General features: G+C 41.0%; 1 protein-coding gene across 1 annotated transcript; it reads right to left on the reverse strand.

Annotated features, from left to right (window-relative positions):
• Window positions 1-1,499: 1,499 nt before the first annotated feature.
• On the reverse strand, window positions 1,500-329,852 carry LOC126470661 (uncharacterized). Its single transcript, XM_050098652.1, has 22 exons — window positions 329,648-329,852; window positions 250,930-251,005; window positions 232,140-232,844; window positions 231,647-231,794; window positions 167,998-168,163; window positions 158,822-159,008; window positions 156,603-156,650; window positions 128,334-128,623; window positions 123,855-124,150; window positions 122,485-122,712; window positions 104,870-105,118; window positions 104,541-104,734; window positions 104,208-104,430; window positions 94,460-94,710; window positions 86,501-86,825; window positions 72,463-72,654; window positions 66,459-66,672; window positions 55,350-55,528; window positions 45,076-46,191; window positions 44,718-44,961; window positions 26,316-26,462; window positions 1,500-3,218 (listed from the first exon to the last, which is right to left on the reverse strand). Exons 3-22 carry the CDS (start codon window positions 232,661-232,663, stop codon window positions 2,632-2,634), a joined length of 5,808 nt encoding a protein of 1,935 aa, XP_049954609.1. The 5' UTR covers window positions 232,664-232,844; window positions 250,930-251,005; window positions 329,648-329,852; the 3' UTR covers window positions 1,500-2,631.
• Between the last annotated feature and the right edge of the window lie 200,694 nt (window positions 329,853-530,546).

Here is a 530,546-nt window from a genome sequence, read left to right on the forward strand (position 1 = left end):
TGTTGGAGGAGGAGGAGGAGGAGGAGGAGGAGGAGGTGATTAGCATTTAATGTCCCATCGACAATGAGGTCATTAGAGATGGAGCACAAGCTCGGATTAGGGAAGGATGGGGAAGGAAACCAGCCGTGCACTTCCAAAAGGAACCATCCCAGCATTTGCCTGAAACAATTTAGGGATGGCTGGAGACGTGATTGAACCATTGTCCTCGCGAATGCAAGTCCAGTGAGCTAACCACTGCACCACCTCGCTCGATCTTATATTGTTAAGAATAAGATTTGACGGCGGTATGTCACAAATTGGCTTTTGTACTATACTGAAAGAGGAAAACCAGAAAAAAATGTTTCACAATTTACATTGTAAAGCACTCCCACACACATAATAAAAACTAGCTATGACCTATATGATATGCAGAGTAGTCTTTCAACAAGATAAAACTACAACAAAAAGAATTATACTTCTTTCCCCCCCAAGTACTAAATAATGCTAATAATGATAAGTGTGTGCCCTTTCACCCATTTCTGATCTCCATGAATTTCTTACCACATGGGCAGGCCCTCCACTCACTTTGTACTCTTAATTCATTCACCATCCACTCTCATTATTCCTTCAATCCCAGTCTCACTCATGCGGTGTTTCTTTAGCTGTTTGTAATTCCTGAATTCATTCTCTTATCTCTAACATCCAGTGCCCCATGCTCCTGCACCTGATCAGATACCACACATATTTCTCAAATGCTTGCCTACTAACTGTGTGTGTGTGTGTGTGTGTGTGTGTGTGTGTGTGTGTGTGTGTGTGTGTACAGTACAGGTACTTCACTCTAGAATTAAGTGAACACTTTAAAACTTCCTGGCAAATTAGAACAGTGTGCACATCTGAACCTTGAACCTGTTCATTGTTTTCAATGCTCTTACAGACTGAGCTACCTATTCTTTGTGGTCTGGTTCTAAAACTTTACTGTAACACTAAGACCAGTGTCTTAGTTCAATTCGCAGTTTGGCACAGAGTTTTGATTTCTTAAGAAGTGTCATCGTGTGGTTTGTCTATGCCATTTCTAACACTTGCTTTCTTATGAAACACCATTAACAGAAATAAACTTGTAAGATATATTTGCTCCTGTGTACAATATAATGCAGTGACTCTCAAGCATAAACATTTAACTACGCAGCTCCAATATGGAGTTGAAAAAAAACTGTAAATTGAACTTCACATAAATATATATACCTAACAGTGATTAACCTTAATGTTAATTTTGTGTGCCCAGTTGTGTTCTCAGCAGACATTTTTTTGTGCAACAGCAAGTGAAGTCCTCCTCATTAAAAGAAAACAACAGACATAACATTTATATATGTACATGTATATCACCAAGTAATTCAACAGCAACACAGTGACTAGTTTACACTTACAGCATATGATATGAAATGTACCGTTGCTCTACTTAATGTTTAAAAAATCATGAAGTAACATAAAACTAAGTATATCTTATATACAATGTACTAGGAAACACTGAGAACATATATTTCTCAGACAGGTTATAAAATAAAACATTTGGAAGAGAGAGTTTCATTAACTTCATCTTGGACCAGGCAACAATAAAATAAATACTCAAGCTCTAGCCATAATCACAAGTAACAACTAGAAATATTTTGCAGCAACAGATTTGAATATGAATGCCGTTAAGCAACTCATCTTCCTTTCTCTTCCTAACATCTATTTGTTAAACAAAGTTCACATTTCCTCAAGGAAAGAGAGAAATATATAACTAATACATCCTTTCCTTGTACAGTTACAAGTTTCTTTCTCAGCAGTGCTAATCTGACATCCACACCATTGACAACATAACATTTAAAACACTTCAGTAACATACAAAGTAAATGAGAAACAAACATCTACTGTAAAGTTGATAACTGGGATAATGAAATGTCTAATGGAAAAGCTACTACTAGCTGTTACATGCATAATATCCACAAGCAAATCACAGAAATCACTTTGGTCAGTTTACAATAACATGCCTGCATCCTTATTATAGTAATAATAATGATGGTGATAATAATAATTATAATTGTAAACCATTTGGTAACAGTGGATAGCTTGAGAAAGGTACTCTATAAGAGTGAAAATAAAATTCTCAGAGGCGCAGCTATTAAATTATTTCACAACAAATGCTTAAAAAAAAGTGTTAACTAACAGTGGTTCAGTCAAGTGCTACATGCAGACATCTAATGGGAGTCAACAAATAATGCTCAGCTGATTCTCATGTTAACCATTTTCTTCATTACAGTTGTGCTAAATCTGAAATAATAAGCTATGCAACACTGAAATCAGAAACTGTAATGCTTAGCGTGCACAATTGTTAAATTTCACTTTCTTATTAAAAACAGTTACATTATAAGCAAACATGAGAAAGTTCACACGTCTTGAAAGGTGAGAATAATTCTTCTTTTGCTAAGATCTTAAAAAGTAGAAAGTTCATATTCCACAAATCCATATATATTTATATATAAAATATAATCATCACATTACAATATAATGTTCATTTCTCATTAACAGCTCTCACTTTATGTTTTGCATTATCAGAATAACATATTAAAAACTTTATAGAGATCAACTATATTCAATTTGTACAGCAACAGTTCAATGATGAGATGATGGTTTCAAATATGATTCGGATGCAGTCGAATAGAATGGCTGTGGATTCGCTGTGCTTGTGGTATGAGTGACTGCTACGTGCCCAACATAGTGTGATGTGGTTTCTTTTGGAGAGCTTTGTGGTATCACTGGTTCAGAATATGTCCCTCGAACCAGGTACTGGCTTTCAGAGATGCTGTGTGCTACCGATGCTGACTCTGAACTCTCAAGGAATGTAGCAGCTGGTAAGACACCAATTTTACCTTTCACTGGACTTGTGGCGACACTGCTCTTGGGATGAAGGCCTGCAGTAAAGGGCTGATAAACTTGTCCTTTCATTGAATACAATGGACTATATGCTGGCCCACTAACAACTGGTGCATGTAAAGTCGGTGTGTATAAGCCAGAAGAATAGTTTCCACTGTCAGAGCTGTAAGGACATATCTTATGGGCAGCTGAATAGACGCTTACCATAGGTGGTGATAACAATGTATTTGGTGGCATAACTGAATCTGAATGAGAGATAATCTGAGGTGGAGGATGAGGTAACAGCAGTTTCCGTTTTAGATCACTGTTACTCTCTTGTATTAAACCTGAAAAGAGAATACAATTATTAAAATGCATACAAAAACCACAAAATTTTATTGTTTCAATAATGGCTTAAATTATAAATTAAAAAGCACAAACAGCTGTCTTTTGCGTAATAAATGAACATTCACCATGAAATAAAATTTCTGAACAATGAAGAGAGTTCTTTTACAGTGTCAGGGTCAATCTACTGTGTATAGCAGTAGTTTGTCACTGGATGAGGAAAATGTTATCTTTTTTCCTATAGTACTACTGGAATGAACAGTATTGTTTTGTGAATACATCATTACAACTAATTTTATTACTATGCCCTCAGAGTCTTTTGCTTTGGCATACCTGAATAAAGTTTTCGAGCTCTGTCATTTCAAATAAAATCCTTTAGTTTGTGACAGCTCTCTCTGCCATCTTCCGAAGCAGAAACTACTGACTGTCATGGTTGGCACAATGTTCCACTTATACAGGCATGGCATCAGTGTCTGGAACTTTCCAGAAGGCTGAAATTACAAATACCAGTGGGAAGACATTTTATACAGATTCTGGTAACTCTAGCCCACCAAAGGGTTGAGTGATGTCTGCTGATGAGAAGGACTAGCATCATGTTCAAAATGCTCCTGCCTTTCTGTAAACACAAGCAACTGTCTTTGTTTCTGCTCAGTGTCCAAAGCCTACCCCCATGCCTCACTAAGTGTATACACCTGATCTGGGTTAAAATTATTGCAGTTTATTCTACTCTCACCAGCTCCTTTATAACGGAATTCCAATATGATCATGCAGCACGAACTAGGATCTCATTTTTTGAAATTGTGTTTTGCATTCCTTTCCTAGACAGAGTGCAGAAAGAGTCAACTTCTCAAGCTCACTTTGCTTGCTGCGTCATATGTGCTCGGCACAATGCTGACTGTGTGAACTGTTTGGCCTATGTAGATACTGTTTCATTTGCAAAGGACACCATAAGCACTGGGCACTGAAAGACTTATACTGTCTTTATGGGGTGTGATATGTCTCAGACCTTAAGAGGTGGTCTGGACTAGAGCCCTGCAAGCACATGGCCTATCTGTGTGGCCCGCATGCATCTGCAGGGTGCATGAGAGAGAGTGTGAATATACTTAGCAAATGTTGGCGGAAGGTGCTGAATATGACCAATGTTATCTCGCCTGATAACACAGCCATGGAAGTGCTTGATGGCAGCCACAAAAAAGTCACGCACTTATCTACCAGCCACGCAGATGCCACGCACTTGCATTCGCTTGCACATGCCTGATGCACAATGCTTACCACTACATCTTATGTTTCCTTCCTCTTTCCGCTCAGTGCTGTTAACATTGTCACTGTTACAGGTCATATTAGTTCATTTGTTCAATTTAGTCACAAGATGAGTGAACAGCAGTACAACATTGATGCAGGAACTCAACTGTGTACCTAAATATTAAAAAGAGTAGGCAATAAAGTACATGCTTGTCTGATGCCTTCATTTATTAAAATATTTTTCCCCTTTGTAATCCGCTACACAAATCATATTTTACAAACTGCCACTTTGCAGACACAGCCGAAATCTAATCCACCATTACGTTCTTCACATTGCTCATTGAAATTTCTTGACAGTTTCTGTCCAACTGCTTGTACTTGTTCGAGTCCAGTTGTTGCTACTGTATCTTCAGTTTCACAACCATCTCTCTGAAGCATAAAGTTATGCAAATAACACGGACCTTTTAAATTATCTACAGAAAAATCCAACGTACTCTTTCTTTTCAAACAACATTTAATTCAAACTCATGCAATCATTGGTTCACATTTCATTTCACTGGAACAGTGCTGAGAGACTGTGGAGGAATGAAATAAATGGAGCTACCCCATTGTGCTGCTCACAACAGCAGCTGCAGAAATGTGAAACAACTGTGGCAGCATGCCCGGTACATGATGCTGTTTAGACAGCTGCTAAAGAAGTGTGACACATGGCTTTCACCCAGCTTAAAACTTCAGGTGGACCCCACACAGTCTAATAGGGCAGCACCAACTGTGCTGATGTGATGTAACTACTTCATCTGGCATTCCAAGCCACTGCCAGATAAATATGGTGCATTATACTTTGCCACACTACACGTCTGTGGAAAATAATGACAATTTATGAAACTTCCTCCTTTTGTTGTGCTATTATCTCTGTACTCAGGAGAGTAAGAAATGATACTGAGTTCAATATTCATACTGTTGGTCTTGTGGAGGATTATCCAAGTATTTATAATTGCAGCAGTGCTGTACTTAACAGAGCATCGGGATGCAGAACATAAAGATTGAAAAATGACTGCAAATGAAATATCAGAGGTAGGTGCAGCAACTGAAATTAATTTAAGGAATTTACGGAAGACAAAGAATATGTAGTCATGTGGTTTCATATGAGCCAACACCTGGAACTTTGGCAATAAAATACCAAAAGAACATTCTACATTCCTTCCCCTAGTTAATCCATAATTAAATATACACCATTCGTCACTTAAATGTCTAGAAGGATTTGCCCTCATCACGGTATGTGTATTGAGAGAGGAAAACTGCTGTGTTCTTACAGCAGCGGCATAGGATCCGGAAGTGAGACCTCATCTCTTAACAATGTTTTACCAAAAGAACTTTATCAGTACTTACAACATGACATGCTAGTTGTCCAAATGTATGCTGCATTTAATTTAAGAAACACAACATGTTTCAGAAAGTATACAGCACAGTGTCCCACTGCAGACTGTTGATGAAGGTAGGAGCATATGGAATAGGTGCCCATATTTGCAAGTGGCTCGAAGACTTTTTAAGTAATAGAACCCAGTATATTGTCATGAACAGCAATTATTTATTAGAGACAAGGGTACCGTCAGGAGTGCCCCAGAGAAGTGTGATAAGACTGCTATTATTTTCCCCCTCGTTAAAAACTTATACGGGTTGTTAGAGGGAAGTGAGAATATAATATTTTGAATAAGAATCCATGTCATGAGACATGCTGTTTCTGTTCTATGAAGGTTTCAATTCAGATGTTTAACTCATACACTTCTGCTTCAGAAATTGAATTAGGCTTGACACAGTACAATTATTAGGTACCAATTTGAAAGGAAACATAAAGAAACATAGTTTATCATTTACACACTTTTTTTTTTTTAACTTACACATTACACCTTTACACTAATCTGAAACAAAAGAACGCAGCATACTGTATGTACAGAACAGTATTGCTGCATTACAACAGCAGCTCAATGTGGCACGACCAATTTTGTTACAAACAATGTACCTATGAAGCATGTGCTGGTACACTCTCACCATTCCACATAGTGACTCTTCAATTTCTAGTGCACTGGCCAGAACTCATGCCAGCAGATCTTCCTCTGTCTCTATAGGAGTCTTGTAAGTTAAAATTTGCATATGACCCGACAATTAGTAGTCTATATGAGTTAAATCCGGTGATCGCAGTTGCCATGCAGTAGCACCTCCTTGGCCTATCCATCTTTCACCGTATCGACTGTTGCGATGTGTCTGAACTAGATGCGAGAAGTGAGGTAGGGCACCATCATACTGAAACCACATTTCCCAACAAACATTTGGTTGCACAGCTTCCAAGAACGAATTCTATATGTTTTATAGGAAGATCAGGTATGCCGGACCAATTAGCTTGAGTGGAAGAAGTTATAGCCCAATCACACAACTGTCCAGAATACCTGGACACACATTAATACCAAACCAGTGGTTGAAATGCCTGAACACATGCGGCACAAGGGTGTTTGTAAACTCAGACATGGCTGTTTCACAAATTCGGAACACAGTCCCTAGTGAACTCCATCTGCAAACAGAACTCAATGTGGAAACAGGGATGTGTCAATGTAACAGTGCATGAACCACATGCAACAGGCAATATGTTATGGAGAATTGGCTGGACCCATAACGCGTACCCTTTGTAAGTGGTACGAATGTAACTGTTGCCCACACACTCGTAGTCCCAGACTGTGCCTAACCCACTGTACACACAATGGTTCAAGTACTAATTGAGGGGTTCTCTTCAATGCAATGCAGTACATCTTCTTCAAATTCGAGCATATGGCATTGCCGTGGAGCATCACAATCCTCCCTCCTCATGATGAAGGTACCTGTTTCTTGGCGCCAATGTGTAACTTGGGCAAAAAGTTTGTGCAATGGCTTGCTACACTGTGGAAAACATTTATGATACAGAAAACTAGCAGCTCTTCCATTAACTTGAGCTTCGTCATACACAAGAAGCTGTCTGTGTATTTGGAAAACATGCACCAAACAATGTTTACTGTATCAGAGATGCACAGGCATTGAATAGGTCTCGCAGAAAGGCAGACACTTAAGTGACACTGGGTGAACGCCTGACGTAGTACATGTCATCTTGTCTGTCCTTTTCCATACCAGGACATGCAACTTTTGAGATTTTTCTCTTTCCCTAAGCAGTTGGGTATGCATAACACATCTGAACTGAAACTGTTACAGAACAGAACCAGTATGTTTCTGTACATGAGTTCCTGTTCAAAATACAATGTGCCCACTTTCCTCCACAAGTCCTGGAAGTTTGTAATGGGAATTCCCAACACCCTGTATACATAAACGATCTGGTGGACAGGGTGGGCAGCAATGTGTGGTTGTTTGCTGATGATGTTGTGGTGTATGGAAAGGTTTCAAAGTTAAGTGACCATACAGTATGACTTTGATAAATTTTCTACGTGGTGTGATGAATGGGAGCTAGCTCTAAATGTAGAAAAATGTAATTTGATTTGGATTAGTAGAAAAAACAAACCTGTAATGTTCGGATACAGCTTTAATAGTCTCTTGCTCAATACAGTCACATTGTTTAAATATCTGTGTGTAACATTTATCTGCACAGGACACCACACCTGTGCATCCCTATTCTTGAGTACTGCACAAATGTTTGGGATCTGTACCAAGTCAGATTAGAGGAAGATGTTGAAGCAATTCAGAGGCAGGCTGCTAGATTCATTACCGGCAGGTTCAGACAACACACGTGTTATGGAAATGCTTTGGGAACTCAAATGGGAATCTCTGACAGGAAGGCGAAGTTTTTTTGAGGAACAATATTTAGAAAATTTAGAGAACTGGCATTTGAAGCTGGCGGCAGAATGATTCTACTACCACTAACACACACATTTCGCATCAGGACCACGGAGATAAAATATGAGAAATCAGGGCTCATACAGAGTCATATAGACAGTTGTTTCTGCCTCACTTTATTTGTGAGTGGAAGAGGAAAGGAAATGACTAGCAGTGGTACAGGCCATGCACCTTAGGTGGCTTGCAGATTGTAGATGTAGGTGTTGACATGATCTCATTATCAAGTTCTTAAAATTATTATGCCATGCCACGCCATAGTGGGATCATGTCTTCCTGAAACATGTTGTGTTTTTAAATTAAATACAGCACACATCTGGAAAACTTGTGTGTTATATTTTATGTACTGATAATGAAAAATGGACATACTGTGACTTCAAAATGGACTTAATACTCTCGCATCACCGTTTCAGCCATACTCCCAATGCCAATGGATAAAAATGACCCATTTGCATCTCTAACAGCTAACAAAACAATAGAAGGAAAACTTTTGTAATTATAAAATGGAAATACAGATGTAGTAGGGGCTTTCAGTCTAAGGTAATTTCCATATAATCTACCAATACAGTTTGGTAGATTCCATAGTTCCCAATAGTGATCAGCAGGATTTTTTTTTTTTTTTTACATTTCTAGCATTGGTGTTTGTTATAATGTCAAGTTTAACAATTATATTTCAGAACGACACAACACATATAAGTCACAAAGTAAGTTGACAAGCAAGACGTGTACACGTTAGCATTCGAATGAGCACTGAGTCCCAGTCTAGCGGCCGCTGCTCGGCTGGCCGCTTAGGTGGCGCAGCTGCTGCATGGCTGGCAGACAGCGCCGCACATAGAGGATGCACGTAATTGCGCGGCGGCACTTTGAATGATCGGCGAGTCACAACATTTTTCCCCCCTTTGAAATTGTTGCACTGGTCTTGATGGAGGTGTCCTGGAGATGGCTAACGTCCATAGGCATTGTTTGACTCGCTGTAAAGTCTCGAGGAGGAGGCTTCCCGTACGGACAGAAGTGTCCCCGATGATAACGGGTCGAGATGACAGGAGACGTAGGGGTCGAATCTGCTGGGGCCCCATGCATCAATCTGCCCGTTGCGGCAAGTCCAGTTGATATGACAGGAGACATGGGCGATGTGTCAGCGTCCGTTGGAGGAGGAGGCGAGTAGATTTGCTCTGACAGAGGATGGTCATCCATTTCCTGCATGGGCACGTCTCCTGCTGACGTCCGTTCTTGTGCTGGCATCGCAATGACGGTGAGAGGGCTGCGTTGTGAGTATTGAGAGATGCCAAGATCCCGAGCGTCAGGTAGAGCCAAAGGTGGTGTAGCGGCATTCGGAACAGGTGTTGCTGGCACACGACGCCGAAGCTGGTCCGAATGACGCACTGCAACACCCGTGTCTGTCTGGATTTCATACAGGCGTCTGCCACGGTGTCTTAAGATGCTGCCCGGGCTCCATTTTGGCCGCCTGCCATATCACCGTACCCAGACGAGGTCGTCGGCGGTGAACCGGCCAAGTGAAGGCACCTGCGGCCGTGAGCTGGAAGGCCGCAGAAGATGTGCGCTCCCAGGGCTTCTCAGGCGAAGGCCACGGTGACAAAGATGACTTCGGGGCAGCGGCCTGTGACGCACAAGGGCCGCAGGCAGCGACCATGTGTGCTATTTCAGAGTCGATGCCAGGCCAGTACACATGACGGCGTGCCAGAGATTTTGTGCGAGACACATCCCAGTGCAGGCACAAGACCGAAGCACGCAAAGATGCAGGTACCACAACACGCGGCGAAGCATTGTCAGTGGAGAGGAGGATAACACCATCCCTAGCCGTGAGGCGGTAGCACAAAGTGTAGTAGTTCCGCAACGGATCAGAAGTCTTAGCGGACGGGCGATCTGGCCAACCCTTCTGAATACAGCGTAAAACCCGGGAGAGGGTAGGCTCAGAACCCGTAGCAGCCGCCAGCCTGTCCCCAGTGATGGGGAACCCGTCCACAACCCGCTGCTTGGCAACATCCAGGTGGAAACACAAAAGTTCGTCCCTATCGAATGCCTGATCAGGACCCATGGGAAGGCGAGACAGAGCATCAGCATTTGCATGTTGAGCCGTTGGCTGGAAATGAATCTCATAATTGAAACGAGACAAGTAAAGAGCCCAACGCTGGAGGCGGTGTGCAGCCTTGTCGGGAAGTGACGTTGATGGATGAAACAAGTGGTTTGTGATCCGTAACAAGATGAAATTTTGAGCCATACAGAAAAACACCAAACTTATGAAGAGCATAAATAATGGCCAAAGCTTCTTTCTCAATTTGAGAATACTTTTGTTGGGCATCCGTGAGCGTTTTGGAGGCATAAGCAATGGGTTGTTCCGAACCATCAGAAAAACGGTGCGCAAGGACTGCACCAACCCCGTATTGAGAGGCGTCTGTGGCAAGAACAAGATGTTGGCCAGGTCGGTAAGTATCCAGGCACGGGGCCTGTTTCAGCATAGTCTTCAATTTCTGGAAAGCCGCTTCGCATGACGCGGACCAGTGAAAAGGCATGTTTTTATGCAACAGGCGATGTAATGGCTGAGCCACCGAAGCCACAGACGGTAAAAACTTGTGATAGTATGCTATTTTCCCCAAGAAGGCCTGCAGTTCCGTAACAGATGTACAGATGTAGGGCGAGGAAGGGCATCGATCGCAGCGACAGTTTGCTGAAGCGGACGAATACCATCCCGAGAGAGTTGAAACCCCAAGTATGTGATAGATGCCTGAAAAAATTGTGATTTCTGAAGATTACACTTAAGACCGGCAGTCTGTAAGACATGAAAAAGTGTGCAGAGATTTTGAAGATGTTCTTCAGTGGTGGAGCCAGTGACTACAATGTCGTCCATGTAATTGATACACCCAAGGACAGGGAGCAATAATTGTTCCAAGAATCGCTGAAAGAGAGCAGGGGTACTAGCAACCCCGAATGGCAAGCGTTGGTACTGATGGAGGCCGAATGGCGTGTTAAAGACCAGAAACTGCCGGGAAGCAGCGTCGAGAGGAAGTTGATGATAAGCTTCTGACAGGTCAATTTTAGAAAAATACTGGCCTCCAGCAAGTTTAGTGAACAGTTCTTCAGGGCGGGGCATAGGGTAAGTGTTGATGAGGCACTGAGCATTTACAGTGGCTTTGAAATCGCCACAGAGACGAATATCACCATTTGGCTTAGCAACGACAACGACAGGAGAGGACCACTCACTGGAAGTGACAGGAAGCAAGACCCCTGAAGTAGTGTGACGATCCAACTCCCATTTTACCCGATCACGAAGGGCCACAGGAATGGGCTGAGCCCGAAAAAACTTAGGCCGAGCAGTGAGTTTGAGTGTGATACGAGCTTCAAAGTCGTTTGCACGGCCTAACCCAGGAGAAAAAAGGGACGAAAATGTCGTCGACAAGGAATCCAGTTGAGCATAAGGAATAGCATCAGAGACAATATTGACAGAGTCATCTATGGAGAACCCAAAAACGCGAAAGGCATCGAAACCAAAAAGATTTTCTGCGTTGCTCTGGTCGACCACAAATATGGGAACAGTGCGAATGACGGATTTGTAAGATACCTCAGCATTAAACTGTCCCAAGAGAGAAATATTCTGTTTATTGTACGTCCGTAATTGCCGAGTGACAGGTGACAGGAGTGGAGAACTCAACTGAAGATACGTCTGAGAATTAATTATAGTGGCAGCAGAACCGGTATCCACTTGCATACGAACATCTCGACCAAGGATTTGGACAGTGAGGAATAACTTCCCTGAAAGGGAAGAAATGCAACTGACAGACAACACAGAATCAGACTCAGTGTCATGTTCATGAACATCATGTATGTGGTTGGATTTGCAAACTGAAGACGCATGACCTTTCTTTATGCAATTGTGACTCACAGCCCAACATTGGGGACAATCCTCATGTGAATGTTTCGTAAAACACCGCGGACATGAAGGAAGTTGCCGGGGGTTTTGCTGCAGTTTGTTAGCGGGTTGTTTACGGCTAGGCCGAGGCTGCGTGTGGGAGCGCACTGCAGCCACGTCGGCCAGCGGGGACGCACCACATGCGTCGTCAACAGCGCACAGAGGTTGTATTTCCCCATGCCTTTATTTGCGCCCCAGCGGCACGAGAAATTTCACGTGACTGCGCAATGGAGAGAACTTCACCTAGAGTCGGATTCGCCAACTGAAGGGCACGTTGCCGAACTTCTTTGTCGGGCGCCGACCGGATAATAGCATCCCGTACCATGGAATCGGCATAGGATTCTTTGTGAGCGTCAGTAACAAATTGACACTTTCGACTGAGGCCGTGAAGTTCAGCAGCCCAAGTGCAATAGGATTGATGTGGCTGTTTTTGACAATGATAAAAGGCAACACAAGAGGCTACCACATGTGTTTGCTTTTGAAAATAGACAGACAGAAGTGAGCACATTTCAGCAAAGGACAAAGACGCAGGATCCTTCAAAGGAGCCAATTGCGACAACAACCGATACATTTGAGGTGAAATCCAGGAAAGGAACAGAGACTTACATGGTTGTTCGTCCGTGACATGAAATGCCAAGAAGTGCTGTCGAAGACGTTTTTCATAATCAGACCAGTCTTCCGCCATCTCGTCGTAAGGAGGAAAAGGAGGTATAGCCAACGACGAGAAACGCCCTGCATTTGACGCCGCGACGAAATCGCGAATCGCCGCTGTTAGAAGCGTTTGCTGTTCAAGGAGATTTTGCAATAGTTGCTCGACAGTAGCCATGGAACCCTGTGGGTCAACGGTGAAAAGGAAAAATCCACTACCTCGTCGCCAATTGTTATAACATCAAGTTTAACACATATATTTCAGAACGACACAACACGTATAAGTCACAGAGTAAGTTGACAAGCAAGACATGTGTACACGTTAGCATTCGAATGAGCACTGAGTCCCAGTCTAGCGGCCGCTGTTCGGATGGCTGCTTAGGTGGCGCAGCTGCTGCATGGCTGGCAGACAGTGCCGCACGTAGAGGACGTGCGTAATTGCGCGGCGGAGCTTTGAATGATCGGCGAGTCACAACAGTGTTGGTTGCCAACATTCCCTTGCTGCTTTTGACAGTTCACCAACAATTCTTTAAATGGTGGTGTGTTCTCAGAAAAAAATAACAGTCAAGCAAGGTACATTTTCAACTCTTTACACACGTTCATCAAAGTGCAATGTTTGTTCACATTAACATGCCAATAACGATGTGCCCAACAACATATTTTAGACATATGTTGATTAAAGACAGAAAAGTTTCTTCATCCGAAGAAGATGTGGTGCCGCGTTACTAACTATTCTCACTTCTACTAGTGTTGAACACAAGTGTAAGATGCCACATTTCATACTGCTTGCCACACCATATCTGTTAGCTGCATGGCAGGACCACGCACTGCACATGGTGAGCGAGTGCTGGGTGTTGGCGCCAGAGGCTACTGTTGGCCACGTGCTTCTGTGTGTGTGTGTGTGTGTGTGTGTGTGTGTGTGTGTACACAGCAAGTGATGGGCAATGAGTGCTGCACACGTGGTTTCGCCAAGCAGATGCAGTGCTATAGTCTAATCTGAACCACTAGTCTCACCCCATATCTCTGCAGCATGTGTCCAATTCTGCACCTCTTCTGTCAATTTAGGACAAATGTTTTGTCTGTGGAACTTGAAAGTGTTCTTTATTTCTCTCTTGCTGTAACCATATTCCCCAAACATGAATCTTAATTGCTGCAGTTCAGATGGTCATTGTCATAAAGAAGTTTGCTGTTTTCTGCTCAACAAAAATATCCAATTTACATAGCTTGTCATTCCTATCCAGCTTAACAGTAAATTTAATGTTGAGATGGACACTGTTCATGTGATCAATGAACTGATGATGTGTACCTTCACTGAGAGGCCACACGAAGAAAATATTGTCAACTATCATATGAAGCAAGACACGCACAACATTGTAGAGCTGTATAACTTGTTCCTGAAAATTATCCATGAAGGATTTGTGACAGCAGGAATCTGATCACTACACTATAGTCAATTCATAATATTCATTGCAGTACACGAAATATATTGTCATCAGGGTATAGCAGATCAGCTTGATGATCCCAGGTGGAAACGGTTTGTCTTCTACAGCCACATTTGTAAATAACCATACATTCTGACCAACAACTGTGTGTTTTGGCCTATTTTCATTTTTTTGAGTGCCTCAATAAATGCCTGTGATTAAAATAAATTGTTGTAACTTCCTCATTAGTTACATTAAGAAGTAAGTATCTTTTTTATTTCTTGACAGTGATTAGTTTTGGACTCACTGTCCATTTTCAAGCCATCCATACCATAAGTGTGATAGTACAAGCAAAAGAGCTTGCATTGATGATAAAAGCAGCACTATGGCCAACTCGACAACAGTTAACAGATCGCATAGGACAGACACTGGAGAACATTATCACCGTAGGGACCATTTTTGTACATAGGATTTCACTGTATCGTCACACTTACGATACAGATGGTTTGAAAATACACATAGCTTTTCAAAACTAGTCACCATCAAGAAATAAAAAAGATACTTCTTAATGAAGTTCATAAATTTCTGTGAGTTAACAACATGGTGTTCAAAATGTGCCATTTTGGCTGCTAATGATCCTCGCACATGTTTTGCTAGTCTGTAAGGTGGTGAACTAATGAAACTAAGAATGGTAATAAGAGGGACCTTGTGTGGACTGCTGGAGCTCAAGAATTTTATTGAAAATAAGGTGGCTTGAAAACCAAAAGGATTTTACCTTTTTTACTGTTAGACTCAGGCCTCTTTTATTCTAACTAAGAATATGTGCAATTTTTAGGATGTGAAGCACCTGGAGTCCTGTACTGCAAAAAATGACATATATAATACCACTATCATACTTTTCTTGTTGCCTTTTTTTCTGTGCATGTATAAGAGAATTATCGTTCATTAGTACATGCTGAGTATCTGTGAAGCTTGGCATTCTGACATCAGTTTATCCCCAACTGCCTTCCTGTTATTCTCTTCCCTCACACTGCACACACTAAATTAGGATATTTTGTCTGTAAATAACAAGTCACAAGTTACCACTCAAGGATCCATAATGACTATGTTGCTACAGCAGGTAAGAAGACTGGCAATATCTACAACTTTGTCATGCACAATTTTGATTTCCTGTAGACATCAAAAAGATCAGGTGAGATCAAAGATTAGCATGTGGCAACTCTACAACATAAATATTTTTTGGAATAAAAATCTTTGACACATTTTTAGGCTTCCAATTTTTAAGGCTTTTCAATTTCTTTCATGCCCCTCGACTCATAACTGCCATCTGGTTTCTGTACAAATTGTAAATAGCCTTTCAAATCAAATGGTTCAAATGGCTCTGAGGACTATGGGACTTAACTTCTGAGGTCATCACTCCCCTAGAACTTAGAACTAATAAAACCTAACTAATCTAAGGACATCACACACCACCATGCCAGAGGCAGGATTCGAACCGGCAACTGTAGCGGTCGCACGGTTCCAGACTGTAGCGCCTAGAACCGCTCGGCCACACTGGCCGGCTTTCTCACAATCAAGGCTAGTTTTAGAACACTGAATTGTGCCAGAAGGTAAGATTTATTTTCTGGAATGCATATAAAAGAAATTAAGAACAGAAGCACTGGCTACATGATATTAAGAGCACAATAGAATATCTGTTGCACATGAAAACACAGAAAACATCCCCACACTATTCACCATATGGTACGCCACCAAATTTTAAAACAAAAATATTCTATGTCAAAAAGTTGTATGACACTGAAGGTTAAAAAAACCATATGTTGGATAAGTTACATTGAAAAACACTGAGTAATGCAGTATTCTCATACTGTAAAATAAAACATCCATGTTTAGCCTTAACAATGCCACTGAACCTGGTTGTAATTACTATATATTCAATTTTGAGGCCTATAACACTGGAGTTTACGTCACAGGAATATTATTTCGTTTTGGACATAATTAAATTTAACACACAACACTTGTATGGTTAACATCCACCATGGGACAGCTCCTACATAGTTAGACATATGACACAAAACAAATTTGTGCAGTAGTTTCAGCTGTGTTGTACTCCGATGAATATCATATCATGGGAACCATGTAAATAGCATTTATCAAACTACACAAAATAATCACAAAATCTCTCACTTGCCTCTATACACAAATATCTTTGTTTGTCATTGCAGCAAACAGTTCGCCATGTTGGGATTGCACATACATTGTCTGCAGCTACCCATGTTGCTTGTTATTCCCACTACATCTGCCCGAGTCTGTTTCACCTACTGCCATGACTTGTGTGATTTTTTCGTTGGGCATATGGAGTGCACAAAATATAGTCCGTTCATACATGAATTGTGATTTTCCTCTTGCATTTTATTGGGCGTTTAAAGAAATGGACACCAGTGGCCTACCAGAGATATCAGTTTAAAGGAATCATTCACCTTATCACGCCTAGTGATAAACACTAGCCTTCCGAAAGATCAAATTAATTCAAAGTGGCAGAGGTTGAACATTTTCTTTACCACTGGTTACTTTGACAACTGTTCCACAGCAAACATATTTATTAATGTTCTTGGTTGTTACCAATAGTTCTCTTTTTCTATCTTCTCAGAAAAAAATTAAAAGAAATAGTGGAGAGCATACACATAATACTAAGACCCAAAACAACTCTACAACACAATATCAGTACAGGTAGCAGTCAGATACAGTGGTAGACATGCAGCCTAAGCATATTAACTGTCTTATGGATAATATGGTGGAGTTTAAGACTAGATTAAAGAATTTTCTATTTCGCTGAAGAGTACTGTCACAGAAATTAATGTATTAGGTTACACTATGATTAATATTACCAAAATAGCACTGTAACAGTTCACATGTCAAGTCATTTCAGTGTACTGCACTTAAATAAAATTGAAGTCTTTGACTACTTTTCATCTCTCAGAGATCCCTCTTTCCGGTATCCATGGAATATGATTCACACAGAGTAATGTAAATCCCTCAACATACAAATTAATGAAGAAAAATAAGGATAATATCAACAGTGGGTGCAAAAGTGTTTTGGACATAACCATGTGGCAATGGCAGAGGTAGATCTGGGCTAGTAACATGAGACGTATGGAAACAGACAACCCACATGTTTCCACAATCCTATTAGAAGCTTGTTAGTAAGGAGAGGAAACTGTATCATGTGGGTGTGTCTGATACCCCAACATTTCCCATTATCAGCTTTGGGTCAGCTCCCATCTAAAGGTCACAGCTGTGGGAACCTCATCAAATATATCTTTTCCCAGATTCACAAGCATGCTACATCTTTAGAGGGAACTGTCTACCTGTACACAACACGTAATTGAATTGTTAATGTCTGTTAATAATTCCAGCAACAATTCAGCAGCAAATGTTATGACAACTAAGAGTTAATTTTTGCAGTGCCATTTCGTGAAAAAGTTTTCTTAAATTTTATTTGTGAAGAAGTTTAATTAAATAATCACATTTTTTAAAAAACATCTCAAAGTATATGGTATGATTTTGCATGCAACTGTAACAAAAACTTCGAAACTTTGTAACATATATTTTGTGGGTTCAGCTTTGCCTCCATTAATGATTTGTATTAATTTGTTTCCTGGTATGTACAGACTGTACTGTACATTATTGTGAATGATAATTCTTACACACTGGATTATTCAATAAGCTATTCTTCAATATCTATCTGTATAATCCAATGGGGGTGATGAAACAGCACAAGAGACTATCCTGCTTGTTCTCATACCACTCCAGATTTTCACATTACTTTTTTTTTTTTTTTTTTTGCTTAATCTCATTTTATTATTAATAATACATACACAATAGTTACTTCAAATGCCCAGTTTCTCATTTAAGCAGTGATTCTCAAAACTTTATTACTTACTGCTTCGTTTCTCAATTACTGATAATGATAGTATAGTTAGTACACCTAGGAATATTTTATTTACAGAGATATTAGTGATTTAGTAGAAATGCAAACCATGTAAAGATGAATTTTTTGGTGAGCAAAGAGCGGTTTGTTTCTAGATTGGTAATGCTCATTTGAAAGCTCTCATTACCCTCTTTTTAGTGTGTATTTTACTTTTTCCAAAAACTTTATATTTCAGAAGTTATTCCAATACAAAATTTTTGTATTCTACATTGTTTCAATCTTAAAACATAATTATTTCCAAAATTCAGTGCCACTGTTATATAGAGCTGATTTTTCTGTTTCCAAAAATGCAAATTTTCACTAAAGTAACTGGTTTGTTTGTTAATTATTCCAAGTACAAAATTTTACTTTCTTAAAACATTTTCGTTGGGCTTCTGGAATCCTCATATACATCAAAATCATTGTCATAAAATAGTATCTATTATCTTTGCCATTTCTAGTTACATTGCTATTAGTTATTTAAATTTATGTCACTGCCTATTGTGTCTTTGTTTCTTTCAACTTTGTTGATTATTATAAAATTGCAGTTTTCCATATTAAACGTGTTTATAAATAGGATTGATGCACAAAGCCTTATCAGTCAGGTCAAAGTGAAATCACGAACAGCCTGTGTGTCATACAATTTTCAGTACAGTTTATATTATGTAATCAATTCACACAGGAAAATGTAGCGTCTATTTTTGGCAAAATTCGCGCCTATATTTTTTTTGTAAATGATTAGATACACAAATTTAAAAGGTTGTCATGAGATATGAGTGAAGGCAAACAAAGCCATAGTATGTTGAAATTAACTGAAAAAAAAAGTGTTGTTTGGGAACATTTTGACTAAAAAGTTTGCTTTTGTGAAAACTTTAACACCTTTTTCTCCTGAAATTGTCTTTGTTTTCTTCGTTTGGGTGTATTTAAGCTTTCAAAAATGACTGTTCTGTTGAAAAATAGCAGCATTTTCCTGCTGTTTGCTGATGCGACTCCAATTTAAGGTGTTTCTGGACATTATTTGTCTTTTCCAACTTAAGCCATTGATTTCCAACTCTATTAACCTATTAATTTCGACCTATGGTGGGCATTCAGTGTAAGAGTAGAAATAAAGATACGGTAACCCTAATTTAACAGTAGAGGCAGAATTTCAGGAGTCAAAAAACATTTCAGATTTTGCTTTGCAATCTCCATAGTGCACAGTACGGGCACTATAGCCTGTAGTGGCAGATATCACTGAGCATAAACAAACTATAATTTTGACTGCCAGAGGGGAGAGGAGCAGTGCGTGGAAACGAGCCCTACCTTCCTCTTGCAGGGCACCAGCCTACAGCAGAAATGACACATGGTCACAGGAATTGCCAGTCTCTTATGTGGTTGTAAGAGTCCTTATTGAAATCCGTGATAGACCAGGATTAGTCGCTTCGCTAATTTCCAAATGAGAAAAGAGAGCAATGAGCAACGCACAACACAAAGCAATGGGAAACGCCTACTCCACAGATTAGCAGAGTTTAGTTAACAATGTAGTTCCGGCTGAACCTCTAATAGTATTTCATGCAACCACAGTTCAAAAAATTCCACACCTAATTTGCCACATTAAAAGTGTCTGCATTATACCATATTTTGAGCTTTAGTTAACAAAGAAATGCACTTGTTTCTTTGTTATAAAATGCTAGGTCTTACAGCTGAGTATCACATTGCATATATGGCATGTACCTAAGAGAGACCATTCTACTGCTCACAACTGACATGGCATCTGACCATTGAGCTCACTGATATGTTGTTGCATTTGTACACTTTTTATCTCGCAAACAGATTCTTACACACATTATACTTATATGCAGAAAATAAAGATATTTCAGAACTATCTCTGATAAAATAGTTCATATGGATACAGTTCACTATAAAATAATATCTATTAATTTTGCTTTTTCACATTGTGAGGCAGAATTTACATCTACTTCACATTTATCGCAAAATGTTATTTTTCCAGTCCCTAGTAATCAATATCTAATAGTAAAATTGTACCATGTAGTTGTGTCAGCTAGTACTGAACTGTTAAAATGACAAGCCACTATGTTTTTCATTTGTGTAAATTAATGTGTTAATCTGACACTGGTGAATTTTGTGAGCATTTGTTAATGAGTAACTTACCGATCTGTGTCTAATATTGTGGCTCCTTCAAGTTTCAAAGCTAATCATAATAGGGAACATTACATGTCAACAAATATGAAGAGATAGAAAATCATTTGTTGCAGTATTGTGTATTTTCTTTAACCAATATCCCTGAAGCCCAGTAAAAGCAGGATGATTTTAGGAAACTGGTTATGAGACATCTGAGGCGGAGTTCCAAGCCAGTAAGCTTACAACTTGCACACTACTGTTTCAGCAGTAGTCCCTTCAGAAGACACAGACATACCACAATATTCACTGCACTGGAAAACATTCACTAAACTGGAAAACACCAATAAAATGTCTCCACAGTAATTATGCAGTGTTTCTTGTGGTCATCTGGCATACTGATGGGTTGCAATTTTCAAAAAGTAGTTCTCCAATGCCTATGTTGGTTTATAAAAAATACAGGCATCAGATACGCTTTTTTGCGTGCCCAAGGTACAGTACATCCCTCATTACTGTGTTTTCTCACATAGTATGTCCAGTTTTAAAACAACTCATTTATATGGTCACTCTCCCAACCTAGCATGTCCAAATTGGGTTGTATCAATACCATTTGACTGCTGCAACTTTAGCCACTGAGAATTCTGGGAGTGGGATGTTTGCAGATACGGGATGAAGAAATGTGTGGGGGGAGAGTGCTTTTCAGTGCCAGCAACTTTGCACATCATATGGATCATTTGTTATGGAACAAATGATGTGTGGAAGTAGTTTGTATACATTGGCAGTAACTATGACAACTTCCAACTTCTGTAGCATCCAAACATAAATGGAATATTTACTAGTGTATAAATCAGTTGCTACTGTTCTCTGATCTTGTTCAGATCACAGAAATGGCAAACAAAAACAAGTGTAAGAAGGTCAGTTTCCAGAAATGGAAAACATGCTACTGAAGTGGACAACACAAGCTTGTGTTTTGAATATTACAACTGATAGTATTGTGGTTTGTGCTAAGGCAAGCTATTTGGTATAAAAGTTTTGACTCACAAACTTCAAAGCATTTAACAGCTGAATTGAAAGGTTTAAGAACCGACAAAATTTAGTGCATAAATGTGTTCGAGGTGAGGCTGGAGGCATAAACACTGATACTGTTCAGTCACGGAAAAATACTCTTCTGTTAATCATAGAAAGGTACAGACCCAATGATTTTTTTTTAATAAAGATGAAACGGGCTTATTTTGTCACCTTCTGCCTGACAAAAATCTTGAGCTCACAGGAGAGAAATGCCATGGCATAAAGAGAAGCTAACTGTCTCATTATGTTGTAATGAAAGTGGAACACTAAAGTAGGGATCACTAATAACTATAAAGGCAAACAGTCCATGATGCTCTAAAAATGTGCAGACATTTCCATGTAAATATATGTCTAATGCAAAAGCAAGGGTAAGAACGATTATGTATATCTGAACAATTCTTGCATGCCTGGGATGCAAGGTTGGATGTCACAAATAGGAAAATCATCCTGTTTATTGACCAGTGTGCAGAGCATCCCAACTCTACAAGCTACCTCCAGCCACTGAACCAAGGCTTTACACAACATATAAAACAAAAATACAGTATGATTCTAGTACAGGAAATGCAGGCCTGTCTTCATACTACAATAAAAAAGGTAATGATCTTGGCTCTACACTTTTTGTAAGAGGTGCTTGGGATTCCATATGAGCAAGAACAATCTCAAACTGCTTAAAGAAGGCTGCCTTTCATCAGGCTAAGAATTATAGAGTGAATGTGGGGCTTCTGAGCTTTGTTGTTTAGTATAAGAAGCACATTGTAAATAACTAATATCGTAAATTTCTATGTGGATGTCATGGCAGAAAACAAACGAATTGCAGCTGAACAATGACAGCAAATAAAGATGTACAATACACCAACAGTTTGTTGAAATGACAACCCCTATTCTATTAACAGCAGTGATGCACTAATGGATAGATGCTAAATGAAAGATGTTCATTTATACCGAGAAATGGTACAGAAACTAAATTTTAGCATATTTTTGCTTTTCTACACAACATGCCACAATCATATTTTGGATGCTGGAGGCTACATGTTCTTGCATAACATAACTTTCTGCATTCCAATTGGCTGTTGGCAGAAGTGTACACATCTGACACATTGGACTTAGCCAATGTCACCATATTTGACACATTTATGCCTCTTGTATACTAACACACAATTTTGAGTTTCTCAATGTGGTTCTGAACGTGTTCTTGAAAAGGCACATTTTGAAGTATAATATAATGAGACAGCGTGTAAGGAAGAGTAGTGTTGAAGAGATCACATACTACCCCAAATATGGCAGCCTTAATTTCGCATTTCCAATGACAAAAAAATCAAATAATTACCATATTAGGTATTTTTAGACAGTTTGTTTTCCTGCTAATGATGTCCAAAATATGTGGTCCCTTCAAAAATGTGCTAACAAGATTCCATTGTACTTCCTTTCAGGTACCAATAAAATTCGATGTTTGAATGCTCTTACTTGAGCTCATATATTTGAAGAAATGAGCTCCTTATCTTATATGAGCTCCAGTGCATTTTTGGTTTTGAAAAGCAAACCTAATATGGTACTGGAAATTAAAAACTGAACTAAAATAATTAAAACACACAATATTATCTCCTTCAGAAAAAAATGGAGAGAGACTATTTGCTGATAAAAGGTCTGCTTCTGAATGTTACTTTGTGTGTTCTTGGAGTCTGAGATATTGAGACAGAAATAAGAACAGAAAACAATGACAAAGGCCTTAGTAGTACTGTATCAGAAGTTTTTTATGCACAGCTAAATTTATAGTCAGCAATCTGGAATATCCAACGGATGAATTAAATATCAGCTTGCCATCCTATTGGTTTCTTTTAGCTGATTTATGGACATAAGGGGGAAATTTACACCCTACACATCTCTCATTAAAGCTGCAGAAGAGGCAGGGTAATCACACTATGCACACCAAGTTTTCTATTAAAGAGCTGGCCACCTTTAATAAATACTTCTATTGGTCCCAGTGAAAGTTCCTTGCAAACAATCTTACTGATACCTACTTTTATGAGTCACACTTCAAGAAAAAGTTTGCATCTAAGGAATCATTATGAAATAAACTAAAAAACATTTCTGAGGAAATTCATAATGTATTCAAGTTTCTACTAATAAAGTGTGGTCTCAGTCGCACCAAATCACCACATGTGCAGCTGGATAATTTTCTGGTGAGGTCATTACACATCTAGCTCACTGAAACGATAAGAGTTCGGGCTTAAAATGTCTTCCTTAAATTACATGTCAGTAAATCTTGAAAATTGCCAAAATATTTCTTCAGGGAAAAAATGATAAATACATAAAGACATGTAGACTCAAATTTGCAAAATCAGTGCAACGAAGGGATATGGTGTCCTGAATTTTCACGCTCTCCCTGCTGTGTACATCATACAATCTGACAATGCAGATACTTTGTTGCCATCAAATTCAAGCACACAAAAATCATTACATTCTATTGTACATTGAATTGTCAAATTGAATACCCATGATATTTTTGTTAATTATGGTCATTAAATGAACAAAAATTAATGTTCATCGGAGCTTATCAAAAATCACAGTGCTAAAGACTATTATGATATTAAACTTGCTGATGTATGATGATCCTGTTTGTGTGTGGCTTTTGATTCTGGATTTACAATCATGGGTTTATGTCCAACTGATAAATGTTTTAATTAAAGGCTGAGTGTTATGTATTTTTAATCAAAGGCAGTAGTGGAAGGAAATGAAGACAATATTGCTAGAGAGATCAGACTGACAATAACGATTTATGAAAAGCACAGAAATCTAAATCAAGATAACCAAACAAAAATGTGATTTCATCTCCAGAATATAGCTGAAGCATACAGATGAAACTGAAGAAAGGAACAAATTGAAGAAGGAAATTGTTACAGGTATAACACATTTACAGTAAGGAGCAAGAAAAGACAGTGGAGAATATACGAGGGCTATCCACAAAGTACATTACATTTTGGAATTAAAAATAAATAAAGTATTGGAAATTTTTCTTATTATATACAGATGAAAGCCACACTTAAATACTACTTTTGTACATAGTTGCCATTTAAATTAAGGTACTTATCGTAGTGATGGACGAGCTTGGAAATTCCTTCGTCGTAAAATTCGGCCACCTGCGCCTTCAACCACGTCGTTACCTCTTCTTGAAGCTGTGCGTCGTCATCAAAACACTGCATAGCCAACCACTTCTCCATTGCTGGGAATAAGTGGAAGTCGCTCGGTGCCAGGTTGGGACTGTATGGCGGATGAGGAAAGAACTCCCACTTAAAAGAGTCGAGAACTTAACGAGTGGAATTTGCCGTGTGGGCCCGGGCATTGTCGTGTATCAGCCAGATCTTTGAGCCCAACTTTCCCCTGCGCTTGTTTTCTATTGCTCTTCTGAGGTTGTGCAGAGTTTGGCAATACCTTTGAGTGTTTATTGTTTTGCCTCTTTCCAGGAAATCCACAAAAATCACACCTTTTCTGTCCCAAAAGAAGAGGTAACCACGTGGTTGAAGGCGCAGGCGGCCGAATTTTACGACGAAGGAATTTCCAAGCTCGTCCATCGCTACGATAAGTGCCTTAATTTAAATGGCAACTATGTAGAAAAGTAGTATTTAAGTGTGGCTTTCATCTGTATATAATAAAAAAATTTTCCAAAACTTTACTTATTTTTAATTTCGAAACGTAATGTACTTTGTGGATATCCCTCGTACAAGGAGATGGAGAGGCAGTATGTGTCATTTTCAAATGAAGGCTGACATGCAATACACAAGGAACATCCCGAACATCCCAGGCTCTCAACTCAAAGAAATAAGTGTTTGTAAAACCGGCACAGGACTACCCATTTCTACCAAAACTGTTAGTAATAACTCATCATTACAGAAAATTTGCAACACAATAATATCTCATTGGTTTTCTTGCTGCGTCAATCCTCAGTCTGATATAAACAGCAGCAGGTAGCCTCCGGATGACTGATATGCAAATGAAGGTTTTCACATGAAGTCAATGCAATAAAATCTCCTTGGGCTTCTTGCCAAGTCAACCTGCAATGGACACACCTGATACAGAAAGGAACCCATGAAGAGTCGTGCTTGGGTAGCTGTTGGTAGAGCACTTGTCCGCAAAAGGCAAAGGTCCCAAGTTCCGAGTCTCAGTCCAGCACACATTTTTTATTTGCCAGGAAGTTTCAAATCAGTGCCTGCTCTGCTGCAGAGTGAAAATTTCATTCTGAACCCAAGAATATCTTACTGCAATGACACACGATGAGACCCTTCATTTGCAGACACAGAAATTTTGTCAATTAAAACATACAAGCAAATGCTGCAATTGCATTGCCTTGTTTAAATAGCAGGATTACAGGGAACATACAGCACTTTACACAAGTCTGAAGCTGAGAGAATATTAAAGAACCTGATTAGAAATTCAAGTAGTGGCATGTTTCACAGCACTACTACTTCTGACCAAAATCTTGACAGCCCTCCACTGCAGTCCATTTTCTTTTAGAAAGTGGTTCAGCACACCTCTCGAATTTGAGCTTTATTTTTCCTTTAGTACTTATCTACATCTGAAACTGCCATATTCATACATTTCCCACTCAATAACCGCAAGTTCTTATGCAATGATGAGGTTAAAGAAGTACCACTAAATTACTCAAGCAATTAGATTACTGTAAGAATCACAAGGCTATGCAAAAGAACAAAATCTTCTCCCCTCTCCTTTCCTTACATCCTCCACCATACCTACCTTACATGAATGGCACACATTGTTACAATCATCTTTAGGAAGAAATAAATCACAAATACAGTGCCCTTCAAAACAATAAACAGAAATGTACCTTGTCTTCTAGCTCTTTCCCGCTCCTCTTCTTCACTACGAAAAAGGCCAAATTCACGGCGCAAACGCGCTGTTAAATTTTCTCGCTCTCTCTCCACTAAAGTGGGAGCACAATTCCATCTCATGTAGTTTACATCATCAGATATTCCTGCAAGAATGACACAGTGAAAATTACCTGTTGTATACCTACAACTCACCGAAAAATGTTGTTGCATTCACAGCTTAAAGAAATCTTCTCTAATTACATAATATGGTATTATTTTTTGAAGAGAGAGAGAGAGAGAGAGAGAGAGAGAGAGAGAGAGAGATTCCATAGGAAATTAATAATGATAAATTACAGACATGCTAATCTATCTTTCCTGTGGACTCATAAAGCTTCAACAAAGACACATAAATGTGGAAACATAAAAAATGTACAAGAGTTTGAAATTCAATTCTAATTCTCAAATCACTGAGACACTGGGAAGAAGTAAAAAGGAAGTTTGGGTTTAACACATGGCCAATGATATAACTAAAACATTACCCCTCTCAGTGAGAGAAATTAGTCTATTAATGCGGAGGATCTACCAATTTTAAGTCAATAAACAATGAGCTGCCAAAGTTACTGCTACAATAAAATGGCACAGAGTAATTTTTTTCTGTATTCCAACTAAAACAAAACTGTCACACACAAATAATACAGCTACTCACCACATATTTAGTCATACATAAGATAAAGAAATTGTATAGATTAGTCACCACTTGTGCATGGAGACCTCAGTCAGCAAGAACTTTGCTCATCAAAGGCCGCGTTCTAAGTTTAAGTTGTTGACCGGTACATAGTTTTAATCTGATAGAATGTATGAAAATTACACATAGTACAGCACAGAGTAAAAGTTTCATTGTGCAAAGATAAATAAGCTGGCAATAGCAAAAATATTAAACTATAATCTGAGAAAATAAATTAAAGAATGTATTATGATAACTTGGCTCAATGGCTCTGATGAGTTTGGAAAGCAGTAGAGAGGTACTAACAGACTGAAATTTGTGCCAGGTCACAAAGAGTGTCTGGTAGCACAGCAGGTATGAGCATGGCCTGTAAAATCCCCGGATCCAAGTTTAATTTCTTGTCAAGCATCCAAGAGGACCCACAGGAAGGACAGAGAGCTAGAGTGTGACGACTCATCAACAATTAGAATTAGGTCATTAGAGACAGAGCGCAAGCCTGGATTGGTAAAAGTAAGGGAGCACACGCGCCATGCCTTTTAAAAGGAACAGTCCCAGTATTTGCCTTAAGTTATGGAATTGAAGAAAGCCTAGCCTAAATTTGGATTGCTGGGTGGGGATTTGCACTGCCATCCTTGCTCCTTAGGACCCAGAAGAAATCTATTGAAAAACTAGGATAGCCTTCTTAATAAAGGTTCAGCATTTTTCTATCAGGCACTCTCACTCAGCACCACAATTTAGTTAACCTTTTACTTCTGTCACCACAGCAGTGCTCTTTTAGGACAAGTATAAAATTTCCCTGCTTGGCACTGATATGGCATTGAGGTCAGTTAAAATGTTTTTATTGTGTCGGTTCAAAAATGTTCAAATGTGTGTGAATTCCTAAGGAACCAAACTGCTGAGGTCATTGGTCCCTAGACTTACACACTACTAAAACTAACTTATGTTAAGAACACACACACACACGCGCACACACACACACACATGCCCGAGGGAGGACTTGAACCTCCGGCGGGAGGGGCCACACAATCTGTGAAATGGCGCCTCAAACTGCGTGGCCACTCCACGTGACTATTTTATTGGTATATGATCTAAAACTACGTAAGTCAAGAATAAGCTAGGCAATCGTAATATTTTTGTTTAGAAAGCTTCTTAATGTATCAAGGGAATTCAAAAAGAAATAAGCCAGAGTCTCTAAAATGAAAACTGATAAGGGACTGCAAAGTCGTTTGTGTACGGAAGCAGGTGTGATCCCTACAAGAGTGTTAAGTTTCCAAACTTGACACTAGAGGAATACGGGCGCACACAGTGAGCACTTGCACAAACCTACCGTCCTTTTCTGACATATCAAATTGGAACTATTCCATCTGTAATAATGCATTTAGTTTTACTGGGAATCAATTTAATTAAAACTTATTATGTAACAAGAAAAACATTGTGACCTAATTTCTGGGCATGGTGACACGATAAGGTATTAAGACTGGCAGTTCAGCTTATACATAACATACACCAAATTCTCTGAAATTAGTTTGTTTATGCAATAATTAACAATAAAGTTCATAATTAGCCAAATTATAAATCACCCTTTTACACCTGTGCTTATTAAATTCTTATCTTTGTCATTGTACTTTTATTAATCTGATTTTTATGCTGCAGGTGACATACTATTTGATTTAGTCAACAAGTAAGAATTTTGCATAATTTACAGTGTATTTCAATATGGTGTATGTACTCTTAAGTAAGGTATTCCCAATGTGGATGCACAAAGTACTTTGATCAACTTTTCTGAATTTCTAGATTACTGCAGTTCTTACGAAATAAAATTTAATCAATACTTATAATACATCCTGAATAGCAAAATTTAACCAAGCTGCTTTTCAATGACTGTGCAGTTTCTGAAATAAAAACTTGTTCATCCACCAGTCTTTAGATGGATGTCACTCAATGTCAACAGTCTATGTCCAGTTTGTTGATGACAATACATGCACCTGCACTGCGAAAACTAAGCAATGTTGATATTTAAAAAGTTTCTAGTGATTTTTGTAACTCATACTCTGATTAAAACTAACTTTGTAATTGACAGTTGCAATGGCCAGGAGGGGGGTTGGCAATGTTGCCGGAGTGCAGCCAGTCACACTTCACAAGGCGCTGCACATATCTACAAATCAAGCAACACAGTACGCACTTGGCACTCGAGAAACAACTATGACTGGATGGCAGCTGGCCCCTACCACTCTACTTGCTGAAATGTTAATCACAATACTAATTTTAATCAGAGTATAATTAATATTTTGACTGAACTCTCTCTTGGTTGGTTGGAGACTTTAAGTGAAGATGAGCTTTCATTAAGAGTAGTGATTTTTAATTAATGAGTGAATTAAGTGAACTGTTGCAGTGTACTTTTCTCTGGCAGATTTCTGTGAGCCAGTACTGTACATGAACTATGACATTTATGTAAACATGGACAGTGTTTGCCCGATTTGATTACTTGGTTTAGGAACTTGATTATTGACAGTGCTTCATTAATGTGTGTTGTGATGATTTTGTAATTTATATGAGCGGTTCTGCCACTGAACTCTATAGTTATTTGTGGCTGCCAACCTGATTTTATGCACTAGTATTTTCCCAAAGTACGAAAATTGGTCATCGTCCATACAGGGTAACTCTGAGGCTAACAAAATACACTCCTGGAAATTGAAATAAGAACACCGTGAATTCATTGTCCCAGGAAGGGGAAACTTTATTGACACATTCCTGGGGTCAGATACATCACATGATCACACTGACAGAACCACAGGCACATAGACACAGGCAACAGAGCATGCACAATGTCGGCACTAGTACAGTGTATATCCACCTTTCGCAGCAATGCAGGCTACTATTCTCCCATGGAGACGATCGTAGAGATGCTGGATGTAGTCCTGTGGAACGGCTTGCCATGCCATTTCCACCTGGCGCCTCAGTTGGACCAGAGTTCGTGCTGGACATGCAGAACGCGTGAGACGACGCTTCATCCAGTCCCAAACATGCTCAATGGGGGACAGATCCAGAGATCTTGCTGGCCAGGGTAGTTGACTTACACCTTCTAGAGCACGTTGGGTGGCACGGGATACATGCGGACGTGCATTGTCCTGTTGGAACAGCAAGTTCCCTTGCCGGTCTAGGAATGGTAGAACGATGGGTTCGATGACGGTTTGGATGTACCGTGCACTATTCAGTGTCCCCTCGACGATCACCAGTGGTGTACGGCCAGTGTAGGAGATCGCTCCCCACACCATGATGCCGGGTGTTGGCCCTGTGTGCCTCGGTCGTATGCAGTCCTGATTGTGGCGCTCACCTGCACGGCGCCAAACACGCATACGACCATCATTGGCACCAAGGCAGAAGCGACTCTCATCGCTGAAGACAACACGTCTCCATTCGTCCCTCCATTCACGCCTGTCGCGACACCACTAGAGGCAGGCTGCACGATGTTGGGGCGTGAGCGGAAGACGGCCTAACGGTGTGCGGGACCGTAGCCCAGCTTCATGGAGACGGTTGCGAATGGTCCTCGCCGATATCCCAGGAGCAACAGTGTCCCTAATTTGCTGGGAAGTGGCGGTGCGGTCCCCTACGGCACTGCGTAGGATCCTACGGTCTTGGCGTGCATCCGTGCGTCGCTGCGGTCCGGTCCCAGGTCGACGGGCACGTGCACCTTCCGCCGACCACTGGCGACAACATCGATGTACTGTGGAGACCTCACGCCCCACGTGTTGAGCAATTCGGCGGTACGTCCACCCGGCCTCCCGCATGCCCACTATACGCCCTCGCTCAAAGTCCGTCAACTGCACATACGGTTCACATCCACGCTGTCGCGGCATGCTACCAGTGTTAAAGACTGCGATGGAGCTCCGTATGCCACGGCAAACTGGCTGACACTGACGGCGGCGGTGCACAAATGCTGCGCAGCTAGCGCCATTAGACGGCCAACACCGCGGTTCCTGGTGTGTCCGTTGTGCCGTGCGTGTGATCATTGCTTGTACAGCCCTCTCGCAGTGTCCGGAGCAAGTATGGTGGGTCTGACACACCGGTGTCAATGTGTTCTTTTTTCCATTTCCAGGAGTGTATGTGTAAAAGTGCAGCCTACATTGTGGTGAAACTATGAAAAGCAGGTTGTTGCTTTACACCATGCACTAAGTAGTGGAGAAAACAGAGAAATGGATGCTTCGAAAGAAGAGCATAGGGATTTAAATGCATTTCCTTACAGCAAAAGGAGTGCTGAGAATGGGAATTCAATGAAAAATGGCACACTCCTAACAATCAATTCAACCTCTGGGGCAATGGCTGCCACCATAACTTGCTGGACAATAGTATCAGTAATGGTGTGGCATTTCAGATGATGTGTGATTGGGCAACGACATCTGTCCTTTCTTGAATTGCTTGTGTCATACCTTCACCCTTGTAATGGATGTGTAGTGCTCTTCATAGAATTGTGCCATTTTTAATGAATTTCAGTTCCCTTCAGTTATTCCGCTGTCAGGAAATGCACTACACTTCTTTTGAAGCCTTCATGCCGCTGTCTTCAGCACAACTGAGTGCAGTCAATGGCAGATGTGTGCACATGCTCACTTTGTCATCACATGGGCATAGGCCCATGTCCCTCTAGTGGAGAGTTTGGGGCCTCAGTGCTTTCTTCCATGGCATTCACATTATGAACCTTCAGCGGCTTTCATTTTACAGCCTCCAGCTCATTTTTTTTGTGAATGACCTTATAGTCGTGTTGTATCTGATCTTTTTAAATGGATGTGGCAAAATATCACAGTGCTATAATTTTGAAATTATAATGAAAAGGAAAGATTACAACTCGCCATACAGCGGAGATGCTGAGCTGCAGACAGGCACCACAAAAAAGACTGCTAGAGAAGTAAGCTTTCAGCCAAATGACCCTCTTCTGAATTACAAAAAAGCAGGCACATGCATGCGTGCTCCCCCCCCCCCCCCCCCCCCCCACACACAAACGCAGCTAACATACGACCACTGCCTGTGGCTGCCCAGACCAGATTCTGGCCTCAGCAGCCAGAGACAGTGATCACCTGTGTGTGAGCTGCATTTGCGTAAATGTATGTGTGTGTGTGTGTTTTGTCTAGTTCAGAAGAGGGCCTTTTGGTCAGAAGCTTACTTGTCTAGCAGTCTTTTTGTTGTGCCTGTCTGTGACTAAACATCTCAATTATATGAGTAGTAGCAATCTATCCTTTTCATTCCAATGTTGTTATTCCATCCTGGATTTACCACCGTTTGGTACAATTCTGTTTGCTTTGGACAGTTTATGGCTCACAAATTCATCGAAAGTTGGTGAAGGTTTATGATTCTGCTATTTCATTTTCAGCAGTTAAGAAATGGGCAGCTGATTTCACAATTATTTGTAACTTTCTTGAAAATAATCCACTTGGTGGACACCCGGCAACTGCAACTGCAGCTGGAAATATCAAGAAAGTATACAATACTGTACTAAATGATCAGTGAATAAAGGTATATGAAACTCCTCATCTCATAGGCACATCAAAAGCAAAGAGTGTGATCTATATAAAGAATTAAATGTGAGAAAACTATACGCAAGACGGCTGCTGAATTTGTTGAATACTGAACAGAGCAAATTTTAAATGACGATTTTAGTTCTTTAGAAATAAATCCAACTCTTTTTGGGTACCAAATAAAAACTATGTGGGCTCAAACCACCCCACACCAGAAACAAAACAGCACTCAAAGGCAATGAGTGAAGCCAGTGTTAGCTAAGATGAAAATGCGATTTTGCTAACTGATTACCTTCTGAACGGTAAAATAACAGCTGATCAATACTGGACTATCAAAAGAAGGAAAGAATCACTATTCATCAAAACAAAAGAAGCTAGTGACAGGAAATTATTTGGAATTCCTCAATTGGGTAGGTAGATTAGAGAAGTTAAAAAGAGAAATGAATACATTGAAGTTACATATAGTGGGAGTTAGTGCAGTGTGATGGCAGGAATAACAGGACTTCTGATCAGATTAGTACAGTATTATCAAAACAAAATGAAATAGGGATAATGCGGGAATACGTCTAATAATGAATGAGAAAATACAAATAAGCTACTATGAACAACACAGTGAACATATTACCATGGCCAGTATGGATACGCCAGTCAACACCCACCATAACAGTATAAGTTTATATCCATACTTGCTTTGGAGATGACGGACAGATTCACACACACACACACACACACACACACACACACACACACACACACCTATGCCCTTACATGGTGCCTGCTGGGTGAAAAAGAGGCCTTACCTTCAGTCCCACACCCAAGTTTAACCATACTGGACTTATCAAAGACCCACTCTCCTTTCCACCGTCCATATAGATGAAACACTTCTTTTCCACCAATCCCTCCAACCAGAGCTAACCTAATTTCAACACTGAACCTTACCTCTCCCAGTTAATACCTCCACCCAACCGAGGTGGCGCAGTGGTTAGCACACTGGACTCGCATTCGGGAGGACGACGGTTCAATCCCTTCTCCAGCCATCCTGATTTAGGTTTTCCGTGATTTCCCTAAATCGTTTCAGGCAAATGCCGGGATGGTTCCTTTGAAAGGGCACGGCCGATTTCCTTCCCAATCCTTCCCTAACCCGAGCTTGCGCTCCGTCTCTAATGACCTCGTTGTCGACGGGACGTTAAACACTAACCACCACCACCACCTCCACCCAACTGTAACCATCCCACTCTGCCACCTAACCACCCCCTGGTCATCTTCCAGGAATTCCTTATCCCCAACTTTGTCTCACCATCACCATCATTCCCCATATCCCTTCCTAAGAACACTAACCCTTTGACAGAAGAAAAGGCAGCCATGCACATGTAACCTCGAATCCCTACTGAAATCCATAAGCAGTTTCCAGAACCTCTGCTCCGAGTCCATCTCCCGCAACACCCACCCTCTACTTGCTCCCTAAAATCTGTGAACCCCACAATCTTGGATGCCCCGTTGTAGCTGACTATTGTGTTCCCACTGAATGAATTTCTGCTCTTGTTGAACAGCACATCCAACCAACTGCCCAAAATCTAGCCGCCTACATCAAAGATATTAACCACCCCTTTATCTCCTGGACCCCTACTTGTCACTATTAAAAAATGCCATGTCCCCATACACTGGCATCCCTCATGCCTCTGGTCTTGTCCCTATCAACCAGTTTATGGGCAATCTACAGGTAATTTCCTAGCCTAGCCTAGCCTAACCTAGCCTAGCCTAACCTAACCTAACCTCCCATCCTCCTACTCTGGTTCTAGTTCACTGATGGTGTCTCCATGATCTGTACTCATGACCAAGACATCTGATCCTCTTTCCTACACAACTTCAACACCTAGTCTCCTACCTGCTTCATCTAAGTCCTCCTCAACCCAACAATCCATTTTCCTGAACATTGACCTCCACCACTCTGATGGTTCCATCCACATCTGTCCACATTAAACCCACTAACCATCAACAACACCAGCATTTTGAAAGCTGCTATCCCTTCCACACCAAAAAATCCCTTCCATATAGCCTAATCACCCATGGATGATGTACCTGCTGTTACAAGAGCTCCCTTGCCCAGTATGCCGAAGGTCTCAAGAAGACCTTTGTAGACAAGGACTGCCCCCCCCAAACCTAATCCACAAACAGATTTCCTATGCCATATCCTCACACACCCGCAATCCTCCTACCACCCCCAAGTACCAACTACCAAGTAGTGCCCCTCGTTACCCTGTATCACCCTGGACTGCAACAGCTGAAGCATATCCTTTGTCAGGGCTTTGACTACCTCTTGTCATGGCCCAAAATCAGGGACATCCTATCCAAGATTTTCCACACACCTCCCGAATGGTGTTCCACTGCCCAACCAACCTACACAACACCCTAGTTCATACCTATGTCACTCCCATTCCCAACCCTTGCCACAGGAATCCTATACCTGTGGTGGACTAAGATGCAAGACTTGCCCAATCCACCCACCCAGCGCCTCCTGCTCCCCTCCCGTCACAGGCTTATACTATCCCATCAGAGGCCGGGAGACCTGTGAAAGCAGGCATGTCATATACCAATTCTATCGCAAATACTGCCCAGTTTTTTATTTCGGTATGACGACCAATCAACTGCCCACCATCATGAATGGTCACAGCCAAACTGTCACCAAGAACAAAGTTCACCAATCAGTGGCCAGCATGCTCAATTTCAATGGCTGCTTCACAACCTGGGTCATCTGGATCCTTCCCTCCACCACCAGCTTATCTGAGCTATGCAAATGGGAGTTGTCCTCTCAACACATCCTTCACTCCCATAATTGTCCCAGATTCAATCTTGAATAATTCACTTTCCCCACATCCTCCAACCAACTGTTTCCCCTTCCTCTGTCCTGTCACCCACACCAAGTTCATATCTCATCAACTTAAGCGTGTGCTGTTCTTCACTGGTTCTGACAACGGTGTACCCCATCTCCAGCCCGTGTACCTGCCACCCCTGCATCCCTACCCGGAAAACGAACTGCCTCCCTCTCAAGCCATAGCCACCAACTTCCCCCCCCCCCCCCCCCCAAAAATGCCTCTCCCTGTCTCCTACCTCTCCCCAACCCACATTACAAGCTTGTCCACCTGCCGAATGCAGCACTGTCACTGTTCGTCCAAATGCTGCTGTGTAAGGGCATGTATGTATGTATGTATGTATGTATGTACAGAGTGGTCCATTGATCGTGACCTGGCCAAATATCTCACAAAATAAGCGTCAAACGAAAAAACTACAAAGAACGAAACTTGTCTAGCTTGAAAGGGGAAACCAGATGGCGCTATGGTTGGCTCGCTAGATAGCGCTGCCATAGGTCAAACGGATATCAACTGCGTTTTTTAAAATAGGAACCCCCATTTTTTATTACATATTCGTGTAGTACGTAAAGAAATATGAATGTTTTAGTTGGAGCACTTTTTTCGCTTTGTGATAGATGGCGCTGTAACAGTCACAAACATATGGCTCATAATTTTAGATGAACAGTTAGTAACAGGTAGGCTTTTTAAATTACAATACAGAACGTAAGTACATTTGAACATTTTATTTTGGTTGTTCCAATGTGATACATGTACCTTTGTGAACTTATCATTTCTGAGAAAGCATACTGTTACAGCGTGATTACCTGTAAATACCACATTAATGCAATAAATGCTCAAAATGATGTCTGTCAACCTCAATGCATTTGGCAATATGTGTAACGACATTCCACTGAACAGCGAGTAGTTTGCCTTCCATAATGTTCGCACATGTATTGACAATGCACTGACGCATGTTGTCAGGCGTTGTCAGTGTATCAAGATAGCAAATATCCTTCAACTTTCCCCACAGAAAGAAATATGGGGACATCAGATCTGGTGAATGTGAGGGCCATGGTATGGTGTTTCGACGACCAATCCACCTGTCATGAAATATGCTATTCAATACCGCTTCAACCACACGCAAGGTATGTACCGGACATCCATCATGTTGGAAGTACATCGCCATTGTCATGCAGTGAAACATCTCATAGTAACATCGGTAGAACATTACGTAGGAAATCAGCATACACTGCACCATTTAGATTGCCATCGATAAAGTGGGGGCCTATTATCCTTCCACCCATAATGTCGCACCACACATTAACCCGCCAAGGTCGCTGATGTTCCACTTGTCGCAGCCATAGTGGATTTTCTGTTGCCCAATAGTGCATATTATGCCAGTTTATGTTACCGCTGTTGGTGAATGACGTTTCGTCGCTAAATAGAACCCTTGCAAAAAAATCTGACATCGTCCCGTAATTTCTCTCGTGTCCAGTGGCAGAACTGTACACAAACATCGAAGTCGTCACCATGCAATTTCTGGTGCATAGAAATATGGTACGAGTGCAATTGATGTTGATGTAGCATTCTCAAGACCAATGATTTTGAGATTCCCGATTCTCGCTCAATTTGTCTGCTACTGATGTGCGGATTAGCCGAGACAGCAGCTAAAACACCTACTTGGGCATCATCATTTGTTTCAGGTTGTGGTTGACATTTCACATTCGGCTGAACACCTCCTGTTTCCTTAAATAACGTAACTATACGGCGAATGGTCCGGACACTTGGATGATGTCGCCCAGGATACCGAGCAGCATACATAGCACACGCCCGTTAGGCATTTCGATCACAATAGCCATACATCAACACGATATCGACCTTTTCCGCAATTGGTAAACGATCCATTTTAACAGGGGTAATTTATCACGAAGCAAATACCGTCCGCACTGGCGGAATGTTACGTCATACCACGTACTTATACGTTTGTGACTATTACAGCGCCATCTATCACAAATCCAAGAAAGTAGTCCAAATAAAACATTCATATTTCTTTACGTACTACACGAATATGTAACAAAAAAAATGGGGGTTTCTACTTAAAAAAACGCATTTGATATCTGTTTGACCTATGGCAGCGCCATCTAGTGGGCCAAACATAGCGCCGTCTGGTTTCCCCCTTCCAGCTAGACGAGTTTCGTTCTTTGTAGTTTTGTCGTTTGATGCTTATTTCATGAGATATTTGGCCCGGTCACTATCAATGGACTACCCTGTATGTCAGTGTGTGTGTGTGTGTGTGTGTGTGTGTGTGTGTGTGTGTGTGTGTGTGTGGTTTTTTTTACTCTAGCTCAAGAAAGGATTACCTCCGAAAGCTGGAAAGTTTTCTTTCTTTTTGTGTGTGCCTGTCGAAGACTCAATGATCCTGCTTTTCAGTGATTGGTCTCCTTTACCACAAAAACAGTAGATGAAAATGGACTGGGGTAAAGGAATGAAGGGGAAGCAACCGGGCAGAATTTTGCACAGAGCACAATTTAATAACTGCTAATAGTTTGTGTAAGAATTACGAAAGAAAGCTGTATCTCTTGGAAGAGACTAGAGACACCAGAAGGTTTCAGGTAGAAGAAACTGCAGATAGGTTGGAAATTAAGTACATGGGATATGGATAAAGCAAAAAAACTAGATGTTGTTAACGAGTTTGAAAGGGAGCGTTAAGCAACAATTGATCGAAACAAGGGAAAGGAATACAATATCAGCCAAAGGGCGTAGCATCGTGTGATGAAAAAGTGAAGGTAGCAGAGGTTTAAAAAGACCAAACCCAACAAAACCATTGGCCCTGCCGCAGTGGTAACACCGGTTACCATCACATTACTGAAATTGATCACTGTTGCGGTGGACTAACATTTGGGTGGGTGACCATGCAGTCTGCCAAGCACTGTTGGCAAATGGGGTGCACACAGCCCTTGTGAGGAAAACTGAGGAGCTATTTGATTGGAAGTAACAGCTACAGTATTATAGATTGACAAAATGGCTCGGAGAGTGGTGTGCTGCACATGTGCCCCTCCATATCCGCACACAGTGACGTCTGTGGGCATGGTGGCCGGTTGGTACTGTTGGGCCTTCATGGCGTATTCGGGTGGAGTAGAGTAGCAGACCCAGTAAAATCCTTGGATAATATATGAAATATTGAACTAAACTGATGAAAGGAGAAAATATAAAGTAGCAGCAAATAAATAAGGCGAAAGTAAATACATATTTTTAAAAATGAGACTGACAGAAAGTGCAAGATGGCAAATGAGTAATGACTAAAGCAAAAATGCGAAGCTTTAGAAGCATGTATTACTATGAGAAAGAGAGATGCCAACTGTAAGAAAAGCAAAGCAAGCTTTTCAGGAAAGAGAATCACCTGTATACCTATTACTGGTATGCTATTAGAGCTCTTAATATTCAAAGGAAAGGCTGAAAGGTGGAAGGAATATATAGACATTCTATTTCAGAAAAATAAACTTGAAGAGAATATTATAGAAATAGAAAAAGTAGTACACGAATATGAGATGAGAGTATGACACTGTGATAATAATTTGACAGAGTACTCAAAGACCAAGTCGAACAAGGCCCCTCAAGAGGACGACATTCCTTCAAGTTGTTGGGCTCGGTAGAGCCAACCATGAGAAATCTATTCCACCTGCTACGCAAAATACATGAGAAAGTCAAAATACTGCTGGACTTGAAGAAGAATATAATAATTACAATTCCAAAGAAGGCAGGTACTACAGGTGTGAATATTACTGAACCATCAGTTTAATAAGTCATGGCTGCAAAATACTGACACAAATTATTTACAGAAGAATGGAAAAACTGGCAGAAACTGATCTCAGAGAAGATCACTTTGGGTTCTGAAGAAATGGTGCAAGCCTAGTTTTATCACAGCAGCTAGTTTTATTCTATCAACTTCTTAATACCAAATCTTATTTGTCAACACTGGGCAACTATTTATTAGCTACTTTGCAGTAATAAGGTTAATTAATGGCACAGGGATCCAAGTTTCATCCATTTGAGCAACTCTATAAAGAGTTTTTGGACTACTGGCGGGCAGCTCAGATTGGTTGGTTGGTTTGTGGGGTTAAAGGGACCAGACTGCTACGGTCATCGGTCCCTTTTTCCAAAAAACTAAAACCACCCGAGGAGAATAAAAAACGAACAACAGGAAACACGGCAGACGACATAGGACAAGAAATACTCCGACAGAGAACAGACAAAACAAATTAAAATCACACCGAGTGTGACGGTGGTTGGCCGACCACAGAGAAAAAAAGGAAAAGCCAACCACTGAGAACACATTAAAAACTCAGTTTAAAATCGGAGGCCAAAAGCCAGAATCAACATAAAAACAAACACTCAGATTAAATGATAAAAACCCGCTGCTCGAATAAAACATAAAACTAAGCTAGACATTGCATTGTCGTCAGTTAAAAGGGCAGGGAGCGCATCAGGCAGCACAAATGTCTGCCTGACCACAGCTAAAAGGGGGCAGGCCAACAAAATGTGGGCCACTGTCAAAGCCGCCCTGCAGCAACATAGAGGAAGGTCCTCCCGGCGCAGTAAATAACTGTGTGTCAGCCGGGAGTGGCCAATGCGGAGCCGGCATAGGACTACAGAGTCCCTGCGAGTGGCTCGCAGGGATGACTGCCACACAGCTGTCGTCTCCTTCACAGCACGGAGTTTATTACGTGTGGTCAGTTCGCGCCATTCATCGTCCCAAAGTGCAAAAACTTTGCAGCGTAAGACTGCCCTCAAATCAGTCTCCGGGAGGCCAACTTCCAGAGATGGTTTACTGGTGGCCTCTTTCGCCAGCAGTCAACATGTTCATTGCCGGGTATCCCAACATGACCGGGGGTCCACACAAAGACCACAGAGCGGCCGCAAAGTGCAAGAGTATGCAGGGACTCCTGGATAGCCATCACCAGACGGGAACGAGGGAAACACTGGTCGGGAGCTCGTAAACCGCTCAGGGAATCGCTACAGATAACGAAGGACTCACCTGAGCAGGAGCGGATATACTCTAGGGCTCGAAAGATAGCAACCAGCTCAGCAGTGTAAACGCTGCAGCCAGCCGGCAAGGAATGTTGTTCGGAATGGATCCCTAGAGTTAGCGCATAACCGACACGACCAGCAACCAACGAGCCGTCAGTGTAAACAATGCCAGAGCCGTGATAAGTGGCCAGGATGGAATAAAAGCGGCGGCGGAAGGCCTCTGGAGGGACTGAGTCCATCGGGCCCTGTGCCAAGTCGAGCCGAAGGCAAGGGCGAGGAACACACCATCGGGGTGTACGCAAAGTGGTCCGAAAAGGAGGTGGAACAGTGAAAACCCTAAGCCCGGAGAGAAGCTCTTTGACGCGGACCGCGATCGTACAACCTGACCAGGGCCGACGTTCTGGCAGATGGACGATCGATTGCGGGAACAGGAGATGGTAGTGCGGATGCCCGGGCGAGCTAAAAACATGGGCAGCATAAGCGGCCAGTAGATTTTGGCGCCTCAACCGCAATGGAGGGACACCTGCTCCGCAAGTATGCTGTCCACTGGGCTGGTCCAGAAAGCACCAGTGGCAAGGCGTATTCCGCTGTGTAGGATTGGGTCCAGTACCCGCAGTGCAGATGGGGATGCTGAGCCATAAGCCAGGCTCCCATAATCCAGACAAGACTGGATTAACGCCTGGTAGAGCCGTAACAGGGTAGATCGGTCGGTGCCCCAGCGAGTGTGGCTCAAGCATGTCAGAGCATTTAGATGCCACCAACACGCCTATTTAAGCTGCCGGATATGAGGCAGCCAAGTCAACTGGGCATCGAAAACCACCCCCAAAAACCTGTGTGATTCCACCACTGAAAGAAATTCGCCGTCAAGATAAAGCCGCGGCTCCGGGTGGACAGTACATCACCGGCAGAAATGCATAACGCAGGTCTTGGCTGCCGAAAACTGGAACTCATGAGCTACAGCCCAAGACTGCGCCTTGCGGATAGCGCCCTGTAGCTGACGTTCAACAGCTGCAATGCCAGTAGAGCTGTAGTAAAGGCAGAAGTCGTCAGCATACAGGGAAGCGGAGACAGAATTTCCCACCGCTGCAGTGAGCCCGTTTATTTCGATTAAAAACAGGCAGACACTGAGGACAGATCCCTGTGGTACCCCGTTCTCCTGGACTCGGGAGGAACTATGAGAGGCCGCGACTTGCACGCGGAAGGTACGATATGACAGAACATTTCGGATAAAGATCGGCAGAGGGCCCCGAAGACCCCATCCATGAAGCGTAGAAAGTATGTGATGACGCCATGTCGTATCGTACGCCTTCCGCATGTCGAAAAAGACAGCGACCAGGTGCTGACGGCGGGCAAAGGCAGTACGGATGGCCGACTCCAGACTCACCAGAGTGTCGGTGGCAGAGCAGTCTTTACGGAACCCACCCTGAGACGGAGCCAGAAGGCCCCGAGACTCCAGTACCCAATTCAAGCGCCGGCTCACCATCCGTTCGAGAAGCTTGCAAAGAACATTGGTGAGGCTAATGGGGCGGTAGCTGTCCACCTCCAAAGGGCTCCTGCCCGGATTCAAAACGGGGATGACAATGCTTTCCCGCCATTGCGACGGAAACTCACCCTCGACCCAGAGACGGTTGTAAAGGTCGAGGAGGCGTCGCTTGCAGTCCACTGAAAGGTGTTTCAGCATCTGACAGTGAATGCGATCTGGCCCAGGAGCGGTATCAGGGCAAGCGGCAAGGGCACTGTGAAATTCCCACTCACTGAATGGAGCATTGTAGGATTCAGAATGGTGGGTGCGAAAAGAAAGGCTTCGACGTTCCATCCGCTCTTTAATGGAGCGGAAGGCCAGTGGGTAATTGGAAGAAGCGGAACTAAGAGCAAAATGCTCTGCCAAGCTGTTGGCAATTTCGTCGGAGTCTGTACAAACTGCTCCATTCAGTGAGAGCGCAGGGACGCTGACAGGGGTCCGATAGCCATAGAGGTGTCGGATCTTGGCCCAGACCTGCGATGGAGAGACATGGGGGCCAATGGTGGACACATACCGCTCCCAGCACTCCTGCTTGCTTTTGTGGATAAGGCGGCGGGCCCGCGCACGCAGCCGTTTGAAGGTGATGAGGTGTTCAATGCAGGGATGTCGCTTGTGACGCTGTAGCGCCCGCCGGCAATCTTTAATCGCCTCAGCGATCTCAGGTGACCACCAAGGCACAGTCCGCCGCCGAGGGGACCCAGAAGAACTGGAAATGGCAGATTCTGCGGCAGTAACGATGCTGGTGGTGACTGAGTGAACCACCGCATCAATGTCGTCATTAGAGAGAGGCTCAATAGCGGCAATGGAGGAGAACAAGTCCCAGTCAGCCTTATTCATAGCCCATCTGCTGGGGCGCCCAGAAGAGTGACGTTGTGGCAGTGACAGAAAGATTGGAAAGTGGTCACTGCCACACAAGTTGTCATGCACACTCCATTGGAGAGACGGTAAGAGGCGAGGGCTACAGATCGAAAGGTCGATGGTGGAGTACGTGCCATGCACCACGCTGAAGTGTGTGAAGGGACCATAATTTAAAAGTGAAAGATCGAGCAGCTCAGACTGTTCCACAACTCTTCAATAACTTGTATAATGAACTGAGAAAAAACCTACAGGAATCTACCACACTTTTTCAGAAAGACTTTACAGAAAGAAGGAGGCTGTGGCAGTGACGCAGACTGGACTTCAATCACAATGAAAACATAACAAAAGAGCTCCTTGCCAGGCCGTGAAGGCCCAAGAGATGTCTACCAGCCACCGTGTCACCCTCGTCCCTGTGGCATCGTGCAGATGCTGTATGGAGGGAGATGTGGTCAGCACACTGCTCTCCTGGACGTTTTACACACTTTCCAGACCATGGACCTGCTACTACTTGGTCATGCAGCTCCTCAATTGGCATCACGACACTGAGTGCACCCCATACCAGTCATCCCACCAAGAAAAATTCACTGTCAGTACTGGGAATCAAACCAGGTCCTCTGCATGGTACCCTTCTACACTGATCGCTCAGCTACTGAGGTGGACATGAGACTACTCTGCATAAGTGATTTATAATAAGTTAATAGGTGACTGGTCATCTACAGCAAAAAAAAAAAAAAAAAAAAGTTGGTTAAAACTCTATTGTAGTGCTATTCCCATATACCCTGAGGGAGACCTAAGGTAGCAGTGTTCAGGAATCACAGGAGGAAACATCAGTGAGCTGCCATTACCAAGGTCTACGTATAATCTATTGGCAGATGTGGTCTGTTGAATACTCCACAGCAATTCTTGGTGACAATGTTGAAATGTGTTATTCATGCTCAATATTCATTAAAAAAAAGTAAATGTTAGATATATGTTTTCCACCGAATACCAAACAGGCCATCATCACAAATGGATTCAGTTTGCAATGACAACAGGAAAGGAAACATTTACCCAACTGAAGGCAATATCGAATAACGAGTCCACTCACAAACTGCATCATAAACAACTGCCAGTAAAGGCATCCACGGTCATTGTCTGTCAATAAAATTCTTCTGGATATGTGACCGCATTATCAAAATGTAAACGTCTCCAACATTTTGGCTATTGATGCAAATGCTCTTCCTCAGGTGCTGAGCTGACAGTCAGGAGGGCCATTTGTAACAGTAGTCGTACCTCAATGTTTCAGCTCAGAAACTACCACCAATAACAATTTTCGTACTGAACATATTAATTCTAGCCAACAAAACTGTCATTGGTATACATCATCCTGCAATAAACATCTACAAAGAAATTCATCAACACCCATCTTCAACCTCATGGCTGAAGTCTACAATCAATATATACTAGAACTATAGCATATCAGGATAAGATACTTTAAACACGAACTGATAGCCACACAGTGGCTGCAACTATTGTTTGAAATAGTCTTTTCAACTATACATTCAGGTGATACATTCATAATGTCTAACACACTAGCTCAAAGGACAGCATAACAATGATTTTTTTAAAAAATGATGTCATGTTTGCTCTTAACTGTAACTGTTACAGCCTAAAGTAATCATGATATCACTTAAAAAAAAATAATGAAAGCCATGATCTGTTTTACATGAAGTTAATAATAATGAATCACTGACTTTTAGTTCAGTTAACGAACAGAAGTTAATTCAGAAGGTATTGTACGTTATGATAATTTCTCATCTCTGAAGAAGTAACGAATTTCAATTCCCCCCCCCCCCCCCCCCCCCCCCCACCCGAGACTCGGCCATATTAGTTAAATACTATAGTTTCAGAAACTGGTTTCATTGACATTTATATTTTTAATAATATCTCACCTCTTTTATCATCAACACTTTCAGTATTTACAATCAGCGGTAGAGCTGCTGATTCTGGAGAACTGTCAATAGTATTTCTTTGTGGGTGATCCTCATCCTGTGACACGGATGAAGTGCTGCTTGTACTGCTTGAACGACTCCTTATAATTGTTGGTGAACAACATGTACTTTCTTTTTTAATGACCCCCTGTTCTGACCCACAACCACTGTGTTGTTTTCTCTGACGGTATTCAGATATGGAAAGCTGTAAAAAAATAAAATAAAAACGGAAGTTTCATACCACATTTAAACAACCAATATGTGAAAAAAACATTTAAACCACATGAAGAACTTAAACAGAAGGCATGCACACTCCTACCGTTCTGACCTTGCGCTTGGCAGGTTGAACCAAGACTGTGTTCACTCTCTCTTCTTGTTTTGTTTTCTGTTCAAGACTTTTCTGAACTGACTGACATGGGTTTATGATTCTAGTGTGTTCCTCATCTCCTTCTGCACTTTTACATGAACTTATCACAGAACATTCTGCAGATGTAAATCTATAGTTATGAGATGTTTGCAGTATGCCTCTTTCCCTCCGAGTTTCATTACAAAACAGTGAAGTGCTGCTTGTTTGTTTGGCTGCTGGTGCACACTCATCGATATCTGTGTCATCCCTTACAGACACTTCATCATCTTCTTCCTTCTTTTTGTTTCCTATTCCATTGCCTTCATGCTCCCCTTCCTCATCCATTACGTCTGTCCCAGAGGTTCCTCCTCTTCCTCCAGCTTGTCCTTCACCTGATACAGCTTCATAACCACCAACATCACCATCTTCTTCATCCCCATTATCATTAGCATCCTCTCCACCAGCAGCATCATGATCATCATTGTGGCCATCACCACCACCACCATCATCATCATCATCATCAATGTCATCACCTACTTCTTCTGTCTCTTCATCTTCTTCAATGTCAACATCCTCATCTTCTTCTTCATTGTCACCTTCACCACTACCACCAGCGCCACTACCACAACCACCAGTGCCATCATAATCTTCATTTCTCGACTCCTTATAAGGAAATTTGCTGGCCTCTCCACTTATTATTTCATTAGGGGCTGAATCACAATTTATTTCACAGTCCTGTTGTGAGACATAATTCGCTTTTTGTTCTGCATTCCTGAAATTTTTGTCTAATCCAGCAAATTCAGATTCAGCATACTGAGGATAAGACCCAAAATTATGTTGCTGGCGTATAACAGTGGGATGTGCAGCCTTGATGACATGACTTTGGTTTTGTTCAATGTTTACATTGTATGTCAGTTCTACAGCAGAATCTTGAACTGGCCGTAATGCTGGTTCTTGTGCTTCACAACCTGATGCACCATACTGATCCTCCTCTTCCTCCTCCTCCTCCTCCTCTTCTTCCTCTTCCTCTTCATGAATAGACTGGCTGTCTTCCAAGGAGGCATTAGTATCGTCTTCATCACAGCTCACCTAAAATAAAAATGATTCATTACACAAAACAAAGAACATTATATATTTAATCTTTCCTCTCTCTCAAATTCTAGTAATGGAAGACATTAAAGCAAATGAGTACTCTTCCAGTTATTTTAAGCCATTAAAGTAAATGAGTACTCTTACAGTTATTTTTTTATCATGCAAGATCCACAGGCAGGATGTACAGGAAGGAACTAGAGGGATGCACAAGTTGGAAAGTAAGTACATGATGTATTCAGCACAAAGAGGGATGGAAAATGTCCCACACCACACGCTTAAGCTGTTTTCACCCCTGGCAAACAGCAACAATGCATTCTGTTCCACAAGGGGACACTGTTTCAGCTTCCAAATCTGTTCTGAAAAATTAATCTACTCTGTAAACAATTGCCGTCATTTGTTAATCTCAAAAACATTGTGCTTGTTTTACTTGCCCATAATTAACACTGTGATTGCTAAATAGTCTAACATTACCTACATTACAAATATAGTGGGGAAAGTTCTGACTGGATGCAAATAGTTTAGAAGGGTCAAATCGCTTACTTTCAGAACATTTTTCTGCTTGACCATAATGGATTTTGATGAAATTTCATTTGACCATTTTCACATGTCTCTAATGAACATTGGTACAGTTTACCATTCATCAAAGAAATACCAGCTGCAATATTGTCGCTTGTTTGACTCCACGTGCAGAGTGAGGGTGAAATTCTGGTGACTTTGATATGTTATATCTCGGGCAATATTTTGTTGAAAAACAAAAAATTTGGCCATCTTGTATAACTTTTATGCATAATAAGGAAAGAATCTTACAAGCCATATTCACCCAGAAAATTTTAGGGAAAAATCACCTGAAAAAAAATTCTAAGTTTGGTTCTTATATCCCATGGACTAAAGGTATGACGAACGTGCAACTTGGCATGTAGTAACCTTACAACACAAAGTTTTCAGATATAAAGTGTCTTCTATGTACCACATTCTAGAATGACAAAGTTAAGTGCATAATTGAAAATTCTGTGGAAAGAAGAAACAAATCTGTATTTTTGACCTTATTTTTCAAATAAGTTGTACGAAGAAAATGTAAACTTCAGATTCTTTATTTCTTAGAGTAAACGCATGCTAAACATGAAACTTAATATAGACTTGGTTGATTGCACAATGATGTGGAATAGAAGATTTCATTCACCTACTATTCTCCAATGATCTACAACTTTGTCAAAAAGATGATGATTCTTCTGAAAAGATGAAAATAGTGTATAATTCTTTTACAAATACCATTTTGTATTTAAGCTTCAAAATCAGTCTTCTTTGAAACAACTTGTTTTAAGCCCCTGCCTCCCCTTCCTCACAGAACAGTGCATTCAATTTCCAGCATGGGCTAACAATGCAACATAAACTGGAGTGAAAAAATTGCACTACAAATACAGTTTTAACTTTGGACACATCCACATAAGGTTTTCCATTATAAAATATCATTCATGTACTGCTTTCCAAATGTCCACAAAAATCAGCTGAAGTTTGATTTTCATAAAAGTTACAAAAAGTAGATCACAATGAATTTGATTTTAGAAAATTTTTATATAACTGTTTTCAAGCTAATCACAGTCAGAAGAACATGTTTTCAAGCATTCAGAAAATCACCTTAGATTTTCCAATGTGCGCTAATAATACCTGAAAATGACAGCAAATTTGAGTGAATGCACTGCAGCAACAGGCTACATTGCAGCAACCTGCTGTCCGTGTTTCATTGCATGTGGTTTTTACCTTTAAATTGACAAGTAACATCTCACTGCATTGCATTCATCCATGGTGACATTGTTTAAAGTTTACGGCTCACGTAAATAATCAATAGTCTTCCAACAATGACCAGAGAAGGTAAAGTACTTAGCAAATGGCTTTGTAAGCCGACAGGTACCACCACAAGGCTTTGAAACCTAAATTAAAAAACCAAATTAAAGACTTGGGAATCTGGATGAAGAAACCCATCAGTGGCTTGTATTGCACAGCTATTGAGCATGATCCCTACAGTGATCGGTTTGCCAGTTTATGTTCTTGAACCGGTAGTGAAATACTACTTCTCAGTTTAAAGAGAAAAATCACATGCAACGAAATACGGGCAACAGGTTGCTGCAGTGTAGGCTGAAGACATTGTGCATTCCATTAACTCTGTCATAATTTTCAGGTATTATCAGCGCACAGAGGGGAAATCTAACGTAATTCTCTAATCGCTTGAAAACATGCTCTTTTTTACTGTGATTATTTTGAACTCAATTATGGAAAACAGGTTTTCTAAAAGCAAATTGAATGTGATCTATTTGTGAATTTAAAAAAAAAATCAAGTTTGAACTGATTTTGGAGAAATTTGGAAAGCAGTAAGTGAATTTTATACCGGAAAAAGCTTATGTTGCTAAGTCATCATATTCAAAATCACAAGTTTCACGATTTTTATCAGGCCGACATAAAAAGTCAAAGTTAAAACTTGATTCACAGTGCAATATTTTTTGCCTCAATTTATGTAGCACTGTTAGCCTATATTGGAAATTAAACCCACTGTTCAAGGGAGGGAGAGAGGGGGAGGGGGGAGAGAGGGGAGGGGGAGAGGGGGAGGGGAGGGGGGAGAGAGGGGAGGGGGAGAGGGGGAGGGGAGGGGGAGAGAGGGGAGGGGGAGAGGGGGAGGGGAGGGGGGGGAGAGGGGAGGGGGAGAGGAGGGCGGGAGAGAGGAGAGGGGAGGGAGAGAGAGGGAGGGGGAGAGGGATGGGAGGGGGAGGGGGAGGTGGAGGGGGAGAGAGGGGTGAGGGGGGAGAGGGAGAGAGGGGGAGGGGGGAGAATGGAGATCATTGGTAAGTAGTAGGTGAATGAAATTTTTGTATTCCACAGCCTTGTGCTACCAACTTATTGCATATTAAGGGATGTCAAATTAAACACCATTCATCTGTCAAATTTCCAAGCTTAGTTTACTTGGTAACCAATTTCAGCATTATACTTCACCATCTTCAGGCCCCTAAGCAACGTGTAGGAAGAATCTATGTCAGTAGATACATGCTACAGAGATCACTTCAACTATCACTGATCAGCAGGTGCTAGTTGAAGTGATCATTGTAGCAAGTATCTGCTAATACCAGTATTGCTGGCCCTTGTTTAGATCCAACCAAGGTAGATTCTTCCCACACATCAGTCAGGAGCCTGAAGATGGCATAGTGTAACACTGTAACTGGTAGCCAAATAAAATAAGGCCAGAAATTTGACAGCTGAAAGTTGTTTAATTTGCCATTCTCAATCAAACAACTGAGTCCCGCAACCATCTTTAAAAAGATGGTCATACTGAGTATTGCATATTAAGTTTCATGTTTAGTATGAATGTACTCTAAGAGATAAGATATTTTAGAACCTTTTTTTGTGCTGCTATTTTTGTGCCCGACTTTGATTCAAATTATCTACACTACTGGCCATTAAAATTGCTACACCATGAAGACGACGTGCTACAGACACGAAATTTAACCGACAGGAAGAAGATACTGTGATATGCAAATGATTGGCTTTTCGAAGCATTCACACAAGGTTGGCGCTGGTGGTGACACCTACAACATGCTAACATGAGAAAAGTTTCCAACCGATTTCTCATACACAAACAGCAGTTGAGCGGCGTTGCCTGGTGAAACGTTGTTGTCATGCCTCGTATAAGGAGGAGAAATGCGTACCATCAAGTTTCCGACTTTGATAAAGGTCGGATTGTAGCCTATCGTGATTGCGGTTTATCGTATCGCAACATTGCTGCTCGCGTTGGTCAACATCCGATAAGTGTTAGCAGAATATGGAATCGGTGGGTTCAGGAATGTAATACGGAACGTTGTTTTTTTCGGATGAATCCACGTTCTGTTTACAGCATCATGATGGCCGCATCCGTGTTTGGCGACATCGCAGTGAACGCACATTGGAAGTGTGTATTCGTAATCGCCATACTGGCGTATCACCCGGTGTGATGGTATGGGGTGCCATTGGTTACGCGTCTCGGTCACCTCTTGTTCGCATTGATGGCAGTGGACATTACATTTCATATGTGTTACGACCCGTGGCTCTACCCATCATTCGATCCCTGCGAAACCCTACATTTCAGCAGGATAATGCACGACCGCATGTTGCAGGTCCTGTATGGGCCTTTCTGGATACAGAAAATATTCGACTGCTGCCCTGGCCAGCACATTCTCCAGATCTCTCACCAATTGAAAACATCTGGTCAATGATGGCCGAGCAACTGGCTCATCACAATACGCCAGTCACTACTCTTGATGAACTGTGGTATCGTGTTGAAGCTGCATGGGCAGCTGTACCTGTACACGCCATCAAAGCTCTGTTTGACTCAATGCCAAGGTATATCAAGGCCTTTATTATGGCCAGAGGTGGTTGTTCTGGGTACTGAGCTCTCAGGATCTATGCACCCAAATTGGGTGAAAATGTAATCACATGTCAGTTCTAGTATAAAATATTTGTCCAATGAATACCTGTTTATCATCTGCATTTCTTCTTGCTGTAGCAATTTTAATGGCCAGTAGTGTAGCATTATTAACATGCATTGGATAATGAAATAAACTTTTCTTTGTGGTTAAAACTATGGTCTTTCTAATGAGCACAGTTTGGAAAGTTTTCTAGAACACAGTTTTTTGCAAAATCAGGCCAAAACTATTGAATTTTTGATCTTTTTACAAAACGTCCAACTATGCACTTCATTTATTAATTTTGAAAGTGGTACACATCCTGTAGTGCATATTGCTGATGGGTGTACCAGAATGATGTTACTGCTTCGTGCAGCCCAAGGTAGACTGCTCCTTGCTACTATGCACTGTCCCACGAACCACCCTCTTACAGTTACATCACTTTAGATATAGTTGTCATGATGATGTTTGTCATTTCTTAACACACAGTATTTTAGATTTTCTCAGTGTACTATCATTTTGAACTATTGTTGTTTATTCAGCTGAGTGGTATCTTGCAGATGGTGTGACAATCTGGCAAGCTGACTCTTTACCACCTTCAGATTGTCCTTATGACAGATTGCCTTCCACTGGCCACCACAGATAAATCAGCTACTGATGGTCATGGGCCTGTAAATGTCTGGGAGTGCCTGCACTGGGAGAGCGGTTGAAGTAGTGCCTAATTGGGACACAAGCAGCAATCCTTACTGACCCTGTGCTGCTGACACCAGGCTCGTGACATTGCTGATGCGAAAGGGGTGGGTTTCGTAGTGTGGTCTTAGCTCTTCAGATGGTGTGGCATGAGTGACCTTTCCACTAGTTGCCATTGTGCTTTGAGCATGCTGAAGGCTAGTACTAAGCCTTAATTGGTTTTGAATCGATCTTTATTGCTGCATTTGTCATATAGCAATATCTCTACAGATTCTTTTAAGGCACCATCCCAGAATACGTCAATCTGTTGTAACAATTTAGTGCTGTCATAATTAACAAAGTCTTTATAGCACACTGGATCTGGTGACTGTCCTAACTGTTCTTAAAGGAAAATGTTTGTAGGTGCAGCAATTCTGGTGCTAAACTCTACTGGTTGGAGATTCAGCATGCTATAAACCGAAGAAACCTACTATGCCACAGCTTGCAGAGGAGGGAGGAAAACCTTTTGCAACATTGTCTACCCCTTAAATCTGGAACATCTTGGTGAAAATTGGAAGAATAATTTAGAAATATAATGTTGCGTATGTATTTTGCTCATCACATATGACAAAGATGTTGGGACACCTGGGACTCCAGATACCAGGAGTTGACAACAACCCATGGCAGTGCAGAAAAGCTGTGTAGAGCAAAGTGTTACAAGGATAACGACTAACTAACAAAATCAGCTGTCACAGAATACTGCATCTCTGAAGGACGTATCATGAATTATGATGACACCAAGTTGTTGCAACAGACAAATACATTCTGGGACTGTATCTTATGATAATTTGTATAGAACGGTACATAAAGAGAGCATTTTCCATCTACATAAGGACTGGGATCCAAGTGTTTAGTTTGCTCATAGCTGAGATCATTTCATACAGATGCCCCTAAGTCACATTAGTTGTGTCCTGAACTCAGCAGTGGCCGCAAAGAAACTGAGGACTACGACTTGTGCTCCAATGGCACACTTCTCCCTCGATCTTTCCAGTGGAGCTGTGCCACGGCATGCAGGTCCATGACCAACAGCAGCAGGAAGGTGATATATATGGACTGTGCCCAGCAAAAAACGATTAGTCCTCAGGACAGCCTGAGGGAGGTAACAAGTCAGCTTGCTGAAATATTGCACCATCTGGACAACGGTACTAAGCTCATTACCTAACAACACTTAAAAACAATTTATGACTATGTTTTTTTTAAACAGTTTCATCAAGTATTTGTGGCAGAACTAAATTTAAAAATATTACCATTTTACAGATATGATAATACAAACCTATCAAGAATCAGTGAGCAGTCTGGGTATTTAGACTTCCCAGACAAATTTCTTTAGGAATGGAACAACAGTTCTAGATGAGATGTGAAATGAATTCTGACTAATATCATGTGTAATGGCATGACGATAAGCAACACTGAATGTTTTCGGAGGATCTCACTTTCATCATCATCATCATCATCATCATAATCTCAGCCTTTTCCCACGTCATGTGAGGTCGGCATTGCTTTGCTGGATCCTTCTCTTCCATAAATGCCTATCCAGTGCTTCTTCTCTTAGCCATCCTTTCTCCTGAAGGTCCCCTGCCACCTTGTCTTCCCATCTCAGTTTCAGTCTTCCTCTTCTCCTTCATCCTTTAATTTCTAGGTCTTCAACTCTTCTCCCCACGTAGTGCTCCCCTCTTCTTTGAACATATCCATACCATCTTAGCCTACTTTCTTGGATCTTCTTCCCTATGGGCCCCACTATCACTGTTCCCCTGATGTACTCATTCCGCAGTCTATCCTTTCGTGTCACCCCACTCATCCACCTTAACAATCTCATTTCTACAACTTCCATCTTTTTCTCTCAGTATTTTGTAATTGGCCAAGTTTCTGTGCTATACAGCATCACAGGCCTTAGCACAGGCTTGTAAGGCTTTCCTTTCATTCTACAGCTAACCTTCTTATCACACAGTACTCCACTCAGGAATACTTCGCAGCATCTCACTTTAATAAGGATTAAAATAGTAGTTGGAAAGTCTACCTGAGTAACATGGTTTTTCAGTATTTTTTTCCAAAGTTTTATACAGAATTTATAATTTATATAATGATATGAAGTAACTTCATCATTTGTTATCAATAAATTCAGCTGCGATACTTTCCAGAACACTTTTCAACTTGAGTAGAGCAAGGGTGTATTACCGCAACTTCACTTCAGCAAATCTTGCAGAACAAAGCAGCAAGGGTACATCCAAACACACATTGATCAGAGTGCTTAAATCTTCTACACAACAAAGCACAACAGATCAGAGTACACTAGAATAGGACAGAAACTGCTGCTAATATAATCTGCCTATTTAGAAGACATGGTGCTAATTAAACTTATATTTTGCAAGAATTTCCGTGTATTAAATGTTTTAAATGTGAACATGTCAATACGTAACATTTCAAGAGTACAACCCACTGAAAGAAAGTGTGGAGTAAAATTAAATATGTGAGAACAGAAGCTAATGAAACTTAGATTCTTCGACAACCCTCCTTTCCACAAAAATTATACATAACTTTGACAAGAACTTAAGTGAAATGGTTAGGATATTTTCTGAAGAATTTGGTTTATACATGGTGTTTCAATGATGACAAAGGTGACAATAATACATGCCTTGAGTAATGGTGGTGAAATGTAACTGCATCAATTTGAGATGGAAACTCTGGTCCAGAAGCGACTGAGTGTAACATTAAAAACAAAAATTCAAATTTACTCTTGCTCTCTCAAGAATGGTAAAGTCCAAGTAGATGCATTAATTTTATTTCTCTGTGGAACTTACAGAAGGTGAGACATCTAGAACAGCTATTCAAAGTGACATCCTCCAACTTCTATGCAAGCATGACATTGCTATGCCAACACATTCAAACAACGACACACACAGCAAGAATTCTTGCCTGATCCTTTTCAATCTTGACAGGTACTTAATCCACAAGACTTTTCACATGACCCTAGAAGAACTAGGGTAATATCACGTGAATATTTGAAGCATAAAACATAATCTCACTCTTTCTATCCAAGGAACACCTGACACAACTCTTCCAGAGCACGATGTTCACAATGAGTTGGGATCCATCATGTACTAACATATGTGCACAGTCAACAAGTGGTTTTTCTTTAATGTGGGGAATATTTCACACAGAAACACTGGATATTGTTGCAGTGAAGAGGGAAACAAGTAGATATGGGCCTATTATCCAATCACTGAAGATATATATTCATTATAGAGTGGGGATTCTCAATGGCTGAGTTGTCCCACTACACGTGTGACATTGTAATTTTAGACTCAGCACAGAATTATGGAAAAGTATTCTGAAATTATACAGTAGAAGAACTACACTACATCAACGTCATAAACAGATAATTGAAAGCAAAAACGGGAGATTCAAAGTATTTGAAATTCATAGTACAAAGTTGCTGCAAATTTAATGACACACAAAACTGATAATGAAGAAATGCAAAGTAAAATAAGTGAAGAAAGACACCTAAGATAAAGCTTTACCAAAATAAGTGACACAGATAGAAAATAACCTAAATTTCTCTGATCCAGGTGTAAAATAACTTACACATTTTATACAGTAGTATTACAGTTTTCTTTAAGAAAAGTAAGCAAAGAAATGAGATAAATCAGACTAAATGTAAGAAAAGATTCATGGCTAGAATTCTGAAGATAATTTGAGGCATTACATCCACTCACTGACTGGAACCTCTAACTGTTGATGTACTAATTTATAACCAATCTCCATTTGAGTATTCTAAACCACAACACAATATACTGATGGGAGAAAAATAAATAAAGGTTAAATAGTAACAAATGATTACTAAGGATTATTATATTAATCACACAAAGTTGACACTCGGTGCGGTGGCTGATGGGAGGGACTGTAAATGGGAAATGCCTTTATGGTCGCTCCCATCAGCCACAGCGCCGAGTGTCAACTTTGCTTGTGCGTTCAGTACATCAAAATATTCATTGAAATACTTACCCTGAAATTGTCACAGTTTGCATCATACTGTGAAACACCTTTCGTTGCATCAGCTGTATGGTGCTCTGCTAACATCGTTGGAGTAGTGGGTGGTGTAAAAGAACGTTCTGATGATACAGATGTTCTAGCCAAACGGCGTTTCTTCAGCGGTGTTACATAATCTTGAGAAGGTGGTGAGTCTGTAAAAGCATGTTCTCACTTTAGACCAACATTTGTTATCTTTTGTACTATACACCCATTTATTTTCAACATATAATCTGCTGTTTCCAGTGAATATCTGATGCAGTTAACAAGTGGGGTAGGTTTAAGACCAAAGCTGAGAACAGGCACCAGGTATGTCCATGTGTTGTATACAGGCTACATCTTAATTGGTAGTGAAAACTTATATGGGTAAATATAGTACAACATTACAAGGAAAAATGTTCCAATAAACATGGGTCCTCAAATGAACCATTTGCGAAATACTTTTGAATGTGTGATAACGAACCATCAAAGACTTCATACTGAAACACTGTCCAGATTAGTATAAATGTATTTGAAATTAAAAAACTTTTCAGTCGAATCCTCATATAATTGGGTTCAAACTTCACCCGAGGCCTACCTTAAAGTAAAATAAAATACTGGTGCAGCACTTTAAATGGTAAAATTTATTGTACACATGTACCTGTCAAAAGAGATGTTCCCTGTGTCATTCTCACATTTGGTTGCAGTATGCACTAGTCTCTGCAGTGAGGTACCAATTCTGTCCAACATCCAGCAGATCACCTCACAATTTGACAATACCAAACAATTTGTTGCTCCAGTTCTTTAACTTTATCAATGGGAGTGCTGCATTCCTTACTTCTGAGATAAGCCCAGACAGAAAAATATGGAAGACAGGTCAGGAGAAATTGGAGATCAAGGTACAGGCCCTGTTTGAACTATCCACCTTGCACCATTCTAGTGTGTTCGATGTCATCTTACATCATCAGCAAAACATGCCTGTGTTCGATTATGCATACATCGCATCCCCCAATGCTGCACAAGATATGGTAGGATGTGGGTGAAAGCTGAACCCAATTAAATGGGGACTTAACTAAAACATTAACATTCCATCAGCTATAACGTAAATTATTAGAGCTGCAATTCTTTGTGGCAGTAGAATGGCTTCCAGAGGGCATTAGTGTTGTTCATGTGTTTAGTGTTGTTACCAGGTCTGGAAACGTACATAAGGAGTTTGAATAGTGTCAGATGTGGAGTGATCACTGTAAAGGACATGGAGATGCTGCACACTCATGTGAGACAGCATTATCAGTATCTGACAGTGTCTGTAAGCAGCCTCATTGTGGGTCTCCATTTGAATGGCTGGTTGAATCGTACAATATCCATATTTCTCGGGCATTCGGATGCAAAAGTGGCCCGATGTTGTACTGCATGGGAATGTAAGGGCAGCATACTTGTTGTCAAGATCATCTGAACAATTCGCATTTGATCACCGCAAGGGAACCACTGTTGTATTGTGCACAATACACACAGCAAACCATGGACGTCTGTGCCTGCCATCCACAAACAAGTAATGGCCTCCCTGCAACATTCTGTCTCATTCTGCATGATTGGTCAGAGCTTACATACTGTTCATTTACTTCCTCCTCCCTTTCTACAATATTGTCTTTTGAGTTCATTTCCCTTGTATTGCGATTCTATATATTCCTTTCAGCTTTCCCACCATTGCTTAGTACTGGCTTGCAAGCCGACAAAGTAGCCGCACCTACTCTTCATCAGTGATTTCACCTGAATTTGTGGTGTATGCATGGCTTCACAAGAAATGAAAGTGACAGAAGTCGGAGCTCCAGATGAGCACGCGTTTGGAAAAAAATAGCATTTTTGGCATGGGCATAAGGTATTTGTGGCCGTACTGGTTATAGGCAGCAGTTGGCACAGCAGACAGAATGCAGAACAATAATGCAAGGGCCATGGGCAATCGAAATACTGTTTTTAATGGCAGTTATAGTAAGATATTTATATTCATACATTTTCCTTCCCAGATGCCAGTACCAATCAATTTATAACCAAACAATGGACCACAGATGGGCAAAAGTAGTTCTTGTGAAACGACAGGATACGAATAAAGTAACCCACTTGTATACACTGGCCTATCCTATAACCCATTCTGGAAAATCGTTGTTGCCAACAATCTAGATACACATACAAAAGAGTACCAGCTCTTTCGGACTCAAGATTCAAAACATGATTGATGAGTACACCACAAAATACATAACTATTATCTTTACTTCATCAAAATCTGAAGAACTTGTAACAGCCTTAGATAAAAAAAAATGTTGACTGAAATGATGAAGCCCTTTGTGCTTGTTAACTGACTTGTGGGGAGCACAAACAAAGCCACAATTACAGTATGAGATTTTTCAAGATGAAGGATTGCCTTTGTGCAGTATTAAAGTGATTCACCTCAAATGCACTCCACTAGTGGAACCCTGTGGCGTCTATTTTTATCACCAGGTAAAGAACTGGATCAAACAGCTTCAAAACTGCTCTCATCCCACAGAAAGCAAAAGCGAGATTGCACCCTGACTAAGAAAACTGCATCAAAATACATTCCACACTGTACTTCACCAGTTATCCTCACCAATATTTGGCAAAATGACGTGCTACACATGCTTTGCTGCCAAGCTGTGGAATGAGAGAACCTTTCATGAATGTAAACCAAGTTTGTTTTTCCATTCAAATTTTAAAACAACCAGGTAATTGTAAAAATGTGGTGTTTATAAAGTGCGAAGACAATGAGAAAATTACCGATTCCCTTGTTTTTACGATGAATAACACCCCAACACTTGTACATCATGAACTCATACACTAAGCTCTTGTGTATGATTTACAATACATTCCTGGAATTTATTTGCAATCCTGCATTTTCCTTTGTCTTTCTTTTTCCTGCCTTTTATGAAAATATTAATCAGTACTGTATAATGAGCACAATTTCAGTTTATTTGCAGCTGTACTCACTCTCTTTCCACTGCACCAGCCGCTGTCTGGAAACTATGCTAAAATAAATGGCTCATGCCTCACCTTGCCCATACCAAAAATTCTACTTTTTCTAAATGTTTGGCCACCTGGAGCTCCCACTTCTGTCACTTTCATTTCTGTCCAAGCCCTGCATATATAACATATTTGGACAAAATCCACAATGACGTGATATTGAGACAGCTGATTCCCATTCCTACAAAGCTTTCTTTAATTTTCCCTTAGTCACATGTGCTTCTGCTGTCTTGTATTTGTCCTCCAACCACATCTTTATTTTTAGGGTTGTATCAGGGGCACCCGCAGGGGAGGGGGGGGGGGGGCAGTTGACCCTAGTGAGAATTCATTTAGTTTACGAATATAAAAAATACCTGTAACTTTAGGGCTCAGTTATGTATGATTTAAAATACCTGTAAAATTACCACTAAAATAACTGGAAAATATCGATAAAATGACGTAAATATGATATAAAACATATGTAAACAGAATTACAGGATGAACTAGAGCAATGAAAAACTTTAAAGGAGAATCGAACTAAAATTAAAAATTGATGATAAATTTAAAAATTGTGTGGTTTTCTTTAAGAAATCTCGTTTGTTGAAGATGTGCAAAATTGTATATATCCGCCTTACAGCTATTGCCTACGAAGTATCTTTATTTTTATTTCTACACCCACATGTGGTAGAAATTAACAACAGCAAGTGAGGCAACAATGGGAATAATCAGATGAACCAGCAGTTTATTGTTAACTTTTACAAATGCATTCTTGAGTAACATTTAAGCATTTTTCCTGAAGGCAGGCCCATTTTTCATTCTTTACATATTAAAAGAATCAGTTGTGTCATAAAGGGATGTTAAACACAAATGTAAAAAAAATTCTTCCTTGAAAAATAATCTACGATACAGTATCTATATGACGAAAAATACAAAATTAAAGATAGATATCAATAGCTGGAATATTCGAGATTTTAGTAACTGTAAACAATGCATATCTGATAAGGAAAGACCGTTTACATGTTAACAAACTCTGGGCATTACTAATAAGCTATAATAAAATAAAGCGAATCTGCCAATCGACAAACTACTACATGTGTACGTGGTCCCATTAAGAATGGTACCCATGGTGAGAGTTCCATCTCGAAAATGTTGACTTATAGGGTACTAAAATGTCACCTCTGTTCCCACCTCAGTAGGTACAAACCTCTTCATAAACTTCAACTGGCAACACAATACAGTTGCACAACAAAACACACTCGGCAAAATTTTATTCTTTCAAATTTCAAATAATGGTTAACAATTGTCAGACGCTAATTTAAATTAGCGTATTGTATTATGTTCCATTTCGTTTGCTGAAGAAGTGTTCGAGGGTACAGTGTGGCCACTAATATCGCTTCTTGTCTGTAGAAGCAGGCAATATTCGTCATAGGAACTACTGTCAATGAACGTGATCTAGCAGGGTGTGGTGTGAGCTACCTTCATTTCTGGAACGTTCTAGATGAGTCTTGCTATGTTCTAATAGGAACATATCGCATAAATATTTCCACATCCATCGCAAGAAACCGCTCCAAATGATCACTCGAAACTCAAAGTCGCTGGCTTGCGGTCTAATGGACATCGTACTGTTTCATTGTTGAACCGAAACCCTGCCCTCCCTCCCACCACTGTGATACGATTTCAGCTTCTGTTCTTTAGACATCGCTCAGCTCGGCTCGGCATCACATCGCGTTAAGGGTTGTGTAAATTCATTGTGAGTTTTAAGTGGACAGTGGTGCATGATAGTGGTTTGCATAGACGTTTGTGCGTTGTGGATGTAAAAGCGCAGTGTATACAGTGGCAAAATGACCTATATACGTAAGTTTTTTGTACCTCATAAGCGAATCAAAACTACAAATGAAAGTGGAGGTGTCGAAGAAGATACTGTTTATGATAAGTTATCACAGGAAAAGGGTGAGTCAAACACAACCATCACTATTAAAAATTCCAGTAGTTGTGCTGATGGAGAAAGTAGACGAAGCCAGTACCTCTGCTGGTTTCAAGTGCGTTGATGAAAAGGGTAGTAGTATCCTGGTCAGTATTCCCGATGTCAGAAATTACATTGAAAAAAAAGGATATTGACAACTGCCTAAAGTATAAGATTTTATTGAATCCATGGCAACCTGAAAAAAGTTATAATTTTAAGAATGACATAGACAGCACAGAAAGAACATTTTGACCAGACTGGCTGTCATTATATCCGTGGCTGGTCTATTCTAAAGCAGTTAAAGGTGCCCTCTGCAAGTTTTGTGTGCCTTTCCGCCCATGCATAACGCATGGTAGTCATCATGGCGCATTCAGAAGCCGCCCATTCACAAATTTCAAAAAGTTCCATGAATGTGCAAAAATGGATATGAATTCCGAGTGGCATAAAGATGCAATAGAAAAACCAAATAATTTCATTAGTGTTGTGACAAACAAAACTAAAAGTGCGGAAGAACTCGTCAATGAGAATCTTGGGAAATTAGTACAAACTAATAGTGCAAAGTTAAAATAAATTGTTTCTTGTGTATTGTTTTGTGCATTACATGAGGAGGAGGAGGAGGAGGAGGAGGAGGAGGAGATTAGTGTTTAACATCCCGGCGACAATGATATCATTAGAGGGCGAGGGAAGGAAATCGGCCGTGCCCCTTCAAAGGAACCATCCCGGCATTTGCCTGAAGCGAGTTAGGGAAATCACGGAAAACCTAAATCAGGATGGCCGGAGACGGGATTGAACCGTCGTCCTCCCGAATGCATTACATGACTTACCTTTAAGAGGAAAAACAAATTCAAATGCTGTATTTGATGATTTGTTACAATTTAGAGTACAGTCAGGTGATGAAACATCGCGGAAACATTTTGAGAGTGCACCTAAAAATGCTACCTATGCTTCCCATAGAACCCAAAATGATTTAATTGATGTATGCGCCGAAGTACTAAGAAATGATTTGATTTAATACCATCAATAACAGCAAATCATTTTCAGTTTTTGCAGACGAAACAATGGATATTGCAGGCACAGAACAACTTTCTCTTTCTGCACGTTATTTTGACCTTGCAACTAATGTTGTCAGAGAAGACTTCCTTGGATTTACACCATTAGCAAGGTTAGATGCAAAACATATCTCCAACACAATAATATCTACTTTATCTGCTTGGGTTTTAAATCTAGATCAAATGGTAGGACAAGGCTATGACAGGTGCAGTACAATGGCCGGTAAACTTGGCGGAGTACAGAAGATAATTGCTGAGAAATATCCCAAGGCTCGCTTCTATCATTGTGCTAGCCATAGACTTAATTTAGTTGTGAATGATTTGAACGCCTTACCAGAGGTTAGAAATGCCATTGGTACTATCAAAGAAGGAATTTCTTTTTTCCAGGGGAGCATGCAAAGGAAAGTCCAAGTTGGGAACCTTCAAAAACTGTGTGAGACACGCTGGTCTGAGAAGCTTAAGTCTATAAGGAAATTTAATGATAAGTTTTTAGAAATTGTTGAAGCATTAGCAATTTTACATAAATAAAGAGCTCATGAAATTAGGCAGAAAGCCTGGCAACTTTACTGCACACTTACTTTTCCAACATTTATTGTTACATTAAAAGTCATAGCAAAATATTCAGCCAAACTAGAACCTGTCACCAATATCCTACAATCAGTAAACATTAACTTGTTAGAAGTTTCAGAACACATTCGAGGAATTGTAAAAATGTTATTGGATGACAGAGAAAATGCAAAGACGAATTTGAAATGATAATGAAAAGTGCTGAAACCAACCTAAGTGCACTTGGAATAGATGTCACTGGCATTCGACAACTGCAAGTTGTTGCACGACAAATACATCGTTCAAATCATCCATCAGTTTCTGTAGCTGAGTACTACAGAAAATCTCTCTTTATCCCATATTTGGATTCCCTAATCCAGTCCTTGCAAGAACAGTTTTCAGAAGAAAACAAGGCATCTTTTGAGATTTTCTGCTTGCACCCAAAGGTAATGAAATCCCAAAGCGACCTAGATATGAAAAGGATAATTGAAAATATCAAAAGATTTTATGGCGATATTTTAGATAACTTCACTGACGAAGCACGGACATGGATCAGTACGTGGAAACACGATAAAGTAACTGAAGGAGATATTGATGAATTAAGTCTGACTGATCTACTGGACAAAGCCAAATTCTTGCCCGCCATAGCTTCAGCCTTGAAGATAGCCCTCAGCTTACCGGCAACCGCCTGCTCTGCGGAAAGATCGTTCAGGTACTTAATTACCACGGCAACATTTTTCTGATTGTAGTTACTTAATTAGAAAGACATTGAAACAATTTCTTAAGTCAGATGAAACATTTCTTCTAATTATTTTTCAATCTTGTTTGAAATATTATCACAATAGAGTAATTGAAGAAGGTTACGCTGTATGAATTAGCATAGGCCTACGTTATGTTTGTTTGCAGCACTCTCAGGCGCGTGAAAACGTGGCTAAGAACTACCATGGCAGATAATCGACTCGGTTGTTTGTGTATGGTGTCAGTTCATCAGGATAAGATAAAATCAGAGGAGGAGTCCTTTATCGAAAAAGTGGTAGATAGTTATGGGAAGGACCCGAGACGAATTCAATTTCTGTTTAAGTAATGCAGGTATGTGAGTAGTCAAGTTTTGCACATTATTAATAACAGAACCGATTTCTACAATCGTATGCCTTCTTTTGTTCTTAATATTAAATTTACAACAGTATTTCAAACTACATTAATATGTTTGTAACAATAAAAGTCACATCATCCTTACAACCAAAGTTCACAAAATTTGTTAAGACATGAATCTGTTATGGGTTGGGAAATTATTGTGTACATTTAGTTTTTACTTTACAAAATAGAAAGTAACTTTTTTTTTCACTTTTCAGGGGACTAACAGAGAAAAGTGTAAATAGCAAGAAAATGTATTAAGGCAGGCGAAAATGAACGATTTATTCTTACTTAAAAAGAGAAAATAATTTATTTTTACCTATTTAACAATCTGAAATTATTATTTATTTTAAGCACCTATTAACATCACTCAGCAGTGGTGCACTTACTGACACGGCACTGTGCCTAAAAATGTGCATTTACGAGAGCAATTCAGAATATTCCCACAACATTAACTCTTAAAATGAGACACCTTAACAGCAAATGTGTGAGAAACAGCGAATTCATCTAAAACCGATGTGGCTGACACTAGGGCGTCTGCCTGTAAGAATACAGCATAGGACACGAATCTAAACTTTGCAGAGCTGCCAAATTTTATTCGGAAATGCGTTTCCAGTTTTATTTGTCTCCCCTCTATGACCATGAGGAGTCGCCAAAATGGGACAAGTTTGAAACATTTGCCAGTTGCCATTTACTTCAGTATTGCAAGCGAGGGTACGCCATTAATCACCCAGGCATTTGATCGATATGCCATATTGCAGAGAGATGGTAACTAATAAGTGACTGATGATTAATGAGACAATGATGGCTTGTTTGTGATAGTTTGATAATGACTTAGAAATGAGTGGTCTCAATCCCTTAGGAGTCACAAGGGCCACCTGTGTTTTTAGGCTTTGTTCCTATAATATATCCCGGATGTGCCAGTTTCCAAACATACAGGAAAGATAAAAACTGATTTTCAGTGTCTTGAAGGCCTCGTCACACACAACGCCGCAGTCTGCCTGTGCGGGTCAGGCATGGCGGATGACTGGGGCAAGGAACGCCGCACAGGCAAAAGCGGTTGCTGCTGCGTCAGCTGTCACACCATGGAAACGGACGAAACCTTATCACATAGCAGCCTGCACATGTAGTGTGGTATCAAAGATCTGCCTCGCGCCGTTGCTGTCAAATGCGCCAGCAAATGCAAACAGCCGCTCCAGGCTGCTGCGAATCTGTCTGTGTTGAAACTCGACGTCAGCCGGTGCGGCGAGCCGGCCAGAGTCACGCTCTGTGTGACCGACACCTATATACAACAATGATGTGACCTGGCCGTTGCCGTTGCTGTTCGAGGCCACAGGTCAGACCGCCAGGCCGTGCTCTTTCTGACTAGGTCTTTAAGGCCGGTTGCACTCACAGCGGATATTTTCCGCCAGGTCAATTGACCATCGCCACCGCATGAGTCAGCAGATTAAAGGCAATGTAATTTCATCATCAAACACATTGATTTCATTTTAATGTATTACGTAAATTATTCATTGTTTTTAAATGTACAGTTTTGTTTGAAATGAACAGACAGTAAAATCTAAGTATTGTTACAGTATTGAATAATGAAAAGGAGAAGGAAAAAACGAATAATTTGGAATCATCGTCCAATTAATTTAAGAACAGGAGAGGATGGAGCTTTCTAAACGTTGTTTGAAGGGACGGATGACAAGATATTCTTCAATTACTTCCAAATATCGATTTTTAATAGCAGGAAAACAAGTAGTTCAGAGAGAAAAAGCTTAGGACAGGACGAAACGAAAATGGTGGCAAAATGTACAGTCTGATAATGTAAAAACAAGTTTTACTATAGTTATAATGTTAAGTTTTTTATGTTCATAACTCTGGCATGGTACTAAAAGTGCATCAGTATTTCTAAATTGCATATAAGGGGAAAACATCTGGCTTACCATGAAACGACAAATGCTCTTCGGGGAACAATAGTAATTCAGTAAGCACATTAGAATGCGTAGGCCTATTCCAAAATAGAGCTACATCACATGAAAGAATCGTTCTTAGTTAGTACGCTATGCAGCTGCAGAACACTATTGTTAAGTGCATAAAAGAAGCTTTCACAGTATTGTAAGTGAATTTGGCCAGGTTTACAAAGTTGAGTGTAGTGAACCGTTTTTTTTCCGGACTGTTAATTTAAATCCAACTGCGTTCACTGCATGAGCAGTGTTTTTAAGTGCTTAAACAATTATTAATGGTAAGAAAAAAGGGAAACATTCCACGTGGGAAAATATATCTAAAAACAAAGATGATGTAACTTACCAAATGAAAGCGTTGGTATGTTGATAGACACACAAACACACACACAAAATTCAAGCTTTCGCACCCCACGGTTGCTTCATCAGGAAAGAGGGAAGGAGAGGGAAAGACGAAAGGATATGGGTTTTAAGGGAGAGGGTAAGGAGTCATTCCAATCCTGGGAGTGGAAAGGCTTACCTTAGAGGGAAACAAGGACAGGTATACACTCTCACACACACACATATCCATCTGCCTACGGTGAAAATTTTTTGCCCCTACTGAGACAAAAACCTGCGGGCGCCCCAGGGTTGTATATGGATATAAAATCTTGACACGCTACACAATTTCATCGAGGAATTGGTACACTACCAAAAGATGCTTTGCTGCTTTATGAACATAAAATGGGAGATTTGTGTAACCAGTGTTACAGCTCTTACGAGGGCATGAATCACAAATCCTGTATGGGGCTGTTAACGCCTCTCTGGGTTTTAAGACAGTCATCTAATGCATGGATTATAGCGAAAGGATCCACCAGTGTAGGGAGCTTGAGATAAAGGATGATTACAGATCAACTGCCCATTGATGACAAGGTCATTAAAGGAGGAGCACAGGATCTTGTAGGGGAAGGAAATCAGCTATGCCCTTTCAAAGCAACCATCCTGCAACTGCTTAAGAATTTTTGGGAATTCATGGAAAATCTAAATCTGGAATGTTGGATGGAGATTCGAACTACTGTCCTCCCAAATATGCCTAGTGTCTCTTGGTGGTGGTTTTGGTGTATGATCATCTGTTTGTCAAATTCTGAAATAGTGCACACAGTTTGCTCAGGAGGGTACAGTTTCTAGTAATTTCCATCATGTTTCACTCTTTCCAGTAAAGTTACTGAAAATAACTGAGCACATTTATTTGGTAGTTTTCATACAAACACGCACTATTTTTGTCACTGAGTTGCAATCATTTTCAGGTTTAACTAATTTTGATGTTGAAAGACCATAAAACATGAAAACAAAGAGTCACAAGGTGTTAAAAACAAATATAAATGTAGCATTGTATTATTACAAATTATAACATCAAGTATTTATAGGTAATTGGAAGTAAAATGGAAGTGACTACAATATCTACCAACATGTTTACCTGGTCGACTGTTGGGACTTGGAGAATCGCATTCTTCACTTATAGCTTGACGAAGCCACCTCTTTTTTGCTGAAGCTGGCCCTTGTACCAGCCGATTTATTCCAGGTTCTAAACCAGCTGAGGACCTTGGGCAGTCACTTGGTACTGGTGGTGAAGGTAAAGGTGGTACTGCAGGAGGATCTGGAGACTTGCTTAGCCATTCATTCATCAGAACCTAAAGTGAAAACGTGTGCCATTCAGTTCTCATAAACAGTTTTTAAAACTTTTTCTCGCACTACAGAATAAATGGTTCAGACTCTTCAATAGAAAGAATGGTAATGAAGCTGACACAATCACAATTCAAAATGGGTACTATGTCTTCTGAAACTGAAAACACATGTTCAATTACAAGAACTACTGCATTTCATTAGAATGTACAATAAATTTAAAATTTTATAGTATATTACACCTGTGTGCTGGACAAATAACAGGACAGAACTCTCGCACTGAAATTCATTACATCAAATTAGTGTAACTATTACATAATTTCAACCTAGTTTGTTGAAAAATACAAAATGGAACTCCAAGGACAAAAATCAATAAGATGAACCTTGTATTTTAGTTCATTCAGTACACCTGCAAAGGACGTTCACTAAAGCGGAAGAGTACTGAGATAAAATATACAGATCAAACAATGGAAAATCTAGGATGGGAGGTACCAGTGTTATGAAAAGGAAAGTTGCTGCTCGCCATATAGCAGAGATGTCGAGTCACAGATAGGCACAACAAAAAAGACTGTCACAAAAAAAACTTTCAATCAGTAAGGACTTCGTCAAAAATAGACAACGACACACACACACACACACACACACACACACACACACACACACACACACACACACACGACTGCAGCAGTCTCAGTCTCAGGCAACTCTCTCTCTCTCTCTCTCTCTCTCTCTCTCTCTCTCTCTCTCTGTGTGTGTGTGTGTGTGTGTGTGTGTGTGTGTGTGTGTGTGTGTGTGTGTGCGCGCGCGCGTGTGCGTGTGTGCGTGTGTGTGTGTGTGGGGGGGGGGGGGGGGTCTATTTTTGATGAAGGCCTTACTGGCCGAAAGCATTATTTGTGACAGTCTTTTTGTTGTGCCTATTTACGACTCAGTATCTCTGCTATATGGTGGGTAGCAACTTCCCTTTTCATAATACTGATATGTAACATACTATTTATTACAGAATTTTGATCAACAAAATAGATAATTTTTTGCAGAGAAGTAATAATGGAAGTTGTAGTCACTTAATTTTGATGTAGAACAACTGGAAAATATGGGATGGACTACAATGTGTGTATGAGAAGAGATCACCAGTCACCAACCACAAGAGGCATTGAGCAGCAGTGTGTGCATTCATTGGAAACTTCCTGGCAGACTGAAAGATTAAAACTGAGTTCCGGATTGGGATTCAAACCTGGGACCTTTGCCTTTCATGGGCAAGTGCTCTACTGACTGATGACCCATGACCCTAACTCACACCTTTACTTCCACCAGTACCTCATCTCTATCTTCCAAAATTAACTGTAGTTCTCCTGCATACCTCTCCTGGAAGAAAGGATATTGCAGAGACATGGCTTAGCCACATCTTGGGGGACTGTTTCCACTCTGCAGAGGAGTGTGTGCCGATTGGAGTCCTGGTCCAGCATACAGTTTTAATCTGCCAGGAAGTTTCAAATCAGCACACACTTCACTGTAGAGTGAAAATTCATCTGAAAAAGAATCCCTTCTGTGGCTAAGATATGCCTCAGCAATATCCTTTCTTCCAGGAGTGCTAGTCCCACAAGGTATGCAGGATAACTTCTGTTAAGTTTGGGAATAGGAGCTGAGGTACTGGCAGAAATAAATTCATGAGGGCAGTTATGAGTCGTGCTTGGATAGCTCAGTTGGCAGAGCACTTGCCTGTGAAAGGCAAAGGTCCTAGTCCTGAGTCCCGGTCTGGCCCACAGTTTTAGTCAGAGCGAGCGAGCGAGTGAGAGAGAGAGAGAGAGAGAGAGAGAGAGAGAGAATTTGGTGAATAGCACCTGTCATCAGGTACAGACTGAATGTACGGGTAGCATATTTTTATATTGGGACAAAACCGACGATGGATATCAATTACATTTTACTTTATGTTTATCCATCTTCAATTTCTTGGGACAAGAACTAAATAACTATTTCAATATGTGGGACTTGGGAGAAACAAGAGATAAGGTATCATTTTTTCCAAGGAAGAATAACCATACACAATAATTTACGGAAATATCTTTTGAATTTAAGTCATCAACAAGGAATGAAATATTCAAAGCAATTGTTGAACTTACCCATTTCCACAAACAATAGTGATGTATTCTGAATAAAATAATTTTGGGTATTAGGTTGCATATTATAACTCACTAAAGAAGCTACATTGCCAACATTTCGACCAACTTACTGCAGTGTTCTTCAGAGCGGTTAACAGCTGGATACTAGTAGAGACAGACACAGATAAATGAAATTGACAAGTAACAAAATCTTCTTGGACTTAAAGCAATGTCAGGTGCATAAATTCCCACAACCTTTTGGTCAGGTATTCCCTGTCCATTGTCAGACAGCAACATCATCCTTATTTAGCTTTTCTGCCACTTGTGGCATCACTGGTGTTCAGTCTATTGGAAAATTAGATAATATTTACATTCCATACTCACTTGAACCCTACAACTGCTGGATCCCACACACTACAGTGGTGCCCACCACAATCTTTGTTGTTGATGTTTTCTATTATTACGTTATCCCAGACATTACTTAACCTTCAAATTATAAAAGTATTGATGAAAGAAATTTGGTATCTATATTCTTGAGCATGTTCTGCCATGCATGATTTCTCAGGGTAATATAGGTGTAAACACATCTCTTGTTCTGTTTAACATTGCTTCACATGCGCCCTTCTTCTTTGACCAGACATGATAGTGGCCAAACTCACAAAGTATGTTATTTACGGTGGCGATCTGAATCCTGTATCAACCTTCACATGCGTCTTCAGTTCATTTACTGTAATGTTGTTCCGCTTTGACAGCCAGCTAATTTTCCTGCTCACTAAACACAAAATGAAGAAAATCACAAGCTTATAAAATTGTTCTTTAGGAGTGTTTTATCTGCACATTTCCTCTGGAATGGCTTGCCTGCAAAATCTGCCAATGATTGTAGCCATTTTCATGGAAGAATTTTTGCATGTGGCTCATTTCTTGTGGCAGTTTTTGGCATCGGAAGTGGATAAGGAACTAGCATCTTGGGAACACTACACTGCTTTGTCAGATGATGATGGCCGAGAGCATGCAGACACCAGTTCATACGGATAGACCCCCACATACACTACAGCTCAGATAAACATTAGTTTTATCCATTGATCAATATTGCTGTATTTGTTGATGGAGCTAATACAAGTGACTTCATTGCCAGCAGAACAATTAAACATGGATTGGACCATAGATGACATGGCAGTCAGTTTCCACTTGACTGTGACCAAAGAGTACTTGGCTAAAAAAGAAGTCAGAACTTAACCACTCCATGTGGCTGGAGGTGTGAGCTTTAATTAATTAATATCACAACAGGTCTGTGCATTTCTAAGTTAGGAACTGTTTGAAATTTGTCTTAAACATCTTAAAAGCACAGCTGATTACATCATGGCATAGGTCATCACACCTGCCAACAGACAGTTTTATACAGCATGTTTCAAAATGGACTTTACAAGTTTGTAGGGGAATACATCAAGTTGTGTCTCACGTAAATTGCCAGTGCCGAATTGCAGCATAAGGAGCGCTAGCAGCGGTTGCGTTAAAGATGGCTGTAGGGGTAGTCTGCTGCAACACTTGTGCCTGCATCCTCAATGTACTCTGTTGTGAGTTCCGGCATACATCACCGCCTATCCTGTTTCACATGGAGGGAGGGGGAATGAGGCAAGCCTCCAATCTAAACATTCTTTGATGAAGTGTAGACATCCAACACCTTGTGGCTTACTCACGCTTTCACTATTTCCACCACTTTCCATAGACGCTCACATCAGCAGCCTATAAAAATTCAACACGTTTGTCATTTCTAAGATGCTCATTTCCAGGTGATAGGCCATAACAATCTGCCTTTTGTGAAAGTCACTAATGTCAGAGGATTTTCTTATTTGGGGTCCATGTTGTCACTAGAGTGATTTCCCATCCACCTCTCATGTGCCTCACTGAATCACTTGTCTGCAACACTAACAGATGCCATTCAATCTCACAATATAGGCAGTGGTCATAATGTTTTGACTCGTCAGTGAGGGTGTGTGCATGGTTCAGATTCATTGATGACATCTTTATGCTCAAAACACAAGACCAAGACACCTATCCTCATTCTTTCATAGCCTCAATACCTCTCATATTTGCTTCATTTGGTCCTCCTCAGCCAAATGTGCCACCTTCCTAGAGACTGACCTCCACTGCTCTGAGGGATCCATGAATACTTATGGCTTTATCAAGCCCGTTATATCTGCAATTTGATTGCTGTCATCCATTCCACACCAAAATATCCCACCCATACTGTCTGACCACTTGTGAATAGCCAACCAGAAATTTCCTTACTCCGATGCTGAAGGTCACCAGACTATGGTATTCACGGACAAACGCTGTCGCCCCCCCCCCCCCCCCCAAACCAAGTCTACATATAGATTTCCCACGCCATATCCTCATACACCTATAATCCTTCAATCGCCCTCAGAAACCAGCTGCAGAGAAGCACAAGTCTCATCACTCAGTATTACCTCGGACTGGAACAACTGAATTATATCCTTCACCAGAGCTTTGATTATCTATAATTGTGCCCAGAAATGAGCAACATCCTTCCCACAATCTTTTGTGCCTCTCCCAGAGAGGTTTCCTGCCGTTCAATCAATCTACGCAATACCCTTATCCATTCATTTGTCACATCTGCTAACAAACCCCCTGCCACATGAGTCATATCCCTGTTTAATATCCATGTGCAAGAAGTGTCAAGTACACCAAACCATGATATCCTACTCCAGTGCTATCACATGATTTTCCTATTACTTCAGAGGCAGGGCTCCCTGTGAAAACAGTGATGTCATATATCAGATCTACTGCACTTTCTTCACAGCATTTTATGAGACTATGACCACCACCCAGTTGCCCAATCAACTGAATGGGCACCACTAAACTGTGGCCCAGAGCCAAACTGAGCACTGAGGGCCAAACACACTGTTTAGCACAACAAGCTGGATTTCAATAGCCACTTCATAACTCATGCCATCTGTACCCTTCCCCCAACAACAGCTTCTCTTAACCACATAAATAGACATTATCTTTGCAACACCTACACTTTTTCTCTGCCATCCTCCTGGCCTCAATCTCAGCTAGTCCTGGCTTCACATACAATGTATCCTGTCCCAGGACCCAAACTTAATTCATCCTGCACCTACAACCTCTTCCCCGCAGTCTCCCCTTCGTCAATGTCATGCCCTCCTACTCCATTCCTCCAAGTCACCATCACCTCCGCATGCTGCAGGAAAAAGAAAAAAAACTAGTGCCAGTGCCCATGTTACATCTCTATAATGTCTGCCTACTGCCTCTCCCTACTGCATTCTTATCTGGTGAACCTGTGTGTGTGTGTGTGTGTGTGTGTGTGTGTGTGTGTGTGTGTGTGTGTGTACTCTCTTACTAGAAAAAAGATTTGTCCAACAGCTATTGAAGTTTTCAGTCTTGTTTATGGAACTGTCTATGACAATGCCTCTAGTATTTGGAGAGTTAGTACTTTTCCACCAGAACTTTCCATTACCACATTTGTAATTATATTTCTTCAACATGTTACCAGAAACACACAAAAATTATTACATAAACAGTTGGGATAAGTCAGTTCAAGATGTTGGAGGCTCTGTAATGATGTGGGACGTGTGCAGTTGGAGTGATACCTCTAGATCAGTCTAATCCAAACAAACAATGGAATTCTGTGGAACTAGTAAACAAAATAATTTGACTTACCTTCTTAGTTTTTGGGAATTTGAAACCTGGTGCAAGAGGACCAACAGCAGCTGCTACAAGCAGACAAGCTGAAGAAAGATTGGTTGGTGGAGTTGAGCCCTGTGAACTAATGCTTCCTCCACTATCACAAACAGTGCCAAACATAGCTGGATTTGATGAAATTTGGGTCTGTGGTGTAACTGGTGTTGACTGCTGCAATTTAATTAAGAAAGGTCACGTTTTAGAATTGAATACGTCACAATATTAATTTAAACACACATCTAAACAATAGCATAAATAACTTAGACAAAACCATGATTATATTCTCTTTTCAGATTCACACCTAAAGACAGAATGAATGCTACTGAAGGTCTTTGGCAAATTTTCCTTTTAATTAAGAAGATAAATTCGTAAATATCTGTCATTAAAGGCAATTCGGATATTTAATAACTCTCTCAACTAATCCAACTATATTAAACAACAGTACCCTTGAAAATAAGATGGTAATATATTAATATTTCTGTGCCATTGTGCTTAACTTTACTCTTCCACATAGCAAAGATTAGGCCATTTCATATAACGTAACATATAGTGCCTTTTTTTCCCGAGGGCATGCAGCTTTACTGTATGATTACATGATGATGGCGTCCTCTTGGGTAAAATATTCCGGAGGTAAAATAGTCCCCCATTCGGATCTCCGGGCGGGGACTACTCAAGAGGATGTCGTTATCAGGAGAAAGAAAACTGGCGTTCTACGGATCGGAGCGTGGAATGTCAGATCCCTTAATCGGGCAGGTAGGTTAGAAAATTTAAAAAGGGAAATGGATAGGTTGAAGTTAGATATAGTGGGAATTAGTGAAGTTCGGTGGCAGGAGGAACAAGACTTGTGGTCAGGTGACTACAGGGTTATAAACACAAAATCAAATAGGGGTAATGCAGGAGTAGGTTTAATAATGAATAGGAAAATAGGAATGCGGGTAAGCTACTACAAACAGCATAGTGAACGCATTATTGTGGCCAAGATAGATACGAAGCCCACACCTACTACAGTAGTACAAGTTTATATGCCAACTAGCTCTGCAGATGACGAAGAAATTGAAGAAATGTATGATGAAATAAAAGAAATTATTCAGATTGTGAAGGGAGACGAAAATTTAATAGTCATGGGTGACTGGAATTCGAGTGTAGGAAAAGGGAGAGAAGGAAACATAGTAGGTGAATATGGATTGGGGGACAGAAATGAAAGAGGAAGCCGCCTGGTAGAATTTTGCACAGAGCACAACATAATCATAGCTAACACTTGGTTTAAGAATCATGAAAGAAGGTTGTATACATGGAAGAACCCTGGAGATACTAAAAGGTATCAGATAGATTATATAATGGTAAGACAGAGATTTAGGAACCAGGTTTTAAATTGTAAGACATTTCCAGGGGCAGATGTGGACTCTGACCACAATCTATTGGTTATGACCTGTAGATTAAAATTGAAGAAACTGCAAAAAGGTGGGAATTTAAGGAGATGGGACCTGGATAAACTAAAAGAACCAGAGGTTGTACAGAGATTCAGGGAGAGCATAAGGGAGCAATTGACAGGAATGGGGGAAAGAAATACAGTAGAGGAAGAATGGGTAGCTTTGAGGGATGAAGTAGTGAAGGCAGCAGAGGATCAAGTAGGTAAAAAGACGAGGGCTAGTAGAAATCCTTGGGTAACAGAAGAAATATTGAATTTAATTGATGAAAGGAGAAAATATAAAAATGCAGTAAGTGAAACAGGCAAAACGGAATACAAACGTCTCAAAAATGAGATCGACAGGAAGTGCAAAATGGCTAAGCAGGGATGGCTAGAGGACAAATGTAAGGATGTAGAGGCCTATCTCACTAGGGGTAAGATAGATACCGCCTACAGGAAAATTAAAGAGACCTTTGGAGATAAGAGAACGACTTGTATGAATATCAAGAGCTCAGATGGAAACCCAGTTCTAAGCAAAGAAGGGAAAGCAGAAAGGTGGAAGGAGTATATAGAGGGTCTATACAAGGGCGATGTACTTGAGGACAATATTATGGAAATGGAAGAGGATGTAGATGAAGATGAAATGGGAGATATGATACTGCGTGAAGAGTTTGACAGAGCACTGAAAGACCTGAGTCGAAACAAGGCCCCCGGAGTAGACAATATTCCATTGGAACTACTAACGGCCGTGGGAGAGCCAGTCCTGACAAAACTCTACCATCTGGTGAGCAAGATGTATGAAACAGGCGAAATACCCTCAGACTTCAAGAAGAATATAATAATTCCAATCCCAAAGAAAGCAGGTGTTGACAGATGTGAAAATTACCGAACTATCAGCTTAATAAGTCACAGCTGCAAAATACTAACACGAATTCTTTACAGACGAATGGAAAAACTAGTAGAAGCCAACCTCGGGGAAGATCAGTTTGGATTCCGTAGAAACACTGGAACACGTGAGGCAATACTGACCTTACGACTTATCTTAGAAGAAAGATTAAGGAAAGGCAAACCTACGTTTCTAGCATTTGTAGACTTAGAGAAAGCTTTTGACAATGTTGACTGGAATACTCTCTTTCAAATTCTAAAGGTGGCAGGGGTAAAATACAGGGAGCGAAAGGCTATTTACAATTTGTACAGAAACCAGATGGCAGTTATAAGAGTCGGGGGGCATGAAAGGGAAGCAGTAGTTGGAAAGGGAGTAAGACAGGGTTGTAGCCTCTCCCCGATGTTGTTCAATCTGTATATTGAGCAAGCAGTAAAGGAAACAAAAGAAAATTTCGGAGTAGGTATTAAAATTCATGGAGAAGAAATAAAAACTTTGAGGTTCGCTGATGACATTGTAATTCTGTCAGAGACAGCAAAGGACTTGGAAGAGCAGTTGAATGGAATGGACAGTGTCTTGAAAGGAGGATATAAGATGAACATCAACAAAAGCAAAACAAGGATAATGGAATGTAGTCTAATTAAGTCGGGTGATGCTGAGGGAATTAGATTAGGAAATGAGGCACTTAAAGTAGTAAAGGAGTTTTGCTATTTGGGGAGCAAAATAACTGATGATGGTCGAAGTAGAGAGGATATAAAATGTAGGCTGGCAATGGCAAGGAAAGCGTTTCTGAAGAAGAGAAATTTGATAACATCGAGTATAGATTTAACTGTCAGGAAGTCATTTCTGAAAGTATTCGTATGGAGTGTAGCCATGTATGGAAGTGAAACATGGACGATAAATAGTTTGGACAAGAAGAGAATAGAAGCTTTCGAAATGTGGTGCTACAGAAGAATGCTAAAGATTAGATGGGTAGATCACATAACTAATGAGGAAGTATTGAATAGGATTGGGGAGAAGAGAAGTTTGTGGCACAACTTGACCAGAAGAAGGGATCGGTTGGTAGGACATGTTCTGAGGCATCAAGGGATCACCAATTTAGTATTGGAGGGCAGTGTGGAGGGTAAAAATCGTAGAGGGAGACCAAGAGATGAATACACTAAGCAGATTCAGAAGGATGTAGGTTGCAGTAGGTAATGGGAGATGAAAAAGCTTGCACAGGATAGAGTAGCATGGAGAGCTGCATCAAACCAGTCTCAGGACTGAAGACCACAACAACAAACAATAGTGCCTTGAACTATCCAGTTACATCAGTTCAATCCTGACTCGATAACAATGCACTGAATCAGAACAAGAGTGCCCCATCATGAACTGGCACTACACCACAGCTTTTCTGTAAGTTATATTTAGGGACTTGAAAAGTCTGTATTTTGTGATCAATCTGAATATAGATGCAACTTTTCCCCAAAATTTGACAACACAAAACTATCTAATAAATGTGGATTTTGCCCATAAGGGATACTTTATAGAGACAGTTTGAAACAGTTTTTATTTTCTGCTAATAAACAGCGAAAATTTAACAAATTTTCAGTTACTGGTATTGCACATAACCTGATGAAACTCAATTTGGAAACATGATATGGATAAGGACCTGTTTGCCAAATACAAAGAGCACGAAAGCAACAATGTATCATGTGTGTGATCACATTGTTTCTACGCAACACAGGCCTGCTAGCTAAAGTTAAAAAGTTGGTATAATCACAGCATTTACATGTGAAAACTTCCAGAAGATGAAAACCGAATTTTGGAAGCCATTTTTACACGTTATGAAGTGAAGCAGTTTTGCTAGACCAGTCAAATAGCACACATGGAATCCAGCTGTTTCAGTTTCTTATTTAGTCAGACAATGGCGCTTTATCCTCAGTTTAATGTTTCTACTTCCCACCATCTAGTAACCGGAATCAGATTGGGTACTGCAGGCTGACTGGCTGAGGGTATTGTCGGTGAGTCGCCAAAACCCACAGAAAAACAGCTATGGACGTATGAGGACAACAACAATAAGGAAGTAGACAAGTCCATACAGAACACCAGATTGAGGGCCAAGATGTAGTGAGATTCAAGAAGCAACAATGATGCATATGGTATAGAACACTAGAGCGCAGTCGGAATACGACTGACTTCCGAGCTTTATAGGGCTCCCGTGAGTGCTCACACACTCGCTTGGCAGGTGTGGTTGGTTGGTTAGTTGGTTGTTTGGGGTTTAAGGGACCAGACAGCAAGGTCATCAGTCCCTTATTTCAAATGTGGTCCATTTCGATAGTGTGACATCTCAGAAAAGTCAGAATGATGAAAGGGAAAGAGCTAAAAAATGTAAAAGGGCAGTCATGTTGTCAATGGTAAAAACAAAATGAGGTAAGTCAGCAAGAGAGAGAACCCAACGCTATGATAGAGGCAGGGAATATCCCATCTCTGAAGCAGCAGAGGCAAGACCACCTGCGACTTAAAAGGTGCAACCGCTAGAATGTAGAAGTGCGTATGGGAAAACGAGACTAACCAATCCTAAAAAATGATAAAAACAGAGTAAAAGGGCAGAAAAGAGAATCTCGGTCAGGGAGGGGAGTCAGGAATCTCCAAACACGGCTTACAATGGGAGATACCCCAACACTCACCGCCCTGCCCCAACACCAGAGAGATGAAAAACCTTAAAACTGAGAATAAAAACCACTTTCCCAGAGGAAACCGAGGACCAGGTCGACCATCCGGGAATCGTCAGCCAACATCAAAGGTAAAGTGCGGGGGAGCCTGTACTTAGCACGCAGAGCCAAAAGAAGGGGGCATTCAACCAAAATGTGGGCTACTGACTGGAAGGCTCCACAACCACAAAGTAGGGGTGGTTCATCACACAAAAGAAAACCATGGGTCAGCCTGGTGTGGCCAATGCAGAGACGACACAGTGTGGTCGAGTCCTTTTGGGAGAGGTGAAAGGAAGAACGCCATGGGCCTGGTGTCACCTTAATTGCACGAAGTTTATTAGACAGGGAAGTAGCCTCCCAAGAGTTGGCCCATGATTGTGCGAAGTGGGACTTGATGTGAAGCCATAAATCTGCTGTAGAAGGGGTGACAAAACGGGGGGTAAGTGACTGCTCCCCAGCCAAACAATCAGCGAGCTCATTACCCGGGATACCCATATGGCCAGGGACCCAAAGGAAGTCCACAGAACAAGCAGCACGGTGAATATCAGCGAGATGGTCACGGATGGCAGAGACCAAGGGATGGCGTGAAAAACACCGGTCAATAGCCAGAAGGCCACTCATTAAGTCCGTACATAACAAAACGCGGTTGTGATGGGACTGTTTAATAAAGGTAAGGGCCTGGGAAATTGCCATCAATTCTGCAGTAAACACCCCACATGTAGGTGGCAGCAAATGATTTTCCGTTCCAACAGGGCGTGAAGGGGGGGGGGGGGGGGGCAGGAAGACAGGACAAAGAAGGAAGCTGAAAATCACGCTAAAGAGACGCAAGGCGGAGCCCAACCGGTAAACCCGCCCGAGGGCGGGAATCAGGTGGGCGACGTCCATAGTCTTGGAACAGAAACGGGGGAGGGGGGGGGGATCCCAGCTTCAACCAGGAGACTATCAACAGGGCTAGTAGGGAAGGCACCAGTGGCCAAACGGATACCACGATCGTGGACTGAATCCAGCATGTGCAGTGTGGAAGGAGCAACCAAACCATAGTCCAAGCGAGACAGAACTAGAGCACAATAAAGACGGAGAAGGAGGGAGCGGTCCGCACCCCAAGAGGAGTGAGCAAGGAAGCGAACGACATTGAGTTTACGGAAACATCCTACCTTCAGAAGTCTGATATGGGGCAGCCAAGTGAGCTTGTTGTTGAAAAGAAGACCTAGGAAACGAAACTGTGGGACCACAGGCAATCGTTGTGCACCGAGATAGAGTTCTGGATCAGGGTGGATTGTAGTACGGCGACAGAAGTGGACCACCGGCGATTTTAAACGAGAGAATTGAAACCCGTGTGAGAGGGTCCATGCAGAGGCACGCCGTATAGCTCCCTGGAGCTGCCGCTCTGCAGAGGCCATCGAAGAGGAACTAACCCAAATGCAGAAATCATCCACATACAGGGCAGGGGCGATCAAAGGACCGACAAAGGCCACAAGTCCATCGATAGCAATGAGGAAAAGAAGGACACTCAAGACAGAACCCTGTGGCATGCCCGTCTCCTGGGTCCATGGAGAACTAAAAACAGTACCAACCCGAACCCTGAATGACCGGTGGAACAGGAACTGGCGGATTAAAATCGGGATTGGGCCCCGAAGACCCCACTGATGAAGTGTAAGTAAGATGTGATGGCGCCAGGCCGTGTCACAGGCCTTGTGTAGGTCAAAAACTACTGCAACCAAATGGCGGCACTGGGAAAAAGCCTGCCAAACAGCGGATTCCAAGCGAAAAAAAAAAATGATCGATCGGAGACTGTCCCTCTCGGAAGCCACACTGGTAAGGGGACAATAGATCCCGAGATTCGAGGACCCAATTGAGCCGATGGGCTACCATCCGTTCAAGTAACTTGCACACAACATTTGTCAGACTAATTGGCCGATAGCTGTCAACAAATAGGGGGTTCTTACCAGGCTTAATTAATGACAGGAACCACAATGCTATCCCTCCGCTGAGAAGGGAAGTCATTCTGGAGCCAGATACGGTTAAACACCCAGAGAAGATGTTGCCGTTGTGGAGCAACAAGATGTTGAAGCAGTTGGTTATGAATGGAGTCTGGGCCAGGGGCCTTATCATGAGAAGAAGAAAGTGCGGAAAGAAATTCCCATTCAGTAAAAGGTTCGTTGTAAGATTCTGACTCACAATGGGTAAAACATAAGTTGGAAGCTTCGGCCCGCTGTTTCTGGTGAAGGAAAGCAGCCGGATAGGAGGCTGATGCTGATGCCATTGCAAAATGGGTCGCAAGATGTTCCGCAAGAATCAACGGGTCCGTACAAAGTCCATCTGGGAGGTGAAGGCCTGGGAGGCTGGACTGCCGATGGCAACCTTGGAGAGAGCAAAGAGTAGCCCATACCCGTGACAGAGGGACAGTAGAACCGAGGGAAGAAACAAATCATTCCCAACATATCCGTTTGCTCTGTTTGATTAAATAACGGGCTTTAGTGCGAAGGCGTTTAAAGGTAATAAGGCTGGCTACGGATGGGTCTCTCTTAAGATGTTGCAAAGCTTGACGGTGATCAAGGATGGCAATGGCAATGGCCGTACTCGACCACGGGACTTGCCGGCGACGAAAGGGTTCAGATGAGCGCGATACAGCAAGGTTAGCAACGCGAACAATCACGTCAGACACGTCATGTAGGATGTCATCAATACAACCCAACACAGAGGGAGAAAACGCAACCTGTGCAGTGTAGAGAGGCCAATCGGCGCGTTGGAAAGACCAACGAGGTAACCTGTCCATCGGGGAGTGGGAAGGGAGAGAGAGAATTAACGGGTAATGGTCACTATCACAAAGGTCATCGTGTGGAGACCAGTGTAATGAAGGGAGGAGAGAGGGAGAAGAAAGAGAGAAAGATCAATGGCAGAAAAGGTACCATGGCCGGCACTGAAATGAGTAGGGGAGCCATCATTAAGAAGGCACAAGTCGTGGTCTGTAATAAACTGATCTAAGAGAAGACCTCGTCTAGATGGAAATGCACTGCCCCACAAGGGATGATGACCATTAAAATCCCCAAGAAGGAGGCAGGGAGAAGGAAGTTGCTGAAAAAGGGCAGTTGAGGCAGCAGGTGTAAGAGTCCTGTCAGGAGGGAGAGAAAGATTGCAAACCATGACCTCAGAGTCCAGGTGGACCCTAACAGCAACCGCTTCCAATGTAGTTTGAAGAGGAATCCACGCGCTAGCGATGTCTCTACGGACCAACGTACAAACGCCGCCAGAAGCCCGCAGGGGTCCAACCCGATTTTGACAAAAAACACGGAACCCACAGAGGTTCGGTGAGTGAGCATCAGTAAAATGAGATTCCTGTAGAACCACACAAGCTGCAGAGTAAGACAAAATAAGGTATTTCAATTCCAGGAGGTGACAGTAGTATCCATTAAAATTCCGTTAGATAACCACAGAACAATGATTTAAAAGGGGGCTGAACAGGCTAAAGCCAGTCATACCACGGGGTCACCACCCGTCACCGACAAGGAGGGGGTGACATCCAAGAACGACAGGTCAGAATCTGGTTGTGAAGCTGGGGATGGGACCTCCGGCGACACCAGAGGCTCTTTGTGCCAGGACTTATGTTTCTTCTTCTTTTCAGGTTGAGATCGAGGAGGGCTGTGTGGCATAAAGGAGCCAGCTGCAGTAAGATCGGGAACAGAAAGAGATCGGGCGACCTGGGGGCCAACAGACCGCGGTTCTCGCGGTCATCGCGTAGCAGCAGACCTATGGCGTGGAAGGTGCCGGGAAGGGGCTTCACGGGAGGGGCGCCCTTGAGCGGCAGACGCCGAAGGAGTAGGACACTTCTCTGGCTGGGGAGGGGGAGCAGCACCCAGAGGAGAAGGTATGGGAGCCGCAGGGGAGGGGGGGGAGGAGAGGGGGTACGGGAATGGGGTAGGAAGGGGGAGGAAGGGGTGAAGATGTAACTAAAGCATAACTAGATGTCATGAACACAGGGTGAAGACGTGTATACTTCTTACGAGCCTCTGTGTAGGTTAAACGATCAAGGGACTTATACTCCTGTATCTTCTTTTCCTTCTTATATACTGGGCAATCTGGTGAATGCGGAGAATGATTGCCATGACAATTAACATACACAGGAGGGGGAACACAGGAACTCCCCTCATGGAGTGGACGTCCACAGTCACCACAGAGAGGGGCCTGCGAACAGCGGGAAGACGTGTCCAAAACGCAAGCACTTAAAACACCTCATAGGAGGTGGGATGTACGGCTTCACATCACATCGATCAACCATAATCTTTACTTTCTCAGGGAGGGTATCCCCCCCCAAAGACTAGGATAAAGGCACCAGTATCAATGCGATTGTCCTTAGGACACTTCTGAACACGCCGAACAAAGTGAACACCCTGCCGTCCGAGATTGTCCCTAAGTTCCTCATCAGTTTGAAGGATGAGGTCCCTGTGAAAAATCACACCTTGAACCACATTTAGAGACTGGTGGGGGGTAATGGACACAGGAATTGTGCCAAGATGGGCACAGGCACGAAGGGCCGCAGACTGGGCAGCTGAAGCAGTTGTGATTAGCAACGAACCCGATCGCATCTTGCTCAGGGAGTCCACTTCGCCAAACTTGTCTTCAACGTGTTCCACAAAGAATAAAGGTTTGGTATTGGTGAAAGTATCCCCATCAGTCGTGGTGCAAACCAGATAGCGGGGGAAAGGCTTTGCCCCTAGCCGACGGGCCTGACCCTCTTCCCAGGGGGTAGCCATGGAAGGGAAGGCTGAAGGGGCAGGAGAAGCAGCACTAGAAGAATCAGTTCCCTGCAGAGAGACGGCCGCAGAAGAACAGCCAGAGGTCTGGACCCGTACGCGTTTCATTTTCATAGCGTCCGCCCTGATACCACCCACTCCGATCAGGAGCCCTCCTCACGGGCACCACCCAGCCACAGCACGGGCCGTCTGGCACGGCGGCCACTGCCGGGAGTTCCGGTGCTCCAGGATGACGAGCAACCCCTCCAAGGCTTGCATGAGGTGGTCACAGCTCAGGTATTAGAAGTGTGATCCTGTGTGTTCAGGGGGCTCAACCAAAAGGGTACGTAGTGACCCCACCACACTGGCTAGCTACCGTGCTGGCTATGCACCCTAGCATCAGACAACTACGTGAAAGAGAAGGTGAAAGGAACTAGGAGGGCACACGTCGGAGACACTAGGTAAGGTTCTCTTCCCCAAATGGCTCACACTACGGAAGAGAAATTTAGTAATGGAGGTCAAACCCCAGAGGGGGACCAGGGAGTGACAATAGGAGGTGATTACGCAACAAAGCCAAATTGCAAAACCAACATAACCAGAAGGATAGTGGGGTCCAACATAAGCAAGGACACCAAGAGAGGGAGAGGAGAGGGCGAGGGTGAAGGAGCAAGGAGAGGAAAGGAGGGAAAGGGGAAGGAAATGCAGCCCTGGAAAGAAGGAAGGCTGCAATAGCTCGGGGCCCCGTGCTCGCCACGCACGTATCCACAAGAGAGTTGAGGACCCGCTGGGAGGTTGGCAGGTGTGGCCCACGCACAGCGCTGTGGCAGCATCAGTAGCACTCCCTGGTTACAGGGGTGCAGCCTAGTGGCTGTCATCTATGTCTGTCCGTACCTTCTGGCGGGCCGTCCAAACTGTCAGACCGGGATACCAGACACCACTACACATAAAATCACTCTGTCTACATTAGCCAAAACTTTTCAACAACGAGACCTAACTGGACAACCTGTGTGTGTTTCAGACACAGTTGTGTATTTACATGGAAATGAAAATTGATTGTGGAATTTGAAACCCAGCAACTAGAAACAGCACTTCCAGAACTGGCACTAGAGTGTTTACATGACCAACCACAAGAGGAAATTGGGAATTGGCTTACAGAATCCAGTTTTGGAAGCCACATGTCAAACAAGTGAATGTAGTTTTCGGCAGTGGTTGTCTTGAATTGTGGTTGTGTCAAACACTGACAGAGGCTGTACTACATCGTTTATGACACTGCCAATCTTTGCAAGCAACTGCGCGATTATTGTTACCACATGCTTTTTACTATGCTAAGGAGCTTGTCGGTTTTGTCTGTAGTGTTGTCAAGTATGAGATGGGTGGCTATGGATGCCCACAAAGGGTCAAAATGAATATTTCGCCAATTCTGTAACTATCAAACTAGGTTGGAAATGAAAAGAATGTCGAGAAAAATCATTAATCAGAGAAGCACTCTGTTAACTGATGGGAAAATGCTGCTGATTCTCAACATATGGATGCGCATTTCACCAAAATTCAAAGTTAATTTTGCCAATAATAGATGTTACTCTTCAGGTTCCTAGTTATGTACTCAAATTAGATCAACACTACCTTGCATCTACCATCTGCAATATACACTGAAGTTCCAAAGAAACTGATATAGGCATGTGTATTCAAATACATACCAAGACACAAAGTGTCTGGTGCAGTTGTTAGATCGGTTACTGCTACTACAATGGCAGGTTATCAAGATTTAAGTGAGTTTGAACATAGTGTTATAGTTGGTGCATAAGCAATGGGACACAGCATCTCCGAGGTAGTGATGAAGTAGGGATTTTTCCGTATGACCATTTCACGAGTGTACCGCGAATATCAGGAACCCAGTAAAACATCAAATCTCTGACATCACTGCGGCTGGAAAAAGATCCTGTAAGAACAGGATGAATGACAACTGAAGAGAATTGTTCAACATGACAGAAGTGCAGCCTTTCCGCAAATTGCTGCAGATTTCGATGATGGGCCATCAACAAGTGTTAGTGTGCAAAAAATTCAATGAAACATCGTCGATATGGGCTTATGGAGCCGAAGGCCCACTAGTGTACTCTTGATGACTGCACGACACAAAGCTTTACACTGCCCGGGCCTGTCAACACTGACACGGACTGCTGATGACTGGAAACGCGTTGCGTGGTTGGACTAGTCCTCATTTCAAATTGTATCGATCCGATGGACATGTATGGGTTTGGAGACACGCTCATGAATCCATGGACCCTTCATTTAACCAGGGAACTGTTAAAGCTGGTGGAGGCTCTTTAATGGTGTCGGGCATGTGCAGTTGGAATGATATGGGACCCCGATATGTCTAGATATGACTCTGACAGGTAACAGGTACATAAGTGTCCTGTCTGATCACCTGCATCCATTCATGTCCATTGTGCATTCTGACAGACTTTGGCAATTCCAGCAGGACAATGCGACACCCCACATGTCCAGAATTGCTACAGAGTCGCTCCAGGAACACTCTTCTGGGTTTAAACACTTCTGCTGGCCACCAAACTCCCCAGACATGAACATTATTGAGCGTACCTGGGATGCCATGCAACGTGCTGTTGAGAAGAGATCTCCACTCCCTTGTAATCTTATGGATTTATTGACAGCCCTGTAGGATTCATGGTGTCAATTCCCTCCACCACTACTTCATACATTAGCGGAGTCCATGCCATGTTGTGTTGCGGAGATTGTGCATTCTCGCGGGGGCCCTAGACGATATTAGGCAGGTGTACTAATTTCTTTGGTTCTTCAGTGTACTTCTCAGGCTCATTAATATCTTCAAGCAGATTTCCTCAATTCATAGCTCTTATTCACAAGAGATACCTTTTGTAAAATTTGCCAAATGCCTAACCGTAATACCACTTACGTTACCACTAGTTACTCCCAAATTTTACATAATGTACATGAGGTCCTACTCATACATCAAAAAAGTTCAAAGGAGAGCAGCTTATTTTCATTATCGTGAAATAGAGGAGCAATTGTCATGGATATGATAAGGCAGTGTGGGAAATCACTAAGGCAAAGGTATTTTACGCTGTGACGAGATCTTTTCATGAAATTTCAGTTATTAACTTTCTCCCCCGAACAGCAATATATTTTCTTACTTTCACCAACACAGAGAGAAATGACCATCACAATAAACTATGAGGAATCAAGAGCTCACATGGAAAGATTTAGGCATTAATTACAGCTACAGGAGACACTAATAAATGGTGAAAACTGTCAGCTTTCAAGTCTTAAAAAATGCAAATCACTTTCTGTGGCAGGTTAATGAACCTTTGTGAGTAGGGTGAGCTGTTTTACACCCACCTGCCTATATTCCAATACAATTAACATGTGACTATTATTCACGTTCATAAGAGCTTCATTTTAATATATTCATTTGCTCTGCCCAAACTTGCATTTTTAAACAACAAACAGTTTACCAACCTCTACTGACATCCTTTTGCTACCTACTAGTATCAGTTAGTACAGTCACTTACGAGCATTAACATCACTGCTCACTGCGTAGATCACAGCAATATTTGAAAAGAAATGATAAATGGTGCAGTACTGTTTACACCTGTGCCTATATATATTGTATTTACAATAAATTATTAAATGGACTGTCCTTGCTCTATATATGTTAACCGTCAAAGTGTTACATTTTGATGTAACTAGACAGATATTTCTGGAAGCTGCTAGGACAGCTGCTCTCAACAGTTTTAAAGCTTCTTTGCATTTCATCGGTGGCTTGACAGAAGTATATAACATTTCATCCAGGCATATCACTGCGGTCATGGAGCGCAAAGAGACTGGGAAAGACCATATTATAACAAAGAGAGCAGAAACATTTGTGGTACATATAAACATGTTCATTAAAGACAAAATTTTTTTTGTTATAAAGTGTTACATTTGTCAACTAACTGCAAAAGTGGTGAAGAAATTGCGAAAAATGTTTCCTAAACATGAGACAAATGACTAAGATGATTTTAATACAATCAAGACAGATATTTAATGCTTAAATCATAATTATGAGCTGGCAATTGGATTTCTTGGTACAGTCATAAATCACACCAGCACTCTATGACAAATAGCTGGAATTATAGAAACAAAAGAGAAGACACAAACAGTCAGTCAAAATTTTAAAAACAATGTAAGAATTATAAGAAAAAGGGGAAATTCAAACATGTAGGACAATAATAGGTACAATTTTTTCAGTAAAATATGCTAAAATTTATATTTAAAAAATATGACTCACAGTTCCTTCTTGCTGTGTTAAGTTTTCCTGCTCACAGGTTTCATCTGTATGCTGAGGTGAACTTGCACTTGCAAATGCAAGTAATAAATCAGCTGCTGATGATAGGCCACCTGCCTGTGTAGAATCAGGTACATTGCTTTCAGGAGCTCCAGCACATTGTTCTACTTCATTAGATTCTGGGTTTTCAGCCGTTTCATCAACTGACGATGCATTTGAACTAATGGAGTTCAATCTTGTATGGTGCTTTTGTCGTAAAGATGCTTGCTGCTGGGAGCTGCTACTTCTACGCCGACGACCCTTTCGCCTACGAACAAGTGCAGAATGCCTGAAAATAATGGTGGCACGCAATGTCACACATCAGTTAACACTATTTTACAATAAAGGAGCTCATTTTACAAATCATGAAATTTAAGTCTAAAATAGTCTGGAATAGATTATAATTTCTTTGTAATCTCTTAAATATGAAAATGATCTGGGCCTGAGTCATAAACACGGTCAAGTCATACTCCATAACTGTGTCAACACTTCTTAAAACTGCAACAACGTGAATCGTGAATCATGAATCTACCTGTTACGTCCCCCTCCCCCACAGCCATGTTCTCCATTGAACCACTTAAAGATGTCAAGTATTTTGAGAGCTTATTTTAAGATCATAACATTTCAAAATTGTATCCAATATAACTCAAAAGAAAAAAAGAAAATTAACATGCTGTGCTCTCAGACAAAAAATGAATACTTATTTTTAGTGTCTGCAACACCAGTCATAGCTGATGAAATGAAGGCACGAGACTACAAGAAAGACAAAACATGCAGATAAATAAGGAGTACTGCACAGGACAATTCACTGTAGACAATGTAGCAACTACAAATAACGTAACACTTAAAATAAGACCTAACCCATGAGGGATACCATCCTGCTAAGGAAAACAGTCAGAAAGTGTTCTGGAATGGAACCAAAAGTCGTATTTGCATATAAGCATCACAAGAAAATGGTGAGGTGCCCATAGAAACCCCCACTCATATAAATGAATAGTTACATATCTCCAAGCAGTATCATGTATCTTAAATAATTTCTATTTAGTCGAACCACATTGTCCTTTAAACTCACAATAAAAGCAATTTTTAAGCCTTTGGAAATTATTGCAGACAACATGTGTTGTAACAATGTGAAGAAGAATGCAATGTTGAAAGCTGAGGTAAAATGTTTGTTTTTCACTCACGATTCTCCATTAGTTTAGTAATTTTTATACAGGTACTTCTAGCAATGCTATGTTAACTACATGGGCTGGTGCAATCCTCTCCTGGTTTCAGTATGGGGTTATAATGTCCCCTTTATGACTCATTGTATAGGTTCCTACTCCAAATTTGACTAAAAACATCAATGATTGTTTCTTTGGATAGGAGACAGATGCAGAATACTGAATTCAATAGCAACAAATCAAAAAGCAGTATAATGAGTCAATAGTGCTGTATGCATCTTCTAGATGAGAGCCAATATAGCTCTCCATTCGTGAAATTTCAATTAATCGCCTTCTATCCAAAACTCCATTATTGGTATGAAAACAAACAACTGGGTGTGCTAATCACATAATGCGTTGAAAGCAGTGTGCCACTGCCCATCATTTTGGTTAGTAGCTAAGTTTACTTTTCCTTGAAATCCTATTCATCAAATTCTCTCTCACTAGGAAACATGTAATTACTAACAGAGTCTGGAAACCAATGCTGTCAACTTTTCTTGCTGTTTTGAAAATCTATCTGATTTCAATTGTTTTGAGGTCCTTAGCAGAAGTATTTTTTCTCTGCAGTGCCACACACTTACCATTTGTTGACAGACACTGCTCACTCTACTGATGGCCATGCTTTATTCTACCCTCCCTCAGTACTCTTGCAAAGGTGTAACAATGACATCATGCCAGTAACAACTTATCCAACTATGAATACTCGCAAGGACAGAATGGCAGTTCGAATGACTAAAACAAACTGGAAACACATTTAAAATATAATGTTGTATCTATTTGAATAGCTATCCATTTCATTCATCTGTAAAACTACATCTATGGCCACTAGCAAAATCTGAAGGTCCACGCACTAGCTCCAAAGTGCTACAACTACACAGACAGTACGATCGTGACCGTTGCAGTGTGCGATTGAAAAGAGCATGTACTGACGTAAAACATGAATAAGCTGAAGCCAATTAATCCTGTGAACAGTGAACTTGCTGTGTGAAAATGAGGATGTAATTGGAGTGGAAGATGAGCCATTTGCAACATGTTATATGGCAACAGAACACAAAAATACTATGGAGATTTAACAGAAATGTATTTGACACACAGGGTAGGAATAGTGATTGTGGGTCTGATAGCGGAGAAGGAACTGTGCATGTTTATGACAGTGACAACAGTTCTGGAATGTCATCACCAGCAAATGAAGGAACTGCAAGTCAAAGTGAATATACACCTTCACTCCCAAATATATCACAACCCTGTGTGCTACAGTGTATTGATGACCGAACACTGGACAGTATTTATGAGGATTATTTTAATTGTTACCATTCTTCCAGAAAACCTATGAACCATTATAGCTGCATGTGTTTGAAATCCAACTGCAATATAATTTTAGATCATGTGATGTGCAAAAGGCAAGACCCAGGCCACTCAAGGGAAACAAAACATCATCAAAATTAAAGGCTGTATGAGAATCTGCCACAGCACAATATGACGAAGCCAGAGACTATGGGTCAGAAGTCCACGTTTCATTCAGGCATATCATTATGGTTAGAGTGCACAAAGAGACAGAAGAAGCCCATATTATTACAAAGTGAGAACAAAAATTTGTGGCAGATGTAAATGTGTTCATTACAGACAAAAACATTTTTAACGTACATGTATGGAATAGTAACCATAGCCAATTTTTTCTTTAGTTTTTTTTTTCAATACTATCACACAGAGGTGAAAAATCAACAGATGGCAGAATACGATCTGTTCACAGTGGCACACACAGTTACACAATATATGTGGCTGTGTTGATGGATAGTAGATTGGCGAACAAGCTTCACATTCATATGCAGGAAATGAGGGATGTTTTGCTACAGGTTGCAAAGAAACTAGCAGCATTGTGTCCAAAAAACATCCATACTGAAGCAAGTGTAAGTAGAAAAATGACCAAAGAGCAGAAGAAAAGCTTTTTTCAATTTGGTCCTTTGTGAATGCATTGGTGAAAATGGTCTATTACTTTGTGATTCATGATCAGCACACAAAGATTACATTCTGATAGAAGAACATGTTCTCAATAAAATATTACATTACAGATACTGCCACCAAAGACAACCAAATACTGCCAACCCATGGATGTATGTTTTTTAGACAGTACGTACTGCAGACATCTTGTTGATTTCATACTCTTGCAAATTGACAAACCACAGGTCACATTACATGAATGATATTTTATAATCTGCCTTCATTCTGTTATCTACATCTAACTTCCGACCAACATAACCACACTTTTATGTTCCTGCAATTAATGTTTTCCCGCCGTTTACAACATTTTTTTATCACTCCTGTCAAATTTCGTATGTCCACAATGTTAATTCATACCCGATTTTATGTCAACATATTTATAATTTTCTCGCGATTTACGCTTTATGAAAAAATGTTCACGGAAAAAACTGACGTAAAACGATGCTGGCATGATGTTGGCCATCACGTAGTGTTTACAAACATTATGTGGTTAAGTTTCTTGACACCACGGTGCTCTACTTAGCAGATTTAAACCGTTAAATGTGTAAAGTTGGAACAATTTGTGTTGTATCTCCTACCACTGCCAAACTCTACTCTGCAAGGTGGCTGATAGGAGTAACTAGGTTCATACAAATAAAGGTATCTTGACCAGTCACAACCATATCCAAATTGTCTCTACAGTGCATGTGCAGTTTAGTGACTGTCGTAACCATTGTCACACCTCTGTTGAACTATATTTAGTGTGTTTCGTCTTTTGGCCACTTGTAGCGCTATTTGACACCTTGATTCAGTTTGCATTGCTCAAATGTTTTTGGTTTGAACACAATGTGAATTACATATATTCTCATGCTGAGCAAAACGTGTTTCAAGGATTTATTCTCGTTGTTAAGTGGAATATTTACATATGTGTTTTTGTGATGTTACAAAAAAATACAATGTGAGTGAGTGAGTGTGTGTGTGTGTGTGTGTGTGTGTGTGTGTGTGTGTGTGTGTGATTTTCTACGTAACTGAGGAAGCACAGTACCGGATAACCTCAGAGAGTCCAAGAGACTCGGAACAATACATATGCAAACACCACACGAAATACTTGACATCAAGAAAAAATTCTTGAAACATGCTGTGCAAAGCATGAAAAAATATGTAACTGATGCAGTGTTTCATTATTAAATAATGAATGACAGCTGCAGGCATTCCAAAAACATCGATAATGATGTATGAAACTGAGTCCAACATTTCTGCTTCCCAATTATCAGTTCCCATTATATCAGTGGTTTTCATTAGATAATAAACCATTATCAGATAATAAACAAGTCCCTGATATGAGTATTTTGATGCCTATTATGTGCATATACATAAAGCGCAAAAATGCAAGGGGGTATCCTATACATAACTTTTACAGCTTAAAACATTACTTCCTGCATTTTACACCATTTTTTTGAAGTCCCTTGAAATGTGTAAAAGCGGGGTTTCACTGTATGTTGACATATGCCTTGCAAAGGTCTGGATATGATGATGTTGATGCTCCTGTTGCATCATTTGATAATGTAGGCACTGTGGCTTTTGATATTGGACTACAGCAGAGTGGATACACTGAAGACAATGTAGCATGTCCACACGGCACCCTTGTCAACTGTGCACACTGTCCCATTTCATTGTGTTTTAGTCACTACACTGAAACTCCACTTTTGCACACTGATAACAAATAACGGAAGAACATTCCACAACACAGCATCTACTAGTTTGGAAAATAGAGACAGGTACGTACTGCATCTGTTAACATATTATATTGTTTACAGCAAATTTCATGTAGCTTTCAGCCACATAATACCTAATTTATGTCTTTTGTGTATCTGCTGGTCTTAACTGTCTGTTACATGGTATTCTTTCATCAGCGACTTGTGCTTCTCTAGACATTAGACTTGTTATCCATCAAACATTGATTATACACAAATGTGGAGTTCTACATATAAATAACCCTGATGGGTGGTGGAACAAGCACAGCTTCATGTTGTAAACACATTTGTACTTGATTTTAGATGTTCAAGAAGGGGTACTTCCCCTGTCAGTATGAAACATAGGCAGAAGACAGGAAAGTCTGTCTTGCTGAGAAACCACCCTGCAATTCTATTCTGCTATTTATGTATGGTGGGATAAAACAGAGAAGCAGTTTTAACTAAAAACAACTGTGCAGCATGAGTAATGACTGAAGATACTATAAAAAAAGGTGATTTCAAAGACAATTACACAAGAACTTGCATGAACCATTCCTAAGGTATTTAATGAAGTCTCTGTTCTTTGTGAACAGAGGCGGATAGAAACTTTAGTAACAGTTATCATCCATTTAGTTGTTGTGCATGAACCATTCCTAAGGTATTTAATGAAGTCTCTGTTCTTCATGAAAAGAGGCAGATAGAAACTTTAGTAACAGTTATCATCCATTTAGTTGTTATATTATTCATTTAAAAGTTACTTCAGTCTTGTGACAAATATTTTGTTTGTAGTTCAACCAGTTGTAATATTTTTCCTAGTAAAGAGTAGAGGACTAGAGTGATTTGGAGAGTTTTATTAATAATAAATCATTTGTGCGAAAATTTGCCCAAAAGTAACACTAGCTGGTAAATATTAGTCAGACCACTAAGCATATTGTTGGAGAGCAACAAGTATATCACAACAGATACTATTTACACTGCAATGATTTAAGTGATATTTGAGGAAGTAAATATGTTATTGAAAAAACTGCCATGTTTGTTGGAAGTCATCCTTGCACTTGGGCCTGACCTCTTGAGAACTAAGAGCACAATTAGGCAAACCGTGTAGGGGTAATAAAGGTTTAGAATTTTTCTGTTGGATGTATGCGCACATGTAAGCGTAGACTGAGCAAGAGTTTCAAAACTTCAATGCGAGTTCTTGAATAAGTTATGCTTCATTGTAGAACAGGAACCATGTACTAGAAAGTTTTTTTCCTCTCTCTGTATTGGAGGCAGCTGAGGAAGGCAGTAGAGACATGGGCATTTTCAAACACTGCCAACGATTTCACCAACAGCCATAATGTCTGATACAATTCACATTTTTTTCCCTGTAGCTGGCTGTTCTGTACCTTTATTTTTCTTTAAAGACAAAGAAAGCAAACAGGCAAGTCTCTGCCAAATAGTTGTTTGTAGGAGAGCAGATTGATTATATCTGAGATGGGAAGCAAATTAACTAATGTTAATTCCAATTTGATACTCCCATAAAATGACATATTTATGGTTGGTGTTTGGTGCATGCATTTATTTTTACTATGAGCATTTTGAAGATCCACACAAGAAAGATAGCCATGTTACGGAGCTCCAAACCTTAATGAACAATTCACCCTCATGTATAGTATTTGTTTAACAATCCTTACTTTTGGATCTTATCAAGTTTGTGTTACCTAAGCACACTTATCACACACAGCATTGTCATTTAAATGAAGTATTACACTTTCCTTTCTTTGTGTAATTTAGTAGGATGCACTGTTTAGTGCATCTTCTATCAGTCTACTATATATTGTTTTATCTATATGCAAATTGAAGTCACCTGCCATGGTTCTGTCTGTATATTTGGGCTAATCTCTGGAACTACTGCAAGGATTTTAATATGGTTTTCACTAATAGATAGGCTGGTTTACGAAGAATATTTATGTATACTTATTTTTATAAATATTTTGTGCAAATTGGATGAACTATGGTCAATTAGTCTCCTGTCACCATGAGATTGATGCCATTGTCATGTAGCAGTAAATGGCACAACTCCTCGGAACCACAGCTCTGTGAAGACTGCCAAACTGAGTGCACATGAATGTTTTGCTTCCCTTGATGTACTGGCAACAGGTGGAATCTGTTTGGTGTAGTGCAGTCAATATCAACATGACTTAATGTAATCAGACTCTTTTGTGAACATTTTTAAGTTATACAAGGGATTGGTAAATGAATCTCCACTGGCAAGAAAGGGATAGAGATCTTTTATGATCATAAAAATCATTTTGATATGTTAGATAAATTTTGTGCACAGCAATTTATAACCTAAAGTGAACCGACCTGAAAGAAGCAGCATTGCTTATAAACAGTGGTGAATTTGTGAGCTTCTTATAGAAGGAAACAGAGATGAGCATATTCTTCTTCACACCTTAAAAACGGAGGACGGAATTGGATTCAGAAATTCCTTGCTGATGACTATAGAGTTTGAAAGACATCTACAGATGCTTGGGGGATGTATTTTTAAAAAAGGTGACAATTTCAGGCTACCTATTTCTTCCTCAGTCAGATTACCAACCACATTTCACATTCATCATCCACTGAACAATCTTCAAACAACGCTCACTGAGTTACTTCACTTCAGAGTATAGTAAGCAATAATTTGAGAACAACTGCACAGTGAAAAAACACGTGAACACAAAATTTGTGATTTTTAATTTTTCATGCAGAAAGTAAAACTTTTCTGAAGAACTACTTGTCAAGGAATGTAGCTTTGATTTGTTTATATAAAGAAAGTGTTTTCAGCAGTGTAGCAGATGATTCAGCTTTCAGTTTTTCTTGAATCAACCCTTGATGCAGACATGATTCCTTGTTTGGCAGACACACACACACACACACACACACACACACACGTGTGTGCACACAATAAAATTAAGTGGTTATTTACAGAAAGAAACTGTCTAAAGAACACTGTATAACTATGAAATAAAACATTTTTAATTTCTCACCTTCTCCTTCTTGGTTTCTCAGGTCCTTGCTTATTCATATTTTGTGGCAATTCACTCTTCTCTTTTGGACTATCCTTCTCTTTTGATTTAGTCCTTTCCCTTCTTTCCTTTCTAGTACGTGACTCTTTCTTTACAGTTTCATGATCCTTCTTCTGTGCTTGTTTGGCTTGATTTTCCTGCCGTCTCTGCTCAGCTTTTTCAAGTCTCTCAAAAGCTTTCATTATTGCCTCCATTTTTCGTTCTTCCCTGGTCTGGAAGTATCAAGAAAATGTCCTATGATGAGAGTAAAAGTGGAGCTTGTTCTCACAAGTTTCTTCGTGTCGTACTGTAGCCCAAATTGTGTGTGTGTGTGTGTGTGTGTGTGTGTGTGTGTGTGTGTGTGTGTGTGTGTGTGTGTGTGTGGATGAACAGATCACATATCAGCACCATTAGATCATCCACATATTAACATTATGGATCATAGCAAATTAAGGCTTCATGAAATGCCACTGCATGATAATGGTAGAAAATGAAATTGGACACAAATTTGCAATGGCGAATATTGTAAACCTGTTGTTCAAGATACACAACATAATTAAGATGAAGAAAATGGACAATGAGTGCTTTATACTCCAAAGTGCAAAATAATCATTAAGAACAAAATGATACAATAGAACATGGCGGCATTATAGCTTTATATCTCCCACCCATACTGTTAACTACTCACATGGAATATTTATGATTTGAATTAGGACAGACAGGTGCTCACTACATGGAGAAAGCATTGGGTAGCATACAGGCACATTTAAAAGTAGGCTGTTGGATATTATTCAGCAATCAGAAAAGATCCATCAAATGTAGAAAACACACCCATGCATGCACACGTCCTCGCCTCCGGGCAGTATGGCCTGAATGTGACTGATTGCCACTAACACCTTCTCTATACGATGAGTAGCAATCTATTCTAGTTCATATTACTGTTATTTCATCCTGGATTTTCCAGTGTTTGGTTTTAAATGGAATATTTGCCTACATAAACCATAGTTTTATTCTTCAACAGTCAGATATCAGTGACACATATAAAAATATTTATCACATACAGTTAGGTAGTAATGAAATGAGACCTGTTTCATGACTGAAATCAACTAATTATTCTTGTTTATAAAAATTCATACAGTTTGGCCCCCATGGTAAACTGCACAGTTCAGCTTTAATGCCTCAGGGAATGACAGAACCATGTAAAATGACAAACCATTTTAGCCACAAAATCATACTTTTTCTACCAAACCATTTTAGCCACAAAATCATACTTTTTCTACCATGATGATAAGTATGTATTTCACTCTGTAAATATTGCCATGGTGTATTAAATGTTTGATCTACACTATTATACCCGACAGCTACGATATGTAAACTAAGTCAAAAGGGACTTGATGGGCGATGGTATATAATTCAGACAATGAAAATCCAGGATGGAATGCAACAATGTCATGAAAAGGATAGTCGCTACTCACCGTATAGCGCAGATGCTGAGTCGCAGATAGGCACAACAAAAAGCCTGTTGGAAAGTAAGCTTTCAACCAACAAGGCCTTCATCGAAAATACACACACACACACACACACACACACACACACACACACACAGCGACAGTCTGTGGCAGCTGAAGCTCAGTTAATGTAAATCATGGATGGGCTGTAGACCGTAGACTGACTTCAGCTGCCAGAGACTGTGGCCGCACGCGTGTGTGTGTGTGTGTGTGTGTGTGTGTGTGTGTCTATTTTCGATGAAGGCCTTGTTGCCTGAAAGCTCACTTCTCACTTTCCGACAGTCTTCTTGGTTGTGCCTACCTACGACTCAGCATCTTCGTTATACGGTGAGTAGCAACTATCCTTTTCATAATATTATAATACAATTCTGTCGTAAAAGAACCAATTTCAATAACCATTTTTTCGAAACACAAAATGACACACAATCCAACATCATTCTAGAACAGATAATGTCACAACACATAAACCAGGAAATCATATAAAAACTAAGGAGATTTCAACAGTGGCTACACATATAAAGATACAGACGACAGACGGATAACTACAACTTTTTATAATGAATGAAAAAAGTCAACAATGCAAATATCTAATGGCAGTTTACAATATTCAACTCCAAGTGGAAGTCAGGTGTGAATAAGAAGAAACACCACAGCAAAATGATAATGAAACTTGTGGTCTGTAGAATTGTACTACCAGCAAATTGATACTAACTGTAAGCATTCAGGTACAACTGATACTCATTGCAATATCCACAACTGAGAGGTGAGGTGGCCATAATTAACTCAAGGCATCTTATAATTCCACACATACTAAGATCAAAAGACATATTTGTGGTATACTATTATATATACCTAACTGAGGGACTGAATGCATTAATCCGTTAACATATTTTTTTCCAAATTATGTTCCAAAAAATAATATTTTTTATTCATGAAAAACAATCTATAATGAATGATATTACATACAGACAAATAAAGATACCTTTCGAAGCTCAAAATAATGAGTTACAAAATTCTTAAGATACCTATTAATAAAATCCTGGGTATACTCATGCACTGGACTTTGGCTAAAACAGCCTGACACTTTAAGTCATTTTTTAGTTTCTGTACAGCTATGAAGTCTAACCATGTATTTCACAATGGTTTGGTGTGAACATAAATCTTCAAGGAGCAGGCTGGAGCACAGTGGATGTCTTTATCTTGTACCACTGTCACTCTGCTGATGAACTGTTGTCACTCTCAATCTCTAATGAAGTAACATCACATTCTTTTTCACTCTCTGAGACACTAAATTCAATGTCAAACTCAGGATTACAATAGCCACCCTTTTGTGAAAACACTGCCAAACTACAATACAGAAGAGACTCAAAGCGTGCATTTTGTTGTAGTGTGTCCAAAACTGCACACAGTAAAGATGACACCTAGTGGCAGCTATTGCAACCAAAACACGACAGCCAGGCTAAAAATGTAGGACCCGCTACCATCAACATGGATACTGCAAATGACACTAAAGTGCCTGGCATAGGCTGCATCAAACCACCTTTACAATAATTCTCTATTATTCCACTCTTGAACAGCGTGTGGAAAAAACAAACACCTATACATTTTTGTGTGAGCTCCGATTCCCCTTATTTTATTATGATGATTGTTTCTTCCTATGAAGGCCGGCGTTAATAAAATATTTTTGCATTTGGATGAGAAAGCTGGTGATTGAAATTTCATGAGAAGAGTCCGTCATGTCCATTCCAAATCCTGTATCATGTCCCTGACACTCTTTCCCCCATTTCACGATAATACAAAACTTGCTGCTCTCCTTCAAACTTTCTCTATGCACTCTGTTAATCCTATCTGGTAAGGATCCCACACTGGACACCAGTACTCTAAAATAGGGTGGACAAGCATAGTGTAGTCGATCTGTTACATTTTCTAAGTGTCTGCCAATAAAATACAGTCTTTGGTTTGTCTTCCCCACTACACTTTTCCAAGTGTTCTTTCAAATTTAAATTGTTCATTATAGTAATTCTTAGGTATTTAGTTGAATTTACAGCTTTTAAATTATACCGATTTATCATGTAACCAAGTTTAACGGATTGCTTTTAACACTCATATGGATGACCTCATTGTTTTGGGTCAATTGCCAATTTTCACACCATGCTTTTCTAAAGCATTTTACAATTTGTTTCGATCTCCTGATGAGTTTACTAGACGATTATGGCAGCATCATCTGCAAACAACCTAAGATGGCTGCTCAGATTGTCTCCCAACTAATTTATATAGATAAGGAACAGCAGAGGGCCTATAACACTACCTTGGGGAATGCCAGAAATCACTTCTGTTTCACTCAATGACTTTCCATCAACTACTATGAACTGTGACCTCTCTGACAGTAAATCACGAATCCACTCACATAATTGAGACGATATTCCATAAGCACGCGGTTTCACTACAAGCTGCTTGTGTGGTACAGTGTCAAAGGCCTTTTGGAAATCTATAAATACAGAGTCACTTTGAAATCCCTTGTCAATGGCACACAACACGTCTTGTGAGTAAAGAAGTAGTTGTGTTTTACAAGAATTATGTTTCCTAAATCTGTGTCTATAGACTGTTCTCTTCGAGATAATTCATAATGTTTGAACACATTATATGTACCAGAATCCTGCTGCACATCGATGTTAATGATATGGGCCTGTAATTTAGTCAGTTACTCCTACTACCTTTCTTGAATATTGGTGTGACCTGTGCAACTTTCCAGTCTTTGAGTACAGAGCTTTCGTTGAGTGAGTGGTCGTATGTGATTGGAGGAGGAGATTAGTGTTTAACGTCCCGTCGACAACGAGGCCATTAGAGACGGAGCGCAAGCTCGGGTGAGGGAAGGATGGGGAAGGAAATCGGCCGTGCCCATTCAAAGGAACCATCCCGGCATTTGCCTGAAGCGATTTAGGGAAATCACGGAAAACCTAAATCAGGATGGCCGGAGACGGGATTGAACAGTCGTCCTCCCGAATGCGAGTCCAGTGTGCTAACCACTGCGCCACCTCGCTCGGTGTCGTATGTGATTGTTCAGTATGGAGCTATTGTATCAGCATACTGTGAAAGGAATGTAATTGGTATACAGTCTCGACCATAAGAATGCTTTTATTAAGTTATTTAAATCGCTTTACTACTCCATGGATATCTACTTCTAAGTTCCTTATGTTGACAGCTATTCTTGGTTCGAGTTCTAGAACATTTTCTTCGGCTTCTTTGGTGAAGGAATTTTGAAAGGCTGTATTTAGTAATTCTGCTTTCGCAGCACTGTCACTGATAGTATTTCCACTGCTACCGCACAGAGAAGGCATTGCCTGTGTCTTGTCACTACCATACTTTACATACAACCAGAATCTCTTCGGATTTTCTCCAGGTTTCAATATATGTTTGCTGAGGAAACTATTACAGGGTGTATATGGGGACAAGGGAAAAAAAATTCCCGGATTTTTTCCAGATATCCCGTTTAAAAAAATATGCTTTTTCCCATGCGAAAATACACTTTTTCTATGCTAAGTGACAGTAAGTTTTCCGTAGATTTTCCCTCAGGACTGTAAAACTTATCAATACTTTGAATGGTTAACATTACACACACTCGCATAGAACTTCCCGTAAAAAAAGGAAAAGACAGGGGAGATAAGTTTTAGAAAGACTTTTAATGGAAAAAAAGGGGAAAGTTTTGGAAAGACCTTTGATATGCAGCAACATATACACTGCATATTTTCGTATTACGAAAGTATAAATTCGAATTGCACCAAACACAGCGCGTTAGTTTCCGGAGCGTTGAAACCGAGGCTGTGATGTCCTTTGTAAGCCAATCATATCTCATGCCATGTGATCTTCCCAGCTGATGACAGCAGATATTCAGAGCATAGGACACGTGTTATTGTCAGCCAATAGCAAGATAACTGGTTACGTAGTGTGAACACACAAAGAGGAAAAGTTAAAGGTTTATATTTATATACATAGCTATAGCTACAAGAAAAGTTAAGCTCTCACATATAATATTAGTCTCTACGATTAACAAGCTACAACAGAAGCTAAGCTTTCACATGTAATATTGATCTTTTTTTGCGTGTGTTGTGCTTTAAGATACATCACACAAATGTGCCAGTAAATTTAAAATTATGACATAAATGTCTGGGCTCGAAATTCTTTTACATGGCTGGTCCTCAAAGTGTTCAGTTTTAAACGCTCTGTGATTTAGAAAATCATCGCACTTTCTCACACGTAACATAATTCATCTTGAGTAAAAAAAATTTACTTTGAAAGTAACGCTTTTCGAACCACCGTTCGCAATACTATCCGAAGACGTTAGAAATAGGTTCAATTGAGCAGTAGTCAGAGAGCACCAGAAAAGAGGCATTACTGCGCATGTGCAGCTGCAGTGGTGTAGGAAGCCCACATGTTCGTATGTATAAAGCACTAAGAGAGCTTACATTGCACCATAAAAGAAAATGGGCATCAGAGGATACTCCCATGGGGCATCATAATTTCGTAAACCATACTAAAATGCATAATTCGGCTTGAAGTGCACATTCGTTTTTTCCAGATTCAGAATGAAGTAGGTCCCATCTGATACTACACAATCTCATTTTTGGTTCCTTATTATGGCATAATCCCATACATGGCAGAAAATGATAATGTGCACTTGAAATTCAGCGAACAGTTGGAACTAGCCAATACTGTGGAATGAAACACTTCATTTCAAATAAAATGGTTGTCTCAGTGGAAAGATTAATAAAGCCTAATTTCTTTAGCAAACTTGCAAAAATAACTTATACTGTTCTGCAAGGCGATTAATGCTTGACTGCTAATAACTTGCAAATAAAAGTAAATCAGAAAACTGAAACTAATAATATATTTTTGCCCTCCGTAATTTTGTGAATGTATTTTAATTCACTTGATAGCTCCCAGCCACAGAAATCTGTTTTGTTTTCATTTGACGTGGGAGCTGTAAACCAAGAGAAGCGAAATCACTAAACGTCACTTAACGCAAATACGTGTCACATGGAGACTAACCACCTCCCCACTTCCACTCAGACAACTCTGCTCATGTGCGAATCTGGCAGCTAGGGCGTGCGGGAAAAATTTTTCTCGTTTGCATCTGGCTGTTTGCTGCTACTGCCCTTACAGCTAACAGCCACACTTCAAGTAGCAGGAAGTGGGAGAAGGTACTGCTCATACGCGAGTCAACTACGCATGTGCATCAGCCCGCTGGCAAGTGGTCAAAAGAACCTAATGCGAACAGTTGTGACGTCATGCTCACAGCAAGCAGTTTATTGTTACGAAGAATTACGTAGTCTCCCCCCTACGGCCTTTGACATATTTTTGCTTTTTGCAGACACTTGTGCGTGTACGGTGTTTTGTTGTTGTAAATTTCGCATTTCCTTTGCTACTAAAGTTTTATTTTTTTCCTCTCTTTTATATTTTATTGCTGCAGTATCATTCTCCAGTAGCAGGATACAGTAACATTCTTTGCTAGAGAATCCATTCTTACCAGTAAAAATTACAAAAATTTAACTGAAAGCTAAAACAATTAAAAATTCCCAGAATTACAAAAAAATTCCCGGGTTTTTCCCGGTTTTCTCCAGGATGAAAAAATTCCCGGGTTTTTCCCGGATATCCCGGGTCGTATACACCCTGTATTAAAAACACCTCACATTGATGTCCACGCTAAATTTCACGCTTTTATAGAAGATCACCAATCTCGGAGATTTTGCATTCGTTTGAATTTGGCATGCCTTTTTAGTTGTTTCTGCAACAGTGTTCTGACCTGTTTTGTGTACGAAGGGGGTAATCTCTGTCATTTGTTAATTTGTATGCTATAAATCTCTCAATTGCTATCAATACAATTTCTTTGAATTCAAGCTACATCTGGTCTCTACATTTATATTGTTAATTTGGAAGGAGTGGAGATTGTCTCTCAGGAAGGCATCACATGAATTTTTTTACAGCTTTTTTGAATAGGTATATTTTTTGTTTTAATTTTTGGATGATTTGGGGGTTACAATATTCAATCTTGCTTCGACAACCCTGTGTTCACTAATCTCTGTATCTGTTTTGATGCTTGTTATTAGCTCAGGATTATTTGTTGCTAAGAGGTCAAGTGTGTTTTCACAACTACTTACTACTCACGTGAGCTCATGAATTAACTGCTCAAAATAATTTTCAGAGAATGCATTTAGCACAATTTCGGATGCTGTTTTATGCATACCACTGTGTTTAAACATGTATTTTCGCCAACATATCCAGGATAAATTAAAGTCACCACCAACTAAAACTGTATGAGTTGGGTATGGGTTTCAAATTAAACTCAAGTTTTCTCTGAACCTTTCAGCAATTGTACCATCTAAGTTGGGAGGTCAGTAAAAGGATCAAATTATTATTTTATCTGAGTTAACAAGAATGACCTCACCCCATCGGTGCTTTCTATTGGTGTTTGGAGCTCTGGTACTTTCCCAACACAGCTACAACAATTTACACTGTTATATTGATGGTTACTGTATCTATGTTCTTCCTGTATCCAGTCTGGGAGTCTGAAGCCCTCTTTGTATTTCCCCCCGAGAGCCTCTAACCTAAAAAAACCACCCAGTCCATGCACACAGCCCCAGCTACCCAGCTACCTGTGTAGCTGCCTCCTGCATGTAGTGAACTCCTGGCCTATTCAGCAGAACCTGAAACCGACCAATCTGTGGCACAAGTCGAGGAATCTGCAGCCTAAAAGGTCATAGAACCATCTGAGCGTCTGATTCACACCCTCCACTTGGCTCTGTACCAAAGGTCCGCAATAAATCCTGTTGACTATGTTGCACATGGTGAGCTCTGCTTTCATCTCGCAAGCAAGATTGGCAGCCTTTACCACTTCTGTTAGCCACTTGAAACCAGAGAGAATCTCTTCTGATCTGAAGTGACGCACATCATTGGTACTGATGTGAGCCACCACCTGCAGTTGGCTGCACCCTGTGCTTGCAGTTGGCTGCACCCTGTGCTCTTCATGGCATCTGGAAGGACCCTTTCCATGTCTGGAGTAACTCTACCCAGTATGCACACGGAGTGTACATTGGCTTTCTTTCCCTCCTTCGCAGCCATGACTATAAGGAGCTGCATAATGGGCCTAGCATTGGAGCTCCCAACTACCAATAACCCACCACCTGCGATTGCCAATATCTCGCAGGCTGAGAAGGTTCCCCTGAAACAGGACAAGCAACTGCACCTGGGTGAGGGACAGTGTCAGCCACAGACAGCATTTGGAACCTGTTTGTCAGACTAACTGGGGAAACATTATGTACGGCCCCCTGGGAAGTCTTCTGCTGCCTGCTGCACCCCGAAGCGACCTCCCACTCGGTCACGGGTGAGTGGTCAATCTCAGTCAGAGCAGTAACGGGGCTGGTCATCGGTGCAGGCCGATCGGCGGATTCAGACATGCTGGACGTCTGTTGGATCTGCATGGCCAGCCCACAACAGTGATGCCCATCCACTGCAGCTTCAAACTGTGTAATCAAAGCCATCACAGCCTGGAGCTGAGAGTGAAGTGCCACCAACTTGGCTTGCATCTGCACACAGCCATCACAGTCTCTATTCATACTAAAGACCGTGGAAAACTACACTACACAGACAAAAAAGGACAATCGACACGCGCTATAGAACTCTACTGTAGACATGGAGGAAAATTCAAGAACTGTGTCTTATAAATTATGTTAACACACATCGATTCAAAGACTGAACTACCAAAGCACTCGGGTAACACTAAATAATTCTCTCCCGATTAGGAACTTGTAATACATCACAAAATTTGTTTACTTCCCAATACATACAAAAACGCGAGAACTGTCTCTATTAAATATTAAATTAACACACACAAACCCAAAAAAAACCTAAACTACCAAAGCACACTGATGAAACTATACAATTCACTCTTGGTTAGGAAGTCGTAAAATGTAACAAAATTGGTTACTTCCCTGTGGCTGTTTGTGTCTTAGCCAGTCGCTGCTGACTGACTCAGATGCTCTCTAGTGGCTGAAAACTTAATTATCAGTACTGAAACGATATAAGTGGGTCTTTATTTTTTTCAAACGTCTGTTCTGAATTTGCCCGAGTATACTTGGGATTTTAACTTTCTGTCAGCATAATAAAAATGAGAAAACTCGGAGTTTAATAACAGTTAAGTTGCTATGGGTAGAACATAATATACTTACGAGTTTTCTCTTTTTTTCTGGCTCCTGAGTAACGTCAGACGATGAAGCAGGTGATAGTTTCTCTGGCTGAGGTTCTTCTGTCTTCTGAGTGGGTAGTTTTATGCTGATCACATTTCGACGGGGAGCTGCAGTAGAAGTGTTCTGTTGTATCTGCTGAGTTGCTGGGGATGATTCCCCATCTTCTGAGGATGTAGTGCGACGACTCCTGCGGCGCTGCTCACGACTGCAAAATCAAATATTCAATTTCTAACAAACAACATTCTGTTACAATACCATGGTGTGCTCTGCTTACAGTTCTTGAGAGGTTGAGTGAATCTTATGGCTGTGACTTACTCTGACACCTCCTGCGTAGGTTTTTTAGGATTGAGTGCCAAACATTCAGCAGAATTTCCACAAGCACATGATGTAGGGTTCCCTTCTGAATCCTGTAGTGTATCATGACTGATGGTTATCTCACTATTTTTTTCAATATTAGTAGTTGTGACAATGTACAAATGTAGAGTACCTTTTTCAATGCAGTGCCTAATCTGTAAAGCATAATCACATTATTTAACACACAGTATGTTGTTGGTGCACTATAAAATTTCACATTAAAGTATTTCCTATGGAAAAAGAACATATTGTTATAAGTTTAAGTCACTAACTAATTTTTGTATTACAACCTCTGCATTTGGTCTGCAGGATCTTCGTACAAATCTTGCATCATTCCCATAAGTTCTTGTATCTACACATACTTCAGATCCCTCTTTTGGTAACCGATAAAAAAATATAAATGGTCCTGGGGGCGGTCTTGCACGCTTCATATGCCCTGCAATTGACTGGGGTGATTTGTGCTGAGATGAAAGCATATATTTTCCTCGCAACTCAATTACTGGCTGGTTTGTTGACAACTGCACAGTTGAAACAAGGATCTGCAAGAAAAAAAGTATTTCAATCTCACACAGATAAAATAAGCAATTACAGCATGGCACATGGAACAACCACACATAATAAAGAACTTAAATATAAAATAGAATCACGGTCATCTAAACGTATCATCCTATGTATGTTACTAAGCAATCAAGTTATGCCAGTAACTATATATCGAAGTACACATTGTTGAGAAAAATATCTATTACCAATGAATTATTAATGTCTACTGTTTACATAAATATTTTTCATCCTAAAGCTGAGTACAGTCTTTCATGAAGATGACACAAAGTTCCTTAAATACTTTTAGTATCACATGCAGCACACATCTGTTCTATGTACAAGAAAATGTATGGTAGTAGATAGCTAGAAAAGATTTCAATTGTTGTACAATTTAGTGGGGAGATATTTCTAACAGCATGAGGAGTTTCTTTAGATGTATACCACCCAATTTTGATAAACTGAAACTGACATTTGTTTCTGATTAAGCCACTATAGCAAAATGACACACACCAGACTGCTGAAAACAACATACTGACATTGTGTTAGTTAACTGGAGTACTTTAGGGGCTAGTCATAGTTTCTTAATATTAGTGTTACAAGATTTCTGAATATGGGACTCCAAAATGTTAAACTAAAACAACAAATATAATAGCATAATAAGCACAAGGAAAAAAGGGCCAACTTCTGTGTGTGTGTGTGTGTGTGTGTGTGTGTGTGTGTGTGTGTGTGGGTGGGGGGGGGGGGGTATTTCCAGTTGTCTTCCTCCTGAAATGTATCTGCCTTGCCATACAAACACTTACTGGGTCAAGTTTCTAGTTTGGTTTGGTTTGATGAGTTTAAAAGGAAGCCGAATTAAAGATCTGGGTGCAGTGCAGTATTCTTTATTATTTTAAGTTTTGGAGGGTAAAAATGTGTATTTCATCATAGATGTCAGAGTACTGTTTACTTAACAAATATAACTTGTATGTACTATATGACAAGTAATACACAACACTGTACTGAATAATTAAAATCTGCTGCTATTCCTAATACAAGTCATCTGGAGCATTCTCTCTTGTATTTCACTATGTATTAGGAATTTTGTTTCTGCATTATGTAGATCGAGTCAGTGCAAACAAATACTGGTATTCATGAGTTTTAATAAACTCTGAACATTAACGAAAAATGTCCATTTGTTTCTCTTTACAAAATATTTTTCCAGCATGAATTTTATGTACCCACTCGATGGAGTGGCCCCAAATTACTGCAGTGTGATGTTCAGTTTAATGATATGTGTTAATAATGACAGAAAAACATGAAGAATAAAAGGTGCTTCAGTGGCTACTCAATAGTGTTGATATATACAATGTTTCACTCGCCAAACATCTAACACAGCTGGTACAGTTTGCATCTGCAACAACTTTATAATGAACCCTGTTAAGAGCGCCTTTTTATATAATAAGTATTAATTACTTATTTGAAAAGGTGCTCTCCCTTAACTTTGAAAGAACACAAAATATTCAATTATTCACTGGAAATAGAACAATATCAATGAAAAATGTAGCACATAAATAGGAGTCAGAGAGCATACCCTAATGTTACAAATTTTTTATATGAAAACACTGATGAAAATTGGAAGAAACACAGTATAAGGCTTCCCAAGCAGCGAAGTTAAGTAACTTTTGCTTTTCACAAAAGTGTTAGTTTTGGAAACAAACAAATAAACATCTTAATATAATTTCACTCACATTTTATTGCATAGCATTTTGGCACATAAAATCACTTAGGACAAAAGCAAGAAGTGTGAATGAAAAGCACTCTTCATCTAATTTCATCTTTTAGGTACCTTTCAATGACTCGGAACGTCTAACTGCTACTTCACAAACATACAGCATGTTCCTGCAATGCAAACTTTCTGAGATGACAGAAACGAGCAGATTCAGCAGTTTATGATCAGGAACACTGATCCAGAAATGATTAAGTCAAGCACTACACAGCCATACCTCATATGATGAACCTACAAATTATTGTTTGTATGATGTTGTAAATTCATTATTGCATAAATAGTTGCTAACACTGTACAGTAAGCAAACATGATGAACATAGGGGTTGGGACAGGTACCTCCACCAACAACCTGCAGATAAAATGATGTGTTCCCTGACATGATAAGTCCTGAAACAGAAATGCGTAGTACTCCAATGTATATTTACAAACTGAAGTGTACAATCAATCAGCCTTAGCATTTTAACCAGTTAATGGCTTAGCAGACATGACTTTTATGTGCAGGCAGGCAAATGGAAATAATACAGAAGCTGATAGGTTAAATTGGACCAAGTATCCATGTAGAAGAAATTTGGAACATAACATATTTCCAAGACTGTTCTGACAGTTAAGGGGAAAATGGCAAGTGATACCACAATATGATAACTAGGGAAGACAACACACTGTATGTACTACAACCTGTAAAAAGCATTGCTTGCTCATTGGAATGAGGAGTCTTCAATTAATACTTGATCAGTAACACTGCAACAGTTTTAGATGTTTCCATGATGTCTTCTTTAACGTTTGTGAAAATACGAGGGTTGTATCAAAAATAAGGTTCCCCCACTTTTTTTAGACACAAGGAACTTTTTACTCGAAAAAATGATTACATCATTAGAAATATTGATCTTTAAGCTATTTTTCCACATAGTCCCCATTTTGTCCTACGCATTTTTTCTGTCGAGTAATCCACTTTTGGATTCCAACTTCAAAGAAGTCCGCCGCCAACCCATTGAGAAACTTGGAAACTACTTCTTGCAGCTCCTCGTCCGTCTGGAATCGTAGACTGTCTAGGTGCTCCTTCAATTTCAGAATCAGATGGTAATTGCTGGGTGCCACACTGGGGCTGTAAGGGGGTGGTCAATGACATACCAGCCAAATTTGTCGATTAACTCCTTCGTTTGTTGGGACACATGTGGACAGGCATTGTCGTGGTGTGGCCTTACACCTTTGTTGAGTTTTCCCCTACGTAATTTTGGACTGTGCGCCTGAGCTTTTTCAAGGTCTCACAACAACCTGTCAAGTTTATGTTGGTCCCTCTAGGCATAAAATCAATGGGGAGTACACCATGCCAGTCCCAAAACACCGATGCCATGATTTTTCCTGCTGACAGCTGCTGCTTAAACTTCTTTGGTGGTGGCGATCTGGTGTGTTTGCATTTGCGCGATTGTCGTTTTGTTTCCGGAGTAACATAATGGCATCACAATTCATCCCCCATAACAATTTAATCAAGGAAGTCTTCCTTATTCTAGACGCATTCACTCCAGAACTTCCCAGCACAGTTGACACGTTGCTGTTTGTGGACTTCTGAAAGCATGTGCAGCCCCCAGCGCGTGCACACCTTGTGGTAGCCTAGCTTTTCATTCAATATCCTGTCAATTGAAGCTTCAGAAGCCTCAGGAATTTGAGCAGCCAGTTGCCGGATGGTGATTCACCGATCTTTGAGCAGGATTTGCTCAACTTTCGCCACAACTTCATTGGAGATTGACAGCCTCTCATTTTGTTGTTCGTCGTGGACGTCCGTACGGCCATTGGCAAACTTGCTACACCATTTGCGAATGTTTTGAATGCTTATACACATTTCCCCATACACTTCACTCAATTGCCGATGAATTTCTACAGGTGGTAACTTTCTTGTGTGCAAAAATTGGATGTCCGCACAAATTTCACACCTGGCGGTGACGGCGACGACAGGCTCCATCGCTTATGGCTGTCCAGCTGGTACTAACGATTGCAGATCCATGCTGGTTGTTGGAATCGGTGGTGGGGGATCCGGTGAACACAGTGGTGTTGCCAGATTTTGCATTGCACCAAGCACGGTAAGGGCACAGAGTTGGGAACCTTACTTTTGAAACAACCCTCATAGATATTTAAATCCCTTAATATAAACTGATGACCCAAAACATTAAGGCCACTATCCACCACAAGACTGAATGCCACCTGGTGATATTGCGGTCACATGCCGCAAGAAGGAAAGTATACAAGCAGTACAGACACAAATGAGTAATCATTATCGATAACACAGGGCAACAACAGGGAAATACACTGACTAGTGATTTTGACGAAGGGTAGTGTGTTATGGCCTGGCACCTGGGAAGAAGCATCTTGGAAACAGCAAAGCTGGTCAGCTCTTTACATGTTACTGTAGTGAGCACCTAGGGTACATGGTGGAAGGAAGTGAAACCACGAGTATCCAATAAGGTGTTGGACATCCATGCATCATTATGGAACATGAAAATCACAGGCTTGCCTGCTCTGTAAGACAGGATAGATGGCAATCTGTGGCAGATCTGATGAAAAGAGTGTAATGATGGCGCACACAAAAGTGTTTCGATGCACATTGTTCAACACACACTGTAGAGCGTAGAGTTCTGCACCGCGTATCCTGTATGTGTTCCTTTGTTGACCCAACAAAATCATCAGTTATGATTGTAGCAGGCACAGGATAATCAAGAGTGCACCACATATCATTGGAAAAACATCACCTGGTCATGTGAATCATGTTTCTCGTTACATCACGTCAATGGTCATGTCCTGACACACCATCATCGAGGTGAATTGCTGCTCGAAACATACATCTCACCACAGATGTGGGCTTCTGGGGACAATATTATCCTATGGGGGCTAGGCCTCTATGGGGTCTATAGCAGTTATCGAAGGCATGATGATAGTTGTAGACTATGTGACCATTATTGTGGACCACCAGAATTCCTTCATGTTTGATGTCTTCAACAACAGTGATGGAAACTTCCAGCAGAATAACTGTCCCTGTCATAAGGCCAGAATCCTGCAACAATGGTTTGAGGAGCATGACAGTGAACTCACATTGATGTCTTGGCCACCAAATACATCTATCTGAACTCTATGGAACACATCAGTCCATAATTTATGGGAACTGGATAACCAGTGCACAGTCCTCAGGTGCCACATACCTCCGGAAACATATTAAGGATGTGCTGAATCCATGTTATACAGAAAGGTGGACCAACAAGTAATCAAGCCAATGGTCATTATGTTTTGGTTCAGCAGTGTATTTGTTTGTTTATAATGACGTTTCGGTTATCACCAGATCAAAACTTCCAGAAGTTAACAGTTGACACACTATATGGCTTTTACTGCAACTGACAATGAAATTTGTTTTACGAGTTTAAAGTTTTAATCTGATGATTGGAGTAGCAAAAAACATTGTTATAAATAAAGAAATACAATGAGTGATCTACATGGCTTTATTCACAAAAACCTCAAAGATCCCACGCTCATTTTGGAATTCTTTTATTGATAAATTTCTTTCATTAAACTTTGCTTTTTATCATGACGTCAGTTTTCATTTTGCTGTAGAAAGCTCTTAAAGCTTGTCAGGATCACTAAGATAATTTGCCCACCTAATTTAGATGGTGCTTCGTTGTAAGGGCTTAAAGTTATATGAAGATTGTAACAAGTGTACAATATATTGGAAATGTGGACACATTGAACTGAGGATATATTTTTATCACGATATTTTGTTCTGTAGTAGTCTGCCTGAGAAACAATGGAGCCGTGAGGGGTAGCTGTGTGGTCTGAGGCATCTTGTCACGGTCCGCCAATGTGCCGCATGTATTAAACCACATAATTATATAACACACAAGTATGAATAAAAAAACACCAAAAATGGCATTTCAGCTTCACAAACATATGGTGCCAGCTTGGTTCGCATCTATAAGCCAGTCTGTAGGCCAGTCACACTACACAACAAATGATGACAAGCAAATGCGTTTCTGCCAGTAAAATGGCACACACAGAATATCTATGTCAAAATTTAAATATTAGTTATACCATTTCGCAAAATAAAGTTTGTGACGAGCCCAAGGTCTATGTTAGGCTAAAAGATGATACTTGGGTTGCCTGCTAGCAAAACCAATGAATATGACTCCATAAGGAGTTATAAATACTACTACTCGATTTAAATTTTTCCATCTGTCATATGCAACAGCAGTGATGTCCACATGACATCACCTACCCCGTGCTATGGTTGGCTGATAGAAACCATGCCTTGGTTCCATGCTTCAATTGGTAAAACTGGAACCCTTCTTGTCTGCCTGCCTGCCCCTTTTTCTTACGAACGGGTGAAATTTATGTCACATACTATGGTCTACGGTTCCTCAGTGTGAAAAATTTAAGCTTCTAAAGCCATAGGCACATGGACTGTGCATTCGAATGTCAACACTGAGCATGTCGAGTTTCTCATGTCATAGTGTGGAAAAAGCATGTTTGGGAGTATTTCTGAACATGTAGAGTAGTATCTAGCATGTACAATATTTTGGATGTGTGTCTGAACATAGACCAATGAGATGGACGAATGCGACCTATGTCACATGATGCCATCTCTCTTCATACACTCTAGAAATGCCATATTGGCTTGCAGTTAAGTCCATAATTATGGGTATACACTGTTTCAATCTCTCAAAAACCTGTTGTCAATTGTACAGTTTGCTTGAGGACCCATCAAAAATGCATTGCTCTTGGTACAATTTGTTATAATTAAATGTCAGTTAGTTGTTGTTGTTGTTGTGGTCTTCAGTCCTGAGACTGGTTTGATGCAGCTCTCCATGCTACTCTATCCTGTGCAAGCTTTTTCATCTCCCAGTACCTACTGCAACCTACATCCTTCTGAATCTGCTTAGTGTATTCATCTCTTGGTCTCCCTCTACGATTTTTACCCTCCACGCTGCCCTCCAATACTAAATTGGTGATCCCTTGATGCCTCAGAACATGTCCTACCAACCGATCCCTTCTTCTGGTCAAGTTGTGCCACAAACTTCTCTTCTCCCCAATCCTATTCAATACTTCCTCATTAGTTATGTGATCTACCCATCTAATCTTCAGCATTCTTCTGTAGCACCACATTTCGAAAGCTTCTATTCTCTTCTTGTCCAAACTATTTATCGTCCATGTTTCACTTCCATACATGGCTACACTCCATACGAATACTTTCAGAAATGACTTCCTGACACTTAAATCAATACTGGATGTTAACAAATTTCTCTTCTTCAGAAACGCTTTCCTTGCCATTGCCAGCCTACATTTTATATCCTCTCTACTTCGACCATCATCAGTTATTTTGCTCCCCAAATAGCAAAACTCCTTTACTACTTTAAGTGCCTCATTTCCTAATCTAATTCCCTCAGCATCACCCGACTTAATTAGACTACATTCCATTATCCTTGTTTTGCTTTTGTTGACGTTCATCTTATATCCTCCTTTCAAGACACTGTCCATTCCATTCAACTGCTCTTCCAAGTCCTTTGCTGTCTCTGACAGAATTACAATGTCATCGGCGAACCTCAAAGTTTTTGTTTCTTCTCCATGAATTTTAATACCTACTCCAAATTTTTCTTTTGTTTCCTTTACTGCTTGCTCAATATACACATTGAACAACATCGGGGAGAGGCTACAACCCTGTCTTACTCCCTTCCCAAACACTGCTTCCCTTTCATGTCCCTCGACTCTTATAACTGCCATCTGGTTCCTGTACAAATTGTAAATAGCCTTTCGCTCCCTGTATTTTACCCCTGCCACCTTTAGATTTTGAAAGAGAGTATTCCAGTCAACATTGTCAAAAGCTTTCTCTAAGTCTACAAATGCTAGAAACGTAGGTTTGCCTTTCCTTAATCTTTCTTCTAAGATAAGTCGTAAGGTCAGTATTGCCTCACGTGTTCCAGTGTTTCTACGGAATCCAAACTGATCTTCCCCGAGGTTGGCTTCTACTAGTTTTTCCATTCGTCTGTAAAGAATTCGTGTTAGTATTTTGCAGCTGTGACTTATTAAGCTGATAGTTCGGTAATTTTCACATCTGTCAACACCTGCTTTCTTTGGGATTGGAATTATTATATTCTTCTTGAAGTCTGAGGGTATTTCGCCTGTTTCATACATCTTGCTCACCAGATGGTAGAGTTTTGTCAGGACTGGCTCTCCCACGGCCGTCAGTAGTTCCAACGGAATATTGTCTACTCCGGGGGCCTTGTTTCGACTCAGGTCTTTCAGTGCTCTGTCAAACTCTTCCCGCAGTATCATATCTCCCATTTCATCTTCATCTACATCCTCTTCCATTTCCATAATATTGTCCTCAAGTACATTGCCCTTGTATAGACCCTCTATATACTCCTTCCACCTTTCTGCTTTTCCTTCTTTGCTTAGAACTGGGTTTCCATCTGAGCTCTTGATATTCATACAAGTCGTTCTCTTATCTCCAAAGGTATCTTTAATTTTCCTGTAGGCGGTATCTATCTTACCCCTAGTGAGATAGGCCTCTACATCCTTACATTTGTCCTCTAGCCATCCCTGCTTAGCCATTTTGCACTTCCTGTCGATCTCATTTTTGAGACATTTGTATTCCTTTTTGCCTGTTTCACTTACTGCATTTTTATATTTTCTCCTTTCATCAATTAAATTCAATATTTCTTCTGTTACCCAAGGATTTCTACTAGCCCTCGTCTTTTTACCTACTTGATCCTCTGCTGCCTTCACTACTTCATCCCTCAAAGTTACCCATTCTTCTTCTACTGTATTTATTTCCCCCATTCCTGTCAATTGCTCCCTTATACTCTCCCTGAATCTCTGTACAACCTCTGGTTCTTTTAGTTTATCCAGGTCCCATCTCCTTAAATTCCCACCTTTTTGCAGTTTCTTCAGTTTTAATCTACAGGTCATAACCAATAGATTGTGGTCAGAATCCACATCTGCCCCTGGAAATGTCTTACAATTTAAAACCTGGTTCCTAAATCTCTGTCTTACCATTATATAATCTATCTGATACCTTTTAGTATCTCCAGGGTTCTTCCATGTATACAACCTTCTTTCATGATTCTTAAACCAAGTGTTAGTTATGATTATGTTGTGCTCTGTGCAAAATTCTACCAGGCGGCTTCCTCTTTCATTTCTGTCCCCCAATCCATATTCACCTACTATGTTTCCTTCTCTCCCTTTTCCTACACTCGAATTCCAGTCACCCATGACTATTAAATTTTCGTCTCCCTTCACAATCTGAATAATTTCTTTTATTTCATCATACATTTCTTCAATTTCTTCGTCATCTGCAGAGCTAGTTGGCATATAAACTTGTACTACTGTAGTAGGTGTGGGCTTCGTATCTATCTTGGCCACAATAATGCGTTCACTATGCTGTTTGTAGTAGCTAACCCGCATTCCTATTTTCCTATTCATTATTAAACCTACTCCTGCATTACCCCTATTTGATTTTGTGTTTATAACCCTGTATTCACCTGACCAGAAGTCTTGTTCCTCCTGCCACCGAACTTCACTAATTCCCACTATATCTAACTTTAACCTATCCATTTCCCTTTTTAAATTTTCTAACCTACCTGCCCGATTAAGGGATCTGACATTCCACGCTCCGATCCGTAGAACGCCAGTTTTCTTTCTCCTGATAACGACATCCTCTTGAGTAGTCCCCGCCCGGAGATCCGAATGGGGGACTATTTTATCTCCGGAATATTTTACCCAAGAGGACGCCATCATCATGTAATCATACAGTAAAGCTGCATGCCCTCGGGAAAAATTACGGCTGTAGTTTCCCCTTGCTTTCAGCCGTTCGCAGTACCAGCACAGCAAGGCCGTTTTGGTTATTGTTACAAGGCCAGATCAGTCAATCATCCAGACTGTTGCCCTTGCACCTACTGAAAAGGCTGCTGCCCCTCTTCAGGAACCACACGTTTGTCTGGCCTCTCAACAGATACCCCTCCGTTGTGGTTGCACCTACGGTACGGCTATCTGTATCGCTGAGGCACGCAAGCCTCCCCACCAACGGCAAGGTCCATGGTTCATGGGGGGGGGGGGGGATGTCAGTTAGTAACATACCTATAATTAAAGCTTTCAGGAGATTGTAAGATGCAAAGTACAGTTCTATCTCATCCATTGTTTGTGCAGCATAACTCCCAGAAATGCAGGGTTGTAAGGTAATGGGTGATGTGTTGCTGTTTATGTCTCACTAGAACCAAACAATTATTTACTCACCTTTACATTGTCTAATAGGTTCTGATACTTTCTTATTAGTTTAATGTAAATATAGTCTATAATATTTGAAGCTATGTAAATGTAAGTGTGCCCTCTCTGAGTAATGAGTTTGTTAAATTGGCTTTATCTAAAAGACAGCTTGTACTTCTAGCAGGAACATATTGTGCACTTCCTTGTTTCAAGTCTTCTACTTCACATGTTGTAAATATTCTGCTACTGAATAAGAACAGTGATCAAGTACAAATGACTTAAGGGTTTTACTAAAAAGTGAGAACAATGGAATAATTTTTATTGCAAATTTATATCACACTATTTTAATGGAACTTTTATAAGTCAATGTCATTACTGATTGGACATGGTACTTTCCTTTTTTTCCTTCAACATGTTCATGACATCGATGCTTTTATTTATGTACGCTACAGACAAAGACGTGACTAGCATATAGACAAGGGAGGAAATGTTCATTTTAACAGAGCTAATGTAGGAAGTTTACACCCTTCCATTTTGTAGTGTGATTCGAGAGCCAGATATGGCAGACAACTGCCACTGGAGTGTGCTGTGACTGCATACACTACACTGAAGTACACACAGGGCATGCACAAGTTGCATTGTTTCTGATATTGAACTCAGTATACTAAATTTTGACGTTTGTCTGATGATCTTACTGATGTTTTGCCAGCACTAGTGGCTGGCATTGTCAAAGTTTCACCCTCCATTGCCGGTGGTGAACTGGAGCCGAGCTCGTGGCTGCAGACTATATGTACCTGGCGTGCCAACATCCGAGGACTTCTCCGCAGTCATTTCCGGTGCAGTTCTCCTCTTTCTACCTGCATGTCTCGCCACGAGCTATTTCACGTGGAATGGCAATTTCTATGAACAGCTGAAAGGCATTGCTATGGGCAGTCCTCTTAGTCCAGTGGTGGTCAGCTTCTTCATGGAACATTTCGAAGCACAGACATTGGACTTGGCGACTTGTAAACCTAAAGTGTGGTGCAGATATTTTGATGATACTTTGGTAGTGTGGAGCCACGGTGGAGAACAGCTCGGTGACTTCTGAAGACACTTGAACAGCCTCCATGCCAACATAAAATTTACCATGGAAGTAGAAAAGGACAAAAAACTACCATTTCTACATGTACTGGTCACAAGGGATGGTGAAATCCTGGGACATAGCATGTACCGAAAACAGATACACACAGACCAATACCTGCACAAACTATCATACCAACACCCGAGCCAGAAAAGAGGCATGATTCATGCCAGTGTAATGCGAGCAGGACAAATATGTGAGCCGCAGCACCTCAAATGTAAAATGCAACACCTTGAAAGTGTTCCGAGGAGCAATGGCTCTGTTACAATTCTGATATAATTTGTGGAGTACCCAAACACTCGGCAAAGTAAGGAATTAGAAAAAGAAATGTCAGGTATGGCCTATCTGCCATACATTCCCAGAGTGGTGGACAGAATCAACCGTATATTGCACAAACATGGTGTAAAGACAATTTTCAAACTGACAAGGAAGATCAAAGAATGTCTTAGATCAGCAAAGGATAAAAGGGACCCACTTGAAATGTTGGGAATATACTGCTTACCTTGCACATGCGGAAAAGTTTATGTCGGAATGACTGGACGTTCAATCAACACCAGAATCAAAGAACACAGGCGATATTCCAGGTTGGGGCAGGGACAGCAATCGGCCATGGCAGAGCATGCGCAGAGTGAGACCGACCATGTAATAAAATTCATCGACACGGAAGTTCTGGCTGTAGGGAAGCACTATCACACCCGTTTGTTGAGAGAAGCTGTAGAAATACACAAACACGGTAATAGCTTGATTGATTGATTGAGAGAGTATGGAACCAAACAGCGTGGTCATCAGTCCCGCGATTCCAAAGGGGGTTACATAAGAAAGAGTCTGCTAAAAGTGAATGGATTCAGTCAGAGGAGTCAAATTATAAAAGAATGAACATTAAACACACACAGCATAAGTATAAAAGGTGAGATCAAATCTAAAAACTGGAAAAAGAGGGGCGGTCATGGGGTCACAGACCATGAAAACTGCAAAAGGAGTCCCAATCACAACCAACCCACCCCTGCTCCAAGACGAAAGGAGAATCTTATATCTGGAAATAAAAACCACTTTCACGAAGGAAACCAAGGACCAGGTCTACCATCCGTGGATCGTCCGCTAATATTAAATTTAAGGAAGCAGGAAGACTATACTTAGCACGAAGGGCCGAAAGAAAGGGACATGCAACCAATATGTGAGATATCGTCATTCTGGCACCACAACCACATTATGGGGGCAGGTCGTTACGTAGGAGGAAACAATGGGTATGGCCAATGCATAAATGCCATAAAACAGTGCACTCCTTCATAGAGGGGTGGAAAGAAGTGCCCCAAACTGCAGGACTCCTTGACTGTGCGGAGTTTATTACTATGAGCAGTAGTGCTCCAGATGGCATTCCACTGTTGGGCAAAGAGAGATTTGACATAGATCCACACATCTGCAGCTGGACTCGTGAAAGGAAAAGGGGGTAAGTATCTGCTTCTCTAGCCAAACGGTCAGCCAATTCATTCCCTGGGATTCCCACATGACTTGAGACCAAGAGAAAGACGACTGAACAGGCGGCACTCTCAAGGACAGAGAGAAGGTCATCAATGGCAGAGACCAAGGGGGTGACGAGAGTAGCATTGATCGACAGCCTCAAGGCTGATCATGGAGTCTGAACAAATTAAAACACTATGGAGAGAGGCCTGAGAAACAAAAAGGAGGGCCCTGTTCTGCTGTAAATACACTACATGATCCTGGCAACAAATGGTGCTCGAAGCTGGTAGGAGATGTAAAAGCGTATCCCACCTTATCAGTAGTCTTTGAACCATCAGTGTAAAGGATGGTCGCACCCTGGAACTCTGCAAGGATGGCACATACAAGACACCGGTAAACCATAGGAGCAACAGAGACCTTAGGACCCTGGAAGAAAGCGGTTCTAATCTGTGGTCTAGGCACAGCAGACACGTATAAAGGCCAATTGGCCCTGTGGAATGGCCAACGTGGGGGTATGTCTGCCTAGAGGCAGCAGGGGAATGATAGTGTCACTGGGACGTGGTCACTGTCACAAAGGTCATCATGTGATGACCAATGTCGGGACGCCACGAGGGCAGGGGAGGAGATTGTGAGATCGATAGCAGAGAAGGTGCCATGAGCAGCACTAGGACTGGTTAGGGGAACCATCGCTGGGGAGAGACAAAGCAAAGTCCATGATAAGTTGGTCGATTAGGATACCCCGACCCACTGATTGACACTCCCCCACAGTGGATGGTGGGCATTGAAATCCCCGAGGAGGAGAAATGGGGGCAGGAGTTGCTGAAGTAAGGTAGATAGTGCAACATAAGCTAGTGGCCTACCTGGAGGGAGGTAGACATTGCAAATGGTGATTGGCAGAGTTGTTTGCACTCTAACTGCTATCACTTCCAAGGTGGTACGTTTGGTGGTCCAGTCACTAAGGACATCAGAGCGAACCAAAGTGCAGACCCTAGCAGATGCTATCCCAAGGGCAGCACGGTTCCGACACAATGCCCAATAACCACATAAAGTGGGAGAGTGGTCGTCATGGAAATGCGTTTCTTGGAGAACAAGGCAGAACGCAGAATAAGAGGAGACAAGACGTTGCCTTTGCGGTAGGTGACGATATTAGCCATTGCAGTTCCACTGGATGATCGTGTGGCATGAGTCCAAGGTAGGCACGAAGAAGCCGATGAGGAGGTCAGGTCACTTGGTCAGCAGTTGTCACCGACAAGGTTGGGGTGACATCCATAAATAAGATGTCAGAATCAGGTTGCGAGAGGAAAGTTGGCACCTCTGGCGGCACTGGAGATGCCTTCACTTGAGATTTATGTTTATTCTTCTCTTTCTGAGGTGGAGGAGGACAGGACACAGGGGGAGTACAGATGGGGTAACAGTCTTCTGGCCTGAGAGACACTGGGGAGAGGGTTCCCGGGAGGGAGCCCGATCACCGGCAGATGCTGAAGAAGGGGGCAATTCTTCGGCTGGGATGGGCGAGCGACTCCCTGATGGGAGGTCGTGGGAATGGCAGGGGAGGTGGAAGGGAGAATGGGGCGGGGCTGGGGTAAGGATGAGGGAGAGGAGGGAGGAGGAGAAAAGGAAGCAACAGAGGCAAAAGGTGAAGATAGTGACACCAGATGGAGTCTCTCATACTTTTGGTGAGCCACAGTGTAAGACAGGTGATCCAGGGACTTATTATATTCTTGTATCTTCTTTTCTCTCTTGTAATCAGGGTTTTCTGGTGAGTGAGGGGAGTGGTGGGTCAGCACAATTAACACACACAGGCAGCAGAACACAAGGGGTTCCCTCATGGATGGGGTGGCCACAGTCACCACACAAAGGGTCTGCCGTACAGTGGGAAGACACGTGCCCAAACCGCAGGCACCGAAAGCACCGCATAGGTGGAGGGATGTATGGCTTCACGTCACATCTGTAGCACATAACCTTGACCTTCTCTGGGAGGATATCCCGCTCAAAAGCCAGGATGAAGGCGCCAGTATCAGTGTGGTTGTCTTTGCGACCCTTCTGCACGTGTCAAACAAAATGAACGCCACGCCGCTCCAGATTAGCCCGGAGTTCCTCATGAATTTGCAGGATGAGGTCCCTCTGAAAAATGACTCCCTGGACCACATTCAGAGATCAGTGAGGAGTGACAGACAGACACTGGGACATTGTCAATATGATCACAGGCACGAAGAGCTGCGGATTGGGTGGGAGAAGCAGCTTTCATCAACAGGGAGCCCGACCGCATCTTACTAATAGACTCCACTTCGCCAAACTTGTCCTCGATATTTTCCATGAAAAACAATGGCTTTGTGGCAGTGAATGTGTCTCCATCCATCCTAGTACAGACGAGGTAACGGGGAAAACGTTTCAGCCCAAGATGGCGAACCTGGTCCTCCTCCCATGGGGTAGCCAGGAAAGCAAAGGCTGCTGGGTCATACGAGACAGCATTTAAGGATCCTTCACCATTCGAAGAGACGGTCGTGTGAGAACAGCAAGATTTTTGCAGCCTGATACACGCCAAGCATCCGCCCTGATACTACCCACTCCTACCAGGGGCTCTCCCTATGGGTGCCACCCAACCACAGAAAGGGCCGTCTGGCATGGCGGGAGTTCCGATGTTCTATGAAGACAAGCAACCACTCCTTGGCATACATGGGGAGAGAACAGCTCAAGTATCAGTAGTGTGATCCCTGTGTTGTCAGGGGGCTCAGCCATATGGGTATGTAATAGCCCCACCACAGGGACTGGCTACATGTGCTGGTGACCTAGCAGGGTTGAAGGGGTCTACGGTGAGGAAGGGAGAGGGTAGAGGAATCCACACCATAGATGCTAGAGAGGGAGTGCTTCCCCATATGGCTCACTCTAAAAACAGGAAATTTTGAAGTGGAGGTCAAACCTCAAGTGGGGACCGAAATGCCAAAAGGGTGAAAGAAATGCCAAAAGGGTGAAAGAACCAGCAAAAGGAACAAAACTGCAACCAATACAGGAAACCAGGGGAATAGCCAGGTCGACATAAAGCAGAACACAAGAGAGGGGAAGAAGGTGCCAATGGGGAAGGAGCGGGGATAAGGAGGGAGGGGGCAGGGAGAAGGAAAACCAGCTAGGGAATGAAGAATGAGCTGCAATAGCTTGGGGTCCCATGTGCACAACGTACGAACTCACAAAAGAACTGTGAGCTCCCTGGGGGGCAGTAATAGCTTCAACAAGAAAGAAGAAAGCCTTAAGGTAAACAGATCCTGGCTTCCCATACTGCAGCGAACGACCGTCGTAGGTAACAAGAGGAGAACCGCACCGGAAATGACCGTGGAGAAGCCCTCGGACGTTGGCGCACCAGGTACATATAGTCCATGGCCACAAGCTAGGCTCCAGTTCACTACTGGCAATGTAAGGTGAAGCTGTGACAATGCTAGCCACACATGCTGGCCAAACATCAGAAAAATCATCAGACGAACATTGGCCGAAGAACCCGAGACAGAAGCAAATAGGCAGTCTTATCATTCATCAAAACCTATAGTGTACATCCTGTTGACCTAGAATCATGAAATTTGAGAAGAAGCAAGGTTTCAGAGTAAAAGTGAAGGAAAAATCCAGCAATTGTTAATTTTTAATTATATCTTATAAATTAGGTATTTTAAAACCTCCAAACTCACTCATCAAAACCTATAGATGAACTATCTGCATACATGTTGGGCCTGGTGGTCTAGCAGTAAAGCATGTTTCTTGAAATTGAGAGGTCACTGCATTGAATCTTGGTTGGCTCACAGGTTTTTCAGCCTTTGTTTTAACCTAGCCTTCATCTCTCAATGACATGAGGATTCTACATTAAACTGTAGGTCCCTGTTCCAACTGTAGGTCCCTGTTCCTCAGTTGGATAAATGGATTAGGATTGGAACATGCAAGTCGCTGAAATGGTGACCAATAGAAAGGCTTGCAGCAGGCCTTTGTGCCACATGAAAAAATAATAATAATAATAATAATAATTATTATTATTATTATTAGTATATATACATAATTAAGCTTGTACGGAACGCACAGAGTGAGAGTCCTACTCAGACTTGTCCAGTTTTTGTATTTATACTTGTGTATTACACAAGTAAACAGTATACACATTAAACATATCTTCAGAAGACAGGTTTTGGTATAATTTGTTGTACAAGTGTCAGAAAATCTGATACCTATGAATAAAATTGTGACCAGAATGGATTTCACTTGAAGTACTGTATTTTCGTTTCACATCATATCTTGGACTTAAGTTCTTCATGTGGAAAATGAATAGTCATTTTAATGTTATGTGAAAACATAAGGCCTTTAGAAAAGAAAAAAAAAAACGAAAACCAATTTCAATATTAAACACTGATGTCTACAATGTTAGTAAACTTTTGCCTTCAGATTTATGTAATTTTTACTCAAAATAACTGATTTCACATTATGTCATTAAAGACTGCCAACTTCTCACCATTATTTGTATTATCATTAATTGAAATTTTCGACCCCCTATGTTTCACCAATATTTGAAATTTGGATGTGTTGATATAGATGCTGTATGGATTCAAATTTATCTTTTGAAAACTACTATCCCTTTGTGTCTTTTACACTCCTACCAGATCATCTGTACCTTTGTTATTCTTCTTTTCTTCATTAGTAATGCAAGGTTTTCCTCTGAGCTGTACACTCTCTCTGCTAACCCATGTGCAACAACAGTATTATGTAGAACAGAAATTAATTAAAAAAATACATGATGAACTGGGACAAAAATTACTTACTCTCACACTTGGTGACAACTGCTGCACACGGCATCTGACTGCACCAGTGTTTAAACTGCCAGGTCTCAAATCGGAATGCACACCATTTACTCTAATGCTAGCAATCCTTGCACGAAGCTCTGGTGAATAATGATTTGTTACAGCTTCTTCATAGTGGGTAATCCACTGACGTAACTGTTGCATTGTTTCAATTTCTGGAGTATCACTGTCACTATCAAGATTTTTACTCTGAAAAGAATTCAAGTCATAATTCACTATAGAAACAGTATGTGCCAAAAGATCATGGGAGCTTTATTATGTGACTTCTTTTTACGGTTAGTTTTATTTGAACACAATGCATTTCATATATAATGATGAACATATTAATAAGAATGACAATTTAAACCTCTCTGAGATGTACTAACAATTCATTGTTGAGGTTTTTCTCAATTTCCATCAAAACTGTTAGTATTTTGATAAGGAATGGGTGGTAGTATTTATATTAAGTCTTTTCAAGCCATCTGGACATGCAATGTACTTTAGTTTCCAGTAGGTATTAAGTCCAATGTGCTGCATGCCAGATATCATAGCTAGATTCATGGGGGTCACTTAAGAACTGATATACTTATGAACATAAAATGTGCCGTAAGTGAGACTGCCAGCTGGAATATTAAGATAAATCAGGGCACTGGGAACAATTTACCCGACCACTTCCCTTACAACAAATGTATTAAAAATGGGTGAAAGTTCTTGATGGTTGGGAGCAGTGCCATTCCACAAACCAAATGAATCTCACAGTAATGAAGATCCATTCCAAACAAAAACAGGTAGGCCACTGCAATTAAAAACAGCTAAAATGCTGAGACGAGAATTGTGTGTAATGGGCATGGAGAACAGTGAAGAGCTATATAAAATAATAGTGTTTCTACAAAAAGCATTTCTATTAGAGCAAAACAGTTGTAACTGATGCCTCCCAATGATTAAGGACATGTAAAATGGAGTGATCAGTTTTGTTTATGCCTGTAGTATAATTACATATGACAATAATTTGGCTGCAATCCAATGGAGGCTTTTAATTACACTGTGTTCACCAAAGGAGATCTGGAAAACAGAGAGTAACCAAAGTGTCATCACATAGCATCATCATCTTGTTACATGATGCAAAGGTTCTGAACAAAGACTGTCAACACTCAACAATGAACAAAACTATTTGTAATGTAAATAGCAAAACACTTCAAAAGGTAAAAAACAAATTAATACAATATAAGATATATTGCACTGATTTTACCATTAGTCTACATTACACCAATATTTACATCGGCTGTGTTTCATACAAATAGCAAAAATACTTGAGTACAGCTTTTGCAACAGAGTACGATACTGAAACAAACCTTTATAATTTTTAGTCGCATTGAGACTCGTTTGTTCTCTGGTGAAACAGCAGGTTTAGCAGGTACTTCTTTTCGTCTATTCTGAGCAGTACTGGAACGCCTTTGCATTCCAGAACTGACTTGTTGTGGTTGCTCCTTTGTGGAGTCACGACGGAGTCTTTGCCTTGTAACTACTACAGTTACTGGGGACTCATTACTACTGACTTGTCCTTTGTTCCGATTGCTAGAAATGCTTCTTGTTTTCCTGCGAGAAGTCAATGGCCGTTTTCTGCGGGCAGTTACATTTGGCACTGCATCTACAAGGAAGAATATGAAGATGAGCTTGGAAACACAACATGGTTGCAAGCACACATGTATACACAATACACACTGACCTCCCTTCCTCCCGCCCCCTCTCTCTCTCTGGAATAAAGAGGTGGATAAGTGTGTGGAGACAAAAAGCAATGTAGGGAGGGGAGGACATAAATAAAAGTTATAAGCATATTGTAAAAGCATCAAGATAAACATATAAGGCATTTTTACTTGAAATTAGACAAATAGCAACAACATTACACTAAAGACATTCAAGTTCATGTACCACACTGTCTTACATGTTGCAGAACCTAAACATAATTCTGTAACTCTAAATCAGCTGCATGTCCAACCATAACATACACCTGTAAATTTCTTTCTGTTTTGATGATGGATGTTTGATGTTCCATGAAATCTCTTTTTTTCCAACAAGGAGAAAAAGAAAAATACCACACTTGGAGTTACAAGAACTTACAATTATATTTTGAAAGGCATTTCAGTTTTTTTCTGTTATCATGTAATGATAGATTACTCGAACTTTATTGAAACTAATTTTCTGCTGCACATGAAATGAATGTAAAATTCTCTATCTTAATATTCTGTTTATGAGTGTAAAATCACATAAAATATGACAAGATACTCAGTGTTCCAGTTCTAGTTCAGCAATAAAATGTGCAAGTTAATGCAACAGCTACACTCCTAAACAGACATTACTACTACTACCTTCACAGCCAAAATAGTCATATTGCAGCTAATTTACTTACTGCTGACTGAATAAAACAAATGACATATCAGTATTAATTGCTTAGTAATCGGCAAATAACCTTCATGAATAAATTCTTCACATATTTCGTGCAATGATATATTTGTCAATATTAAGCTTCTGATGAATTCCTCCATCAACATCGTCACGAGATTAGTTTCAGTAGACTGAATTGTAACAGAGACATCACAAGGTCATGGAACTTACATACACTAACAGAGATTATGTCGCTGTCTATGACTGAAGGACAGTGGTAGTAATGCTAATTTTGTTAGATGGTGGAAGACGAAACTTATTCTTTTGTTGCAGTTCAGCATCAAGCACTTGTTTACATGCATCACTAAGGGTGTAGCCACTATTCCTTTTAAAGTTGTCACACATTCCGATTTCAATGGTGTCTTTGATGGTTGAATCCCAGTAGGTGAATAATATTCTCGTTATATCAAGTATAATCACATGTTTGTTCAGAAGGCTGTGTTCGTTCGGCAACAGTAGATTTGTTGAACACATGATATTTAACATGGCACTGATTGTCTGTGGCACATGCTAAAATTGTTCTTATTATCTGACCAATGTAACTGCCACCTCATTCACAAGATATAATATAAATTACGGGAAATCTGAGACCAAGGCTGTCTTTTACTAGGCGCAACTTCTCTCATTTTCTTGGACTGTTAGAAAATGGATTGAATACTGTGTCTCCCCAGGACTTGATCTCATAATCCAGCTGTTCCTTGTCATAGAGCAGATATCTCAGAAACATATTCCAAAAGAACCACCATACTGATCGAGACATTAAGTTAGCCACCTATAAGAAACAAAAACACAGAAATAATCATGAGAAGATGTTCAGCTCATAGCACTCCTTCCTTTCTTTGGAGTTATAACAAATAAAATAGACAGAGTACCAGGCATATATGGTATTCAGTCCATTTTACAACCCACCAAGAAAACTGAAGAAATGCTGCATCCAGCAAAAGACGTCACTTGTCTTTGTGTTCTTGGAGTTTTTAATGTATCTTGTGAAAGTGGCAGCAGTTACACTGGTCAGACAATAAGAACAATTTCGGAATGCTACACGGAGAACCAATGCCATATTAAGTATTGCGATTTCAACAAATCTGGTATTGTCTAACACAGTCTCATGAACAGACATATGATTATCTTTGATAAAATGAAAATACTATCCCACTCATCTACCTACTGGCATTCTGTCATAAAATAATATGTTGAAATCAAAATGTGTGACAACTTTAAAAGAGACAGTGGCTACACTATTTGTGATGCACGGAAACAGGTGGTTGATGCTGAACGCCAACAGAGAAATCAATTAGTCTTTCATCATCTAACAAAATCAGCATCGCTACCAATGTTCTTCAGTTTTAGACATCATCATTATCTCTGGCAGTATGTGAGAGGTCCTTAACTTTGTGATGTCTTCATGCCATAATTCAACCAACTAAAATACCTAACAAACTACTGAAATGTAATCTCATGATGATGATGGAGGAAGTAATCGAAAGCTCAGGACTAACAAATATAATGCAGCATGAGCTCCATGAAGAATTTATTCAAGAATGTCATCACAAAAACACCAATATGTCAAATAACCTTCAAGTTACTTTTAAACAACTGCCACTGAATGTTTCTCGTCAGGTATAAAGGATTCCTCTGAAAGAATTACAAGAAATAAGAGCAAGAGGGAGCAGGAGGGGCAGGGAGAGGGAGAGGGGGGGAGGAGGAGGAGGAGGAGGAGGGGCAAGGGGGGGGGAGGAGGAGGAGGGGCAAGGGGGGGGAGGGAGAGTGGAGAGGGGACAAGGGGGGAAGGGGAGGGGGAGAGGGGGGGATGGAGGGGGGAGGGAGGGGGGGGGGGAGAGAGAGAGAGAGAGAGAGAGAGAGAGAGAGAGAGAGAGAGAGAGAGAGATTCCAAATGCATATGTCTGCCTCCACATGCATATGTCTGCCTATTCCACCAAACATGATACAATATAAAGAATATTATGAAAACTCATTAACTCTTCGTGAACTATTCTAAGTTGTGAGGAACTGCAATGTCATTGTAGTAGTATTTTTCTGTATTTGCATTGCGTCAGATCTGAACAAATTTTTTCAAACATTATTCAAATGTGTTGAATTAACACAAAAGATATGTTTCCTGGATTGTACCTTTTGCTTCTCACCAACAAACATTATATAAATAATAAGTTTCTATACGTGGATCATGATAACAAAGTGATTGACAGCTAGCTGTTTACAGGAGAGCTAGCATAGCAACAGCTAATCAGAGAAAGATGTTGTCATATCATAGTGTTCTCTCAGGTTCCATTTGCCTGCAGTCAAGGATTAATGCTGGTAGTGTAACAACTGTGATACATTTTATGAAACATTGCAGTACCTGTGTTATTCAGAAGTATGATGTTAAGTTCCTTTGGACGTGTATGGACGCCTGATGGAACTTCGCATCATACTTCTGAATAGCGCAGGCACTGCAACATCATATTTATCTGCTGACACCAGGAAATAGACTTTCAGTTAAAAATGTATCGCCTGTACAGGAATATACACAATGAAATGTATGAGTGCAGGTGTAGACACATGGTTGATGACATGGAAGTTTGGGTCTGGCCATGAATCTTGTACGGATATCCTAATGGTAAGGCGACTGCTTGAGATGTGCGGGAAATCTAGGTTCCAGTCCCAATCCAACACAAATTTTCATTGTCGTCATCTCATTATACAGCTGATGGCTGTCCATATTTGCAAATGTGAATAAATTACATGTTATACATTTTTTGTTGTACGCATTGTTTCTCTATGCAGCGTGTTTATTTCATGCCACAGGATGTCCTAAACCAGTTGAGACAATGCACGGATAAGCGGTAACACTATTAGTACTATGCTAAATAACCCAACACTGCATGTTAACAGGCAGCGTATGAATGCATACAAAGAAGAAATGCACAGCTGTTCCTGTGGCAGTCATATTGCACATGCAGACAACATAGAATCGACATCGCCCCATCCCAGGCTTGACTGTCAATCACTTTATTGTTTGATCATGACATATGTCTATTTTTTATTGCTGTACAGCTTCAATATTCTGAAATTTTAATGGCTTGGTACCACACAGCAAAAAATACACTATTTCTAAATACTTAGGTTCAAATTATCAATCAAGTAAGATCTTTAGCAAAACAGTATATGAAGCATGTAAGTAACTTCATCCATCATTTTAAGATAATTATGTGCGCCAGTAACACTGTTGCAACTGTGAAGTACATATTCAGGCTATGACATATTATCAACAACAACAACAACAACAATTACTACTACTACTACTACTACTACTACTACTAGTAGTAGTAGTAGTAGTAGTAGTAGTAATAATAATAATAATAATAATAATAAATAATGCTGAAACTCACCATCATTATTGATGGCATTATCATTACTGCTGCCACCGCCAACACCACTACGTCCATCGTCGTCATCATCATCATTGTCATTATCATCTTCACCAGCACGATCACCATCAGACGTAGTTTCAGTTGACGAATCACCAGAAGTGCTACTGTTCAGTAACTCTTCCCTTTTACGTAGCTGCAAAGCCCGAGCTCTATGGCGATCAACCCTTCGTGGTTGACACTTTTCACACAGATATTCTTCTGGTATATTTGTTCTGTCAATTCCCATGCAATCAACATGCTGCCACACACTGCAGAAAGCACATTCAAGCATGTAGGAAGAGTAATTCAGACAGAAAAGACTAATTTTCTTTTTATATACAACCTCTTCAGATAGCTCTTTCATATTCTAAGCCCAATGGCGGCCAGTACATTAATTAGTACAATACATGGCTAGAACATATCTCATCTACTCAAGCAAGAATCAGAACTTTTTAGGGTCCACTATGCTCTTACTGACAAACATTTGCAACTTTCAATTTAAGGTAACACAAGAGGTAGAACACGTACTTTCTGCATTTCGTAGAATTTTTGTTTTGCATGTTGGTATTCTGGTTGCTATGGGTTTATTTATTGACTGTCATTTTGAAATAGTGATTAGCACTGTGGACACTAGAAAATGGAGTGCCAAGTGGAGAAATCAGAACATTTCCAAGATATTCTGCTGTTTGAATTCAATAAAGGGGTGAAAGCAGCAAAGGCAGCAAGAAACATCTGTGCAGTGTATGGGGATCATGCCATTGGACACAGTATGGCAAGGAAATGGTTTTCTCATCTTAAGGAGGATCTTTTGACAATAGTTACTCTGCACATTCAGGAAGAGATTCAGTGCTTGATGAAGAGTGTGTAAACACATTAATCCACAATGATCCATGTCAGTGCACTCGAGAACTGGCAAATGTGATGACCTGTGATCATTCCACCATCGTGTGACATTTGCTTGCAATGGGGAAGGTTCAAAAATAAAGTGTCTGGCTACCACATGCTCTACGCCAAAATCGCAAAAATCAGTGGCTGGTCAGGTGTGCATCTCTCCTTGCTTGACATCATTTGCTTCATGAACAACACTGACCATTCCTATCCTGTATCTTTATTGGTGATGAGAAATGGTGTCTTTATGCTAATATAAGGAAAAGAATGGAATAACCGAGCCCGAACAAGGGAGTAACTCCCGCTACAAGGACCAGTGCGCATCCACAAAAGGTAATGTTATGCATCTGGTGGAACAGTGATGGTGTGATATACTACGAATTGCTTCCTCGAGGCGTAACCATCACTGCTGACCTCTACTGTCAACGACTGAGATGCCTCGCGGACGCAATTCAAGGACGACAACCAGGAAGACTGTGTGTGAATTGATGCTACTCCATGGTAACGCCCTCCCATATGGAGCTACACGAGGGGGGGGGGGGGGGGGGGGGGGGGGGGGGGGAACAACTATACAAGAGTTGAGTTTTGAACAACCTTCAAGAAACTTCCATTCCAGATGAAAATGCTTAATGAGTTCTTCACTTGAAAACCATGTGATTTTTAGTTGCGAAATCAAAAACATACCCCAGCATTGGCAGGCTGTTGTAAATAGTGAAAGAGAATGTACTACTGAACATTCAAGTCTGTGTTACATATATCATTTAATTTATTAAACTAAAAGAAAAATGCTATGAACTTATGCAGCAACTTAATATTATTGTTAATCCCAACCCACATGTATCAACAGAGAACTGTAGAGTATGTTTTGTGGATATTAGTTACTAGATTTCAACAAATAGCCTTGTGACCTTCAAAAAGACTGGGAGAATGTCATCACTGAGACAGTGTCTCATCGAGAGCAAATGCAGTACACTGAACTACCATTAATTCCCGAATCTAAGCCTTTTTTTTTTTTTTTTTTTTAAAAAATCCTAAAAACCGACTGGAGCTTAGAATCGAGTGGCAGCAAATGGAAATTCTGAACAATCAATGGCACTAGCAGCCGTAAAAGATTGGAAGGGAAAAAAAAGTGTGTGTATGTGTGTGGGTGGGTGGCGGGAGCGGTAGAATGCTAGAAGATGAGGCTACGCCCCCCCCCCCCCCCTCCAACCACTGAATTTTAATTTATCATCCAACGAAGCAAAAAGAAAGTCAGTATTGTTCATCTTTGAATGTAGCAGCCTTTTGAATATTTATGGCAAAAATAACAAATTTCTTCACACAAATACCAACAATAAATAAGGCTTATAATTGTTGCACGTAAGCTGTGGCTCATTCTGAATTCCCATATTGTTTCATTGAAGATTGTGAAGTGCTTGTGTTAGTGAACCATAATGAAGCGCATTCATTATAGCGCCAACTTGAAGAAGGAAGTTATTTCTTTTGCCAAAAGAAGTTCTAATCATGCTGGAATATGGGATTGATGAGTGTAACATCAGAACATGGCAACTGCAAAGAGACAAATTATTTTAATGTTCCACTATCAGGAAGGCCTTTAGTGGGCGAAAATGTGGCCAGCATCATCTCTTGAAGCAATTTCAAATGAGTTTGTTATGGAACAGTGGCAGAAATTAACACTGAAATTTTAAAAATTAAGGCACATGAAATCGCTCAAGTGCAAAAAATCAAAAATTTTAAGGCTAGCCACAACTGAATTGGTCTTTTTATGGAGCGCTGGGATTTTTCACTTTGGAGGTAAACTTTAGTTGTAGAGAAGCTGCCAAAAATTATGAAGAAAAACTTGTGGAATTTCAGTGCGTCATAATCAGGTGGGGCACACTGAAAACCAGTACCTTCTTGGGCTGATAAGAAATGCTGACCAAACTCCCAACTATTTTGACACGCCATCGAATTATACGGTCGATTCCAGAAGAAAGAAAGCAATAAGTATTTTTATATCAGGGGGTGAGAAACAGAAGATGTCCATCATGCTTACTTGCACAGTAGATGGGCATAAATTACCCCCATTTGTAGTTTTCAAACGAAGACTTTACTGAAATTGGAAGTGTTGACAAATATTGCAATTGTATAAACAAACTAAAGTGGGTGGTTTTTGGAGGATATTATGCTGGCATGGAACAAGCTTGTATGGAATCGTCGTCCTGGTGCAATGCTTAGTTTACACCATCTGCTGGTGTTAGATGCATATGCAGGCCATACAATACCTGCAGTACAACGAAAATTATTAGACAGCAAACCAGAACTGACAGTAATTTCAGGCAGGTTGATGTCAATTCTGCAACCACTTAACGTCTGTTTGAATAAACCATTTTAGGAGAAGCTTAAACATATGTACATGGACTGGCTCTCGAAAAATGACAGACAACTGACACCAACAGCATATGTAAAATGCGCAACTTTGTCAATGGACTGATAAAGCATGTCAAATCAGACATGTTTGATATCCAATGCATTAGATGGTATGGAGGATGATTTTCTGTATGAAGAACTGAGCAACAAGGAATTGAGTGATAGTGATTCAGAATTATCCAGTTGATATTTCAAACATTTTTGTAAAATTTGTACAATGACTTTAATAAAATTTTCTTTTATGTTTCTACTTTTAATTTCTAAGTTATTTTCATTCATTAAGTGTTGCTAGTCATACATTTGAAGTCTACTACAAAAAATCCTGTGTGTACATCCATATGGTTGAAGCTGCATCTTGGATGTTTTCCTACCCTATAAGAGATGGTTCCTACAAATCTTCACCACAAGGTTAAGAAGAATATAAATGTTACATCATGTATTCTTCCATGTTAGCTGTTACCTCATTTAAATTCTGTCTGCCTAACAAACTTGACTGAGACAACAGCAAATGCGAAAGAATACACATAACATGTAATGTTTACATTCGTATTATTCTAATGCAGGATAGTGATACAGTCGGAAAGAAGCATCACAACTGACTTCTAGTATTGATTTTTAAATCTTCTGTGATTATAAATTCTGTGCAAAAAGTTATGTGGTTTTAAATGTTTGAAAGAGTAAATTAATCTACAAAATAATCTTGCTTAAGCTTGACTAAGCTTATGACTTGAACCCTACTACTGTAGCGATATCTATCTAATTCGTGTCTCATGTTCAAATGAAGTAACTTGTCCGTCTTGAATTTCGAGTCTCATTTTTCGGGTGTGGCTTAGATTTGGGTAAATAGGTACATTGTGGAGTTTCTACAACAATATCTACAATGTTTATACCAAGTAAAATTGCCATCTTCAGTGACAAAATTAAGCAGCTAACATATATTTTATACTTCAATTCTTTAACACACTATGGCCCACAAAGGGAATGGTACAAAACTGCTCAGAATAAAATTGTCATCATTTGGCAATATATTTTTATTTAAAACTGAAGACTGAATTTTCTTAATAAATACTTAAGTTGCTGAAAATTACAGCCATGAATAAAATAATACAGTGGTATTTATTGCTGCATGACAAGAGTCTTCATTACAGATCTGGAAAAAGTACACCTGCAGTCACTGTTGCTTTTAGCTACACGTGAATAAATTTGTCAATGTCGCAAACCTTATGGGATGCCTCAGACTTTCCTCAACTACACTTTTTCTCAGAAACAGTGAATGGAACTGTTCTGGTGTAGCCACAAGCACCGGAACGAATATGAAGAATGCAGGAGAAGAGATGGTGATGAAAGGATATTGGCAAACTGTGCACTGATTAGGACCACACCACGACAGGAGCGGCCTCTACAAGAGGAGAATATAAGCGCCGTTCCTGCCTGCCTTGGCTGCTCAGTATTCGGACAGTATACGGATAGGCCTAGCAGAGAACACTCGTATACAGGGTGTTACAAAAAGGTATGGTCAAACTTTCAGGAAACATTCCTCACACACAAAGAAAGAAAATATGTTATGTGGACATGTGTCTGGAAACGCTTACTTTCCATGTTAGAGCTCATTTTATTACTTCTCTTCAAATCACATTAATCATGGAATGGAAACACACAGCAACAGAACGTACCAGCGTGACTTCAAACACTTTGTTACAGGAAATGTTCAAAATGTCCTCCGTTAGCGAGAATACATGCATCCACCCTCCTTCGCATGGAATCCCTGATGCGCTGGTGCAGCCCTGGAGAATGGCGTATTGTATCACAGCCGCCCACAATACGAGCACGAAGAGTCTCTAGATTTGGTACCGGGGTTGCGTAGACAAGAGCTTTCAAATGCCCCCATAAATGAAAGTCAAGAGGGTTGAGGTCAGGAGAGCATGGAGGCCATGGAATTGGTCCTCCTCTACCAATCCATCGGTCACCGAATCTGTTGTTGAGAAGCGTACGAACACTTCGACTGAAATGTGCAGGAGCTCCATCATGCATGAACCACATGTTGTGTCGTACTTGTAAAGGCACATGTTCTAGCAGCACAGGTAGAGTATCCCGTATGAAATCATGATAACGTGCTCCATTGAGTGCAGGTGGAAGAACATGGGACCCAATCAAGACATCACCAACAATGCCTGCCCAAACATTCACAGAAAAACTGTGTTGATGACGTGATTGCACAATCGCGTGTGGATTCTCGTCAGTCCACTCATGTTGATTGTGAAAATTTACAATTTGATCACGTTGGAATGAAGCCTCATCCGTAAAGAGAACATTTGCACTGAAATGAGGATTGACACATTGTTGGATGAACCATTCGCAGAAGTGTAGCCGTGGAGGTCAATCAGCTGCTGACAGTGCCTGCACATGCTGTACATGGTACTGAAACAACTGGTTCTCCCGTAGCACTCTCCATACAGTGACGTGGTCAACGTTACCTTGTACAGCAGCAACTGGGCATCTGCCAACTCCGCATTTGTAAACAGTGCACTGACTGCAAAACCACGTTCGTGATGAACACTACCTGTTGATGCTACGTACTGATGTGCTTGATGCTAGTACTATAGAGCAGTGAGTCGCATGTCAACACAAGCACCGAAGTCAACATTACCTTCCTTCAATTGGGCCAACTGGCGGAAAATCGAGGAAGTACAGCACATACTGACGAAACTAAAATAAGCTCTAACATGGAAATTAAGCATTTCCGGACACATGTCCACATAACATCTTTTCTTTATTTGTGTGTGAGGAATGTTTCCTGAAAGTTTGGCTGTACCTTTTTGTAACACCCTGTATAACAAAGGACTCTGATTTATGTTGTATGTCACGCATCACTTGGGACACCACTGTAAATTCCCAGTTAAGTATTGTTGGTCTTCTTATTTGTAATAAATTACTAATGTTATTTGCTTGAATTGTTGTATAGCATTCTGAGAACACAGCATCCCTTAGGTACCCCATAAGCAACGAGTGGGCAGGACCACACAGGAACTTTCGTTGGGTAACATGCATTTTAGGCAAACTAATAAAGGTGAAGAGTAAGCCAGAAGCAGATGGAAAGTGGTAGACGCAAGCTCAACTTCAGAATTTCAAACACGAATAATACTGTCGGAATAAACTCACAAAACTGAATAATTTTTGTGCATATAAGGAAACAAAGAAAGTTTACACATAATGAATGTTCTAGTTAATGTTGCAGTGAGGATTAAGAGAACCAAGAAGAGTAGACTCCTATGTCAGATCAAGATGTCTACACTGTGAAGCTGCTAATATAAATATGGTAACCATCATGACAGATGTCAGGAACAAATATATATGGACTGCTTATCCACTCAAGCTGTCATCAGCATGGTGAGTTTGTAACTCCCCAGAGTAGATTTGAATGTGTAACAAGCCATACAAGGACTGCCTATCTGCTAAATGATGACACTAACTGGAGACTTCAGGGCTTTGGCAGCAGGTTACCAGCCTGTGAACTAGTTGTATTCATCCCTGGCACTGAGCTTCAAAGGATCTCAGTTCTGGCCTAAGACTGCTGTGTCAAAACAGATGGCACTGTTCAATGTCTTGCCAAATACCTTCAGGTTACGCCATCTTAGTCTAGCATGGACAGGGTTGCCACAGGTCCCACTATCACAGACAAGATTCTTGGATGTTAACATTCCAATCCACGCAAAAGAACATTGGAAGCAGTGAACCAAGAGCACAAATACCCTGGCTTTGGTCATTGGCCATATCCTACTATTTATGCACTTAACACTTTGTTACACTACATTTTGTTAAAATGAAAACAATATGGACCTTAGGTACCCACTTGTTTCTACAACTTTTATTTAGGGACAATAAACTTTTCGTGGTTTATGCCAAAATTGGATTTGCTAGACAATGGCAAAGTTTAGTGAAACATCTACTTATGTTAAAGTTTACAGGTGCTTCCTAAATAAAGTAGCGATAAGGCTTTACAAAATAAGGTAGTGGAGTTCAAAGAGGAATTAGATGAAGAAAAACTGATTATCAAAAGTATGGCAAAAAACAAAGATCAATTAGACTTAAAATCGTGTCACATATGAGAGGTGTTCAATAAGTAATGCAACCCTTTTATTTTTAGTCAATATCAATTGAAGAAATGCAGAATTTGCTGTGGACCATCATGGAAGATTCCTGCTTTTGGCCCCTATAGTTTCATGAAGTGCCGATAGGTGGCAGTGCCTTCAAAATGGCATCTATAATGGAGGTGCATTCCAACGGAGAGCTACCATTGAGTTTTTTTTGGCGGCAAACCATAGGACCTGGTAGTGAACAAAAGCACGGTGATTCACTGGGCAAGGTGTCTGTTTTCATAGCAACAAGGTGCACAAACCTGTCCACCTCCCTGAGTCCAGCCAGCTGCACACAGCTGTAACTCTAGCAATGCCGGAATATGTGGACACACTCATTTGAGGTGATCAATGGATCACAATCGCACACCTCACTACTCAACTTGATATCTATATTGGTATTGCTGTCACACTCATCCACCAGGTGTGGTGTTCAGAGGTGTGTGCCCGCTGCATTCCTTGCCGTGTAACAGAAGACCATACATAAAGAGCAACCACAGACCATCTGTGTGGAACTGTTTGCACATTATGGGGCTGATCATGAAAATGTTTTGTCACACACTGTCATAGGCGATGAAACATGGGTTCTCATTACTTCGAACTGGAAACAAAACAGCAAACCATGGATGGTGTGTTGCTACACCACCTCTCCTCTGGCGTAAAAGTTCAGAGCCACACCCACAGCTGGTTAAGTCATGGTAACAGTCTTCTGGGACTCGTGACGAGATTATTCTGATTGATGTCCTGCCTCGTGCTGCAATGGTCAATTCTGAAGGCTATTAAGCTAATCTCAGGAAACTGAAGTAACGACTGCAATGTGTTCGTTGCCACATAAACCCTAACAAACCACTATTTATCCATGACAATGCAAGGGCTAATGAAGGATGCACTGCATGGGAAGCAATATGTGGATGATGGGGCAGTTATTTATACAGCAAGATGTTGGCTCTGACGTCAACTAGCAGAGTGGTACCATACAGGCATACAGACCCTTCCCGTAAGATGGCATAAGGCCATCACATTAAATGGAGATTTCGTTGAAAAATAGGGTTTTGTAGCCAAAAGGGTGGGGAAGGATATGTTGTACTGGAATCCTGAATAAAACCAAGCTGCTTATGAAAGAAAGATGTGTTGAATTACTTATTGAATGAACCTCTTATTTTACTATCAAGGAATAGAGCAGTGAGGAAATTTTAAGTGTAGTCTTTATTTCAAACAATAAAATTAAAAACTGTATTGCTGTTCCTGAATTAATCTCAGACAGGAAAAAAAGACATGTTTTATGAAAAAACAAAAGAAACTAAAGAATGATTTTTCAGTGGTGAAGCTGGATATATTACTATGAACACTTACATGTGTGAAATTTGCCAAGAGGAACCACATATATACCTTGAACACAATCAAAAAACAACAAATAGAAAATAGAATATCAACAATGTACGAAAAAACAGATTTCTATTTACTGTAAAGGACACACAAAACACACCATAAGCTTTCGGCAGCTCAGGCCAGAATGCATCGCATGGGATGGGAGCAGTAATATGGAGGCGGGCAAGGAAGGGCAAGGGATAGGAATGTACGGGTAGGGGGTGAGGGATTGGGGGAGAGAGGAGTGCTGTCTGGAAAAGTGTGCTGAGACTAGAAAGGTAACAGGAGCAGCATCAGGATGTTGTGGGGCAGGAAGGTGGGGAAAATTGAGCAAAAAAGGAGAGGAGTGCAGATACATGCGTGGGTGTGTTGGCAGAGAGTAGCAAACAAAGAGTGTGGGAGATGAGAATGGGGAGGAGGTGATACGACAGAAGGTGTGGGGACACAGTATGTTACTGTAGGTTGAGGCCGGGATAATTACAGGAGCAGAAGATGTGTTCTACGGATAACTCCCATCTGTGTAGTTCAGAAAAGCTAGTGGTGGAGGGGAGGATCCAGATGCCTTGGGCTGTGAAGCTGCCATTGAAATTACTGTTTGGATGCATGTTTTGCCACAGGTTGGTCTACTCTGCTCTTGGCCACAGCTTGGTGGTGGCCTTTCATCCTTGCGGACAACTGGATGGAAGTCATAACAATATTAAAAAATTGTGCAATGACTGCACCAGTTCTGCCAAATGACATTGTTGTTTACACAGGCAGCCCAGCCCCTGATGGGGCAGGATAAACTTGCGACAGGACTGGAATAGGAAGCACTGGGTGGGTGAACTGAGTAGGTCTTGCATTTGGGACATCCACAGGGATATGATCCTTGTGGCTTAGGGGTTGGGGCTGGGAATGGCATAGGGATGTATTAGGATGTTGGAAGGTTGGGAAGGCAACAGAACACCACTTTAGGAGAGATGGGAAGATCTTGGGTATGATGTCCCTCATTTCAGGGCATGATAATACGTAATCAGAGCTCTGTTTCAGTCCAGGGTGGTATTGGATGATGAACAGGGCACTCCTTTGTGGCCGGTTCTTGGAGGGGGGGGGGGGGGCAGGGGGTAGGAGGGGAAATGGCATGGGAGATCTGTTTGTGAACTATGTTTGGAGGATAGTGCCTGTCTGTGAAGGCCTTGATGAGACACTGGGTGAGGGAGTTCTTGTCACTGCAGGTGGGGTTTACTGTGGGCAGAGGTGTGGGTGGAGCCATCAGAGAGGAGATGGTCAATATCTAGGAAGCTGACATGCTGGATTGAGGTGAACCAGGTGTAGCAGAAGGGAGACGTTTTGAGGTTTGAAGGAATGAGATAGTGTGTCTTGGACCTCACTCAAGATCATGAAGATAATAATGATGAAGATATCATCAAGAACCTGAACCAGACTAGTTTCCTCTAGAAGGTCCATAAACAGGTTGGCATAGGGTGGTGCCATGTGGGTGTCCATGGCTGTGCCACAGGTTTGTTTGTATGCCTTCTCTTCAAGGGAGAGGTAGTTATGGAGACAGGATAAAGTTAGTAAGGTGTAGGAGGAACGAGGTTGTGAGTTTGGAGTCTGAAGGATGTTGAAAAACGTAGTGTTCAATAACAGTAAGATCATGGGCATGAGGGGTGTTTGTATATAGGGACATAACATCAGCAGTGATGGTAAGGGATCTACAAGGTAAACAAAGGGGGATGGTGGAGAGTTGGTGAAGGAAGTGGTCATTATCTTTGATATAGGAGACCAGATTATGGACAACTGATTGGAGGTGTTGGTCAATGAGGGCCAAAATTATTTCTGTTGGGGCACAATAATCAAATGCAAAGAGGAATTCAGGACTGTAGAACTTGTGGATATTGGGGAGCACGTAGAAGGTGGTTTTGGGGTGTCAGAGGGGTGAGGAGGAAAATAGATTCAGGGGAGAGGTTCTGGGAACGGCCTAAGGCTTTAAGCAGGGACTGGAGGTTGTGTTGGATTTCTGGGATGGTATCGATCTGGCAGAGTTTATGGCGGCGGAATCAGAGAATTGGCAGTGGCCTTACACCAGGTAGTCACTGTGATTCATAACAACTCCCATACAGGTGGCCACCTGGGGAACTGATGAAGGCTGTGGCCAAAAGCTTATGTGTAAGTTTCTTAATTGTGCCTGCCTGCAACTTGAGATGTCATCTTTACAGTAAGTAGCACATTGTTAGAAAATCAAATAGTTATTAATGAGAATAATAACATTCCTGAAGTAGTTACATGTGAGGCCTATAAAGCTATTTGTGTTGTGAAGGCAAGAAACACACTGGGAGGTAACTGTGTTTCACAAGAAATGTTTAAAGTTGGAGGAAATATAGAAGAAAAGAAAGTTGTAAAATTATTTAAAGAATAGAATGAAATTTTCACTCTACAGCGGAGAGTGTGCTGATATGAAACTTCCTGGCAGATTAAAACTGTGTGCCGGACCAAGACTCGAACTCGGGACCTTTGCCTTTGGTGGGCTAGTGCTCTACCACTGACCTACCCAAGCATGACACACACCCCGTCCCCACAGCCTTAATTTCGCCAGTGGCTCGTCTCCTACCTTCCAAACTTCACAGAAGCTCTCCTGCGAACCTTGCAGAACTAGCACTCCTGGAAGAAAGGATATTGTGGAGACATGGCTTAGCCACAGTCTGGTGGATGTTTCTAGAATGAGAGCTTCTGTGAAGTTTGGAAGGAAGGAGACGAGGTACTGGCGGAATTAAGGCTGTGAGGACGGGGTGTGAGTCGTGCTTGGGTAGCTCGGTTGGTAGAGCACTTGCCCGCAAAAAGCAAAGGTCCCTGAGTTCAAGTCTCGGTCCGGCACACAGTTTTAATCTGCCAGGAAGTTTCTTATTTAAATAATGTTTGCGAAAGAAGACAATTTCCCAAATGTGGAACAATGCCGTTAATATACAACATCCTAGAAAAGGAGAGACAGACAAGACAGTAACTATTGAGAAATCATTGTTCTCTCTGTAACGTGCTAGATATTCACTAGAATCAGTACCAACTCCATAAAAGTACTTTGGATTTAAATCAAGTAATAGGGAAAAATCAGCTGAAGAACTGGATAAAGCAGAACTGACCACTTGTGTGGTACTGTCCAGAGATAGCAGTGTCACAGCAAAGTCGGCAACGCGAATTGATACCACAGCCATTAGCAATAACATATGGGGCGTGCTCCAGATGAGCACGCCTCCCTCTCAGCAACAGCAGCACCTCATGCTGAGGTGAGTACGAGATGGAATCCAAAATTTTTGGGACTGGTGCTGCAATCTGGAAAGTAGGAGTAGTAGATCTTTGCACCGCTAGGTGGCAAAAGCTGCATATCTGATGAGTCAGTGTGTGGAGTGGCATTCAGCTGGGGGGTCGTGTTGCATGTCCACAGTGATTTCTGTAATAATCTGTGTTTGGTGTGTGGCGATTTTACGATGGATCTGCGAACAGAACAGGGCATGTGTATCAAATTCCGTGCAAATCTCAGGAAAAGTGCTATGGAGATCCTTGCAATGATTCAAATGGATTTATGATTATGACCCCAGAGACAAAGCAACAATTGTCCCAGTGGAAGAGCCTGGGCTCTCGAAGACCCAAAAAAGCGAGACAGGTGAAGAGCAAAGTGAAGAGCATGATCATCATTTTCTTTGATACCTAGGGAATTGTGCACAAAGAATTCGTCCCATCCAACCAAACAGTGAATTCCACATACTAATGTGATGTTTTGAGATGGCTCCATGAAAACGTGCGGCAACGACGGCCCAAACTTTGGCATCAAGGGAACTGGCTGCTGCATCATGACAATGAGCTCTGACACACGCCTTTGCTCACCAGGACCTTTTTGGCAAAAAACAACATGGCGGTTGTACCCCACCCACTGTACTCGCCAGATTTGGCACCTTGTGACGTTGTGCTATTCCCAAAACTGAAACTCAAGTTGAAGGGCCGTTGGTTCGATACTTTAGAGAGGATTCAAGAAGCATCGTTGGCAGTGATAAACACCCTCAAAGAACAGGACATCCAGAAAACGTGGCAGAAGCACTGGGACCGGTGTGTACATGTGGGTGGGAACTACTTTGAGGGTGATTGTGACTATTAGTCCAAAGGAAAAGTTTTCAACAAATGGTAGCACCAGTCCCGAAAATTTTGGATAGCACCTCGTATAGTGCTGAGCACGCAAGAGGTATTCCCAGTTCGAGAACTCAGCTACACTGGTCAACATTGTTAAGTAGGACAATGACAGTTGAAGTTCCAAATGTTGAACATTGTACCTCAAGAGAACAGTTTGTTAATTAGTGCATCAAGTAATGCTCTGCTAGTCTATGGCAGTTGTAAATTACCCAATACTCCTTTGGTAAAGAACTAAATCACACGTAAGTAAATCTTTCATTCATTTATGAAATAAAGTGAACTAACATTTCACATGTTCTATTCTGATGAGCCTTCTCCCAGAGCAATCAAAGAACCCACAGTAGCCTGGTCAAAACAAATGGCAATGATGATCAGGATTTAATTTCTTCGTTATTCACACCAGATATCTGCCTGTGCAGAAATTGTGCACAGTTTTCTTGCTGTTTCTTGTTTTATTCTGTTGATATAATTTGTCTCCTATTTTTCACCATGACTGGGCTGCCACAGAAAATATCTCTAACCAAAATTGCACTGTTTCAAGCACAGCAAACAAAACACCTGCTGCTCACTGTTAGCCAATTGATGTCACTACTCAACAAACAGTACTGCCGCCGGTAGCTGCTCTAAAATTTTTCCTGTACCACAGCAAGGCAAAGAACGATCACACTACGGGGTTCAATTAGAGGCACACTTTGCTCCCTACAAAGTAACAGGTATAGAGCACAATGCTTATTGTCCACTGTTGGTCCCAAAGTGTATTGCCTCTGTATTAAACTCTATGGAGGAACTGTTTCCTAGAAAGTCACATGTGACAACAATGTGAATCTGTTAGATAAATATTTTGATAGTCAAATCCACATAGCTGCTGCTTTTTCCTGCAAATCAGCAACCTGCCCAGACAGTCATTACGAGGATAACAGAACTTGGGAGGTCTCACAAGATATTGTAAGTTTAAATGTTCATGCGGAATTAACTATAGTGACATAATGCCATTACACAGAATGTATCTGACGCACACATTCATGCTGCAATTCTAAAACTGCCTGACCCTGATTTAAAATACTGCACTATTTATAGTGGAATCTCAACAGAGATTGATTTTGAAGTTCCATTTATTTCTTTTGTTCATAGTGCGGTAGACACTCAGGCTCATGTATGTTATAGTGTTTAAGTAGTTCAGAATACAGCTCAAACAATAGAAACAGTAATACTGTTAGAAGTAAAAACTTAGAGCCTTGTAGCACATGGAGTGTGTTACAAAACTCTTGAGAGATAACCATGTTCTCAGTGTTTATCAGGGCATGACCGAAAAAATTGTCATTGTCGTATTACTAGTTGCTTTCAATGTGGACATGAAGGTCACATTCAAGTCGTGTTCCTACATGGTAGGCAAGGCAAAGATAACAGCCACTGTCATGTTAGTGTGCGGTGACCATAGCCTTGTGTAAAGTGTACACTGTACAGGCCGTGGCACTCACTCAGGCACGAGATGAACTTAGTACTTCAGCATCGCGGAAAGCTTTCCCCGCAATACGCTGGCAGGCAAACACACTTTTCGTCCATTTACAAGTGGTGAAAAAAAGACAAGTTGCAGTTGGACTCTGGTGCCACTGTTTCCCTAATAAAGACACTTACGACAAAATTGGTAGACCATCTCTACAGCAGCCTACTTCTATTATGTCTCCTACACTGTGCAAGGAATTCCAGTCCTTGGTGGGTGTATGTAGTTTGCCAGCAACTTTCCAGGGAGTGACAAAAGTGTGCTTCTTTTCATGTACTCAATTCTAGAAACATTGTCAAGATATTTGGATTGGCATAATAGTGTCCTACTTTTTACTAGTGTTGTGTCACTTGTAACAACAACAACGCTGTACTATTGTACATATAAGTAATTTTTTTTTCCATTTGATTTTTCGATAAATTAGTGTAATCGATGTTCTGATTTCATTTCTTTTTTGTTTCATGCCATTGTGTTAAGAAAACTGTAAACAAATTTTCAATGTGAATATTAATGTTTATGTCAAATGTCAAGCAATATTGTAATAGAATTGAAATGTAACAAATGTTGAGACTGTTGTAAGATATATAAAATTGTAACTGTGCGTCTGGTCCATACGTAGGCAATGTGTTAGGATATGTAGAATGCAAAACCTCGGGTTAATACCCTGTCTGTAAGGGAGCGGTAAAAGGTGGATGGCAGGTGAGCGCAGGAAAATGCGCACGGGCGCTGCACGGCACAACGGGCTCACGAGTAGTAGTTGGAGTTTGGCATTGGTCTGAGCAACACGTTCTGGATCGAGGAAGCTCTCCTGGAAGACGTAGTTTCATTGAGCCTCGGGTATGCCGTTCCAACGCCCATACAACATGGCAAAATTCCATACGCACTAAACGGAAAAGTATTGCGACGCTATGAAGAAATAAAGTGCCGGTACGTCAAGAGCCATAGCTGTGGTTGTATGTGTGCTCTGTGCCGCCGCATCGATACAAACAGGTTGAAACTTTTAGTACTGTATTCGTATGGACCAGTGTTACTTTTGTTCCATACTGTTCAACAACAACTTAAATTTTACCAGAACTTTCCTATCATTTAATTATCCTCACAACTAACCTAGACAGGGTCCTTTCCAAATGTTGTGCAATCCGAGTGTCCCGAGATGAAAAATTAAAATTTTGTGTTAATAATAATTACTTGCAGACCTAACTATGTAAGAATGGTGTTTAAAGAACTGTTTTGTTAATGAACCAGTAAATGAATAACGAAGGTCTGACAAAGTTGGAAGACAACTTTAATATTGATTTCGTAATGAAGTTTAATTATTTCGAGACAGATATAATGGTATTTAAATAAGCAGGAAATAAGATAAAGAGAGTAGTAACTCATATATTGGAAACCTTGAGCGCATAATGATGTCAGTAATTAATTTTTTTAATACAGTGATCATAACAGTTTCAGGGTCCCCCCCCCCTTTTTTTTTATTCATTTGAATTCTGAAGTGTTCTAAATTGATTTGACCAGCAAAAGTTAAAGTCAATATAAAAGCCAAAATTTATCAGTGTTTTATCTTTATCAAAATTGACATTGTGTGTGTGACTCGAAAGTGCTGTTTCTAGGGTAACCTATGCCCGATTTTAATCAGATCAATAGACAGTACGAAGTTTTGTAGTATACATTATAGTGTAGTGTTTTGTATTTATGGTTTTTCCATATCAGTACAGAACGTGAAACTATCAGTTCAATAGATTTTCTGGTTCTAAAATTCTACTATATTATGCAGTGTTACTACTTGTTGCTTTGCACGAATATCTGCCAACTTGTACAGGGAAGAAACTCAGTAAATGCCTAATTAGGCTGGCGACCGTATTATTAACAAATTGGTAGCATCTTCTGTGTTGTTTTTTTGTCCGTCCTGACGTGTAGTTGCATTTCGGACTTACTTGACGTATCATTGTTATTACAGAGTGGGTGTAAGTCTGATTAGCCACCATTCAGGTACACGCGGTCAATATCTATACAAAAATCCTGTCTTGTTAAGTCAACCCCCATTCACTTATCATAGTACAGGTTTTAATGAGTATTGTGTGCTCCACATGCGCACGTTACACACTGAATTTTTCAGTAGGCACCATCTTGATTAAGTGGTGAAATTGTCCTCGTAACCCCCTATTCAGAAGAAAAGAAACCCATATGACCATTGCAAGAACCAGAACCACAATTTAGCACAGTCACTGCTACATTCTGCATATGGCAATACATGTTAGTGTTCAAAAAATCTTCAGTGAAATATCGTACTGTAGTGGGGCATCCTCCTCTAGCATTACTTTTCCTCAACAGTAGTTGTTGATACTAGAATTATTTTTCAAATTTTGGACAGGTCAATATTATCTCAGCTGCTTTTCTGAAAACTTTCATATAATTTAATACACAGTATGTTATATTTCAAGCTAAAATTTATGAAAACTAATTACTTTGTTTTTGATGTTACATTCGGTAAGTACTAGCTCTGAATGTACAGTAAAAAAAAATTAGAAACATTTGAAATTATGAATTATTTGGCACACTTAAATTTTATATTATTAATTACACAATCTATTACTGTTTACTATGTTTATTTGTGGATTCACTTATGAAATAATAATGGAAACTAATAGAAATTCATTTGTCAAGAAAACTTTTAAACCGTCTGGAATATTGTTATTACCACAGAGTGCGGGAGTAGTAAGCATGCCTCTGCTGTGATCGGATGTATTTTTGTATTTTGGGCGAACAATGTAATTTCGGCTTTGTTAATGTGAAAATTCAAAAGACTGTGCGATATACTAAAATACAACAAAATATAGTAAAATAACAACAAAAAATCTGCAGCAACAACCTTCAAATTTATTTAGATCAATTCAACCGTGAAGACCTAAAATGTGAGAATTTCAGCTTCAGGAATCAGACCCCCTAGACAAGAAGAACTAGGGCTAACTCTACACGAGAAGCTAAGTAAACTAAAAAGTTTATTGCAACCTTCGCTCCTCTCAAATTTTTCATAAAAGACTTTGCTTATTGTAGACAATAAGTGGAATTAGGAAGGAGAGAGGAGATTACAGTATGACATACAGATATTTTTAAAGCCACAAAACCACATACTATTATCCTAGACCAATAACATCGGTTTATACACAACTGAGGTAGTGTCCTAAATTCGTTTAAGCAATATGCACAGAGTCACAGTGTGAGAAATAATATACTGCATAACTCTTTGGCGAGGTCAACAATGGACCTCTCCTGATGTTCCAGAGTGTTAAACTCTGTCTCAAGGCCAAAATGAGACTGTTAGCAGATTGCTTTGAGTTGGTGGACATTATGTATGTTTTCTCCTTCAAGTAGAGCATCTTAAATAGTTCTAAAGGCATTTTTATCAGGACTAACATGATCTGTACCCAATCACCCAACCAAGTTTGAAAGCAATGAGATTTGCATAATAGCGTATTCTGCTGTGTCGAAGTTTCATATTAACTACAAGCTCTACCTTCTATGAGACAAGTGATACAACTACACATGGTGGTCAGATATTTCTGGTATGACTACATAAATATACGAAAATCATCTGAAAATGTAAATGTCCAATACAGTGAGCATGTCATAAAATAGTAACTGTGAGCCTTTGATGATTTCTGCAATTAATTGCAAACTTTCAACCTCCAGCTTATAACAGATAAAGTTAGAAAAATAATAAGATAGACTAGGTTGGTTGGTGGTTGTTTGGGAGAGGGGACCAAACAGCAAGGTCATTGGTCCCATCAGACTAGAAAAGGATAGGGAAGTAAGTCCACTGTGCTGTTTCAAAGGAGACATCCTGGCATTTGCCTGAAGTGCTTTAGGGAAATCACAGAAAACCTAAATTAGGACGGCTGGACGCATGTTTCAACCGTCGTCCTCCTGAATGAGAGTCCAGTGTGCTAACCACAGCGCCACCTTGTTCAGTGAACATATACTACAATTTATTTCACCCATCTAAGGAGGACAGTACATGTAACATTCCTGTGTATATAGTTTAAAGTGAAACAGCCCGAAGTTACAGCATCTCCTTTTCTTTCATTTCATTTCTCATCCATAACCAGACATACACTTTATATGGAACGTCTGATAGCAGATTACTCTCACTGCACCACAAATTTACATGCAAGATCCAAACATATACAATGGAAGTTAGCAACTTCATTGTTTTTTATCTGACCATATCCTCACTACTTAGTAGCTACTGTAAGTAATCCTTACCTGGAAGAGAAAAGGGAACTAAGTCATACTGCACTGCTGCTGCTGCAGTAGTATACAATGAAAGTTATCTCCTAACAACCAGCAAGTACAGTATGCAGCAGACTGAGAAAAATAATTCATTTTATGGCTATTTTCATATATGTCAATGTGTTTCCTGTATGGTGGGTGAAGCAGACACCAATACTGTGCACAGAAGTTTGCATGTCTTCTACCCATATTGCCACAGAAAAAATTAATTTTTAATGTCTATACTAAAACAGGATTTCCTGGACAATGGTCAGAGTTTAGTGAAACATCTACTTATGTTAGAATTTACAGGTGCTCCCTAAATATTATGTCTGGAATACCAGAGGAAAAGAAGTCTTGTGGGTTTAAACTTGAATTCTTGGTATGTCCTGTGGACATTGTATTTTCTACTGAGATGATTATAAGTTGATTGTGTGAAATTTAATGTTGTCTCATACTGTAACAATACTTGTTAGAAAACATTCTGTAGCACCAACTACTGCTAAATGTGTATGAAGGAATTAAGTAATCACAAGGGAAATATGCCAGAGACACATATCATCAAATAAAATGTCTGTGGATAAGACCTGTCCAAATGTGTACTTGGAATATTCCTTGCTATACTAAAATTCTGAAAAAGAAGCTCAACATACATAACTGACTGTCACATTATCTAGTAGACATTATAGAAACCTAATACACTGCCATTATCACTGCACTGGAACATACAGAGTTCAGTAAAAACTACTTCCTATTTCATACAGTAGCATTCTGTTTAATCACCTCTATCAGAACTACCATTAACCATTCAGAACAAGGACAAGGGTTTGTTATAAAACATTATACTTTGTATCATTTTCACAACCGTATGAGAGTTGCGGGCAACTATATTTCACCACTGTAGTAGTGTCCTATCTGAGCTCTCAACAATCATCTCTTCAACCTCTGTTTCTTCTGCAAAAATCTTTATACTCTGGTACTCATTATAACCATGAAAATAACTCTGCTGTATTTCTGAAAGTCATTAAGCTATACAGCCTGTTCCCTTGTTGCTTACAACAGCTTTAACAAATACATATTTCTGAGGGCTGCTTGACGGTACAGATACTTGCATACCTTTGTGCCTAAATACAGGAGTTCGCTTCAGGATATCTGGTTGGCACTGCTAATTATAGTTGCCCAGAAATCATGATTTCTCAGAAAAAATTGAATGTCCACATCTACAGCATCATTGAGTAGAAAAGTATTCATTGCTCAAAAACATGTAATCAGAATAATTGCTGGTGCCCACCCATGGTCATCCTGCAGACATCTATTTAATGATCTAGGGATCCTCACAGTAACCTCACAGTATATATATTCAATTATGAAATTTGTTGTTAATAATCCAACCCAGTCCAAAAGTAATAGCAGTGTGCATAGCTGTAACACCAGGAGAAAGGATGATCTTCACTATGCAGGGCTAAATCTGACTTTGGCACAGAAAGGGGTAAATTATGCTGCCACAAAAGTCTTTGGTCACCTATCAAACAGCATCAAAAGCGTGACAGATAGCCAACCAACATTTAAAAATAAATTAAAAGAATTTCTAGACGACAACTCCTTCTACTCATTGGCTGAATTTTTAGATATAAATTAAGGGAGGGGAAAAAAACCAACTTAAACATTAGTGTCATGCAATATTTTGTGTAATGTAATATCTTGTACAGACATTTTTTATTAACCTGACACGTTCCACATCATTACGAAGTGTCGTATTCATGATCTATGGAACAAGTATTAATCTAATCTAATCTAATATTTAGAGAATACTGTAATACACGATGTCCTGGTGTACTGGCTTCTTACATCCACATATATGTGACTGTCTATTGCTTATTTTATACAATTACAGACGATGGGATCCATGCCTCATTTTGAAATGGATTATGTGGGTTAACTTATTGCAATCTAAGTCTTTCACAAATTTTCAGTACAGTTAGTAAAAACGATGGTCAATCTTTATATCTTCCCCGTCCCTGTATCATTGTACCAAGTACCAGTTCTAGAATGTGACTTTATTTATAACATGGTTTCCAGTGATCTGTCTCACATTGTCGATGTCCCCTTTCTGTGACTTAGTACCATGTAGCTTCCAACATGAGAGTTATATCGTCAGGACACATTTTCGTAATTATTAACAATGCTTCCATCAGTTTGGTTCTAAAAAGCTCTTGTTAATCTTAGACATATACCTCTCTGCATACATCCAATGTGCACTTTTCAACAATGGTAGTGCAACTGTAGGTCCAACTACCTTCTGCAATGCCTCAATGTTCACAAAGATGGCACTATTGCATAGTTATATTACTGTTTTATTAGTTTTGTTTTGTTTTAGGGCACAAAACAGCTCGGCTCATATGCGCTCATGTCAGAACTGTAGAACATGAAGACAAAAAAAGGAGTTAAAAATGGATACAAGTTAAACCCAATCAATGGACGGAAAGGCAGCTAAAAACAGGGACTTGGAGAAAAGTTCATAAAATACGCCATAGAGACAACGAGTGTCCTGAACAAAAGATTAAATGTTCTTCACCATAATGCTACAATAGATAAAAAATAAAACAAGGTCGACAGCCCACGAGTTGTTCACTAAAATGGCTGATAATTCAGGCAGCATAACGTAACTGAGAATGTAAGTGGTTAACGAAAGGGCATTCTGTCAGGAAATGGTGAACTGTCAAAAGTTGAGGGGAATGAGCACAAAGTGATGGGGATCACCACTTAACAAATGGTGATGGCTAAAAAGACAGTGCCCAGTATGTACCCTAACTAAATTGATCTTGTGGCGAGAGAGGCGAGAAGAGGCTGACCAAACCGTTGGGAGTGGTTTAATTCCCCAGAGCTTGTTCCCACGAAGGGATGGGAGGGTACCGATGAAGTGAGAGCATTATCTAGCTCCCTCATAGTAAAGGTGTCATTGTAGCACTCACAATTCTGAGAAGAGAAGGATATCGCCCAAGTGTCCTCCACACATTTCCGATGGACGAAGGCAGGGTGATACTGAGTGGAGCTCGAAATCTCTGTGAAATAGTGACCCAAGGTGTTGGAGACAGTAACAGGTCCACTATCACATCCTCTGCTTTAGTCAGGCTAGGAATTGGGAAATGGACGTTGGTCCCAGAGAGCTGTCGGAGATGGGCCCACACGATGGAAGAGGGAGTGGAACTGTTCAAAGAACTAGTAAATGAAATCCAGCTAGCTTTTTTGCTATCCTGAAGAATGCGACGACACTGCGCATGCATCTGTTTATAACAAATGCAGTTTGCCATCGCATATCTGTGTGCGCGAATTGCATTTCAGTTCACCTCACTCCACAAAGGGACTGGGACACAGCACAGTAAAAATGAAGTGCGTGGAATGGAAAATCGAAGGTTGCCAGGGAGGAGTAAAGCCTCCAGTTGGGCTTAGAAAGCTGTCATTCGGGTGTGCACATCGGTGGGGTAAGAGTTGGCAAACGGATAGCACACAGGAAATGGTTGCTCGAGTATGTGTCAGAGAGAATGGACCACTGATGACGATGGGCAAGCTGGGCACTGCACAGAAGGAGAGGTCCAAATGGGAATAGGTATGCGTGGAGTCTGAATGGAATGCGAGTGCTCCCGTGTTAAGACAAATGAGGTTAAGTTGATTGAGGTGGTCAGCCAAGGTGGCACCTCTTGAACAGGTTCTGGAAGAACCCCAAAGGGGATGGTGCTCACTAGTCACCGAGCAGCAGAAAGGGGTGAGAGAGATGTCCAATACATGGGAGGAATATGCCCTGGTGATACCGTTTGACAGAAGGATGTAAACGGTACAAAGGGAAAAAGTGAAGTGAGGAAGGAAAATGCGAACTGCCACAGCTCAAAGCCGGGTAGTCAGGGATATGGTTTCAACTACGATCATCATCCCAGATGAGCAGCATGACTCCCCATGAGATGGAATGCCATCCTCAGGCGGAAGGTCAAAGTGGACCAGAAAGAAATACAAGAGGTCAAAGCGATCATTAAGATGCAATTTTGTTTCCTGGAGGCAGAGAACACATGGACACTGCGATTCAAAGAGCAACCGCAATTCCTCATTGTTGGATCTAAGGCCACGAATGTTCCATTGGAGGAGACTCATGACAAGGAAACAGAAGGAGGGATAAAATGAAGGGGTATTACCTCGGCGGCTGCCAAGTGCCAGCCTTCGAAGACACACTGTGACAAGGCATAGAGGCTGAAGGATCCTGCTCCCTGAGATCGACAGAGGCATCGGCATTCTCCTTCTGTTGGTCTGTGGAGTACAGGGCAGAAAAACGATTGGCAGTGCGCACCGGTGACACAGAGGTAGGCTAAATGAGGGTATCACATGGTGACACCATTCAAAAGGATCTCTGAGTTGGAGAAGGAGAAGACTGTTTGCCTCTGTTTGACTTCTTGGAGCCTTTGTGGGTGGCATATGATGAGTCAAATGTTTGTTGGATGGAGAGTCTTAACAGTGTAAGGCGCCTTTTCCTTCACCAGGATCTGGTGAAAGGCCCGCTCATCAAGATACATGGGGCAATCTTGGGATGTGGCTGCATGGTTGCCATTGCAACTGATGCAGCAGGGAGGTGGTGGACAATCACCCTTGTGAGCATCCTTACAACAGGTTCCACATTTGGCCAGGTGTTGATGGAACATGAGTGTGTGGTTGTCAACAATGACACTGGTAGCAGTGCATCAGGATGGAAATATACAATCGGTCTGTGATAACTTCATAGCCTGCTTTGATCTTGGAGGGAAGTACTACTCTATCAAACATCAGAGAGTGCGTGTGGGCACTAAGGACGCATCTACCTTTTCCATCATCCAACAGACTGCAGTGACGCCCTGATCAGAGAAGTACATTTGGATTTCTGCCTTGGTCAGACCACCGAGCAGCCAAGTGTAAATAACACCACACGAAAAACTCAGTGTGTGATGAGCTTCAACACAAATAGTTTAACTCTAGAGGAGCAAAGCTGCAAGCAGTTGTTGGGCTTGAGAATCAGACGTCGTCTCCAAAAGCAAAGTGTCATTGTATAAATGAGCAGTATTTCACAGGACTGGCAACTGCACCAATGCCTTTCTGAATAATAAATGGATTTACTGTTGCACAGACTGACTGCTGAAGTACTTGAAACCATGAGAAACCATGGTGCAGCTGGCATTTAGTAGACATAGTGTGAAGAAGATGAGTTGCAAGAGAATCCCCCATGATTGCCAGCGTCTATGATGGCACACTCCTTTCAACTGGGGTCCCCCCCCTCAGAATGGGGTGCACCTGCCTTAGGTGATAGTTCACACCTCAGCTCACACCACCTTAACACCTGACAAGAGGGACCAATTGGCAATTTGGCAAGGTAGCAGCTCAGGCAATCACCCCTCCCTGGGCATGGCCTGTACCCGGGGGTATGTGCGAACCCTACCTATTGACCCGGGGCTGGGAATTACGCTTTAGCCAGTCACCTGTTACATGTCAGACAGGTGGGCTGGCCTTCAGGAATGCACAGGCAGGAAGAAGAAAAAGAGGAACCTCAAGCACCGAAGCGGAGGAAGAATAGGAGAAGGGGTAAGAAGAAAGAAAAAAGGAACGAAAAACAGTGGTGAGAATGTTCTGATATCTGCTGCTGAAAATGCAGAACACATTTCTAAAAACATCCAAGACATGTTCCCCAAGGGAGGGAAAAAAGAATAGCATGAGGGCAGATGCGCAGCATGGAAGGGAAAAGATGCTGCGAAGGCTGGGGCCTTGTTGTAGCCAAGCATGAACCTGCCAAAGAGTGGTGAGCCCCCTGAGGTGATAGTTATATTATTGACAACAGCAGTTTGCAAGACAGAGTTCCAACTTGAGCAATGTTCTGCAAACTTCCTGAGAGATTTCACCAAAACCTACATATCTTTTCATCTATATACAAACCTGGCTCCTCCAAGTTCTCCTAAATAAACCTTTCAGTAGTAAGAAGGTTGTCATGTGGGCAGCACTATGAGTTCACACCAGTACTGAGTCAGTAACAGAGCACTTTTCACTTTTGGATCCAGCTATGAAGCAAGATCAGAGTTCAATGTCCTGTAGACAGTGTAGTCATTAGAAATGGAGCACAAGCTCAGGTTATGAATGAATGGGAAAGTAAATCAGCCGTGCCCCTTTCAAAGGAACTGTCTGGGCATTTGCCTGGAGCGATTTAGGAAAGTAACGGAAAACCTGAATCTCGATGGCCAGGTGGGGATTTGAACCACTGTCCTCCCGAATGCGAGTTCAGGGTGCTAACCACTGTGCCATCAGTCCTCTAGCTAAAATTTCGAATCTTCTGAGAGGTATACCAGTATGAAAACTGCACAAGCTCCATGATTTTATTTATATCATCCAGCCCACCCAGTAAGAGATTGGTTAAAGCTTTAAAAACATGGATCCGCTTGTGTGTTCATTGAAGCATCTTTACCCTCTCCTTTTTTAAAATTTCTGTGGCTCTTAGTGTTTTTCAGATATCCAGAATGCAACCCAGTGAGCGTGTGTGACATAGCATGATGGATTCTTCCTATCGGTTTTTCTACTCCCATACATAACCAAATTTTTTTGTTAATTTTTATCTAATTTTCAATACATTTATCTGTTGACATGCGACATCTACATGCGAAACTCAAATTCTTATTTAGACTTAATTTTAATGGAATTTATTATTCAGATTTCTATTTTGATTGTTTTGATTTCATTGGTGTAATTGCTTTTCATTGGGGCACTTATAGTTAGAAAATACAATTACTTGATGTGAGCACTACAGTTCGTCACACACACAAAATCCGTAACCTAATCAATATATTTCAGAAAAGTGACCTACGCCATTCAAAAGTTAAGCATTCTGTCTTTCCAGTAGAGTATTTTAAATGAACTAAAACTAAATATTTTCTGAAATAATTAAACTTGAATTTCAGAGCCACTGTCAATTTCTATTGCAGATTTCCTCACTACCACTGTTAGATTCTGATCTTTGATCTTTGACTACCTATCTGGGTTAACAGTTTCATAATGTGTAGTTCTTCAGACTGAGTATCTTAATCAAATTCACTGCTGATCAGATGCTTTATTCTCTCTTTTAGATAAAGCCATCACTGAATACAGCCAGCTTTCACCTTCCTCTTCCTTCCCAAAAGTCACAATATGCACCTGTAGCTGGTTGATACATAATCTGGGGATTGTTAATAAACTCCTGGAAATGGAAAAAAGAACACATTGACACCGGTGTGTCAGACCCACCATACTTGCTCCGGACACTGCGAGAGGGCTGTACAAGCAATGATCACACGCACGGCACAGCGGACACACCAGGAACCGCGGTGTTGGCCGTCGAATGGCGCTAGCTGCGCAGCATTTGTGCATTGCCGCCGTCAGTGTCAGCCAGTTTGCCGTGGCATACGGAGCTCCATTGCAGTCTTTAACACTGGTAGCATGCCACGACAGCGTGGACGTGAACTGTATGTGCAGTTGACGGACTTTGAGCGAGGGCGTATAGTGGGCATGCGGGAGGCCGGGTGGACGTACCGCCGAATTGCTCAACACGTGGGGCGTGAGGTCTCCACAGTACATCGATGTTGTCGCCAGTGGTCGGCGGAAGGTGCACGTGCCCGTTGACCTGGGACCGGACCGCAGCGACGCACGGATGCACGCCAAGACCGTAGGATACTACGCAGTGCCGTAGGGGACCGCACCACCCCTTCCCAGCAAATTAGGGACACTGTTGCTCCGGGGGTATCGGCGAGGACCATTCGCAACCGTCTCCATGAAGCTGGGCTACGGTCCCGCACACCGTTAGGCCGTCTTCCGCTCACGCCCCAACATCGTGCAGCCCGCCTCCAGTGGTGTCGCGACAGGCGTGAATGGAGGGACGAATGGAGACGTGTCATCTTCAGCGATGAGAGTCGCTTCTGCCTTGGTGCCAATGATGGTCGTATGCGTGTTTGGCGCCGTGCAGGTGAGCGCCACAATCAGGACTGCATACGACCGAGGCACACAGGGCCAACACCCGGCATCATGGTGTGAGGAGCGATCTCCTACACTGGCCATACACCATTGGTGATCGTCGAGGGGACACTGAATAGTGCACGGTACATCCAAACCGTCATCGAACTCATCGTTCTACCATTCCTAGACCGGCAAGGGAACTTGCTGTTCCAACAGGACAATGCACGTCCGCATGTATCCCGTGCCACCCAACGTGCTCTAGAAGGTGTAAGTCAACTGCCCTGGCCAGCAAGATCTCCAGATCTGTCCCCCATTGAGCATGTTTGGGACTGGATGAAGCGGCGTCTCACGCGGTCTGCAAGTCCAGCACGAACGCTGGTCCAACTGAGGCGCCAGGTGGAAATGGTATGGCAAGCCGTTCCACAGGACTACATCCAGCATCTCTACGATCGTCTCCATGGGAGAATAGCAGCCTGCATTGCTGCGAAAGGTGGATATACACTGTACTAGTGCCGACATTGTGCATGCTCTGTTGCCTGTGTCTACGTGCCTGTTGTTCTGTCAGTGTGATCATGTGATGTATCTGACCCCAGGAATGTGTCAATAAAGTTTCCCCTTCCTGGGACAATGAATTCACGGTGTTCTTATTTCAATTTCCAGGAGTGTATGTGACACACAGATATCCATACTAGTACAGACATCTGTCTTTTGAGCTTCAACTTTTTTTCTAGTGTAATGAAAACACATATGCAAACACCCCCCCCCCCCCCCACACACACACACAGAGAGAGCAACCCAAATGCAAACATCCATCACTACAGCATCTCTCATAGACATGATGTTGCACAGATCACGTGCAGAGATAAGAACTGTTTGACAAAGGGTTTTACACGAGGTTTTGGCAGGTTATGGTCACTAGCATGTGTGGCAAAGAAATGAGTGTTACCACAGCCATGGGTGGGTGTGTATCACAAAAGAGCAGTATATCAAAAGCTATGAACATCTCTGTGGTGTTACATTTGTGTATGTGCCCCATATCAATCAACTACATGCGAGTAGTGACCTTTCCTTGTGTTTTATTATTTCCATTTTAGAATTTATGTTATGTAGTTATTTGTGCTGTTTACAGTTTGTTGTCATAAACGTGAACTAGCAACAAATTTCAGCTGTTTTTCCCCCCTTCCAAATGCAAAAATTGAACTAGGAATTTGGCAAGATTCTGAGACAAAATTACTGACCCGAGCTTACTTCTTAAGCTTGACAGGGCTACAAATTATGGCTGGTCAATTTTAGCACATCACACAAATACCAAGGATGCAGCAATGTCTCTAACTGCAAAATATACACATCGTTCATTTTTACTGGTCTTTTAACTTCACTTTTTTATGGCCCTTCTGTGCATTGAAAATGTCTCCATCCTGTATCAACAGTGTTTAAAAAGGAATTAATTTCAATCTTACAGGTTTCATAATGAACAAGAGAACAGACCCATGCATGTTATAGCTATATAATAATTTATTTACACGGTGCTATACTTACAAACATCTGTCACAGCATATCATGTAACCATCATCATGTTGGAAATTGCTGCAAAATCAATACATTATGTCAGAGGTCAGGTTTGGACACTGCACTGTTAAGTAATGTTTAAATATTTGGTTTAATTAATCTCAGTAACAATAAAAATGCTACATAATTTGATCTCCAAATAGAAAAGTAAAAACTAACACAGAATGTTTTTCACATTTTAAAAGGAAAAATACAAAATGCCATTTCTTCCCGAGAGCAGTATTTGTTACACTAAATAAATGAAAATAGCAACTGTTCTGCTCAGGTATATCAAGAGAGATTACTTTTGAATCTGTTTTCATTGACTATGGAGACAGCATGAAGTCAATTTTACTGTTCTTTGAGCAGAAGGTGCATCTGAGTTTTGAGGGCAATTTCAGAAGCATGGTTTTTGCTGACAGCAGTTAAGAAATTCAGAAGTAGGTAGAATGAAATGATTTTTATATGATGGGCTGTTAGTGTATCTATCATCCAGTCTATCATTGCTACTTTTATGCATAGCGGTCACCACCAATTTTCCAGCAGCATTAACCAAAATTTTTTATTTTATTTTTATTTATTTATTTATTTATTTTTGCGGAAGTAACAATGAGAAAGAAAATATCTGTCCTCACACGTGAAGTGACATGAAATGACAGCCCACTGTATCGAGTAAATCTTCATAATAATACCATTCATCTTATTACAATATTGACATTAACTGACAAAATAATATTCATCAATTATTTCCCCCAATTTTACTGTTTCTACCTCTTGCCCATGCGCCGATAGTGTGGCCAGGCAGTAATTTGTTCCAAAATTAAGATTGTGCTTGTGAATCTGGTTTTGGGAAGCACTATAAATTTTCACATAGAGGTTCCTCAACTTCACAGCAATTTGTCTTCATTCTAAAAATTTTGCATACTGTAAAACTGTTAAGACATCTCCTACAGAAGACAACAGCAAAAGCATAAATCACTGTGAATCCTCAAACATACAAATTTACAAGGCAGTAGTAAGTACAGCAGCCAACAGCATTGAGGCCATGGTAAAACCGGTTCCCGTCAGATCGCTGAGGTTAAGTGCTGTTGGGTGGCCATCTGAGTCTGCTGAGTGCTGCTGGCAAGCGGGCTGCACTCAGCCATTGCGAGGCCAATTGAGTAGCTACTTGAGGCTCCGGTCAATGAAACTGACAATGGCAGGGAGAGCAGTGTGCTGACCACAAGCCCCTCCATATCCGCATCCAATGTCGCCTATCAGATGAGGATGACACGGTGGTTGGTCGGTACCATTGGACTTTCTGAGGTCTGTTCAGATGGAGTTTAAGAGTTTAGTTTTGGTAAGTATAGCAGCTAATCACAACAAAGAAAGAATTTCATTGAACTCCACAGAGGACTGAAGAAACAGTTTTCTGTAAACGTTAGTAAGAAGGCAGAAGCAGCTACCTCTGGCAGTTAGTAGTAACTAAGGCTAGTATTCAATTTCAGTTAATCGGTACAAAGAAATTGAAAAAAAAAAAAAAATTTTAAAAAAAGAGAAAGAAAGAAAGAAAAACTGTGGAGCAATCTGAATACCATTATGAATACACACTTCAAACAACTTCCTAAGACAGCTTTCCAACAACTAGGTAAAAGATAAGGTAATGTGTGTGATGTATAAACTCACTATGTTTAAACCTCTCTGAACTGTTTATTGGACCTGCTCTGTAAAATACAATACAATGAGCTGAACAAAATAGTGTGCCTTCCCCAATTTATTAAGTACGACTGCTCACTTTTTTTAACCTTGTGGTGCACAATTTTCACTGCAGTGAACAGTTTTTAAGGGTCACTTCTCTGGTGTTTTCGGTCAGACATGAGGTTGCAAATGTATGTATGGCACAACACCAGAAGAGAGTGACAGCTGCAGTGGATTGAGTGCATTTGCAGCCTCAGGACTGACTACCAACTCAGAGAAGTGACCATTAACAGCCATCCACTGTAGTGGACACTACATGATTTATTGCAACAGGAAAGCTTTAGTTTTTGACAGAAATAAAATTGCTGTTGCTATACTGTTGGTACTGTATCGACAATTTTGTCTCTTGATGAAGAGATGGCGAAAAAAATAAAAATGTGTAACAAAAATTAAATAATGTGTTTATTTGCAATGCAGCACAATAAATTCAATGAAAGATTGTCTACAATTGAATATGTATGAAAAAGACTTACCACACACAACGTGTAATACTGTCCTCTTCATTCCCTTCGTCCTCAGGAGCCGTTTCGGTTTCTTCGCCCAGAGGATCTATTTCACGCTCACTGCCACTGCTGATTGCACTATTTGTCTCATCATCATCATCATAATCATCATCATGAACAACAACATCTTTCAACTTACGTACATTCAGCAGGAAACCTACAAGCAAATACTTAATGTTTGTCTGCATCATTCAGATTTTGTATTAACAAACAATATAAGAAAAATTACACATTATAACATTTTTCTTCGTAAATTTTATCCTTTGAGGTCTTGTTTTCATATTTGTCGCACTCTGGTTTAATTTAATTATTGCAAAACAAAAAATATATACTTTAATCGAACCATCATTTAGTGGTCCAAATCATTTAGTCTTATTTGTAGACCATCATGAATGAAAAACAGAAGGAGACTTCATAGGAAAGATGCACGTAACTACTTATAGCTGACAAAATGTTGAACTGAGCAGTAGCAGTAGTGACAGATAATACTACTACATAAATTCAAATTGTTTCTCTAATGTTTCATATCATTCTTGCATTTAAAAAATCAAATTAAGTAATCTGGTAGAATCAACTACTTACTGGTTCTTTTGTCTCATCACAATTTAGTGATGCCAATCTTCAGAAATTATGTTAGAGAGGTTAACGGTTCATCATATGTCATTCAAATACAGAAATATTCAACATTTTCAATTATCAGTGCAACACAGCACAAATACTCTTTCGTTATGATCCAGATCTCTAACAGGATAAATATGTTTTGTGCCTTCTTTTAATAGCAGATATTAAGCACAATACCAAATATAAAATAAGATGATAAAGATCTGTGCATCTTAAAATAGCATTGGTTACTTTTGAAACATAACTTTCCAGGATTGTTCTCTGCGCCCCCCCCCCCCCCCCCAAGAAATATTTAAATATTTAGTGGCGAGACCCCTCCATCACAAAAGCGCCATTGTTTTTTATAAAAAACTGTGCAGTATGATACGTTTTATTTCTGCAATCAAAACACACGGCAAGTTTTCCAATTCAGCCCAGCTGGCTTCATAGCTGACAATTTAGTTAGCGCTTCCTCCATGAAATGACAGAAGTTAATACAGGGGCTGGCAAAGAGACCTCCCATATTTGGAGAGGCTGCTGTATGAGTGGTGGTGAGGTTACTGATGTGGAGGAGGTATCAATCGATTGCGGTGTTCGTGCCATTTCCATCAGGCATAATGTCTTTTCTTTTCTTTCTAAGTTGAAGACAGTACGTATTTTCTTTGGCCTGGCAAAAGCATTTGATTGTGCAGACCACGCAATACTGTTGCATAGTTGGAAAATTATTGTATTAAAGAAAAAGCACAACAATGGTTCACTTCATACTGCAAAATACGAAGCATAAGGTTGTCAACAGGGAAGAGGTCTGAATCTGACAGGGTAATGTAAAGAGGTGGATGCCAAAGATATCTGTTCTGGATCCAACGTTTTTCTTTACGTGTGTATCAATGATCTGCCACTAAATACAACAAGTGGTTCAAAAACTTTTCTCTCTGCAGATGACAAGTGTTACTACGGGCCTGCCTCAATAGCCATGCATGTTAAAGCAACACTTCTGGGATGGTAAGTATGTGCCAACTCAGACAGAATCTTCTGCCTGGTAGATTAACAACGAGGGTCAGGGTCCTGGCCAACCTGGATGTGGTTTTTAGGCAGTTTCCCACATGCCACTAGATGAATAAAAGGCTGATATGTGAATACCAGGTTGGTACGCAAGTTCTGCTTCAGTTATATGATTTGCAGACATTTAAAAACCTTCTGATCACTCTCACATGAATGATACAAGACAGTTGGGGTACACATATTCCATCCTGGGGGTTATGGGGTGCATCTGGCCATCCCTTAAAATTAACCATGCCAAATCCATTAATCACCCTGCTGACCCTGCTTTGATGTGGGTCATAAGTGCAAGAAGAAGAAGAAGAAGAAGAAGAAGAAGAATAAAGTGTTATTGTGAAAGATATGGAGCATAACATACATGATATAGCTAATAGGGTAATCAGTAACATCAACACATGGTTTTCAGGGAACAAATTAACACTTAAACCGTAACAAAAAACAATGCCCACAGTTTCTGATATTGAACTCTTGGAAATGCGAACATTTATTGTTCAATGTAGGTCAAATAGTAAAGTCTACCATTTTCATTTCTTAGGACTGAGAGCAGGTGGAAGACTTTCTTGGAAGTATCACATTCAAGATCTTGTGCAAAAACTGAATGCTGTTATCTTCACTTATAGAATGATCGCCACTGTCTCTAACATTGAAACACAAAGCTTGTTTCTTTCACACTACTATCACTATGGAGTTATTTTTGGTGCAACCCTGTCATCCTTTAAGAATGTTCTTAGGGGTAAAAAACTACTTAGGAAAGGGCAGTCAGACTGCTCTACCGCATAAGTTAGTGAACTTCATGTAGGCTGTCATTTAGGTGTCTCGAAATTCTAAATATGTCATTCCTGTGCATACATTCCATTATGGGATTGGTTGTTCACAATAATGCCTGATTCAGAAGAAACTGCAAATATCATTAAGCAGCTACTAGACGTAAAAATGATACACACTTGGCTAACACTTCCTTAAGCACTGCACAGTAAGCTGTGCATTATCCAACAAGTTTTGTTTTCAATAAGCTTCAGCAGAGCTGAAAAAAATTGAGTGATAAGCCCCACATATCAACATTCAAGCTGAAAGGATTCTTTTTGGCACACACCTTCTATTCTGCACAAGAGTTTCTTGCAGTAGTTGACAACTTTTTTCTGTAACGTATTATTTATCTGTATATTCTTTTAAATTTTGTCTTTTTTGTTAATTATTTCATTTATTAATTTTCTAATCAGCATTCTGTTCTATGTACAGACTCATTTCATGACCAAATTGCTGTGGCTTTCTTGGTCTCATGGAACCTGATAGATAGACAAACAAATAGCTATACAAAATACTTGACTTTATCCATTACTAAGAGATGTATGCTACTGATCAATTCAGATAGCTGCCTTGAAGCAACTGTGTAGTGCATCTGTTTGAAAGTTTCAAATGAACTGCTAATGGAACCAAACAACAGAGAGTGCATCAGTAACATCTCACAGTGTAGTCGTGCACTGAGAAACTGACATCCATGATTGGAATTGTTATTAACTAAGTGCAAAGCCAATGTTTTCCGCTCCCGGGATTGGAATGACTCCTTTCCCTCTCCTTCCCTCTTTCCTGACGAAGCAACTGTTGGTTGCGAAAGCTTGAATTTTGTGTGGATGTTTGTGTGTCTATCAACCTGCCAGCACTTTCGTTTGGTAAGTCACACCATCTTTCTATATATATATATATATATATATATATATATATATATATATATATACAAAGATGGTGTGACTTACCAAACGAAAGTGCTGGCAGGTTGATAGACACACAAACATCCACACAATATATATATATATATATATATATATATATATATATATATATATATATATATATATAATAGAGGGAAACATTCCACGTGGGAAAAATTATATATAAAAACAAAGATGATATATATATCTGCGTGTGTGTGTGTGTGTGTGTGTGTGTGTGTGTGTGTGTGTGTGTGTTGAGGGGAAGACATTGATCGAACACCTGGGGATTCTATTTTCTATATCTGCTGTGTCTAATGCCCAAACACCTCAAATTCATAGTGGGTGGCTAACATTACTAATTTTCATTGTTTGTATTTTATCCTGGATTTTTCAGTCTCATATTAATGTCACCAAGTATCACGTTTACCAACAGTCATGCTACTTAATAAAATTTCTGACAATTGTTTAGAAATTGCACAGACTTCCGAATACAATTTTGATAAGTGACCACATGAGCAATTAGCACAAACACATTTTAGTTCCATAACTAGCTTTGCCACGTTTACTACAGTTCAGCTGGTCTTTACACCATCAGCATTTACAGATAGTAAAGACAATTAAGCACAGAAAATGTAACTGGATGTACTCTACCAATCAAAGGGATTTGAAAGCCAGTAAAGGTAGTTGGCTTCCTGAATCTCTATGCAACTGCTTTGTACTCTCTTTACTTTTGTTATACCATCACTCTGTTACTCACCTTACTATCATTACTATTGTATGCTTCACAGCTCAATCTTATCTTTTTTTCTCCAGCTGTCTCTTTCTTTCCTAGACCACTTTATTTTCATATAAATCTTTGTAATAGTTACATAATAAGCTGTTAGTTTTAACACCACCACCAAAATTGAGTGTTTTATGTATGACTGACTCTTAGTGAAGTTGGCTAGTATATTTATTTTCAATCACAAAATAGCCTGAAAGAAAAGGTGGTATTCTATCAGTGAGAAGTGTATTGTTCTGTAGGCCTACAATAGATTTCAAGTTTCCCCCTATTTGTTATATAGATTTCTTGCTATAAAGTGGCGATTTCTTTTCAAATACAGCTCTTCTGGTACTATGAGAAAAAATATGTTGTGCAAGAATGTCTATTTGTGTTGTTAAATTTCAGATGAGGTCTTCAAGAAAAGTTAGGTGCGTGCCTTCTAAATTTTCAGATGCTACCATTCCCTGATGAACCACCCCCTGAAAACTAGAATAAGATAGTTCTACATGGAACTCACATGATAGTAAGAAGATAGCCATCCACGCAAACTGCCTCATATTCCTAGGTCAGCCCAATAAACTGAGGTGTATTAAGGTTGACCAATTGTCCAAGGTGTGCATATTAATGAGCATTTTACTTCAACACTCTTTTACATGACAGGTGTGTAAATGTGAATTTGAAATTCATAAATGCATCTAGTTCTCATTCGTGACCCTGTTTGTGAGGAATGTGAAGGTCTTTCTGAATGCGATAAATTCTAAAGACAAAATTATCACGTAATTAGTGACGTCAAAACTCTCAGAAAAGAAACAATAATCTTGAAGTGAGACAACACAAAACTTTTAAATAAGAAAAAGGTTGTGGACTCGTGGAAACAGTGACAGATTATAGCCACAAAAACTGTTGAATTCAATGTGTTAAAAGTGATGTGCAAACTGAGAAGACTGATAATCATCACAAAGCAGGGGTACAAAGTAATTCAAAATATGTTGAACTTACAAGTGAATGTAAGTGGACTGCAGTAAAGTAAAAAAAGGAAAAAAAGTATTAAAAAAAGTGACAAATGAAGTACCAGAAATGACTTCTTAGTAATGAACAAAGTGTGTGTAAATCGCAGTGAAAACTATAAACATGTTTTCACTTCAAAACAACAGTTAACAAGAGATCATAAATAAAGCATGAAATCTGATCATGATCATGACAAACGTGTATCCAGCATCAAATTTAACTTTTAGAAGGTATCCTGCACAGAAAATCGGTGAGTGATAAATAGATAGGCAGAATAAACAACCACATCAGACAGCAGTGCAACAGACATAGTGCAGTTTTCATTGACTCTAATTTATTAGTAATAAATGTTTAGGATGAGATGGGCTACATCTAAATAGATAGGCTCAGCAGCATTCAGTAGTCTGTACAGTGATATCTGTAAAGTTATGGTTAACAAGGGGAACTAGCCCACAGAGGTGGGGGTGTAAAAATGAATAACAAGGGTTGAAATGAAAGTACATAAACAACCTTTTGAAGTAGATTCTCATAAGGATATTCAAAACAATAAAAATGCATTCCTAATGCATTTAAATATAAATGATCAACTGCAAACTATCCAAATGGCAGAGACAGAAAACTTGACAAATTGCAAATCATTCTATCAGAAAGGGCAAATATCGAAGTTGTTTGCTTGAATAAACACTTGCTTACAAATGAGAATATCAAAATCTTAAATAACCTTGGAAATTTACATGTTGCCAGTGGCTTTTGTAGGAGTAATTAACATGAGGAGGACCCTGCATACTTGTAAAAAGGTCAATGAAAGATAAAGAAAGATACAATTTCGATTCTCTTAATAAAGAATGTATGTTTGAAATCTGCTGTTTACAGCTGGGCCACAGTATTGTAATTCTGTCAGTGTATAGAATTTCAGGTACAAAAATATCAAATTATTTTTCTCGAAATTCCAGAGTCTATTGCAGAAACTAACAAAGAAACCAAGAACAGAGTCATAATAGCTGCTGATTTCAACGTAGATTTAGCTAGTGAAGTCAAGAACTCAACAAAATAATTGACACGATTCAAAAACTGGGTTTCCTTACTAATTTTACTGATTTAACTCTTGTGAACGAATGGTCAGCAACACATATGGATAATATTTTAAATAATTATAGTAACAAGGAGACAAATAAGTTTTGTTTTTGGATTTAGGACTTTCTGATCATTGTAACCAAACAACAGTGCAGCACAGAACATTTGAACTTATTTCTCCACCAATTAAATGAGATGCAGTGGACTATAGAAAATAGCAATTACAAAATCCGAATTTTTTTCAAAATTCTTGGAAAACTTCCTGCACACTTTTAATGAAACTCCCCCTTACTGTTAAAAAAAAATGAAGTGAAGTAAAGTGGATTACTGAAGGAATACCAGCATCTAGTACAAGAAATAGACAGCTACAGAGGAAACAGAAACATAACAAAAGTCCTAATTTGTTACCTACATAAAAAAATTACAAAAATATTTTTAAGAAAGTTGTAAAGGCAGTAAAAGAACTGGTAAATAATAGATTTATTCTGGATAGTGAAAACAAATCAAAGGCACTGTGGCCAGTGATCAAAGCTAGAAACAGGCACTACAGTTAGAGGCCATGAAATTTCCAAAATCAAGAGGGAGGACAAAAGTATTGTAAATCCTGCTCAAATTTCAGAGCTCTTCAATGAAGTCTTTATAAATGTAAATGTATGAGACATTAATGTAGAAAATCACACAGATAAGGTAAATTTCTTTGGCACTGAGGAATCTGAAGGTGAACAGCGGAGTACATTCAGAAAAACTACAGCAAAAGATATATAGAAAATGCCATACTCACAGTAAAAAGTTAAACATCAGCAAGATGGGATGGAATGCCAACAGAAGTGTTAAAGGGAGTCTCTAAAACACTTATCTGGCCACTATCCACAACAGTTAATCAGTCCTTTGAAGAAGCCTGCTTTCCAAATACTCTGAAGTATGCAATAATTAAACCTCTATTCAAAAAAGGGACAAAAGAATATATGGGGAAACTACTGCCCAATCTCTTTTCTTCCATTACTATCAACAACATTTGAAAAGATTGTCACAGTACAAATTCAAATTTCATACAAAAGTTTAATACAATTTCACATAAATCAGTATGGGTTTCACAAAGGCACATTTTCTGCTAGCAATCAGTTTGTACACAAAAGTGGTTCCTCTCTAAACAACTGCCTGTATGCCACTGGCATTTTTTGTGACCTATCAAAGGCGTTTGATATCTACATCTATACTCTACAAATGACCGTGAGCTGCAAGGCAGAGGGTACGTCCCATTGTACCAGTTATTAGGGTTTCTTCCCATTCTATTCAAGTGTGGAGTGTGGGTAGAATGACAGACTGAATGCCTCTGTGCATGCAATAATTATTCTGATCTTATCTCGTGATCCCTATGTGAGCTATTAGGGGAGTGTAGTATATTCCTAGAGTCATCATTAAAACTGTGAACCACTGCTTGCTATTCTCTAGAAAAATATTGAATTAGGGGCACTATATTACAGTGTTTTAAGTCCCACCTAACCAATCAAAGATAAAGAGTGATAATAACATCAGAGAGGGGAAATTTTGCTCCACAATGAAAAACCATTTCCCAAGGAGTATCCCAAGGTTGGGTCTTAGGACTCATTCTGTTTGTGTTTTGCATAAATGACATGCTGCTTAATATTGAGTGCCACTCAGATTTATTTGCAGATACAACATCTGTAATCATTAAAACTAACAGTACTAACTAAATTCCTCAAACTGTCATTAGTACCTTAGAAAAATTAGATGGGAATTAGATTAAACATGGAAAAACTCAGTTAATGCAGTTTCAAAAAAGTATTTGCAGCAAGTTAGCTGTGTGAAATTCCTCTGAATGCAATTAGATAAAAATTTATCATTGGGTTCAAATATACAACACCTTGCAAACAAATTAAACAACCAACCATTTGCAATGGTGATACTGTACAATGCTATCAGCTTGAAAATAAGGAAAGTAGTATATCACAATTACTTAGAATTAGTAATAAGGTATGGAACTATAATTCGGGGTAGCTTGAGTCATATGCCTTATATATTAAAACTTCAAAAAACTATAATAAGAAATACGAACACTGTAAAAACTGTAAACAAATTTTTGCATTCTGACAAGTCTCCTGAACACAAATTCAATGTTATGGGACAACAAACTTCGACTCTATTCTATTCTATTCTATTCTCTGTACCGCAAGATGATGTAACAATCAATTCAATGGTAGTTACTGAAAGATGTACAAAGTTTATGTAACACTGGGGTGACTGCTGTCCAGCTCCCAATGCAAGAATCTGGGTACAATAAAACCATACCCAACCAGCATTAGGTGAGCTGCCTAAGTTGCTTGTGAATTAACATCACTAGGAACTATATGGAGCTTTAAGATCACTATGGACATGGGAAGGATTATCATGATAATATTAACTAGGTACATCAGCATCTTGTACAAAGGAAACCACTTCACATTGTAACATCATCAACCTCATGAAATCTTTGAAAGGCTAATTAAAATAGTTTGATTTTTCTTACACTCTGAGATCTTTCTGACCAATAAATAGACCTATTTCTTAAGAAACTTGCAGGACCAAGATCTGAGCTCAACAGTTAAAATTTATTAAAACATTTCTCACAGATATTACATAGCATTATCAAATAACTTAGCTATTTTAAGTATTATAATGATGGTGATCCCCCCCCTCAAAATGCCAACCAAGACAAACATTTTTATGTAAGTAATCACAATTATTACATTTGATCAGAAGAGCAAATGATTGTGTGCCTGCTTTTCAACTCTTTTCTTCTGGAGTATACAGATTTGTTACCTAGCATTATCCACTGTGTATATACCTTTTCATGTTGAACACAACTGAAATCAGGAAATAAGCTTGTTACAACAGTTTCCAAGAGTACCATAATCCATTAATTTCCTTACCTTGACTATATGAGTGACCAATAGATGAGCTACTACCAGCAACTAAGGATGATCCTGCTCCAGAATGAAGAGCATATGCAGTACTATGTCTTGAATGTTGAATCAGAGCAGCTTGAAGCTGTGGACTCGGTGGAGGTGCACCATAATTATGATCCTGAAGTATATACTGAAAGGGAAAAAAATACTGTGATTTGCCGCAAGATACAATATAAAAAGTAATTTACCAATATACAATGCTGTCTGCTGTTATACGTAGTTTATTTCTTCATGTGGATCACAGTTTCCAATGTGGTATTTTTGTTGCAGGAAGCAAGTTGTTAGTGATCAAATTTAATTCAACTGCACTAAATATAAAATTCGGGGTTTGGTCAACAAAGCTTCATAGTAAATATAGTACAACACCACACAACACTGAAAGGACCACAGTATTTAAACAAGAATGCTACCTGACTGAATACTTAACGTAAAAATTTTGCACTCTTTCTACCATTTCATAGTAAGGTATTGTGGTGCATCTTTCCAAGTATTAATACAGTAGAACTTCAATAATACAACTTCGAATGGTCTGACTCCCTGCTTAGTCAGACCATACCATTTCCGGTGCCTGCTTACATACTCAGGCCACTACGACAGTCAGGTCTGAATTTGTCAACGACTCATCATCTGTGATATGGATCAGTAGGTAGTTGACTATTGCTTAGTGCGATAGTGTGATCAATTTTAGTATGAAATAACTTGTTTCTAACTCAATCAATGGGCATTATTATGCACACATTTGTTTCATAAATTAGTGACAGTGTTTTTCTTACATATTAAAGTATGTAAGACTAAATTATTGCACCAACTAAACACAAACATGTGACGCTGTCTTTATAAATGGATATTGAGCCCAGTGATTTGAGTAAGTGGATCAGGACAGCTGACATTAACTGCACAATGGAAGTAGAATTGACAACTGAATCATTGTCACTAACTCGAACAATCAATGAGAATGAGAAAGACGATGCTGACAATGAAAACAATGAATCTACAGTTTAAGTATCACATGCTAAAAACAAATTTGATATAGCCCTTCAATACACTTAACAAAGTTCTACGTCCATGACAATAGAAATTTTATGGATTAGTAAATGTCAGAAAAACACACACACAAAAAAAAAAAAATCAAGATCATCATCTGCTAAGCAAAGAAATATTACAGACTTTCTTGTTCTGCTTAAGAACAGAACATTTTTATAGTGTGATTTCTCATATTTTAAACAGTTAAGTACAAATCAGCAGTGTCAATGCAGCACTGTAATAAGGTATGTAAAGATGTTTAACTTTGACTCAAGTCCGTCCCCGATAGCTGAGAAGTCAGTGAGACAGAATGTCAATCCTAAGGGCCTGGGTTCGATTACCGGATAGGTCGGAGATTTTCTCCACTCAGTGACTGCTGTTGTGCTGTCCTAATCATCATCATTCCACCCCTATTTACACGCAAGTCGCCGAAGTGGCATCAAATCGGAAGACTTGCACCCGGCGAATGGTCTACCCGACGGGAGGCCCTAGTCACACGACATTTACATTTACTTTGACTCACAGTAACAATATCTTACCACACAATACAGACATATATTACAGTACAGGCAATACCGTACATTAAACATTCATAGAAGATTTTTTTGTGCGTCAACGTTTTCTTTTCATTTTGTTACTGTTTTAACATGTAACAATATTTTAGACAGAATTTCTAGTTGAAAATTAAAGTTATACTGTAATGTTTTGTGATGTTACAGGTCAATAAAAGTGTACCTCTGATAATCCAACCTTTTTTGCGTTGACCATGCTCCCGGCCTCATAGGTGTTGAATTAATGAGGTTCTACTGTGCCTTAGAAATATTCTATTTCAAGGAAACAATCTGTGAATTTATCCTAGCCTGCTATCACACACACACACACACACACACACACACACACACACACACACACACACAGAGAGAGAGAGAGAGAGAGAGAGAGAGAGAGAGAGAGAGAGAGAGAGAGAGACTATGTACTGAACCTTGGTCCAAAACTGCATAAATTTCACACAATACAACTAATACACAACTGTGAACGCTTCTCTGGTTTCATATTAAGTTTCATGTAATATACACAAAAAGAAATGATTTCTCATTCAATAGGACTCGACATTAGGTTAAGAAACGAGACTAGCCACATTTCATCCATAAGCAGCATACAGTTAAGTTAATCTGATACAGTCCTAAGCATCTTACTATTGGTGTTAAGAATGTTGAGATTTCATATGTGGTGAACAATACAAAAGCAAAGAGAGAAATGAAAACAACACTGAACTTAAAAGACTGCCACTGTCTGTATGTTGCACATTAATGGTGTCATTATTAAAAGCTACACAACCTTACAAAGCACTACATTTTCAAGTGTAATTGTTGACTCAAAAGAATTCCTAGTCTCAACAGGAGCTGCCAAACTTAACATTCTTTCCCAATGGCATTTTTACTGCAACCATGAATAAGTGTGAGGATGTCTTCATAGTTGTACTGAGTATTTGATTCCATCGGTGTTGCTGTTGCACAGTACCAGTACCTTTCGTGTTATTTGACTACAGTTAGGATCCAGTTATGATGCATGACATATTACCTGCCCCCAAAGTGCAGTTGTTCTTTCCAGACATATATCAGTCTAACAGCCGACCTATGCCACGAGTGCAGTCACATGGTATGAGAAGGAATGCCTATGCCGCTCCCATCATAGGAGCTAACTTTGTGGAGCAAGAGTCATTAAGCTATTCCCACAAAGATACTTTAAATCATCATCATCGTAAGTGTGGACACTGGTGACAGGTGTAATCTTCTGACATTACAAAGATCAAGACTATGATGCTTCCCACATAATCTCCCCCCCCCCCCCCCCCCCCCAAAGATCCTTCTTGCCTGTCATCTCACTAGTGATATAGTCTCAACCAGCCTGACCACAAAACAGCAGTTCCTGCACTACCTGCTGACTCCTGTCTCCCCAAAACCTACCTAAAGAGTGGCTTATTTGGCTCTTTGGTTCAGGCAAACACCTTTGGCCTTCCATTAATTTGAATACAATACTGGATAACAGTTTCCCTCTCAGCATCCAGATCACTGGTGTGGACTGACGCAATGCCGCCCAGTCAACTGATGGCATCTCCAGATGTGTTGAAAGTTTATAACTAGTTGGAAATCCTATACACAGTAATCAACCAATCCAGTTCACTGTATGCAGAAATGTTACCAGACAAGGGAACACAACAGGGACTGCATCAGCTTGGAAGCTGGCAGGTGATATGAAGATGCCACACAATATTAGTAAGACTTCCTCTCTTCAGTCCTGTTTAATATGGTAGGATACATGAAGTTACTACTGGCCGCTTTTCATTTATGTGCACAAAAAACAGCCAGAAGGATCAATGTAACTGTTCAATACTCAGTTACTATTATTTCACTTATTCATTACATCAATATTGCCTCCAACAATTACAAGAACACTACATTTCAGTTACAAAACATTTATTTACATAGTCTCTGCTACAAAATGACTGGCACAACTGTGTGATGAAGCTCAACAGCAATGTTAAGAACATAATATTTTTATTCAAGCTCAATTGCAATGGGTAGAACATAATACTTTTATTGTCACTGGTGTAACAGAAAAACATGTCATGCCTCTTGCTATCTTGTCACTCTACAAATATGTACAGAGAAGCCAAAATCTTGTATGTAACTGTGTGCCAATATCTATGTAAAATCCATTTTGGTTCTCATGTACAGAATGAAACTGTGTGACAGTGTTTCAGTGGAAAAATGATAAATGACAGACCACTGTATAGTGTGCAAATTTTCTTCAACTCATACAATACCCTTTTGGAATACATTATAGCTGTATGACCACATACAATAATCTCATTACACAGGAACATAACCAGCATTGTTGTTAACTTTTGCACTATTGAACCACATTATCATCATCTCCAAATTTGTGGATGACAGCATATAGCTCTTGAAACACACTGACATGTACCGACATGGCACAACTGGTCTCTGAAGGATGTAACAGGACCATCTAAAAGGAACAGATGTCATAGGGGAAAGAAGTAAGGGTTGTAAAAACATGTAACAACTGGCTTTCAGCTCAAGGACATCAATATTTATGAAACAGGACACTTTGTAAACAAACTGTATGCAAGAATTATGAGTGAACAAATAAAAACTAGCAGAAATATTCCACATATCAAGCACCACAAGCCATTTATATGTGATGGACAACTGAGATGTCACAGTGGACCAACTAGTCATCAAAATTCTACAGGGGCTATCAGGTGCATACATAAATACACTTGTGAACAATATTGTTCACGGGAGTGGTCACTGAATGCTAATGAAGATGTACAGCTGACCACGTCTGCTGGGAATAAAAGGTTTGCCTTCTCTAGTGAATCACTTTCCTCTGTTTTGTGCTGGTATGAATGTATGCATAGTGCTGTTCAAACAGCAGAAGAAGAACACTGCCTTGACTTCTGGAAGATGCAGCTGATGGCAATAACATCAAGGTTTGAGAAATTTATGCAGGTCATTTTATGAGATAACTAGCTTACACCAAGTTGGGATCTGCCACTTTCTTTTATGGATGCTACAGGTTCTCTCAACAAACTCAGTCATAAATTCACAGTTGCATATAATGCAAACTAACGCAAGCTAAATTTCTCCTCTGAAGTTGACTGTATCTATCAGAATAGCCATACAGCCAGTAATACTGACAGATTGGCAAAGCACATGCATAATACGCAAGTGTTCTCCTACCCATTGAAATCCTTAGACGTGAATCCATCTGAGTATGTTGGACAACTTCAAGTGCCATACTCATTCACTGCATCCTCTATCAAAAATCTTACAGTTATTATGCATAGCTGGCAGTCAGCAAGCTCTCAAACATCTTTAATTATCTTCCATTATCTTAAAAGTGTTTGTATAACATCCATTATGTTAACTGTAAATACTGTTTATTGATCAAAAACATTTATTATGTACATATTAAATGATTGGGAAATATGGAACGTGGAAGAATTGATAACTAAAAAAAAAAAAACCCTCATTAAAGTGAATCCTACAGAACACAATATTCCAGATGGCATGGGATTGGTAAGGCCCATAGGAACCTCTGAATAAACATCAGCTCATGGACAGGCATTCACAACTGCGCATAAACAATGCTGGCTAATGAAAATGAAAAAAATATAATCATTTTATTTTAGTAAAGATAAAGTAGTCATCGATCTGAAGACTAGTTTGAATGCCACAGTGCTTTACTAGGTTTGATCCTATTGGAGGTGGTACACCCTTGCCTTCTGCAAGTATTTGAAGTGAATTACCAGGCAGTTTAACATTGATTTCAAAACCTTGTTTAACTTGGCTCTTTCACAGAAACAAATAACTGCAAGATGTCAAGGATCCTAGGAGTGACATCTGGATTTGTGATCTGACACTAATCCAGTGAGCCACCAAGCCATTTTATTATGTTTGTGAAACATGATATTTATTTTTATTTTAGAGGGACAAAGTACCTGGTTCAGAGGTTCAGCTAGCACAATATCAAAACTTTTTCCAGTGTTGGTTTATAACACTGGGCCCTTTCTACACTTTCTATTCTCCCCATGATGGACAATTGTTGTACAAAAAAATAGATTGAGCCACCAAATATATGAAGGTCGTCCACAAAGTAAGTTCCATTTCTATTTCTATCCACGGCAGCACTACGATTGTAGTTCCTAGCATGGGCGGCAGTTACTGCAACTGAAGGAAAAGAAATGTACACCATTTCCAGATTGCTGCTGCCGAAGTGTGCTTCGTAGTCCTTCTTTATAAATGTCAGCCATAATTGAAAATGCTGCCGCGTGTGAAATCAGATCTGTGATTCATTTTCTAAATGCAAAGAAAGTTAAGGCAAAGGAAATTCATCGGCAAATCTGCGAGGTTTACGGACAAAATGCTATGAGTGATTCAATGGTCACAAGATGGGTCAGACTATTCAATGAAGGACGTGATCAAGTGCACGATGAAGAACAAAGTGGACACTTGTCTGCGTTTACTGATGAACTGGTTCACACAACTGAAGAGAAGATTAAGCACAACCATAAGTTTACATGTCATGCCCTTGCTATGGAAGTTCTGCAAATCTCATGATCACTAATTCATGAAATTGTTACTGAAAAACTGAAATTTCGAAAACTTTGCTCACATTGGGTACCCAGAATTCTTACTGAACAACACAAGCAACAATGGATGGGCAGTGCACTTCAGTTTTTGGCATGCTACAATGAAGAAGGCAATGATTTTCTTTCTCTGATAGTCACAGGGGATGGAACTTGGGTATCGTACGACATCCCTGAAACAAAACAGCAATCGATGGAAAGGAACCACACTTCATCCCCAACGATGGTTAAGCCTAAGCAAATCTTGACACCTCGAAAAGTCATGTGCATCCTTTTTTTGGACAGAAAAGGCATTTTGCTGATTGATTTTTTACCATGAGGCCAACCAATCAATGCACATGGTTACTGCGAGACCATTAAGAAAGTGCGCCGCGCAATACAGAACAAGTGCCGAGGATTACTGTCAAAAGGTGGTGTTTTTTTCCACGATAATGCCTGACCTCATACGGTGAATGTGACCAAACAACTCTTACAGGAATTTCACTGGGACGCATTTGATCATCCACCGTACGGCCCGGACCTCGCTCCTTGCGACTTTCATCTCTTCTAATAGCTAAAATCTGACCTTGGTGGTTAACACTACAACGATGAAGGGCTGAAAGAACATGTTAGCAAATTGTTGAATACACAGGCGGCAACCTTCTATGAAGAAGGCATACAAAAACTTGTGCCAGCGCCTACAAAATTTCGGAAGCTATGTAGAAAAGTAGTTTAACAGTTGTAGATTTTTGTACAATACATATTTTTTCTGTATTAGTACACATTTGTTTTATATAACCAAACGGAACTTACTTTGTGGACATACCTCATAAATGTTACGTCAGTTGCTTTTCTTTGTCACTTGGTATTATCGTGACATGTAAGTCACAAACAAGTTCATGGTGCTAAAACATCAGTTCTTTAGTACAATGAGAATTATCAGTAATTGAACTGGCAGAGATGCACTATGCGGTGAAAATGAAAAAAAGAGTACAAAATATTTACTTTTAGTTTCTGACACAATACAGACCTTGAAGCATTCTTTCAAGACTCTAGTGAACTTTACTGTGTGTTAACTTTTACTATACCCTTAACATTTCTTTACACACCATTTCACTGAGGGTAATGCAAATGTTCAGTTTTTTTGCATGTGGCTCTGACATGATGTATGCTACAGCTTCTGAGCTGATTATTGTGTCTCACTATACAAAAAGCACTTTTTGTATGTTCTGATATAAATACTGACAGCTATTGATGAGAAAACCAGGGGTCACATTTTCTTTAGCTTATGTTTCAGGAGAGAGATTTACATACATTATGAATTTTGTATGCTTTTATATCAAGGAGTCAAGGCCAATAAGACACAAAACCCACAACTTTGCTTTTGTGTCAAAAGTCTGGAATAATTTTGTTGAAAATTGTTTTCTGCTTTAATGTCCAAGACAAAATATCGCAACTGATGAGCAGCCATTTCCCACGAAGGGAAGGTTAAGAATTACATGCCTAATAAATAGTGGCATCAAATTTTGGTTCACCTGATGTAAACACCAGATATTTGTTCAACACACCAGTACATACCTGGGAAAAGGATGAACATCGACCAGAGAATCAAACCTTTTCTTAATATGTTGTCACGAAGCTTATGGAATCCATTCCTAAGAAGGGAAAGGAATGTGACAACAGATAATTTTTTCACATCTTTGCACCTTGCTGAAATATTGAAGAGTAAAGGTATAAGTGTAGTGCACACACCCAACAGTTCAAGAAAAGAAATACCAACACTAGTAAGAATATCAAAAGCACCACCAAATGAAATTACTGTAATGAAGCACGGAGCAAGAATCTTGCCCATTTATAATGGAAAGAAAAATAAAAATGTTCATGTTCCTAGCATGCTTCATTATTCAAATCATCACCCAGAAACTGTAGAATTTTTGTATAAAACCAGATCTGAAGTGTGTATACTGGACCAGATGGTTGAAAATACTTAATGAAAGCAGCTTCATGGAGATGGGCAATTCAAGTGTTTTAAACTGGACTCTGCAGGAATAATGCATACATTCTTTAAGGAGCAGTTGTAGCAACAGCTATCAGCTGTATGCAGTTTCTGCAGCATTTCAGTCAATAACTAAAACATAAACACTTGAAAAATAATTGCCAAAAAGTGTTTCCTGCAATCAGCAGGTAAAATAATGGGGATGAATCAGTGAGTAAGTAATGTTGACAGCAATGCAGTGTGTCAAAATGCAAGAACAACACAACTGATACACGTGACACCAGGAACAAACCCGTGAGTGAAAAAAATGTGACAGTAATCTCATAGCACTGCATTGCTTGCAATCAGTACTCACAATAATAAGGAAAACAATTTTATTTTCTAATGTAGCCTTATTTCAAAATGAATACAATCACAAATAAAAATTAACTACTAATGAAAACAATGTGCAGATTCAAAGTCTTTTCATAAACAAAGTTCCTTTTTACAACTACACTTATCAGCCACAACATTATGACCACCAACCTACTACCATCAATATAAACCCATCCAGGCAATAGCAGTGCCACACAAGCATTTTGAAAACTGTGTGACTAGTCAGGTGTTTGGAGAGTGCTGTGGCGAGTGTCTTGATCATGCGGTGAAACCAAGGTGAAACAAAGCCTGGATATTGTGGGGCTGGGTGGCCACCCCTCATTACAGACGATGGATGTCGTAGGCTGGACAGACTGGTAAAACAGGACAGGCAGCAAACTGTGGTGGGAGTAACATCAGCCTTTAATGCTTGGCAGAGTACAAGAGTGTCTGAACACACAGTACACTGAACACTCCTGACAATGGGCCTCCACAGGTGACGATCCATGCATGTGCCAATATTAACACCATGATAGTGGCATATATGACTGAAATGGCTATGTGACCATCAACACTGATGAATAACAATATCTTCTTAATCATGCCAATGGGAGGGTGCAAATCTGTCGTCTTCCCCAGAAGAACAGCTCCTTGACACCTGTACTGCGGGACGAAGACAAGCTGGCAGTGGCTAGATTCAGCACTGGGGAACATTCACTTGGGGATCCATGGGTCCAGTGGAGCCATGCAAGGCAGCATGTTGGGCAAGGAGTATCATACACTAGTTGCAGACCACATATACCAACTCATAATGATCATTTTTCTTGACGGCAATGGCATTTTTCAATAAGATAATGTGCTATGTCACAAGGCCAGGAGTGAGGTGGAGTGGTTCTAGGAACACAGTGGTCATTTCCAATTGACCCCCTCCCCCCCCCCCCCCAACTCACCAGATCTGTACCCGACTGAACACATCTGGGATGTGACTGAATGTGGTGTCAGAGCTCATCACGATCTCCCCCCCCCCCCCCCACCCCACCCACCCAAATTTATGGGAACCCCCCCACCCCACCCACCCAAATTTATGGGAACCCCCCCACCCCACCCACCCAAATTTATGGGACCCCCCCCCTCCCCCCAGAATTTATGGGAATCAGGTGACTTCTGTGTGCAGATGTGGTGCCAACTCCTTCCAGTGACCTACCGAGGCCTCATTGCTCCCATGCCAAAATATGTTGCCGATATTATCCATGCAAAAGATGGACATACTGGCTATTAATTAGGTGGTCATAATATTCTGGCTGATCACTGTAAATTGAAAAATGGGTAACTTTGCCACTGTGGTTAATTTGATCTCTGTCCCAATTTGAGGTAAATAAAAAGTGACGCGATTCTAGTGTTAACGATCAGCAGATTCTTTCCTTGAGCTAACAAACATAAGTTATTTAAATGCCTTATTATATCAACAAGAAAAGCCAAGCCCACTATCCATTTATCATCTCTCAATGTTAACTCAGCCTCTACTTTAATTTCCATTAGGAAGGGGATTTTTTTCTGAATCACAAAGAGCACATTAAGAACGTTCTCTATAAATACACCTTATCAGGCACCTGTAACATTAAATCACAATAAGCTGTTTCCACAACATTCGAAAAGCCTTGAATTATTGTTGAATGTCTGACATCATAAAAACTTGAGAAAAATGTACTATGATTTCATGATGTGTGGAAAGGACGAGCCAGGCAGCTTGTCACATGCATCAACAAGTGCATGAGTAGTCAGCACTTGCAGGCAATCTTATCATCATGGGCAGATTTGAAACAGCCTCCAATAGATATTACCTACTCAAATATTACAATTATAATACAAAATGGATTCCAAGCATAAACTGTGTCAGAAAGATATACGAAAAAATAGTGTGACTCAATGGCTGTGTGGGCACGGTAAATCCAAAGGTTCAAGATCCAATCCCTTACACATCCTAACTTTGCCATGCTTAGTTAAGAATTACTGTGATCAAACTAATCTTCATCTAGATGATAACTTTATACTTTGACTGAAGTATAAAGTGTTCTGTAATAAAGTGAAAACACCAGATACACAAATAATACGCCGATACACAAATAATATGTCGAGACACAAATAAAGAAGTGACTTACGTGTCACTGTGGTGAAAAACATAGCAATCTAAGAAGTGAAAGAAATCCTCATTTTATTTACATTCAATGAAAGCAAATAAATATCCTCAGATCATCAGCTCCAATCAGCACTGACCCTCTTCAGATCTACATAAAAGTATAATGTAAGGGGAATGAAAAACCCAGTACAATTTACATCTGAATAATTTTACTGTTGACTGCTATCAATAATTTATGGCTATTTATTCGTGATCACTGAAGTAAAAAACATTTCCAAAGGAATGTCAGTTGCTTTATGTCATCAGAACTCATGATGCTCTGACACACACACACACACACACACACACACACACACACACACACAAACTCATATCTATCAATTTCATCTGTTTTAAATACTTTTTATCATACTTTTTATTTGAGTCACACTTTATATTACAAAAATTACTAAGAACAGTACAAGCATATTTCCATACAATAATTTATAATTTTTAACTGCTTCAACAAAGGCATCAGACTGTTCTTGTATCACCCTGCATTTGCTGCTCCACATTATTTGATGCATTACCCACTCTGTAGTGCATTCTCTGTCGTGAGAATGTGCAGTCATTTCATCCACAGAGTTTGTGAGTTGCAATCACACACTGCACACATCCTGGACACTAGCACACCAAGACAGTGGTCTCCTCTGGCTCAAGCACAGGCTGTCACTGAGTAAAACATGCACATGCAGAAAACATGCAGGAAAGTCCATTGTGGTACAAGGGCTTGTTGTATGTTCAGAGTGTAAATTGTCAAGCAACATATACAAAAATTCCAATATGCTGATACATGCCTTTATTATGCCCGACACTCAAGTACATTCCTTCTACTTGATAATTGTGAAAAGTCTTGCCAAGAAAGGATATGATCATCAAATGTTTTGTTTACCTCTCCCAAACACCATTAGAAGAGAAAGACAATAACAATACAGTATTTACAAATAAATGGAGATTTTGCAACCTATGTTCTGGGGAATGCCCTGCACAGTTGCCAACTGCCCTGAATATGAGGTTGGAAAGTTTCAGGCACAACTTTACAGTGTTCACATACGAGTCACTGAGAAACAAAGGTGATGTTTTTTAGAAGACAAAATCTGTTCTTGCAAAAAATGGAAAACAGTCTTCCTTGGAAACTGAAACTCATCCAATTCTAAAGGGAATTTTATTGCCTTCAAATATTATTCTCATTAGATTTTTGCTCCAACATAAACAGAATGTTTGAAAATGATTCACACAATTTCACTCCTACATGAAGGGAACTTTTGCATCGAAATTAAAATTTTACCTTTGCACTATTTATAAGTTGCCAATCTGTGTGACTGCTTGTAGAGAATCTTTCTGGCGTGGCTATCTAGCTAGCTACTAGCTACCTCGTTGGTTCATTTGTTACCCATAGAATACAGTATTGCACCTCCTACAGCTCGAAGCACTTGACAGTGGCACCAGCAGTTTCGAGAAACAGGTTATTTATGTAAGGGGAAATTCACAGGTCACCTCTATATGCTCACTGAAGACATAGAGAACAATCAATAAAGTTTTGTGTGTAGTCCACAGAAGTCTATTCCTTGTGCCACCCAATAGTTACGCATTTATGTATTATATCTGTATCTGGCATTTTTTATCCCTTTTTTCCAGCCAGGTTTGTCTTTTAAACCAAACCAGATTCCACTGTTGTAAGTCCTTTCTGATGGCAACAAACAACATGTAGAATTCTGCGTCTTCATTCTCTACATGGAGATGGAAGATAACAATGTTCATTCACATTTAGTGTTCAGCAATGAGTGGAAAAGTGAACCAACAGAATGTAATAATGTAGGGAACACGGCAGCCACGTGACATAGCACAAGACTTTCGATCACTTCAAGTGTTTTGCGTCATTTCATGAGAAAATATATATAGGCATTTTTGTTGTGGAACAGATTGTTACAGAAATTATGTACCTGGGAATGTTGAAAATTAGGATTTTCCTCAACTGCAAGAAAATGCCAAAAAATTAGTTTTTCTTTAAGACATAGCACCACTGCACTAGCTCCTGCATATATCGGTATTTATTGGCAATGACCTGTCTTGATGATGGATTGGCTACAAAAGGTGCTGCTATACCCCATGTTTTATCATGGGCCTCCAAGGCTGCCTGATCCCAAAGTGTTGATTTTTTTTAAACAAAAAATGTAGTAACTACAGATATGTTCACAGAAATAAGGGACAAGTGAATGACAACTCTGCTCTTAAATGTAATTTTAAAACATACCACAACGTTGTATGGGCAGGCATGTAATAGATATAGCCCCTGTAAAATCAGAAGGCTCTGCTAAAGACAAAAACTTTGTCCTCCTGTGCACAAGTTAATACACTAATGGGCATTAAAATTTCTACACCATGAAGATCACATGCTACAGATGCGAAATTTAATCGACAGGAAGAAGATGCTGTGATACGCAAATGATTAGCTTTTCAGAGCATTCACACAAGGTTGGCGCCAGGTGGCGACACATACAACATGCTGACATGAGGAAAGTTTCCAACCGATTTCTCATACACAAACAGCAGTTGACCGGCGTTGCCTGGTGAAATGATGTTGTCATGCCTCGTGTAAGAAGGAGAAATGTGTACCATCACGTTTCCGACTTTGATAAAGGTCGGATTGTAACCTATCGTGATTGCGGTTTATCGTATCGCGACATTGTTGTTCGCGTTGGTCGAGATGCAATGACTGTTAGCAGAATATGGAATTGGTGGGTTCAGGAGGGTAATACGGAACACACTGCTGGATCCCAACGGCCTCGTATCACTAGCAGTAGAGATGACAGGCATCTTATCCTCATGGATGTAACAGATCGTGCAGCCACGTTCGATCCCTGAGTCAACAGTTCGACGATGATTGCAGCAGCATAGACTATCAGCTCGGAGACCATGGCTGCGGTTACCCTTGACACTGCATTACAGACAGGAGTGCCTGCGATGGCGTACTCAACAACGATCCTGGGTGCACGAATGGCAAAATGTCATTTTTTCGGATGAATCCAGGTTCACATCTGTGTTTGGCGACATAGCGGTGAACGCACATTGGAAGCGTGTATTCATCATCGCCATACTGGCGTATCAGCCCGCGTGGGTTACACGTCTCGGTCACCTCTTGTTCGCATTGACAGCACTTTGAACAGTGGACATTACATTTCAGATGTGTTATGACCCGTGGCTCTTCCCTTCATTCGATCCCTGCGAAACCCTACATTTCAGCAGGATAATGCACGACCGCGTGTCGCAGGTCCTGGACGGGCCTTTCTGGGTACAGAAAATGTTCAACTGCTGCCCTGGCCAGCACATTCTCCAGCTCTCTCACCAACTGAAAATGTCTGGTCAATGGTGGCCGAGCAACTGGCTCGTCACAATACGCCAGTCACTACTCTTGATGAACTGTGGTATCATGTTGAAGCTACATGGGCAGCTGTACCTGTACATGCCATCCAAGCTCTGTTTGACTCAATGCCCAGGCGTATCAAGGCCGTTATTACAGCCAGAGGTGGTTGCTCTGGGTACTGATTTCTCAGGATCTATGCACCCAAATTGCGTGAAAATGTAATCACATATCAGTTCTAGCATAGTATATTTGTCCAATGAATACCCATTTATTATCTGCATTTATTCTTGGTGTAGCAATTTGAAACACCTTTTATATTTAATTTTGTTTACTATTTTTCCATCTCAGGTTCTAGAGCATATCCGCAAACTCAGAGGAAAACTAATTTCATTACTTTTGGATTTTTTTCTATTTTGTGTTATTTGCAATAAAATGAAAACTCATAAAGTATATATTACACTTTGTATCTGCATTTCATTACAAGTATTCAAACAGTGAAGTTTGTTTAGTGCATTCTTTTCCTGTGATGTTTAAAGGACAATGGATCTAGCTTTGACTTCCAAAGTATCAAAAAGAACGAGTTAATGTCATGACTGTTTTAACTGTCACATCAAATCTATGGCAGTACATTACCTTCTACTTGTAAAATCTTATGCAGCTTATTTTATAGTACGTGTCAAGTGAAACTGAATAACAAAATAATTACTGCTGCAACTTTAGGCACTGCCCAGTGTCAGAAGTATTGTCTTTCGTGTATACTCTAGATGACCTATTTGACATTGTTCATCAAGATGCAGTTACAGACAGGACAGAAAGTGTCACTCCAGAAAGAAACGATGTCTTGGCAGCATGGGAGGTCTGATGTGAAATTTGTAAAATCAGAGCAATGAAGAGAAATGAGGTGGGCAGCTGAGATGTTGGAGAAATCAGTAAAAAAGGTGGCGAGTTTGAGGTTTTTTTTTCCAAGTTATTTAGCACTACGTAGGCAGATAGTTTGACATTTAACTAAAATTTACATTTTATTTTTACAAGGTGAAAAAGTTGTAGGAGTGGAATTTGTACCAAACACTAACAGCACATTATAGAAAGAAGAGCCACTGTAAGAGGGTATGGAGGATAATTTTTTCCAACTAGAGGAAGCAGAATCAAAAACAAATAGGAGGAAATGGGGCCAAAAACAAACAGGGGCTGGTACCAACCACAGTACAGAAGAGATGATTACTGAGAAACTGTCTATGTCTACATCCACACAGATACTCTGCAAACCACCATACTGTGCATAGCACAGGGTACCCTGTGCCACTACTAGTCATTTCCTTTCCTGTTCAACTCACAAATAGAGCAAGGGAAAAACAAATGTCTATATGCCTTCACATGAGCCCTAATTTCTCATATCTTATCTTCGTGGCCCCTGCATGCAATGTATGTTGGCGGCAGTAGAAACGTCTGGCAGTCAGCTTCAAATGCTGGTTCTTTGGTTCTTTAAATTTTCTCAATATTGTTTCTAATAAAGAATGTTGTCTTCCCTCCAGAGATTCCCATTTGAGTTCCCAAAGCATCTCTGTAAGATGTGTTATTCGAAACTGCTGGTACTGAATCTAGCTGCCCGCCTCTGAATTGCTTTGATGTCTTCTTGCAGTCTGAGCTGGTATGGATCCCAAGCACTCTAACAGTACTCCCGAGCATTCTATATATGGTCTCCGTTACAGGTGAACCACTCTTCCCTAAAATTCTCCCAATAAACTGAAGTTGACCATTCGTCTTCCCTAACACAGTTCCCACATACTCGTTCCATTTCATATTACTTTGCAAAGTTATGTCCCAATATTTAAACAATTTGACTGGGTCAAGCAGGACACTAGTAATACTGTACCCAAACATTACAGGTTTGTTCTTCTTACTCATCTGCATAACTTACATTTTCCTACATTTAGAGCTGTCATTCATCACACCAACTGGAAATTTTGTCTAAGTCATCTTGTATCTTCCTAGTCACTCAACTTCAACACCTTACTGCACACCACAGGATCATCAGCAAACAACCAGTGACTGCCACCCAACCTTTCCACCAATGACAGCAGAGGTTCATAACCCAAAGAATTTAAGCAGAAATTAAAGCAGAAGTGTCATGGTACTTACCACACTGGACCTGATCAAATACAGATTGAGCACTTCACATTTAATGGCCTCTGTTGTGCACTGGGATCATAAATTACTTTCCAAAATGCCAAGAGGGAGGGCGGGGGGGAGGGGGGGGGGGGGGGGGGGGGGGGGGAAGGCTGCAGTAATTTTGATTATTCGTGAGAATATAGATTAGCTGATTGGTATTTCTCAGCTTGAAGACTGTGCGAAGTATACTCAAGCAAAAACTTTTCATCAGCATTTGCATGTGTTCTGATAAATGGCACTAAATGATAATCTCCCTTGAAAATAACTAAGTTTGGCTAAACCAATTCTTAGAAAACTTTCTGCATATAGGATGTTAGTGCCATATTTCTGAAAATGTCACAAATTGACCATTTATTGGACCTACAAGGTGATGTTTTTGCTTATTCTTGCACTCCCATTTTTTAAGAGGTTTGAAATCAGTAATGACTGACATTTTCAAACAAAGAGAACTTCATCTCAAGTAATTTGTTAAAATGTAAAAAATCTTATATATGTATGTGATCTAGACAATTGACACATTTTTGAAAAAGTATTCTTTATATTTTAATAGATTCAAAATTGATACACAATTATTAAACACTTATTCCTAAGTTTGGTGTAATAAGCAAGATAATTTAAAAGCTAAGATAACAGAGCCAGTTTACGGGTTTTTGATGATAAAGCCTCACCGGATACAAATAAATTCGAGACTTCAACTGCTGTTCAACAGAAGCTGACAAATCATGGCATTTCCTGTTACAAGTTTTATTTCAATATACATAATTTTTTCCCGATTTGTCAGAAGTCACGTTATCAAGCTAATCCCAGAATTTTATATAATTATGATTATGGGTTTAAATGGATTAAACTTCTTGATAATTAGCCCCTTGATTCACAGGAAAGCAATGTATAAAGATTTGAGATAAAAAGAGGAGAATTGTCAGCTTCAGGGTCTGTGACCATGTCATCACAGTTGTAAATGGACAGGGTGGTTATAATTTAACTCTTGTTACTTGAGAGGACTCCCACAAAAACAAGTAATCATAGGGTAATGGAACTTTGTGGAAACATTGTAATGACATGCTGAAGAGAAATAATGAATAAGCCACTGAAAGAAATATTTTAATTTCCACATGAGAGGTTACATTTGTTAATTGTGTACCACTTTTCCGTTCAGGTTACAAACATTGCTCAATGTGACGAAGATCTGGAACTGCACTAGAAGTTGCTCCATTGCTGCCCATAACGTCTCAGGTGGGATGTTGGCTACCTCCCTTGTTATGCTCATCTTCAACCTCCAATGTGTGTTAGTGTCCCACTGATAAACCCTGGACTTCAGGTAACCCTACAGCCAGAAATCACATGGGTTCAAATCTGCTAATCTTGATGGCCAAGCAGTTTCGAACGATAGGCCAATGATTTGGTTTTCTTCAAATGTATTACAGAGTCAATGATTAACCTCATGATCAGTCTGATGTGAAGCTCCATCATGCATGAAAACAGTTGATTCCAAAGCACCTCTTCTCCCACAGAGCAGGGATCAGATGTTGGCAAAGTAGATCACCGTAATGTGTTCCGATCATGCTACATGCCTTTTGTCCTTGCGATCCGAATTCCTCAAAGAAAAATGGGTGAGTCACGAATTGTGCTGTGAAGTCACACCACACAGTGGTGCGTTCACTATGCCAGTGAACTTCATGAACGTGCATTGGTGGTGATGAACCCCAAATGCGACAATTGTGACTGTCCACTGCTCCAGCGAGCATAAAGTGGGCTTCATCACTCTAAAAAATATTCCAAGGCTGCAGTAAACTTCAATCCTTGCAAGAAACAGAAGAGCAATGTCCACTCGAATGTCTGCATCATGTGGCAAAAGTTAAATGTGTGTTGCACATTGTGTCCAGCATTCTCAGCCAAGGCAAAAGTAATTCCAATGATTTATGGCACAACTGGCCACTGTTCTCTCCCAGAAGCAATCCCCATGTCACCAATTAATTCAAACTTCCGATTCATGTTCTTCAACATCAGCCTGGAAAGAGGACCTCTTCGTTTTCCTTTAATGCATCGATACTGGCGAAGAGCAGCAGCACTACTGCTGCTGTTTTGCTAAAAACAGCTTTACGAGCAAAGACCTCCTCCCACCTTGTCCAGACCCGTGTTGACTGTCTGCAACTGTAACACATGCTGATGCTTGTATTTCAACCCTATGTTGCTGTACCAGCGCCAGCACTTAACAGCAAGTGATAACACTAACACTACTAAAAATGCACATCCTGTGACTCATAGTGTCATTTCTATAAAGTTAGAAACCTGTACAGTATATGGCTTTCTGTCTACACTGGCTCAAGTAGTTAAAGTTTAATTATAACCATCCTGTACATGATAGTAATGTTAGCTAGACAGTTAAAAGTGAGATAAAATCCAGGCAGCTAAAACCGTAGCTGATCACTGAAAGATATACCATGAAGGATTGTCATAGTCAGTACAACTAAAATAGGGTGAGAAACTAACATGTTATACAAAAATAGAGACTGTACAAACTGTAGAGAACTACGCAAGAGGTAATCCTGCCACAACCAACAGACACAGAGGTGCATTAAATTTTGTAATAAAATCTGCTTTCCCTCAGGAAATGTATGACTGTTTGGTAGCTGCTAACCTACCGCCCGCAAGTCTCTGAAGTAAAGAGAAAGACAGGTTAACTGCTCATCTCAGATCGGCCGGCAGGACACACGCTGTGAAAATATGAACGACTGTGAAATGACTACCACAGCTACACAGAATTCCTCTTGATGTAAAACGAGCTCATGGGTTAAGTCTGTTGTGGCCAATATGCAGTTGGTACAGTACAATGGCATCTTTCTTTAGGCTTGGAGAGAAGTATGTCACTCCCTTGGAGGTCCATGTCTTGCTCTCAACTTGTTATGGGTCGTGGTAGCCTGCCATTCCATATCCCAGGCAGTTTTTCAAAAGTTTATGTTGCAGTTGCAATTGTACTTCTGTGCTGGGTACTCCCTCAAGTTCAAGGCTGCTTGGTTGACTAGGGGTTTAAGGGACAAAATGAGCCAACTGTTCCTCGATCTGGGGGTAGGGGAATTAGAGATGTCCATGACGTACGTATTCTCATGATGGAGAGACAGTAAGACTGAGGCATTGAACGCGTCACTGATGCCAGAACTGAGAAAGAATTTACAAATAAGTGTATGGATCAGGGTGGTATGTAGGCAGATGAGGGATCTCCCCCAGGGCTCATCCAGCGGTGAGTAAAGCACTACCTCACATGCAACTGCTGCCAGCCTGGTGAAGAGTGAAGACAAGTTACAGAGGAAGAACATTTTCTAGTTGGCAGATTCAGAAAAGCAAATGTGAGAAGGCCAAAAATGTAATGGATGTCAGCTGGACTGTCAATAATAAAACCAAGAGGAGAGAAATAGGTTAGTCAGCAATTGGGCATGTGATGGGAGTCATCCCATCCACAACTGTCTCAAACCTACTCCAGTGCAGTTATTGGTCAAAGCGTTAAAGAGTACCCCTACTCAACAGAATGCTACAAAATACAAAATAGGGTGTAGCAGAAAAGGGAAAAACCACATCTAAAAGCAATTAAAACAGAATAAGAGATGGATGAAAGGGTGATCTTGTGGTCAAGGAGGTAATCCGAAAACAAAGGAAGTAGGTTACAGTACGCTTGTTCGCCCACTGCTTGAATACTGCTCAGCAGTGTGGGATCCGTACCAGATAGGGTTGATAGAAGATATAGAGAAGATCCAACGGAGAGCAGCGCGCTTCATTACAGGATCATTTAGTAATCGCGAAAGCGTTACGGAGATGATAGATAAACTCCAGTGGAAGACTCTGCAGGAGAGACGCTCAGTAGCTCAGTACGGGCTTTTGTCAAAGTTTCGAGAACATACCTTCACCGAAGAGTCAAGCAGTATATTGCTCCCTCCTACGTATATTTCGCGAAGAGACCATGAGGATAAAATCAGAGAGATTAGAGCCCACACAGAGGCATACCGACAATCCTTCTTTCCACGAACAATACGAGAATGGAATAGAAGGGAGAACCGATAGAGGTACTCAAGGTACCCTCCGCCACACACCGTCAGGTGGCTTGCGGAGTATGGATGTAGATGTAGATGTAGAATATTGGGGGAACCCCAGACCCAGCATGCAGTTGGAGACATACCAACCCCAACAACACTGCCCCTGCCCCAAAGGTAGCTTGGAACCTTACACCTGAAAATGAAAACCATTTTCAAGGAGAAAATGGAGAAATAGTTCAACTGTCGATGAACTGTCTGTCAATATTTGAGGCAAAGAATCTGGAAGTCCATGCTTAGCATGGAGGGCCAAAAGAAAGGGACATTCCACCAGGCTATGAGCTACTGTCTGTAAGGCTCCTCAACTACAATATGGGATGGCTCTTTACGTAAAATAGAACTGTGGGTTAGCCTGCTATGACTCACAGGGAGGTGACACAGGATGGTGAGCTCCTTCTGGGAGGAATAGAAGGAAGGATGCATGCAGCAGTAGTACAAGTTTATTAGAGGGGGCAGTAGCCAACCAGATGTTCCATCTCCAAGCGTTCAAAAGTTTTATTTGCACCAGCAAATATGCACTTGGGATCGGCAGAGTGAATGGAGGAGAGGGGGAGGGGGGGAAGCAATTGCTCCTCTAGCCAAACGGTCAGGCAGTTCGTTCACTGGGATACTCACTCTAGCCAAACCGTCGGGCAGTTCATTCACTGGGATACTCACATAACTTGGGAGCCAGAGAAGGGCAACTGAGCAGTCAGTATGACTAAGTTCAGAGTGAAGGTCATGAACAGCAGAGACCACAGGGTGACACTGGTCAATGACCTTAAGACTGTTTATTGAGTTACTACATATTAAAACACATTCAAGAGAGGCCCATTTAATGACGTGTGGGACTCCATTTACGGTTATCAGTTCAGCTGTAAAAACACTACATGTTCCTGGTAACACATGATGTTCCAGACTGGCAAGGAATGTAAGAATGTATGCCATCTTATCCACACTTCCAGAGCTATCAGTGTAAAAGGTGGTAGTGTCTTGAAACTCCTGAAGAACTAAACATACACTGAAGCACCAAAGAAACTGGTATAGGCATGCAGATTCAAATACAGAGATATGTAAACAGGTAGAATACGGCGTTGTGGTTGGCAACGGCTATATAAGACAACAAGTGTCTGGCACAGTTATCAGATCTGTTACTGCTTCTAAAATGGCAGGTTATCAAGTGAGTGTGAACGTGGTGTTATAGTTGGTGCACGAGCGATGGGGCACAACATCTCCAGGTAGTGCTGAAGTGGGGATTTTCCTGTATGACAATTTCAAGAGTGTACAGTGAATATCAGTAATCCGATAAAACATCAAATCTCCGACTCTGCTGTGGCCGGGAAAAGATCCTGCAAGAACGGGACCAATGACGATTGAAGTGAATCGTTCAATGTGACACAAGTGCAAACCTTCTGCAAATTACTGCTGATTTAAATGCTGGGTCATCAACAAGTGTCGGGGTGTGAAGCATTCAACAAAATGTCATCGATATGGCCTTTCGGAGCCGAAGGCCCACTCGTGTACTCTTGATGACTGCATGACACAAAGCTTTACGCCTCGCCTGGACCTGTCAACACCAACATTGGACTGTTGATGACTGGAAATGTGTTGCCTGGTCAGATGAATCTCATTTCAAATTGTATCGATCGGATGGACATGCACAGGTGTGGAGACAACCTCATGAATCCATGGACATTGCATGTCAGCAGGGGACTGCTCAAGCTGATGGAGCCTCTGTAATGGTGTGGGGTGCGTGCAGTTGAGTGATATGGGATCCCTAATGCATTTAGATACGACTCTGACAGGTGACACATACACAAGTATCCTGTATGATCACCTGCATCCATTCACTTCCATTGAGCATTCCAACAGATTTCGACAATTCCAGCAGGACAATGCAACACCCTACATGTCCAGAATTTCAACAGTCACTCCAGGAACACTCTTATGGGTTTAAATACTTCCACTGACCACCAAACTACCCAGACATGAACATTATTGAGCATAACTGGGATGCCGTGCAACAAGCTGTTTAGAAGAGATCTTCAACCCCTTGTACTCTTATGGATTTATGGACAGTCCTGTAGGATTCATTGTGTCAGTTCCCTCCAGCACTACTTCAGATAGTAGTAGAGTCTGTGCTGCGTCACGTTGTGGCACTTCTATGTGCTCGTGGGGGCCCTACATGATATTAGGTAGGTGTACCAGTTTCTTTGGCTTTTCAGTGTAACATATACCAAAAGGTCATGGTGGTGACAGACTTTAAGACCTTGAAATAAATTTGTCCAAATTTCTGGCTCGGGCACCAACCAAGGAAACATTATGTGCCAAAACATGGGGATCACATTTCAAGGAGATGTAGAGATCCTGGCAGAGGGATGTGAGACGCATTCCAAATGGTAACCTGACCTAAAGGTGTCAGCAAGTCAACACCCCTCGTATCTAAAAATCATGCGATATGTTTGATCATGAGGGAATTGATAATTGCGTAAGAGACCAAGAGTTGGGTACCCTCAAAGCTGAAGAAATAAGATTCCTACTCCATCAAAGAGACTGTCTACAGGACTTGCCCGGAAGGTGCCAGTGGTGAAATGAACTCTATGATGATGGACTGAGACTAACACTTTCAGAGATGCAAATATCTCCAAGCCATAAACCTGACAACCATAGTCCAGTCAATATAATATCAGGACCCAGTAAATACAGAGAAGAGTAGCATGGTGTGGTCATGGAAACGGAGAATGTTAAACTTCTGCATGCAACTCGTCTTTAGCTGATGAATATGGGGCAACCAAGTCAGCTTTTTATCAAAAAGGAGGCCCAAGAAATGGTACTGTGCCACAACTTCCAAGCACTGGATACCCGGGTAGAGTTCTTGGTCAGGATGGACCACAGTACAATGATAAAAATGCATGATCTGCACTTCTGCAAGAGAGAACTCGAAATCATGGGAAACGGTCCATGCAGAGACCAGTCCCGTTGGAGGTGGCATTCAGCCGAAACTACTAAGTGGGAGTTTTACCAAATGCAAAAGCCATCAACATACAGCGCAGGGGTGATCAGTGGCCCGACAGAGGTCACTAGCGCAGTGGTGGTGGTGGTGGTGGTGGTGGTGATGAGTAAGAATGTGACACTCAGGACAGATCCCTATGCAATACTGTTTTCTTGGACCTGTGGAGAGCTGGGTGAAGTACCAACTACAACCCTGAACAACCATTGGGATAAAAACTGACAAAAATTGATGGGGAGCCTTGAAAGCCCCAATCATGTAGGGTCAGTAAAATGCAACAGTGCCGAGCGGTGTCGTATGCCTTATGTAGATTAAAACAGACTGCAATGAGGTGTTGGTGTTTGAAGAGAGCTTGCCCATTTGCCGTTTCCTACTTGACCAGATGGTCGGTTTAGATCGTCATCCTGGAAACGACACTGATGGGTAGGGCTTTGGGCAGGGGAGGGAGGGGCGGGGGAGGGGGCAAACAGCCTACTGGCAACCATCCTTTCAAGCAGTTTGCAGAATATGTTGGAGAGGTTAATCAATCAGGAGCTGTCAAAAGATGTTGGGTTTCTGCCTGATTTAAGGATTGGGACAATGATAGGATCTCATCATGGCAGAGGGAACACACTTCCGAGCAAAATGTAGTTGAAGACACTGAGCAGATGCAACCCTCGAGTATGAATTGAATCAGGGTGCTGGGCCATATTGTGAGATGAGCCTGATGTGGTTCCCAGTCAGTGAAAGGTTCATCATATGATTTGGCTTGGCAAGCATAAAACATGGGGAACCTCTACAACTAGTTGAATCTGTAGTAGAAAGGTAGCTAGATAAGAAGAGGATGCCAACAGTTTTGCAAAGTGGGTCACAAGGTGTCCAGCAAAAGCCGATGCAGAAGTATAAAAACCATACTGGAGGACAAGACCTGAAACAGCTGTCAATCGTTGGCAGCCTAGAAGACTACAGATTTGGCTTACACCTGGCATGAAGAGGCATATTTGTGACCAGGGAGGAGACATAGTGCTCCCAGCATTCCTTCTTACTGTATTTAATTACATAGTTATCCTTAGCACACAGTCGCTTAAAAGCGATAACATTTGTATACAAAAGACGTGACTTGAAATGTTCCAGGGCTGTTCAGCAATCCTGGACAGCTATTGCAACGATTTTGATCCACCATCGCAAGCACCGGTGGTGGACGGGACCTGTAAAAGGGGAATAGCCATTCCACCAGCTTGGCTTGATTAGATTGGAGACCTCTTTTAAAACTTCACTGATGCAATCTGACAGAGAGGAGGCGAAGATAACAGCTGAGGCATACAACTGCCAGTCGGCTCTTCGAAGCACCTAGCACTTGCAAGGAAGCAACAGGATCACCATAAAGTGTCCACTGTCACAAAGATAGTCATGTAGTGACTAATACAGTGAAGCCATGAGACTCGGGAAGAGATCATTAGATTGATAACAGAAAAGATACAGTGACACCACTAAAGTGGATATGAGGTCAATAACTGAGGGGGACAGATGGTGGTCAGCAAAAAACTGGTCAAGCAGAATGCCTCAACCAGACGAAGTTGTGCATTGAAATCCTCATGCAGGAGGAAAAGGTGATTGGAGGAGGAGAGGTGCGGGTGGTGGATTAAGGTGTCAACTAAATGTAAGGAAGTGGCCTGCCTTGGGATATGAAAACATTGGAAAAGGTGATTGATGAGGTCACTTGCACTTGCACAGCTATGGCTTCAAATGTGGTACGAAGGGGACCAGATGCCTTTGCAGGGTCAATGCAGTTCTGACAGAAGCAGAGCAATGGTCGTTAGTGATGTGGATTTCTTGTAGAACAATGCAAAATTGCAGAAGAAGAAGAAATAACGTTGTGTGCTTCTGGCAGGTGACAACAATATCCATTATAGTTCCACTGAATGATTATGTTACAAGTATCCACATTAGGCATGAAGTGGCCAGGAGGATAGATCACTCCGTAAGATCACTGATTGTCACTGATAGTGATGGAACATTATGAATGAGCAATGATTCCGAAGCTGACAGCGTGAGGGGGATGTGGCGCCTCTGGGGTCACCGGGGTAACCTTGCTCGATTCTCCTCCTACTCTTCCTCATTTGCAGCCTTTGGCGGCTGGGATTCTTGCTTGAGCCTAGCCACGACGAGAGTGTGGACAGATGAAAGGGCAGCCTTGGAAGCCATGGCTTCTTGGGCCTTTTGGCTGGTGTTGGGCCTCCGATCTGTGGGTTTCAGCAGCGAGGGTTCTGGAGAAGGAGCCCTATCACCGGTAGACACCAGAAGAGGAAGCTGCTCTTCCAGCTGGGTGCAGGAATTGGTTCCCAAAGGTGATGCCACAGGAACTATAAGAAAGGAGGGCAGTGGGAGGACTGGTTTTGAAAAAATTAAGGTAGTTGGAATGATGGCTGTGACTTTTGAATAATTGGTTGTAGTACCAACAGGATTTAGGCACTCATATTCTTTTTGTGACACAGTATATGACATGCAGTCAAAAGATTTATACACCTATATTTTCTTTTTTTTGTTGAAGTCAGGCAAACTGGTGAATGTGGAAGATGGTGTTTGATACAATTGACACACATAGCAGTCGTTCATAAGAGCTACCTATGTGGAGTGATCATTTGCAGTTGCCGCATTTTAGGACCACATACATCTACATCTACATGATTACTCTGCAATTCACATTTAAGTGCTTGGCAGAGGGTTCATCGAACCACAATCATACTATCTATCTACCATTTCACTCCCGAACAGCGCGTGGGAAAAACGAACACCCAAACCTTTCTGTTCGAGCTCCGATTTCTCTTATTTTATTTAGATGATAATTCCTACCTATGTAGGTTGGGCTCAACAAAATATTTTTGCATTCGGAAGACAAAGTTGGTGACTGAAATTTCGTAAATAGATCTCGCCGTGACGAAAAACGTCTTTGCTTTAATGACTTCCATCCCAACTCGCATATCATACCTGCGACACTCTCTCCCCTATTACGTGATAATACAAAACATGCTCCCCTTTTTTTCACCCTTTCGATGACCTCCGTCAATCCCACCTGGTAAGGATCCCACACTGTGCAGCAATATTCCAACAGAGGACGAACGAGTGTAGTGTAAGCTGTCTCTTTAGTGGACTTGTTGCATCTTCTAAGTGTCCTTCCAATGAAACGCAACCTTTGGCTCGCCTTCCCCACAATATTATCTATGTGGTCTTTCCAACTGAAGTTGTTCATAATTTTAACACCCAGATACTTAGTTGAATTGACAGCCTTGAGAATTGTACTATTTATCGAGTAATCGAATTCCAACGGATTTCTTTTGGAACTCATGTGGATCACCTCACACTTTTCGTTATTTAGCATCAACTGCCACCTGCCACACCATACAGCAATCTTTTCTAAATCGCTTTGAAACTGATACTGGTCTTCGGATGACCTTACTAGACGGTAAATTACAGCATCATCTGCAAACAACCTAAGAGAACTGCTCAGATTGTCACCCACGTTATTTATATAGATCAGGAACAGCAGAGGTCCCAGGACGCTTCCCTGGGGAACACCTGATATCACTTCAGTTTTACTCGATGATTTGCCGTCTATTACTACGAACTGCGACCTTCATGACAGGAAATCACGAATCCAGTCACACAACTGAGACGATACCCCATAGGCCCGCAGCTTGATTAGAAGTCGCTTGTGAGGAATGGTGTCAATAGCTTTCCGGAAATCTAGAAATACGGAATCAACTTGAGATCCCCTCTCGATAGCGGCCATTACTTCATGCGAATAAGGAGCTAGCTGCGTTGCACAAGAACGATGTTTTCTGAAACCATGCTGATAGCGTATCAATAGATCATTCCCTTCGAGGCAATTCATAATGTTTGAATATAGTATATGCTCCAAAACCCTGCTGCAAACCAACGTCGATGATATAGGTCTGTAGTTCGATGGATTACTCCTACTACCCTTCTTAAACACTGGTGCAACCTGCGCAATTTTCCAATCTGTAGGTACAGATCTATCGGTGAGCGAGCGGTTGTATATGATTACGAAGTAGGGAGCTATTGTATCAGCATAATCTGAAAGGAACCTAATCGGTATACAATCTGGACCTGAAGACTTGCCCGTATCAAGCGATTTGAGTTGCTTCGCAACCCCTAAGGTTTCTACCTCTAAGAAACTCATGCTAGCAGCTGTTCGTGTTTCAAATTCTGGAATATTCCGTTCGTCTTCCCTGGTGAAGAAATTTCGGAAAACTGCGTTCAATAACTCCGTTTTAGCGGCACAGTCGTCGGTAACAGTATCGTCGGCACTGTGCAACAAAGGTATTGACTGCGTCTTGCTGCTTGTGTACTTTACATATGACCAGAATTTCTTCAGATTTTCTACCAAATTTTGAGACAATGTTTCGTTGTGGAACCTATTAAAGGCATCTCGCATTGAAGTCCGTGCCAAATTTCGCGCATCTGTAAATTTTAGGCAATCTTCAGAATTTTGCATTCTTCTAAACTTCGCATGCTTTTTCCGTTGCCTCTGCAACAGCATTATGACCTGTTTTGTGTACCACCTCTTACCAATTTATGAGGTATGAATCTCTCAATTGCTGTTGCTACTATATCTTTGAATTTGAGCCACATCTCGCCAACATTTGCACAGTCAGTTCGGAAGGAATGGAGATTGTCTCTTAGGAAGGCTTCTAGTGACACTTTATCCGCTTTTTTAAATAAAATTATTTTGCATTTGTTTCTGGTGGATTTGGAAGAAATGGTACTGAGCCTAGCTACAACGACTTTGTGATCACTAATCCCTGTATCAGTCATGATGCTCTCTATTAGCTCTGGATTGTTCGTGGCTAAGAGGTCAAGTGTGTTTTCGCAACCATTTACAATTCGCGTGGGTTAGTGGACTAACTGCTCGAAATACTTTTCGGAGAAAGCATTTAGGACAATCTTGGAAGATGTTTTCTGCCTACCACCGCTTTTGAACAAGTATTTTTGCCAACATATCAAGAGAAGGTTGAAGTCCCCACCAACCATAACCGTATGAGTGGGGTATTTATTTGTTACGAGACCACATAGCAGAAAGATGCCGTATGACCAATGCGGACACATCATAAGCCCCTCATGGGTGGTGAGACATAAGCTTTCACATCATACCTGTGCACCATAACTATTTCTGGAAGGACATTCCCTTCAAAAGCTCAGATACCCTAGGGACATTTTTTGTTGTGTCAGAGAAAATGTACGGCTCGCTGTTCAAGATTGGCCTGAAGCTCCTCATCTGTTTGCAGCAATAGGTCTCAGTGGAAAATGATTCCTTGGACCCCATTCAAAGTCTTGTGTGCGACAATGGTCACTGGTATGTCACCCAGACATTAACGTGCCTGAAGAGCTGTCGATTGTGCAGCAGAGGCAGCTTTAATTAACAGCAATTCTTTGCAAATTTTTCTCAATGTCTCAACTTCTTCAAATTTATCTTCAATGTGTCCCAAAAAAGATAATAGGTTTTTGGCAGTAAAAGTATTACCATCAGTTCGAGTATATCCCCAATATTGGATAAATCATTTCACTCCTTGAAGTCTGACTTGTCCCTCATCCCATGGAGAAGCCAGGGCAAGGGAAAGCAAAAAGGTTATAACAATCCATTCCGAAATTTGTATGCCTCTCTGATGAGATGGCCAGATCAGAACAGCCATTGTTTTGATGTAATTTGTTTCATGTGGGAAACGTTTGCCCTCATATCATCTACTGTGATCAAGGTCTCTCCATATGGACATCACCCACAAGCAGCAAAAGTGCCATCTGGCACGATGGCCATTGCCAGGTGTGCTGATGCCCCAGAAAGACAGCCATCTACTCCTTGGCATGTGTGGGGAGCTAGCAGCTCAGGCACTGGCTTTGAAGCACAAATAAAGAGCCTGCACAGTTTGGTTGGTTGATTTGTGGGGAGGGACCAAAGAGTGAGGTCACCGGTACCATCAGATTAGGGAAGAGTGGGGAAGGAAGTCGGCCGTGCCCTTTCAGAGGAATCATCCCGGCATTTGCCTGAAGCAATATAGGGAAACATGGAAAACCTAAATCACAATGGCTGGACGTGGGTTTGAAGGGTCATAATCCTGGATGTGAGTCCAGTGTGCTAATCACTGCACCACCTTACTAGGTGCCTATGCAGGTACTGTGTGCAGATGATCTTTAACATTGCATGCAGTTGTCACTATTTAAGGTGTTCGTCCCACATCAGTCCACACTACAAAAAAATTTGGAAAATGAAGGTCAAATCCAGAAGGGGACTTCAAATTACTTCATCCAAAAGGTGGTAAATGGAAAAAAAAAAATCACTAGAAAGGAAGGCAGAACTTACGGAATAGCCTAGTTGACACAAAGGCCGCCATCATGAGAAAGAGAGCAAGAGGAGGAAGGATAGTCAGATATGAGAGATTGCAGTACAGGAAAGGAAGCAGTCTCTACAACAGCTCATCACACACATACTCATGAGAATATGTGCGTGGCTGCAGCCAGCCCATCATGTGTGTGTGAGCAGCAGCACAGCTGCCCTCAAGTGCAAGTGAACTAGCAGTGCACCAGTGGAAGAAACAGGCAAAATGATGTATTGCTGGCAGCACACTAATTAAAAGAACCGAACTCTAATTAAAAGAATCTGCTGGTCAAAATGAAGACTGCTGTTGTTTAATGTCACATAAAATCGGATTCAGAACACAGTACCAGTAGCAGGAAGCAGGAGCGATAATTTGCGTCTCATTATACATCTTATGTCTATCGTTAAAACAGTGTTCTGCGACTGCAGATTTCTCTGGCTGGAGCATATGTGTGACAATGGTGATCTACATATCAGACCTCAATAGTAGAGATTATCTGGCCAATATAAGCAATTCCACACTGAAAGCAATCTTGTATACTTCAGGTTTCCTCAGTCCCAAGTCATCCTTTACTGATCCAAGAAGGGTTCTAATCTTACCCGGTGCTTAGCTACACAGTCATATAAAACAGTTCTGGCATCTGCCCTTAATGGTGGAACACCAGGATCCAGCAGGAGGTTGTCTACAGAGCTCGTACAGAACTCTCCACTTGCCAACCACACACACTGTGATACACTGGGTCTAACAAGTTCAGTGCTGATGGTGTCACCAACCCATAGGCTTCCATCCACTCACTCATTGACTGACCAGACTGGTCTGGCAGTTGAAGACAGCAAAATGAAAGCCAAAGTTTTGAATTTTGTGTTTAACAAGTCATTCACACAAGAAAATCATACAAGCATAATGTCTTGACCATCAAACAGACTCCTGTATAATTGACATAGTAACAGGCATCCCTAACATACAGAAACAACTGAAATAGTTGAACACGAAAAAAAGACATCTGGTCTGGATGTAATCTTTATTCAGATTTACGACAAGTAAGCTACAGTAATGACCCCTTACTTAGCTTGCATTTATTGCAAATCTCTGACCCAGCACAAAGTCCCGAACAATTGGAAAAGAACCACAGATGACACCAGTAAATAAGAAGGGTAAAAGAACAGACCCACAAAATTAGAGACCAATATCCTTAACATCGGTCTTGAACATATTCCCAGTTCAAATATAACAGATTTCCTTAAGGCTGAGAAGCTTATGTCCATGAATCAGTTTGGTTTTAGAAAGCATTGCTCACGTAAAATTTAGCTTGCCCTTTTCACACTATATATACTGTGAACTATGGATGAAGGGCAACCGGCAAATTTATAGATTGCCTGCAAAGCATTTGACACAGTGTCTACTGCAGACTGTTAACAAAGGTACAACCTTATGGAACAGGTTCCCCAATACATAAGTGACTCAGGGACTTCTTAGGTAATAGAACCCAGTATGTTGCCCAAGATGGCAAGTATTCAACAAAGACAAAGGTGTCGTCAGGAGTGCCCTACGGGAGTGTGACAGGACCACTCTTATTCTCTATATACGTAAATGATTTGGTGGACAGGGTGGGCAGCAATCTGTAGTTGTTTGCTGATGATGCTGTGGTGTATGGAAAAGTGTCAATGCTGAGTGCTTGTAGAATACAAGATGACTTAGACAAAATTTCTAGTTGGTGTGATGCATGGCAGCTAGCTCTAAATGTGGAAAAATACAATTTAATACAGATGAATAGGAAAAATGACTCTGTAATGTTTGGATACAGTATTAGTAGAGTCCTGCGTGACACAGTCACATCATTTAAATATCTGGGCATATTGTTGCAAAGGGATATGAAATGGAGCGAGCATGTGAGAACTGTGATAGGGCAGGCAAATGACTGACTTAAGTTTATTGTGAGAATTTTGTGTGTGGATCATCTGTAAAGAAGACCGCATATAGGATACTGGTGCAACCAATTCTTGAGTATTGCTCAAATATTTGGGATCCATACCATGACCGATTATAGGAAGACATCAAAGCAATTCAGAGATGGGCTGCTAGGTTTGTTACTGGTAGGTTTGATCAACACGCAGGTATCACAAAGGTGGTTCCGGAACTCAAATGGGAATCCCTGAAGGGAAGGCGACAGACTTTTTGAGGAATATTACTGAGAAAATTTAGAGAACTGGCATTTGAAATTGACTGCAGAACGATTCTACTGCTCCTAACTTCCATTCTGCCCAAGGACTATGAGGATAAGATACAAGAAATTAGGACTCATATAGAGGCATACAGACTGTGTACCCTCCACCATGCACTATGTGGTGCGTAATGATGGAGTGCTGTATTACACACAGAAGTCACGCACATATAGTGACAGTGAGACTGTGGGTCCCACTAAAGTCACAATACCATTGATCGTGATAGCACCAAAGGTTATGGTCATAACCAATTCCTGAGGGAAAATGGCTCTGAGCACTATGGGACTTAACATCTGAGGTCATCGTCCCCTTGAACTTAGAACTGCTTAAACCTAACCTACCTAAGGACAGCACACACATCCATGCCTGGGGCAGGATTCAAACTGAAGTGCCTAGAACTGCTCGGCCATAGTGGTCGGCAATCCCTGAGGGAATTCAGTTTCCTGTACATATTGGTATCTGAGGGTCTACCAAGAATCATCAGAAGGATATAAAATTCTGGGTAAAAATGGGATAAACAGCCCCAGAAGCCACATTTGTGTAATATATACTGGGTGTTATGGTGCCAGGTGATATTGGGCCCCTTCTTTAGGTCAAAGAACACAGTGATCAGGAGTTGCCAATGCATGAAAGCACTGTGCACTGCACATTACAGATGAATCAATTGGTCGGTGGTGGACCAGACCACTGAAATCATGATGTATGTTCTCTGCCAACCAAGCACAAACACAGTCGTTTCAACTGTTCGTTAGAGAGATTGGTCAATAATGAATAAAAATCTGAGCGTCTTTTCTTGGCTTCTGGACAGGAATAATAATACCCTCCACCACTGTGAGGCAGGGGGAACTCCCCTTCCCAACAAATACAATTGAAGACCCTGAAGATACGTATTATGCTGTCGTCAGAGTGTTTAAGCTTTTCATTATGGATTTTACCTGGTCCAGGGTCTGTGTCTCAAGACTCTCCTAAAGTGCTACGGAACTCCTGCAGTGCCACACCAGCTGCAGTAGCCTCACAGTGCAGTGCGAGGACCTGTGTTCAAAGCTCTGGCACCATAAACATCTTATAAGAGAAGAAAAACAAGGTTTGACATCACACCTATAAACTATGACCATAACTTTCACACACTAAACATTTTCTATTGAAGGCTAGGATGAAAGCACCAGTGTACACCCTACTATCCATACGTCCTACCTAGATGTGATGAACAAAATGGACTTCATGTCACTCTACGTCAGCACATATTTCCTGATCTGTATGTAGTGTTAGGTACGGATGGAACATGAGTTTGTTATCCCTAAGTTTGTCATAAGCCTGAAATGCCTGTGATTGGTTAGCATACAATGTTTTGATCAAAAAATATCCATTTCTCATCTTCTCTATTGTAGCAATTTCTCCAATCAGATCATTAACATTTTACAGTGAAAAAAAAGAGGATTTATTGGTGCAAAAGATTCCCTATCAGTTCTGGAGTACACCAAGAACTGGGCGGACTGTCAATTTCCATTTCTCTTTGCCTGACTCTGATCCTATGGCATGGCCAATGACAAAAATGCCATGGAGTTGTAAGCCTCTGTATTAAAATCTTACTTTCTATCTGCTGTGACGGCCATGTTGGCTTGGTCACTGGTACGGATGAATTTAATCCGTATCATTATGAATTATCCACCATTATACGACTTACTATGATCGGAGGCTCTCTCCACAAGCACCAGCCCGCCATGGCAAAGGATACCAGGCATAGTAGCTGATACCCAGAGTTCAAGTGTCAGAGACTGGACAGGAACCTACTCCTCGACATACAAGGTGAGGATGCAGGCATCAGCAATGTGACCCCTGCATTGTCAGAGGGTACAACAGTGAATGTATATGACACGGCTACCACAATGAATTTTGAGTGCAAACATAAATCCACTCTAATAGTATGTGCAGAAGATTACTATGGACAGATTATGCACCGCATAAGGCGCCATTCGCCACAGAACCCACACTTCTGTGACAGTTACAAAAGTAGGGGTCAAAGTCTAAAAGGGGATCATAAGTAATTAAGCCAAAAACATTGAGGAAAAGATTGTGAAATGAGCTAAAACTGATGGACATCCTTATAATGTCCAAGTCATCAACATAAAAGATAGACACAACAAAAAGATTGTCACAAATACAGCTTTCAGCCAGTAAGGCCTTCATCAAAAATAGACAACACACACACACACACACACACACACACACACACACACAAAATGCAACTCACACACACAACTGCAGTAACACGTAACTGAAACAGTGTGTGGTGTGTGTTTGTGTCGTCTATTTTTGACGAAGCTTTATTTGTGACAATCTTTTTGTTGTGCCTATCTGCGACTCAGCAACTCCGCAATACGGTGAGTGGCAACTTTCCTTTTCATGATATTGTTACATTCCATCCTGGATTTTCCATTGTTTGCTTCATCAACCTAAATGCTTCACTAGGTACAAGACTCTTAGTCACCTCTTATGATAGGCAAGGAATAGCCATTGGTCTATTCTAACCCCCCAACACTGTGGGGGGAAAATTTTGACATTAATTTAATGATATGTGTAGTGTATAATTGTACAATGTAATGACATGCATTGAATCACTATCATTTTTACCAATTCCTATCCCTCCTTTTCTCCAAATTCATTTCCAATGTGGATTTTGTTTTATTTCTTTTCAAAACACCTCCAATTAAACCCTTTTTAAACAACAGAACTAAAAAATTCAAAATATAAAATCTGGAAAGCAGATTTAACTAAATGTTTTGATGGTTTTAGGACTTTGCGTCAATTCTGAGGTTATGCAAAACATCACCACACCAAAAACACCAAGTGCCACTAAATCTACAAGTTTTAATCAAAATCTGATGACAATGACACTTCAAGAAAACAAAATTTCCTATCAAATGGGTCATGAATCAGGTTTCTTGGATGAATGGTTTCCATTACCATTATCAAACTAAGCTGCAACTCCGCCAATATTATTTTAAGGACAGTTGGCAACTTTAGGGGATGAGATTGAGGCAGTGAGTGTAGTGGCAAAAAAATCAATTTTTTTTTTTTGTTCCACCCCACTGCAGGAACTTACTGCAGACCAAAGAAGTCAAGTACAATGACAATTCAAGAGATGAGGATATTAAGTATCTGCTGTTGTCCTGTACTATTATACAAAAGAAAAAAGGTGTCATATGTCTATATAATACACCACTCGTCACTTAATTAGAAACTCAGTAGCACAGTCTTCTGTATGCATCTGACAGGGATGGCGTCAGATGAGTTACAGGTTGACATAATTAATAATTATTGATTTTGGTACACAGATGGCAGTTTAGTGTGGCCTCACTGAACATAAAAAATGCATTGATTGTACAGCAAAAACAGTAAAAGCTTCATTTTAACATATCAAATAATATAAAAAGAGCTTTCCACTGTGCAACCACACATGCATGTCACAAAAATAATACATATGAATGCATGGTTTCATGGTGATATATAGTGATTAAATATCCTTACAGCTTCCAACTGTGTCAAGTGATCAAATATTGAAATGCTTTCAGCAGAGTGCTCCTCAGACATCAGAAAGTGGTGATCACTTGACAATAGCTGAAGCTCACTTGACCTAAAGCTCATCGATATTCAGCCACTGGAAGGAGCTGGAAGCTCCAGAACATTTCATCAAAAAATATATGTTGCACACTAGAAAAGTTTTTAAAAGAACAATTTACTGGAACACATCACACATTAATAACACCACAAAGTGAGTCTGCACAGTTTAAAGGAAAAATAGGTCAGACAATCACAGCTAGTATCATGCTACAACCAACACAAATGCCTCATGAAATTTCAAGTACACCATAATTGTAAACTTTAGAGATACAAACCAAAATAATTTATATCATATATGTAAATAACCACTCATTCATTGGCCACTTGAGCTATGTGTCTTTATTCTTCATCCATACATTTTTTAAATTCATATCTTTCCCCCTTCTTAGACATACAGTGCACTCATTTCATGAGGAAACATGGCAGCTACAAGCACTGACACTTCAATTTATTACTGGACCCTCTTCTGAGCAATTTCAGAAAAGTTGCGTAGCATGGTGAAGCACTCTGTTGGTTGTGAAACATTTCCAGTTTATTATTCTGTTGTCATTAGTACGAGAAGTCATTGGCATAAAAAAAGAAACAGTTTGTTAAAGAGTGAATTTATTTGGTGGAGTTTTATGTGAAAAAAATATTGCATATCCACACACAGTATAAAAGTGTGTGTATGAATTCATGTTTCTTTCACATCTCCTCCTAAACCACTACATTGATTTCAACCAAACTTGGCACACATCACTTACAGTCTGGAAAGAACCACTGTGGAGGCTACGACCCACCGACTTTTGAAAGGGCTGGTGTTAAAAAATGAGGGTAGCTCACAATGCGGCTACGCTCATCCGGTATTTGAGAATGAGAGCACTTAGTGACTTGCAACCAACTAGACACATTTCAAACCTTTATGAGACTTTTTCTCGCTCACACCCTCCCCCATAAAATGATGAAAGAAAAAAAAAATTTATCACTTACTACATTTAAACTGTTCATGCAGTAACTGTTCATGCCGGATTAGGCATCACATTTTAATTCATTACTTCTTCACAACTAACTCCATCTGCAACACATTCCACAAACTGTGTCCCCATATATCACTGTATGTATCTGCAAAATTATATCATTATACCACACAGATCAGGAGACACATCATCTTAAACATCGAGCTGTGTGAAAACAAAACAGCAGGACAAAATTCACTGGAGATGTAGGGGAAATGTGTGTGATACATGTTAAATATATGTGAAATGCAGGTGATGGGCATAAGTGAGAAAGGTAGTCGTAAAAAGCTCCTGCTTAAAATCTCAGTTGACTTCAACTGAACCTTGTATACATATTACTTACTGTGCGGTGAGAACTACCAACCCCCTATTGGGGTGCAAGTGATGATATACAGAGAGAGAGAGAGAGAGAGAGAGAGAGAGAGAGAGAGGGAGAGAGAGTGGGGAGGGGGTGAGAAAGAGTGGGGAGGTGCGGAGCAATGGGGAGGTGTACAGGGAGCGGGAGCGCATAGGAAGTGGGGAGCAGATGGGGGCAGCAAGAGGGGGAGGAGGGACGGGGGCAAAGGGAGGGGAGACAAGGGCAGAGGGCGGAGCAGATGGAGGCACAGGGAAGGTGAGGTGCAGAGGGGTGAGCAGATGGGGGCACAGGGGGGGCGAGGGGCAGAGGGGGCACAGGGAGGGCGAGGGGGGAAGGCAGGGGGCAGAGAGAAGGGAGGGGAAGACTGGGGAGGGGGAAGATCGGGGCGCGGACAGAGGGGGGGGCAGAGGGGGGAGCAGGCGGGCAGGGGGGGAGCAGGGGGGCAAGGGGGGCAGGCGGGCAGGGGGGGAGCAGGGGGGCAAGGGGGGCAGACGGGCAGGGGGGGCCGCCGGGAAGGGGGGGCCGACGGGCAGGGGGGGCCGACGGGCAGGGGGGGGCCGACGGGCAGGGGGGGCCGACGGGCAGGGGGGGCCGACGGGCAGGGGGGGCCGACGGGCAGGGGGGGCCGACGGGCAGGGGGGGCCGACGGGCAGGGGGGGGCCGACGGGCAGGGAGGGCCGACGGGCGGGGGAGGGCCGACGGGCGGGGGGGGGCCGACGGGCAGGGGGGGGCCGACGGGCAGGGGGGGCCATACGGGCAGGGGGGGGCATACGGGCAGGGGGGGGCAGACGGGCAGGGGGGGCAGACGGGCAGGGGGGGCAGACGGGCAGGGGGGGCAGACGGGCAGGGGGGGCAGACGGGCAGGGGGGGCAGACGGGCAGGGGGGGCAGACGGGCAGGGGGGGCAGACGGGCAGGGGGGGCAGACGGGCAGGGGGGGCAGACGGGCAGGGGGGGCAGACGGGCAGGGGGAGGGTGGGGGGGAGCAGACGGGCAGAGGGAGGGTGGGGGGAGCAGACGGGCAGAGGGAGGGTGGGGGGGGCAGAGGGAGGGTGGGGGGAGCAGACGCGAAGAGCGGTGGTGGGGGGAGCAGACGCGAAGAGCGGTGGTGGGGGGAGCAGACGCGAAGAGCGGTGGTGGGGGGAGCAGACGCGAAGAGCGGTGGTGGGGGGAGCAGACGCGAAGAGCGGTGGTGGGGGGAGCAGACGCGAAGAGCGGTGGTGGGGGGAGCAGACGCGAAGAGGGGTGGAGGGGGGAGCAGACGCGAAGAGGGAGGGTGGGGGGAGCAGACGCGAAGAGGGAGGGTGGGGGGAGCAGACGCGAAGAGGGAGGGTGGGGGGAGCAGACGCGAAGAGGGAGGGTGGGGGGAGCAGACGCGAAGAGGGAGGGTGGGGGGAGCAGACGCGAAGAGGGAGGGTGGGGGGAGCAGACGCGAAGAGGGAGGGTGGGGGGAGCAGACGCGAAGAGGGAGGGTGGGGGGAGCAGACGCGAAGAGGGGTGGTGGGGGGAGCAGACGCGAAGAGGGGTGGTGGGGGGAGCAGACGCGAAGAGCGGTGGTGGGGGGAGCAGACGCGAAGAGCGGTGGTGGGGGGAGCAGACGCGAAGAGCGGTGGTGGGGGGAGCAGACGCGAAGAGGGGTGGTGGGGGGAGCAGACGCGAAGAGGGGTGGTGGGGGGAGCAGACGCGAAGAGGGGTGGTGGGGGGAGCAGACGCGAAGAGGGGTGGAGGGGGGGAGCAGACGCGAAGAGGGGTGGAGGGGGGGAGCAGACGCGAAGAGGGTGGAGGGGGGGAGCAGACGCGAAGAGGGGTGGAGGGGGGGAGCAGACGCGAAGAGGGGTGGAGGGGGGGAGCAGACGCGAAGAGGGAGGGTGGGGGGAGCAGACGCGAAGAGGGAGGGTGGGGGAGCAGACGCGGAGAGGGAGGGTGGGGGGAGCAGACGCGAAGAGGGAGGGTGGGGGGAGCAGACGCGAAGAGGGAGGGTGGGGGGAGCAGACGCGAAGAGGGAGGGTGGGGGGAGCAGACGCGAAGAGGGAGGGTGGGGGGAGCAGACGCGAAGAGGGAGGGTGGGGGGAGCAGACGCGAAGAGGGAGGGTGGGGGGAGCAGACGCGAAGAGGGAGGGTGGGGGGAGCAGACGCGAAGAGGGAGGGTGGGGGGAGCAGACGCGAAGAGGGAGGGTGGGGGGAGCAGACGCGAAGAGGGAGGGTGGGGGGAGCAGACGCGAAGAGGGAGGGTGGGGGGAGCAGACGCGAAGAGGGAGGGTGGGAGCAGACAGGCAGAGTGTGAGAGATGATGGAGTAGATGTGTAAATCTTGGGGGGGGGGGGGGGAGTTGATTGGTAGAGCATGAGGGTGGAGGTTAAGGAGGTGAACTGAGTGACAGGTGAGGAAAGGATAGAGAGAGAGAGAGAGAGAGAGAGAGAGAGAGAGAGAGAGGGATGAGGGTATGGCAAGAGGGGATGGAAAGAGTGGGGTAGGAGGGGATGGATAGAGGGGGAAGGAGGGGATGGATAGAGGGGGAAGGAAGGTATGGGAAGGGGAGGAGGGGACAGAGGAGATGGAAAAGAGAGAGGGAGGAAGTAGGAGATAGACGACTAGAATAAATAGATTCACAGGCGACACTGAGTATGTACTAATTTTTTACTTAAATTTTCCAACTAATCATTTACTTTAAAGTTTTGCTTTTCAAAAGTAAGGGAAAGTATCAAACAATGTGCTTGGTTTGATACAACTAATAGTGAATGGAAAAGTTATAATAAAAATTAAGGAAAGTTAAGGATTGTTTTTATCACAAAAAACACCTCGATACTATCACAAACTCGTTGGTAGTGTGTGCTACTGCATAGTCCTGCTTGAAATTACTGTAAGGCATTTTATTACTTTTTGGTATTTTTTCACATATATATCAGAAGTTATTGTTTGGTTTGGTGGAAAACAATCGTGCAGTGGCTCTTTGTGTAACTGCTGATGATTTGCTGAACTAAATGTTGACTCATGTACCCTGATAAATGCAGCCATACTTCATCAGTAAAAATGAGTGTGTCAAAATCAACTTTTTCATCATGCGCAGATTCCAACAACCAGTTGCTGTACAGATGTTGAGCGACATTATCTGAATTGGTCAGATGGTGTACTACAGGTTGCGTTTGTGCATGGCTCTGTGAGCAGATGCTACTGACACGGCAGTGTGAAGTGCTTTTTCAGCGTAGATTATTCTTGTTTAAAAGCAACATGCCATCTGCCACATGGGTGGGAGCATTATCATTAATTGCAGCCTGCCTAAGGAAGTAATGGTTTCTATGAAATGCCAGATATAACACTTTTCTCATATTTGAAAGACCCTGTACCACAGGAACTTGGAGCAGCAAGTTTCCTCAAAAATTCATCACACCAATACATTGGACATTTTAAGTAAGGAAAAATCATTAATAACATGATAACATGATAGCCGATGGATTGTTTTATTTATTTAATAAATGACTGTATTCCGCTCGGCTATCTTCACACAATTTGAGCAAAGCAATTCCACCCCCCCCCCCTTTTTTTTTTTCACAAGTTAAGCATACAATCTTCATATGTGTAATATACCATGATAGGTGGTATTGAGTTAACAATTAATACAAAACAAATCTAACTTCCAGTATACAGGATTTTAGGGATCATACAAGTGATAAGCGATTGAATTTACTGATAACTTATAACAGTAATGTATCCAGCGATCACAAGGTCTGACATCAATGGCTAACACTACAAAATCCTCTAACTAGTGTCAAGAACATTATTTCTTGAATTCTCACAAATGGCATGTTACAGAGCTTCTTGTCCATTGGTAAATTGGTACAAATACATACCACTCTATTTCCTATTTTTTCAGCCTGTCTTTCAACTAGCGTACTATAAATGTATTTGAACAGATAACAATCTTATTTAAGTATAAACTAGAACGAAATAAAAAGAACACCCCCACCAAACAATTCAGTACTTTTTATGTACTAATGTGTCTACCTTGAGCCAAAAAATAACAATGCTCAGACACATCAGTTTCATCATCAATGCAAAAACGTCCCACCCAACATGTGAATAAGATGTTATTCAAACTGATTAGCAAGAATGTCATATGTACATAATTCCTAATAGCAATCTTGCATGAAAAATTATGACACATAATAGTTATGTTAACACACATTTACTCCTAAATTTGTAAAACTACTGGTTTTGTAAGATGATGGCACTATAGTAAAATTGGAGAATGTGTTAAATATCTCACTTCCCATCTTTAGAACAGCTACTGTACTAATTTTACACCTACAGTGGATCCAGAATTGCCAATATCTGATTCTGACCATGAACTTTACTAAATACAAAAGTTTTGGTTTCCTAACAAATACCTATCAATCAAGTCTGGCAGATACATCTGACTGTTATTTAAATTTCTGCATATGACCAACTATTCTATATGCACGGCATCTGCAGCTGCTGAAGGTAATGATGAATGAAAACACAGCTGACAGCTGTCAGCGGTATTTTCAATCTTAATTCTGCTTATGAGTTTAAAGCCCTATTAACAACAGTCTCATCAGATCTGTCCTAATTAGAGGTCCATTTGTAATGCTATGCAACTCTTGCTCTTGCAAAAGTTCATCACAATTTTAACAGTGTTCACCCATGGAACTGTGTAACACTTCATCAATACCAAAATATCTTAAAAAGAGAGTGCAAATTTGATTTATTGGCCATAACATTTCAATACAAAGTTTCTGCTTTCAACAATGTATGACCATTGAGCACAGTGAAAGGGGCTCCTCTGTTATATTACATATGGTATTTAGTCACTGTCTGTCATGGAGATGCAACTTCTTAGCGTTACTTACTGGAGCTGAGTGTGGAACAAACTCTTGAACAATTGTACTGAATATTAAGGGATTCTTATTCTTCCATTGCCATTGCCCCAACTGTTCAATTAATTCACATTTGACTGAAATTCTCTGAACGATAAAAACGTGTTTGGGAGATCAGCAACAGTTGCTATTGAATGAAATATTCAGTGTTAGAAAAATTATGTAAGAAGAATCTGGCAGTATACCCTTGCTTAACTGTCTCTAGAATCTCCCACAGGAACTCATGTCACTTAGATTGCATACCACATTATGTAACTCAGGAACAGAAATTTGTATGTAGTAATGGTAACACTATCAGCAGTATTTACTGGAGGATAGATGCATGGAGACATTCACAGAACTGTTACCAACTGGACGGAAAGTTGATAGTTTAAAAGCCCAATGAAATGAAGGTGAGTTGCACACAGATAGTAGAAGGAACTACGCATGGCCTCATTTTGGGATACTGTTCAGCATTCACCTAAGTGGTTACTGGAAAATAACAAAAACTTACATCATGACAACTGGGTGGAATCAATCCAATTCCTTCCAAAGTAAGTTCAGTACCGTTAACACCCTTATCCTACATCATATCAGCATTTCTTGATGAGATTAGAATCCAAACACCTTTATATTTACATTATGCCTATATGTTGACCCAACTGATTTCTTTCTTATCAGAAATGAGGAATAATCATCTGTAAGCATCCTGCCCTCTCCCGTGGTCCCAGAAAGTGGCTATCACACAGCCTTCAAAGTAGCTTAAGAGGATGGACCAGAGGAGATAACATGAAATCTGCATTTTTTTGACAACTTGTGTGCTACCCCAAAAATTAATGATGTCATAAATAATCAACAACATTGTTTAAGTCAAAAGAGGCAAAGAACAAAATGCTCAGCACTGGGATAACCAGTAACCACAACCCAATATATTTATTCTGAATTTATATTTAATCTCCTTACATAAAATTAATAAATTAACCTCAAATGTTAGACTTTAACCCTCATAAGGAACTTGTTAGAATCCTCTCCCTATATGAAGTTATTCTGCAGGGACAGTGCTATTTTAAGGGGCATCCATTAATGTGATATGGCTTGACAGATAATCTTATGGGTTTCTGTTATCTAATATTTATTCTCCACATATTTACATAATACGACATGTCACATGCAATGTTTCAGAGAGAAAATTCCTATTTGATTTCAAATTAGTTGTAGGCATTCCATTGTGCATAACAGACAACACTGATGCATATGACATCTGCCCAAAAATTAGAGAATCCTAATGAAACAGATAAGATCTGAGAAATCATAACTATTACTGGTTGAAAGTGCACTCACTCCATTTTTGTATTCCACCCAAAAAGTCCCCTTTATCATAACAGGTATTAATAGAGGTAGTTTTAATTCACTTACACAGATTAACAAGACGACGAATGAGGTTACCTCAATGAACTGACTTTAAGGTCAGCAAAAACGTCATCGGAAACAATATCATCAGATAGTATAGAAATATAGAATAGAACTTTTTATTTTAGTTTTACAATGGAAACATCAGGGTATCAGGAAAACCAAGCTGTTCAGACCACCCTAGCAAACTTGTAATATACCTACATGAAAATATTTGTCATTATCACAGTGGCAATTCATCTTTCATTTCATAATACTACCCACACAATATAACAACTGAGGTCAAAAGTGCAGTATTTGCCTCACAAATGTCTCTGTGAACAGGCACACAACTTATGAACTGATTCTCATGTAACTCAAGTTTGTTATCACTCTCTCAAAACATAATTACTAGGGGGCATTCAATAAGAAATACAACACTTTATTCCATGCCAGTTTCAGTTGAAAAAAGGCGGAATTTGTTGAGGACCAAGGAGGAGTATTGCCACTTCAGCCCGTATAGTTTCATGAAGTTCCGATACGTGGCAGTGCTATATGTAGCCTTCAAGTATGTAATGAGAGGGTGTTCCAGTGCAGAGCTGTCACAGAGTTTCTTTTGATGGAAAACCAAAGCATCACAGCAATTCATAGGAACTTGCAGAATGCCTATGGAGTCTTGACAGTGAATGAAAGCACAGCGAGTTATTGGGCGAGGCCTCTGTCACATTGCAAAACAGTCGAGCAAACCTGTCCCATCTCCCATGTGCTGGCCAGCCGTACACAGCTGTGACTCCTGCAATGTTGGAATGTGTGGTCACTCTCATTCAAGATGATTGATGGATCACAATCAAACACCTCACTGCACAACTAGATGTCTCTGTCGGTAGTGCTGACACACACATCCACCAGTTGGGGTACTCAAATTGTGTGCCCACTGGGTTCTTTGCCGCCCAAAAGAAGACCATAAAGAGCAACAAAAGACCGCCTTTGTGGAACTACTTGCATTTTACAAGGCTGACCATGACAATTTTTTGTTGAATATCATTACAGGTGATGAAACATGGGTTCATCACTTTGAACCCAAAACAAAATGGCAACCCATGGAGAGGCTCCTCATCGCCTCTTCCCAAAAGAAAACATTTAAAGCCCCACCCTCAGCCGGTCAAATCATGATGATGGTCTTCTGATAGTCTGAAGACATTATTATGTTTGATATCTTGCCTTATGGTGCAACAATCACCTCTGAATTGTATTGTGCTACCCTCAAGAAATTGAAGAAATGACTTTAGCGTGTTCACTGGCATGAAAATTCAAATGAACTTATCCTTCTACATGAGAAAGCAAGGCCTCAAAACAAGTCCTGTGCACACAAGAGCAACTCGCAAAACTACATTGGCCCGTTCTTCCTCATCCACCCTACAACTCGGATCTTGTACCTTCTAACTTCCATCTGTTTGGCCTAATGAAGGATGCTCTCCAAAGAAAGCAGTACATGGACAATGGGAAGCATATTGATGTAGCAAGACACTGGCTTCGACACTGACCTGTAAGTTGGAGCCATGCGTGCATACAGACCCTCCCAGTAAGGTGGAATACAGCCTCGCATAGAACAGATATTATGTTGAAAAATAGGGTTGTGTAGCCAAAGAAGTGGGGAATTATATGGTGTATTGGAATCCTGAATAAAATCAACCTGCTTTTAGAAAATGAATGTATGCACTATTTACTGAATGCCCCTCATAAATAAATCTGTCTATAGGTTTGAGTTAGTTCAAACAAAATAGTGATTTACTAAACATGGTCTCGTTCTAGGCAACACACAATTCCAACTGTTGGGTAGCTTATTATTGTGAACTGCCAGAAGAGATCTTACGATGAATCATGGAATAAAGTTTGGAGTTTTAAATTTGTAGTCATTAATAGCACAGGCCAACGATGGAAAAACGTTTTTGCTGAAATTACCTTATTCTTATGTTTTTAGGGTGGGAAATCCTAATATGATTATTAAAAAACTGTATCACCTTCCATTTATTCACATTTTGCAGTTAAATTTATTAAATTAAGCGATTTTTTAAAGAATGTAACAACTTTTATATAGTTAAAATAATTTAAAAAGGAGGTGTAATGAATGTAGATACCATTGGTAGCACTGCTGAAAAACATTTGCTGGCAAAAAAAGGTCAATTCTATTTTTGTGTTAACAGATGGTGTTTTGTTTACTGTCAACCTAACCTCAGTTTCCTGTTTCCGGTACATGTGCTCAGTACAATGTCTAATCGTGGTTGTTAAAACTCTGCTAACAGTTTTTGTTATATTTATGATTAAAAAACACCAAAGAAACATTACCGACTTTGTGAAAAAGGTTTATCTATCATACTTTTGATCTAAACTTGGTGATCAAAATAAATCTCGGGCACCACATAGGGTATGTTACGTGTGTGTTGAAGATCTGAGAAAATGGTCCAAAAAAAGAGAAAAAAGCCTTTAGATTTGCTGTTCCTATGATATGGAGGGAGCCAAGAAATCATTCCAATGATTGCTACTTTTGCAGTGTTGATATTACTAGTCATAATTCGAAAAACAAGAAGTTAATAAGCTATCCTAACCTTCCATCCGCCATCCGACCAGTAGGGCATGGTGTAGATTTGCCAGTCCCTGAACCACCAGATGATTTAAATTCTATTCCAACAGAAGTATTTTCTGATGTACAATCTGATAAAGATGAACCAGATGATACTGAGTTCCATTGTAATACAGAAAGACTACAGCCCAAATTGTTTACTCAGACCGAGCTTATTGAATTGGTTAGGGATCTGGGCTTAACAAAAGAAAAAGCTGAATTGCTTGGCTCTAGATTAAAAGAAAAGAACTTGTTGGCAGTTGTAACCAGCATATAAATGTATAGAAAGAGAGAGCAGCAATTTTCCAAGTTTTTTCAACAAGAAGGTGATTTAGTTACCGCTCCGACATTCCCGGCCTGATGAATGAGTTTGGTACTGAATACAAAAAGGAAGACTGGAGGGTGTTTATTGACTCATCCAAAACTAGTTTAAAGGCTGCTTTATTACACAATGGTAACATGTATGCATCATACCTGTTGGACATTCAGTACACATGAAAAAACGCTATGAAAAACTAGGAATAGTGCTAAATAAAATAGGCTATTCTGCTCATTGTTGGATGATATGTGGCGATCTAAAAGTAAAATGCATGCTTCTTGGTCAGCAAGGTGGCTTTACCAAATTTCCATGTTCCTTGTGTGAATGGGACAGTAGGTCTAGGGATCAACACTGGTGCAGAAAGAACTGGCCTGTGAGGGAGTCTTTAAAACCTGGTAAGAAGAACACTCTACGCAAAAACCTTGTACATCCAAAAAATGTACTCCTACCACCTCTACATATAAAGTTAGGCCTAATGAAACAGTTTGTAAAGGCTTTGCCTAAAGATGGACCATGTTTTAAGCATCACTGCCAAAAGTTTCCACACGTTTCAGAAGCTAAACTAAAAGAAGGCGTCTTTGTCGGACCTGACATTAGAAAATTGACGTTTGGTGTTAACTTCGAATCCACAATGACCTTAAATGATAAATAAGCATGGGTATCATTCAAGCAAGTCATTACAGAGTTCTTAGGACATGAAAAAGACCCACAATATGTTTCTATTATAGCTAAATGTTAAAGAATATTAAAACTTTAGGATGTTTACCAAGACTCGAAGTTCACATTTTGAACAGTCACCTTGATTACTTCCCAGACACTATGGGAGATGTTAGTGAGGAGCAATGAGAGCATTTTCACCAGGACAATAAAGTGATGGAGTGATGGAAAAACGCTACCAAGGCCGCTGGAACACCAACATGATGGGGGACTACTGTTGGTCACTTCACCGAGAAGTTCAGCAAGCGACTCATCGTAGAAAAAGCTACACAAGGAGCTTCAATGAAAAAGAGAAAGAAAATACAAACCAATTCCAGCTGACAAGTGAAACCCCTATTAACACATATCACTGTTTTAAGTAGCTGACTGTAAATACAAAGCATGCTTATGTTGTAACAAAGTGTTTCATTAATTTCCTCATTTACCATATAGCATAGGATTTTTATACTATATAGTAAAAAGCATATTGCTCAAAAACTATGGGTGATTTAAGAAAAAAGAAAAAAAAAGACCTACGGCTAGATTTGGATTCATCTCATAAAAACCCATAAAGATCAGCTATCGAAGCAAAAGAAAGTTTTTTAAAAAAATTTTTTCACTGTCCTGTGTAGTTATTAATTATGGTATGTGTGGTTACTATGCCATACCATCCATGGCATGTTTAACTTCTGCACATTTAGTTTTCCTGTATTTTGGAAAAATCAAACACTCTCTTAGTGGATATCCGCACTCCAGGGCTACCTCCTAGTAGACATATAAAAATGGAATGATTAGTGAGCTGAGCATTGTGTACGTCAGTAACATGGTCCAGAATCTTCTTCCAGCACCACCTTTATCACCTGCAGCATACACCGCAGCAGCCATGGCTGTTGGAACAGTCATCCTGATGCCCACATCAGCAAAGTGCCCTTTCCCCAAGGGGGGGGGGGGGGGGGGGGGGGGGTGAGCTATAGCCCAGTATGTAACACTTGGACATGCCCCATGCTACCAGGCCGCTGACATGCTATTCTGCCAACAGCATCTCTGCAGGTCGGCCACCAGATGCCGCCAGCAGTGGGCCACATAACTTATGCTCACTGCATGGCATCCGCCACACCGGGGCCCTGCTCTTTATAAGCACAGGACAGCAGGCACTCATTCTCATACTGTGTTCATATTTATTGTCAGCAACTGTTTCTATCAGGACCTGGATTGTTTCTATGTTTGTGTCTATATTCCCAACTGTTGTTTGCTTGTATGTAGAAGAAGGATAAACTTTGGTTCATTGTGGCTGTGCTGTTGTTTGCATCTCACAGTACAATACAGTTTCAGAGATTCAATTCATACACAACATTGTTACATGGGCACAATATGCAAAATTTGACATAGCAGTGTAAAATACATCAGTTTCTCAGTTGCAATCCGATTATAATCTCACTAACAGTCAGGTTCGTTCCTACCAAACATTGATGTGTGAGATTTGCTGACTTCATGATACCCAGAACATCTTGAAGGTAAGCACTGAAAACTAAATACACATGCCGAAAGAATTTCAGCCAAATCATACAATCCACTGCTTCTCCAATACAAAAGTAAGTTAGGAAAAAATTACGGCTAAACACATCATTATTGGTGCGATCCTTACAGATGGAGTACATGCTAGGATAGTATTAACAATATTACAAAATGGATAGATTGCTGCTCACCATAAAGGTAACACATTGAGTTGCAGACAGGCACAAAAAAACATGGTTACACACTAAGCTTTTGGCCAAAACCTTCTGCAGAAAGGAAAAGAAAAAAAACACATGCACTCATTCACACAAGCAAACGCACCTCAAGCACCACCTGTGGCTGATCTGGCCAGAACACAACTGTATCACAGTCCAGTGTGGGGCAGGGAGATTAAGATGGTTGGTTTTTCGGAGTTGAAGGGACCCAACTCTAAAGTCATCAGTTCCTTCATCCTATATGTATCAAACCAGGAATAATCCTCAGAGGAAGGATACAAAAGGGAAATCCTAGGGACCCCACCTGTAACCAAGATACAATAACACAAGAGATAAAAACAAGGAGAAGTATGATAAGAAAGAGAAGGAGTAAGGTGGGTGAGCCCTCCAATGGGGTAGGATAACCCTGTGAGAGGACTGTAATAGGAAGTTCTGTGTGGGTGGAATGGACAAGTCTTCAACAGAAATATGATTCTGTGGCAAGAGGTTAGTTGTAGGAGTGACATAGGAATGGACTAGGATATTGCGTAGGTAGGATGGGTGGTGGAACATTACTTTAAAAAAGATTTGGGGTAGGATGTCCCTCATTTTAGGGAATAATGAGAAGTAATTAAGAGCCCCGATGAAGGGTATGGCTCAGTTGTTCCAGTACAAGGTGAGAATGGGTGACAAGGGGGATGTTCCTTTGTGGTTGATTCTTGGGGATGATGGGAAATCTGTCTGCAGACTAGGTCTGGTGGTAGTACCTGTCTGTGAAGGCATTTGTGAGAGCCTCAGCATACTGTAAAAGGTAGTTCTTGTCACTGCAGATATGATGTGCCCGGGTGGCCAGGCTGTATGGGAAGGATTTTTTGATGTGGAAAGGATGGCAGCTGTCAAAATGCAGGTACTGTTTGTGGTTAGTGGGCCTAATGTGGAAAGATGTGTGGGTGGAGCCATCAGAGAGGAAGAAGTCAACATCCACGAAGGTAGCACACGGGGTTGAGGAGGACCAGGTAAGGCGAATGGGAGAGAAGATGTTGAGAATGTAAAGGAATGAGGAAAGGGTGTCTTAACTCTGAATCCAGATCATGAAGATATTGTCAATGAACCTGAAACAGACCAGCGATTTGGGGTTTTGGGAGGCCAAAAAGGTTTCCTCTACATGGTCCATAAGTAGTTTGGCATAGGAGGACGCTATGGGGGTATCCATGGCTGTGCTGCAGATTTTTTTGTATACTTACCCTTCAAAAGAGAAATAGTAGTGTGTTGGGCTAAATTTAGTGAGGGGTATGAGGAATGGGGTAGCGGGTTAGGAGTGTGGAGGATATTGGAATAGGCAGTGTTCAATAGTGGCAAGACCATGTGCATGTGGGATGTTGGTGTATAGGGAGGAGGCATCAACAATGACAAGTGGGGATCCAGAAGATAGGAGTGGGAATAGTGAAGACTCAGTGATGGAAGTGGTTGGTATCATTGGCATGGGAGGCTATATTTTGGGCATCTAATTGGAGGTGTTGGTCAATAGGGGCAAAATTCTTTCAGTGGGGGCACAATAACCAGATACAAAGAGGTGTCCAGGATTGTTGGGTTTGTGGATTTTGGGGAGCATGTAGAAGGTGGATGTGCGGAGTCTCATAGGGTCAGGCGGGGAATGGATTCAGGGGAGAGGTTCTGGGAAGAGCCTATGACTTTAACCAGGGACTGGAGGTTGTGTTTGACTTCTGGGACGGTATCACTCTAACAGAGTTTATATATGGAGAAGTCAGATAATTGGCAGAGGCCTTCTGCCAGGCAGTCACTGCAGTTCATAACAACTCCCACACAATAACCAGCTTCATCTGGTCCTCCTCAACCAAGCATGCCACTTTCCTGGATGTTGACCCCTCTTCTCTGATGGCTCGATCCATACCTCTGTCCACATTAGACCACCTAACCACCAACAGTATCTGCATTTCGACAGCACACATCTTTTTCACACCAAACATAAATACCTCCCATACAGCCTGGCCACCCGGGGACATCATATTTGCAGTGACATGAAATCCCTTTGTTCGGTAGGCTGAAAGTCTCACAAAGGCCTTCACAGACAGACACTACCCCTAGACCTAGTCCACAGACAGATTTCCTGTGCCTAATCCTCCCACCACCCTCAAGAACCACCTACAAAGGAACGTCCCCCTTGTCACCCAATATCACCTTGTACCGGAACAACTGAAGCATACCCTTCATCAGAGCTTTTGATTATCTCTCATCATGCCCTGAAATGAGCGACATCCTACCCAAGATCCTTCCTAGCCCACCTGTAGTAGTGTTCCATCACACATCCAACCCACACAGTGTCCAAGACCATCCTTATGTCACTCCCACTCCCAACCCCTTGCCACAGGATCTTATTCCAACCACACAGCACTTTCTATTTCACTCCTGTCACAGGTTATCCTAGCCCATCAGAGGCTGAGCTGCCTGTGAAAGCAGCCATGTCATATACCAGCTCTGTTGTAATAACTGCACATTTTTTTTATATTGGTACGACTACCGACCAGCTGTCCATCAGAGTGAATGGTCACCACGAAACTGTGGCCAAGAGCAAAGTGGTCATCATGATGTACAACATGGATCTGAATACAAGATGCTTAATTACAATGGCTGCTTCACAACCAAATTGCAGTGAGGAGAGTTATCCTTACAAGACATTCTCTGCTCTTGAAATCATCCTGGCATCAACCTATGGGAACATACTGTCCCAACACCCTCCACCCAGTAGTTACTACTCCCTCTGTCCTATCACCTCCTCCCAATTCATTATTCAGTAGTGTTGATATTCCAACATGGACTTTCCATTGTACGATGGTACAAAGATGTAGAAGTAGAAGGATATCAACCATGCCCTTTTCAAGGAAACCATCTTTGCATCTGCCTGGAATGCTTTAGGGGAAACCAAGAAAAATATAATTCTGGATGGATGGATAATGATATGAACCTCATTCATGTACAAGGCAAGTCCATTTCACTAACCATTGCATTATGCTGCTCAATTCTCCAATGAAGTATTAATGCAATTACTGGTTTGAACTGATCAGTCACATTCAGTTTCTATAAGCCATAAAGCAAATCTTTGCAAGTAACTAAAAAATAAAATGTAAGTGCAAGAATATGGATAAAGGTGGAGTTACCTACTGCGATTCAGATACAGCATACCAGTCAGAGTAACAATCTCATATTTGACACATCACAATGCTTTTCGGTCAGGATATCAGGATTTTCCCCCCTTCTTTGTCTGTAGCTTCTCGGGTAGATATCTCCAGCGGTTACTGTGTGGGAGTTGTTATGAACTGCAGTGACTGCATGGCAGAAGGACTCTGCCAATTATCTGACTAATCCACATAATCCTGATCTAATAGAGAGCGTCATAACGGATACAGGGATTAGTGAACACAAGGTCATTGTGGTGAGGCTCAAAACCATATCAACCAAAACCACTAAAAATAAAAGCAAAATATATCTACTTAAAACAGCCAATAAAAATTCGCTTGATGCAACCCTTCTTTAATTGAAATTTCCTGTTCCTGCAAGTCTAATGTCACTGTCATTTTGGTAATCTTTACTAAGTGATTTTCACTTACGTGCACCTGGTTATTAACGTCATCTTTAACTTTGTGTAACACTTTGGAAAAAAAAAAAAAAAAATATTACTACACTACTACTGGTCAAAATATTTTTCCTAACATAATTTTATATTTTAACATTACATAATATTCCATGGACATCTTGTGCTCCACAAGGATCCAATGACAAATTCACAATATCTTTTTCGTCGCCTTCTTTAAGTTGTTCATTTGATGCTGTCATGTCACTGTCATAACCTCAATTTTCAGGCTTTAGCATTTATATTTACGGCTATTTAAAAATTCTCAACTGATCAACATTTGTAATTTCAATTTTTTGTCAAAAATTAAATTGCTCAAAATAAAAATCTTGTCTGCTATCAAACTGTTTAATGTTCATGAGCTTCCAACCAAGTGCTTCTCGGGATTTTCAACTAGTAACCTACTGTCATATGTTAGCAGGCATCACCACCTCATTTTTACATAGCCATGGTATTGGCCAAGATGTTGCCACTGTTGAGTCACTGCCGTATATGACAATATTTTCACCCTGCATCTGCTGCAACTCATATGTGCCATATGATTGTTAGCTGCGCGTGCCGTATGATTGTTCGCCTGCCTGGGTTACTTCCCTTCAAGTGGACTCTCCCAACATTCGACTGTTTCGTTTATCTCAGCCAGCATCAGTAGTATCGTTGGTGTGTGTCGTTATGTGTTGACATGAATGTTTAAGTTTACTTCTTTTGATCGTTTGTTTCGTTTTCGTCACTGTTAAAATGCTAACCACTGAAGAACGTGTGTTTTCAGTTGAACAAGTGTTCAAAGCTGGCGGTAAACACACAGTTTTAGTTTGTCAAACATTTAATTCAGTTTTCCCGGAGACAACACTCCCACATCGCGATACTGTGCAGGATTTGATTAACAAATTTTGAAGTACGGGTTCTGTGACAGATGCACTGAGAAGTGGTCGTCCTAGCATTTTGTCTGAGGATAAACTACTTGATATTTCCGATAAATTGTCCACGAGTCCGAACAATTCAGTAAGAAAACTCGCCCAGGAAATCGATGTTAGTGTCAGATCGGCCCACACAGCTGTAAGGAAAAAAATAGAACTTTTCTCATACAATGTGACAGTCGTGCAAGAACTGAAAAATACTGATCATAGCAAGAGACTGCATTATTGTCAATGGTTCAAAAAGTTCGTTCAACAAAATGGAAGGGATATTCTTAATGAAACATTTTTCACTGATGAGGCATGGATTCATTTATCCAGGTACATGAACTCGCAAAATTCTCGTATGTGGAGTATCGCAAATCCATTGTGTATTCATGAGGATCCACTTCATTCTGTGAAAATAGGAGTTTGTGTTGCAATTTCTAGATGTCGGATCGTGGATCCCACATTTTTCAATGAAACAATAAACACACAACGATACTGCAGTGATATTCTGTACCCATTCATACAACTTGTGTTAAGTGAAATACTGAACGGTTATTTTCAACAAGATGGTGCAACCGCGCATACAGCTCGCATTTCAATATCATTGCTTGCTGATGTTATTGGTGATCACATAATTTCACAGGGACTTTGGCCTCCACGATCGCCTGACCTAACAGCACCCGACTTTTTCTTCTGGGGTGCAGCGGAAGCAATTGTCTATAAAAACTGTCCAAAATCCATCGATGAATTGAAAACTGCAATATCCACTTTCACTGCTTCTGTTATAGAAGAAATGTTACAGCTTGTGTTTGGAAACATGATTAGGTGAATTGAATTGTGTATTCAAGAACAGGGGGGATACTTTAAACATTTAATGTTAAAATTTCTAAGTAAAAATGAATATTCAATAAATTAATAACTTGTATTTCACTGAGTTTCATTTCGGTATATTCACTGTGGCATACGGCACGCGCGGCTAACAATCATACAGCACTGCGGAGAGACTTTTTGAACACCCCATATAACCTAGCAACAGTCAGATACCATGCTGTACTCAGCTGCACACTACTGTCTGTATTGATGGCATTACTAAACAATTTTATCCCTACAGTTCCTTAAATAATACTATCTCAGAAACCGCTAGTCTACATGATGATAAGAAGTGTCGTTGAATAGCATGTTGTGTATACTTGCCAATTCATATTCAGATAAAGTCAATTTCCCCGCATAGCATAGTTGAAGACACATCTACCATTCACTCTGACATTGTTCTCAGTCTTTACAACTAAGTACTATTACACACCCCAAGATCCTTTTAAACAGCAGGTGAATGAAAGGTTTCTGTAATGGTCTCTGGACCCCTGCTACTGAAATAAGCATTTTAAAATATGTCACTGCATTTTAGGTGATACTTAATGTTACCGAGCAGCAGAGTTTGATTTCACATATGAGCACTTTCGAACAGAGTGCCTTTATTTCGTTTAGCATTTTGGCATTAGACTACTGTAATTTTTTTAAGTCTCTGCTCACCTTGAATCTACACCCACAAACACCCACTGACATGCAGGTAGTGCAAAACTTTGTTTTGGTAGTTTTTGTAGAACTTTTCATCCTCAATTTTAGACATACTAATGCAAACATCTCCCCTCATCCAGTCAATGTTCACTGAGCCACTTCAATTGTGCTTTATCCTATATCCCTGGTGAACCAACAGAGCAAGGAGCTCTGTAAGGAGTAGTAGAAAATGAAGATGAGTGTTCAGGTTGATTACCACACAACTGTGAAAGAATATTAACTGCAATAAAGAATAATAATAATTTGTAGTCTACCGAATACAAAAGTGTGTACATATTTTATACATTCAATTAATCTCTGCAGCAGCTAGATCAGAAAACAAAATGATAGATCCACAGCTACATTAAAACATTTAATTCAGACAATATAATGAGTACGAATTCACAATCAACTTATGCTTCCCCTGGCGGAATGTTTCTCTTGATAAACAGAAGATTTTAAAAGGCTTTAAGTTCTTTGTGTCTATTACATTGATTGAGATAGCTCTTTATTGTGAACAATGTAATGGCTGAACACCCATGTGAGACTAAAATAGACAAAATTTTAAATATTTCAGAGACTGCACCTAAATTTCATATTTCACTTTATTTCTGGTGTTACTGTTTTGCATATTCCATGAAAATTCATTTTACCTCTTCTCTGCCTTTTGTATCGAAAAGTACAGACATTTCTTTTCCCTCCACCCCTCTTAAGTACATGAGAATATATGCTTTGATATGGAACACACTAGAAGAAAAAAAATTAAGAGCTCTTTGTAAATAATTTGGATATGGGCTGGGGAGGGTAGTATGGGGTGGGGTGGGTAGACGGGGAGAGAGGAGAGGCAGGAAGAGGAGTTTGGGGATGGGTATCTGGCAGCTTGTAAGGAAGCAGTCAGCTTGCAGGCTATGAATGTGGGAGAGAGAGGTGGCAGGTGCATGGGCTAAGGATGTTATGCATGGGTGTCAGACCTGGTGTGGAGTGACACACAATGAAGGTGATGGGAGACATGAATTGGGTGGGGGTGACATGACAGACGAAGGGGAAGCTATACGTTTGAAGGTTTGGGGACAGTTGGTTACGGTGATTGAGGCCAAGAGGTTCACGGGAGCAAAGGAAATGTTGCAAGTATAACTCCTATTTGCATAGTTCTGAAAAGCTCGTGGCGAGGGGAAGGATCCAGGTGGTCTGAGTTGTGAAGCAGCCACTGAAATTGAGCATGCTGTGCCCAGTTGCATATTACGCTACCAGGTGGTGTTCTTTGTTTGTGGCCACAGTTTGGCAGTGACCATTAAATCTGATGGACAGTTGGTTGGTTGTCATACCGACATAAGAAGCTGTGTAGTGATTGCAACAGAGTTGGTACGTGACATGGCTGCTTTCAAGAGTGACCCTGCCTCTGATGGTGTAGGATAAGCCTGTGACAGGACTTGATTAGGTAGTTCTTGATAGGTGGATTGGTGGATTGGGCTTTATGACCCTTGTGGCGAGGGACTAGAAATGAGAGTGGCATAGGGATGGGCTTGGATATTGTATAGCATGGGTGGCCGACTGAATATCAGAAGCTGCTAAATTTCATTTGTCATGTAAGTACGAGTCCAAGATGATAACAGATGTCAAAACTAAAGTGAAGGTAACACATTGTTTGGTAACACCCTAAGTGAAAATTTTTTCCACAGCTTTCACGCCATATGCATCTCCAGAAAATGATTCTTTAATTTTGAACAGTGTAGATTGTGTGTTATGTACTTGTAAACAAGTTGTGTGTCAACTTTAGCTTATCGGTAAACACTTTGTCTCTCTCACTTGGTAAGAGCTTCCCAGGTTTCAATGCAACTCACCAACTAATAACAGCATATACCACAAAATTTATTCAGTAATAATACATATACTGCATTATTGGAACAATATTTACATACATGACTATTTGATTGTCACTTAGCCGCTGTGTTGGCAAGACAGTGTTTTTGTCAGCATGGCAAATGAATTGGTTCAGAATGACACTGATGGAAAAAAAAAACCGGAACACAAGGGGGTGCAACATAAACAAAAGATGGTAGGCATGTTTCTACATCTGAAAGGTGACGTCTACTCAAATTCTGTGCCTGTTACATAAGAGTGGCACTGCTAATGTCACTATGAGAATGCAAATCAGGTTTGTTTTAAATATACATTGTAATGGTTGTGAGTGTTAGTTACCTCTGAGATTGGACGTGATGAGTTGATGTTGGTCAAGAATGCCTTTAAAGCAACAACGACACCACAGTGTTTGAACGAGGACATGTAATAGGGTTACGAGAAGCTAGATGTTCCTCCTGTGATACTGCAGAAAAAATTGGCAGGAATATAGCCACCATATATGATTGATAGCAGTGGTGGCCACGAGAATGTATGGTCACAAGAAGACCGGGCTCCGGATGGTCACATGCCACAACCGAGAAGAAAGACCGTCGTGTTTGGCGCATGGCTCTGGTGCATCATACTGCATCTGCAGCAGCAATCTGAGCACCAAATGACACTGCAGTGATACAACAAAGTGTTAAAAATTGGTTACTTCATGGACAGCTCCAAGCCACTGGCCCCAAACCACAGCCACTTGCGATTTCAGTGGTGTCAAGCGAGAGCTCAATGGAGGACAAGGCAGAGGTCTGTTGTGTTTTCTGATGAAAGCTGGTTCTTCCTTGGTGCCAGTGATGGCTGTGTGTTGGTTAAGAGGAGACCAATTGAGGCCCTGCAACCAACTTGTCTGCGTGCTAGACACACTGGACCTACACCTGGAGTTAAGGTCTGGGGTTCGATTTTGTATAACAGCAGGAGTACTCTCACGGTCATCCCATTCACCCTGACTGTACATCTGTATGTCAATCTCTTGTGCTGCCATTCATGAACAGCTTTCCAGGGGTATTTTCCAACAGGATAGCACTTGCATGGGTTCAACACGCTCTGCAGTGTGTCGAGATGTTGCCTTGGCCTTCTTGGTCACAAGATCTGTCTTCAGTTGAGCATATATGGGACATCCCTGGGTGATAATTCCAGCGTCATCCACAAGCAACATAACTGCCCTGTGTTGATCGAACACATGCAACAGCCATGGAACTCCAGCCCACGAACTAACATCCAGCACCTATCGAACACCATGCACGCACATTTGCGTGCTTACATTCAATATTCTGGTAGTTACACCTGTTATGAATGTGGTAGCATGTCACATTTGCAATTGCTTATCTCGTACTTAGATTAGCCTGTAGTCTTTCAATGTTGGTCACTTACAGAATGTTATCTAGACAAATCTATTCCAGAAATTTCATTACTCTACGTAAATTATTATTTGGTCTCGTGATTTTTTTCCATTGGCGTATGTCTTCAGAACCTGTACTGGTCACCACAATGACAGTTAAGTGCAGTAAGGGCGTGACACATGCTATCAGCACACTTGATGGTAGCCAGATTGTTGTTGCCACACAAATGGGGCACTCCATTTGGAAGTGTCATACAAGCACTGGGATTTCTGAATGCCACCATACCTTGGTGTACTGTAAGTACCTTGATTCAGAGAAAACTGTCACTGACTCCTCCAGAGTCAACTACCGTGGCCACACCAACTTCCACAATGGATTAGTGGACCACAGTGCAGCAAATCAGTTATCAGTTCAATTTATTGACACGTTAGAGCTACAGAGATACTACGGGCACAGTAGTCAGATGCTTTAAATCATCATAGGCAATGGATCTACATGATTACACTCTAATTCTGGCAGAGGGTTCATTGAACCACCTTCAAGCTATTTCTCTACCATTCCACTCTCTAACAGCACCAGGAAAAATGAAAACTTCAATCTTTCTGTGCTAACTGACTTATTTTATTACGATGACCATTTCGCCCTACATGGGTGGGTGCCAACAAAATATTTTTGCATTCAGATGAGTAAGTTGGTGATTTAAATTTCATGAGGAGATCCTGCCATCCAAAAAAAAAACTGTATTTTAATGATTGCCACCCCAAATAATGTTATCATAACTATGGCACTCTCTCCCTTATTTTGGGATAATACAAAACACGCTGTCCTTCTCTGACCTTTTTTGATGTCCTCTGTCAATCTTATCTGATGCGGATCTCACAACATGCAGCAATATCCCAGAAGAGGATGAATAAGCATAATCTAGGCAATGTACTTAGTAAACCTGTTCTATTTCCTAGGTGTTCTGCCAATAAATTGATTTGCTTTCCCCACAACATTATCTATGTGATCATCCCAATTTCAGTTATTCATATTTGTAGTCCAAAAGTATTTTGTTGAATTCACAGCCTTTATAATTGGCAGGAAATATTTTCCAGCATTGTACATAAATTACCTAGCAACTTTATCCCTTTTGTCTGAGTCTGTCTTGTCTTTCTTACGCTAAAACATGCAGCACTCTAAACCCGCTATTAATCACACATTTGGGGAAATTTGTGACTCAAAAAGTACCCACTTGTTGTCAGAAATGTATGATTTTTTTCTAACAATTTTGGGTAGTTTTTAAGCGTATTTCTGAAGGTAGTAAATGGTGTTTAACAAATGCTGAGCGCCCTTACTTATGAGGTTTTACTTTAAGATGATGATAAAATACAGTTAAATGCCCTGGCACACAGAAATTGGTTGCAGCTTATTCTGGATCTTGGTTAGTTTGTAACATTCCACACACTTACATACAAACATATTTTCTTCAGAATATCCACAATTAGCATCAAATGGAAAATGAATGAAAATGTACAAACATTAAATCCTACTGTATGAAAAATAAAGCCTCACACTTACAAAACAGTACATGAGTACAGACATTGCTTTCAATTTCATGAATTAATTAGGTATAACACCACACCTTCATTAGATAATTATGTAGAATACCTAACCCTATCAACAGGATCATTCTCAAATTAGCTCCCTCTCTTAAGATATCTTTACCAAAATATAAACTTCCCCACACAACTGTCAATTACTACAATCCTTTGTAAGTCTCTGATGTTAAGAGCTTAGGAAAATTCCAGTCTCCTATTTATCAGAATATTCATAAATATAGCAGGTGCTCTTGTTTAGCGATGTTAAACCCCATTTCTCCCATGTTTTTAAAAACAATTTCAATTCCCTGTGATATGCAGCTGGAGGCTGAATCAGTCCAAATAAATATAGCTCGTGGGGTGTTTCACGCAACAACCATTGTAAAAGAAACTTTATCACTTTGGCTAACTAAACTGTGTTTCACCTATTATTTCCCATTCAGTTCACTGGTATGCACCGATGGAGAACGCAAAAGTCCAAACCTAATCTGTATTTGCAGCAAAAGTGAAAATGGTAGGTGTAGCACTTACAGGGTGGCGCACGGTAAGTCACCCAATTGAATTTTGACCCTACAAGTATACTATTGGGGCAATAACTTTCAAATTGTACGTTCAACTTTGTGCAGTTTATGGAAATTATGCCAGATGTCATCATGAGTTGATAGCCTCCATTGTGAGTCAACCATTTCAGTTTGCCACGATGGCAGACAAAGGATGGTTGACCGTCATACAAAAGACAAAGACTGTGTTACAGTTTGCAGCGACGAACAGTGTCACATTGACAAAGAGGTTTTGTGCTCATTTCGGCACATGGTGGGCTCCCAGCCCACAGACAATATGCATTTTGCATCAAAAATTTGAAGCTACTGGATATGTTTTGGAGTGTCAGCAGTCACATGCACGTACAGTATGTTCGCCACAAAACAATGGAGCAGTTCGAGTAGCTCTGACTTGCAGTCCTTGTAAATCAACAAGAAAAGCCAGTACCGAGTTGGTAATTTCACACCAATCTGTATAAAAAATTATTCAATCCAACCTTTGCTTGAATCCATAAAAGATGACTGTGGCGCGTAAGCTTACTGCGAGAGGTGAGTGGAAACAGCAGTTTTCAAGGTGGGCAATAGAGCAAGACCAACAGGCAGTGCTACACAACACATGCTTTTCTGACGAAGCTTATTTTTACGCGAACAGTGTTGTGAACAAACAGAATGTTTGATTCTCGGCATGTGAAACTCCGCAAATAATCCACACAAAAGACACCTATGGGAAGAAAGTGTGCATGTAGGTCGTGATGTCAAGCCATGGAATCATCAGTCTGTTCTTCTTCGATGCTACAGTAATCAGTGAAAGCTATTTACACATGCTGCAAAACCAGTTCTTTCCTCAACTCATGGCTTCATGTCTTCCACTACAGACACAATGGTTCATGCAGGATGGAGCACGCCTCCATACTGCCAACACTGTGCTTGATTTCCTACATGAAAGACTTGGCCTTAGGGTATTGTCAAACACATTACCAGAACGTTAGGAAGGAGGAGGAATGTGGCTGGCCCACAGCTCGGACATTAACCCATGTGACTTCTCCCTTTGAGAGTTCCTTAAGAAGAAGGTGTACCACAGAAAACCCGACAATGCAGTGCAACTTAGAGCCATGATTGTAGAGTTATGCTGCACCATTCCAGAAGATTTGTGTCGGAGTCATCACAAATGCACGTGTGTGACTTGAAGAAGTTGTAAACCAAAATGGAAGTTATACTGAACATGTGATTCATTAGGTTGTATTTCCAAGTTGTATTCCTTACTTCTACATCAATAAATTACAAATCTTGTCAACAACAAATATGTTATTCATGAAACAAATCAGGTGACTTATCATGCACCACCCTGTATGTTCCACCATGCTGTGTCTCATCTGCTGTGTTCAGTTGCTGATGGTAACACAGATCATTTTTTGTCTTTTGCTATGAATGTCAATAAATAATCATGAACTGAGTATCACATAACAACAGTGACTCAAGTTTGCTCTATCAATTATTCAGATGAAATTAAAGTTATAGGGGAACATTTAATTTATATTGTGAAAGCAAATGGACTATTTCCACAGACACTGGTTGTCACACGTAACTCCACAATTAGTTTTTGATTCAACTACCCACACACACACACACACACACACACACACACACACACACACACACACACACACACACAAATGAAACTAGGAACACCAGAAAAAAAGTACCTGATGACTCTTAGGACGTCCTGTATACAAGAAATAACTGATGTGTTACATGCTCAAGTTTTGAGTAATCTCTGAGAATATTCAAGAACGCATGTCTGATGCTTGCTTTGGTTCCAATACAGAATCGAATCTCATACCACCATTTTAGCTATCATGTTAAAATTATGACTGAATGGGAACTGCAAGTTGTGAGCAACTCTTACTGTGATTGGGGGGCGAGGGGGTGAAATATTATTTCACAGTGTCATAGACAAAATTACTTTCCAATTTTTAACTTACAGTTTCTAAATGTGATACACATATATGTAAGGCAACAAGTTGCAATAATTAACACTTCTGGCAGAAATTGTAATTCTTCTGTAACCAACAAGAAATGTACATTATGTCACTAGTTGTGCTTAGGCAATATCTAATAATTTTAAAACAATTGTGTGTCTATATATCTCTAATATTGCCTTAATCTTTGAAAACCAGAAATGTTTATTTTCTGTCATCAACACAATAAAAATCACAAAGATAATGGCTCCTCATGGATGCAACAACAGAGGCATAAGCTTGATTACAGATGTGATGTGACTGCTGCTGTTGGAGTTATTCTTGACACTGCTGATGTGGCGGCGGTGGTTGTGGTTGTGGTGGTGGTGGTGGTGGTGGCGCGGTGGCAGTGGTGGTGCTTGCTTGTAGTGAAGGTGGTGGCTGCCGCAGCTACTCATGATGTTGAAGATGACAAAAACAAAACTGCAGCAACTTGTGGTAGTGGCAGTAGTGTTGAAGGTAGTGTGTAACTACCCAATTGTGGCTGTATATCCACCATAATTACCATCACGATAGTCAACATTTTTGTTATTTTGAATTACAACAGCCATAACTGTTTACAGTGATTTGTGTAAGTTGAACTATGAAATCAATGAATAATCTAAGAAAAGTAATATTTTCCCTTCAGATAAAAATTTGGGACACTAACTGCACAAAAATTTCATTTCAAAAGCTTTGTTCTTTGTACCATAATTACTCAACATAACTTTTCTTTACACTGTTGTTACTAAAATCCTTATAAAGTGTATGTATTATTTCTGTGGTCAACTAGCTCTGTAGTAAACTTTTATCAGATCTAAAAACTAAACAAAATTAAAAGAATTATTACAATAAAGGAAACTGTGCTTAGAAAATAAAATTATTCAGGGGGAACAATACCCACTTTAAACTGTCCACTGCCATATAGGAACATTAATACTAGAGGTAACTCTTACTAAACTACCAACTCTTCAGGACAAGAGTGTTTAAACTCTCTCTCTCTCTCTCTCTCTCTCTCTCTCTCGCTTGCTCGCACTATATATTTTGTAGATCAGCTCAACTTTTGCAAACTATCCACAATCACAGGTTCCATCTCTCAAAATTTTGATATGGAATACGTAACAACTTCAACTATCATAGTATTTCAAAATGCTCATGGGAAATGGAAGAGAAGACTTATAATCCCACAGCCTAACCAAAACTGAAACCACAACCACTGCACTAATGAATGTACTGCAATCAATTTAATGAATTAAGTAATAAGAAAGAAAAACAAGCAGATGGGCGATGAACAGACGACTGCGGATACCACTCATGAAAAGACATGTCTATAGACTGTGATAAATTCTTGCTTCAAACAAAACCTTCGTCCTGGTTTTTATTCACTGCAAAAGACCATTTGAGCTATTACATCTGAAACTTCCATTGAAGCTCAAGTTCAATCATTCTCAGAATATGTGAGCAACCCGTACTTTGCTTTTTGTGAATCGCAAAGCCACAGCCATCAAGAACAATGAATGAAGATATTAATAATCAACTCCAAACATTAACTCATCCTTTGGTAACCAGCAATTAGCAAAACACTGATGTATTAAAAAAAAAACATGATAAAGTACCTCACAAAACTCTGACTCTGAAGAAAATAAAATAAACTACTAATAAATCAGGATGTGCACCTTCACTATCTCCATTCTTGTTTCCTTTCTCTGCACCCGGTATGGTGCTGTGCTACTGTTCACTGGTACTGTTTTACCAGTTCTTCCATGAATTTCTGCACTTTGTTCTCCATCTCTCCTCGAGTTTACATCATCCTTTTGGTCATGACTGTAAAGTAAAGTCAATGTAAACACGTGAAAATAGTAAAATGACAATCCTTTGCAGTGAATAAAGATACTTACCATTTTTGTATCTATTTCTACACTTTAATATCCATCCACATACAGTGTTTCATACAAGTCTGCCTTATGTAATTATTTTAATTATTCAATCTAAGTATTTACGTTCATGACCCTGGACTATTAACAATAAAACGAAAACTTTGTGTGTTAGTAACTGTCTAAAATTCTTATTACTTTGAGAACGAAAATGATCTAAAGAGACTACAAATATTTTCATGGATATCTTACAAATTTGCAAAGTTAACAGAAATATTTCAAGTCTGATACTTACTCCTGTGGAGTTAACAGCTTTGGTGTTTGAACTGCAACTATGCAAGATGGTTTAGGCATCACCTGTGCAACTTTTGGTGTTACTCTTGCTTGTTGCTGAGGAAATTTTGTGTTGGATGATGATGTTCTTTGTACTGGCTGGGATATTTTTTGAATATTTATCTGTGCTCCAGTGTGACGGCTAGTATGTGTTTTGTTTTGCATAGAATGTACAGGTTGTGTCTTTGAAACATTAAATGTATTCGATGTCACTTGTGCATCAGATGATACAACAACATTTGCCCCTAACTGAAAAATCAGCCTCATGGATTCTTCAGGAGATGATTGAGAATGAAATGGAACAAGTGTCCTATTAGATACACAATTTTCTCTTGAATTATCCACAGACTGTGTGACTGCTGCTGATGTTGCCTGGTACACAATGGAACTCCTGGTAGGGTTACAAGTGGGCCTACTAAGGCTAATATGGGCAGGTTTTGAAAATGGGGTGCAAATGAGATGAGTTGAGGCAGTTTTCTGCACCATATCGAACACACTTTCAACAACATGGCTTTTATTCTTCCCAAATGTGATGCTTTTGACCTAGTGTTCTCAAATTTGATCACGATTTCCACATGAGCTATTTGTTTCATGAAGCAACAGAACAGAAATTTGCCTCTATCTCAATTTCAAACTACCTACATTTGTCTTTAATCTCTCTTCGACCCTGTAAAGAAAAAAAAAAAATACATTGTACTTACATATAAAAAATCATATAGAATTTCTGGAAAAATTCAGTCTAAGATGTCATGTTAGTCTTTTGACAATATCACAATTTTTTCACGAGTAAGGAACTGCTCAGAATTAAAAATATATATAATGGGAGATGTCTAGACACAAAATCATTATGCTTTGACTGACTATATCTGATCTATGACTTCAAACATAACTTTTATTTTCTTGCAAAAAAATAAGAATAAATAATTAATAAATAAATAAATAGATTTGCTAAGGAGCCAATAGTACATGGAATAGCAAATAAAAAAATAAAAATAATATGCAAAACCAAATACGACAGGCTGATCATATTTTCAAACTATGTAACTACTGTTTTCCGCAGTTTCAGCAGGATTATTTTTTGTCACTTAGTAAGGGTCACTACAATGAAAAGTAACTTAAAACAAAATTTTAGTAACAGGGAAATTATATCAACAAACAAGGTGAAAACTTAAAAATGTTGTCTTAAAAGCAGAAATTTTAAATTCGAGTTCTCAGTCTGAAAGCTATTTACAAAGTAAGATCTCGATATTTTAACCTAATTCAGGATATATAACCAAACTATAACAGTTTAAAAAATCATTTACAGGTAGTTATGAAAAGAGTGGTACTGTCTGTGATAAAACCAGACACTGTTACCTGAATACTGATTAATCACAAAAAGTTAATGATGTAAGTTCCCTCAAATAGATTTTATATAATAATTATATCGCCTCACTTGTTTACAGTATGTATTTACTTCAAATATATCATTACATAGCACTTTCATAGCATCAATAAGGACATGAAGTTTTACTGTAGACTTTCTCCCAATTCTTTTGCGTCAGCAACTGCCTGTTACATCAGCCTCATTGCTTTAAACATCAAAGGAAACAATTCATCAATTTAATGAGATCATTTGCATATTTCTATTAATTCGCCCTCTAAAAGTCTGGCTTTGGGTATAGAATAACAACTGAACCATCAAATCTCAGTTTTGAGGTAGCATTATGATTCCTTCCACATTAAATCACAACTTTAGCTTTTTAACTAGTGAGGAAATTAAAATTCATTTCCTCCAATGATTTACTTAAACACACAATAATCTGTTTTTATTATCTACATCCTTTATTTCATGATTACCAGCTTTTTTTACCACTCTTCTAAATCGCAAACAGTGAAGGGAAAATTTATTCTTATGCCTATACATGTTCCTTTCCTATATTTCTGAGCAGTTTGATTTTGTCTGCACAGTTGACACTCTTCCAACTCATATTCCAAGGTGCATCAATGCTAGTAAGTGTTTTCCACATTCCAATTCCACCAATACAGTCTGCAACTCACTAATAATTAATAACTTTGAAGTTACCCATACAGCTTTCTCAACTATTGGCCAAAAGTAAACGGTTTCCTAGCTACAGGTGTGATACATCAAAGTAAGTTGCTGTACCACATTCACACTGGGAATCTGTTACATCTAGAATAGAAACCTATTATAGGTGTTTTTTAATACATCCGTCTGCTTCAGGTATTATTCTCCAATTCTTCACATTTATCACTCCAATACAGCTATTTGCTTCAGGTGTTATTGTCCTATTCTTCACATGTATCATATAATTACTATGTCTAGAAGTTTCTGTAGTAACTTAGTGAAAACTTCAGTGTTCTTCCCTTTATCTTTTCTACAATTAATGTATGTCTCTAACAGCACAGATAGTCTTCTGGTAATAATTCTGATAGATTATAAGTAATACATGGGGTTGCCAAGAGGTTGATCTGTTTGTACGAAGTATACCAAAAACACTACCCCACACTTTAAAGTCACTGTTACCATGTACGAGGGCTATCCACAAAGTACATTACGTTTTGGAATTAAAAATGAATAAAGTATTGGAAAATTTTATTATTATATAGAGATGAAAGCCACACTTAAATACTACTTTTCTACATAGTTGCCATTTAAATTAAGGCACTTATCGTAGCGATGGACGAGCTTGGAAATTCCTTCGTCGTAAAATTCGGTCGCCTGCGCCTTCAACCACGTGGTTACCTCTTCTTGAAGCTGTGCGTCGTCCATCAAAAAGCTGCATAGCCAACCACTTCTTCATTGCTGGGAATAAGTGGAAGTCGCTCGGTGCCAGGTCGGGACTGTACGGCGGATGAGGAAACAACTCCCACTTAAAAGATTCGAGAACTTCACGAGTGGCATTTGCCGTGTGGGCCCGGGCGTTGTCGTGAATCAGCAAGATCTTTGAGCCCAACTTTCCCCTGCACTTGTTTTGTATTGCTCTTCTGAGGTTGTGCAGAGTTTGGCAATACCTTTGAGAGTTTATTGTAGTGCCTCTTTCTGGGAAATCCACAAAAATCACACCTTTTCTGTCCCAAAAGAAGAGGTAACCACGTGGTTAAAGGCGCAGGCGGCCGAATTTTATGACGAAGGAATTTCCAAGCTCGTCCATCGCTACGATAAGTGCCTTAATTTAAATGGCAACTATGTAGAAAAGTAGTATTTAAGTGTGGCTCTCATCTGTATATAATTTAAAAAATTTCCAATACTTTATTTATTTTTAATTCCAAAACGTAATGTACTTTGTGGATAGCCCTCGTGATTACATGTTGAATGTTAGATGATTTTGAGGTGAAATAAACTGGACATTCTGAATAGCAAGGTAGCAAGGTATGGGAAAGCAGCAAAGAGGAATCCAACGAGTGTTACAGCAAGGAACAGGGAAAGTGGCAAAATGTCACTTCTTTAATCCCCCATATTCCCTCCTTTTCTAACTACCAATGAAAATTTTCTGACACACACCATGACAGTAAATGCACACTGTTTTCACAGAGTCATTTAATACTGTCACTGTTTTTCGAATAGCATCATTAGGAAACATGTACCAAAAGCAAACCTCCATAGATGTCAAGGTTCATGGGGTGAAACTGAGCTTAATACATACTACAACTCCCACAGCTTTGCTAGTCTGTTGAAACTGATTCAGTCAGTGTTATCTTCTCCTGTTTGCAAGCATGGTTTGTTTTCCATGAAATATTTAAATTTCCTCATATATTTACTTGTTTTGTGCTGTTCTCTTGTGATCAGGTTGATACAGTTCAGCTCCTTCCAGAGGAAGGGAGCCATGTGTAAGGAGTGCAAATTTCATTGTGAGAAAGGAGATTTCAGAATAGACAGACTTCTGTTGTCACTGCAGACTGCTGTGAAAAAAGCATGTTTTGCTGTTTTACTCTGACCAGTACAGAGAAAATGCAAGAGATGTGGGATGATGAAACCTGTGATGAGGAAAAATATTACTGGAAGAACTGTTACAGATTTGGCCAATTTCCAAAAGGATGTTGCTTGTTACATTTGCCTTAGAATTCTACAATTTCGACTAGAACCTGACTTGCCTAAATGCAGCATTTGGCACAAATGAAAATGTTAATGACTCCCAGAAGGAAGGCATCTGAGAGAATTTCAAAAGACAGCATTGTCATTGCTTTACTTATTCATTCCAATAGTAAATCTTTGAGTACACTTCACTGTTTTTCAGGAAAGGACAGTTAAAACTATATACAGTGTCTCTTATACAGTGGGTAGAGAAAAAAAAGGGAAACGACAAAAGTGCAACAAATCCAGTCACCTCCAAATGAATGAATACAGATCATGTATGGTTTTCAAGGGAACCTTACACCACTCTTCCTGCACAATAGTGGCAAGATCACATAACAATGATGGAGGTGAATAGCACTCATGCAATCACACCCAAGGGCCAAAATTGCAATAGTGAAATAAATAATTTTCTATAAGCAACGGCAAACACAAAGTCTATCAAAAAAATTTCAGCATGTAGGTTGTTTACACTTAAGATCATCGTTTGTCCTTATCCTGATGCTATTAAGACATTTTTGGTCTTAAGCATGCAAAGGTATGTATCATGTGGAGGGATAGTATGGCACAGACATCAGATCAAAGAATTATCAATTACTGCAGAGTCAAATAACTGTAAGAGGAGTACAATATGCAAAGTACCCTGCTATCCTGTCTCCATGATTATTATTTCCCACTGTTGAAGTAATTTCCCTTCAACAACATCCAGACTGAGCACATTCCAATTGTGTATCAATTTCTTGAGCCTTGTGTCACTGGCAGACCAATGACAGACTATTTGTTTGGTGTTTGATTAAATGATAGGTGTTTCATCGCAATGTGTGGTACCCAATAATGTCCCAGTATTTTTATGGAGGTGTCCATCATCAATGAGTGCTACCTGGTGAATGCACTGAGTTTGTAATGTGTTATATCATACTGATATCTCTTCATATACATAAAGCTATCCTCAACCCAATAATTTATTTGAAGATCCGTGTAGTATTCTTAAGTTTCCAAATGTTTTGAATGTAGTCTTAAGTAATAAATGACCTCTTCATCCTCTTAAATTTGATATATTCTCTCTTTACATTCTCAGTACAAACTTAACATGAGTTTTGTTCATGGTGTATGTCTAGCCGATGGAGAAATATGCAGCAGTGCTGATATTATGAGGATCTGGTGTACTTCGATTTTTAATCTTTTGACTTCTTGTAGAAACACAGTTTTGTGATGCGTAGCACATCTTTCATTTTCCAATGGAAATTTGCGCATCAGCTCCAGCTCAGTATTCTCGTTTTTTTCACTGATTCCAATACTAACTCAGTACATAAAGAAGAGAGAGGGAGACGAAAATAAAAAATAATATGACAGTTCTGTCCTAATGACAAGAATGTCATTTAGAGATAAAGCATTTGTTCTGACTGACAGAGGACGAAATCTGACACACAAGCTTCAAAGTAACTATCCCAGAATTACCTCCGAGCAATTTAAGGAATCCAAAGAAAACCTGAATCTAGGCATCTGGCTGGGAATTTAAGGCCCACTCCACCGAAAGGAGAGTCCAGCATCTTAACCACTCTGCCATCTCATCTGATTCACCACATGTAATTGCTGACATGGCTTCATGGGTGAGGCAAAACCCCATTTCATTGTAAATACACTACTGGCCTTTAAAACTGCTACACCAAGAAGAAATGCAGATGATAAACGGGTATTCATTGGACAAATATATTATACTAGAACTGACATGTCATTACATTTTCACTCAATTTGGGTGCATAGATCCTGAGAAATCAGTACCCAGAACAACCACCTCTGGCCGTAATAATGGCCTTGATATGCCTGGGCATTGAGTCAAACAGAGCTTGGATGGCATGTACAGGTACAGCTGCCCGTGCAGCTTCAACATGATACCACAGTTCATCAAGAGTAGTGACTGGCGTATTGTGACGAGCCAGTTGCTCGGCCACCATTGACCAGACATTTTCAATTGGTGAGAGAGCTGGAGAATGTGCTGGCCAGGGCAGCAGTTGAACATTTTCTATATCCAGAGTGGCCCGTACAGGACCTGCAACAAGCGGTCATGCATTATTCTGCTGAAATGTAGGGTTTCGCAGGAATCGAATGAAGGGTAGAGCCACGGGTCGTAACACATCTGAAATGTAACGTCCACTGTTCAAAGTGCCATCAATGCGAACAAGAGGTGAGCGAGACGTGTAATCAATAGCAGCCCATACCATCACACCGAGTGATACGCCAGTATCAATGATGACGAATACACGCTTCCAATGTGCGTTCACCGCGATGTCACTTAACACAGATGCGACCATCGTGATGATGTAAACAGAACCTGGATTCATCCCAAAAAATGACGTTTTGCCATTTGTGCACCCAAGTTCGTCGTAGAGTACACCATCGCAGGCGCTCCTGTCTGTGATGCAGCGTCAAGGGTACCTGCAACCATGGTCTCCGAGCTGATAGTCCATGCTGTTGCAAACATCCCCATCTGTTGACTCAGGAATCGAGACGTGGCCGCACGATCCGTTACAGCCATGTGGATAAGATGCCTGTCATCTCGACTGCTAGTGATACTAGGCCGTTGGGATCCAGCACGGCGTTCCATATTACCCTCCTGAACCCAACGATTCCATATTCTGCTAACAATCATTGGATCTCGACCAACGCGAGCAGCAATGTCACGATACGATAAACCGCAATCGCGATAGGCTACAATCCGACCTTTATCAAAGTCGAAAACGTGATGGTATGCATTTCTCCTCCTTACACAAGGCATGACAACAACATTTCACCAGGCAACGCCGGTCAACTGCTGTTTGTGTATGAGAAATCGGTTGGAAACTTTCCTCGCGTCAGCATGTTGTAGGTGTCACCACCGGCGCCAACCTTGTGTGAATGTTCTGAAAAGCTAATCATTTGCACATCACAGCATCTTCTTCCTGTCAGTTACATTTCACGTCTGTAGCACGTCATCTTCGTGGTGTAGCAATTTTAATGGCCAGTAGTGTACATTCTGACAGTTTCATGAAAATTCTGTTGTTATGCCAGAGTAAGAATTAAAACCAATTATTGATGTGAATATAATCATCATCCATCACGAGTAAACACTGCAACACTGGCTATGAATCGCAACCAGAAATGCCGAATCTTGTTGAGAGAATGCAGCCCAATTCTCTGCAGAGATCAGAAAACAAAATCAAATTCTATTTCACAATGAAGAAGTTCACTTCAGGGACAGTGTAAAAAAAAAAAGTGAGGGATATACCTAATGGTATGTGATTCTGGGACGGACGATACTTTGTACGACTGGAGATGAGGGAACATAATGTTATAATCATAGGAAAATTATTTTTCAGATACCTGTGGTAAACCATGGGCAGTGGAGGGAGCTCCTTCATAGCTTTTAGTATGATCATCACTGGCAGTAAATGGAATGAAGATCTACAGTATATACAACTGTTTTGTGGAGATTTATAAATTTTATTATTCTTATTTCCTCAGTAAGCTGTTGACAAAACACGAGTGTGGGGGGGAAAAAAAGTGGTCTATTAGCTTGGGCCAGAGTAATTATTAATTATAAATTTCTCCATGAGGTCCGAACTGCTGCTGACATTTTCATTTCATAGGTCTCAAAACAGTTGAATGGTCTATCCCTCTGCTGTCTCTTCGGCTGACAAAACTCAAGCTGGCATTGAAAAGACATTTCACTGAAAGTTGTGAAAACACCCACAAAGCTGGAATGTGGACCTGAAGGCTACAGCTCAGTAAGTCATACTCAGATTGGTCTTTAATGCTTATCAGTACAGGATGGATATGCAATGAGAGTAGCACATGTTACTTTCAATCTGTGTGTAATAACAGTTCAGTTTCCCTATGCAATTTGGAAGCAGATTTCTGTATTCTAGTTGACATCTTTACTTCCAGTACCAGTGTTTAACTTAAAAAGCAGATGATGTTCCCAATCTCCAATTTATTATATCCTCTATCTAGTCCATAGCATCCTAGATACTCAGTATTGTAGTTGGACTTCTAAGCAGTTCAATAGCATTTTCTACACATTACAGACTGTATAGAATCATACTAGAAACATTTTTTTCCTACTCCTGCAAGAATTTTAGACATTTGTGACTGCGCAACAAAGAATTGAAGTTCTATTCTACATTTGAAATGTATGTGTGCAGTGACAGACTGATCTTTGTGCAGAAAACAGATTATTATCTATTTCATGACTGACTCCTAGCTTCACATCCCTATTCAAGCTACATCACAACTAGCATTGATGTGTTCCATTTTGTCGGAACCACGAAAATGCCCACTTTCATTTGTCATTGAAAAGGGAGTGTCCTACATAGAACTATTTACGTTTTTGAGCATTGTGAGTGTCAACTTGGAAGAGTCACAGAGAGCCAGGCTATACTTTGGTGAACAATCACCTATGCATTCTTTAAAGACACAATTCTTCTCTGTTGACTGGAGGATTGTTGTTGTTATTAGTGAGTTGTTTCACCACGACATTCACAAATGCACAGTTAAGTTTACCACTGTAGTTAGTGTGATGTGGTGGAAAAAAGAGAGAGAGAGAGAGAGAGAGAGAGAGAGAGAGAGAGAGACTGTAAAATTTGGCCTCCTGTTGGTTCCATCATATGCAATATATGCTAAGCTGTGATGGAGCACAATTTACACACCAATGTGCTGCCATCACTGTCATATAGAATAAGTGACTTAAACAATCAGAAAAGACAGTGGCAACTTTGTTTCCATGCTGAAACACTGTGTTGCTAAATACTATTACTAATGTATGAGTTTAAGAAGCAGTGAAGTGGGAAATCACATATGACAATTCAATACACAAGTAGTTCTCAATAAATGAATTGCATTTTCGCAACAGAAAATGAAAACTCTAAATATGGTGTGTAGTAATAATTTGGAATAGATTTTGCAGAACACAATGATAAATTTAAAATAAAAATTCACCCTAATTACTTTTGCTGTTGTCTGGTGTTTTGCTGCTATTATAGTCACCTAACTGAATCAGCAATGTTTCTGTTACTGTGTCAAGACAATCTGCTATCTTTTCAAGTTTGCGCACATACTGAATTCCTCCTAAGAACTTGAGTAACACTTTCACAGTACCTAATTGAATCTCTCCTCCATTCCACAGATGGATCCACGATACCAGATTTATCATCATTTGACAAGGAGTCTGATCTAAAACAATCACAGACCTATCGGATAACATCTGAGAACACTCCTGAACTGCTCCCTGTAGTGTCCAGCATTCATCCTAGAATGGTAATCTGCATGATTTCACCTTTCCATCCCACAATAAACACTTCGTTTGTGATTTTTTTTTTTTTTTTTTTTTTTTTTTTTTTGCAATCCAAACTCTCTGCAACAATTTGCAGCACACCATGTCTCATTAGTGTAATAAACAGTTTCTACAGCATATCATAAGTGTTTTTAATTTCCTTGAAGAACTCTAATTCTTTCCCAAATATTACATTATTTTCCACTGGCGCAAGCTTTCTGTTGAACATTTCATATCTGAAGCTCAATTTACGAACAAAATGCAATAACACTGTGTCATTCAAATCGGGAAAGTCTTCCTTATCAATTCTCTACTTTCCCTAAATGTTTGCTGTACAGTTGAAAATCGTTTTTCCCCATAGAAGCTATGGATTTTTTTCAATAATTCCCTGTCAAAACTTGACCAATTCACACTTGTCACCTGCCAGAACTTTTTCGCTGACATAAAATATCAAGTTTCTTGATATTCTCCTGAAATTTGTTTCACTGCACTTTCACAAATGTATTCAGCAGTTCTCTTGACCAAAACATGAACAGCAACAACCTACATCCACCATCATTATGACACAGCAACTAACAAAAAAAAGGAACAAAAATCCACCAGTAAATAGATAAACCAACCACTCTGTCTACAGCCACAAGTGGCCCATCGGGACCATCTGACCGCCGTGTCATCCTCAGAGGAGAATGCGGATAGGAGGGGCGTGGGGTCAGCACACCGCTCTCCCGGTCATTATTCATTATGTTGGTATTCCTGACCGAAGCCGCTACTATTCGGTCGGGTAGCTCCTCAATTGGCATCACGAGGCTTGAGTGCATCCCGAAAAATGGCAACAGCACATGGTGGCCTGGATGGTCACCCATCCAAGTGACGACCACGCCTGACAGCGCTTAACTTCGGTGATCTCACGGGAACCAGTGCATCCACTGCAGCAAGGCCTTTGCAGTAAATAGATAAGGGTTATACATATTTTTTATGTGTTTAACAGAAAATGTTCTCCAAAATTTGGTCTGGCATCCATGGCTCTTCAAATTTGACAGTAACAATAAATACCTGAAATCCCCATGCTCAAAGTCGGTCATTATGAAATGGCAGCAATTTCATGGTGATTAGAATTAGTGGATACCAGTATGGTATAACAAATTTAAGAATAAATAAATCACCAAATCTATGCAACATACGTAAACTTTTAGTTACCATGAAGTTACCGAGTTTTGGAAAAGTTGCAGAGTACTGTGTGTATAAAAGATTATGTAATGGATTATAGATTAGAATGGGGGGGGGGGGGGGGATGATAGTTGGCTGTGAGTTGATGAAGCCAATGAATATGAAAACTTAGTTGTGGTAATATACTGATCACCTGCATAGACCGAACTCTAGGTTAGGTTGGAAGATGAAAATCTGGTTGCAAAATTGGTGAAGTCGCTGAATTTGATGTCAAGAGAATAAAATTTTTGCTATGGTGTGTACTTTAAACATATTGGATTTCAGTGAGTAGTTTGTGCCTGCCATGTAGCAAATGTACATCCCTCATGCATACAATAGTATTAAGAGGGTGTTTCAACTTTTTCTGTCTTGCTCTTCTAAAAGCTACATGTCATCTACAAATCATTGACTATGAGTGTGCTTTATCAGAATTCTATACATGTACCAATCACAATATCGCTGCTACTTACAGATCAAACTATACATGATGAAGCACCTAACACAGAACCAAAAGATTCCAGCTAAATGGAAAAATGTATACCTGAACTGTACCTCCTTTAATTGTGCACATGACCTGGTGGTCATGTGTGAACATGAGTTCCAGGAAGTGGTTATTTTGAAATGAGAGGTTTCTTCTTTTTCTTTAAAAGAAAATTTAACTGTACTGAAAGCATGTTACTGTGGAAAAAAACTGTTTGTGAAACACAACAGGACCTAAACTGAACCAAATGTATAACAGACAACATGTACTTTATGTAATTCAAAATTATCTAATTTGTGTGAGTTCATAACAAAAATCATGGATGACTATAATCTTGACCAATAACTGTAAGGCAAACATTTAATTTAAAAAATGTAAGACATAATACTATCAGGCATAAATTCAATTGTGAAATGTATAATATTCCTTGGCTCATTTGAGAAATCATGCAAAAGAAAAATAAGAGGAAAAAAATAAAGAACATGCAAAATGGAAGAACATAGCTTTTCTTTTGTTTCCACAAACAGAGTAAACAATTTCTTGCACAACTAATTCTGAACAGAATTAATTGCATTTAAAAATGTTTGTGTGTTGACAGAACTTAGAAAACTCAATATTTAAGTATAGAAACTCTGACTGTGTAATAAGTACATATCCTGCAGAGCATAAATCTGTGTGTCTGAAGAACTACACAAGTTCAACAGCACTCCCCGAGTAAGGAATTTACAACAGATGATGGAGAAACACTACTGTAAACAACCTTTGTTAAGCTCTTGTCTAGTCTGATTACGATAGTCCTTATCAATACTCGCCAATGAGACATGTAAATTTTAAGTTTTGGATCTGGTGTATATATCTTTTACCTTAGGCCTCTCAAAAGGTTTATTTTTAAGACAGAATCCTCCACAGGCCCCCTTTGGCTCACCTCTACCACAGACACCGTAATACCAGTAAAATAATCTTCACTTTAGTAATCAATAACTAGTACTAAAATCCATAAATTTACTTGTGCTGCAAATTTCTTCATTGAAGACAGTGAGTATAATCTAAAATACGATCAATTATGCATTCCCGCCTACTTCTCAAATAATGAATACTAAAGTCACTTGCTGCATTAATCACGTCATGTATAATGTGTTGTATGTGGCAGAGTAAAAAATAAATAAATAAATAAATAAATAAAAAACATCCAAATACATGTGACATAGTTATTCATTCTGATGAAATGTTGTTATGATGGAGTGCATGAAATTTAGACATTTTAAATTTTAGTACGAAATTTAACTTTCATGTTAACTAACAAAAAAAGGATTATGAATCTCATCATCTCTTGTAATGTTTTCTGTGTCTGTTGTGTAATACAGACAATTTATAAATGTACAATTTCATTGGAATATGACTTAATTATGTGATGGTATTCAGTGCTACTTTAATAAATTTTTCTGGGACTCATAGTAAAACAAGTCTAAGGGTGAGGTAATTTGTTACTTTGTCTACTCCTTTATGCTGGGCTAGGGTTTCTGAACAAAGATTTGTATGCTTTTCTAATGTGTTCAATTCTATGTTTGATTTGTTTTACAAGTTTGAGCATTACTGAAGTAATTAAATTCAACAGTTTATCATAGGGAACCACAATAAGTGATTTAAATGGCAGAGAGGTGATGTGCACATAGGCCCAACAGCACTCACTCTTGTGTGACGAGACAGGTCTGTGTTACACAACACTCAATTGATGCGGAGCCGTCATATGAAGTGGAAATGCGTAATCATGTGCCACTATGCATTGCCGACATCACATTGTAGAATACTAGCACGAGTGCACTCAAACACAGTTGAATGATTGGTCTCCAAGAGATGGGTCTGTCATCCCGTGACACTGAGAATTGTACAGGGCACACCGCTTCAGCAGCAAGGCATTTGTATAACCAGTGGAGAGACGATGACCATACACAGTGCCGGCAGGGTACTGGACGGAACAATGTGACCACAGTGTGAGATGACTGCCATCTTTCCCACATGGCCGTAACAGACAGAACAGCTTCATCCACAGTATTGGCACAGTGTTGGAGCACTGCAACAGGTGTGGACATATCTGTGTTCCACAGACTGGACTCGTGGCACATATGCCATTGCATCAGCTTCCACTGACCAGAACCCACCAACATTGCAGATTGCAATGTGCAGATGAACGCCTACAATGACGTGCTGAGTGGCAAAATGTAGTTTTTTTGGATGACTCACGCATCAACTTGTCCTACAGTGATGGCTGCAGATCCATTCTACACCACCATGGTGAACACAATGTAACAGACTGTGCTGTTGAGCGGCATAGTGGACAAACACGAAGAGTGATGGTCAGGGGTGCCACTGCCTGTAACGTGCGACCTCACCACCTATGTCTTGATGGCAAACTTAGCAGCTACTGCTACATCAGGGATGTTTTACAGCCTGAGGTACTACCCCTCCTGAAAGTCGTTGCACATAACATATTTCAGCAGGATACTGCATGTGGCAAATAAAGCGCAAGCCTTCTTCGAAGAACGATGGGTACCATTGTTTCCCTTGCCTGCCTGTTAGCCTGAAATGTTGCCCATTGAACATGTCTGGGATATGGTGGGTTGACAGCTTGTTTGTTCAGATACTTCTGCAGTCACAGCTGCTGCTTTGTAGACGCATCTACGAACCAAGTGGCAGAGTACTCCCCAGCAGCATATTCAGGCACTTTTTGATTCCATGCCACGACTTCTAGTGACTCAGATTGCAGCAAGTGATGGCGCTACTCTTTACTGAATTTCCACAGTCACAGTGCTTGAACAGGTCTGTAACGCTGATCATCTATGTAGCATTATGTTCCCAATTGGTGGAATAAATTTCATTTCAATTTTTCCAAACAGTAGCGCAGCAAATAAAAGTGTCAACCTGCTAACATATTCCTTGCATTGTGTTGCTTTACACTTTTGGAATTGGGCATTAAGAAGATTCTTTCACATAAACTACAATACCTCCTTGGTGATCAGTGGTTTCATGTAATTTCTGGAAGACTGTATATTACTGGAGATAAACCGGTATAAAGTAACAAACTGGTGTTACTGTTTTACTTCCTTACTCACTGGAAGCTAGTTGCACTAAGTGCTAGAAATGATCAACTACAGCAAGTGAAAGAACTTGATGGACAACAGTAGTGTAGATACTCCTTTGGAAAGGATTTTAAAGATTTAGTGATCAAATTGTCAATATGATACTGCATGTGGATGGCATAATTCCACGATAAACAACTCCTGCCTTCATCGTAAAATGCCTTCCCTTTTTAAGAAAAAGACACTGCACATAATATTCAGAACTGTGGGTTAAGTTGCTTATGGTCACAACATAGTCTTATATTGTTATGTCAAACATTCGTACATATGCTATGAAAAGACTAAAGTTGCTGCATTTTAACATAAATGTAAAACGTAATTCAAGGATATTTAAATGTACAGTGTGAAGTACAAAAAACAGCTTCATTTCAATGCTCCTTTGTTCAAATTAAACTTTACTTTACTGGGCATGGACAAAAATATGGAAACACCAAAAACACAATACATTACCATGCCCAGTACAATAATGTACTTATCCATTTGGAGATAGCTGAAAGCTGTTTTGAGTGCTAATGGTTTTCCTGCACTGTTTAGGTGTGGTAATGTATGTATGGTATTCAAGGAAATCTTATACCAGTCTTCCTGCCAAACAGTGGCAAGATCAGGTAACACTGATGCAGGTGAATAGTGGTCACACACTTTTCTCTCCAAAGTAGACTATGAAGTCTCAATAATATTGAGAGCTGGTAACTGTGGTGACCAGGGGAGATGTGGGCTGTGTGAACGAGTGGCCTGACATCTTAGAATACGAGGGACAAACATTGTACCATGGAATGGATCCGATCAGCCAAAATGGTCACATAAGCCTTAACAGTAATGGGACCTTGTAGAGTACCAGTGGAGCAAACAGAATAACATGATATGGCTGCCAACATCACAGAGTCCCTGCCATTTTTCACTCTTGGGTCATAAGCTCAGCCATAAGTTGGAAACAGTGTGAAACAAGACTCATCCAACCAAATAACATTCTTCTATTGCTCCACAGTCCATGTGTAATGGCTTCAGCACAACGATTTCTTATTATGGGCACTTTCATAACTGATGAGTGATTCTGAAATTCTAGCTTGCCTGCAATTCCCTGCTTATGGGACTTTCTCCAAGCTGTTTTGGTGCTGACAGGGTTCATGAGCGTGACATGCAGTTCTTCAGTGACATTGGCAGCAGTCATCCTCTTTTATCAAACTCCTCTTCAACGACTGTCCATCATGATTACTCAACACGCACTTTTGTCCGTGTTGTTACTTAGGGGATGATGTTTTTCCACTTTCCATGTATGCGATATAGATCTTTAATATGGTGCCTTTTGAAATACCAAACACTTTGGCTCGCTTGGTTACAGAAGCACCCACCATACGAGCACCAACAATCTGCCCACATTCAAAGTCACTTAGCTCCGACATAACGCATTCACAACTACACAGAATACTGTTCTGACCATGACTGACACTTGCTACATATTCAGGACACTGCATACGTGGCATTCATGGTCAAATACAACAATGCAACCTGAAGGCTGGGCAAGCATACAAATTTATGTTCAAGCATGTATTTCTCGTAGTGTTTCCATAAATCTGTCCAACCACTACACACAGAGTTTTAAATTGATGTGAGAAATGTAGTAATTCAATAACAGTTTTGTGAAAGGGAAAAATGTTCAACATCTAATGTGAATATATGTTTAGACAGAAACAAACACCTGAAGATTCACTAACAAAGCTCAAAATGCATTTGAATCAATAAAAGCAGCAACTTGTGACTAAAATGTCTGAACATCTAAAAACAATTATATGGAAAAAGTTTTGAGATTTTGACAATGAATATAATGCCAATCAACTAACATTCAACACAGCTCAACCCCATGATGTACCAATATATGGGTACCAATTCTGCCAACTAACCAAACAGCAAGTACTGGGCTGAAGGTAATTCGTAAGGATTTTCAGACAAACAGGGTTTATTTGGATATGTAATTTGTTTAGGAAAGATTTATTTTATATTACACACATTGATACTGATTACTATAGCCCTGTTCTTCCTTCACCTTAGCCATGTTATGACTTTTCCTTCAAATGAGAGGAACGATTACATTATTAAATAAAATTTTGAAAGAACTTTGTTACAGCTTATGGTGTAACTGCCTCCTAGATTCCTCACGTAAGCTCTGCAGAGAGCAGTTTGAAGAAATTCATACTTGTTTACCAATAAGAATGGAAAAGCCTATCACTGTAAAACTTATTAATGTTTTGAATAGTAGAAGTTTTATACATTGGTGTAGAGCTCCCCAGCACTTTAGGAAATGAAACTGACCAAAAAACAACATATTCTGGAAAGATCTTTGATGAGCGTCAACAAGAATTCCACCAAATACAGCACAGAAGCTTCCAAAGCACTGAAATCGAAACTGTGCTGCACAAATCACTTTTGACAGCCAATAATAGCATGTCACCGGACCTTGCCAGCAAACGACAGAAGATATTCAGAGAATAGGACACGTGACGTAATCAGCTGACAGCAACATCACTGTTAAGCATCAAGAACACACAAAAGGGGAAGTTAATGATTTAAATTAATATACATACAATACAACTACAAGAAAAGCTAAGCTTGCACATAAAACATCAGTAGTCAAAAGCTTTTTGTTGTTTCTTCCCCTGGGGTGTGGTTAGGCAGGATCTTGCACCTTTTGTTAAGAATAATTATACTTTTTGCATCATTATTGCATAATTTAAAATCTATTAAAGAACTAAAATAATTATGAAAAACTAACCTTGAAGCTTGGTCTCTTTTAGCATTTGTTGCCCTTTAGGAGGTATCAAACACAAATGTGCCATTAAAATTTTAAGTATCTTGCATAAATGGTTGGGCTTCTGGGCTCGAAATTTTTGTAAGCGGCTCAAAGTGTTCAGTTTTGAACGAGACTCAAACGATCCGTGATTTAAGTAATTCATCACCCATTCTCACATGCAAGACAATTCATCTTGCATAAAAGGAAATTTACTTTGAAAGTAACACTTCTCAAAGCACCAATCACAATATTTCTACATGACCTATTAGAAATGTACACAGTTGTGATTTCACACTCATCAAAAGCCGTTTTTGGTGTTGCATAGTCTTCGTCCTAAAGCCTTTGGTGAATTTTTCTGTAGGCAGACGTTTGTGTGTGCACAGTGTTTTGTAGTTGTAAATGCTGCATTTTGTTTGCAACTTAAGTTTTATTTTGGTGTTATTCTTTTGTTTCTGTTTTACTGTTGCAGTATTGTTCTGCAGTAGCAGGCTAAGGTAAAAATCTTTGTTAGGGTACTGTTTTACTGTTGCAGTATTGTTCTGCAGTAGCAGGCTAAGGTAAAAATCTTTGTTAGGGTATAAGTTCTTACTAGTCAAAATTACAAAAATTTAACTGAAAACTGAAACAATAAAATATTCCCAGAATTCTAAAAAATTCTCAGGTTTTACCCAGATGAAAAAATTCCAATGTTTTCCCAGATTTCCCAGTGGGTATACACTCTGCAACACCAATCACTATAGCCACGTAAACCACTGCACTTTATACAGCAGAAGGTCACACAACTCTTTGGAGGTCCACGTGATGCTCCCTCCAAATCCACATTTTAGCCAAAATGAACCTTGGCTATCTTGTAAACAGATAATAATTATTCAGGTATGTGTATTTCTTAATCTCGAATTATTGGTCACACTGACTGGCACCGTTTTACTGAGACTCATAAATAACTTTTTTTCCCGTTAGTATATATTCAGTAGCAGGTAGCAAACAGCGTATATGCCTCACTTCCACACCACTACCAAGCTCCCTCCAAAGCCCCTAAATCACAATGTAGCTACATAGCTTGTTAAACAAGGAACCTGGTTTATTCTCACTAAAAGAACATTTCATGAGAATGAAGGTCACATACAAACAAAACTCTTCACGATAACGGCCTTTCAGGCTGACATTTGTTTTCACATTGTTTGACACAGTATCACATTAAAAGAAATATAAATATGCACAAAGTCACTAGCTTCTTGAACATATGTCAAACCAATGTGCTCTAATTGATGACTGTCCTACATGTTACAACAGAGCAACAAGTAATACATACTTACAAATTATACTGACAACCTTATTCCTTACACCCAAAACTTTTTACGCTTCTGTTATGTAACTCTCACACCACACAGCAGGTTTTTTTCCATTTATGATATATCTCAGAAGGTCTATGAATGTTTCTTACTACTTAAGATACCTATAAGAACCCATGCAACTTTTCTGCACACACTTACTGGTAACATAAAAAGAAAATAAACTAAAAAATAAAGAAAATAAAAAGGGAAGAAAAGAATACAGGCTTTGTAATAAATTTATTGGAGGTTTTAAGTGCATTACTAGATCTGAAGTCCCTAAGGAATGGCATAGTTTTCAAACAAGCTAAGCAATATCTACAACGATTTATACACTAAACTGTACCAATCAACTCAATTTTCTCCCAATTAATGTAAAGTAAGCACTCTGATAAGACTAACAATGAGATTAAAAACTACTCAACACACCATATTTTGCTGGCTCAACACATGTGGGCAGTGGGAACTTGCAAGCTTCAGTTTTGGCACTCTTCATCAAGGACATCTGAAAATTACCAATGAGATATCCTACTTTGAGAAAGTACTATAAAATGATAATAAATTGAATGTATATTAGGCAGCAAGCAACTGCTGCCTCAATTGTACTGTACAGAAAATAAGACTTTTTAGGCTATGGATTGTATCCAACAAGGAAAAAAAAAACACCAACAAAATTAAATTCCTGAAATGAAAGGGCCAGAAATGTTTAAAATAAATTTTTAAGTGGCAGTAATTCATCTGTGGAAGCCTATGCATTGGTAAAATTTTGCTTTATTCCTTCTTGCCCACTGATGCCAGTTACTAAACTATGAGATTCAAAAGTCAAGTAGCTAATTAATAACTCATTATGACAGTAACAAAAAAGGTTCTGTGCTATTTGCATGTCCCACCTAATAGTACATCAAAAGGCAGCAATCAATTTAAGCTGAGCATTTAATAACAAAGACTGTCATTGCAAAGCACTTATAACTTCTGTCAGTCATCAGCAATTAAAAATGAACAAAGAACAACAACAACATAATAATAATAATAATAACAACACAAATTGAAATCATATAACATAAATGAAAAATGCATCTCAACTTAGCAATAAGCACAATGCTTCTACAGAAAAACAGTTATTTCACTGATTCTTTCGGAGTGTTCACCAATATCCCCTCACAAAACAGAAATGTAAATACTTAGCAGGAAAAAAGATTCACAGCTGAATTGGCACACTTTTAGAATGTAAAACTGTGCAGTAAACAATGAAGGTTTAATAACAACATTCGTGAAACAAAGTTCATCAAGCTGCAACTCATTGCTGAATCTGATTAGCTAAGATGAAGGTTAAAAAAAAACATTAAGAACAAATCAAAGAAGACAGTTGAATGATGTAACAATTGTAAAATGTTCTGTGGCATGCTAATGTTTTTTTTTTTTTTTTAAGTCAAAGTACTCACTGGTAATAAAAGTTACACCATTTACCAGTTACCGTATCAACTCTAAAAAGATTTTTCCACAAAATCTCAATCGGTGCACTTCGTGTATGTGAGGGATGAGGCAGAGCACTTAGAGAATAACTAAGATGTACATCAATGCAAATATTAAAGTTCCAGGATATTATGAGTGTTCTGGTCAAGATTAAATGTGTGCCAGTGCATACCCACTCACATCTATCAACTGTCACAGAATATTACTATTTAATCTAGTATTAAGAGCAAGATAACATAATTTTTGTTTCCCACAGACAAACATCTTTTTTTGTTTAGCAGCAAACCCTCCCAGTATCTTAACTATAGAAAAACAGCAGCTTGTCACAGTGAATACAAATTGTATACCCTGCATGAAAGAATGATTTTCATTCTGTATTTTTTCAGTGGTCCAAAAATGACTTTTTTTCCACATAATAGATTCGTGCAAGTCCATCTGGCGACATAGGATGGGTGTTCTCAAAATATTTTATTCCATTATGGTACCAGCTAAATGTCGCATTATGTATCTGACAAAGAAAAAGCAAACAAAGCACGGTTATCAGTAATGTGAACATTGACACTCACAGAATAAGATCTGCACGACTGAAAAGGCACAGTTACTAGCAACATTTCAGAAAAAAACTCATTCCAGTACAGCTAACCTCATCTGGACAGTGAACTTGCATCCTTTCTTCTTTGCAGTAACTATCAAAACATATGTACATGGAAATACTGGAAAGCTTTTACTCACTATTATTTCTTGTAAGACAAAAGATGAATATGTCCCAACTAGCAACCAATAATTGCATGCTGACAGATAGAAACTGTTTAGAATTTTGAAGTACTCCAAGAATGCCAGATGTTAAAGCAATATCTCCTCTACATTACTCAGGCTCACATTTCTGCCTTTAGTTATACTATTCTGAACGTGTAAGGCTATTTAGGGTCAGTTACAGAAAAACAGATAATGCTTTTGGGAAGCATTTGGAAAATCAGATATATGTTGCCAGTACTTTCAAAATAAATTCCAATGCCAAAGAAAACATCTGAACTTCCAGTTATACAGATTTCACACCATATTGTTAAGCATGTGTAAATGCCTGTAGGGTCAATGTGTGTGCAATGTTTGGTTCACAACATGACAGTACGAAATTACATCATAAATCAGCCAGTGTTGTGTGTGTGTGTGTGTGTGTGTGTGTGTGTGTGTGTGTGTGTGTGTGTTTGGAGCTGTTTTGTAACATATGCACACATTAAAAAAACAAAAGTACATTACATTCCAGTGCTGCAGTGAACTAGTAGTGCAGTACATAGAATTAGATCTGCTATGTATCAGATGTTCCGAATAAAGGGACTGACAATGTGGTTATAAAAATATGATCCCTTCCATAATTTGTTTTCTGTGCAAAATCAATACACTTTGTTTATTTTCAACTTTTACCACAACCCTTTCTTACAAATTTGTAAAATATGCACCATTAATTAGGGGATAAAAGGAAAATTTTCCACAGAGCACAACGGAAAAGGTAAACTAATGCTCTTGAAAACCATATACTGTACCAACAGCTCATTCACTCTACATGGGCGAGTAATATGATTTGCAGGTCCTTTACTCACAGTAATGAACAGCTGTGTTACTGTGGTGACAAACTGTGTTGGTGAAGCAAAATCTCATACTTGTTAAAATGCAGTATTCATAAGAAAAATGCTCAAATAACTGGCACATTATATGCATCCAACTGTTTGCAGGTGATATAGATGCCACTGACATGTAGCAGCAAACACAGTTGACAGATACTTTCATCATGAAGGTAAACAGTATGTCAAGAACCAACTATATGAATACAGACAAACCAATACTACAGAAAAAGAGTACTCTCACTCATATACGACAGTATCTTCTTGTACACATTGGGTCTTGATGGTGTGTGTACTGAGGAGAGGGAAAAAAAATCAGGGTTATTTTATCATTCATACAGTATCACAGACAGACATGTTAAGTGCAGATACTTTTGTTTGAGTGGTGGGTGTTAAGAGAATTATCAGTATTCTGGTAGTCCCCACAAGAACTTCACTGTTTAGGGATACAGGGGTGACAATCATGTTACATACTTTGTGCAATAGCAAGGAGGAGGGATAACTCTGCACTAGAACAGTGCCTATCTAAAAAATTAATGTCTAGCCAATATATGGAGGAGCAAAAAAATTAAAATAATGAGATGGCTAAACCAAGTCTCAAAACCAGCCCTATCAAGGACAAGGGAAGATGAAGGTTTATCATCCTGTTGACAAAGAGGTTAAAGATGAAGGACAAGCTTAGATAGCAGGAGAATGGGGAGGAAACTGAAGTGTCCATTTCAAAAGACCTAAATCAATTTAGGTTAATTTTTATTAAACCTGATGCAGATTCACTGGTGTATAAAAAACATTTTCTTTTCTTGTAGGCATTGTAGCCCTGACAGACTAAGCACAACATTCCTGCACCAATTAATCACTCAGTGTCACCTTATATTTTCAAACAGTTGCATTATATTTACATTTTTATGTATTTATGACTTGTCTTTTAAGGAAGATGACTACTGAAGAAATACTGAAAATATTGGATGAATAGTCTAGAAAAACAAAAGTGGGAAATCTAAGAAGAAGAAGAAGAAGAAGAAGAAGAAAGAAGAAAGAAGAAAGAAGTGGTACAGAAAATTCAGTGTGGCAATGATTTGAGCTAGACCAATGAAACTGATATACATTACTGGCCATTAAAATTGCTACACCGCGAAGATGACGTGCTACAGACGCAAAATTTAGCCGACAGGAAGGAGATGCTGTGATATGCAAATGATTAGCTAATCAGAGCATTCACACAAGGTTGGCGCCGGTGGTGACACCTACAACATGCTGACATGAGGAAAGTTTCCAACCGATTTCTCGTACACAAACAACAGTTGACCAGCGTTGCCTGGTGAAACGTTGTTGTGATGCCTTGTGTAAGGAGGAGAAATGCGTACCATCACGTTTCCGACTTTGATAAGCGTCTGATTGTAACCTATCGCGATTGCGGTTTATTGTATCGCGACATTGCTGCTCGCGTTGGTCGAGATCCAATGACTGTTAGCAGAATATGGAATTGGTGGGATCAGGAGGGTAATACAGAATGCCATGCTGGATCCCAACGGCCTCGTATCACTATCAGTCGAGATGACATGCATCTTATCCGCATGGCTGTAACGGATAGTGCAGCCGCGTCTCGATCCCTGAGTCAACAGATTGGGACATTTGCAAGACAACAACCATCTGCATGAACAGTTCGAAGACGTTTGGAGCAGCATGGACCATCAGCTCGGAGACCATGGCTGCGGTTACCCTTGACGCTGCATCACAGACAGGAGTGCCTGCGATGGTGTACTCAACAACGAACTTGGGTGCACGAATGGCAAAACGTCATTTTTTCGGATGAATCCAGGTTCTGTTTACAACCCGCCGATGAGGTCATTAGAGACAGAGCACATGCTCAGACTGCGAAAGGATGGAGAAGGTAATTGGTCATGCCCTTTCAAAGGAATCATACCAGCATTTTTCCTTAAGCAATTTAGGGAAATCAAGGAAAACCTAACTCAGGACGCCCAGAGACAGGTTTGAACCATCATCCTCCTGAATGCGAGTCCACTGCGCTACTTCACTCAGTCTCAGAATCACTGGAAGAGTCACTTGGTGGTTCACCTACAGTGACCCACATCCTGAAAGGGAAAATACATTTGGTAAGAGGCAGTGCAGTATATGCTGTAAGCCCAGTTTGTATATTTGGAAGCCGACATATCAGCAGCACTTATATCAGCCTTAATACTGATTTATCAACTTTGCATCAATTGCTGACTGTGTCAAAGTTTGCTTACACATGTGTCATTGGCATATAGAGCACTCTCCATGTATGCTTATTTATGCATGTCACTCATGTAAAATCACACAATAGGGGCCTAGTTTTGAAATTTGCAGAATGACACCTTGTGCATCTAATAGACTATTTTCTTATGTTAAAAATATGGTTCGGATTGTTGGTATTCAGATTGATTACAACATTTAAATAGCATTTATGGTCAATATTCCACAAAATACCTGTTATTTCTATGTAATTACTGCTTAAAAATCACCGAATATCGAGATCTGGTCACATGATCAAAAATTCTCTGTTATTGGCTGATGCTCTAGTGAAGTCATTTACTAGGAGTAAGACAAAGCTATGTGTGTGTTACAGAAGCATTAGCCGAAGTTAAAACGTTTTTACATACTTTTTCTGCCAACAGTTTAGCTGTTGAGTGACAGAAAATGCATTTATAGCTTTTAACTAACAACAGACAGGAATAGTGGAAGCATTAAAAAAGCTGATGCGTGTATGCTCCACACATTTAGAGTGGCATTACGTGCAACAACAGATATTCTTTTCCCTGCTCTCTGTAACATCATTAAACTCACTCAAAACTAACAAACTTTACCACTTTTAAAATGGATCCATATATTATAACTAGACTGCTGACTATCAGTCATGAGGTAGGACCCAAGGCCCAATAAAATTATTCTTGGCAAAACTTAGTGCTCTGCAGAAGATGTCCAGCAGAGATACTGCACACAGGAGTTTGGTAGTGCAACAGATAGTGCATCAGGCTTCTGATAAACAAGATCACATGTTCAAATTCTGGAAGAGAGATAAATATATTTGTAAGTCTTACACGAAATACAAAAATATATAGCTGCTCATTAGTCTTAGTCTGAGAAATGGACAACAGAGGATAAATGCATTAACTTTGCGAACAAAAAATTCACCTTTTTGGAAAGCATTGCTAGTAGTACAAATATCACCATACATCCCAGTACAATGAGGTGTAGGAAGATGAGGTTATACGGAGAGATATAAACCACGTACAACATGCAGGTGACACAAATGTAAGAACTGTGATGTTTGCGAGTGTAAACTAATGTTAGCGTCTGAAGCAGACTTACTTCATCTTTACGTAAGACAATGAAATTGCAAAAGTTTCAACAATAAGGATACTAGCTGGACTGTATGAAGATAAAAATATTGTTTCTCATGAAGTAAAACGTGTGTGGTCACATTAATTAGAAAATATTTTGAATGTGATGTGTGAACAGTGATTGCAAATATAAGCGCATGTAAACAGCATGGAAAACACAATTATATTCTGTTTCTGATCGGTGTGTTGAAGTTCTGTAATTGTGATTTAGTTTTCGTATGAGAGGACTGTTGAGTTGTTTTAAGAATAAGTTAAAATGTTCTTTCCGGTTAGAATCGAATTAGCAATCTTTGATCATCATCTTACAAAATTCGATGATACTGAGCTACCGAAAAATTGAGGTATAGTTGGGAAAACGACATGTTTCATTAGGAGTTTAATTTTGCTGAATGACACTATCCTTCATTGTAACAGTGGTAGAGCACATCTCATAGATAAGTTACTGTTAATCTCACAGTGCAACACATTTGTGATTAAGTTAGTGATCTTGTGTGTCGATATTGTCGCAATTTGCCAGAACAGTGCAACCATATTTTACGCATGTTCCCATTCACTGGAAGACTCAAAAATAATTTTCAGGAGTTTCTATAGATGTATTAGTACAGTATGGTACTACGCACTATTTGCAGCCCATTTTCCAAAACAAATTCCAAGATATCACTGTGAATTAGCATTATGACAGTAGGAGCAGCGAGCTAGCTAGTGACATCAAAGGCATCACAAGACTCGAATGGAGTGTTTTAGCAGGCTTTCAAATTATTTGAATTTCATTTCTGTTTTTATAAAATAATACTGAAATTCAAGAGGAAAAAATGTGTGTTAGGAGCATAAAATGACATAATTAATCATTTAAGAGAATGGCAGAAAACAGTCAAATATCCTATTATGCTGTCATGTTATTCGTCAACAACTTCTACACTGAAAACAACAACTTCTACACTGAAAACAACAACTTCTACACTGAAAACAACAACTTCTACACTGAAAACAAGTTGAGCATGTACCATGATGTCCTGGAACATTTAACTAACTTTTGTACTAAACAATTATGAAATATTTTACCAAAATGCTACTTCAGTGTTGAGAATGACTGTCCCATGTCCTTCACACATGGTTCAGTACTTTCAAAGGCAAAGAGTGCCGAGTAGTGCACTATTCTGTGTGAAAACTACACACTGCCATGGGCTGATTATTGGCTTTTCCCCTTCAGCAAATGGAGTTTGGGCTTTTAGGAAAACACCTCCAAAATGCTGTAAGTAAGAATGAGATAGTGTGCAGCTGTGAAGTGGTAAACTATTCTTTATATTATAAGTTATCTGGAGTAAATTGTGTGTAAATCAAATGACATCACATATAGAGACCAACCAAATGAGGCAGCGTATTTATTAAGATACTGATCTCATATTCGGAAGTTCAACCAAATGAGGCAGTGTAGTCATTAAAATACTGACCTCATATTTCGAAGTTTTCTCTATCTGGCCATGGCAAATGCTGAGATGGTTCAAGGCCATGGTTGACCACCTGTCCTATCCTCATAAAAGCATACTTATACATAGTGACAATTATTGAACTATATGGGGGGGGGGGGGGGGGGGATGTAAACTAGTTACAAACTATGGTGTGCTATGGTTATGCTGTACACCCCGTCCTTAATATAGCCCCACAAAAAGGAGTCACGTGTTCAGATCTGGAGAACACAGCAGCCAATCGAGGAAGAATGCGGTCCCAAAAAGTGCTCCTCCAGGACATTACACAATCTCCTGTTTCGATGAGCCTGAGATCCGTCTTGAACAAACCACATCTTGTCCAAATCAGGCTCACTTTGGATAATGAGGATGAAATCATCTTCCAAAACCTTCATGTACCGTTCAGTAGTCACTGTGCCATCAAGGAATATCACACCGATTATTCCGTGACTGGACACTGCACACCACAAACTCACCCGTTGAGGGAGAAGAGATTTCGCAATCACGAAGTGTGGATTCTCAGTCCCCCAGATGCATCAATTTTATTTACAAACCCCTCCAAATGAAAGTGGGCTTTGTTGCTACACCAAACCACAATGTACATAATAATTCCCATAATGCCCTGTGGCCAACCGTGCAGTTTGAACGTCAGAATGCAAACTGTTAAGAAGTTATGATGATTTCATTTTAAATAGTTCAATAACTGTCACCCTGTATATTCTGTATGTATGTATGTATGTGTATTTTGAACTATTTATTTTCATTGTATTACGACAAATCCTATATCATTCTTAGATAATCCCTGGATGAATAAGTTAATCAAATCAGTAAAATCAGCTTCTTGGCAGAAAAGTTGATATAGTTTTGGGTAAGTGTAAAGGTCTTAATTCATTGAGGCAGCACTGCTATCTGTGCAGTTTAAGTTATAATGAAAAATATTACAGATAAGCAGTCATCAAAGGTTGTGGTTGGGGAGGTAACTGATGTTTCAAGTGTAGAACATTGGTTATACCCAGACACGGACCCACTGTTCCTTGTATACGTGAAAGAAGGATATACTCAAGTTTTCAAAAACTGGTCAAATACAATATGGCAAAGTTACAACTAGCACCTACCATTTCCTGCCATTCATTATTGTCCCCTCAAATGAAATGAGTTCAGAACTGTGATGCCAAATAACTCTGTAGCACTATACCTGTTATTCTCCACTGTACTGTCACCCAATATTATTTTGGAGCATTCTGTCCACCCTGCTAGTAACCTCTGTTTTTTGCATTTTCTGCAGAGTTCATTTTTTTCTGAAATAGTATATGGAAATGTAGGTTCACTGTGCCATCAACTGCAAGGTCATTAGTGATAGAGCACAAGCTCAGATGTGAGATGGATGAAGAAGGAAATTAAATGTGTCCTCTAAGGAACCATTTTAGCATTTGTATTATCAATTTAGGGAGACCACAGAAAACATAAATATGGATGACCAGGCAGCCCGCGAACTGGAAGTATTTCGTTCCGGCACAGGTCTACTCTCTCAGTCTTTTTTAACATAGGTGCTTTGAGTTATGTAAACAATCAACAGTTCATATGATTACAGAACCAGTGTCATTCAATCTCCTTGCACTGTTTAGGAATTGCCATATTCCATATGTTGTGGATCAGACCTCTAATAACCTCTAATAGCTTGAATGCACATATCCCAAGTACAGCCCTGGAAGACATATATTTGATACCCAGCTGCAGTGTCCCATTGTCCTTCATTCCACATGGCTGAAATTGTCTCCAGGTGATCTGGAAACTCAACAATGCAATTTTTCCAGGTAGTTGAATTGGTTGCTTTTTTATGTCAGAAAATTTATATCCTTAACAACATCAGCTATGGTCCAAGTACAGCTCTTCTTAATATGTAGCTGTCAAAACTACTTTTTTATATTAGGGGTTAATGGCTCATCAATGATGAGGTCATCAGAGATGGAGTCCAAGCTTGGATATGAGGACAGATATTGAGGAAACCAGGCTGTGTTCTTTTTTCAAATGAGCCATCGTGGCATTGGCTTAAGTAATTTTAGGGCGAACCTTGGAACCCCCAACATCTGGATGCCCAAACTGGGATTTAAATTGCTGTCCTCCTGAATTTAAGTACAGTGCGTTAACCACTATACCCCACCAATAGGTATGACTATCAATCACTGTGATAGATGCTTTCATATGAAGATTTCCAAGATATATATCCTCTCTCACATATGACTTGGGATGTGAATCAATTTCTCTCAGTGAGTGATCACCCTGGTATTCTCACCTCAACCATACAGTCATCATTTGTCATATTATGGCCCCAGTCTGAGATGAGAATCCAAGTCCCCTGCTATCACTACTTGCTCTCGCGTGTTAGTAGTAAGAGGTCTTGTACCAGAGGGAGTTATTTGATGAGAAGTACACACAAACTGTGGCCAGAACTGTGTTCCCTGACTAGTATTTATTCGAGTATCTGACGGACCATGTATCCCTGGCACAGTCAAAACGAGGTTATTCTCCAGTTTTCTAACCTGACACATTACCAGGGGTCCTAATGGCAACTGAGTGCACTTACTGGTCACGACAACCATCAAAGAACTATTTAACGCCAAACAGTACACAACAAACTCTTACAAATGCACGAGTTTTCACATGCAGCAAATATGTAGAGACTAACCACCTTGGAACTGTACTTTTAAAAAACCCATCTAATAGTTCTAAGGTTCAACTTTATGTCAAACTGCTCCAATATAGTCTGTAAATAAGAAATCTTACATTTTTGCAAGCAAAGTCTACCTTCCACATCAATGTCACATGGTTACTCACAATTCTGCCATTTGTCTGTTCATGACACACTTTCAAATCAGCAGAATATGAACAGTTCACATACTGAGCTGTTACAGAAATGTCACTGGGCTCTTTTCCCTAAAGTGAAGGTGTTAATTTCTGCAACAACTACCCCTCAAAGAAACCAAAGAATTTACTTTTTGATACTGATTTTGTGTGTATAGAATTATTATTATATACCTTTAACACTAATTACATCTGTTCATAACAAGTGGCACACTTCCTAAGCTACGCATCATGTATACTCAACCATTTGTCCCACTACAATACCTTATTGCAATGGTCTGGAAGATATTTTGTATTTGAATACAGTTGGCTTCACTGGTGCCAGGCATACTGTCTACTGAAATTGTACCATGGGAACAGTATTTGTGTCAAATTCAGTTCACTCTCTTCATTACAAGATCCAAAAGAAGGTGAACACTACCGATCAAGCGAACACAGTGTTTCTTGACTATTAGAAACTAACTGGCACAGTTCCACATTCAATAACTAACACACATCCTTATTTCTAATAATATCTGTAAATGCAATGAGAATTTTGGAAAGGTAGAGCTCTGAATTTCTTTCCAGATGGCAAGTCATCATCAGCACAAATATAAAATTAAGTTTATCCCACAATAATGTGCAGTCGTCACTGCTGTTCACATTGCTCATAAGTAACTTAGTTCAATCATATAATATGGATGATTCTTTCCTCGGCTACAGTATATACATTATTGTATCCTCTGTACACATCATAAATAAATAACTCAGTTGCAAAGAGCACAAAAAACCCAAAACACAACATAGATTAGAACATATACTTTACACATGAAGAAGAAACAAATCAAACATGAATTTCTTAGATCCAAACATCAAGCACATGAACAACAAACATGACCTTCAAATTTTCTGCAAACAAACAGCCACATATACCATTATACATAGGCAATCAAACCATCTACTGAATAAGAAAGTGGTAACTCGCCAACTACAAAACAACATAATATGGCAAATAGATGAAAAAAAAAGAAAGACTAAATACGCAAACACCAAAGCACACAGAAACAACAGAATATACACACCACATTCCAGAGCCACAAAACACACAATGATAAGACACTAAATACACTCGTCAATAATTTTTTCCACCAATGGATCAAAATAACATTTAAAGTTGACAAGAAAAAAAACATATCAAAGGTGTGATGAAAATGAAAGATGTGTGTAGAAACTCAGAAACATTTATGCTATAGCATAATGTATGCAGATCAGTGTATTCTGGAAAAATGAGCAGAAATTTTGAGGGGAAAAAAAAAGAAAAACACCTTAGTACTCTTAGCAAAATTGCTCAATCAACATTGTGTTGAACAAATTACACAAAATCACTGTCAAACAAAATTAAAAACTATCTTGAAAATATACTGTACATAAATAAGCAAAAAACAGTGAAACACATGATAATTAACATTAACCATGCAGAAATCAGCTCAATACTTCTTTGGATAAATGAATAAGAGTGTAACTTCAGTAATGAGAAGTAGTGAAGTATATTGGCTGCACCATTTACCTAAAAGGTCAGTGAAAGACAGTCTCATAAATGATCATATGCTAATGGGGACAAAATAAAAAGTCTCACATCCATGAAATGTGTGACACAGGTAACTTACACACAGAATTTTCCAGTGTAGCAGACATGAAGACACAAACACAAAATTTACAGTTTTAAAAATTAATTTTATAACTACACACCTCAATGAACAGCCAATGACACACAGCTGATGGGACTATTATTCGTATGCTCATCACCTGTAGAAGCCATCGAGTGGGGTATCCCAAGAGGCACATTATCATAGGGTAACAGATAAACTGTGTATTAACATTGTGTTGGTAAGCACATCGGACAAAAAAATTTGGTCACCTGGAGATATCAAACAAAAAACTGTCAAACATCTTTATCCCTGATAATGGCCCCAATTTAAAGAGGACGGGAGTCCATAAATTTCTTTAAGTATGCCACAGCTAGCAGAAGCCAGTTATTGATGATTATATCTCATAAAATTACCAAACTACAAGGTATTTTTATTGATACATTTTAGACAAAGTTACGTATGTTCCTAGACAATTTCTATGGTATCATGGGACTTGACGGGCCAGCCACGGTGTGATAGGATGCCTGAATGTTTGACAGGCCAGGATTTTATGCATACAGCTCTATGAAAACAGCAATTACCATCCTGGAAGACAGTAGTGTCCATATCACACTCATCATTAAGATGTAGAAGAGAAGACAACACTTGATCAACAAAAATGTTGAAATAAGCATCTTCATGGCCACAGAACCACCTCTGGCCACAACTACACCCTCTCCAAACTAGTTTAAAATGCCTCATCTGTTGGTGCAGTCAGCATCTTGCATCATTTAAAATGAGGCCAAATTGCAACTCTTCAATCCACATTGCATGCCTCCAGGCGCCTACTGTTCAGTCTCTGTGCTGTTCGACTCATTAAAGATGTGCAGCTTTATGTAACAGGGAAAAAGCAATGGCCTTTTGCAAGGTAAAAATTACCATTGTTTGCTCTTTCCAATGTTCAATCTGAAACTGGTTGAGATGTACCTGCACTCACACAGTACAAACTCCTCTGAGGTTCGAATCAGGCTGTCATAGGCATCGTATGACACTAGTCTTCGGTCCTGCTTGTAAGGATCTTTCTACAAAACTGCTTTTAAGCTGTGTTACAAGGCTGAGAGTTGTACACCATTCCTTGTAGATATGTTGGACAGTTCATTAGGTACCTTCATTTCTGCACAGTATCAAATTAAGCATGCTCTAACACAACAGTTCCTTTCTGCCATTCTGTAACATCAATTCATCTTGCTGCACTAACCCCTTACAACCGACTGGCACACGGGCACCATTTATTGCCATGACTTACATAACTACTATTGGGTCAAATGACCACCTTGTACAAGTATTACCCATCTATATAACTCAAAAATGAATACTGTGCTCTTTTGAAGTAATTTATTGTAATTACAAAGGTTATGTATAAAATACTATTTATTTTTCAAGGCTCCTCATTACTGTCTTGGAAAATTAATGCGAAACATTACGTACGTATTATTTGAAGTCACCTGAGTATGCGTGCCAAGTTTCCATCACTTCCGAAAGATAGCATAGCTGCAGGACAGTTTCAAAATGGTGTCTGTAGGTGTTGAACGTTACAAGCAACGTGCTGCCATTGCATTTTTCTCTGCAGAGAAAGAAACTGTGAGGAATATTCACAAACACTTGTGCAAAGTGTATGGAGCCTTTGCTGCTGACAGAAGTACAGTTAGTTGCTGGGCACAGTAGGTGAGGTCATTAGAAGACGGTTCTACAGGGCTCCACGATTTGCAGCTGTCGGGGGAGACCATCCATGGCTTTCACACGAGACATGTTGCAGTGAGCTGATGTTTTCATTTACAAGGACAGACACATTACGACTGCAGTTTGTGCTGCATCTGTCACTCAGCAAAGGAAGTGTGGATGCAATTATCTGCATTCTTGGATATTCAAAAGTTTGTGCAGATGAATCCTGCAGTGTCTAACGGTGGATCACAAATCGCACAGAAAAAACACTTGTCTTGCTTTGTTGCAACATTTTGAAGCTGAGGGGGAGGCCTTCCTCTTCTGGATTGTGACAGGTGATGAAACCTGGTTTCATCATTTTGAGCCCGAAACAAAATGACAGTTGATGGAATGACGTCATTCCCACTCCCCACAGAAGAAAAAATTCAAAGCAACTGCTTGTGCTGGTAAAGTCATGATCACGGTGTTCTGGGAGTGTGAAGGTGTGATTCTCATTGATGTGATGCCAAGGGGCGGTACTATTAATTCAGAAGCATATGTCAACAAATTAACAAAACTCAAGACACACTTCCGGCGACTTTGGCGCCACAAGCAACCCAGGAGATGTTTTGCTGCAACACGATAACACCTGAAAATCTATGTGGAACCAGCAATTTTGGAGATGATTTCTTGTGGTCTGAGTTACCTTCAAATCTTTGTCATTTCACAGATCTTGACCAACACTTTATGGTAAATGGTATTATATACAGCAGATACCAGGTGAATTAATGTGAGGCCCATAAGAATTACATTTTCATATCCATCGTAATTATATAGTGACAGACTGAGAATTTGTGATATGGTACAAGGAGTGTTTTGATATATGTGGAAATGTGACACAGGAGATGTGTTGGGGCACAGTTGTGTCAGCCTGTGAAGGTTTCGGTTATAGGTTTCACCATAAATAATTCTTTCTATATCACTGCATAAAAAACACATTTTGTGAAGACACCATGTTCCAATATACAGTTCCAGAGAAGTGAGGACAAAACTGCACACAATTTATTTCAAAACTGCTAGCAAGCTCTGAAAATCTGCTGCCACTGGCTTTGGATGTCTTCAGAATACCATAAACTGAAACAACTTTGCCACTTTTTGAATAAGAATATCTTTGGCATCTGGATCATCGAATAGCGGCATAAATGCTTTTACTGCACAAGGCAACAATTTGTTGTGCATTTTTCACTTATTCATTGTTTCCTGGTCTTTATCAGGGCTTTTTCTTTTGGCTTATGCTGCACACATTTTCTGGTAGTCTACAAAAGCATCTTACCCTGCCCACTCATTCTCATGTAAGTGAAAACTATTTCTTTTGGTCAATGCATTACATCATCACATTTCAGAATTACTTTTTGAAACAAAATTGTGTGGTGTATTTAGTACAATAACATAACTTGGCAATGTTGCACCAGGAAGTTCAGACACAAATGGGAAAACTTTGCCAACCTAGAATTCTGCCCTTTCCGTACCTCTTTCACGCTACCTCAAGCATTTATGGGTCTCTGTATAGGTTGTTAAGATGCCAAGACTCATTAGAACCAAACTAGGAGCACGCAGGTATCAAAATTATGACGACACTATGCTACAGCTACCTTTCTCTGCAGTGACTGATGAGCAAATGATCAGTAGAAAAGCAACAAAAAGAGCTCAATATTCCTCGAAGAACAATTGAAAACAAAGTATACAGTCTCCATTTAAAGAAACCAGGGCATCAGACTGCACTGAGCAGTGAGGAAGAAGACGAGATCCTTGAACAAGTCCTCGTGTGTGCAGATGGGGACTGCTTCTTGATGCCCTTGATCTATGGCTCATTGTGAAAAATTTCTCGGATTCGGTGAGACAGCAAAGTTCACAATTCAATAATAACTTATCTGGTGATGACTAGAGCCGTTCTTTTGTGAAACGGCATAAACGAAGATTTTCTACATATAAATGCCAAGAAGAAATTCCTCCATCCCACATAATCCACTATGATAAGACAAATTTGACTGATGATCCAGCATTTAAAAAAATGATATTTCATAGAGGTTGGAGGTATCAATAAAGCGTTATAAATTCTACCAAAGGAAGTGTTTCTTTAATGTATGCACCTTCAGCATCAGGAGAAATACTTCCCACTTCTATGGTTTATTGTTCAAAGCAGTTATGGGACATGTGGATTTTGAGAGGAACAAACTACAGTTATACAGCAAGTGGGTGGTTTGACACTCTTCATTTTGCAAAATGGTTTTTTCATGTTGTACCATGGGCAAGAAACCTAATCTGGCCGCAAATGTTTAATATGAAATAATCTTAGTAGCCATGTGAATGTAAGAGTTATCAAGGCAAGTAGAACTCACAACATTTGCTTTGTGTTCTTGCCCCCAGCTTTCACTCATCCGTGTCAACCTCTGGATGTTTCAGTCTTTGCTCCCTCTAAAAGGAAATGAAGAGCCATACTGACAGATTGTAAGATGAGAAACTCATCTAGTTCCAAGACACTCGAGGAAAGTGCATTTCCCAAACTGTTGTCAAATTCTTCTCACTGCTTTGGATGAAGGTGAGAAAATGAAATCTATCATCATATCAGGTTTCAAGAAATGAGGCAATGAGCCACTAAATCCGGAAGAAGTTTATTCTAGAATCCAAGATGCTGAGAGAGCTAACGGTAATGGCACATCTACAAGAATTAGTGATTCACTCATGAATTACCTTCAAGCATGTCACAGAAAAAAATAAGAGTTGACTGAAGAGGAGAAGAAGGAGAATTAATGTGCCAACAGGGGAAGCTGTTGACAAATCACACTTGATGAGCCACCAATCTCTTCCGAGTACCTCTGTAACTAAACAAATTGAGGGGACTGGTAGAGGAAGAACACTCAGACAGATAGCCAACACAGCAACAATGAATCTGACTGCGCATTTTCTTTACATGACACATATGACTGAACCTGAACAAGATGCAGAACCTACGGAAGAACTAGGTAGTCAGGAATTAATTGATCCAGTTGATCTTGCTTTCTGCTGTGAAGAGGGATGGAATTCAGCCATTCATGGACATAATTAATTTAATTCCAGAATGATCCAAGGATCTTACAAAACCAAAGCTTGGAATATTTGTTGTAATAAATTCCTGACAAAAAAATTGTCAAGCATTTTGTGGGTAAACTTATTCAGTTCTGGAGACGGGGAGTGGGAAGTGTCTTATCTTTGTACAAAAGACATGGGGAAAAGTTTTTACTTCCACAGGTGTGTCAGATAAGCATCCCTGAACGTAAAAGACATTGTGTACATAATTAATAATCCCTACAACCAAACTTAAGTAAATTTTTCTTTTCTGGTGAAATGTTAAAATTTTCTTTCAATTTGAAGAGTTGAATTTTGTGTGTCACTTTCTATGTAACTATCTTTGCATTAAAGTGTTTAATACTAACATGTAAATTGTTTTCGCTGCTTTAAACTTCTTTTTTGGTAATTTTTTTTTAGTGATTTCCACTGATTTTAACACAGTTGGCAAAGTTGTCTGGTTTGCCAGGTGACTTTGCCAAATGTGTTTCATTTTTTAAATATGTGAATACATAGGTAAGATGTCATCTGTTTAAAAACATTTTTTGGATTATTAGGTAACAAACCAAGCCGAAGAAAAAAAATGTGGCAAAGTCATCCCAGTTTATGGTACAAACATTGTTTCCCCTAACACAACAGAAAATGCAAATAATAAATCACAGCTAAAAATGATACAAAGTTGCTAATTGGATTGCTACATTCCTTCCAGCAATTTGGTGAAACTAATGAATTGGGGTCACAATATAAGGATTTGAACAGAGCTCTTTCTGATCACAATAACAGCAACATCCAATTTCATGTACTGTACCTATAAATTCCTTAACAGTATACTTTATACAGGCTGCAATTCGCTTTATTGATAAATTTGGTATTTCAACATTTAAGACACAAAAACTTTTTATAACTTACACCTAACTGCCTGTAATGTAAGAATACAAACCGACATAGACGTAAGAAAGAATTTTCGACACAGAAAATCTACGGATGCAGCACAAGGGGGACAAGTAATAAAGGCACCAGAAGCCACAGAAAGGCCTCCAATTGCATCCCCTTTCAATGAAAGTATACCTTAAAAGTCTCCCCCCCTCCCTGAGAGGTAGTTTATTTGATGAATGTTTACTTCCATAATTACAGCACATTGTACCTTTAAAGTATTTATGATATCTAAAACAAGAAATCAGTTCATAAAGGACATGCAGCTATAGCAGCCACGGCCAAAGCTACTTGGTCATAGAATGAGTCTGAATATCATTTACAGGATGCTGGCTAAAAAATAAGAAAATAAATAAAATAAACTAAATAATTTATAAAACTAAATAAAACAGATTATGCAAATAAATAATTATTACAGAGAACAATTTTCAACTACTGCGAGGAGCTCCTGTTCAGAGTAGAAAGTGTGAAGCCTAGTGAAAGTTAAATTGAAACCTGTTGAATAGTCGAACATTTCTGTACAAAGTTCAAGTATGTACTATTCAAGTGCAAATAGTTTTTCCATCTAGTGTTAACTGAATGAATGTTGCAATGTCTTCTGAATAAGATAATACTGTCAACAACAAATTGCACAATGGGGTATATGTGGAGCGTCACCACAAATTATGATACCAGCACGCAAAGTAAACAAGCCTTCACTTTCAGTTTTAAAGACAGTGGAGATTATTCTTACAATGAAGATAGCAGCACTGAGGTTTCTACCTAAGTCCAAGAACATGACAATCCCACTGGATACTGCAACTGGATGTTTGCAACAATATATCAACAAGGCAGGAATAACCATATCATACATACATTTGTTCATCCGGTTAGGAATATATTGTCTCTTCAGCTACAGTGTCACACACTAATAACTTAACAGAACCTTAAAAGAGAACAGGGCATCCAGAATTATTACTGCTCATCAAGTGACATAATATGCTTTTTACTGTCATATCCACGAATAACATACATTCCACAATAAGTCGAGACTTTGATTTTGCAACCTACAATAAAATTAATGCAGCCAGAAGCCACAAACATCACACCATCTTTTCTTTTCAAGAGGAACAACAGTTTTAGAAACAGAAAACTGAAAAGGTAATCTGTCATGACTTTTCATTTGCAAAGAAAGTATTCAAAACAGATGGTTAACTGCTACCATTGGTTCTAAACATCTACCACCATTAAAGTGGAAAGTATTGAACTGAAATGAATGAAATATCCAAAGAAGAGTTGCTATACTAACCTAGCTGTAAGCAGTGGAATTGTAACGTCAAACATAAGACAATTCCCACAAAGATACTACCATGGGCTGCAGGTGAGATCAGAAAATTTCTGAAAGTATAAGCCTACTCATGCTTATTTACTTGGATAAGTGACAGCATTAATTCCAGCCACACTGTTGTCAAGGAAACATTTCTAAGGGTGGAAAAGAAGCTGTAGCTTAAAATAAAAGGGAAAAAGCTACATCTTCCATGTTTACACATAACTGAAGGATGTGCAGCTATATATGATCTCTTCAAGTCACAAGCATCACGAACTGTTTTGAAACTGTCATCTTTAAAAACTCCACTGCCCAGTACATCACAACAAGTAGCAAACAATAACATCCTCTGTGACAGAACCTGTAGTGTTAACAAGGCTATGAGACATAATTCAGTGCCAGAAGCAAGTAAGTTAGTGAGTTCTCAATAACAGTGCCTAAGTTGAAAGATGTGATTGCACTAATTCTGATGCTTGCCTACAAAGGATACATCAGCTGAAGCCAAGTAGCAAGATGAGGTTCCATTGATGTTATGAATGTACTTCATTGTAGGGTCAGTCTGTGTCAAATCAATCTATTTTAGTTAACATCTGGACCTTCATGTTGCACATTTCTCTGATTTTTTAAACTAATTAACAATACACATGCAATTAACAAACATTGGAAATTCCAAAACTTCATCATCCCAGTGTTCTGCTTTTGGTTCTCAAAATAGGAAAAGTGGTATGATTTTCCAAGTGTTTTGAGGAACAAAATTCACTAAAGGTCCAAAAATTGTGAAGCTGCAGAGTTGACAATGTTGCCATTTTTAAAGCTCTTAAAACTCAGCTTTAATGTAACAAACAACACTACTGTGAGATTAATTTAATACTGCAGCCATCCAAAAACTTTGGTATTTCTGAATCTCAACAAAAATACACCCCCCCCCCCCCCCACGTTTTCTCATAATAATATACATGGTGTCCCAGGAGGAATGATCAGATCCAGAAACAAGACACGAATGCTCATTTGAAAAAAAAAAATTCATACGGAAATACGCCTATTCCAAATGGTTTCCAAAACAGAACACATTTTAATGTACATTGTTATTTATGGAACTGATAACTTTACACCCACCTGGTTTGAATCATATTTAACAAACAAAATGCTTCAAACAATGTTGAAAAGGTAGAAAATTTTTGTGACTAGGGGGAAATCACAAAGAGAATCCCACAGTTTTCAATTTTGTGTGCATTACTACTAGAATAAAATGGCAAAGACATTAAGTGGCTAACACACACATGTGTGTGCCATTAGCCAGAGGAGAAATGTATATTAAATGTGTTTTATCTCAGACAACATTTTGTAGAAGGCATAGGCATATACCAATATTAAGTTTTCTGCTTCAAATGAGCATTCCTGTCATATCACTGAATACTGATGATTCCTCCTGGGACACTGTGTACATATTGTGATGTTATATATTAATGTATCACAAAGGATAGGCTGAAAGAGAAATTAATTTTTAAGTACAATGCTGCACCACATTATGTTTCCTTAGCAGTTGATACTGCAAGAATTTGTAAACAATAAACAGAATTGATTTTTGTAGTAGTTTATACTTTGCTATTAGATGATAGTTTTCCAACTGCAGTGTTTTCAGATATTACTTCCTGTATCACACATGAGAAAGACTTTTAACCTGTCAAGTGTGGATTAATTCATTTTTGCTCTAACTGGCAACATTAATTTAATAACATTGTTGCTGCTTTTGAAAATAATTAACCTCAGCCTCCACTGTTAGTTCATATTTGGTGTACAAAGTGAGACAAACCAGTTTTCCAGTTGTATAAAATAGTTTGCAAGAAACCCAAGTTCTCATGCTCAAACTTACTCCTTTGTGTTTCAAGATGGAGATGGGGCTCCGTCTTACCACAGAACACATTGTATCTTTTTGTCGTGTACTAAAATAAAGATAATAGTGAACTATACCATTTGTCTTATGTCTTCGTTTATGACTGCTTAGAACACTATATAGTGGCATTTAATGTTTTCAGATCAAAGCTGATCTAAATATCAAAGGAAAAATTGTCAGAGACTAAAAAGATGTTCTATTTTTTATGATAATTCTATAAAAACAGAAAAAAATCTCAGCACATGTTCTCACAAAACTGATTATAATATTGGTGTAAAATGGCACTATTTTTACACAGTACATAGTGAAAGTGCTTCTGATGGACATGGGGCCACTGTCAAAAGATCTGCTGCACAAGCAAGTTTAGAAAATCAAACCATCGCCACCCAAGCAGCTGCACAATTTTGTTCAGGAAATCATTCCTAGAATCAATTTGAATTATGTACAACAGAGGAATACTTACAAAATGTAAGGATATTGCCCCAATTCATTAAGTCAAAAATCATGCAAGGGATTCAAATTATTAATTTAGTTTTATCCACTTGCGTGAGGGTAAAGAAAAAAAAATTAAAACTCTTCTAAAAAAATGCAGATTGTGTTCTTTAAAGTCATTTTTATGACCTTATTATTTCAAGTAACTTTTATTACTTAAGTACCTTAAAATACATAATTCAATTCTCAATTCTCAGTAATCCTAATATTCCAGCTCGGTTTTTGAAGGGAAGTACTGATTTCAAGATCTGTCACTAAAATCTCTTAGTTATTTTGGTTGTAATCATGAATCCTTCAATCGAGGGGTAGTTCATCGAGATTAGTGTTGTCCATGAAATACTTGTTCTTGTGATGACAGCTTGTAGGAGCAGTAAGACTTAGGCATTCAAGGCAAAACTGATGCCAGAGGTGAGAAGGAGTCTGTGTAGAAGTGCATGGATTGGACTGGTATGTAGGTCAGAGCAAACAAGGAGTCTCCCAGACCTCATCCAATGGTGAGAAAAGCCACACTCTGCATCCAACTGCCCCACCAGCCTGATGAAAGGCCAACACACTTGCAGAGCAAATCAGGTTTTCTAGTCAGCAGATTCAGAACAGTAGAAGTGGTAAGGCTAAAAACATAACAGACACCAGTTGGACCATCTATAATAAAAACACAAGGAGAGAAATAGGTAAGGTAGCAGCTGGATGTGTCTGGAGCTCTGCATACAGTGGGAGTCAGCAATCCACGGCCATCCAGCCCCTGCTCCAGTGTAGTCAAGGCATTAAACAACAGCCCCTCTTCAACAGAGTGCTACTGTTAAAACAGAAAATAGTGTGCAACATAAAGAGAGACCAACAGAGTAAGAGAGTGATGAAAGAATGAGCTGGTCAAAGAGAGAGGGTCAGCGGTCCCCCAATCCAGCATGAAGTGGTTGATGCTCCAACCCTAACCATCCCACCCTCACCACAAAGATAGCTTAAAATGTTATATCTGAAAACAAAAGCCACTTTCATGGAGAAAACTGGGAACCTGTCCAACTGTCCCTGTATCATCTGACAGTATCTGAGGCAAGGAATTTGGAAAACAATGCTTAGTACAGAGTACCAGAATAAAGAGTATTCCACCAGGATATTAACTATTGTTTGTCAGACTCCACAACTACAGTACGGGAATGCCTCGTTGCATAAAATAAAACTATGGGTTAACCTTGTACAACCAATGCAGATACAGTACAAGAAGATGGATTCCTTTTCGGAGGTATGGAAGGAAGAGCTCCATGCAGCATATTTCTCATTGATAGAGCAGAGTTTATTAGAGCAAGCAGTAGCCACCAAGATGTCATTCCATCTCAGAGTGAGCAGACGTCTTTCTTCCACCCGCAAATCTGCACCTAGGACCAGTGAAGCAAATGGTGGCAAGTACTTGATCCTCTAGGTAAACATTTGGCCAGTTAATTAATTCCCTGGCATACCAACAACTGGGGACCTTGAGAAAGGCAATCGAGCAGTCAGTATGACCAAGTTCAGCGGAAAGGTCATAAATATTAGGGACCGCAGGATGACGAGTAACAATGGTCAATGACCTGAGGACTGCTCATTGAGTCACTACACAATAAAATGGAGTCAACGGAGGCATATTTAATAAAGTGGAGGGCTCTGTTAATGTCTATCAGTTCTTCTGTAGAAACTTCCTTGGAACAAATGGTGTTCCTGATCATCAAAGGATCTAAAGGTTGTAGCACACTGAAGAACTGAATGTACCAGATGATGTCATGGGGGTGAAAGACTTTAGGAGCTTGACACAGATCACTCCTAATTCACAGCTGGGGCACCTACCAATGATGGGGGGAAGGGGGATGCAAGAGTAAACACAGAGAGAATATTCCAGGGGTGAGAGGCAGAGACTCTGCCAGAGTGCTGCAAGGTCCATTCCAAGTGGTAATCCCACACAAGGTTATCAGGAAGTTGACATCCTTGTATGCAAAAGGCATGGGATACAACAAATGATCAGGGAAGTGTCAAATAGCAATTGTATAGGAGACCAACAATTGGAAGCATCAGAACTAAAGAGGTAAGATTCCCACTTCAGCAAGGAGACCATATACAGGACTAGTGTGGAAGGTGAAAATGGCCAAACAAAATCCACAATGATGGTCTGGGCCTAACACTTTGCAAACCAAAGATATGTCGAGCCATACACATGGCAGCCATAGTCCAGTCAGGATGAGACAAGAACCCAGTAAAAATATAGGAGAAAAATAGCACAGGGTGTGGGGCAAGAAAGCAGAGAGCGATAAGCTTCTGCATGCAACTACTCTTTAGTTGACAAACATGGGGTAGTCATGTCCGCTTTTTATCAACAACAGAGCCAAAAAAAAATGGGACTGCACAGCAACCCAAGTTGAGATCTTCGTCAGGATGGACCATAGTGCAACAACTGAAATGTGTGACCTGCACTTTTGCAGGAGACAGTTGGAAACCATGGGAAGGGTCCATTCAGAAGCCCGTCAGACTGCAACTTCCAGATGGCACTCGGCTGAGGCTACTGAGTGGGTGCTGTACCAAATGCAAAAATCATCAACATACTGTGCAGAAGTGATCTGCACCCTGACGAAGGTCACTGTCTCACTGACGACGATAAGGAAGAGTGTGACAGACAGAGCCCTCTTGGATGCTGTTCTCTTGGATCTGTGGAGGGCTGAGTGAACTATCAACTCGAACCTGGAACAACCAGTGGGAGCAAGAAATGGCAAATAAAATTTGGTAGGGAGTCTCGAAAATGCCAGTCAGGGAGAGTAAGTAAAATGTGACTATGCCAAGCAGTTTACTATGCCTTACATAGGTTAAGAAAGACTTCAATGAGGTGTTAGCATTTAGAAAAAGCCTGTCGGATTGCTGTTTCGAACTAGGTCAGATGGTTGGATTGGATTGTCCCTCCTGGAAAACACACTGATAGGGGGACAAACTGTCCCAAGACTTGAGAACCCAGGATAATCTGTGGACACCCATCCTTTCATGAAGTTTGCAGATCAGGTTGGTGAGTATAATCAGTCAGCAGGTTTTAAGAGATATTGGGTCTTTGCCTAGCTTAAGCATTGGGACAGTGATACTATTTCACCACTGTGAAGACACCTTCAAGTCAAATACAATTCTAGACTCTGAGTAGATGTAGCCTTTCAGGAAGAAGTGTTGCATCATCTGACTATGAACTGAATGCGAAACGAGGCAAGAGCCTGAAGAAGTAGCACCCATTCACTGAAAAGTGCATTATATGATTCACTTTGGCACGGGGGTGGGGTGGGGGGGGACTAGAATGATGTCTTCAACTTCCTATGCTGTTTCTGCAGCAGAAAGATAGCTCGATGAGGAGGGGGTGCTGATGCTGTTACAAAGTAGGTCTCAAGGTGTTCAGCAGAAACTGCTGATCAGTATGATGACCACCCTGAAGGGCAAGACCGGAATAGTTGGTGATCATTGGTGGCCCAGGAGATTACGAAGCTTGGCCTACATCTAGTATGAAGAGGCATATGCTCGCAGTACTCTTTCGCAATCCTGAACAGCTATTGCAATGTCTTTGGTCCAGTATGATGGGGGGGATGACGACACAGCGGCATGGTCAATCACATCGAAGACATCTTGCAAAACCTTGCTGATGCCATCTGAGTGAGAGTGAGAGGGAGAGGTTAACAGCTGAGCCACACAACTGCAGTTGGCTCTTCGAAGCACCTAGAGTTGTAGTCAGCCCGTGTGGCAGTGGCAGTGACAAGGAAGCAACAGGATGACCGAAAAGTGGTCACTCTCACACAGATCATCATACAGTGACCAACGCACTGAAGCCATGAGACTTGGTTGGCTGGTTGACGGGAAAAGAGGGGGGGGGGGGGGGGGTGTTATAAGGGACACAAAACTGGTCAACAGTCCAAGTATCTGAGACTGACACATCCAGAAGTAGAGACGTCCACCAAAAACATTTTATGATATAGTGGGGAGATTCATAACAGTAAAAGCAAGACGACTAAAAATGTAACGGATGCCTTTAATACCATCAATAATAAGAGCAAGATATAGGAGATAGGGAAGTCAGCAGGTGGGCATCCCGAGGACTGGGGAAACGCCCCACCCCCAGCTGTCCCATCCCTTATCCATTACACACAGGAGTGCTCAATATTCAAAAGTGTGACACCCAGAATAGAAAACTGGATACAGTAGAATGGAGGAAAACCAAACATAAAAGCAATTAAAGCAGAGTAACAGAGGGTTGAAAGAGTAACTTTGTCAAGGTTGGTTGGATTGGAGAAAGGGACCAAACTACGCGGTCATCAGTTCCTCCGACCTTGGAATAACTAAAACTGATAAAACCTTGCACTATAAGAGGGAACTACAATGGCCATAAAATTACAAATTATTGACAGAGAAGGAAGAAGAAAGCGGAAGAAGAAAGGAGTGACTCATGACAGGGACATGAAGGAAGAAGCACAGGTAGACAAGATACAAACTCAAGATCAAACAGACCCCATAAGGAAAGGAGTGGCAATGCAGCAGGCGGGGTTGAACCACCAAGCTCAGTCAAAGCTAGTCCAATCAGTACGAGAGGGGGAGCAAGACGGCATGCCATCCCCTCCACCCACCAATAAGGTTGAAGGTCCCACCCTCAAGTAAAGCAATAAAAAACCCCATAATGAAGAAATTGTAAAACTAATCAGCTAACGCCAGGGGTATCAAGTCAGGAAAGCTAAAAGTCTGTTGCAGGGCGGCTAAGTCGGGACTGTCTAGTAAGGGGGAACCACAGTCAACAATGATCCACGACGACAGAGAGGGGAGTCCTCACGACAGAGGTGATAACCGTGAGTCAGCCAAGTATGGCCGATCCTGAGCCGGCAAAGGACGACAGAGGCTTTATGAGAGGCCCGTAAGGAAGACTGCCACATAGTTGTAGAATCCTTTATCACCCTGAGCTTGTCCAGCAAAGAAAGAGTGTGCCATTCTTCATTCCAAAGTCTCAAAACCTGACGATGAAATGCTGAGCGAAGGTCTATTTTCGGAATGCTAATAGCAAGAGACGGCCAATTAGTAGCCAATTTAGCCAGTCGATTGGCAAGTTCATCACCAGGGATCCCAACATGGCCTGGGGTTCAAATGAAAACCACTGAGCATCCACGTTGAACAAGGAGAGAAAGGGAGTCCTGGATAGCGATGACAAACAGGTGGCGAGGGAAGCACTGGCCAATAGCTTGCAAACTGCTCAAGGAGTCACTACAGATGGTGAAGGAGAGTTTTGAGCAGAAGTGGACATGGTCCAGTGCGCACAAGATGGCTACCAATTCCGCAGTAAAAACACTACAGCCATCTGGCAAGGAACAAAGTTCCATATGTCTCGCATAGGTGTAAGCATAACCAGTGTGACCAGCAACCATGGAACCATCAGTATAAATGACTTCTGAACCATGGAATGAAGTGAGGAGACAGTAGAATTGGTGGCGAAGGGCCTCTGGAGGGATAGAATCCTTTGAACTGATGGAGGGATCAAAACTGAGCTGCCACCCAGAGATGCACCACCGAGAGGTATGTGCGGGAATGGAGAAAAGATGTGGTAAAAGGAAGTGCTGGAGCTCAGAAAAGAGCGACTGAATGCAGGCAGCCATGGTAAGCCCACAACGTGGCCACCACCGCGGGAGGTTGATCTCTGTGTCTGGATAAAGGAGACCATAATTACGGTGCTTTGGGGTGCAGCAAATGCGAAGCGCGTAAGGTATCAGCTGTTGTTGGCGCAAAACTCACAGCGGTGGAATTCCCACCTCTGCTAGAAGGCCAATCACGGGGCTAGTCCAGAAGGCACCAGTCGCAAGTCGTACCTCCCAATGGTGGATGGGGTCTAGTACCCGCAATGTCAAAGGTGATGCACAACCATAGACAGGACTCCCGTAGCCTAAACGAGACTGGACCAGCGCTTTGTACAGTCACAGGAGAATAGAGTGGTCTGCACCCCAGGTGGTATTGCACAGACATCTAAGAACACTTAGATGTAACCAGCGATGTAACCAGCTCATCATCTTCAGCTGGCGGAGGTGAGGGAGCCATGTCAACTGGGCATCAAAGACCAGCCAAAGAAGTGATCGGTGTTCACCACCTCGAGGGACTGGCCATTGAGGAACAGATCCGGATGGGGCTGGACTGTACGGCAATGGCAGAGACGCATGACACACGACTTGGCCAGCAAAAACTGAAAGCCATGGGAGAGAGCCCAAGATTGCGCCCGGTAGATTGCCCCCTGTAGACGGCGTTCTGCAGCGCCCATGACAGAGGAAGCGACATACACATACACTACTGGCCATTAAATTGCTACACCACGATGATGACGTGCTACAGACGGGAAATTTAACCGACAGGAAGAAGTGGTGCTGTGATATGCAAATGATTAGCTTTTCAGAGCATTCACTCAAGGTTGACGCAGGTGGCGACACCTACAACGTGCTGAAATGAGGAAAGTTTCCAACAGATTCCTGATACACAAACAGCAGTTGACCGGCGTTGGCTGGTGAAAGGTGGTTGTGATGCCTTGTGTAAGAAGTAGAAATGGGTACCATCACATTTCCAACTTTGATAAAGGTCGGATTGTAGCATATCGCAATTGTGGTTTATCGTATCGCGACATTGCTGCTCGTGTTGGTCGAGATCCAATCATTCTTAGCAGAATATGGAATCGGTGGGTTCAGGAGGGTAATATGGAACACCGTGCTGGATCCCAACGGCCTCGTATCACTAGCAGTCGAGATGACAGGAATCTTATCCACATGGCTGTAACGGATCGTGCAGCCACCTCAACAGATGGGAACGTTTGCAAGACAACAACCATCTGCACGAACAGTTCGACGAAGTTTGCAGCAGCATGGACTATCAGCTCAGAGACCGTGGCTGCGGTTATCCTTGACGCTGCATCACAGACAGGAGTGCCTGCGATGGTGTACTCAACGACGAACCTCGCTGCACGAATGGCAAAAGTCATTTTTTCGGATGAATCCAGGTTCTGTTTACAGCATCATGATGGTCGCATCCGTGTTTGGTGACATTGTGGTGAACGCACATTGGAAGCGTGTATTCATCATCGCCATACTGGCGTATCAGCCGGCGTGGATTACACGTCTGGGTCACCTCTTGTTCGCATTGACGGCACTTTGAACAGTGGACATTACATTTCAGATGTGTTACGACCCTTCATTCGATCCCTGCGAAACCCTACATTTCAGCAGGATAATGCATGACCATATGTTGCAGGTCCTGTACAGGCCTTTCTGGGTACAGAAAATGTTCGACTGCTGCCCTGGCCAGCACATTCTCCAGCTCTCTCACCAATTGAAAATGTCTGGTCAATGGTAGCCGAGCAACTGGCTCGTCACAATACGCCAGTCACTACTCTTGATGAACTGTGGTAGGGCGCTGATGACCTCGATGTTGAGCGCCCATAAACCCCAACACACACACACATGAACTGTGGTATCGTGTTGAAGCTGCATGGGCAGCTGTACCTGTACATACCATCCAAGCTCTGTTTGACTCAATGCCCAGGCGTATCAAGGCCGTTATTACGGCCAGAGGTGGTTGTTCTGGGTACTGATTTCTCAGGATCTATGCACCCAAACTGCGTGAAAATTTAATCACATATCAGTTCTAGTATAATATATTTGTCCAATGAATACCCGTTTATCATCTGCGTTTCTTCTTGGTGTAGCAATTTTAATGGCCAGTAGTGTAAAAATTGTCAGCATACAAAGAGGGGGGACACTGTCGGCCTAGCAGCCGCCACCAGTCCAATAATGGTGATGAGAAAGGAGGGGACGCTCAGCACGGAACCCTGTGGAACCCCATTTTCTTGCTGATGGGAAGTGCTGTAGGAGGAGCCACCTGGATCCAGAAAGAGCAACAAGAAGTAAGTTAGGAATAAAAACAGGCAGAGTGCCACGAAAGCACAATTCATGAAGGGTGGTGAGGATGTGGTGGTACTAGGTAGTGTTGCAGGCTTTATGCAGGTCAAAGGAGACCGCAATGAGGTGTTGCCAATGGGCAAAATCCGACCGGATAACAGACTCCAGGTGGACCAAGTTATCCACCGTAGAGCGGCCACAGCGAAAACCATCTTGAGTCGATGACAAAATGTTGCGGGATTCAAGGATCCAAAACTGCCGCCGACTCACCAGGCATTCAAGGAGCTTGCAGAGGGTGTTGGTAAGGCTAATTGGATGGTAGCTATCCAATTGAAGAGGTGGCTTCCAAGGCTTCAAAACTGGAAGAACAATGCTTTTCTGCCACTGGGTACGAAATACTCACTCACTCCATAGATGGTTCAAAAGGGTCAGTATACAATGGTGGCCAGCCACCGATAAGTGTTGGAGCATTTTGGTTATGTATCCAATCAGGTCCAGGAGCCGTGTCGGGACAAAGGGCGAGGGTGCTGGCAAATTCCCACTCGCTAAATGGGGCATTATAAGGCTCCAAGCAGTGAGAAACGAAAGACAAAGGCAGTCGTTCCGAGCACTCTTTCAGGAGGAGAAATGTGGGCGATACTGAATCAAAGCAGAGGCTTGGGCAAAGTGTTGAGCAAAATTCTCTACAACAAAGTCCAGATGGGTAAGGACAACACCATTACACAGTAATTCGTGCAACACTGGTGGGAGGATGATGGCCAAAATTTCACCTGAGTTTCACACAGACTTGTGAAGAGGGGGTGTGCAGTCCAATGGCAGCCACATATCATTCCCATCATTCCCAGCAAATCCATTTCTGAAATCTGATTAGGTAACGGGTCCCGTTGTTTAAAGACCACAAGGAGAGCAGTAGAAGGGTGTTGCATGAAGCATTGAAGAGCACGCCGGCGGTCTTTTATGGCCGCAGAAATTTCCAGACTCCACCAAGGGACCATCTTTCGATGGAGGGGGGGGGGGGGGGGGGGGGGAGACTGAGGAAAATGGGATGGCTAAACAGCTGCGGAAAGAATGGCGGCAGTCAATATTTGAGTAGACTCATCAATACTACTGGGGGGGGGGGGGGGGGCGGGGTTTAGCAGAGGAGAAGGCACCCCAATGAGCTTTAGAGAAGGCCCACCTGGGAGGGCGACGGAGCGAGTTATACTGAAGGAAGGTCAAAACAATCAGGTAATGATCGCTCTCACATAAGTCATTGTGGACACCCCACCTAATGGAGGGAAGAAGGCTGGGACTGCAGATGGAGAGATCAATGGCAGAGAAAGTGCCGTATACCACACTAAACTGTGTGGGAGCGCCGGTGTTTAGGAGAGAGGTCAAGTCCTGTCAAAACAGCTTCAACTTTCCTGCCAATGGCAGTAGTTGTGTGACTACCCCAAAGAGGGTTGTGGGCATTAAAGTCCCCTAGAAGCAGGAAGGGAGAGAGGAGTTGTTGAAGAAGTGTGGTTAGGGCAAGGGATGTGGGCAACCTGTCAGGCGGGAGATAGAGATTACAGATTGTAATTGGAGTGGCCAGATGGACCCTGACAGCAATTGCTTCCAGAGTGGTATGGAGAGGAACCCATTTACTAACAATGTCCTTGTGGACCAAGGTGCAAATGCCACAAGAAGCCCGCAAGGGGCCAGTTCGGTTTCGATAGAAAGCATGGAAGCCACGAAGCTTGACAAAATGGGTCTCCTGTAGAGCAATGCAAGCAGCAGAGTAGGAGGAAAGAAGGGGGCTGCAACTCCGGGAGGTGACACAAATAGCCATTACAATTCCACTGGAGGATTCTCAAGCTGGAGTCCAAACGGGAAGCAAGCGAACCGGAGCCGGTCATGCCGCTTAGTTGCCATCCATCACCGATAACGATGGGGTAAAGTCCAAATAGGTGGGGTCAGACTCTGTTGGTTCATTGGCTGGAGGAGGGGGAGGCAGCACCTCAGGGGGTACTGGAGGGGCCTTGCCCTGCTTCTTCTCTTGTGAAGGAAGAGAAGGGCAGGGCAGACTGCAGCGAGGTCAGGCACGGAATTTCACCTGGCAATCTTGGCGCTCACCAGCCGCGGATCGCGCATATGATATGGAACTGCAGATCGCCTTTCAGGGGGGTGCCAGGAAGAGGAGTCCCGGGAGGGAGCTCCAGTACCGGTGGCTGCCGAAGGGGAGCACTTCTCTGGCGGGGGAGGTGGAGCAGCACCCGAAGGGGTGGATATGGGTACTGATGGGGAGGGGGCGTGGGAGAGTGAGGGTGAGGCAGAAGGTGTGGGGCAAATGGGGCGGGGCTGGGAAGAGGAGGGAGTAGGAGGGGGAATGGACATAACATACTGTTTGTCAAAAGTAGAAGTTACAGGCACAGGATGGAGCCGGTCACACTTTCGACAAGCCTCGGTGTAGGTAAGTCGGTCTAAGGTCTTGTACTCTTGAATCCATCGTTCTTTCACATACACTGGGCATGCTGGTAAGTGTGGAGGATGCTGCACATTAAAATTTATAAACACTGGTGGGGGAGCACAGGCACTCCCCCATGGAAGGGGCGCCCACAGTCACCACAGAGGGGATCATTGGTGCAGTGGGAAGACGTGTCCAAACCATAAGAATTTAAAGCATCTCATCGGTGGTGGAATTTAAGGTTTTACATCACACCGATACACCATCACCTTTAACTTCTCTGGGAGAGCATCCCCCACGAAGGCCAGGATAAAGGCGCCTGTATCGGTGCGGTTGGTTTTACAGCATCGCTGTACACGGTGGATAAATCGGACTCCTCGCCGCTCGAGGTTTGCACGGAGCTCCTCGTCAGCTTGGAGAAAAAGATTCCGGTGGAAAATGATGCCCTGTACAGAGTTCAAAGATTGGTGGGGTGCAAAGGAGACTGGGATGTCACCGAGATAGTCACAAGCACACAGGGCTTTAGATTGGGCAGCAGACAATGTCTGTATGAGCAAAGAACCGGACCGCATTTTACTCATGGATTCCACTTCGCCGTACTTATCTTCTATCATCTACACGAAAAACAAGGGCTTGGTAATGGCAAAACTTTCGCCATCTGTCCTGGCACAAACCAGGTACCGAGGGAAAGGTTTCAACCAGAGCCAGCGAGCTTGACCCTCTTCCCATGGGGTGGCCAGGGAGGAAAGGTCGAAGGATCAGAAGAAGGAGTGTCATGTCTTCTATCACTCTTAGAGGTGGCCACAGAATGGCCAGAATGTTGAAGCTTTTGTCACTTCATGTGCAAGGCATCCACCCTAGTACCACCCACTCTGACCAGGGGCTTGCCCCATGGGCACCACCCAGCCACAGCGACCGTCTGGCACAGTGGCCATTGCCAGGAGTTCTGATGCCCCAAAGTGATGAGCATCGACTCCTTGGCATACACAAGGCTTTAAAAGCTCACGTACTAGCAGTGTGATCTCTGTGTTGTCAGGGGGCTCAGCCAAGTGGGTACTTAAAAACCCCACCACACGGACTGGCTACCGTGCTGGTGACCTAGCAGGAAGGGGGCCAGGGTGCAAGGGGAAAAAGGAGGGAGAGAGGAGCCTGCACCATGGAAACTAGGTTGGAAGTTCATACCCAAAAGGCTCACACTGAACAGAAAACACTGGAAATGGAGGTCAAACCCCAAGGGGACCAAAAACACCAAGATGGAGATGGAAACAGCAAACTACACAATGGCACATACCAAAACAAAGCTGGGAGGATAGCCAGGTTGATATAAAGAAGTCCACCAAGAGGGAAAGCAGCGGGCAGGGAGAAAGGAGCAAGGACAGGGAAGGAGAGGAACAGGAAAGGAAGGAGACTGCAATAGCTCGGGCCCTGTGCACGCCACACACATACCCACAAAAGGGACTGTGGGCCCCCTGGGGGGAACTCTGTCAAGGAGTAGGGGAACCTCAAGACCTAGCACATAGCAGGAGACAACCAATCCCCAACCACAATGTCTCTGCTCCAGGGGTAAATTAAAACTTTGCAACTCATAATAAAACCCACTTCCATGAAGAACACTGAGAACCAGTTCAACCATTTGTGAATCATCTGCCAACATTAGAGACAATAAGTTTGGAAATCTATACCTAGCACAGAGGGCCATAAGGAAGGGCCATTCTACCAAGATATGAGTTACTGTCTGTAAGGCTCCTCAACCACAATATGGGGCTGGCATTACACAACACAAAACTATGGGATAACCTTGTATGACTGATGTTGAGACAATCTATGACTGTGAATTCCTCCACGGAAAGTTGAAGGAAGAGCACCATGCTGCAGTAGTCTCCTAGATTGTGTGGAATTTAGTAGATGGGGCAGTAGTCTACTAGAAGCCATTCCATTTTCTAGTGAGCAGAGACCTCGTGTGCTCCTGCAGATCTGCACCTGGGGTCAGCAGGACGGCAAAAGCAAATCAAGAGCGGTCCTCTGGTCAAAAGGTTGGATTAGTTCATTCCCTAGGATACTCACATGACTTACAACTCAGAGAAAGAAAACTAAGCAGGCAGCATGACAGAAGTCAGCAAGAAGGTCATAAATAGCAGAGAGCAAAAAGTGGTAAGAATATCATCAGTCAATAGAGTCAATAGCCTGGAGGCTGCTGACTGAGTTAGTAAATAATCAAACACAGTCAAGGCAAGCCCATTTAATAAAATGGAGGGTTCTGCTAACAGCTACCAGCTCTGCTATGAACAAACTACATGTTGCTGGCATCAAATGGCGTTCCATACCAGCAGGAGATTTAAATCATATCCCATCTGATCCTCAGTTTCAGCACCATGGAACTCTTGAAGAACTGGACATAATGGCTGCTGAAAGGTAATGGGGGTGACAGAGACTTTAGGACCTTGGAAGAGATTGGTCCTAATCCATAGCCTGGGCACCATCTGAGAAGGAGTGCATGAGAAAACAAGGGGAGCACAATCCGTGGAGGGGAGGTGGAGACACTGGGAGAAGGAGGTGAGGCACTTTCAAACTGGTAGCCCCACCCAAGAGTACGCCATCAGGAGAATGGCACCTGTAATAAATAAAGAGAATGGGATATATGGGGTGATCTAGGAACTGTCGAATGGTGATTGCATAGGAGACTCAGAAACGGTACTGTCGGGAAGAGCCCTGCTTCAACAAGGAGAATGTGTGTGGGACTAGTCTGAAAGGCATCAGGGGCCAGATTCATGCCAAGATGGTGGACTGTGTCTAATAGTTGGAAAGCTGAGGTGGCTGCCAAGCCATAACCCTGACAACTATAGCCCAGTCAGGATGAAACCACAGCCCTGTAAATACAGATGAAAGTAGCATGATCCGTACTCCAAAATTAATGGGCAACGATGCAGAAAGCATAAGGTTTTGCATGCAGCTAGTCTTTAGGTGAAAAACATGAAGCAGCCAGGTCAGCTCTTTTATCAAAAAGGAGGCTCGAGAAAAGGGATTGTGCTACAATGTCCAGGCACTCAGTATGTCCAGGCACTCAGTACCTAAGTAGAGTTCCAGGTCAGAATGGACTGTGATAAAATAACAGAAATGTATGACCCTTATTTTTTTTTAAGGAGAGAACAGGAAACCATGGGAAAGAGTCATCCAGAGTCCTGCCGGATGGCGCCTCGGAGCTGGCATTCCACAGAAGTTAAAAAGTGGGAGCTGGAATTCCACGGAGGCTACCAAGTGGGAGCTCTACCGAACATAAAAATCTTTGCAATACAACACAGGGGTGACCAGTGTCCAATAGAGGTCACTAACCCATTAATGGCAATGAGGAAAAGAGTGCCAACTCTAACCTTCAACAACCACTGTGATAAAAACTGATGAATAAAAATTAGTAGGGGGGATTCAGAGATCCCAGTTATGGAGGGTGAGTAAAATGTGACGATGCCAAGCAGTGTCATATGCCTTATGGAGGTCAAAAATGACTGCAACAAGGTGTTGGCACACAGAAAAAGCCTAACAGATAGCCGTCTCTGACCTACACAGATGGTCGCTAGTGGATCATCCCTCCCAGAAACCACACTGACAGGGGGACGACAAAAGGCCCCAAGATTTGAGAACCCAGCATAATCTGCAGTTGACCACCCTTCAAGCAGCTTACAGAGTATGTTAGTCAGGCTAATCGGCCAGTAACTATAGAGAAATGTTGAGTTCTTGCCTGGTTTAAGAACTAGGGCAGCTATACTACCTCACCATTGTGAGGGGAAGGCACCTTGAAAACAAAGATGGTTGAAGACCCTGATAATATGTTGCCTTTGGTGAACATTCTGGTGCTTGATCATCTGAGTATAAATCGAATAAGGCCTTGGTGGTGTATCACGAGACGAGGCAAGAGCCTGAAGTAGTGCCCAGTCACTGGAATGTTCATTACATGATTCGGTTTGATGGGGAGGGGGGGGGGGGGGGAGAGAGGCAGCTTCAACTTGCTGTTTCTGTAGTAGAAAGGTGACTAGATTAGAGGGGATGCCGATGCTGTTGCGAACTGGGTTGCAAGGTGATCAGCAAGAACCGAAGCATCGGTATAAAGACCATCCTGAAGGACAAGACCCCAAATACTACACCGACATCGGGCGAAATTCAAACCAGATCAGCAACATGTCATTTGTTCGCACCAGAGCGGCCTTGTCCTGGGACTTATGTTCCTTTTTCTTCTCTTTTATTGGCTGAAAAGGCCAGGGCACAGAGGGAGAGAAGGCTTCTGCAAGATCAGGAACGGAAAGAGAGTGGTAGTCCTTGGGGCGCACAGACTGTGTGTCCCACAGCCAAGTTGTGGTAGCAGGCCAGGCCAAATTGTGGTAGCAGGCCTCTGACCTGAGAGACATCGGGGTGTGAGGTCCTGGGAGGGAATCCTACCATCAGAAGGCACTGAAGAAGGGGAAGGGGAAGGGGAAGGGGAAGCGGCACATGGAAGTAAGGACATGGGAACTGCACAGGTGGGGCAGAGGAGAGGGAGATGGGCCTGGGGTAAGGAAGAGGGAGGAGACGGAAAGGACTTAATGGAGGCAAAGGTAGAAGTCATTGACACAGGGTGAAGTCGATCGTATTTTGGACAAGCCTCAGTGTAAGATAAACGATCAAGGGACTTATACGCCTATATCTTCTTTTCCTTTTTATAAGCCGAGTAGTTTGGTGAGTGCGAAGAGTGACAGTCACGATAATTAACACACATGGGCGGCAGAATAAACAGGCTCCCCTCATGGAGTAGGTGTCCACATTTACCACATACAGGGTCCGCTGTACAGTGTGAAGACATATGCCCAAAACATAAGCATCGGAAACACCACATGAGGGGTGGGGCATACAACTTCGCATCACACTTGTAGCACGTAACATTGACTTTCTCCAGGAGGGTACCTCCCTCGGAATTACAGAAGCGTCTGATTCCATCCATTTGCTTTGACCCACGATATCATCAATATGGCGGAAATGACGATTCTCAGTGTCACCAATACTGTGCCTATGACGTCACTACATACATACGGCAAGAAATACTAAAATACATATAAATAGGACAATAACATCTCCCTCCAAAAACACAATCACAAATGAATGAGAGAACCATGTGAAATTGGGGGTTTTGAGGTGGCGACAAACACAACAGTAAAAAAAAAAAACCATGAACCCAAAACATACAAAATAATGAACAAAAAATTACAACATTCCACTACATCAACAAAATTCACAAGAACTGGACACTCCCCTTGATCCAAGGCTAAGCTGCAACAGTCAGTAAAAAAAAACCAAAACACCAGAATGTACAACTAAATCTACAAAAATTGGAATCCGACATTTCCCTTGAACTTTACAGGTCGACCATAGATCACGATCCAAAACACCAATACCTACAACTAAAATTATGAAAACTGGAATTGGATATTTACCCTTGACCTATATAGGTCAACCACAACTATCGATAGCAAAAAACCAACACCTACAACTATGAAAAATGAAACCAAAACACCACCACCTCAAAAACCCAAAAGTCAATAATCCCTACAGAAATAAAAACACTATCAATACACCATAAATACACAAAACATCACAACTCGAGAAGAATACACCCAAAAAAACAATTACTTACCATCAACAGGTCAGCCATTCCAACCAACAACCCCACATCCCTTCGCCCTACACACACAAAAAAAAAACCTCCCAAATCAAAAACATAGCACAGTTACATTTCACGTCATACCCATTCCTAACAGAAACCATACAGTAAATTAAACCACACCACAAATAGCAAACCAATAACACCTAACAAAAATGCCCCAAACACTCAATGCCAAAGCTCAAATGAACCCAATACAACACACACACAACCGCCAGAGGGCACCATCAAACACAAGACGACATTTACAAACACAACCAACTCATAAACTCTGTGCCGTAATGACCTCACACACCACAACACCCTTACGTCATGGGTCAAGGCAGAGAGGTGAAATTGGATGCTTCAGTTGACCGACTCCCTCACATACCAGAATGAAGGTGCCAGTGTTGGTGATATTGTCCTTACTACCTTTTTAAACACGTCAGGCAAAATGTACACCTTTTCGCTCCAGATTGGCCCAGAGTTCCTCATCAGTTTGAAGGATGAGGTCCCTATTAAAAATGGCTCCCTGAACCATAATAAAAGACTGGTGAAGTGTAATGGACACCTGGGAATCGCCTAGATAATCACAAGCATGGAGGGCTGCAGACTGGGCGATAGGAGAAGTTTTATCAGCAGGGAACCCGACCGCATCCTGCTGACAGACACCACTCCACCAAACTTGTCTTTGATATTTTCCACAAACAACAACGGTTCTATGACAGTGAATGTGTCCCCACCTGTCCTAGTACAGTCCACGTAGTGGGGAAAGTGTTTCCCTGCGAGCCTGGCCTTCTTCCCATGGTGTAGCAAAGGAAGGGCAGGCCACAGGGCCATAAGAAGCAGTATTCAATGATTTGTTACCAACTGAAGAGAGGGCCTTAGGAGGAGGCAAGTTTTTTTGGAGCTTGATACATTTCATACGCAAAACATCCCCTGATACCACCCACTCAAATCAGGGGCCCATAGGTGCCACCCCGATACAGCAAGGGCTGTCTGGCATGGCAGCCACTGCCGAGAGTTCTGATGCTCCAGAATGACAAGCAACCACTCCTAGGTATACATGGGGGTGCAAGAGCTCATGTATCAGAAGTGTGATCCCTGTGTTGTCACAGGCTCAACCAGATAGGTACATAAAAGCCCCACCACACAGACTTGCTACACGTGCTGGTGACCTAGCGAGGCACAAAGGGGGCTACAGCCGAGAAGGAAGGGTGGAGTGGAATCCACATCATAGTCACTCAGGAGGGAGTTCTTCCTCAAATGGTTCATACTATGGAGAGAAAATTTATAAGTGGAGATCAAGCCTCAAAGAGAGACCAAAAACGCCAAAAAGGAAGCATGAGAAAGAAGTGGCAGGGGGAACAAAACTTAAAGGAATGCAGGAAACCACGTGGATAGCCAGGTCGACATAAGTAAGAACACAGAGAGTGGAAGGAACACAGAGAGTGGAAGGTGGTGGTAAAGCCGAAGGAGCAGAGGACAGAGGTGAAGGAGGGCACAGGGAAGGAAATGCGGCCCAGGATAGAAGAATGGGCTGCAATGGCACAGGCCCCCATGGGCAACACGCATGAATTCATGAAAATCGTGAACCTGGGGGATGAAGGGTTGGGGAATTATCATCAGTAAAGTGTGTTTTTGTAGAGCAATGTAAATTTTGAAGAGGAGGTTATAAAGTGGTGTAATTCCAGCAGGTGACAGTGCCAGGTTATACGTGTGAAGGGGCCAGGGGGACTAGTCATGTTCCACAATAACTGCCTGTCACCGATAGCAGCTGAACAACATTAATAAGCATTGGTTCAGAACCCAGTGTCACCAAGGTAGCCTTGCTGTGGCTGGCATCAGGCCTTTGATCTGTGGGTTTCCTAGGAGACAGCATCCGTGAAGGAGCCCTGTCACTGGTAATGCCGAAAGAGGAAGCTGCTCCTCTGGCCAGGTGTGGGAAGAGGTGCCCGAAGACGGTGCTGCAGGAACCACAAGAGAAGAGGGCCACGGGAGAACTGGTTTCGGATAAAATGAATTAGTGGGAGTGATGGCTGTCCCTTTTGCATAACTGAACGTCATATCAACAGGATGGAGGTGCTCATATTTTTTACATGCCTCAGTATAAGAGAGGTGGTCAATATGTGGTATCACTTATCTATACCACCCCACGGGTGTCAAAGTTGGAAAACAAATTGTAAGTTTCCATCAAACGCCAATAGCAGTCATGCAGGATCTGGCTGAGCCAATGGTGCATGCCATCTAAGCCACGCCTCCAGCGACTCCATACCACAAGGGCCCTCTGCCCGTTCGCGATTTAGTTTAGAAAGCCTCATCCTTGTTGACACTGAGAGCTGGTCTTTATTTATTGCTGCAATATTTGTAATGAGTCTTTGCTTGCTTGGAGAAATACAAGTTAAGTAAATCTTCTGTTTACTGTGTTAACTTGTTAGCTAATCATTTATGCTCTTGTCCAGTTTTCTTTAATGACAGTTGCCGCACCACTCTATAGCTCACCTCTCCTTACCATTACTTATAAAGCCCAACACAACACAATAGATTTACACTCTATTTTCTTTCCTTTCTTGAAGACTCAAACCGGTGAATGTGGAACTTAGTGTTCTGTGTAACTGACACATAGACGTTTGTTCATAAGGACTACCTTCATGGAGTGATCGTCCAGAGTTGTCATATTTTGAGCTATCTGTGCAGCGATATGAGGTACAACCAAAGCACTGAAAGCACTTCATGGGCAATGGGAGAGAAGGTTTCACGTCACATATGAACACCGTGACTAAATTTTTCCAGGAGGACATTTCCTTCAAAGGCTAAAATAAAGGTACCTGTTGGAAAAAATGTACACTACACCGCTCAAGATTTGCCTGTAGTTCCTCATTTGCCAAGAGCATACGGTCTCAGCAGAAGATGATTTCTTGGAACATATTCAAAGTCTTGTGTGGGGCAATGGTCACTTGTATGTCATCCAGACATTCACATGCCTGAAGAGCTGTTGATTGTACAGCAGAAGAGGCTTCAATAAATAACGATGCACTGTGCATTTTTCCCAATGACTCTTCTCCAAGTTTATTGTCAATATATTTCACAGAAAATAATGGCTTTATCACAGTGAAAGTATCCCCATCAGTTCGAGTACATATTGAATATTGCCTACATTGTTTCTCTCCAAGATGTGTGGCTTTTCCCTCTTCCCATGGAGTAGCCGGGGTAGGGAGAGCAGTAGGGTTGTAACTGTCCCTATTTAAGTTACAATTCCTATCTGAAGAGAAGGCTGGATCAGAGTGGGTATTGTTCTAATGTAATTTAATAGCTTCAAGTGCAAAACATCTGCCGTGATGCCACCTACTCCAATCAAGTCATCTCTCCAACAGTTACCACCCACCCGCAGCACAGGCCATCTGGCACGATGGTCATTACAGCGAGTCCTCATGCTCCAGGATGACTGGACATCTACTTCTTGGCATGCATGAGGAGCTAGTAGTTTTGGTATCAGCAGTGTGATCCCTGTGTGGTCAGGGAGCTAAGCCACAAGGGTACAAAACATCCCCACCATGTTTGACTGGTTACTGCACTGGCTTTGAAATGCAAAGAAGAGTTTAAGCAGGTATTTTGCACAGATGATCTTTAACAGTGCACGCAGTAGGCAAGGTGTTCTTTTCAAGTCGACCCACACTACATAAAAACTGGGAAAATGAAGGTCAAATACAGAAAGGGACCACAAATTACTTCAGCCAAAAATGTGCTGAATCAAAGACTATTGTACGAAAGGAAGACAGAACTTAGGGAATGGCCAGGTCAACATTAACGACCGCCACCATAAGAAAAGTGCAAGAGAAGGAAGGGTAGTCAGAGATGGGAAATTACAGCACAGAAAAAGGAGGAGATGCTACAATATCTTTGGGCCTCATGCTTGCCACGCACTTTTGCATGAAAGAGCTGTGAGCCACCTCAGGGGCCCTTAGTTCTTTTATGTAATACGATACTCTTAATTTTATATTTTATGAACAAATTCATTCTTCACTTTGAGATTTCAACAACTGTTTATGAGCATACACATGAACATTTGTTTCAGAACAAACAACAGCACTGTTCCCAAGATGTTCCCAATTATATTTTAGTTTGGTAAAACCCAGCAATGTTAAACCATTACTGTTTCACATATCAAATTAAAGGTTAAACCAAGAGCCTTATGATAACATCAATTTCAGCTATCAATAGTTCTGAAGTTGGAAATACAGGGCGTACAATAAGTCCAGGAACACTTTCAATTATTTATTGTACAAGAACTAAACATTGTACTGACGTCATACATATTGCATTTTGAAGAGAAACTCTGAAATATTTTTTTTTTTTCCAAACATTCAATATGCGAACCATGAGTGACCCGGCAGACGTCAATACGGTAATTGAATTCTTGCCATACCCATCCTTACATGGCATTGTCGACTGTGGCAGTCACTTCCCATATTCTCTCCTGGAGCTCTGCTAGATCACGTGGTAGAGGCGGTACTACACCAGATCTTTAATGTGTCTCTACAGAAAAAAGTCACACGGAGTGATCTGGTGATCGGGGAGGCCATTTCACGAAACAGCTGTCCCCTTCTGTAGCACGGCCGATCCATAGATGCGGCAGCTTCGTGTTCTGCACTAGCTGCAATCTGAACGGTTTCATAGACAGCTTCTGTTGCAGGACTTTCCACGCTGTCATTGGAACCATTTCGAGTTCACAGGATGCAAGACGCACCGATTTCTATGGACTTCCTATGAATGTGTCTCGTACGCGCTCCACATTCAGTTCACTCACACTGGGATGTTCGCTTCTCTTTGCTGGGCACAGGCAATCCGTCAACGAATTTGTTGTGCCAGTGGTAAATGGACTTCCTTGTTGGTGGCTCCTTACAATACTTGGCTCTAAACATCCGTTGAGCAGCTGTAGCACACTTCTTTTTGTCGAACTCCAACGCACAGAAAGCTCGCTCTACAACTGAACTCGCCATGTTCACGACTAGCACTGACTATTGGCAAATTACCAAACTACGCTGTGGCGGTATACATGAAAAAAAAAAAAACTTTCAGGGTTTCTCTTCAAAATGACATGTGTATGATATCTGTACAATGTTTGGTTCTTGTGCAATAAATAATTGAAAGCGTTACCAGACTTTATGTACACCCTATATTTTTGTTTAATAGCACTCTCATGACAATGAGAAATTTTTAGCAATTGGAAAAATAAATGATCAAACATCATTAAAAAGTAAGAATTCTTTTGTTTACCTAAAGGGCTCAGATAACAAACAAATAGTAATAAATATTTGACACTGTGATGTCCAAATATCTGACTGATTTGATACAGACTGACCCTGTAATAACTTACCCACAAATTAGATGTTTTAACATCACATTAATTATGAAATTTCATTCATTTAATAAATCAATGAGCACAAAGTGTTGCATTTTTGAAAAGATGCAAATCTGTTAAAAGCATTAATAATGATCTAACACAAAAAACCTGTAACAACATACAACAGAACATTTTCTTATAAAAGCTTACCTGCATGCCGCAGATGACTCGCAAACTTCTACTGATTCAAAAGGCGTGTCCTTCTTGCACAGATCTTCTTGCAAATGTACACACTTTATACCTTAATTAATAATGGATATTGAAATTAACAGTATTATGAAGGCATTACTAAAGAGAAACCAAAAATGGTGTACGACTGTTTAAATCAGGCATGAATTACGGCTGTTCTAAATCATAGTAACAAATTAAGAAACAACATACTGTGTCAATGTATATTGAGGTGTACAAATCAATAAACATAATAATTTTTAACAATGCGACCACAGTTTTAAGCATCAAAGGAGTACAACAGTTACATAAGAAGTTAATGTACAAAATGACAGACATTTCTTGGCTATTTTAATTTGCACCACTCACATGAAGACAATCACTGTAATGAAGATTGTAAATAAGAACAAAGCACACCTCCAGGGCACCTCAACCATCAAAAACATGTCTAATACAATTGTTTCAGTCTGTGAAGGCCTAAGATATTACATCCCACCCTCTGCATAAAATATTGAAATAAAAGGTTGCATATACAAGGGACAGATGAAATACGATAGACAGAAGTAATCTTTTGAACACTGCAGTCATTGAGACTGCAGTCATTGAATTCCACTGTTACATGTGGTCCAATAATTTATAGTATTGTAATGAGACCTTTTGCAAATTAATGGCATCAAGTAAGAAAATTAAATGTTTTGTACATTATCATTGTAGATCATTTTAAAATCATGAAAAAATATTGGCACAGAAACAGACAAAGGAATGTAGAAAGAGCAGAAACTACAAGATGTAGAAGACACGCATACAAAACCACAATTCAAGCTCGTATAAAAGGAAAAGAGCTTGAGAAAATGTTGCACTTGCCAACTGAGAGCTACAATTAAATCAATTAGAATAACCATACGAAGACTGACAGTACGACCTGATGAATCCTACAAAATCACAATTTAGTTGTGAGAAACTGCTTCTGTAGCACCAGAGTCACTAACAATAAATTTATTCATATTTGTCATGTTATTGGCAGGGACACCCATGAATACATTACTTTTAACTATAAAATTTACTCCAGTCAGAGCTCACATAATTGTTAAGCACCTATACTGGTTTCGACAGAATAGTCATTATCAATAGTCCATAAATATTTAATAGCAGAGTCAAGAGTATGTTAAGACTGAACACTTCCTTGAGGCTCAGTCCTTTGCGAGGAGCCTCACAGAAATGACAACTCCTGAAATGTTATGACGCGGCCATTGACCAACACATATTTATGGGTTATTAACAAAGAATAGTCATTCAAAACTAGTATTGGCATTTAAGAATTTTTGTGAGCACTGACTGAAATAAACTTTATAGTTGTAACAAGAAATATCAGGCTACAACTACTACGACATCACTGGTCAAATTGGCTGCATATGAGAGCCTAGAAGTTCTGAGTATTGCTACTGATTGATTTTGAACATCCATTTCATTTATAACCTTCCTGTTACAGAATTCAACAATTCATCAATAGAACGTGCATGGGCCAGAAGGGTGGAGAGTAACATTCTTAAGAGGGAACACAAAAAGTTGCTCTACTTCCACTTTTTTCTAAGTGGAAGTAGAGCAATGCCATGTATTTTTATCAGAAGTAGGTACATCTCCACACAGATATTTGTTCTACGACTTTCTGAAACAGTCTTGCTATCATGAAGGCCCATCACACTTCAGAAGAAGACAGCATATTACGTAACACCAGACCTTATAGTAGTTAAAAGCTTTTGTCAAAGTCGTGGAGAATCAGTGGCATTAAGTAGTGTTTAATGTGACAATGTTATAACGACGTGAGACTTCTGCTACCCGAGGAACAAGGAAAATTAAAGGATTGAGAGAGATGATACCACAGGAGTTTGAGAGATGCAGTGATTTTAAGAACAGCAGTAAATGGCATGTGGAAATTATAGAAGCAGCCAAATTAAATTCTTTGTCCATGAAAGAACACATGTGTAAAGCTCTAAGACAATCCCCTCCCTCTAGCACGCATTCCTTGTCCTATGTCCTCATCTTCATTATCATAGATTTCCAGTAGAAGGCAGTTCCTTAACCACAAATGTTTTGTGTGTAAAAATACCCCCCCCCCCCCCCCCACACACACACACACACACACAAACAAACAAGTTAAACAATATATATTCACAGTACGGCCAATGCATTCCATCTTTTCTACAAAATTAATTTCATCACGTAACACTAAACATTTGTAAAACATTGCTTACTGTGTCTGTCAAAACTATGCTTGAGCATGCCATGAAAATAGATTTAATCTGTTGTAACACTTTCTTAAGTCAGAACAGCTTTCTCACTGTTATACCCCACAAAGCATTTGCGTAACACACGTTAAACTATTACATATGATGAAAATTTGCTGCTGAGGAGACTGGATACTGTTATTTTTACGATTATTTGCTTTCATTCACCCATGTTTTTAATTATTTTCTTTCTGTCTTCTGCATTCTGGTTTCACATACATCAGTCATTTTTCTATGTTTCTTTCCATTTCACTCTATGTAGTATCAGTGTTTCTCTGTTTCACTGAAAGGAACCTGCACTTGAACAAATTTATGCACATAAAAACGGAAAATAAAAGAATCTACCATTACATTGTGAAGCATGTCCAACAGCCACAGACAAACAAAATACAGCATTCTCTGGTACTTTGATACAACTGAATAGCAAAATGTTCAATCAACCTTGAAGTTATTTGATGATGATGATGATGATGATGATGATGATGATGATGACAAAATTGTTCATGTTCATGACATCAAAGTCTGTAAGACTCATCCAGAAGCCTGATGAGACGAGTGTGATTAAGGGGAGTTGGAATGCCCTATCTCGCCAATGTTAAATTTGCTAACTTTGTGTACCTTTTTCTTTGGAACTATTATCTTCAGAACTTTGAAATTCTGGCAGAGGTTTTCAGCATATATTGTGAGCCCACTGAACTAGAACCAATGTTTTCTTTTTGTTGGTATAGTATTTATGAATTTTTTACCATTAAGCCATTTTTTATTGGAAAAAGTATAACATAAACTTCCCTAGTTCAGAGAATAAGCCAGTTCTTGTCATGATTCTAGTTCAGTGGCCTCTTTGAACTGTTTTGCAGCATTTCTGAAAATTTGAATGTTGTTGGTTGAGTGGTTTATGAGATAAAGGTACATGTAACACTAAAAATGTCAAATGCCAGAAAATGCGATTAAAGTAATTTATTATGAAAATTCACAAATACCTTTTATTCTATTATCAAAAGTGTCCAGCAGAGTAATCAGGGTCATCTTCTAGTTCTTCTTCTTCACCTAGAAGCTTTCTTCTCCTTGCTGCCCTTGCTTTTTTTGTATTAAATTCAGCTGCATACTGAGCCTTCCTTACTCGCACGCTGTCCAGAAGCTGAAGACCTCTGATGGTGTTGATACCAGGAGCAATGCCGAGCCTTGCCATGACCTTTAGCCTACCCATATGACCATCATTGAATGAAATAACAGCATCACTGACTCCCCATTTCAATGTTTTTATCCCAACAAATACATTCTTAGGTACACGAGTCCAAATGAGGTTGTTGAACGACTCGTTTTGATTCTGGGTACAACCATGAAGACATTTTCGCAGAAGATCAGGATGCCCCAAGTCTCTATATATTGGTTTAATTACTTCCATAACAGCCAATGGAATATAATTTTTATGGTGATAAGGATCCCCAGTAGCTTGAGATTTTCTATAATTGCACCATGACTGAGGACCATCTGGACAAGCAAAATGTTGAGGATTATCATCAGTTGATGATCGATGTAAATATGTGGCCCATACAGCTTGTCTCATTTCCTGCAAATTATTTGCATTATTTCTTATTGCCATACCATAGTATTGTTGTAATTCATTTATAATTTTATCTGACAGGCGACCTCTAATGGTTTTACCATCTGACAAAATTTTGTCCTTCAGATTCTGTTTCAGTTTCCTTAGACGAGTGCCCATTCGTTTCTGAACATGACCGACACATTCTAGTTTAGTTATTGTCTTATTGACATATGGCATGGATTCTGTAACACTTTTGTATGCCTTGGAGTCCCCATCTCCAAGGAATTTTGTGTAAAATACTCCCCGTTCTTTTTCTGATCTGCTAAACATTTTCACAGCAGCGGCAGCCTCCATGCCTCCACTCGTACCTTCATAATTCTTGCTACATATGTGAGCTGCTTCTATCTTACCAGATGCACAATGGTAACAATGTTTAGTGAGCACTTCATAGTCCAAAACTTTACCGCTGTCCACACTAGTAACAGTAGCAACAGCATTTTTGGATGTGTGACCCCTTTTCTGCCAGGTTCCATCAAAAGCAACAGGGATATCTGGGTTTCCTTCATTTATATATTTTGCTTCACTGGCAGCAGCTTTCATTGATAAATCTGCTACAGACTGAACAGCATCTCCTATCACTTCAGTGTAATTGTCAATTTTAGCAGGTGGAGGTGGAAGATTCATTATGGCACAAAATGTTTGAGCAGCAGTATGTCCTTTACCAATTGCTCTCATTGCATACATTAGCCTGATATTACTCTCAAACAAATTGCTACTGCATGTTTTAGAGCTCCAAAAACAGGTCTCATTTTCACAACTGGCACAAACTATAGCAATTTTGCAGGAAAGTCCTATAGATTTTGTTATGTTCATATCAAAAGAACCTCCACAAAGATTACAACACAAACATTTCTTCATAAACTCAGTAAAAACAGGAAAGTCGACTAAAACATATTGTTCATTAGAAGCTTCATCTGTAATTTCACTTGCACAGTTTGATAACTTCTTTTTTGATGCACTGGTGGGCGTGTCTCCTTCACACATCTCAGCTGTACAAACGTCAGAACTTTCACCAGCATCAACAGGTGCTGAAGCAGAATCACTTGAACAAACGTTATTTGTAAATCTATTACCGCGAAACTTTCGCTTTTTAAATAATGATGCACTCCTAGGCATCGTAGAAACTACGCACTCACCACTGAAAGTCAAAACAAGACAGATAACAAACTCCAAATGAGCGACAAACTAAACTCGAGGCTCAAAACAAACACTCACAGATCAAAAACTGAACAATAAACACAGCTAGTCGTAAAAACAATGGTACCTATGGAAGGATCAAAGATTCTACAACTGAAGAGTGAAATCCACAGCCTTCTATATGTAATGTTTTCGGAAATGCGAAGATTTAAATGTGTACAAATCACAAGATGGGTAACTTTGCTGGGCGCACATGTAATTTTGAAAAATTAAATAAAAATACTTCCAATTGGAATTTCTTAACAAATTTTGCACCATTTTAAGCAGAAAATTTCAAATTAAGTTATAAGGTTAAAAACTGAAAATGTGAATTTTTTCCATTTTCCGGCATTCCAACTCCCCTTAAGTGAATAAAGGCGCTAAAAAGTTGTACTGCAATGAAATAGCAAATGCTTTCCTAAACTTTCTTATGTGAAATGACACACACACACACACACACACACACACACACACACACACAACCATAAATCATGTCATATTTCAGTTCTAAAAAAAAAGCTTAAAGTAAGGACAGAGCTCAAAGAAGAAGATACTAAAACACTACAACAGGTACATGTGGCTGTCTGCTAAATTTAACTAAAATCTGATGAGCCATGTATTATGCAGCCCTTTAAAATCTCAATTCTAGGAGTTTAGACTGGAGTCTGGACAAATTAAAAAATTTTAAAACACATACCACACACTGTATCAGTTAAAATATAGGATGGGTGCCCACATTTACTGCTGCCCCCTTAGAATACAAATCATGTTCAGTTAAAATGTGAGGTATTGAAATGTATACTCAATAGGCTCCACAAATTGTTGACTCCTCTCACTGGCATAGAAAGTCATGGGTAATGAGGACAATGGCCTATACAGAGATGGATCCGAATTGCTTCATCTCATCTCACTGACCAGAAGGAGAATCGTCACAGCTGGACAGTTTGTTTCACACACTGCAGCTAATTTTCCATCACTTCCAGCCATTCTTCCTCCCAATGGCGTATGATCATCAGTGAGAAAACGGATGACACAGTGTCTGCACATTTTTCTGAAGGCTGATGCTGACAAGCTTCTTGGGCTACTATGTTAGTTTACCATATTCCCCCATACTAAAAAGTGCCATAGTACCCAGCAGAGCACAGTTTCCATTCCTTGTTCATGTATCTGTATAAGTGACTACTGGATGATCTGTCTATGGAATCACTTGGAGAGCACTAAGAGATTAAAAAAAATGGCTCTGAGCACTATGTGACTTAACTTCTGAGGTCATCAGTTGCCTAGAACTTAGAACTAATTAAACCTAACTAACCTAAGGACATCACGCACATCCATGCCAGAGGCAGGATTCGAACCTGCGACTGTAGCGGGCACTCGGCTCCAGACTGTAGCACCTAGAACCACACGGCCACTAAGAGATCAGGGTAGATGAGAAAAATTCTTCCCTCTGACACACCTGATCAGCCACAGTGTCTTAAGGACTGCGTACTGGTCTACACTGTACATTGTAAATTTATCTGGCAAGTGAAAAGGGAAAGCAACTGAACAGCCAAGAGTATACCCCTTCTTGGATCTATCAGCACACACTGGAATAAAATTGCAGTGGTTGGGTGAAATACGCAAGAAGGGCAATTCACACAATGTACAACCAAAATTCAGCATTGATCATATGAAGGTTCTACAAAATTGGAGTGGACATGTTCTGTCTTCTCTTCATGTCTATGGCTTATATATATATTAAGATACTGAGGTTTCACATCCCTAAGGTGTGGCATGCAACAAAGTCATCATATAGAGCTCCAGGAATCTCATTCAGTCTTTAAAATTAAAATGCTGTTCCTCATTTAAATTTCTAGTTGATGAAAAACACAACATGGAAGGTTAAAACGATATGATTTTTAGTGGAAGATGAAGTCAGTACTGTCTGTCCATTTCTCCAACTTCTTAATAATAAGTTACTACTGTTGTGTGATTTCTGGTTTGTTGGAAGCAGAACCGATATTTGTAAATTTGTTCTGGGCTCTACACTATTGACGCACTGCCATTAACCGCTATTAAAAATACTCACACTAAAAACATATTAAGAGCCAAAGGACCACAGCAAAAGAAGTAAACATCCAAAAACCCAACATATAATACTTTTGAGGATATTGTGCCTCCAAGTAGTGTCACAGCCCTCCTCAAGGTCTACAAACAAATTTATCAGATGGTGCTTGTGTAAGAAAGCCTGGACTACAATAGCCTTTAGCAGGGAGGAAGGAAATGACTTAACATCCCATTGACGATGACATAATTGAAGACAGGGTACAAACTTGTACTGATGATGGATGGAGACAGAAATTGGCCCTGCCCTTTCCGACAAAAAAGCCAAGAAATCGCCTTAAGTGATTTGGGAGCTTGTGAAAAATCTAAAGTAGGATAGCTAGACAAAGAATTGAGACACCACTCTACCAAGTACAACTCCAGTGCCTCCAGTAAGGTCAGGTTACAATTGGTAGAGTGATCTCTCTTCCACTGACACTGAAAGCTGCTAAAGAGTTGTCTGGATTCCAGATGAGGTGGTAGTTACTCATGGTTTTCAGCACACAGCTGTCAAAGGCATTACTATATTTAACATGTACAATACTTCCCATATTTTAAAAAAACACACATTTAAATGAAACTAGATATTATCTTACTTGACAAATGAAATTAAACAGGCAGAGGAAGATTCTTTCAGGTTTTCTATTGAGGTTCTGCTATATGCTGTAATGAATGCTATCATGACCTAGTGATGTTATCACATACCATAGTAAATTCCAAAGCCAGGTTTCACATTGAGAAAGAACAGTTATAAACTTCATTGATGGTACAACTGAATGAACACAGGAGCCACAAATGTGTTTCCAAGTACAGCTTCTCCTCATTTCTGTATGTTGCACATCTACTGCATGCTACAGCAATTTATCCAAAGTGCTGGTGCTTTAAACTGCGCATTAAGTTCATAACAAATGGTCCCACTTTCCAGCAGATGAACCCACCTATTATGTTCACTCACTTCATTAAGCTTTTGACATCTGTCACGCCAATATATTCCTTCAGTTCCTGTACCTCTATAGGCATTAAGCCTCTGTATGAGGTGACCCCCCCCCCCCCGCAAGAATTTAAGGTGGTATGCAGTTCAGTTGCAAATGGGTATTCCACAAAGCACTTTTGTTTACTGTATATGTTCTGCTGGACATGATGTAACTGTTTGCATCAATGGTGGTCCATTCCTCAAGCACTTGAAGATTTTAGTGCATCTACTATACATCACAACCCTTCATGTACATTAAAATATGATACGTTTTCAAAGCTTCCTTCCTATCTACTGGCTATCAACATCTGCAGCCATTTTTGTTGAGTGAGTGCTACTGCAACCAGATGGTACAACCATTATATTGGCAGTGCTGAATTTGCCACACACAAACATCAATCCACACAGAGAGCCTTTTATATGGATGAGTTTTGCACAACTGGGCAGCAGCAGCTGTCTCAAAGGTTGCCCATTTTGACCATAAATGTATTCCTTCAATTAAAAAAAAGTACAATGTTTACAATAACTAATACAGACAAGAAGAGAATAAAAGGTTTTGAAATATGGTGCTACAGAAGAATGCTAGATAGTAGATGCACAGTTTGAGTAACTAATGAAGAAGTGCTGAACAGAACTGCGGGGAGAACAGCTGTATGGCAAAACTTAAGTAATAGAAGGGGTAGGTCAGTAGAACACATTCTGAGGCATCATGAAATAGTAAGTTTGGTAATGGAGACAAGTGTGAGAGGATTAAAACTGTAGATGGCGCTCAAGCAAGACAGTAAGTATGCTCAGATGAATGTAGGCTGCATTAGGTATGCAGATATGAAAGGATTTACACAAGATAGACTAGTATGGGGAGCTGCAACAAACCAGTCTTTGGACTGAGGTCAACAACAACAACAACAACAACAACAACAATAACAACAACAACAACAGCATGGAAACAATAAGACAAAGAATCTAAGCTTTAGGTATCTTACTGAAGAGATTACCAGTCAAATTGACGTATATCCCCTCATCACTTTAAAAATGTGTGGATCAGAGTTTCCATTAGAGGGAACATCTTTCATTAGCATTTCAGGGTACAATACCCTTAATATCCACCTGAAGAATTTGTTGACAGTGCCTTCATGGCAACTCACATTTTTGGGACAAAGTTTTTTTTTTTTTTTTTTTTTTTTTTTTTTTTTTTTTTTTTTTTAAAAATATGTAATCAATGTTCTGATATTGAAAGGATTTCAGAACTTGGCACTCCCAATGACCCACAACTAACTTGAAACACATCACATATAGAGCACAGTATTGGGGACAAATGTGATGACTTTAAACCACATCTAACTTGAAACACACCACAAATAGAACAAAGCATTTGGAAAAAAATATGATGACTTACTGCCAGAGAATCTTCTTCTTTTTCCTGGCATTATCTTGTGACTTGAGGGTGGGGGGGGGGGGGGGGGGGTTCACATGTTAAGTTGCATTTGCCAGTGTTAGTGGTATAAGGTGGCTTAATGATCTCCCAGTCACCAAACCCCTCCCCCTCGCCCCCTACAGGACAGAATTTGTGTAACCTATCTGTTTGCGTCTACTGTTACCTCATGTCAAGGTGTGACAATGTGTTTGAAATGTTTGTGAATTCTGTAACTGAGGCAGGATGTGGGTATCAGCCCAGTATTTCCTGAACCAGATGTGAGAAACTGCCTAAAAACCACATCCAGGCTGGCAGGCACAATGGATCTGTCATAAACCCACCAGGCACATTCAATCCACGGCTGACGCACCTCCCAAAATCCAAGAAGTGATGTGCTAATGCTGTAGCTATATGGGCAGCTATTGTCAGACAACCAATGGAGGTAGGGGAAAAGTGAGCCAGATACAATTAATACTCCACATCAAAACAATACATGAGGGCGGAGATCATATCAGTTTGTGGTGGTACGTACCATTACTAATCTCTTCATTATATACTCATGGGAAGAGAACAGAAGAGCTCTGAAGAAGAAGAAGGTAACACTCCACTGCATTAACCATGCAGTTCTCCAGGGCTCATGAATAACCAAATGAAAAATTAGATGGAGCCAATTGCTCAAATACTCTCCACTTACAAAATTTAAAGTTTCTGAAAAAACACTGGAAAGCTACATCACAGTTTTTGTTTTCTTTTGCAATACTTTACAGAGAGATATTTCAGTGTGTAACATTTCTTTAACCCCTCACACTTTTTTGATTATGAGATACAAAAACAGTTATTGTCATTAAAACATATCAGTGCCACACACCAGACTGATATAATAATTTTGCTGGTACCTATTACATTATCCACATTTTAATAACTGTGTAGCTGTACAAAACCAAGCATCTTTAATTATGATACATGAGTGAAGCATTTTGTTAAATTTCGGGAAAACAGCTAAAACAAGGAGCCAATACAAATAATCAGTCATTTAGACAGTAAATGGTATTACATAACGTAGAATGAAGGTGCTGGAAAGTAAATGGCAAACCTTACACAATGCTATGTAGTAATTAAATTAAAATAATATTAGACACAGGAGATAATAGGTCAGGGTTTTGCAAGTGTTACCCTTATTTATAGAAAAAATACAATGCATTTGCAAATAAGCTCAACTGCAGTTTCCGCACAGTAATTGTTTCAATGAGATATTCATGGGTTTGTGTTTTTCAGAAATTATTTACAGATGACTTAATTTGCTCACAAGAGTTCAATTATATATTAAATAAGTTAACAGCTACACCCTTCTTCTTTAGTGTTCTGTAGGCCTCCTTGCATCTACTGGTGTCATACTACTGGTGCCATTACCTGCACAGGCATACAAACATATGTCTGATAGGAATATAAATATGTAGAGTTGGAAATATGCTGTAATTTCTAATATTACTGCTCCAGTAAAAATGCATCAGCATCTTTATAAATTCATGAGTACAGTGAAACCATAAACAAGTCCTTAACTCATATGATACAGTATTCTCAAATTTCCTGCAAACTAAAGAAAATGATTCCACTAGTTCACAGCTCAGTCTTCATCATTTATAGAGTGTTCATTACAAGATTAAATATTACTGCAGTGCACAATATAACAGTGACAACTATCTGCAGATATTATTTCAGGAAAAATAATTACAGTTTAACTGAATGCTATAAATCCAAAGGCAGTTTGAATAAATCAATAATCACATTGAAAATGGACAAAAAAATTACAATGAAGAAAGATGTCACATCAGAATGTTACACTTTGTTTCACACACTGCAAAGCAGGCATTGCAGCCTACCTTTTCCTACACATTTTTAAATCTGACAACAATAAGAGATTTACAAATGTGTAAAAGGTACTTGTTTTACAGTGATATCCATCTTACTTGACACAACACTTAAGAGACAGCATTAACATTAACCATTAACTTTTTGAATAAAACAGCACAGCACCTGAATCTGCAGTGTCAATAATGTGATACATACAAAACACACATCACCAAAAGCACTCTTTTGGCAGCAGCACCACAGACTTAGCACACTTTAGACTTCGAATAAAGTATACAAATCTAAAGTGTACTCTCTTTCTCAGTAAGTTACTTTGTGTAGTAAAAGACTACAGCATTTAGTCACTAACCATTGTAAAACCTATATTTCAAGTATAACAGAGAAAAATGTTGCACTGTCTTATAGCTTTCTCCTTTACATCATCAAACATTACAACACCAGTGATAGGAAATTCACTAGTTTTCATTACCAGTTTGTTTAAGCACTTTGCTACTAGTTATCAGTTTCAAGTTCTATGTCAGATGTCGAATCAACAGCAGAAATCCATTGAAAAATGTGGAATATGGAGAACCCCAACACTGACATGATGCTATACAATCTAGGACAACAAATTCATAAAACTGTTGATAATATCCTTGTATAAGTGATTCACAGATGAATAAAACTAATACTAACACTTTATCACTCTCACTTGCCAATAGAATAATTTGCTGAAAAAGGATATCAAACATGTCTTGACATGATATTCAACGATCTTTTAACACCGAGTATTTTACATGGGTAGTACTACTGTTCAAAACAGACTGCAGTCATCATTAAGGAGCAGCATTGGCTGTATGCCTCAAATGATTTCATGGCATCATTAATACTCTGAAATAAGGCAGTTCTATTTGCAAGCAATACCGGTTGTTCCACAGTCCACCATGCACTTGTGTTGTCACTGCAAGATATCTAAGTCTCAATCAGGTATGTGTACTAGAGCAAAACAAACATTGTCCATTCAAGCTTTCGGAACCCAAGATTTCTTCACTATGAGTTAGAAGATCAGGTACAGGGCGTGAAGTTAGGAGAAATATACATCTGGACAAAATCCACATTTTGAAAGTTTACAGCATACGTTTCAAGTAACAATACATTCAATAACTTCTAGAGGCACAACAGTCCAGCTAATACAATGTACAATACCAGAAATATGAATATGTCATATGTCAAGTATTTCCACCAGTGAAAATGTGCCACAAAAGCACACACACAGCAGCTACCCCAAACCAGTAATACGTAATAGCCACTAAACACTGAGCCACTTCCACAAAGAAACAAAACCTACACTGATGTAATTCTTCATGCTTTCCCGACGATCTGTTGACATCTTGGATGTTTGGGAATCCAGCCAGATGTTCGCGGCGTTCTCACACGATATTTCAACAGTGTGCCTTGCCGTCTTCTTCAGGTGCTACCTGAGACTGTCTCAGGTTTGAAATATCGTGCAAAAACGACGTGAACATCCGGCTGGATTCCAGAATATCCAAGATGTCAAAATCTACACTGCCAATATTTCAGATAATACTGTAGTACGTAGTATTAGTCAGCCACATTCACACCTTCTCTATATTAAACCATTCGTGGTAAAGAAAAAAGCTGTTATTTCACACAGTCTCACAACTTGAGCAGCAAGCTAGTAGGACACCACAGGTCAAATGAATTCAAGAAGACTTCTTGAAACACTTGCAACTCCTTTCAAGTGCCGTCTCCAATTTTTGAACCCACAGAGCAACTGTAGAATTTAAATAAGGTTCTTACAAAGACATGAGTCCTTTCAAGGTTGACACTTTCAACACATAGCAGAGTGTATGTGGTTGTGAAACTCCCTGACAATAAAGCTGTGAGCTAGACCAGGACTAAAAATCTGGCCCTAGCCTTTCTTGATCATTGTTCAAACAAGTAACTTCTGAGGATGACTTGGGTTACAACTTTAATTCTGCCAGTACCTCACATCTACTTTCCAAACTCTACACACACTCTCCAACATACTCCTACTAGTATTTTTGAAAAATTATGGAAATTATGAGACAAGTTCTGGCTAAAAAGAAGTCGTAAGGGAGAGCTGTGAGCCCCCAGTGACAGCACTGCCAGAAAAAGGCAAAAATCTGAGTCCTGGACCAGTGGGGAATTTTAATCACTTGGTATATTTCACTGGAACTCCACATTTCTACTGACACAATGAATTGGTAAAAACCAGAAGTTCAAACTTCTGAATACAGTGGTTAGTGCACGAACTCTGAGTGGAACTGCATCTACCGATAAATTAAACTTTTTTAAAAAACCATCCAAGCAAACAGCCCAGTCCGACAGGGGATGGAACTGCAGTCTTCCCAAATGGAATTCCATGGTTTTAACCACTGCCACCTTGCTTCTATGGGAAGAAACAAGAGATTCTACAAGTCACAGCATCAAACCAAAGAGACACTGGTGAGTTTCCAAGATACTGCTTGACAGACTACTTTGATCCAAGTTCAAGTTTGAATTCAGTTTAACACGCTTTTTGCGTGGTAGAACATCTTGCTTGACTCATTAATAAATACTTAGTTTTTGCAGATCCATCATACAGATGTGGATGTGGGGCTGTGGCTGATCAACAACTCGTACAAAAAAAGATACTAACAAGTGTAATTCTTCCTGGAAATTTTATTATTTAAGCAACCACTTTCAATGCTTCATTAGCATTACTTTCAGGCCCCTATCTGAAAACCAAATGGAGACATCCAAATATAGGCGCACATAGAATATGTACCGTATATATTGAACTGGATACCATGGACTTCTATTTATTTGACATGTCAGTTGTTGTGTGTTTGGATTTACACGTCAAATAAATGTATGTCCACATATCCAGTTCAATATATAAGGTAAATATTCTGTGAGTGCCAATGTCTAGATGTCTTCATTCATTTTTCATACACAGGTCTGAAGGAGGGGACACTAATGAAGCATCAGACCTGGTTGCTTAAATAATACAATTTTTAGGGCAAATTAGGGCAAATGGGTATACACTCGCGCGCGCGCACACACACATATACAGACACAAGCAGACATATTTAAAGACCATATGTCTGCTTGTGTCTGTGTATATATGTGTGTGTGTGTGTGTGTGTGTGTGTGTGTGTGTGTGTGTGTGTATACCCGTCCTTTTTTCCCCCTAAGGTACGTCTTTCCGCTCCCGGGATTGGAATGACTCCTTACCCTCTCCCTTAAAACCCACATCCTTTCGTCTTTCCCTCTCCTTCCCTCTTTCCTGATGAGGCAACAGTTTGTTGCGAAAGCTTGAATTTTGTGTGTATGTATGTGTCTGTTTGTGTTTCTATCGACCTGCCAGCTCTTTCGTATGGTAAGTCACATCATCTTTGTTTTTAAATATATATATGTCATTCAAGAACATGGTTAATCTATCAACAAACTTTATAAAACAGAACTAAGAGAAGGGAGGCAAGGTTCAAAGATAAGATTCATGAACTACCATTTGAATCTCTATTCACAGCAAGACAGTCCTCAGATAGATGTTCAAACCACTGTAGTAGGCAATGCTAAAACAAAGATGCCATGCATCATTGAATGGCATTTCTGTATTTCCAACTGACTAAAGTTTGCAGCCATGCAACATATAACTTTGGAACATTCTTATTCTGTTAATATATTTCACCTAAATTTATATTTAGTGGAAATATGGTCAACAGATATCACAATACGTTATTTCAGTTTAGTACGTATTTTCCTGTACACCCAAAAATTTCCTTGATTCTCTTCCACTTGTCTGTCTCATATCTGGAACTGGATTTATTAAGTGCAGTACAAGAAACTTCCATAAGCTCATTACTCTTACATTTAAATTTTATTTGTCAGTGACCTTCAAAATACAGTTGAACTCAACTCTTCATGATGACACCTCCACATAGGTGGAGACCAATAAGAATTGTTCATTTGCCTGCATGTGAAGCACTAGTTTTCAAAGGAGACACACTGTCTATGTATGAAGAAGCGGTATACGGCTGTCATCTTGAGCAGTAACAACAATGTAAAGCTTGTAATTGTAGGACCATGCCAGCAGGAAGGTGAGCGCTAATGGGGTTTCTAATTAACTTATGCATATGCACATGACTGTTTATCCCCCCCCTCTCCACCTCACTCTCTCAACACATCCCCCCCCCCCCACACACACACACACACAAACGCACAGAACCATCTCAACAGCATAACAGCAACACAAACTTCTTTCTATCTGTACATGCATATCCCTGATGCCATACTTGAACATCACTTTTATGACATCATCTTCCCCATTTAGTACTCAATGAAACTTGGGCTACAAAAATTCATCTGCATTTTATTCACCATGTTTAAATACTTGTAAATGCCAGTGCAAGCAGTTAAGCGAGTTCTTCTTAACCATTTTTCTTTAGCTGTCACAATTCTATGCCTACTATGTAACACTCACCACAGATAACTGTGACACATTTTGTACAATCTAGCACACATTTTTGATATTTATATACGAGCTCAATAGTCACACAATGGCAGTTTGTAGACACTCAGAACATTATACTACAGTAAACAAGCAACCACTCATGTACCACACAAGCAATCACATTCACTTACTCAACAGTAAACATGTAGGCATTTGCAGCACCATCACAAACTCTCGCAGATTCATTTCTAAAGAGCGACTGATTACCTCACCGTTTAGTCCCATAAACCCCCCTCCATCAATCAATCAATCTATTTCTAAAGGCACAGTTTCCCACAATTTCCTTTCCAGCACTGATTCTCTAAACATGAGGGCATTCTTTCATCTAACTTATATCCTCTACCTAAAAACAATACCCATTTTAGCCCTCTTTTGTGTCTTTACAGTGTCATCATTTCCTTTCTTGCTTATGATTACCTTTAACATTATTTAGTTCATCACTTCTCTTCCAACTTTTTAAGTGATTAGCACATTCCACAACCCTATAGCATCTTATTCTTTTTTGTTTTTCTTTTCTGCAAACTGCATTGTCTCCTGGACCTCCAGTTCTAAGCGGAATATCTGCTAAATTTTCTGGTGTGCTCACTCTCAATTTCTTTCTCTTCACTTCACATTAAGAACACCTTAGTTCCAAGAACTTGAAGAGCTGAAAACTCCACTATGCAGGCAGTCACACAGCAGTTCCATAAAGTAACAGTCACAATTTATTTTGCTATTTCAACTGAATACACATAATTAACATACAGTAGATGCAGCTGGATTAAGTAAGAACAGCTGAGGCAGATTTCCTCTAACATACTTCTTAAATTTTACTGATCAACAGTGTTTTACACCAGGCTGATCCCTTAATGAAAATCATTGACAATTTCTTTTTGGAAAGCCACCTCAATACAGAATAATAAATATTACATTCATAAAGTTATTACAACAGACAAATGTCACAATAATGGTACACTAGGTGTCACTGACATATGAATTCAACAACAAAGTATGAAAAATGCAAACAACAAAAAATGCTTGCTTGGAAAACAAAACATTTTGCAACTACAGGGTAACAATAATCTTATCTCAGCATTTCACAATCACATGACACCACAGCACTGTATTAAAACTATAGTAACTATACAATCTTGACTTTTCACAGCTCCAGACAAAGTTCTTTTTCCAATTTTTCTGGTATATATGTAACTTGCAGCTCCTCATTCACTTAATAATTGCAGTGACAATAAAAGATGTATTTGAAACCCCACCTATCAAACTCACAATAAGCCTTTTGCAATAGAAGGCACTGATACCAAGAATGTACATATCACTGATGATAACCCCTTGCAATAGAAGGCATTGTTACCAAGAGTGTGCATATCAGTGGTGATATATCTGGCAAACCCCGCTGACATATCATATTGTGATTGTACAATTAAAGACAACAAACCGACTAGTTCATATTGCATACTCAGATCCTGGCTGGTGAGCTGCATAAAATGAGTCACTCCAGTACTGGCATGTCCATACTACCACACATCTATGCATTATTGTGTCTAACACAAGTTGGTCTTGTCACGAAGAACAGAAGAAACAAAAGCACTTTTTCAACCACTTATCTTCTCCAATTAACTCATGCACTCTGCTCTGCATTGCAAGCAATCCCTGCAGAAAAGAGCTGACAAAGCATACTTTCAAATGAAACACCTTGCAACCACTGATAAAACAGCTGTGTAACAGTCTCAATGGCTAAAAGACACATTGCAAATTACTATTTCATGCCAACTGCAGAGCAGTTGTCTTTTCCCCTTTATTTCAAATCTACATCTCTATCAGTGTGTACCCAAACCTTCAAGTCGGTCTTGCTCTATCATTGATTCTGATCATTTTGAGAGTAAGAGTAGCTATCAAAAAGCATTTAACTGAAACTCATTCCAAAATTCTATTTCCTTCCTATTACGATGTTGCGTAGTTAGAAATACATGTAGTAACTCCATTCTCTTACTTTTCTTTGGAAAGGTCCATCCTGACCACATGGTTTGTACAATTCACAATGACCAGTTTTGTCTATTGCCATCTTTAGATACATTACAAACAGAAAAACTGTAGTGTGAAAACTAACTTCAATTAGCTGAGGTTAAATCTTCAAAATACTTTGGAGTACACAAGGAATAAATAAATAAAATAACTAACAGCCATTCATACCAGCTATACATACCATAAAAAATATTCTGATGCAAGTATCAATGTCAATATTTATACAACAGTACATAGTGATTGCTGGTGATGGCCCGAGGGTGTCCTGTAATTATACATATAACTGCAGCCAGCAGAGGGCACTGACGCTATTGTAAATTCAATGGTTAAAATGCAATATGTGCAGTCATAAATTAAAACTATTTCATATGGCAAAATCAGTATCTGACACTAAAACATAATTGACATATAATATGTAAAATAAAATCCATACTTAAAACACACATAATGGGTAATACTAGAAAGCTCCTGGACTGGTAAAATTAAAAAGAATAAAACGTGTAAAAATAACAAAGCAATTAAACATGACCGTAGATGAAAGCTAGTTAACAAGATGATGATTGTTTAATGAAAGTCTCTACAGTCAGTAACATATTCAGATTGGAATGTAGCAAGTTCTGCCACAAGATAACTAAAACTTCTTTTGAACAGAATATGAGGCAGTGCCATCTAGTCCACCCTGAATGTGCAACCAAGTGTAGAGACTAATTAATCACTGTCTTACTAAATTTGTTCCACTTACATCATATTTAATTGCTTTGTTAGTTTTACACCTATTATTCTTTCACATGACAACATGTTTAGTTCATTGGTTACATGTTCCATAAATAATCTGAATGATTCTTTTATCAAAATGATGTGGAATGAGTTAGTTTACAGGATACACATACATGATTAGTGTTAACATTAATGATTACACCATTTCCTAGTGCAACTCATGCACTGAAGAATTGGCTTTAAAAAACAGGTTATCAGTTTGTAAACAGAAATTGATCCATGCAGCAAAAGGAGCTGTCCATGAAAAATAATTGTAGGTTAGATTTAAAATTTGCTTTGCTATCTGTCAGACATTTTATGTTATTGGGCAAATGATCAAAGATTTTTGAACTCCCTTCTGTGCTACTGAAAGTGTAATAACATATAATAATTGTCGTTTTTCACTCTAGTGTTGTAGGTACGGACTTAATTTTTTTTTTTTTTTAAACTGCGATGGATTATTTATGACAAATTTCTTTAGTGAATATATGTACTGTGACAGTGCAGTTAAAAGTGCTTAGCTCTCTGAAGAGGTACCCTACATAACGTCTGTGTGGGCGAACACCACATACTGCTCTTACTCCTCACTTTTGTGCAGTCAGTACTTTCTTTCCAAGTGGAGAGTTTTCAGAAAATCATTCCATATACTAAGTGGAAATATGCAAAATACGTAAATAGGTTAATTTGTTTGTTTCCAAGACTAGCAATTATACAAAGAGCAAAAGTCACTCAACTGAATTGTTTGAGAATTTCAGTAATATGCTTTCTCCAGTTCAAGTTTTCATCAATATGTGCACCCAAAAATTTGGAGCATTCTACCCTATTTACTAACTCCTATCAATGTGCTACATCAATCGCTGAGATGACTATTTGTCGTAAAGAACTGAATATAGGATTTTAAAAAACAGGCAGAGTGGGTTTTTCTTCTGAGAACCAATTTATAATTATTTTGAAAACAACATTTACGATCTCTTCTGTTGCTTTCTCTTTAATAGGATTTATTATAGCATTAGTATCTTCTGCAACACATACCAGTTCTGCTTATTGAAAGTTGAGTAGAAAGTCATGGACACACAGGCCTATAAGGAATAGGAGTGGACCAAAAATTGAACCCTGTGGGACTCCCTTTGTGATTTCTCACCAGTCACTAAAATTTTCTAACCTTCTGGAATATTTTGAATTATTCAGCACAACCTTTTGCGTTTTGTTTCTTAGGTATGATTCAAACCACCTGTGCGGAAAGGCATCACTTCCGTAAAACTTGAGTTTTTCTGAGAGTAGCATGATCTACACAATCAAATGCTCTGGAAAGATCACAAAAAAATACCAACAGGTGATATTTTATTATTTAAGTCTTGTACGATTTGACAAGGGAATGTATAACTAGCATTCTCAGCAGAGTAACCCTTCTGGAATCCAAACTGTGAAATGCTAAGTAAATTGCTTCTATTTAAGTGAGAGACTACTATTGAGTATACTATTGTTAGCTTTCTTATGAAGAGGTTTACCAATGGCATATTTTAATCTGCCTGGAACAATTATTGTAAGGGCATTACAATAAGTAATAAGCTGGAACAACTTTTCAGAATTCTGTTTGACATTCCATGAACAACACATAAGCTTTTGTTTCTGGAACTTTTGTAACTCTATTAATTTCAGTGAAGGATGTTGGTATTACTTCTAGCTTCTTAAAGTTCTGTGAAATGACATTTTTAATACAGCCTCTCACTTCTTCAACTGCACTAGTTAATCCTATTTCTGCTGCTACATTTAGAAAGCGACTGTTAAACATACTTGCAACCTGTGAATTATCTGTCACAATATTGTCAATTAATTTAACTGTTATGGTATCTTGTACACTGTATGGCTGCCCTGTCTCCTGTTTGACAACAACCCATATAGTTTTAATCTTATCAAGTATTATACATGTTATTAATTTCTGTCAGTATGTACATGCTTCATGACTTTTTAATTACTTTCCTTAATACGCAGGTAATGTAAGATCTTGACTTATTCTGGCCTTTATATAAATCTCAGCCTTCCTCTTACATGTGATTTTAATTACCTAAGATAGCCACTGTTTACTTTTTTTTTTTGATGTATCTTCTTGTTAACTTCTTAGAAAAGCAACTTTCAAACACTGACACAAATTTACTATTGAATAACTTAAATTTGACATTAGCGCATCTTTCTACAGATACCTCACCCCATACCATCTCTTTTAACTTACTCTTTAAATGTTTTTGTTGTTCTCATTAATAAGCCTCACTGCTTTGTATAAACCTGCTTCAGGGCTGTAAGGTAACATATGCTTTATTTCCATTAATTGTGCATCATGATCAGATAATCCATTAACTATTGAGTACACGTTAATTGCTTGAGACTGAGCACTGTCTATAAAAATGTTATCAATCACTGACTTACTATCTTGTTGTACACAAGTTGGAAAACTGACTAGTTTAATTAGAATGAAACAGCCAAACAATGATTAGAGTTGAGTTTTCCTGTCCATTATGTTTAGAAAATCTATGCTGAAATCTCCACAAACTATTAACTGTTTCTTCTTGTCTGACAGGTAGTTCAATAATGCATCTATATTTCTCACAAATAGCTAACAGTTTCCTTGAGGGGATCTGCAGACTGTTACAATTATCAGAGAAGTATTCTGTAGGAACAACTCAGAAGCACATGCTGCTAGGTTCTGATCAATATGAAAACCATTTGTTGTGATATTTATGACTTTTGTGTCCAACTTTCACACATATCATGTCTCCTCCTTTTTTGATGTAAACTAAACACAAAAATGATGGTAGTTTACAATCCCTAATATTTAACTTACTCATCCCTGTGGTTATGTGGTGTTTAGAGAGGCACATAATATCTATCAGTTCAGAATTTTCCACATCTTCTACGCATAAAGAAGATAATCTCGTTTTTCAACTCCCAAATGTTCTGATGAAACAAATTAATTCTACTTTTCTAGAAACTGATACATATATTACGATCCTGTTCTGCTTTAATTTCTTTCAATGCTGTTTGTCTGTAATCTGACTGTAACCTAATAAATGTGCCTCTTCAACTCCAGTAATCACAGTTTTTTTGTCTTGTGCAGTTGCAGTCCCCCTGCAAGATGTTCAGTTAATCTTTCCTTCACCCTTTTATACAGGTGCAGGCCACAATTTGTTTATCCCCATCTCCCAACTGCAGCAACAGGCATGACACAGATGAGATGTTATTTCTGTCAAATGCAAAATGCTCAGTTCTTTGTTAACATGGGTAACAGCTGTGATATCCCAGGGCTGGTTATGGCACTGTAAAACCTCCACAAACCTCACGTGAATGTGTGACATTTCTGCTCGTATTTCCTCCAGATCACCTACTGTAGTTACCTGATCATTTCCATCAAAATCTCTTCACTAGGCCATTATGTTCTCTGTCACTCGGCTAAGCTTGGCACTAGGTTTGACAATGCTTGTAACCTGGTATTCTACACCTAGCTTTTTCTGTAGCAATAGGCATTCACCTATCCCATGACAGCTACCTAGCAGCAGAACTGACTTCGTTCTACATGACTCTTCAACTGACCTGACCTTAAAGTTGTTCCTGTGACTCTGTTGCACTCTACTTTTCTCAAAAACTGGTTGAGGCTCTTCTCCCATTTCAGGTCACAACTTCACCAGGCTAGAACCTTTATATCATTAGACTTTACACATTTTATGAAGCTTCGAAGTATGGATTTTATTTCTACATATTGTATGTCAATCTACATTTTATTGTCAGACACTCAGTCAGCCACACAAAATAATTTTACTTCATGACTACACATATTGCATTTAAACTTGAATTTGTGGTACTTATTATTTGTGTACCCTAGCAATATTGTCCTCTCCTGGCTGCAGTTGTTTGTGAAGTACAGGATGCCTCCAGCCCATTCACGAGTACTCACTATGTACCCTGTTGTGTAGATATTTATGTTAATAATCAAATTAGAATATTGTTATGGTATGTATGGTTGATATGCATGGCTGCTATTTATGTTATTATTTTCTATTTGTTATTTCTTATCTATTCTCAACTTTTTGCAGTTTAACCTCACCTGACTGAACATAATTTGTCACATCACTGTTTGTCTGTCTGTAACACCTGTAAAGATGGAAATAGCCAAAAGTGTTAATTGTGAATTATATAACTTACATAATCAATATGGACTTTACAAATAAATTACAGACTTTATGTCTTCAAGCGACTTCTTCTTTTCTTCTTTGTGCCTGAGCAACAAGATAAGACACATCATTCTACCTGCAATTTATAACAGAAAATTTCACTAGTTTAAGTTGTTCCAAGAGATCTGTTCCCAAACAACAGTAAACTTTTCTCACAAATTCAATCCAAAGCAGCCGAATTCAAACCTACTATGTGCAGAAAAATAAATCACACATTTTAAAAATATTAACATAATTATTTTTTGCAAAGTGATGACAATCAACTATGACTGGGTTATATAATAAAAACATTATTAATAATTTTTTGATTTCCAAGGTAATTATGATAACAACAGATTACAAAATGCTGATAGAACAGTTGCACACGAATTCCTGTGCCTTTTCTATATAGACATCAATTGTGCTAGTAAATAATGTATGATAAGTTTTCTCATATGATAAAAACAATACATGGGTATTGTTAAAGCATTAAGTCAGCTATCTGCATAGATATTATATCTGGGCATCCACTTTTCGTATCCACCCCATCACATCTTATACTTAGGCTCATACACACAGTCATAATTCCTGTCCTGTAATAATATTCCTCAGTTTTCCAGTCTTGTAGCATTTCTGTTTCGAAGCAAACTTTTAACTGAAGGCTTCACATTACAACTTCAACAAACTTTTGTTTTCAGAATTGCTTGTTCACCAGGTAACCCTTGCACAACTATGCATTTACTGAAAAACTCAAATCTGATGCTTTATATATACACTTCGATAAATTATTAGTGAAATCACAGTTATGTCATTAACTAACGTACACTGAGGTGGCAAAAATAAGGGGATACCTCCTACTATTGTATCACATCCCCTTTTGCCCAGCATAGTGCAGCAACTCGACACGGCATGGACTCAACAAGTTGATGGAAGTCTCCTGCAGAAATATTGAGCCATGCTGCCTCTACAGACATCCTTAACTGCAAAAGTGTTGCAAGTGCAGGTTTTTTTTTTTTTTTTTGCACAAACTGACCTCTGGATTATGTCACATAAATGTTTGATGGGATTCACTTCAGGCAACCTGGAAGGCCAAATCATTTGCCTGAATTGTCCAGAACATTATTCAAACCAATCATAAACAATTGTGGCCAGGTGACAAGGCAAATTGCCATCCACAAAAATTCCATAATTCTTTGGGGAACATGAAGAATGGCTGCAAACTGCCTCCAAGTAGCCAAACATAACCATTTACAGTAAATGATCAGTTCAGTTGGACTAGAGGACCCAGTCCACTCGACGTAAACACAATTCACACCATTATGGAACCCCCACCAGCTCGCACAGTGCCTTGTTGACAACTTGGGTCTACGAGTTTGTGGGATCTACATCGCACTCAAGCCCTACCATCAGCTCTCACCAGCTGAAATCGGAACTCATCATACCAGGCCACAGTTTCCCAGTCATCTAGTATCCAACCAATATGATCACGAGCACAGGAGATGTACTACAGGCGATGTCATGCTGCTAAAAAAGGCGCAAGTGTTGGTCATTGGCTGCCACAGACCATTAACACAAAATTTCATCACACTGTCCTGATGGACATTTTCGGTGTATGTTTCACATTGATTTCTGTGGTTATTTCAAACAGTGTTGTCTGTCTGTCTGTCAGCACTGACAACTTTACGGATACTGTTGCTCTCGGCTGTTAAGTGAAAGCTGTCAGCCACTGCATTGTCCATGATGAGATGTAATGCCTGAAATTTGGTATTCTCAGCACACTCTTGACACTGTGGATCGCACAATATTAAATTCCCTAACAATTTCTGAAATGGAATGTCCCATGCTTCTAGCTCCAACTACTTATGTGTTCAAAGTCTATTAATTCCTATCTTGTGGCCATCATCATGTCAGAAACCTTTTTACTCAAATCAACTGAGTACAAATAACAGCTAATCCAATGCACTACCCTTTTATATTTTGTGTATGTGATACTACCGCCCTCTGTATATGTGCATATTGCTATCCCATGACTTGTCAACTCCATGTAGTTGCTTATTCCCATTGAAACAGTACCAAAACTGTGAAATATGTTATTTCATTATTGATGAACCATCAACAGATGACAATCATGAGTATAGACAATAGTTTTAAATGCATCTGTAAGTTGTTCTCACAGTTATGCAAAATTTTCTTTGCTTTATGTGCATACTACAGCTTTCCCTAAGGAAACATATTCACTATGTTGATAACGACAGTTAATACTCTGTTTTCCATCTTTGCATGTAGTATATTTTGACTGCCAGTTCTTTATCTATGGACCTCTTTTCTGTTTCACGCGCATCCTCGATGATTTTATGCCCAATCATTCAAACCAAAAATCTTTCGCATTGATGTGCAGCTATAGGACATTACCTGCTCAAATAAGAAAGGGCACAATCTTGACCTATAGCAGGTGTCTTCACAACTTTCCAATTTCTATCCTCAAAATGATTTCTTAGTTCCTTAGTTACTGAACGTGTTCACAATCCACACGTTGGCCACACTCATTCCAATCTTCAGATAACTTTTTAAACTGTGAAAGCATAAGTTGAATGACATTAAAGATTACAAAACACTCTTTTGCACTTGTGAGTCAATATTTTCACCGAAGTCTTTATTGATTGGCAATAATCATTCTTTTTCTGGATTGCAGTTGTATGTCTATTTGTTTGTAATTGATGTTCAATCACACTCAGAAACATACCAAATATTCTTCATGTCTGCTTTCATGTGCAAACGATTACCGCCAGTACTATAACAATTATCATGTTACCAAATTTCTCTCCAATTGGTGTTGTTCTGTATCTAAGCACTCATTTCACCACAATGGCAATAATATCCATTAATCATTATAAATGCTATTCCTGCTGTGAGAAACTGTGTTTCATTCACACTACATAATTTAAATTAACAGATTACATCCCTCACAAAAGGGTTTCAAAGCACAAAATCTTTCTGTTTGTCCTTCAGCAAGACCTCTGCTACAAGTGATGTTTGCCATTTAATATGTTCAGCTACCCTTAATTCCACAAGTTATGTTGAAAGCACAGAAATGTTCAAGACACTGTCCACTACTTCTTGTTGCGTGTGTACACTTCATTCAGAATCTCTGACGTTTAATCACATCTCCCGCATTGCAGAGAAATATTTTTTTCCTATTGTCACAGTAACTACTGTAGAGTGAATTACCTTTCACTTTCATCATTTATTCACTTTAATAATGCCGTTCTTGTACCAGAGATTTATCAGCTTCACAGTGGATGTTTCTTTTCATCTTTCTCAAGATATGAGTGGCAATTTATAAATAATAGCTATGTGACATCATTTTTTAAGTCAACAAACAAATGGATACACTTCTCTGTTGGTAGACATCATCTGTAGCATCACCTTGGGAAAAATCCACCTTCGGCTACACAACCATGCCTTAACAGTCATTTGGATTTCAATAACAACTTCATACAGTGGTCCACAACAGTCACCCTCCACTTCAACAAAAAAGTTTGGATTATACACAGGATTCTGCATTGTACAGTGTGTCAGTTTCCTTCCAACATCAATAGTAATGCATAAAGTGTGTGTACCAGCATAGATACATTTATTTATTCATTCATCAAAGCATCTTCTCACGATGATATAGGATTTGTCAAGGCAAAATAGTGCAAATCAACAGGCCAAAATATACAAACCATAGCATATATAGCCTGCTTCATGAGTATAGAACAGATAGCCCATTGCCACAAAACAATATGTTTGACACTGGATTCTCTTAACCATTTTTACACAGCTCCATGTATAGCAACCAAAGTTCACTGATAACCACTATTCCACAAAGGCAACATGGATATCATCATCTGCAGCCCATTAAATTAAATCTATAACTTTCATTAGAATTGACTGCAGTGTTTCCACTTTTTTCTGTCTGTAATTGGCCTTTGTCCCATCCCCTGTAGATGAACTGGGTTATCTGAAAACAGCACAATTTTGGTAAATGTCCAATGCTTTGGATTCTTTGGCACTGTTTCTACTTCACAATTTGCATAGGTACAATATTCTGGGGTAATACTTTCACCTTCGTCCAAGAGAGAAAAAAAAACTGTAGTAATGAGGTTCTTGCCCTAATTTCTATTTCTCTCACAGAACAAAATAACTGTTTACGGTGACTCCTAACCTAAAAATGTGATTATAGAAGAGACATCACACAGTTCATCCAGTTTGTTCCACCAGTGTTGTCAACCAGTCATATGTAATATATCTGCAGGTATTACTTTTAGTAGACAAGAAATACAACTGCAGAAACCTTTCAAACAATGATCACTACAATTTTATTATTTATCTATACAAACTGGTAGTGAAATGAATTAATGTATGGACAGGAGTTACATCTGGCAATTTTCCATTAGCATGCTAGTGTTGAGCTGAGATTTCTACCCCATTCCTACTAATGGATAATCTTGCACTGGTGTTGGCCGTAACACTCCTCCATATGCCCTCATTTAATCTCAAAACTGTTTTCTTCAGCTGCTTCTTATTTCTTCTTCCAATGATGTCCACTCTACAGTGCTCTATCTGATATTTGATCTTCTTGTCACATGTTCTACCTAGTACCATCCCAGAGCCCACAGCCTGGTGATGAATGTAGCTGCCTCTAGGTCATAGGAACCCGAGTTCAATTTCTGGCTAAGTTAGAGATTTTCTTCATTCGGCGGCTGGTGTTTGTGTTTTTCTTATCATTCCACTTCATCTTCACTGACACACAAGTTGCCTAAGTGGAATCAAATAGAAAGACTTCAGAGCGGGTCTTCAGACCAATAGTGCCATACAATCATTTCATTTTCTCACCATTACGGCAATTTAGCTTGGGTCAATGATTGATTTACAATGTTTTGTTTCATCTTCCTTTATTTCTAATTTTTTATGTATGTTTTCTCCAAACAATAGAATGGTGTATTTTTCATATACGATACTGTTAACAGTCCCTCACCAGTTCCCACACAGGTCACTTGTTTCCGGCTTTCTTCTTTTCAGGTTAATGTGTAGACTAGCATGTTTACTCGTTTTGTTAAATTGTTCAAACTTCCCCTGCAAATGAACTGATCATTTGAGAACAGCACAATGTTTGTAAAATTCAGATGCTTTGGATTCTTTTCTACAGTGATGATATAATGAGCTTCACATCCAACAGTCTTAAATGCATCTTTTGTAGCTGATGTACATAAATTCGGTGAGATAGATTCTTCTTTCATTGAATCTTGTTCCAATGCTCAATTTACTTCTGCTCCCCCTTTAACTGTATTTAATTGTACTGCGCTGTTATAAAAAGATTTTATTTGGCACATATATCTTATAGGTCTCTATGATTAAGTATGTATCTTGTAGGTCTTTATTTTGTTGTAATTCGTAAGTACTTTATAATAAGTCGAGATTCAAAGGATGTAAAAGTTGAACCATATTTTATTCACAATATTTCTCTGCAAAGTATTTAAAACCTAGTATACAGATAATCAATTCTGGTCTGGTTTGTTCTGCTGAGAACGTTGAAGAATATGTTGTTGATCATCTTGATAAACAGATTGTAATTTTACGAGTTCAAAATAATACAGCGGAACAGACTAATGGCAATTTTACTCCATTTTATTTTAGACACAAGCCACTGAGAAGAGCTACATAAACATACAGATACTATGACTAAATTAAAAATTTTGAATTTTCCAACTGATTCTATTTCAGAGGAACCAGTAACCCAAACAAGCTGGTGAAGAGCTGACAATGTAAATTTCTGCATTCTGGTCCTAGACAGGCTAATCGGGTCTGACTGAAGGGAGGGAGGGGGAGGGAGGGGGGAAAGAGAGGGGGGGGGGGAGTGAGATGGGGAGAGGGGGGAGAGGGGGGGAGAGGGGGGGGAGAGAGGGACTTAGAGAGCAGTAACACAGCTCATAGTTTTTGGAGTTAATATCAATCCAAAGACCAGCACTGACTCAGCATGACTATCATAATGCAACTTACATATATTTTCTGCCAACATTCATTATGTCATAAGGTGATACAAATTAACACATTATATGTGCAATTTCAGCACTATGAATGGCCGCATAAAATAAATCTCTCTGTTGAAGCTATCTCGGAAGGTTATGGTGCAAATAAATATTTGCAAAGCTGGCAACAAAACAAAGATTTAGAAATATGATGATGATGATGATGAAGAAGAAGATAATGATGAAGTCCAATACTCCAAGGAGCGTAGGGGTCGAAGCGGGAGACCCGCACCACCGACTAGGCAAGGTCCTAGTGGAGGTGGTTTGCCGTTGCCTTCCTCTGGGAAATACAGGGTGTTTATAAATGAATATCAGGGTTTTAATGCTTTATACTATTTGTTACATTAAACTTACATTTATAAATGATATGTCAAATGAAAGAGAAACTAAAACAGTTTTACCAAGAATGCTATAAATGTTCAATGTGAAAAAGCAAAGTGTACCCACGTGCTGGATAGGCCGCAATGGGGGGCCCAGTGACAGGGCTTGCTTTGCATGGCCTCCACGTTCACCCGACCTAATGCCATGTGAATTTTTCCTTTGGAGCTTCATCAAGGATCGTGTGTACGTGCTTCCGCTACCAGCAGACCTCCCTGAATTAAGAAACCGGATTGAAGCAGCTGTTGCTACAATCACTGAAGACAAACTTATCAACGTTTGGGAAGAACTCGGCTATAGAATTGATGTGTGCCATGTACAAATGGTGCTCACATTGAACATTTATAAGGTTCTTGGTGAAACTGTTTGAGTTGCTCTTTCATTTGATGTATCATTTATAACTGTAAGTTTAATATAATAAATATTATGAAGCGTTAAAACCCCGATATTCATTTATAAACACCCTGTAGGATAATGAGACACAAATGGAGCCTAATGTGACGAAATAATTACAATGCATGGAGGAATCCAATTCCCAGTTGGCAAAGTCATTATAGTGGAAGATGACAACCAGTTTCCAAAACCGATGCAAAGAAACAACTTTTGCGCTTTTTCCAACCCATCAATACAGACTAATATTGCTGCAGAGACAAGCATATGCATAAAAAATGCTGTATAGATACTGAAGAAACATTATAGCATCTATCCAATAGTGTTTTAACGAAGCAGCACAGAAATGGAAGTAAAAAAACTACAAATATGAAGAAGAAGAATCTATTATTACATAATAAGGAAGTTTAGTTCTGCCTTGAGCAATGGATTTTTCTTCTTCTAGTACCCTTCCAGTTTCAGAGAAGTTTCTTCAGGTTCAGTGGGCTTTACTTATACTCTGTTAAACAACAAACAAATAATATTTGCATCATGATATTTATGTATTTTTGTGGTTATAATATTTATACTGAGAAAATATTAACAGAAAAAATAAATACATACCTTAGTATTACATACTGTTGTTCAAAAGTCTGTATGGTACTTGCAGCATGGCTATAATTATTGCCTTCCAGTATGTCATCCGCAATTTATAACAATTGATCAATGTTCTGTTACCTAATTTACCAAATTTTAGGCGTAACATGATATTATCCATACTTTTTATGTTTCTTCTGTTTCCTTTTCATAGCACTAATTACATTATATTAAGTTGTGTTGTATAAATGAGATATTTGTTATTTTACTCTCTGACTAGCATTTTTTTGGGTTACAGTACTATTTATTCAGAAAAATGTGTTGAAAGGAATGTTGATTGTGATTAGGCTTTGTAAAATCGCGAGTGGTGAGGAGATGAAGAACAAAATCGCGAATCTTTGTTTACAACACAATGTAATACAATGACAATAGTGCTATAGAAACAAAACAGAAAAATATCAACAATATCACATTTCGCCTTTGGAAAATTACACAGCAAAACTGTGATATATGGTTATTAATTGCATATGACACACTGGAAGGCAGTAATTATAGCTGTGCTGCAAATACTAAACAGACTTGTAAACAATAATATATAATACTAAGGTAAATATTTATTTTTTGTGTTAATATTTCTGTTAGTACTTTGCTTAATGCAAGTACTATAACCACAAAAACAGGTAAGTATCATAATGCAAATATTCTTTGGATGTTGTGTACCAGAGAATAAATAAAATCCACTGTAGGTGGAGAAACTTCTCTGAAACATTTATGGGTACTGAAAGAACTATGTTTGCTCAAGACAGAATCATATTATCTTCTTACATATTAGCAAGAAAACTCTGACAAAAAAGCTTCAACCACAAAACATATTCACAGATGTACAAGTCTTGAAGAGCTAGGAAAATAATTCCAAGGGTATGTTGAGAATCATCATTACATGAATACTTAAAGATAATAGCGCAGTCATATATTTACTCAATAACCATTCAGTACTGATTAAAAATGACACTGCTTTGTTAGAACCTAGGATGGGAACACCTGGAACTATGACAGCTGTTTTGAATTCAATACAGTCAGAACAACAGAAACAGACAACAGCTAGGTCCTTGCAACTGATTTGCAGTCTTTTAAAAAAAAAAATGAGTATGGAAATACACAACCAGAAAAAGCACGGCAATGTTCCAATGCTGAGGGATTAAGTTATACAGGGCTTAGGTGCACTTTGTGCATCATACATACACAATGCAGACAAAATGATAAAATGTAAATTTCACAATTATTTTGAGGCATGTAAATGCCTCAGCATCACCATGTGTGGAGAAAGAGCTTGAGTTTTTGCAACCAAGCTAGAAATATCCACATCAATTCAGTGGTAAAAAACTGCTTCAAAGCACTAAAATGCCATTCACAACCATGACAACTAAACTAAAGGGTCAGGTGGATAGGGAAAGTATTTTCTGGACACACATTACAGTAAAAACTGTTCATATGCTATTGGATTCCAACGTTTTCTGTAGGGTGGTATTGTTTACAACACCTCACAGCCCACTAAACTTGGCTGGATTACTAAAACTAAAATCGAAGGTGAGAGACAAGGCTAATGCATTAACACTTCTCACACTAGTTCCCTACAATTCATGGAACAATGTTGTATCCAAAATCCTATACATTACTTGGGAAAAGAAATGTCAAAGTTACTAGTATTGCCATTAGCATTAAGTTGTATACCATGCATATGGAACTCACTTTAATAACGGTTTTATTTGGTAAACATTCATCTAAAAAAGTTTCTAACTCAAGTTTCCTTGTACCAATAACAATAATTAGTACGACTCTGCTTTCAATTTTGTTACTGACATACAGTTGAAATTGCTACTTCTTCAGCAATTTAGTACTTTCTCTGCACTAATGGTTTATTAGCAAATATTTATTGCTTTCACAGCCATGTCAGCACACTTCAATTGATACATTTTGTCCTGTGACCAACACCTTTTAAAAAAAACTTACCAAGAAACACAATAATGTACTCAAAAAATCTAAAAGATATGGGAAGTATTACTTCTTGTGCAAAATCATTTGCATTTGACAACTTACTTCCTGCAAGCCCTATAGTCACTTTTCTATTTAATTATTCATCCAGTGTACATTTGACAATGATGTAAGATTTGTCATCATGATACAATGAAAATAAGCAGCTCAATATACAGGCACGCAGAACATATGATTTTTAAGACAATAGGACACATGGTCAGCTGTGTCCTTGTCGATGGAACCATCCCATCATTTGTCTGAAATGGTATACAGAAACTACAGAAAACCATAAAAAGGCTGACTGAATATGATGTCCATCTCTTAACAACTACACTGCCTCATTCAGTTGGTGGTTAAAATGCCAGTGCCAAGTAGACAATGAGACTTTAAAAATTTCTCACTATTAACGTTATGGCATGTTTAAGGCAATCAGCTGATCTTAAAGTCACCGGCAACAATGTAGCTGTTACTTTAACAGAAAACATGTTAAAAAAAAAAAACAAAAAAAAAAACAAAAAAACACCTGATGCTCACCCTATACGCTTTGCTGAGAAAACATTCATCCCACTATGCAAACAGGATTTCTTGTAAAAAATAATCATAATTTATCATCTAAGAGACAAGCTGTACCTAATGTTACAGTACTACAGAGAAATATATGAAAGACACTTCTGGGATATCCAACATATACTTCCTTCAAAACCAAAGATAGTCTCTACAATGTTGTACTGTAAAAATCTGTGTGTGTTCTTGCAACAGGCCCTGAGAAACCATCTGTGCAAGAACAAAGTTCACGTAATAATAAGTACAACTATTGAGTAGGAAATCGTCTGTAACTGCAATATGAAACTTTTAAATAATATAGCTGTACAAAATATTTGCAACTGCACATCAAACAGCTGTGCAATATATATGCAATTTCACATCAAATACATAAAAAAGAAATGCCAAAACACAATTCCAGCTTTCTATATCCCTGAGTATCATATATAAAAATTAAATATTGCCAATCTGCTATTTCAAACTGAAACAAATGATCAATGAAAGCAAAATCTCATCTTAGGTATTCCCAAATAACCAGTACAGAGTGTTACATGTTACTGGTTTATCAAAGATGATACCTACCAATGATTTTAGAAGGGTGCGCATAACTTATATTTTTGGAGACACTTGTTCTTAACTTATAACACAACATAATAACACAAAATTAGGAAAAATGTATACATGTGAGGCATGATATAGCCTTCTTTAATGTGTACAGTAAAGGATCTGCCTATAAGAAAAATTTTCTCAAGTGTATTACAGTTTCTAATATTTGTGTTTAAGAGAAATAAATAAGTGAAGTCTTTCCTCCAAAATAAATGAGGGTTCAAACTAACCACATGAAGGGTACAAGACATGCTGTATGCTACATGGCATTCTAAATAACACCCTAAATTAAGGAAGGAATAAATCTGCCAATGCATAATCAACACTTATTTATATTTTTGACTCTCATCTCAAAATTGTCCTCTGACCGCTAATTTTTCAAAAACAGACATTCTACACCATGGCTGTGTACAAAATATAGGTTGACTCTTACATTTATTTATTTGTTCATTTAAATAGCATCATTACATGTTTCGAACTGACAGGTTCACGTTAAGATATACTTTACATTAGCTATCACTTTGTGTTCTCCCAAAATGAGGAAACTTCCTCATGGTGGTGGTACCCTACAGATACATAGACAGAGTCTCACATTTTGTTTTGGTTGTACCGCATCACCACCACAAGAAAATTTCATCATTTGGGAGAACAAAATGTGAAAGCTAATGTAAAATGTATCTTAATGTAAACAAGTCGTCTGATGAACCTGTCGGTTCGAAACCGGCAACGGCATTACTTAAATAAATAAACAGCATTATAAAAAGTAGCTGCTGTTATCTTCTCTCTAATAGTCAATTTGTCTTTCGTGACGATTTAGGTAGGCCTATCATGTTTTCTCATACGAGGTAATAGCACAAATAAAGGTGAAACAGATTTCCACAATATGGGGCACTTACCTGGCAAACATCTAGTAGTAAAATAAACACAAAAGTATTTTAAAATCATTACATAAAAAGCGCCATTGTGCTGAATGATCTAAGGCTCACTTTAGGCAAGCCCTAAAATGACAAACAATACTGAACACACACACACGAATGAACAAAATAAACGCTTAAGTCCATATGCCCCGCCCCCCATGTTAGCACCAATTAGCTGACTTTCATACTTTGATAAATGTGATTTACAAGTCCTGGACAGGGCACACATTTTCAACAGTCCCCATTGCCAGAACATCCAACTTCATACTGCATGGCAATTAAAACATTTTCACAAAACACCATACACACAACCGTAAGCTGTGGGTTCTGATTGTTACACTGTAAATGCTAACAAATGATATCACAAGAAAATTTACACACTTTCACAAAACCCTAAAATAGGATAACAAGTCATAACCGTAATAATACAGTGAAAAACATTACATAAATGACTATACATTTACTGGACTAATCAGTATGACAAAGCCTCTAAATTTTCTTTAGCCAAGTTATCTAGTCAATACAAAATACAAATGACAACAAACTTTGTATTTCTATCGTCTTGTGTCGCAGATATAAACTTGGCTGCATTGAATACAGTACACGTACTAATCACAACACATCACTTTATCAGTCACAACAGATACACTGGAACAAAACAACCCTCCACCGCTAAAATTACAGCTTAAGAAAATTGGCAACCAATCATGAAATTGTAATGAAAACGACAAAATCTCCGTATCATTTCCATCACTGCAAAAAATTCACCCGAGTGTCAAAAAAATCTAGATGGAAGCATCGAAATATAATATATATGTACACAAATTCGTAATACGCGACTTCGAAAATTTCTTGTGTGCAATTCCTGGACAAACTACTGATAGCGTCCAAGAACTGGCGCGAAAACCGTAAATATGTAAATTATTGCAAAACAGTGTACTACCAAACTTACATTCTTTCCACTAACACTTCTACGAGACGCAAGTAATTACTTAAACTTATTATAGCATAATGCACTGGCCATTGCGTTACAATCAAAGGTTGAACTACCTATACAGCTGGTTTAAAAAAAGGATGGGATCCTTAACGTCAGTTTGTAGATACAGAACGGAAAACCCATAACAGAGGTTTCATTACTGCGTTATGGTCGAAAACAAACAATTCAAACACCAACCCGCATCAGGGTCTCGGCAACAAACTACCTTTATGAAACGCCATTTTGCAGCACTGTTTACAAAGACACGCAAATGCATATGGTAACAATTACTACGCTAAATGAACAATACTAGAAGTTTACGAGTAAATAATACGACTTACGCACTACACCTACCTGTCACTGACAGCAAAACAGTTGGTTTCAGCCCACACACAAGCATATTTAAAAGCCGACCGTCGCACGCGCACTCACTTCTTTAACACACATACCCAACTTTTATAAATGATATATTTACATACTATAAAGATACGGAAAGCAAGATGTTAAAATTATTGATTACTTCCACGACCTCCATGTAACTCTAAACAACACAAGATCCAGTGATGGCGGCCATCAATTGCAACAAAACAAAGGTCTACCTATACAACCCTAGGCCGTAAAACCAAAGATAAAATTTGTATTATGAACACACTTCCATTATATCATTCTCTTTGCTATACAGGTGAAAAGTAGAATTATCCTACAATTTTTACCGCCCCCCTCCCCCACACCAAGTTAAAATCGTTACAAATTGGTGATTTCTGGATGCTCATGATGTATCCTATCGACCTATTCCTTCTTTTAATCAAATTGTGTCATAACTTTCCTTTTTTAATTCAGTACATCTTCATTCGTTACTGCTTATACCATACAAATCATCAGAATTCTTCTGTAGCACCATGTTTCAAAAGCTTTATTCTCTCATTTTTATGGACTGCTTATGCCCAGTTCTAAGACAATATATCTTTTTAGCTGTGTAAATGAGGACACAAAGCGCAAGATCTGGGTGTGCAATAAATGTGACGACTATGGTTCAGATGGCTCTGAGCACTATGGGACTTAACTTCTGAGGTCATCAGTCCCCTAGAACTTAGAACTTCTTAAACCTAACCAACCTACGGACATCACACACATCCATGCACGAGGCAGGATTCGAACCGCGACCGTAGCGGTCGCGCGGCTCCAGACCGTAGCGACTAGAACCGCTCGGCCACTCCAGCCGGCTGTGACGACTATGAATTAGGCTTAAAATTTAGGAATGAAGACCATGTAAATAAAGTCGTCACTGTGCTACTAAATGAGATCATGGGGTTGAAACGTAAATATGAAACACCACTACAGCAAAAAACAGAGCACGAACTTAACTTGCAAAACAAATGTACAAAACGCGGCAGTATAGTGAACCGTCTTTTTTTCGAAACAACTACCGGTACTGTAGAGGATGGACTGTGTAAGAAATGCAACAAACAGTGAAAACTGGTATCACTTGTAACTAATGCAATACATAGTTTTGTTTTAGATGTGCTAAAGTTGATCCTTCAGTGAGGAAGAACAAAAAACTGGCACTGAACTGGAAATGAAGGGAGTGCGAATCTAAATTTTGGCTAATTAGCAGTGAAGAGAGAGCAGAAGATTGCCACAGAACGCTTGGAGAGGGAGCTGGGTCACTTTCAGTTAATATGAAGGACAACTGCAGACATGCAAGAAATTTTTGTAACAATTATTTCCACGACAGTGTAGCTGAAAGTGTTCATTCACTTGCAATTTATCGAAGAAAACGAGTAAGCAAGCAGAAGAAGTAAGTCTCGTATCTTCACTTGTGTTATCTAACTATTCACTCCAGGATCTAGGTGGTGAGAAACCGTACAAACAAAACAACACATAGTAAGCTGGCCAATAAACCTCTAAAACGAAATGTTCAAATGTCAAATAAGAAACTTCCTAACTTATGGTGATAGCAACGGAAAAATACTCTCCGTTTCACTTCATGAAAATATGAACTCAGATTATTCTGTGTTTGCTAAGGTCGAAACTGGTGCTATAGTTAATTCTGTGGTACAAAGTTTAATAATAGAAACAAACAAACTGAACCAAGACGACTGTATTGTGATCACAGAAGGCACCAATGATGTGTACAAAAACGAAAGCAAATCAGCACTTTAACGTTACAGGAAGTTAGTGGCACAACTGATCCACACCAATGTAGTGATAACTAACATACTAGTATGGTACGACCTCCCAGAGTGATCGTATGTTAATAGGGAAACAAATGATCACAATTCAGCGCAACAGAAAGTATGTAAAAAATTAGTAATGTATGCTTAGTAGACGTCTGCAAACTGAACCGAGATGAACACACATAGCATGGACTTCACATGAACAGGAAAGGGAAATTAAGGTTAGTGAACGAAATTAAAGGTCTCTGTACCCTATTCAGTTAGAGGAAGGAACCATTCACACTACATTATAACTGCAAGGCTCTTTTAGAGAAAATAAACATTTCAGCAGTGCTTCATTAACAAAAACTACAATAAATGATAAGGTGACATCTGCAAATATGTCTTCCTCTATATTAAATGAGAATAATGTAGAACAACTAGAACTAACAAGTAGAATAAATGGTCCCGATAATTCTGAGGCAGGCGTATTAGCAACAGCTTACACTGAAAAAAATGTTCATGTACAGTTAAAAGATAAACTCCTGGAATTCCAATACTGGCTGGAAAAGTTAAATGGTAGCATATTTATGATAAAAGTAAGCTGGTTATCATATAATGAATTAGAGTTAAATGTACCAAATGGCTGTGAATCAGTTACAGGTTACTGCAGAACAAATATGAAACATATTGGAGTGTCTATTTTCATCAACAAAACACTGAAGCTAAGTTATGAAATTATAGATGAATGTGTACTTTATATATAACCTAAATTTGAAGTTTCTGCAGTACAGTTTCCAAGACTGGAAATTATAGCAGTGTCTATATATTGTCCTTCCAGACAAAATGAAGATTTTTTTATAGAACACCCTCAGAAACTTGTAGTCTTGTATCTCAAGTATAAAAACAGTAGAGTTTTAATATTTGGTGATATTAATATAGATGTTAGATTTTGCAGGAACATTGTAAGCAATTTACTCAATACATTAAGGTCACAAATTTTTACTGTATGAATGACAAGGCCACCAGGCTGAATGCATGTTTGGATAACATTATCCATAATTTTTATATGAAAATATATCAGTTTAATACAATCATAATATGTATTTCCGCCCATGAAGCGCTGTAGATTAGAATTCCTTTGAATCATAAAACAGATACTAGTCAGGAAAGAATAATCAGGCCCACAAATGCACAGAAGCTAAACAGACTAAAATCTAGAATAACATTAATAGACTGGAATGAACTACATATAGGTGTTATGGCTCCTAATAAGTCAACCAAAACATTTTTAGAAGTGGTAATTGAAATCTTTGAAGAAATATGCCTTAGGTATGACAAGAAACATTACAAGCATAACCCCCATTCTAAACTGGAAAATTTGAAACATTGGTACACACCACAGCTCAAAGACTTAAAAATTTTGATGCTCCTGTATTTATGACAAGTCACACAACAGTAAAGCACATAGGGATAAATACAAGATCATAAAAACGCACTAAAGGTATGCAACCAAGGCAGCAAAACGCAAGAACAGTGATGGATACATTCTTGACTCTTTAAATAAATGTAAAGCATCAATCAGAACTGAAATAAATTATCAACAGAAAGATTACAGTATTCCAGTTCCTTGTGATCCACTAAATAAATATTTTACCAATCCTATATCAGAAACCAACATCAAGGATAATGTGAGCAAGGCAGAAGCACTACTGCCACAATTACTCAATAAGGCATCTGAATTTTTTGAATGGAGTTATGTAACTTGCGACATGACAGTGAAGCAATAGCTGGACTCAGTAATTTCTGAAGGGAAGATCCCTATGGCTTTTCTAATTTTATTATCAAACAAATAAGGAAAGAGATAACAATGCCCTTATCAAAATTATAAACAAATTGTTAACAGGGGGAGTGTACTCATAATGCCTAAAAATATCCACAATCGAGCTGGTTAATAAGAAAGATAGCATAATATCACCTGACAATTACTGACCCATTTCACTAGTCCCTATTATTTCTAAAATAACAGAGCACTGTATACACCAGCAGATGAATCAATATTTTGAATTTAATGACCTAATCTGCCCTGCACACTATGGATTTAGATCTACTCCCTCTACTGTGAAAGCAGTTGATAGTATCATGACAGAAGTATATGACTGCTTTGAGAATAAGTCAATAGGTTCTGCGACACTATTGGATTTAAGGAAAGTCTTCCCTATACTATCCTAATAAGAAAACTACAGCACAGTGGAATAGGGGAGAAAGCTCTCCTCCTACTGCAGTGATACCTAAGCAATAGAATACAGTTAGAGTGTGTGAACGACCAAAAATCAGATTCTATACCTGTTAAAAAAGGAATGCCACAGAACTCCATACTTGGGCACTTTCTGTTCATTGCACAGGGTTATCAGAATTTGCGTGCATGACGAGGTGATTGCCCAATTTTAATGCTAAATAACTAGGACATGGTGGCAAGGTATCGAATTTTTTTCTCAACTTTTATGTCTTAGTACAGCCTGCCATGCAATGTCCCTACAAGCTTTTCTGATATCTTCTGACCACCCTGTATATATAAAAGCCCTGCCCTCCATATTGCCCTGTGACATTGTACTATATGCAGACGACAACACATTAATTGCTCAGAATAACAACATCTACATCTACTTAGATTCTTCACAAGCCACCATACGGTGTGTAGCGGAGAGTACCCTGTACTACTACTTGTCATTGCCTTTCCTGTTCCACTTGCAAATAGAGCGACGGACAAACGACTGGTTACATGCCTCCGTATGAGTCCTAATTTTGTCATATCTTATCTTTGTGGTCATCACGTGCTTTTTATGTTGATGGCAGTAGAGTCTTTTGGCAGTCAGCCTCAAATGCTGTTTCCCTAAATTTTCTCAATAGTGTTTATTGGAAGGAACGTCGCCTTCTCTCCAGAGATTCCCATTTAAGTTCCCAAAGCCTCTCTGTAACACTTACTCGTTCAAACCCACTGGTAACTTATCTAGCAGCCCACCTCTGAATTGCTTCGATGTCTTCCATCAGTCTGACCTGATACGGATCACAAACACTGGAACTATACTCAAAGATACATAGCACCAACGTTGTATATGCGGTCTTCTTTACAGGTGAACCACTCTCTCCTAAAATTCTCTCAATAAAGTGAAGTCGACCATTCGCCTTCCCTACCACAGTTCTCACACGCTCATTTCATTTCACATCGTTTTGTAACGTTACGCCCAGGTATTTAAACCACTTGGTTGAGTCGAACAGGACACTAGTAATATTGAATTCGAAAATTACAGGTTTGTTGTTCCTACCCATCCACATTAACTTACATTTTTCCACACTTAGGGCTACCTGCCATTCATCACACCAACTATAAATTTTGTCTAAGCTGTCTTTTATCTTCCTACAGTCACTCAACTTCGACACTTAAACGTACACCACAGCACCATCAGCAAACAACTGCATATTTCTGCTCACCCTGTCCATCAAATCCTTTGTGCATCCAGAAAACAACAGTGGTCCTACTGCACTTTCGTGGCGTACTCCTAGCAATACCCTTGTCTCTGATGAACACTCGCTGTCAAAGACAACATACTTGGTTCTATCACTTACGAAGTCTTCCAGCCACTCACACATTTGTGAACTTATTCCATATACTCATACCTTCGTTACAGCCTGCAATGGGCCACCAGGTCAAATACTTTACAGAAATCTAGAAGTATGAAATTTGCCTATTGCCCTTCATCCATAGTTGGCAGTATAAAAGTTACATATATTGGAACTGAGAATATGTTGAGGGACTCTGCAGCGAACTGAAGTGAGGTATAGCGGTCTGTAATTTTATGGGTCCGTTCTTTTACCCCTCTCATATACTGGAGTCTTCTCCACTTTTTTCCAGTCACTTTGAACTTTGTGCTGGGCGACAGATTTACGATAAATGCAGGCTAGGTAAGGGGCCGATGCCATAGAGCACTCTTTGTAAAACCAAACTGGGATTCCATCTGGAACTGATGATTTATTGACTCTCAAATCTTTCCATTATTTCTCTATGCCAGGGTTTCTTATTACTATGTTGTCCTTACGGGAGTCTGTCCAATGGTCAAATGACGGTATATTTAAACGATTTTCCTGTGTGAACGATTGCTTGAAAGTAAAATTTAAATCTTCGGCTTTCATTTTACTATCTTCAACTGCCACACCAAACTGTTAAACAAAGGACTGAATGGAAACCTCAGGCACACTTAGCGATTTTACATAGAACCAGAATTTTCTCAGGTTCACTGCCAGATCTTTTGTTGAGGTGCGATGGTGGTAGTTGTTGTATGTTTTGTGCATAGATCTTTTCACAGAGATACGAATCTCTACAAACCTTCCCTTGTCGACATTTGTGCCTTCTCTTTGGAACTGAGAGTTTAACATCGACTGCTTCCTCAGCAGTCCGCAGCTCGTGGTCGGGCAGTAGCGTTCTCGCTTCCCACGCACAGGTTCCCGGGTTCGATTCCCAGCGGGGTCAGGGACTTTCTCTGCCTCGTGATGATTGGGTGTTGTGTAATGTCCTTAGGTTAGTTAGGTTTAAGTAATTCTAAGTTCTAGGGGACTGATGACCATAGATGTTAAGTCCCATAGTGCTCAGAGCCATTTGAACCATTTTTTAGCTTCCTCAGCATCTTCTGAATTAGGTTATTAAACAATGGTGAATCTTTTCCATCCTTTATCCATTTACTAGGCACATAATTCTCCAGACTTACAATATGCTGAAACTTTGCCCATAATTCCTCTACATCCATCTTACATGGATGAGTCACAAATGAATGTTGCCATAGCAATAGAATGGTGTACCTCCTCATTTGAGTTTAATGCATTACATATAAACAGTAGCAAAACAGAAAACATTGTATTTAATCAGCACGTCCCCAAGAATGAAAATAAATCAGTGAATCTTCTTGCATTCCAGTTAGATGAAAGTCTAAGCTGGGATATGCTCCAGACCCATATGTGTGGTTTTATGTGCTGTATAAGATGAGAGGCTGTGAAACAAACTCTGGTGCTATATGCATCTAACATATGGAGTTTTGTTAGGATGAAACTCAAATGGATCGAAGACTGTATTTAAATGACAAAAAAGACCATCATATGAATTATGGGACTCGCACCACGAAAATCTTGTAGACATTATTTCAAGGTAATGAATATTACAACAGTAAATAGTTTATGTATTTACAATTGCCTAATATACACCGAAGAAAACCAGAATAATTGTGATATTAGGATGTCAGTACACCATTATAACATTACAAATAGACATGAAATTAACAAGCCACATGCTAGACCAGCAAAACTCGACAACAGCTATGGGGAAACTCACATACATTAACAAATTACCTAAGAATGCCCACTCAGTGCCCCTGAATATATTTAAAAGTACAATAACAAAGTGGGTAAAAAAGTTTTCTATGCAGTGAAGGAATTTAAAACAAATGTACAATAGATGAGTTAGAGTTCTGAGATGGGAGAATAGAATATTATAAATTGTAATATTTTATGAAATCATTTGTGCACCGCTATTCCATATTGTATAAGACTAAATGGCGATAAAGTTTATGATTACTATGATTATTTACAGAGTGTATAGGTACAACGATATTAACCTGATATTGTAATTCTAAAAAAGGTTTAACTAATGTACTAAGATGAAACGATATTCATCATATATTTTAATGTTATTTGCAGTTGTAGCTTTTATATGCAATGAACCAACAGTTTATCCACATAGTTATAAGACAGATAGAATTATAACACTGTTATATGAATTCCTAATTTGATATTGTTCATCTCACAGTAAGGAGAATTTCCTAAAGAGTGGCTAGAAGTGATCTAAGTGAGATGTTGCCCTCTTCAAATAATAGTAACTTTCAATCAATAACATTACATCCTCTTATTTATAGGGAAAATGTGTCCTCTATATGTGTTGTGCATGTAATGTAGCTTTTACTTAAACCTAAGGAGAACGTTTAACACTTTTGACAGGAGATAAAAGCGTTAGCTGCGTTAATGCTGGCACATATTTGTCAGTCTGCAGTCTGGTGCACCTAAAATTTACTGAAAGTCTGGAAAATCTTAATAGCTGCACTAATGTAATAACTCGTCTTTAGTAATGACTTCGTTTTTCTCTGAATAAGCTGAATGTATTTAAGCAACTTAGTAAGCCAAGCAGAAATGTCTGCCAACAATGAAAATCTCCATCTGAAATTAATTCTGCATAACTCAGAGAGACAGAATATTAATTTTTACATAAATAAAATCACATATCACTGTAGCAAACATAAGTTATAGTTTCAAGGTAACAAATACCCAATTTCCTGTTGTAGATACCTTTTATCAGCTGAGCAAAATAAGAGCATCCAATAGCACAATCGTGCAGTGATAAGAAACAAAGCAGAATAATCACAAAGAAGACCATAGCTTCTACATTACAAAAGAATCATTTGTCTTTAAGTATTCTTTGGTTTCGTCACATCATAGATGCGACTTGGGTATCCATTTGCAAACCCCAACAAAACCTCTGCCTCGTGTCTCTGTTTTTACGCCATTTTCACAGAGTTCTCTTGTACTTTTCACTAATTTTTTCCAGGAGACGCTACAAAGCCCACTGGAAATGTTTTGTCCATCATATAACTTATGTGGCTTTAACATTTCCACCTCATTGACTGGAAAAAGCTAATATTTACATCGATAACAACAATCAAATACTTTTCAAAGTAGATAATAAGTAAGAAAATACACTTGTTTTTGTCATCATGCAAGTGTTAAACATTAAATATTCTTCATTTCATACAGTAATCATATACCAGACAAATGTATACAATCATTGTGATAATGAGAACAGTTATGTTTGATGTTAACATCTTGGGTGTAGTTTACTGTGGAGGGTAAGTCGCTGTGCATACAGCTCGGAAAAAATTTTGTAAGGTCCCCAGGAGGTAGTTGTAAATGCTCCCCCATTTGGGTTTACTGGATCCTTCAATCTACATCATCTGACTGTGTGATTATTAAGTTCATGAGTCACTGTAATTCCATGTGGATTGGTTTTCAAACACATAACTATGTTTACACATGAACCAAGAATCATAATTTAGGGACATCAGCCACAATTGAAAATATGTCGTGAGAACATTTTGCTGTTGAAAAGTTGGTTTGTAGATGTTTACGTGAGATATGGCAGTTGTTGAAATTTTGCAGTGTGTCATACATTCATATTATTAAACGAAATTTACTGTCTTCTTTGTTAGTGACATTGTTTTGTAAATAGTTGTTAGTTCGTGACAATCGGCGTCCGCCTAGCCAGAAACTGGGCTCACCAGAACATTACGTGGACTCGACTGTGAGAGGAGCTGGAGCTTGCACCACTCTGCTTTCCATGTAGTCCACACTGCAAACCTCTCCATAACCATATCTCGTAGAATGGTCATGAGAATAATGGATAGTTTCATTTCACCCAATAGACACTTTAATACACTGCAAGGGAAGGATTAATGTCATTTAAATCCAAACTCCACTCACACCTAGTTTTTCAGTATCACTGTTTATGTTGATGCTGTGCTCGGTTATCTCAGTGGGTGTGCTATTCACTTATGACACTTTGCCTTGCACACTGAGCACTATGTTTTGCACTAGAAAGAGTGTATTTGCTAATGAAAATGCCGAATATTTATATCTACTTCATATGTCAGCGTCAGCAGCGCTCGCAGCTTCCGAGCAAATGCATGGAATGTTCATAGCTGTGCGCTGCATGGATACAGTGTGTCTCGCAACTTATGAAACTGACTTCATGCTTTCACAGTTTATTACTCTTAAAAAGGATTTGACTGCTTTTTTTAACTACCTATATACGTAATTACACTGTGAATGTCCTTCCATCCAGATTAAAGTGCTGTTTGTGTTTGTAGAGCCTCTTTTATTGGACTCATATACATGAATGTGAAATGAAATCTTTATAAAAAGAAATTAAAACTACTCCATTAAATAACAAGAAAGTGGTTCTCACTTCAAATAATATCTCAGGGTTTACTCAAAAAAACAAAATTTTCTTGCATAAGCAATCTCTAATTAGCTTTTTGTCACTGGTATGAAAATTATTATGCACTTACAACTAAACATACACATATATTATAAATACATATACTAAAAAGAATATATATATATATATGTGTGTGTGTGTGTGTGTGTGTGTGTGTGTGTGTGTGTGCGAGTGTGTGCATCTGTAGAGCGGTTATAGGTATTTTTTCTTACACACACACACACACACACACACACACAAATATATATATATATATAATGTTTGGTTGCTGGTTCGGGAAATTAATTTCTTTTATGTATAAAACCTCTTGAGATCCAGGTGAGAATATAATCATCTTACTTTATTATTATTAGGATTTCCCAGCACAAAGCAACCATCATTAGGTATGTGGAGAATGCTATGTGGCCATTGTACAATAAATACCACTTTTTATTTTTAATTAGGGATGCCTTCAGATGGTATCCAAGCAACACAAAATCTCCAACATTGTGTTTTTGTTAATCTTTTGTCAAACTGTTTCTTACATAGCCTAGCTTGTTTGGCAAGACACTACTTGAATATGACATGATATTGGGACGAGGCAATAACACACACGAATTTTTTATGAACACTAAAGGCACGCTACCAGTCTCGGTTAGAGAGAAACTATTTCATGCACCCAACTCAGATTTCGAAATTTTTTTTCTGCGATCGATTCTTTAGACTTCATACAGGAGGATGCGACGAGTTCGAGTGAGAACGATGTGGGAAACCACCGTAATGGAAAGTGTTCCTGGAACCACAACAGCCATTGAGGTGATGGTAATCAAAGGGGAAGTGGTTTCAGACCGAGTAACAATGAAAATGGAAATAACAGCTACCATAATCAGGAGTCAAATAGTAGCACAAACAATAATAACGGTAGGCTGCAGTTTGGTAACACCAGCAGTGGCAGCAACCAGAATAACTATAACAATTCTAATCTTCAAAGGCTAAATTAAGATGGGTTTAATTCAAATAGATATAAAAACGTGTGAACTTCTTGAGGGACATGGTGGAACCCCAGACCCAGTGGATGGAACCCACAGTATGTACCAGTTCATCATGTCACTGCATTTCCTATACCTGATGTGGGACATCAGTCGCACTGACAGGCTTCACAGCAAAATACTCAAAATCAAACACAGCAACACAGCAACATAGTGCACATATTGTGGAGGTGACTGATAATAATCAGAGTAAACCTTCATCAGTGTCAAACTATGCACAGTCTCTGTAAGCATTCAGCAGGCGATCATGACACAGGGAGAAGGCACACAGTACAATGTTCCAAACATGGTAAGGTATAATGACGGACAAGACCTCAGATGGGAACTGTCCAAGAAACCCATAACTGTCATAAAGAAAGTGTCTGGAAAATCCAAGCAACAGTAAATGGTAGCATAAATGACATTCAAGTATGATTGGCAACTGATACTGAAGCATTGGTTTTGGTTATGGATACCAGTTTCTTTAGACATATGAATCAATTTAAAAGGCTGCCCATGTTGCCTGTGCAAAATTGTAAACGAGTTGGAGCCATCAGTGTAAATGGTCAAAGAATTAAGCGCCAGGTGCAGGCTGAAGTGATATTTGGAAATGGAGCAATAGTATGCACTTTTCTATTTAACGATCCCTGTTATCCTGGGACGGCATTTTATGCACAAGGGATATGCACAGATCGACCTCTCACGTGGACTTACTAGCCTGATGGACCAAGGAAAGAAATTAGCACTGGAAATGGTTAAAACCGTAGATATTCATAGCAAGTTTTATCATGTAGCATGAGCATGGCGAATCCGATCGATCGTATTATTAGTAGGCAAAGGTGGCCTATTGTCAGATCGAAAATTAGTCACATGCAGGTAACACAGCAAATTGTCAATTTGATTGAATCCAAAGTACGTAGTTGAATATGACTACCTAAGTTTGACAAAGTTGCTGCATCAACATGAAGAGATATTTTCAGAAAAACATGGTGTTATCCGTGGATATGTATATGATACGCAAGTTTACAAGCATCAGACCTACTGTCGTGATGCCTACTCGGCGTTGTCAACCCAAAAAGAGGCTGTCACGACGGAGATAAGAAAGATGTTGACTTGGAGTGTAACAAACACATCAGCCTCACTATACAGTAGTCCATTGCTGGCTATTAAAAAAGCAGATGGAAGCATTCACCTAGTATTCGATGCATGGAACATAAAGTCATTATTAAAGTGCACACTAGATCAGAAAACTTAGAAGAACAGATTCAAAGGTTTTACAGAACAAAATATCTTACCTCGATCGACATGCGTTCTTCTTGTTGACAGATTCCGTTGTCAGAGTCACCGAAAAAGTGCACTGCTTTCGCATTTGATGGACCTAGTTACAAGCTTAAGACGTTACCTTTTGGTTGCAATGTAAGTACAGCTATATCTATTGCTGTACTTGACGCTGTGTTGGGGCCAGAACTTCTAGGCAAGGTAACTGTCTATGTAGAGGACTTGCTTATAGCCACAAATGCTTGACAAGAACATGTGGAACTTGTTGAGACAGTCTAAGTTTGCAAATGCCGGTGTCACAGTTAACTTGAAGAAGCCCACAGTCGGACGTGAACATATAAAGTCTCTGAGCATATAATCTTACTCAGTGGAATTGTACATGAACTAGGAAAGATGGATGCAATTAAAAATTTTCCGTATCTCAAGTTCAAGAGAAAATTAAAAGCGGTTTCAGGACTCATCTTATTTTTTAGGCATTTATGCAAGTGTAGTTACTAAATAACGATGCGCTATTATGCTTGCTGACAAAAAAATGCTCATTGCCACTGAACCGAGTGCGAGACAGCATACAGTGGTGTTAAGGATGCCCTGGGTAACTCATGGATGCTGCAACACGAAGACATGCGTAACGATTTCTGTCTGGCAACGGATGCTTCAGGCTGTGGCTTGGGGGTGTGCCCCTTCCAGAAGTATCAAACATCTGGGAAAACTAAAGTTAGAGTCATTGCTTTCATGAGTAGATTCCTGTCAGGGTGTGAACGAGCATATTCAGTGACAGAACTCGATGCCCTCGTTGTAGTGTGGGCATTTAAAAAGCATCATTATTATGTTTATGGAAAACATGTTAAGGTATTCTGCGACCACCAGGCGCTCAGTTTCCTTTCGTCATGCAAGTTCCTGCATGTGCAGCCTCTTCCTTATAGGAATATGACTTCGATATCATGTGAGTGGGCAGTATAAAATAGTGGTGGAATTCACCAACTTGGTAGAAAACTTGTCAGAATACAAGGTACTTCTAATCAACGATGCTATGTACAGACAATGAGCCCTGAATACGTGCAGGACGCAGACTCTGTGAGGAAAAACATAAACGAAACGTTAAGAAATGATTCTGTGTATGTGTTTAGTCAACACTACCAGGTGCATGAAAAAGTGTTATACTATAGACACAACACTAACCCTGATAAATGGAATTTGTGTGTGTGTGCCTACTAGTCACCTTTGTTTCATACACCCATAATACCTGGGAACATTTTGGCATAAAAAATACACATACAAGATAACCCAGTTTTGTCATTACCCCAACTTGAAGAAGCAAGTACAGATGTTTCTAAGACCTTGTGTCATTTGCCAAACGGCAAAACCCATAAACGTGTGCAACAAAACGGAGCTGCATCCAATATTGCCAGTAAAGCACTTGCAAGTCAATGCTTTGGATATAATAGGACCCCTTCCAACTTCCTATGGGATGTGTTACATACTCAGTCACTATGTACGACAGCTGTCTTTAGTAAATACGTAAATGTGGACCCAATAAAATCTGCAAGATCCATTTCAGTTTTGAATAGAATTTTTTCTGGTTTCCAACCAATGACAGGAAAAACCATTTCCTTATTATCTGATAATGCTTCCTATTTTGTAAGCAGGAACTGGAAAAATTTTGTGCAGTTACAAAGGATATAAAGCGTATTTTAATATCCCTCCTCAGTCTAAGTCATCCGGCATAGAGCATATTTCGAGAGCTGAATCGATTTACAAGATCTTGTGCTCACGCTAAGCAAACCAAACGAGTCGACTACATCATTCCATTTGAAACAATTTATAATAATCTACCTGTTAACTCAACAGATCATATGCCTTCAAAGCTTATGTTTCCAGTTACAGAATGCATGCAATCACTAAATCATCCATCTAATATAACAGAAATAAAACAACCCTTTCTTAGGGTTATAGATCTCTGGGCTATATACAAGTTTTCTCGACCGTTCTTGCACAGAACTTGTCCAGTAACGTCCTAAAAACACTTCCCAAATTCAGTGAAGGTATTGCAACTATCAGCAGTGTGTACTGTTCACAAAGAGGCATCTCCCGTTATGTGTGAAATTGCAATCGGAATCTTTTGCCATTTGGTCCACGACTGAGGCAAAATACTACTTAAGTCTTTAATAAAAACTACAAGATGAATTATTTTCTTACCCTGGTTAAACATCTGAAACTACCACCGCCTTCGTAAGTTTCTTCCTCCATTAGACTGTCAACATTGGCATGGTTGATTCTATGCTGGTCATATCCCTGCTCACTTCTTTAAAATGTGGGCTAACTTGACTCACATCTCCATGAAACATGGGTGCAAATCCAAATTGTGACAAAGGTGTGTTCCCATACTGTAATACAATATGAGATAGGTTCCTTTGCTCAAACTTTTTACTACTTCTTACATCCTGTTCAGGTTCTCCAACACGACTTCTATCGTGTTTTTGCATTGCTGAAAACATGGACTGAACAAGATTCCTTATACTCTCTAACTCTTTTTGCAAACTTTGGCAGGTCTTCCCCTTGCCAAAGGCTGCTTCAACAGCTGCATTCTTCAATTCTGCTTTAATCTCTTCCTTAATAATATCTCTCGTATCTTTATTAATCTCATCCATAGATGTAGTTAACTACTCAAATTTTCCTTCTACATCGTCCTGGGTTAACTGCACGTTTGCCACATCCACACTCAGCTGATCCACAATTTGTCATAAATTTTTGCAAATAGTTCGCAAAGAGCTGATGTTACTACAGTTACTAGCTGATTCTTCCCTGATGCTTTCAACAAGAGCTTTTTTGCTCGTACTAGGTGCATGATTTAACCATGTCACTATTCCCTAAGAATTTGTTTTTGCCCTCATTCCTCCTCTAAAACTCTTTGATTTCTTCTTGCTGTTTTTCAAAGTCGGTGAGAAGTCGCCTCTCTGTAATCGCCTGTCTTTCATCTCGTTACTTCTCACACAATACCAGCTTTTGTAACAGCATGGCGATTAAATCGTTTTCTGGTTTTGTTATTGGCAAGGGATCAATTGTTGCCCCTTCATGTCTACCTAACACTGCAGGTACATTTTCACTGTCAGCTGAATCTTGTTCAGAATCCAGTGTGGCTAAAGGCGCACTATGATCTTCTGTTGCTTGGATATAGAATTTAGAAGTCATCCTGTCACTCATTACATTACTATTAGATTCTAATATAGTGTTGTGGTATTCTGCACCTGGAATTTCTTGCATGTCAGCTTTACCTTTCCTTTTTGGTCTAACCATTTCACTGCACTTAGGTAACACATTACACAATGTTGCACAACTTAAGTCTAAAGACATACAAACATACAGAAAAATTCTTCAGCTGCTACCAAAAAATTATTCCTAACAGTTGACAACTATCAGCAGCTGATGTTGAGCCGCAATTATATCATGAGTTGTTTGTGGAATCTTTACACAAATGGATAACTACCAGCATACACTGCAGGCTCATTGATACACGAAATAAAAAGACACACAAAGTGACCCTTACCTTTTGTAGACTACCGATCTATTTTTGTCATATAGTTATGACTATTGCCCCTGGATAATTCTCATATATTATTTTTTTCCCTCACCATATTTTTCATTGGTACATGAAAGAGAAATTACACTTTTATTAATATACAAAAAAGATGTCTACATACACATACATTTTACTTAACTAAAGAGAAATATTGTAAAGTCTAACCCCACGTTTCAGGTAGCAACGTAATTCAAAAAAAGGTTTTACTAATGTACTAATATGAAATGATATTGGTCGTATAGTTTAACGTTATTTGCAGTTGCGAGCGTTTATACACAAAGTGCTAAAAGTTTATGCCTATGTAGCTACAAGAGAGGTAGCATTAAAACAATGTCATATGAACTAATAAGGTAATATTGTTTGTCTTACACTGGCCGAAGTGGCCGTGCGGTTAAAGGCACTGCTGTCTGGAACCGCAAGACCACTACGGTCGCAGGTTCGAATCCTGCCTCGGGCATGGATGTTTGTGATGTCCTTATGTTAGTTAGGTTTAACTAGTTCTAAGTTCTAGGGAACTAATGACCTCTGCAGTTGAGTCCCATAGTGCTCAGAGCCATTTTTTTTGTTTGTCTTACAGTAAGGAGGATTTCCTAAAGAATGACTAGCAGTGATCTAAGTGAGACGTTGCCCTCTTCAAATAACAGAAATTTTACAGTAACATACTGATTCATTGTGACAGACTATATTGGGTTTGCAAAAAATGATCAGTTTGTATAGCAATGTATTTTCCTAAGGTAGTTACCCTTAAAAAAGCCTCCTTGTAACACAATTACGTAAGTAGCCATGTAAAATCACTGTTGTATTATAACTACCTGTAGAAGTGTACATACCAATTGCATCTAAACATGTTCAAATATGAATAAATATTCTGTTCTATTATATTCTACCCCACCTCTCTACAAGTCTACATTACAAACAAATACCTTCATAAACGATTTCCTAACATTTAAATGTACATTAAATGTTAACAAATTCCTCTTTCTAAAAATCTATTACTTGCTATAGGCTGTCTGTATTTATCCTCTGTAATTCGGCCACCATCAGTTATTTTGCTGCCCAAATAACAAAACCTATGAACCACTTTTACTGTCTCATTTCTTGAACTAATTCCTTCAGCATGTTGGAAACGACCTGAGACACTGACTTCATAATGGGTTAATGTCATGGTTAACTTAACGAATAAAAACATGAGAAGGTTGATTAAGACTTGGCAGAATGGAGTGGAGTGTCAAAACATAGCACAATGCATTTCAAATGGCATCATTCAAATGGGCTATCAATCGAACACAGTGGGACTGAACGAAACACGGCGTCAGAGTCAAAGTGTCGTCTGTTTACATTGGATGAGGACCTATTTTTGTTGTCCTCGCTCACATCATCATGGTGGATTTTATGCTCAGTCACAATTGTTCCATGTTACCTTGGGCATTTCTTCCACTGAGTGTACTTCAACAGGGGAGGCTAGATATCTGAAAGCAGAAAGTTGTTTAATCTGTATAATATGTGGACAGAGAAAAAGCATGAAGTGTGTATAAATAAGAATCTAAATTGAGGAAACAATTTTCATTAGATAATCTTTCATTGCTAAAAAAAGAAAGATAGCAAATGTGCTAAACAGGCTCTATGTATTGCCTAACAAATATTGTTTGATGTGTTTTTATATATGTATTTGTGCTATCAAGTAAATGTTGATATTCTGAAATCTTTGAATGACACTTCTCTATTATTTCATTTGTCAGCAGTTTATGATACAAGTCTTATCAGGAACATCTTTTACAAAGTTTGCTTTGCCTATCAGTGAACTTTGTAATTGATAGCTCCTTAATTCTGATACTAAATTCTGACTTTCAGTATAGATGTTCCAGTGTCACTTATAATCCATACTGCTTCACAAACTGCAAAGCCTTTGGCTCACATTATTAATTTATCATTCACTGAGAGTGTGATACCTGATAGATCAGAAACATCAAAAGAGATACCTTCATTCAAATGTGGAAATAGGCATAAAGTTGAAAATTACAGCCTCATTTCTCTCCACATGGCATTCTCTAAAGTAATTGAGAGATTCATGAAACAATAAATCACAAAGTACTTAGATGACCACAATGTATAGAATAATAATCAGCATGGCTTTCAAAAAGGTAAAAGTACAGCAACAGCGATAAATGACTACACCAACGAAATAGTCAGTAATTTGAATAACAACAATAGCATTGCAGGAGTTAATTTATATTTGTCTAAAGCTTTCGATATGGTTAGTCATGGAATCCTTTTGCGTACACTGGATGGAATAGAGATCAAAGGAATACAAAACAAGGGGCTTCAATCATATTTGCAAAAAGGACTACAGGTTGTGGAGCTCACATAAGCTCATGCTAATCATAAAATCAGGTTAGTTTCTCATGCAAGGAAAGTCGAAATAGGTGTACTCCAGGGTAGCGTGTGAGGCCCCTTCAGCTCCTTATTTACATAAACGATACATACATCTCAGACATTGCAGTCAAGATCATATTGTAAGTAGATGACATTAGTACAACAGTGAGTTGCGTTAAGGAATCTCTGTCCACTACAACTACAGTAATAGGATGAGTCAATACCTTGATCTCCATCTGGTACTGGGTGGAATTTAGTTATAAAGGGTATGATGCACAGAATTTTAGGAATGCATGTTGAGCAAGACTTAAACTGGAATGACCATGTACCTAATCTGTCTGACACTAAGTTCCATATGTTTTGCTCTGAGAATTACTTCTAAAGGTTAACTGTCAGATGGCGCTATAATGGTTATTTTGGTTACTTCCAGTCTCTTGTATCCTATGGAATAGTTTTCTGGAGTAAAACCAATAGTTGATTAAATAAAATGTTTACATTACAGTAAAAGGCTATTCGAATTGTGACACATAGCTCAGATAGGGGTTAGGGCTCACTGCAAGCCCCTATTTAATAAGTTGTGTTTTCTTACTGTACTCTCCTTGTTCATATACAAATGTATGTTGATGACAAGAGCAAGACTCGGTAACTTGCTAAACAACTGTGATTACCACAGGTATACATACTACTTGCAGCTGTGGTGTTTTAAATCAAAGTTTCACAATTTACACACATCTCTGAGTGATGTAATGTGCATGTTTTACTTCTCTGCAGTGTTATGTAATGTGTTAACGTGTTTTAATTTTTTCAGTAGTGTTCATATTTCCTAAATATCTTTTTCATTTACTTACTTATTGTGCATTGTGATTACTCTTCCAATCATGTACAAAGTGAGGTGGCTACTCCAGTCTTAATGTACTGGACTCACATTCAGGAAAACTCAGGTTCATTCCCTCTCTGGCAATGCTGGGTTGGGTTCTCCACTGCTTCTTCTCCCCACTAAGATGGATGCTGTGATGGTTCCTTCAATTAGGCCATGCCCAATTTGTTGCCCTATCCTCAGCTTATCCTGACGTGTCCTGTTAATGCTTTATATATATATTGTTTCTGCACTATTGTCTCTAAATGCTCAACTGACAAATAAGTAAATAAATAAAAAATAAATAGATTAATAAAATGAAAGGATGGTATCTCTTAACCTTGCTTTGGTACTGGACTTAGTGAGGTGATGTTATGTTGTTGTACCATCTAGTGTGATCACACCACCATTTGATGCTGAGGCCACCCGTTATTCTGTTCTGTTACAACAACAACGAATTTAAATCGAAATTAATATGCAAATACAGACAACTGGCAGTTTGTTGCTTTCAGTATCGTTGCATGAACAGAATCTAAGAACATTTCAAATTGGAAAAGGTTAGTATGCCAGTGCCAAACAAATAAGAACAATCACAAAAAATTATATTGACTTATTTCTTGCCTTCACCGACTTGCGTAATGAATCAGGTGTCATGAGATGTCTAACAACAGCAATGCTGCTGAACATTATAATCTGCTAATCACCTGAAGGAGGTTCTTAGAGATTTCTTTATTTTAATCGTTTTGTTCCATTTCTATCAAGGAGATTGAAAGAGTAAGTTTTTATATGTACTTTGTGGGTATGGTAGTTCTTGCAAGAGGTAAAAACAGCAACTAGCAATTGTTAACAGTGACTAATTGCTGTTTTGTAAGACTTAACCCATGTCCTTACACCAGCAAGCACGTGGAGTTTCAATTTTAAACAAACTAACAACTGTACAAACTCCTGTTTGTGCAACACTATTTCCACTGTCTATTTGTGAATTGAAAATATTAAATTGATTCTTTGTCGATTTTCGTAAAAAATGCGGTTATTATTATTTTTTAATCAGAATCAAGTGAGATATGATGCTTATTATAATCTGATACGAATCGCAAATACATGAGGACTATTGCCAGAATATGTAATACCTTTCTTAAAAAAAACACTGCAATTGTTCATATGAATTAAATGGGTGAGACCCTACAATCACATTATCCAAATGAATGAAGAAAAGTAGCATTCCATATCTATGACATCAATGAGTCACCTCTGTATTCAGTCGTCTCACACAGATATCTGGGTACAACACTCTGTAGGAATATGAAATCGAATGATCCTATAGGCTCAGCTGTAGTTAATGGAAGTGGTGGATATAGGTTTATTGGCAGAATACTGCTAAAATGCAATCATTCTACACAGAAGCTACTTACAAAATCTCTTGTACATTTCATCTTACAATATCGGTCAAGTGTGTGGTATCCATATCAGATTGAGGTAAGTGAGGATACTGAATGTATACTAAGAAGGAGAGCACAAATGATCACTGGTTTGTTTGACTCACAGCAGGTAGACACAAAAATGTCGAAAAACCTGAATTGGGATACACTCACAATGTGTCAGTAAGCAGTATTAAGTAAAGAATCTAGAGATATTCTTCAGCCCCCTTTATACACTGAAGAGCCAAAGAAACTGGTACACCTGCCTAATATCTTGAAGGCCCATGCGAGCATGCAGAAGTGCTGCAACACTATTTAGCATGGACCTGACTAATGTTTGAAATAGTGCTGGAGGGAACTGACATCACGAATCCTGCAGGGCTGTTCATAAATCCGTAAGAGTACGAGGGGATGGAGATCTCTTCTGAACAGCACGTTGTAAAGCATCCCAGATATGCTCATAATGTTCATGTCTAAGGAGTCTGGTGGCCAGCGGAAGTGTTTAAACTCAGAAGAGTGCTCCTGGAGCTTCTTTGTAACAATTCTGCACGTGTGAGGCGTCGCATTGTCCTGCTGGTATTGCCCAAGTCCGTCGGAATACACATTAGACATGAATGGATGCAGATGATCAGACAGAATGCTTACATAGGGGTCACCTGTCAGAGTCGTATCTAGACGTATCAGGGTTCCCATATCACTCCAACTGCACACACCCCACACCATTACAGAGCTTCCACCAGCTTGAACAGTTCCCTGCTGACATGCAGTGTCCATGGATTCATGAGGTTGTCTCCCGACCTGTACACACCCATCGTATCTATACAATTTAAAACGAGTCTCGACCGACCAGGTAACATGTTTCCAGTCATCAACAGTCCAATGTCGGTGTTGATGGACCCAGGAGAGGCAGCCATCAAGGGTATACGAGTGGGCCTTCGTTTCTGAAAGCCCATATCGACAATGTTTCATTGAATGGTTCGCATGCTGACACTTGTTGATACCCCATCACTGAAATCTGCACTAATTTGCGAAAAGATTGCACTTCTGTCAAGTTGAATAAGTCTCTTCAGTCGTCGTTGGTCCTGTTCTTGCAGGATCTTTTTCTGGCTACAGCGATGTCAGAGATTCGATGCTTTACTGGATTCTTGATATTCACAGTACACTCGCGAAATGGTCGTATGGGAAAATCTCCACTTCACTGCTACTTCGGAGATGCTGTGTCCTATCGCTCGAGTGCCAACTATAACACCATGTCCAAACTCACTTAAATCTTGATAACCTGTCACCGTAGCAGCAGTAACCAATCTAACAACTGCGCCAGACACTTGTGCCTTATATAAACGTTGCCAACAGCAGCACCGTATTCTGCCTGTTTAGATACCTCTGTATCTGAACATGCATACCTATACCAGTTTCATTAGCGATTCAGTGTATCACTCCCACAGTGACTGCAAAGACAAGATTAGACTAATTACAGTGTGCACAGAGGTAGTTATGCATTCATTCTTCACATGTTTCATACACGTAGCTTTGGATCAGAAAAGATTCTCTCTGTTTTTGGGGTGCTAACTAAAGTGGTAAAGCCTGCCAGTCTTGCTTCCGAGTTGAAGGCAGAGCCCACCATCTGTAGCACCATCAACATCGCCGACTGCAGACCTTTGGTACAGAGTTTTGTGCAGTGTGTGAATAGGAGGCTCAGACGGTTCTGCGCCCAGGTAAGTTACAGAATTCTATACTTGCGCCATAAGATTGTGGGGTTTAGGTTCCGCTTGATGCGATGGCTGTCCAATATATGTAGGAGACTGTTACATGGGTAGTGGGATCTGTTTGACACAGACTGGGCGGTTTTATTAGGTGAGAGAGTCTTGGGCAAGTGCAGGAAGAGCTTCAGATTCAAAAGGTGCAGGACGAACACAGGAAGAGCATAGCCATCGAAACAATCATTATTGTAGTTGTAATCTGGCTTAGCTGCGTTAAGAGAGAACCAGAGCTCCAAGCTCAAATCGTTATAGGTCCTAAAAGAAGCTAAAGCTGAAGATAAGTTCAGTCGAAATTTTTTTTACGAAGGACCTAATAATGTGCAGAAATGATTGATTAAATACAGTTGGCGATGCATCTTTATTGCTGTCAGAAGTAGTTTACCTTATAGTGAAATAAGAAGTAGGTACTTCATGTGAGTTAGTTTGGGTGGATGTTATACTTGACAATGGGACTAAATTAATAGTTGGTTCCCTCTATCGACCCCCGCCTCAAATGACACCGTTCCTGATCAATTCAAAGAAAATTTAAGTCCCATCAGAAATAAGTTGTCCACTCATACAATTATAATTGGTGATGACTTCGATCTGCCCTCGATTTGTTGGCGCAAATGCATGTTCAAAGCCAGTGGTAGGTTCAAAACATAGTCAGAAATTATACTGAACGCTGTCTCTGAAAATTATTTTGAGCAATTTGTTCAGGAGTCCGCTCGAAGTGTAAATGGTTGCGAAAACATAGTTAACTTCTTAGCAACAAATAAACCCAAGCAAATAGAGAGCATCATGATGGATGTGGGGATTAATGACCACAAAATTGTTCTAGTGAGACTGACCACTGCAGCATCCAAATCCACCAAAAGTAAGCAAAATATATTTATTTAAAAATGCAGATAAAAATTCGTTTAAGATCTTCCTTACAGACTGCCTCCACTCCCTCCTAATCAAGAATGTAAGTCTAGATGAGATGTGGCTTGAATTCAAAGAAATAGTATCTGAGGCGGTTGAGAGATTTATACCAAATAAATTTATAAAAGATGATGCTGATCCTCTATGGACACAAAACGGGTCAGAACACTGTTATAGAAGCAACGGAAAAAGTATGTCAAACATAAAAGAACACAAAGTCTTCGTGATTGGCTATGTTTTACAGGAGCTCGAAACAGGTGGAATTCAATGCAAGATGCTTTCAACAGCTTCCACAATGAAACGCTGTTTCCAAATCTGACAGACAATCCAAAGTGATTCCAGGGCTATCTAAAGTACACCAGTGGCAAGACACAATCAGACCTTCACTGTGCGATTTCAGTGGTAGAATATCCGATGACAGGGCCACTAAAGTGAAGTTAGTAAACATAACTTTCCGAAATTTCTTCATCAAAGAAGACGAAGTAACTATTCCAGAGCTGGAATTGTGAACCATTGCCAACATGAGTTACTTAGAAGTAAATATCCTCAGTGTAGTGATGCGGCTTAAAGCACTTAATAAACACGAGTTGCTGGCCTGGATAGCATAACAATAAGGTTCCTTTTACAACTGCACTAATACTATAGCCCCATACTTAGCAATCATATACAACCAATCGTTCTAGAAAAGATTCATGCCAAAAGACTGGAAACCGTCGAATTACAGAGCCATATCACTAACATCGATTTGCAATAAGTTTTTTTGGAACATACACTGTGTTCGAACATTATGAATTATCTCGAAGGTAACGGTTGATTGACACACAGTCAACACATCTTCAGAAAATATCGTTCTTGTGGAACACAAGTAGCACTTTTGTTGCATGAATAAATGCATGCTATCGACAGGGGATCTCAGATTAACTCCATGTTTCTAGATTTCCAGAAGCCTTTTGACACCGTTGTTCGCAAGAGACTTCCAATGAAATTTCGTACCAATTGAGTATCGCTTCAGTTGTGTCACAGACGTAGTAATCGATGGAAAGTCATGAAGTAAAACAGAGTTGATATACTATGTTCCCCAATTAAGCATTAAAGGCCTTCTAGTGTTCCTAATCCATATAATCGGTTTAGGAGGTAATCTGTGTAACGTTCTTACATTGTTTACAGATGATGCTGTCATTTACCATCCAGTAAGGTCATCAGAACCTCAAAAACCACTGCAAAATTACTTACACATGATATCTAAATGTTGTGAAACGTGGAAATTGTTTCTCAGTAAGGAAAAGTGTGAGGCCATCCATATGAATACAAAACGAAAACCATTAAACTTCACTTACACGATAAGTCACACAAATTTAAAGGCTGACGTTTTGACTAAATACCTAGGAATTACAATTACTAGTAACTTAAGCTGGAGCAGTCAGATATATTACGTTGCAGGGAATGCAAACCAAAGAATACATTTCATTGGCAGATTACGTTTTATAGGCAGAACACTTAGAAGAATCACTAGGTCTACTAAAGAGACTACCTATGCTACCCTTGTTCGTCCTGAGCTAGAGGGATCCTGATGGAGGGTATCAAAAAAGTTCAGAGAATGGCACCTCGCTTTGTATTGTTGCGATATAGAGGAGAGAGTGTCACGGACATGATAGGCGAGTTGGGACGGCAATTATTAAAACAAATTTTTTTTCCCCTTAAGGCGAGATCTATCCAAGAAATTTCAATTACCAACTTTCTCTTTTATTGTCGCCAACCTACATAGGGAGAAATGATGATCATAATAAAATAAGAGAAATCTAGAGCACATACAGAAAAAATTAAGTGTTCATTTTTCCCACTCTCTGTTAGATAGTGGAACGGTAAAGAAATAGTCTGATGGTGGCTCGAAAACCGTGTGCCAACCACTAAAGTGTGAATTGCAGAGTCGTCATGGAGATGTCGATGTAGAAAGAACAGAGATCCAAAATAGAACCTTGTGGTACACATATCTGATTGCTTCAAATTCTGAATGCCTGTTGTTGTGTGACTGATATGGAACTAATGCACTTTACTTTCTGCTATTCATGTAAGATTAAAACCATGAACCTGTTGTGTCTACTGTTTCATAATAATGTAATTTCAAACAATCAAAAGCTTTAGCCAAGTCGCAAAATAATCACAATGGTAGTAATAGATAACTGTTTCATTCTAGCACATAATCTGTCAAAGAAAATATAGGCCTTATTTGATATCAAAACTGTTAGTTAATAAGTATGTTCCCTTCTACAAAGAATTAATGAACTCTGTTGAACTTAATTACGAAAATATTTGAAAATACTGGTGGTAATGACATGGATCAGTAGTTACTTACTGATGTTTGGTCTCCTTTTTTAAAGTGGCTTGATTACAATATGCTAGTATGAAAAGAACCACTGTGAAAATTTTCATTGCATAAATAACTCAATATATTAGTAAATCCAGCTGGGGATCATTTCAAAATGTACTGATTTCATCACAATCGCTTGAACACAAATTCTTAAGAGAGCTGGTATATCTGAAAGCTACTTTTCGAGGATTAGGAGGAAGTTGAAATTAATCAGACTTATTTTAGTGGATTTTTCTTAGAAATATTTCCAAATACCACCAAAAATATTGAAATATGTATTGTTTAAACAAAAACACATCTAAATGTACTACACACATAATCACAACATCTTCAAAGGAAATGGAAGATACTGCGAAACTTGTTGATTTGATTTTGATTTCAATGCTTCAAATTGTTGAACAAATCAGTGATTATGTCTTTTACTGCATTATGACACAAAAGTATGTTTGGAAAGACTTCACAGTCATTGAACAAATAATTTTTTCATGGTAATTTGCCATTTATTGACAAATTTAAAACAAGCAAGGTGGTGCAGTGATTGGCACACTGGACTCACATTCAGGAGGATCATGGTTCAAACTCACATCCAGCCATTCTGATTTAGGTTTTATGTAATTTCCTTAAATCGCTTTATGCTAATGCTGGGATGGTTCCTTTGAAAGAGTATGACCGACTTCTTTCCCCATCCTTCCTTAATTCTATGGGACTGATGACCTCACTGTTTGGTCCACTCCCCCAGATCAACCAACCAAGAAAGTTAAAGTGTTGTAAGTGTTTTTGTAAACTGGAGGAAGCAAAGGAAAGGGAAGGAGTTACTGATTTCAGCTGCTTTAGGACTTTGTGCAGTATCGCTGACAATGAGTAAAAATGTGTTCTGAACTAGGATTCGAACCTGGGACTTCCTGTTTACTAGGCCATTGTGTTAACCACTGTGCCACCCAGACAAGGGGTTTATCACAAATGCATGGACTGTTTTGGCATGGATCTTGGCCAACCCACATTCTCATCCTGCACCACCTGTCTGCAGGCCCTGCCCACATCCTCCATGCTCGCTACTTCACGATTCCTGGCATGAGGTCGGATGTAATTCTGCATCTGCACTGAATGTCGTGGATTCATTGCCCATCAAGGCAAATCAGTTATATGAATGTGCAGTGTCTGTCCTTTCAGATATGTCCAAAAGAATAGACTCCATACATTCATATTATTCAAAGTGTTTAGTGATTAACTATAAAAACATATAGTTGGCATATGCTGCTACTTGACTTTCTTTTGGCAAATGAAAAAACATGAACAGATTCTTTTTCATCCACAGCTTCAGTTCTCTCCACTTTTTGTCTCACTATTCCCACACAATTATTAGATTTTAATTCACAATGATGTCTTATATACTAATATGTTATATTAACAGATTTGTTACATATTAAGCGGCCTACTTAATTCTTACTTCACAGCAAAACTAATCCAATTACTGCTTTTCTTGCAAATGTTGATGGCCATCAGCAATTTTGCATTTCTAACTACCCCTAACTTTGGTAGTGACTTAAAGAAAACAAATTGGTAAAATAAATTAATAATTTTTACCTTAAGTAAAAATTAAATCTTGTGAAAAAAATTTACATTTTTCTCTGACTGTAATATACTACACACTGAATAACTATATGTATTAATAAGAATAATATAAGTAAGCTTACTTTTGGTATTCAGCTAAAGAAAAATAATTCCTACAAATGGCCACAATACAAATCAGTTCAAACAAAGTAAGGTTATGTCTTGGCAACTGCTTGTAGCATTGTTTGTAGCAGAAGTGATTGAACTAGAAAGACAAAGTTACAATTCGTGTGTTGCAGTAACCCTTTTTTTCGACAGTTTGGTATTTCATTTTGAGAAATGAAAAGTTAATTACATGTCAGTAGAGCTCACCTAACGACTTCTTTAAGCAGTTATTTCTACTTAATGGAACAGTTTCAGGTCATTTGAACAGAAAGTCTGGAACTAGTCTGAAAGGATTACCTGTAATCTCCAGCACACTTTTCGAAATCTCAAAGGCATATGCTGAGGAACACTACCTGCTAGAAGGTAATCGGTGTTAGATCATGTTCGTCGATAAATAATTTGAAGTTTGATATAACAGAACTGAAGTACAACCAGTCTTAAACGGCCCTTCTACAACAAACACACATGGAGAACGTGACAAGTTTGTGAGTTGAAAGTCTTGCAGTGTTCCAATGTTCAGCTCTGATAATTGAAATCATTATTATCCAGCCAGTTCAAGAGAATATTTCCCTGCTTTGAAAGCGTAAAGATTCATTACTCCCATTTGCTGCATGGTATCTTCAATGGGTGGCACACAAGAAGTTATACGAAATCTGAGACACTTTGGTTTGCAAGTCACTTTCACAAACTTCTATTAAACATTAGCACTGCCCTTTATGCAATATCACATTTATCATATACAGCTGTTAGAGGCATTTGTTTAAAACTTTTGCAGTGACACCTTTGTGCAGACTAGCAGAGGCAGATTCCATCTGCTGCTTAGTATAGACGGGTAAACCGGCTGCTTGGTGTATACTGACTGAGTACTCCAGAATAACACGAAGATCGTTTGTGGACACGAGTGACGGATGGAACATTTAATTTTCTTGTAGTGAGCCCTCTATTAAAGGCTAAGAAATTTTCCTCGCATCATACAAAAATCTAAACAGCTCTTCCAAATGACAATCTAAATTGATGACGAAGTTTTAGGTAGCAGAGGAAGGTCTTCTGTATACTATGGTGTTAATTAGAGTCTTGCAACCCTATAAACGCGAAAATTGTAATTTTTCAAATGGAACTGTTGCAGACTTTCCCTTCAGAAATTGCTAATTCAAAAATCTCTGTACCTTAAAAGACCTTGATTACAAACATAAAATTAATACAGCTTCATTATATTATGTAGTAAATATAATGCTTAAAATTATTGTCCATGAGTTAAGCCAAAAGGTTTGACCATTTATAACATATTACTGTTTTTATGTTGAAAATATGCTCTTTACTTAATAACGTGTAAAACACTGAAAATAATTAAATATAATTTTCAAGTTGATATTTTCTTACTCAAATTTAGATGTCATTGAAGTTTGAGGTTTGTAGCTTCTACATTCAGAGGAACTCAAAATCAGGAAATTATTTGTTTTTCTATAGACTACTAATTGTACAGTCTTCAAACTTAGAATACTTTACTTTTGTATGCATCTGAACATCTAATGTTACTTCTTAGATATGCTATTTAATAATATTTTATGACATGGTTTTGTGCATAGGCAAATTATAGCAAACAAAGGGGAATTCCCCAATTTCTCTGTGTATGAAGTAAATCAGGATATCTCTATTGCACTACAAGCACACTTGCTTCCCCACAATCCTTAATGTGATGTTTATGAAAGCAGCAAAAGATGAAAGTGGGAGATTCATCCCATCAATAGTTAACGGATAATGAAATACTTGTTCTGGTAAAAAATTGAAATTAGAAATTCTGGAATAAACTAACATAGTTGTCTGCATACAGATGCTGAGCACTAATTTGTTACCCATCATCCAAGGAAATATAAATTTTTAATATGCTCCTGTTAATATTTCTTCTAATTTAATGCCAGTATCATAATAATCATCTCACAGAACAGATGATTCAAAAGCAGATGTGCTTGATTATCCTATGCACAAAAACTTTTACTATTATTCTTTAGATTCCCCCAAAATCTGTGAAAGACTTCTTGAAATACCTCTTCGAATACTGAACACCTTTAGGATAATTACTGGGGGATCATTAAATCTATTTCTCTATTTTTTTTACTACTCCTTTCGAAATGTGGTGCTACAGAAGAATGCTGAAGATTAGATGGGTAGATCACATAACTAACGAGGAGGTATTGAATAGGATTGGGGAGAAGAGGAGTTTGTGCCACAACTTGACTGGAAGAAGGGATCGGTTGGTAGGACATATTCTGAGGCATCAAGGGATCACCAATTTAGTACTGGAGGGCAGTGTGGAGGGTAAAAATCACAGAGGGAGACCAAGAGATGAATACACTAAGCAGATTCAGAAGGATATAGGTTGCAGTAGGTACTGGGAGATGAAGAATCTTGCACAGGATAGAGTAGCATGGAGAGCTGCATCAAACCAGTCTCAGGACTGAAGACCACAACAACAACAACAACAACAACAACAACGTTTCTATACGATAAATGTTTTTTCAATGAACCACCATACATGTATCCATTCATTGTTTACATTTGTTCATCTAAATACATTTCACAGGGGTTTCACTTTACTTTAACTGACTAATGTTTTCTGGCATAATCATTCAAGCATGAAATAATGATTAACCCAGTGTTTGTTTTCTTATTTTGAAAGTAATTCTCTATAAAAAATTATAAACAACTTATACTTGTTTCTCTAATATTTTCAAATATAATCCTAAAAATGTATTTTCTGTTAAAAGAGTCATTGATCCACAAATTTTCTATTAAACGAGTCACTGATCAGCCAATACCATTGAACATTACACCACTATAATGTGTGATCATTGATTTTAACAAAACATTATTAAATCTGAACAGATCTTAACTCAAACATGATATTTTTGATGTCATTAATGTATTCCTAAATTTTTCAATTCTATTTATGTTTCCAACCTTTACAACTACTCATCTATATTTTTTCTATTTCTGGTCTAGCCACAGTACTTGGTTACCATGTTCCCTATTTATAATGCATTTAATGATTTGTTATTGCAAGTAAAAGGTAATTTTATATCAAAATATAGCGCTTCTTTGTGTATTTTTAGTACAGTTTAACACATTTCAACTGTTTCTCCAATTCTTTCTTTACAGTTTTCTGTGGCATTAGTGACAGATTGAGATTATATATAAAAATTTTAAACTTATGTATGAGGTGAAACTATAAAATAATGTGACTGACGCTGTCACAGAGCATATATGCATGTGCCAAAGATGAGTGACCAATAGCTGTGTTTCGCCAGAAAAGTGATACAGATAAGTGTAATAGTAGAGCAATGATTTGTCGTGACATGTCACGTGCAACTTGGAAAAACTGCTACTGAACTCTATACTTTACTAAAAGAGGTGTACAGTGAAGACTGTTAATCACGTACACGATTTTCTGAGTGGTTAAAGCATTTCCAAGATGGCCGCGAAGACGTCGAAGATGACTCAGGCCCTGGACGCATTTTAACATCAAAAACGGATGAAAATATCGAAAAGTAGGGATTGAAAAAAGAATGTGTTTTGCAAAACTTATATAACCAGGTTAACATGAGAAAAGTGTATGTGAAATTGGAGCCGAAAATTCTCATGAGTGAATACAAAGAAGCCCATGAAAATGCTTTACTGACACTTTGGATAATACGGAAAATGATCCTAGTCTTGAAAGTCTCTTCGGGTTTGCTGCTGGATCCTAAAATCAACTTGACTCGATATTTCGGCGATCCAACTGTTCGCCATCTTCAGGAAAATGCTGCTTCTGCGGATGAGTCCCACTGAGAACTGTTCTTCCAAGTCCTTTGCTGTCTCTGACAGAATTATAATGTCATCGGTGAACCTCAAGGTTTTTATTTATTCTCCATAGATTTTAATTCCTACTCCGAATTTTTCTTTTGTTTCCTTTACTGCTTGCTCAATATATAGATTGAATAACATCAGGGATAGGCTACAACCCTGTCTCACTCCCTTCCCAACCACTGCTTCCCCTTCATGTCCCTCAACTCTTATAACTGTCATCTGGTTTCTGTACAAATTGTAAATAGCCTTTAGCTCCCTGTATTTTACCCCTGCCACATTCAGAATTTGAAAGAGAGTATTCCAGTCAACATTATCAAAAGCTTTCTCCAACTCTACAAATGTTAGAAACGTAGTGTTGCCGTTCCTTAATCTATCTTCTAAGACAAGTCGTAGGGTCAGTATTGCCTCAGATGTTCCAACATTTCTACAGAATCCAAACTGATCGTCCCCGATGTCGGCTTCTACCAGTTTTTCCATTCGTCTGTAATGAATTCGCGTTAGTATTTTGCAGCTGTGACTTATTAAACTGATAGTTCGGTAATTTTCGCATGTGTCAACACCTGCTTTCTTTGGGATTGGAATTATTATATTCTTCTTGAAGTCTGAGGAAATTTCGCCTGTCTTGTACATCTTGCTCACCAGATGGTAGAGTTTTGTCAGGACTGGCTCTCCCAAGGCTGTCAGTAGTTTTAATGGAATGTTTCGACTTAGGTCTTTGAGTGCTCTGTCAAACTCTTCACACAGTATCATATCTCCTATTTCATCTACATCCTCTTCAATTTCCATAATATTGTCCTCAAGAACATCACCCTTGTGTAGACCCTCTATAGACTCCTTCCACCTTTCTGCTTTCCCTTCTTTGCTTAGAATTGGGTTTCCATCTGAGCTCTTGATATTCATGCAAGTGGTTCTCTTTCCTCCAAAGGTGTCTTTAATTTTCCTGTAGGCAGTATCTGCCTTACTCCTAGTGATATGCCCCTCTACATCCTCACATTTGTCCTCTAGCAATCCCTGCTTAGCCATTTTGCACTTCCTGTCGATCTCATTTTTGAGACGTTTGTATTCCTTTTTGGCTGTTTCATTTACTGCATTTTTCTATTTCCTCCTTTCATCAATTGAATTCAATATCTCTTCTGTTACTCTAGGATTTCGGTTAGCCCTCGTCTTTTTACCTACTTGATCCTCTGCTGCCTTCACTATTTCAACTCTCAAAGCTACCCATGCTTCTTCTACTGTATTTCTTTCCCCCATTCCTGTCAATCCTTCCCTAATGCTCTCCCTGAAACTCTCTACAACCTCTGGTTCTTTCAGTTTATCCAGGTCCCAGCTCCTCAAATTCCCACCTTTTTGCAGTATCTTCAGTTTTAATCTACAGTTCATAACCAATAGATTGTGGTCAGAGTCCACATCTGCCCCTGGAAATGTCTTACAGTTGAAAACCCGGTTCCTCAATATCTGTCTTACCATTATATAATCTGTCTGAGACCTTCCAGTACTCCAGGCTTCTTCTAGGTATACAACCTTCTTTCATGATTCTTGAACCAAGTGTTAGCTATGATTAAGCTAGGCTCTGTGCTTATAATTAATATGTTGATTAAATTAATATTTGATATCTATGATTAAAATTTACATTTGTAATGTTATGAAATCTTTGGTGTTTTGACATTACCCTTTGTTAGATCTTATATGCAAATCAGTTGTTATAAAACTCAAAATCATACTTCCTAAAAAATTTTAATTTATGCTGGCAAAACTTTTAAAGTTTTAATATATTTAATATGTTTAAGTTTTTCAATTTAATTGTTTATGTTTAATATGTTTAACTTTTCAAATTTAATTATTTGGATCGCCAAATATGAGTGTCAAAAAATAAAATTGCTTTACTATATTCACTTGAAAAAAGAGCTACAAACATTATAGAATTCTGTAATAATTTACTACCTTAATATATTTTCCTTCAGCTGAAGCTTTGGTTTCCAGTCAATACTATTTTCTAAATAAAGGGAAAGGTCATTTAAATGTCCTGAAATAAATCTGTGATTAGAAAAATGATTAAATCTTAGCATAAAAGAAGTAATAATGGAAATACAGTAGTTTGGTTTTATTGAACATTGTAATAAGTAAAAATGTCACTAAGAAAAAATCAATTACATTGTGATGTAAAACATTTCTTACAATATGTTACATTTTAGTGTAGCCTATACCAACCTGTTGTGATACTAGTAGTGTCTTTGAATTTCCTTTATGTGTACTGGTACAACTATTTGCTTATGACTCTCAATGCAACAACGGTACTCTAGAATGAGTCCCTTTTAGAAAAACAGCATCATGAAACAGGAAGAAATCAAGTGTACTCTTGGTTGTTAATCTTGGAGAAACTATCCAAGAAGTGGAAGAGGTCTTCTCAGGACTAATTGAGAGTATACGTTAGTCAGATGTGACCTGAGCATCAGTTTCGTCTTGAGAATATTCTTGGTTTTTTTTAAAGAGTAACACTAGTGATGAAGATGCCTTTCCCTCCCATAGGTGTCTCAGCACTGCTGTCCATTTTCTGCAAATTTCTGACCACCTACTTTGTCCTTTGGTCTGGGCCTGAGTGGCGGTTCTGAATGAGAGATTTCATCAGGCCTATGTAGAGCTCAGCTGTACATGCCTCGACCTATACAGGGTAGAGATTTGGAAAGCTGCGATGGACAGGTTAAGTGTGCATTATGCACTGGAAGGAGTCATTGGGTCACAGAATGCATGAGGAATGCATTCGTTCTTTTAGACTGGATCAGGCTCTCTGGGTTTGGTTGGTTGCAGAGAAAGGAAATTTTAGAAAATGCACACATCAGTCAAGAGGATAGATTAGAAAAAGGAAGAAATATTTGTGTTTAATGTCCTGTTGATGGTGATGTTATTAAAGATGGAGCACAAACTCGATTTGGGAATGGGAGCCCATTGTATACTTTTCAAAGAACTCATATCTGCATTTGCTTTAAGTGATTTGGAGAATCGACATCAAACCTAAATCTGGATGCTCAGATAGGTATTTGAATTGTTATCATCCCAAATAAAAAGTTAAGTGTTTTACCTCTGCACCCATCTCATTCAGTAATTTGTTAGATTCCCTAGGAAGTGAAGTCTATTTACCATCAACTGAAACATTAGTTCTATTGAGGTCCAAAATTAGTGTGACTGTGAACGCATATAGATAACAGTAATTGGGTTTGGTGGTCTTTGATCAGTAGCTAAATATTTTTCCACTATCCAAAACTAACTGCATTATTAATAAAGATAGGCTATGAAGCATATCAGGCTAGAGCTAGCCTGTTTGATTCTCAGTAAGAGTACTAGTTACTCAATTGACACATAAAGAGATCCTTTTGATGTTTGTCTTAGCACAATCTTAAATGATGATTGTGAAGGTTGCAATTTCCCTCTAGCAAAATATTTTTCGTTACTTGTGCATTGATTTGTACATTAGGATGGCTAGTGTTTCTTTCTGAGTCATAATCTAGGCCTTCACCAAACACAGACAGCAACACATTCCTGGAGGGCAGAGTGTGTGGCCTCGCTGCCATATTTGATTCCTCAGATGAACAAGTTATCAGTACAGTGGGTCTTCAGTCTTTAAGCCCCTTACTCAGTCATCCATGGCACGCAATGACACCCTCGTATGAACTGGGAAACAGAGGCATCACCCCATATCCCAAATATGTTCAAAATGGCGGATCTAATATGGCAGCATACCTCACTCCTCAGATAAACCAGTTGCCAGTACAATGGGTCATGTGGTCTCCCAAACCCTTAGTCCATCGTCCTTGGAATGCAATAGCATTCTCGATAGTAGTAGGGCAATTGGGGCATCGCCTCACTCTGCATTGTGGCCAGATTTATTCAAGATGGCGGATCAAATATCGTGGCCATAGATGTGGCAATTCACACTCACATCATAGTGGGAAGTTACAATTTTGAGGGGAAGATAGGCAGCTGGGTTACCTCAACTGACTGAAGTCCACCCATTACTACCCTTGAAAAAGGTGGGAAATTCAAAAAATGGCGGGAAATTAAAATTTCTTGACAGCAATATCAAATTCTGTGTATTTATCTGGCGGTCAGGAGACCAACTGACCTAGTTCACAACACCATCACCAGAGGGCGCTGTTGGTCCTCTCCCACTCCCCCCTCCTCTCCATGCCCCCCTCCTCCCGCCAGCCTTGAAAAATTCGCTCAGTCTGTGCTGAGTTTCCTGGGAGGACAGATGCAAATTGTTTACAGTGTACAATGTTCTCAATGGGTGAGATGTCTATGTCGGCGAAGGAGGAGATTCATGGGTATATTCGCTGTAATCATGCCTGTGAGGACTGTGTCCATAGCCACCCATGCAATGCTTGGAAAGTGAGAGAGAAAAATTTCGAAGTCCTACAGCTACTGTGGTGAATACAAGAAGAAGACTCAGTATGTGCTGTATAGGATGGATGTAAGTCTTTATTTTGTATGCATTGTGTTATTTAACCAATTTGAGTTGTCATAGACAGTAGCTCCATCTGGTGTGTTCACTATGAGGTCTGGAGTCCAACTGACCTAGTTCATAACACCATCACCAGAGGCGCTGTCGGCCCTCACCCTCTCCCATCCTGTGACATAATCCAAGATGACGATCTGGGGAAAAATAGCGGGGAAAGAACTCATTCTGTGTCTAGCCACCAGACTAGGAGGACAGACGTAATTGTTTACTGTGGTCAGTGGATCAGATGTCTGTGCTGGAGAAGGAAGAGTACATTATCTGTAAGCATGGATCTGGGGACTGTGTCAATACCAATGATATTTGGTGAAGATTAATACGATTCATGAAATAATAAAGATGCAGCAGTGTGGGGCTAAGTTATACTTCGCAACTCATGCTGATAAATGCGTGAGCTGTAACTATAGATCATTCGATAAAAGTACAATGCGTCTACCAAAGCATTAGAGGCAAGACGTTCACTCCAGTGCGTGTGCTCTGCTGGAAGAACTCACGTGCCAGCCTCCCTACCCCAAGAGTCTTTGTGCCAGCTTATGGCAAGGACACGGAAGTAGCTGTAGGAGAGGCCACGTACTTCCTGTCTCTTTGGAAATGCCCGCGGCCTTCCTCTTTCCCATCCTGGCACACGGATACCCTTTGTCATTGAACACGAACTATGTCGGGAGTTATTACATCTGGTGTTGCGGAATTTTGTCACCAAAATTACTTGAAGGTGTCACAGAAACTAAATGTACCACTAAACAAAGAGGGAGAGAACTGAAGATGACGTGCGAATATTTAAACAATTACATGTTTTATTTCGAGGAATAACACCACCTTCACACTTGAACACAGAATCTAAGATCGGGACACACTTGTAAAACCGTCCCTGAGACACACAGCGCGCTTTGGTGGGAAATACACTTGTCGTTGAGCACGAACTGCTTCAAGAGTTACTAAATCTAGTTGAATATGTCTCTAAAAATACTTTCAAAAAGATAGCTGCACAGTAGTTGGCCACAGTTTTGCGATGTATATCGCCACATTCGAACATGGTCTCTAAAAAGATCGTTGCGCACTTGTGATACCTCCCTGAGAAACATCACACGCTTTTGTGGGAAACAGATCCCGAAATCGATGTCAGCTGCAATATCTGATTTTATATGCCAAAACTACGATATTTGGAAGTCGATTTAAATATCTCTGTAACTCTAAACAGGACTCCCACCACTTTAAGAATTTTAGCTGCTTGTTTGAAGGCACTGTCAGAGAGAGAGAAAAATTTCTACGTCCTACAGCTACTGTGGTGTTCATCACTTATCTGAAACAGTGTGTGGGCTTAATTTTATATTTACTGCTGCTGGAGTCAATGATGTTATTTTCCCCACTTCTAGAAGCACACACTGCTGTCTAAGCACAGACGGGAAAATCAGAACAATTACGCAAATATTATACGAGGCACAGTCCTACAGATGAGAAAATGGGCTGGAATTTTCGGTGTCCTATAGCTGCTGGTCTGGAGATGCTCTAAAGCCACAATGGTGGATGAGGGACAGATCCCACCAGAACTGGATGGTCTGCATGGACATGTCTCTGAACACTTGAACAAAGAAGACTTCACGTTACTCTCGGACAACACAGAACTTTCCATGAATACCTTTCCCACTGTGTTGTTCAAACCAGTCTGTAGGGGCTCTTATGCCCCGCACAAAGGATGTCTTGTAAATGGAGCATTCTGAATTTACCAGTGAAACTGTTGCTGCTGCCTGTGTGGGGGCACTTCTGCAGTTTTTTATTGAGATGGACCAATTACGATACTTTCAGCAGCAAAACTATTTTGCACAGATCGAAAAAAACCATACCGCAAAGATATTGCACTGACAGTTAAACCCTGCAAAAAGTGGTCTACAGATCATGAAATACGGAAACTATTGCCAATGACAATTCATCAATTACACTGTTCTTCTACTGTCGAGGAAAAATTGAATTTTACAGTGCGAAACCGACCTCCAACTGGGCTATATCACCACATACCATATCGATGTAGTAAACATAATTCGTGCCCTGCACCATACAAAATCATCACTTCAGAGTGCTGCACATAAGTATCGAGCACCAGGCACTTGACACTTGTACATAAATCGCAAAGACAGACAGACCCCAAAAACATTAGCACATGGACTGTGTATAGTCCTCTCAGCACTTATTTTCCACTAGGTCAGTCGGTCATTCACCGTGGCCAACACTCACGAGTCTACTGACTCTGCACACACACTGGTCCAATGCGTGATCAGAGCGATCTCTATGGACAGCGGTCACTCTCCTAACCATTGTACAAAGGCTGGGCTGGTTCCCCTAGCACAAAGACTTTACTGCTTCTGGTGGCGACCTGCTTGCTTGCTGGCTTGCTGCCAGGCTTTCTACACCCATCTCCGTACTCTGGGATTACAAAAACATTTGTATTTTCTCATGGTTTGTAAGAATATCAGACCAATTAGGCGATACCTCTCGATATCAAGCTCATAGCAGTATGCTGCCAATTGCTCGCATAGTATAATTCTGAAGATAATTTTCTTAGGGCCTTTGTCCCAATTCAACGTGGAGTCGGCCTTGTTACAATGGATTTGGCAATGTTATTGTCAGAGGGTGGCTGGATGCCCTTCCTGTCGCCACCCCATACCACCCGGGATGGAAATTAGTGTATCCCAGCTGTCTGCATCTAGTGTAAGCCATGAAATAGTTCGAACGTTTTTAAATGTCTGCGAGTCGTGTAACTGAGGCAGGACGTGGGAACCAGCGGGGTATTCACCTAGTGGGAAGTGGAAAAGCGCCTAAATACCTCATCCAGGCTGGGCGGCACACCGGCCTTCGTTGTTAATCCGCCGGGTGGATTCGGTCTGGGGCTGGCGTGCCTCCCTCAGTCCAGGAAGCAGCGCATTAGCGCTCTCAGCTAACCTGGCGGGTGACTATAATTCCAAAGATAAAGAGTGGAAATCATTTCTCTAGAGCCAAGAAGCTTTAGCGAGATGCAGCGAGGTGGAACGTGCTGCAAACCACTGAGCAACTAAAAAATTATATTGTCTGCCAATATCTTAACATGAAAACTCGAAAAAATAGAGGAAACTTGTAGTTCCACTCGCATTTTTTTAATGAATACCGATGTCAGAGGTATAACAGAAAACAAATCATTCTTATGCTTTACAAAGTCAACTAAGGTGAATCTCATGTCTAGAGAACCAGCAAATGTCTCTTCCGCCTGTCTGTCACTATCTAGACGCACACAACACGCATCACAATCGATGTTCTCTCTACCAAATAAACACGAGAAAGTATAGAAGCGGTTAACTGGACAATAACAAGGGAGGGAAAGACTGTCCAGTGCAAACGCATGCCCATATTGAATCTTCTCAAATTTCCACACAGAACACTCATGATCACGAAGGCTGCCCAACACACACTGAGTATTAGTTCGCTATGCACCCGCCCAGAGGGCGACAGGGTGAGGTCAGCTGCATTCCCGTATCCCAGCCGGCTTCCCCAGTTTGGATGACTCCCGCCATAAGCCGGAAACGTCAATCGCTCTGGCCACAGGCTTACGCCGCAACGTGGGCTCCCGCACCCCAGACAGTGTCGTCCTAGGAAACCAACCGCATATATTTTATTATTGTACTTTCAGTTAAATATCACGTTTGGAGTCTCAATCTCTCGACATTCGACAATGAGCGAAGTATCGGAAATAGCCTCTCCTGATGACTGTGGCTATGGAAATATAAATATCTGTATCCTTCTTATGAGTGGACATAATTTTTTACGTAAGTAAATCTTTCTTCTCACCTTACAGCTACTGCGATTTTCCATGTCAAATCCATAAATTCCTTCGTAGTCATTTTCTTTGCACACGTTGGAACACTGACCATAGTACACATACCTTATAAGCCTGCTGATCACAGCGAATCTATCACATATCCCCTACTAAGTATAATACTTCACCAATAACTGAATGCTGATGATACCAAACAATATTAAGCGAAAATCCGTGATGAACGGACATGCCTCATTTGCTTTTCTTGTGAGTGGAACCAGTATGTCTTAAGAACTGAGACGTAATCGTCTTATAAGCGACCAGTTATTAAGAAAACATGACTGCAACGGCTATGTTACTGTGATAAGTGGTCTTTGTTCCACCAGAGCTCACAATTATCCAGGTTAAAAACTATACCAGCTATAGAAATCGAGGTATGGTTGTAATGAGATACTCTTTTCTAATGTAACCTTTTTTTATAGAAGTAGCCGATACCAGGATTAATCCAAGATCTGGTATAGGTGAACATTCTCGGCTGTTTCACTGAAAGAATTTCATTTGATTTTGTATACAGTATATTATATTTGAGGCTAAAGTTTATAAAAAGAAATTAAGTTGTTACAACTGTTACAGCTAAAATTATCCTTCTTTTAAAAAATATTTGAAATTACGAAATTTCTGGCATATTTAAAACTCATTAATTGCACAATCTGACGCTAATTAATTATTTATGGACTCATTTATAAGATAATGTTATATTTTGGTGATGATTCTTCTTTTGTCAAGAAAGTATGTAAACTCTTTTGCCTTGTAAACTCTTTGGAACATCATGAGTACCGCAGAATGTGAGGAGTAGTGGGTATGCCTCTGATGGAGACAGACTTATTTACATGATCGACACTAACAGTGTAATTTGGAATATTAAGTGAAAATTGTAGAAATGGTGTGATATTTGATAATGTGACAAAGCATAAAATTCAAGAAATACACAGCAAATCTTCATCAGTTATTTAGTTATCAGGAACCCACAACGTTAAATCAGCCAGAAGAATGTACCCCTAGACGCAAGACTTGGAGCCAACAACAAGAGATAATAAAGATAAGAAAAAAGTATTTCTTTTGTATCTTATGCCTCTCGAAGCTTTTGAAACTAATGGAGACACTAAGAAAAATTTAATAGTGATGTGTGGGAGGGTAAAATTATGTGGTATTACTTCCGAATGCACTGGCTTTCCACACAAATACTGCGACATTGGATATAGATGGTGATTCCTCGGGTGTGTATTAACAGACAGAAAGTGCGGGTGCACATTGCTAGTGGGGTAAGCTCGTAATAAAGTCACTGGAATTAGAAAGTGATTCGGCTAAGGAATGTTGTATGAAGAAGATGTTTGCAACCCCCTCATGCCACCGCTATATATTTCTCCAATATTTGTAACGCATTCTATCTCAATGACATATCAGAGGTTCTGTGATATATCCACTTGTTATAGGCGAGGAAGGATGATGGTTAATTGAGAATGATCACACACAGTAGATGGTGTGCTATGCGATGAATCACTGGCTCTCACAGAAAGCTAGACATAGCATGGTGTAAATTATGTTGCTGCTGCTCTCACAAAACACACACACACACACACACACACACACACACACACACACACAGGACGATTTTAAATAAAAGACAGTAGCAACATATGGAAACTGCAAGAGTTTTGCTGCACTGTGGAGCATTTCCAACAGCTGTCTGAAGGTGACTGGTGACACCTACATTTAAACTCATCTTTCACAGTGATTGGGTAGCTGATGGCTCGGTGTTCCATTTCGACTGTTCCTCATATTACAGACATGTACGTGATCACTGTTTCAGTGCTAGCCATCCCTGGAGTGTGCTGTCGCTTCACCCTATCCCAGATGTAGTATACTGTGGATCTGCATCTCAACATCGTCTTGGGTATTATGCATGGCAGATCCACTCAAACACTGACTCGGGGCTACTCTGGGTCATGGGAGCTGTCTGTGATACATACACAGACACAGACATACAAAAAACTGAGCAATCGTTCTCGAACTGTAGAATACGTACGATAATGATGTTAGCTGAAGAACCGAATTAACATTTGTCCTATGGCAGGGACTTGAACCCATGTCTTCTTGCTTATTAGGCAGAAATGTTAATCATTACACCACCGCAGCACTACGGTCAACATTTCTGCACAAACTACCCCAGTTAAATGCTCTCCCCAACACAAACTTCAAACATGTGCTCCCACACTGGCAGCAGCAGCAGTTTGGCAGGTAAATTCAGTAAGAGCCAATCAGAATGCTTCATTTACAAGACATCCATTGTGCAGGGCATAAGAGCCTCTACAGACTAGTTTGAACAACACAGTGGGAAAGGTATTCATGGAAAGTTCTGTGATGTCTTTGTTCAAGTGTGCCAAGACATGTCCATGCAGACCATCCTCCTCTGGTGGGATCTGTCCCTTATCCGCCTTTGTGGCTTTATAGCATGTCCAGACCAGGAGCTGTAGGACGCCGAAAATTCGTCGAAAATTCCAGCCCTTTTTCTCATTTGTAGGACTGTGCTTCATATTCTGTTTTCTTAATTGTACTGATTTTCCCGTCTGTGCTTAGATAGCAATGTGTGCTTCGAGAAGCGAGGAAAATAACGCCATTGACTCCAGCAGCAGCAAATATAAAAGTAAGCCCACACACAGTTTCAGAAAAGTGAAGGACACCAAAGCAGCTGTACGACTCAGAAAGTTCTCTCTCTCGGGCAGTGCCTTCAAAAAAGCAGCTAAACACGAAAAGTGGTGGGCGTTCTGTTTAGAATTACAGAATAATTCATTTTGACTTCCAAATATCGTCATTTTGGCGTATAAAATCAGTTATTGCAGCTTATATCGGTTTGGGGATCTGTTTTCCACAAAAGCGTGTGATGTGTCTCCTTACGGCGTAAAGTTAAGCGGCAGCACGCCAGTCGGGAACGACAGAGAAGAGATGGCTAAGAGAAGAAGTCAGCCAATTGCATGCTGACCGACAAGGAAGACAACGCGACAGCAGCGGGCTCTGTCTGAAGAGGACATAAGTGCTGTGACAGACTGGTGGTGACCCAGTTGAATAGCAGATTCAAGACTAGCGACTTGGATAGAAGCGTCAACCCTCCTCACTTCGCCTATACTCTCCATGTAACACAGGCTTGTGATAGTTTATACTGAAGAAAATTGATTATTTTGTATGTCGCCCTTTTCTTGCGACACATCTGTATAATTGCAAAAGTTAAGTATTGTCTCCTTTCTTTTTGTAGCAAAACTCATTAATACGATTTGTTTGATCTGACTGTCTAGCGAACTGTATCCGAAGGAGTCCTGCAAACCCTATATATGGTGAGAAGACTCGTCATAATATTTGATGACGAATATGGAGACATAATATTTGGAGACGAGATTTAAGAAGAACCCAGCGCCTGGCTGCCACAAATTTTAATTTGCCGTGGGCTTTTGTGTTTTGTTGGGGCCTTAGTTCCACCTTGTCTTTTCTTTGAAGGGATGTGCTTACACGTTTTAACAGTGTGTCTTATAGTGTTTCTTCTATTCAGTGTTTTGAAGGTGGGCGTTGCAGAAGTTTTCTACACTTGTGTGCTTCTTTTTATTGCTTGCATTGTCTGTTTATGTCATTTGCTTAGCAACCCACCTCCCCTACCCCTTGCTCAGGCACCACAGCTGCAAGCGATAGATTCAACGCAGTTAACACAGGTGTTTCAGTTTCAGACGCAGCAGATCTAAACAATACTACACTCGATACAGCAGTTCCTAATCACTCAAGAGCCAGCACAGGGCAAAATGCAACAACTGTCGCTCCTAGTGAACCGGCCGCTGTGGCCGAGCGGTTCTTGGCGCTTCAGCCTGGTACGTTCCATCTATGCATCTAATTAGTTGCATAGACGGAACACATCTCCATGAACCTGAAAAATTGTTTAAGAGAGTGTAAAAGAATAAGAAGATGCATAGAATGTGGTTGTAACTCGCTCCTAGAGATCCAAATGATGAAGTAACCAACTTCCCTATACGACAGATCAACGATTTGGTTCATAAAAACAAAATTAAAAAAAAAACGCCTTTTCAAGAGCGAGAATTTCGTTGTAGTTTATAACAGCATCTGATGAATCACAATGTTTCATATATGGTGGTATAGTCTGAAAATATTGTGGCGGGAGTCTTTCATCTCTGTCTACTGTTATTAAGGATAACAAGAACATACTTGTGAGAAGCTAGAGTATAAAGACGACTGCTGTTTGTTTCATTTGCAGTAATTTAAGTTGTGCTCTTAGAATCCTGTCTGACCACACTCTCAAAAATCGCTATGTATTCAGAAAAACAATGATGAATTATTTGTGACAAGAAAAAGTATAAACGTCACTGTCAGTTGTTTCACACACAGCAATTTAATCTTTCATTTCTTAAACATATATAGTTACGAAATCGAACATACTCATTAATGAGAAAGCGTACTCTTACGTGTAAATATCAAAGAGTATTTCAGCAGAATGTGTTACAAACAAGGAGAGGAAAAAAATATTTCTGTTCCCAGCGGTATGCGAAACTACGACCTTGGACAAAGTATTTCTTGCCTTACCAACTTCGCTGGAGAGAGACACGGGCTGACTTCGTTGCTGAATGATGCTGGCATAAGTTGTAAATGAATGAAATTTTTCTCTATCAGGCTTAACAAAATCCCTTTGCATTGTTACTTAAAAGTTTTAAACGTGTTTAATAAGTAAACCATTTGCGGCAAAAAGTACACAAATTCACTAATAATTTCAACTAACACTGGTGTTATGAACGTAAGCAGAGCCGACTTTTTGAAATTTAATGGTTTTTTAAACTCTTAATAAAGTAAAAATAATAGGTCTTTTGTGAGAATAATGACCGAAACTTTTTTTGTGTTATAATCATTCACAGTAACAATAATACAAACCACATTTCTAACAAAGGAAAATAATCTATTACGAACTCATTCTCCACCTGGACGCATCCTGGTGATTCTTCAGTAACGCAATCAGTAAATCCGAAGCTAAATGCACTCAATATGTTTAAAATAACAAAATCCAAGGTGTAAATAAATCACACTGAACCGAACGAGAGGGCCATACCGAAATCCAAAACCTCTCGGTACAGTTGTCGAAAAGGCGGCAGGATGACCGATCGGTAACAGGACTCAGAAGCTTATTGAATAGGAACTTCGGATAAAGAACGGAAAATGACGTCCCTACCGAGAGTAACGGAAAATGTCCCAGAGTTCACCAGTGTGTGTGTGTGTGTGTGTGTGTGTGTGTGTGTGTAGTGAATGAAGTGTTATGAAACAATGTGTGTATAGTGTGTGCAGTGACTGATAGTGAAATATGATTCAACTGTGTGGCAGTTTTATTTATTTATTTATTTATTTATTTATTGTTCCGTGGGACCACATTTAGGAGAAGTCTCCATGGTCATGGAACGAGTCAATACATGAAATTATAACACGATTGTAGAAACAGATAAAATGAAATATAAGAAACATATTCAGGCGACAAGTCGTTAGTTTAAATAAAGAAAATCAAGAATGTAACACTGGAATTTGCTTAATTTTTTATCTCTTCCAGGAGCTCCTCGACAGAATAGAAGGAGTGAGCCATGAGGAAACTCTTCAGTTTAGACTTAAAAGTGTTTGGGCTACTGCTAAGATTTTTGAGTTCTTGTGGTAGCTTATTGAAAATGGATGCAGCAGAATACTGCACTCCTTTCTGCACAAGAGTCAAGGAAGTGCATTCCACATGCAGATTTGATTTCTGCCTAGTATTAATTGAGTGAAAGCTGCTAACTCTTGGGAATAAGCTAATATTGCTAACAACAAACGACATTAAAGAAAATACATACTGTGAGGGCAATGTCAAAATTCCCAGACTATTGAATAGGGGTCGACAAGAGGTTTTCGAACTTACACCATATATATCTCGAACAGCTCGTTTTTGAGCCAAAAATACCCTTTTTGAATCAGAAGAATTACCCCAAAAAATAATACCATATGACATAAGCGTATGAAAATATGCGAAGTATACTACTTTTCGTGTTGAAATGTCACTTATTTCAGATACTGTTCTAATGGTAAATAAAGCGGCATTTAGTTTCTGAACAAGATCCTGAACATGGGCTTTCCACAACAGCTTACTATCTATCCGTACGCCTAGGAACTTGAACTGTTCCGTCTCGCTTATAACATGCCCATTCTGTCTGATTAAAATGTCAGTTCTTGTTGAATTGTGGGTTAGAAACTGTGAAAACTGAGTCTTACTGTGATTTAGCATCAAATTATTTTCCACAAGCCACGAACTTATATCATGAACTACATTATTTGATAATGTTTCAATATTACACATAAGATCCTTCACTACCAAGGTGGTGTCATCAGCAAACAGAAATATTTTTGAATCACCTGTAATACTAGAAGGCATATCATTTACATAAATAAGGAACAGCAGTGGCCCCAGCACCGACCCCTGGGGAACGCCCCAATTAACAGTGCCCCATTGGGACTGAACATCATTACCACTCTCAATATTGCGGAGGATTACCTTCTGCTTTCTGTTCTTAAAGTAGGAGGCGAACCAATTGTAAGCTACTCCCCTTACTCCATAATGTTCCAACTTCTGCAGTAATATTTTGTGGTCAACACAGTCAAAAGCCTTCGTTAAATCAAAGAAAACACCTAACGTTCGCAACCTTTTATTTAATCCGTCCAAAACCTCACAGAGAAAAGAGACTATAGCATTTTCAGTTGTTAAGCCATTTCTAAAACCAAACTGTACATTTGATAGCAAATTATGTGAATTTAAATGCTGCAGTAACCTTGTATATACAACCCTCTCGATAACTTTAGCAAACACCGATGGCATAGAAATAGGTCTATAATTGTCAACATTATCCCTGTCTCCCTTTTTATAAAGTGGCTTCACTACCGAGTACTTTAATCGGTCAGGAAACTGACCACTCCTAAAGGAAAAGTTACAGATATGGCTAAGTACTGAGCTAACATACGTGGAACAATACTTCAGTATTCTGCTAGATATCCCGTCATATCCATGAGAGTTCTTGGTCTTTAGTGATTTAATTATTAACTCAATCTCCCTCTTGTCAGTATCATGGAGGAGCATTTCAGGTAACAGTCTCGGAACACTTTTTTCTAAGAGCGCTATATGATTCCCTGTTGGGACTAGGTTTCTATTTAGTTCACCTGCTATATTCAGAAAGTGATTATTAAGTACTGTACATATATGCGACTTATCAGTAACACGGACATCCCCACTACGCACTGATTCTATATTCTCGACCTGTCTCTGCAGACCAGCCACTTCCTTTATGACTGACAATATGGTTTTAATTTTATCCTGAGACTTAGCTATTCTATCTGCATACCACATACTTTTTGCCTTCCTTATAACGTTTTTAAGCACCTTACAATACTGTTTGTAATGGGCTGCTGCATTTAGATTTTGACTGTTTCTAACATTTTGATATAATTGCCACTTTGTTCTACAAGATATTCTTATCCCTTTAGTCAGCCACCCAGGCTGCCTGTTTGTGCTAGTACCCTGTTATGAACGTTCTAACGGAAAGCAACTTTCAAAGAGCACGAGAAAAGTCTTGAGGAAAGCATTATATTTACCGTCTACTGTATCAGCTCTATAAACATCTTGCCACTCTTGTTCCTTGATAAGGTTTATAAAAGTCTGTACAGCAACTGGATCAGCTTTCCTAAAAAGTTGGTAACTATATTTAACATGTGTTGCAGTACAAAAATCTTTTAGACTTAAAATTTGTGCATCATGATCTGAAAGGCCATTCACCTTTTCGCTAACAGAATGCCCTTCTAATAATGACGAATGAACAAAAATATTGTCTATGGTTGTTCTACTGTTCCCTTGCACTCTCGTTGGAAAGAATACCGTTTGCATAAGATTATATGAATTAAGGAGGTCTACCAGCATCTTTTTCCTTGCACAATCACTTATACAATTAATATTGAAGTCACCACATATAACAAACTTTTTGTATTTCCTATAAAGTGAACCAAGAACCTCCTCTAGCTTTAGCAAAAATGTTGTGAAATCGGAGTCTGGGGATCTATAAATAACAACAGTAAGAAGTTTAGCTCCACTAAATTTAACCACACCTGCACAACATTCAAACACCTTTTCAGTGCAGTACTTTGAAACATCAGTTGACTCAAATGGGATACCGTTTTTCACATACATGGCTACTCCCCCACACCGCAACGAGCTCCTAGAAAAGCTGCCAGCCAACCAGCCAATTTCATTATTAAATACGTTATTTGTAAGAAAATTATTGTATACCAGGAGTAAATCTAATGATTGTCTCTAACTAGAAGTCTGTAAATATATGTGTATGCGAATTAGCTTATTTTAAATTCGTCTAAACTTGTAAATACTTTGACATGTCCTATATCCTTGTAAAAAGAGATCTAAGGATGAATAAAGCTACTACTACTACTAATACTACTAACCTACTTCCCTGATAGGTATGAATGGTACAGAATAGCTCCCCAGGCGTGTCTAAAACCGGCACACACCTGACGACTTATAATGGACAAGACATTCTCGTTCTCCGAAAATGTACTTTACCTGCCATGTGTCACTCACATACACAAACTGAGCCTTTCACTGTGCTACAATCATGCGAATGTGAGAATATATTTGGCCTTCATTCGTTTGATGTGTTTGGCTTTAAAATTCAGGACAATGTGTTGTTGTGTCTCTTTTCTAAACGTTTAGGCAAGGCTAACAATTTTTTTGCACATATTACTATGAAAGACAATGCTCAGCCGAAAATTTACCGGGCCACACTCGTTTCCATTGCATTAAGGGACAAAGTCGCTGCTGAACGTAAAAAATTGCGAGATAGTGGAGCTATTGGGACCATACAAGCTAGTCAGTGAGCAAGTCCACTGGTTTTTCTCCACAAACCTTCAGGCTGCATTCGCCTCTGTGTTGACTTTAAGTCTACAGTCAACTCACAAACTGTGACTCCCACGCCCAGAGGATCTCACGGACAGATGAGGCACTGGTCTCTACATTTCAACAATTTATTTACCCAACGCATACCTTCAAATACCGCTAGATGAAGAATCTCAAACCGTGTGTGTTTTGAACACTCATTTGGGTTTATTTAAATATTTGTGTTTGTCTTTTGGCAGTGCTTCTGCAACCACCATTTTCCAACGGTATTTGGAACAGCTGACTGCTCAAGTACCAAACTGTTCAAACTATTTGGACGATATTGTAGTAGCAGGTCGTACACCAGAAGACCACTCTGCAAATCTGAGTGCTTTGTTTCGTGTGTTATCTGATGCAGGACTAAAGTGTAGACTGCACAAGTATGATGCAGTATCTTGGTCATGTTATAAACAGTCAAGGTGTACATCCTTTTCAGTCACATTTGTTAGCCATACGTAACCAGCCAGTTCCTCACAATGTCGGAGAATTGTAGTCAGTCTTAGAGAAACTGGACTATTATATTTGGTTCATACCGAATGCTGCACAAATCGCAGCTCTATTGCATCGCTTGCGCCACAAGAACGTTCCTTTTGTTTGGATAGATGAGCACCAAGAAGCTTTTCAAGAACTTAAAGCTGCGTTGCTCAGTGATCGATGATTGGTTCACTTTGATCCGGACAAATCAGTTGTAAGTCGACGCTTCCTCTTACGGAATCGGAGCAATGCTTTCACACAGATTTGGTGATAAAGACAGGCCTACTACCTTCGCGTAAATAGTGTTGTCCAAATCTCGATGTAACTATTCACAAATTGAGGAAGAGGCATTGGCTATTGTGTATGGTCTCACCAAATTCCACCACTATTTGTATGGCAGAAAATTCTACTTAGTAACCGATCACAAGCCACTGCAGTCCTTGTTTCATCCGACGAAGCCGGTTGCTGTACGAACTGCATAAAAATTGCAAAGATGGGCTTTGTTGTCTCAATACCAATACGAGACGGTTCAACACGGTAACGCGTACGCAATTTCATGTCTTCCGATTGGCCCTGATACATACTTTGACGCTTCTACTCTGTCTTGTTGTCACATCGGCGCTCACGATTCTGAATTGCTTCAGTCTTTTCCTCTGAACTACAGTAAAATTGCACAGGCCACGGAAGCTGATTCATATTAGAACATTTCGCTAAAATACAATAGTACATCTTGGCCTCTGTCATTGCATAGCATAAAGAACACTGTAGTACGCCGATACTTTGCACATGGGCATAGCTTCGCTACACAGCAAAATGTTATTCTTGTTCAAAATGACAGTGGGCAGTCATGTATGCTGATCCCCAAAGCTTAGCAAGACGAACTGTAACAGTTACTACACCAAGAACAATGGGGTATTGTTGGTACGCAACAGTTAGCGCGTCGACACTGTACAGTGTCACGCATGTGAGCAAAATAAGTCCGCTCCGCCACAACAACTCTCTGCTTGGCCTAAGTCACAATCACCATGGCAACGTGTGCGCATTGGCTTTGCAGGACCTTTTTGGAACACTAATTCGTTGATTGTGGTAGACTCTTATAGTAAGTTACCTTTTGTTGTGTCAATGAACTCGAGAACGTCACTTAGCACAATTAAGGCGTTGGCGTCTATTTTTAGCCTCGAAGGTTTGCCTGAATTTTTGGTGTCAGACAATAGTCCTCAGTTCACGTCAAACAAATTTTGAACCATTCTGCGAACACAGCATCTAACTAGTGCACCGTTCCATCCACAGTCAAATGGCGAAGCGGAACGTTTTGTCAGAACATTCAAGCAGCAGATGGCCAAACTTCGCACTGCACACATCAGAGATCAAGCATTGCAACTGTTTCTCGCCTTGTATCGTTCGCATCCACGAGATGGACCGTCGATGGCAGAATTGCTTCACGGCCGCCGCCTTAGGACACTGCTCCACCTTCCACATCATCCGGCGCCGAAGGAAGGCCGCAAGGATGCTCCGCGCCGCATGATATTGTGTTTTTCAGGGTTTTTAGCGGCAGCAGACTGTTGGCGCGGGGCGAGATCCTTCGTCGACTTGGAGCATGCATGTATCTCATTTCAGGCCCAGTCAGAAGGCCGGTGTTACCGAGCGGTTCTAGGCCCTGCAGTCTGGAACCGCGCGACCGCTACGGTCGCAGGTTCGAATCCTGCCTCGGGCATGGGTGTGTGTGATGTCCTTAGGTTACTTAGGTTTAAGTAGTTCTAAGTTCTAGGGGACTGATGACCTCAGAAGTTAAGTCCCATAGTGCTCAGAGCCATTTGAACCATTTCTGGCCCAATCGGATTCCAGCGCTGACATCAGAATCAAATTCGCCACCGTCATGTGCACGGTGATCATTCTGTATCTCTTCCCCTAGATTCACAGAGCCCCAGGACAGTGCGGCCACAGCAGCCGCCAGAGAGTGGCATCACAACACCGTGGACGACCCCATGGGTACGGAGCCTTCGGCTCCACCACCGCTACTCGGCCTACCGATCGAGCTGAACCCGTCCACACTGCAGCAACCGACGCTTTCTACATCTGGTTATGGGCCTCAGGAGGTGAAATTGTACCCATCTGGTCATTTTCCAGGGGACGCTCCCATCAGAACGAAGGCCGGATGGCATGGTACAACTGGAAGTCAGAAGTCCTCTACAGCCACAGCTTCCAGTCCATCACTGTGTCCACGCTCCTGCCTTCCCCACTGTTGTTGCACTCCATATACAACGATGGTCCATCACTTTGGAAGGAAGGAACTTTACGGCGTAAAGTTAAGCGCCGGCACGCCAGTCGGAAACGATAGAGAAAAGATGACCAGCCAATCACACGCTGACCGACCCCTCTCCAGGACGTCAACATGACAACAGCGGCAACTATGTAAAGAGCACATAACCGCCACGACCGACTGGTGACGACCCAGTTGAATAGCAGCTTCAAGACTAGCGACTTGGATAGAACAGTCAATGCTCGTTACTTCGCTTGTACTCTCTATATAACATGGGCTTGAGATTGTCTATACTGAAGGAAATTGATTGTTTTGTACGTCGCCCTTTGCTTGTGATACATCCGTGTACTTGCAAAAGTTAAATATTGTCTCTTTTCTTTTGGTAATAAAACTCATTAATACGATTTGTTTGATCTGATTGCTAGCGAACTGAGTACAAAGGATTACTAGACATCCCATATTTGACGGAAAGACTGGATGTAATATTTGACAATGAGCATGGAGATACAATATGTATCAGGAAGTTTCACAAGTGTGCAGGAAGTTTTTTAGAGTCCATATTCGAGTGTGGCGGTATACATCGCAGAACAGATTAAACTACTGTGCAGCTATCTTTTTGAAAGTGTATTTAGAGACATATTCAATTGGATTAAGTAACTCCTGAAGCAGCTCGTGCTCAAAGACAAGGGTATTTCCCACATAAGCGCGCGATGTGTCTCGGAGAACGTTTCACAAGTTTGTCGCAATGTTAGAGATTGTTTTCAAGTGTGACGGTGATGTTATTCCTCGGAAAAAACACATAATTGTTTAAATATTCTCGTGCCATCTGCAAAGCTCTCTTTTTCTCTTTGTTCAGTGGTACATTTACTTCCTGTGATATCTTCAAGTCATGTATGTTGCAATATTCCGCAACATCAAATTTATCAGTTCATGTTCAATGACAAAGTGTGTCTGTGCGCTGGGGATGGGGAGGAGTAAGGACGTGGGTATTTCCAGTGTGACAGGAAGTGCTTGGCAGCTCCTGTGGCTACCACGTGGCCGGCTTTAAGTCAGGGTGGAGACTCTTGCGGCAGGGAGTCCAGCATGTGACCTCTCTTCCTGAGGACGACACTCACTGGAGTAAACGTCTTGCCTCTTGAACTTTGGAAGACTCACTGGACTTTAATCGAATGATCTATAGTTACAGCTCACGCATTTATCAGCGTGAGTTGCGAAGTGTAACTTACCCACCTGCTGCAGCTTCATTATTTCATGAAGCGTATTCATTTTCACAAAATATCATTAGTATCGACACAGTACTCGGATTCATGGTTACAGCTAATATACTCTTCCTTTCTTTCTTCTCCAGCTCAGACATCACATCCATTGAACACAATAAACAATTTCGTCCATCCTCCCAGTTCAGTGGCTAGATACAGGGTGAGTCTTTTCCCGCCATTTTCCCCCCAGACCGCCATCTTGGATTACGTCACGGGAGGGGAAGGGAGAGGGCCGACAGCGCCCTCCAATGGTGATGTTGTGAACTAGGTCAGGTGGAATATGGACAGACATCATGGTGAACACACCGGATGGAGTTACTGTCTATGACAACTCAAATTGCTTAAATAAAACAACGCATTTTTCCAGATGGACAGGGGAGGGGAGCGGAGCAATGCATGAAAAATAAAGACTTTTGTCCATTCTTTCCGGCAGCCCTTCACAGACTCAGTCCGTTTCCTGCCAGTTTCCTGATGAGGGAGGGGATGGGAGAGGGAAGGTAGGGAGAATGGGAGGGGAGTTAGGCTAGTAGAGATAGCTAAATTGATCTATTTTCCCACCAAAATTTTAACTTCTCACCATGATGTTACAGCAACATTGCTTCATATATGGCTGCCACCTTGGATCCGCCATCCTGACAAAATTTGGTGACAATGGGGAGTGGGGTGATGCTGTATTTGTCCCACTACTGGGGTTAAGGTATACTTCGCAGCTCATGCTGATAAATGCATCTGCTGTAACTGTAGATCATTCTATAAAAGTCGCTGGTCGATGTGGCCGAGCGGTTCTAGGCGCTTCAGTCTGGAACCGCGCGACCGCTACGGTCGCAGGTTCGAATCCTGCCTCGGGCATGGATGTGTGTGATGTCCTTAGGTTAGTTAGGTTTAAGTAGTTCTAAGTTCTAGGGGACTGATGACCTCAGATGTTAAGTCCCATAGTGCTCAGAGCCATTTTGAATTTTCTATAAAAGTCCAGTCGGTCTTCTGAAGTGCGACAGGCAAGATGTTCACCCACTCTGGCGTAAGTATACATGCGTGCAATTGAGGTAATTTCCGGTGACCAGTGGCTACGAATTTCATAAGTGTATTACACATAACCACAGAGATGAGGATTGTATCCATAGCCTCTTACACAAGGAGTGGAAAGAAAAGGTAATTAATGAGATTGAGGTGAATACTTTTCGGCAAATCATGGCAATGCAGTGGTATGGAGTGAAGATGCATTTCAGATCTCACACAGAGAGATCCTTGTGTTGGAACTGTCTAACACCCCACATCAACTTCATTCTATTACACAATGGATTACATACGTTCACCTTGAGTTTCGGACACCAATTGTCCTAGTTCACAACATCATCACCAGAGAGCGCTGTTGAGGTTCTCCCACTCCTCTCCCCCTCTCCTCCCCTCCAGAGACATTATCCAAGATGGCGGTACTGAAAAAAGTGCGAGAACCAATAGGAACACTGAATCCAGTCACTTGACGGCCTTGTCCAATAGGACTGCAGTATATAGTGATGTCATTGTAGGAGATATAGGTCAGGCTGAGCAGCTCTGTAGTAGAGTTGGGCAACACCATTCTTTTTCCCGATTCGATTCCTACGATTCAATCTCACATTGCGAATCGATTCCTATGATTCGTTCACGATTCTTTCACGATTCATTCTAGTCTGCGATGGCACGATTCTTACGGAATGCAAAAAGTTTTTCATGTTACTCACAGATGGCAGGACATGTCCGAAATTGTCAATGGGGTTAGAATCGAACTGTGTCATGATAAGATATGCCAGAAATAGTTTATTTATGAGTAAACATGCATATGACGTTACAAGTGTGAATCTCGATTTATACGTGTAATGCCTTAATTGATGAAAGGTCACGTTTGATTTGATTGCATCTATTGTTGCGAAATACAATACATAATCCAAGTGCTATTACTCGTGTGTATAGAAGGTGTGTGTGTGTGTGTGTGTGTGTTTTGCATTGCATCTGCAACAAATAAGAGGTACGTATTTATTCATCATACTTGGATTTCTTGATTTTAATCGTGTGTATTGGGAGCTGTGTACTCGCTGTATATCGTTTCTGTCATCACTAGTTTGCGTATTACTCGCGCAAACTAAGCGGACGTCGGCGCGGTGGCTGATGGCAGCGATAGTAAATGGGAAATGCCTTTACGCCCATTCCCGTCAGCCACCGCCAAGTGTCAGCTTAGTTTTCACGAGTAATATTACGGCCCTCGAACTTCGTTTGTTTGTTCCGAGCTTCCTTTGTTCACACGCATCCTCCACTTGACTGCCATCTGGCGGTCATAATCATTCGGTACGACTCGGCATGATTCGGAAGTTGCCTTCGAAGCTAAGCGTACCAAGAATCGATGAATCGTTGGAACTTGGAATCGTCACGACTCGGAAACACGCAATCGCTCTTACGATTCTTTTGAACGACGATTCGTCCGTATCACGAGTCGATTCTCACGATTCTTTATTTAGAGTCGTTCAAATGAACGATTCATTCACGAATCGCCTCAACTCTACTCTGTAGCCTCAGTCTCCTCAGTCAGCCAGCAGCAGCAGAAGAAAAACCATGAAGCGTTAGCAGCAGCTGTCGAGACCCATAACAGCTTAGGAGAAAAGGAAGAAGCGGAAAATTAAGTATCACATATTATATCCTCGCCTGTAGTTAGCATTATTATTGGCTGTTTTGTGTGTTGGTGTTTATCTGACACTTCCCCCTCCTTGTTCAGTAGTAGCCTTCGATCTATCGAGGCCTGCAGTGGCAAATACCACCATTTCGACCTCTGCTGCATCTAGACTGTAGCATCATCAGCCACTATCTTGTCGAGACCTGCATTAACCTCTGGATCTGTAGTAGCAACCTCAATTGAGTCCGAACTTGTAGTGACCACATGGTGTCTGTGCACCACATTGCCCACATCCTGGAGCGAGACAAGGGGGTGGTGCTGTCTGTCCCGCTCATCAGTTTGGGTGATGATATGCCCAGCCTGTTCTTGATGCCTCGAACGCTACTGTTGTTCATAAACAACAAGATGAAGGACAGTACTCGTCACCAACATATGATCCATCGTAGCAGAACATCCTGTGGTAGCGCAGGGACAGAGTGCAGTTACTGTGCACATATATACTCCAAATCTGCGTGGGCATTACCTGTTAAAACGAAAACGGCGAGAAATTTCACGCATGTGTTTGAGTATTTGTTGCAAACAGGTACGAATCGATGCCCAGACTACCTCCGAACCGATCACGGTGGAGAGCTTTTAATAGGTATTTCAAGACCATGATGCAGCGGTATGGCATCCATCACTGCTCAGTATTCACCCACCTGAAGGCGAGTATCATGGAACGTCTGAACAGAACAATAAAAGGTCAAATGTGGATGCATTATAATTCATGTGGTTCATACAAATAATTGCTCAATATAATTGAACCAAACATAGCACGAAAAAAATGAGACCAATTGATGTTCACGATAATGGCCTCATGGATACCGTGTACTACCGCATTAAAATGGTGCATCAACGTAAGCAGAAATTTAATGCAGGTGATTCGATACATGTCTCAAAACGCAAGACAATATCTGAGAAATTATACCTGCTAAAGCGGTCAAAGAATGAAGCCTAGAACTTATATCTTGAAGGATAGTAAAGGTGAAGAAATTGCAGGTTGTTTCTACATCGAAGAGTTGCAGAAAAGCTCAGAACTGGATGTGTTTCTCGTGGAGAGAGTCATGAGACGTCGCTTAAATAGAGCGCTGGTCAAATGGCTTGGTTTTCCTGCAGCACAAAACAGTTGGATTGAAGCTAACTACTTGCTGTACAATGGGACGCCCAGTCCACAGCCACCGCAGTAGCGTAAAATGTGTGTTGGGAGTTTCATTAGAGGAGGTGGTTGTATTCTAGACAAACTGCCAGTGGAGTTACATATTCTTGGATCTAACTACCGTGGACCTGGTGTGCTGGCGTACGCTGGCGCCAGCACACCATGCGGCATAGAGGTTACGAGAGTATCGATAGAGGCCTATGAAAAGACTCGCTCGAAACACGCTGCCATCGCCATGTCAGCCGCCAGTATTTAGTATAGCCTCTGCGTACCGGAGGGCCACTTTAGCCAGTCAGTTTAGCCAGTTAGTTAGAGGCTGTTACGCCAGTTACTTGCAGTCAGTACGCTGTGGAGTTCCAGCATATCACCGAGATGGAGCCACAGATTTAGATCTAGCACAGAGACAGACAGTACATAGCAACCTTATAGTGAACATAGCGGACTTCTAATTCAACGGCGTTGAGGCTACGTGGACTATACAGAAGAGAGCTTGTACCACAGCACATGGAAACTTGAGCTAAGTTGCCCTTTCTTTATGAATAAAGAACCCAGTTATTAACTGTGTGTAGTTTGTGTTCTAGAACGAGGGTACTGGCCACCAACGTACATCCTCTCCTTGCTTCCCATGGTACAGCTCTACAGAGACAACGAGATGACATAAAGGAGGCTAACGAGAGTATAACAGTGGCGACGGGAAACCTTCAGTGACGAAGAATTTGCTTGCTTCTCTTGTGTTTCAGATTGCAGAAGTTTCTAATTGCATATTTGCGTTTTGATCTGGCATGTATTCCAGTAGGGACCCACGCAACTAATCAAACTTCTCATTTCAAAGGTTTTGCTTGCTTAGTTTTTTGCTATAACGCATTTGTGTAAACCATGGATACCCCACCCCCTACACCTGCGCCACAGCCGCAGATGGCCAATGTAATAACCCAACACAAGCTTTCAGTTTCAGAACCAACAAATTGCTGCCTTACTGAGGACGGTACATCTTCTGGCTGCACAAGCATCGGCGACCGCACAACAGACTGGCTGAGAAGCCCAACAAGTGACGCAGCCCAGCATACCTACGTTCCGGCAAGTTAACGACACGGAAGAGGAATGGCACCAATACCTGACCCAGATCCAAGCTCATTGTGCGGTTCATCGCGTTCAAGGTACTGTGAAGCTACAGTACTTTCTTTCGATTGCGGGTTTCCCGGTTTTCAGGTTAATACAAAAACTATTCCCAACTGCGTCTTTCGACGAACTCAGTTACGACAAAGTAATCGCTGCATTAACCAAGTACTATGACCAGCAAGTTTAAGTAGCTGCAGCCAGATACACTCCTGGAAATGGAAAAAAGAACACATTGACACCGGTGTGTCAGACCCACCATACTTGCTCCGGACACTGCGAGAGGGCTGTACAAGCAATGATCACACGCACGGCACAGCGGACACACCAGGAACCGCGGTGTTGGCCGTCAAATGGCGCTAGCTGCGCAGCATTTGTGCACCGCCGCCGTCAGTGTCAGCCAGTTTGCCGTGGCATACGGAGCTCCATCGCAGTCTTTAACACTGGTAGCATGCCGCGACAGCGTGGACGTGAACCGTATGTGCAGTTGACGGACTTTGAGCGAGGGCATATACTGGGCATGCGGGAGGCCGGGTGGACGTACCGCCGAATTGCTCAACACGTGGGGCGTGAGGTCACCACAGTACATCGATGTTGTCGCCAGTGGTCGGCGGAAGGTGCACGTGCCCGTCGACCTGGGACCGGACCGCAGCGACGCACGGATGCACGCCAAGACCGTAGGATCCTACGCAGTGCCGTAAGGGACCGCACCGCCACTTCCCAGCAAATTAGGGACACTGTTGCTCCTGGGGTATCGGCGAGGACCATTCGCAACCGTCTCCATGAAGCTGGGCTACGGTCCCGCACACCGTTAGGCCGTCTTCCGCTCACGCCCCAACATCGTGCAGCCCGCCTCCAGTGGTGTCGCGACAGGCGTGAATGGAGGGACGAATGGAGACGTGTCGTCTTCAGCGATGAGAGTCGCTTCTGCCTTAGTGCCAATGATGGTGGTATGCGTGTTTGGCGCCATGCAGGTGAGCGCCACAATCAGGACTGCATACGACCGAGGCACACAGGGCCAACACCCGGCATCATGGTGTGGGGAGCGATCTCCTACACTGGCCGTACACCACTGGTGATCGTCGAGGGGACACTGAATAGTGCACGGTACATCCAAACTGTCATCGAACCCATCGTTCTACCATTCCTAGACCGGCAAAGGAACTTGCTGTTCCAACAGGACAATGCACGTCCGCATGTATCCCGTGCCACCCAACGTGCTCTAGAAGGTGTAAGTCAACTACCCTGGCCAGCAAGATCTCCGGATCTGTCCCCCATTGAGCATGTTTGGGTCTGGATGAAGCGTCGTCTCACGCGGTCTGCACGTCCAGCACGAACGCTGGTCCAACTGAGGCGCCAGGTGGAAATGGCATGGCAAGCTGTTCCACAGGACTACATCCAGCATCTCTACGATCGTCTCCATGGGAGAATAGCAGCCTGCATTGCTGCGAAAGGTGGATATACACTGTACTAGTGCCGACATTGTGCATGCTCTGTTGCCTGTGTCTATGTGCCTGTGGTTCTGTCAGTATGATCATGTGATGTATCTGACCCCAGGAATGTGTCAATAAAGTTTCCCCTTCCTGGGACAATGAATTCACGGTGTTCTTATTTCAATTTCCAGGAGTGTATACGTTCTTTCGTTTGCATAAATACCCGGAACAGACGTACCATCAGTGGTATACAGCATTAACGGGCATGACTAGGAAGTGTAAATTTAAGTGTAGTTGTGGCAACTTTTACAGTGACTTCATGGTTCGAGACGTTATTACATTCAACGTCCCCGATAGTAGAATACGCGAATAGATACTAAAGTACTCTGATCCTTCACTTCCTCAAGTGTTGCAAATCTCACATTAGAGCGATATAATTCGGCTGTCATAGTGGCCGATATGTTTGACCAGGCCCCGATTTGTCGGGTCGAGTCGCCCCTTGTTCTCGACCGCCCCAAGCAGGCACAACAGCGAGCGCGTACGCAGCCTCGCGGACAGCCACCTAAACACGGAAACAGACCTGTGAACTTAATGAAGTCTTGCCATAGATGTTTTGCTCGTCATAAAAGACAGGATTGCCCATCACGTAAAGCAACGTGTTACACGTTTGCAAAAAAAGCCTTGTTCAAGCAGTTTATTTGCAACAGCACAAAAACGCCAATTTTGCCCGCTCTCAAAAGGAAAAGGTTCTTGCACATGCAGTAAACGTTGTGTTTTCCAAACCTACAACAGGTTCTGACAAACGTAAGATTAAGGTTGTCTCTCATTCTCGCCGTAGTGCTGTGCAACGACGTTCTAACAAACTATTTGTCTCATTACACATTGCTGATCATCGTGTGTACTTTCTGTTGGGCACAACTTTGCTTAATCGTGCCATGTACGAACAGTTAGGCTCACCACGCCTTTCTAAATCTAGCAAGCGCCTCACTGTTTACAACGGACAGGAAATTCCAGTGCTTGGACAGTGTAGTTAGCTTGCCACTTACAAAACTCACACCAGGACATTGAATTTTACGGTGTTGAAGTCAAGAGACAGTGTGAACATTTTCGGTTAGATGCCTTCGATTCGTTTCGCCTTAGCATTCAAGACAATGTACTTTCCATATCGGCTTGTGATGCAAAAGACAGCTTGCTTAAAGAATTTCCTGAATTACTTTCCGAAGGAATGGGAAAAGATAATAACTTTGTAGCACATGTTAAATTGAAATTCTTTCGGGCCCGCCCATTCCAATTGCTGTAAAAGACAAAGTAGCGAGTGAATTGAAAGAACTGCAAGATAATTCAAGCTAGTCAGAGCGGAAGACCACTAGTTTTGTTGCCTAAGATTTCTGGTCGCATTCGCATTTGTGTTAACTTCAAAGTCTACAGTCAACCCACAGGCAATAGTTGACGCTTATCAGTTACCTCGCCCTGAGTAACTCATGCACAGGCTTGGTGCAGGACGTTACTTTTCTAAGACAGATTTGCGTGATGCCTCTGTGCAAATTCCATTGAATGAAGAATCACAAAAAGTATTTGTTGTAAACACACACTTAGGACTGTTCAAGTATTTGCGTTTGCCCTTTGGCAGTACATCCGCATCCGCCATTTTTCAGCGTTACTTGGAACAGCTGACTGCCATTTTGTTCAAACTACCTTGACAATATTGTTGTCTTAGGTCGTACACCAGAGGAACACTTCGCCAATTTACATGATCTTTTTCGAGTGTTGTCAGAAGCAGGACTCAAGCGTCGTGTCGAAGAGTGTGCCTTTTTTCAGACTGAACTACAGTACTTAGGCCATGCCATAAACAGACGGGGTGTGCAGCCCCTCCAATTTCATTTGCTTGCAATCCGTGATCTGCCTGTTTGTCGCAATATGTCTGAATTGCAGTCAGTACAAGGCAAGATGACATGCTACATTCGGTTCATACCGAACGCCGCCCACATCGCGGCGCCATTGCTTTCGCAGTATCAGTATGAAATTGTGTACAGACCTACAGCAGAGCATGGCAACGCAGACGCCCTATCTCGCCTTCCGATAGACCCTGACTGTGATTTTGATGCATCTGCCGCATCTTGTTGCCAAATCGATGCGCAGGACTCTGAGTTGCTGGAATTTTTTCCGTTGAACTAGAGAAAAATTGCACAGGCCAAGGAAGCATACCCAGACTTCAAGACTTCGTTGCATTTTATTCGCACGTCTTGGCCTCGTTCACTGAACAGAGTATCCAGAACTCTGTGGTGCGCCGATGTTTTGCACGTCGGCATGGCCTTGCAGTTCAACAAGGTGTGATTCTATTTCAAAATGACAGTGGACAATCCCGTGTGCTTATTCCCAAAGTATTGCAAAAGGCTGTGTTGCGGTTGCTCCACCAAGGTCATTAGGGAATTGTACGCACTAAACAGTTAGCGTGTCGGCACTGTACTTGGCAGGGCCTGGAGACCCACATTGAACAAAAAAATGGCTCTGAGCACTATGGGACTCAACTTCTGAAGTCATTAGTCCCCTAGAACTTAGAACTAGTTAAACCTAACTAACCTAAGGACATCACACACATCCATGCCCGAGGCAGGATTCGAACCTGCGACCGTAGCGGTCTCGTGGTTCCAGACTGCAGCGCCTAGAACCGCACGGCCACTTCGGCCGGCCACATTGAACAGATGACGTCAATTTCGTGCTCTCGAGGAGAACCAATCCGCTCCGCCGAAGACTCAATCGCAATGGCAACGAGTGAAGATAGACTTTGTAGGACCATTTTGGGACACTTGTTGATTCATAGTGGTAGACTCTTTTAGCAATTTCCCATTTGCGGTTATTATGGCTTTTACCATATCAAATAGCACCATTCGAGCGTTGTCAAATGGTTCAAATGGCTCTGAGCACTATGGGACTTAACATCTGTGGTCATCAGTCCCCTAGAACTTAGAACTACTTAAACGTAACTAACCTAAGGACACCACACACATCCATGCCCAAGGCAGGATTCGAACCTGCGACCATAGCGGTCACGCGGTTCTAGACTGAAGCGCCTAGAACCGCACGGCCACAACCGGCAGGCCCGAGCGTTGTGTTCAATATTTTACATCGAAGGTTTGCCAGAAGTACTTGTGTCGGACAACGTACCACAGTTCACTTCACGTGACTTTGAACAGTTTTGTGAACGCAATGGCATTTGTCATCTAACAAGTGCTCCGTTTCACCCGCAGTCCAACGGCGAAGCAGAACGCTTCGTTTGCACTTTCAAGCAACATATGGCCAAGCTGCACACCACGCACACATGGGAACAGGCACTGCAACTCTTTCTCGCCTCCTATCGCTCCCACCTATGAGACGGACCATCACTGGCGGAACTTCCGCTTGGCCGCCGCCATCGTAAACTGCCCCACTTACTACACCCACCGCAGCATCTGGCGCGCCAATGGTCTGCAAGTATCGCTCTGCGCTGCGTGATCTTGTTCTTTTCAGGGATTATGGCAACCGTGTCGCTAGGAACGAGGCGTAATCCAGGAAGGCATTAGCTCGTATATTTACTTGACTACAGGGTCAAAATGGCTCTGAGCACTATGAGACTTAACAGCTAAGGTCATCACTCCCCTAGAACTTAGAACTACTTAAACCTAACTAACCTAAGGACATCACACACATCCATGCCCGATGCAGGATTCGAACCTGCGACCGTAGCGGTCGCGCGGTTCCAGACTGAAGCGCCTAGAACCGTTCGGCCACTCCGACAGGCTTGACTACAGGTCCCGATGGTCTGCAGCGCCGCCACCAGAACCAAATTCGCGTATGTCATTTGCCCCATGATTCTGCTCCATTTCTTCCCCCAGATTCACGGCTTCACGGGACCGCGCGGCCTTCGCAGCCGCCCGCTGGTGCTACCAGGGCACCCCAGGACGAGCGGATGGACGATGCGCTCTCGCCCCCGCCGTCCCCGCTCGCCAACCCCATGGACCTGGACCTGGACCCGCCATCGCCATCGCCATCGCCGTCACCGTCATAGCCCCAGCACACGCTCTCAGGCCTGGACGTGTGCCCTGGCAGCAGTTTTCTGGAGGATATTTCTGTTATCTAGCAAGCCAGACCGTGGGGTGCGGTCGGGAGTTCGTTGTCCTCCAGAGTCACGGCTCTCAGCCCATCATGACGTCCAGCGTCTTGTCTCCCTCCCCGTTGTCCTTCAAGCCTTACTACACGACAACGGTGCGGCATTTCGCCGGCCGAAGTGGCCGAGCGGTTCTATGCGCTTCAGTCTGGAACCGCGCAACCGCTACGGTCGCAGGTTCGAATCCTGCCTCGGGTCTGGATGTGTGTGATGTCCTTAGGTTAGTTAGGTTTCAGTAGTTCTAAATTCTAGGGGACTGATGACCTCAGAAGTTAAGTCCCATAGTGCTGAGAGCCATTTGAACCATTTGTTTGGTGCGGAATTTCTGGGGGGGATGAATGTGCTGTCGTACGCTGGCGCCAGCATACCATGCGGCATAGAAGTTAAGAGAGTATCGATAGAGACCAACGACAAGACTCTGTACGTAGGCTTTTAGGTTTTTATATTGGTAACGCCTAGTAGCGCTCTGTATGAAAATCACTGGCTGTGCTGTGTGCAGTCTGTGGCTGGTTGGCATTGTTGTAATATTCGCTATTGTAGTGTTGGGCAGCTGGATGTGAACAGCGCGCAGCGTTACACAGTTGGTGAGCAGCCGGTAGTGGTGGATGTGGGGAAAGAGATGGCGGAGGTTTGAGAGCGGATGATCTGGACGTGTGTCCATCAGAGACAGTAAATTTGTAATATTGGATGTCATGAGCTGATATATATATTATGACTTTTGAACACTATTAAGGTAAATACATTGTTTGTTCTCTATAAAAATCTTTCATTTGCCAACTATGTCTAACACTAGTTAATGCCTTAAGTAGTTAGAATCTTTTATTTAGTTGGCAGTATTGGCGCTCGCTGTTTTGCGGTAGTTAGAGTAACGAAGATTTTTGTGAGGTAAGTGATTCATGAAAGGTACGTATAGGTTATTGTTAGTCAGGGCCATTCTTTTGTATTGATTTTTGAAAGTCAGATTGCGTTGCGCTAAAAATATTGTGTGTCAGTTTAGTGTTGATCAGAATAAGTAAAGAGAGTAATGTCTGAGTACGTTCTGTTTTGCTCATCTGTTTGAAAATCAAATAGCGTAGAGGTTTATCAGCACAGTAATTTCATAAAGTCTTCTAAGGGGACGTTTCAACTCGTTTGAAACACGGCGCCGACGCCCTCTCAGCGGCCAGTATTTAGAATCGCAGCCGCGGACTGGAGGTCCAGTTTAGCCAGTCAGCTCATTCCTAAGGAAAACAGCAACATGTATTTCGAGGGATGCAGCTGGGTGTCAGACTATCCATCTGTCTCAGACTGAACAAAGACCGGTTTTATTTTTTGGTCTCATGGGAAAAAACTGCGGAGGTCATCGGTGCCTAAGCTTACACACTACTTAATCTAACTTAAAGTAACTTACGCTAAGATCAACACACACACCCAAGCCCGAGGGAGGACTCGAACCTCCGACGGGGAGAGCCGAGCGGACCGTGACAAGGCACCTGAGACCGCTCGGCTACCCTGCGTGGCAGAGGTTGTCTACAGCTATCAGCTATATCCAATTTTTCATCCACTTGCTGGCAAACACAGGATGTTTGTCTCAGATCTTTCTTTCCTCCCACCATAGATGCGATATTTTCCTCAAACAGATGCACCAAGTCTGCTTGAAGGAAAAAAAGAAGGCAAGTTACAACTTGTTAGTATGGCACTCTGAGTTCCTATTGGTCCTCTACAAAATAGGGGTGGAGTCTGAAGCTATATAAAGCCCAAACCCCCCACACAATCATCACCAGTCTGTGACAGTGCATAGTTGTGGCAGTGTGATTCCTGCACCATGAAACGCTCAGCCAGCAGTGATTCCGGCAGCAGTGGTGGTGGGAAACGACAAAACTTGAGTCAGTTGCCATGTAAGTGCTCATTAGAAAAATCATGAGTTCAAATTGCGACAGTTACTAAATTTTGTACTAAAGTATTCAAAATTTTTTCGAGATTGTGATACATTTTCGTAACGAGTGGTTATAAAAGTTCTTTTTTCTTACTATTACAGCATTCATTCCCGAAATGTTGATGGAATTAGAACGCCAGCTGGAAGCTGAAAGTCTTTAGAAAGAGGAAGAGGTTGTGCCACCATCATGTAAGAACATCTCCAAATTCTGTGTTGTAGTTTACATGGTCAGAAAACAGCTCTTGATGTATTCAGATCGTAACAAGGGCTTATAAAACTTTTGATGTCGCTGTTGCAGCATTAGAGCAGCAGCTGGTGGACATTGAGCTGCTGCTGCTAGAGTCTGAAATGCAGCAAGAAAGTAAGTACAGTTGTCATATATTGCCATGAGACTTTTTTTCACCGTATACAGTTGTGTGAGGTATCTGTTATTCATTGTTGTAGATGATGCTACTGCTCAAGAGAAAAATAAGATTCCTGTAGCGGTATGCGTCGAGAATGATGACCAGGAGTCATCACTTCCATTTGGTATAAACTTTTTACTTATTTATTCAATTTTTTGTAGTTATCTAGAATCAGTATCTGGCTGTAGTCAAAATCAGAACAAATCTTTTGTTGTTGTTTCTAATAATCAATATCTTGTTGTAGGCGACTTCCGAGAGATGGATCGATGGCTCCGCAACAACGACAACAACAATTCCGGTGAGGGTGAGATGCTTGAGTGTGAGCGTGAGATGGTGGCTGCTGATAAACAGTGCGATCTCTCCCTTCTGGAGCAGGAGATGGAGATATTTGACTGGGTGGGTGAACTACCAGAAAAACCGACTGGACCGCTCAATCCTGGGACCCAGAATGTAAAAGGTGATTATAATATGACCATCATTTAAGCATATAATTATCATTCAGGAATGGTGATTTACTTAATTGTTGTTGTTAGTTTACATCGCCGGCCGCGGTCGCCAAGCGGCTCTAGACGCTACAGTCTGGAACCGCGCGACCGCTACAGTCGCAGGTTCCAATCCTGCCTCGGGCATGGATGTGTGTGATGTCCTTAGGTTAGTTAGGTTTAAATAGTTCTAAGTAGTACAAGTTTATATGCCAACTAGCTCTGCAGATGACGAAGAAATTGAAGGAATGTATGATGAAATAAAAGAAATTATTCAGATTGTGAAGGGAGACGAAAATTTAATAGTCATGGGTGACTGGAATTCGAGTGTAGGAAAAGGGAGAGAAGGAAACATAGTAGGTGAATATGGATTGGGGGACAGAAATGAAAGAGGAAGCCGCCTGGTAGAATTTTGCACAGAGCATAACTTAATCATAACTAACACTTTGTTTAAGAATCATGAAAGAAGGTTGTATACATGGAAGAATCCTGGAGATACTAAAAGGTATCAGATAGATTATATAATGGTAAGACAGAGATTTAGGAACCAGGTTTTAAATTGTAAGACATTTCCAGGGGCAGATGGGGACTCTGACCACAATCTGTTGGTTATGACCTGTAGATTAAAACTGAAGAAACTGCAAAAAGGTGGGAATTTAAGGAGATGGGACCTGGATAAACTGAAAGAACCAGAGGTTGTACAGAGATTCAGGGAGAGCATAAGGGAGCAATTGACAGGAATGGGGGAAATAAATACAGTAGAAGAAGAATGGGTAGCTTTGAGGGATGAAGTAGTGAAGGCAGCAGAGGATCAAGTAGGTAAAAAGACGAGGGCTAGTAGAAATCCTTGGGTAACAGAAGAAATATTGAATTTAATTGATGAAAGGAGAAAATATAAAAATGCAGTAAGTGAAACAGGCAAAAAGGAATACAAACGTCTCAAAAATGAGATCGCCAGGAAGTGCAAAATGGCTAAGCAGGGATGGCTAGAGGACAAATGTAAGGATGTAGAGGCCTATCTCACTAGGGGTAAGATAGATACCGCCTACAGGAAAATTAAAGAGATCTTTGGAGATCAGAGAACGACTTGTATGAATATCAAGAGCTCAGATGGAAACCCAGTTCTAAGCAAAGAAGGGAAAGCAGAAAGGTGGAAGGAGTATATAGAGGGTCTATACAAGGGCGATGTACTTGAGGACAATATTATGGAAATGGAAGAGGATGTAGATGAAGATGAAATGGGAGATACGATACTGCGTGAAGAGTTTGACAGAGCACTGAAAGACCTGAGTCGAAACAAAGCCCCCGGAGTAGACAATATTCCATTGGAACTACTGACGGCCGTGGGAGAGCCAGTCCTGACAAAACTCTACCATCTGGTGAGCAAGATGTATGAAACAGGCGAAATACCCTCAGACTTCAAGAAGAATATAATAATTCCAATCCCGAAGAAAGCAGGTGTTGACAGATGTGAAAATTACCGAACTATCAGCTTAATAAGTCACAGCTGCAAAATACTAACACGAATTCTTTACAGACGAATGGAAAAACTAGTAGAAGCCAACCTCGGTGAAGATCAGTTTGGATTCCGTAGAAACACTGGAACACGTGAGGCAATACTGACCTTACGACTTATCTTAGAAGAAAGATTAAGGAAAGGCAAACCTACGTTTCTAGCATTTGTAGACTTAGAGAAAGCTTTTGACAATGTTGACTGGAATACTCTCTTTCAAATTCTAAAGGTGGCAGGGGTAAAATACAGGGAGCGAAAGGCTATTTACAATTTGTACAGAAACCAGATGGCAGTTATAAGAGTCGAGGGACATGAAAGGGAAGCAGTGGTTGGGAAGGGAGTAAGACAGGGTTGTAGCCTCTCCCCGATGTTGTTCAATCTGTATATTGAGCAAGCAGTAAAGGAAACAAAAGAAAAATTCGGGGTAGGTATTAAAATTCATGGAGAAGAAATAAAAACTTTGAGGTTCGCCGATGACATTGTAATTCTGTCAGAGACAGCAAAGGACTTGGAAGAGCAGTTGAATGGAATGGACAGTGTCTTGAAAGAAGGATATAAGATGAACATCAACAAAAGCAAGACAAGGATAATGGAATGTAGTCTAATTAAGTCGGGTGATGCTGAGGGAATTAGATTAGGAAATGAGGCACTTAAAGTAGTAAAGGAGTTTTGCTATTTGGGGAGCAAAATAACTGATGATGGTCGAAGTAGAGAGGATATAAAATGTAGACTGGCAATGGCAAGGAAATCGTTTCTGAAGAAGAGAAATTTGTTAACATCCAGTATTGATTTAAGTGTCAGGAAGTCATTTCTGAAAGTATTCGTATGGAGTGTAGCCATGTATGGAAGTGAAACATGGACGATAAATAGTTTGGACAAGAAGAGAATAGAAGCTTTCGAAATGTGGTGCTACAGAAGAATGCTGAAGATTAGATGGGTAGATCACATAACTAATGAGGAGGTATTGAATAGGATTGGGGAGAAGAGAAGTTTGTGGCACAACTTGACCAGAAGAAGGGATAGGTTGGTAGGACATGTTCTGAGGCATCAAGGGATCACCAATTTAGTATTGGAGGGCAGCGTGGAGGGTAAAAATCGTAGAGGGAGACCAAGAGATGAATACACTAAGCAGATTCAGAAGGATGTAGGTTGCAGTAGGTACTGGGAGATGAAAAAGCTTGCACAGGATAGAGTAGCATGGAGAGCTGCATCAAACCAGTCTCAGGACTGAAGACCACAACAACAACAACAATCTCATTTACTAGGACTGAGCATCCGGCTGGGGGTATAGTGACCCAGCCAGGTTTCTAGGAACGTGCCTCCTGCTGTTAGAGGCGGAGCTCCTGAAAGCCCTAAACGATCAGAGATATATTGCCGTTAAATGCAATGCAGTGCTTTGCTGCGAGTTGACTCACCCGCCCAAACAGTAGGGTGCTGCTGCGGAGGAAACCTTACACTACATCTAGGGTGATAATGGCGTTGTATCTCGGAGTACATCAATGAACGAGTGGTATTGCGAATCCACCTTCGGTGCTATACTGGCCCAGTTTTCCGAGATGGAAGAAAGAGGTTCAGCTAAAGCACTCAGCCAAATACCACACCTCGACATCCATATTCACAACTATGATCCGTTAAATGGAGGGTCCAGGTTTATCGAACTCCCTGAGGATATTAAGAAGGAGGCTAGCAGTAGCGTTGAAAATGAAAAAGATGACGCTTGTTTTGCATGGTCAATCCTGTCTTGTGAAAAAAAAAAATTAAACAGCATCCCGAGCGCACATCTCGATACGGAATAGGTCTTGACATTCGTGGATGTTACAACTTTGATGGTATCGAGTTCCCCATAAAGATTCAGGACATACCAAAATTTGAGGCAGAAAATCCCAGAATATCAGTTCACGTTTATATCCTGAAGAAGAAGCAGAAAAGCAAGCCAAATGAGCAGGACGAACATTTTCTGTATCCAGAAAGGCCCGTTCAGGACCGGCAACATGCGGTCGTGCATTATCCTGCTGAAATGTAGGGTTTCGCAGGGATCGAATGAAGGGTAGAGCCACAGGTCGTAACACATCTGAAATATAACGTCTACTGATTAAAGTGCCGTCAATGGGAACAAAAGGTGACCTAGACGTGTAACCAATGGCACCCCATACCATCACGCTGGGTGATATGCCAATATGGCGATGACGTATACACGCTTCCAATGTGCGTTCATCGCGATGTCGCCAGAAGCGGATGCGACCATCATGATGCTGTAAACAGAACCTGGATTCATCCGAAAAAATGACGTTTTGCCATTCGTGCACCCAGGTTCGTCGTTGAGTACACCATCGCAGGTGTTCCTGTCTGTGATGCAGCGTCAAAAGTAACCATAGCCATGGTCTCCGAGCTGATAGTCCATGCTGCTGCAAACGTCGTCGAACTGTTCGTGCAGATGGTCGTTGTCTTGCAAACGTCACCATGTGTTGACTCAGGGATCGAGACGTGGCTGCACGATCCGTCACAGCCATGCGGATATGATGCCTGTCATCTCGACTGCTAGTGATACGAGGCCGTTGGGATCCAGCACGGCGTTCTGTATTATCCTCCTGAAACCACCGATTCCATATTCTGCTAACGGTCATTGGATCTCGACCAACGCGAGCAGCAATGTCGCGATATGATAAACCGCAATCCCGATAGGCTACGATTCAACCTTTATCAAAGTCGGAAACGTGATGGTACGCATTTCTCCTCTTTACACGAGGCATCACAACAACGTTTCACCAGGAAACGCCGGTCAACTGCTGTTTGTGTATGAGAAATCGGTTGGAAACTTTGCTCGTGTCAGCACATTGTAGGTGTCGCCACCGGCGCCAACCTTGTGTGAATGCTCTGAAAAGCTAATCATTTGCATATCACAGCATCTTCTTCCTGTCGGTTAAATTTCGCGTCTGTAGCACATCTTCGTGGTACAGCAATTTTAATGGCCAGTAGTGTATATTGAGCGACGACGTCATTGCGAGGTTTCAAGCCTACTGATTTAAGAAACTTGTAGTTCGCACCTGTTATCATCTTGCGGTTCTGCTGCAAAGTGCCATCTTTAGCGCTGCGTGCGCTGGTGTTATACCTTACGCCCATCTTGTCGTAGATGTAGTCGTACGAAGATTTCCTCACCACGAAAGTGAACAAGTTGGTTATTCTGATCCACAATACGCAATTCTAGATACTCCAATGTCTGAACTGTCACTGGAAGGTATATAGCGATGGTAGGAGTCTCAACAATCTAATACCCTGTTCCAACTGATGGGAAAAATCCGTAAATTGAATGAACCAATCTATCGTTGAGATATGAGTTCGTTTCAATGTTACACTCAATATCGATTGTACTGACAGGAAGAATATCCACTGTCTGATCAAATTTGTAAAATTTATTAGGATCCGTCTTCAAAATCTGTCCCTTTGTGAAATCCAGTAGTGGGTCTATTGAACCTTCTGCTTAAAGTCAGTCGAAGCATTCACCGTCCTTATTTCAGATTTAAGTGTACTGATGTTTGCACGGAGCTTAGTCCCTTTTCCAGACTGTTTTAAAATTTCGTTTAAATCGTTAACAGCGTATGCACCAGGTTGAATTTCTACAATTTCTTCTTTGCCATTAAGTTCCAGATGCAGTTTATTGTTAGCCTCTGTGATATTTAGGATGGTGTTGTATGTCTCCAGACCAATCAGCGCGATGCTCCAATCTCCAACGCTTAAATAAACTGGCGGGAAGTAATTCGCACGTAGTACAGACAATCGTTCTTTTAATGTCAGAGTGTACGACATTTCATCTAAACACCGACTGGTGAATGGGTGCTTAATACCCAGCCTTATATGTCATTCGTAAAAGTCAGTAGGAACATGATGCATAGATGACCACACAGGAATGTATCACAGTCTTGGTAGCGTCGAAAATTGTAGAACGCATGCCTTCTGCCTGTGAAGTATCGTTGTAATTCTTCTGGGGTTTGCAGGCCGCCGAATGAGTCGAAATAGTAGACATTATTTGTATTTCTTTTTTTAACATATGCTACCCAGTCAGTTCCAGGTCCTCCTGCTACATCCAGATTCACAATTCCGCATTCTCCTGATTTATACATACTCTTCGGTAATGTATTCTGCATGAACACACCTCCGAATTTCGGAACGTTGAATTTCTTCGTAACAAACTTAAACAAATCTGTATTTGTAAGCGCCCTGTCTGGTAGGACTGCTAGGGGGCTTTTTTTTTTTTTTTTGTTTATGAAGAGACCTAGTCCTTTCTTGTAGAGTTTCAAGTATAGCCCTTATCCCATGGCTGCTGCCTCCATCATGCGGTTATGTCTTCGTGCCTCCTTCAGTTGCTCCTCAGAGCTTTGTGCATTGTTGACTGTCCTGGCAATTGCCGCAGCACCCCCAGCCAGTGAACCCACCGCTGAGAGTCCGGCTAAGGCAGGAATAAGGAAGGGAATAATTCCACCCGACATCTTGGGTATTGGTAGAACCCTGGGTGGTTTGATCGAACTTTTTTTTCTCACTCCTTTCTGCTTCAGGGCGTTTTTAGCTGCATACAACGCTGTCATGATACAGTTTTTTATGCACCCTTTAGTTTTCATCTCCTTCCTTACACCCTAGTGCAGCTCTCATGACTTGGCTGAACTTCTTCACACCCAAACCCAACTTAACTTTACCACGCATAGTTTTTTCAACTGCAAATACTACAATCCGTTGACCTATACCAATATCCTGTTTCGCATGTACTGCCTTAGCTTTATCAGCTAAAATTCGATCGGCGGTGTGACGATCTTTATTTGCTGCGTAAGCGATGTCGAATTCCATACACGCGTCGTCGAGTAAATTTATTCCCTTATCACCGCGTGCTAATCGTTTTTGAAGTTTTGTTCCAGGTCCACGGTAATTGTATCCAGGAATGTGTAATTCGACTGACAGTTTGTCGAGAATACCACCTCCTCCTGTAATGCGTCCCCTATCACGCATGTTATGCTACTGAGGTGCTTGTGGTCTGCGCTCCGTGTTATAAAAGAAATCGTCAGCGTCGATCCAGCTGTTTTGTGACGCGAGAAAACCAAGCCATTTAACCAGCTCTCTATTCCCTCGACGCCGTATGACCCTCTCTAGGAGATACACATCAGGTTCCGAGCTCTTCTGTAACTCTTGTGTGTAAAAGCATCCTCCAATTTCAGTACCACTGCTGTCCTTTAAGAGGCAAGTTCTAGGATTCGTTCTCTGTACTTTGGAAACTGTGAATATCTCGGTTGACCAGTTTGGCATGTACGATTTTTCAAACGTTGTATTGTGTTATGAAATACGTACTAAATTACCTACATTAAATTGCTGTTCGCTCGTATCTAGCATTTTAATACGATTGTATACTGTATCTAGAGATGGGTGAACGTCGAGTAGTGATGTATTCCATACTGCTCCATCACAGCCTTGAAATATTTATTGTAAAACTCACCGCCGTTATCTGTTTGAAGGTTGTCTGGTCTTCGATTCGTCCCCGTCTGCAGCGATACATCAAACACATGTGCGGCTCCCTTCCCTGTTTTCACTTTCACAGGTAATGCCCAGGCATATTTAGAATAAATACCAACGACCATTAAGATACATTTGAATACGTTATTCACACGTGAATATTCCCTCATGTCGACAAGATCCGCCTGCCACCAGTCGTCCAAACCTTTAATCGTAACATATTTTCGAGGCTATGTTTTACGTGCTGGTTTGTGTAGTTCTCGAACTACAGTTTCCATACTTGTTCGATGATGCCTCTCTCTCTAAGCTCAGAAACCACTGAAACAACTTCATTCGAATGAGCTGTATTACCAGCGGCAGCTGATGCCATGAGCAGTCGTAGCCGGTCTATTAGCTCCTTGGAGTCGTCGTAATATATATACTGCTTGAGTCGATTGCTCACTCTTTTATGCTGAATGTCAATACCATCACCACTGCTAATTTTTTCACCATCCAAAATAGGCCTTATAAAGCATTTGTATTTCACATTGTTCGAATTCTTGATTCTTATGTAGATCAGTTAAAAGCAATATTTCACGATACATTTCGAGATCTTTAGGCGAATAATTTAGAGTTTTTGTGGGTCTTAGGAAAATAAGGTTTAGTAGACTGGGTGTTCTTTGAAATTGTTTATCGCCGATCTGTATCGTTTCCTCATTTAAAGTTATAGGCTGTGTGCCCAATATGTATGGTTTCTCACCACTAACACCAAATGTTTTGTCTATCCTAGCGTCGCTGTGACGGTTAGGGAAATCAGCAATAGCGTCATCGTCGTCGTTGCGGAATTTCGCTGAGAGTTCACCGAGAGATTCAGAAACTTGTTTAAACGTTTGTTGCAGTGTCTGCGCCCGCTTCAAATGCCCTAACCTCAGCAACCGCAACTTTTCGCGAACGGCCTTTTGTGCCTCGATGACTTTGTTGGTCGACATCTCGGTGTATTGTGTATTGAACTGGGGACCTAGAGACGATGGAGAGGCTTCGTCCCGCCGTAGCCCTCAGTGGTTCACAACCCACCCAATGGGTCACAGTAGTCCACCAACCTCACCGCCGCCCCACAACGAACCCAGGGTTATTATTAGGCTTATTGTGCGGTTCGGCCCTCAGTGCAGTGGCCATTGCCCCCGCCCCCCCCCCCCCCCCCCCCCCCCGCCCCGGGAACGTCTCATATCAGATGAGTGTAACCCCAAATATTTGAGTGGTAGAGTAATTATGGTGTATGTGTATGTGGAGACAGTGTTTGTGCAGCAATCGACGACATAGTGTAACTGACGCAGAATAAGGGGAACCAGCCCACATTCACCGAGACAGTTGGAAAACCGCCTTAAAAACCATCCACAAGCTGGCCGGCACACCGGACCTCGACACTAACTCGCCGGGCGGATTCGTACCGATGACCTACACGCCCTCCTGCCCGGGAAGCAGCGCGTTAGAACGCGCGGCTAGCCGGGCGGGCTTCTCAGTGTATACTAATCGGACTTCTGCGCAGTGTGAGGTTTATATATCCGCTCTTCTTCTCCTTATGCTGTTCCCCTTCTCGGTAACAGCTACTTTCCCTTCAGTTAAATTGCCTATTTTCATCTCAATTGCTTTAACCCGTTCGCACAATGTCCTCAATGACAGCTATTCCCCCTCCAGTTAAACCGTTTACTTTCTTCAGGATTGCATTAATCCGATCATTCAGCGTATTGTTCAGTCTCAGAAGGGTTTGACGATATGTTTCTAGTTCCTTACGTGCACCTCCAACTTTATGTTCGAGAGTTTAAATTTTCGCGTCCACGTACAAGCGAATGTTTTGTATATGTGCACCCATCTTATCAAACCGAGCCCTGCCATGCAAGCGAATTTATCCATGGTGATGCGTATACTGATGTACTCACCTCTTTGCATGGCTATATATATAGGAACTCCTGGAAGTTCCACCTTACCTGCCATCATTCAGTTTTCTTGTTTTATCAGTAACGAGAAACCCATACTGTGATGATTCCAGCAATCTGCACATCTTTACAAAACCATTGAACGACAAGTCGGTTCCTACACGGGCCTGGGAAATGTGTTTTAAATTCAGATTGTCTTGTTTATATGCTATAATTAGGTTTGCAGTATACCTCACCAGCTATTTTGGGATTCTGAAATATGTCTGACTCAGACAAAATACGTCAACAATCATATGGCGACCGAAACAGAAACATTGCCTACTTAGATCTTGATTTTCCACAGCAACATCGTCAAATATGAACACTGTGTTTGGCTTTACTTTTTCCGGTGGAGGGATATCACTGCTCTCACTGAATGTTGTGTACGTCGCACCATCCACACCCTGCAGAGTCTCCTGTAATAGTTCGTATTTGGGCTGAAACAGTGTTTTCGAAAGTACAAAATGGTTCAAATGGCTCTGAGCACTATGGGACTCAACTGCTGAGGTCATTAGTCCCCTAGAACTTAGAACTAGTTAAACCTAACTAACCTAAGGACATCACAAACATCCATGCCCGAGGCAGGATTCGAACCTGCGACCGTAGCGGTCTTGCGGTTCCAGACTGCAGCGCCTTTAACCGCACGGCCACTTCGGCCGGCTTTCGAAAGTACACATTCATGCTCAAAGCGGACTCCATCTGGATGTGTTAGCAGCGACGTGAGAACATTTGTCTTACAGCAGATGTATGTGTCGGGAAGGAGTGCACCATTCTTCTTCTTCCGGTCTTCTTGCGGACTGGCACAGCTCCAGTCGCTTAGAACAAAGTCTTGATGTTTCACCCACCCTACCACGATACATACTACGTCAGGTACTGGCGTACAATGGTTTTTTTAGAACATAATGAACACTATGTCCTTTCCAGGACACCGACCATTTCAGGTACTGGCATGCAATGGGCTTTTACGGAGAATTTAGCTAAATGACAATTTTCTGCTGTTGCTTGTTTCCAGTGAAAATACTGCGGCAATAGCTTTAGTACTTGCAATATATACTATGTGATCAAAAGTACCCGGACACCCCCGAAAACATACGTTTTCCATATTAGGTGCATTGTGCTATCACCTACTGGCAGGTACTACATATCAGCGACCTCAGTAATCATTAGACATCGTTAGAGAACAGAATGGGGCGCTCCGCAGAACTCACGGATTGGGTGTTACTTGCGTCATACGTCTGTACGCGAGATTTCCACATTCCTAAGCATCCCTAGACCCATTGTTTCCGGTGTGATAGTGAAGTGGAAGCGTGAAGTGACACGTACAGCACAAAAGCGTACAGGCCGACCTCGTCTGTTGACTGACAGAGACGTCTGACAATTGAAGAGGGTCGTCATGTGTAATAGGCATACATCAGTCCAGACCATCACACAGGAATTCCAAACTGCATCAGGATCCACTGCATGTACTAAGATAGTTAGGCGGGAGGTGAGAAAACTTGGATTTCATGGTCGAGCGGCTGCTCATAAGCCACACATTACGCCGGTAAATACCAAACGATGCCTCGCTTGGTGTAACGAGCGTAAACGTTGGACGATTGGAAAGTGGAAAAACGTTGTGTGGAATGACGATCGACGGTACACAATGTGGCGATTCCATAGCAGTGTGTGGGTATGGCGAATTCCCGGTGAACGTCATCTGCCAACGTGTGCGGTGCGGTGGTATTACGGTGTGAAGATGGCATCTGTTCTTTCGGATACGTAAGAAAGAACAGATGCCATCTTCATATCGTTTAAGGTTAACCAGCTGATGACCTTCTTCAGTGCGGATGCACACGATTTGCCTGAACTCATACGGGACTCTGCCGCGAGTAATGGGTATAATGGCAGCGGCACTACGAATGTAATGTGTGGACTATAAGTTGAGAATGTGGGTCTCACGGGAAGCGTGCGGGCGATAAATCCCTGCAGTCGCACTGTCCTCTCTGCCCTCGGTGGCTCCGATGGATAGAGTGTCTGCCATGTAAGCAGAAGATACTGGGTTCGAGTCCCGGTCGGGGCACACATTTACAACTGTCCCCGTTGATGTATATCAACGTCCGTCAGCAGCTAATGGTATTGATTTAATTGTAATTTCATTGTATTATGGTGTGGTCGTGTTTTTCATGGAGGGCGCTTGCACCCCTTGTTGTTTTGCGTGGCACTATCACAGCACAGGCCTACATTGATGTTTTAAGCACCTTCTTGCTTCCGACTGTTGAAGAGCAATTCGGGGATAGTGACTGCATCTTTCAACACATTCGAGCACCTGTTCATAAAGCACAGCCTGTGGCGGAGTGGCTAGACGACAGTAATATCACTCTAATGGACTGGCCTGCACAGAGTCCTGATCGGAATCCTATAGAACACCTTTAGGATGTTTTGGAACGCCGACTTCGTGTCAGGCCTCATCGACAGACCTCGATACCTCTACTCAGTGCAGCACTCCGTGAAGAATCGGCTGCCATTCCCCAAGAAACCTTCCAGCACCTGTCTGAACGTATGCCTGCGAGAGTGGAAGCTGTAATCAAGGCTAAGGGTGGGCCAACACCATGTTGAATTACAGCATTACCAAGGGGGCGCCACGAACTTGCAAGTCATTTTCAGCCAGGTGTGCGGATACTTTTGATCATGTAATAAGAGATAAGAAATAAAAAACATATACATGGTTATACACATTTTTTATTCAGTAATTATACACAGAATGCACTATATCAGCTGGTTGTTTCTTTATGTTAACACCAGTACAGAATATAGAAAATGAAGCCTTCTTGTAAGGACAGAATTCAGCATCTATTTCTATCAAACTTATTGGCAATACATTAGTCTTCGCCAGTACCATCCTGCCCCACTGTTCTAAGTCGTCTACATGCACACTGTTCATACTTAGATACCCTGCAATGTCTCTATACACACCTTTAACGCAAGGCAGCCATCTGTTCAGTCTTTCCAACACAATGGGTAGTACCATTTGTAGATCGAAAAAGTTTTGTTCGGTGGAGTGCTGTAGATAAATGGATGTGCTACGTGATTTCACACGGACTGCAGAGTTATTGTACACTGTTGTAATGGACACAGTTCGAGTAGCACAGTAAATGACGGGGGAGGCCGGCTCCGGTGATACTCGGCGGTCAACTGCTGCATAATATACACCTTTGCACGACAGAGTTCATCCCATTCCACCTCTGTAAACCGCACGTAATTACTTTTAGCTGCATTTTTCAATCTCTATCACAATACACCACTCTTTCAAAAAAATGGCTCTGAGCACTATGGGACTTAACATCTGAGGTCATCAGTCCCCTAGAACTTAGAACTACTTAAACCTAACTAACCTAAGGACATCACACACACCCATGCCCGAGGCAGGATTCGAACCTGCGACCGTAGCAGTCCCGCGGTTCTGGACTGCAGCGCCTACAACCGCACGGCCACCGTGGCCGACCTACACCACTCTTTGCCTGTGGCTGCATCTATACCAATATGTCAACGTTTCGAAAAACTAGCGGTTAAATTATACAATAGAGAGAAGAGTAGTGGTGTACAGGGCTTAATTGGAATATTCTCATCCACTACATCCTCACTCTGTCCATGCAGTATCACTGGAATATTCTTCGTATGATAGGGGCCAGTGTCCACCTGCGTCATGTTGATTAGGACCCTCGGTGCACTCCAGCGAGTCAGGGGCTGGCTGGGTACATTCAACCGACAATAACAGCTGATTGTTCTGCTCCATCACAGTTCATCCCATTCCAACTCCGTGAACAGCACTTGAACACTTCTCTACGCATTTTCATCTCTAACACAACATGGCAGTCACTGTCCACTGATGCTTCTATACCAAAATTTAAGCGCTATGGACGGGCAGTTGTTAAATAATACGTTGAAATGAAAAGCAGTAGAGCACTGGGAGGAATCGGCAGCTTCTCATCCACCACCGCAACACTCTGTCCTTGCAGTAACACCAGGATGATCTGGGATGGTGCATATGTCAGGGACCACTACTGACCCGCTCCATGTGCCCCCAGAACAGTTCTTCCGAAAATCAGAGACTGGCTGAGCGTCTTCAACACACAAATCGACGAGCAGTATGGATAATAGCAGCTCGTTGTACTGCTCCAACAGGTTAGTCAGATGCGCTACATCATCCTACAGTGCTGGTACTGCTGCTGGCCCTGAGAGGCCAGAGGGCGCTTCAGGTCCCAACAAGCCGATGGCTGCTGCTAGATCACACGTGCTGGAGGTAGCTACTGGTCTGAGCATGCTGGAGGTTGCTGCCTGTCTGGGCTTGCCAGAAGTCGCTGAATAAAGAAGAAGAAACAATAATAATCCACAGACAAAGATATGGAGTTGAACAAACTTTTAGGCTTCTTCTGTGAGATGGAGGCAGCTGAGGATCTCGGCTGCAGCTGATGCTTCATAATTCTTCCACTGCCTGCGACTAAGAGTGCATCTGTCTTATATCCCCCTAACGACACAATCACATGACTGGATGTAGCGTTCCTGAGTTCCTATTGGCTCCTGCCATTTTTAAGCTTGGGAAGGCCGGATGCTACTTTCCTGTTGGTTCCCAAGGGAAGTGGTGCAGGGAAAAAACCTGTTTCAAGGATCCTCAATTGAGCTCCACAGGTCAAAGTGAACACCTCTGGTTTATTCTGTCTGGGGTAGTGGAATAGGATGACGTTGTCCTCGATGGTGAGTGTTCATCGGAGGTGAGAGTATCATCTGGAGTGCCCCAGGGAACTGTGGTAGATCCGCTGTTGTTTTCTATCTACATAAATGATCTTTTGGATAGGGTGGATAGAAATGTGCGGCTGTTTGCTGATGATGCTGTGGTGTACGGGAAGGTATCGTCGTTGAGTGACTGTAGGAGGATACAAGATGACTTGGACAGGATTTGTGATTGGTGTAAAGAATGGCAGCTAATCCTAAATATAGATAAATGTAAATTAATGCAGATGAATAGGAAAAATAATCCCGTAATGTTTGAATACTCCATTAGTAGTGTAGCGCTTGACACAGTCACGTCGATTAAATATTTGGGCGTAACATGGAAGAGCGATATGAAGCGGGACAAGCATGTAATGGCAGTTGTGGGGAAGGCGGATAGTCGTCTTCGGTTCATTGGCAGAATTTTGGGAAGATGTGGTTCATCTGTAAAGGAGACCGCTTATAAAACATTAATACGACCTATTCTTGAGTACTGCTCGAGCGTTTGGGATCCCTATCAGGTCGGATTGAGGGAGGACATAGAAGCAATTCAGAGGCGGGCTGCTAGATCTGTTACTGGTAGGTTTGATCATCACGCGAATGTTACGGAAATGCTTCAGGAACTCGGGTGGGAGTCTCTAGAGGAAAGGAGGCGTTCTTTTCGTGAATCACTACTGAGGAAATTTAGAGAACCAGCATTTGAGGCTGACTGCAGTACAATTTTACTGCCGCCATCTTACATTTCGCGGAAAGGCCACAAAGATAAGATAAGAGAGATTAGGGCTCGTACAGAGGCATATAGGCAGTCATTTTTGCCTCGTTCTGTTCGGAACTGGAACACGGAGAGAAGATGCTAGTTGTAGTACGAGGTACCCTCCGCCACGCACCATATGGTGGATTGCGGAGTATGTATGTAGATGTACATGTAGACGTTGTCTCCTCCACTGTGGATTAACCGACTGTGGTCCTTTAGTGCAGAGCCGAGTGGAGGGTGTGAATCAGAGGCTCAGGCGGTTCTGCGACAGTGTAGGCTGCGGATTCCTTGACTTGCGCCATCGGGCGATGGGTTTCCGGGTTCCGCTTAATAGGTCAGGAGTCCACTACACGCAGGAGGCTGCTACACGGGTGGCAGGGGCTGTGTGGAAGAGACTGGGCGGTTTTTTAGGTTAGAGGGTTTCAGGGAACCACAGATGGGGCGTCCGTCTAAAAGTGGGCAGGTAAAACACAATAAGGTACTTGTAGAAACAATTGGTATTGTAGTTGTAAATTTTCGTAGCTGTGTTGGGAAAGAACCAGAACTCCAAACCCTAATAGAAAGCACTGAAGCTCAAATAGTCGTAGGTACAGAGAGCTGGCTAAAGCGGATTCTGCCGAAATTTTTTCAAACGATCGAACAGTTTTCAGAAAGGATAGATTAAATACAGTTGGTGGTGGAATATTTATTGCTGTCAGAGGTAGTTTGCCTTGTAGCGAAATTGAAGTAGATAGTTCGTGTGAAACAGTACGGGTAGAGGTTATACCTGACAATCGGACTAAAATATTCATTGGATCGTTTTACCGACCTCCCGACTCAGATGATATAGTTGCTGAACAGTTCAAAGAAAACTTGAGTCTCATTTCAAATAAGTACCCCGCTCATACAATAATAGTCGGTGGTGACTTCAATCTACCCTCGATATGCTGGAAAAATTATACGTTTAAAGCAAATTTCCAGTCTTTAGGTACGGCGGCAGGCATAAAACGTCATCCGAAAATGTACTGAATGCTTTCTCAGAAAATTATTTTGAACAATTAGTTCATGAGCTTGCGGAAGCATACATGGCCTTTTAGCAACAAGTAAACCTGGACAGACAGTGAGTATTGTGACGAATACAGGGATTAGCGAACACAAGGCAGTTGCTGCTAGGCTGAATACCGTAATACCTACGACCATCAAAAAGAAACGCAAAGTATATCTGTTTAAAAAAGCTGATAAAAATACTCTTAACGCCTTTTTAAGAGACAGTCTTCACTCCTTCCGATCTGATCATGTAAGTGTAGAAAAGTTGTGGAACGTTTTCAAAGAGCAGCGACAGCAATTGAGTGATATTTTGTTGTTGTTGATGTGGTCCTCGGTCCAAAGACTGATTTGATGCAGCTCTCCATGCTACTCTATCTTGTGCAAGCTTCTTCATCTCTCAGTACCTACTGCAACCTACAGCCTTCTGAATCTGCTTGGTGTATTCATCTCTTGGTCTCCCTCTACGATTTTTACCCTCCACCCTGCTCTCCAATACTAAATTGCTGATCCCTTGATGCCTCAGAACATGTCCTACCAACCTATCCCTTCTTCTAGTCAAGTTGTGCAGCAAACTCCTCTTCTCCCCAATCCTATTCAATACCTCCTCATTAGTTATGTGATCTACCCATATAATCTTCAGCATTCTTCTGTAGCACCACATTTCGAAAGCTTCTATTCTCTTCTTGTCCAAACTATTTTTCGTCCACGTTTCACTTCCATACATGGCTACACTCCATGCAAATACTTTCAGAAACGGCTTCCTGACACTTAAATCTATACTCGATGTTAACAAATTCCTCTTCTTCAGAAACGCTTTCCTTTCCATTGCCAGTCTACATTTTATATCCTCTCTACTTCGACCATCATCAGTTATTTTGCTCCCCAAATAGCAAAACTCCTTTACTACTTTAAGTGACTCATTTCCTAATCTAATTCCCTCAGTATCACCCGACTTAATTCGACTACATTCCATTATCCTCGTTTTGCTTTTGTTGATGTTCATCTTATACCCTCCTTTCAAGACACTGTCCATCCCGTTCAGCTGCTCTTCCAGGTTCTGCTGTCCCTGACAGAATAACAATGTCATCGGCGAACCTCAAAGTTTCTATTTCTTCTCCATGGATTTTAATACCTACTCCGAATTTTTCTTTTGTTTCCTTTACTGCTTGCTCAATATACAGATTGAATAATATCGGGGAGAGGCTACAACCCTGTCTCACTCCCTTCGCAACCACTGCTTCCCTTTCATGCCCCCCGACTCTTATAACTGCCATCTGGTTTCTGTACAAATTGTAAATAGCCTTTCGCTCCCTGTATTTTACCCCTGCCACCTTTAGAATTTGAAAGAGAGTATTCCAGTCAACATTGTCAAAAGCTTTGTCTAAGTCTACAAACGCTAGGAACGTAGGTTTCCCTTTCCTTAATCTTTCTTCTAAGGTGAGTCGTAAGGTCAGTATGGCCTCTGTATACCACATTAATTAATAAGTAATGTTACTGATCCCCCATGGTACACGGAGCGGGTCAGATCGTTGTTGGAGAAGCAACGAAAAATGCACGTCAAATTTAAAAGAACGCAAAACCCCCAAGACTGGCATAGTTTTACATAAGTTCGAAATATAGCGCGTACTTCAATGCGAGATGCATTTAATAATTTCCACAACGAAATTCTGTCTCTAAATCTGGCGGAAAACCCAAAGAGATTCCGGTCATACATAAAGCGCACCAGCGGCAAGACGCAATCAATACCTGCACTGCGCGATAACAACGGTGAAGTCACTGATGACAGCGCCACTAAAGCAGAGTTAGTAAACACGGTTTTCCGAAACTCCTTCACCAAAGAAGACGAAATAAATATTCCTGAATTCCAATCAAGAACAACAGCCAAGATGAGAAACATAGAAATAGATATCCTCGGTGTCGCAAAGCAGCTTAAATCGCTTAATAAAAGCAAGGCCTCCGGTCCAGATTGTATACCAGTCAGGTTCCTCTCAGAGTATGCAGATAAAATATCCCCATATTTACCAATTATATACAACCACTCGCTCACAGAAAGTTCCGTACCTAAAGACTGGAAATTTGCTCAAGTCACACCAATACCCAAAAGGGAAGTAGGAGTAATCCGCTGAATTACGGGCCTATATCACTAACGTCGATTTGCAGTAGGGTTTTGGAACATATACTGTATTCGAACATTATGAAGTACCTCGAAGAAAACGAATTATTGACACATAGTCAGCACGGATTCAGAAAACATCGTAGTCATCGAGTAAAACAGAAGTAATATCCGGCGCTCTCCAAGGAAGTGTTATAGGCCCTCTATTGTTCCTGATCTATATTAACGATATAGGAGACAATCTTAGTAGCCGTCTTAGATTATTTGCAGACGATGCTGTCATTTACCGTCTTGTAAAGTCATCAGATGATCAAAACGACTTGCAAAATGATTTAGATAAGATATCTGTATGGTGCGAAAAGTGGCAATTGACCCTGAATAAAGAAAAGTGTGAAGTTATTCACATGAGTACTAAAAGAAATCAGCTAAATTTCAATTACGCGATAAGTCACACAAATCTGAAGGCTGTAAATTCAGCTAAATACTTAGGGATTACAACCGCAAATAACCTAACTGGAACGATAACAGATAATATTGTGGGTCGAGCAAACCAAAGACTGCGATTCATTGGCAGAACACTTAGAAGGTGAACAGGTTGACTAGAGAGACTGCTTACACCACGCTTGTCCGCCCTACCCTAGAGTATTGCTGTGCATTGTGGGATCCGCATCAGGTGGGACTGACGGATGACATCGAAAAAGTACAAAGAAGGGCAGCTCGTTTTGTATTACCGCGAAATAGGGGAGATAGTGCCACAGACATGATACATGAATTGGAGTGGCAGTCATTAAAACAAAGGCGTTTTTGTTGCGACGGGATCTCCTCATGAAATTTCAAGAGCACCAGTTTTCTCCTCCGATTGCGAAAACATTCTGTTGGCACCCACCTACATATGGAGAAATGAACATCACGATAAAATAAGAGAAATCAGAGCTCGCACAGAAAAATTTAAGTGCTCGTTTTTCCAGCGTGCCGTTCGAGAGTGGAATGGTAGGGAGACAGCCTGAAGGTGGTTCATTGAATCCTCTGCCAAGCACTTTATTGTGAATAGCAGAGTAATCACGTAGATGTAGATGTTTCAAAAAATAGCTGCAGCACAGGCAATAGTCTCTATCAGTTGTGAAATGCATCTTCAGCCCATCCCACTCCATTGCCATTATTTGCTGAAAAGTATTCACCCCACACTCATCCATTACCATCTCCTCCCATTCCTCCTGTAGTATTCTATGGACGCAGTCCTCAGCTGTATGCTCAGAAGTAATATACTTATTAAATTCCTCTCTGTCTGACAACAACATCTCTTCAATTGAACACATTACGATAGTACCTTCTCAGTAGGGGACTATATACTGAGACACTGCATTAACACGTTCTGAACAAAGCTAAAAAATCCAGCAAAACGCATGCTATGCCATAAAAATCTCTATTTTTTTCATCACACGAGCAATCCATACTGAGATCCATACTGTCTGACAGCTCAACACAGATTGAGCGATTTAGGGGTGGGAGTCGATTGGAAAACTGTTGCTACCTAGTGCCAGGGTATGCAGCAAGAGCGACAGCAGTGGACTGAACTCCATGGCATGAAGATGCACATGCTTGGTGGTCTGCACAGTGCCTGGTGGTGTCCAGCCGGCTGACATATGCGTGGAAGACCCAAAACAATGACTCGTATATCACACTTCATTCCATTCCTCGAAACTTACAGATATGGAAATTGGGGGAGAGGTGGGGAAGAGTCCTGTGTCCCACAAACTGATTAAATAAGGAATATGCAAACTGAACTGAACAATATATTGTTATTTCAAATTAATATTTATTTGAATTTTATGTTGTGAGAGCCTTCCTCTCGAATAGCTCACCACAAAAAATGGTTCAAATGGCTCTGAGCACTATGGGACTTAACTTCTGAGGTCATCAGTCCCCTAGAACTTAGAACTACATAACCTAACTAACCTAAGGACATCACCCACATCCATGCCCGAGGCAGGATTCGAACCTACGACCGTAGCGATCGCGCGTTTCCTGACTGTAGCGCCTATAACCGCTCGGCCACACTGGCAGGCTGCTCACCACAATCTGAGTCTTTTTCCTGTCAGTTTCCAGATGATGGAGGCGAGGGGTGAAGTGATACGGGGGAGGGTAATGTTGGGGGATTTCCTGTGAGGGGGAAAAGATGCTCAGAAATGTGGATGGGGTGATAAAAATGTGTCCCTTTTCCCAGAGGGATTGGGGAGGAGGAGGGGGAGGGGGAAAGGTGAAAGGGCTATCAGAAGGATGGATTGGTGTGTGGACATTTGCCACGCCGCACATTTGCCATGGCGGACATTTGCCACGATTTTACCTGCTCCGAAGGGTTGGGTCTCTTGTCTCCCCCTCCTCCTGCTCCTCCTCGTCACTCGCCGCCCGACCGGCAGTAAAGGTACTCACTGAGCCTTTCCGCTGGTTTACCTAACATAGGACCAGAATCTCTATGGATTTTCCACCGCATTTCTAGAGAGAGTTTCATTGAGGAAACTATTAAATGCATCTCGCATTTAAATCCGCACCTTATTTCGAGCCTCAGTAAAACTTCGCCATTCTTGGAAATTTTGCGCTTGTCTAAATTATACGTTTTTTCAGTGGTCCTGCAGCAGCTTTCTGTCGTGTTTTGTGTACCATGGGCAATCAGTTCCGTCTGTTATTAATTTATTTTGTATGAATCTCTCGAGTGCTGTTGATACTATTTCTTTGAACTGAAGCCACATAGCCGGCCGCGGTGGTCTAGCGGTTCTGGCGCTGCAGTCCAGAACCGCGGGACTGCTACGGTCGCAGGTTCGAATCCTGCCTCGGGCATGGGTGTGTGTGATGTCCTTAGGTTAGTTAGGTTTAAGTAGTTCTAAGTTCTAGGGGACTTATGACCTAAGATGTTGAGTCCCATAGTGCTCAGAGCCATTTGAACCATTTTTGAAGCCACATATGGTCTTCACTTACATAGTTTGTAAGGATTGTCTCTTAGAAAGACGTAAATCGAATTTTTAGTTGCTTTTATAAATAGATATATTTCACGTTTAGTTTTGGTGAATTTTTTTGTTACGGAAATGGGCCTCGCTACGACTGCGTGTTCACTAATCCCTGTATCTGTCGTGATGCTCAGGATTATTTGTGGCTAAGAGGTCTAGTGTGTTTTCATAACCATTTATAATTTGAATGGCCTCGTGAACTAATTGTTCAAAATAATTTTAAAAAAAGCATTTAGTACAATTAAGGAAATTGTTTTCTATCTACAATAGGGTCTGAAAATGTATTTTTGTCAACATACATAAAGTAGATTGAAGTCACTGCCAACTATAACAATATGAATAGGGTACCTATTTGTGATGAAACTCGAGTTTTCTTTGAAATGTTCAGCAAGTGTTTCATCTGAGACGGGGGGAGGAGGGAGGGGGAGGGGGTCGGTAAAAGGAGCCAGTTATTAATTCATTCCAGTTGTCGAATATGACCTCTGTCCATACTAAGTCACAGGAACTGCCTGCTTCAGTGTCACTTATGAGCTTAAGTTGTGCTTCTTGTTTCTGTTGCAGTGGAGATCATTACAATTACGGCTTTTCCCTCCAAAACCTAGGATGCTTGGTCTGTGACCCTGTAAATACCAGAACTAAACAATGTAGGACAACAACATACGTTACAAGCATAGCATTCTGTATTACTTCATTTCCTTATTTCTAACATTTTAAAATTGTACGTCGACTTTAGATGACATGTCAATCATAGATGTTCTTATTTCTGTTTATGAACGTACTTTCAGTCATGTTTTGAACATTGTCAAAAATGGCTCTGAGCAATATGGGACTTAACTTCTGAGGTCATCAGTCCCCTAGAACTTAGAACTACTTAAACGTAACTAACTTAAGGACATCACACACATCCATGCCCGAGGCAGGATTCGAACCTGCGACCGTAGCAGTCGTGCGGTTCCAGACTGTAGCGCCTAGAACCGCTCGGCCTCCCCGGTCGGCTTGAACATTGTCCCGCTACACTTTATTAACTAATGTTTCGCCGCAAGGGATATCAGATTTTAGAGAGTAAATTAATACGGAGTATGTCGTTCTTCTTTTCAAATATTTACATACCCATTTCTTCTTTCCTTATTGTCTTTCGGGTATGCAGTTGTAGTAATTAAAGTAGGCACAAATGCAGTGATCAAAAAGATGATTAGCGTACATTCGCATTCTCTTTACATCGTTCCTTTCTTGTTGCTCCCGTGGCGTTGGACTGTACAGACAGAGGGATCTATATTTATACTTGGCAGAACTAATTACAGACTGACATAATAGTCGGAATTGCTAACGTTTCCAAAAATTTATAAATATTTCGATTTCGAAAAAGAAACTCTGTATTTCGCCAAGATGTCAAAGAAGAAGGTCCCTTACGTACTAGTTGTATTGAGTAAGATGTGGAGACGGCGGTTTGAAAGCGGACAGAAGAAGTACGAGGAAGGGCGTCCCTTACTACCCTCGCTACTCAAGCTACCTGGCGAAGGGGCAAGTGTGGCAAATGTCCGGCGTGGCAAATGTCCAGCATTCGGATGGATTACCCCCAGGGGGGTCATAAATCAGCCTCCAAGTAGTCATAAACCACTTAGCAGAACAATATATTAAGGAGGGAGGAGTAGTTTAATTGGTCAGTTTAATTAATTAGCATATTAATTTCATATCAAAAATGCACCAGAACGAACTTTGTCTCATTACTGATGTGACCATACCACAAGCAGACAGTCAAGTGTGAACGGCATGGACACCATGGATCCTACTGATCAAATGCTAGAAGCAGGTGGGGCTGGAGTATTTATCTCTCCAAGGAAAGGCTGTGCTGTACGACGTCATTTGTAATGACTGAATTGATTTTCCTCTTCAAGTCGTCAGTGATGTTCAGTTCCTCTATATTTGCTTAATGTATTTGCTGCAGGGTCATTACTGCTTAGTCAGACACTCGCTAGTCGTTGTTACGTCCTACCTAGTGTCCGTTGTGTAACATTACAGGAGTAATGAAGGTGGTTCAGTCTGCACTGTTCTAACCATTTTCTGTTGAGCTACTTGCAGTCTTTCTTAAGAGTGTGGAGATGGTTATTTTACCTGACCCACTTACAGCATTGAAATGTTATAGTTCCTGGCTAGCAAAACTTCGGCATAATTGAGTAACGCTGGCTGTTAGAACTTAGAAAAACTTACTTTTACGTCCTCTTACTAGTTTTATCGGCAACATTCCGCTCCACTTTAATTCGTCCTGAATTTTACTCTTTTTTAACTGTTTGGTTAACAGCCTCACATATTTACATTCAGTTTAGACACTTTGTTTACGAAAATACTTATCCTAGCTTAACCGTATCTGTTAGCTTGCTTCTTTTTACATTTTACTCTAAAAATCTCTTTCTTAGTAGTATGAGTCTAATCCAAAGGAATTTCATAACAGGTGTCCCTTTTGGATGATTTAGCCTCTTAATCAGGCAAAAGTAGGCTGCACAAATTATAGCTAGTACCTCCCTAATACTGGTAGTCGATACAGTGATTGTTATGATTTGTTGTTTACGATTCTCTTGAAATCTCCAAACGTGCTCCAAACATTTGATATACCGAAATTTGTCCTTTTTCTGCTGTAAGGTGTCAGTATTTTGCACCTTAAAAGAAGTCTTTACCTCCAATATTACTTGGTTAAGCGCCTACAAGGATGTATCAAATAGGCCCTAATCCGTTATTGGATCATCTGTGTGACTAACATCGTCAAGTACACTTAATTTAATTCATACTGTTTGCGCATGTAGGGTGATTGGGTAGAAGCAATGCTGTACTAGCTCAGTGTGCCGGCCGCTGTGACCGAGCGGTTCTAGGCGCTTCAGTCCGGAAGCGCGCTGCTGATACGGTCGCAGGTTCGAATCCTGCCTCGGGCATGGATGTGTGTGGTGTCCTTAGGTTAGTTAGGTCTACGTAGTTCTAGGTCTAGGGGACTGATTACCTCAGATGTTAAGTCCCATAGTGCTTAGAGCCATTTGAACTAGCTCAGTGTAAGCCACATTGGGAGTGTGTGCATATACCAAGCCGTTTTCCTTCCGGGAAGCTCTTGAAAAGGTCTTAAAAAAAGAGATGCATAGCCGTGGGAGGAACTAGCGGTCCGCGGCGGCCGTCTTTGCAGAGTTCAGCGGTGATGATGATGATGTTGGTTTGTGGGGCGCTCAACATCGTGGTCATCAGCGCCCGTACAAGTTCCAATATTTCCATTTCCAGTCTCGCCACTACCCGAACGATGATGAGATGATGATGACAACACAAACAACCAGTCCCCGGGCGGAGAAAAATCCCCGACCCGGGAGAGCGGGGTGGCGCAGTGGTTAGACACTGGACTCGCATTCGGGAGGACGACGGTTCAATCCCGCGTCCGGCCATCCTGATTTAGGTTTTCCGCGATTTCCCTAAATCACTCCAGGCAAATGCCGGGATGGTTCCTCTGAAAGGGCACGGCCGACTTCCTTCCCAATCCTTCCCTAATCCGATGAGACCGATGACCACGCTGTCTGGTCTCCTTCCCCAAACCAACCAACCAACCCGACCCGGCCGGGAATCGAACCCGGGACCCCGTGATCCAGAGGCAGCAACCGTAGCCATTAGACCACGAGCTGTTGACGAGCTGGCAGTGAACAGGGGCAGCAGCGTGAGATGCAGTAGCGTCTGGCACCTGGAAGTCGAGACAGTAGACAATACAGCGGATTCCGCACGGCTTGAAACTTGTTGAGCATGTAGGCATGGCGCGTTCCCACGGAAAGTGTAACCTACTTGACACGGATTGGTAGGTTCACATTTCGTCGATGACGTAGGGAGATATCCAGAAGTTTTGGAACCAAAACCAAAATCTAAGTCGGAGATTGGCTGGTGCACGGAAGAAATCGACTTCCGGAAATAAGATTCGCCACCCCCATTTAAAGAGGTTGGGAGACCGAGACTTGCTGTCGGAAACGCAGAAGAAAAACGTGGTCATTCTGTCGTCTTCGATCTTATAGCTCGTTCAGATCAGACGTGCTCTGTGCATACGACAGATAGGCTTTCGTCTTCTGCTCTTTTGTAGCAGATAGCTGTTAGGACGCCGTACTTACTTCCTACTATACAGGGTGGTTATAATTAATGTTAAACTTTCAAAACGATGTAGAAATAACAACTCTGGTCACAGAATGATGTCACATTGCATCGGAATGTTATCGGAGAAGGGAGAAAACGCATGGCAGAAGAAAAGAAAATTGTGTGAAAATTGACCAATAGATGGCGCTGTATGGGTCAAAATACGTAAATGAAAACAGCTGTCATCCGCACGACTCATTGAAGTTAGCATAAACACTCCGGGTACACGGGTTTTCCTCCTTTCGCGTCTGCGACGTTCGCCATGACTGTCTCAGTGCAGGATCGTGCTCTGCTTGTAAATCTGTATTACAAGAATGATGACTGTGCACACGTTGCTCTGCAGAAGTTCTGGACACTGAAGGGTTTGAAAAAAGACGTTGGTCCGATGACTGCCGTGGGTCTGAAGAAAAAATTCGGAAATTCGAAAAAGACGGGTTCTTTTGGAGTGCAACCTGGTAGAGGGAGGAAACGAATTGATTCGACGTCAGTGGAAGCAGTGGCCACAGCAACGCAGAAGGAGACGTGTGGAGGTGTGCAAACGTGTTGTGCACGGAAAATTGCCCGAACATTGGACATACCCATGAGCACGGTACGTAAAATCCTACGAAACATCCTTCTTTCGCATTCGGGAGGACGACGGTTCAATCCCGCGTCCGGCCATCCTGATTTAGGTTTTCCATGATTTCCCTAAATCACTCCAGGCAAATGCCGGGATGGTTCCTCTGAAAGGGCACGGCCGACTTCCTTCCTCATCCTTCCCTAATCCGATGAGACCGATGACCACGCTGTCTGGTCTCCTTCCCCAAACCAACCAACCATCCTTCTTTGCTATCCAGTCAAAATTACCCATGTGCACGAGTTGCTTCCCGTTGACCTGCAAACAAGAGAGACCTTTGCTTAAGAATTTCTTGCCCGCATGGAAAAGGAAAATGACTGGCCGTGGAAGATTTTGTGGACAAACGAAGCCCACTTCCATATGACAGGATATGTCAATACACAGAAGTGTCGGATATGGGCAACGGATTATCTACACGCAAACCAACCAGTACCACTTCATCCTGAAAAGGTCACTGTGTGGTGCGGGTTTACGGCATCATTTATCATAGGGCCACATTTTTTCGAAGAGACAGGTGCTTCCGGTCCTGGTACCTGTATCGTCACTTGTGAGCACTATGAGTGTCTTTTGCTCAACCACGTCATTCCAGCTCTCCAACAGCGTGGATGTGTGGTTGGGATCATTTTTATGCAAGATGGCGCACCTCTGCACGTTGCAAACCCAGTTAAGCAGCTGCTGAAGCGCCATTTCGGAAATGCTAGAGTTATCAGCCGTCATTTCCCTACAGTCTGGTCATCCCAATCACCTGATCTTAATCCTTGTGACTTCTGACTCTAGGGCTATCAGAAAGATGTTGTGTTCAATGTTCCGATTGCAAACTTAGCTCCACTGGAGGCACACATTGTGCAACACATTCTGAACGTGACACCGGAAACACTTCAATGAGTTGTGGAACATGTTGTTTCTCGATTTCAACTTATTGCAGAAACCGGCGGACAGAGTATTGAACATGTTATGCGCCAGTCACGCGTAAATTAATAATACGATATGATTTTGATTGATGCTTTTTATGCGGTTTTTGGCCTCAGGATACTTAAAAACCGATGTGATTGATGCTTTTTATTCGGTTTTTGGCCTCAGGACAATTAAAAACCGATATGAGCGATACTTTTTTGCTGTTTTTGGCCTCACGACAGTTAAAAACCGATTTTTCCTATCCGATGTGATATGGCCTTGCCGTGGTGGATGGGCTTACGTAACTAACAGTATCACACCCGTACACCCGTGCACACTGAGTAGTACAGTTTGTTTAACGTCAAACGTACACCTCAGGCATTGTGTATCATTCATTTGTCATTTGCAGTCGACCATTATTAAATTATGATGCCTACAGTGGAATCTATTTCTACATTTTGTAACTATTTTTCTTCTGATATACGTTTTCCTCCTTCTCCGACAATATTCCGGTGAATTTGACGTCATTCTGACCAGAGGTGTTATTTCTACAGCGGTTTGGAAGTTGAACTTTAATTATAATACTTAGACGTTGTCTGAACTTCGCTCCACGGCAGGTAGTTCGCCTCTGGATCAGTAAACAATCATGGAAATCACTTCATCCGCTGTACAGTGACGTTATAAGACAGCATTCGTTTAGCAGTATTCGGACTGCAGTCAGCCATCCAATGTTTTCGAGTCACGCTCCAGCAGTGCTGTTGGCGCCGACCTCTTTGAGAAACAGCTCTCTGTATTGACACATTTTTACGTTTATGGAGATATAGCATATGCTCTGGTGTGTAGGGGCACAAGTATTATTTTTTCTAAACTGTGATTGCTTACTTCGTACAATGGTGATGTCAGTCATTTCGTGTGTATTAGCAGGTCACGAGAGTTAAACAGGACAGAGATAAGCAGTGAAGGGCCAATAACAATACAGGGAAAATCTGCACTATATATATATATATATATATATATATATATATATATATATATATATATATATTATTTCTGAGAATATTAATTTTATCAGTGATTTCATTATCTATGGGTTCGATATTAAATAAATGTGATGAAGGTAACTATATTTGTTCTTTGGTAGGTATTAACTGAATCACTGATTGGAAAAATGAAGAAAGTCCAATCAACTCTATTTAGAGAAAATTAAAAAAACACTTGTTAACACTTACAATATTGTTCCTACAGTTTTGTGATCAATCACAAACTTTTAGAACTAGGTTATCTGTATACAGTGATGAGTCGTTCCCGCGCATTCGATGAATATTATTTACGCTACCCTCTTTGGAAGTTGGTGGACATTCGTCTCTTTTCCATTAAATGATCGTCTCGTGGGGAGTTTGCAAAGAACGTCACAGTAACATAGGTTTACACAAACTACACTCCATCGAAACAGACCTTGGAAGGCGTCACTGGATGCAGATACGGAGGTGCATGTGGTCACCACACCACTCTCCTGGCCATATGTCAGATTACGAGACCGGGGCCGCTTCTTCTCAATCAAGTAGCTCCTCAGTTTGCCTCACAAGGGCTGAGTGCAACCCGCTTGCCAACAGCACTCGGCAGACTGGATGATCACCCACCCAAGTACTAGCCCAGCCTGACAGTACTTCGGTGATCTGATGGGAACCGGTGTTACCACTTCTGCAGGACCGTTGCCATATAAGTTTTCACAACTATCTATTTTTATTTATGTTAATAACTATTTGAAAACATTGATATTTATTTAGTAAAACATCTTAAGAATAACAGTGTATTGTTATATAATAAAAATTTTTTTGATTAACAATATTCTTTAACACTTTTTAATCTTCTTCATCAGATTCTACTATGTTGTCTTTTTGGAAGTCCTAATCTTCTCCATCAAACTGGAAATCATTATTTCCTGTGGGCCACAGAAGAATGTTGTTAAAATACTCTTGATATTCTAATGGAATGTACTTCGTTATTTTATTAAGATCTTTCAGCTTCTTCATATTTATAGCAATATTATTGTTGTATTCTATAGTTCTGGGATAATAAGGTATTTGTTTTCATTTAAAAATCCTCTATGTATTGCGGAGCAGTCCATCTACCCATTCCGAACAATCGGCATGACCTGGATTCTGATGCTTATAGGTCAAACGCCGGAATTTAGCAAGCGAAAATCTTTCCTTTGACAATTTATGGCAAATGAAGATTTTTTAAAGTGGTGCGGCCACCATTCCTTAAAGTCAATAATATCTTTATGTTCAATAATCTTGACTTGAAACGAATTCAGTGTTTTTCGTGAATTAACTATCATTTCAACGTCTGTTTGACAGAGTAGGTTCTATCTTGGTGTCGTATGACTCTCTTAATTATGGCAAAAACCGCTATCACTTGGGAGGAAGGAGTAACCTCGAACAGGAAAATAATGCTGAATTATTTGAAATTTCCCAGTCATTGCGAGATGCATCAGGTACCATATAATAGTTTTGTATTTATTTTGCACGCCTCAAAAATCACTGGACACATGTAATTATTTCACTGAGCCAGGTAGTCCACTTATGTAGTCACTGAGAAATGTACATACTTCATTGGTGTTAAGCGTACAACAGCGTTATCACTCACAGCATGCAAACTGCAAAATGCTTCGCGACATACCTGTATCCTTTCGGTCTGTTTCATAACAAAGAATCTGTATGTACCTTTCTTTTCTGCTCTTTCTCCTTTGTACAGGTGAAAGCTCTATCAGCTCCATTAAATGCAGATCTTTCTCCCTCTTAGTTTTACCATCGTACAATCTCCTAATTATTTCAATTTGATCCTCATCTTTGAAATGTTCAAAACACATTTTGGGACAACTTTAATAAACCAGAATGTTGGAGCAAGATACAATATACTTCACTTAAATATTTAGCAGTAAAATGAAGACAAATATCACATGAAAATAATTATATAAAATTTACTTGCATGATGGAACAGACCGTTTTGCTGGCACAACTAATCCTTTAGAATTTATGTATTCCTGTCCTAGTGATCTAGCTCTCTTACATCTTTCTTTGACATAGTCATCAACATTTCTTACACCTTTTCTTCTCCCGTGCACTTTTTCAATTTCAGAGTCACTTCCACTCATTATTCTTCGAGTCTACAAACAGCAACTTACGTAAACACACTGAGAACAATGTGGGACAGTAAAACTGAAACAATGTGTTTAATGCCACTTAGTAGCATTGTTGTAACATTCTTTGCCTGAAATCTGGTGATGCTGCCTACCTAATGAGTGGAAAACAGAAAGAATGTTCGGACATTCTTCTCTATTCCATTAATTACAAACTTTAAAAGGTTGTACTTTCCGTATTATTACTGGTTTTTTCCTTCCCGTTTCCACTCATCGATGAGTGGACAGCTCCAAAATTAAATATATATCTCACCTTATTTTCGAAAAAACTTGACTTTCCTCCTTTTTCCAATCAGTGATTTAATTTATCCTGATCATTTAATGTACTTGTGTTTGATTTATCTGATGTAGTATACCTTTTCAGTCGGAAGTGCAATTTGTCTGCACGTCCTGAATAACTAATTATCTGCAGAATAATTCTAGGAAATGGATAGGCAAACCATAGGAAATTTACTAGATTACTATAAATAAGATTAACGAGCTGTTACTGGGGTTACATATAAGAGTCAGGACACGCATCACGTTGCATTATAAAATCAGTTGCGTTAAGTAAATCACTTGTATGTACCTATAAACAGTCTCCGCCATCGCTAGCCGGTGGGGTCAACGTTAGGCTGCAAGGACTAATTCGTCTGTTGTCTGTAATAAAATGGAATCTAAAGTATTATTTAGGAAGGTTACATTTTGCGTAAGTAACACACTAAAAGGTACCTCCAGCCAGGAAGGTTACGTTTTGCGTAAGTAACGCACTAAAGGGTACCTCCAGCACCATACAACATTGGCCGAGTTTTTGTACTTATTGTCATCTGTAATCATAGCAGGAAAGTGAAACTTTGTTCCAGCTATATCCCATTTGATTCCATTTACTATTAATCCACTTTGTTTTGACTCTAATTTTGTCATCCTCGTAAATATCTTATTTGGTGTAGCAGATTACTATAACACTCTCTGGCGGAAACATAGAACATAACCCGTGCCACTCAGTCCTCTGGAAATGTGGCTGTGGCACTGATTATAAATTTTTACACTCTTGTGCTTCTATATTCCCTAAGAACAACTGCATTTCACACGACTGCTTGTCAGTTCGAACCAGCTGTGCAAATGGCGACTAACTCCTTGACACAAGTGCTAAGATCTCCCGTCGTCAAGACAACATATGTACCTCTTTCTTCTGACACAAGTAGCACTTCATTCGTTCACACTTGTACTCACTTATCAATAATTTTCCATTTTGCCAGGTATGGATGGTTTGTGACACATTGGTAACAGAAATTTAAACTTGCATCTAGAAACTGTATGTTAATACACACCCTAGCCCGATCTGAATAGACCTAAACTGTAGCAACATGAAAGAAGAATATTATATTCCTTTTCATTAATGGTACAAAATGTCTTGAGAACAATATTCGTCTTTCGAACGACTGGATGTTAATCACTTCTGCTTTGCATACGTGCAAGATCATTATACCTATGATAATACATCGCGACGTCATCTTCGACACCACCCAAGTGAAAGAAATTACCATGAATTTTCCACATAGTGATTTCTTTCTCTGTGGTAACAGTGTAGGTATTTGTGGTAACACAATAACTGTATCCTTGAAAGGTTCAACTTGATTGCAAATGTACAGCTGACGTTTTCATTCATAACTGCAACTTGACGTTGACTGGTGTAGTCATGTCCACTACCTGGTATAGTCCTTGAGACTTTGTCAATAATTTTTTGTTTTTACACTTTTGGGTATACGGATTTGCTAGTAGAACTCATTATCCTACTCTGTACTGAGATAATTTACTTATACCTTCCCCAATCCTGTTTGACACGGGTATGCCTTTGTGTTTGCACGTTTCACTCGATGCCAAACTTGTTTTAATATTTTCACAAACTACTTCACATTTTCACCCTGCGTTTCCTACCTGTGGTTGCACTAAATAAAAGAGTGACAGCATCTTCGGACCACACAGCACTTCATACAGTGAAAGAAAGACCTGTTTCTGTGTAGATTTGTGAGTTGTGGGGACTCACCACATAGAATAAATAGACATCCCAGTCTAAATGTTGACTGTTCATGCAGTGACTTAACATCTTCGCTATCGTGTGGTGTACTCGTTCTATTATGACCGTTAGCTTGTCAGTGGAATGGACTACTCTCCAATTTCTTTGTCCTCGATAGTCGAGGTAATTGTTTCATCAGATCAGACATAAGGTTAGTTCCTTTATCTGTGAGTAATGTCTCTGCTACATCAGACTTAAGTAAACAATTCTTAACCAAGGCTTGAGTAACAGCATTCGCTTTCTGATCTGGTATTGCTATCATTACAAGGTACCTTAAGAAATGGTCAATTTGTCAGTATAAATTTATTATCTGCTAAACCTCTATTAAGCTCTCCTAACATGTCGATTACTATCATTTGAAAAGGTTCTTCTGAGTCTGGCAGTCTCTGAACTTATATCTTTCAGTAACTCAAACCTGTTCATTGAGCACTTGGAATGCATTTTTTTATGTATTGCTATACATCACCATGTGATGCTCTCCACCAAATATCTCTGTGACTCATCTGTCAGGCACTCTCCTACAACTATATCCTGATAGTACATGGCCATGTGCTTCTCATAACACTTCAGTTTGTAGTGCTGTAACAATGAGGATGCATGGCTTGCATTTAATTGACATACACAGTACGCTTTCTTGCATAAGAAACTATGGTTGTTTATTGTATACTGGGCAGTCTGTATCCACAGTTTGTGCATTTTTCAAATGTAATGGATCCAGTTACATTACTTGCATCATTGCAATTTTCCTACTGAGTATATCTGCATTCATGTCCTTGATACCAGGCTTATTAACTGCTTCATTCTGGAACACACTCTATTACAGTGCCCATCTTGTTAACTGACTTGAAGCGTCTGTCAGTACTAATAACCATTTCTCGTATGTATAATCTGTAACTACTTTAAATTTACTCTGATCAGGCAGAACATTATGACCACCGACCCACTATCAATATAAGCCTGTCCAGGTGATAGCAGGGTCACCTGGCAAGGAATGGCTGCTAGACAGACACACGCATGGTGCATGTAGAATCAATGAGTGTTATGTCAGTGTGCAGAATGGGTTTGACTGATTTTGACTGAGAGCAGATTGTAATCACCTGGAGGCTCAGCATGAGCATTACGGAAACTGCACGACTTGTTTGGTGTTTGAGGAGTGGTGTGATGAATATCTTCAAAATGTGATGAAACTAAGGTGAAACCACGTCCAGACGTCGTGGGTTTGGACGGCCACCCCTCATTACAGATGTCAAACATTTGAGGCTGGACAGAAAGGTAAATGAGGACAGGCAGTGAACTGTGGTGGAACTGACATCAGACTTTGATGCTGGGCAGGGTACAAGCGTGTCTGAGCACAAAGTGCACCAAACATTCCTAACAATGGGTTTCCATAGTCGATGACCCATGTATGTGCGAATGTTAACACCGAGTCGTAGGCAACTACAACCGAAATGAGCACGTGACCATCCATACTGGACATTGGTGCAGTGGCAGAGCAATGCACGGTATAATGAATCCTGATACCTTTTTTTATCCTACCAATGGAAGGGCGTGAATCCGTCGTCTTCCAGGGGAACAGCTCATTGACCCTTATACTGTGGGATGTAGGCAATCTGGTGGTAGCTCCGGTGTGCTCTTGGGAACATTCACGTAGGCATCTATGGGTCCAGCGGAGCTCGAGAAAGGCACCATGACGGCCAAGGAGTATCGTACACTGGTTGCAGACCACGTACGCCCCTTCATGACGATCATGTTTCCCTCCGCCAGTGGCACTTTTCAACAAGATAATGCGCTATGTCACAAGGCCAGGAGTGTTGTCATAGAGTGGTACGAGGTACACAGTGGGGAGTTCCAATTGATGTGCTGGCTCCTCAACTCGCCAGATTTGAACCCAATCGAACACATCTGGGATGTGATTGAACATGGCGTTAGAGATCATTGCCCCTCCCCAGAATTTACGGGAATTAGGTGATCTGTGTGTGGGCAGATGTGATGCCCACTCCCTCCAGCAACTTACAAGGGCTTCATTACTTACATGCTGCGCCGGCCGGGGTGGTCGAGCGGTTCTAGGCGCTACAGTCTGGAACCGCGCGACCGCTACGGTCGCAGGTTCAAATCGTGCCTCGGGCATGGATGTGGGTGATGTCCTTAGGTTAGTTAGGTTTAAGTAGTTCTAAGTTCTAGGGGACTGATGAACTCAGAAGTTAAGTCCCATAGAACTCAGAGCCATTTGAACCATTTGAACTTACATGCCACGACGCGTAGACATTGTTATCCATGCCAAAGGTGGACGTACCGACTATTAGGTAGGTGGTTATAATGTCCTGCTGATCAGTGTACAGCCATGAAGGTAGCAACGGAAGTATAAATACCTTACGTCAAAAGTATCATCTCTTTTTCTGTAGTAGAATAATTGTACACCGGGTTATTCAGCTGAAAGATGCATAAGCTACCAGATCCTCTTGTTCACCGACATTTTGACTTAAAATGATACCCAAAGCTGTACTGCTTACATCACGTGACGATATAAATTCCTTAATAAAATCAGAAAATACAATATCTGAACACAGTATCACTTAAAATTTTGGAACACTGCTTGACATTCTGTTGTCCACTGAAACGTAGCTCCTTTTTTCTAAAACGTAGTGTACGGTTGCACATTGCCCCTAAAATTTTTGACGAATTTTCTGTAATAATTTGCCAGACCACGAAATGATTGCCATTGCTTAACCGTTTGTGTTACTGAGGCAACGGCCTTGCCGCAGTGGATACACCGGTTCCCGTCAGATCACCGAAGTTAAGCGCTGTTGGGCGTGGTCGGCATTTGGATGGGTGATTTGGATGGGTGACCATCCGGGCCGCCATGGGCTGTTGCCATTTTTCGGTGTGCACTCAGCCTCGTGATGACAACTGAGGAGCTACTCGACCGAATAGTAGCGGCTCCGGTCAAAGAAAACCATCATAACGACCGGGAGAGCGGTGTGCTGACCACACGCCCCTCCTATCCGCATCCTCAGCTGAGGATGACACGGTGGTTGGATGGTCCCGATGGGCCACTTGTGGCTTGAAGACGGAGTGCTTGTGTTACTGAAAAGTCACATATAGCTGAAGTGACACGAGGACCTGTCATCACTCCATCTTGGCTAATAATATGCCTTAGGTAAGTAACTTGTGGGTGGGCAAAATGACATTTATCAATACTTAACTTGATACAAGCTGTGTTTAATGTATCAGATATATTACTTAAGAACTCCAAGTGTTCGTCTAGATCTTTTGAAAATCCGATAATTTCATCCCAATAGACATCACTTATTTTCGGTTTCAAGTTTCGGAGGACTCCATCTAACAAGCGCTGAAATGTTGCATGTGTGTTTTTTAACCTGAAAGGCATGCTGCGATACTGGTAGTAATCAGATGATGTAGTAAGAGTAAAAGCTGTTTTCGGCCTATCTTCTGGACATACTTCAATCTGGTGATACCTACTCTTTAAATCTATCGTAGAAAAGAATTTAACTGTCTCAGGTTATCCAAAGTTTCAGTTATATGTGGAATCAGATCTGCACCAGTTACTGTCGGTCGTTTAGAACCCATAATCACAAAATAATCTATATTTGTTGATGGTGTTAGGACAGCAACCAGCCTCTAATTTACTTTCAGTTCCTTTATTCAAAGGATACCGTTACCGGTTTCGAATCGTTGTGATTCATCTTCAGACGGTTTACACGCTTTCCTTATGACATGTGGTGTGTTTTTTACAGACTAGTTGTCGTGAAATGTCGGTTTGGAGTGTTTGTTTCCATAACATTCGTCCAACAGATGTGAATACATTCCCACTGCATTCTTATTGTTGCACACGTAAATTTTTCTCACTGAACACTTTAGATTTGTCACCGAGAAGATTTCTACCACGCACCACATGTTTTGATACATACAAAGAGCTTACAAACATATATGTTTGTACACTCATATGTTTGGAAGCTCTTTGTATGTATCAAAATATTTGGTGCGGTCTCCATCATGTCATATATGTTTATACACTCATATGTTATGCGTGGTAGAAATCTTCTCGGTGACAAATCGAAAGTGTTAAGTGAGAAAAATTTACGTGTGCAACAATAAGAATGCAGTGGGAACGTGTTCACATCTGTTGGACGAAAGTTATGAAAACAAACACTCCAAACCGACATTTCACGACAATTAATCTGTATAAAACACACCACATGTCATAAGGAAAGCGTGTAAACCGTCTGAAGATGAATCACAACGATTCGAAACCGGTATCGGTACCCTTTGAATAAAGGAACTGAAAGTAAATTTGTGGCTGGTTGCTGTCCTAACACCATCAAAAATTGTCTTCAAATAACAGCCACGGTCTCCATCATGTCATCACATGACAAAATTGCAAGAATCTATATTTTCTTGTTCCATTAGGTGGCTTCTTTGGCATGATTACTATACTTTTTGGTCAAGGACTATCGCTGCACTCTATTATGCTTTCTTTATGGTGTTGATATATGAACTGTTCTATTAAGAATGGTGGGATGGTTACTTTGCCTGACCCGGACACGGTGTTAAATGTTTATGCTTCCTGGCTGGTGGCTGGCGACACTTCCACATGCGTGAGTAATGCTGGCTGTTAGAACTTAGGAAAAATTTTATTTTCACGTTCCCTTCTGGTTTTACGATTATTTTTACCGGCTGTTGCACGTGTCTAGCGAATATGGCTGGGAAATGGAGCAGTGAAAGTGATCGACATAAAAAGTGATCTCGGTAGGCATAAATAGGATACAGAAACAAAACACATGGAGGCTGCCTGAGGCGCCTTGCCAGGGTTCGCACGGCTCCCATCGTCAGACGTTCGAGTCCTCTCTCGGGCATGGGTGTGTGTGTTGCCCTGAGCGTAAGTTAGTCTGAGTTAGATTAAGTAGTGTGTAAGCTTAGGGACCGATGTCCTCAGTAGTTTGGCCCCATAGGAACTTACCACCACCGCTGGATCCAGTGAAATAAACAGTGATAAAATTATTCGTGTATGTGAAGCCTAGACAGCGAATGCTATCCATGACGATTTCTAACGGAGAATGAAAGACGGCGCTTCTTCGCTGTGGCCTCCTCTGAGAACAGAGGGAGACAGTGAGTCAATACGGAGCTGTACGAGTCAACAAGTTGCTGCGTAAACTCACTGGTGTCAGCTCGCCAGAACATACTACAGCAGGCGATACCCACTGTCATCAGTGTCGCCATAGCTCCGCTGCTGCCTGCATTACGTCGTGACACGTGGCAACACGACTGCTTGTACAACGAGACAAAATCGCTCATCGAGGTCAAGCAAATAAATTAAATCGAGAAATACATAAAATATTGCTTCTAACCAGTTGTTAAAAATGGAACCTACTGGAAAGAGGGATGTAAAAATTTAAGTAGAACCACTTTCTAATGTCGATGGGGTAGATACAGACAGTAACTCATAGACAGAATCTGATGAAGAGGGCAATGTTAAAGTAAAATGAGAACTGAGTTTGGGTGATGAGTTATCGGAAGAAGAGTGCCAAGTTAAAGTAAAGATGGAACCAGCTTCTGATGATAATGCAATAGAGTCTGTAGTTAAGAAAGGAAAAGTAGAGTTACTGAATGTGACAGATACTGAAACTGGGTTTGATATGTCTGAAATACAATCGAGTCACGTAATAACAGGGACTTTTTTGAAACCAGCTGTAGTGCAGAATGAAAAATGTAGGATGCCAGATAGATTAAAGTTACTGTTTTCAAAATTTGAAGGAATAAACCGTAAATTGGAATTCAGTAGTAATGACTTGCAGAATAGTTTAAAGTAGGAATCGTAATCCAACAATAATGAATTGCAAAATAAATTAGAGTCCAGTTTAAAATATGAGTTAGAATCCAGTAGCATTGAATTAAAGAACACTTTAAGAAGTAAATTAGAATCCAGTATTGGAAAATTGTAAAATAAAATGTAATCCAATCATAATCCACTAAGGGATGAATTGAAAACAGTAATAGATAGCTTAAATTCGAAAACTGATTCAGATCATAATGATTTTAAAATCAAAGAAGGGGAACAGTTAACAAAATTTTATAATATTTTAAAAAGCAACATCGTATAAGTTCGCAATGAATTAAAAAAAGAGAATAAACAGCTAAAAAAGAAGTTTCCGATTTTAAAATGATGTTAATGAAAGTAATAGACCATGTGAGGGAAACTAATTCCCTTCCATGAGAAAAGTGCTCACCAGTCACAGACAATAACACAACTAGTAACTGACAGATTTTCTTTAGTCAATTTAAAGAAATAAATGCTGAAGTGAACATGTCTCAAACAGCAGTCAAAGAAATAAAAACCAACAGTTAAAAAGATTTCTCAAAAAGTTGGGGCAGTAGAACTCCAAGTAGAAGATTTAAATTATAGCATTTCTAACATAGAAAGTAGTGTAGTCTCTGGTAATTTGCGTAACGCTGAGCAATATCTCACTTCTGTTGATGTTGCGTATATTTCATGTCGGCAATTTTAGGTTTTGATCCACATAAGCAAATACATCCATCCCAGTTCTGGAATCATTTTGAAGATTTGTTGCTAAACAGGTGGACTGAACGCGCGAAAATCTCTTTTATAAGGAGTCATTTGTTGTGAAATGCTTTGTATTGTTCCACCGATGTCATCATAAGGTGCAAAACATTGACTGGATTAAAATCTGCTTTCCTGAGTGATATACGTACCACAATAAACAAAATGGTGTTTAAAGGGAATCCTGGAGTGGTAAAAAGTACATTCCTGATCGAGAATCTAATAAAGAATTCTGTAGTAATTAAGTTTCGCGTCTGTCAGATCTGACAGTAAAGATGAAATCGGAAATGATTGTGATGGCGTCAAAAGGTAAACTTATAACACTTTTCCCTAGTAACTGAACCTTTAGTTCTATCATGGGGAAAGCTACGTATAACACTAACGTGCCATGAAACGCACTAATGTTACCTCTGAGAGGATTTCAAAGTTCGATCGTGCGTGTGTCTAATGGAAAAGGCTATCGGACTATAATTTCGAATTTTGTGAAGTTGACAGTAAAACCAAATGGGCCTCAACATTGGAAGTTAACAGAAGTGGTAAAATTATAAGTGAATGAAAAAAATGAATGGTCGCCAACCTAATTAGGCTCAGTAATTTGGAAATATATATTTGAGAGAATTGGATATTAGTTATTCAAGTTACTTTTGTTGAGATTTCCCTTTGAATAGCAAACAAGATACAAACTGACACAGTGCACTCTGTGCTGTGTGTAGCAGCAGTCACCAATAACACACACACACACACACCAGTAAATTATGGGGAGCAAAATTGCACCGCGCTCAAACTAATGACGGCCACAGTCAGTAGCATAACTTAATCAAAATACTGAAACATCAATGCATGAAGTGCAGAACTAATTTTGGACATGAGGGGCTTCTATCTTGACTGACACGCATAACACAAATAAAGATGAACAACATCTTAAATACACTGGTTATACTCCTCTGCATATAGCAGTTTTCCTTAGTAACAGTAATATTTCATTTCTTTCTTAACAGGAGGACAATACGATGGGGACCCATAAACTGGTATAGTTTCACTAGCCAAGTTTCTTTGATTATTGCAAAAGTAAAAACTATCCCTAAAAGCTATTCATTCACTTAAATTACTTTGCAAGGTAATAAAATACAACACTGGGCTCAAACACCATCAGGGAACCGTTCATGATGGGTACCAAAATTACACTATCTTTGAAAATGTGCATAAGTTCACTTCAACACTACTACCGTAAATCGGTTAGTTAAACATTTATATGTACTTGTACTTTAATCACCTGTGAAGCAGGTATTATTGACAATAATATTTACACAATCTTGCACTGTAATCCTACAAAACTATATTACATTATAAAGTAAGGATACTTTAGCAAAATCCAACTTCTCTTTTATGGTTTTTAAACATTATATAATTAAGGTTTTCACTTTCATATTGATTGATCTTTAAATTTTTGTCCTTAAACTTCCTATCTTAACAATTTCACTTGGATTAATCCATAAACAAAGCATCCAAATTTTACTCTTACTTTAACTTCTACTACTCCTTTTACTTTAGACAAAAAATCACTTTTAAACACATGAATGCCAGAATTGTTCATTTAAATCAGGATACTCGGTTTTAGTATCACTTAGGTGAGGACCCCGCGTAGGTTCGTGATCAGGATTGGAGTTATGCTTTCGAACATGAATTGACGTTTTATGTGATTTTTATTGAAACAACACACAAATTAACTGGTCCATGCCAATATACATTATGTAACTGAATGTATAAAGTCTGTGAAGCCGTGGCGAAGATTAGTGGCAGGCGAAATGGCGGCTAACTGTACTCACGGCTCTTGTGCGAATGCTCTATAAAATCTCCTCTTGGCGTCGGGGTTTCAACATATTAGAGCCATTCCATTATTCTGTGAATACCAAATAATAGGCAGGTCCACATCCGAGGCAAATCCCTTCTAATGCAGCTTCCAATTGCCTCTCTTAGCACCGTCGAGCTGTACTATACTAAGGCTAGCCACACGCTGCGTGCGTTCACACAAAGAAACTGCTCAGTTCGACCGCCATACCCACCTTTTACATCGCGCCATGCCCCTTTCGTTGCGGAAGGACTTCCCTTTACATGTTACAAATACAAGTGCCCTAAGCATGAACCCGCTTGTAACAAACATACTTCTTTCATAAACATATTCTTTTGCTTTTTTCATATATACATTACAGAACTCTAATTTTCTTGCCATACTACATCAAGGATTTCAAAAAACACAGAATACACACTTCATAAATTGCAGATACACAGTTATTTATAATAAACCTTCTCCTAATCGATATAAGTGTTACAAACTGTCTAGGTATTGGCAGAAAAGGAGCACTTCCGCACCTAAGGATAATGTGGATATGTTTATGGAATACTTAAAATGTGTAGACGCAGTGGCAGTTAATGAGGAACAGATGCACAGTAATAATAACAGGAGTACTGATAGCAATGTAAGCAACAGAGATGACCAGAGGGCAAACGTAAATGTGCGGATCTCAGAAGTTCGAAGTAAGAACTTCAATTATAATGGACGACGTAGAGGAAGAGAAGGTCGACAGCCACCAGGTTTTTACAGTTATGACGATAACATACAGGTAGAGAACGTATGGCTGAGACAGAACAGAAATCAAAATGCGCTCCGTTTTAAAAATACTGTTAATGAAAGGAATAGGGTGCGTAAAGGAAACTAATCCCCTTCCATGATGAAACACGCACTCGCTAGTCAGAGATAATAACACAGATAATAACTGACAAACAGGCCAAAGTAAACCAACACACAGACCAATGGCAGGGATGATGTTTCAATAGCAACTACCAGTACTGATATTTTGTTCAAACGTACTGATTATCAAATAGTAAGTGTTTTGTACACATTAGAAAGATGGGATAGGCTTGAAAGCGAGAAACAGCACAAATCACAGGGAGAGCAAACTAACTGATTTGTAACAGGCCGTAACAAAGATGAGATAACTGCTTCTATTTTTGATAATGATGAAAATTGAAGGCTAAAATTCCTCTGCAGCAAGTAGATGCCGTATTGCAAAAATGTGAAGAGGAGGAGATAATAGATGAAAGATGTAACAAGTACAGTATGGTTGGAGAACTTACGAGCTGTGATAAATTGTCAAAATAAGTAGAAGCAGACGATAATTTGTATATCAATGATGCGAAGGAACGCAATTGTTCAAAACGTTTACCTGATGTGCAGCAAACAAAGGTATAAAAGGTCTTTAAATGATTTGATTTGAAATTGGTGACAGGTTAGAAAAGGCAGCTGAGAAAGTGATTATTTATTACTCTAAGAGTAAATGTAACTGCAACTGAAAGAGACTAAATAGCTGCAGACAGACCGAAAAAGAATTGCTTGACGAATTTCATGAGGCACCTGCACAAAGTTCAATGAGCCACCCTGTTATAGAATTAAATATTTCAGACATACTAGTGTGGTGTCTTCTGGACAGTGGCAGTGAATCAAGCGTGTTGTCCCACGCTTTCTTTGATTCCATTCCTAACAAGAATAAGTTAATTCTAATGGGAATATCTGGTTTAAGAATAGTAGATGCTACTGGAAAAGTTTCTAGACTAGTGAAGCAAGATGCATTGATACCCAAATGTATAAGAGAAGTAATTATAGATCATTCTTTTTAATTGTGTTAAATTTAAGAGTGGATAAGATAATTGGCGTTGATTTATGATCGTAGTACCAAGGAAAGGTTGACTTTGATCAGAGCCAAGTAATGTTAACTTTGGCAAATTTTGATGTAATTACTGTGCCTTTCATTGGAATGCACTCTGTTAGTGATAATGAGATATGGGAGACGCCTATTAGGGTAAGGCAACTTAGGGGCACTTAGGTGAGCAAAGGACAGAATTACGAAAAGTGTTATCCAGCTATCACAATGTATTTTCCAATACGCAAGGTGTCATAAAAGTTTATGAGTGTCATTTAAATGTAAAACCAGAGCAGTGTTGCTAGGAAGAAAACAGTCAAGAAAAATATTCGATGTATGTTACATTGTGTGGTCACTGAACAGGCAGTTAGTGAATTTAAGAATCCCCTTGTTGTGGTAATCAAACATGACAAAAGTGGCAGAATGGTGTTGGATACTCATTGCTTAATTGGAATCATAATGAGAGAAAGTGACCACGTCCAAAATATGGACGAGTTGCTGCAAAATTCCAAGCGGTTGAGTATCTCACTTCAGTGGATATAACGTGGGGATACTGGAAGTTGCCTTTGACTAAGGAATCTCCAAAATATGCTACCAATGTAGAGTATTCTCGTTTGAATTAAATATTTCTGTTTTTTCTTTTATGAGAGTAATGGCTCATATAGTAGGAAATAAATTTTAGATCAGATGACAGTTTATGTAGACGATATGGTGCCAGCTAATTCCTCATGAGAAAAGCATATAAATCTACTAGACAGGATGCTGGAAACAATAGGAAAGGGAGGCATGAAGTGTGTTAAAGACAAACTATACTTCTTGGACCATGAAATTAACAGAGAGGTTATTTTATCACATTTTTCAAGATAAAACCAACTAGATCTATCTTTGAATTACTTAGGTTACTAGTGGGACAAAGACAGTGTCACCCCACTTTGCATATTTGCTAAATTTATTCAAGATAGTGGATGCAAGATGGTGGCCATAGATGTGGCAATGTCGCAGTGATGTCATGGAGGGAAGTTCAAATTTTGATGGGAAAATAGGTCAATTGTGCTAGCTACACTAAGCTAACCCCATCCTCCTTCCCTCCCCTTCCCCATTCCCTCTCTTCTACTCCCCTATCCTATCTGGAAATTGGTGGGAAAGGACTCAGCCTGCGCTGGGCTGCTGGATAGGGTGGATATAAGTCTTTTTTGTATGGATTGTTTATTAACACAATTTGAGTTGTCATCGACGGTAGCTATCCAGTGTGTTCACCTCGATTTCTGGAATTCAGTTGACCTAGTTCACAGCACCATCACAAGAGGGCGCTGTTGGCCCTCCCCCCTCTCCTCTCCCTCCCCTCCCATGACATAATCCAAGATGGCGGCCTGGGGAAAATGTTGGGAAATTCGCTTTGTCCGTGCTGAGCTTCCCAAGAGGATGGACATAATTGTTTACTGTGTGTACTATATGTTCAATGGATCAGATATCTGTGGTGGAGAAGGAGAAGTATAACAGGTATATTAGCTGTAATCATGCAACTGACTGTGTACGTAGCCACCTGCACAATGCTTGGAAAGCAACGATATTTGGCGAATGTATGAAAATGGCGAATACGCTTCATCAAATTATGAAGCTGCAGCAGGATGGGGCTAACTTACACGTGCCAACTGATGCAGAGAAATGTATGTGTGTTGGTCATTCGATAAAGTAGTCAGTCTTCCGAAGCGCAAGAGGCAAGACGTTCACTCACTTTGGCACAAGCATCCATGTGTACAATTGAGGAAGTGCTGGTAATGAGCTGGGAAATATTTAATACGTGTACTACATGCAAGCCGGAATGGGTCCGACAGGCGATCAGTTCCAGTTATTCCACCAGGAAGGAGGTAAACGGCTCGTGTTGTCCGCAGTTCAATCATGCCTAGACGGTCATTACCGCGGTTCGATCGAGTCCGCATTGTTGCTTTGTGCCAGGAAGGGCTCTCAACAATGGAAGTGTCCAGGCATTTCGAAGTGAACCAAAGCGGTGTTTTTCGGACATGGAGGAGATACAGAAAGACAGGAACTGTCGATGACATACCTCGTTCAGGCCGCCCAAGGGCTACTACTGCAGTAGATGGCCGCTGCCTACGGATTATGGCTCGGAGGAACCCTTTCAGCAACGCCACCATATTGAATAATGCTTTTCGTACAGCCACAGGACGTCATGTTACGACTCAAACTGTGCGCAATAGGCTGCATGATGCGCAACTTCACTCCCAATGTTCATGGCGAGGTCCAACTTTGCTACCACGACACTATGCAGCGTGGTACAGATGAGCCCAACAGCATGCCCAATGGACCGCTCAAGATTAGCATCACGTGCTCTTGACCGATGAGTGTCGCATAAGCCTTCAACCAAACAATCGTCGGAGATGTGTTTGGAGGCAACCCAGTCAGACTGAACGCCTTAGACCACCGTTCAGCGAGTGCAGCAAAGTAGAGGTTCCCTGCTGTTTTAGGGTGGCATTACGCAGGGCCGACATACGCCGCTGGTATTCATGGAAGTACGATACGTGAATGCCATCCTCCGACCAATCGTGCAACCATATCGGCAGCATATTGGCGAGGCATTCGTCTTGATGGGCGACAATTCGCGCCCCCATTGTGCACATCTTGTGAATGACTTCCTTCAGGGTAACGACATCGCTTGACTAGAATGGCCAGCATGTTCTCCAGACATGAACCCCATGGAACATGCCTGGGATTGAAAAGGGCTGTTTATGGACGACGTGACCGACCAACGACTCTGAAGAATCTACACCGAATCGCCTAAGAGGGGTGGGACAATCTGGACCAACAGTGCCTTGATGAACTTGTGGATAGTTTGCCACGACGAATACAGGCATGCATCAATGCAAGAGGACATGGTACTGAGTATTAGAGGTATCGGTATGTACAGCAATCTGGACCACCACCTCTGAAGGTCTCGCTGTATGGTGGTACAACATGCAATGTGTGGTTTCCATGAACAATAAAAAGGGCGGAAATGATGTTTATGCTGATCTCTATTCCAATTTTCTGTACAAGTTCCGGAACTCTCGAAACCGAGGTGATGCAAAACTTTTTCTGATATGTGTATTATGACGAATACAATGAACTGATATATAAACTACGGATGCTCATGGCACCAGCTGCAGCAGGTAATACAGCTCATTCGAATGATGCTGTTTCACTAATCTCTGAGCTTAGAGAGAGAGGTATCATCGAATAAGTATGGAGTCAGTAGTTCGAGAACTGTACAAAACACCATGCAAAACATACACTCGTAGGCATGTTATGATTAAGTTTGGATGACTTATGGCAGGCTAATCTTGTAGATATGAGGGAATATTCACATGATAATAATAGATTCAAATATATTTTAATGGTTGTTGATATATACTCTAAATTTGCGTGGGCATTACCTGTTAAAACAAAAACGAGGAGAATTGTTTCGGATGTGTTTGAGTGTTTGCTACAGACAGGGACGAATCGATGCCCAGACAACCTCCAAACTCACGCCGTGGAGGGTTTTACAACAGTCATTTCAAGACCGTGATGCAGTATTCACCCACCTGAAGGCGAGTATCGTGGAACGTCTGAACATAACAATAAAAGGTCAAATGTGGATGCGTTTTAATCCTCGCTAATCGTACAAATGGACAGATATGCCCCCAGAAATAGTGCTCAGTATAATTGAACCAAACATAGCACATTAAAAATGAGACCAATCAATGTTTGTGATAATGGGCTCATGGATATTGTGTAATATCGTATTTAAATGCTGGATCTACTCAAACAGAAATTTAAATGTAGGTGATTTGCCATCATATCTCTAAACACACGACAGCATTTGAGAAATCATATCTGCCAAACTGATCAACAGAGATACTTACAGTTTCAAAGGTGCAAAGAACGAATCCTTGAACTTATATCATGAAGGGTAGTAAAGGTTAAAAAATTGCAGTTTGTTTCTACACCGAAGAGTTGCAGTAAAACTGACTCGGATGTGATTCTCGTGGAGAGAGTTATAAGACGTTAGGGAAATAGAGCCCTAGGCAACCGGCTTGGCTTTCCTGCAGTATAAAACAGTTGTATTGATGCTAATGATTTGCTATGAAATGGGACGCGCAGTTCACAACCACCACAGCGTCGTAACGTGCATGCTAGGAGACGTATTAGAGGAGATGGTGATATTCTAAACAAACTGCCAGTGGAATTACACATTCCGGGATATAACTACTGTGTACCTGGAACAAAGCTTCAAAAACGTTTGGGGTGAATTGCTAAGGGGATTAATCTGCCCGATGAAGCGTGCATGGAACACAACATCGCATACGCTTCAAATAAAAGTCTCCCAAACCGTCACATTGCAGACAGAATTTTAGATGATAAGGCTAAGGCGATACGCAGAAGAAGAGATATTGGTATAGGTCAGTGAACTGCAGGATCCGCAGTTGATAAAACCGTACGCGGAAAAATTAAGTTGGATTTAGGAGTAATGAATTTCAAGCGAGTTAAGGAATGCTGCACGTTGTGCACTAAAGAAGAAGTGTGGGGAACACAGGTGTGTGAATAACTGTATCCTGACTGTTATGTATGCAGCTCAAATCGCTCTGAAGCAGAAAGGAGCGGGAAGAAGAAGAGAATTCGTTAAAGCCTTTCGAGTTCTACCAATACCCAATACATCTGGTGGTTTTCTTCCATTCTTCATCCCAGCCCTCTACGTTCTCTCGGCAGTGGGGTCCCTCCCCACCGTAAAGGAAACCGTAAAGGAAAGGGATTAGTCTATTCATAAATAAAAGAAAAGCCCATTAGCGGTATTACAAGATCGAGCACTCACAAATACTGATCTAATTAAGTTTGTTAGGAAAAAAAATTCATCATTCCAAGATTGAGTGGTGTGTTTATGCAGGATACATTATCGAAGACTATGTGGAAAACCAGGGAATGTGTTACTGTGAATTTAGGTGTTGCTGGAGGTCCCGGCACCCACTGGGTGTCATATGTTAAGAGAAATAGAGCTGCCATCTACTGTTTCGACTCATTTGGTGACCTGCAACCGCCAGAAGAATTACAGCGATACTTCACTCGCAGACGACGTGTGTTCTACAATTTTCGGCGCTATCAGGACTTCAAAACACACTTCTGCGGGCAGCTATGCATCATGTTTCTCTTGACGTTTACAAAGAAGAAGAAGTTCAAATGGTTCAAATGGCTCTGAGCACTATAGGACTTAACATCTGAGGTCATCAGTCCCCTAGAACTTAGATCTACTTAAACCTAACTAACCTATGGACATCACACACATCCATTCCCGAGGCAGGATTCGAACCTGCGACCGTAGCGGTCACGCTGTTCCTAGAACCGCTCTGCCACACCGGCCAGCGAAGAAGAAGTATATATAGGGAGGAACTTTAAACATACCTTCAGTAGTTGACGTTCAAATGCAATATCTCACACTCTGACGTTAGAAGAACGATTCCCTGTATTACATGCAAATTATTTCCCACCAATTGATTTGAGCATTTGTGAATGGTGTACTGCATTGATTGGACTGGAGACATCCACCGAATATCACCGAGACCAACAACAAATGGCATCTGGGTATCAATGATGAAAAACACACTGTGGAAATAGAACCTGGTGCATACAATATCGAAGATTTAAACGAAAACTCAATACAGTCTGGAAAAGGTATTGAGCTACGTGCAGAAATCAATACACTTAAATCTGAAATAAAGACTGTGAATGCAACGATTGACTTTAACCAAAACGGTTCCATAAGGAGCCCAGTGGGTTATGAAAAAGGACAGGATCTGAAGAAGGATCCTAGTAAATTTTACAAGACTGTGGACATACTGCCTGTCACCACAATCCGAGTCGATTGTAACATTGCACCGAGCTCCAGTCTCATTCATATTATTTACGGATTCTTCCCCTCAGTTGCGACAGGGTATAAGATTATTGAGACTCCCACCAATGCAATACACCTTCCACTGACAGTTCAGACACTGCAGTATCTGGACTTGCGTACTGTGGACCAGAATAATCAACTTGTTGACTTCCGTGGCGAGGAAATGATCGTGTGATTACACCTAAGGCAGGATGGGCGTACGGTATAAAACCAGTGCACAGCACGTCACTTCACTGCTGAACCGCAAGTGATAACACTTGTGAACCACGAGTTTCTTAAATCAGTTGGCTTGGAACCGCGCAATGACATCCCCACTCAATATAACTAGTCCAGTAGAGTATGATGAGAAAAATTATACATCAGGAATACTTCTCGCATCTATCTTATGCTTCAACCACATTGAACAAGAATGATGAAATTAGGATTGTCATTCACTACCAACGCGCACTGATGCTTCCATGTAAGAGTTTCATATACACTCCTGGAAATGGAAAAAAGAACACATTGACACCGGTGTGTCAGACCCACCATACTTGCTCCGGACACTGCGAGAGGGCTGTACAAGCAATGATCACACGCACGGCACAGCGGACACACCGGGAACCGCGGTGTTGGCCGTCGAATGGCGCTAGCTGCGCAGTATTTGTGCACCGCCGCCGTCAGTGTCAGCCAGTTTGCCGTGGCATACGGAGCTCCATCGCAGTCTTTAACACTGGTAGCATGCCGCGACAGCGTGGACGTGAACCGTATGTGCAGTTGACGGACTTTGAGCGAGGGCGTATAGTGGGCACGCGGGAGGCCGGGTGGACGTACCGCCGAATTGCTCAACACGTGGGGCGTGAGGTCTCCACAGTACATCGATGTTGTCGCCAGTGGTCGGCGGAAGGTGCACGTGCCCGTCGACCTGGGACCGGACCGCAGCGACGCACTGATGCACGCCAAGACCGTAGGATCCTACGCAGTGCCGTAGGGGACCGCACCGCCACTTCCCAGCAAATTAGGGACACTGTTGCTCCTGGGGTATCGGCGAGGACCATTCGCAACCGTCTCCATGAAGCTGGGCTACGGTCCCGCACACCGTTAGGCCGTCTTCCACTCACGTCCCAACATCGTGCAGCCCGCCTCCAGTGGTGTCGCGACAGGCGTGAATGGAGGGACGAATGGAGACGTGTCGTCTTCAGCGATGAGAGTCGCTTCTGCCTTGGTGCCAATGATGGTCGTATGCGTGTTTGGCGCCGTGCAGGTGAGCACCACAATCAGGACTGCATACGACCGAGGCACACAGGGCTGACACCCGGCATCATGGTGTGGGGAGCGATCTCCTACACAGGCCGTACACCACTGGTGATCGTCGAGGGGACACTGAATAGTGCACGGTACATCCAAACCGTCATCGAACCCATCGTTCTACCATTCCTAGACCGGCAAGGGAACTTGCTGTTCCAACAGGACAATGCACGTCCGCATGTATCCCGTGCCACCCAACGTGCTCTAGAAGGTGTAAGTCAACTACCCTGGCCAGCAAGATCTCCGGATCTGTCCCCCATTGAGCATGTTTGGGACTGGATGAAGCGTCGTCTCACGCGGTCTGCACGTCCAGCACGAACGCTGGTCCAACTGAGGCGCCAGGTGGAAATGGCATGGCAAGCCGTTCCACAGGACTACATCCAGCATCTCTACGATCGTCTCCATGGGAGAATAGCAGCCTGCATTGCTGCGAAAGGTGGATATACACTGTACTAGTGCCGACATTGTGCATGCTCTGTTGCCTGTGTCTATGTGCCTGTGGTTCTGTCAGTGTGATCATGTGATGTATCTGACCCCAGGAATGTGTCAATAAAGTTTCCCCTTCCTGGGACAATGAATTCACGGTGTTCTTATTTCAATTTCCAGGAGTGTATTTGGAGGGATCATTCGAGAAAACCAACGGCAGCGCTACAGTGGGATCCAAGATTACACGTAATGCTTTAGCATTCCTGTTTCGAGAGATATGCTAAGAACTCAGTGGGTCTGAGATTGACTGTACACGCAATGTCGGCACAACAGCAACACTTAAAATACTTGTCTGTGCATCATTCATATCATCCATGGATCTGATCGGTTTAGAAAATGCAGAATGGTTCATAGACGATCCGATGGATAGAACAGTTGCAGAGTACAAACGATTTACTGCATGCATACATCTAAAATGTTTATGGGCTACTTTGACGACATGAAGCAGATTATTCTGAATGCTAAACAGAAACTCAGTCTGGTACGGAGTGCGACGGTTAATAACTCATACTTTCAAGGAACTCAAGAGGAGGATATGATCACAATCAGCAAGATAATATGGAAAATGCCTCACATCAGTGTATCAGACGAGGAGTGTTTGAAGCTTCTACAAGTTCTGAATTTCGGTACATGTCTATCACTAACGTTCCGCTCTTGGGAGGTTTTCGAGTACTCAGTACTACCCACTTCAAGCAGACAAACATGGGCTATTGGAACCTCTTCGCAGATAGAGACACCTCCACTGTATTTGACAAATGCAAGTTAACTAATGCCAGAGTCTACCTGAATTCAGAATTCTACCCATATGACAATTTACACCTGCAGTGGGATGAAGATATATACAGTCTAGCAGTCTAGCAGTCTAGCATATGACATGTATGAGTGGTTTCGTGTTTCTTACTATGAAAGTGCTGAAGAAGAAGGAGGAGGGTGTCTACTCAGTCCACGCAAATTCAAGGAGTTATCACTGATCATCGTAATAGACTGCTCAAAACAGAACAAGATAATTAAGTCTGGACCTGTAAATGTAAGAAATGAATTTGAATCTTCAGCAAATTTCCCGGAACACGCTGCGGAGTATGCTCTAGTTCTACATGACCATGTGATTAACCACTGCCGCTCACTGGTGTTGTGCAACGAGCTGTATAAATGAACAGATGCTGCGCCATACCCAGAGCATTCCATAATGGTATCTCAGAGTGTGAACATCATTGCAGAAACTCAGAGTTTCTATGATGATGAGCGTAGACAGTTCATATTTAAAGATGATGCATTTGTAACATACACAAAAGATGCTGGAATAATGAAGACTTTATCAGTAAACTTTACAGCACCAAGGTCGTTCAAAGATGTGAAGTGTGCTAAACACAGAAGAGTGAAAAGTGGTTAACACGTTGCTACCGTGAAACGCACTGGAATGATCCTGGCATACCGCATTAGGATATGGTGACGTCGCTTCGAATATTCGACCAAACGGATACCATCATCTACGTGAAGGGGAAGGAGAAGATCTCATGGATGCTTCGAATCTTCAAGTTTGCTGCTATTCAAGACCTGGAATTCTACGGGTGTCCTGCTCTCCATCTACTCAAGAAGAAGAAGCAGATGTGTGAAAATAATGTTGCTGTGTCTGCTTATGAAAATGTAAGATTGCTTTTAAGTTCGATGAGAAATAATTTTATTTTTACCTCATAATCTATGTAGGATTTCTCTTCACCCTGTTCCCTCTTTGAGAGTAAACAGTTTTGTCCAGGTACTGTCTGAGGTTTTCTTCTCAAAACACAGGAGACAATTTTAGAAATGTTGACTACACAACTTTGGAAGCAGAAGTGATCACTTGCCTCCTGCTCACATAACCCAATATGTGCTGCACCACAAGCATAATTCCATGCGACCACTCTATACATTTTTGTTACCCTCTGTCTTAAATTTCAGCCCGTTAATAGCACTTATTTTCAGAAAAACTAATGTCATTTGTGTGATGCACAGTCTTAATATATGCACTACCGGCCGTTAAAATTGCTACACCGCGAAGATGATGTACTACAGATGCGAAATTTAACCGACAGGAAGAAGATACTGTGATACGGAAATGATTAGCTCTTCAGACCATTCACACAAGGTTCGCGCCGGTGGCGACACCTACAACGTGCTGACATGAGGAAAGTTTCCAACCGATTTCTCATACGCAAACAGCAGTTGAACGGCATTGCCTGGTGAAACGTTGTTGTGATGCCTCGTGTAAGGAGGAGAAATGCGTACCATCACGTTTCCGACTTTGATAAAGGACGGATTGTAGCCTATCGCGATTGCGGTTTATCGTATCGCGACATTGCTGCCCGCGTTGGTCGAGATCCAATGACTGTTAGCAGAATATGGAATCGGTGGGTTCAGGAGGTTAATATGGAACGCCGTGCTGGAACCCAACGGCCTCGTATCAGTAGCAGTCGAGATGACAGGCATCTTATCCGCATGGCTGTAACGGCAGCAACGTCTCGATCCCTGAGTCAACAGATGGGACGTTTGCAAGACGACAACCATCTCCACGAACAATTCGACGACGTTTGCAGCAGCATGGACTATCAGCTCGGAGACCATGGCTGCGGTTACCCTTGACGCTGCATCACAGACAGGAGTGCCTGCGATGGTGTACTCAACGACGAACCTGGGTGCACGAACGGCAAAACATCATTTTTTCTGATGAATCCAAGTTCTGTTTACAGCATCACGATGGTCGCATCCGTGTTTGGCGACATCGCGGTGAACGCACATTGGAAGCGTGTATTCGTCATCGCCATAATGGCGTACCACCCGACGTGATGGTTAGGGGTGCCATTGTTTACACGTCTCGGTCGCCTCTTGTTCGCATTGACGGCATTCTGAACAGTGGACGTTACATTTCATATGTGCTACGACCTGTGGCTCTACCCTTCATTCGATCCCTGCGAAACCCTACATTTCAGCAGGATAATGCACGACCGCATGTTGCAGGTTCTGTACGGGCCCTTCTGGATTCAGAAAATGTTCGACTGTTGCCCTGTCCAGCACATTCTCTAGATCTCTCACCAATTGAAAACGTCTGGTCAATGGTGGCCGAGCAACTGGCTCGTCACAATACGCCAGTCACTACTCTTGATGAACTGTGGTATCGTGTTGAAGCTGCATGGGCAGCTGTGCCTGTACAGGCCATCCAAGCTCTGTTTGACTCAATGCTCAGGCGTATCAAGGCCGTTATTACTGCCAGAGGTGGTTGTTCTGGGTACTGATTTCTCAGGATCTATGCACCCAAATTGCGTGAAAATGTAATCACATGTCAGTTCTAGTATAATATATCTGTCCAATGAATACCCGTTTATCATCTGCATTTCTTCTTGGTGTAGCAATTTTAATGGCCAGTAGTGTACATACATAATGCAACAGGGGACAGGCTTCTTGTGAATAACAACAATAACAACAACAACAACAACAAAGACCTATGGTAACGAAGTTTTTCGTTTATTCAGTTCACAGAGATAGAATATAGTTCTTGAGATTACATCTCAGGTCTTGAGGTACAGTTCAGTTCATGAGGTACGATGTACGAGGGTTGGTACTTTAATAGTAGCAACTATTTATTTACAGCTCGTATAAAATAAATACGTGTTTCAAAGATTTACTGATCTTCAAAGCAGTCACCAGTATTGTGTATAACTTGTTGCCATCAGTGTGGAAGTCGTAGGATACTCTTAACAGTGCCAGTTGTGTTGACAGTTCAAGTGGCGCGGTCTATTGCCCGACGAATTTGTAGCAGTTCTGAAGTGAATACCGTGAAGTGTTTCCTTCAGTTTAGAAATCGAAGTGAGCTTACGAGGGCTTAAGTAAGGGGAGTGTAGTAGATGGTATAGCACTTAGCAGCCCCATCAGTCAAACAAATCAGTAACAGCTTGCACTGTACGTGCTTGTGCATTATCCTGCAACATGATGGTCAGGTCCTACAGAAAGTGTCATCACTTCTATCTCTATGCTGTTCATTTTTGGAATACAACTTATGACCAGCTTTCGATGCCACACAACGCACAGCCTTAGCTCGTCTCTTTGTGGTTCTTTCCAATGCACGATACGCATACATACTCCACAATCGGCAATCCATTCGCCTCGTCTTTCATATGGCTGATAACCTACTTGTTCTGTGGAACAATACCATAAGGGATTATTGGCGTGTGTGAGGAAGAGTCGAATTCATTACCATGGTACCTAATTACCTCATATTGTTCGCAATTCTTCACCCAATAGATGAATCTATCCGTATCCATATAAAATAATTGGGAATCTGCGAAATGAGTTTTCGCAAACTCATAATGAAAGCAGTACATGTGAAGTTTGGATAGGTCAAGTACATATACCCCACATAAATAGGTTTCGTAAACTCTACTACAGTCTTCGCCATCTCCACAGTAACCAAGTTCTTAATGAATATGGTGACCCACTTAAAATTTGGTGTAGCAATGCATTTTCTTACGCCATAACATCTACTCCATTCCATTCTAATCAAAATTTCACGTCGTTCCCTCAAATTCTCTATTGTTTTACCGAAAATTGAATTATTCATTAATTTATAAAAATCTTTTTCAAAGTGTTGAGTCTTGCCCACTAGTCTCGTATAGGGTGCGTGTGGGATGCTGTGTTCTCAGAATGCTATACAACAATTCCAGCAAATAAAATTAGTAGTTTTATTTCAATAAAACAGATTGACAATACTTAACTTCCTATTTAGAACAAGTGTCACAAGCGATGGGCAACATGCAAACAGTAATGTTCTTCGTAATCGATGAAGTCCAAACAAGCAATGTATATGGATCACTAATAGCTGTTCCCATGGCACTCTCTGCTAGGCTGTGCTAATACTCTGCGAATACTGTCCACTAATGTCCCTGAGGCTGGCAGGAGCGGCGCTTAGATTCACTTCGGCTAGATGCCACTCCTATTGTGGCGACATCCTGTTCAGCGCGCTATTGGTCGACTTCACCTCACCGCTTTCCCTGGTCTTGCATTCTCCGTCTTCGTTCCAGCGCTTGTGATTACGCCAGAACAGAAAGTTACCTGTCACAGGAGCTTTCTGTCTCGTATTGAAATCAATATACTCTTTTAACCAGGGGGACTGCTTGAAGGAGATAGCCCAGGTTATTCTAACCAGCTACATCCCCAGGCTGAGACATTGCTGGAGATTATGGTAATGAATAATATGTCTCCGCTTATTCACCAGTGTTGTCCGCAGCTCGTGGTCGAGTGGCTGGTGTTGCTGCCTCTGGATAATGGGGTCCCGGGTTCGATTCCTGGCTGGGTTGGGTGATTTTTTCTCTTCGCAGGAACTGGGTGTTTGTGTTGTCCTAATGATTTCATCATCGTCATTCGTGACAGGGGTTCGACTGGACTGTGGAAAAAAACTTGGACTGTGTAGAAATTGGGACTTTTGTATGTGCGCTGATGACGGCGCAGTTGAGCGCCCCACAAACCAAACATCATCGTCATCATCATCCTTGTGGAACTAGTTGCTCTGCTTACAGCAGCAATTCGGCGTTTGCATCACGCAAACTAATAGGATATGAGAGTTCTGTCTCCACCATGTATCCTACATCAGCTGCCATACCCCTCCATGATTTTTCCACCTAATCCCTTGCATTCATCTTCGGCCACCCATCGAAATTAATCAATCGCAATGACTGCTGCACGGCGTGCCCATATCATTTTTTTAAAATCCAGGTATTATATGTAGCTCAAATCATGGATGAGTTGAACCTGTCACCCATCCATGGTTTCTTTGTTTTCGCATGGCTGTGGACACACTGACAGAGTCTCCCATGGATTCCTGGCTCAAAGGAAAGAAGCATGTCAGCATCGGTCAGTAATTTGATACTGCACTTTGTTTTCTTGAGCAAAGTGTCCCAAGACAAACCAAATGCCATGTAATAAAAGGTGGGATCCAGAGAATATGTGGCCACGCATAGACTCATAAAGAGGAGATGTTGAATACCTGCCAGACATTCATGGCATGCTCATACTCTGCATCTGTTATGGCATCGCCTGTAAGGTTGCTGGAGAATGAAGTTATGTCACGTAGCCCGGTTTGGTTGAGTTTTGCCACTATTGTGATAGTGCATTTAACAATTTTTTTGCGTGATGTAGGATCGCCTTCAGAGTTTCGATGCTGTGTATTGGCGCTCATTTATTTCAGTTTCAGTTTATAAACAACATTCCCTCGTGATGTATTTTCGAGTCTATTTTCTGTAATGTATTTCCATTCCATATGCACCTGGGAAGACAGTGGAGTGCTTTGTGTGCAAGTGTATTTGAAACAAATTGTTTAAAGCAACATTTGCAAATGAATTGAGGCGTTAAACACTTTACCTAATTTGTTTATGCACCCAAATATTACAGAACAGTTGTGGAAGACTGAGAGGCCGCGATCTTTTTAGAATCTGTGTTCAAGTGTGGCGGTATACATCGCAAAATTGAGGTGAACTTCTGTACAGTGATCTTTTTGAAAGTGTATTTAGATACATATTCAATTGGATTTAGTAACTCCTGAAGTAACGCATACCATAGATAAGGGAAGGATGTGATATTTGCCACAAAAGAGCGCGAAGTGTCTCAGGGACAGTTTCACAAGCATGTAGTGATTTTTTTCTTAGACTCCGTGTTCAAGTGTGATGGTGGTATTCCTTGGAACAAAATGTGAAATTACATCGAAAATTGTTTAAATATTCTTGCGTCATCTGCAAAGCTCTCTCACTCTCTTTGTACAGTGATACATTTAGTTCCGGTGACATCTTTAAGTTATGTATGTGACAATATTCCGCACATTGCTTAAACACCCGATGTAATAACTCCCAAATCTGTTCTTGTTCACGGACAAAGGGTATCCATGGGCTGGGGATGAGAAGAAGGAGGGCTGTGGGTATTTCCAACGTGAAAGGAAGTACTTAGCACGTGGCCACTGCGGTTACCGTGTCACAGTGCAGTGAGCCCAGTGCATGGCATCCTCCAGCAGGGAAAGGCTTAGATTTTTTAAAATGTGACTTGTAAATACTGCATCTCTTTCCAGTCAGTACAAACTTTAATTTTATTAATGTATTATATACCTAATATGTTTCAGAACAGTTAGTTTTATTCTGAAGACGATGCTGGTCAATTTTGACTTAATATTTGTGACTGAGGGCTTATTTGTTCTAATATAATTCTGACACGGTCACTGAAACTTAGCAGCTGTGTTCAAAGCTTTATACGTGCATTATTTTGACAAATTACTAGTTGTTTTTTTTTATCCCGCCTGGAAGGCGACGCGTGGGTCTTCTCCTGAAAATTGAATGGTAGGCCGAATGTAGGAAGCTAGGAGGAGCGGGTGAGGTATAACTCTCGGTACTGCTTTTAAAGTAAAAGTGGTTTTACTATGTCACAATGCAATATTAACTTGAATAACTTTGTACTGAGGAGCACATAGGTGAAAAGCCGGATATATCAAAGTTAACACAGGCAAATTCTGTAGTGGCTCGCCCACTGTGAAAATGAAACAATGTTAGTTGGTTGTCTGCTTGCGAACAAATGGGCTGAATCTCGAGCGGCGCTCGTCGAGCTCCACAGCATCACCTAGAGGGCGCTGTGGTCGGCGTTGTTCGTCTGCTTTCGTAGTGCCAACCTACGTTGTGGCATCGTAGCTATCGATACCACAGTTTTCGTGTCGATGCATCAGTGTTCTGCATTTTTTCAGTGATTTATGAGAAGTTTGCTGGTTTAGTGAGCGTGTTTGCAAACCATTATAGAGGCATTATTTTGACAATTTACAAGTTGTTTGCGTGTCTGTACATCAGTGTACTTCATTTTTCCAGTATTTTACGAGCAGATTGCAGGTCTGTAGGCTATGTATTGTGACCCCAGCGGAGGTCAGAGCGAATGTTTTGTATCAGTGTAATAAATAAACTATGTGAAATCCATTCCTAAATAAATTGTTCCAACTTCTCACTGTTATTGTTGTTGTGGTCTTCAGTCCTGAGACTGGTTTGATGCAGCTCTCCATGCTACTCTATCCTGTGCAAGCTTATTCATCTCCCAGTACCTACGGTAACCTACATCCTTCTGAATCTGCTTAGTGTATTCATCTCTTGGTCTCCCTCTACGATTTTTGTGGTGTCACCGCCAGACACCACACTTGCTAGGTGGTAGCCTTTAAATCGGCCGCGGTCCGTTAGTATACGTCGGACCCGCGTGTCGCCACTATCAGTGATTGCAGACCGAGCGTCGCCACACGGCAGGTCTAGAGAGACTTCCTAGCACTCGCCCCAGTTGTACAACCGACTTTGCTAGCGATGGTTTACTGACAAAATACGCTCTCATTTGCCGAGACGATATTTAGCATAGCCTTCAGATACGTCATTTGCTACGACCTAGCAAGGCGCTATTACCAGTTACTATTGATACTGAATCATGTACAGTCAAGAGCGGCGCTCATCGTTAATGGATTAAAGTTAAGTATTCCACCAGCTACGTCCGTTTTTCTAAAGTCTAATTTCCTTGTCCTGTTCCAGACCTCACGCCAGCCTGCGTGAGCTAAAACGCGTGCCTTTCGGCTTCCTCTAGTAACCCGGTGTTGACTCTCCTGGCAACCCACAACAATTTTTACCATCCATGCTGCCCTCCAAAGCTAAATTGGTTATCCCTTCATGCCTCAGAACATATCCTACCAACCGATCCCTTCTTCTAGTCAAGTTGTGCCACAAACTTCTGTTCTCCCCAGTCCTATTCAATACCTCCTCATTAGTTATGTGTTCTACCCATCTAATCTTCAGCATTCTTCTGTAGCACCACATTTCGAAAGCTTCTATTCTCTTCTTGTCCAAACTATTCATCGTCCATGTTTCACTTCCACACATGGCTACACTCCATACAAATACTTTCAGAAACGACTTCCTGACACTTAAATCTACACTCAATGTTAACAAATTTCTCTTCTTCAGAAACGCTTTCCTTGCCATTGCCAGTCTACATTTTATATCCTCTCTACTTCGACCATCATCAGTTAGTTTGCTCCCCAAATAGCAAAACTCCGTTACTACTTTAAGTGTCTCATTTCCTAATCCAATTTCCTCAGCATCACTCGACTTAACTTCTCACTATAAATAAGTAAAGTAGACTCCTTCCTCTCCAGCAGCCCAGCACAGACTGAGTCCTTTTCCAAGTAAGAGGTGATGGTCGGATGGTTCAAAAATGGTTCAAATGGCTCTGAGCACTATGGGACTTAACATCTGAGGTCATCAGTCCCCTAGAACTTGGAACTACTTAAACCTAACTAACCTGAGGACATCACACACATCCATGCCCGAGGCAGGATTCGAACCTCCGATCGTAGCAGTCGCGCTGTTCTGGACTGAAGCGCCTAGAACCGCTCGGCCACCGTGGCCGGCGATGGTCGGATGAATTAGGTTAGTGTAGGTAGCCCAATTGACCTATTTTACCGCCAAAATTTTCCCGCCGTTTTCTTAAGTTAGTAGAGATAGCCCAAGTGACCTATTTTCCCGCTAAATTTGAACTTACCACCATTTTCTGGGGTGGGAGGGCGGGGAGTGTCGGGGAGGGGGGAGGGGTGGGGGTTAGGTTAATGGCGGTAGTCCAATTGACCTATTTTCCCAGCAAAATTTGAACTTCCCAGCATGATGTCGTTGCGACGTTGCTACACCTATCGCCGCCATTTGAAACCACCATCTTGAATAAATCTGGCAACAATGGAGAGTGGGGCCATATGAACTTTGCCCCACTAGGGGTGTTGCACGAAAGATGAGACAACTAGTAATTGTTTGGGCTGACTTTAGTTGCACAATGCATAAACAAAATATCAGTTATCTACCGAAACACCAAAGAAAATGCGACTTACGACTCTTGTGAGAGACACCCGGTATATCGATCACAAGGCTCTTACGTCCTTAAAAACTTGCAAATTAGGGCATGCAAGACTAGCAGAGTTGGGCGCTATATCTTCAGCTGCTCGACCTTTGATTTACACACATCTAAGGTAAGGACATTCTGGTAGCTGATGGGCTATTAAGAAGTGCTGGATTGTATAAAGAACCAGGAATTTCTTGAACAGAGATGGATGAAGTATGTTTGCTACACATGAAGACAAGGAGACAAGCGCCTTGCAGAAAATCTTTAAGAAATAAGGAGAGAAAAAGGTGATGACGATCAACTGAAGCTAGTGAAAAGTCATTTGGGAGACTGCAGTTATCCTAAGGTAGCTCAGTATTACTCCCTCCATAACAGAACTATGTTCTGAAGATGAAAACTAGATTCAGCAGAATGGAAGCTTTGTTTGGCATCTCAGCATCTGGACTTGTTGATAGATTATGTGCATTTACGATATGGTCGTTATGGAACTAAGAAAAGCATCGCCCAAGTAAGTGAAATGGTGGTTTTTGAGAACGTGTATCGTAGAGTAGCAAAGAGGCTGGCTTCCTGTGTCATATGTCAGTAGGTACATACAGTAGATATCATAGTTCAAGGCGATTTGCACACTGTAGAACCAAGTGAACCCTAAGAATTAGTTGCCCCTCTTCCCGCCTCTAGAGGAGGATGTACTTATGTTTTTGTGCTGATAGATGGTTTCAGTAAATATGTAAAATTTTATCCAATGAAAAGAGCAAATACCGAAACTCTGGTAGACAAACTGGACAAGGACTATTTTGTAAACGTTGGCAAGCCTAAGAGTCTCTTATCGGAAAATGGTGCACAATTTGTATCAGATCGATTCAAAACATGTCGATTCGACACATAAAAATCTCAGTGTATTTCCCTCAAGAAAACATGAGGGGGAGAATATGTGTGAATTAAATCGATTATGTCGAATCTGTTATGCAATAAAATATTCAACATGGGCCAATTGTATAAAGAACTTGGTATATCTCCTCAATAACCTCGAACATGATGCAACAGGAGTTGCTACTTGCAAACTAATGTTCAATCAGGAACCGCATAATATCGTTTCGGGTATGGTGGATTTTCCAGTTCTGATTAAAATCTCCCAAAATGAAAAAAATATGCAGGCGAAAGCAAACACTCATAAAAGTTCAATGGACAGGAAAAGGCGTCATGACGCAAAATCTTCTCCCACCAGTTTTAGGATAGGTGAACTAGTGTTAATTATGACGCAAGACGAATCTAAAAAAAGTTCTGCTTAAACCAAAATGTTTATGCATGCGTCCCAAGGACCATTTAGTATCATTGGTAAGCCTCATGCAAGTTCTTACCGACTGGAGTATCCAAAAAGTAAGAAAGAGTTGGATCTCAGAAACACTAAGGATCTAAAGAAATTAGAGTCTATATGGAATCTACCACTCTTTGGGGGATACGCAATCTGGTGAACTGAGCAGTCCCAGCTGAATGAAATCTTGTTTCCTTTCAGGTTTCATCCGTTTTTATTTTGTTTGCTATCAGGAGAGTAGAGTTTCCTGTCTGTAGTGAGTATGAATTATATGCCTTCATCTTTGTAAGCAAGCTATTAATGAGTGGGAACCTTCATAATTGAAGTATTACTCCTGATTTGGACATACCTGATTTGAAACATAACAACCATAAGATGGAAGTTTACATTAATGGATTTCAAATTTTCGTTTAAATACTGGGACTAACGACAAGAGCAGAGAAGACAGTAGGAAATAAGGACTGTAACCTCTTAAAGTAATGGTTAGTACGAGAATTTTTAAATACTTTGCATGAAACACACTGAAAGCTAAATTTTCCTCAAATCTAAGAAATGGAATCTGGTACAGTTATATTTTAATCTGGCTAATATGTTGTCTGTAGTCGAGAGAATGTAATATGCTTGTACCATATAGAAGCTAGCAAAGCGTTTTTTTCTATTACAAGGTGTAAAACTTTGCTTCTGCCGTTTGCCGATAGGTGGCGACAGTGGTAAGTAACGGTTGAAAGAAACAGATCGCAGACATCAGGCAGTTAGCTTGGACCTCGGTCAACAAAACCTCATTCAAGCGTTAGTCGATTTGTGTCTGCATCATAAAGTTGTTCTTGATTGAAAATTTCAGTTTACGGGCCTAATTCTCGTCATTTGAGGGAGGTGTTAGTGGTTTGTTTCAATATGAAGAAAACAGCGGCTGGGTCTCATCGAATGCTCTCAAGTACGTATGGTAAGGACGCTATCAGTGAAAGAACGTGTCGTGAGTGGTTTCAACGCTTCAAGAACGGCGATTTTAAGTTTGTAGACCGACATAGTGGTGGAAGAGAGAATGTTTTCGAAGATGCAGAATTGGAGACATTGTTGAGTAAGACACGCGTCGAACTCAAGCAGAATTGACACGATTAGTGAGAGCGACACAGCAAACCATTTCAAAACGTTTCAAGGCTATGGGCATGATTCAGAAAGAAGGAACTTGGATCCTGTGTGAGCTGAAACCAAGAGACGTTAAACGGCGTTTGTGTGTTTGTGAACAGTTGCTTCAGAGGCACAAACGGAAGGGATTTCTGCATCGCATTGTGACCAGGGACGAAAAGTGGGTTCATTACGATAACCCTAAACGCAAAAAATCATGGGGATATCCCGGCCATTCTTCCACGTCGACGACCAAACCGAATATTCGCGGCTCCAAGATCATGCTCTGCATTTGGTGGGACCAGCTCGGCGTCGTGTACTATGAGGTGTTAAAACCAAGAGAAACAATCACAGGTGCTCGTTACCGAACGCAATTAATGCGTTTGAGCAAATCATTAAGAGACAAACGGCCACAATACAGCGAGAGGCACCATAAAGTGATTTTGTAGCACGACAACGCTCGACCCCACGTTGCAAAAGAGGTCTAAACGTACTTGGAAACGTTTACTCTCCAGACATTGTTCCATCTATGACCTGTTTAGATCAATGGCGCATGGCCTGGCTGACTAACACTTCCGATCTCATGAAGAAGTCACAAATCGGATCGATTCGTGCATCGCTTCAAAAGATGAACAATTTTTTCGTCGTGGGATTCGTACACTGCCCAAAAGATGGGAGAAAGCAGTGGCCAGCGACGGAAAATACTTTTAATGATACATGTGTAACCAATTTATTTGACACAAACTTGTCGACAAGTTGTCGTAGTAAGTTAATCTATACGCTAATTGAGCAATGCTTAGATTCAAGCTCGCTGAGGTTTCGTACCTTCACTAAATACCGGAAGAGCTATTGCAAGAATAATATAATGCAAACTAATCAATATATGACAAAGTAATGTCGATGTGGACATACACTATGTGATCAAAAGTATCCGGACACCTGGCTGAAAATGATTTACAAGTTCGTGGCACCCTCCATCGGTAATTCTGGAATTCAATATGGTATTGACCCACTCTTAGCCTTGACAGCTTCCACTCGCACGGGCATACGTTCAGTCAGGTGCTGGAAGGTTTCTTGAGGAATGGCAGCCCATTCATCACGGAGTGCTGCACTGAGGAGAGGTATCGATGTCGGACGGTGAGGCCTGGCACGAAGTCGTCGTTCCAAAAAATCCCAAAGGTATTCTATAGGATTCAGGTCAGGACTCTGTGCAGGCTAGTCCATTACAGGGATGTTATTGTCGTGTAACCACTCCAACACAGGCCCTGCATTATAAACAGGTTATCGATCGTGTTGAAAAATGCAATCATCACCGAACTGCTCTTCAACAGTGGGAAGCAAGAAGCTGCTTAAAAAATCAATGTAGGCCTGTGCTGTGATAGTGCAAGCTCCTCCATGAAAAACACGACCACACCATAACACCACCGCCTCCGAATTTTACTGTTGGCGCTACACACGCTGGCCTATGACGTTCACCACGCATTCGCAATACCCATACCCTGCTATCGGATCGCCACATTGTGTACCGTGATTCGGCACTCCACACAACGTTTTTGCGCTGTTCAGTCGTCCAATGTTTACGCTCCTTACACCAAGCGAGGCATCGTTTGGCATTTGCCGGCGTGATGTGTGACTTATGGGCAGCTGCTCGACCATGAAATCCAGGTTTTCTCACCTCCCACCTAACTGTCATAGTACTTCCAGTGGATACTGGTGCAGTTTGGAATTCCTGTGTGATGGTTTGGATAGATGTCTGCCTATTACACATTACGACCCTCTTCAATTGTCGGCGGTCTCTGTCAGTCAACAGACCAGGTTGGCCTGTACGCTTTTGCTGTATGTGTCCTTTCACGTTTCCACTTCACTATCACATCGGAAACAGTGGGGAGGACACCAACCAAAGTGACTTCTCCCCTTTCCCTTGTACAGAATGGAGCAGTTAGAAGAACGACCGAGCGAGGTGGCGCAGTGGTTAGCACACTGGACTCGCATTCGGGAGGACGACGGTTCAATTCCGTCTCCGGCCATCCTGATTTAGGTTTTCCGTGATTTCCCTAAATCGCTTCAGGCAAATGCCGGGATGGTTCCTTTGAAAGGGCACGGCCGATTTCCTTCCCCATCCTTCCCTCACCCGAGCTTGCGCTCCGTCTCTAATGACCTCGTTGTCGACGGGACGTTAAACACTAATCTCCTCCTCCTCCTCAGAAGAACGCTCACCATAGCAACTGTTCCCCTTTTACCAAAAGTGATTAGGGACTGATAAGTGGTACATTCACCATAGTGCGTACAATCTATGAAATAGATTTGTACTAAAGTTGCGTGTGTGTAGTATGTATTGTTTCCTTTCTGCCAGGTACATTAAATAAAAAAGTAAACAGTTTTTCAAAGACAGTATCATCTGAATGTGGAAAATGGCTAAACTGAAAAAAAAATCTAAAATCTTCTTTCATATTTAAGCACATGTATGTAATGATATGGTGACCTATGTATTCACGCATCTATAACTGTTTTTTTATATCTAACAAAAAGTAAGAAAAATTTGCTGGTAACAGATTTTAGTAGGAATATGAGTTCTTGCTAAGTACTTGTTCATTATTTGATTTTGTTTAAAAAAAGATGCTGTCACAAATAGACAGTAACGCTCGGAAGCAGCACTTGTTGCTGTGTCTAGTGTGGCGGGTGAGTATTGATTTATCTCCGCAGCTCGGCCAAGGTCAAGACGGCTGTGTCTGACGTTATGTCAGAAACAGAGCGAACAAAGAGATTGCACAATAATCTTGTGTATTTTAAAAGCCTGTGATATAAAACTTAGAAAGTTGTACTTTTGGAATTAGGCTCAGTTGGTTATAAAAACATTCTGTAAAGGTTTTTATGAAGCTAACTCTTTTACTTTTTGGATTATTCCATTTTTCGGAATACAAAACTAAAATGACAACACTTTAAGTGGGATAAGCAATAATTAAACAGTACGAACTTTCACTTGTAATTAAAAATGGTACATAAATTATAAAGAGACTGTTAAGAGGCCGACATGTACCCTCGGTTCCGCTTGAAAAATTCTGGAGGTTAAAGTTTCAAAGTTATCAGGCTGAGAATTTTATGCAATATAAACAGTGTATACATTAACTTAGAGAAAAATTGGGATCGTTTTAGGTCTTCAACTAATAACCATATAAATAATTTTGTAATCAGAAAGGGTTAACGCGAATGGCGTTAATGACGACTGACACGACTGTTTTTCCATCGAATGAGATGTCGCGTATATCTTGTGAAACTGTATAAAACTGAATTTACTTGGATTAATAATTTAACTGGAAACCATAAGTTATATTTTCGATGTTCTGTTCCGTGTGCTGTCCACCATGTTGTAGAAAACTGCGTGGCAAGTATCTCAGACAGTTTACCACCTTTATGGCGAGCAGCTAACTTTACGTAATTAGGAATAAGGAGCAGGAATCAGCTCTGAACTGTATCGAGTACTGAGTACGATAGTACAAGCTTTAGTAATTTTCGTCACTAATACTTGTGCGTGTAAACTTTTGTCAGAAATACTGCTCAGTTTAAGAACGGTAGACTTTTATTTGGCATCATGATTCCTGACTCTTCTGCGTTATTGTTAGAAAGTTAGAGCACTTTGTTTCAGTTTCGGCGATCTGAATTGTTGGGCTGTGGACTGAAGACTACTGAACAGCACGTTCTCCATTGCAAAATAAGTCGTCGTTTAACATTGTGAGCAACAGTCTCGAATAGTTCTTGACTGATTTATTTCAAATTTTTACGCGATACCCTAATAAACGTTCAGACGGACACACGTTACATACATTTCAAACAACTATGTCCAGATTGTCTGAAAAGACCGACTGCGAGAAAGAAAATGCTTTGCCGTGAGAATTTGCGGTTTCGTTTTCATACTCGCAGTCAGTTTTAACTTGTCATGTGCTCCACGTTTATTCACACAAGTACTTCCACAAATAATGCTGTCCTCGACAAATTTGTCATTCTCTTTGAAAGTTGTTTTCCATTAGAACGTTTACAACAGTGCACTGGTACTAACTGCAGACATGGATGGCGATATAATGGAATAAGGATATTATGTAGAACAAAGTGGGAATTATAACAGAACGTAAGGCGCAGTAGCAACCGAGCTGCAGCGCTGCACTGCAAACAGTATTGTAAGTTGCTTAAAAATGTCACTATGAAGGCAAAAAGCATATATTACCAGTATGCAAATACAATATGTAATTTCCCAGGAAATTAAAACCACATGGGCAATCGTTAAGTAAGTGTCTGAGTTGCAGCATAAGGTCAAAGGTATAAAGTTACTACATACTAAAAATATTATGTTACTGATAAGTCAGATATACGCATACTATTTAAGAATTCTCCCCCTTCCTAAGCTGTCCCAATGCATGATGCATTTTCCTGTGCCATGTCTCTGCCCAGCAGTGTGTGCAGAGAGAGGGGCATGGACAGAAGTGCTCATCTATGCATCGTGCTACTGAAATAGCTATACATTATAGAGTGTGTAGATTACGCAAAAAATAGTATGGAACTATGGATTAAACACAATGAAGACTGTATGAGCATTGTATTCATTACTTTGAACCATACCGTGTAGCACATATCAACTAATAAAAGCTTTTCGACAAATATGATAAAGATCAAAAGCCTAAGGGTGAGTAACATTTTCGAAGAGGAAATATATTTCCATAATTCAAGTAATATTCTTCCAATAAATATGTATCTTGTGCTACACATTTTCTAAAGTAGCCTATATTCTACCTCAGTATTCAAGATATCTCCACACCTCATTTTATCGAAATCAGTGCAGTGGGTTTGTTGTGAAAACGTAACAGACAGAGATACTGTCGGATTTTTAATATATGTAGCGATAAAATTTTCAATTACGTTATCGTTTTCTCTGTCATCCGATGTTGGTGAAATAAAGCCTACACCGTGCCCCAAGCTATACTCAAGTTACCTGTGAAAACCCAATAAAAATTTATCGAGTAGTTTTGGAGATGAGCGTGTTCAAACAGGGAAACTCGAAACTCTTAGGTAAAACTTTAACTCATTATCTCTGTTTTTACGTAATTCGATGTGGATGAATTAAAGGCTATATGATGCCCCAGGCTATGCTCAAGATAAATGTGAAGACCTCAATAAAATTCATCCAGTAATTTTGGAGAGGCATGTTCAGACAGATAGACATGAAAGTTTTACAGATTAGGTAGCGAACCTGACAGTGCTTTGCAGTTGCTAAACGTGTATGGGAACTACACTCCTGGAAATTGAAATAAGAACACCGTGAATTCATTGTCCCAGGAAGGGGAAACTTTATTGACACATTCCTGGGGTCAGATACATCACATGATCACACTGACAGAACCACAGGCACATAGACACAGGCAACAGAGCATGCACAATGTCGGCACTAGTACAGTGTATATCCACCTTTCGCAGCAATGCAGGCTGCTATTCTCCCATGGAGACGATCGTAGAGATGCTGGATGTAGTCCTGTGGAACGGCTTGCCATGCCATTTCCACCTAGCGCCTCAGTTGGACCAGCGTTCGTGCTGGACGTGCAGATCGCGTGAGACGACGCTTCATCCAGTCCCAAACATGCTCAATGGGGGACAGATCCGGAGATCTTGCTGGCCAGGGTAGTTGACTTACACCTTCTAGAGCACGTTGGGTGGCACGGGATACATGCGGACGTGCATTGTCCTGTTGGAACAGCAAGTTCCCTTGCCGGTCTAGGAATGGTAGAACGATGGGTTCGATGACGGTTTGGATGTACCGTGCACTATTCAGTGTCCCCTCGACGATCACCAGCGGTGTACGGCCAGTGTAGGAGATCGCTCCCCACACCATGATACCGGGTGTTGGCCCTGTGTGCCTCGGTCGTATGCAGTCCTGATTGTGGCGCTCACCTGCACGGCGCCAAACACGCATACGACCATCATTGGCACCAAGCCAGAAGCGACTCTCATCGCTGAAGACGACACGTCTCCATTCGTCCCTCCATTCACGCCTGTCGCGACACCACTGGAGGCGGGCTGCACGATGTTGGGGCGTGAGCGGAAGACGGCCTAACGGTGTGCGGGACCGTAGCCCAGCTTCATAGAGACGGTTGCGAATGGTCCTCGCCGATACCCCAGGAGCAACAGTGTCCCTAATTTGCTGGGAAGTGGCGGTGCGGTCCCCTACGGCACTGCGTAGGATCCTACGGTCTTGGCGTGCATCCGTGCGTCGCTGCGGTCCGGTCCCAGGTCGACGGGCACGTGCACCTTCCGCCGACCACTGGCGACAACATCGATGTACTGTGGAGACCTCACGCCCCACGTGTTGAGCAATTCGGCGGTACGTCCACCCGGCCTCCCGCATGCCCACTATACGCCCTCGCTCAAAGTTCGTCAACTGCACATACGGTTCACGTCCACGCTGTCGCGGCATGCTACCAGTGTTAAAGACTACGATGGAGCTCCGTATGCCACGGCAAACTGGCTGACACTGACGGCGGCGGTGCACAAATGCTGCGCAGCTAGCGCCATTCGACGGCCAACACCGCGGTTCCTGGTGTGTCCGCTGTGCCGTGCGTGTGATCATTGCTTGTACAGCCCTCTCGCAGTGTCCGGAGCAAGTATGGTGGGTCTGACACACCGGTGTCAATGTGTTCTTTTTTCCATTTCCAGGAGTGTATATACATCCCAGTCTCCTTCTCCTCCCTCTCACTGTCCATCTCCTCCTCCTCCTTTCTTTGTCTGTCTCCTCCTTTATCCCCTCTCTCTGCCCATCTCCTCCTCCTCCTACCTCTCTCACTATTCATCTCCTTCCCTTCCTCTCTTTGTCCATCTCCTCCTTTATCCCTTCTCTCTGTCCATCTCCTCCTCCTCCCCCTCTTACTGTTCATCTCCTCCTCACTCCTCTCTGTCAATCACCTCCTTCCCCTCTCTCTGTCCATTTTCTCCTCCTCCACCTCTCCACCCATCATCTCCTCTTCCCATCTCTCTCTGACCTTGAGCCTTGTTTATTGTTACTGCAAACTAAACTTCGACTGGGAAATGAAGTCACTTAAAATGAATGGGTAAATTGGTTGGGATCATTAACATAAGGGTTACAGGAGAGACCTCAGCAGCTGCTGGAAATGTGAGGATAGTGGCTTCAATGACAGTATTTCTCATAATTTTAATCTGTGTGTGTGGGCTGCAAAGTTTCGGATGATTAAGATATTATAGTACTATTCTGAAAATAAGTTGTGAGCCATAAAAACAACGTTCCTCTTCCAGATAAAACTGACTGTCACGAACAAAAAAAAAAAAAAAAAAAAAAAACAGTACACTGTTGTGTATATAATTTTTGTTTAAAATCATATACAGGGTGGTCAGAAAATTTCTGAAATGCTTGTAGGGATGTTGCAGAGGAGACTGTACTGAGACATAAATGTTAAGAAAAAAATCGATACGTTGCGCCGTTTCCGAGTTATTTAGCAATGTAATTAGCCAATCGGGGCGTCGCGCGCTCACATTTAAGCGGCCATTCGAAGGGTGGCGTTACCCAACGAGTGCTTTGTTTGGCTAGCTGAAATTTGAATTTGCGCACACAACGACCTGATTGGCTAAATTCAATCCTAAATAACTCGGAGACGGAGCAGCGTATCGATTTTTTTTTCTTAACATTATGTCTCAGTGCAACCTGCCCTGCAGCATCCCTACAAGCGTTTCAGCCATTTTCTGGTCACTTTGTATAGGGAGAAAGAATATACAGGGTGTTACAAAAAGGTACGGCCAAACTTCAGGAAACATTCCTCACACACAAATAAAGAAAAGATGTTATGTGGACATGTGTCCGGAAACGCTTAATTTCCATGTTAGAGCTCATTTTAGTTTCATCAGTATGTACTGTACTTCCTCGATTCACCGCCAGTTGGCCCAATTGAAGGAAGGTAATGTTGACTTCGGTGCTTGTGTTTACATGCGACTCATTGCTCTACAGTACTAGCATCAAGCACATCAGTACGTAGCATCAACAGTATAGTGTTCATCACGAACGTGGTTTTGCAGTCAGTGCAATGTTTACAAATGCGGAGTTGGCAGATGCCCATTTGATGTATGGATTAGCACGGGGCAATAGCCGTGGCGCGGTACGTTTGTATCGAGACGGATTTCCAGAACGAAGGTGTCCCGACAGGAAGACGTTCGAAGCAATTGATCAGCGTCTTAGGGAGCACGGAACATTCCAGCCTGTGACTCGCGATTGGGGAATACCTAGAACGACGAGGACACCTGCAATGGACGAAGCAATTCTTCGTGCAGTTGACAATAACCCTAATGTCAGCGTCAGAGAAGTTGCTGCTGTACAAGGTAACGTTGACCACGTCACTGTATGGAGAGTGCTACGCGAGAACCAGTTGTTTCCGTACCATGTACAGCGTGTGCAGGCACTATCAGCAGCTGATTGACCTCCACGGTTACACTTCTGAGAATGGTTCATCCAACAATGTGTCAATCCTCATCTCAGTGCAAATGTTCTCTTTACGGATGAGGCTTCATTCCAACGTGATCAAATTGTAAATTTTCACAATCAACATGTGTGGGCTGACGAGAATCCACATGCAATTGTGCAATCACGTGATCAACACAGATTTTCTGTGAACGTTTGGGCAGGCATTGTTGGTGATGTCTTGATTGGGCCCCATGTTCTTCCACCTACGCTCAATGGAGCACGTTATCATGATTTCATACGGCATACTCTACCTGTGCTGCTAGAACATGTGCCTTTACAAGTACGACACAACATGTGGTTCATGCACGATGGAGCTCCTGCACATTTCAGTCGAAGTGTTCGTACGCTTCTCAACAACAGACTCGGTGACCTATGGATTGGTAGAGGCGGACCAATTCCATGGCCTCCACGCTCTCCTGACCTCAACCCTCTTGACTTTCATTTATGGGGCGTTTCAAAGCTCTTGTCAACGCAAACCCGGTACCAAATGTAGAGACTCTTCGTGCTCGTATTGTGGACGGCTGTGATAGAATACGCCATTCTCCAGGGCTGCATCAGCGCATCAGGGATTCCATACGACGGAGGGTGGATGCATGTATCCTCGCTAACGGAGGACATTTTGAACATTTCCTGTAACAAAGTGTTTGAAGTCACGCTGGTATGTTCTGTTGCTGAGTGTTTCCATTCCATGATTAATGTGATTTGAAGAGAAGTAATAAAATGAGCTCTAACATGGAAAGTAAGCGTATCCGGACACATGTCCACAAAACATATTTTCTTTCTTTACGTGTGAGGAATGTTTCCTGAAAGTTTGGCCGTACCTTTTTGTAACACCCTGTATATAGAAGAATAAATTTGTCTAATGATTTAAATAACCAAACAATAATGTGATTTGAAATTGTTATGATTGCTCTCACACATTAAGTAAGGGTCGGATTCTAAAGGCAAACAAAATGGTCAGATACATAATCATAAATTAAACTGTGTGAATAAATGTAAAGCACACAAAATATAATTGAACAACAACAATTTGGTGAATCTGGTACAGTAAGTAAGACTTGGGTTGCATTATAAAACTATGCATATGGCAGTTATTAAGTCTACAAGACAAAGCTAGGCATCTCTGAAGTGTGGATCTACCATGTGGAGATCCACTCCCCTCCCCAAAACATATTTCAGTAGAAATGTGTACATTTTTACATCGAACATTTTCCAAATTCCACATAAAAAGTAGCACAAGATGGCAAGAAATTATATAAATTACGAGACACATTTAATACATGATACTTTTTAGTTGCTTATGTGGAGCTAGTCTTTGTGAATGAGTCAAGCACAGGTGCAGATTCTCAGGCTGACTGTACGTGGTACGAACCGCAAATCTGTCACGGTTAGTCAGTCCAAAGCTGTAATGGGCAAACCACAAGACTTCGAATAAATGAAGATAGAAAGGGGAAAAACTTTCAATGTTGTTGCTGTGGCCTTCAGTCCAAAGACCGGTTTGATACAGCTTTCCATGCTACTCTTCCCTGTGCAAGTCTCTTCATCTCCAAATAACTACTGCAACTTACATGCTTCTGAATATGCTTTCTGTGTTCATATCTTCGTCTCCCTCTACGATTTTTACCCCCAACACTTTCATCCAATACTAAACTAGTGATCCCTTGATGTCTCAGAATGTGTCCTATCAACTGATCCCTTCTTCTAGTCAGGTTGTGCCACAAACTTCTTTTCTCTTCAATTCTCTTGAGTACCTCCTCATCAGTTACGTCATCTATACCCATCTAATCTTCAGCATTATTCAGTAGCACATTTCCAAAGCCTCTATTCTCTTCTTGTCTAAATTGTTTATCGTCCATGTTTCATTTCCATACATGGCTACAATCCTTACAAATACTTTCAGAAAAGACTTCTTAACACTTAAAGTTGTATACGATGTTAACAAATTTCTCTTCCTCAGAAGTGCTTTTCTTGCCATTGCCAGTCTACAAGTTATATCCTCTCTACTTCAGCCATCATCACTTATTCTGCTGACCAAATAGCAAAACTCGTCTACTAATTTAAGTGTAATCTAATTCCCTCAGCTTGACCTGATTTAATTCGACTATATTCCAAGCTTGTTTTGCTTTTGTTTATGTTCGTCTTATATTCTCCTTTCAAGACACTGTCCATGCCGTTCAACTGCTCTTCCAAGTACTTTGCTGCCTCTGACAGAGTTACAATGTCATCGGCAAAACTACAAGTTTTCATTTCTTCTCCCTGAACTTTAATTGCTACCCCACATTTTCCTTTAGTTTCATTTACTGCTTGCTCAACGTACAGACTGAATAACATCATTGATAGGCTACAACCTCGTCTCACTCCTTACTCAACCACTGCTTCCCTTTCATGCCTCTACTACACTCCTGGAAATGGAAAAAAGAACACATTGACACCGGTGTGTCAGACCCACCATACTTGCTCCGGACACTGCGAGAGGGCTGTACAAGCAATGATCACACGCACGGCACAGCGGACACTCCAGGAACCGCGGTGTTGGCTGTCGAATGGCGCTAGCTGCGCAGCATTTGTGCACCGCTGCCGTCAGTGTCAGCCAGTTTGCCGTGGCATACGGAGCTCCATCGCAGTCTTTAACACTGGTAGCATGCCGCGACAGCGTGGACGTGAACCGTATGTGCAGTTGACGGACTTTGAGCAAGGGCGTATAGTGGGCATACGGGAGGCCGGGTGGACGTACCGCCGAATTGCTCAACACGTGGGGCGTGAGGTCTCCACAGTACATCGATGTTGTCGCCAGTGGTCGGCGTAAGGTGCACGTACCCGTCGACCTGGGACCGGACCGCAGCGACGCACGGATGCACGCCAAGACCGTAGGATCCTACGCAGTGCCGTAGGGGACCGAACCGCCACTTCCCAGCAAATTAGGGACACTGTTGCTCCTGGGGTATCGGCGAGGACCATTCGCAACCGTCTCCATGAAGCTGGGCTACGGTCCCGCACACCGTTAGGCCGTCTTCCGCTCACGCCCCAACATCGTGCAGCCCGCCTCCAGTGGTGTCGCGACAGGCGTGAATGGAGGGACGAATGGAGACGTGTCGTCTTCAGCGATGAGAGTCGCTTCTGGCTTGGTGCCAATGATGGTCGTATGCGTGTTTGGCGCCGTGCAGGTGAGCACCACAATCAGGACTGCATACGACCGAGGCACACAGGGCCAACACCCGGCATCATGGTGTGGGGAGCGATCTCCTACACTGGCCGTACACCGCTGGTGATCGTCGAGGGGACACTGAATAGTGCACGGTACATCCAAACCGTCATCGAACCCATCGTTCTACCATTCCTAGACCGGCAAGGGAACTTGCTGTTCCAACAGGACAATGCACGTCCGCATGCAACCCGTGCCACCCAACGTGCTCTAGAAGGTGTAAGTCAACTACCCTGGCCAGCAAGATCTCCGGATCTGTCCCCCATTGAGCATGTTTGGGACTGGATGAAGCGTCGTCTCACGCAGTCTGCACGTCCAGCACGAACGCTGGTCCAACTGAGGCGCCAGGTGGAAATGGCATGGCAAGCCGTTCCACAGGACTACATCCAGCATCTCTACGATCGTCTCCATGGGAGAATAGCAGCCTGCATTGCTGCGAAAGGTGGATATACACTGTACTAGTGCCGACATTGTGCATGCTCTGTTGCCTGTGTCTATGTGCCTGTGGTTCTGTCAGTGTGATCATGTGATGTATCTGACCCCAGGAATGTGTCAATAAAGTTTCCCCTTCCTGGTACAATGAATTCACGGTGTTCTTATTTCAATTTCCAGGAGTGTATTATAACTGCTGTCTGATTTCTATTCAAGTTGTAAACAGCTTTTCTGTGCCCTGTGTTTTACCCATGCTACTTTTAGAATTACAAAGAGAATATTCCAGCCAACATTATCAAAAGCATTCTCTAGGTCTAAAAATGCTATAAACACTGGTTTTGCTTTCCTTCACCTATCTCGTAAAATAAGTCGTAGTCTCAGTATTGCCTTGCGTGTTCACACATTTCTCCAGAATCCGGACTGATCTTCCCTGAGGTCAGCTTCTACTAGTTTTGCCATTCTTCTGTAACGAATTTGCGTTATTATTTTGAAGTCACAACTTATTAAACTGATAGTTCGGTAATTTTCACACCTGTCAGCAACTGCTTTCTTTGCAATTGGAATTATTACATTCTTCTTTAAGACTGAGGGTATTTCGTCTGCCTTATAGATCCTTCACGTCAGATGGAAAGGCTCTGTCATGTCTAGCTCTTCAAAGCAATCAAAAGTTCTGACCTAATGTCATCAACTCCCAGAGCCTTGTTGCGACTTAGGTCTTCCAGTGCTCTGTCAAATTGTTCTCACAACACCATATCTCCAATCACGTCGCCGCCTACTTCCTCTTCCATTCTTATAATATTGCCTTCAAGTTCATCTCCCTTGTACAGACCCTCTATATACTCCTTCCACCTTTCAACTCTCCCTTGTTTGCTTAGGACTGGTTTTCCACCTGAGCTCTTGATATTCACGCAGCTGCTTCTATGTTCTCCAAATTTTTTTAATTTTCCTGTAGGCGGTATCTATCTTTCCCTTACCGAAAAGACCGAGCGAGGTGGCGCAGTGGTTAGCACACTGGACTCGCATTCGGGAGGACGACGGTTCAATCCCGTCTCCAGCCATCCTGATTTAGGTTTTCCGTGATTTCCCTAAATCGTTTCAGGCAAATGCCGGGATGGTTCCTTTGAAATGGCACGGCCGATTTCCTTCCCAATCCTTCCCTAACCCGAGCTTGCGCTCCGTCTCTTATGACCTCGTTGTCGACGGGACGTTAAACACTAACCACCACCTTAGCGAAAACATTTCGAAATCCTGACATTTGTCCTCTAGCCTTTCCTGCTTAGTCATTTGCACGCCTGCTTCATTTGCTGCATTTTTATGTTTCCAACTTTCATCAATTAAATTCCATATTTCCTGTGATAACCAATGATTTCTACTAGGCCTTGTCGTTTTATCTATTTGATCCTGTGCTGCCTTCAGTATTACATCTCTCAAAGTTACCCATTCGTTACCTGTTGCTATCCTTTCCCCTGGTCTAGCCAACCGATATCCAATGCTCCCTCTGAAACTCTCAACAACCTCGAAATCTTTCAACTTATCCAGGTCCCATCTCCTTAATTTCCTACCTTTTTGCAGTTTTTCAGTATTAATCTACAGTTCATAACCACTATATTGTGGCCAGAGTCCACATCTGCCCTCAGAAATGTCTTACAATTTAAAATCTTCTTCTGAACTCTCTGTTTTACCATTATACAGTCAATATGAAATTTTCTGGTGCCTCGAGGTCTCTTCCACGTATACAGCCTTCTTTCATGTTTCTAAAACCAAGTGTTAGCGAAAATTAAATTATGCTCTGCGCAAAATTCTGCCATCCAGGTTCCTCCTTTGCTCGTTTCCTCCATATTGACCTATTACTTTTCCTCCCTTCCCATTTCCTGCTAACGAATTCCAGTCCCCTATCACAATTAAATTTTCGTCTCCCTGGACAGTCTGAATAATGTCTTTTATCTCATCATAAATTTCTTCCATCTCTTCATTATCTGCAGAGCTAGTTGGCGTATGAACTTGTACACTGTGGTAGGCGTGGACCAAATGTCTGATTTGGATACATTAAAGCGTTCATTCTGCTATTCATAGTAGCCTATCCATATTCCTATTGTCTTATTTATTATTGAATCCACTCCTGTGTTACACATACTTGACTTTATATTTAGAACCCTGTATTCACCTGACCAGAAGTCCTGTTCCTGCTGCCACTGAACTTCACTGCTGGCCGCGGTGGCCGAGCGGCTCTAGGCCCTTCAGTCCGGAACCGAGCGACTGCTACGGTCGCAGGTTCGAATCCTGCCTCGGGCATGGATGTGTGCGATGTCCTTAGGTTAGTTAGTTTTAAGTAGTTCTAAGTTCTAGTGGACTGATGACCTCAGAAGTTAAGTCCCATAGTTCTCAGGGCCATTTGATCCATTTTTTGAACTTCACTAATTGTCACTACATCTAACTTCATCCTATCCGTTTGCCTTTTTAAATTTTCTCACCTTCACTAAGAAAAATAATTAACAGTGAGACTGATTTCCTGAACGTTGGTACAACTGACTGATAACAGCACCATTACCTTAATTTATAAGCTCACATAACCAGCTCTTCAGGTCTGCGTTCACAGTAGTGTACCTAAGCGAAATTCTTATAATGGAGAGTGCACTCTTTGATTATATATTATGCAGATTATGATGTTGTGAAAGCTATGAGACTTTATTATTCTAGTTTTTAAATTAATTTCATTTCTCTGAATTGAAATTTCATGGACGTTATGCTAAAGGGATGTACTAAGTACTGACGTAGACAAATTATTATTACATTTATTTAATAAACTAATTAAACATATTTTTTCTTTTACTGCTGCTGTTATTATTACAATCGTAGGCAACTGTGACAAGGTAAATTGTGTGGGTCTGCAAGTTACGTTTGTAAGAGTAACCCCCCTCAGAACCCAACTCTGTCTGTACCTACCTGATTCCAGCTACTACTGCCTCATAGTCTATTGGCGCAGTTTTTTGCAAAATCAGACACATCAAAAGGTTACTCATGTCAGATGTTCAAAAAAGCATTACGTTCCTGCTATTTACATATACGCACTTCTCCAATTCATTTTTCACTTTGGCAGTCGACACTTTAGTATGCTGGTAACGATTCCAGTATAAAATGTCTCTTTGTTTAATTTAAAACATTTTTAGATAACCAACAGTTAAAATTCCTGAACACTGTTCTGTCATAAATGCAATTAATATTAGTTTACAGTTATGTCTTTTTGTTCTTGGAGATTTGGTTCTTGTGGTACAGGGGCAGCTAAGAATTTGGCCCATAAGCCGTGTCTTGGCATCTGTGCCATAGCACTCCGTTGCACTGCACATTTCCCCATCGCCACGCCAAGCTGTCTGAGCGCAAGGAGGGGGAAGAGGGGGAACTGTGAACATGCTGCATTTAATACGACTTGGTTTTATATCCCACATTTCTCAACGATGTACGTCATAAACAAAACAAATTATCAATATTATTTAATTATTTTGGGACGCTAAAGACATAATGTTTTATCTGGTACAGACTCTTAGACTATGGACAGATGCGAGGAAAGCAACGTAGACATCATGGACGGTTTTAACATAAAAGAATTTGTCATTGCAATGGGAATTACGTTGCAGGTTGGTCAGTTACATATGCGCATGTATAGGAGTGCTTTCAATTGAACTGCCAAACTGTTTTGAAAACCGCTCGAAAACAAATGTAAGATAGGCAATGGACTTAAAACTTTTAGGAAACTATCCTTGTAATTCTTTCAAGGATACAATGAATTCTTGATGCCTTGTGTTTTCTTTAACAGCGTTGAGCTTAGGGAACTGGACTGTGTTTGTCAGATTGTGTCCCTTCTATAACGGCATTTCCTTTTTCAGTGCATCCCCATTAAATCAGATATAAGTTTTTTCTCACTTTGCAGTGTCTAACTGTGAGCAGGGCCCAGTTAAGTCCACTTAAAGTGCGACACTGCAGTCTATCCCAGATGTTCTAATTTTCGTTCCTTCACTCCTTTTTTGATGATAAATTCAACGATAGGTTTAGGTTACAGAAACCCTCCCTTGGGATCAAAGATGATATGCCTGATAAATTAGCCTCAAAGCCCGCAGAGAATGTTAGCCTCACAGATCAGAGATGGAAAAGGTTAATATGAGTATTAGGACAAAGAGGTGCGGAGTAAATTTGTTAGTGTGAGTTGCATACATTTGGGAGCAAGCATACATTCATTGGCAAACTTGACTGATTTATGACCCCTCCCCCACCCCTTAACTTATTGTTCTACTAAGTGGTTTACAACACCCTAAGGGTTGATTTATGACACTCTGGGGATGATATGTCGTTCTCAGAAACCCCCCTACCCTAACCCTCCCCTCCACCTCCCCCACCCCTCTGGGATATCCCATCGCCAATACAAGCACATCTTTGATATCAAATTAATTGACTAATTAAATCGATAAATTAACTAAACCTTCCCCTCTGGTAAAACATCCTCTTCCATTCCCCCTCCCCTCCACCATCTGGAAACTGGCAGGAAAAGGACTCAGTCTGTGATGGAGAGGAAGGATTTCACGACAGGAAATTCAAATCAATGTCAGTTACACAGTGGAGGATATACTGCTTATTTATAAAATTCAATTCACGGAACTTGGATCTCTCTTTTATTTGGCGGGAAAAGCTCATCATTCTCCATTGTTTCAGAAGATGCCGGTCACATGAAAAACATTGCCAGTATGTGTTCAAATAGATCTCTCTGTTTTCTGATTGTGCAAGAAATACCATCACAAAATTAACGTAACTCACTGCACTTAGTGACACTGTTAAATATCTTAAAATCTCCTCTTCACAGCGACCGCAGGAAAGACGTGCCGACCGCTTCGTGTATTCCCACACATGAGGCCGGCATAATGCACGTCCATGCCTCAGCTGCTCACATATTACCACGCACGCAGGTCAGGAGAGAGACCCGCAGACCAGATATCACGCTAATCCCCGAAAAAAGCGTTAGGTGGCCGCAACTCTTTCATACTGATACCTGAGAAATTAATGTCGAAACACATTCTCTCTCTCTCTCTCTCTCTCTCTCTCTCTCAAGTGCTCAAGTGATTACTTCCTGCCCAATGAGCGTCTGTCATGTGCCACACTAACCCCTCTTTGGTCCTGAACAAAGTAATGGATACCTGGTAAATCACCAGCTGTGGATGTCCTGGAAATATTGCTTCACTCTAACAGATTGACTGACTAATTAAATAAATCGATACCATACGTGAGCGACAGTTTTTCCTTGCACCCTATTGGTGGAAACCAGGACTGGTATGTTTGGCAGGGAATTCGATCCTGCAACTATCCTGTTTCGAAATCCTTTTGGATTTTCTTTACCACTTGCCTCCTATTGGTGGATACTGGCACAGTTACATCGTTTGGTGGGAAGTCCATTACGTTGGGGGTAGCTGAGAATTTCAAATTTCAACTCAATTGTATGCTATGTTCTTAAACAACCTGAAGAGAAGTTAGATTGAGGTGAGTGCCCGCAATACCACATTTGAAAACAATAGACTGACCAATCAGAAATTTTATGTCTCGTTTGGAAGCGGTCCTGTATAAAATGATAGATGGAATTTCAAATTTTGGCGTGAATTTATACCGGGACTGTTGTGGAATTCGCGACCACTACAGGTCTGATAAGTGTATTTTATAAAGCACTATAAAATTCCTAAGTTTGTTCTCTCAGCTACACCAGGACAGAGAAGGAGGAGGAAAGGGTCTACCACATGATTGGATAGCAACAACAACAAATACACTACAAGACAGAGTGCACTGCAATGTAGTGAGAGTTACTAAACCGATCCTAGTGTTTGTCATGGCTAGATGCCTGATGTCGCTGAAAACACTTGTACATACAGTCCACTTTTCTTCTAGAAGTCCACATGCAGTGCAGCAGTCCCCCTGTACACCGCCAGCGAAAATGCTCAGAGGTCGGAGAAAACTGTCACTGTGGCCACAGCAATGGGCATGGAGGACATCCGGGAATGACTGGAGTGGTAGGAATTCGGATGTTATCAATACGTCCAGCTCTAACACTTGACAGTGATCGATCTTGAATAACTCGATTTTCCAATACTCGTGATCGCCTAGACAGCACAACTCATGCAGAGTATTCGTTCAGTATTCAGCTAGCCAGAAGGCACTGCGAGGATCACTGACTGAACTTGTCCCCGTGGCTCCAGGCAAGAACCGACTATCCGGCTGGCTGGAACGTCTCTTTGTACCTGCTATTCACCACAACCTTAAGCCAGAAATTTCAGTTCGTTACGATCACCGTCTACCTCCGCCACTCATCCCGATGGCCGGCAGAGTCGTCCCAGAAAACCAGCCACATATTTATCACTGTAATTACAATTAAATATTACAATTCCAGCCCCAGTCTGGTGATATTATACACAATGAGAGAAGTATCTGAAATACCTCCTCCTGACGACTATGGCTCTGGGACGAATCTCAAGTTAAAATATCAGTATCTCTACCCTCCTTATGATTGGACATAATTTTCCATATAAAAGCTTTCAACCCCCTTAGGGCTATCGGTGTGTTGAAATCGCAATTTTCCAAATAAAATCCATACCTCTCTTACAATGAGATATAGTCATTTTCTTTGCCCATGTCAGAACAATGACCACAGTAACTTTACACCCCAACACATACTTTATAAGCCTGCTGATCACAGCGAATCTATCACACCTACCCTACTAAGTAACTGAATATTGGCGGCACCAAACAATATTTAACGAAAATCCGCGATGGATGGACATGCCCCCTTTGTTTTTCTTGCGATCGTACCAGTGTGTCTTAGGAAAAGAGACGTAATCGTCTTATAAGCGACCAGCTATTGTGTGTATTTTGTGTGTTGTTTATTGAACAGGGGACCTAGAAACGACGGAGAGCCTTCGTCCCGCCGTAGCCCTCAGTAATTCACAACCCCACTACAGGCCACAGCAGTCCACCCACCCCGCCGCCGCCCCACACCGGACCCAGGGTTATTGTGCGGTTCGGCCCCCAGTGGACCCCTCGGGAGCGTCTCATACCAGACCAGTGTAACCCCAAATGTTTGCACGGTAGAGTAACCATGGTGTACGCATACGTGGAGATAGTGTTGGTGAAGCAATCGCCGACGTAGTGTAACTGAGGCGGAATAAGTAGAACCAGCGCGCATTCGCCGAGGTAGATGGAAAACTGCCTTAAAAACCATCCACAGGCTGGCCGGCACACCAGACCTCGACACTAATCCGCCGGGCGGATTCGTGCCGGGGACCGGCACGCCTTCTCGTTCCGGAAGCAGCGCGTTAGACTGCGTTTCCCAGTCGGGCGGGCTGACCAGCCATTAAAAACACGATCACAAAGAATATGTTACCGTCACCCTACATAAAATGAGGTCTTGATTCTACAGGCACACACAATTATAGCTAACGACATCCATACACATGCTTTATAAATGGGGGTATGGAACTGCTTCCAAATCAAGTGATTTTCCACTCAAATACCGATACACTGAATATTGACAGTGATTGTTGGAGTATGTATTAACAGACTGAAAGTGCGGGTGCACGTCACCAGCGGTGAAGCTGGTAATAAAATGACCCCTCTCACCGAACTTAGCAAATGATTCGACTAAGGAATGTGGTATTAAGCCGAAATTTGCAACTCCCTCAAGACGCTGCTAGATCCCACGCTAACAAACAGTATTTGTAAAGTATTTTATATTGTTACCAGTAGACAGTGTAATAGAGGTTCTATGATATATCCACGGGGCTATAGGCGAGGGAGGATGATGGTCGATTGAGAATAATCACATACAGCAGATGGTGTGCTACGAGAGAAATCACTTAAAAAATGCAGCGCTCGATTAAAGTTGTAAGAAATGCAAAAAATGCTATAGCCAATACCCTGGCTTTTCAGATCTATACTGCTACGCTTTCTGGTAGATACTTTTTTCAGTGATTTGGAATCAAGTCTCTCCATTCAACCACACATTGCGTTGGATCCTACGGAGATGGTTACAGTCAGTGATGAATAATATTCATGGCACTCTCATATTTCGAAACGACTCGCCTCTTTCGAACCTTTCTGCTAAGGACCCCATACAGCAAAACTCCAACGTGGTTTTAGGCAGTCCCTCTACATCTTGTAAGTGTTCCTCAGTTTATGCCCTGCTCTCCATGCAGTTTTGTCCATGTCATCGTTCCAGTTTAAGTCTTAACTGAGCGGAAGTCGGAGAACGCAATATCTACCACCTTCTGCATCCTGTGAAGAAACAGGGTGAGCTGAGTTAATGCGACAGGACCGAATTTTGACCACTCCGTGGAAAATGGTAACATTTTGTCATAGCTCCGCCAACCGTGTACAATGTGTAAAGTCATTTTCAAACGAAGCTTTCTTGTGCAACACTAGGTAGTAGAAAAGGCGATATGAGCAGTTACGGTGGTGCTTCTTATCGAGAACATTAGGAAGACTTCACATCATACGGGAACTGGAAGAAGGACGAGGATTTTGTTACTGCGTTTCCAAACTACATGCAGGTACTGCAGTCTGAAGATCTGCGACTCTTAGAGTGCATTCATGTCTGTCACCCAAACATTCTCTCCCTCCTCGTAATTTTGTACCATTCAACAGAGAAAAACTACAAACTATGAAATCTTTGCTAGCGTCACCCACTAGCGAACTCGATAAGATGTTACCACGTCCCTCTCTTTCAACATATCGAAAACACCGCCATACATATTGTTTTTCCACCACGACTTAGATATCTGTGTCAGGTGCTAAACCGACATTAATGCGTTTCGATCCACTGGCTCTCACAGAAAACTGGACATCCGATGGTGTAAACTGTGCTGCTCCCACAACACACAGGATGGTTGAAATAAAAGAGAGAGGCAGTGTTTCTTATTGATAAAAATGTGGAGGACATCACAATATATAAAAACTGGAAAAGTCTGCAGCATCGTGGAGAGTTTCCAAACAGCTGTCCAAAGGAGATGATCTCTACATTTGATCTCATCTTCCACAGCGATGGGGTAGCAGATGTCTCGGGGTTCCACTTTTCGGCCGACCGCTGTGGTCGAGCGGCTCTAGGCGCTTCAGTCCGGAACCGCGCTGCTGCTACGGTCGCAGGTTCGAATCCTGCCTCGGGCATGAATATGTGTGATGTCCTTAGGTTAGTTAGGTTTAAATAGTTCTAAGTCTAGCGGACTGATGACCTCAGATGTTAAGTCATATCGTGCTTAGAGCCATTTGAACCGTATGGTTCCTCATATTGATGGCGCATATTGCACCCAGGTATATGATTGCTGTTTCGGTGTTCTTGGTGGTAGTCATCCTGACCTCCATATCTTGAGGCACTGCATCTTTCATTTCTATGACTTCCAGTGCATGACTACATGGAGTACTAGGGATATTCTGTAAGACTGAAACCCACAGATAGTATGCACCATCAGTTGTCAATCCCACCGGTGGAGAAATGGAATGATTTTACACACCCAGCCGAGCAAGCAAGTACCCTCATCCCACCACATTTTTCTTCGAATTTCCATCAATGTCACTTATTTTCCATTAACTTACGTATTTTTGCAGGTTTTCCGTAATTTCAGCGCATTTTACTCAGTTACTCGAGGTCCAAAGCATCACTTTTGACGAGTGATCACATCAACAAAACCTCTCATCGCGTCGATTCATGATGCTGTCAACCAATGACACTGCGGCATGGTTCTCAATTTCTGTATCATTGCTAAACCACCCGCTCCATTGCTTTGCAAGGATCACATACTCTGTTACACAGCCTACATCACATGACACAAACACTGTTTCTAAGTGTAAGAAATAGCCAACATCAGAGAGAATCTGTAAACACCACATTCCTTAGCCGAGACACTTTATAAATAAGATACTAAAATGTAGACTTCCACGGCCGGAAATATCATGTCCATTATAATTATCCGGGCTGTTACGCCGTGGTCGGTTGATGAATTCTGTGATGATTCCCAACGTTTCGTCTCCGACTGCGGGAGACATCTTCAAGGGGGTCCGTAGCTCGATGGAAGGTCCTACACACCCACTGGCTCGCTACTGACTGCCGCTAAATTCCGTGTCCGCACGCTCCCGCGCCGCGGCGTGACGTCACGTGTTTTGAAAACGTCAGTGCAATTGGCCGCTGTCCGTCGCCGTCGATCGCCGTTGCCATCACCCAGTAGTGGACGGGTGGTACACATCTTCTTTAACACCGGCATCCATATACCGTTTAATTTCACGCCCTCCTCCTTTCGGTTGAAATTATTTGGGTGTTTAGCGATTTCGATTGCCTCCCTGTAGAGCCTTTCGTAATATCCGCTTGTGGCCGCTAGTACTAGCGTCTCCTCGAAACGAATATTGTGGTTCCCTGACTGGAAAGCATGCTCCGCAACAGCTGATCGTTCCGTTTCTCCTCTTCTACAATTTCCCTTCTGCTCTTCCAAACGTTTAGAAACAGTTCTTTTGGTGGTACCTACATAAACATCACCACAGCTGCTTGGGATCCTATACACTCCAGCTTTTTCCAATGGTTTGCGAGCGTCCTTGGCAGGCTTAAGGTATTCCTGAATCTTCCTGGTGGGTTTGTAAATTACGGTAATATTCCGCTTCGTCAAGATCCTTCCTATTCTTTACGCTACATTTTTAACAAACGGCAGGAAAACCTTAGATTTTGCAGTAGCCTGTACGTCAGTATGATTTCTGCGTGGCTGCCTCAACGCACGTTTTATTTCGGCGGACGAATATCCGTTCCTCATTAGTGCATTGTGGAGATGTTCCATCTCAGCGTCGACAAATATTTCTAGCTCTGTCCGCTAACGTCTTGATAACACCCCACTTCTGTTGTGGGTGGTGGTTCGAATCCCGGTGCAAATAACGGTCCGTGTGCGTGGGTTTGCGGTACACTGAGTGGCCCAAACTACCATTTTCGTTTCTAAAAACAAGCACATCGAGAAAATGTAATTTGCCGTCTACCTCCTCCTCCATTGTAAACTGAATTCTCGAGTTTATACTGTTCAGATGTTCGTGGAACCGGCTTAGTTCCTCCCTACCATGTCTCCACAGCACAAACGTGTCATCCACGTATCGGAACCATACATTTGGTTTTTTGCTGGCAGTACCTAAGGCCTGTTCTTCGAATTTCTCCCTAAAGAAGTTCGCAATTACGGGACTTAGGGGGCTTCCCATAGCCACGCCATCCATTTGCTCATAAAACTGTTCATTCCACTTGAAGATTGTGGTCGTCAAACAACACTTAAATCATCACAGAATTCATCAACCGACCACGGCATAACAGCCAGGATAATTATAATGGACATTTATAAATAAGGTAAGATTTTATTACAATCTGCCATCTCCCCCTATGTGCATTTGTGGGATGAAGTCAGTGATTCAAAGATCAAGGATTCAGCCCTCAATTTCGAAACGAGCTACCCCTTCTTAGAACTTTTAGGCTAAGAACCCTGTGCAAAAATCTATATGGCTTCCCTCTAAGCATCTCGTAACTCTTCCTCTGTCTTTAACCAATCCTCCCTGAATCCAATTTAATTTGAAACTGATCAGAAGTAGGAGGGTACTGTACCCACTAAATTCGACGCCTTGTGAAGGAACAGAAAGAGCTGAGTTCCACGTAATCAATGCACTTCGATACTTTTCTTTCACAAAGAGTATAACACCTCTTCCAAACTTGTACTGACCGGCGCTAGTGATAGAGGCCGGTTTTCTCATTCCAATACTGTAACTGCCGTTCTGTGAAGACTATTCCATACCAACCTTACCCATGTCACCCATCCAATTACACACGATCTCTCTAGACGTTTGCTACAGAGGAGTTTAGCACTCCTTATTGTTGTGTAGTAGATACGAGCCTGATACATCTGAGAGAGTTGTGGTAATATAACAGATGATTAAGAAGAAGAAGAAGAAGAGACGTATGAGTTCTGATGATGGAGCTCCAGACGGAAGGAGTTTGAAACATTTTACATAAATCGCTTGTGCTAACAATTCTGTAGAATTGTTGTAGTGTTTGGATTCCATATCATTCCATATCAAGAAGGTGCTGGGGAGAGAGAAATGATCGTAGAACATAAACACAAATGCATAGCAGCGGTGTTTGATATGTGAAATTACATGCCATGCTGCACTAGCTCTGTGAACAGAGCACACTCTCTTCCACATACACACAATTGTCAAGCAAATGCATACACAGGGACTTCAGTACCTCACAAACCCCTGTCACTAACTTAGATGCATTGCAATTATGAGGCCGGCCAGAGTGGCCGTGCGGTTCTGGGCGCTACAGTCTGGAACCGAGCGTCCGCTACGGTCGCAGGTTCGAATCCTGCCTCGGGCATGGATGTGTGTTATGTCCTTAGGTTAGTTAGGTTTAATTAGTTCTAAGTTCTAGGCGACTGATGACCTCAGAAGTTCAGTCGCATCGTGCTCAGAGCCATTTGAACAATTTTTTTTTTTTTCAATTATGAAACTGAAGACTCAATTTACGTCCAACTGGTCGTCGGTTGTGTTCCAAAAATGAACAGCATAGAGACAGAAGTGATGACACTTTCTGCAGGACCTGACCATCATTTTGCAGGACAATGCTCAAGCGCGTACAGTGCAAGCTGTCACTGATTTGTTTGATTGATGGGGCTGCTCAGAGATATACCATTTACTGCACTCCCTCGTGAGTTCAACTCGATTTCTAAACAGAAGGAAACATTTCACGGCATTCGCTTCAGAACTGCTACAAGTTAGTCGGGCAATAGCAATAGACCGCGCCGTTCGAACTGTCAACACAACTGGCACTGCTAAGAGTATCCTACGACTTCCACATCGTTGGCAACGGGCTATACACAATGCTGGTGACTACTTTGAAGGTCAGTAAAACTTTAAAACACGGATCTATTTTGTACGAGTTTGAAATAAACAGCTACCACTATTAAAGTTCCAACCCTCTTATTTAATTGTAATCTCAGTGATAAATACGTGGCTGGTTTCCTAGGATGACTGTGTTGGCCATCTGGGTGCATGGCGGAGGTAACCAGTGACCGTAACGAATTGACATTTCCAACTGAAGACTGTGGTGAGTGGCGGGTACAAAGAAAAGTTCTGGCCAGCCAGCTAGTCAGTTCCTGCCTGCAATTGCGGGGACAAGTTCTGTCGGGAGCCCTCGCAGTGCTCTCAGGATAGCTGAATACTGAAATAATACTCAGTATGCATTGGGCTGTCTCCGCGATCATGTGTATTGCATATACTCTCTGCAGAAAATTTAGCGATTCAATATCAATCATTGCCAAGTATTGGACGTATTGATAACATATGAACTCCTACCAGTCCAGTTATTCCCAGATGTCCAAGATGGTGCACGCTGGAAGACACTTGCGTCCATGACTGCAGCTGCAGTCACAGCGGCAGACTTCTTCTGCCTCTGAGCGTTGGCGCTAGCGGTGTAGAAATGGATGGGCGCACTGCATGTGGGCATTTAGGAGGTGAGTGGGCTGTATGTACGAGTGTTTTCAATAATCCCGGGCGTATGGCCATGATAACCACTAAGATCTGGGTTTAGTGCTTATCACTGTACTGCAGTGCACTCTGTCTTGTAGTGTATTTATTGTTGTTAGTATCTTATCACATGGTGGACCCTTTCCTTCTCCTCCTTCGTCCTGATGTTGCTGAGATAAAAGACTCAGAAATTCTATTGTGCTTTATAAAATACACTTAGCAGACCCTTAGTGGTCGGGAATTACACAACAATGTCGGTATAAATTTACACCAAAATTTGAAATTCCAACTATCATTTCATGCAGCGCTGCTTCATTCCAATAGTGGTACTGTGAGCTCACATATCAATCGAACACCTTCGCAGATTGTTTAAGGGCATTGCGTCCAATCGAGCTAAAATCTGAAGTTCTCAGCTACCTCCAACGTACTAATGGACTTCCTACCAAACGTTGTAACTGTGCCAGTATCCACCAATATGAGGCAAGGGGAAAAAAATTCAAAAGGGTTTGGAAACTGGGATACTGTGGGAGCGAGACCCTCTCTCAAAACTTGTGTGCGTGATAATACATGAGGGAGATGGCGAGTGGGTGCTCAATGTCCTGGCTGGCACGCACAGGAATACACAAAGACAGGATCGGAAGATTTTTAACAGTGTAATTTTGTGCCGTGGGTTTTGTTGACATCTATTTCGTGACGGTATTCCTTGCATGATCGGACAAAAAAAGCGATCTATTTAGTTACTTCTTTTCAACGTATTTTACAAGACCTGTATCTTCCAAAGCAGCAGAGAATGATGAGCTTTTCCCACCAAATAAAAGATAGATCCAACCCCTGTGTATTGAATTTTATAAATAGACAGTATATCTTTTGCTATGTAATTGACATTGATTTGAATTTCCTGTCGTAGGATCCTTCCTCTCCTGCACAGACTGAGTCTTTTTACTGCCAGTTTCCAGATGAGGGAGGGGAGGGGGAATGAGGGGGATGGAAGGGGTGGGCTGGGGATTAACAAGAGGAGAAGGGATTAATTAATTTATCGATTTAATTAATTACTCAATTAATTTGATATCAAAGGTGTGCTTATATCGGCGAGGGATTTCCCAGATGTTTGGGGAAGGTGGAGGGGAGGAATAGGGGTGGGGGGTTTCTCATAAGGATGGATTTTCCCTAGGGAGTCATAAATCAACCATCAGGGGTCACAAACCTCTTAACAGAACAGTAGGTTAAGGGGGGGAGGGGGAAGAGGTCTTAAATCAAAGTTTACCCCTGAATGTATGCTTGCCCCTTAATGTATGCAACCCACACCAACAAATGTTCTCAGCACCATCGTTTCCCTAATACTGATATGATTTTAGCAAAGTGCAGTACTATCCAAGGAAAGGTCCCAGAATTGCTGTAGCTTACTGGAGGTTATAATGCACAGATAGTATTAGGAACAGAAAGGTGATTGAACCCAGACGTTAATGCAAACGAAATCCTAAGTTGAGATTGGAATATTTATCCTAAGGATAGGTTAGTGCCCATTGTGGAGGAGTGTACATTGCAGTACAGAATTCTATAAAATCTAACGAGGTTATCACAGATTCCAATTGTCAATTAATCTGGGTGAAGTTAGTTATCAGAGATCGCTCAAAAAAGATAATCGGATGCTTTTATATAGACCTCCTTGATCAGGATATCTATTGGTAGAGCGCTTCAGACAGAACATGCAGAATATCGTTAGTAATTTTCCTGATCATGCTGTTGTAGTAGGGGGTGACTTCAACTTGCCAAGTATAGTATGGGTGTGTCGTACTATCAAAACTGGTGCCAGAGTCAGGGATTCGTGTGACATTATTTTGAATATCTTTTCCGAAAATTTTATGAGCAGATTGCTAGAGAACCAATTCGTGAGGGTCATATCTTAGTCCTCCTGGCAACAGACCTGAACTTATCGAATCAGTTAACGTAGAAGGACGTATCAGTGATCATAAGGCTGTGATAGCATCTATGACAGCGGGTCTTACAAAAAATGTTAAGAATGGTTTGAAGATATTTTTGCTTAGCAAGAGTGACAGAATACAAATTTCAGAGTATCTGAGCAGTCAGCATCAAATACTATATTGTGTGCTGAGGACGAAGATGTGGAGAACAAATGGAAAAAATTTAAAGGCATTGTCCAGTATGTCCTAGACAAGTATCTTCCGATTAAGGTCGTAAGAGATGGGAAAGACCCGCCATGACCTAATGGCAGTCTTAGAAAACTACTACGTAAATAAAGATAACTTCATCTCAGATTCAACAGAAGTAAAACACCTAGCTGGCAAACAGAAGCTGGACGAAGAGGAAATGAGCGTAAGGAGGGCAATGAGATAAGCGTTCAACGACCTGGAAAGTAAAAGTTTTTCAACCAATCTGTTTAGGAATCCTAAGAAGTTTTAGTCGTACGTGAAACCAGTAAGTGGGTCAAAATCATCTGTTCATTCGCTCAGTAAGCATACTGTCACCGAAAAGGAAGATTACAGAGAGAAGGCCGAAATGCTGAATTCGGTCTTCCAAAATTGTTTCACCGCGGAAGATCGTAACACGCCCCCCCCCCCCCTTTAAAATCGTCGTACGATCGTCGAAATGGCAGATATTGAGATAACCGATAGCGGAATAGAAAAACAATTACAATCGCTTAGTATTGAAAAGGCGTCGGGTTCAAATGGCTCTGAGCACTATGGGACTTAACATCTATGGTCTCCAGTCCCCTAGAACTTAGAACTACTTAAACCTAACTAACCTAAGAACATCACACAACACCCAGTCATCACGAGGCAGAGAAAATCCCTGGCCCCGCAGGGAATCGAACCCGGGGAAAAGGCGTCAGGATCACATGAAATCCCTATAAGACTCTACATAGATTATGAGAAAGAACTTGCTCCCCTCTAGCAATAATTTATCGTAGATGACTTGAGGAAAGAAGGGTATCTAGCAACTGGAAGAAAGCGAAAGCCATTCTCGTTTTCAAGGAGGGCCGTAGGACAGATGCACACAATTATATATCTACGTATATCGTTGAAGGCCATCTGTTGTAGAATTATGGGACATGTTTTATGCTCAAGAATTATGACATATTTGAAAAATGAAAATCTGCTCTATAAAAGTCTGCGAAAACCAGCTCGCTTATGTCCACCATGAGATCCACAGCGCCGTAGACAAAGGTGCTCAGGTTCATGCCGTGTTCCTTGACTTCAGGAAGCCATTTGACACCGTCCCGCACTGCCGTTTAGTGAAAAAAATACCATCTTATCGAATATCGGAGCAGATTTGCGACTGGATTTAAGACGTCCTTGCAGACAGAACTCAACATGTCGCTCTTAACGGAACAAAATCGACAGGTGTAAAGGTAATTTCCAGAGTACGCCATAGAGGTATGATAGGACCGATACTGTTAACAGTATCTATAAATGATTTAGCAGAAAGTGTCGGATGCTCTTTACGGCTGTTCGCAGATGATGTTGTTGTCTATAACCAAGTAGCAGCACCAGAAGATAATAACTTATGACTTGCAGGCTCTGACAGTTCACCCTGAACGTAAATAAATGTAACATACTGCGCATAGATAAGAAAAGAAATCCACTGCTGTGCAGCTACATTATCGATGACAAAAAACGCTGAAAACTGTACCTACCGTAAAATAACTAGGACTAACTAGCCAGAGCGACGTTAAGAGCAATGACCACATAAAACAATTAGTGGCAAAAGCAGATGCCAGACTCAGATTCATAGGAAGAATCTTAATGAAATATAACTCATCTACGAAGGAAGTGGCTTATGAGGCGCTTTTTCGACCGATTCTTGAGTTTGGGTCATATATCTGGGATCTCTACCAGATAGGACTGATAGAAGATATAGAGAAGATCCAACGAAGAGCGGCTGTTCGTCATGGGATCGTTTGGCCGACGCGAGAGCGTTACGGAGAAACTCAATAGACTCCACTGGCAGACGTTAAAGTGAGGCATTGTGCACCACCGAGAGATTTACTATTGAAATTTCGAAAGAGCACTTTTCGGGAAGAGTCGGACAACGTATTACTTCCCTCCACATAAGTCTTGTGCAATGACGACTAGGAGAAGATTCGAGAAATTAGAGCCAACACAGGTGATTACCAACAATCATTCTTCCCACGCTCTACTCGCAAGTGGAATAGGGTTGGACGGCTCAGTTAGCTGTAGAGAAAGTATCCTCCACCACACACTATTAGGTGACTTGCGGAGTGTGATATAAATGTAGATGTAGATAGCGAGTTTTAAATAGAAAAAAATCGTCCCATTCCAGGCATGGCCCATAACTTAAACAACGCACACTACTGGCCATTAAAATTGCTACACCATGAAGATGACGTGCTACAGACGCGAAATTTAACCGACAGGAAGAAGATGATGTGATATGCTAATGATTAGCTTTTCAGAGCATTCACAAAAGGTTGGCGCCGGTGGCGACACCTACAACATGCTGACATGAGAAAAGTTTCCAACCGCTTTCTCATAGACAAACAGCAGTTGACCGGCGTTGACTGGTGAAACGTTGTTGTGATGCCTCGTGTAAGGAGGAGAAATGCGTACCATTACGTTTCCGACTTTGATAAAGGTCGGATTGTAGCCTATCGCGATTGCGGTATATCGTATCGCAACATTGCTGCTCGCGTTGGTCGAGATCCAATGACTGTTGGCAGAATGTGGAATCGGTGGGTTCAGGAGCGTAATACGGAACGCCGTACTGGATCCCAACGGCCTCGTGTCACTAGCAGTCGAGATGACAGGCATCTTATCCGCATGGCTGTAACGGATCGTGCAGCCACGTTTCGATCCCTGAGTCAACAGATGGGAACGTTTGCAAGACAACAACCATCTGCACGAACAGTTCGACGACGTTTGCAGCAGCATGGACTATCAGCTCGGAAAATATGGTTGCGGTTACCCTTGAAGCTGCATCACAAACAGGAGCGCCTGCGATGGTGTACTCAACGACGAACCTAGGTGTACGAATGGCAAAACGTCACATTTTCGGATGAATCCAGGTTCTGCTTACAGCATCATGATGGTCTCATCCGTGTTTGGCGACATCACGGTGAACGCACATTGGAAGCGTGTATTCGTCATCGCCATACTGGCGTATCACCCGGCGTGATGGTATGGGGTGCCATTGGTTACACGTCTCGGTCACTTCTTGTTAGCCTTGACGGCACTTTGAACAGTGTACGTTACATTTCAGATGTGTTACGACCTGTGGCTCTACCCTTCATTCGATCCCTGCGAAACCCTACATTTCAGCAGGATAATGCACGACCGCATGTTGCAGGTCCTGTACGGGTCTTTCTGGATACAGAAAATGTTCGACTGCTGCCCTGGCCAGCACTACTCTTGATGAACTGTGGTATCGTGTTGAAGCTGCATGGGCAGCTGTACCTGTACAAGCCATCCAAGCTCTGTTTGACTCAATGCCGAGGCGTATCAGGGCCGTTATTACGGCCAGAGGTGGTTGTTCTGGGTACTGATTTCTCAGGATCTATGCATCCAAATTGCGTGAAAATGTAATCACATGTCAGTTCTAGTATAATATATTTGTCCAATGAATACCCTTTTATCATCTGCATTTCTTCTTGGTGTAGAAATTTTAGTGGCCACTAGTGCACTTTGTAGTGCTATACAGTATACATAGTCTCTATACTCATCGTTCAGTTCCATCTAAAACTATTGCAACTGCCAGTGGCATAATGCGAGGGACGTCAGAAATTTTACTATTCATTCTCCAATTTATTCACATGCTGCATGGCTGCAAATTTAGGTGAAGGTGCTTCTTGATGTACTGAACAATGAATCCCATCTCTCGATCATTCTAATTTTTTGTTGTTTCAGTGTTAACTGAATCTTTCTGTACTGTGCTATAATATCATTTTTTTGCGATTTTACAGCATCTGTCACTTATTCGACTGCATAATACATACCGAGAATTCTCATCCGTCTTTTCTGTCACTCCCATTTATTTGTAATGGCTTGTGACGATAGATCGCTAGAGTGTCTCTATTTGTACAGGTAGCTACTGGACCTGTGAACACCATTCACACCACGAGCAAATAGCAAAGGGTAAAAAGCGCTGACACACACGATTCTGAGGTACTGAAGACAGTTGTGCTGAACAACAAAAATGCCACAGTGCAATACTAAATGAAATCTCGCTCTGTACCGAGTACTTCTAGCAAGGAACGAGCAAAGCTGATACAGGCCGATCGCTGATCCACACGTGACCTGCATACCCAGCCGACGTGAAAGTCGCCACACTGTGGGAGACTTTGTTCAAATCCAACTAAATGAGAGGCTTTTCCTATTAGCAGTGAGGCAAGGGGGGTAGTGGCACAAATAATTTATTCAAAATGGTGGCTGGATTTTCCCCACCCCCTATGATATGATATTCCCTCTACCTCCTGGAAATGGCGCGTAATTTCGGCGGGAAATATGGTAGTTGGGCTATGTGCACTAACCTAACTCCCCCACCCCCACGATTTCACCCACCCCCTGTCCCTACTATGAAATCACCCCTGGAAATTGCACGAAATGGTCCACCTCAGTCCAGCTGCCAGAGAGGAAGAATAGGTTAGTGTACTTTATTTATTTTTTGTGGGAAATGGTAATTCTGTGGTGGAGAGGATGGCACAGTATTTAGTTAATTAGTTAATTTATAGTTGACTTTGGCTACCTCCAGTAAGCTAACTCAGAGATGTGTGTGTTCACCTTGAAGTGCAGGGACCGACTAGGCTAGTTCACACTACTTTCACCAGAGGGCACTGTTGAACTCACTGCACTCCTCCCATTCATGCGATGTCACCCAACCCCCACTACCACCCCTCCTTTGGAAACAGCCAGTCTCTGTCCAGCTCCCAGAGAGGACCACTATCTTACTGGATTTTATTTATTTTTGGTGGGAAACTGAAGCAAAGATGGTTCCTTATTACGCATGTATGTGCAGAGTGATACGCAAAAAGAATCTAAAATTATAATACGGCTCAAAATTGATGATATCACACAACTGGTGTTATTCTGCTAGAAAAAAAGTGACAATACTGCTCGAAACTAGTAATAGGCGGACTCAATATAGTCAGTAACTCTACATAGGACGTTCAGTTCACCTACACTTCGAAATAAATCTCTCTGCTCCACTTGTGAATTAGCAGGAAAAAAGCGCAGTCTAAAACGGCAACTGAAACAACCCAATAAACTGATATACACATAAAAATTATGGAGTTTTAAGAAACGAGTAGTGCAGTAATATTAAAGAAATAGGACTACATACATACATGCTACTGTGGTGATCATCACTTTTCTGAAACGCTGAGTGGGCTTAGATTATATTTGTAGCAGCAGTCAGGGATATAAAGGCTCTTATATTTTATTTTCCTCGCTTTTCGAGGCACCGTTCTGCAATGAGAAACCCACACTTATCTAAGCACACACGGCAAAATCTGAACAATTAGAAATCTAAAAGTTCATGACATATTTCGAATCCCACAACAGATCGTGAAAAAAAAGCAAAGAAAAACACAGACATACAGCAGATGTGATGCCTGATAGATTCTCACAGAATTCGAAGCACTGTCCTACAGACGCGAAAAATGGCAGGAATTTTCAATGAATTTTCGATGTCCTATAACTACTGTTCTGGAGATGCTCTAAAGCCATAATGGCGGCTGGGGGACAGCACCCCACATGTCTAACCCAGAGGAGGCTGGTCTGCTTGGACTTCTCTCTGAACACTTGCACAAAGAAGACATCACGTGGCTCCCTAACTATTCAGCATGGATGAAGAACTGAACGATCAACAGCAGTGTGCTTTTAAACGTTCTGGATGTGCTGACACTATCTGAAAGTCGGTCTCAGCTAAGTAAAATCAGGGTCATGTAGAAAAAACAATAGGCTGGTCAAAGCTACTCTTCGATGCTTCTCACTTCTGATATCTATTTTCCCCCTCTTACCTATACATGCTAGAAACTTTTAGTGCTTAAATACGATCTCCTATGCATATTCCCATTCGTCAGATTCAGCATTACACATTAAATGAGTGTTATTTCGCGTTAAGGTTTTCCAGAAGAATTTATCTGCATCCCTTCAGCTAGTTTGTTAGACTGGTCAAAGCTACTTTTTGTCGCTTCTCACTGGTGATACCTTCATACCTACTAGCTTTTATGGCCTGTCGATCATTGGATTTAATATCACATGAGAGATGTTCACAGTAACGGTTCTGAAAAAATTGATGGAAACGGTACATTGCTGTATAATCTAGTCCACATGATTTTAACGACGGAGTCCACTCAAAAATCCTTCCTAAACGTGCCTACAGGTCATGCACAAAGCACAGTCAACGCATGCGGAGCTGCCTGGGCTGAAGCTACGGCAGTGGCAGGCGCACTTGGCCTCAACTGCCTGGTGAGACAGAACGCGGAGTCCTATTCACAGGAGTGAAGTGGTCCAATCTGCAGGATCCAAACACAAATATACACTGAGCCCCACGTGTATAGATGAACAAGAGCAAACAGAAGCTGTCACCAGTCTAAGACAAGAGCATACTTTCCCAACATCTTGTGTGTGTGTGGTATGCAGCCTGCAGTTCTCTCCATTAGTAAATAACGGACTCTGTCGATCATTTTCGCAGACAAAGTTATTCCTAAGAATCAGCTCTCTAAACCCCCTGTTGTCAAAACTTTCAACAGCAGCCTCCAATAATACGACTATTTCCAGAGCATACTGCTGATGATGCTAAAAGCTTTCTCAGCAGACACAGAGAGGTAACAACTGTTGAAATTAAACAGTTCCTTGTAAACCAAATTCTTGTCCAGAATATCTCATGAACTGTTAAGCGTTCTGGCTTCAAAGACATTCCAGATCTCTGAGGGGAAATGGTTTCTGAAAACGGAAACATGGCTGCATTGGGAACAAACAGTCTGCTGGCCACCCCTTCCCAAATGCATATCCCCATCTCGTATTCAAAGCGACCGAGTAAACACACGTTTTCACATCGCTAAGAATCGTAAAAAATGTGTACAACAGTATATCGTATGCTGTATATTATGTCTATGATTTACGACACTAGAAATACGACAGTGCAGTGGTGTCACACTTCGTTGACAGCATAACGTTTCGTGAGAAATACATCACTTTTTTTTTCAAATGGAGCATATTCCCTTAATACGAATCTAAAAGTATCACTGAATTTGCAGCACACTATCCATTGAATCATTTACATTGGTGCAACAGCCTCACTCCTCCACGCATGTTTCGGAGCTACTGCAACAGTAGATCGGGATTCGGGACTAAATCACAGCATTGTTGATTATTTACGCCCATGCACTGTTCGATAGTAAACCGATCTTGATACTGTGTTCCCTCGAGAGCAGAGTATATCCACATGGGTAGTACACATATGCATAGTGGTACTATTTATTTATAAGCAAATCCTTTACTTACACACTCATCCAACTATAGTACATCGATACTTTGGTAATTTGTGGTAAGATCTTATGGGACCAAACTGCTGAGATCATCGGTCCCTGCCGGCCGGAGTGGCCGAGCGGTTCTAGGCGCTTCAGTCTGGAACCGCGCGACCGCTACGGTCGCAGGTTCGAATCCTGCCTCGGGCATGGATGTATGTGATGTCTTTAGGTTAGTTAGGTTTAAGTAGTTCTAAGTTCTAGGGGACTGATGACCCCCCATAGTGCTCAGAGCCATTTGAACGATTCCTCGGTCCCTAAGCTTACACACTACTTAACCTAACGTAAACTAACTTGCGCTAAGGACTACACATACACCCATGCTCGAGAGAGGACTCGAATCTCCGATGGGGGGAGCCGCGCGAACCATGACAGGACGCCCTATACCGCTCGGCTACCCCGCACAGCACCGTACATCGAGTGCCAATTAACAAACAAGTACAAGCCAGAACAAATCAGTGTCAATGTTTCCTCCAGCAAAAGTAGTCATCTTACCACCTGTTACACCTCGATACAAACTGCAGCGCTTACAGTCTCTAGGTGACATACTGACGGGATTTGCGGTCACTTGCCTCCTAGACAGTTACTTCTTATTGGATGGAACACACGCCCCTTAAAAATTCACGCAAATGAATTTGAGCCTCACATATTTTTCTGCCTTAGCTCACCGACTTGTCAGTTCTTAGTGCTTGGATTGCTTTCCTTAAGATTCCTGCAAATGAACCCGAACCTCTTTCCGGGCGGGAAGGAGCGCCGGTCTCCAGCGCGAATCCGCCCGGCGGATTTGTGTCGAGGTCCGGTGAGCCGGCCAGTCTGTGGATGGTTTTCAGGCGGTTTTCCATCTGCCTCGGCAAATGCGGGCTGGTTCCCCTTATTCCGCCTCAGCTACACTATGTCGGCGATTGCTGCGCAAACAAGTTCTCCACGTACGCGTACACCACCATTACTCTATCACGCAAACATAGGGGTTACACTCGTCTGGTGTGAGACGTTCCCTGGGGGGGGGGGGGGGGGGGGGGGGGTCCACCGGGGGCTGAACCTCACAATAATCTTGGGTTCGGTGTGGGGCGGCGGAGGGGTGAAGTGGACTGCGGTAGTCGTCGTGGGGTTGTGGACCACTGCGGCTGCGGCGGGGACGGAGCCTCTCCGTCGTTTCTAGGTCCCCGGTTAACATAACATAACCCGAACCTGACATATGCATCCCACTTCAGCTCGCTCCAGATGCTTAGTGCCAGGAATTTTACTGCAGTTTACGCTTCCTATGACAGTGTACAGGATTTCTAGTCTTATTATGTGCAACAGATTTAAGTATGTTCAGGCCAACAACCTACTCCACCACAGGTCTTCCTGCATACTTGTAGCAACTCCATCACCTACGAACATCCCACATCTAAAAAAATACACTGCAAGCGATTGTACAGTGCACGTTGGATGGTACATCACACCAGTATTATCGATTACTCTTCCATCCCAATCTCACACGCTGATCGAGTAAAACTATGCCTATACAGTATACATCCATACCTATCTTAATGCACCCTCACGGTTCAGAGAGAAATACGTCGCCTTTCCCAAAGATTTATTTTTTCCGTCACATAATCGAATGGAGTATGCCAACCTATACGAGCCTAGCATCATCCATGTGACGCTTTTTCTTCGCAAATTAGTCACCTAAGATGAACAGATGTGACCTCACAGGATTGGTAGACAGTGAATGCGCAGTGTCGAATTGTCATATCAATGTTATTGCTCAGCGGTATGCATCATTTAATCACAAACAGGTCTATGCATGTTAATGTCGGGATAGCACCTCAGAATGACCTCAAAGTTATAGTGTAAATTGTGAATGAACAGTGAAATAAGAAGGTGGGGCTCATTCAAATAGAGTGTGGGAAGCTGTGCAGCAAACTGGCGTATATATCGAGGGAGCCGGCCGCTGTGGTCGAGCAGTTCTAGGCGCTTCAGTCTGGAACCGCGCGACCGCTACCGTCGCAGGTTCGAGTCCTGCCTCGGGCATGAATGTGTGTGATGTCCTTAGGTTAGTTAGATTTCAGTAGTTCTAAGTTCTAGGGGACTGATGACCTCTGATGTTAAGTCCCATAGTGCTCAGAGCCATTTGAACCATATCGAGGGACAGTTGACAGCCTAAGTGCGACACATTCTGTTTCGGCATTCGTGTCTGCGACAGCAGCAGTGTTAGTGACGCAATTACTCACTGTGCCTGGTATTGCTGCGTTAAAATTAACGACTCGAGAGGCATGACACGACGTATTTCTAAAGCAACAAAGTGCAGTGAAGGCACGTCGTCTGCAGGAGTGGTACACACAGCAGTGGAGCGAGAGTAGACCTGTGATATTGTTTTGCTTAAGAAAGTGGGAGCAATGCGTTACAGATGTGCTGTTCTTGATTTCGGTTACACAATCATTCTAAGATCAACGAAAGTCAGTTGCAAGTTGTTGCATGCTATACATGTGGAATTCAAAGCACACAAAGAAAGTTATTACCGATATACTGTTGGATAGTTTACAAACGTCAGTCAGTGCTATTTAAGTCTATTGATGCTATGTGTGGTATTCCCTCCAACCAGTAACAAATGTTCCATTAAAACTAGTCTTCCATGACATATAAGTGCATACTGGCTCCATGCTGATTTCGAAATGTAATCTGCTTACGATGAAAATACAGCCCATCCAGTGAAGCAATGGAATCATATGTCTGTAACATAGTTACCAAACGTCTGTCAGGGCTATTTAAGTAAAATGATGCTGTGTGTGATATTCCCTCCCATCATTAACAAATGCACCATTGTAACTACAGTCCTCCATGACATATACATGCACAGGAAATGTAATTTGCTTAGGAAGAAGAAAGGTATCCAGTAACCCAGGGCTGCACTGGAATGAGATGCTTGTAACTTAATCTCCAAACGTCTCTTAGCGCTGTTTAAGTACAGTGATGATATGTGTGGTACTCCCTTCCGCCATTAACAAATGTTCCTTTAAAACTAGAGTCTTCCACGTCATATACACTCCTGGAAATGGAAAAAAGAACACATTGACACCGGTGTGTCAGACCCACCATACTTGCTCCGGACACTGCGAGAGGGCTGTACAAGCAATGATCACACGCACGGCACAGCGGACACACCAGGAACCGCGGTGTTGGCCGTCGAATGGCGCTAGCTGCGCAGCATTTGTGCACCGCCGCCGTCAGTGTCAGCCAGTTTGCCGTGGCATACGGAGCTCCATCGCAGTCTTTAACACTGGTAGCATGCCCCGACAGCGTGGACGTGAACCGTATGTGCAGTTGACGGACTTTGAGCGAGGGCGTATAGTGGGCATGCGGGAGACCGGGTGGACGTACCGCTGAATTGCTCAACACATGGGGCGTGAGGTCTCCACAGTACATCGATGTTGTCGCCAGTGGTCGGCGGAAGGTGCACGTGCACGTCGACCTGGGACCGGACCGCAGCGACGCACGGATGCACGCCAAGACCGTAGGATCCTACACAGTGCCGTAGGGGACCGCACCGCCACTTCCCAGCACATTAGGGACACTGTTGCTCCTGGGGTATCGGCGAGGACCATTCGCAACCGTCTCCATGACGCTGGGCTACGGTCCCGCACACCGTTAGGCCGTCTTCCGCTCACGGCCCAACATCGTGCAGCCCGCCTCCAGTGGTGTCGCGACAGGCGTGAATGGAGGGACGAATGGAGACGTGTCGTCTTCAGCGATGAGAGTCGCTTCTGCCTTGGTGCCAATGATGGTCGTATGTGTGTTTGGCGCCGTGCAGGTGAGCGCCACAATCAGGACTGCATACGACCGAGGCACACAGGGCCAACACCCGGCATCATGGTGTGGGGAGCAATCTCGTACACTGGCCGTACACCACTGGTGATCGTCGAGGGGACACTGAATAGTGCACGGTACATCCAAACCGTCATCGAACCCATCGTTCTACCATTCCTAGACCGGCAAGGGAACTTGCTGTTCCAACAGGACAATGCACGTCCGCATGTATCCCGTGCCACCCAACGTGCTCTAGAAGGTGTAAGTCAACTACCCTGGCCAGCAAGATCTCCGGATCTGTCCCCCATTGAGCATGTTTGGGACTGGATGAAGCGTCGTCTCACGCGGTCTGCACGTCCAGCACGAACGCTGGTCCAACTGAGGCGCCAGGTGGAAATGGCATGGCAAGCCGTTCCACAGGACTACATCCAGCATCTCTACGATCGTCTCCATGGGAGAATAGCAGCCTGCATTGCTGCGAAAGGTGGATATACACTGTACTAGTGCCGACATTGTGCATGCTCTGTTGCCTGTGTCTATGTGCCTGTGGTTCTGTCAGTGTGATCATGTGATGTATCTGACCCCAGGAATGTGTCAATAAAGTTTCCCCTTCCTGGGACAATGAATTCACGGTGTTCTTATTTCAATTTCCAGGAGTGTACATGCATACCGACTCCATTCTAATTTCGAAATGTAATTTGCCTAGAAAGAAAAAGTACCCAGTAATCCTATGGTACTTTGGAATCAGTTGCGTGTAACATAGGTAACAAACAACTGTGAGGGCTATTTAAGCAATGTGACGCTGTATATTGTACGCCCCTCCATAATTAATAAATGTTTCATTAAAGCTACAGTCTTTCACACCATATATACCCTATATTGCTTTCTGAAATGTGCATTCGTATGGCTAGCATTTAGACAGAATCAAACTTGAACAATCCATTTCCATAGTATTAAATCAGATTCTTTTTAACGAAGAGATCTTCCTATCACATTCCTACAGAAACAGGAAGAAATCGCGACACAGTCATTGCCAGGTAGGTAGATTTCCGATGAGATAATGACTAGATGTTTGAAATTCTAGGAAAATAAGCATAAGCTATAGAAAAAAGAATTGCAAGAACTGGTAGCTACTGTAGTATTCCAGGCAGCTGTTCCATCAGAATAGCAATTTTAAAGTCAGCCATTTCCAACCCGTATGGTTTTGATCACGGGGTTTTAGATGCTTTCCTGCTATCACATTTTACATGAAATGGAATTTAATGCTTAGTGCCAGGAATTTTACTGCAGTTTACGCTTCCTATGACAGTGTACAGGATTTCTAGTCTTATTTAGCTATTATTACTGCAGAAAGATATATAATTTTTTCTAGCATTCTATTCGCATGCGACATTCCAACCACTTAGAGGAAGCCTGCTATTTCTTATCTACATCCACCCCTACACCGCCACCCCTGATAGGTCTAAGAGTTATACTTTCTGGTATAGCTCCTCACAGCTTCTTCTAAGATACGGCCATTCTCTACGAGCTTCCTATCGCATTGCTACAAAGTGGGAAAAGTCTGTGATACAGTCACTCCAATTCCTTCAATTTTTTCGAAAGCGTTATTGTGAACATCTCTCGTGTGATGTTAAATCCAATGATCGCCAGACCATAAAATCTTCCAGCAGAGACAGGTATGAAGGTATCACCAGTGAGACTGTGATCAGCGACAACACCCTTCTTTGTCAGGGCTGTAGTGAGACAGCCTGTTATAAGTTCTCACTCTCCATCTGGCAGGTTGGCGACTTCCAGAAGACTCTTGCACGACTGCGAGGTATACTACTATTCTACACATTTTTCGGCTTCATTTGGTTGACGGAATATCGACTGTGATGTTTCGTTTGCATCGAGATGGTGAAACATCGGTGTAAGAGACATTTGCTGGTTCTCCAGACATCAGAAACACGTATGGCAAATGGTTCAAATGGCTCTGAGCACTATGGGACTTAACATCTATGGTCATCAGTCCCCTAGAACTTAGAACTACTTAAACCTAACTAACCTAAGGACAGCACACAACACCCAGCCATCACGAGGCAGAGAAAATTCCTGACCCCGCCGGGAATCGAACCCGGGAACCCGGGCATGGGAAGCGAGAACGCTACCGCACGACCACGAGATGCGGGCAAACACGTATGATTATGAGTATTAAAACCTGTGTTGACTTTGTAAAGTACAAATATTATCTGGAACATGTTATATCATTGACATCGATATTCGTCAAAAATGCGAGTGGAACTACCAGTTTCTTCTATTTTCAAGTATTCATGCAGAAGTCTTCGCAGATGAGATAAGTTTCTAGCTACTCAATGATTTGTAGCTCATCACACTCTAATGTTTCGGCTCCTCTAAATATGTAATTTTTATTCTTTATTTTCAGAATTACACTGTACAGGATATCGGTAGCATATAGCTATGCGGTTGATATCGACAACAGTCGTGTAAATAGTATGATATTCCGGCAAACCATGTGGAAATACAAGAAATTCTGGAAATCTTCATACGCATAAAAGTGTCGCAAATGTCATCGTTTCTTGGCGTGTAAAATCGGACACTGCAGCTGATATCGGATTCAAGATCGGTGACTTAATTCATGACTGATGAAGCATTCCTCATCGACGGAGCTCAAAAAGTAAATATTCTTATAATCCAAGAGACTGGAGATGGTCGCAACTCGTTGCAGAAACCATGGCAGCGAGCAGGCGTGGAAGGAAACATTAGTGTTAGTGGACACCTTTGTGCTGGAGGAACCAGCCCAGCCTTTGTACACCAGTCCGCAGAGGGTGCCCCAATCACGCATCGTGCCAGTGCGTGCGGTGGCAATTGCCTCCTGACCGTAGGAAGCGTGGATGGCCGACAAACCTCCCGGGGAATATCTATCACTGCGACCATATACGCCACATGTGTTTCTATTTTTGGGATCTGTGTGTCTTCGTGGTATTTGTGGGAACGCTGGCGGTCGATAGCTTTGTGCATGTTGTGGAAGTGATGAAACTGTATGGTGCAGAATATGAGCTGTGTTTGCTACAGCGACGTAGCGATATGGCATGGTAGTATAATCGTTTTTAGTGACATAGCCTAGTTAGTGATCGGCTTCACGCCGAAAAATTTAAGTTTTCTTCGACAGTAGCAGAGCAGGGTAATTGACTACATATCTTTCGCAATAGTTTCCATATTTCATGATATGTAGACCACTATTGCAGGCTTTAATGTCGGTGCAGTATGACTGCTACATGTTTTTTTTCGGTCTGTACAAAACTAATTTTCTGCCGATATTCTCGTAATTTGTCCATCTGTAGAAAGTGGCGAACAGTGCTCCCACACCAGCTGCAACATTTTGTCAGGTAAATACATTAAGAACCAATCAAATAAGAACCAATCAGAACAGGAAGCACCATGACGTGAAGAGTCAAAAGATGTCCTTTTTGCGGGGCATAGGAGTCTCTAAGGATTAGTTCGAACAAGACATGGGCAGAACAAAGCATCTATGGAAAGTTATGTAACACAAGAGAATCACATAATGTCTTATTTGTACTAGTGTTCAGAGACAAGTCCAAGCAGACCTGCCTCCTTTGGTTTGGACAGGTGGGATGCTGCCCACAGTCGCCATTATGGCTTTAGAGTGTCTCTAGACCAGCAGTTGTAGGACGTCGAAAATTCACCAAATATTCCAGCCATTTTTCTCGTCTGTAGGACAGTGCTTCGAATTCTAGGGGAATCTATTAGACATCTGATCTGCTGTGTGTCTGTGTGTGTGTGTGTGTTTTTTTTTTCATCATCTCTTGGTTGGTTGATTTGTGGGAGGGGACCAAACAGCTAGGTCAATCGGATTAGGGAAGGATGGGGAAGGAAATCAGGTATGCCCTTTCAAAAGAACCACCCCGGCATTTGACTGAAGCGACCAGGCGCGGCTCGTGGTTTCTATACTGGGGAAGGCTGCGGTATTTATCGATCGGAGCCAACATAGATCTCGGGTTACGCTACAGATTAGTCTGACATAAACATCTAAGTATTCAGGGGGAGGGGTTGGTCATATCACTCTCTACCCATAATTTTACGTACTGTATCTTCTATAATCAGGTATTAAATATCATTAGAGGCTAACTTCGAGTTAAAATCTTTGGTTAGTGTTTTTATACGTCGTCATTACATTTTCTGACACTTTGCAGCAAATCATATGAAAAGAAGCGTTTCGGGGAGATCTTTAATGCGACGAATCTTAACTTTGCGGCTGCTTAATATTTTAGGTGTTTTCAGTTTAAACTTAAGGCGTTTATTGTGGTTTACCTCCAGAGCTCGAAGTTTACGAGTTCGCATGACGATACTGTGATGTTTTGGTGACGTCGCAGGTCTTGTGCAAGTAAAACTCACTAAAATCTTGCAAAATACACTCCGAAAAAGAAACTTGCTAATATCACACGATATCAACAAAAGCAGTCAGCACCAGCAAGCAAGCAAGGAAAGTAAAGTAATGGGACAAATTTCGCGCGCTTTGTCCTCTAATCACTTATGAAACTCTCGCTAGATGGCAGTACTGTTATGTTACTGTAGTCTAGTGCACTCTGGCGGGATATTTGCAAACTAATTCTAAACCTGGATAAAATAGCCAATGGCAGAAACAAAACAACTATGTATAACATTATCAAAACAATAATACCAAACGTCGATTAATGACACATCGAAGCGTAGTAGAGATGTGCAGAGAGAGAGAGATTGGATAGCGAAGGTTCGGCCACTCTACATTCCTTTATTACGTAGATAGAGGAACTTGAAAAACGTGTGGTGGTTGGTATGACACCCTTAGGCTGCTAGCTCTGAGCCTTCGGGTCGCCCATAAAGAGCAGTACTATGTAGAAGCCACGCCCCCAAACCGCTACTACATGCAGCTTACGGACTTTCCAAGGCGCAGCCTAAACATTACTAACCGTTCGGAAAACATCTATCGGTACAAACAGTTCCAAAAACGTTGACCGTCGTTATTTTAATCGGAATGGGAAATATGTGAAATTCGTCTTGATAATTTAAATTATGTAATACGTTCTTCCGAAATTTACTTTAACATATATTTTGGGGCGGCTCCGCCTCAGAGCCTTTAATTACGAGCCGCGCCTGGAAGCGACTTAGGGAAACCAAGGGAAACCTAAATCATGATGGCTGGATATGGGTTTGAACCGTCCTCCTCCCGAATGTAAGTCCAGTGTGCTAACCAATGCACCACCTCGTTCGGTCTACGATTGTTGTGGGGTTCGAAATGTGTCATGAATTTTTAGATACGTAATTGTTCTGACTTTCCCGTGTGTGCTCAGACACCAGTGTGGGATTCTCATTGTAGAACTTTGCATCGAAAAGTGAGGAACATAAAAAATGAGTGCCTCAACATCACTGACTCCAGCAGCAAATATACACTAAGCCCACTCAGCGTTTCAGAAAAGTGATGATCACCACAGTAGCACGTATGCATGTAATCCGATATTTTTGTAACATTACTGCAGTTCTCGTTTTCTAACACTCCATAATTTAAACGCATATATCAGTTTACTGGGTTGTTTCAGTTATCGTTTTAGACTGAGACTTTTTCCCATCAATTCACAAGTGGAGCAGAGAGATTTATTTCGACTTGTAGCTGAAGCGAGCGTCAAATATGTTGAGTTACTACTTATTTTGAGTCTGCCTAATGTGATATTTTATTAAAACTGTGTAAACGTAAACACGAGAAAATTGTGTAATAGGGGAATTTATGACGTATGTCCGAGTGAGCTTGATTTTGTAAAAGGCAGCCAGATGGGGCTTTGCATATTAAGTTCATTAGTAATTTATTTTATGGGAAGGAATTGTATTTTGTTTTCATTAAATTTTATTTAATATCGGAATTACGAAATTTGTAGTCTTAATTACTTGTGGTAATCTGATTGAATGACATTAGAAATTTCGCGAGTATAGAAGTTCTCGAGGTGATATAATTGGCTGCTTAACATACAAGTCAATAGGAATTCAGTACTTCCCGCGCGTCTGAGAGGGCTTTGCACCTTAGATTCGTGAGTCTAGAAAGTCGCTAATATCTATGTTAACTCTCACTGATCAAATTTGCACCTAAACGAACAAATCGGCGCGTTTGACTGGTTCTCGTGTAGTTGATGACAAGCGAATACAGTGTTGAATATTTTGAGAAAGTTTGAGCTTTGTGAGTGATTTATTTCAGGAGATTTCGCGTGTAAACATTTCAAGCCGTGAATAAACTCCACGTGGTTTGTTTCGTTAAATAACGAGACATTATGGCGAGCACTTCTGCACAAGAAGACTACTAAACGACTGACTGTGTTAACTCGCTAGTAGTTAAGGGTCAGTGACTGTTCAGGACGTTTAAAATCTCGGGTCCGACTAAATATCTTCGGCCGCTTTTAGGTGTGAACTTGTTTCAGAGACAGTCAGTAACATTGCATAATTAGTGTAGGGATATTAAATAAGGACTTCATAGCCATTTTCTGTGTTTTAGAGACAATAAACCAGCTTACAGGAAATTTTAGACGTTTTTCAAACTAGTCATGCAAGAATACCGAACGCCCGATAGTTTAATTTTCAGATGCTGCCCAGGGATGGAGTTACGTGACCTTTGCGTAGTAGATATTTAGCTTACTTTCCGTCAATGCTGCTTTTATCGGTTAAACCAGTATCTACCATCGCATAGTGAAGGGGCAGACAATCTGAAGCCTATCCAGGAATGTGGACAGATTGTTTAAAGGATAGTGAGGACTGTTGGTCAAAGCATGATCGCTTGTATCCTTTAAAAGCTGCTACTTCACGTGCTCTATCCAGGTGTAGAAAGAAACTACTTGGTAAATTGTCAAATGCCGAGAACTATTTTACCATTTAATGCCAGTCAGTCTGTAACCATGGTATGTAAACAATTCTTAGAAAACCATGACATAAAGCGCTGTAGAATATCGAAATTTAACCTGAAAGAGAACCCTTCAGCAAGAGTGATGAAACAGCTTAGGCGACTTTGTAGATGTTAGTGTGAGAACTGTCATAATGCATGGATCGAAAACTTAAGAGAATTTTAAATAATACTGAATCAATTGCCACATTTGAGTATGGGGTCAATTTCCGTGCAAGTAATAGGGAAAACATTTGTGGTGGAGCCACAGTTCTCTGTGTTGAAGTGGCCACCTACCTGTGCTGAGGGAGAAATCCCAACTACGAAACTAGTGAGGGAAAAGTTAAAAGCTAGTGCTCAAAAAAGGTTACATAAGCATAATCGCAGAACACAAAAACCCCAGTTAAACACTAGAGTGAACACATCATCAGTGCCCAAAATTAAATAAAAAGTTAGATTAGTTCTATTATTTCTATTATAAGAACGAGGAACCATGGGGGGCTCTGGAAATACTTCACCCCAAAGATATGGTATTAAGGGACTCAAATATGGGAAAAATCAAAGGCCTGTATAGCTTTTACCACATGTAACCTGACAGAGTAATGATCACCAAAAAGGTAGACAAAAGGGCGACATGGGTTCGAATATTCCATGTAAGCTTGATTTAAATACATATTATTAAACCAGCAAAACTTGATTGGAATCTCCAACTTAGACATTAAGTACTTAGACATTAAGTACTAACAAAGACTAATGAATACAAGAAGTGACAGTAAAAAAAAATTTAGGTAGACTCAGTCAATAGCTGGTGTGGTTGCTATACCTGGAGATAAAATTGTCACACCAGACAAAATAACACTCGTTGGTACAGGGGTGGGTTCTTAGCTTTATTCCTGGAATGGCCAATATGATACTACACTATTTAAGATATTAGATCACTTTATCATAACTTTAACAAGATGAAATAGTTAACTTTGTTACAATCTATGTCCACAAGAATGTCATGAGTATTTGTAATGTCACTGTACGTTAATGTATCAATTGACACAGAACAAGATACCAGTCTCTTCTCATAGAGTGCAGTTTATTATAAACTTTTATGCAGGGTTCTGTCTAATACAATTGTCATAGGTAGAGACATGATGCTGTCGTCTATGGTGATGATTGCTGGCTCGCTCAGTGGCACTCTGCTCTAATGTAAGCAAGCAAGCTGAAATGGTGGCGCATGGAAAATCTTCTGAGCATGTTTACGCCACCGTTTCTCATTCGTCATTGCTTCTGGCAGTGACTATGTCTACTTGTCGTTCCATCACGTGGTACCAAACTTGTCTTGTCACCTGAGAAAACGCCACATTCCTCTCCCACAAACCACTTGTCGTCTTGTAGTGCTGTGTCACGCGACGACGGCAAGGGTGAGGTATGAACGTCGAAGGAATTTCCTTGTCTGCACCCCAGTAGCTATCTCGTGGCTGAACGTGAAAATTGGCCGAAATAGTGGCGACGGTTTGCAAGCCTGCATCCAGTGACGCAGACGCTACAGTCAGGCAGACAGCATGGGGATCTTCTAATCTAGGGTGACGTGATGCCAGTCCAGGGGTGGTGCCTCCACTAAAGTTGGCGCTGGCTGTAGAACAGGAGCCGACATCAGCAATGGTAGTGGTGGCAGCAGTGGTAGCGCCAAGTCGACTTCCATTGGCTCCGGTCTGGATAGTGCTCTCCGTGGCTGGCGGAAGAGAGAGGAGAAAACTGCTGCCGTACACCTCACTAGCGCGCTGGGTCTGTGGCCAAATATTTCATAGCAGAATGGCTGACTTACTTTAAGGGGCTCCGGAACGCCCTATACTTGCAATGTTAAAATAACGCTTATAAATTACATCTTTCCTCACAAAGTATTTGAGGTAGGAAGTTGAACTTTTTACAGATTATTTATTGGAATATGAGCTACAACTTAACACAGGGATTTTACAAAATTTTAGTTCAGTTATTAAAGATGATTTTTTTTTCAATTGTAATGAAAATTCACAACATTTTTTTGCAATTTTTTATTTATATATTAAAAAATATACAGTTTTTTGGAAAAAGGCTGTGTTAAATTATGCAGAAGGTACTGTGTAACATTTACTGAAAGTTTGAAACAAATATGTTTGGAAGATCCTTAGAAGACATGTAATTAGTATGAGAAAATAAAAGTTTTGGGAATCGAGCGACGAAGATTGGATTAACTTTTTAGTGCATTCCAGGTCCATAGGATGGATTATCTTCATCCTCTGCAAACTCCTCCTCCAGCTTCCTCTTGTTCCTCCTCCTGTTTACTCTTGCTTGTATTTCTAGACTCTTTACAGCCCTGTCTGCAGCCCGAAGGCGTTCCTTGTCTAAAGCAAGCATCGCTCGTTGTTGTGTTCGTAGATTTTGCTACCATTTTCTTCAGTTGCAGTTACTGCAACACTGTTCCAAAAGGTGGTCATGTATGAACACTTATCACATTTCAGTTGTATTTCACTAGCAAGTCCTACGTGCTTTATTATGGAGAGTTCCAGACCAACTTCACTACAATGAATACATCTTACACAGTTTGAAAAAATTCCTTTGAGAACCGACATATCAAATATTTCATTCACATCAGATTCGCCCATAAAACATTCATAGTTTTCACTCATTGAACCAAGCTTCTTCTGTGAAGTATTTTCTTTCCCACTTTGACTGCTATGAGCAGGTGTACTTGAGAGGTTAGGTTCACTCACTTGGTTATCGTCTTTATTGTTTACAGTAATAACACATACCTTTGGCTTTCCAACATTTCTCCTTTTCTTAAAAGCCTTCAGAGGATTTCTAATAACTTTACTTTTATTCATTATTATACTTCAACAAAACAGGGACTCAAGAAACAGAATTAATTACGAATATTTTCGAGATAACGACAGAGTAAATAAACATGAAACAATCGACAATCACACCAGCGATATATATTGAACCATCACAGGTTAGCCACAACACATACTTTATCTCGCATCATTAAAATGTACCTGATGAACACGGACGTTAATAATAACACCATTTGACAGCAGTTTAACAGCGCCACAGTGGGTCACGCCCATGTAGAACACATTTCAAAAAAAATTTAAAAATAGTTGTAGTCTTCGGAATTGAATAAATTATATATCTATTAAAAGGTAATAGTCTGCAGATTCAGAAAACGCAAAAAAGTAAAAATTGAACTTTTCATGATTTTGAGCCTTTCCGGAGCACCTTAAGAGCGCTGCAGTTGGTTCTGGCGATGGCTAATGTACAATGTAAGAAGAAGGTCCTAAGGCTTTCGATATAATACCATGCTCGCTATACTGTTTCTTGCCAAACAAGTTAAAGAAGACTTCATCCTGTGGCTGAAATTTTGTCCAACCTAGCGGACAGAATTGTTTTCTTGGCAGCTGCAGAAGATGCAACATGGTACAGTGGTGACAAAAGTAAAATAATTCTGCTAGCGACTTTCCATCATGTGACGAGGAGTGGTAGGAAGAAAGAAAAATCTTTAAGGTTGCTCCCACTTGTGGGAGGAATGAATTTTTCCCATGTGACTTTTGAAATTTTGAACGAAACGTTCAGCTTCACCATTAGAGTGAGGATGAAAAGTAGCAGTAGTCACATTGTGTAGGCTATTCGTGGCACAAAATTTTTGAAAACTGGCTGGCATGAATTGCAGTCCATTGTTCGAGACATGGGCCTCAGGAAAAACATCGAGACAAAAAAAGGCGAAGCCAATACCGTACTTACTGTAGTAGGGGATGCTGAAATGCGTTGACATTCTTGGGATCACACAAAGGGAACACCTCTTAGGCGCAGCCTGTTTAGCAGAACAGCAATTTGCACAGCATTCACAATAAACTTAACGTAATATGTTGATTTCCCCAGGACGGCCTCTATCTCCTTGATGTTAATGGAGCACTGTCAAATTTTTAATCGCAGACAAACTCATGGGGGCGACAAAAGTAAATTTACTGTATCCATCTACCATCAACAACCATTGCATGTTCCAGAACGGAACCACGAAATCAATATGGATGCATTACCATGATCTGGACGGATGTGGCCACTCAAAAAAGCATTGCAGCGAATCTGATTGATGTTACACACAAACATTGCAAAGAGCGGTCATTCGCTCTAGCTGTGTATCAACAGAAGAACATGTGACCGCATGAAGAGCACGCGACACTGTGAGAGGAATTTCTTTCAAACTACATGGCCAACCATGGCTCACATACTGCAAAACAACCTGCAAAGTTAGGTCAGAAGCAGTTGCTGCGGCATATACCAAAAACTGAGAGTAAAATTTTGAACACTTTCGACTTGATAACATGTTACTTCAGATAAATCAAACAATGTGTTGGAACAGACCAGTGCCCAAGGCAATAAGTCAGCATTCAAATGTTGGGTGATTAGACAATATCAGAGCCCGATGTTGCAATTTTAGTGGCGTCCGTGGAGCAACAAGCTTGGAAGCATTGAAAAAGGCCGTTAAAGAGCGATTATCTCTAAGAAAATTGAACTTACTATCATACATGTATTGGTGGAACTTGGTAACATCATAGATAACGGCCAGCGCCTCATTTCAAACTGACTATAATTGCACTGCATTTTGTTGGGAGTTTTTAAGGCAAAAGCAATAGGCCTATCAGGAGAATCAATTATATGGGAGAGCACAGCTTCAGTCCCATAACGAAATGCATTCACAGCTAATACAACAGGCTAACAAGGACCAAAATGAATTACACCACGACGACTTAACAATAAGTCCGTTAACTGCTGAAATGTGTTGACACTCTTGGGATCACACAGAGGAAACACCTCTTAGGCGCAGCCTGTTCAGCAGAACAGCAATTTGCACAGCATTCACAATAAACTTAACGTAATGTATTGATTTCCCCATGACGGCCTCTATCTCCTTGATGTTAATGGAGCACTGTCAAATTTTTTATCGCAGACAAGGTAAATTAATAATGATAATAATAAATGTGCATTTATGGTATGTCTAAATATTCACGTAATTCATGGAAGAAGAAGTATTTTTCCTTTGTTACATTTTAAGCCAACCTCAGCGAGCACTTTAAATAAACACTCTACATTTGCCAAACGTTCAGCAAGAGTGTGACCCATGATGACGATATCATGTAGATTGTTTGTACAGGAAGGGACTTTGGCTGTTAACTATTCTAGGAAACGTCGAAAAATAGAAGCAGTTGAAGCAGTTCCGAATGGTAGCCTTTGAAACTGGAACAATACCAGGTGAGTATTTATCATAAAATATTGCCTTAACTGCTCATCCAGTGGCAGCTGTAAGTATGCTGCATGTAAGGCAGTCTTGAAAAAGAATCTCCCCTGTTCCAGTCTGTCCATTTCTTCCTCTCGTTGTAGGAGAGTAAATGAATCCACAACAGATTGTGGGTTTACGGTTGCTTTAAAATCAGTACACAGACGTAAACTTCCTGATGGCTTTTGAGAATGGCCGAATGTGATACACACTGACTTGTAGAAATGGGTTGCACAACCCCTCTGTCTTGCCGTCACTGCATTTCCTGAGCAACTTGCTCGTACTGCACAGACGCTTCAAAATCATTGTCTCTTCCTGAACCTGGCTCAGACAGTTAATGATACTTATTACATAAGTTAGGAACATTAATGTGAGGCTCTGAAACACTGATTTGTAATATAATGCCTTGAATGCACAGGTTAAACAAATTAGACAAGTCTAAACCAAAACTGTTTCCACTGTTCCTAGAACTAAGTACATGAAACCAAACACATGTGACTTCACCAAAAGTTACTGGCAAATTACGAACGCCAAGTATTGATATTTCATGCCTGTTACAGGCAGGCAAAAAAGAAGTAGGCTTCTGCAGCTCTAGACTACCGATCTTTTCATATGTGCCTTTATTCATAAGGGAAACAGAAGCACCTGTGTTTAACGGAAATTGAATTGTCTTTTTAGCCAATCTTAATTCGACAACAAGTTTGTTCTGCTGCCTGTGTACTACAGCAGTAAATTTCTGCAGCATGCAAATATGAGCCTCCACTTCAGCCCTCTCTAGTGGTAATGCTGACATAACATGCACTTGTTGATTGTTTCGTTGAAGCCAAGTGTCAGATTGGCACTGGACCTAGCCCAAGCCTCCGTTGCGTTAAAAACACATTGTTTGAATATGACCTTATCTGCCACCTTCCAAACACTCTGCGACATGCAAAAGCTTCTCTGTCGTGATCTGAAAAGCACTGACAAGATTTCCTCACCGTATTCTGCAGCACACTGCGTGAACCACGAGACTGAAAGCTTTTACCTCTACATTTATTTTTAGTAGGAGTCCTGTTTTTATTCTCTTTAATATTAGCATGGCCCTTAGACTGAGTGTCCTTTGCATTTTTAATAACACAAATCCACAGTCTCAAAATCAATTTCAGTTGGGTCCACAACAGTTTGTGATGTCACACTAAACAAAACTTTTTTCATATCTGGGTTTGGAAATTTGAAAATAGCTAAGTGAATACGTGCGTCTCACACGTATTAAGTGATTGCATCACATAACTTGACATAACTATAACTAAGACCACAAGAAAACTTGAACCCGCTAAGTCTTGTTAGCCCCGTAAGTTCAGCAAATCACTGTTTTAAAGTCTGCTCAGGCTTCTTCTTCATATGCAAAATTTTAAACTTTGCTGCGGTGACGTGCAGCTGAATGTCAAAATGTTCACTGAGCAGCCTAACAAGTTATTCGTAGCCCACAGTTTCTGGACGAGAACCGGGTCACAGTTTTAAACATAGACGGTTCCCTTCGGCTCCTATGGTTGAAGGAAAAAAAACGTCAGACCCGTAATGAAGTAGCTCGTATGCTGCAAAATGGGCCCCCACCTGTGCCCGATATTCTCACCAATACTCTTCGTTACTACTGAACGGACGAAACTTGTGTGCACCAATCGGTAGTGCTGCTGCAAGCTGAGTCATCTGTTGAACACTGAGCAGCAGTCGTTCAATTTCCCGCCCCTGAAACTGAACAGGTTTGCTTAGACACATTTCCTGTGGCGGCTCAGACAGGGTTTAAACATTTTATATGACAGAGAGAAAAATTAAATTACACTGGGCAAACGCAAGGCTGACCACACACCATCGCCGACTATGTATTGAAACGAGTAAAGTCTATATAATCACCACACTCGTCGTCATTTGTTGCAATGGATGAAATAATGCTCGTCAGTACAGTGGTGGGTTCTTAGCTTTAATTCTGGAGGGGCCAAGATAATATTACAACACTTAAAATATTAAATCACTTTATTACAACTTGAATAAGATGAAATGCTTAACTTTTTTACAATCCATGTCCACAGGAACGACATGAGTATTTGTACTGTCACTGAACTTAAATGTATAACTTGATACAGAATAAGATACTAGTCTCTTCTCACAGAGTACAATCTACTACAAACTTTTACGCAGAGTTCCGCCTAATACTGTTGTCGTACAGCTGGGTCGGTAGAGAGACGATGCTGACTTCGTCAGACCCGTAATGAAGTAGCTCGTATGCTGCAAAATGGGCCCCCACCTGTGCTCGATATTCTCACCAATACTCTTCGTTACTACTGAACGGACGAAACTTGTGTGCACCAATCGGTAGTGCTGCTGCTAGCTGAGTCATCTGTTGAACACTGAGCAGCAGTCGTTCAATTTCCCGCCCCTGAAACTGAACAGGTTTGCTTAGACACATTTCCTGTGGCGGCTCAGACAGGGTTTAAACATTTTATATGACAGAGAGAAAAATTAAATTACACTGGGCAAACGCAAGGCTGACCACACACCATCGCCGACTATGTACTGAAACGAGTTAAGTCTATATAATCACTACACTCGTCGTCATTTGTTGCAATGGATGAAATAATGCTCGTCAGTACAGTGGTGGGTTCTTAGCTTTAATTCTGGAGGGGCCAAGATAATATTACAACACTTAAAATATTAAATCACTTTATTACAACTTGAATAAGATGAAATGCTTAACTTTTTTACAATCCATGTCCACAGGAACGACATGAGTATTTGTACTGTCACTGAACTTAAATGTATAACTTGATACAGAATAAGATACTAGTCTCTTCTCACAGAGTACAATCTACTATAAACTTTTACGCAGAGTTCCGCCTAATACTGTTGTCGTACAGCTGGGTCGGTAGAGAGACGATGCTGACTTCGTCGGCGCTGATTGCTGACTGGCTGAGTGACACTCCGCGCAGGCGTGAGCTGATGCGGTTGCGTATGGAAACTCCCTACAGCGACAGCCCCCCTTTGGCAACCTTGCACCTATTTATCGTTGGCAACGGGTACATGACATTTGGCTCCTTGGACCATAATGCTTAAGGAATCGCATCGTAACGCCTGGCATCAAGCCTTGCCGAATCTACAACGCCACATCGTTTTTTAGTTCCCTTTTCGCCTATTTTTTTATCGCTTTCTGTTCATTTTTGTTTCCGCTTTTACCATTCGTGCTTGTAGATCTTTCTGTTTCAGATGTCGGGTGGATGAAGAAGAATAGTAGAAAGAAGTTTTGTGAGCTCCTCTCAGATGCACAGGCTTGTGTGAGGCCCTGCATCCAGTTGAGGAGCGAGATGTTTGATTGTGATCCGTCGACCACTTTGAATGAGAGTGTCCGCACTTTCCAAAATTGCGGGAGTCACAGCTGTGTGCGTTCGGTCGGCACGCGGGCGATTAGACAGATTTGTGCGACCTAGTCGTGATAATGACAGATGCAGCTCAATAACTCACGTTTCTTTTGTTCACTGCCAGGTCTCCGTAGACATTCTGCAGTGACTGTGAGTATCTGTGATGCTCTGGTTTCCCCCCAAAAGAAACTCAATGAAAGGTCTCTGCTTGGAACGCACCTCTGTTGCAGACACCATTTTGATGGTTATGTATAATGCCGACACCTCTCAGAACTTCACGAAACTGTAGGGGCTGAAGCGGTAATATTCGTCTATGTCCCGTAACAAATTCCGCATTTTTTCAACCGAAACTGGCCAAGAAAAAACTATGTGTTGCATTTATTGTTCACCCCAATATACTTTTATCCCAGATTACTGCAATGAACTATTTAACAAACAAATACGCTGTTACAGAGACTTTGACTGTCAACAAATACCACGGAGCAGTTTATAAACAAATTACATAATATTTAACAAGTCGTTCCTGAAAAGACTCTGAATGTTTAACAAATAAAACAGCGCAATATACACTTTTGCAGCAACATCCCTGCATTACATGTGTGTGTATGCGATAAAACGAGCTTGTTCTCCTGTTGGTAAAAATAATGACATTATAAGATCGCGGTATAAACTAAATTTATGACGTTATAGTAAAACTTCCCTGGGTTACCAGTTTCCAAAATGCATAAAAATGCTGCACATATAACATATACTACTGTGCTACGAAGACACACTTAGATTACGAGGAACTCGCTGGATGAATGAAGGTTGAATATGACTAACGTGCTGCCAGTAGGGTAGGCAACACTTGGAGCGCAGACGCATTGAGGCTGGTGGTGAATCCACTGTGCCAGCCCACCTCCTACAAAAATTTGCAATATTTTAACAATGTACGCATGATCGTCCCCGTCACGACCGATCTGGCTGCTGGAGGCAAAGACACTGGTACAACAGCAGATACCCAAGCAGAGCCGTCCCACCCAAGTAAATATCGACAAAGAGGTACTGACATGCTGGTGGAAATATGTGGGTGGCTTCGCAGACAAGCACCATCCCCTCCCCCCTTTCTCTTTGGACCAATAAAAAACAAGCTCCCCGAACCATCCTGCTGTTAATAATACATTAACTGTGTGGGCGACATCGGTCTTGGAGAGATAGCGTTCCTATGTGAAATAAAAGGGAGTGAGAAGACGATTAACCTAAAGTAACACAATATTTTAAACAAATATGAGGGTAATCCCAAAATTAAGGTCTCCTATTTTTTATAAGTACATAGACCTGATTATTTCTACAATGGTTTACATCAGTTTACAGCTTGAACACTTAGCTATTTTTCGACATAATCACCATTTCTGTCGATGCATTTTTGTAGACGCTGTGGCAGTTTTTGTACGCCCATGCTACACTACCTCGCCGCCACGCTGTTCAAAAAGTTATGAACGTCTTCTTTCACCTTGTCGTCGTAGCTGAATCGCTTTCCGGCCAAATGTTCTTTAACCTAGGGAACAGGTGATAGTTACTGGGCGCCAACTCAGGACTATAGGGTGGGTGGGTGATTATGTTCCACTAAAACTGTTGCAGGAGAGCAACGGTTTGCCGAGTGATGGGTGGGCGAGCGTTGTCATGGAGAATGTGTACGCCCTTGCTCAACAACCCTCTTCTCAAACCGTTTGAGATTTTTCAGAGTCTCACAGTATCTGTCAGCGTTAATTGTGGTCCCAGCGATTCAGCTCCGACGACGAGGTGAAAGAAGAGGTTCATAACTTTCTGAACAGCATGGCGGCGAGCTGGTAAGACATGGGCATACAAAAACTGCTTCAGCGTCTACAAAAATGCATCGACAGAAATGGTGATTACGTCGAAAAATACCTAAATGTTCAAGCTGTAAACTAATGTAAACCATCGCATAAAAAACAGGTCTATGTACTTATAAAAAAATAGGAGACCTTACTTTTGGGATTACCCTCGTAACCTTGCATTATTAGTGTGTGACGTCATTATAAGACCCGTAATAACCACCAAAAAATCCGAACCATACAGAGTGAACATTAATAAAATCGACAAATTGCAGGGACGGATTCCTGATTGGAAATGGAAGGAAAAAAGTCCTAGTAACTTGCGCCTGGAAACACATCGTTGCCACGGTAGATAACTCTGACGAATGAAAGTTCTTCTAACAACATGCCGTGCGTTCGTTGTGTGTTGCAGGCTGTGATTGACGCAGCGTACTGTAAGCTGCAGAATGGTCTGGTACCCACGTCGGAAACAAGCCGAGATGGTGTTTGTGCATAGCCAAGCAGGTGGAAATGACAGAGGCTATACCAAAACAAGTAATCGCACAGACAGCAAGCACATCACACAAAATTTCAAGTCCTTTTTGGGCATTTGTGCAATAATGGGTCCATCCAGACATGAACATGCAGGGAGGTGGCGAACTGTGCGTACACCAGGTTTGGAGGACCGGGTTGTAGAGGATATTGCGACGAACACTAGTACAATATCCAGGCAAGTAATCTGCCAACACTGTGTAAGTCAAAGTGCGATTATATATATCCGGCATGACAGCCCCTACTATCCCTATCACCTGCAATCTCATGGAGGCCACTTTGAACATGTGTTGGGACGTGGATGCGATGCAGCTCTGTACTGTCTTCCCGGGCGATCTGTTGCACTCACAACGTCCATTTCCGGACATATAATCACAGGATTTTTTTTCCTCCAATTCCAGTCAAAAATCAATCTCTGCAGTTTGTCGGTTTCATTAATGATCACCCTTATACACGTACCAACCATCCAAATGAGACTGAGTAATGGCCATAGTGCAGCATAAATAAACTGTTTCTACATGTTAATGTTGGAGATAACATCCTGGACCTATTGATAACAAACAGACCCGAACTTTTCGACTCTGTAAGGGAAAGGGTGGCCATAATCTGGTTACAGCATCCCTGAATATGTAAGTAAATAGGAATATAAAAAAAGGGAGGAAGGTTTATCTGTTTAGCAAGAGTAATAAGAGGCAGATTTCTGACTACCTAACAGATCAAAACGAAAATTTCTGTTCCGACACTGACAATGTTGAGTGGTTATGGGAAAAGTTCAAGGCAATCGTAAAATACGTTTTAGACAGGTACGTGCCGAGTAAAACTGTGAGGGACAGGAAAAACCCACCGTGGTTTAACAACAAAGTTAGGAAACAACTGCGAAAGCAAAGAGAGCTTCACTGCAAATTTAAACGCAGCCAAAACCTCTCAGACAAACAGAAGCTAAACGACGTCAAAGTTAGCGTAAGGAGGGCTATGCGTGAAGCGTTCAGTGAATTCGGAAGTAAAATTCTATGTACCGACTTTACAGAAAATCCTAGGAAGTTCTGGTCTTACGTTAAATCAGTAAGTGGATCGAAACAGCATATCTAGACACTCTGGGATGATAATGGCATTGAAACAGAGGATGACACGCGTAGGGTGACCATACGTCCCGATTAATCGGGATTGTCCCGTTTTTTGAGACTCTAAAATTTGTCCCGACTTTTTTTTAAAAACAAGCAATTTGTCCCGATTTTCAAGGATTATTTTCAGACATTTACAAAGTGGTTAAAATATTTTCTGAGTGTCAATTTTATAAACTATCAATTGAAACTGACATTTCGTACGTTGGTACCCCCTGATAATGTACAGCTTAAGCACTATAATTGTTGCGTACTCTTACTTTTCTTTGCTTTTGCTTGCCATTGTTGTCAGAACTCAGTATGAGAGATGGGCAAACTGAAACACGTAACTGTTTCGAAACAAATGAAACAGTACAATGCAATGTTTCGATACGCTGTTTCGAAACAGTGAAACAGTTTGTGTTTTGTAATCTAATATCCCTACACATTTCATCATCTTGAATGTCCATATAAACACAAATGAGGTGCGAGAGCGCTAATCATATCGCAGAAAGTATGAAACTATCACTTACGTGTCTTGGCAGTTTCGTATTTCCTGCAGCAAATGCGCTGCTTTCGTGTCGTGTGACTTTCATGCTTTTCAATTGGCTGAGTACAGCCGTAGCTGAAGATAGAAGAACCACCACGAACGTAACTGGAGGTGGGAGCAAACTGCAGAAACAATGGATATGCTACTGGGATTCCCACATTCCGTTAGTATGGATAATATACCCATCCTGCTAATTTCCATGCACACAAAGGGAATCATTGTGGATAGTAGGCACAGTGACTATAGACTCACAAGTAACGCCAAATAATTAGAATAAATAACAAAATATACAGACAAAATTTTGTCTTTCAACGTGTTTCGAACCGTTACTATAAATTCACGATGCTTCCCAGCCGTTCCTGTTCACCATTACACTATCAGTGATATGTCAAACAAATTGCTTGCAAGTAAACCTACATCAAATTTATGTATGTGTCTAATAACTGTCAATCTACGCCTTTTTTTATTCAAAATGTTGTAGGCTTACTTGCGTTTCTTAATATGATTATTGCAGATGAACAGAGAAGCGTATGTTATAAAAAAAAGTGTAATTTAACTAAATGATTTTCACATATTTATTATTTTGCATGTGAATACTATGCGTTGTTTTACTGTTTTGTTAGTGTTTAAAAAGTAGATGTTAGGCCATTTCGGAATAGGACAGTCAGCTAGAAACGAAGCTTTATTTTCGGATATCTTAAGCCTCATGCTATTTCTTGTCAAAAAGATTTCGACACTCTTGAAAGTGTTTCATGAAGTGGTATGTTGTGTTTCAGTACCTGTGCCGAGCCCGAATCTCGTCCGACTGTGACACAGAGCGGAATGAAACATCCCTGTTTCGATACAATTAGTCCGTTCCAAGCACAGGTGGACTGAAACAGCCTTATTTTGAAACAACGATACAGTTTCTGTGTCTGGCTCGAGATCGAATCTGGTCCGGTTATCCGAGACAGGGGCGAAATGAAACACCACTGTTTCGAAACAGTGAACCACAGCCGTTCCGAAATACTGAAACAGTTCCACGTATCGATACACTGTATCGAAACATAGAAACAGTGGCAAAGTCTACTCAGTATCATTTTCGTGAAGTGCTACCTCGTAGTGGCGATGCCGAAACGAAAATCAAAGTTTTCGGAAGAGCTTCAGAGGAAATTTCCTTGCTTCACTGCTACAGACAATGACTGTTCAGCAAAATGTAACGTATGTAACTGTGCTGTATCCGTGTCTCATGGTGGTGCTGCAGATCTTAAGGATCATATGGAATCAGAGAAACACAGGAAGAATCTTCGATTGGCAGGTTCCTCGCAAAAAATGACGAGATATTTTTCAAACGTAGCTGCAGCAGAAGGAACCCTGTCATTCCATGTTGTTAAACACCACCAAAGCTATCGTTCTAATGGCTGCAGTGTTCAACTAAACAAAAAAAATTTTCCTGATTCTAAGATTGCAGAAAATGTTTTGTGTGGAAGAACGAAGTGTGAAGCAATTATCAACAATGTTATAGTTCCGATTCCCAGAAACAGGTAATAGCTACTGTAAACAGTGCAAAATACTTTTCAATAGCAACCATGGGCATCAGAAAATTTTTCCTGTGATAGTTCAGTATTTTTCTGTAAGTGAGGGTGGACTGCAGACGAAATTGTTTGATCTTGATGAATTGCAGAACGAAAAGTCCGAAACAATTTCCAATTATCTTTCTCATGTTATACAGTCATTTAGTATCATCTCAGAGTGTGTTGCATTTGGTGCAGACAATACTAACTGTAATTTTGGGGGGTTAATGAAGAAAGAAGGTAATAATGTTTTCACACATCTGAAAGAAAAATTAAAAAACTCTAACATTGTTGGCATAGGTTGTCCAGCACATGTTGCTCATAACACACTTCAAAGTGCTTGTGATGTTTTACCTGTTGACATTGACTGCATTGTCATGAAGTTGTACAACCATTTTCATATTTTTTCTATTCGTGTTGCAGAACTCACTGAATTCTGTGAATTTGTTGGTGTCACAAAAATTTACTTTCCTTTTCCGAAACAAGGTGACTTTAATTGTTGCCAGCCATAGAAAGGATCTTGAAAATGTATGAACCTTTGAAATTTTGCTTTTTCTCACAGTCTAACTCAAAGTGCCCTGCAATCTTAGAGTTTTTTCAGTGGTCCTGTAAAGGAATGTTATTTACTTTTTGTACATTCACACACGAGTGTTTTCCAACAATCCATTCTGAGCATTGAGAAACAGAATAATTCCATATGTGAAGTATTAGCAGTCTTAAATAAAGCTTTGACAAGTCTAAATTCAAGGAAACATGAACATTTTGTACCACTAAGTGTAAAAAAACTGCTGAACGATTGTGATGACCAGTCTGCTAAGAAATTTGACATAGCAGTATCAACGTTTTATGATGCTTCAGTAGACCATTTATCCTCATGGTTACAGGGAATAGCTGAGTTTACTGTATTCTCATGGATGATGCTCACAGAACCACCAGAATGGTCAGTTGTTGAAAATACTTTAATGTGGCTAAGTGAAAAGGGCATTCTAGTAAATGACAGCCTCTTATTTGATGAAATAGTTCATATACAGTCATTTGTCAAGTGGAAACAGACAGTGAACAATGGAATCAGTTGATGGCACATGAAAAATGGTGTAGGTTTTTCAGATCTTGCCAGTGTAATGAACAGTTCAGAGAATCGCTTAATATAGCGCAGTACTTCTTTTCACTCCCTGCTCACAATGCAAATGTTGAAAGAGTTTTCAGCTTACTATCGTCACAGTGGACAGATGAGAGGTGAGGAGCGTTAAGTGTATTTTACTGACCTGTTTAAACTTCAGTAAATACAGTTGCACTGACTTCTATTCATACCTATTAGGCAAACCTGTGTTGCTGAATGAAATTTCATCTTCGAAGAAATATGATCGCAGTGTGGAATCCACAAAACCATAAATTCCTTGTGTTCACTAAGAACTTTTTTTTGTAGCACATTCTGTGCTATAAATGTTACATTTTTTAATAAGTAAATTTCTGAAAACTTGAAATGTACTTCTTTCCAGTCTTTGTTTGGTTTTGTACACACACATACACACACACACACACACACACACACACACACACACACACACACACACACACACACACACACACACACAAATCAGTGAAGGCTATATTTGCAGAGGAAGAAGAAATGTTAGCATTAAAAGTGATATTTAACGAGAAATAAAAATTGTTCCACTTTTTGGCCAAGAAAATGTATGAAAGTCCCACTTTTGTCCGATGAAAATATGGTCACCCGAGGTAAGTGACACCAACCAAAGTGTACTGCAGCAGTACATTATTAAAGACACTCTAATATTCTATAAGACATATCTCTCAGATAACTACGCAAAGGAGGCTGGAATCGCTTATCTCCCTGTTACTTATTTCCTTCGCTGTAAACTTTGTTTTACTTTGCTTGTTTCTAAGATTTCTGGCTGCACTTTGGTAGCAGTAAAAATTTTTTGCTGCCTGCGGAAATCTGTGACACACTCCTTACTAACGTTGTACAAGGCTTTCTCCAAATCACTTACATAGTACTAGATTTGTTACTGATATTATGGAGGTGCTTCATAATTTCATTTCGCAAAAAATTATGGAACTGACAATCACAGCTGACTACATACATTTCTCATAAGATAATAGAAATCAGGGCTCGTACAGAGGCATATAGACAGGGGTTTTGATCCATCGTTATATTTTTGTGAGTGACATCATCCTTACTAACGTTTGGTTTGCGAAATATGTGTGTTCTAAAAATTTAGAGATAGACGTCATAATCACGTGACAAACTTATATGCATTACATGTATTAACAGAGACATTTAAAAACACGAAAAAATTTGCGACATGTTAGTAGAATGAACGGGTGTTTCAGGTTGATACTTGCTTGGATGCATATAAATAACGCTGAAATTTGGGATACAAGAAGAAAGAAAGGTATCCAGTGTAACTTAGATGTGCAGAAGAAACAGAGAATTAAAGGGAAGGCATACAAAACATCTACGAACGAGCAAAGCCACCAGTTCCACAAGTGAGATACATAACCTGGAATCAGAATGCATTTATTGCTCTTGCATAATGTTTCACTTAAATTCATGGTGTGAAGCAGTTATTATTTTTACATTATGTTATGCTTTTAAAGATCTGTGTAACCTCTGTTCTTCTCTCCGTATGGTTGCATGTACTTGTCGATACAAATGCAGTACTTTGTTATCTACAATGTTCGAACAACACAGGCACTGCATTATCGTACTTATCCGCCAACACCATGCAAGCGTGTAGCGTCGCAAGTTGTTCCGAGCGAACTTTTGTTTTAGGATAGCTTGCTGTATGTAACTTCGGGGGCTGACATCTAACTGCCTACCCGGGAGGCATAGGTGCATCTGTCACTGCCTGCCGTTGGAAAACTATTCAATGTCTCTTACTGAACACGTACATTCACCACTTATAAGAATCCAAATAAAGGATAGTAGTTTGTGTGTAATCTATTTCAAAATTTGTATACTGCACTTTGTTATTAATAGAAAGGTAGTGTGAAAATCTCAGCTTCTTAGCGTGCATACTTTCGGGAAAAAAATTTACTTTAAAGTTAGAAAAACTACACTTAAGAAAGGAAATACACCTGGGAACATTCATGACTTGTTTTTGGTTGTCGATTGAAATACTCACCTGAAGTATCAGGGTATAGAATTATTTAATTGAAATTTAATTTAAAAATTTCAAATACGTTACAATTTTCATAGTATAAAATCTAGAATAACTTCAAAAAGAAGTACTAAAATCAATATTTGTTTTATTATGTGTTATGTGAGCCTGTGAGTAAATGAGAGTGTGTATGTGGGACATTCGTCAAATTTCAATATTGCATTATATACCGTCTTGAGTAACGTGCAAGAGTTACACAAGTCTGTCGTGGGAAAATGATCCCAGGGGATTTACTCACTATGCTGATGACGTACGTCTAGGTGTGATTGCTATTGTAACAGAGCAGCCAGAAAATCAACTGGAGTAAAATCTGTATCTAAAGAATATTTCCAGAATTATTGAGTTTCCTTTTTCGTTTATTAAACATTACTATAATATTTTTATGTCAGATTGAGGCACATGCTTCTGTGTATAAAGATTGGTGCAAACCAGTTTTGACAGGAGTATGATCACGAGCGAGTATTCTGATTGGCAGTCAGTATGGTCAGCTAATCAGAATTGAGACGGTTCCCGCTCGTTATCTAATAGTTATACTGGGAGTGAGGCTGGAAGAAGGTAGTCGCTCGCTAGCTTTGAACGTAGACGGTCATGTTACTAGCGCCAGTAAAAATAATGTGTAAGATGAAGAACTGCTTATGTTTGAGTTATTGGTGAGATAAGTCGATAGCAGTTGTTGTTTAGGACTGCTTGGCGAAATTTCAGAGTTTTTGACTAAATCTGTTGGACAGATATTCACGTGTGAAATATTGACCTTCACATCCGCGTGGCATGTTTCAGTATTCAACTACCGAGCATTTTTGGCGGGCAGTTTCTTTTTCAGAAATCCACAAGAGGGACCGAATGTAATAGCTCATATTACTGGTGAAGTCAATGACTGTGAAAACATTGTTTGATTTGGGTCAGGTTTGGACAGATTTCTGGGTGCTGTGCATGTGAAATGTGTGTATGAATCGTGAACTGAAAGGAAATAGCCAATAGTTTAAATGTGGACTGAATAGTACCTTTTGTTTGGTTATTAAGGACAAAATAAACATTATTGTGTGGAAATTTCGGACATTATTTTTCAGAAGCCAATCCATTTTCTTACTGCCCAATAAAATTGGCTGACAGTGTTTCTACAGAACTTTCTTTCATAACTAGAGTTGCGCGGGACTCAGCAATTGTAGATATTAGGTGGTATTTTTTATCAACGCTGCTTTTACATCATCTTTTAGGTATCTACGTTGCCGAGTGAAAGGTCATAGAGCAGACGCCGTTCTGAGGTAGGTGAATTTTAATTTGCAGCCTGCACAGTGGTTCAAATGGTTCAAATGGCTCTGACCACTATGGGACTTAACATCTATGGTCATCAGTCTTCTAGAACTTAGAACTACTTAAACCTAACTAACCTAAGGACATTACAAAACATCCCAGTCATCACGAGGCGGAGATAATCCCTGACCCCGCCGGGAATCGAACCCGGGCGCGGGAAGCTAGAACGCTACCGCACGACAACGAGCTGCGGACCCTGCACAGTGACAACGACGAATAGACACGAGAAATTAAACCCCGTCACGCCGCAAGCGACTTCCAATTATAACGCCTTCTCTGTACAGGAGTATACATAACAGACATACGAGTGCAGGTTATAGACACCTGGTTGAGGACGAATGGGAGTTTGGGTCTCATCTTGAAATGTGCTCAGATAATCTAATAATTACGCGACTGCCCTAGATAAGACGATATCCGGGTTCGAGTCCCAGTCCAGCACAAATTTTCATTGTCGTCATTCCATTATATAGATAATGGTTGGCCATATTCGCAACTGCAAATACATTTCACGTATATCGAAAAGGCATCACAAGTTATACACAGTATGTCAAAAGGACATGCCATGAACGTCATAGAAGAATTAGAAATTCATACCCACACAAAAATCATGTGGACAATATACAGTACTTAATTAACAAATCGATTTCAACCACAAATATTAGCTAGAAAATTTTATTGACATTTTGGAAAACGAGAACACACAAAAAACAGAGTGAACAGAAAATAAAAGATAACAATAAATACAACAGCAATGAAACCCATCTAACATCACTGACTAGCAAAAATTATTCTCCAAACATAAAGTGTCAATGAGAATAAACTGTCAATCCTGTCAAAAGTATTACACGAAAATATTTTATACAAACAGAACTTATATACACTCCTAGAAATGGAAAAAAGAACACATTGACACCGATGTGTCAGACCCACCATACTTGCTCCGGACACTGTGAGAGGGCTGTACAAGCAATGATCACACGCACGGCACAGCGGACACACCAGGAACCGCGGTGTTGGCCGTCGAATGGCGCTAGCTGCGCAGCATTTGTGCACCGCCGCCGTCAGTGTCAGCCAGTTTGCCGTGGCATACGGAGCTCCATCGTAGTCTTTAACACTGGTAGTATGCCGCGACAGCGTGGACGTGAACCGTATGTGCAGTTGACGGACTTTGAGCGAGGGCGTATAGTGGGCATGCGGGAGGCCGGGTGGACGTACCGCCGAATTGCTCAACACGTGGGGCGTGAGGTCTCCACAGTACATCGATGTTGTCGCCAGTGGTCGGCGGAAGGTGCACGTGCCCGTCGACCTGGGACCGGACCGCAGCGACGCACGGATGCACGCCAAGACCGTAGGATCCTACGCAGTGCCGTAGGGGACCGCACCGCCATTTCCCAGCAAATTAGGGACACTGTTGCTCCTGGGGTATCGGCGAGGACCATTCGCAACCGTCTCCATGAAGCTGGGCTACGGTCCCGCACACCGTTAGGCCGTCTTCCGCTCACGCCCCAACATCGTGCAGCCCGCCTCCAGTGGTGTCGCGACAGGCGTGAATGGAGGGACGAATGGAGACGTGTCGTCTTCAGCGATGAGAGTCGCTTCTGCCTTGGTGCCAATGATGAACGTATGCGTGTTTGGCGCCGTGCAGGTGAGCGCCACAATCAGGACTGCATACGACCGAGGCACACAGGGCCAACACCCGGCATCATGGTGTGGGGAGCGATCTCCTACACTGGCCGCACACCACTGGTGATCGTCGAGGGGACACTGAATAGTGCACGGTACATCCAAACCGTCATCGAACCCATCGTTCTACCATTCCTAGACCGGCAAGGGAACTTGCTGTTCCAACAGGACAATGCACGTCCGCATGTATCCCGTGCCACCCAACGTGCTCTAGAAGGTGTAAGTCAATTACCCCGGCCAGCAAGATCTCCGGATCTGTCCCCCATTGAGCATGTTTGGGACTGGATGAAGCGTCGTCTCACGCTGTCTGCACGTCCAGCACGAACGCTGGTCCAACTGAGGCGCCAGGTGGAAATGGCATGGCAAGCCGTTCCACAGGACTACATCCAGCATCTCTACGATCGTCTCCGTGGGAGAATAGCAGCCTGCATTGCTGCGAAAGGTGGATATACACTGTACTAGTGCCGACATTGTGCATGCTCTGTTGCCTGTGTCTATGTGCCTGTGGTTCTGTCAGTGTGATCATGTGATGTATCTGACCCCAGGAATGTGTCAATAAAGTTTCCCATTCCTGGGACAATGAATTCACGGTGTTCTTATTTCAATTTGCAGGAGTGTATTATGTAACTGGGTAACCTCTTTTGATGCTAGTCAATTGTCAGGATGAGCATTACTGCAAAGGGAATTTGGGTCTAAAGCATTATGTCAAAGTGAAAAACACTAAATAAATTACATTTTCTCTCTTAACAATATGTGGGCAGGGTGGGTTCTTCCTTGGCTGGGGTATGAGGTAGAATGAAACAGCATTTTTAGATAAGATAACTTTTATTGAAAGATTTGTACAATGGTTTCCTTACTGGATTGTTCTGGCTGGGAGAGCGGCAGCTGTGTCGTTTGCGAAGTCTTCTGCTGCGTGAGCGGCGGGGTCTGATTACGCCTGGCGGTGTATATCTCGTGTCGCTGTTTCGCGCACTTGATTGGAGACGCGCATCGTGAGGTGGCCCATTTAATTATTGAGAACGAAGTCGTGAATCGGATGGTGATACCTTGGATGTGGCGTCCTAGTGTTTCTCTTCTCTATGCGGTCACGTGTGTCAGTGTTGTGCGTCGGCCAGCGGAGCTGCGCGGCGGGGGAAGGCCAGTGTCCCGGACTCGAACGACGGACTCCAGCTTGCCAGTCTTTGGCTGTCAGATCTTCATCACCAGCTCACAGGTGAGTGCTGATGTGAGGCCGTCTCCTTCCCATCCCCACGAGTCACCCGGGTACGTAAAAATCAGTCTTCAAATACCTTCTAACTTCTGTCTTCTGGCGGCGAGGCTGCTCCTTGCTTTTCCATTACAGCGGCGGACTTGGTGCTTCTGTGTACGATGTAGTCTCTTCCTGCATGACGGTCTTGAGCACCGACTGAACTGTATTGGAACTGAACTCGAACCGAAACTGAACTAAAAACTAATGTCGAGCACACTGCGTCTCACGTATTTATTTACTTCAGTTCACTGGAGGTGAACGACTTCACGGTCATTGCCTCTTCTGTCACATTAAAAAGCTTCTCGAGGAATCTTCTTAACATCGGTCTCTGGCTCTTGGAATGTAGGCGAGGGCCTTTGATCACAAGTGACAATTGAGAAACACGTGAACCGGTTGGGCGATGCCCTGACGGCTGAATCGACAGCTTCCGCTTATGTGGGGAGGGCGATGGCTTCTCCTAAACGTGCTGACTTGCAAGCACCAGTCGTTGCCACTGCTGCTCTGCTCGCTGTTTTACTTAGTAGAAATTAGAAAATAAATGAGAAACTTAGTTTAGTTTAGAAGAGTTTTATTTACTTCAGTTCGCTGGAGATGAACGACTTCACGGTCATTGCCTCTTCTGTCACATTGAAAAGCTTCTCGAGGAACTCTTCTAAACTAAACTAAGTTTCTCATTTATTTTCTAATTTCTACTTCACATTGATTTCACTAATTTATTTACCTGTCTTAAGTACCACTCAACAATTATAACGATCTAGCAAGTAATAGACAGTCAACAGTTTACTCCCTGATGCAATATGGGCATCTATTCCAAATAGATGTAAGTATGTACGTAAATTGACCTCCTTGGACAACTTTTATAAACTGAAGTAGCCTTACCAAATACAACATCTACAGGTTTACTTGAGAATGGCACTGCAGCTGGAACAAGCTTGTAGTAAAGAAGAAGCATTACTAATTGAACTATTTGCAGCTTACCTGGAATTATTCATTACAAAATGTCATATTATGATTATTCTGTCCTGCAGGCCTGGCGGAAAAAAAGATAGTGACTAACATCATATGAAGCTATGGGAAACATTCTATGTTACATTTGAAAATTAAATTGACTAACATAATAGAAAGTGTGTGCTGCAACATACAATGAAGTAAGTACGAAATTATACCCTCATATATATGTATCAAAATAAGAGTAACATCCAATTTAGTGACACACATCAGAAATATCAGAGCTAAAATATGGATGAAACAAGAAATCAACAACAAATTGCATCATAAAGTAGAATTGAATGAAGAACTGCATGTTGCACACTTACACCAACAATAATACAACACCACTAATACACAGTTATGTTGGTGCATCTGTAGACAGATATTGTACAACACAGGAAAAGAAATTTAATAAGCTAATCCACGGATGACATCACAAAGAGGACCAACCTCAAGAAATTATGTCACCTTTCCAGTTTTATACATACATAAAAAAATCTATCAAATATCGGATTTACAGATGAAGAAATAAACCTGCTTAACAAAGTTCTTAAGTACAACAAGGAACCAAAACTTCACATCACAACCACTAAACAACTTAGAGCTACGAGGTTGCTTTGGATATGTCAAAACTTCCATCAAGAAAACAAAATGAACTGACATTAATAGATGCAGAAATTACTGAAATGAAATTACAAAACAGAAAAACATACAATAAACACAAGAAGAATGCAATACACTTAACAGCATTAATCATAAATTACGAACACAAAATGCAATAGCAGTAAAATCTGATGAAGGTAGCAGTATAATTACTATAAATCAAAATGAATATATTAATGAGGAAACAACTTTTTTTTTCAAATTACATAACAGAAGTGCCACAAAACCCCACAAATAAGTATACCATACAAATAAGGAAATGCATTAAAATTGTAATGTAGTGCTAAAAGACCAAGAAAAGAAAGCTTGCATCATCATAAACACATGTACACCAGCTTTACATGTCCAACTAAAGACACGTAAATAATTAATTCCAGTTCCTCTGATTATATACTGTACTGACTGACCACCATATCTTACAAGTAAAAAATTTAAAACGTTTCTATGCAAGCTATATACCTGCAACCAGAGATACACAATAAAGAACTCATGAACGTTAGCAGCAGCCATCAAAGATACACAAATACCAGAAAATAGCAAGTTTATCTCCTTTGAGATTACATCTACATCTACATCTACATTGATACTCCGCAAGCCACCCAACGGTGTGTGGCGGAGGGCACTTTACGTGCCACTGTCATTACCTCCCTTTCCTGTTCCAGTCGCGTATGGTTCGCGGGAAGAACGACTGTCTGAAAGCCTCCGTGCGCGCTCTAATCTCTCTAATTTTACATTCGTGATCTCCTCGGGAGGTATAAGTAGGGGGAAGCAATATATTCGATACCTCATCCAGAAACGCACCCTCTCGAAACCTGGCGAGCAAGCTACACCGCGATGCAGAGCGCCTCTCTTGCAGAGTCTGCCACTTGAGTTTATTAAACATCTCCGTAGCGCTATCACGGTTACCAAATAACCCGGTGACGAAACGCGCCGCTCTTCTTTGGATCTTCTCTATCTCCTCCGTCAACCCGACCTGGTACGGATCCCACACTGATGAGCAATACTCAAGTATAGGTCGAACGAGTGTTTTGTAAGCCACCTCCTTCGTTGATGGACTACATTTTCTAAGCACTCTCCCAATGAATCTCAACCTGGTACCCGCCTTACCAACAATTAATTTTATATGATCATTCCGCTTCAAATCGTTCCGTACGCATACTCCCAGATATTTTACAGAAGTAACTGCTACCAGTGTTTGTTCCGCTATCATATAATCATACAATAAAGGATCCTTCTTTCTATGTATTCGCAATACATTACATTTGTCTATGTTAAGGGTCAGTTGCCACTCCCTGCACCAAGTGCCTATCCGCTGCAGATCTTCCTGTATTTCGCTACAATTTTCTAATGCAGCAACTTCTCTGTATACTACAGCATCATCCGCGAAAAGCCGCATGGAACTTCCGACACTATCTACTAAGTCATTTATATATATTGTGAAAAGCAATGGTCCCATAACACTCCCCTGTGGCACGCCAGAGGTTACTTTAACGTCTGTAGACGTCTCTCCATTGATAACAACATGCTGTGTTCTGTTTGCTAAAAACTCTTCAATCCAGCCACACAGCTGGTCTGATATTCCGTAGGCTCTTACTTTGTTTATCAGGCGACAGTGCGGAACTGTATCGAACGCCTTCCGGAAGTCAAGAAAAATAGCATCTACCTGGGAGCCTGTATCTAATATTTTCTGGGTCTCATGAACAAATAAGGCGAGTTGGGTCTCACACGATCGCTGTTTCCGGAATCCATGTTGATTCCTACATAGTAGATTCTGGGTTTCCAGAAATGACATGATACGCGAGCAAAAAACATGTTCTAAAATTCTACAAGACATCGACGTAAGAGATATAGGTCTATAGTTTTGCGCATCTGCTCGAAGACCCTTCTTGAAGACTGGGACAATCTGTGCTCTTTTCCAATCATTTGGAACCCTCCGTTCCTCTAGAGACTTGCGGTACACGGCTGTTAGAAGGGGGGCCAGTTCTTTCGCGTACTCTGTGTAGAATCGAACTGGTATCCCGTCAGGTCCAGTGGACTTTCCTCTATTGAGTGATTCCAGTTGCTTTTCTATTCCTTGGACACTTATTTCGATGTCAGCCATTTTTTCGTTTGTGCGAGGATTTAGAGAAGGAACTGCAGTGCGGTCTTCCTCTGTGAAACAGCTTTGGAAAAAGGTGTTTAGTATTTCAGCTTTACGCGTGTCATCCTCTGTTTCAATGCCATCATCATCCCGTAGTGTCTGGATATGCTGTTTCGAGCCACTTACTGATTTAACGTAAGACCAGAACTTCCTAGGATTTTCTGTCAAGTCGGTACATAGAATTTTACTTTCGAATTCAATGAACGCTTCACGCATAGCCCTCCTTACGCTAACTTTGACATCGTTTAGCTTCTGTTTGTCTGAGAGGTTTTGGCTGCGTTTGAACTTGGAGTGGAGCTCTCTTTGCTTTCGCAGTAGTTTCCTAACTTTGTTGTTGTACCACGGTGGGTTTTTCCCGTCCCTCACAGTTTTACTCGGCACGTACCTGTCTAAAACGCATTTTACGATTGCCTTGAACTTTTTCCATAAACACTCAACATTGTCAGTGTCGGAACAGAAATTTTCGTTTTGATCTGTTAGGTAGTCTGAAATCTGCCTTCTATTACTCTTGCTAAACAGATAAACCTTCCTCCCTTTTTTTATATTCCTATTAACTTCCATATTCAGGGATGCTGCAACGGCCTTATGATCACTGATTCCCTGTTCTGTACATACAGAGTCGAAAAGTTCAGGTCTGTTTGTTATCAGTAGGTCCAAGATGTTATCTCCACGAGTCGGTTCTCTGTTTAATTGCTCGAGGTAATTTTCGGATAGTGCACTCAGTATAATGTCACTCGATGCTCTGTCCCTACCACCCGTCCTAAACATCTGAGTGTCCCAGTCTATATCTGGTAAATTGAAATCTCCACCTAAGACTATAACATGCTGAGAAAATTTATGTGAAATGTATTCCAAATTTTCTCTCAGTTGTTCTGCCACTAATGCTGCTGAGTCGGGAGGTCGGTAAAAGGAGCCAATTATTAACCTAGTTCGGTTGTTTAGTGTAACCTCCACCCATAATAATTCACAGGAACTATCCACTTCTACTTCACTACAGGATAAACTACTACTAACAGCGACGAACACTCCACCACCGGTTGCATGCAATCTATCCTTTCTAAACACCGTCTGTACCTTTGTAAAAATTTCGGCAGAATTTATCTCTGGCTTAAGCCAGCTTTCTGTACCTATAACGATTTCAGCTTCGGTGCTTTCTATCAGCGCTTGAAGTTCCGGTACTTTACCAACGCAGCTTCGACAGTTGACAATTACAATACCGGTTGCTGCTTGGTCCCCGCATGTCCTGACTTTGCCCCGCACCCGTTGAGGCTGTTGCCCTTTCTGTACTTGCCCAAGGCCATCTAACCTAAAAAACCGCCCAGCCCACGCCACACAACCCCTGCTACCCGTGTAGCCGCTTGTTGCGTGTAGTGGACTCCTGACCTATCCAGCGGAACCCGAAACCCCACCACCCTATGGCGCAAGTCGAGGAATCTGCAGCCCACACGGTCGCAGAACCGTCTCAGCCTCTGATTCAGACCCTCCACTCGGCTCTGTACCAAAGGTCCGCAGTCAGTCCTGTCGACGATGCTGCAGATGGTGAGCTCTGCTTTCATCCTGCTAGCGAGACTGGCAGTCTTCACCAAATCAGATAGCCGCCGGAAGCCAGAGAGGATTTCCTCCGATCCATAGCGACACACATCATTGGTGCCGACATGAGCGACCACCTGCAGATGGGTGCACCCTGTACCCTTCATGGCATCCGGAAGGACCCTTTCCACATCTGGAATGACTCCCCCCGGTATGCACACTGAGTGCACATTGGTTTTCTTCCCCTCTCTTGCTGCCATTTCCCTAAGGGGCCCCATTACGCGCCTGACATTGGAGCTCCCAACTACCAGTAAGCCCACCCTCTGCGACTGCCCGGATCTTGCAGACTGAGGGGCAACCTCTGGAACAGGACAAGCAGCCATGTCAGGCAGAAGATCAGTATCAGCCTGAGACAGAGCCTGAAACCGGTTCGTCAGACAAACTGGAGAGGCTTTCCGTTCAGCCCTCCGGAATGTCTTTCGCCCCCTGCCACAC

Source organism: Schistocerca serialis, chromosome 3 (genome assembly GCF_023864345.2).
Source record: "Schistocerca serialis cubense isolate TAMUIC-IGC-003099 chromosome 3, iqSchSeri2.2, whole genome shotgun sequence".
NCBI classification, from domain to species: Eukaryota; Metazoa; Arthropoda; class Insecta; order Orthoptera; family Acrididae; genus Schistocerca; species Schistocerca serialis.

Coding starts and splice junctions, on each gene's coding strand:
- LOC126470661 (XM_050098652.1), bottom strand. CDS start 232,663: ATGGTGCAGAAAACTGCCTCAACTCATCTCATTTGCACCCCATTTTCA. Junction 128,624..156,602: donor ATATGCTGTGACAGATGTTT/GTAAGTATAGCA, acceptor TGCTTTCTGCAG/TGTGTGGCAGCATGTTGATT. Junction 86,826..94,459: donor GAGAAACCAAGAAGGAGAAG/GTGAGAAATTAA, acceptor CATTATTTTCAG/GCATTCTGCACTTGTTCGTA.